The sequence below is a fragment of the Poecilia mexicana genome, unplaced genomic scaffold, assembly GCF_051168715.1.
Source record: "Poecilia mexicana isolate PSO_F unplaced genomic scaffold, ASM5116871v1 scaffold_2, whole genome shotgun sequence".
Classification (NCBI taxonomy): Eukaryota; Metazoa; Chordata; class Actinopteri; order Cyprinodontiformes; family Poeciliidae; genus Poecilia; species Poecilia mexicana.
In genome coordinates, this window is record NW_028263371.1 from 47982164 (window position 1) to 48558879 (window position 576716).

A 576716-nucleotide genomic window follows, 5' to 3' on the forward strand; every position below is an offset into this window, starting at 1 on the left:
CTCTTCAGTGTTACAGTTGAAAAATTATATTTAGACCAAATTAAAACTTGTAGTCCTCTTTTATTAACAAAATGGAAAACTGTTTTTTTTCTAGTTTGTCGCTTTATGTATATATATTTTTTATTTTAGAAAAATAATCTAATAAACTCTTTTTTCATGAGTCCTAATGACAAAAACGAATTATCAAAATATGCCATTCAGTCTTCAACCACAAATCTTTTTTTTTAGGACATCAAAGGGGTAACATATATTAGTTGTACCAAGACGAAAGATAAGGATTTAATTAAAACGAGCAAAGATCCCACTAGAAAACTTAATTGTTTGGGTTTTAAAAAGTCTCTGGTGTAATGTAATTACTGTAACATACTTTCCTGCGGTGGGGAAATGAACACCAATCGACATCGAGTCCTGTAGGAAAACAAACGCTCTGATTGGCTGAAGCGCGGTGTCGGTTTCAAGGCGGCCCGCGCATGGTGCTAGAGAAGGGGGGGTGTCTAGTGAATGGAATGGGCGCCTTGAAACCGGCGGAATCCTCGCGGAGAGAGGGGAGCGAGCCTCTGGACTTCGTACCGCCCAGCATGTGAGCCGACGCTCGGCGTGAAGTTTAGACGAAAAGCCCTGGAAATACTACCCGTTTCTGAGTCTGGATTTTGGACTGAGTAGCAGCTGAACGCGCTGGGGTGGTTTTATTTAGATTTTTTTAAGTAGACGTGAGTTGAAGTGCAGTTTTCCACGGAGTGTGAGTGAAGAGTGGACTGCTTGGAGTCACTTACAAAGAACATTAAGAAGTCATGACACGACGAACGTTTTACTTGGATTTATCTTCGTAAACTGCAAGTGAAAAGTCGACACAAGCCGCTGAAACTCAAACAAAGTGGACTAAAAGTTAGAGCTGTCGACATTTATCGTGGGTTTTTCACCGTTTTCGGACGTTTTTAAGTCTCTCTACTTGGATCAAAGTTTTTCTATCCCACCCCCTCCTCCTCCCAGCTATGGCGGCGGCCAGGTTCACCGCTGGCTCCGCGCTGCTGCGGATCATGTGGCTGCTGTGCGGGATTTCTCTCTCACCCACTTCTTCTGCTCAGCATCACAACAGCGAAAGTGGGATATCCGTCCCGGAGCACGGTTTTTGCCAGCCCATCTCCATCCCGCTCTGCACCGATATCGCCTACAACCAGACCATCATGCCGAACCTCCTGGGCCACACCAACCAGGAGGACGCCGGGCTGGAGGTGCACCAGTTCTACCCGCTGGTGAAGGTCCAGTGCTCCGCGGATCTCAAGTTCTTCCTGTGCTCCATGTACGCCCCGGTGTGCACCGTGCTGGAGCAGGCCATCCCGCCGTGTCGGTCCCTGTGTGAGCGGGCACGGCAGGGATGTGAAGCCCTGATGAATAAATTCGGCTTCCAGTGGCCGGACCGCCTCCGTTGCGAGGCTTTCCCCGTCCACGGAGCCGGGGAGATCTGCGTGGGACAGAACACATCGGAACCCGGCAGCCCGTCTTCCTCCTCGTCTCCCCGTGCATCCGAACCCGTGACCCCTCCACCCATAGGTGGTGGACAGCACCCTCCGATCCCGCAGCCCAATTCGCCCAACCAGTTCTCCTGTCCCTTACAGCTGGAGGTGCCGCCCTACCTGGGCTACAAATTCATGGGGGTCAGAGACTGTGGCGCCCCCTGCGAGCCCACGAAACCCAGCGGGATCATGTATTTTCGAGAAGACGAGGTGAAATTTGGCAGACTTTGGGTCGGGATCTGGTCCATACTGTGCTGCGTGAGCACCCTGTTCACGGTGCTCACCTATTTAGTGGATATGAGGAGGTTCAGGTACCCGGAGCGGCCCATCATCTTCCTGTCCGGCTGCTACTTCATGGTGGCCGTGGCCTACGCCGCTGGGTTCTTTCTGGAGGACAAGGTGGTGTGCGTGGATAAATTCAAGGGGGAGGCCTACAGGACTGTGGCTCAGGGTACCAAAAAGGAGGGCTGCACCATCCTGTTCATGGTGCTCTACTTCTTCGGCATGGCCAGCTCCATCTGGTGGGTCATCTTGTCCCTGACTTGGTTCCTCTCCGCCGGAATGAAATGGGGCCACGAGGCGATAGAGGCCAACTCCCAGTACTTCCACCTGGCCGCGTGGGCCGTCCCGGCCATCAAAACCATAACGATCCTTGCAATGGGCCAGGTGGACGGAGACGTCCTGACCGGAGTGTGCTTCGTGGGGATCTTCAACGTGGACGCCTTACGCGGTTTCGTACTAGCGCCGCTGTTCGTCTACCTCTTCATCGGCACGTCCTTCCTGTTGGCTGGCTTCGTGTCGCTGTTCCGGATCCGCACCATCATGAAACACGACGGCACCAAAACGGAGAAGCTGGAGAAGCTGATGGTTCGGATTGGGGTGTTCAGCGTGCTCTACACGGTTCCGGCCACCATCGTGATCGCCTGTTATTTCTACGAGCAGGCCTTCAGGGAGCAGTGGGAACGCACCTGGCACATGCATACCTGCAAGCGCTTCGCCGTCCCCTGCCCGGTCCACAACTTCGCCCCCATGACCCCGGACTTCACCGTGTTCATGATCAAATATCTGATGACCATGATCGTCGGGATCACTTCCGGTTTCTGGGTCTGGTCCGGGAAGACCCTCCAGTCCTGGCGGAGTTTCTACAAGCGTCTCAGCAACGGGAACCACGGAGAGACGACGGTGTGAAGGCGAAACATGCGCGAAAATGAGGTCAAAAGCTTTCATTTCATTAATCCTGGTTGGATATTTTTTTTCTTCTTTTTTTTAAGAACTGAGTTATAGTGTTTTACTGTTGTGACAGCAGCACACAACACCTTTAAGGAAGTTGGACAACCTTCCAATATACTCACTTACTCCCCCGTTCCCTATTTTGTCAAAGAAATCATGGCTTTTGTATTCTTGGACCATAAACTGCTATAAAATGGCCATGCAAAGACTTAACCCTTTATAATATACACATATATTCCTATGTTACAATTTGAATGTACTCCCTATTCACCCTTGAGTTTGTCAGTGGACTGTATGAGAAAAACAATGTGATAAAATTCATTCATTAGGGAAATTACTGCAAAGCTTTAATTGATGTTAGAGTTTGCAGGGTACAATCTCTTCTGCTTTAAATGGGAGGAATAGTTAATCATCTTGTTTATGTGCCAAGTGGCTGCCTAGATTTCCCTCTTTTTCTAATCTTCCGACTGATGAATATTCACTTCTGTTTTGAATGTTCACTCCGAAGTTGAATGAAGTTATGTACTGGTTTGCACAGTGATCGTAAATGTAAAAAAAAATGACTGTTACACCACAGATTGACCTGGATCTTGCTTTTTTTTTTTTTTTCAAAGAGGCCACACACACATGCATACAGAAACCTGGAGACACAACGGCTCATTGTTAGTCTCTGTGTGTGGTCTCTCTACTTTTGGATTACCCATCAAAAAAGCTTTCTTTTTTCCCTCTTTAAAGCCTTTAAGACACCCAAAGCACCATTTCAGTGATCCAGATTTAATCCATGGGGGTGCAAATGGTTCTTCTGGAGCTCTGTTATTTTATCCAGGATAAAATTGTACTCTGAGTTAGCACCTGCGTTCTGCTTGGTGTAACTTGCCTTATTTTTTTTAATTTCATGAAGTGTTACATTATTGCAAGCCGACTGAACATTTTTTTTAGATGTTTTATTTACTTATTTTTAATTATCTGGGTTGTTTTTTTTTTTCTACAGAAGCCTAAAAATCTGAGAAGTTGCATGTTGTTTCTGTGTTAGAAGGAGGTCAAATAGAAGAGCTCGTTCCTGAGGAGAGGGTTGTTTTTAGGAAATAAAAAAACTGGTTTACCAGATTGTGAGAACAGAAAGTTAAGGTTGTGTTGTACCTGACTTTTAATCATGATAATTTCCTAGTTTTTGATACAGGATTGTATAGGAATAACACCTTATTTTAGGCTTAAACCTGAGTTTAAATGCTTTTAGTTAAAGTGAGACGACTCTTGTTGAATGTCTGTCTTATCTTGATTAGGAGAAGTAAATGCTGCAAGCGTCGACTTGACGCTTGCAGCATTTAAAACAAGTGACTTCGTCATTCAGACTAAACAAATATATTAGTGGCGATTTGTCAGGAGTCAGCTGAAACCGCCTGCTTCTCGTCTCGTAGCACATTTTCTCAGACAATGAGAGCAAGTCAGCAGTTTGACCTTTGTGGTTATTTAAATTCCCAAACATGCCCTGTTGTTTTTTACGTATATTCTCACTAAAATTGTGCATACTTTATACTTCATGCTGTATTTAAAGGCAGTCTGTATATACCATGCCATTTTCTTCTTCTTCTCCTCCTCACATGGATGTACTACATACCTCAAGACCTGGTTAAGTTCTGCTCAACAGAAAAATGTCACTTCATGCATTTTTTACCAAACAAAGCAAAAAGTGATTCTGTTATTGCTACCAGACTGACACGTTTAGTTTGTTCTGTTTGCAGAAGGAAAATTAGTTTTTTTATGTTTTCAGAACATATGCAAACCAGCCAGCAAACAGAGACTCTTGATTTTTAGATGCATATTGTATTTAAGGGGGGGGAAATACCCATTTTTGTCTTTTTTTACTTGTATTTTTTTTTAAATGAGATAAGCCCATTGTACATGTACAGTTTGAATAAAAGTGGTAAAGTTTGTAATGTGGTGATTATCATTTTGTGATGTGGACCTTGAGTTGTGCTAATGTTTAGCCAACATTAGCAATGTCTACAGCAAAACAATAGATAAGCCAGCCTTCAGATTAGAGCTAGACGTCAGTTAGTTTCAGCAAACGTATTGCTCTCTCATGTTTACAGAATCCTACTTCAGTGATATTTGTGACAGAGGTTCTGGAAAAAAAAACACATTTTAAAGTGTTTGTTTCTAGGTGTTGGAGCTGTTTACTGTGCAGCAGCATTTAGTTTACAGCCCTCTGACGAAGTGCTTGAGGGATGAGTCAGATAACTTTATTAGTCCAGTCTGCAGATTCACTTTCAGCAAAGAAAAGCTAAACGAAAGCAAAGGAGCTATTCCTGTTGGCCTTTAATGTCGATGTAATGTAAATAGACTGTCGTTTATGTTTAGCAGTCTATAAACAGGACATAAATGTGACACATTCACCACTCTTAAAGTTTTATAACATCAAATAAAAATACTAGGATACTAGGAGGAGCCATCGTTGACCTGTTTTGCAGTTAGCTAGTGAGTCATCAGTGAAATAAAGTGGTTCAGATTATCCTTTACTTGGCAACCATGAGTCATAAAACTGTATTTTTTAAAATAAATACTACTTGGAGAAAGTGCATTAATCCTTGGGAGGTTCTTTCATTTTGTGCTCCACCCTGATCTCTAAAAGCAGGGGTGACCAAAGTGTGGCCCGAGGGCCATTTGTGACCCTGAACTGATTTTCAGCGGCCCTTGAATTGATGCAGATGAAGACATTTTGATCCAATTAGTTCAAAACTACAACCCACAAATAAAAGCTCACAAAAAATGTAAGGCAACAACACAAAAATAATCTTTTAATAGCCAATCCTTCTTGTTTCCCTTTAATTTCATGGTAAATAGGTGCACAACTATCCATTGACTTTTATACTAAAGCAGACTTTTTTTTTTAACTTAAATCTGTTTTTAATTACATTATTAACAGTTAGATGAATATAGCAAGAGTTTTCAAACAACCAGGGAGCTAAATCGTGGTTTTTATTGCTGAGAAAAGACTCAGTCTTCGTGAGGAAATTAGTGAGATTGTTAGTTTCCTTTCAATGAGAAAAAATTTGCAAAAAACTTTTTGAAGCTTTGGATTTACAAAGATTTACATATTCATAATATGACACATATGACAACATAAGATGTTGTGGACATTCAATTAATGAGTTGCTTTAAGTTCTTTGATGGTTGTAAAATAGCTATGAAGTTTGATTCTGGGAGGAAAAAGTGGAAAATGTTTTATAGGTTGCTTTTAGCCAAAACAACACCCTTGGGACTTGCCCGAGTCACTAAAGCCTACCTGGTTCAGTAACAAGTGCAAGTTGTAATAAAGAGAAAGAGCGACCGTTAACAGGTGTGCTCTGTGAAGCTAGCTGATTGCGGGCTGCTAGATCTGGCTAGTTCACAGGGTGAAAAAGGGTGGGACATCTGGATGGAGGTCGTTAGAAACCAGGCTAGTCTTTCTCGCGCCCAGCTTAAACAGAATGTCCTCTATATTCTCATCTGTAGTAATACTCAGGAGTTAGAGGCTTCTCAGACCCGTTAGACGGAGAGCTGGAGAGCAACATCTCCCTCCTCTCAGAAGGGGAAGTAGATATAGAGAGAAGAGGGGTGGGGGGTGTTGCGCAACAACAATTCCTGTAAAAGAAATCTGACTATTTTGTAAATATTTCATGCTTTATTGTTGAGCAGGAAATACATTCTCAAGATCTTAGTTTTTAAAAAATGTTTTGTATTTTGGTCACCCTTGCCTTAGAAACAAAAATAGCTATTTTTAAATAATACTATAGAAATATTATGTATCATAGTGTTTCCCCATTTTATATATGAATGCCATTATAAGCTTCAGTCCTCACTATGCACAGCTATGCATTAACTTTCTACAGTTTTGATATGACCTTGGAATATGGCTGACTTACTAACAATAGGCAGAAATTTAAAGAGGAGCAGCAAAAGCAAATGAGGTGGATAAGCAGAGCTTACCAACAACTGATGATGTCATCCAGGATATGCTGCTATGAAATATCCTCTACAGATGTTGAGCTGATAGCATGTCATGACACTGTCATAGAGTAACAGTTTTGACTCGGAGGCAACTTTGGGTGTGCTGCAAGACTGACTGCTACTGGAAATCCATTACAACTCTTTGAAGATTATTGGATGATATGAGTTCTGAGAACATTTGATTTCCCTTTCGGATAAATAAAGTAATCTTTTTAACTGAAATGAATGTTTAAGCAACTAAAGTTTTTATTTTATTTTATAAGTTGTTCATAAGTTAAAATGTTCATGTTTTGCACATTTTATACATGCAAACTGTTTTTTTTTCTAGGAATATTTTCCTCTCAAGAATTTTGATTGGATCGGTTTTGCAGCTTTGATCAAAGTTTTTAAATAAACTTCTTTGTGTAATTTAGATACCAATAATACTTTTTAATTAATAAATCTCTTGTAAAGATCATTCATTTCAATCTTTATATAGAACAAAAAATTGATTAATTTTAATAACTTTTTATTTGTAATCTTACCAAGCTCTTAGAATCCTCATCTATTTAGTGAAAATCATTGGAAATCATTTCCTCCTTTGTGAAAATAATTATGAATAAAAATAGTTTTTCCAGTGTGGCAGAATCTCCTGTTCAGCTGAAGACAGTTTGGTGTATTTTGTCAAACCCTTTAGAGTTAAACTTTGGCTTCTGTTTTTAACAGAAGTGTGAGTACATTTATTATGCTAAACTGTTAAATTATGGTAAAAATCAGTTTAAAGTTGATGGAAATGTGTGCAGAATTAAAAAATGGTTTTTGTTTTTACAGAAATCTTTCTTATAGTGTAAAGAGAAAACAGCAGAAAGGCAAATTATGTGAGTTGAATATTTAACTTTTTTCAGAGTTTAAACCCTAACACATTTTTTAAACGAGAAGAAATAACTTATGTTACATATTAATGTTCTAAAGGGAAATTATTTTCTTTTTGAAATTAAATTAAAATATGACAACTGCATGTGCGTGGGATTTTTACCAAGAGTCAAAACGTGACTATTTATTTTTAATCGTTTAACTTGTGCCTTTATTGTTTCCCTGTCTGGGACGAAAGTAGCAGAAATCATTAAATAAAACACAAATACACTAAAATAACCTTTCATTTCCCTAACATTGTGGCTGATGAGACAGAGCTTTAGGCTATTTCTCTAATTTATTGTGATAATAATGTAAACAAAAGCAGGAAAAATGAGAGCAGTAAATTCCTAAATCCACAACTGAAACACTCTCACACGTCCCAGTAATTGATCCTGAGTGACTCTGGTTCTGTAATCCTCTGTATAAATACTGAAACCTCCGAGTCTGTGTCAAAGTGCCGCAGGACCACAGCATGGTGAGTGACTTGTAGAGATTTATCTCCCCTGCTGCTGTTCTCATTTCACCCAGCAGGGGGCGACACGCACCGACATGTAAGGTTAAATCCACTTTGGGGTGATACTTACATCTGGTGGCAGCAGCTGCTACAAGCAGCTTTTCTTAATAATAAACGCACAAAATTAAGTTAGATCGAGGTTTTATGTTTGTATCTGTAAGGTTTCATATTTTTGTTTTTAAAACAATTAATAGAAGCAAATCTGCATCGAAATTATGCAACAAAATCCTAAGAACCTTGTAGGAATGTTACATAAATTATGAAAAGATTAATAAAAATTAAGTAAAGCTAATAATTAAATAAATTAAGAAACATAAGTTGTTTAAATTAAGTGCAAATTTTAGCTTACAAAAATATTTTTATTCAAAACAACAAATGAAAGAGTTCAATAATCACAGCAGTAATAAAAAGTATTGTGTGATAAACTGAATTATTTAAACACCCAAATTTAAAGTACAATAAAACTACAGACATAACTATGGTTAAACTATGAATAAATGCTACAAATCAAATAAAAGCCAAGCTAAAAAAAATCTTCCTAAGTTTATTTATATAAAAATCAATGACTACTTCTTCTCTCAACTCTTCAGGAAGGCTATTTCACAGGACAAGGTATAATAATAATAATAATAATAATAATAATAATAATAATAATAATAACAACAACAACAACAACAACAACTGTTGGGATGAATACTAATTAATATTGTTTTAAAACCATTAAAATCTAATGCAAAATATGGAGTTACCCAAATAACTACCTGAAATTTATTTATTTATGGTATTTAAAGAAAACCAGAAAGCGGAGCATTGCAGTTATCCACTGTGTAGATTGTAACTCCCGTCTCAACATTTACACTCGCCCATGAAAATGTGCAATTATACAACCGTACATCTTTGAAAAGCAGAAGTGGAGCCTCCTGCACAACCAACAAGAATGCAGAAAGTGGCTTCTGGACGGTAAGTCAACAACAAAACACTCGTCTTTTCCAGCAGCCATTGTAGAGCGCATGCAGTGGCAAAACCAAACGTGCTGGAGCTCTGGGCTGCTAGGCAATGAGCTGGGCTTCACTGGGGTTGCTAGGTGATGCTACATTCAGGAGCATTTTGAAACGGCTCATTTTTGAGACACCAAAAAACACTAATTTATTGGCAAAAAAGCTGGGTGTTTTTCTTTAAGCACTTCGGCTGTTTTTAGACTCAAATAGAAGTGTAAAGATGTGCAAAATGTGAATTTTGCATAATAGATTCCCTTAAAAATATACATCAACCATGACAGCCCATTGGTTGATTTTGTTGAAGATCATTGGACTAATCCGATTACATCTTTGACCATGGTTATAAATTTTGCCATTTGAACTGGTAAGAGTTAGGGAAGTGAAACTGAATAAGTTCAAAAAGTAAAATGAATGGAAGTCAATACAAAGTCCTTATATGGATATAAATACAAACGTGTGTGTGTGTGTGTACTTGTATATCTGTAAATATATATATACACAGACTACATGTAGTACATTTGTTAAATACTGACTGGAAAGGGATTTATATTAATGCAGTTATTTCATGTCACATATTTTAATTAAGTTAATATTTTGCTAAAAATCCATTTTCACTTTGACATTAAAGGGATTTTTCTGTAAGTGTTTTGTCAAAAAAGACTTACTGATCATGATTGATTTGTAAAGCAAAAAAATCATTATATTTGGTGTAGATAAGTAGGTAAGCCTAAATGTGGAGCCATGCAGAAGTATTCACACCCCGTGGATTTTTTCCCTAAGTAAAACCCAGTTGCATATTGCATAATTAGTAACTAGAGTCCAGTTGTGTGTATGGAAACATTTAAAGCAAGTAGCATTATAAATCTACATATGTAGTCTAAATATTTTTTGGCAGGTTTGAGGTTATGCAGCATCTAAAATAGTTTTAATAAAAGTTTTAACTTGACAAATCTGTAATCTGAACATATCTGTGAAAAGTCAATCTGATGCAATCAGTCTGGACATCAGGGATTGTGATGTTTATGATGCCAAAAGATAAAAATTTGCTCCCTGTTGTTGTGACATGTAAACACAGTGATTAAACCTCTGGGTCATTAGTCCGCTCTCTCTGTACTCCCTGGACATTAATTTAAATTTAATGCTCTGGGACTGTTTTCCATGAAGATGTAACTGTGACAAAACTCCCTTTACCCCCCTGTGGGGCAGATGACATCGGAGAGAATACAAAAAGTAAAAACAACCCCCGTAAAGGTCAAATATACACTTTGTGTTTTAGTATTAAAGAAAATAAGACGATTAAAGACAATTTTTATCTAAATAAATAATAAATGTGTAATTTATGAGCAAATCCATTGACCATATAGGAAACTCGCCAATTAAAAAAAACTCAAATTGTTGAATTAAAAGTTTTTGCGCTAGGGTGAGATGGTTTCTTTCGGCTGTGCTTCACAAAACTGCAATAGAAACACTTATTTTGCATCACATGACTCACATGACCAATAACCGGATGTTACTACTGGCAGAAACGACGAAGAAGACAACAGGAAGTAGCAGGGACATGATGACGCGACGTGTTTGTTAATGACATCACGTGACCAAACTTATTCATGTGATTTTAATTACCCAAAATGTTTGATTCAAATCAACCCCAGAAGAGTGGATTGATCAAAAATATTGATATTACCAATAACAACTCCGTGTCAGTATCAATATCGGATCGATAATAGCGTAAGATCGATACTTTAATTTCAGATTTCCTTGTAAAATTTTATTTTCGTTTTGTATTATTTTGTTTTTGTCTCTACTTCAAAAACTATTTTGTTTTGATTTATTCTCAAATGGCTATTGCCATTTGAAAAATGTAGGAACATGTAGGAAAAATATTTTTTTTATGTTTTTAAAGTATTTTGTAGAAACTTATAAACTTTGTCCAAATTCTGAGCTTTGAACAAAATAAACCAAAAGAAAAACCACAAAAACACCAGGAGGTGAGAAGTTTGACATTATATCAAACTTAAATTAAAAGTATTATTGGTGTCAGTATTGCATTGTTTATCCATTTTTACAACTAGTCAAAGGTCTGCAGATGTGAATTGGATGATGCTGTAATCTGATACAGTGGAGAAAATGATTTCTGTTTGAGCTCTACATGATCCTTTCTTAAATAAAGTTTATTGTTAGAAGTATTGCAACTCTAAATAAACTAAATACTAAGAAAAGTACATGGATCTCTGAGCAGCTCTCTTTTTATTCTGGCATTCAGCAGATATTCCTGGTAATTATTGCTGACATAAGTTTTGTGTGATTTGATGTCAAAAAGTTTTGTCCTTTTGTACAGAGTATTTTCAAATGTTTTGTAAAAAATGTGTGAAATGTTTATTGCTGGTATTATTATTGTATGAATGTGTTTTATTTTACAGTTGGAGAGCCAAAGGAACATTTCCATATTTCTGGACTATAATATCTGACATTATTTTATCTTTCACCCCAGTTACAGTAGTTTTCTTATTTTTTAAGCAACCGTTTTGTGTAATTAGGCTCTGGAGATGAACTGAGCTCTGATTGGACTCAGCAGGCGCTAAATGAAGACTCACACTGACGTTTTCCTGGGCAGGGGGTGAACTGTGTGGCCGGCACATCCCATCATCTTCACACTCTGCAGTACACGTTCATGGAAAAAGCATCTAGGATTGACAGAGAGACGTGAACATAATGATCAATGCAACCATGTTGGGTTCATTCACCTTGTTGGGATTTAAGGACAGTTCAGCAAAATACCGCCTGACCCTGTTTGCTCTAACCCTGCTGTGTTACATTGTGATTATATTTGTGAATGTGGCTCTTATTCTTACCATCATACTAGAGGAGAAGCTTCACAAGCCCATGTACATCTTCCTGTGTAATCTGTGTTTTAACAGCCTTTATGGGACGGCAGCTTTTCACCCTAAATTTCTCTTCGATCTGTTGTCCAACACTCATGTCATTTCTTACGCTGGTTGCCTCCTGCAGGTTTTTTTCATCTACTCCTATGCGACAACAGACTTCTCCATTCTCGCGGTGATGTCTTACGATCGGTATTTGGCCATCTGCCGCCCTCTGGAGTATCACTCCATCATGACCAAACAACGGGTCGCTTTCTTGGTGTGTTTCTCCAGACTGGTGCCAATGATCTGCCAGTCTGCTGTCGTGATCATGAGCTCCAAGCTGATTCTATGTGGCTTCCAGGTAGAGAAACTATACTGTGAGAACTGGTCCTTTATTAAACTTTCATGTTACTCAACAACGTTAAATAATATAGTTGGATTTTTTGTCATAATCCTGTATTGTGGCCACGCTCTCTTCATTTTGTGCTCATACTTTCAGTTGGTTACGTTTGCTCTAAGGTACCCAGAACGCAGGAGGAAGTTCCTGCAGACATGCATGCCGCATCTCATATGTCTGACTAACGTCTCCGCCACTCTTCTTTTCGACGTCATGTACGCTCGATACGGGTCGGAGTCGGTGCCGCAGAGTCTGAAGAACTTCATGGCGATCCAGTTTCTGATCATCCCGCCAATGCTTAACCCGATCATCTATGGTTTGAATTTAACTCAAGTTCGCAACAGTTTCTTCAGATTGTGCAGGTACAAAAAGCAGGTGGAGGGGTGAGGATGAGGGTTGAGGTCGGCCATGTCGATGGAAATATTTACCGCATTTGCAACACAACTTATCTGGTTTTTCTTTCTGACCTTTCTTTACACCATGACTCAATATGCTAACAGAACTATCTGCAGAAATGTTTGAAAATGTTTATTATTAGCTATTTTAAAGGAAATCTGTGTAGTGTTTTGTTTTAAAATTACAAACAAAAACAAAAAAACAAAGATTATATCAAGATTTTTGAGTGTTGCTTTAATTTTCTTGCTTCCATTACTGTTTCTTCTTGTTTGTTTGTTGTTTTCCAAATACTAACAAATTAAATGCCAGACATTGTTTGGCATATTTCCATTTTGCTATAAAATAATAAAGGGTTGGTAAAACAGTTTAGTGTTTTTGCTTAATGTGGTTAAAAAGTAAAAATCACAAAAGAATCACATGAAAACTAAAAAGTTAAACACAAAAAAGGTAAATAATTTGATAATTCTAAAACAAAACAGAAAACTCTGATTTAAACATTTAATTTAACATCAACACCAAACACATTTTTATATTTTTTTTCTTCAGGTCAATTTCCTTTGACAAATTGTGACACACACAACTAATTTTTAATTGAGTATTTAACACATTTAGGTAGGGAACCAGCCCAGTTTTGTGCCCTTTATCTATAATGTGGAAGTTGTCATGTTCAGGAAAAGGAAAAGTTGTTGCTCATTCAGTTCGGGACTCAAACTAAAATATCTTAAATAAAAACTAATTTGTTTTTAGCTGGAAACAATTTTCTGGGCTAGTTTAATCTTATACAGTCAGAAAATTCAACTCAGTTTTTGGTTCAAACAAATTTTAAGAGGCATCTGTAAATTTCTGTGAATCTAAATAAATTACTACAATTTAATTAATTCAATGATTGTAATTACATCTTCCTGTTTCCATTTGCCGTCACTTTGCTGCTGGAACACCTGAGGAGCAAAGAAGAAGGATTTATATTTTTATTTATATTTCTCTTCAGAAAGTGAACTTATTAGACAGGGATAGATGTTTTCCAAGCAGCTTCTGGAAACCCTAAATTCAGTTTCTCATAAAATTAGAAACTAAAAGTGTGTCTGTTCTCTACAGCATGTTCACTGGACACTTGATTGGGTCTTTTTTGAATTAATTATTGCATCAGTGTGGCGTGGCATGGACATAATCAGCCTGTGGCTCTGCTGAGGTTATAAAAAGCCTTTAGATTGTTCTCATAGAGGCCTTCAGCTCGATTGAATCAATGGGTCTTGCGTCTCTCATCTTTAGTGTCAAACTGGAGGCCCAGGGGCCAAATCCGGCCCGCCAAAGCTTTTTATGTGGCCCTCAAATGTCAAATTACATCAGCTTGTCCCTCCAGTTTTTCACAATCACACTCATGCATTTTGTTTTTAGCAATAATGTATAATTATGAGTTTTTGCAGATTTTTCCCAAAACAATGGTCAAAACATTTTACCCTGCTGCCTCAGCCTTACTTGATGCCAAGTAATAATTGATACAGCAAGTAACAAAAAGTCACATTTACTGTCATAAATAAGCACAAATATTTCTAAATTAGAACCTCAAAATCTGTGATTTTGATTGTGAAAAATCACAAAAACAAAATTATGGAGGAACTGATGAAAAGTAGAAGTAGAGCCTCCTACGCAACCAACAATAATGCAGCAAGTAGTTTCTGGAGGGTAAGTCAACAACTAAACACTTGTCTTTTCCAGTAGCCATTGTACAACGCATACAGAGGTGAAACTAGCTGACCAAATGTGCTGGAGCTCTGCTTGCATTGCGTTGCTTGGTAACGGCGCAATGTGACAGGAAGTTTTTGAAATGGCTCATTTTCCAGACACCAAAAAATATCAACTAGAAACCCAAATATAAATATAAATAATTTGCAAAATGTGAATTTTGTATCATAGGTCCCCTTTAAACTCCCACCCACCTGAGACCAACAGAGTGGAGGAAGAAGGAGGCTCCCTTCAGATTCAGCTTTAAATTCAAACCTTACGCAAACAGGTGTGCAGACAATGAGCTATTCACTCAGAGCCAGATGAATCAAACGTCTGTTGAAGTTATTTTTTCACTCTCAGGTTTCAATGCAACAACCAACTATACAGTCGCATTATTCTCTCTTACTCTACTATGTTATTGTCTTATTTTACTGGTAAACGTTGCTCTCATTTTAACTGTAATCTTCCATCAGAACCTGCACGAACCCATGTACTTTATTGTGTGTAACCTGTGTATCAATGCACTTTATGGGACTGCAGGCTTTTACCCTAAGTTTATGTATGACCTGTTATCTGGAGCTCATGTCATAACATACGCAGGATGCTTCCTACAAATATATATTATTTATTCTTATGCAATGGTTGACTTCTCTGTTTTGGCACTGATGGCTTATGACAGATACGTGGCTATTTGCAGACCGCTGACCTACCACTCTGTGATGACTCGGCCCAGGACTGTTGCTTTGGTTTGTTTGTGTTGGATGGTTCCTCTGGGGTGTATGCTGCTGGTCGTCGGCCTCACATCAGTGCTCAAGCTATGCGGTTCCCACATCGACAAGCTTTACTGCGAGAACTGGTCCGTTGTTAAACTTTCTTGTGGTTCGACAAAAGTAAACGACGTAGTTGGACTCATTGTCATTGCGTTTTATTTTGTTCATGTTCTCTACATCGGCTGGTCATACGTCCAGCTTGTAAAGTCGGCCCTGAGCTCCAAGGAGGGCAGAGGAAAGTTTATCCAGACCTGCGTGCCGCATCTCATGTGTCTGTTCAACGTCAGCACTGCTCTGCTCTTTGACCTCATGTACTCCAGGTACGGATCGACGTCTGTGCCACAGGGTTTAAGAAACTTCATGGCCGTGCAATTTCTCATAATCCCACCAGTTGTGAACCCAGTTATTTATGGGCTGATTCTCACAAAAATTAGAAGGAGGATGATGCATTTGTGTGCGGTGGCATGCCAACGATTCAAACTAAAACAGATTGTCTGAAACATGCTCCTCTTGAACCTACAATGAATGGTTTACAGGGTTCACAAGTGCAAAAGTGTGTGGAAAAAAATCAAATTAGTGTGAATACTACTAAGAACCAGGGTCTGTCATATCTGTTTTTGTGGTAAATTGCACTGATTTGACTGTTTTTTCTTTGATTTCATTGGCTTTTGACAGAACGAAAGATCTTTTTATTTGTTGTGCATTGCCTCTTTGTTTTATTTTGATCTTTTGTTTTATATGTTTGTTCAGCACTTTGGTCAGTTTTACTGCTTCAAAAGTGCTTGTAAAAAAAGTTGGCTTGACTTGAATTTGTGCTACAGCATGACAATAAACTGAAACTAAATGCATTACAATATGCACTTTTGTTAAACTTATGAATCAGTTTGGTCTGATCAAAACTCAAAGATGAGTGCACCTTCATTTAGAAAATAAAAATATTAATTTTACAGCTTTTTGTTTCTATAAAGTTCTGTAGATCAAGGTTTTGGACGTGTTGTACTTTAAGTCTGGTTTAGATGAAAACCATTAGTGATCCTTGTTTTTGAACTTATGAACAAAGACATTAAAGATCAAAGAAGTGTGCTTAAAAATATTTATTAGTCTAGACTCAAGAGTTTTTTAGTTATATTTTAAAATGAAGCTCATTAAAGTTTATCCAGGTTCTCACTCAGCATCATGCGTCATGATTTAACATACACTTAATAAATCCCATTTTGCAAAATACTTTGTTTAAAATGTACAAGATATAAGAAAAGTGCTTGAAAATTTTAACATTTAGAAATTTAAATAAGGAAAATTATCAAATTTTAAAATTAAAATTGTGTCAGAAAACAGTTTTTTTGGCATGGGAAATGCACTCATAAAAAAAACTACAATAGAGCAGATTTGAGCTTATGTTTGTTCATTCAAAGCATAAACTTACTTATGTTTGCTGAAATAATCACAAGGAAAAGTATGACTTTATTCATATTAGATTTTTACACGGATGTACTTCTACTCATTGGGTCATTAAGTGTTTTGTAGGGAGTTTTAATTTCTTGGTTGTAAAAATGTATCCAGTTTAGAGGAAAGTAAAGCAGCTTTAGGGGGATGACACCTTTGGATTACAGCCCAAAATACTACTCATGCTTTTTATGAACTTTGAGATGATTTTATAGAAACTTGGAACGTTTTTGGACTTTTCAAGGTGATTGTTACACCCAATACTTTGACGGAGCTTACCGGGAACTTTCATAGGACTTTCCTGGAACCGACCAGAAACTTAAAGGAACTTTAATTGTTTTGCTTTCCCGTAATTTATGTGAGACTTTCTTGAAACTTTTACGTAAACTGTCAAGTACTTTAATGGTAATTTATTTGGACTTACCTGGTACTTTGATAGAACTTGCCAGGGGTTTTAATTGGACTTTTTCAGAACCTTCTAGGTGCTTTCTTCAAATGTACGAGTTATTTCCATACCAATTTGCTTTCAATGTAAATGTCTCCTACTTTTATGGAACCTTGTAGATTGCACAAAGTTCTTCCATGGAGCCTTCATAAATGAAAACAGTAAAATATAAAGACACTTTGGTTTTACTTATCAGGGACTTTCAGGAGACTTCCCTGGAACGTACCAGGTAGCTTAGATTGAATTTACCACTTACTTTCATAGAAATTACCAGTTACATTTGTATAGCGTATTTATTAAGGAGTAGGTGTTTTGTTTACCAGATAGTTTCCTGGAGTGTCCATGAAATAACTTCCATCACTTTGAAGGAATAAAAGTAAAGTAACTTCCTCTTTGTAGATTACGCAATAGTTCACTGTGGTGTTCGAGAAGTGGCTGCAGTGGGACACAGTTTACTTCAGGGAGCATTGTGGCCAACATCCAGGTAATTATGACCCAATGGTTACTCTATGCTGCCCTGTGGGATCGGATCAGAAACAAACACCTTTAAAATCTGCTTGAACTGTACAGGATTATCAAGAAAAACATAATATTTACTATATAAAAACTAGAACATTTGTTTTAAGGTGTTTGTTTTTTAAATTGTGATTCAGTGTCACATAGGCGGTCCTCAGAGGGCGTTTTGTTGTTCCTGTGTCTGAAGCGATTTGTGGTGTAACTATAGTGAAGGTGGTCAACAGGACATTAATGCCACTGTCCTCTGAGAGTAATTAATCCAGCATGAGTCACTTTGAGCCCCAAAGCACAAAAACAAACTCTTTGACAAGTTACCTTTAGCTACAGAACAGATCATAGTAATTTAATAACTAAATCTTAATTCATTTTCGTTATTAAGTATTACTCAATTCAGTTTTTAGTTTTATTTTTTTCCTCTTTCTAGTTGGTGGAAGGTTTGCAGTTTTCAGATTAAAAGGAGATACAGTGGGGAAAATAAGTATTTAGTCAGTCACCAATTGTGCAAGTTCTCCCACTTAAAAAGATGAGAGAGGCCTGTAATTGACATCATAGGTAGACCTCAACTATGAGAGACAAAATGTGAAAAAAAATTTGAGAAAATCATTTTGTCTGACTTTTAAAGAATTTATTTGCAAATAATGGTGGAAAATAAGTATTTGGTCACCTACAAACAAGCAAGATTTCTGGCTGTCACAGACCTGTAACTTCTTTTTTAAGAGGCTCCTCTTCCCCCCACTCATTACCTGTATTAATGGCACCTGTTTGAAGTCGTTAACAGTATAAAAAACACCTGTCCACAACCTCAAACAGTCACACTCCAAACTCCACTATGGTGAAGACGAAAGAGCTGTCGGAGGACACCAGAAACCGAATTGTAGACCTGCACCAGGCTGGGAAGACTGAATCTGCAATAGGCAAGCAGCTTGGTGTGAAGAAATCTACTGTGGGAGCAATAATCAGAAAATGGAAGACCTACAAGACCTCTACTAATCTCCCTCGATCTGGGGCTCCACGCAAGATCTCAGCCCGTGGGGTCAAAATGATCACAAGAACGGTGAGAAAAAATCCCAGAACCACAAGGGGGGATCTAGTGAATGACCTGCAGAAAGCTGGGACCAATGTTACAAAGGCTACCATCAGCAACACACTACGACGCCAGGGACTCAGATCTTGCAGTGCCAGACGTGTCCCCCTGCTTAAGCCAGTCCATATCCAGGCACATCTGAAGTTTGCTAGAGAGCATTTGGATGTTCCAGAAGAGTATTGGGAGAATGTCATATGGTCAGATGAAACCAAAGTAGAACTATTTGGTAAAAACACAACTCGTCGTGTTTGGAGGAAAGTGAATGCGGAGTTGCATCCAAAGAACACCATACCAACTGTGAAGCATAGGGGTGGCAACATCATGCTTTGGGGCTGTTTCTCTGCAAAGGGACCAGGACGACTGGTCCGTGTACATGAAAGAATGAATGGGGCCATGTATTGTGAGATTTTGGGTGAAAACCTCTTTCCATCAGAAAGGGCAATGAAGATGAAACGTGGCTGGGTCTTTCAGCATGACAATGATCCCAAGCTCACTGCCAGGGCAACAAAGGAGTGGCTTCGTAAGAAACATTTCAAAGTCCTGGAGTGGCCTAGCCAGTCTCCCGATCTCAACCCCATCGAAAACCTTTGGAGGGAGTTGAAAGTCCGTGTTGCCCACCGACAGCCCCAAAACATCACTGCTCTAGAGGAGATCTGCATGGAGGAATGGGCCAACATACCAGCAACAGTGTGTGCCAACCTTGTGAAGACTTACAGAAAACGTTTGACCTCTGTCATTGCCAACAAAGGATATACAACAAAGTATTGAGATGAACTTTTGTTATTGACCAAATACTTATTTTCCACCATTATTTGCAAATAAATTCTTTAAAAGTCAGACAAAATGATTTTCTCAAATTTTTTTTTCACATTTTGTCTCTCATAGTTGAGGTCTACCTATGATGTCAATTACAGGCCTCTCTCATCTTTTTAAGTGGGAGAACTTGCACAATTGGTGACTGACTAAATACTTATTTTCCCCACTGTAAGTCAGATGTTTAAAGTGTGGGATTTTATACCAGACAGAAAACTGGGATGCACTCCATGCCAAGATGTTCAGAATTTAGGTCTCATGGCATCTCAAGGTGTCAACATTGCAGCCAGTGGCCTGAAGGAAATACAGCTTTATTTTGTAGCAATTCAAGAGCTACTTAGCTTTTATCACTTCGCAAAAATTTTTTAAAAAAAATTATATATATATATATATATATATATATATATATATATATATATATATATATATATATATATATATATATATATATATATATATATATGTATATGTTGCCGATCACACAAACCGATCACCTGCATCTCATTTCCCAGCCTGCCTGTGCAGCTGGTCTCCTCTTTCCTTCACTCTGCGCAAACGCGCAGCAACAAATCCTAAGGCACTGAGTGAATGGGGAAGTTTGCGTGTTGCGGCGGAAAATTGAAGCAGTCAAAGTGCATCAACACAACGAAGCTAATACGACATAAAAACAATGCCATACTTGACGGAGTTTGGCTACATCGAGGCTCACTGCAGTAAAAAAGACATACGGAGGATCAGATAGCAGGTAAAGCAGCGCACAGCTACAAACACTCATCCGGATTAGCATGACGGTCAGAAAGCTAAACAAATAACCCGCAAAATTAGTTAAGTCTTCGAGCTGCGATGTAAGACGCTGGTTCTGCTCTCGTGTTGAACCGCTGCTACGCTACAGGTAGTAATATTTCACAGACGGAGCTTCGCTTCTGCTCCACCTGGTAGTGACTCTCACACCGAACCTGTTTAAAGCTGCAGCATCTAACTTAAAAAAAAAAAAAAAAATTATATAAGTATTAAAACTTTCGCTGTCCTAACATGAGACAGATAATCTCTAAAAAAATAATCGATCTCCTCCCTGATCTGCATAATTACTCCGCTCAGTCAGAAACAGCCACTCAGAGCTAGCAGTAATCAGCTAGCCGCCTTGCTAACAGGAAGTTTTCATTCAGTAACTCTGGATTGTTTATTGTATGGAACCTGTTTTTGCCTTTGAATGTTAAGTTTTATACTTGAATTTTTTTGGCAATGTTGAGAGGTTTTATTTTGGCTCTTTGCATTATTTAGCCTCTTCAGAGCCTTCATATGTTATCAGTCTGTTAAAGATAGCACTATCAATAGCAGTACAATTTGCACAATGCCTGTTTTGTTTAGTTTTCTTCTTGGAAAAAGTTATTAAAAACAAGTTTTTGTCTAAATTAAGGTGAATTCATGGTTCCTTTTTCCACATAATGTAACCGGTAGTGTTTATGATTAAAAAAAATAATTATGTGATCGGTATCAGTGATCGGCCCTCATGGGTGATCGGAATCGGCAGGAAAAAACCCGATCGGCACATCTCTAGAATATATATATATATATATATATACAGAGAGAGAGAGAAAGAGAGAGAGAGAGAGAGAGATTAGAATAATTGTATCTGATGCCTTGAAATTGGCCTCTGTCTCTTTAAATCTTGCCACAATATAGTAATAGTAATTGCATTTTTTAGATGAAGTAAAAAAAAATTATGAATACAAAAAAATTTTGAAAACCATTTTAGAAAAAAAAATACTTGAAACTGTCATTGAGAAGAATTATATAATCTGCTGTCAGAAAATCTGTGCCTGACCAACACAGATTTACACAAACGTGTTGAAATATTTAACTCATACGTGTTATAATGTTATGTTCATTTTAACACATCGTGTGTTAAAATGAACACAAAATGTGCATTAAAGGTAATACATTTTTGTGTTTTTCAACATATCTTTTTTAAGAGAGTTGGTCCTCGCACCCTGCTGTGCCAGGCCATTATCCCCAAGGGCGGCTGACTCCCAAGTTCGGATTTCAGCCTTGGTGATATATTACCAGCTGAGCTGTCTGCAATGGCCATCAGCTAAGCCGAGCTGCATTCAGCCTTAAAGTTTGTTTTCATTCAAACTTCAGTAGTTTTCTAGTTGTTCTGTTGAGGTAGTGACATCAGTTTGTGACATCACGCAAATTGATGTCACAAAGAGTGATGCATTGATGTCACAAGGCTGCAGTCTTGAATTCTACGGTCTTACAAACAAATTAAGGAAAACGTTGGAACAGTTTTTGGATTTCTTGATACATAAAAAGGATAAAAATGAGTGAGCATAGTAAGGCGTCATTTTCTTATCCGGAAAATGAGAAAATTAACTCAGTTAGTGAACCATTAACGAGACAGGCAGAGAAGCTCTTTGGAATCTTAAAAAAAGTCAGCATGGTGTCCAATAACAGACAGGCTCCGTCAAAAGATAATGAGAAGATGACTCAAGTTAGGAATGTAGAGCTTCCTGTATCTGACAAAGACAAGCTGCTTCTGGAGAAAGATGTGGAATTAAAAATATTGAGGCAGAAAATCACCGCATTGGAGCAGGAAAAAAGCGCCCTGGAGCAAAAAACCACCACCTTGGAACAGAAAAACACTGCCCTAGGGCAGAAAATCACCACCCTGGAGCAGGACAACACCTCACTGGAGAAAGAGAAGACCACTCTGCAGCAGAAAAGCAACATCTTGGAGCAGAAAAACACTGCCCTGGAGCAGGATAACACCACACTGGAGAAGGAGAAGACTGCTATGGAGCAGAAAATCACCACCCTGGAGCAGGAAAACACCACACTGGAGAAGGAGAAGACTGCTCTGGAGCAGAAAAGCAACATCTTGGAGCAGAAAAACACTGCCCTGGAGCAGGAAAACACAGCTCTGAAGGTAAAAAGCTCTGGAGGTAAAAAGCATCACTCTGGAGCAGAAAAGCAGAAAAGTTCATTGGAGCAAAAAACCACCACCTTGGAGCAGAAAAACACTGCCCTTGGCCAAAAACTCACCACCCTGGAGAAGAACAACACCACACTGGAGAAGGAAAAGACTGCTATGGAGCAGAAAAGCAACATCTTGGAGCAGATCAACACTGCCCTGGAGCAGAAAAACACAGCTCTGAAGGTAAAAAGCTCTGGAGGTAAAAAGCATCACTCTGGAGCAGAAAAGCAGAAAAGTTCATTGGAGCAAATGAACACCACCTTGGAGCAGAAAAACACTGCCCTTGGCCAAAAACTCACCACCCTGGAGCAGAAAAACACCACACTGGAGAAGGAAAAGACTGCTATGGAGCAGAAAAGCAACATCTTGGAGCAGATCAACACTGCCCTGGAGCAGAAAAACACTGTCCTGGAGCAGGAAAACACAGCCCTGAAGGTCAAAAGCATCACTCTGGAGCAGAAAAGCACTGTCTTGCAGCAAATGAACACTTCCTTGGAGCAGGAAAAGACCATCCTAGAGAAGAAAGGCACTGTCTATAAGCATTTAAACACCACCCTCAGTCAGAAAAACAGCATCCTGAATAAGGAAAAAAATACAATGAAGCAGGAGAACACCGCCCTGAGACAGAAAATCACCGGCTTGGAGCAGGAAAAAAGCGCCCTGAAGCAAAAAACAACCACCTTGGAGCAGGACAACACCACCTTAAAGAAGGAAAAGACCACTCTGGAGCAGAAAATCACCACCTTGGAGCAGGACATCACCACCTTGGAGGAGAAAACCGCCGTCTTGGAGCAGATAAACACTGCCCTGGAGCAGGAAAACACTGCCCTGGAGCAGGAAAACACTGCCCTGGAGCAGGAAAACACTGCCCTGGAGCAGGAAAACACTGCCCTGGAGCAGGAAAACACTGCCCTGAAGGTAAGAAGCATCGCTTTGGAGCAGAAAAGTACTTACGTGGAGGAAATTAACACCGCCTTGGAGGAGGAACACACTACCTTGGAGAAGAAAGGCACCATCTTTGAGCGTATATACAAAACCTGCAGCTTGAAGTGGAACAGTTGAAGAAAACGCTGAGGGACACAGAGAAGCAGCAGAAATAGCAGCCAGTAGTAATTCACCACCAGATGTGTGGTCGGAGCCTTCTCCACTCACTTTTGAAAATGCAATAAGCAATATACTTCTCCAACGCTTCATAGCAAGTCCCGTTGGTCTCCTTTCTGACTTCCAGGGCTTGATAGTAACTGCATGGAGTTTGCATGTTCTCCCCATGCATGCGTGGGTTCTCTCCGGGTACTCCGGCTTCCTCCCAAAGTCCAAAAGCATGACTGTTAGGCACCTGACGATCCTACCCATCCTAACATGACTGTTAGGCACCTGACAATCCTACCCATCCTAACATGACTGTTAGGCACCTGACAATCCTACCCATCCTAACATGACTGTTAGGCACCCTGTCTGACTTCCAGGGCTTCATAGCGAGTCCTGTCGGTCTCCTGCCCGACCGCCAACGCTTCATAGTAACTGCATGGAGTTTGCATGTTCTCCCCATACATGCGTGGGTTCTCTCCGGGTACTCCGGCTTCCTCCCAAAGTCCAAAAGCATGACTGTTAGGCACCTGACGATCCTACCCATGGGATCACTAATCACATCACTAATCACGTGTTTTGCGGCTGTTTCAGACCAGCCACAGCCACAGAAGCAGCCACCAGACGTCTACGACCACCAGAGGTGTGGTCGGAGACTTCTCCACTACACTTTTGAAAATGCAGTAAGCAATACACTTCTCCAGGGCTTCATAGTAGAGTTTGCATGTTCTCCCATACATGCGTGGGTTCTCTCCGGGTACTCCGGCTTCCTCCCAAAATCCAAAAGCATGACTGTTAGGCACCTGACGATCCTACCCATGGGATCACTAATCACGTGTTTTGCGGTTGTTTCAGACCAGCCACAGCCACAGAAGCAGCCACCTGTATTCAGACGTGTGGTCGGAGACTTCTCCACTACACTTTTGAAAATGCAATAAGCAATACACTTCTCCAGGGCTTCATAGCGAGTCCTGTCGGTCTCCTGCCTGACCTCCAACGCTTCATAGCTAGTCTCGTTGGTCTCCGGTCTGACCTCCAGGGCTTCATAATTAGTCCTGTTGGTCTCCTGTCTGACTTCCAGGGTTTCATAGTAACTGCATGGAGTTTGCATGTTCTCCCCATACATGCATGGGTTCTCTCCGGGTACTCCGGCTTCCTCCCAAAATCCAAAAGCATGACTGTTAGGCACCTGACGATCCTACCCACACAGTAAAAAAAAATTCCGTAAAAAAACAGGAAAATGTCCTGGTAATTTTTTGCCAGTACATTTTGTTTTTTTACGGAATTTCCGGCAGAAATTTTTCCGTAATTTAACAGATTTTTTCCCATAATTTAACAGTTTATATATGTTAAATTTTAAACATAGAAAACTGTTAAATTACGGAAAAAAATCTGTTAAATTACGGAAAAAAATTTGCTGGAAATTTTGTAAAAAAACCGAAAATGTACTGGCAAAAAATTACCAGGACATTTTCCAGTTTTTTTACGGAAAAAATGTTAACTAAAATACTGTTAAATCACAGGAAATTTTTGAGGGAAATTCTGTAAAAAAAAAAAACTGAAAATATCCTGCAAAAAGTTACCAGGACATTTTCTGTTTTTTTTCATCCAGAATTTCCATCAAAATATTTTCCATAATTTAACAGTTTATGTCAAATTTACCAATATTTTGTCAACCCAAAACTGAAATTTTGTCTTTTTACTCTGTCTTGATATATTCACAAACTTTTTTTAAAAACCTTGGACATTTCCAAATACTTTTGTCTTCCAAGCCATTGAAGTCTGTATTTTATAACATGTTAATTATAGAGTCAAATATATTAAAGTTAATGTATTTAATATATTCTTAACATAACTTTGAAACAAAACTAATTTCTAAGTCCACAGGAAATGTAGTTGTAAAACACAAAACACTGAGTTTGAAAGTAGCTCATGCAAAGTGATATAAAAATGAAACCATTCTACAATTTGCAGACTTTATTTTGCAATTTAAGACCAAATTGATGTCATCTAGTCTTTATAACTAACCTTTGCTATTATACATTAAGAGCTAAACATATTCTTGAGCTTGCTAATGTTTATCTTCTGAACATCACAACTAATTTATTGTATTTAACTATACAAACTTTCAACTTATAAATTAAATGTAAAGCAGTCTTGACTCTAGTCTTTGAAATCAAATAAACAATTTTGTTAATTAACATGGAACATACAAAAATTGCTTTGGATCATGAAAATCATAGTTGTAAACAGGACCAACATACTTCAAAATAATTTTTTTATGAAATACAGGTATAAATATTCAGTTAAAAATCAAATACATAAACACAGCCTAATGCCAATGACAGTGGAACACACTGGATTCATGAGTGTGTGCTCTCATTACCTCTAGTCGCTGTGAACATAACAAAACAGTCCATTTTATGTTTATGTTCTGCAAAAAAAAGGTTAATCCAACTCTTAGGTCCAGTTACCAAGAGCTTGAAATGTTCTGACCAGTTCTTGTGCTTTGCAAAGGTTCCTGGTGCACCAGGTTTGATGAGATCAATCACATTTAAACTTCAAAAGGCTCAAATTTTCCATGGATTCCCAGTCATTCAGTTCATTAAGGGAATTGAGCCATCTGGTTGGAATGCAGAGCTGCTTCTTCACCTTCGTCGGCGACGTGTCAGTCGACCTCGTTCAGGGTTTGAGCCCAGAAAAACTCTAAAAAAAAGAGAATGGATATTCAAGTTTAACACAGAAACTTACTTTTTCTAAATTACATTACAGCAGCACATCACCTTGCTCATCAGCGTCTCACCAATTGCTAATAGCTCTTTCACAAACATTGAGTAATTTTGATGAATTCTGACATAAAAAAAATTTACACTAGGATTGTGTCAATTGCAGATTTCTGGCCAATCTTTAAAACTCTGACTTGTCAATTCTGATTTTGGCCGATACTGATTGTCTTGTCTGAATATTGCTAAACGCAGCAAAACGTCAGTGGGTTGGCAACAGTGGGGTGACTATTGATAACTGCAAACATGGAGACATGACCTGGTGGGCCGGTCTATCAGTCAAATGTCTCTAACAGGAGAGGAAAGTGGTTGATTTTTAGATCTTTGCTGAGGTAGATAAGATCAGTGGATGAAATCACCTTCACATGTACTGGCGGATCACCAATCTTCAAAATTAAGGATTTGGGGAAGATTTATTGGTGCACCCCTAACATACACAAGTACACAAATATTTTCTTGAGAAAATAAAAACATACACTAATTTTTACATATTAGTTAAAATAAAGTCACCATGTCATGATTTTATGTTATGTATAATTTGTGAAAATAAACTCCTCCACTCTCCCTGAGCTACTATTTCCATCTGAAGAAATTCACCACTCCCAACCAAAAACAACCAATCAGAAACAGGAGGAGAGTCTTAGCGCTGTCAATCAATTTACCATTACAGGAAAACCATTTATCCACTGTCATCGGTGTCCATGATAACTAACCTCAACATTCATGACAGGTTCCGTTAGCTGTAGCATAGCCAAACGCAAGAGATCGGGGAGAAGTGGGATGAGCAGCACCACAAGAGTTTGTGATTGACACGCTAACATGCATGATCGGTGATCGGTGATCATTGGCTCTTGTTGCCGATACCGATCATCTCATTTCGCAGCCTACCTGTGCAGCTGGTCTCCTCTTTCCTTCACTCTGCACAAACGCGCAGCAACAAATCCAGAGCGATGTGTAACTATAACGCACTGAGTGAATGGGGAAGTTTGCGTGTTGCGGCGGAAAATTGAAGCAGTCAAAGTGCATCAACACAACGAAGCTAATACGACATAAAAACAATGCCATACTTGACGGAGATTGGCTACATCAAGGCTCACTGCAGTAAAAAAGACATAAGGAGAATCAGACAGCAAGTAAAGCAGCGCACAGCTACAAACACTCACCCGGATTAGCATGACGGTCAGAAAGCTAAACAAATAACCCGCAAAATTATTTAAGTCTTCGAGCTGCGATGTAAGACGCTGGTTCTGCTCTCGCTGTTGAACCGCTGCTACGCTACAGGTAGTAATATTTCACAGACGGAGCTTCGCTTCTGCTCCACCTGGTAGTGACTCTCACACCGAACCTGCTTAAAGCTGCAGCATCTAACATAAAAAATACATTTTATATACGTATTAAAACTTTCGCTGTCCTAACATGAGACAGATAATCTCTAAAAAAAATAATCGATCTCCTCCCTGATCTGCATAATTACTCCGCTCAGTCAGAAACAGCCACTCAGAGCTAGCAGTAATCAGCTAGCCGCCTTGCTATCAGGAAGTTTTCATTCAGTAACTCTGGATTGTTTATTGTAATGGATCCTGTTTTGGCTCTTTGTATTATTTAGCCTCTTCAGAGCCTTCATATGTTATTAGTCTGTTAAAGATAGTATTATCAACAGCAGTACAATTTGCACAATGCCTGTTTTGTTTAGTTTTCTTCTTGAAAAAAGTTATTAAAAACAAGTTTTTGTCTAAATTAAGGTGAATTCATGGTTCCTTTTTCCACATAATGTAACCGGTAGTGTTTATGATAAAAAAAATAAATAAAAATAATAATAATTATGTGATCGGTATCGGTGATCGGTATCGGCCCTCATGGGTGATCGGTATCGGCAGGAAAAAAACCTGATCGGCACATCCCTAGTACTAGTTATATAGTTTTTAAGCTAAGCTACAATAACCAATAATGAGTTTGCAAGCAGGCATTTTTTTGTGTGTGCAAAAGTCACTTATTTACTCTCAGTGATGTTTATTCCTATTTCAGAAACAGGAAAATTAACTATCTGTATGTACCATCCACTGACTTACAATTTATATGAGGCAAGAAGCTTCTGACCCACTGTAACAGTTTATCAACCTAACCTAATCTCAACATGCCTGATTAGAGCACCGAACATGCAACAAATTTAACGCTAACTGAAACACGAGCCGTCCCCACCCCAGTCTTAAGGTCGTCCCCTCGAACGGTTTCCCTCCGCCCCCATTACGTTCGTTCGTCCGTCCCCTGGTCTAACGGCTGCTCCCGCTCCCCCCGGTCCCAGTTTACGTTCGTTCGTCGTTCGACCACACTCCCCCCCTCCCCCCCTACTCCCCACCACCACCTCCAACTACTCCCTACTCCAGGCGACATTTTCCATATTCTAAAACCCCAAACTTGACATCGAAAGTATATTTACCTAAGTTAAATGGCCACCTGCTTTTATGTTAACAACCGGGACATCAAATCATGTTTAGCAAATAAGACAACTGCAGCTTGACATTTTTTAAAAAGCAGGATTGAGACACAAGTAGCATGACGCCATGAACGGTTACCTTTCACGCGCCCAGTTCAGTTTGACTTGAAAAAATGGCCGGTACTTTGAGTTCGGTAAAATAAATAAATAATAGTAGTACAGCAGTCACCGTGTTTTACTTTTATAATACACAAGCAAACGCAGCATTGTTAAAAAAAAAAGGTATAAATTATCGTGAGACTCCTGAAGTCAACTACAAATATTTCAAAATATTATTCATAGAAAAGAAAGTGCTCTTATTTATTTTACTTTACCAGGGAGGTGGCAGAAAGGCAACTCCAACTCTTAATCCAACCAAAGTCCAAAAGATATATATGTTGCAGGGTCCGGCTAGGGAGCTTGAAATGTTGTCTGACCAGTTTTCGCGCTTCGCGAAGGTTCTTGTTCCCATGATGCAATGCGTAAAATTGAAAATACAGTAGAAATACCTGTAAAACTAAAACCGGAAAAAATTCCTTCAAATTTCTACGGTACATTTACCAGTTTTTTTTACAGTTTTTTTTTTTTTTTTTTACAGTGGATCACTAATCACGTGTTTTGCGGCTGTTTCAGACCAGCCACAGAAGCAGCCACCAGACGTCTACGACCACCAGATGTGTGGTCGGAGACTTTTTTTGTTTTTTACTTGTCCGCAAGAGGAGTCTTTAATCCTTCGAAAACATTCCCATATACAAGTTTTGCCCTAAATGTTATGGTTTTATAGCTATTTAAAAACAGTTGACGAAAGTTAAAGGTCTATAGGACATGTTGTAGTTTTATAAAACACACTTCGTAAACAACAAATTTAGTTGCTGACCGGACATGTCCGGTATCACGTTACACGGGAGAGACTGACCTTTCAAGACATCAGGTGATCGTCTTTGTAAATTCACTCCCGGGTCAGAATTTTAACTGCGTAATTTGACACCCTGCCCAGGTGGCAAAATACACGGCTGCTTGTTCAGCGCTCATCTCTTATCTAGAGAACTACGGACCAGTGCCGGCTCCAGACGAGTTTGACGGGGGTGGGGGGCAAAATGAATCTACGTAGCTGATAGACAACAACATCAGTGGCCTACAGGCTACTTGTTAACAAGCTTAAGGTGCTGTATTATTACAGTGATTCTTGAGGATAGGGACAAAACAGGTCCTATGGATAAAGCACAACATTTGAATAAAATATACACAAAATATAATTTTTTCAAATATCTGACTCAACTAACCTGGGTCATGTGAGCACAACAATGTATATTTTCCTGGTGTTTGCTGAATATTTTTTTATTTTAAACATTGTAGTCGGTGGATGATGTCTGTAAAAGCCCTTGTCCAGGAGCAGAACTCAATACATTTAACAGTTTAAAACAATTAAAGAAATACTAAAATTATATATTGTGACAATTAAGTATAAGTAATCATATAAATAATTATAGAGGCATCAATAAATTGAATTAAAAATCATTTTTATATATTTTCCAACTCCATTGAAATTTGTCCCTAGTTTTTGTCAACACCGTCAGAAATAAAAAGAATGTAAAAATAATCAGGCATTATTGGGGGGCACCAGAACTTCTGAGGACCCCATGATCTCTTCCTTTGCTAAGAGGCTAGTTAGCTCTGGTTAGCTTAAGTTATTCTTTAGTTTTTTCTTCTTGTCTGACTAACAAATCAATCAAACAGCTGCAGCTGATCCAGAACGCTGCTGCTTGCGTTCTCACTAAAACCAGGAAGATAGAGCACATAACACCAGTTTTAAAGTCCCTACACTGGCTCCCTGTAGCTCAAAGAATAGACTTTAAAATACTGTTGTTAGTTTATAAATCACTGAACGGTTTAGCACCACAATACCTTAAAGATCTGTTATTGCTGTACCAACAGTCTAGACCCCTCAGATCTTCTGGTTCTGGTCTGCTCTGCATCCCCAGAACCAGAACCAAACGAGGAGAAGCAGCATTCAGTTTCTAAGCACCACAGATTTGGAACAAACTTCCAGAAAACTGTAAAACAGCTGAAACACTGGGTGGCTTTAAATCTCAACTTAAAACCCACCTGTTTAGAGTTGCTTATGGTTAGAGTGTGGGTTTTGATGTCTTTGATGTTTTTATCTTTACTTTTTCATCTAGTTATTAACTTTTTATTTCTCTTTCACACTGTAATGTTTTTATCTTTTTTTAATCTTTTTCAAAATGTCTCTCTCTTTCTCACTGTTTATTCAATGTCACATACTGTTTTTATTTTAATTATGTAAAGCACTTTGAAATGCCTTGCTGCTGAAATGTGCTATACAAATAAAATTTGATTGATTGATTTGATTTATTCAATAACCTGATCATGATTATGTTTTCTCACTAATGTTACTCTGACAGAACAACTCCATTTAAAATTAAATAAAAGTACACAAAGGTCAACTCTCTGTACCACGTGTCCAAATCAAGGCCCCGGGGCCAAATCTGGCCCACCATAGCTTTTTATGTGGCCCTCTAGACACCAGATTACATCAATCAGTTTCCCCAGTTTTTTTATTTTATTTTATTTTTACAAATACAGGAATTAACTCAAAATGAAAAAACGCTGCATTTTTTTTTAGCATCAATGCATAATTATGATTTTTATTTTTGCAAAGATTTCCCAAAAATGGTCAAATAAATTTGGGTTAAGTGACTGTTACCTCCCACCTGCAGGTGGCAGTATTTCTTTAATTTTACCCTGCTGCCTCAGCCTTGTTTGATGCCAAGTTATAATCGATACAGCGAGTAACAAAAAGTCAAATTTACTGTCATAAATAAGTGCAAACATTTCTAAATTAGAACCTCAAAATCAGTTACTTTTATTGGGAAAAATCACCAAAACAATCACAAAATCCTGGAGGAACTGATCAGTGTGAAAAGATGTTCAATATTATTTAATTCCAATAAGTACTTATTGAATGTAGGCAGCTGATAATTAATATTTTCACGTTTTTTTATTAATACATACTGAGACAACTGGCCCTTGAAAACATTAATGATCTTTATACGGCCCAAAATAAAAATGAGTTTGAGGCCCCGTCTCTCAAATTCAGGTTTTGATTTGGAAAAAAATGGAAAACCATTTATTTATTTACTATGCAGTACTTTGTATTTAATCCATAGTTGTATCTAAGGTCAGCTTAAACAGCTGATGTGTAAACTGCCACGTTAATCTAAATTAAAGTGTTGCCTTGGCTGCTAATTCTCCAGAGTAGAAAGAAGAGAATGACGTCAAAGCCAGTCGATGATAAAGACTCATCCATCTCCTTTGTTATGTTCACAACTCTTCAGCTCCGGCTGAAACAGGCTCATCAAATCCTGTTGTAAAGGACGGAACTACTGATGTGTTGCCTGACTTATCTGGTGTTTTCTGTTGATGTAGATTTGTTATTTTTGATGCATAGCTGAAATGGGAAACGTCTCCTTGCCGTTTTACTTCAACCTCACCATGTTTGTGAACATTGGACACTACCGCTTTGCAGCTTTCACCTTCTGCTTGCTGCTCTACAGCTTCATCGTCTGCGCCAATCTGCTGATGATCCTGGTGATTTCCCACTACAGCGCGTTGCATCAACCCATGTATTTATTCATCGCCTTGTTATCAGTCAACTCACTGTACGGTTCTGCTGGATTCTTCCCCAGGTTTCTCAAGGACCTGCTCTCTGATGTCCATTTGATTTCTCCACTGGCTTGTTTTACTCAGATTTATGTTATCTACACGTACGGCTCCAACGAGCTGACCATCCTGAGCATCATGGCGTACGACAGATACGTCGCCGTGTGTCATCCTTTACATTATCACAGAAAGATGACGTCCAGAGCTGTTGTTCTGCTGTCGGTTCTGGCCTGGATCTTTCCAGCTCTGAATCTTACGGCAGTAATACTGATGTCTTCCCGCCTTCCTCTGTGTGGTAATGAGATCCAGAAGGTGTTTTGTGCCAACTGGAATGTGGTGAAATTATCATGTGTCAGCACAGCTCTCAATAATGTTTTAGGAATGCTTCTGACCATCACTACAGTCTTTCTCCCGCTCTTTTATGTGCTTTACACCTACTTATGGATCCTAATTGTATGCTGGAAAAAGTCAATGGAGTTCAAGGGTAAAGTGTTGCAGAGTTGCCTACCACATATTGTTTCTTTTATGATTTATTCCATCGCTGGATTTTGTGATATCGCCTTGAGTCGATACAACCTGGAGGACATAAATCCATTTGTTGCTGTTATTTTATCCTTTGAGTTTGTCGTCATCCCTCCAGTTCTGAATCCTCTTGTGTACGGCCTCAAGCTGCCAGACATCAGGAGGCACATTTTAGCTTTATTTTTCCATAAAAGATGACCATGTACACTAAACATATTGTGGAAACGCATCAGGAAACAAAACCTAACGACTGATGATTGATGATGGTTAAAATTTGCCCAGATCATTACAGGAAACTAATTTAATCCATTAGTGATTCAGTTTATTCGACAAACTTCTATCCTTCAGTTAATACAAACTCATGTTTTCATGCACACATAGTGAATATAAACGGCCGGTTTTATTCACATTTAATGCGATACACAGATCTGGAAATAACTAAGAGCCCACTGCACTGAACCACATTGAAAACCTCCTGGGTTTTCCTCCAGATATTGATTTCTGAACTCTTCCTGAGTTAAAACATTAGTATTGTTGTTGAACTTGTTTTCTTTGCATTATTTGAGGTCTGAAAGCTCGCCATCTTTTTGTTATTTTGCCCATTTCTCATTTTCTGCAAATAAATGTTAAATCTTTGCTTGGCATTTCAGAGAAGTGTTGTCAGAAGTTCATAGAAAAAAAAAGAACAATGTTAATTTTACTCAAACATGTACCTATAAAAAGTCAAATGAGAGAAACCGATCATTTAAAGTGGTTTCTTAATTTTTTCCAGAGCTGTATATCCAAGTAAATCAGGGGCCTGTACCTTCAATCAGAACCATTTTTTCCCTCAGTCCTGCAAAAAGCTTTTGTATATCAGTACATGGAGTGAAACTCGAGTTAATAAGCATGGAAATCAATCGATGTCCAAACATAAAACTGTTTGAGGATGGTCATCACTGCATGTCAACATGAGAAATAACTTATGTTGTTAATGAAGCCGTCAAATATTACTGCATTATGGTAAATTTATTAAATAATTTTTAACATGTTAAAGATGAGCCTGTGCGAATAGCATGCCCTTGCTTACTTGCTTATATAGGCATGCAATTATGAATGGGATGGAAAACACTAATAAAGACATTAAAACATGAATAGTAATTCACTGGATGATGCTACAGATGTAAGACGGGTGTCCAGGTGTAAATATACTTTACTACTGTTGTTCTTTTGCTTTTGTTTTAAATTATTTTATTAATATGTAACTTTGTTTATTCTTTTATTACTATGATCAATAAAGAAGCAACAGCCTCTTCAATCATCTCTCCAGGACTCAACCACATGGAGCGTTGCAGAGTGTTGACAGAGGCCTTAAACCTCTGCCTGAGCCAATCAAGCTGGACGGCATGGCATGCTGACCTATGCTCTGCTGTCATTAATCCAGCCATTAGCTTTGGTTCAAGAAAGACAAGTTTGAGTCACCAATATGCAGAGAACCTCAGTTAGTAAAAGGGCCAAGCAGTTAATTTTTAAAAACAACACAAATGGAAACCAAGCAACTCCCGATACTTGAATCACTTGGATGAGTAAGTATTTGGTCCAGAATCTTCTGTAAGATGAGACATCCAAACACTGTACTTAACGAGGCAACAGTAACTGTTGTGGTAGATGTGTTTTTTTTTTTTGGGCTGTTCCATCCCGAGTCACCTGATGCCTACACCTTCTGTGAAACTCGTCACTGCGCAGTGTGAACTACTGGCAACATCACAGATGAAAAGAGTCAGGCTGTTGATTCGACTTGTAATGTGCAGAGGCATGTTGAACGCATCTGCTGTGATGGATAATGTTTCAGTGATCTCCATGTTTACTCTGTCAGGGTTCAGTGGCACATTCAGCCACAGAGTCACTCTCTTTCTGCTCACCTTGCTGTGTTACTGTGTGATTTGGTTGGTGAATCTGACAATCGTGACAATTATCATGGATAAAAACCTCCATGAACCAATGTACATCTTCCTCTGTAATCTGTGCATCAATGGACTTTATGGGACTGCAGGATTTTATTCCAAATTCCTCCATGACCTCCTGTCCACCAGACATTTAATTTCTGTTCCTGGATGTTTCCTGCAGGGTTTTGTGATTCACTCCTCCGTCTGTGCTGACATATCTTTGCTCGCTTTAATGTCTTATGACAGATATGTGGCTATATGTCGTCCGCTGGTTTACCACTCTATGATGACTAAAAAAAGGGTTGTTGTTTATACATGTTTTGCTTGGATTACTCCATGTTACCTAATGGTTGTCAGCACAGGGACAACATTAACATCAAGGTTATGTGGATCCCACATATCAAAGATCTACTGTGTGAACTGGTTGATTTCTAAGCTGGCTTGTTCTCCCTCAGTTGCTCAGGTTGTTGTTCCTGCTTTTAATTACACGTTTTATGTTGGTCATGGACTTTTCATTCTTTGGTCTTATGCTTTTCTAGTCAAATCCTGCAAAACGTCCAGAGAGAACAGAAATAAATTCATGCAGACGTGTTTGCCACATTTGCTCACTTTGGTGATTTTTAGTGGATCTTTGTTGTTTGATTTGCTGTACATGAGATTTGGCTCAAAGGAGTTGTCAGAAAACGTGCAGAATTTCATGTCAATTGATTTTCTTGTCATTCCACCAATTATCAACCCTCTGATCTACGGGTTGAGACTGACACAGTTAAGAAACAGTCGCACATTTTACATGCTGCACAGGTTTGGTTTTTATATAAAAGGGATGAACGCGTTAAGTAAATCTGTGGTGTATTTCAGAAAGCATTTGATGTATTTTAAATCTCTCTGCATTTAATGTAGCTTTCCAGTGTGTCTGTTGTAAACTCTAAAAGAATGAGCGATTTTCTTGTAGATATTGTGATTCGTTTTGTGTCTAAAGTTTGTGTTTTTTAATCCTCCAGTATAATCGTTAAAATACTTTAAAAATCATTATGTTATTAAATATACAAGAACAACTTCAGAGTGAAGTTGGGCAGTGATGTCAGTAACGTGTTACTGACGTCGGACCACTTTTTTCAGCAACGAGTAATCTAACGCGTTGCTGTTTCAAACCCAGCAGTCAGACTACAGTTACTTATCGAAATCACTTTGCGTTACTATTTTCTTTTGTAATTGTATTTCCTCTGCGCGTCTTGGAGAGTGACCACCGTTTCTATGCGGCAGTGTCAGCAGCGACAGAAATGTAAACAATGGAGGGAGATGCGCATTTTGTTGGTGGAAAAACAGGAACTATTTTGAGTTTCGGTCACAAAGTCTGATTATTATAAGCAGCTTTGGGCTTGTTTTTTTCTAAAGTCGCTTGCAGATTTAATGAGTCATGGGTTGCAGCTTTTGGACTCAGAAATACGCAGACCTGAACCCCAGAATTTGTCTGTCATCCAGTTAGTTTTAGTCGGACTCATGATCCATCCTGCTGTGTCTTTGTTAATATCAAGTTAATAAATTACCTGTGAATTACGTCGAGCTTCGCATTGCGCTCCAGAAAACGGCAAACATCGAGACTAATATGAGCAGCGCAATAAACGTGAAAACAGCCACGAATGGACGAGTCCGGAAAGTTGCGCAACTAAACACCATTATAATTATTAATATTAAGATAGGTGTCACAAATCTGTGCAGCGGGACATCTGAGTTGTGGAGCAGCAGGAGGATCTTTGTGCTGCGCTCTGACAACAAATGCAGGGCCGTAACGCCGAACCTGGAGGCTGGGGCGGGTGGGGTGTGTGTGTGTGTGTGTGTGTGTGTGTGTGTGGGGGGGGGGGTGTTAGGTTCTGCTGGGGCAGGAAGGGAGGGAGGGGTAAGATCCTATTTATAGTTTTCCAGACAGTGGAACACACAAAAACACACAGATTACTAAAGATTTTTTTTGTACTGTGGTAACCATTAAACAATCTTGTTGATGTTACTATTATAAAATAGCTTAACATTATGTATTGGCAAAGATCAATGTAATTTTCACAGGTGGCGGAGCGTTGTTGTTGTCAGCAGCTGCTGAAGTAACTAAAAAAGTTACTTTTAATGGAACTTAGTTACCTTCCAAATCAAGTAATCAGTAATCTACCCAAGTTACTTTTTTAAGGAGTAATCAGTAATCCAATTAGTTACTTTTTCAAAGTAACTATGCCATCACTGAAGCTCGGTTTTGTTGATATGTAAAGCCCAATGGAAGAAAAAGAAAGATTTAGTAATAGGAAAAGTTATAGCACTGTTTCTAGCTTTAGAAATTCACATTTAAAGATATAAAACTGTACCTGGTACATATATGGGGATAGTTTGAAGCCTAAATTGATAAAACTTTATGTTATGTAAATAGCCATTTGTCAACAACATTTGCTGGTGAATTTCTCATGAGCTTTTTGCCAATAAAATACATCTGAATGATTTCTAGAGATAAAAGACTTTGAGATGAGAGTGTAAAACATATAGATTCTCACCTTGCTGACTTTAAATGCATTTAAAGCTGCGTTGCTCAGGCGTGAGGCCTTTACTAAAAGGGTAAACTATGATTTCCCTTTGTCATTTAAATCAGGCAATAAAACTTGGCCATAAATACACAGACTGAGAGATTTAGGGGAAAATGATCCGTGTATCTGGATCAGTTGCCTCAACATTTGCTCCAGTTCTTCTTACCAGTAAATCAAAGGAAGTTTTGTAATAGTCAGTCTTTTATCTGTAGTTCAATGCAGGCTGCTTATGCTTATTGCATTTGTAGTGTAAGGGATATTTCATAATTTAAAGAGCAACAATCTGAAATCAGGATGCTTGCAACAGAAATTGCAACCATGCATGGCTACAGGAGACTGACAGGCTGAAATCTGAGTTCAATTGTTGCTACATTGTTGGTATCACCTCCTGCTGGATTAGAGATCAGCCACCGTTTGGACAATTAGTTCTTGATGTATTCCTATCTACCATAGTTATGAACAACAAAGTTGGGAATTTAAAATATTATTGCTAATTATATTAGCAGAAGTTCAGTTTTTAGATTAAAGGCATGAAAGGGTCTTGCAAATAAGTGGAGGTATATTTCATGAGTGGCCTGTCATTTATTATAGTGGAAACGATCTGTGGCTTTAAGATTCTTTAACATTCTTGATTATTGTTTTGTTAAATGTAAACATTATACAGTTATTTAACACATCTAATGTATTTTCAAATTGTCGCTCTGTATTTAATATAGCTTTCCAGTTTGTCTGTTGTAAAGCCTAGAAGTCTAAGTAAATTCTATACTTTTCGCTTTGTAGATATTGTGGTTCATTCTATATATTTTAAATATACAAGTATATTTATTAAAATGTTGAATGTCTACAATCCTCTTAATTGTGTTTCTTAATGGAAACCAAAGCAATTAAGATATTGTATCTTTTTTAATATTTACAACGTTTTGCACACATTTGCAATGGAAACACAGCTACTAAAGAGGATAATGTGAGCAAAGCAATAGATCCTAAGATCTCAGTCTTGGCGAACTACAGCATTTAGTGGTCATCTTGCAGTCGCCTGATTACATAAATTAGGCAGTGGGCAATAATTCTCTGAGGATAAAGATTGGATATGCTACTAGGTGTTAGTAATTTTTTTGCACTGATGACCAGAGCGACCAGTCATGTTGAAACAGCGCACAATGAAAGTTCAGCTGATGTTTTAGGTTTACTGAAAAAAAAAAAACAACAGCATGAATCTGAAGATGCTAATTGGATGTTTAAATCTCATGTGAAATGTGCCACTGCATCTAAGTCTCATAAAGGAAGATAAGAGCGGAGCAAAGATGGAAAAACTCAGAAATTAGATTGTTTTAGGGCAACATCATGCCTGTTTGACAGAGCAGTTCTGCTGTGATGGATAATGTTTCAGTGATCTCCATGTTTACTCTTTCAGGGTTCAGTGGCACATTCAGCCACAGAGTCACTCTCTTTCTGCTCACCTTGCTGTGTTACTGTGTGATTTGGTTGGTGAATCTGACAATCGTTGTGACAATTATCATGGATAAAAACCTCCATGAACCAATGTACATCTTCCTCTGTAATCTGTGCATCAATGGACTTTATGGGACTGCAGGATTTTATCCTAAATTCCTCCATGACCTCCTGTCCACCACATATTTAATTTCTGTTCCTGGATGTTTTCTGCAGGGTTTTGTGGTTCACTCTTCAGCCTGTGCTGACTTATCGCTGCTCGCTCTGATGGCTTATGACAGATATGTGGCTATATGTCGTCCGCTAGTGTACCACTCTGTGATGAATACAAAAAGAGTCATTGTTTATATATTTTTTGCTTGGATTACTCCATGTTACCTAATCTTTATTAGCTCAGTGACAACAGTAACATCAAGGTTCTGTGGCTCCCACATACCAAAGATCTACTGCATCAACTTGCTGATTTCTAAGCTGGCTTGTTCTCCCTCAATAGCTCAGGTTGTTGTTCCTGCTTTTAATTACACGTTTTATTTTGGCCATGCAGTTTTCATTGTTTGGACTTATTTTTTTCTGGTCAAATCCTGCCAATCATCCAAAGAGAACAAAAATAAATTCATGCAGACGTGTTTACCACATTTATTTACTTTGATAACTGTTGTTGCATCGTTGCTGTTTGATTTGCTATACATGAGATTTGGCTTAGAGGAGTTTTCGGAAAATGTGAAAAATTTCATGTCAATGGAGATTCTTGTCATTCCACCAGTGATAAATCCCCTGATATACGGTTTCAGACTGACTCAGTTAAAGAAAAGAGTCTCGCATGTTATATGCTGCCGAGGTTCACAGTTTAGATAAAAGTCACAAACAACTCTAGTAAGTCTGTGCTGTTAAATTTCATGAATAGCATTTTACATTCAGTAAATGTAATTCGTTTAATTTCTTTTTTATTATATGCTGATATTTTACACACATATTTAAAGCTTGTAATACAGTTGTAAATTGTCACTGCATTTAATCTAGCTTTCATGTCTATCTATCCTACATGCTAAAAGTCACGGATGTCTTACCTGGTAGATGCTGTGGTTAATTTTGTGTCTAAAATAGGTCTGGACTTTTAAAATTTAACTGAATAATTATTAATTATTAAAATGTTTTAGAAACCTCCACCTGTATGGATATATGTGTTTTGAGAGCAATGAGAAAAAATTAATAAATGGAAAGAAAAACATGTTTTGATTCAATGCAAAAGCCGCACAAATTTAAGGACATAAATCTATAGTCCCTACAAGGAAATAGATACAAGCCTACACTGACAGGAAAACAGCATTTTATACGCTGCAAATAGCCATTTATCAACAATAAAAAACTATTTTTCTCTTGAATTTATAGTAAGCTTATTGACGATACAAATTTTATGGATGGGTGCAGAAAAGAAGAGCACATCAAGCAAATAAATACATGCAAGTTTTTTCTGCAATAAAATAAAAACATATACTCACTGGGAAAAACCCCCCAGTAAATTATATAATTACACTTAAATTATGAGCTATTCATCTCACAACCTCCTGGTCTGCGTGAACTGTTTGTGCGTAATGTCTCAGGGTTTTGATGTTGATCTGGAGGATGGATCTATGGTGCACTGGACACTGGAATTGCAAGCCAAACTTTTTAAATAGGGGAACATTTCTCCAGTTGAAGCGATCAGAAGTCGTCAAGACTCTCTAAGTGATGGGATTTCCTGATATCCCTTCACAATAGGTCTCCTCTATCGCGGCTCTTCTATCCGCAATGAATATGCACGGATTCTCATATTCATCTTTTTGCTTGTCTTTAGATACTACCCATCTTTGGCGCAACTACAAAGAAGATCCTGCAGAAGTTGACTGTGGCATGCAATGACTCTCTGAGAATACTATGGTGATTCCCAAAGCACAGTAGCACAATCATAATGTTTGTCAATTGTGGTGTTAGAGGAATAGAAGAAATGGTTTATGTCAGGAATTGTTTGATGCCGTCAGCCAAAGTAACATCGAGAAAGTCTAAAGACTCCTCTGACTGAGAGGTCTGGAAGTTGACCCGTCTCTGTCCCACACCGCAGCCATCAACAGCTGACTTCAAACTAGCCCTGTCCGGTGACCTGATTGGAACCACAGCTGTCAGGGAGTAGGGTAGGAGTGATAATGACAAAACGCCGGACCCGGGTTTGAACCCAAGCTGGTGCAAAAGGGGCTGTTGTTAGTGTCATGCAGCGATTTGGAGATCTGAGGAGAAATTCTGGATGATACTACTATTCCAACTTGTGTTGGACTACCAGTCACTGTTTTTGCACTGTTGAAAAACAGTGACTGGTAATGTAGCAACCAGTAATGTTGAAACACAGATAGTGCACAGTGTAAGTTCAGAAGCAGTCTGTCAGGTTTACTGAAAGAAAAAGTGCGCATGAATCTGAAGATGCTGATTGGATGTTTAAATCTCATGTGCAATACGTCACTGCATCCGAGTCTCACAAAGGAAGATAAGAACAGAGCAAAGATGGAAAGACTCTGAAATGATGCTGCTAAATATCATCATCATGTCTGTTTGACAGAGCAGTTCTGCTGTGATGGATAATGTTTCAGTGATCTCCATGTTTACTCTTTCAGGGTTCAGTGGCACATTCAGCCACAGAGTCACTCTCTTTCTGCTCACCTTGCTGTGTTACTGCGTGATTTGGTTGGTGAATCTGACAATCATTGTGACAATTATCATGGATAAAAACCTCCATGAACCAATGTACATCTTCCTCTGTAATCTGTGCATCAATGGACTTTATGGGACTGCAGGATTTTATCCTAAATTCCTCCATGACCTCCTGTCCACCACATATTTAATTTCTGTTCCTGGATGTTTTCTGCAGGGTTTTGTGATTCACTCTTCAGTCTGTGCTGACTTATCGCTGCTCGCCTTGATGGCTTATGACAGATTTGTGGCTATATGTCGTCCGCTAGTGTACCACTCTATGATGAATACTAAAAGAGTCGTTGTTTATGTATTTCTTGCTTGGATTACTCCATGTTACCTAATTTTTCTTGGGACAGGCACAGCAATAACATCAAGGTTCTGTGGCTCCCACATACCAAAGATCTACTGCATCAACTTGTTGATTTCTAAGCTGGCTTGTTCTCCCTCAATAGCTCAGGTTGTTGTTCCTGCTATTAATTACACATTTTATTTTGGCCATGCAGTTTTCATTGTTTGGACTTATGTTTATCTTGTCAAATCCTGCAAAACCTCTCAAGAGAACAGAAATAAATTTATGCAAACATGTTTACCACATTTGCTCACTCTTATTATTTTCATTGTATCTGTGTTGTTTGATTTGCTGTACATTCGATTTGGATCGAAGGAGTTGTCAGAAAACATGCAGAATTTTATGGCGATAGAGTTTCTTGTTATTCCACCAGTGATAAATCCCCTGATCTATGGATTAAGATTGACACAGTTAAGGAAAAGAGTCTCACATTTTATATGCTGCCAAAGTTCTCTGAGTAGATTAAAGGCATAAACGAGTTGAGCAAATATGTGGCGTATCATTTCCTGAATTGCATTGCTGGTTTTAAGAAAGACTTTGTATGAAAACTAAACAAACATCTAGTTCATAAAAGTAATTTGCTATATGTTGCTATATTATAGTTATCTAAAGCATATGTAGTATTTGTAAAATGACATTCTGCATTTCTTCTTTACAATCAGTCTGTTGTAAACCATAAAAGTCTTACACGTTTTGCCTAGTAGATATTGTGGTTCGTTTTGTGCCTAAATTATGTCTGTTTTCTTCTCCTGAATATTTATTAAAATGTTTTTAAAATCATTGGATGCCTGTATGTTTTGAGAGAAATGAGAACAACATAAAATAATTACTGAAGAGAAGAAAGGTGTTTTTTGGGTCTATGCAAAAAACATATTAGGAAAATAATTAGCACATTTTTAGAAAAGTATACTTAGTTTGGTTTTAGATCATGTTACAGCAATATTTCTACCTTAAAATATTCACATTTAAGCATATAACACAATATCTTGTCCTTATAAGAAGATAGATATAAGCCTAAATTAATAGAAAGAAAATAATTTATGTTGTGTAAATTATTTATCAACACCAAAGTCAAATAACATTTGCTGATAAGTTTCTAATTATAATGTTTTTTACAAATTGTATCAATCTATCTATCAATGTTATTTATAAAGCACCAGTCACTAAAAGCATCTCAGAGTCGTTTACAGAATTATAAACAATAAATCCATGAGATAAAATCGAACAAAATAGAATATAAAGGATAGAATATACAACCCCTGGCAAAAAGTATGGAATCACCAGTCTTGGATGAGCAGTCATTCAGACATTTCATGCTGTAAAACAAACTCGGATCAAAAACATGATACAATATTAAGGTCATTCCAAAGTGCAACTTGTTGGCTTTCAGGAACACTCAAAGAAATGAAGAGAAAACATTGTGGAAGTCAGTGAATGATACTTTTATTGACCAAACACAGGGAAATAAATATGGAATCACTCAATTCTGAGGAAAAAAGTATGGAATCACTCAAATTGGAGGTAGAAAAAAGGACACACCCAGTCTATTTCCTTTCCCTAAATGGACACCTGCCCCAGATTAGATGTGCCCGTTAGTGTGCAGTTCAAAACACCTGCAGTCATGACACCTTGGAGGGCTGCTGGACGAAGTGGAGTGGCGAGAACCATGACTCCAACAAGAGAAATGTCCCTTGAAACAAAAGAGAGGATTGTGAAACTTCTTGAAGAAGGTAACCCTTCACGCATGGTTGCTAAAGATGTGGGCTGTTCACAGTCAGCTGTATCCAAGATATGGTCCAAACACAAACAGCATGGAATGGTTGTTAAAGCCAAGCGTACTGGTAGACCAAGAAAGACATTAAAGCGTCAAGACAAACAACTAAAGGTCATTTGTCTTGAAAACCAAAAAAGTACAACTAAACAGATGAAGCATAAATGGGAGGAAGCTGGAGTCAATGTATGTGACCGAACCGTAAGAAATCGCCTAAAGGAGGTGGGATTTCAATACAGGAAAGCTAAATGAAAACCAGCATTGACACCTAACCATAAAAGAACAAGATTCCGATGGGCTAAGGAGAGGCAATCATGGACTGTGGATGACTGGATGAAAGTTATCTTCAGTGATGAGTCAAGAATCTGCATTGGACAAGGTGATGATGCTGGAACTTTTGTTTGGTGCCGTTCCAGTGAGATTTATGAAGAGGCCTGCCTGAAGAAAACAACCAAATTTCCACAGTCCTTGATGATATGGGGCTGCATGTCAGGCAAAGGCACTGGGGAGATGACTGTGGTTAATTCTTCTATCAATGCACAAGTTTACATTGACATTTTGGACAGTTTTCTCATCCCTTCAATTGAACAGATGTTTGGAGATGATGAAATAATTTTCCAAGATGACAATGCATCGTGCCATAGGGCAAAAACAGTGAAGGCATTCCTTGAAGAAAGACACATTCAGTCGATGTCATGGCCTGCAAATAGTCCAGATCTCAACCCAATAGAAAACCTGTGGTGGAGATTGAAAAAAATGTTCCACAAGAAGGCTCCAACCTGCAAAGCTGATCTGGCAACTGCTATCAAAGAGAGTAGGCACCAAATACTGTTTGTCCCTCATCAAGTCCATGCCTCAGAGACTAAATCTGTTATAAAAGCCAAAGATGGTGCAACTAAATACTAGTGATGTATTTTGAATGGTCTTTTGTTTATGCGTTTTTCATGATTCCATACTTTTTTCCTCAGAATTGAGTGATTCCATATTTATTTCCCTGTGTTTGGTCAATAAAAGTATCATTCACTGACTTCCACAATATTTTCTCTTCATTTCTTTGAGTGTTCCTGAAAGCCAACAAGTTGCACTTTGGAATGACCTTAATATTGTATCATGTTTTTGATCCGAGTTTGTTTTACAGCATGAAATGTCTGAATGACTGCTCATCCAACACTGGTGATTCCATACTTTTTGCCAGGGGTTGTACTAATATCTGAAAATTATTTTTGTGTGAATAATTTCTGAAGCTATACCAAAGATCTGGCTTCAGCATGTTTTCCTTTTCGCTTTGCCAACTGGTCAAACACTGAAAGGTGATTTAATTTAACCGCCTGTATGATCAGAAAACCAGAAGAAAACTTTAGTAAGATGATTCCTCTGGTAGCTTCAGACTGTCTGCTGCAGTCAGACATGATGAAGGCTTTGCCAAAAGGGAAAACTAAGGTTTAACTTAACAATTAAAACAAATAAAATGATTAATTCAATTGAATATTCAGAGACTTCTACATATTCAGTTTAAAAGAATCCATGTTGCATGTGAGACTTCATTGCATAGAAACACATTCAGGTATTACAATGATGTTATTGACAATCATCATTTGGATCACTAGAGTATTTTACCAACTATAGTAAACAAACTCCATACAGAGAGCAAAAGAGACAAATAAAAAATGTGAATGCCACAATACTTCACAATAATCCATTTTCCTGTATAGTTCACATGAGTTGTAACTGTAAAGTCAAAGGGATTACAAAACCATCAACCCAAAAAATTCATTTTATCTGCAGCAGTCTGCTGAATTGGTGCATCACACCCATTTTCCTCTTTGAGAGCCAAAGTCAATTTGTTTATTGGAAAAACACAAGTCATGTACACACCATAAATCCTCCTGTTCATAAGAACAGTTCAAGTCAAAGGTCTTGTCTGCGCAGAGAAAGACAAATCATCTGAGCCAGTTTTAGGGCATGTTATGCATCTGTTACAAGTGTATCTTGTAAAACAAAAATGTTTTTGTCACAGTTTGCTATTGTGAGTAGCTGCCATATTTAATCTTGAAGTTTGAAAAGTTTGCAGAAGTAAAATGGCGTCCATTGCCATTCCTTATCCTACATTACTGACACATTATCAGTCAAGATTGATACAAACAACCATTAAGTGAGTCACGAGTGAGAGAAGATCCTGATTGGATGTTCAGATGGTTTGTGAAATGAGTCTAGTCTCAAAAAAGTATATAAGCAGAAGATGAGAGAGATGGAAAGACTCTGAAATGACGCTGCTAAATATCATCATCATGTCTGTTTGACAGAGCAGTTCTGCTGTGATGGATAATGTTTCAGTGATCTCCATGTTTACTCTTTCAGGGTTCAGTGGCACATTCAGCCACAGAGTCACTCTCTTTCTGCTCACCTTGCTGTGTTACTGTGTGATTTGGTTGGTGAATCTGACAATCATTGTGACAATTATCATGGATAAAAACCTCCATGAACCAATGTACATCTTCCTCTGTAATCTGTGCATCAATGGACTTTATGGGACTGCAGGATTTTATCCTAAATTCCTCCATGACCTCCTGTCCACCAGACATTTAATTTCTGTTCCTGGATGTTTTCTGCAGGGATATATGATTCACTCCTCAGTCTGTGCTGACTTATCGCTGCTCGCTCTGATGGCTTATGACAGATATGTGGCTATATGTCGTCCGTTAGTGTACCACTCTGTGATGAATACAAAAAGAGTCGTTGCTTATGTATTTTTTGCTTGGATTACTCCATTTTTCCTCATGTTTATCAGCACAGGGACAACAGTAACATCAAGGTTCTGTGGCTCCCACATACCAAAGATCTACTGCATCAACTTGCTGATTTCTAAGCTGGCTTGTTCTCCCTCAATAGCTCAGGTTGTTTTTCCAGCTTTTAATTACACGTTTTATTTTGGCCATGCAGTTTTCATTGTTTGGACTTATTTTTTTCTCATCAAATCCTGCAAAGCGTCTAAAGAGAACAGAAATAAATTCATGCAGACGTGTTTGCCACATTTGCTCACTCTGGTGATTTTTAGTGTATCTGTGTTGTTTGATTTGCTGTACGTGCGATTTGGATCGAAGGAGTTGTCAGAAAACGTGCAGAATCTTATGGCGATAGAGTTTCTTGTCATTCCACCGATTATCAACCCTCTGATCTACGGGTTCAGGCTCACACAGTTACGAAAAAGAATTGCACACTTCTTATGCTGCACAGGTTCAGTGTGTAGATTAAAGGCATGAACAAGTCTAGCAAATCAACTCCTGCTATATTTGATATACTGGAAACTTAATTTGGTGTAATTTGGCAAATTACACCAATTTGATGGAAATTATAAATTTATAAAAATTTATTTAAAAAATTTCTGTCATAATATGGTATATAGTCTGAAACCAGTGTAACCTGTAATGGCTTTTCGTTTGTAACCACAGTATCTAAACAAATATTTTTTTTATCTGCTTAAAGTCAAAGTAGGGAACGGAAATAAGCAGTAAATATATATAAAAAAATTTGGAGATGAAAACAATAACTAAATAAACCAGAATAAATAAACAAGCAAAGAAAACTATTAAAAACATCTGTATTTGTAATGACTAACTGTGCAAACAACTTCCACTGTAAGGTTGCATAGATTTTGTAGTGTGTAAATATATTTACGCAAGAAATATGCAAATCCTCTCAAGACTATATGCCCTTGTTTTAACTAAGAGTTGTTTTTCCTCTGCTTGAGTATGAAGATGCGTGTTTTTGCAAACAGGACTCCTTTGCAACATTACATCAATGTTGATTAGTTTTGTAAAGTCATGCTCAATAAATTCGAATGAGGCTCATTTGTCAGATATGAAGCACATTTTGAAAATTGCAACTTTTAAGCAGGATATTAAATATACTTTTCATCAAGTCTATATTTCTGTGTTAAAATCTTTTTATTTTTTTATTGGTTGGATGTAATATTCTAATCTTAAATGTAATTTTTCAATACTGTAAGCAGAAAATTATAACTAGCAGAAATAAAGGCTTCAAGACATCAGACTAATGTTTCACTTAGTTAATCGAGTTACTAAAGTAAATTAATTTTTCAATAATATTCATATTTATTGAGTCTCACTGTTTCATGCTGTTTCACATGAATCCATTCTTTTACAAACCTGAACAGAAAACAACTTATTTTTAATTTACTTCCTCTTGTTTTCTACTGAGCTTTCCACAGCTGAACCCCAGATTAATGACATCATTTTTTATATATATATATATATATATATATTTCCACAAATTCTGTTAATAGACATTTTGGCATTATTCCTCCTAACAGAACTGTAAGAATTAAACCTGTAAATAAGTCACGCTTTTAAATGATATCGCTTAATTAAACCTTTTCAATCTTGTAAATGAATCCTTGTGACGGTGACTCTTAAATCTGGACTTTATTGTCTTTTACACGCTTTGTAAGTTAATTGTATTAAGGTTTACTAACCATTTAGAAAAGACATTTTACTAAAGCAAATTTATTACTTTCATTTTTCTTATATATGTTAACGGTCTTTACACATTTGTATTTTATTTTCTTATTACGATAAATTGTAATGATTTTTCATGAGTCTGATTTTTTGGTGATTTTTAAGAGGTACAAATTAACATTTTTTGGCAGTGCAGGGATGGATTATTTAATATCCTTTGAATTGATCAATCTAAGCAACTCTAAGAAATAAAACCTATCAACAAAACTGAAAAAAAAAGCAGTTTCTTCCAGACTGCTTTCTTCCAGTCTGGAAGAAACTGGAAGAAAGCAGTTTCTCCCCTTTACACAAAATGGATCCCCTTTTCTGTAAAGGGGATCCATTACACAAAATTTATATTTTCACCCAGACATTTTTGGTAAAAAGGTTTTGGTGCCTGGAAAACGAGTTGTTTGAAAAACCTACCAACTGTTAAGTCACAATTGACATAACTGCACTGTTACCTAGCAACCCCAGTGGAGCTCCAGCACATTTGGTCAGCTGGCTTTACCATTTTATAATGGCTGCTTGAAAACACAAGTGCTTTGTTGTTGACTTGCTATTCAGAAACCTCCTGCTGCATTCTTGTTGGTTGGGCAGGAGGCTCCACTTCTGCTTTTCAAAGATGTACGGTTGAATAATTGTACATCTGTTTGCAGCCATTTTCACATGCAAGTGTAAAGGTTGTGTTGGGGGCCAGAAGCAGCTTATTTGGATTTAAAGTGATGAGGCCCTAAAACAGCTCAAAATAGGCAGAACTGACCAGACTACAATCTCATCATCTCAGAATTATTTTGTAGAAAAAAGTGTAATGAACATGCTTAACCTATTTAAGGAAGTATAATAATTGTTCACCTTTAAGATGAAGTCATAAAAATAGAGTTATCAAGTTTATTTTGATTTAGATGATCAAAAGTCTCATAACTGACCAGTACTAACCAGAAATGTGTCATTTAAACAGAGAAATAGTTTGTTGCTAAGCCACTAAGGTTGGGGAATATTCAGTCGTTGTTTTTCTGGCTCTAATTGGTTTGTTAAGTTTGCAGAAACCAGAGGCTGGAGTCTGAGCGCCGCCATGTCAGTCAGAGTGGTTATTAATACGAGATGCAACAGGAGGAGAGCCAGAGAGCAGCGCACGCTGAGCTTCATCATGTTGTAACGTCTTACAGGCTGGACTCTTTGCTCTCTGATTATGGATAATGTTTCTGTTGTAAGAACCTTCACTCTCACAGGGATAAATGAGACTATGGACTACAGAGCTGCAATATTCTCCCTCACTTTGGTGTATTACTGTGTGATTTTATTCCTAAATATCTCCCTCATTGTCATTATTGTTGTAGATGAAAACTTGCATGAGCCCATGTATGTCTTACTGTGCTGCGTTTGCATTAACGCGGTTTACGGCACCACCGGTTTCTACCCTAAGTTCTTGTTAGACCTGCTGTCGTTTGCTCAGGAGATTTCCTACGAGTGGTGCCTCTTCCAGGCCTTCGTCATGTACTCGTTCGCCTGCGGTGAACTGTCCATCCTGGCCGTCATGGCATACGACAGGTACCTGGCCATCTGCCGGCCGCTGCACTACCACTCGTTGATGACGAAGAGGAGGCTCTCCCAGCTGGTGAGTTTCTCCTGGCTGACGCCGTTCTGCATCTTCTCCGTCAGTATTCTGCTCACTTCCAGGCTGGAGCTGTGCAGGCTGAAGATTAAGAGGCTGTTCTGCGTGAACTGGATCATCGTTCAGCTCGCCTGCCCCGACAGCGACACGCTCGCCAATAACGTTGTTTCGTACGCGACGATTTTCATCTACGTGTCTCACGGCTTTTTCATCGTTTGGACTTACATGCACCTCATCAGAGTGTGTGCAACCTCCAAGGATGACAGGGTGAAGTTCATGCAGACGTGCGTGCCTCATCTGGTCTCTTTGATCACTTTCCTGACGGTGATCGTGTTCGATCTGATGTACATGCGCTTCGGCTCGGCGGATATGCCCCAAAGCCTGCAGAACTTCATCGCCATAGAGTTCCTCCTCTTCCCCCCGATGATGAACCCGCTGATATACGGATTTAAGTTGACCAAAATACGAAACAGAATCCTGAGTTTGGTTTATCTTAGAGGCCAATAAGAACATCTTGATTTATTGATGGAATTTTGATCATTTCTTAAGCACCACAACATAGAAAATGATTCCTGGAACTGAGATAAGAACTGATGAATGCAGAAAGTAAACATAAGATAAATGAATCCTGATTTATTTATTGTTTTTCTTGTAAATTAGCTGTTCTAATGCCAAATAAAATCAGCTCACATTACATTGTTTCTTTCTGTATCTATTCAGGGTTTCCAACACTGTAAATCATTTCAGCCACATTTAGTTGTGTCTACTCTCTTCTATTCTTTAAGTCAAATAAATTGAGCCAGTTTTAGATGTTGGACCTAAATATTTGAGTTTGTGAAAGATAAATTTACAGCAGTAAGTTGTGATGACTTTTTATTAATTTGATCAAACCTCCAAGAGTTGAATAAACTAAAGTTTTTAGGTTAGCATTGAAAAACACTGAAAGAAGAAAAAAGGAGTGGGAACCATTTCCCAGAATGCTTAGCGGCATGTTTCTGTGTCCTGAGATGGAAGTGCGTTACATTGATCTGACTCTTGTGTTTTATTAAGGCAAATGTTTATTTTAATGTCCTATTCTAAATGCTTTTGAGCTGAATTCATTGTGATGTTTAATAAAGTTCATTATCAGATCAGAAATTTTATTCATGCAACTTGAAACAAGAATTTAAATTATTTTTGTGGTTGAATATTTTAGTAACATGCTGTATTTGAGGTTTTATTTTATCTAGATTCATATTATCATCATATCACCTTTACATAAGACATTAATTTCAGTTTGTCTTTTAAGTAACAGCTGAAAGCAAAACAGACACTAACAACTGTAATTTGTATTTAAAAAGTTTAAAATTTGCATCTTTGCCCTGAATAAAAACTAAAAATATAGAAATATACTATTGATCACTTTGATATCGGGGATTAATAAAGTACATTCCGTCATCCATTTAACTAGGCTTAAGCTTCCTTTCTGACACCTCTTAGTGAATCTAAAGTTTTATCTTAATTATCAGGTTTGTGTATCATTTCAGAGGCAAATAGTCTGATGAACAATCAATTAATTTGATCTGGGATTTGATTGATTTTTCAGACACATTTATTCAATCTTCACACCGAACTTTATTTGGACCTGCAGCAATTAATTTTTTACTCATTGCTATTTTAATCCATCCTACTTACGAAACCTAAAATTATTTATAAACAAATAATTTCACATTTGTTTGAAAACATAAACAAAACTGATTTAGATCATTTGGATCTAAATCCAACTGATATTGGATTTAGATCCAATATCAGTTAATTTCTCTTGGAATATCAATTATATTAACTTTTTATGAATTTTTGACATAGATAATCTTATATTGTGCATATAATTTATTTAATTGTAAATTATGTGGTAAATTCTGTGTTCCTCAAAGTTTGCTTGTTAATATTTGTCAGTTTAAGCGAAACGTGTCCACAGACGTAAAAAGGTTCCTCAGATTTTATTAAGGTTAATTGTCTGGTTATGTTTAAATTATAAATAACGAAGCTTTAAAAGTTCCCAAATAAACTATCGATTTTAATATTAACTTTTATGAAGATGGATGGATGAATAACATTTAGCCAATAATATGGGAGAATGGCCTCTGCGATACTGCATTTATTTTTTGTGATGTTTCTTTAAAATTTTGTTCTTCTTCAGACATTTCTTCAGCTTAAGTTTAGTAAATAAAAAATCAATCATGTTTGCATTGATTCTATCTGATGATTATTTACTTCATAAATATAAGGGGCTGCTCATTGAAGGCCTGCATAATATTAGTGATTCTTGCGATGGTGATAAATATTGAGCAGCGTACGTTTGACTCTGGTTTGGTTTCTCCATCATCCTGAAACCATTTGGTTCATCTGTCGAGCTGCTCGTTGCCTTTTGCTTGTGTTTGTTTTCAGAAAATGAAAAGTTTCTCTTTGAAGTTGCATCCTTTCCATTGTTGCCTTCAGCACTTTCTTTGTATCTTTATTTCCTTTCTTCCTTTGTTTGGTTGCCTCTTTGAGTTCTTTTGCTTTGTGATCAGTCATCATTTGTTCGAGTTCTTTATCTTTTCTCTTTCAACTTGTCTTCAAAGCTGCTGTCTCCTTTTGTTTTTTCATCCAGAATTTTCTTTTCCACTTCAGCCTTTTGCTTGGTAGCTTTTATTAGCTCATCTTTTGCAACACAGCTTGCTCTCGGGCTTCTTATCATCTCATCTTTCTCCTCAAGAACTGTTGTTTCCTTACCGTCCTCCAATAATCTGCCGATCTCTTCTTCTACTGCCTTTTTTTTGAAGCGTTGATCTGATCATCTTTTTTTCTGGTTTATTTAAAGATGATTCGTTGAACAGGTTAGGATTGGTCAATGGTCTATAAAATATGTTCATTACATTTTTTGCACAAAATTATTCTTGGATAATGAGATTTTAGTCTGGTTTGAGTTCCTTTCAGAATGAGCTGTTTTAGGGCGTCTTGTCACTTTAAATCCAAATAAGCTGCTGCAGGCCACGCCCCCCAACACAATGTTTACACTCACATGTGAAAATGGCCGCTAACAGATGAACAATTATATAACTGTACATCTTTGAAAAGCAGAAGTGGAACCTCCTGCACAATCAACAAAGATGCAGGAAATGGTTTCTGGATGGTCAGTCAAAAACAAAACACATGTTTTTCCAGCAGCTATTATACAGTGGTAAATCCAGCTGACCAAACGTGCTGGAGCTCTGTTTGGATTGCTAAGTAATGGGCTGGGTTTTCTGGGTGTTGCTAGGTAACGGCATAGTGCCTGCTGATTTCTGATGTTATATTCCATAAGTTTTAGAAACAGCTCATTTTCCAAGCACCAAAAAACATTAATTTATTACCAAAATAATGGTTGGGCGGTTTTATTAAGCATTTGGCTGTTTTTAGAATTAGTTAAGGGCCAAATCGAAAAACCAAAAAGTGCAAAATGTGAATTTTGATTAATAAGTCCCTGCCACATGGAGATCATTCTCAGACTTTGCGTTCTCAAGCTTTTTTCAACCAGCTTTTCATTGGAGGTCAATTACATTTCTGTAATTATTTATTTAATTTTCATAAAGTTAATTCCCTTTGGTAGATTGGGTTTTTTTAAAGATTTTTTTTTGGCTCTAGTGTCCTTTATTTGATAGTTAATTGACAGGAAGGTGGGTAATGAGCGAAGGGGGAAACATGCAGCAAAGGTCGCCAATGCAAGGAATCGAACAGCTGCGTTGAGGACTAAGGCCTCCATGTGTGAGGTTGTGCTTAACCCCTGCGCAACCACAGCACACCCCTTTGGTAGATTTTTAACCAGGCAAATCAGAAAACAGAAGGCGAAGTTGTAAATTATAACGCTGAGTTTCTGGACCCTTGGCTATTGAGAAACATCTGCTTCCCCAATCCCTAACATTTGACTTATTTAATGCGCCAAACCTAAATAAAAATAGTTAAGTGCAATTGTGTAACTTAATTGTACAAGTATTGGGTTACCTTTTTTCTTAAATTAAAAAAAATATCAAAGAAATATTTAAAGAAAATTAAGCAGACTTAAGTCAATTTGAGCATTTTGAATGAGTCAGACTCCCCAGAGAGAGGATTGTGATTTTTTTTTCTGCCCCTCTAATAACTGCATCTCACTCGACACAATCAAACTCATAAAATAAGATAAAACAAATGAGGCCTACCTCATTTAAAGAGAAGCTGATTCCGACGACGACTGCGATGCGGTGGCCCTCATCCAACTGATAGGTGATAACTTTACACGGTTCCCAATCAGACTTGTGCCTGACTTATGTTTATTTGTTTATTTATTTTTGTAAGATAAATATTTTAGATAAATAATTCTCTGTTAGGTCGAAGCTGTGACTCCTCTAAACAGCAAACACCAAAAGTAGGAAAGAGATTTGTTAGCTAGTTGCTACACTTGCCATTAGCCAAACACCCATAGACATTAATACGTATTGATGTCTATGCCAAACACCCACGTACACTTGCACGTTAGCCACGTTACTGTACGTCGATCCTCATTGGCTGAATCCCCCAAACCGAGGGGGCGTGGCCAAACGTCTGTCATTCTTCTGAGCAGGCGGCCATAGAGAAACGGACGGCACTGAATAAATGAGAAGTTAGCCCTTTGGGAAGACCCAGGGGTTGGTTCTGTTGTAAATTTCACAAAATGTGAAAAATTATTTCACATTTTGTGAAATAAAACAAAATGTGAAATGTGTTTATTAGGTATTTTAACATGTTTATTTTAAACTAGTGGGGGTTTATCTCTACTGGCTCACTTATACCAGCCATCCCTGTCAGTATGTAACGTTTATAAAATATGTTTTTACATATTTGTTAAAACTTTCACTATGTTGTTACAGTATGATATGACCTCTTCCACCTCCTACCTGAGCAATTATTGCTATCTGAACAAATGCACTGCTCCTGTCAAAATCAACCAATCAGAGCCAGGGGAGGGTCTTTGCGCTGTCAATCACGCAATACTAAATGTGCTAATGCTAGAAAAGAACTTATTACAGGAAAACGTCTTATTTTCCGTCATTTGAGCTGTGCAAACATTTTAGATAGCAATCCTAACAGATATCCAAAGAATCCATAAGAAATCAAATTTTTCTGTTACACAAACCATGATGACTACAGTGGCAACAGCATCAAGAAACACACAGGCATCTTCCCCAGAAAGCCTCTTTATTCAGATTCAGAGAGTTAATGCCACAGCAGTTGCATCACCAGTCTGTAAAAGAATCCCTGAGTCAGAATGAACTCGATTCGCTGCCTGTGCAGTAAAGCACATCATGCAATAAAAAAGATTTAAAGGAGTGCAGTGAGAAATGATTAATGACTGCTCAGACTGAAAACTGCTGTGGGAGCAAAATTTAACCTCGATCTCTTCTGGTCGCTGGAGGTATTCATCACTTTAAGCCTTCTGCTGCTGCCCCCTAGTGGTAGATTTGGTTGTAGCCTGAAATAACGGTGCAGTCCAAGAGAGCGCAATGTGGAAAACCAACCACTTCTAAACAAAGCATCGTAATTATTTACATTATGTACATAAAACCCATTTATTTTAGGGAGGAGTACTAATAAAAGCAACTACGCACAGCTCTAGTTTCTAAAGGACATTCAGATTTAGCTTATTTACATATTAATGTGTCGCATATTAATTTAGTGAAGTTTGTGGATGCGTCATGAAAAACAAAGGTGAATGAATGCGACTCTGAACATGGGTGGAGAAGCTGCGCTCCGGTCACCTGCATGGCTGCGTGTTCATGCAGAGAAACTCAGACAAAGCCAAAGAAATCCAGGGAGTAAGAGTTGCTTTGTGATTAAATCCTTTAATAATCTCAAGTGTTTAAATGGAAGAAAACAAAAATAAACGGGGAGAATTGGAGATTTTTCCAGCGTGAAGTGCTTATAGCTGGGCTTTTATTAGAAAATAAACAGAAAAATAAAAGCATTTTTGGACTTTTTTCCCCCCAGAAACCTAAATTTGATTATCAAGAGTGACAGAAATTGTTGGGAAAATTCTGGTTGATAAAGAGAGATGTAAGAACCTTTTTAGTGGCGTAAAAACCCTGAATTAATCACAGGAAGCTGCAAATTTACCAGATAAAATTGTCTTAAATTTTCCAATTCCACATGAGTTAACTTCTAAATATTAAAAAATATAAATACTAATAACTAATTTATTAAGGGCCTCAATTAAATAAGTGGTCTATAAACTTTATTAGTTGTGATAATTTAGATAAAAACTGATGTTTCCAGTATTTCAAAGATTGGTGGAAAACATTAACTGAAATTTGAATTTATTTGTAAATTTTTTAAAAATGTTTTCAATATTTACCAACTGCATGTTTAACAAATAAGAATATTTTTAATATAAATTCAAATTACATGTTTTTTTTTACATTGAATTACATTTTACAAATGATTGAAATAAATACATTCTAGATACATATTCTAAATTTATCCATGTATTTCTTTGAACAAAACTCCAAATTAATTTAAATTATTACATAAATGCTGATTTAGGATCCATTTATTCTTTAAATTGTGTGGTTCTTTTGATGCTAATTAAGGCTTGCATGAAATCTGTTTATAGACGACTGCAGAAAGAAGAACTGGACGTTTATCTGCTGAAAATAACGATGCTTTGCTTTCAAAATGTGGAAAACCTGCCTGCAATTTTATATTCAAGAAATCAAAATCTTCCTATAATGTATTCAACAGTGATTTTTATTCAAACACAACCAAAAAGTTTCCTAGAAATCATCTGAAATTATTTAAAGTGGATAACAAAAGATTTTTCTATAAAAAAAACAACTCAGAGATTTAAAAAAGTGGGTTTGATGCAACAAAAAACCAACTTCCTATAAGTCATTTAATCAAATAAAGCAATTTATCTTCTCTTACAGATTGATTTTTTTATTCCTAAACAAAACAATTCCTTTTTTGTCCACTTTGAACATTTAAAGTGATTTTTTTCCCCCAAACAAAAAGAAATCCCTTCAATTAACATCTTCCTATTAGTCCACGGTTTAAATGATTCAGTCATTTTGCTAATTAACTCCTCCTACTCCACCATGCATTATTGTAATGACAGGAATGAAGGGTGAAGATTTAAAACATAACAAAAGTGGCGTTATGCGTTTCAAAGGGAGGTAAATAAGCAATCCCTTGCCTGAGCAAGCTTGATTTAAGGCAAAGGTTAAAAATACTCCTACTGCAGTCTATGCTAACAGCTGTGTGGCTACATGAAGACAGTTGGTGACCTTTGACCCTTGAATCTGCTGCCATACATGTTCCACCATGAGCTGCGTTTCAGTGTCGAGGGTGGAAGGAGGTCGAAACGGCACGTTTAGGAGGTTGGAGGTCGTCCGCCTTACATGTCGGTGAGAAAACAAACTCCTAAGTGTGGAGCTGAAATCCGGTAGGAGAAATGGAGGAAAAACAGGAAGTTTGTGTTTTAAATGAGGGCAGGTTTCCTCGGTTTCACATTCAGAGCCCTTGCTGCAGCTCAGCAGACACCAGCCCGTCTGAGAGACTAAAGTCAGGATTATAACTTTATATTTAACTCAATTTTTAAAGAATTTCCAACTAAATTAACTATTCATTTCACTTTAAATAGATGACAATGAAGCAGATGATTAGAGATGCACCGAAACATCCCTCTTCAGTGTGGAAGTGGCTGCTGAAGGAAGAAAACATAAGTCGTTTACAGAAATTTGACCTTTTTTTGGCAACATTTGTTTGGAAAAGTGTTGGAAACCTTTACCAAGTATGTTCGGTCTAGTTTCTGGTGCAAATATCTTACGACACATTAAAAAATACAAAAACTAGCTTATTATAAGTAACTTTTCAGCATGAAATAGCAGCTTGTAAATGTTTAATAGTAAAAATAAATATATTAATTTATAAAAAAAAGTACTAGTTTCACTGGCAGATTTTATTTTACCTGTAACATGGGAGGAATGTAAGTTATAAGGTAAAAAATCTGCCAGTGGAACCAGTACTCTCTTGTTTTTAATCAATTGTTAAGGAATTATTTATTTAAAATAAGCAATTGTATTTTGCTGAAAAGTTACTTTTAAAGTTAGTTAGACTGGAAATATAAAAACAGATATTTGCACTATAAACTGGACCAAAAATACTTGGTAAGATTTTGTGTTTTTGCAGTGCACAATAAGGTGACTGAGAAATTACTAGCATAAAATGCTTAAATATTAGAAAACTGTTTCTTTTGACAGCAATTATCCTCTTATTATGCTTCAAAAACACACTTTTAATACATTAATGTTCTTAAATCAAGAGGCTGGATGTTGGGTTATGACTGGTGCATCTCTAATTGTCTTTTCACTGAATTATTTCCCATTTTTTTGCAATCAGTTCAATAATTTTAGCCATTTTGTGGTTTACTTGTACAAATTGGAGCACTGTGTGAAGCAGGCTCTGAACTGATTAAGGAAAGCCAGGCTGGGCCGAAAGGCACCGATTTCCATCAGAACAAGGGGAACGATGGATCCTGGTGTTGGGAAGAAGCAGTGCAGAACAGAAATGAATCGATGTGGATCAGGACATGCTGCGTGAGCTTCAAAGGAATCAACAGCTGACAGGAAGTGGGCGTGGCTTTTAGAAAATGACCTTATGATTCTTGTTTAACGGACTTAATTGGGAGTTTGGTGGGTTTACAGTACTGGATCTCCCCCCTCCTCGTAATCAGTGATAAACCAGAGAGCTTCTCATCATCTTCTCTTCCTCCGCTGAAGGCAGGATTCTCTTCTCTGTTTTTGACTCTGGTGTTGGTTTTGTTTTCACAGGTGAGCCTCCTCCCCGGCCTGCCGATGGCAGGAGGACGATGGAGTTGGGCGGGGAGTGAGACGCCGCAGTGGGGGGTGGGGGGGGGTCACACAGTTTACTTTTGCTTCTTGGCCTCCTGGTTTCCGTAACTGGAGCCTGTTTTCTTCACCTCTGTGACGCCGATGAGACGGCGAATAGCTACTGAGGCTGGAAGAGGACAAAAACAGAAACAAAGACAAAAGAGGGTAAAAGAGGACATCAACATGAACACAGTTGGATTATATTTTCCAAGCGGCGCCCATTGAACCTACCGATGATGAGGAAGGCGATGAAACCGATGATGAGAAGCGGGGAGCCGCTGACGACCACGCCACATGCAAATTTGATGAGGGGCGACAACAGGATGGTGGCCCAGAACAGGAAGTTGAGCAGCGTCCACGGGCGGCGCGGGGGGATGATTGTGGGTCCGGGGAACTTCCCTTCCTTGTTGTACTGCTCCTGTAAGGCGTCCTGACACACAAAGCAACAGAAGCAATGCATTCAACACACAAAAAGACACACAACCACTGAAACATGCATGAAGGAGGTAAAGATCCAGTCAGGTTCCATCTTACTTTCTCCTGGTACAGCTTGTGCAGCCAGTTGGCACACTCCTGTTCATCGTCCGGAATATCCTCCACAGAAAACCGCCTGGATGGGAGAACGTCAGCGGTTAGAGGGATTAAAGTCAGAAATCCACCAAAAACAAATCGTCACATCAGGTTTATCAGAGCCGATTTCCTTAACTTTGGGAGATTGGTCGATACTTTAATGTTATTGATTGGTCTTATCTACCTCAGCAAAGGTCTAAAAATCAGCCACTGTCCTTTTCTGCTCTCACATGAGAAACATTTTACTGACAAGCCGTTCCACCAGGTCATGTCTGCAGTTAGTCCTTCCAGACCAAACGGAGCAGCGATGATGCAGCCAAATTTGCAGAACCGTAACTCTGCGACACTTTGCGCTATCTGAAAAACTCCAATGGTTTCTGACAGCGGTGGCCCAGAACAGGAAACTCTGCGCTTTCCGGCCAATATCAGGTTATTACGGTAATTTCACTCCCGCCTCTTCGGGGAGTGAAATTAACCTGTGGGGCGCTCTGTTAATAGACGGTTAATGCAGAAGTAACTTGCTAGATATTGAAACTTCCGGTTGTTATGGAGGAATGGGCAAATATATTTACTCACAGGACATTTAAAGAACTGCGTACAATTAAAATAAGCATAAATATCCAGGCAGAGATTTTAAACTTAAGTCATAAAGGTCACGAATTATATTTAGTGACATTTCAGACAAAAAAAAAATTGGTATTGGTCAAAATCAGAATTGGTCAGAAAACTGCAATCGGTTCACCAGTATTGGTTACCAGCAGTTGTAGTTCCAGGTGGAAGTAAATCTCTAACAGAAAGTTTTTGTTTGAAGCGACAACATTTAATAATAATAATAGGCCTCTTTGTTTGTTTCATTTGTGGACCTTTTTCCTTCAGTAAAAGATTTCCAGCCCCAGGCTCAACACATTTTATGTTTTCTACCAGCTCCTGATTAGTTAAACAAAGAAACTGAAATCTGGTTCTGGCTTTTCCTTAATGTCTTTTGGGAATGTTTAAAGTTGACATATTTATTATTTATTTTTTGGAACATGCCAATATTGTGAAAAATGTAATATATATATATATATATATATATATATACACCAGTTTTAGTTATTTTTGCCATCTATTATTTTTGTTCTTACTGAATTTCATTATAGTTGCATATTAAGAGGAAAATCATTTCTTGAATATTACCATCTGTCACTTTAATTTTTAAATCATTTTCTCCTCACCTTTAATCACTGAGATTTATTTAAAATTAATAATGTTTGGAAGAAGCACAATTTTTCCCAGATCTTGAAAATGATCAGAGTAAATTTAATAGTTTAAGACTTTTGAGAAACATGTGGTGTGCAGTGTTTGCTTTCAGCCACCAGAGGGCGCTCTGCTAATTCATTTAAATCCCAGAAGCTACCCAACTCTTTCCGACAAGGAAATCCTCATACATCAGACACATTTATGCATTTCTGTCTAACTTAAGTTAAACAATCAGTAATGATGTTGTCATTATGAATGGATTTCATCCGTCTGGAGCCATTATTATGAACCCACTAAGATGCTGGAGTCCAGCCAGCTGATAAAGGACATAACTGAATCATTTCCTCATATTTTATTAAGATACAGAGCATAAAATGAACTCACTTAACACGCAGGTCAGCTTTGTATTTTTTGCCATTGATGATGTCCAGCAGAGTGGGAATCTGGTTGTCCTTGAAGTTCAGAGTCACATCATACACAGCAGTGACTGAAACAGAGGAAAACGGAGTGAGAAACAAAAACCTGTGGGTTTCATCACAGTTTGTGATGTTTACTGATGCACTGCACCTGTTCCTTTCAGGCACTGCATCGTGGTGGTGAATCCTTTGGTTCGGGGCAGAAGGTGATACTTGAGCTTGGGGAGGCCTTTACTCTCCGCCACCTGCATGCTGATTTGGTGTTTCTTCTCCGTGAAGCGGGTTCCTTCACAGTACAGCAGAAACTGTGGAGGCAGAAGCTGAACTTATACACAAAAAACATCAAAGTGAAAGGTTTCTGTGTCCTCTTTTCTCTTCTCCCATTTAATCTGCTTGGTTGAATTACAGATCAAATGCACCTCAGTGAAACATGAGGCTAAAACAATGTCGCCACCCAACCTCACAGGACCACTTAAAGCTGACAGATGGAGGGCAAACCAACTCAACTCTGTCCGACTTATGAGGGGAATAACGTCTGATCTAGTCCAAATAAAACTGATGCTTTTAAACATGCTGAAAAAGAGACGGATGCTGAAAACAAGGACACAGGAACAGGGTCTCTGCAGATTAAATTTAAGACTTGAATATAAAATATATATTGCTTTTATGTTTCAGAAGATGTGTTTGACAAAAGAGCCAAGAATTTAAATTATACTGATGGCTGGATCGGGAAGCAGTCGCAGAGTTGCACAAAACTTTAACAGAAAACATGGAAAGAGCATCAAAACGACACTGTGGCAAAACTTATTTGCAAGTTTCAGAAAGCTGGAAATGTTGCAGATCAACCATGAAGTGGTCCAAGACGTGCAGCGATTACAGAGTCCCACAAAAATAAAAACAGTTGTCCAAATAAAATGTTTATTTTTTCCATGTATGGAAAGTTATGGCACCCCCTGTACATCTAAAATGAATAATAAACCGTCCCAGTTCCACATGCCATCACAGCACTCACCCACATATATTCAGGATAGTCTTTGAGCCTGTCCAGGCCTGCAAAAACCGTTTCTCTGTCCTCCTCCCACTTTCTTTTGCAGAAAACGATTTCTAGGAAGTACCAGGTCCAGCCGATCAGAGGGACCTTCAGTAGCTCGTGTTTGGCCAGCACTTTTGAACTCTAGAGGCAGGAAAGAAACTTTTACAGTTAGAACGATGTCAAAATAACCACCTGAGCTTCCTGCCAATGTGTGTAGACACAGTCTGGAGCTCAACTGACCCCTAAGACCCCGTATCTTTCACACATGGTCCAGCCACACAGGAAGTCGATTTCAAAGTTGTGGTTGAGGATGATGATGACGTGCTCCTTGCCGAACTTGTCCACCGTAGCCTGGTCGGTGTATAGGGTGCATTCTGTGCCCGACCACCACTCCAGCATCATCACCAGCTCTAAAAATAAACAAAAACAATGACAGAATTAAACAAACATCAGGATAAAATGTAAAAAATGCTGAATCTGTTCCAGTGTTTAAGGTTGCTGTTCCAAAACAGTCACACAGTCTGTTTTGGAAGTAGGTGAAAGTTCAGCATCCAGCCTGGTGTCTGCTCTGTCACATGTGCAGTAAATAAAGAAACTCTGCTGCTCTCTTTATAGACGCAGAGCCTCACACTCTTTTTCACATTTTATCACATTAGTGTATTTTATTCATCCAACATAAGATGGGATGTAATTGTGAAGTAAAATGAGTTGAGCAGAAACATAAAATAGAAGGGGTGTAACCCGTTTCTTCACTTCCGATACCAATATCGCAGCAATGAGAATTAGCCAATACTGATCTGATATCAGCACAAATCATACACACTTCTACCTATTTTGTAGGGTGGAATATTAGAAAATGCTTTATCAAGTGATATTATTCAGATAATCGTCAACAATACATAATACAATACATGAAGAGTACAGTAGGTTATATCGTCGACAACCTACAGTTACTACCAACATCAGTAATAAATGGAACAAAAAGCGAAGAATTTAACAAGCTGTTGTGTATTTACACCCAGCTGTTGAATGAAGGCCTCAGAGGTTTGTTGGAGAACAACAAATGTCATAAAAACGAAGAAACACAGCAGACATGTCTGGGGTAAAGTAAGAGAGAAGCTGGAACTTTGCTTGGGTTGCTAGGAGACGGCTGGGCTGGCAGTGGTTGCTAGGTAACGGCTCAACGTGACTTAACATTCAGGACATTCTATAAAACGGCTCATTTTCCAGACACCACGCGGTAAAAACACAAAATCTTACCAACTAATTTTGATGTAGTTTCTAGTGCAAATATCTTAGTACACTTTAAATAAGACAAACTAACTTAAAAGTAACTTTTTTAGAAAGATATAGGCTTGTTTTAAGCAAATAATTCCTTAATATTGATGACATATTGGCAAATAAATTAACTTGTAAAATGGAAAATATTTCTTGTTATAAGTGAAATAGTCTGCCAGTGGAACTAAATTAACTTTCATGAATACTAAAGAATTATTTACTTAAACCAAACCTCTGTATCCTGCTAAAATGTCACTTGTAATAAGACAAAAGAAAGATATTTGTGCTAGAAACTAGACAATAATATCAAGATTTTGTGTTTTTGCAGTGCCAAAAACCAGCTGGATGTTTTTTTAAGAGCTTGGGCTGCTATTAGAAGCAGTTTAGACTCAAACGGATGCACCAAAATGTGCAAAATGTGGATTTTGCCTAATGCTTCCACAAGGCTCTGTACGGCATCACGGTACAAACGTTACGCGGCACACAGCGGGTGTTTGAGGTACTCACGACTCCACAGAGAGTAGGAAAGCCTGCAGTTGATTCTGCGGTAGAGCTGCCTGTTGATGGGCCAGAGGACGCAGGTGCAGAGCTGAATGAAGTTTATGATGAGACCGCTCACCACAAACACGAAGCCCATCAGCAGCTGTAGGATGAACAGGCTCTTCAGGTAGGCCAGGAGAGCCATGGCTGGGGAGCCTGGAGTGGCTGAGCGGGCTCCTCTCTACACACCACCACCGACCTGGACACAGCACAGAACCAAACTCACACACCACCACCGACCTGGACACAGCACAGAACCAAACTCACACACCTGAACACAGCACAGAACCAAACTCACACACCACCACCGACCTGGACACAGCACAGAGCCAAACTCACACACCTGGACACAACACAGAACCAAACTCGCACACCTGGACACAGCACAGAACCAAACTCACACACCACCACCGACCTGGACACAGCACAGAACCAAACTCACACACCACCACCGACCTGGACACAGCACAGAACCAAACTCACACACCTGAACACAGCACAGAACCAAACTCACACACCACCACCGACCTGGACACAGCACAGAACCAAACTCGCACACCTGGACACAGCACAGAGCCAAACTCGCACACCTGGACACAGCACAGAGCCAAACTCACACACCTGGACACAGCACAGAACCAAACTCACACACCTGGACACAGCACAGAGCCAAACTCACACACCTGGACACAGCACAGAGCCAAACTCACACACCTGGACACAGCACAGAACCAAACTCACACACCTGGACACAGCACAGAACCAAACTCACACACCACCACCGACCTGGACACGGCACAGAACCAAACTCATACACCTGGACAGAGCACAGAACCAAACTCGCACACCTGGACAGAGCACAGAACCAAACTCGCACACCTGGACAGAGCACAGAACCAAACTCGCACACCTGGACACAGCACAGAACCAAACTCACACACCTGGACACAGCACAGAACCAAACTCACACACCTGGACACAGCACAGAACCAAACTGTACGTTTTACAGCCTCACTGGTGTTTACACCTATATTAATAACCAGTTATTCAGGTTCTTTTATCTTTAATGCAAAATGTATAAATTTTTTGTAAGGTTTTAGCTTAACTACTGCTCTGAGTGTGTTGTTCTTTCAGCAAATTGCCTTTTTTGTCTGTACTCCAGTTAACGATTAATTGATTACTAAACTAGTTGATGGTTAATCAAGTAAACTGATTAATCACGATTAAGCCAATTAATCATTTCATCCTCAGTTTAAACTTTGATAAAATAGTGTCAACTTAAAGATGTTGCTTTGATTAACTTCAGGCAAATGTAACAATTTTCAGAAAGACGATGTTCTTACCACGGTGGAGTTCCCTTACAAGCCGCGTTTGCACGGCCCGTCAGCCAAAACCACGGACCTGTGAACAGACAGCAGATCAGAGAATGAAGGGACACATTAAGGCAACAGTGATATTTATGACAACTTATTTAAAACAACAAAAGCATAAAATAGTTTCTCTTTTCCAGCACGGGCTACAAGACAAAAGGACTTGAAGAGTGAGTAGCAAGTAGGTTTGTTTCATCATTATAAACCTTATTAAAAACACAAATAGGTTCATATGAAAAAAAAGTATTAAAAATACAAATATAAAAAGATAGTAGATGTCTGTGTACTTTGATCCCCATTTGAGTTTCCCGTAACAATGTAGCCATTATTACAACAGTTACACACCTGCAAGATTTTTCCTCCTTTTCTACTTTGTTTCAATAAAATATTGTATGCAGGTTAAATGAAAGGACTTCCAATAAAATTACAGCTCCTGATGACGATTTTTGTTCCATAGTTCAAAACGTTTAGAAAGAACTGCACCAAGATGCTGTTGCTTTAAAGCCACAGTTAGCATGCTACAAGCTGTTTCACACAAGAGCTAATACATAACGGGACGCACTTATCAGTTGTTTAAAAGTTTTTATTAATATTGTGAAACCATGATAGTTTTACTGGGGATTATGCTATGAGAACTGCATAATGTAGCATTGGGACTTGCAGCAATAAAATAAAAGCAGAGGTTATTTATTTTTGTATTTAAGCTGTTTGGGTTCTGAGGTGAAGAAATTTGAGCTTCTCCAACTCTTATCTGGAGGAAAATTTGGTTTTATGCAAAATTTGAAAATTTTCTGATCATTATAGCACCTCAAACCCAAAACATCCATATTTTAGAAACCAATTAATTGATGATATGGATTCTGGGTTATGGTGATGAAGAATAAGACATTACGGCAGAAATAAAGACTGATTTTATGAGCAAATAATGTCCAGCTGCAGTGTTAAGTGACTTGCACCATAAATATTCGATCAATTCAATAAAAGAATATGATTTAAAAAGCTGAAACGTGTGTTTAGAAAAGCAGGCAACACACAATAACGGCAAGGGAAGATTTTTATTTATTCTTTTTTAGGAAGCAATGTAGGTCAAATGTACAATTACAGTGTGTGCACTGAGGCAACTACACAACACACAATCCTGAATGGACTGTTCCCACATCTGCAGCAAAGCCCATTAAAGTGTAGGTTAAGCCCGTTTTAATGCGGTTCTGACCAACATTTCTAATCTGTTATCTGTAGAAACCCCACAGTTCCTCAGGGATACTCCACTATTCTGTTATTCCACCGCAGCTTAAAATGGAAAGAAAATTAAATCCCAAACACTATTTACAGGAGATCCTCTTCTCATATCCTACATAGATTACAAAAAAGGTTTCAAAGTGCTTAGAAACCCACTGCAGGCCTTTTTTAACTGCCATGAGTTAAATTTAATACCAGCTACACCTGAGGCGCTCGCAATAAATCAGACATATTTTAAAACAAATGCTGAATTTTTTGAGTGTTTAACAAGTCATACAATAAAGGCCTGTCCACATTGTGAGCAACAAGTCACAACTTCCTCAAATGCGTGAAAATCAACCAGCAACTGTTTGGTTGCAGTCTGAAGTGTTACGCAAATACTACAAGTTTTCAGCTCTCTTTTTTTAACTGGTGTCTATTCTTTAAATAACGTTTTGCTAGAGTTGCATTTATTTAGTTTGAGGACAAAGTAAGGTAAAAGTAAAACATTGTCTATTAATTCAATTATAACCAAAGGAAAGCAGCAGCAGCAACTTTTAAACACTTAAGTAGACTTATTTTACATTTATAGATATATATTCATAAACGATTAATCGTGATTAATCGTCAACTAATTCAGTAATCAACTGGCGGACATAGTCTCAAAATAAAAATAAAAACATATTCCGGGCAGAAACTGTACAATGTATATATATATTATGCATTTAAAATATAAACATATTTTAGCTTCACCCGGTTCAGATTTACTAAAGGAAAGTTGTGTTATTGCATTTTAGAAAATAAAATGTTTATTTTCTTATTTTAAAAAGGAATTAAATGTGTTTATTTGCATATTTTAATTCATTTCTAACAGTGTATAAAAAAGGCCCAAGTGTTTTAATGAAAAACCTGTAGAATGTTCTTTTAATCCCATTAATCAATAAACCATCAAAACAATCGACAGATTAATCGTTTACTAAATTAATTGTTAGTCGCAGCCCTGGAACAAAGGCAGCTTGAATTTAGGCCAAACAGATGTTATGAAGCCAGACTGTTCCAGGTAGGGGAGAGGTATTTTCCAGCGCAATCAATCCAACACACACACACACATACACACACACACACACACACACGCAGCATTGTGTTGGTTCCTGCACTGAGAGCTCATCATCAGTTTAATCGAGCATAAATATCTCAGCATGATCCTACAAACGTGACCTTTGTAACAATGACGGTTATATTACGAAACATTTTATCTCAAAAACCAAGCTGGTGTTTAATAGACGTATACGAACATAAGGAAGGTGAGGAAATAATTTACTACAACCAGAACGAGGAATGAGGAGGACAAATCAATTCCTAGAACACCAAGCAACCTTAAAAGACGACAGTTCAAACACATTATTCACGGGAAAAGTCACTGGTTTCTGTAAGTTTCACCAATTTAATGAAATCCAGAACTTTCTAAAGACCAAAATTACACAATTTTCAGACCCGCATGACTTTTAGACCCGCATAAGTCTAAAATTATGCGGGTCATAACTTTTATTAAACTTGCTTGATAATTTAAGAAAGTTACACATCATTTTATTAAATCTGTGTTTCTTGCTAGCTCCAACAAACTTCATATTGACTATGCAAACAGTTTAAGCCAACTTATCTTAAACAGAGATTTGAAATTCATATTTTCAAGATGAGCCTCATTACAGATCAACACTCTGGTCATCACAACTATCAGAACCAATGTTGGATTTGATTATCTAAATAGGCCAGTTTCAGTGCTTTCTAAAGTACTTTACATAAGACGGCACAGTTGCTATGGTGTGTAGTCATGGCAACAAGGTGTTTTTGCGATTGGGAGCAGATGATTAGCATTTCAAAAGTTCAAATAATATCTGAAGTCCGAACTGAAAACAATGATTCATGGATGCAGAGCTTTCAGTCAGAGGCGTTTTAAGACCTGTTGCGAGACTGACTGCTATTGGAGATCCTTCCTTCCTCATCATTAACATCCATCACCTTATTGTGAAATGATCAATGATAATAAAAGCGACTATAAAAACCATAAAGTCAGAGACTCGTAAAAACAAATATTGTGTGATAAAACTAATCAGTTAGACCAAATTAGTACACCAGATACATTGTAGCAAAATAAAAACAAAACTAACGATTATTTTAGTAATCAAATATTCTGATGATTAATTGGACTGTCAGAATTGTAGATTTTCCATTTAATCACTTACATTATTAGAGATGCATTAAAATATGCAAATTAGCAAGTAATTACTTTATAGAATAAGAAAACAATGTTATTTCCTAAAATGCAATAACATAGAATTCCTTTAGTGAATGTGAATATCAAAAAGTTCCTAATAAGAGATTTATTTTATTTTATTACAAAATTGGAACCAAGACGAAGGAAAAGGTGACATTTACAAAGAACAATTTTTCATCTTAAATGCAATATATATATATATATATATATACACACGTCTTGACTTTACTGCAAATAGCAGCTAACGATGAATCAACAATTATTTCAGTAATCGATTAATCGTGACTAATTCGATTAATCATTTCACTACTAGATGATTTTGCGTTACAATAAAAAGTTTTTAATACTTAAAACTAAGATGAATGAATCCAAAATGTTTTAAAACTTTACACAAACCTTGTAAATGTGTTCCCTTTTTCTCTGATTAGTCCCAGAAAAACTGAAACCACACCAAAGTTAACTTCATGTGAACCAACTCTCACTTCTATCCATTGCTTGGAAGACCATCAGAAAATCCCAGATTCCTTTTCCAGCCTCTCTCACATTTGTCAAAAACATAAATTAAAACTTTAAACTAATAAATAACATCCAGGTTTATCAGATTTTTACAATCAGGAGTAAAATGTCTACGTCGTTGTTGCTCACCGTCCACAGTCAGTCGCTGTCGCTGCGTTTCATCTCTACAGAAACTGTTTGGTGCTGTGACATGCCGCGCTGCAGAATGAGGCATTTCGAAATAAATCATGAACTTTGCTCTCATTCCTCTTTCTACAGACACTCCCTTCTGCTCCTATCAGTGTGATGCCACACACAGCACCTACAAACCTTTTCGCAGACGGCTTAAATAACTACTCTACTAAAACCAGAATGTATTTTAAGCTTAATAATGTCATTTATACACATTAAACAGCTTTGCAGTGCAGCTGTCCTTTGTAATCAGTCAACAGAACGGAGTAAAACTGGTTCATTTGTAAACAAGAGCTTATCATATCAGCCTGCTCCACTCCTTTACCATAACGGAAACTTCTTCACTTCTCGTTCTGCAGAATATCTCCAATGTTGTGGGTTTTTTTCACAAAAACAACCAGATAGTCTCGTCGAGGAAGACCTCACATCATGAAAACAGTCCCCAGCTATCTGCAGCTGTGTGGGTAATTATACTTATCTGCTTATAATCAGAACAACTGCTATAAATACAGCAGTCATACATATTAGATAAATGCCAGCAGTTTGGAGCAGCAATCCAAACAAACAAAAAGTTAGTGATGTTTTTTCCTTTTACTTGGTTAAGAATGTTAAGATTTTCATTTTGGCAATTTTCCCATAATTTTAATTTGTTCTAATCTGCATCAATTGGTTCACAGTAAGGGGTCTAATCCTCCATATTTCATTATAATGTCCATTTTACCAGCTGCTAGTAGTATTTTAACCAAATATCTGTCCCTGTTTTGTACATTTCCTTCAGATAAATTACACAGATGTAATGTTTCTATGAATCTTGCGGCCAAGTATTTTCAGTAGTGAATTATTTAGCACCAAATTGGTGTTATTGCATCACATTTCCAAAAGATGTGGGCAAGACATGCCTGTAATTTTCCACAATCTCACCAAGGAGGTACATTTATACTTTTGAATAAAAAGTTTTATCTGCTGTTTTTATATTAAATTCTGATTCCCGATTTTCTTTTATGCATTTGGTGTAAAATTTATGATCAACTTTTTATACAAACTGGATGTGATTCTGACTTTACTTTCTTTATATGGGTTGATTATTACCTTGATCTCAGAGTTGACAGTTAATTAAAAAGCTAAATGAATGAACGAATAATGAGAATCTGAAAAGATTTAATAACGAACGTCAACATCCTGTGCAGTTTTGAAAATACAGACGTGTTTAAACCTGTCGCAATAAGGAATTAATCAATGAGGCTCAATGGTTTCCATTCTGATGATTAATATTTTGTTTACCAAGACTCCATAGTCCATTTTATTTATTATTTTGCTTGTGTGTGGTTTTCATTTCCATTCTATTTATTGCTTTTGGTTGTTGCGTTTTATTTTGAATATTCCAGATCCAGTGTTTATTGGTCATTTTGAGAGGATGAACTTGCATTATTGTGGCATTATTAGTATTTTACTTGAAAATTGTCTCAGAATAATATCATTTCTGGGACAATTTATTGCCCAGTAAAAGTAGCTATTGACAGGCCTGGTAAAGGTAATTTTATTTATAGAGCACATTTTCAGCACCAAGGCAATACAAAGTGCTTTACAGGAATTAAAAGGAAATACAAACAAAACAACAAACTCAAGGAAAAAGCAAAAGAAGAAAAATAATCTAATGTTGATCTAAAGTATGTAAACTAGATAATGGATGTGCTCATGAATTATGGGTAAAAAAAAACAAAAACAGGCACAGGTGGTTTGGTGTAAAAATATGCTTGGATGGACAGAATGAAAACAGGCCTCAGTTGTGAGGCTGGAGGAAAGATAAGTAATGCTGACTGGGTTAAAGCTGCTTAAGGCTGGGCAGCTGCTCTGCATCACCTGAACACTAAAAATAATAACCTGCATTTCTACCAACAAACCAGAGGAAGAGTGAGACTATGGAACTGTTTGATTTTTAAAATTTTAATTAGGTCTGGCACAATAAACAAGTAAATTAATCACATGATAAATTAAAATCAGAGGTGGGCAGAGTAACCAAAAATTATACTCAAGTAAAAAAAGTATTTTAGTAAAAAGTTTATTAAAGTACTGAGTAACTGAGGTTATTATCATGTAATACTTAAAAATTACATGATCAGATAGAACAAAATATAAAGTTAAATGGAAATTTTTGTATTTTAAGGGCGAAGATGACAAAGTAACAAAATCAGGGATTTTTCCCCCCCTAATCAGTTTCTATCAATAAAAAACTTATGAAACATTAACAAAACCTGCAGGTGTGTCTGTCTGGTATATCTCTGGTTAAAACATGTTTGCTTTTCATTCAGTGGGAAGAAAATCCAGAAATTTTACTCGAGTATGAATACTTACTTTTTTACATTACTCAAGTAAAAAGTACAGCGTAGTAAAAATACTTCTAAAAGTAATTTTTTTCAAAATAGTTACTCAAGTAAATATAACTGAGTAAATGTAACTAGTTACTACCAAACTGATTAAAAAAACAAGTTCAATAATTTCCATTTACAGGATTTATTGTTGTCCTCTTTTTAACAAAAACTAGCAATTTTTTGGAAAGACAAATTTCATAATTCATCTTATGTACTGCTTTTGTTGTTTTATTTATTTTAAGTACGTCTTCCAGTTGCAGTGTTCAATATTCATTAGCATTTAAAGTTTAATGAATGTGTTTTTTTATTATTATGCCATCACTACTGCATGACTTGAAAATGGTCTCTAAACAACATTATTGTTTATCGCGATAACGTTTGAGATCATTTATTGTCCAGGAAAATTTGAAAAAATGACAAGATGTTCCAGACTGCCTTAAAAAATATGCAATAAATGACATTTTCCTGCATGAAGCCAATCGACCCATCTGTGCTGAACTTACCAGTAGACATAGTAGGCCATGGCCATGAACACCATCGCCCCACAGATCCCAGTGAAGATCATCACAGCGCTCTGGTTCAGCATTTTGGCTCTTTGTTTGCCACCAAACTCAAAACCAAAGTAAATAATGTGAAAGTAGAGGCCTGCGGAGAGCAGCGGATGGTCACAGGCTGGCCTGCTTCATAGCCATGATAATCCCAGAGCAGGAAAAACGGGAGATTATGATGATGACAGCAGAATACAGCCAGATCCCAGGACCTGACGGAGGAACTGCCTGATCAGCGGGGGCGCCAAGTAAAGCGTTACCCATCAGCAGCAGGGAGAAAAGTCACCAAAATAAACCCATTTCCATCATGGAGAGGAGTGAAAACCAAATTGATGAATATTTGGAGGATCGTTATGGATGGTTTTCTTGAGGAAGGCAGCAGCAGCTACACATGTACAGTAAGCAGAGTCTTGGATTCCCATCCTCTAATCCAGTGGATCAGATTAGCGCTGATTACCAGGCTATGTGCACCCTGAATATGTCACATTGCATTAACATTAACAGAACCAGACAGAGTTCTGCTCTACAGGAAGCCGATTGGATCTGTTACAGTACAACAACCACTCAATGTGGATTTCCTACACAAACTTCAGCTTCTGATAGGGCTCATCGTATCGTTTACCATTTATCATGATACATAGGGCTGTTGTAAACGAATATTTTAGTAATCGAGTAATCTATCGATTATTCTTACGATTAATCGAGTAATCGGATAAAAAAAATTATAAAATGAAATATTGGTAAATCTGGCATAATACAGGTGTTACTATCAGATATCAATATCAGTCCAATTTTTCATATTTGAGCATCCCTAACAGTTGCTTTTTTGTAGTTTAGAAAACTAACCTGTAACAATAATAGCTCACTTTCTAAGTTAACCAGAAGAAAAGTTATAGAAAAATCTGAAATTATATTGAATTTAATAACAAAGAGGCAGGCTCACAAATATATGCTTATAAAAAATGTCTACAATCCAGCTTTTAGTTTATGTATTCATCTTCAGTGAGTTTAATAGATTAATTAAACTCACCTTGCCACCTAACCTGTCACGCTTTGGGTTTGAAAATACGGGAAATGCCGCCTGGAGTGGGAGGAGAGGGCGAATGAACGAACGTAAGATGGGGTGGAGGGGAGGAAATAGACCAGCGGACTGACGAACCGTTAGACCGGGGGACGAACACGGGGGAAGCAATACGGGATATTTACGACACCTTCACTGGTCACACTCAGAAACTCATCTACCAGCCATGTACGATGCACTCCGCCACCCGTTTCTTCAGACCGGGATATGAAATTTATTGTGCGGTTCGTCGGTAAAGCTACATTTACACGGTAAGCATCAGCTACTCAGCCGCCCGCCCTGTTCAGGCTATCCGCTCACCTCAGCGCTCTTCCCGCCGTTCGCTTTCAACCAGCAGCCCCGGAGGAGAAATGCTGCCGTACTCCAGGCATTCCCCCAGTCATTTTAAGGATGCTTATTGGTTCCCCAAAAACGATAAAAAGTCGGGCATTATCATCAATCAATAAAATCCCCACGGGCCAATCTTGAAGATTGGACTTTATGCCGCTGAGACTTAGCTTTTGTCAACAACTCAGAGGCGGAAGTGAGAGCTCCGCGCAACGCAAATGAAGTCCCGGCCGGAACACGGTGCGCTAACTAATAAAACATAAATTAACGAAGCTTCGAGGCAGGTAAATTTTCCTCGAGGAATTTTAGTAATCGAGGTACTCGAATCATTCGAGGAATCGTTTCAGCCCTAATGATACATGTATTATTATCATGATAAACTCCAATTATTGATGTTTAAACTCCAAAAAACTGTCTGTATTGTTGGGATTGTTCATTTAACCACCGTATTTTCTGCACTGAATTACTAATGAATGGTCCGTTTTCTATCTCTGTTCATATATAAAGCGCACCATAAGGCGCATTAAGTGAAACAAAACAGATAAGTCAGTCAGTCTAATCAGTATTTGTATTTGTGGAGCTATGATAACAGAGTGCACCAATTGACGTTTTCCAATCAATTAGTTCAATGAATTAACAAGCCTAACCTGCCAATTCAGATTATTGTCGTGTGCAAATTAAAAAAAAAGAGACTAAAATACATCTCAATACAGAACATGCTGCCCAATGAAATCCCCAATGCTGATGGCAGCAAACACAATCCATACTCCTAAAGTATTTTTAAGTTGCATTGAGAGCTGAAAATAATATCACTTTGCACCAATCGGATGGTTAAATAACCTAAATAATAAATTAAATATTAATTTATTCAATAATTTAACAGCAAAAATGGGTTTTGAATTGAAAATGTTGCTTTTTTTTTCAATATTTTTAATTAAAATAAGATTAAATACAATAAACTTGACAATTTTTAATTAAGTCCTACCACTAAAAATAAAATCCCTCCAGAATATCAACTTTAAAATGCGAATTAAAGCACTTTGCATCTTATGGTGGAATAACCTCAATAACAAACTGAAAATAAATTTGTTGTCGAGCTCATATGCATATTTATTTAATAATTTAGCAGCAATAATTGTTTTTGAATTGAAAATGTTGCTTATTTTGTTGATAATTTTTAATTAAAATGTGATTAATTAATTGCAGACCGTGCAATTAATTTTTAATTAAGTCTCTCCACTACTGAAAATAAAATCTCTCCACAATACTGAGTTTGAAATGTGAATTAAAGCTAAATATAATAGCACTTTGCACCGTATGGTTGAATAACCTAAGTAAAAAAATTTAAATAAATTTGTTGTTGAGCTCATATGTGAATTTATTCAACAATTTAGCAGCAAAAATGGTTTTTGAATTGAAAGTGTCACTTATTTTGTTGACAACTGTTTTATTAAAATGTAATTAATTACACGTTATCTTGCAATAACTTTTAATCAAGTCCCACATTGCAGAAAATAAAATCCCTGTCATGTGAATTAAAGCTAAATATTTACACGCCGGCATGCTTGCGTGTTTGTGACAGAAACCTCTGGATGTTTTTCCCTGGTTTTTATAAGCCGGCGGACAAAAACCGTCACAGCAGGAAAGTGTTAAAGGTCACAGAACCGACCGGAGGCTCAGCGACCAGAAGCAGATAAAAATACATTGTGATCAGTGGAGAGTGAATTCTGTTCATGTCTCACTGCATTAGCGCACCGCCCTGAACCCAAACCACCTCAAGAAATACCGTCGTGTATTTTAAGGCTGCACTTACACGACAGCCAAACGTTTCCATCGTCGGAGAGTAAAAACAGCAGCCAGAGAGCTTTTAGTTTCAGGGCTGTAGCAGACAGACAGAGAGCAACAAATCAAGACGGACTATAGATGTAATTATACATGCAATGTCACAAATGAATACATTTATTTTGCTACAGTCATCTTAAAACCATGTGAATTTTTTCAGATCTAAGTTACATATTTTTCTAGAATTAATTTTCTTAATTTTCACCACATTCTGAACATTTGCGAATAAGATAAAAACTTTGATATAAAGACAAAAATTATTATATCTTTGTTCCCTTTACTCAAATAATAATAATAAAAAAACTACATTTTACGGTTTTCTTTTGCATTTTAACCAGTTTAAGCTTAAGCAGTTTATCGTATTGTTTATTAATTATCGCAATTTTTTGTTGTGATAAGAATTTTTATTTAAAACTGTCCACAGTGTTGTGATTTATATTTTTTACTACTTTCTTCACTGTTTGTTCAATGACAGCATCAATAAATGTACCGTGCAGAAACAGCCTAAAAAAAGAGGTAATAAATACTCCTTATCGTCGATTTTATCAACAGTACCACCAAATATTGTGATAAAAGTTTGCATCCATATCACAGTACCATGATTTCTGTGTTATCCGTCTACTGAACACCTGAGTCTAATGAACGGTGATTAACAGAAGCTCTTGCTGAGATGGTAATGCAATCATCTGGATCAGGTGGGCTGAAGGACAGGTGGATCAGGATTGATAAGTGTTTCTAGTACAACTTCAATCATTAAGAGCTACAATCTCACAACTTTTAAATCTGAATCAAATGTCTGAACTCTCACATCCACAGATTATTCAACTTTGCAAAGCCAGGTCATGCATTAGACTCAGGTGTAAAAGTTGCAGAATATTATGTTTCTAGGACTGGACTTGAGCATCTCTTGTCTACAAAGTCCAATACAAAATGACCCTCTTTTTGTTTTGTAATGAAAATACTGAAGGGTAAACTATTAAACTTAATATGTGACGTGGCAAATCAGTGCAAGAACAAATTATGGCAAAACAAATCAATCTTAAAACAAAAGTACACAACATGTATAAAGCATATTTTAGGGTGTTTTCCCACCGATAGTTGGGATTAGGAACCAAAATTTCAACATTTGTCACATTTTTCAGCTAATCCGGTTCGTTTCCCGCTTTCTCACCGCACTACGAAACAATCCAAACATTTTAAAAACCTGTTCCCCTCCTCGCCTGTGGGTCGCTGCAGAAGGAACCACTGATAGAAATGACAAAACCAGGACAACTTCCTACTTCACAAAAGGTACACAAAAAATGAAGTAATGTGAGATTTCAGCAGTTGTAGGATTTCTCTTGTCTTTTGTAAAAGAGAGCTAAGCTGTCAAGTTTGTTTTGGTTATATTTACCCAGAATGCATTGTGCTATAGTTTGCATCCTGCTTTTGGAGTGGTTTCTGGTTCGATTGTCATTCACATTTGCTCTCAAACTGCACCGGACCTCTCTTTAATTGAACAGAGACGTAGGTTTGTTGGTAGGCCTGTTGCAATAAGCAATAACTCAACTAATCGAATGATAAATTAAACAAACTCAATAATTTCCATTCACACCTCTCCAAACTAATCTGATTTTCCTATTGAACTAGAGTCCAATTAAAGTGGACCAAACAGGGCTGGTGGGAATGAACCCTAAATGTTTGTCCTTCAAAAAATGCATTTCACAAATGCAAAAAACCCTGTATGTTTGAAAATAACCAACTCTAAAAACACTAAAAGTACGAAGCCATGATAAAGCTGACAGATACCAAAACTATTTTATTGCTTATTAAATAAACAGATAAAAAGAGCCCTATCTATTTGAATCTGGGTTATTCCTGAATAACATCAGACATGCAAATGGTCAAAGCTAAATGGCCCTGCAGTCCTAAACCACGATTATAACCTCTTTAAAGCCGTCTCAGCACTTTGCGTGGATGCGGCCTCACTAATAGGCTGTGCAGTGACTGATAACACTAGAGGATCCCTAAGTGCCTCGTTTCTGTTTTGGGGAAAGTGAGAGAACTAATGACAAAAGGGTGAAGTTACTGCTATAAGTACAAACAGGTAAAGTCGCTGCCATCCTTCAGCAAACCACATTAATGAAAGAGTAAAGATAAGGTCTTATCAATGTTTATACACCTCAAAGTCCTACAGGCCAACACTGAGCTTGATAGGAGGATCAACGGGTTACTACTACGTGTCTGCATGGGAGTGAACTTTGCACAAATACGCTTTGCAGAAGCTTTAATTTGAACGTGCATATTTTTCTCAGCAGCAAAACAAAGAGTTACTTTCCAAACTTTGGTTCATGGCACAAAACAGGCTATTGGATGTTTAAGAGCTCAATTAAACAAGACTGAACATGCAAAGACCAAACATTTCACAACCTCAGGTGGAATAAAATTAATGTTTCTCACAAGGAAGCTATTTTGAACAGCAAGCCATTTCTAATAGTGTCATTTTCCTACTATATGCTGCAGCCTTTATGCACATTACCACATAAATTTTTACCAAAATTACATGTGTATTAGCCAAAAGAGATCAAAGAAAAGTAATTATGCTTTAGGTAGGGGTGTCACAATAATACATTTTGCTGGATGATAAATTGTTCCATAAGTTATTGCGATAAACGATAATATTGTTTTTTTGAGAGCGTTTTCAATGGTGATAGCACAATAATGCAAGAACGCATTCTCAAAGATTAATAAACTTTAAACTCAAAGGAATATTTAACACAGAAACTGGAAAACATTTTAAGTATCCAAAATAAATAAACAAAGCAACAAATAAATGAATTATGAAGTCTCTCTAAATAAAATTATCCTTCAAAAAAAGTCTATCTGAGACCAATTAACCAGGCTGAAGAGTTGTATCATCTAGTTTTTGTCAGAAAGAGAGAAAAGTGAAAAATATCGAGATTGTTTAAATTTATCATGTGTTTAATTGACCTTTGGTTATTGTGACAGGCCTAGTTGGCTTTCCAAATGCAAATTAATTAGGAAAATCTGAGAGGAACAAACACACTTCCCCATCTGAACTGTAGTATTATAGTTTCTGGTGCAAAATCTTTTTTAAAAAAAAGTTACAACAAAACTGTAACGCAACACTGTGCATCATAACATTCTCCTACAAGTCACAATATTGCTTTTAGGCAAAAAAAAACAAACAAACAAAAAACTAAGATGCCTTAGGTTTAAAATATGACATCCCAGCACTTAATGCACTGGTTCATGCAGAATGAAACGAACTCCAGTAACCTTTCTGCTGGTGTGAGTGTTGCAGCATAGGTCACTAGTAAATATAGCCTGTCATGACTAACTGTGTGCAGCTCCAGCTTTACAGCATGCGTCTCTAAACGTAACGCTGCGCCACGACAGCCTTGATAAACTGGGTAGCACTGACAAAGCTCATCTTATCACACACACACACGGCTTACTGCGGTTTGAGTAAATGAGTAGATAACTCACAAACTGACTTAAAAACACATGACACTCGTTTGTCAAGAAGAAGAAAAAGAAGAAGAAGAAATGCCACATTATCGCCATTATGTAAATGACTGAAATTGACAGCGGAACTCTGATATAAAATTGCTGCAACTCAGGAGAAGGAAGCTAGCGGCACATGCTAGCATGCTAAGTTAGCTACATTTATGTCGCAACCCACAAAAATATGTTTGAAATGACTGGAGGAGAAGTAGTTTTATTTATTTAATATCTGATAATAAATAGCAACTTTTCCCACACTGACTGCATTGTGTCTTAATTGTAAACTGGAGCTAAGCTAAGCTAGTTAGCTGCTGCCATTAGCAGCCGGAGTCAGTAACGGACCCCTGCTCTTACCTGCAGAAGAATCAGTCTGGAGTCGGTGGGTTTAGCGACACTTCCCTCCGCTTTTTGCTGCCTCCGAGGGCGAAAAATGCATCTGTAAATTAAAGCTGCGTGCTTGCTTCTCCTCTGCCTGGAATAATATGCAACAAAAATGAGTTGAAGTGACCGGATTTAGACGAGCGCTATTGTTTGTCCGTAAAAGCAGCAGCAGCAGCACATTTCCTCAGAGCCCAGTTGAAGGTAGCTGCTGGTCCCACATCCGGTCCGGCCCCTCATTCATTTCCACCGAGATCGATACAAAACTCCGGCTGCGGACCTCTGCAGGTTCTGCAGGCCCAATTACAAGGAAATCAGCCGAGTTTTGTTAGGTTTTATTTTGTTATTATTGGTGAAAACTCCCCTATACGCCCCATTCTTTCAGCGCAAATAATGCTTCAACTCGATATAGTTTCTGATTTATTCAAATGTGAAATTATAGAAGAAAGCAAATCTTTTTATAATATTCACTATACTAATTATAATGCACACTAGAAACTAAAAAAAGAAAGAAAAAAAAGTCTAAGCTGGACCAAGGTATAATGGAACAAAGCTTCAGGGCCCCAGAGTGCTCAACTTTTCCCAAACAAAATACATCTTGATCCATTAAAATATATTTGAAAAGTTAGTTACTTAAGTTAGTTAAACTAATAAATTATTATACACAGACGGACATATTTAAACATCTTAAAACAAAGAAGGAGGGTATTTTCTTTGAAAAATATTTTTCAAAGCACATAATTTGAAGAATAATGATGAAAAATCAAACAAGATGAGTTAAATTTAAGCTACCCTTTTTTTGGATTATACATATTTTTAACTGACGAAGTTATTAATCAGAAACAGTCAATAACTTTGACTATTTCTCCATGTTATGAATAATTTTTAATGTGGATTTAAAAATAATCCACATTTATCTCTAGAGTCATAAGTAGTAAAGCCTTGTTTGTTCTACACTGTTATGAGAAATATTGCTGACTTGATTTTCTTCTTAAGGAGGGTAATACTCTAAAGCTCTTTGATAGGGAAACTGTTTTTAAAAAGTATCAAAATATGTTCTTGAAAGGTTAAGTGGAAGGATAAAGTGTTGTGCAAACTGAGACTTTAAAAAGGTCTGTAAAGCAAAAACCATTCAATAACTTGGATAAAACTTTGCTTCTTTACACGTCGACGTCACAGTTTGATCGACTGAAAGCAGTACTGATGCAGTAATTCTTGCAAAATGAGCCAATTAAACAAGTAATAAATATTAAATCTACAATACAAGGACATTATTGTGCATTATTGGTCTTATTTAATATTCTAAATGCTGGTTTTGTTCATCTTCATCTATATTTTTTTACATTGCTCTAGTCCAAATTAATCTTAAAAAACATAATTTTCTAAAGTTAATTACTTAAACACATTAACTGTTCCATAATATTTTAACACCTGTAGTTTAAATTAGATGAAATGAGATACTAAGCGGGTTTTTCTTCTTTTTTCTTCGAAGTTGGATTCTTCTTCCCTTCTCACCTTCAGCCCCCTGCTGGTGATCATAGAGAACTACACCTCAGATGTTTAAGAGAACAATGATGTAACTTTTCAAAGTATACTTTTACCAGAGTTTGGTAGTAACTACTTCCGTTTACTCAATTACATTTACTTAAGTAACTTTTTAAAAGAATACTTTTAGGAGTATTTTCTACCTCATTGTACTTTTTACTTTTACTTGAGTAATTTTATTATGAACTTTTCTACTCCTACTTGAGTAAAATTTCTAGATTTTCTACCCACTGAATGAAAAACAAAACATGGTTTAACCAAATATTCGCCAGACAGACACACCTGCAGTTTTTGTTAGTTTCATAAGTTTTTTATTGAAAGGAACTGATTTATAAACATTTTACTTTTCCTGATTTTATTTTTATGACATATATGAATTATTGTTATTTTTGTCCTTAAAATACCAACATTTCCACTTAACTTTGAATTTTGGTTCATTTGATGATGTAAGTTTTAAATATTAAATGATTGATAATTTGATCAGTTACTCAGTACTTGAGTTGACTTTTTACCAAAATACTTTTTTACTCCAACTAGAATAATTTCCTGGATGGCTACTTTTTACTTTTACTTGAGTAAAAATAGTGCTGCTCTAACCTCAGTATCATTTTTTGGGTATTCTCCCTACCTGATTTTAACAAATGTTGCTTTAGTGCAATGCTTTTGCATGTATCCTTTAAACCGATGAGATTTATTTCTTGCAAACGCCTAATAAATAAAAAGTTTCTGCCTTGCTGCTGTGCATAGTGCTGCAGTTGGCCAGACATAAGGCCCTGCCAGGTCATCTGGGCTAATGCTGGCTGGTCTTATTGTGGATTAGTGCTGGCAAAACAGAACTGTGTCACCTGGCTCTCATCACACGACAAAGAAACCGTCTGGCATGACAACTAAGGCTTTCTTACCTCGTATAGACTGGTTTAAGCTTAATTTAAAAAAAGCATACTTTGGTCATACAAATGCAGTCAAAAGTTTATATATTTAGTATGGGATTGTTAATGTACAAACAACCCAGAATTTGATCCACATGTATGAATTTGTGCTTTTACTAAATAACTTATGATCATCCACAGATGTTTGGCTACCTTTTCTTTAGCAAAAACCAAATATAAGTTGTAGTCGATCGCTTCTGGTATCATTCTTGCTGGATATTTGATCATTATTCTCATCAGAAGGACTGAGACTGTTTGTCAAAAACTCATTTATTAGTTTCCTCGGTTCAATTGGAGACAGTTGAAACATTTGTTACATTTTCAGCTGCTGCGGTTCGTTTTCACGCTGTCAAAACCTTTGAAAAACCTGTTTCAGATGGCAGTAGCGTTACATTAATTGATGAAAGCTGTCGTTAAAATCTAAACAAGAAGCAGTAGATCCCCTCCTCGCCCGTGAGAGCTCTGCACCAAGAACCACTGAAGAAGAGTGAGTGAAGCTTCCTTCTTAACGAATGTAAAAAATAGAGGAGCGTGAGATTTTAGTGGTTGCAGGATTTCTCTTTGGCAACAGACAACTAGACATTTCTTCCACTTGTGTTGTCTCTAATATGAAATCAGTCTGTCAAACTGAAATTACTGGCAATTGTAGAGTCATAAACCAAGAGAGCTGTGATAGTTACGACTCTAAGCAGTGTTACGCAAACTTTTTCGAATCGAGGACCATGATGAACCACCTAATTTGAAATTACCCTGCAGTAACACATCTTAATATTTGCAACCAGAAATGAAAATATTAGTCTCTTAACTCACTTACTGTTGTCGTCTTTGTACATCTTAATGATGAGACGAAGGAGAAGTGTGGTTCTGTTTTGTAAATGCGACAACTAAACCATGAACAAGTCAACTCGTTTCAGTCATTTACAGATTCTGAATGTGTTGATTCTATGCTTTCCAATGATAAAAAAAACATGTGGAAATAAAAAAATAAGTTGTGTTGTGTGCATTTTTTATTTTAGGGCTATTTGTAATTTACAACCTTAATAAAAGAAAAATAGACTTCTGTATAATTAAATATAAAAATTACCCACCATTTCTATCAATTGTATTTATCTATTGTATTTATTTGACAATCAAATAATTTTTATTGGTAACACTTTATTTGAAGGGGGGTGAATAAGACTGTCAAGACACTTTCATAAACATGACATATCACATGTCATGAACATGAATAAGCCTTCATGAATATTTATGACTGTTGCCATAAAGCGTCATTCGGTAAATTATGACACTTCTAATACAAAGTTGACATTATTCAAAATGTCTTTGTTATGACAACTTGACATTAACCAAGAAATCATTACTGTTCAAACTTTACCTTTAATAACATAAAGTTACCTAATTTTTAAAGTGAAATCAGTAATTATTTTTATAAAAAATTTATATCAGTAATGATTTCTTGGTTAATGTCTAGATGTCATAACAACGGCATTTTGAATAATGTCAACTTTGTATTAAAAGTGTAATAATTTACCGAATGACGCTTTATGACAACAGTTATAAATATTCATGAAGGCTTATTCATGTTCATGGCAGGTGTTATGTCATGTTTATGATGGTGTCATGACAGTCTTATTCAACCCCCTTCAAATAAAGTGTTACCTTTTTATTAAATAAAAATAAAAGCTGTTGATGTGAGAGGAAAGCATTAGCTAACAAAGTCGTAAAAAAACAAACAGTTCTCACCAACTGAAACTCGTTTACGGCATAAAGCCGTTGAAAAGAATCGACTCGCCAGTCCTCTGATTGTATTTATTCCTGCCGTTGTTTTCTTTCCATCGGTATCTTCAGTTTTTCTTTGGAGTGACTCGGTTTTAAGCCATTTATCCATTATTATTTTTAAACACTGCCCTTTGCTAAGCTAGCTGTAGCGCCGCACTTTGAGCTGACGTCACGGCAAATAAACGGTCGATTTCATGCAGTACCTCGAGGACCACCAGGGGGCGGCCGCGAACCACCACTTGCTTCGTCATTTGAACACCTTATGGAAAAGCGACTTCAAACCTTTCGAACCGAAAAAAAAGCATCTGAATTTGTGACATCATCGCAAAGTCACAAAACAATCGATAAGAACAGAATTGACACCTTTTCAGTAAAAGATTAATCATTTATTGTCTCTGTTCATTAAATTGCTCTACAAATGAGCAACAATTAAAGGTTTGGCACTTGACTCTCTAACACTACGCATAAGGTTCTGCTAAAACATTCATCATGACCATTATTAATTTCTCGTCTCTAACCCTGTTAAGGTTATACAGTGTGGTCTCTTGTACCGACTCTTTATGAGGCGTGACAACAGAGTCAGAAACAAAAACAGCGATCACTTGCGAGTATCTTAAAGATTATCTGTGCAAACACCTCAATTTGAGATAGGACATGAATCTAACACACCTGCTAGTTCAAGAAAGCATTGCATAATTAAAAAAGATTAAAAACAACCGTTGTTTATATTAGTTATTAACATGATCATCGTTAAAGTTACATTTTGTTTAAAATAAAACAAAGTGGAATTAACAGTGTTAGTAAAACTAGACCATGTTTGGGTTAGTTGCATAAGATGTTCAACATTTTTGAATCGCAAATCTGAGCAGTTTTCTAAGTTCATGATGTGATAATAGTTTACTGAATATTGTTACAAACAGGAGGCTGTTGTGCTTCTACGTATTTGTGACTAGTCCTCCTGAGTCCAGACAGACAAAATGCATTTTCATGCAAACACTGGCTTTCTTTTAAGAAGAACTGGAATGAGAAGTGTTACAGAAAGGACTCACTTTTACTATTCTAAGACATTTTTTAACTCAAGTATTCTGTTTTTTTGTTAGAAGTGAGGGGCATATACATGGACCGTAATAGTGAACTCACGGCAGTGCAACCAGAGTGTTTACACACCACACATCTGAACTGCTGAACTCTCAGAGGTTTTGTAAGGCAGAGACACGAATGCTATCAGAGATGAGCGAGTCTGACGCGCATCCGGCTGAATGACTGGAATCGTACCGGCGCTTGGTGAAATGCTTCGTAGGTGGTCTACTGCTTTTGGTCCGGAGACTTGTCTAAGACGTTCGCTTCTACGACGATGGCAGGGTTCTCGATGTCCGCTTTGCTCTGGACCATCCGCAGCTCCAGCTGGGCCGGGCTGGGCTTCTTCCCAGGACCAGCCATCTCTGCAGGACAGGCGGACACACGGTCAGGACTCAAGGACTGTTATTCTCACATCTGCATGTTTGTGGTACAAAATTCAGACTCAAGTCCCAGTTTAAGAAATCTAATAAAACAAAATGGAGACAAACAGAAAGCCTGAAGAAACAAAAACAAACCCTACCAACGGCGTAAGTGATGGTCCTCTTGATGACGTGGTGCATCACTGAAACCGTTTTTTCACAGGCAGTCTGAAGAGTCGAAGCACATCCGTGTTACGCCAAGATGCTACTTATTTTACAGTCGGGATTCAGGAGTATTTCACTGAAAACGACTGGTACCTTCAGGTCGTTGGGGTGATGGTGAGTCCAGGCGAGCAGCATGGCAGCAAACAGGTCGCCCGTCCCCACAAACACGGCGTCGACTTTAGGGATGTCCAGGCAGATCCTTTGGTTGGTGCTGGTCCCATCGGGTTTCTCTGAGGATTACACAGGGTTCTGATGAGCAACAACAACAAACCTTGAACAAGATCTATAATGTATTGTGGTGCTAAACCATTCAGTCATTTATAAACCAACAGTATTTTAAAGTCTGTCCTCTGAGCTGCAGGGAGCCAGTGTAGAGACTTTAAAACTGGGGTGATGAGCTCCATCTTCCTGGTTTTAGTCAGAACACCAGCAGCAGCATTTTGGGTCGGCTGCAGCTGGAGGATTGATTTAGACGCTGCTGCAGTAATCAATGCGACTAAAGATAAACGCATGGAAGAGTTTCTCTAGATCTCGCTGAGACATCAGTCCTCTAATGTTCTTCAGGTGGTAGAAGGCCTTTATGTGGCTCTGAAGGTTCAGGTCAGAGTCCATCACTACTCCCAGATTTCAGGCCTGATTTCTGGTTTTTAGTTGTAATAAATGAAGCTGTGCATTGATTCTGGGTCGTTCCTATTTAGGTCCAAAGAAAATAACTTCAGTTTTCAGGCTGGAAGAAAACTGCAAACCAGCCGAAACACTGAGTTCCTTCAGATCGAGGCTAAAATCCCCCACATGCTTAGACTTGACTTTTATTAGCAGTAAGTGGAACATTGATCAATATATATTATCAAAAATGTTCAGAACTCATTTTTCTTGCTGACAGACAGAACTGATTAAAAACTTTACTTATTTTCTGGCTCCCCAGTGCCACCAGGAACTGGTCTCCCTGTCTAGAGGGCAGATCGGTGCTGGTGAGGACGACCGTGTCCGGACCCATTTCATGAAGCAAGTCCATCACCTGCAGGACAGAAACACAAATACAGCAAAGAGGAAATGCTGAGGACACTCAGAGTCAGCTAGTAACTAGCATTTACTCAGTTACATTTACTTTAGTAATTTTTTTAAATTTACTTTAAGGACTTTTTTTTTACTACGCTGTACTTTTTACTTTTACTTCAGTAATTTTATTATGAAGTATTTCTACTTTTGCTTGAGTAAAATCTCTGGATTTTCTACCCATTGAGTGAAAAACAAATGCATTTTAACCAAAAATTCACCAGACTCAGACACACACACAGCTGCAGTTCTTGTTAAAATTTTATAAGTTTTTTATTGAAAGAAACTGAAACCCTGGGAAGGTTTTCTTTTACCCGATGTTGTTACGTATATGACTTATTGTCATTTTGGTTTTTAAAATGCTAAAATCTCCATTAAACTTTATATGTTGTTCCTTCTGGTTATGTAATTTTTAAATATGATTTGATAAGTTGCTCAGTACTTGAGTAAACCTTTTACCAAATATGTTTTTACTCTTAATTGAGTAATTTCTGGATACTTTTTACCTTTTTACGTGAGTAAAGATCTGTTGAAGTTGTGCTACTCTGAGGATTCTCACCTGAACAGCATCGTCTTCTGTATTTATTTTCCTCCCAGTTAACAATCTGATGGAGCAGAAAACCAGACGTCTCACTTAGGAAACGTGTGTCACTGTTTACTCTGTGGTAACAGATTAAAATTAACTTACTCCGCTTCAAACTGGTTCGGGGTGAGAATATCCGACAAAGGCACTACTTTGTTCTTATAGACGGGCAGCAGGTTCTCTGGGACGTACTGACAAACACAAACAGAAAGTATTTTTAACAATCATCATTACATTTCACGGAGTTTGTCAGATTTCTTATATTTCAATGAAAAAAAAAGGAGCATGGATATTTGGTAAAGGCTTCGTACCATAGCACCCTGGTCTCCCATAACAGGATCACAAACTGAAATAAAGACAATATTTGTCATCAGGTAATAAAAAATAAAACATCAGTTTTACTGTTTTGAACTGGAAAATGTTGCCCACCATACACCAGGCTGGGATTTGCCTTCTTTAGCTCCTGGATGATATCAACCACCACCTCCAGGAAGGACGTGTCTCTGCTGTACCCTGAGGGAAAAACACATAAAAACTTTATTATGTCAATCTGACTGCATTAAGCATTTATATGTTAAAGCTTAATATTTATACAGACTGTAACTCAGCTGTTTGTCATCTACATGGTGAGATGAAACAGTGGCGAAAGGAAAAACGACACAGAGCAAACATTTTACATTTATGGTGAATAAAAATAAAATAAAAAATAAAATAAAAAATACAAATTAATAACTAGTAAAATTAGACAAATTTGAAATTGCCAAACAACAATGTTCACTTCAAAAATGGCTAAAATAAACACATTTTATTGTCAGAAACAGAAATTGATGAGTAAAATCATGTTTTTAAGAGCTACTCCCATGCTAATGCACACAAAGGTTTATGAACTGTATCAGGCATTTAATTGCCAATCACCTTGCTTAAAAACACACAAGTTAATATCAGCAGTGTTTGCTACAGAGATCAAGATAATGTCATGGAGCTCCATAATCAGACTGCCTTTATCTGGTTTAAGATTTATTCAGAAACCACAAAAAGACTGATCCAAGCAAAAATATGTACCACAAACATCAGATTAGTAGCTGTCAAAAGCATTTAAATTTAGATTTTGAGCTCGCTGGAAATAAATACAGATGTGGCATTTGTTAAAACCACATTTATCTACAGCTAAAGCTGCAGGTTGTTTTGGTTATGCTCACCCATCTTCCTGCAGAAACAACTCAAACTCAGATTTTAACTTTAATATGGAAAAAAAAAAGTCTGTTTCCACTGATGTTTTCCTTCTACTGTTCCTTCCACTTTGCAATGATTAGCTGCTATAAATAAAACACACTTTATGCTTCAAATTGTTCTTTTAAACCCACCTGTGAGAATGTAATTGTACTGGTTCACTTTATTAAGCTTGATTCCGTCGTACAGCACATTCAGCTCCTCAGCGGTCAGCACCTGTCCCTTCCAGTGGGCGTAGCCTGAGCAGAAAGGTCAAAGGTCAGATTGTTGTTTTAAGGAAGAAACAACCTACAGCTGAAAAAATGTCCAAAACCAAACTTATTTCTGTTTTTTTAGCCGAATGAGGCCGACAGGATTTGGTAAAAGCAGATGAAAACATTTTAATTGAATGTCCTGCGTGTTTAGTCTTCCAGTGTCAAACGGGGCCTCAGCACCGACTGAATGGGAACATTGTTGTCTGGAAACCAGTTCTGCTTTTCCTTTGTTTCCTGTTCACCCTTAACCTTCAACAAACCAGAAGAAGCTGTTCTGATTGCAAATGCTCTGGGACAAAACAGACACACAAAGACATGAACTTGGCATCCTGCACACGAAGCTCGACACTGAGCCAATAGATCAACTCTATAAGGAAACTCACAGCAAAACATGTGCTGTGCTTCACAATGTTTACACATACCAGGAAGAACTGGACACAAAGATCACAGCTCATTAGTTTACATGAAAGCTTCAAACATAAGAGCTTCATCTTTCCAAGGAACCGATGTTGATTTTACTTCAAGTAATTCCAATGTAAATGTCTCTAAATCCTTTGAAGGAAGCACATTCTCCACATATTTTAGCACATGCAGCTCAGAAAATAATCCCATCATCTCTGCATGTGTCCTTCTCGTTTCACCAGGCTTTTGTTTTTCTTCATGTGGCTCTGAGCAACGTTTTTACAGCCAAACTGGGTCCCGAAGGCACCAGATATCTGTGGGAAATGGAGAGCAACGCATTGTTCCCCACTTGAGGCTGCGCCGGTTAAAAGAAAAGAAAATGGTTGACCTTTGATGTGAAGAACTCCTCCTAAAACTGTCTTTAAATTCCCTAAACTTAACTCCACCTTTTTTTTCAGCTGGTGACACTAGTTTTCAAAACGCAGGTGAAACCTCAAAAAATCTAATTCAGGCACGAAGGCAAAAGAAAAATGTTAATCTGAACAGTCACAAATGTTTGATGGATGAAGAGTAGAGTTGAGTGGGGTTGTGTGAAGTACTTATGAGCAGTTGTTTTAGAGAATCTGTAGCTGCATTTCCATTACAAATGAGTGTAAACTTTGTAAATTTTCCAGTAAGGTCAAAGAAGAATATAAAACACAATTTCTATTAAATAAGAAACGCAATTAGAATCACACGTTAATACGGAACAATGCTGCGCCATGATCCTCCATTTAGTTCCTGTCGTCGTCTTCTTTGTGGTTTGCAAAACTGGCAACATCTCATTGTTGATCAGAAATAAACCCATTTTGATACAGCCAAAAATCATCTCATCGTAAAACCAAAACCTTTCATCGAAAAACGAGTTTGTTCGAAATTTCCATGCTTTCATTGAGCGAATTCATTTTCAAAATGTTAAATTGTGCAATTATGTGGTCATTGTAAAGAATTAGTACTTCAGTCAAGCTAACAGCAACTCAAACCAGGCTGATGTTTCTTTTTTTGTCCTTTCCAACCAACACAAGGAATTATTGAAATTATTTTTGTTTGGCTAGGTGTCTTTAAGTCATCTTTACTTATATGAGTTGTATTATATCAGATAATAAATCTAATCAAATATTTAATATATTGAATATTCATTGAACTCCGTTCCCGAACTGCACAGCATTCTGGGAGATGTAGGCAGAGGAAAGGCATTAGCTGCTTAACCTCTCACAGCTAGCTAACATATGGTGCATTCACACTGCAGCCTGAAGTGACCCAATTCCAATTTTTTTTTACGTAATGGGACCTGTATCCGATCTTTTCATGACAGTCTGAACAGCACAGGTCGGATTCTTTTCGAATGTGACCCATATCCGATACGTATCCGATTCAAATGCGACCTAACGTCCAGGTCGCATTCATCCGAACTGAACGTCACTGATTCTCAACAAATGTCACTATTCTGCGTCCTGATAAGCGCAAGTGGGAAGAAAAATGACAACCATGACGGATTATATGAGAATTAAGATGTTAATATGTTTCTCCGGTTGGACAACAACTTCAAATATGTAAGCTAAGCTCCACCGTTAGCCTTCATGTTTACTTCCGCAAACACTGAGCACTTCTTCTATTTATGGCAGTTGGCACTGAGAACGCTGACGCTATTGCGCCCTCTAGTGCGCATGCGGGACACTTTCAGGTAGTTTGCCCGTTCACACTGCAGAACAAATACAGGTCGCATTTACCAATTTACGGCCCCGGCAAAAAAATCGGAATTGGGTCACTTCAGGCTGCAGTGTGAACGCACCCTAAATTTTGGTGGAATCAGCCAACTCTCTCTCTCTTTGGTTACCTAGCAACAACCTATGGAGTAGCAAAAAGCTTCTAGTTCCTCTCCCCCTCCACCCCACCACAACTTCGGTTACCTAGCAACAACCTGCTGAATAACTGGCGCAGCAGCAGTTTAAGGTTTTGCCACCATGAATCATAACTGCTTAAAAATAAAAGAACAGCAGCAGCGAGGAATGAAAACGAGATACAATAGGAAATGTCATGGCTCCAGTTTTGGCAGTAGTTCAGATATTTAAAACAAAAAACCTACTACATAACGATCAATATCCACTATAACTCTTATATAGTATAAAAAATGTTAAAATGAACTAAGAGTGGATTATAAAGCTGAACCAACTAAATGCTTCTGTTCTTGACCATTAATATGGACAAAATAAATGAACTTCAATGATTTGCTATAGAAAAGTTAATAAGCTGCAGGGATTCTTTCAAGCATGTACTTCAGGTGACAAGGCAATTTGCACCTTTGAACCGACGTCCCAAGTCTAAACTTGGACAATCCAGTCAACAATTTCTAATAATTCCTCGTCAGTGTGTATGCACCTATAATCCATTTACGTTCTGAGAGAAGTTTTTCCCCTAATAAACATCCTTTCGCTAAGATATTTCATACTTTTCTTTGATGAGATCAAATCTTGATGGGGTTTTATCATTTTTCAAAGTAAGGAGGAGGCGGTTCTGAGAATAACGATTAACTTTAACCCCTGACCCTGATCGCTTTCTTTAAAACGAACACGTCTTTGACAGTAAGACAGTAGAGATCAACTCTGCATCAGACATTAATCATATATTTTGGCTAAACTTGTGGTTTTAAATCTAAAATAAAATAATGCATAGACAGATTTCTACAGCTCTTTAGGTATTTTCTAGGAAAAGATATGAATGGAAACCACCTATGTTTTCTTGGAAAGTTGTATTTTTTTTCTTTCATCCTTCTTCTTTTTAAATCTTTGAGAGGATTAAGATTTTGGTTTGGCCAGAAAACTGGTTTGTCTCCCTGAATAAAGAAAAGATGGGCATAGCAGTCCAAACTAGTAAAAGACAAGTTAAGAAACTCCACAAAAACATAACTTTAGCAGAGAATCGAGTTTTACATGCGCTTTTGGGAGAGTAAGTTATGATTAAGATGGCTGGAGTCCCTCTCTTCAGTTGTCTGAACCACATTTTGACCCAGACAACAACAGGCTTCTGGGAAACAAGTGGGCTGCAGCCAAAAACAACTGAGTGGGACCGTCTAGACTTTCACGCAAAACAGATTTTTGCTTGTTTTACTGTATTTAAGCAAACATGTCAGATCCTGTAAAGGAAAAAATAAAGCACAGCTTTGGAAAAGTATGAATACCTCTGGAACCTTTTCACATCGCTGTCATGCAAAAAACAGAAAGTTGTATTTAATTCATTGGTATTTAATGTGGAAACAAAAATATGAGTTGCATTTTCTTTAGCATGAAGGAAGAAGCTTACATTTTGCTAGCAGATTCTCCCACCTGAGCTATTGTTCTTTGCAGCTCCTCCAGAGTTACAATTGACATCTTAGTAGGTCATTTTTTTCAACAAGAGCTGAACGCGTATAGAGAACAAATTAAACACAGCCAGGGTAATTAGCTGACATCTGAAGGCAGATTGTTGTCCTGGATTTAATCTAGGGGAATGGGAATACACAAGCACTCCACACTTTTCAGATTCAGAAACAAAAAAACTGAAACACTGAAAAAAGTGTGGATACTTTCCACTTTACGTTCATGCCCAAATAAAACAGATTGAAGTTAGTAGTTGTAATGTAACATAATGTGGAAAAGTTGAAGGAACATGAATACGTTTTCAAGGTACACAGTCAAATGTACTGTTTTGACATCTTAAATATATTTTTATTTTTTATAAAAGGGACTCAAACAAAACAACAAAGACAAGCAGCTGAATTTTGTTCCCAAATGCTTAATGGTGTAAAGGATGAGCACTGAGGATTTGGTGAGTTTTAATCAGCATAGGATGGAGAATGAACTCAGCTAACATCTTAGATAACTTCTCCTTCTAATTATATGTGAAAAACCAAATCTGGGACAAAAAGGTCATCAGTAGCAACTGCACTGACATGCTGGCACAAAATGAAGACAGAAAGTAAAAAAGAGGGCGTAACTTGTTTGAACAGAAATGATTAATTCCCTGATAAAAGTCGCAAGGCGTCTCTGTGAAGGGAAGACAAAACCAACCTGTGTGATTGGAAAACTGCACAGAGTTGATGGAGTCCACTTCAAAGCCCAGCACCTGGAAAAACAGGAACGATGCAGCGGTGAGAGCGGAGAACAATAAGGCTGACCTGGATCGGTGTCTTAATTTCACTGAACTGTGAGAACAGTACGCCTCAGGATCAAATTATGTTTCCTACGAAGAGGTAATTCCCAGAGAGGCCAAACATGAAACAGACAGTGAATAGAGAAGACTCAACACACAGCATCCAGCTGATTTAGACTTCTTTAAAGTTAGACATCATAGGGAAAATATTAGTTTTTAGCCACCATGGTGATACAGAATCCATCTGTCATCCCTTTCAAACTGTATTTAATAAATACAAATTACTAAATAATTTGTGATGGGCTGCAAGAAAGTAAAGAGCTCAAAGACTTTAATGTTTCTAGAACCATACATGTCATATTTTTTTCTTCTTATGTATGATTTTCCATATGTTGTCAATATTATGTTTTGTTATTTGAAATTGTTATTACCATTTCACTTCTTAATAGTTTTTAGAGCTATCTAGGGAAACATGCTGCAAATTAGCTCATAAGCACCATGATGCAAGCCGTTTTATTCAGTTCGTCTATGTTCCTGTTAAATAAATATAATTAATTCAAATAAATAATTTACTTAAGAAACAAGAATAAAATATTTTCAGTCCAATTTAGCATTTATTAACTCAAAGGTCAGGTTCAGCACCTAAAAGCTGCATCCAAAATTTTAATTTCTGGCTTATATAGTTATAGACTCTGAAGTCTATATAACTTCAGAGTGATTTGCAAGAGAACTCGTATTCCTTGATTTTTTCACATTTTGTCCAGTGAAGACTGAAAATTTTGATGTATTTTATTTGGATTTAAACAACAACAACAAAAAAACATGTTATAGGCTGTAAAAAACTGAAACTAGGGAGAAGGCTCAGCTTGCACCAATACAACAATCGTAAACATCCAGAGCTGAGTAAATTCATGTGCTAAAACGGACTAGTCAAAGTCCACACCTAAATCTAATCAAGAATCTGTAGCAAGACCTGAAGCTGTCTGTTGACAGGCAGTCTAAATCTAATGTGGCTGAGCTTGACCTGTTTTACAAGGAGGAAAAAGTAAAAAATGTAGAGCTCTCTAGATATGGAAAGCTGGTTGAGAGTACCCAGAAATACTTGCTGCTACCATGACAACAAAAGGAATGACTCAGAGGGGATAAAAATACATGCACTCCACACTTTTCAGAGTTGTATTTGCAAAAACAAATGCTTAACACAGAACAAAATGCACTACTTTGTGTTGGTCTATCAGTTGAGATCTAAAACAATTAAGTTTTAGTGGGGTTAATGCTTTTATCAGGTAGTAATATACAAATTAATCTAACGTTTTAGGTGTCACGCTGAGTAAAGGACCTGTCATAATTATAAAACCGGCCTGTGATGTACATTTGTTCAGTGCTTTAGTTCCGTGTTTAAAATCAAATTAGTTGCGATAGTGTCTAACAAATTAAGTCTCCAGGGCTTTCTCTGGCTCCTAACACAACGCTTTCTCATTGTAAAACGGATATTTGAGCGCAGGGTGCATTTCTTCTTACCTGTAACGGAAACGTTGCCGACTTGTTCCCTACGTAACCCCTGACAACATGACTCTGGATAGACAAGACCCGACACTCCATTACCGTGGTTTAAAAACACCCGAGAGAGGCTGCGGACTTATTTCAACCTAAAACCAGCATTTAAAGCCGAGCGACACGCTGAAAGTTAGCAAATGAAGAGTACACCATTGAAGGGCACAAGCCGCCGTAATGCTGCTACTGCTTGTGACAGTTTTTTTCTTCAGGCAGCTGAACGGACACCTAATGTGAGGAGTTCAATGAGTGGAAACAAAAGTGGGAGACGAGAGCTTCGAGGCAAAGAAGAGCTCTTCGAGCGGTAGTTCAGGGGATTTTCGAGTCGCAGTTGTGGTTAAAGGCTATGTAAGCGGTTAATGTCTTACATGAGTTTTTAATTAGCATAAATCTAGACGGCTTATGAGACTTAAGCTTAAGACTAGTCTGAGAGGAATGCTAATTCTTCTGTCGAAGCTCACGAAAGGTTAATAAAATGCTGTTTGGTGAATCTCAAACCACAGTCCCTTTGTCTTGACTGGATATTAAATTATTATTTACATGGTAACGTGTTGTTAAACTCAAAAATAATTAAAACATATTAAGTCATCACATTTTATTGGTTTATACATGCCCTTACTTTTCTAAGTGCTTTACACAAATGCGTTTAAGATGCACATCGTTAGCGGTCCACCGCCTCCAACCATAAATTTCCATGTATGATTGTCAGTTTCTGTTTAAAAAAACCACTCATGCAAATGTGATAATTTTCAAAGATAAAACATTTGCATATATCATTCCACCATGTTTTTATAGATTAAGTTGTTTTTAGACAAGAAGTATGCCTCTCACATAGTTATAAAATGTGCTGAATGTGATTTTATGTCAGTCTCATCCACAAATGATTGCAAAAATAGTAAAAAAAAAAAAGTATGTTTTTTAAGATAATCCATATTTGCAGTGTATACAAATAATTTGGCTTTACGAAAGATGGACATGGCAGACCTTAATACATGTCCCATGAGGACCACTTATCGTTACTTTTGAGCTATTTGCTCTTTATGTACGCTTTTCAAAAGTTTCTTGCTAAGCAGCAATTGCGTTTTTGACTCTGAGGTTTCTCTGCAGGTTGCTGCATTCCTGTTTAGGAAGAAATAGCAGGAAGTTACATAACAGCCATTACTTGTTCACTAAAATATGTTGACTGCAACTTTACTGAGTTTATTATTACTTGTAAATTATCATAAAGTGTAAGTACATACAGTCAGTGTAACTGCAAATAATTCAAAACTCATCTTGCTGGGATAAAAAACAGAAACATGCAGTGAGTTGTAAAAGTATTTTTTACTTATGTTAAATCAGGTACTTCTTTGTAAAATAGCATAAGATCAGTCAAATTGAATGAAACAAGTCTGTGAACATCAGTTTTCAAGTTTTGCCAAAGATTCTCAGTTGGATTTTGGTCTCATTGTAGCTCCACAGTTCAAAAAGTTCACTCTTTAAATCATTACATCCTTCTTTCACATGTTTCTCTGACTCCTACATGGTTTGTGTGACTTATATGCATGTGGATACAACTGACAGTTATCCTGTAAACAGATTTTTCATGATTATTCCGTAGACTAATGCTCTTTTCACCCAATTTGACACTTTAGGTGAATAATGGCTATCCCTTACAGTTATGCTATACTCTTTCCATTTTCAGTTTCACATTTTTGCAAGGCACTGTAAAAATATACATTTTTTTTTTTAATACAGTTGTACACCAAATAAAATGTTCATTTAAATCCTGTAGATGAATCCGTGTAACCATACACGGATTTTGATGTTATGCAAGGACACATCGTAAAAATAAATAAAAAATTGTTTAACCTTGAATAATAAAAGTTCTTATTGTTTTTCTTAAACCCTAACATATCAATCTGATAGTAGATGTGCATTTAAAATGATCGTAATCAACAAAAAATGTCAGTAACCGCGTCTTCAACTTTTGGCCTCAACATCTGTTGTGTTATGTTTCTGTTCACCACTAGAGGGCGCAGGAGAACCGAGATACATTGAGCGTTTCAATGAAAAAATTTTTATTTAGCTAAAACTCACAAAGAGCTCTAAGTGCGCTGGAATATTTTTTATGCATGTTCATTTCAAGTTGATTACTTTGTAAATAGGAACATTAGTCATGATTTGAAGAAAAGAAACTAGTTTTATTTAAACAAGTCACCCTCTTTCAAAGCAAGAAAGTGTTTTGGTCTTTGTCCTTTATTCAAACACTTAGCCATTGTATGGGTATAGCTGTGATTTCACAATCTCCACTTAAAAATAACATTGAATTATATGGGGTTGTTTAACCTGTTGAAAGAGTATATAAAAACAGATGGGGTATTAAAAAGGTAAAAGAAACCTGCAAGTTGTCAAACCTGAGTGTTCTGGACTTCTGTTTGCTTCTCATCAGTGAGAGAAAGAATGGAGGTCTTGGTAGGAAATGGGGGAGACTTTAAAGACATGCAGGTGATCATGAATGACCCAAACACAAAGCTTTCTGCCCCCGACACCTGGGTGAGGAGCACAGAGGCCACACAGAGCAGAGAGGGAGCCAGGTGGAGGAGCTGAAAGCTAATCATCAGCAGCATGCCTGCAGGGCAGCTGCAGCACAAAACCTTCACAGAGGCTTGTTAATAACATTTCCCTCACTGTGAACCAATAACTACTCTGTGTCAGTGTATTATTCTTATTCTAGATGCATCTCTGACGTTTATGTAAAACAGAAACTAAATTAAACTGCAAATTGCAACCATTTTGGAAATAAATTATGTTTTTTTTTCAATATGAAAGACAGAATGATTCTATTATGGGCCTGTGCATCACAATCCAAGAAGATTGGAGGATTAAGGTTTATGACGACAGCGCAGAGTAATAATCCCTGTCAGTGTTAAGCAGTTATAGCATCCTCTACTGAGGGTCAGAAGAGGAAACGGGACCCAAAAACGCATTAATTTAATCAAAACAAGGAGAAAAACATGGAAACTAAATCACAAATACATTAAACTTTAAACACAGACATTAAAAGTATTAATTTGCTTTATAGAAACAACTCTCGATGAGGCAAAATATTGACTTTTAAACTGGAAAAATAAGAATATTTAGTTAAAGTTACAAAGAATTTCTTCAATAATGTCTATTTTATTTATTCAGGTTTTAAAAAGTTTGACTATATAATAAAAAATAATTTGTAACGAATGAGATTTAGTAGAAGAAAAAAAAGTAATCTTTTGATAAATAGAGGAGGGTGTTTTCTGTAAACACAATATTACAACCACAACCTTGTAATCTGTTGTTATGTATGCATGGAGAGTAAAATCGTATTTATCTTTTTTCCTTTTTAATTGTAACTTGCAAAAACATCTTAAATTACTTAATATAAGGTAATCCATGAAGAACTGGATGACAGTTTGATTATTAAGTTAGCTAAAATGTCTTTTTTTACAGTGACTATTCCATGTCAAATTCATTTTAAAAGATGAAGGAATGACACAAAATCCAGTCTAACTTTCATGTTGTAAGACAGAATTCAATATTGGATATCATGTGTGTAAAAGAAAGAAAACACTATGTATTTGGACTTTTGGCAATTTAAATCACTGGAAATCAGTTGTCACAATGTTATCTTAGTATTTAGCTACACGAGATACTGAGTTGTAGTATTATTAGCATACTTGCAACTGTAGTTTAATTCTACTGGATGTTTTGTCAACTAATGATTCTAGTTTTGACTTCTAGGAAAAGCAGAAAAGATTCTGATGATAGAGGAGTTGAAAGCCGCAGGGATGGGAAAATCTGTCAACAGGACGATTATTAGTCATACACTCCACAAATCTGGACTTAATGGAAGTGAAAAACCACATATGAAAGAAAGGCTAAGTCATCTGAAACACACAGTAAGCATATCATAAATTGGGTCAGTAAAGACCAAAAATTTGTTTCTTTTTTGTTTGAAACGCAACGCATGGGGGAAACACAAAACTCAGAATCCCCATGTAGTGAAACATAGTGGTGGCAACGTCATGGTGTGTGAACACATTTCTTAACCAGGATTGAAAAAGCTGTAAAAGGTTGTGTAAAGTTGGATGAACCTGCATACAGAGTTATTTTGGAACCTGTTAGAGTCCGCAAGACTTAAAACCAGATCAGAAACTCACTTTTAGCAAGATGAATAAAATGGAATGGTTTGAATTAAAGACTATTTAGGTACTCTTCAATTCAGTCTATAACTAAATATAACAAATAACCTGCACCAACACTTGGAGATTATTCTTCAGAGATGCACTCACTTTTGTTGACCTGAGTGCATATAAGAAGTGCACTTATTTTGTAATTATGTTATTTACATTCATTATTTTCATTTTGGTCAAACTCCAAATTTCAACACAACTTTACATTTTAAATGTAAAATATATTTAACAAAATGTTAAATATTAAATGATGTTTTGATCAATTACTCAGTGCTTTTTTACCGAATATATTTTTACTCTTACTTGAGTTCTGCACTACTTAATATTCTAGTCACACATAAGACGGACTAAACCTAGAAGTGTCTTGAGAAAATGTGTAAAACTTATACATATTTAAGATGATATTGCGTGTTTTATGAATTTGATAGGGAAAACACTTTGTTTAAGCATTGGTTGGAAAGCTAACACTAAGAAATATTAAGGTAATTACTTCGGTCACTATGAGCCAACCGTAAACGACAGCCATGTCAGTTGGTGGGAGCCAACTGCCAAGCGGATGATGTTTCTTCATTTTCCTGACCGTTACCTGTCTTCAGCCGGCTCATCACTGTGATATCCCTCCGCCCCGCGCAGCCGGGAGCCCCGCCTCGTGATGCTTACACCAAGCCGGGGAGGAGGAGCCAGGTAGCAGACACTGACACGTAACAGTCCTGCGTAGAATTTAAGGAAGAAGCTGCATCTTTTCTAAAAAACTCACTTTGATACAGCTGAGTCTCTTCAGACTTGATGAACTACCGAGCTGTCCCGTCCCAGAAGCCCCGTTAGAACGGCCTCTGGAAGCGACCGAAGCGGGACTAGCAGGCAGGAGCGGAGGGAGAGCCGACGTTTAAAATGAGATTTTCAGTGTTTATTTCTGTCCTGCGGTCGCTCGGCCCGGTGGTAATCGGCATTTCATTGGGCTTCACGTTGAGTTTGTTGAGCGTGAGCTGGACGGAAGAAGCGTGTCCCCTGGAGGGGAAGGAGGGCGAGGATGTGGCTTCGGGTCAGGATGGACTCCTCAAAGGAGCCCGAAAGCCCAGCTCCATTTCCACTGGCAACGATGTGGAGTCCGAAGAGGATTTCGAGCCAAGAATAGTCCCATACAAACAAGTCCAGCCGAGTGCTCCAAAGAAAGTTTTCAGGTCAGTTCAGGGTCACCGTTCATTCTGGATTTTCATACACGCTTCAAGTAATTTTACAGTGGGCTGTAATTTACTTAATACGAGGACTAGTTGATAAATCATGTCAGACCCCACATGGTGCAGATGTACAGGTGTCACAGTCTGGCCTGTAATTATAGGAGAATTAAGGTAACAACAGGCTAGTAATAACCAGGGGCGACCCTAGAAAGTTTTAGAAGAGGTGGCCATATGGGGGCCAGTGCCAAAACAGATGATTTTTAACTTTGTTTCCATAAAAAGTGGGATTAAAATGGCCATTATTAACTTGGTCTCACCACACAGTAAATATTCATAATAAGGTTTTATTGTTAACCACTTTAAACAGCAGTGTTAGTGAAGTCATTTTTTCATATTTTAGAAAGACAAAATAGGAGGAGAGTTTTTCTGAGCCTGCAAGCTAAAACAATTCACAACAAAATGGATTCTGATCATCCCTTATTTTTTCTGCAAAGTTGTTTTGAGGGTGTGTTGAAGAACATTTTTTAACTACTAAAACAAAACAACTTTAGTTCATGTGGTTTTGGGTTTAGGGTAAAAACAGGAGAGCTACAATGTTATAAAAGTTATAAAAGCATTAAAATTTTAGAGGTTGTGATCCAACAAAAGTAAAAAAAGCTACTTCAAAAACAGTGATGCTGCCAGAAGTTGCTCAACAAATGATATCTGAGGACTGTTCTGCTGTTTTCACAGTTGGAATAAATGTCAGGTTATTTATTTTGTTACATAGTGGTGATTGTTACTGTAGAATCTGACATTTTAAAGTAGAAGAAGCACAAAATATTCTGACCCAAGAGAAGAATAATCAACGTGCATTCTTTTTTTTTTTTTTCCTGACAAAACAACAGAGTTAAATTACAAAAGTTAAACAAATTAACAGCAGAATAATAAATCAACATGTGTTTAGTTGCTTTTTAAAAAATCTGCTGGTCTTCATGTATGTCAAACACAGTTTTGTCGGTGCTTCAGCAATATATTTTCAACTTTTAAGCAGACAAATGTGTTGTTTCTGTTCGAATCCTTCTGCAAAGCAAACCCTCTAGTTGAATTCTCAAGATAAAGAGTGCAACCTTTTTTTATTTTGGTATCAATTATCTTATCAGCTAGTGTCAAATGTGTTTGAAAACGGTTCCTAAATTATACCGGCCACTTCCACACCACCAGGTTCCTTCTGCTCGCCTCCACCAGTAGTAGTAACTATTACAAGACAATTTATGTTATCTGTCCTAAATCTAATTAAAATATGAAGCAAACCGTCAGACATTTGTAGATGCTTATTAATACTAGCCAGGCTTGAGGACTGAAGCTGAGGCTGACAAGGTGCCACTGTATGCCCACACACTGAAGGATGTCTAACTTACATTTTCTGCATAAGCAGGCAAACATTTCCAAGAACCTGTGGATAGAGACCTTGTTTGAACGTTAACCCTCACTCCCAAAAGTGGCTGAATTTTATTTCAGTCCCTTGAAATAGTTTTTAGGTTTAGGAGAAGGTTTTGCTAAAATTAAAGATGTAATTGTGTAAATTCCTTTAATTTATAGGCTGATTCTTCACAGAATAATAGGTAGTGGCATCTAATGATGCCCCTTCATGCCTGTACATTGCTATCTTGAAAACTCTTTTATGTTCAGCTACTTAGATTAGTTCAGTTTTTTTTTTAAACTGTGAATTATGGAAATAAACGGCTATAAAAGGCTCATATTGCACATATTATTCCAACTGTAATATGATAAACTGTGGCCCCTGATCAAACCAGAATAACTCTAATGCTCCCTATTGCTGGTCGATATTGTTTATTGGAGTCATAAAACCAAGTTTTTCTTTCAGAAGACCAAGAGTTGAACATTGAAAATGACTAAAAATGGAAATGAAACAAGTCCTGGTGATTACAACTTGATGGACGGCTCTCAAGTTATACCAGAAAAAGTCCAGAAATACTCATGATTTAGTTGCTTTACCTAACTTTAAAAAGATGGAAACCAAACCTAAAGTAATTTTACAGTTGTGTTTGTCATACATCTGATGAAAGCCATTATGGATAATGGCTTGTTCATGCAACCAGTAGAAGTAGACCAGTTTTCCTTTTAAGTTGTGAACTCTTCTAAATGCTACTATTTGCAGATAATGTTGCTCTATTATTAGATGAATCATCAAATGGGCATGACTCTAAACTGGGTCCTCAAAGATGCCATGTGGGTTAAAAACAGGAAATAAAGTTTGGCTGCGCTGCTGGTTTTGATGAATCGCTTTGCGAGTTCTTACAAGTTTAAATTTCTAAAGAAGCAGTAATTTCCTTTGCTAGTGTTTCCATGTGTGTCACAACGATTGACATGTCTAGGGCTTCAGCCGAAGCTTGTGAAATCACTCAACCCGCTGAGCTGGTTTTAATAAACTGAATGTAAGAGTTCATGCAGCCAGCTGTCCTGTTGCCTTCTGTTGTATTTTAGGTACTTTAGGCATCGGCTGGTATGAGGATACCACAGTTTCAAGGTGTAAATGCGAAATTTTAAAATAAAAATGCAGAGCATTATCTGATTTTTAAATCCAAAAAACAACAATTAATCCTATTGTTGCTAAAATAATGCAACATATTTATGATCACACTTTTTGATAATGTTAGGTACAATGTTTATTTGGCATAATTTTAGAAAAGTTTGCAAATAAATCCACGTTTTCTTTACTCCTCTCTCTTTTTTTTTAATTATTTTAATGCCCTTACTTTCTGTTTTAGTTTTGGATGATTTTCTTTCCTTTTATCTTTCTGTTTATTGTTTTTATGTACAAGAAGTGAAATGTTTTGGGTTTTATATTGTAATTATTTATGAAGTTTAGTTTATTTTGATCTATAGGTCAGGTGTAAATATAAGCGTTGTGCTTCTGCTAAGGTTTGACAATAAATCAGTAACAACATATGTCGCGATTGAGACATGATCTATATCGATATGTCTGATAGAATATTCAATATATAAAATATTCTCTGAACTCTGATTCAGAACTGCAGAGAATTCTGGGGGATGTAGGCAAAAGAAAGACTTTAACCGCTAAACCTTTCACAGCCAGAAGATTGGTGGAATGAACTAACTCACCTTTGGTTACCTAGCAACTCACTCATTCTTTGGTTACCTAGCAACTCACTCATTCTTTGGTTACCTAGCAACTCACTCATTCTTTGGTTACCTAGCAACAACTTGAGTAACTTGCGCAGCAGCAGTTAAAGGTTTTTCCCACTGTTTCTCGTAGCTTTTTCAAAGTAAACCACACCGACGTGGAGTGAGAACTGTGGATAAAAGTGGAAAGGTATCACCATTTTGTCAGTATTTCATATATTTAAAACAAAATACTGATCAGTGATTATCTACATGAAACATTTATATTGTGGTGTATTTTTTTAGCCATATCATCCAGCGCTACCTTCTGGCTGAACATTATCAGTCAAGTTGTTTAAAATGTTGGAGCGTTTTGAAGTATTGTGATGACTCCCTGAATAAATAACAAAAATCAGTCAAACTATCAAACCGCTGTATTGATCCAGTCGTTCTCCGCCTTGTTTCTCAGGGCTAAGTACATAAGCACGGAGCTTGGCATGCGGGAGCGCCTGTTCGTTGGAGTCCTGACCTCCAAAAACACCATCAACACCCTCGGTGTGGCGGTGAACCGCACCATCAGCCACCACCTGGACATCGTGGTCTTCTTCACCGGCTCCCGCAACCGCAAAGTCCCCCACGGCATGTTTGTGATCTCCCACGGAGATGAGAGGCTGATCTGGAACATGTTTCAGACCATCAGGTATGTCTTAGACCACTACGTGAACGAGTACGACTGGTTCTACTTCGTCCAAGACGACGCCTACACCGAAGCCGACCGGATCAGAGAGCTGGTGGAGCACCTGAGCGTGGATCGAGAGCTGTATATGGGCAGTCCTGAAGAGTTCATCGGAGGGGAGATGGAAGGGAAGTACTGCTACGGGGGGTTTGGGTACCTCCTGTCACGCAGCTTGCTCCTGCGGCTTCAACCCTTCCTGGAAAACTGCAGGAACGACATCCTGAGCTCCAGGCCAGATGAGTGGCTCGGAAGATGCATCATCGATTACACCAGCACCAACTGTGTCAGTGAATATGAGGTAAGTTGACTTAAACTCACTCTTCTTTTCTTTTCTCAAAGGGGGTGACCACCAGAGGGCGCTGTGGGGGCCTTAGAAAGTCGGAGAGAAAATGAGAAAAACATGCAAAAATAAAAGCAAGTTCAATCCCATGAGTTTCTTCAACATAATATGGGTTTTCTGTTTTTGATAACTTAAAAAAATGTAAAAAGTTAAAATGATTGATTTTTAAATGTAAATTCTGAAATGAAATTTAAATTAATCAAGATGCTTTTCTCCTCAAACCAGCATAACAAGCTGGTTTGAGGAATTGAACTTGATTGTAGAAACAGGGAAATTTTTACAAGCATATAAACTTCTTATTCAAGTATCTTGATTGGCAAGAAGTCATAGAAAATTATCCTGAAAAAAGAAGAAAGAAAGGCAGTGAAAAACATGAATGCCATGTAATGTGTATTATAATAGAAAATATGCATAAAGCATATTTAACTAAACAAAAATTTCTAAAAAGAGAAAGACCAAATGAAGCCTCCAGCAGCCCCTCTGTGGGAATAAATTAAAATTTGATGTGATTAATATAAAATATAAGAAAGAGGGAATTGTGTTGACAAATTTAATTATCTGGTAATGGATGCAAAATTTTCTGCTACATCTAAAGTCAGAAGGTATGAGGTTAGCATTTATGCTAAATGAATATAATAATTATGGAATAGTGAAAAACCGTCAAAATGTTTGTTTCTTTATATATACCCTGGTTTGAAAACAGGGTCCTGGTCAGAGGTTAATGCTCTTTGGGGAAAAATTTGCGAACTCCTGGCTTTCAACACGAACATGAAGGTATAAAAGATGTTTTTTACATGAGAGCAGATGAAAGGAAGCAGTCTGTAGTTTAAACGAATGTTAAGCTGTAAAAACGAAGAAGAGTCATCTGGGACAGCTGGCTGCAGCGGGGGGTTCTGCTCCTCACAAGGAAAACATAACCATCCCTGCAGAAATCATTACTTTGCACTAGCACTGAGAGACAGCTCTATAGATCTGCAATTACGGCGCTAGCAAAGAGATGGTATTCATATTACAGAGGAGAGGGCTCGTGCCCTTTAACTCCCCGCTGCACCCGGGGCATTACAGGGCAGGTAAACAGGGGACACAGCTGAGAGGTTAGCTTAGGTTCAATGGTGTGAAAATCCCCTGTGGGTCAACATGCTCTGCTCCTATAATGTCATTAGCATTTAAGGTCAAACAGGCTTTGTCCCAGGGCCTGCAGGGAGGTTTTTTGTTTGTCTTTCAGCACAGTTTGCTTCAGTTCTTCTAGTTTTAATGTTTTATTTACAAACAAATACAGTGCACTGCAAATAATTAGTTAAATATTTTTTAGTTTTTGCTTTTTTTGTCACACTAGTTTCAAAGATAACCTGAGTAAATACAAAGTTCAGTTTGTAATTGATTCAGTTTATTTGGGAAAAAGACTATTGAAACCAACCAGAAAATAATTGCATCCCTTGGTAAATCTTGAATTATTTTGTTCAGTGTACATTTTTTATCCACATCGTTTCAGTAGAACCTGTGTGAACGCATGAAGTAGGCTAGTTTCTCCATTAAGGTGCCAAAACTCTGGGACTCCTCAAGCATTCATGAAAAACGGCTTCATAACGGTGTAATCACAAATTCTGCTCTGAGTCAGAAAATCCTGAAAGGTAACATCCTTCAGGGCTCCAACGATTAATCGACTTAAATGTGATTAATCGATTACTGAAATAATAATCAACTAATTTAGTAATCGATTAATCGTTAACTGGACGATACAAAGTCAAACAAAGTGTTATTTTTGCTGAAAAACATAACACAGTCAGAGCTAAAACTCTACAAAAACATTTTGCATCTAAGTTAAAACCCTTCTTTGTCTGTAAACTTCTTGTATCTAAAACTACTCAGTTTTAGCTTCACCTGATTCAAATTCTGCAAAAAAAAAAAAAAAAGTTAAAATAAAATAAAACATTTCCTATTAAACTCCTTTTGGTATCCATCTATTAATCCAAAAATAGTCCACAGATTAGTAGATAATGTTTTGTTTTTTACATCTTTTGCCATAAGTGACCAGGTGTACAGTTAAAAAAAGGAATTTTCATTTTATTTACATAAAAAAGTTATTTAAATATTTGCATTTTTTAAATGTATTTTCAAAAAATGCTTAAGTAGTTAAATAACAAATCTGCAGAATGTGCCACTTTTTTTTTATTCGATTAATCAATTAATCATCAGAATAATTGATTACTATAATCATAGTTGGTTGCAGCCCTAATGTCCTTTAGTTCATGACCTTGAAGACCAGAAAGGCAATAATCTAAACGTAAACCAGCAGATCTACCTCTGAATGGCTCAAAAATTAAAAATGTATAGTGTTGGAGTGGTCTAGTCAAAGTCTGTACCTAAATCAGATGAATATGTTGTGAAAAACCTTCAGTATGGACGAATTTTAAAAAATCTGCAGAGAAGACTAATTGGAAGATATTCCAAATGCTTGAAGGTATTTGTGGTTTGTTTGATGATCTTAAACATTTAGGAATAAAAAAGCAGCTTATAAGGAGGTAAAGACTTTACCAGAGCATGTTGTAACTTAAGTGAATTTGTTTTTTTTGACTCACCCAACTGATATGTAAATGCTTTTTATTCCCATTTTTCCTGCTTGGCTGCTGGCCAAGCTGCAAGTCTTCTTGTTGCACAATTGAGAGGGAGTAACTGGGCTATCAGAAGAGCCCCGAGCCAGCAGGGCTCAACTTAGCCCTTTAGATAATGGAGACAAGCAGGCAGGGGGAAGTTAACAGGCCTGGAATAGTTGAGAAAACAGCTTGAACACAGAGCCAGACATCATTTTTTTTCCTGTACAAAGGGAACGCTGATGCCAATTAGGCACGGACAATGCTTCACTAAGTGTTGGGCTACAGGCTGTAAGCTGTTGGCAAACACTGGTAATAGAGCGGCCTCGCTGCTTAGCTAAGCGCTTCCTCCGTTCTTTCTTCTCTTAATGGCTTCATCAGATTCTTTTCAGGGGTTTTTTCAGCTGATTATGTCCTCAGTCACATCTTTTGTTTTATTTCGAAGTTCCTGTGAATTTGTCAAAGAGCAAACATGGTTGCTAGCCCCGCAGTGAAAGTCAGTTTTTCTTTTTAGCATCACTGTGAAGCTTCAGCTCACTGAGCAAACTTTCCCGTGGAGATGAGCCCGATACGCTGTCTAGTTGGCACAAAATGTTTGAAAGGAAGTAACGCTCCGTAACAACCAGGCCTGGAACGGCATTCGGCGTATTTCTGTCATGCCATCACGTCTCATGAAGAGCGCTCTTTGTTTGTCTTCTTTGCAGGGACTCGAGTACCACCATTACGAGCTCGGAAAAAACTCGGACCCAAATAAAGAGCAGAATGAGAAGTTCAAGAGAGCCCTGACTGTTCATCCCGTGTCTGACCCCGAACAAATGTACCGGCTGCACCGATACTTCTCCGAGATTGAGCTGCAGAAGACTTACAATGAGATCGCTAAGCTGCAGGTAAGCAGATTGCCAAGAGTCACAAATCACCTGCGAGTCCGTCGGAAATTCAATCTCGTCTTATCATTATTCCCCCCGCAAAACGCAAAAACAGAAGATCTGAGTAGAATATCAGCAAAAAGATCATTTATTTCAGTTCAGACATGAATCTGATTCACTGCATACAGATTGATGCATTTCAATGACTAGGGCTGAAACGATTAATCGTGATTAGACTGTGCCATTTTTTATTCAACTAGTCATCAGAATAATTGATAAATTAATCGATTACCAGAAGTAGTTGCTAGTTGCAGCCCCAATTATGACTTTTCATTAATGTCAGCCCAAAATGCAGTTTCTCAAAAAAATTACAATTCTACATAAGAGAAGCAAAAAATAGTATTAATACAGACATGTGAACCTGATGAAAAGGTCTGAGGTGTTTTTTATTTTTCGATATGTTATCTTGTTTAAGCGACGCTCCATTTAATAGTTTTGTGCTCATTTCAAACGCTGTGATGACATGTTCATTTTTAGATTTCCAAATGAAACCCAATCTTTACTTTAATCTGAAAGGAGAACTAAAAAGTGTTTTGCTTAAAAAAAACCCAAAACATTATGTTTGGTTTGTTTATTATGTTTGATAAACCTTTATTTGCAACTCAACTTATGAGAAACTTAACATTTTTAAATGTAACTCTGAAACTTACAAAATCCTTAATTGAGCAGATTTTTCTTTGACTTTTTCTTTCCACTCAACTTTCTATGAATTTACTTCCTTACTACAGACTGTAAGAAGGTGAAGCAGTGACATTTTGTACAGTTTTGGCTTCCTTGTTTTTTCAGAAATTGCACATTAATTAGTTAGCAATTAATAAATTTCTAAATTTGATGGCAATTATTTCAGTAATCGATTAATCGTTTCAGCCATAATTAAAATAGACACATTTTTCAATGGTATTAAAAAAACCTCTTGTTGTGTGTCCGCAGGCGGAGATAAAAAATGTCAGCGTTCTCGCTTTTGAAGGCAACCGAAGCGCCCAGTGGCCAGTCGGGGTCAATCCGCCTTTTGAGGCTAAATCTCGGTTTGAAGTTCTGAAATGGGAGTACTTCACAGAGGAGGAGATTTACTCCTGCATCGACGGCGCTCCTAAGTGTGAGTTGCGGGGTATCGATAAACTGGATGTGGCTGAGGTCATAGACACAGCCATAGAGGAGCTGAACAAAAAGTACATGCCCACTTTACATCTGAAGAAGCAGCAGCTGATTAACGGATACAGACGCTTCGACCCCACCAGGGGCATGGAGTACACCTTAGACCTTCAGCTGGAGGTCGTCAATCAGAAGGGTCACAGCCGCTCCATCACCAAGAGAGTCCACCTGGTGCGACCCCTGAGCCTCATAGAGATCATTCCCATGCCCTACGTCACCGAAGCGACCAGGGTCCACATCATTATACCTCTGACTGCAGAAGAGCGCAGCTACGTCAACCATTTCCTGGAAGTCTTTGCCTCCAACGCCTTTGAGACGAGCGAAAACGCCATCCTCACATTTCTGTTCATTTACGACCCAGAGGAGGCTCAACACGTGAACCACAACGACATATTTATCGACGTGAAGAATCAGATAAATGTTTACGAACGAAAATACCCCACGGTGAAAATCCCCTGGATCAGCGTCAAGACGGAGATACCGTCCCAGATTAAGTTCATGGACATCATCTCCAAAAAGCACCCGGTGGACACTTTGTTCTTCCTGGCGCACGTCAACACAAACATCAACGCCGAGTTTCTCAACCGCTGCCGCATGAACTCCATAAACAACTGGCAGGTCTTCTTCCCCATCCACTTCCAGGAGTACAACCCCGATGTTTCCTACCACAACCAGCCGCCCCCAGCCACAGTCGACCTGGTGAAGGACGCCGGACATTTTGACCGCAGGTCATTCGACGAGGCGTGCTTTTACAACTCCGACTACATGGCGACGCGATCCCGCATGGTGGCGGACGTCCAGGAGAACGAGGACATCCTTGAAAGCCTGGACATTTATGACATTTTTGTGAAGTATTCCGGTCTGCACGTATTCAGAGCTGTTGAGCCAGCGCTGCACCAGCAGTACCGCTACCAGTCCTGCAACCCCAAACTCAGCGAAGACATCTACCACCGGTGTATTCAGAGCAACATGGAGGGCCTCGGGTCCCGATCGCAACTCGCCATGCTGCTTTTCGAGCAAGAACAAGGAAACAGTACTTGAAGCATTTCACCTGCTTTATTTTCGTAAAACGGACTGAAGATGTTGGAGTCGGTTGAAAAAAGCAACAAGTCTTCCACCAGCTTTAAGTCCAACCCAACGGTTCTCCCTAAAGGCTGTTTGTCAGCTTTGTCTTTTTTAGCTAGTTTTGATAAACAGATGCAACACAGGTTTATAATGAAACCAAACGTGTTAGCTATGCTGACAAATATAAAAATTGCAATAAGCAGTTTTGACCACTAGGGGAGGCATAGAAACCAGAGACTCGTGGCTTTGCGGTAGCTTTGAGGAGTTTGTGTCGTCTCCTCAGCATTCAGGTGGAAATTGCTACCAAAGACTGAGAATACTCAGGGGTAGGCATGGGCCGGCTGCTGTACGTCCAGTTTAAATTTCTTCCATTGAAATCTAACTAAACTAGTTGCTGCACACTGCCAGTCGGGTGGCTGAAAGAAGACCACTTCTTTTCTCTTGAGCCTACAAGAACAAATTTAGATTTGGAAAGTAAAGTAGCTCCAACAAACACACTTACTCATAAATACAGTTGGCAACCATCTTTAGTCAGCAAACATTGGACATACATTGACTTTTTAGGACTGAATTGAAAAACGTATTAAAAGTAGAAATTTTTTTAGGCTATTCAACTAAATTTGGCCCAAACAGATTCTTAAATTAAGTCTTTGCTGCCCATCTTTAGGTATCAGTAGATATGTTTGTGTTGACATATTTTCACTCTATTATCCATATTTTAACATTGTTTACACCCAATCCAATGTCGTTTTTTCAATGTTTATTCGATGGAAATGTGTTTGGGACAGAGTGAAATATTCAACCTGACTACTCTAGCAGAAAGGCATAAGAGGCAAGGGTTACTTGAAAATTACCCCAACATTTATTCATTAAATTTTTATGTTAAATTCAATATTGCAGTTCACAACAAACTATAATATTTTATCTCAGTAGGAATTAAAGAAATGCAATAATGTTACTTTTTTTTTCCTTTAAATATTTTTCAGATGCTGTGAGAAGACCGGCCCATGCCTAGTTAGGAGTAATTATATTAATTGGTCACAATTAGAAGGAGGTAGTTTCCTTTTGGGAACATTAGCTTAGATTAGCTGAGAAAGCTAACAAACATGTCTTTTAAAAGTATTAGCACCCCTTGAACTTTTTTTTTTGCATTTTTCTCACATTGCAACCACAAACTTTGATATGTTTTATTTAGATTTGTAGAATATTACATGGAGTACTGTATAACTGTGAAGGTTATGCATGATGCTTCTACATTTCACTAGATTCATTAATAGTTAGTTTTAAAGGGGCGGTAAAACGTATTTTCCACACATTTTTATAACACCATCAAATAATTATGTTACCTTCAGTTATTAAAAATGCAGCATATGAAATATTACACCTTGAAATTGGGTCTCTGTCTTTTTAAGAAACGCTTACTCTTCCTGACACTTCCCCTATATCATGTTACGACATTAAAACATAAAAAGATTTTAAAAAAGTTGATTTTAAAGTATTTTGTATCCTCTACCTGGTTTAACTGTAAAGTGTCCCCACAGCATGATGCTTCCACCATAATGCATTTCGCTTTTAGTATTTTAGTATTTTTTAAGGTTTTATTAACACCAGATTTCATTTTTTTTACATTTTATAAACCATGTACTTATTCTCTACTTTATCCCTCAAATAAAACGGTTTGTGGTTGCATTAAAAAGAGCATTAAAACGTTCAAGGGGAAATGATGCTTTTTGGAATGTGCATCTTGGTTGTGTTACATTCTGATGAATGAAATGCTTTTCGTTTGGATAGAGTGAGCTAATGCAGTAGGTATGTTGGGTTTGGAAACCAATTAACCAAAAACAATAAGCGGTTTGTAATTAAAAGATTTCATTGCTGCTTCTCAGAGGGGTTTGACTTATGAGCAGTGACTGGTTTGCTTTTTGAGGATGCCCTTTGATTTAATCCGTATCATTAAATTGGAAGTTAATGTTTTATTTTATTTCCAACGGTACATTGCACCACTGCTTGTGTGCCCCAGTTCTTGCACTTTTGATACTTAACTGGTTTGAGTATTCACAGAAGTGTGTTTGTATAACGTGCCTTGACAAAGACATTTCATATGTTGGCTGTCTTGTTATATATATATATATATATATATATATATATATATATATATATATATATATATATATATATATATATATATATATATATATATATATATATATATATATATATATATATATATATATAAGTGGTATTTTGGTGGTATTTGTTGAACTCGTATGGCTGGGAGAGTGGAGCTTTCTGTGTGTTTATAACGCCTGCCACAGCTGGGAGACTGAAGTGGGGTCTCGGTTGAGTTTTTATTGCAAACTTGGACATACCATGAACTCGACCATCTGCAGGCTGAACGTAACGTGTGCCTCGAAGCCAGGAGGAGCTCTCTGGAAAGCATCTGTTGGGTTTGATTTATGAAGACTTGACTTACTGGAAATGTTTCTTATTGAACATTTTTTTTAATGGTACAAAACAAACAAGCCCTACGAATAATGACGTTGTTACTGTCTGGATGTCGGGATATATTTTAATTACATTAGAAATATTTTTCTACGTCAACAGAAGCAGAAATTGGAGAAGGTTTAGCTGTTCCGAAGTGCTTTGGATGATTTTTTATTTTTTGCTAAATATGGTGTGTTTGAACTCCAGATGTTGTGAAATGCAGTAGGAGGTTTCTTCTGTCTCTGAGCAGTAATGGATGTATTAGTGCTGGACAGCAGTTATTTATTAGTACATTAAAATGTGCAATATTACAGATAACACAGCTGGACAGGCAGCTTTTAGGCGACGGGATTTTAAATTTCAAAGACATTTTTTGTTTCTTCAAGTGCAGCGGTGTGTATATCACAGTACTGTTCATGACTCGTACCTTCTGTTTGAGGCAGAGTAAATACACTGTAATTTCGCTGACAGGCCCTTTTAATGTATTTTGCTCGCTGTAGACACTTTTTCATCACATTTGCTTTGAAATACATAAAACCGAGGCGAGTCCTTTTATTTAACTGTAATTGGATTTAATATATATGTTGGAGACACTACAGCCGCCGTGGTGGTCCGCCGCGTTTCTTTTCTGTTTTATTCACAGTGTGAGCACAGATCATTAAGTTCATTTTTATGCTGATTTTTTTTTATATATATCTTCTAACTTGGTGTGAATGTTTTCCTGAAGAGTCTTCCAGAGAAATCACTGTGAAATAATGAGGTTGAGATTAAAATATGAAGTTACTGAAATGTTCTGTTTTCTTGCCTTTCTGTCAGCATGAAAGGTCTGGATCACAAGTGTCAAACTCGAGGCCCGGGGGCCAAATCCGATCCACCACAGCTTTTTATGTGGCCCTGTAAATCCTAGATTAAATGCTAAATGTGCTTAAATATTATTTTATCAATCAAATCAGTGCAGTTTTTATCTGTTTACTGCCAAATTATGTCAATCAGTCCCTCCGTTTTTTTGCAAATTATTGTGGAAATTCAAGCAAAATCAACAAATCCCCACACTTTTTTTCACTAATATTTAAGTGGTAGCTTATTCTAAAACGTTCTTACTTATACTAAACAGCTGCCTCATTCTTAATTGATGTCAGCTTATAGTCCGTGATCTGTACAGTGAGTAATAAAAAGTCACATTTACCGTCATAAATAAGTGCAAATATTTCCAAATTAGTACCACAAACACTTTGATTTTTATTGCAAAAAATCACAAAACAATCGTAAAATCCAGGAGGGACTGTAAAGATGTTCTATTTTATTTAATTTTAAGAATTAATTGATATTTTAACAGTTTGTGAACGGGTTTCGTCAATACATTCTGGCACAATTCGCCCTTTAAGAGGGTTTATAATCTTGATTTGGCCCAAATCGAAAATGAGTTTGACACCGCTGGTCTAGAATCAAGTGAGGCGTCGGATTAATTGTCCCGTGTGGCTGAACGAAGGCTCCTTATGTATTTTTAATGATTTATTTATCTGTCACATCACCTAAATAACAGTATTTTCTGCATTCATGACATTCTTTGTACACTCCATTTTTAAACATCTTTCTACAGCAAGTTATGTTTTATTTTCTTGTTTTTTGTGGTCCTAAAGTCATTTTGATATGTTGAGTTCATTCCACATTTATTTCCACAAGGAGCTGAAGTTTTCCCTTTGCACCCCATTCACTGGTTTGTACTGTTTTCACACACATTGGTACTTTTTAAACCAAAGCGGTACATTTTGGTTAATGCACATGACGTGTAATTGAGTGCTGTAATTCTCAATAAACTGTGAATCATTGTAATTTTTCTAAATAAATAATTTTAAATATTTATCTGTGTGTTTGTGTGTCAAAATTCAAAATAAGAGCTGTAAAAATGGCATATTTTTCTGAATATGATTTATTTTAACATATTTCTGTAGAAAACATGAAAATAATTTTTTATATATATATTTATATGTAATAGGGTTTTGTTTTAGCAATATTATAAATGTGAAGTTTATCAAAATGTATTTTTTTTATTTATTTTGTTTAGTCAACAAGTTGTTTCTCCAGACATTTATTGGTGTTTGCTCTTGGCAGTTGGTGGTTACCGTAGCAACCGGTAACTGATGGCTCCTCCCCCTTTTTTCAGTTGCTGTTTGTAACTGAGGGGCAGAAGCTGCTGGACTGATGTTAACCACCAACTTGATTTCCTCTTTTGTTAGAATAAATACAGAGAACCTGAATGTGTCTGTCGTGAAGTCGACCTACTGGACCTGAGACGAACACAGACGGGTTACACCTGGTGCCGTGACCCGGATTTGAATCGGGGGGATTGCTGCTCTGGAAATAATTAAGAGCCCACTGCACTGAACCCCATTGAAAACCTCATGGCTATTTCACCAAATACTGATTTCTGAACTCTTCCCGAGTTAAAACATTAGTATTGTTTTCTTTGCATTATTTGAGGTCTGAAAGCACTGCATCTTTTTCGTTATTTTGACCATTTCTCTTTTTCTGCAAATAAATACTAAATATTTGCTTGCAATATCAGAGACATGTCAGTAGTTCATAGAATAAAATAACAATATTCATTTTACTCAAACATATACCTATAAAAAGTAAAATCAGAGAAACCGATCATTTTAAGTTGTCTCTTAATTTTTTCCAGAGCTGTATGTGTGTAGTTTTTCATGTTTTGCGTTCTACCCACAGATTTCATTTTGTCCTTTAGGTGTCAGCACAAGTACGCGCTTCCTCCAGGTTTGCACTCCGCCGGTGACTGCTGGTTGCAAAGATGAAAACTGCAACTGGACAACATTTGAGAATCCCCGGTTTTATTTGACATAAAAATGTCATATTTTTTCTAATCCTCTGTCCTGAGCAGGCCGGTTCTGTCAGATCCGACATTCTCCTGATATGTGGGTTGGGTTAAAAACAGGGAAAAAATGTTGCGACCTTAATTACAGCTTCAGTTATTTCGAGGGTCTATGTGCACTACCCTTAGGCATGCTGTAAAACCACATAACTACAGAGCAGTAAGGTTTTAATTGTAAGTCATTATTTTGTACTTCGTTTTACGCCGAGTCCCAGGACTTTCTCCTCCCTCGTGGGCAAGCAATCTCAAAGTCGACTGGCACTGTAAAACTTTCTATATATGTTTTTTATTTTATTTTATTTTTGTTCACTTGGATGGCACTGAAACAAAACTGGTCAGATTGTAGAACATATTTTACATTTTAGAGGTTTTAATAGCTTGTCCCAGATGTTATTACGATAAACGATAATATTGTTTTATTGGAACCATTTTCCAGTATTGGTACTGGGATAAAAATGCAAGAAAACATTTTTAAAGATAAATAAACTTTAAATTATAATGAACATTTAATACTGGAACTGAAAAACATTTTAAATAAATAAAACATCATAAACAACAAATAAAATTATGAACAAAATTGTCCTTCAAAAGAGGGATAGTTGAAACCAAAGCATCAGACTGAAGACTTTTCCCATCCAATTTTAGTAAAAATAGAGAAAAACGATAAATCATGCAACTGGAAATTATTTATCTTGTTTTAATTTATCTCAGATTAATTAATGTATTGCTTATTTCCACAGGTTTATGGATAAGTAGTAAAAAACTGACACCACAAACTGAAGTGACGTCTGGACTTTGAGACACATTTAGTTTTTTTTAATCTAAACTTTAATAGTTTTTGTATTTACCATATTTGACATTTATAAAATCTGTTCTAACAGAGGAATATTCACATCATCGTAAGACTTATATACAACATGTATGCTCTCTGTGCTCCCTCTCTGAGATGGTCCATTTCCATTTCTGTCGGAAACAAGATGAAATTTCTCCCACTGAAATCCAGACAGAAGCTTGCATCACCGCCATCTTACACGCTTTTCCCCTTCAGGCTTCAGCTTAGAAATATTTGGTTGACGAAAAAGAAAAAAAAGGCAGATATTTCAAACTGTGGCCAGTTGGAATATTTGGGTTTTACTCATAATGTACTAAGCAAATACAAGCGTGATGCCATGGAGAAAAGATCCAAAAAATGAAGGACAAGATCTCTGATAAAGAGTTTGAGGAATCCCAGAAATGAGAGCAGCCTGTTGGGAAGCGACAAACGTGTCTTTTTGTCATACGCACAGAGTTATAGAGTAAAAAAAGTACTTCTTTTCAGGTATCTGTACTGTATTTTGAGTAATTTTTACTTTTACTCCCCATCTGTACTTTCTACTTTAATTATGAGGGAAAAAATCCACCTCACACAAAAAGTGTTGGTAATTCACCATTCAGTTGGATCCAACCAAAGCAAAGCAGAAGAGGAAGAAAAACAAAATGGAGGCTTTAACCTGAGTAACATCGCAAACAACAGGAACACATTCAAACGTAAAACATTCCCCATCTGCAGCCTTGTTTTAAAAAATCCTTCCATGTTGCTGGATCAATTAATGATTAATAATAAATTCACTGTGTTTTGAGCAAAATAAATGATCCTAATGGAGATGTGGTTTGAAGAAAAACTAGAATGTATAAGTTTATTTTTATTTCTATGCAAACAGAGCATATTGTGAGCATTTTATGACATTTGTGACAAAACATTTTTGGTAACACTTTTTTTGAAGGGGGTTGAATAAGACTGTCATGACACTGTCATAAACATGACATAACACCTGTCATGAACATGAATAAGCCTTCATGAATATTTATGACTGTTGTCATAAAGCGTCATTCGGTAAATTATGACACTTTTAATACAAAGTTGACATTATTCAAAATGTCTTTGTTATGACAACTTGACATTAACCAGGAAATTATTACTGTTTAAACTTTACCTTTAATAACTTAAAGATACCTAATTTTTAAAGTGCAATCAGTAATACTTTTATAACAAATTTATATCAGTAATGATTTCCTGGTTAATGTCAAGTTGTCATAACAAAGACATTTTGAATAATGTCAACTTTGTATTAAAAGTGTCATAATTTACCGAATGACGCTTAATGACAACAGTCATAAATATTCATGAAGGCTTATTCATGTTCATGACAGGTGTTATGTCATGTTTATGACAGTGTCATGACAGTCTTATTCAACCCCCTTCAAATAAAGTGTTACTACATTTTTTATGGCTAGTATTTTGTACGACTAGGACGTTTTTACTATTTTAGACTTATTGAAAGTCACTCTTAGTTTTGGTACTAAATACATTTCAAAACTTCAACCCGTACTTTTACTTTTACTAGAGCACATGTGTCAAACTCGAATATAGCAAATATTCCCAAATTAGTCCCACAAACAATAATGAAATTCTGGAGGGACTGAAAAGATGTTAAATATCATTATTTCATTTAAAGAATTCGTTGACATTTTAACAGCTTGTGAACGGGTTTTATCCATTCACATTCTGGCACAACTAAGAGTTAAGAGTAAATAATATATTGTATTGTTAAGAGTATTCATAGTCTTCATTTGGCCCAAAATGAAAATGAGTTTGACACCGCTTTACTACAGTGTTTTGTCATACAAGTCTGTTTATAACTTTAACTTGAAAGAGAATCCAGAAACAAAATCACTAAGGATTTGTTTTAGTACGATTTTTTTTTTTTTTTTTTTTTTAGCATGTGTAACAGGGTTTTATCTTAACAATATTATAAATGTGAAGTTTGTCAGAATTTATTTATTCTTTTAAACTTTTGTTTAGTCAACAAGTTGATATTTATTGATGTATTAAGTTCTACTGCGGTTGGTGGTTACCATAGCAACCAGTAACTGACAGCTCCTCCCCTTTTTTTCTGTTGCCATCGGTAACAGTGGTATGTATCTGTGTTTTCTTTACAAGTAATACATTTTAACATATATTTTAGAAAAAAGCAATCATATGCAGTGTTTTATGAGTAACTTTGCTATGTTTTGTATATGGTTTTAACTGGTATTGTTATTAATATTGTGCATTATAGCTATGTTTAATTTTACAACTACTGCTAACTGATCCTAACTGCTCACTGTGAGCTATTGTTTGTAGTTTGTTTAGGGTTATTTATTATATTTTATGTATATGTATATCATCAGTCCAGCAGAAACTGCTGGACTGATGATAACCACCAACTTGATTTCCTCTTTTGTTAGAATAAATACAGTGAACCTGAAGTCAAGCTACTGGACCTGAGACGAACATAGACAGTTACACATGAACTCAAAAAACTGCATCCTCCAGGTCTGTATTCAGCTCAGCACACCAGCTCCTGTGTGACTTCTCAGAGGATGGCTACAATTATTGATGACAGAGGAGAAGATTGCTATGCATGGCCTGTACAGGATGCCATCAGAGACGGTGATTGGGAACCTTTTGAAAATGTCAAAGTGACACATGATTATGAATATTAAACATCCATGTATGGAGCATGATTACTTCAAAGGGGGAGGGAAATCAACAGTCGGAGGCTGGGATCTCATTGTGAGCCGTTGAAATGTGGCAGAACACCAGCGACTGAATATATCAAATAGATTAACAAAAGCATAATTTGTTATTGCCAAAGGGCATATATCATCATTTTTAATTTCTTTTTCTTTTTATGTATGTTCAAGCTTGTAACTCACAATATTTCTAATAATACACCCAAAAGTTGCCAAAAACTGTTGACATAACATTTGGAGTGCTTCATTCAGACATCAGGGCTTAATGCTAAAGCGGCGACAATAAGACTGATGCTCACAAGGTAAAAATATTTATGTGCCAATTTATCCAGTGAGAAAGAGGATCTAGCAAACCGGCACCTTGTGAAGAGTTTAAAAGCTCTCTCTTATGATCCTAGTCAATGTAACAGATGCTGTACTTTAAAACATAACAATTCTGACACAATTTTGATTAATAAAATTTGTGCTCCGGATCTGACCAGCATTATTACTTTGATCTGAACATATGTACAGATCAAAGTAATAATGTAATAAATACATTTCAACAACTTTGGAATATTGAAAAAATGTTTTACAGGTTTTAAAGTGAAGAAATGAATCCGATTTTGTGGAACTTGAAATTCTGTCAAATCTCCAAAGTTTGTGTCTTTTCCGGTGCGGATAGGTACACTGCTTATTTTTATTTTTTTAATGTATAGAGGACCAATCCTGCCATTATTAAGAATGAATGAAAAAAAATCACTAATTAAAATAATTATAGTACCAAAAAACAACTTGACAAATAAGTGTGCCTCTAAATGTAACAAAATAATAATGAAAAAATCATTAATTTCTGCAGGACTTTTCGGCAATTATTTCTAATGAGTCATTTATTTCTGTATTTAATCTTAAATATGGCAGGACTGAACCTCCACATATTTTTAAAACTCTATTCTTATTTATATATGTTACATGCCTTTCATATTATTAGATTTTCGTTTTTTAAATATGATTTTTGCCCTTTAAATCACACAGTGAGAATATATTCATCAGGATTTATGCAACAATTTCACTATATCTAGTTAAAATATTAATAATAGCATTTAGTCTCGTGTTTTGCAGTAGTGGATTAGCAGCTACTGCATTTGGCCCAATGTGGTGATAAATGGTCACTTTAATAAAAACAAAGCACAGCCATAAATCGAGAACAATTATTTCCTGAACGATGAGCTAACTGTGCAACAGACAGAAGAAGCTGCGCTGCCATTTATTTATTCATTTATTCAGAGACGCAGTGATTAGAGCAGAACACTAAATTATGTGTTAGCTTGTTTTTTCATCAGTAACTGATAGTTAAAGGTAACCTCTCTGCAGTTTTGTCCATTGCAGGAAGCAGCAAAACAAAACATGGAGCCTTCCTGATCTGACATTTTTTAGGAAAACTGGAGCAAAATTTGTGCTCTGTGCAGAACGAGGGTTAGGATTCTTATAATGTAAACAAACAACAAAAAACCCCAACAAAACTGTAAGTGTTTGCTGGGATTGACAAAAAAAGAAAGAAATAATACCCTTTGTATTCCTTAGTTTTCCTTTTTTGTCACATTTAAGCCACAACCATGTACTTACTGGGATTTTATGTGACAGCCTGTCGCTGCAAAATGAAAGTATTTAAATTTAAACAGTTTATAGTGTCTTCATATTTACTACTGTCAACTCTTATCATCCTAAATAAAATCCAATTCAACCAGTTGTTCTCAAAAGTTACCTAGTCAGTAAACAGAGTAAATTTTATTTTTTGTTGTACTCCTATTCTTCAGTAAATATTAGTGAACAGTTTTATGAAGAGCAGCCATAAAGTTGTGGAGAAACCTGAAACAGGGTTAGGATTTAAATTAAAGTCTTAATTGCACCTACTGCCGTTTTACATCACAATCAAGTAACTATGTAACCCACAGTTATCATAGAAATCCTGTAAATATCTATTGAGTTAAAAGAAATTTGATGCCTTGAAATTGGGTCTCTGTCTCTTTAAGAAACTCCGCCTCCAGGAAGTCATCATCGCTTTTCTGTTAACCCTTTAATGATGTTTTTACCAGCGTTTCACTGAAAAGTGGCTCAGATAATGAGCTACTACAGTGTTTGCTAATTGCTGCTAGCTAGTCTGAAAGAGCTGCTCTGTGAGGCAGAAGCTTGAAGATCTGGAAGCCGTAGCTCTGAGGAGGAGCTGCGCCTCGAAGGCGGGGCTAGGTCCAACCAATGGTTCCCATGGAGATTAAAAGATTTCTCAAACATACACGAAAGAGTCAAAGCAAAACACAAGGTATGTTTTTGAACAGGGAATAACATTATAACATGATGTAAAGCTAAAATCTGCCCCTTTAAATAAAATTTGACTTTGTAGTTTGACGCCTTGAAATTAGGCCTCTATCTCTTTAAGAAGCTCCTGCTCTCTCCCACGCTCTGCCTTCACAAGAATGTTTCTCGTTACGCCGTTTACAGCTGTTGTTAGGAGAGTTAGACTGTGGCAGCATCATGCTGTGGGAATTCGTTTGAACAGCAAGTACTGGGAAGCTGGTGAGGGCTGATGGGAAAATAAACTGAGCTTAAATTTAAAGCGAATTTTAAAATATGAAACTTAAAATTCAATCTGATTGAGCCTGAGGAAAAAATTTCATTTTTGAGATGTGACTCAGACTTTATTTTGAGGCTATCTCTGAAAAACAGTGTATTTAGTCAGAGGCCTTTTTAGATTCACTCTAACACAGACTGCTACAGGAAATGTTTCCTGCCTACAGCCATCACCATCAACAGAGACTCTGAATAATCTGAAGTTACAGGAGCGTTTAGTTTCCCTTTGGGATCAAAAAGGTATTTTTGAATTTGAGACATACTTCAACATATTTGCAGCTGTATTCCTGTATTTATTTGTGATAAATTTGAAAAACAATGCATCATTTTGCTCCTACTTTTCAATACACTACACTGTGCTGGTCTGTCATATAAAATCCCAATGAAATACGTTAATATTTGTTGTTTTAATGAGACAGAATGTGACTTAATTCAAGGTGCATGAAAACTTTTGAACCAGGCAGGTTGGAAAATAAAACCAGCAGAACATCAGAAACAGCGACGTAACAGAATAAAAAGATTGAACTGCTAACTGTGTGGTCCCTGAATGTGTTAAAAATAAAAGAAGGAACCTCAGACAAAATTTTTAAAGCTCTCGCTGTGTGAATTTAGGGATTTTCCTGCAGCGGAAAAAGCCGTTAGTGACTAGACTGGCCTTGTACGATAGTGGAAAATATGAACATGAGGGAATCAGAGTAAAAGTTTTCATTATTAATTTCCATTACCGCTCCTCTAACTTGTGCTCTTAAAATTTACCGTGTCCTTGTCACGTATTTTCACGCCTAACCCAAAATGACTGCTCCGTCGTCTGCAGCCGTGTTTGTGTGGCAGAAGTTTTTGCCTGGATTTCGTAGATAAAAACCTACAAACCAAAATAATGCAGGTCTAGTTTTCCCACTAACTTCTCTGATTCTAATCCACTAATTTCACTGGATCAGCTTAGCGGAGCTGTGTCACCTTAATGTGCTCAGTCATGTGTGCAAAATGTTAAAGTATGCATGCATGCAAACACACACACACACACAAAACACACACGCACACACACACACACACAGTAATGCCAGGTTCACACAGTAATAAGCTGCTGTGCTTCTTGCAGTCGCTGCGGCCCACATCTGAAGGAGATGACTTGGCAAAAGAGGTAAGATTCTGTCTCTTATTGCTTATGTCAGCTGAAAGTTGTGTTAATAACCAGAATGAAGGGTTGGATGGAGGGAATAAAAAGAGAAATCAGAGGAATAATTCAAGTACAGCCGTTTTACAGCTAAAAACATAAACAGCTTCTGATCCCATTGCAAAGATTTGTGTGGAAATATAAAAAAAGGGGAAAATATACAGCAAAAGTATTCGCAGCCCTTGAAGTTATTGCCACACTAAAGCCACACAGTAATGATTTCACTGGGATTTTACCTGCAACATCGACAGAAAGTAAAGCCTGTCTTTGGAAAGGAGTTAAAATGACGCTGGATTTCAAAACCTCCTCTGTTTGTATTCAGCCCCTTTAATTTGATGCAAATCATTAAGTTAAAACATGCAAACAGTTGCTGTCAACCAACCAGGTTTTAATAGATCAAACTAGAGGTCCGTGGGCCAAATCAGGCCTCCCAACGCTATTTATGTGGCCCTCAATAACTATGTTATTTTTATTGGTTTTCATTTGTATTGTTAAATTACATAAAGGTAAAAAGAAGGCTACTATTATTCTATTTTAGGGTATTCACAAACTGTTAAAATACCAATTAATTCTTAAAATTAAATAATATTGTACATCTTTTCATCTTTCCAGGATTTTATGATTGTTTTGGGATTTTTTAAAATAAAAATCAAAGTGTTTGTGGTACTAATTTGGAAATATTTGCGCTTATTTATGTCAGTAAATGAGACTTTTTATTACTCGCTGTATAGATCATGGATTATAATCAGACATCAATTAAGGCTGCGGCAGCTGTTTAGTACAAGTAAGAAAGTTTTTGACAACTTTTGCAAAAAATCAGCAATAAACTCCCAGTTATGTGTCGGTGCAAAAAGTTCAGGGATTTGTTGATTTTACGTGAATTTCCAAGATAATTCACAAGAAACTGGAGGGACTGATTGATATAATTTGGCAGTAAACGGATAAAACCTGCATTGATTTGACTGATAAAGTAATATTTAAGGACACTTTGTATTTAGTCTAGAACTTATAGGGCCACATAAAAAGCTATGGCGGGCCAGATTTGGCCCACGGGCCTCGAGTTTGTCACTAGAGGTTTGTTAGGGAATATTAATGAAGACAGCAGACAGGACAGGGATAAATTTATAACAAAGTTTAAAGGGGTATATCAAGTTTTACCACTGCAGAAAACCTCAATCAATCCTCTGAAAATGGAAAGAGAAACACACAATGCAGGACGGCAGCATCGCCACACAGCGGTGGCAGCATCATGCTGTGGAGCTTCTTTCACTGGAAAATGCTCAGATTGACAAGAAAAATGATGCATCATTCTGTGTTGGTATGTCACATAAAGTCCAGATTAAATACATGGATTATGTGGCTCTGATGTGACAAAATATGAGCTCAAGAGCTGCGGATACTTTTGTTATCCAGTTTTCTCACCTTTGCGGTGATGTTCGGCAGTCAGTGGACAGTATTTGCTACAATCGTGATTTTCATATAAAAAAACTCCTCTAAAATGTATAAATAATTAAAAGTGATATTACATAAGTTATATAGTAACTAAATATAAACAACCATGAAAACAAACCTTGTAGGACTTTGTGGTTTATGTACAGGTACACTGCTACTCTAACACCTTCATCACAAACCGGACAGGATGCTTCATGTGGAAAGATGCTGCTAGCTCCTTTCTCAGCCTAAATAAATCCACTCACACTTCGGATGGTTCAACACCAACAAGGTTCGCTTACTGTTATCTTGTATACAATACAGAACAGACAGATAATAGTACTTTGTTAAATAATTACATAATTTATCAAGTGTAATGATCTGATACAGCTTCATGAAGTCAGAGTAGATTCAGGAACACAGACGTAGTAATATTATTAACAATTAAAAATAGATGCCAACAGAATAAATACATCCTTTTTAAAGTGCATTTATCCTCTTATCCCTTGTAGTGATCATGTACCAAAGAGTTGGTCGTTGTAGCCTCCGAGGAGTCAAGGCGGCGCTGAGTTAGGTTTGGTTCCCATTCAGATCAAAACGAGAAAAACAGACAAAGAAGAAGGAGAAGGAGAAGAAGAAGAAGAAGCCGTGTCTGAGTTGTGCCTAAACTGTACATACAAGTGGTTTGTTAGCAGCACAAGTTTAGTGTTTTTGACTTTGGCTGTAGCTTTTCACTGGTGAGAGCAAAGAAACAAACGGAGATGCAGAAGAGGAGGAGGAGGAGGAAGAGGGGGGATCTGTTTTTGTCTCAACACAGATAGTTCCTGTCTTGTTTTGTCACCAGGACTGGAAACAAAAGCTGGCTTTAGCAAGCGAAGTCCTCAAATACGCCGTGGTGTCCCGGGCGATGTTGGTGCGGCGCAGGGAGAGGGTGAGAAAGAGGGTGAGGATGAGGGTGCGGGTGAGGATGAGGGACGTGGTGGTTCGGGAGGATCGTGTTGGCGTACGCCCCCTCTGGGTGACTCCGTGTCGTGTCATTGGGCTCCTGTTGGAGGCAGACAAAACAAAGTCAAGACCAGGATCAAATATTGAATAAAAACAAATCAGTTCATTTTTCACAAGCTTTTTGTTTTCATCTTTCCAGTGTTTGGGATGTAAATGTTATGGCTGGAAACTGAACAAAAAGCTGTGATTAGCCTAGCATAGACGAACAAAACCCCCCTGTTATAAACGACCATGCAGCAGCCAGTGCGATACTCCTCCTTCACCTCTGTGTGACTCCTGGGGGGAGAGGAGGCCCGCCTCCGACTCCGAAGCACCGCTGGAGTCCACAGCTGTTTGGCCAAATCACTCACCATCTGTCACAGTTACTATATGCAGAGCAGGCTTCGACTCACTCCGGCTTAGATTCAACATGAGAAGTCTGTTGCTTAGAAAATAAGCAACCTCAGAATTAAGTTGTGTAATAATGAATTTGAGCTCCAGGGGAGGTTGTGTTTTGCAAAGTGGTTAAAAAGTAATTAGGAGCATTACACTCCTTATTCTCATGTGGTGGAAAAATATTAATTTGCTTCTCTATTACTTATCCAGTTGCTGTTTTCTAATACAGCTGGCTGCAGTGCTGCAGGGTGAGGGTGTAGGATGTACACTCAGCATGAAAACAGGGAAAGAGTAATTTATTACAGAGCAGTTTTTGTTCAGTACCTTTGCTTTCATTTCTTCTAGACCCACTGTGGCAACAGTTGTGGTCGGCTGGGTATTCTTCTTCTCTTCTTTCTGCGGTCTCAGCAGACGTTGTAGCCGATGCTTGATCAGCTGGTTTCACCGAGAGAACGTCAAGCGGGAAAAAAAAACGGGAAAGAAATACAGCATTTGGAAGAGGAATCCTGTGTAAAATCATTGTATTCATATATAGTTTTGTGCTCAAATGCATTTGCCCCCTTTCAGATTTCTTCTTTCCCTTTCATGTTTCACTCTAAGCCTAAGACCACCGTACCAAATGTCAAGCGTGGTGGCGGCAGCATCATGCTAATGGCTAATTAGCTGCCAGTGGTACCGGTGTATCAAACAAATGAAGATGGCTTGTAAAAAGGAGCATTACCTACAAAGTTTAGCTTGAAAATAAATAAATAACAGTATATAATCATGACAGACACTTGATCAATATCAATAGATAATACGTCAGACAGGATATTCAACAAGTTCACTGGAATCCAATCCAGAACTGCACAGCATTCTGGGAAACCTCTCACGTCTAGCTAAGCAAAGTGGGTGACACCAACTAACGCACTCACTCTTTGGTTACCTAGCAACTCACTTATTCTCTGGTTACCTAGCAACGACCTCTAGAGTAACTTGCGTAGCAGCAGTTTACGTTTCCGCCACTGTGACTAAAATAACTGCTAAAAGTAAACAACAACGGCGGGGAACAAAAACTGAGGATGAAGCAGACAGTATTTCAGACATTAAAAACAAAAAAACTAACCAATAATTATTGATTTTGACAGATATGAAACACACATAGTGTCACATGTTTTTTGTTTTTTTACCGATTTAGTCCAAAGTTTTCAGGTTTCCCTTGATAAGAATAGCTAGCCAGCTGGAGACAGTTGAGTGTCCCAACAAACTGATGGCTTAAATAAATGACTAAAAGTTAAAAAACAACATCACATGCATGCTTCAATAAGTTTTCACAGACTTCTGCACTGGAACTAGAATGTAGATTCACTTAATCAGCGTTTTGTCTGGATTAAAGTCAACAATATATTTAGTAACAAGCTCTTGGTTTTGTTTCAAATCCAGCAACTTGAAGACTTTACCTCATAGATGTAGTCCAGTATTTCTAAGACCGTCAGGATGCTGGCGCCGATGAATAAACCCATTTGTCCTCCAATGTCACCTGAAACACAGAACACCGATGCTTAAGGAAAGCAGCGACAGTCACAGGGTGTTTGTGTTTTCTGTAAGTCTTCACAAAATTGAGCTCCAGTTTTGAAAAGACAGCTTATAAATCAATTTTAAAAGAGAGGATTTCTTACCTAATAATCCTGCGACATCGTATGCTTTCTTTTGCTCAATTGTTTCATAGTTCAGTGCTTCAAAGAAAATATCTAACACCAAGAAATTGTCTCTGTAAAAAGAAAAGAAAGAGAGATGGAAAACAGCAATTCAGAAAACATCTGTTCTTTCCCTGTTATTCACTTCAAATAGACCTAATTTAAAATAAATTCACCAAGTCATCTTTCTGGTCACGTTAACACAGGATAGGATAACGAGGCCTACAGTGTTTTGAATGGATCTAACCAGTGATTGTGAGATAATGAGGTCTTTCAGGGTTTTACGGAGATGAGCGGGACGTGCACCAACAGCATGCTTAGTCACTCACATCCTCTGGTCTCTCTGGAGTTTATAGAGTCTCGTAATATTAAATGTTGTGAATCTTCATGGGCTCTGTGGTTTAGCCACGTTGATCCGCTCTTATATCCAGTTGATTAGACACTGAGAGGCGTTACAGGTTCCCCCTGCACTGAATTGGCTTTAAATATTAGCAAGTGCTCCACAGAACAGTTTACTTGATGTTCCTTGAACTTTTCCACCTTTTGTCACTTTATTACAATAAAAATCTATGTATTTCATTGTGAGAGATTAATGCAAAGAAGTATAAGTGTTTATGTGTTTTTTCCTCAAGAAAATCTGTAAATGTTTATTTATATAGATAAGTCATAATGAATAGCATCTCAAGGCACTTTAAAATTACAAACACACAAACAGATTGGATAAAATATCACTTCTAGTCCAAGATAAAACTAAATCTGATATAAAAGCAGTCAGATTCAGATGACGCTGCCAGGAACCGAATGAAGTATATTCCAAAAAGTATAACCTCTTCAGCTTTGATACACCTGTAAGCTTGAGTGACAACCAATTTTTAATACATACGGGTTTTTATGACATCAGTTTTTTAGGTTTTAACAGCTTCTGGTTTCAGGAAATTCTTTCCACAAGTTTTATGAGTGTTGTGGACATTTTTGACAATTCCTCCAGAAGTGTATATGTGAGGTCAAACACTGATGTTGGATGAGAAAGCCCGGCTTATAGTCTCTGCTTAGATTCATCCCGAATGTGTTCGATCGGGTTGAGGTCAGGACTCTGTTCCAGGCAAGTTCTTCCAAATCAAACACCTTCATGCAAACCTTGCTTTGTGCACTGGTGTACAGTCTTGTTGGAAAATGAAAGAGGCAAATAGTTAAGAGTTTCTTAATATTTCGGGGTCCAAGTACAGAAAAACAGCACAAAACTTTAAGCTTTAAACACTGAAGTCAGGTAAGTCCCATTGTCCTGGTAACTTGTGCATTACATATTAGAGGAGGACATTTCGTACCATCTTGTGCAGAGATAAAATAGAAAACAACCCAAGTCTTTAATGTTTCTTTGGTGTCTGGAAAATGAGAAGTTTAAAAACCTCCTAATTGCTACGACACATTCTATGGCCACTGTGTCGTTACCTAGCAACCCCAGCTAAGCCCAGCCCGTTACCTAGCAACCCAAGCAGAACTCCAGGACATTTGGTCAGCTGGTTTCTACATGCACTGTACAATGGCTGCTGGAAATAGCAAGTGTTTTGTTGTTGATTTACAATTCAGAAGCTACTTGCCACATTCTAGTTGGTTGTGCAGGAGGTGGTACTTCTGCTTGTCAAACATTGAACGGTTGTATAATTGCGCATCTGTTGCAGCCATTTTCTCATGCTAGTGTAAATGTAGACTTTGTGTTTTTGTATGACATAAAATTCCCATAAAATATCCTGACTATTTGGTTGTAACATGACAAACTGTGAAAAAGTCCCAGGGATATGAATGCTTTATGTTATGAAATTTAAATCTTGCTTATCACATGTATAGATGTAATATTTTACAACAGTAAATGAAGCACTGTCTTAGCTCTACTGAAACCAGTCAAATTGCTGTTGAGATGCATGTTTTTCAGTGACAGAAAGACTAACAGTGGAAAACAAATACTCCCACTTCATCATAGTAATTACTTCTACTCATATAACACAAAGCAATAAATGTTTATTACCATTAGATTGAATTAAAAAGAGTTCCAATAATCAACATCTGTTTACTGGAACAAACATAAATTGATGCCTGGATGAAAATCTAATTGATTCTACTTTATATTTCACAGGATGGAGGGCATACTTTATGACTCCCTAACTGAGCAACACATCGCCGCTTAAAGCAAGCCTGTTTCTGGCTGCAGGTCCTTCTCCGTACCTGATGTAGTCCTCTGACTTGTCATATTTCCTGGAGAGATAGCGAGCCGATCCCTTGCTGGGGATTTTGACCATGGAGAGCTCTTTACCGTAGCGGGTGAGATTACAGGGCGTCTCACATGGACAGATATCCCCACTGTTCTTCTGTAGCTGGGCTGCAAACACAGTTTCAACAGACATAAGGTGTGATTTTAACTTGAATTAAACTTATTTCACAATGAAAATAATCAGATAAGTGATTTGTTATGTCTTCAGTCCCTTTCTGCCACGGTATAACATCGAAGATACGGACACGTTTCAGTCTTGTTGTGTTGTAACATCCACTGTTGATCAAGTATTTTGGTCTTCGACTGCCTTGTTCCAATCGACCCTTCGTCCCCAGGGTTACGGTTACCGTAGCAACTCTGAACAATCCAAATACATAACATGACTCTGGAGCCAAAGAAGTTCGTTTTCCGGTAAATATTCCTTCCATCCATCGTCTGTACTGGCTTATCCTTGGAGTATTTCTGGAGCTGATTCTCGTTTACAGCCACGTTAAGTCAGTGTACACCTTGATGGTTCATCACATGGACTAAGTGTATTTGAGCAGACTTAAAATAAGACAAAACTAATTTAAAGTAACTTTTCTGCAAGATATAGGAGCCTGTTTTAAGTATTTCACTTATACCAAGACATTTTTCCCATGTTGTAAGAGAAATAATCTGCCAGTGGAGCCAGTAAGGAATTGTTGACTTGAAACAAGCTCCGATGTCTTGCTGAAAAGTTACTTGTAAGTTAGTTTTGTTTTATTTCAAGTGAACCAAGATATTTGCACTAGAAACTGAACCACAAATACTGGGTAAGATTTTGTGTTTTTGCAGGGTGTCTGGTTTATTCTGGCTGAGAAAGGGAGAGAGAGAGCAAGACTTGCTATACATCAAATTTTCTGTTATTTAACTATTCTTACTCAGCCTCTGTTTGTCATGAAACCTGTTGGATTTAGAAATGTTAGCCTTTTGGAAAGCTAACATTTAAGTTTAGGATCTTCTGTAGGAAAACACAGGAGTCCTGTTTTAGGAATGCAACACTGTTTGTTTTAAGTGTAAAACACTGAAAACATTTTGAAAAGTCTCCTTTAAGGGTTTCATCCTTAGCAAAACCAGTTGTATATCGACTATTTAATGCAAATTGCCTCTGCATATGGTATAAATAATTAATGACCCCTCAAGCAGAAAGGTTAGACAAAAAAACATTTTAAAAGCTTTTCTTGTATGGTCTTATCTTAAAGATCTTATAAATAAATTGGAATCGATTTCTATGCTTATCTGCAGCACAACACTTTGCAAAAACTGGACATCAGACATTGGCAGAAAACTGATCAGTGCGTCTTCAGGGTTCACAACGAATCAACAGACTATCGCCTGATGGAGAACGGCAGCAGTTGAATTCACGGAAATAACGGCAGAATACATTTTCTCTAACTAAATGAACAAGTCTGCAGAAGAAAATGCATATAGTACCTTTTATTCAATTAAGACAAACATACAGTAAGCGGCTGGCATGTTAATACATTAAATACATATTTATGATCTCTAAAACAATGGCACTCCCTTTCCCAGCCTGTCTCTTAAAATTCTGAAAGCATTCAGTTCTGGCTAAAAATGCGCAGAGGAAGCACTGAAAGCAGTAATTATAACTTGATGATTTATGGATTTTACAACTCTAACAATAAGGTTATTTGTATGCAGGAGCATGGAGGCCTACGTCTGTCTGATGTAGGAAGAAAGCAGCTCTACATAAATGCAGAAATTATTTTTTAATACCTCACCTTTGACGGAGTGGTGGATCCATCTGTTCGATTCAGGAATATGACCCTCATGAATGCGACCCATTCTTGTAAGATATATCTAAGATCTCATTCAGCCACATTTTAAACAGAGTTTCAATTCAGTGAAGGGAGACATAATTAAATTTCTGGCTTATTTGGCTGAGAAATGATAATTGTCCAGCCAAGTCAATAAAATGGGCCCCTTTCACTGGAGTTTCTTTGAAACCAAGGTTCGGATACGACATCCGCTGAAGGGGGAGGTGAGGTCAGAGTCGAGGCTGATGGGCGCCGGGGAATGAAGCGCAGCTTTAATTTGAAACGTTCAGTGTGAAAGCAGCGCAGCCATAGAGCGCTAAAGTACCCAAATCACCACGAGGAAAAAGTAATTTTAAAATATCCAGTCTAAGAGAATATGAAAAAACACCCTTATCGTATTTACTGATTGTGTTTTTGGGGTAATGGGAAAAGAAATGAAGGAAGATTGTTTCTTACCGAGCGCTTTGTCAACACAGTTGATTTTACTGGGAGGGCAGATATCTGCAGTTCCTGGAAATAAGAGCAGAATGTGAATTTGATCAATCAGAAACAAAATGCTCAGTGACCCGTGTCTGCTGCAACGAGGCAGCGCGTCTGTGAACAACGCTCCTCTGCAGCTGATCATTCGTCTCCAAACGAAGGCAGCAGGCGCGCTGCGCCGTCTTGGACGTCCGTCCTTGATTGCACGGAGAAATGGAGCGTGCTGGCTCCGCCCGCCAGGCATATTTAGGCAGTCTTTAAAAACCAATCAACAAGCCACTTCTTTGCAGACAAACACACACTGCCCAGGTCATTAATGACACGGATCCATCAGCAGGACAATTAATTTGTATTTGTGAGTTTGTCTGGGAGTGAAACACTCATGGGGCTAATGTTTGTGGAGAAACATTAAAAGGTTTCGACCGATATCTTTTTCTCTAAAATCAGAGCCGCCGCCGTCTGATTTCATGTTTTATATATATTTTACATTTCCAGATGTATTTGAGAGAAGAGGCAAAAAGCCATTCTCTGTCTGCTGTCCACACATCAAGGACAAGAACAACTTAATAGCTTCTTTTTGTGGTGGAAACCCAAATATAGAAATAGACGGAGGCACTGAAATATTAATTTTTTATCTTGCAAATCTCTAAATAAAACATACAATTTATGGTCTCACTGTTTAAGAGTCCCAGTGTTCATGAATTGTTACTTTTAAAATAAATCTGTGAAGGTTTTGACCAAAATAAATAAGATAATAATAATAAGATGATAATAAGATAAACAAAGTGTGTCTGAACACCTTTTTATGTAGAATAATTTATGCTTTTTAAAATGTAAAACAAAATTCAGTGCAACCAGACTCCTTCCAGCTGTATGCAATTTAATCTCATTAAAGCATTAATTATGCAAACACAGTAACTATAGAGGAGCCACAGAAATCCACAGTTCAGGCGAGAAAATTTGTCAACGAGAAAACTACTAGATTGAAAAAGTCATTAGAAATCCAGCTTAAAGTTTGACATAAAGACCCAGCAAACAAAGTTTTCTGCTGTAAAATCAAACGTTTTGGTTTATGTGAGGCAGAAAACTAACGTAACCAACCTCTACTGTGAAACATGGTGGTAGCATCACAATGCACTGATGCTTTTCATGTTTTAAAAATAAAATCAGAATAATAACGCTGAAAATCATATATTATTTCCCAAACGTACCACAATTATGCAATACTTTGTGTTGTATCAAATAAAATTCCCCAAAAATGCGAAATTTGTGGTTGAGACATGGAGAAATGTAAAAAAAATGGTTATGAATATAATTACATAAATAAATTATCTTGGTGTTTTAACAAGTATTTTGAAAATAGAAAATCATGAAAATCACAGCTTTGTTTTTCATTCACATGACTTTAACACATAGAGCGCCCAGCAAAATGAGAACGTTTAGAAAACAAATACCTTTAATACTGAGACACAGAGTGAAATTTAAACAACAGGAAACTCCAGCAAATATTCACATTAGAAGTAAATAACTACAAAACCTTTGTGCTTAATGTTAAAAGCTTTAAATCTGAGGCGCTCCTCGTCAGGAAACAGCAGCTCAGAGGAAAAACTTGTGGGAGGAACAGTTTACATTATTGAAGGGACAATGTGTCGTCACATCATGGCAGTAAAAAATGTTTGTCCTCATTGTCCTGCGTCACCAGCAGCTTCATGCAACCTGATGGGGTCATTTCTGTTGTTGTTAAACCACTAATCATAATTAATAATGAGAAGAAATAATAAAACACAATAATCATCCTAACCACTGCCACCAGGAATTTCTATTGCATTACTATAAATCAGTTGAAAAGGCTCTTATTCTGCATCATCTGTCAGTAAACAGAGCAGTCTGGATTTTAAAACGGAGTGTTTTTACTTAGAAATAAACAAAACTAGGTATGCTGTGCTCAAATTACATTTATTTTTACCATATTTGACCTTTATTTAAGGCTAGTCATGTACACATTTAGTTTAATCCACGTCAGCATTAAAACTATAACATTCTTGGTATGGTGATGACATGTATGTCAGCAAAGAAGCGGTAAGCGCAGACCGTTGGCTGATGTTGCAAAGCGATGGTTTGTGGTATCTCTGAGGCGTTACTCTCTTCTGACAGCAACTTCTCCTTTACATGGCGATTCAAGACGTAGCTTTTCTTCTGGGCTGCCCCACATGCATTAGTCCTGCCCCATCAAGTGGGGTTGCTCATTACCTGTCAGCTGCTACGACCCTCTGGGGCGCTTTGGAAGAGAAATAACCCTGGCAAGATAATGTCAGCTTAGAGGTTTGGGAGATCTTCAAACTTATCAGAAGCATTATTAATTTTTTTTCAAACATAGATTGGATCAGAGTCCTTAACTGAGTTTTCAGGCCTGCAGACAAACCGGCAGAAAAATGAGCACTGCGCCTCAGTGTGAACACTGCAAAAACACAAAATCTTACCAAGTATTTTCTAGTGTGAATATCTTAGTCCACTTAAAATAAGACAAAACTAACTTACAAGTAACTATTCAGCAAGACATAGGAGCTTGTTTTAAGTCAAAGGGGACATTTTGCATGTTTTTGTACTTCCATTTGGGTCTCAACTGTTTCTAAAAACATCCAGAGCGCTTAAAAAAAGACCCAGCTGGTTTTTAGTTAATGTTTTTTGGTGTCTGGAAACCGACCCGATGCAAAAACCTCAGTTTCAAAAACAAATTCGCTGGCACCGCCCGTTACCTAGCAACTCCAGGAAAACCTGGCCCATTACCTAGCAACCCCAGAAAAGCCTGGCCTGTTACCTAGCAACCCAAACTGAGTTCCAGGACATTTGGAAACGACAAGAGTTTTGTTGTTGACTTACCATCCAGAAACCAGTTGCTGAATATAGCTGGAGGATTTAAAGTGACAAGACATCTCATTCTCAAAATAGGCAGAACTGACCAGACTTCAATCTTATTATCCAAGAATGATTTTCTGTAAAAACTCTAATGAACATGTTTTGTATAGCCCATAAATATATACTAAGCTGTTCAAGGTTAGGTAACCTCTAATGAAAAAGTACTAGTTCCACTGACAGACTATTTACCTTATAACTTGGGGAAAAATGTCTTGTTATAAATAAAATAATGTTGCCAGTGGAACTAATACTAAAAAAAAATAACTATATGAAGGACTTATTTATGTAATACTAGGTCTCATATCTTGCAAAAAAGTGACTTGTATGTTAATTAGGTCTCATTTCAAGTGGCCTAAGATGCTTCCAATTGAAACTGGACCAAAAACAGTTGGTAAGATTTTGTGTTTTTACAGAGAGCACTCTTCATTGTGTAACATGGTGGTGGCAGAGGTATGCTGAGGCAGCTACAGGTAGATGGGCAAATGAATGAAGTCCATAGAAGAATAGGTAGAAACATTCCTCAAAAGACTTGCAGCTATAAAAGCTGCAAAAGGTGTTTATGTAAACTACTGACTTAAAGAAATTAAACAAAAATGCATGCCACACTTTTCAGATTTTCATTAATGAAAAAGATTGACATGTTGTCCTCCTTCCACGTCACAATTTGGTGCAATTCTGTGTTAATCTACCAAATAAAGTCTAACTTTTAAGCAATAACATGATAAGATAGTTAAAAAGTTAAGCGTGTGAAAACTTTCTCAGGTTTCAGCCACACACTGAGGCTGCAGAGTCTCAGGTGAATAATTTCCTTATTTAAACCTCTCACAGATGAACTGTTCTTCTCTCTTTGAGTCTGTGGTGTTATGATAAGATCTAAAGAGTTCTCTAATGCCTTCAGATGGTCCCTGGACTCTGATAGGGTATTTAAAGAGGTCCACAAAACAATTAAAATAAATCAACTGGATTTCAAATGACTTTCAGTTCATCCAGAAATTCCCCCAGCAGCACATTGCGCCTGACAGCAAAGCGTTTAAAGTCTCCATCAAAGGATCTGCAGGTAGCTTTTGTTATAAAGTCACTGCATTCCTAATGAAAAGGAAAACGGAGGGGATTTTCCTGTGAACATGCACACAGAGACTTGAATGGAAAGGTGCTTTTCTGGTTGTTTTATATGCGAGATGAATGAGAGCAGCAGGAAGTTACGCAGTAGAGCAGATTTTAAAAACATTTCAAACATTTATGACTCCTGGAAAAACCTTGAGGTGTCTCCAAACGTCATCGTTACAATAAGGAGGAGCACAAGTTTAAAGTCACTGTGGATTTTATCTAAACTACACAGTCAAAGTTACACGTATTAAAATGCTGTAAAACATTTTAACATTCCATCCTCCAACTAAAAAAATCTGACTTTTTCCCCACAAAATGAAGCTTTTAGTCTCAAAACTTAAACATAAATCACAGAATTCTGTCTTTAAATCCATTCTGACTTTAATTTCAAAATTCTGACTTTAATCTGAGAATTTATAATTTTTTTTCAGACTTTCTTAAATCAGAATTTTCATATCTGGGGAAATGAAAGTGAGTGAATTCTCACTTTGGTTTCAAAATTCTGACTTTAATCTGGTAATTCTGTTATTAAAATTAGCATTCTGCCTTTTCTCACTCATAATTATGTCCTTACTCTCATAAATCTGACTTTAATTTTAAAATTCTGGCTTTAATTGTGCGAGTTAAGCAGGAATTCTGTGTTTAAGCTCAGAATTCAAACTTTCTTCTCAGAATTTTGACATTTTCAATCAAAAATTTCCTTCAATCTCAGAATTCTGACTTTTCTTCTCAGACTTTGACATTGGAGGATGTCCAAGCAGCAAAGACCTGCACCCAGCCGTGTTTGCTTTAACTAGGCCACTTGAAAGCTTCCACTGAGATGGGATCTGTTCATAAGACTGGGATGAACTGGATGAATCGCCTCTTTATTTCTGCAAATAAATGCTGCATTTAGTTTCCTTGTAAATCACTGTGAGATGACACCTGCTGCTAATTGGTGCTTTTTAAATGAACTGAACTGGATTGCGGCTCCAGTGGTTTATGAGCTTGTGACAGCCACATCGGCTGGATTCCCTCTTTTAGAAGTTGCTCTTCAAACCTTTTCTACCTCAGATTACTCGAGTCATTCATTTTGGTGTCTTTAAGTGTCAGCTGTGGCGTGATATTGGAGACGGTGTGGATTTCCGCCCATAACTGGGAGCTCTGGCCTCCTCGCTGCTCGTTAGCCACATCAGTCAAGCAGTTTGCTTTCAGTGACTCAGCTCTTTGACTTCCTGTTCTCAAGCCATGATGACGCACAAGCGCAAATATCTGGCCTGATGTTTGTCAGCCCGACTCTCCAGCATATTCAGATTCTCCACAGGGAGGTTGCTCAAATGGTTTTCTTTGAAAAAGTGAAAAGTAATGAGCATTCTCATTGAAAGTAATTTTGAAGACGTAAATTTGCTTCGTGTCGTTTATTACCGTAAAATCTCAGTTCTTTCACTTGTGCCACTTGGTGCCGATTCTGATTAACCCTCTGGCTTTTAATCCAGCGGTTTAATGGCTCCGCACGCTGAGCCCAACGGGATGAATTATGGCAACTGTGATGACAGCTTTACATTTCTTCACTTTAATCGCTTCCAAAACGGTTGTGACCACATCAGTGGAAACCGAAGACATTCCAATCAACCTCAGTTACGCTTTCAGCTTAATTCCAAGGAACAAATCACAAAACAGTCACTGCAGGAGGAAAGATTTCATAACTGCCAATAAAAGCTTGGGGAAAAAAGAAAAAAGAGAAACGTTTTCCACATGACGCAACATCTGGTGCAATCATCTTTAGCTGGAAAAAGTTGAATCAGTTGTTTTCTGTATGATGTTATCAGCCTGTGATAACATTTATGGAGGGATTTTGGCTGCTTCGGTTCGTTGAGGTTTGGAGATAAATGTTTCTGCAAACCTTTCTCATAACATTTTCTCCTTCACTTGGGATCCTTGTTCTGTTTCAACACCAAGTGTGGGCCAGCGCCCGTTATTAGGTGGAAATAAAGCTGGATTTTTTTAGACATTTGCATGAATTGGAGACAAAATGATCAGACTGGACCAAAGTATTAGTCAGGACAAGGCTGCTAATTACTGAGTTCTGCATGTGATGCCTTTTGTCTACATTCTCCATATGTTGGAACAGAGTGTTTTTTATTACTGCAAATTTTCTACTTTTCAAACTCATAACTTTCCTTTGTTTTTAAAAACACAGGAGGAATTTTCTAGAAAATGTTCAAGAAAAAACAAGGAATTTTCTGAGTTTGAAAAGTCAAACATTTTCTAGAAACAAAAAAAAGGAGATTAAGCTAAGAAAGTGTGTAGGAAAAACTCTGAAATTTCTGAATTTGTTTTTACAAATTTTTGACTTTTGAAACAGAAATTGCCTTGTTTTTTCTGGAACATTTCTGAGGTTTCTGGCAGAAACGTCCTCGTCTCTTTTTCCTTTGTACGTGGCTTTAATTCGCCGCCGTGACGTTTATACAGATTTTGTTTCACACGTGCAGTTTTCTGCGTTTCTTACCAGGCATGTGAACCATCCTGCAGTTGCACACGCGCATGACCTCGTTGGTCTCGCAGAGCAGGCGACAGGCGCTGATGCTGTATGTGTCGTATCCCGGGAACTTCTCCCTGCTGGTGGAGCGGCAGTTCCCCCAGGGCTGGGGCAGGTAGGTCAGCTGAGTACACAGAGATTTATTAGACCGGGCCGAGCTTCCGGCGGCGGACGGTTTCAGCGAGGGCGGCACCAACAGCAACAGAGCAGGGATGAACAAAGGCCTACCCTTTGCTCCTGACATGAGACGAAGGTCTGGAAGCCGGGCGAGACGCCGAAGCCCAGCTGGTGGATGTAGGGAGGCTCGTCCTGACTGTGGATCTGGACCCGGATGCCGGCCTCCAGGGACGTCTCATCTACGCGGCGAAACAAGCAGAGCGTGAGAGTGCAGTGGCGGAGGCAGAGTGAACGCGGGGATTTCAGGAGTCGGCATTGTTTGACAGCTCAGATTCAGCTTGATGCTAACTGCGAACCGCATTTCGAGCATGTTTGGGGAACAAAAGCCAACAGGGAAGAATATTATGCAGCAACAGAACAAGCACAGATCAAAAGTAGTGTGTTGTTCAGGAATTCCCTCTAACAAATCCCATGTTTTATGTACAAAAGCACTGTAAAAAAGACTTAAAAACAGAATTACAACAACCAAACTTTAGTGTGTTTTGTTGGGAGTTTGTGCTTGTCTGTATGATTGGACTGAGCTCATTTTTCTTAAAGTGAATGAAGCATCATCAGGTGCTGAATAAATAAACTAAGTGAAGTCTTCTGGGGTATATTTCCTACAGATCTGCACAGATGGAGCCATTTTTAACCAGACTATTCTGTTATAGCTTAAACCTGTCCAACTAACAGGTTTTCTGTTGTATTTAACTCAATTCATATCCCCACCAACTGTAACCAGGTAGAGTTAGATTGAGTGTAATCTTCTACAGAAATGTTTCTTCTGGTCAGAAGAAATTTTATTTGATTTTGATAGGAGCTTGATTTTAGTCCTTAATATTGATGAAAAATATTAATTATAAGTGAAATAATCTCCCAGCTTATAGAACAAGACATTTTGACTTAAAATATGGGAAACATGTTTTTCCTCTGGCAGATTGTTTAATTTATGACTGGGACTTTTTGTTTCAGCTAACTTAAAACAAGAAAAGTTGAAAAGTTACTTGTAAGTTAGTGTTGTCATATTTTCACCGTTCTAAGATATTTGCACTATAAACTAAATGAAAAATACTTGGTAAAATTTTATGTTTTTGCAGTGCAGGAAAAGGAAAAAGACTGGATCTGATCAGGCAATCTGACAAAACGCTCATTACCAAAGAAAAATATTTAATGCACCATTGAGAACATGCAAAAAGGCTTTTGCTAAACATTTCATAAGCTACAAATAAAAAACATATACAGATCGTTTTTATTTATTAAAAAATTACAAAGCTTGGACGTTATTTTTAAAATCAAATCTAAATAAATATGAATAAATATTTTTATTCTCATCTCAGAGGTCATTTCAGATTGGTTGAAAATAAATTTTTAAATCTAAATATACTGAAAGTATGAATAATTTTAGGCGTATTTTGTAAAAAACAAACAAAACAAAAAAATCAATCAATTTCCTTCCACTTCTTAATTTTGCACGTTTTTTTTTTTTTCTTTTGATTCATTTAAAAGACTCCCAGTAAAACACACTGAGGTTTGAGGAATCAACATGCACCGCTCTGTGTGTTTACAGTGCGGTGCAGATGAAATGATGAATTAAATGATTATTTTATGCTGTGTTTTGAGGCGGTGGGGTGTTTGTGGGCCTTACTCGTCTCTCTCCAGATGGGCAGATACTCGTCCTGCTGGATATCCAACATGATCTCCAGCCCATTTCCCATTCCGCCCTGCTTCGTCTTCTTGGATGTTGTCTTGTTGCCATTAAAAGTGTAGCATTTCCCGTATCTGGTGTAAACCTGCACACAGAGATTCATATCGTCACTGCAAACATGACAAAGTCCACATGCCGCTTCTGACGAGCGGAGCATTGAAACGACTGCAGAGATACGGGGCCCGGGGAAAAAAATAAAAATAAAAATAAACAAGCTCAATCTGTGCCTGAACAGGCAGCTGAATATTACCCAGAAACCTCTGGATGCAGTCTGCTGGCTCGCTCCCTCATGGGCCCAGATAAGCTGTCTTTGAATCAATTTCTGACACTACACAGTGCTGCTCAGTAGTACCAGCATCCCACTGTAACGTCAAAAGGACGCAGACTTTTCCTTTTTAATCTTTCTTCAAAAGGAAACAAAAGACAATAATAGAGAGGCTGTTTTGAATGAGCTATCACAGCTCCGCCTATCAGGGGAGTTGTCTCGGTGGGGACACATCATCTCTTTGTTTATACCTCTCATCTGAACTGCTGCACTGCAGAAAATATTCAGCTTACAAGCCGTTTAACTGCTCCCTCCTCGGAGTTTTAAAGGCACAAACCGTGAGCCACATGCAAACAAAAGAGGTGGTGCAGCACAGCCAACAAAATGAAAAAAATACAGATAGAAACTCTGCCCAACCCGCATGCAATGCGTGTCTCTGTGTGTGTGTGTGTGTGTGTGTTTTCTTATCCTGGATATTTGATTCCAAGTGTAGGTTGTTTGGTAAGACTATTCAGCTGAGGACTTGTGCAATCCCTTCACTGAACTGTAAAGGTACAATCAGAACTTAGCAGCCATAACCAGGAATGGCAGGTGTCCAGTTCTGGATCTCTCTACAAGCTGATGCAGAATGCACCGTGCTCAAACAACACACTGCTTCCAAAGAAAGAGCGCTGCAGGTGTGTGTGTTTGGCCTTTTTAAGGACAAAAACACCAACGGATGTGTGAGGGAGATTTGTTGTTTCTCGCATCTTTTTATTGTTTGCATCTTTTAACAGATTATGGAATAATGAAGACGTTCTGGTGTATATTTGTGCAAAAAATGGTGCAGTACGCTCCCTGAGAAGTTTACATGCACTCGTCAGTGAGATTGTTTAGAGAGTGCTTAGTTTATCAGTAAATTTCAAAATATGATTACATGCAATTTATGTGCAGTTTAGTGATACAAGTCATTCATATATATGTGCCATTGTTACACATGAAAATGTTGGTCAGTGGTTCACTTATGATGGTTCATAAGCAGTTGGGTTTTCAGTCCAGATTTAAAACTCTAAGTCCAGATCGCCCACCACTACTTTCAACCATCTCTGGAGAAAAATCGGTGATATTAAAACAGAGCTGTACCCCCTGCAGGCGTATAGTTTGTGGGATACTGTCACGGCACCAGTGTTTGCTAAAGCACCACTATCTGTGCTCTGACTTTGATATCAGTTTGATACACCTAATGAGCCCTATGATGTCTAAATTAGGGATACTGGCTGAACAGCACAAGCTCTCATTTACAGACCACAGGGTGTATCCGCCTGTGAGACGGCTGAACAGCAAATCAAAGCCACTGTTATTGGATCCAGTCAAGTAATTCTATGGAGCGGTGGGTAATTTCGCGATGTCCACAACAGTGATTAGAGCAGAGAAACGAGTAGCGTTTACAAAAAGCGGCTGCTCAGAGAGACAGCTGTGTTTTTTTGGTGCTGTAATATATCTCTGGGGCTTTGATCATGGTGTTTGAGCATGCTGGTTTGCACGCGTGTGTCTTTGAATAAATCAGAAATGGTTACACTCAAATCGAGTCCTGTTTGAGGATTCAGAGAAACGGTTGACAATTACAGATGGCGGCTCCAGCTCTGATGTGGATTTTCAGCCGCTTTTCTCTGCATTTTGGTAAATTGCGACATCTTTTCAAGGGGAAGTGATTATAAAATGAAAGTTGGCAAAGGAGAGTGGGTTCAAGTACTCAAGTGTGACTTTTGACTGACATGTGCTATTAGGCTGAAATGGTTTAATCTCTATTTGGCGGGTGCTGCGGAGGTAAGCTGCTGATTCCCCGCCTCCACCCGGGTTCATTGACACACTTAAGCCTCAACTGGAAGTCTTTATCTGATGGCGCAAACCAACCGAGGCAAAGGAGGATTTTACTTCAGAAACGCTCCAAACACCCTTACCAAGAGCTGGGGTTCCGCTCTAAAACTTCTGCCTCTGAAGGACGCCTGTGTGTCTCCAAATGATATCCCCAGAGAGGACGGAGAATTTCTCCCATCATCTCACCCAGGAAATAGATGCTGGCAGAGCTTCCACTGCTTTATTTCTCAGCCACTGAACTTTCCTCCGGCTCCTCTCTCCACACCCACAATGAGACTGATGGAGCATTTTCCTCTTGTTACATACAGCACCAAATTTAGCAAAGGTAACAGGAATGACACGGGCAAATCCCAAGCGGGGACTTGGCACCGCTGCCGACAAGCTGAAACAAAGCGGCAGCGTGGAAGTTGGGCACTGAAAAGAAAGGATTTATTGTGTTGCTTTGAGTGAAACCAGAGCTATCACACCACCTAACAGAGAGAGGTTTGCTTACGTGACATTTAGGGCATTTAAACAGTAGGCTTTGCTGTGCCAGTACTAACAATTGCTGAACCATTACAGTATCTGAAAGTAAGCAAAGGAGCCTAAACCCCAAATAATGGCTGTTTTTAATCTGTTCTGTGTGTCATATTGTTTATTTAAGGGTGTTTCCATATCTGATAGTTTGATAAAGTTGCAACATTTGGTTCGCTTTCACACTGCACTGTGTCAAACGAGCCAAACCATTTGACAAACCTGTTCACCCATTTGCTTGTGTTCATCCTGCACAAAGAACCACTAAAATAAATTATATGAAAACCTCTGAAGAAGACATGAGCGCAACTTCCTTTGTGACGAAATGTAAACAAAAGTGAAGTGGTGTCAGATTTTAGCAGTTGTAGGATTCGTCTTCTGTTTTATCTGTGCCGATTTCCTTAATTTTGGGGAGATTAGTGATTGGCTGGTTTTTACATGTGAAGCCGATCTTATCCACCGATCTTATCCACCGATCTTATCCACCGATCTTATCCACCTCGGCAAAGGTCTGAAAATCAATCACTGTCCTCTTCTGCTCTCTGAGGTGTGACGGATAGACCGGCCCACCACTTCATGTCTGAACATTTACAGTCAACAGTCACTCCACTGTTGCCAATTCAGCAACTTTCTTGCTATATTGAGCAACATTTCAGAGTATCGGCCAAATCCGAATGGGCTGGTAAGGCTTTGTAAAGGATCAGTGACTGGCAATTGGCCAAAAAACTCCACCCTTAGTTTTTTGTAAAATACTACAAGCCATTTCTCCCACTAGCAGTAGACTCTCACATTTGTTTTGGTTATATTTACCCAGAATGCTCTGAACTGCAGTTCACTTCCTGCTTTTGGAGCGATCTCGAGTCCGCCCGGTGTTCATCTGAACAGCATCAAAGTTCACTTCAACCGAACCGAGACCGAGGTTTTTAGAGTTAGCTTTAAGATCCACATCAAAATTCGCATTCTCAGACTTCAGGAGAAATGAGCCAGAGTTTTATTAAAACGGACCAAACAGGGCTGGTATGAGTGTGTTGCCAAAAAACAAACTATTTTGCAATAACAAATAGACATTGTGTTTTTGTGTCTAGATGAGCACAGCTGGTAGATGCAGATAATTGCTTCTACCAGCTGCTGGTAATTGCAGTGAAAGGTTTTTCTATTAACTGACTCGGGAGAGACAAAATACGAATGCACACAACAAAGTACGAAAACCAGGCATCTTCCAAATTTGCTTTGTGTGGGTCAGAAGAACACGGTTTTGATTGTAACGTGAAAAACTGTGGTAACACTTTATTTGAAGAGGTGTTCATAACACCCGTCATGAACATGGAGTCTCCAAAAATATTTACAACTGTTGTCATGAAGTGTCATTCGGTAAATAATTACTCTTTTAACGCAAATTTGCATTAAAAATTGCATTAAAAGTCCATTAAAAGTGTCATGTGAGTCTTATGCACACCCCTTCAAATAATATGTTACCTAAAAAATGTAAAAAAGTTGGTATGAATACTTTTCCAAGGCTTTTAGCAACTGGAAATAAATGGTCACTTTCTGTGCAGAAAATGTGATCAGTTTCCAGTGAATGTTTCTTAAAAATGTATTCATCCATCTCAGCGTTTCCAGAATAGCAGCTTGTTGTTGTGTTTTTGCAGTACATAATGTACCTGGAATGTCATTTCATATTTCTTTCTAAATAAATGTAAGTATACATGTAATGTGAAACCGATGGACGGCGTTCTGTTTCATCCTGCAGAGCCTCTCTTCTGAGACATGTTTCTCTTTCACCTCTCTTTTCTTTATTCAGTGATAGACTGTGGATGTTTGTAAAGTAAAAGCAATGAAACGGCATAAATTACGTTGTCTTAACTTCTTTGGACGAGAGTGTGAAAGTGGAAAGGCACAAACATTAAGAAACACAGTTTTCCGTTGCCTGAATTCATCAAATTAGCATAAATTGTATCTTACCAATTACAATGTGAACACTTTAAATGCAAATTCATGGTGCGCCTTTTTGCCAGAGTTTTTTCACCAAAGTGCCTTGTTTCCCTTCCTGCCTCTCCATGATAAATGCATTTGGAGTCCAGGCCCTTAGCGTGTAATTCAGAAGCCCTGGTGGGCTAAACCTTTAAACACCCTCGTTTTACGGCCGTGATCTGACAGTCCTAACTTCTCCCTTTTAGAGAATCTGCAGGGATCACTTCAGTGCTTCACCGGAGGACATCCATTTCCAGGCAGGCTGCATGTCATCGGGTGGTTCTCCGAGTATGAGCAAGAAGGATTTGAATTCATTTACACAGGGCGGTGGTAAGTGTGAGAGCACTGATTGGCAGATAAAAACCATTAAGGCCGGCTCATGAAGGTTTAAGGTTGACAGAGAGCGTTTTCTGCTTTAATGGCTTCATTACAACGTCCCAGCAGAGACTTGAATAACAATGTCACATAAGCTTGCTATTTACATGTTTTTTTAATGTTGTGCTTGGATTGTTGCAGAGGTGGGCTACACTATGAAAACCTTCTCATTTCTCGTTTTGCTTATTTTAAACTCATTAAGGCAGAAATGGCTTCTTTACTGCAAAATTCATATCGCGTTAATATATTGTGATGGTTTATGGTAATGAAAAAATCACATACTAACTGAGTGAAATGTATGTATTTGTATGTGTTAAAGCTTGATTAACACTAATTTTTGTGTTATTTGTTGTTATGTTGCTGCCTGTCATTCCCTGATTGGCAGCAACATAATCTCAATGGTGACTACCTGGATAAATCAAAGTTAAATGGAAAATCTATCTCTACATAGAAACTCAATCATTTTAATGTAACGGATATCTGTGTGAAATTCTGCTTTTTATTCCCAGTGTAGTGACTGACTCTTGTAGTCAGCTCCATTGCTGGTATTTAGCCAACTACATGCTTTGCTTTAAGGTGGTAAAACAAATTGCTTGTATTTCCTAAATTCCACATACTTTGCAGACCGTGACATCTGCCGCACTCTTCCTGAGCATCGCTGTAAGACCGCGGGATGTTAAATCTGAACCAGGTCCAGATAATTGGTGTTTTTGCACCTGCCTTTTTAAGGAGATCTTCCTTTGAGCTCACGCTGCTTCCCACTTGTGGATGATTATATCATCAACAAGCTTTACCGTGATTAGTTGGTAGATTGAAAAAAAAAAACCCAACTAATTTCTATCATTTCTACTTTATATCACTTATACTCCGGATTCCTACTGAAAATATTTTTAAGCAAATTTTAAAACTAATGTCAGTTTCTACCAATCATGTTGAATAACATCTTGATATCGCATCAAAATGTATTGTTCTGTTTTCTATCGTAGCATATAATGTAGCATTGCTCAGCATCATTTTCTATTATTTTAAATGATTGTGTATCATATTGTATGTGTTGTCTACATCATATTGTACCATATTATATTGTTCACTATGCTAAAATTAATAATGAAAAAAATTCAAGTGACCTATTTGCATGCAGTATGTGGACTGTTGCATATAAAATTCACTAGCAGTGAATATTGTGCTCGTATCAGGATTGGACCAAAGGAAGATGGCAGCTGGGAGCCTTTAAAATTGTGACACTTTTGACGGGTCAAATACACAAGAAATTGAACAGCAGCTGGACTTGGGGGCCCAATTTAATTTTTTTGTCGTGGGGCCCAAGATTCCTAGCAGCGCCCCTGATCATACATAGGTCACATTATAGAAGAAAATTATACTATATCAAATTATCATAATTTCCCCCATTTTTTCAGAAATAATACTGTATTGTCGTTGCTTAAAAAGACTTCCAGTCTTAGAGGGATTGTTTTTTTTTTTTTTTTGCATTAATTTGAGTGATGGAAGAGAACATATTGGGGCAGTATGGTGGTAAAAAAAATAAAAAAGTTCACATTTTATCACCTTTACGCAAATGTTCACATGTACTGTGATGGTCAAAGGGTACAGCCACAAAGCTGACTTTAAAAGACCTGTGGGAGACACTCAGCTCTCTGTAAGCTGCAGGCTTCAGAAGCCAGTCTAAAAATGTAAGGTCTTATTTTCTCTGAAGACAGAGTAGAGCAGAATGTGAGAAAAGAGTCTTCAAAACAAAACAACAAAACAAACAAAAAAAACAAACAAAACAAAACAACATAATTTAGGGTGTGTAAGTGAAAGGAGAAACCCAGTGAAGGCATTTCTGCTGTATCCATTTTTCCCTTCAGACATGCTCTCAAAAACATCCATTTGGGCTCCTTGAAGAAAAACCTTCCTTTGTGAAGTAACTGTGTTACTTCATAAAACTCACAAAGTGAATTTCCCAACATCACACAGAGTGTCTGTAGTACTTTGCAGAAAAACTCATGAAAAGAGCTGAAAGGAGCAGAAGCACATCCTTAACTGGGTTTGATCTGAACATCTTAAAAACACATAAAAACCTGGAAATTTATATTAGAGATGCATTCTGCAGTTCAGTTCTTGTGTTTTTCTGTTAGTTCTTGGAGAAATTAAATTTCCCATTACGGTACCTTTCAAATGTATGCATCCATGTTATGTTTGGATTTGGAGAGGCCAATTAACCTGATGTTTTTGGACTGTGGGAGGAAACTGGAGTACCCGGAGAAAACCCACAAACTCCATGCAGAAAGACTGGGGCCGAGAATCAAACCCAGAACCTTCTTGCTGCAAGGCAACAGCTCTACCAACTGCGCCACTGTGCAATGTGGATTTTTGTTTTGTTTGTAAATAATGTTTAAAACAATGTAAAATTATGCGCCAGTTTGTGTTGGTATATTAAAAATCCCGACAAAATACACTGAGGTTTGTGGTTTTAAAGTGACAACATGTAGAAAGTGTATTTAAATTTTAGCTGCATCCAACTGAATTTTACTGCCAAAGAAGCATCTGCACATTTTTAGGTTTTCAGAAATACATAAAAACTGAATCAAAATTAAAACAAAATGCCCCAGTGATGACAGTAATCCTTTTTTTCTTGCATGTACATGAATGTCTATCTAAAGGCTTTTTGTATTTACCAAATAAACTGATGTCACACTGTGATTATCTCATTATTGTAGAAACATTTTGAAGAATTCAGACAAGGCCACCAGGAAGGTTTCTGGGATTTTACACATATTTCAATCCAGATTAGAAACAAAAAAATATGGGAACAATTTGTAAACATGCTTCCAAAACAAAAATGAATGAAATGTCAACACAGATTCTTCTTTTATTCCACCAAACATGACACAGTTTAGTTACAGAAATGATAAATAATCCTAAATCAAATTAAATTTAGCTTGGTCATAACCCAACCATGCCACAAAAAGAAAAGAAAAACAGAGAGGAGGCGCAGACGCAAAGCGGCGCAGCTGCATGTGAGGTCTTGCATGTTTTGCACCATTAACCTCCATCTCAGTGTCTGTCTCATAACGCAGCAATTCAAAACATTACAGTGTGTCATTTCCAACCTTCATTACACAACCGGGTGGTGAGATCCCAATGGAAATTTAATACAGTCATAAAAGGAAAGTAAATACAAGGCACTGTCTGAGGTTGGATCGATGATGTTTTCTCAAAGAAAGCAACAGTTTTGTGTTTTTCATTGTTTGATTGTAATGCTTCTGTTCGTTTCAGGTCCAGTAGGTCGACGTCACGACAGAAACATTCAGGTTCTCTGTATTTATTTTAACTAAAGAGGAAATCAAGTTGGTGGTTAACGTCAGTCCAGCAGCTTCTGCCCCAACATTACACACAGCAACAGAAAAAGAGGCTTATTGTGATCGTATGGTGGTATTTAACATACATTTATATCATTAATCCACATAACTAATCTCATCTTTAACAACAATGGATATATATTTTTAGTGCAGGAAATAAAATCACATGTAATATTCAAAGAGTATCACACAATTGGTAACTGAAACATTAATTTGTATTAAAAATTAAAACATAACTAACAAAAGACCAAATTCAGTTCAGTCCAGCCGTTTCTGCCTCTATGCATTAAGTTAAATATAATAAATAACCCTAAACAAACTACAAAACAATAGCTCTCAAAGGTTAGTTAATAGCAGTTAGCATCAGTTAGCAGTTGTAAAATTAAGCATAGCTAAAATGTAACATTAATAATGATAACAGTTAAAAACACATACATCATAGCAAAATGACTATGATTAAATAAGTATATGATTAAACTTGTCTAGAATATATAACACTTGTTAAGAAAACACAGATGCATATCACAGTTACCGACAGCAACAGCAAAAAAGGGGGAGGAGCTTTCAGTTACTGGTTGCTATGGTAACCACCAACTACCAAGAGCAGCATACGCCAATAAATATCAGGAGAAACAACTTATTGATTAAACAAAGTAGATTCTAAAAATAAACACATTTTGACAAACTTCTCATAATCTGTAATACTGTTAAAATAAAACCTTGTTACAAGTACACTGATTGTTCAGCACAATTATTTAGTATAAGCTGCATGTACAGCTCTATATTTAATACATTAAGGCTCGGATAAGAACCTGCATCCGTGTTTCAGGTGCTGTGACTAATCTCTCCTCTTTCTTTGCCGTCCTTCCTACTCCGAAGCCAAGAGGAGTGCTTTCAGACTCCCCCTCTCCAGCGCCCCACTCTCCGCTACTCCCTGCATGTCCAAGCATACTCAACTAATGGAGCGGTGAGGGATGCTCTTGAAACAGCGGCTGAAAATGGACATGCTCTCCAGCACAATACACGGCCGCACAAACACAAGAGTCCACTATATTCAGCACTCTCTGTGATGTGAAAGCTTCCAACGAGCCCCGTCTGTCCACCAACATCCCGGCCCGTAATGGCGCCGTTTCATAAATGTGATTAGAAATTACAGTCATAATGGGGATAATTTATTTGGATCACCACTGTGGGACGGGTCCCTAATCAGTCTTTATATGTAATTGAGACAAATCATCTCCTGGAGCCGGATCTGGAGCCAATGTCCAATCGAAAACAGGAAGCCCCTTCCTGACCTTTAAAGTTGAGCGGCGCCTATTAATTGTGCCCTCGCCTCCAGGGAACAATAACCACTAAAAAACACTCACTCAAGTCGCAAACAGCCTTAAAATCCCTAGGATGTTCTCACATTTAGTGAGATTTAAATCACACATTTCAATATAGTTAAAGAAGATTTTATGTAATGGGCCAAAAACAATCATGGTCTTAAACTGGTGGGGATTCGGTTTAATTTATGAGCCTAATTTATGTTGTAGGTTCAGTTTTTGTCTGGACATCTCTTCTTTTTTAAAGCAAGAGGGTATGACGTAATATTAGAGACATGCTAAGAAAATAAAAAGAAATAGGAAAATAAAGTCATAACATTACAAGAGTGAAGTCTAAATAGTACCAATGAATGACTGGAGTTTGTTGACCAAACAAAATAAATTCAAAATAAACAAATTTTTGACAAACTTCACATCTAAAATATGGTTAAAATAAAACATTGTTACATAAGATTTTAAACCACTTTATATTAGTTTTTCTCATAAAATCCCAACAAAATGCAACGGTTCTGATTGTAATGTGAGGAAGTTGTGGTTTTTATTCTCTTATTTAGTCAGGATTCCCCCCATCAAACTTACTCCTCTGTTATTTATTTAAGAATCTCAGAGTATTCTTTCCTCTGCAGCGCTTGGGGTCAGACAGATATGAAAAGTTTTGTGCTCTCAAGGTTGCAAAAGAGCACCTTTTTCCTCTTCACAGACAGTCCTGATAAGCCATGCTGCTGCACCTTATATGCCGATATAGTTGAGGAGAAATTTGCCCAGGGCGTTGCACCGACAAACCGTTTTACCTGAGGCATTTGTCTGACTGTCAGTTCTATTTTCCTGCAGTCATTTAGATGCTCAGGTTTAATTAAGCTACCGCTCTCATTAACAAAGGATCTCATTTCCAGAGCTCTCAATCTCATGCCACTTTCTTCTTCTCCTCAGACAAACGCCTCCACCCTGACAGCCACGCGAAACATGCAAACGGATCTCCCCGGCCAACCGTTTATTGAGTATTCATCATAACTCCAGACACCTGCTGGTTGTTTTTCTTTTACATGGACTCCAGGGAAATGATATCTGTTGGGCCGGATTTACACGCCGGGCGTTGATGAAACTTCTGGAGAGCAGAAGCAGCGTCCCTGTATCTTCTGACAAGAATCGTCAGTGCTACCTTCGGGGATGGGAGAGTGATGCCAAAGCAAATTAAATATCAGGTGCTTGCTCCTGTCATTGTATGACAAGTTATTCATAACCGTGCAAACTTATCAGCTTATGCAAAATGATTGTGGCTGCATCTGTTGCTTCTGGATGTGCTATTTTCTCATGATGAGAAAGATCTATTGTCATGAGATTCCTAATGGCGTGCAACACTTGCTTTATTCACAAGATGGTGCAATAAGTGCACGCACTCGCCCGCTCACACACTTCTGCCATCCCGTCTGTATAAAAAAACATTTGCTTCTCAGCTTTGTAACATTTATGAGGGCTGAGATTCCTGTTTTTCATGCACCATAAATCATTCAAGTTAGCAAAAGTGATTGGTGTTTTTGTCCTGGAGAAAGATACTTTAAATCAAAGAGACAAAGCTGGAACCCATAAGAGTTTCGCACACCCAGAGGCTTAAACTGCACCCCTCTCCTCCATCACGGGACTTAAAGAAGTAGATAATGAAGCGGGGGAACAAACTGCAGGCAGATCAAGCAGAAGTAATAAAATAGAAAAGCCTTGGACCCTTGATTCTGTCCTTGAGTCTAACTGATAAAAGAGGAAGAAGCAAAACGTTACAGGAACAAAACCGACCACAGAGGACCTGCAGGCGACTGATAGAGCTGGTGATTAATTTCTGGAAATTAATGATTACAACTGAGGTGCTGACATTTCTGGCATTATAAACTCACTTACAGGTGCTTATTCTGTTTCTGGAAAATAGAAGGAAAAACATTTACTGCTCACCCACTTCCACACATCGTGCAAAACTCACCGGATGAGCAACCTGCTCACACTGCAGTTATGAATACTAAGCACTCCCCAGAATAAATCACTAAAATTACATTGTTTTTATAATTATCCCACAGTTCATAACTTCTCCACTGGACATTTCTCCTCAACCTCTTGTGGATTTATTTCCTTTTCTCCCCCTCTCCTCGGTGCTTGAACCTGATCTATCACTGTTGTTGCAACACCTACCGTTCGCCAACGGAGGTCGATAAAGATTATGGATGTTTCGATGGCTCTGTAATAGCAGGTTGTTAAGAGCCAGAGCGGAGGACCACGGTAATCCCTGTCTGCACATCAAAGACACGTGGGAAATCTGGCCTTGACTTAGCAGAGTGGCCGGACGCCACCTGCCCAGATGTTTGGCATGTGGACTCTGGTTCTGCCAAAACAGGCTTCTGAGAACAGAGCGGGACTCCCAGAGTGAATCTGAAGCCTCCAAACCTCAAGGGCAAAGACAAAATTATGTATAAATGAAAAATCAATCTTTTTTTTTTTTAGATATAAATAAATCCATCAATATTCTAATCTGAAGTGGTCAACTGGTTCACTACGACAGGGGCAGCACACAGATACCACTGTGCTATTCAAAAATACTGAGAAATTCAATAATATAAAAAAATACTAGAGTAGCAGTGACATTACACTTGTAAAATGGGAATCTTATTGTGGTATGGGCATCTGTAGCTTTTATTTTGAAAAGACAACAGCTCCACTGGAAAAACAGCGGATAACTTCCGGTTTTCAAATTTCAATTTTATTTGCATTTAAGATGTTGTTATGACTAATTGTTAATCATTATCTTTACAATTGAGCATATTGATCTCATAGATTGTTATTTTGGGTTTTAGTTCGGTGTTTAAACAGATACATTTAACGGATCATACCATTATTGTTTCCCCGTGCTACGATACGTCTCGTTTATTTCAGTTTTCCTGCGAGAATAAGAAGCTTTTCCAGTGCTTAATATGTGTATCTTAAGCATAAGTGATGGTTCAATCACGATTATTGTAAAAATAATGTGCTATGGAGCAGTTAAGCCCTTTTAAAGAGAGGTAGGACTGCATTAGCAGATATTTAGCAGCTCTCATGCTACATGAAAGATTGCTAATGAGGCTATTGTTGACGGTTGAATAATGAACTACACTAAATACACAATAAAACCAATAAAAGACCTTTCAAATTTTCTGTAAAATTGAATAAAATCACACAGAGACCTACCACACCAGGTTTACAAGATGAGAACATAAACCAAATTGCTACTTAGCATCTCGAAGGAGGTTCTCCCTTTTTTAATGCTCTGCTATTTACAGCTGAAGGCTGTATTTAAAACCGTATTTGGTAACTACACTGATAAAAAAAAAACTCCATCGAACATTTTCCATCAAACAGAGCAGAGAAAGTAAAGCAGATATGTTTTATCCAATGAGTTTCAACAGCTAAATTAAGCTTTATTTTGTGCTTTCCAACTCCACAAACAAAGAAGGCATTTCGAACATGTTTATGTCTAAATGTGAGAAACTGACAAAAGCAGGACTTTTCCTCCCACTGGCTTGCAGCTCATGTGAAACAAGTTAAGATTTAGATGGATGTTTGCAGTCTTCAGAGTGGTCTGGTTTGTCTGTTCAGCTGCCTACCAGCTTCTCAGATTTCATCTACTAATGTTTGGGTGGCCTGTCTTAACTATAGACAGGAAAGCCAAAAAAATAAAACAAACTAAACCCAAGCGGAAACAGTTTGACAACAAGCATCTGTTTTGTCCAAACTGTCAATACAGTAGCTGAACTGAAACACAACTTATTGCAAATCTGCAAAGTAAGAGTCTATAAAACATAAAAGTCACTCTGATCTTCAAACACAGTATTCTCTGCAGACATGAAAACTCAGCAGTGTGAAATATAGCACTTTTTATACATAGCATCACTGTATTGCTATCAATCTCGTTAACTTTCTATAAACTAAACAATCTGAAGTATTTCCAAAGTATTCACCAAAGATGTGGTGGCGGTACTAAACTGCATCTTTCTTTTTTAAACAATCAGATTATGTACATAAACTGTTCAATCAAACAATAAAACCAATGGAAAACTTTTTATAATTTGCTAAATTTGCAGAAACATTTCAGGATCGCTGTAATTTCAGGTAAGTAAATGTAGGTGGGCTACACCCTGCACAGACTGTCAAACCATCACAGAGACAAGGGACAAAAAAACCATATGGACTCATAACTATGGGCGATTAGTGAGAATAATTAAACTAAATCACGGTTTTGTACTGCGGGAGTAAAATGTTTACCTGGAGAGAATACACACATGCGTTTAGAAAGAGCCCAGGCCGGGATTCGAACCTCTAACCTTTTTCCTCCAAGGTAACATGCTGCCAACTGTGCCAACTGTAAAATAGAAGACTAGGTTCATTAAATTCTGGGATATCTATAACTGAAACATAGGCTAATGCTACTTGGTGCTTGTTTTCCTGTCAGTTTGCACATCATGATAAAAACAGGTTCATTTTGTTACATTCTCCTAATCCCAATGGGGTTTTGGAACAATGAAACAGGAATCACTGGCTCCACATGCATCACTCATCTTGGAAAGTAACAACATCAGGACGGCAGATGCTGGCAGAGCTGACGTTGCTTTAGGCGCGGCGCGGCTGGATCCTGATATTCATCTGAATGTCAAACGCATCCGATGTACAACCCATAATGTAAACCGTTTTCCTTAATGCCAGATGTCCCTTTGAGCAGGATGATACACACTTCATGCTGGATTCTGGAGAAATAGTTCCAGAACGGTTTCAGGAATATTAAATCCAGCTTAAAGTTTTGACCTGGCTTCAAAATGCAAGAGATCAGCAAGGAAATTAAACTTTGAGAATGTGAAGCATCTGCTTCTGAGGTTGGCTACCTGATACCAGAGCAAACCTGGCTACGTTAACACAGAACATCCTGATGCTCGGTTTACATTTTTTTTCTGTGTGGGTGTTCATACTATTATTGTAATGCAACCATGATGGGACTTCTGTGTGACCGGTTTATGTCCTCAACTCGTAAACGTTCTTCAGCAGAAGAAGAACTGTGACCTAACAACAGTGCACTGTTTATGGAAGTAATAATGGATGGAGCCGTTTAGGGAACGATTTAAAGTTTATTCAGCAATTAGAGTCGACAGTACTGTCACACGAAAGAAGGTAATAAAAAGAAAAAAGCAGTCAGTGCTTTTTAGAAGCACTGACTGCAACTTTAGTTGTCTGTTTGGATCCGTAATTAGAGCCAACAGGGTGGGATTGTGATGTGATGCACTTCACTTATTTTATAATTTAAATATGGTGCAGGTTTATGACACAAATCTCACATTGATAACGTAAAAGCCAGATAAAATCAACATCACTGTTCAGACGCTTTGAAAACAATCGGATACGAAGCCAAATTAATAACACATTTGGAAATGGCACAGATTGGATTTTTCCTGGGCAAAAGGATTGGAACATGCCATACAAAAGTCGTACAGCGGTCCCATCTGGGCAAAAAAAAGCAACTTTGGGTCACATTTTCCTGATGTGTGAATTGAAGCTCCAGAATTTAACTTGCATAGAAAAAAATTTTTTTTTTTACATATTTGTTGAAACTGTTACTTTGGCATGATAGCATGGCATGGGACGGATAATCTGTGAAAATCTTTTTAGCTTCTCTGTCTTCTCCAAGTGCTAATTAGAAATAACCAATCAGAGACAAGAGGAGGTCCTTAGCGCTGCCAATCATGTTCCAGACAGTAGAGCCTGTCAGGAATGCTCATGCTAATTAGTATAGCCTCTGTTGATGGCAGACAAACAGCTTTTCCTGTAATGTTAAAAAGTTTATCCGCAATTGGCATATTTAGCAACACCTACATGAGGATGACTGACAGCACTAAGACCCTCCTCCTGGCTCTGATTGATCTTCTCTCTATATTGTACAAAAAACATTAGTTTTAAATAAAAGTTACATACGGCAGCTTCAGGACCTTTTCTGGATGCCAGATTCTGCCAGAATTTAATTCAATATTTTCTTTAATATCAATTTCCCAGCTTGCTAACAAGGTTACTGAATACATGTTTCTCTGAAGACATGAAATGCTGCACCAGAAGACAAAAGGCTCAGTGTGTGTTAGCCACAGTTGTCTTTGTGTGACAATCTGAGGGCTGTTTCCTCGACTTTGACTGTCAGCTAAAGAACTCGCCCGTGATGGGGGCTCAGAATCATTGGAAGGCTTCCAGTGGTTACAACCCCCAACTGTCAATGTGCATTTCATCTCTGCAGAGTCCATTCACACTGAAGTTGTTTGCTGTTATTTGCAGCCAAAAGCCCCTCAGATCTGGTCCGCGCCGCTGTACGACTGAGGTGTTGTGAAGGTCGAGGTGATTGTTGCAATTATGTGGCCATTACTGAAACACATTACAGGCGGTCAGAATTAGACCAGCAGAGAAGCTACGATTTAAAACGCATAGCAGTGAAAAGGTTCGCTGTTGAGTTCATTTTTTTTTTTTATCCCAAAAACATTTTCTTGTGAATTAAGATGTAAATTGTAGGCAGTGGGTAAGTAGGTAACAAACTGAAATATGGAAGCTGTTAACTCAAGGTTTAAAACAGAAAGAGTATGACAAGAATCTGCTGAAGAAATATCTGAAAACCAAGGACTTAATTACTGTGGGAGATGCGGGAGAATTTCATTTCAGGGTTTCTGATTGGAAAGGAAACCTGGTGCGACAGAGGAAACGGGAAGTAAGCAAACCTAAAAGCCTTTTTAGAAACTACACAGGCAGTGGTGTTTATTAACACAGATAGATATGCACCGACCAGCTTTTTTCTGGGCAGCACCAATTTCTTGGTTATTTTTAGGCATTCAGTTTAGTGTAGTTTCGATCCGTGTCAATGTTTTTTATTCTAGAAACAGTTTTAAGTGATTTTCTACATCTGTAGCCATGATCAACTTTAACTCAGTTCTTTTCAAATGTACATTGTTCTCATGCAACGTCACACATCATTGAACTTTGTAACTGACAGCCATCTTGGCAATAAATAAGCCACACGCTAAGAGCTAGCCTTGTTCCTAGCTTGGAAACAATATAAGTACATTACAACTATTGTTCGATCACAATTTGTGAGTTCTCTACTCACCTCTGTGTAATATTAAGATAAATATCTGTGATATTGACTGTAGTTACTTACTGCCGAACCAGCAAAATTAGCTTAGCTAATGTAGCTTTTAGCTGTTAGCTAACATGGACGTGTAGCCTACATCTATGTTACTATCATATACGTACTCTGCCTGTCACCAGAACCTTGTTATTCCCACACAGAGTTCGTAAGTCCTTCACAAATCCGTTTAAACATTGTCTCTTAAAATGACAAAGTTTATTTTTAAACCTCACAGGAGAAACTCATCCAGAAACATGAGTTCCATTTGTCATTTGCGATGCAAATAGTGGCATTTATACATTATTACTCCCTCTGCAGGATACGAGATGGATGCATTTTCCCCATGTCACAGGTGAATATTGCTTCAACACTTCTAATACGACAATATCAAGAGGTATGCATTTTTTAACGCACATTTGCTGCACGCGGATGAATCTGTGTCAAATCAATTTCAGAGGGGCTAGGCGTGACTCTGACCTTGTCTCGAGCTGCTCAAATTGTGACTGAATTCCATTAATACAACTCAAAGCAATTTCGTTGCGTTTAAAAGACACAAAGCCAACCCGGATGCTCCCAGTAACAGCCTGAATTTAGATGACGCAGCCAGAAATATCCGGCCAAATCTGGGATTCGGTCCATTTCCAGAACAATTCCAACTGAATTAAAACAAAGAAATCAACATGTATTGTGCTTTGTGCTAAGTATTCTGGCTTATTGCTCGGTTGGATTATTTGCTTTGTATCCAACACATAAACAAGTACGCAGAAGAACAAAACACACAGATACTGGCGCAGACACACAATCAGCATCATTACCTGAAGGTAGGGAAGCAGCTGCTCTGTGTTCTCCTCTTGTATTCTGCCTCTAGAGCATGTGTTATCTGTCAGATTTGAGTTAGACCCAAAGAAAAAAGCTCATCTGACGTTTTTCTTTTTTTAACAGACTACAAAGCTGCACACCAGGAAGACGGAGGAACTGTGACTTGTGCAACTCCTCTCGAGATCTATAATTCACTTTGACAGATGTCAGAGACAAACAATGTTTATTTCGGCTGTGACGTGACAACGAGCTGAATTGGACCTGTTTACTTTTTCTGTGTGGCACGCTGAGATGGCTTTTGTCGTAAATTGGTGCTACGCAAATAAGCTGATTTGATCCGAATTGCAAATATGCGTCTGAAGTAAGAAAAATGCTTTTACATTGTGCAGTCGGTGACTCCTGTGTTAAGCACCGAAGTGAAAGATATGAATTAATTATGATTAAATAATTATTTAATGAATTAGCGGCCATCAAGGCTAAACTAGAGGAACCCTTGAGCAGCAGAAAAATGTCTCTTAGGCCATTAATTAAGAAGAGATATTATTTCTGAACCTAGACATAAGGTGGATCTCGATAAATTAGGAAAAAGTTTCAGTAATTGAATAAAACATTAGAGCTAATAAAGTACTGTTGTCAGGGTTTTCCCCAGAAAACTCTCTAAACCCGGCGGTAGGCTGCTGGCTAACCACCATTTTTTTTTAGCTAAAAAATATTTAAAGTTGACAGGAAATTTGAAAAATCACTTGATAATTATATGTTATTGGAAGATTAGTACTTGAACACCAACTATAAAGGTTTAAAAAGGCAAACATTAAAACAAAATAAATAAGCAACGCTTAGCCTGGTGGGGGCACAAGTAAAGCCTGGTGGCCCGCCAGGCTTATAATCCACTGGGGGAAATCCTGGTTGTGTTACGTTCATGTTGTTGTTGAAACGATCATGGGGAATATGGCTGAATGTCCACCAGAAATTTTCTAATGTTCACACCAAACACGTTTCACGCATCTGGTTTACATTCAAAGTCTACATGGAGGCGCGTTGAGGGCCCGACGATTTGAAACGTTTGGAGCGTTTGATGCATCGAGCGCGTTCAACAAATAGGCCAACAACAGAAAAAAAATAAAACAATGTGAGCTGCAAAATCCTGTTTAAAATCCTGCTTACAGGATTTTGCAGGTCATATTAATTTCAGTAACTCAATTCATTAAAAGAAACACATGATATACATTATAATTACACACAGATTGATGTCCTCAAGTTTTTTTCTTCTGTTAATTAAGATTATTTCATGCTTACAGCAAATGAAAACATTTAAGATTAGAACATCAGACCAATAAAAATAATGGAAAGCATATTTAACGCCTTGCTTAGAGGTTATTTTCAAAAGGTTTAATCTGAGAAATGAGCTTCATCAGATCAGATACATCTACTGAATAAGACCGAATAAAATGTCTTACTTAATTGATTCTACATTACATTTCATGAAAACTGAATCTAGCTTCAGGCCATAATCATAATTAACAGAACTGTAAATGCTAGACATAAATCACGCTGTGAGCAATGAATCTATCTAATAAGAGGGTTTCCTTTTTAAATTGAATTAATGAACTAAATTAACTTTTCAAAGACATTTTAGTTTATGGCGATGCACCTGTGTACGCTGCACAATGACATCAATAGGTGCGTTTCCACTAACTATAGAACCGCACAAATTGGAATTACAAAAATAAATTTGCTTAATGGAAACATGACAATTATAAAAAAGTTTGTGAACTACGTTGAGGTGGTTTTGCAGCTGCATTGATCTTGGCTTATTTTGCAAAACTGCAATGGAAACACTTTTCATATCAAATGAGTCGTGATCAACAATCAGATGTTACTACTGGCAGAAACCATGAAGAAGACAACAGGAAGTGGTAAAAGGATGATGTTTCTTTCATAACTTGAGTCATGACCAAACTTATTTACGTTTGATTTTAATTGTTTCTTATTTAATGGAAACACAATTGCGAAATAGCTTTTTCAACATTAGCGTAATACCAACAAAGTTTTGCTCACATTTGTAACTTAAACACAGCTTGTGATGTGAATAAATTGAGTAAAATATCTTATGAATCAGCAGTCGACTAAATCATCTTTGAGTTTCAGGGAAACTTTCCAGAGCAGCTGAATTCAAGCAAACTACTCCTAGAGGATCGATTGAGTGCCGTCCTTAAACATAAACATTTAAAAGGAAGAGTGAATTGTTGAATCGCCTCTTGAAATGCGCCGCAGAAGGGAAATGGAGTGAAGTACAATTATTTTGGGGGCAGAATGGCGATAAACAAAACAAGCTGGGCCTGTGACTCTTCCTGCTCAAGGTCTTCCAGCTCCACCAAACAGTGACAAACAGAAAGTCTCTAACTGATCAGCCCAGCAGTCGATACATCAGTGTGTGCACTGGGATGAAGAAATCAATGTCAGTCCATTCCCACAGCGCGTCCATCTCTGCCAGAAACCCCTCATACGAGGAAGGAAGGCCATCAGCGGGACTTACCCAAAGGGGATAGCAGTGCACACAACCCGATATTGATGTCTGAAAGGGGCGCACGATGCTAAAAAAAGGCCTCCTCTAAAATCTATGGTAACGAATTACTGAGGCAGGCGTGTTCGGCTGCTTCCAGTGTGGGAGCGAACACCGGTTTCCCAGCCTTCACGGCGTTTTGAAGGGTCATTTTTAAACACAGCGAGAGATGAAACGAGCAACAAGAGAAGCAAGGAGGGACCATCCATCACGTCCTACTTGCCTGTGCCCTGCTGTTTGCTGAGTAGGAGATAAAGTTGGTCTTATCTTCAATTAAGCCTTGTGAAAGAAACATCTCCCAGGCCCAATCTGAAATGGTAAACAGGAGCGGCTCACCTGGTACTTGGGCCGCTGTTGATGTGGATTTAATTAATAGAAAGAAGACAAACTTGCTGTTGTAGCGACCATCAGTCTCTCTGCTAACCAACCAGTCAGTCTGGTTATCAGCTTCAGGTCTGTTTTATTGCACAACTGAATGGGTAAAAGCCACAGAAAGTTAGAGCTGCAGCTTCCAGGGAGAAGATAAATGTCTTAAAGTAATAATGAGAAAGAAACTGCTGACTAAAGATGGTAAATGTCTAGTATTAATTCGCCAGTTTACCAACTACTAATACATTTAACAACTTTTTCCTTTAGCTGTGGGACAATAGAGGATATTTCTATTCTACTTTATTGAACATAAAATAAAGCAAACCCATGACATACTTTGCTTTCTGACTGAGGGACTGGAATATATATATATATATATATATATATATATATATATATATATATATATAAAACACTGAATTAAATCCTTAAAATCCTCATGTACAGTTATGTATAGGAAAATACATAACCAGTCTTTTCTCCCTGTCTGGCATTTACTTTAATTAAACCTTTCTTGTTTTAGGTCAGTGAGGATTAGTTAAATAATTTCTGAATGCCAGAATCTTGAGAGAGAGAAAGATGAGATCACAACGCCTTTAAAACATTTTGCAAAGTACACATGATGACGTCGTGGCTTTGTAAGCTTCAGATTAGTTAATTTACAACATTTGAATAAGTCTGCAGCTAATGATAATTTTAGTAATCTCGCACTCCAATTATTATTCTGACTAAGTTGAAAAATCTGAAAATTTTTAATAAAAAAACATAAGAAAATGCAAAATTTTTTTACAGTTTTTAGATATCAAAATAAACATTTTATTGCATTAAATCCAATGAAAACATTTTATTATCATACATATTCACACAGAGAGAATATTTATCATCTTACATGAAAAATGTATGTATTTTTGAACGGTTTTGGCTCAAATGTAGCTCCTTCAGCAAGTGACATATCAGTCTTCATACATCACTTAATGATTGATTACTAAACTAGCTGACGATTATTTCAATAACCAATAAATCCGATTAATTGTTTTAGCCCTACATTTTAATTAAACTGAAAAATTTTGAGTGAGAGCAAGTTGGCCTATAAATCATCCTCTGTTGTGTCCAGAGGAATAAACTGAAATCCAACCAAGCTGTCGAAGTGACTTAACTCCACCATATGCTGAGGAATTATTCTTAAACTTCTCATTTTGATTAAATTAATTTAAAAAAATGTCTGATTATTTTAGCATTTAGCAAAAAAAATAAATTAATGTTTTGGTCATCCTAACTGACCTAAAAGAGGAAAATGTTGGTGAAAACGGTTATTGTGCGTCTATAATAGTGTATATTTAAACAATGCAGTATCAGGTGACTTATTTATTTTATAAATAAAACAGTACTATGTAGAAACGTGTTGTTTTCAAGGAATAAAGGAAAACATTTTGCCTCAATAATAAAAAATTAACAGGTTGCTGAATGACTCGACGACCACAAGGACCTTCAGAGATGGAAACGTTAAAGGCTCCGGTCACGCTAGACTGGATTTATGTGGAAAAGCAGCAGCCTCCTGCCAAAAGACATAACAAGTCAGCATTCTGGATCAAATGTGTTGTTTTAATGCGTCTACATTTAGTCCAAGGAAGCATGAGACAGAAGGCGAAATCCTGAAATCGTCGAGTAAAAGGGGTTTTGACTTTGAAGTAACGAGTGACACCCGCTGTGCTTCTGCGGACGCCGCGTCAGCGCAGAGCTTCGTGTCGAGGTCTGGAAACTGTTGCATGCAGCTCAGCAGAAAAGATTGATGTGCCACAGCTCTGCCAAACAGACAATGTAATTAAAGTCATGCAACCATGGCTGGTAGTTCTGGCGAGGCACATGTAGCCACATTCCTCCCTCCGCTGACGGCTGTGACACAGATTCTGAATTGTTCTGGTTTCTGTCGGAAATTACAGTTCAGACCAGGCCAAGTTTTGAATCTGTGAGTAGATTTATGTCTTCTGTCAACAACAGAGACGCAGCAAAATAAAAACGTCTATCGAATAGCATTTATTTAACAACATTAGGGCTGCAACGAAATATTTGATTATTCTGACAATCGATTAATTTGATGAAAAATGTTTGATATTTTTAATTAACTACTTAAAACTACATTACAATACATTACAATTAAAATAAAAAAAATATTAAAATACATTAAAAGATTCAAAGAAACAAATGATTAAATCATTTTTTGAATGAAACGTTTCCCATTGCCTAAAACACACCACTCCATTAGTGTACGCTTTACCTTTTGTAGCAAAAGATGAATCTGCAGCTGAAGAAATACTGTTGATTTTATTATAATTTAGATGAATAAATGGATAGCAAAAGGTGCCTATAGGAGATTTATTTTGCATTATTTTAACCACTTCAGTTCTGGGTAGAACAGATTTACAGACAAATAAGTTTTCATATCTTAAATACAACATTTATATTCTTTTTGTACAGTTTTGACTTAATTCCTGCTCTGAAGATGTTGTTCTTTCAGCAAATGGCCTTTTTTAGATACTGTATACCCCAGTTAATGATTAATCGATTACTAATTGATTAATCACAAATAATTTGATTAATCGTTTCAGCCCTACAAGATAGTAAATGAGTAAATAAAGTAGATAAACAGTGGATTATTTCTTATACTTGTAAGCAAATTATATCTTATTTTATGACGATACATGTAAGACGAGCCTCGTCTTCATGATCAGGATTACTTCCAGCTCCTAATGACGACATCATTTCCTCGGCTTCTTGCTTCCTGTTATAGATGTTGTTATGTTATTATGTGTTGGGCGCCTCAATCAGAGTATCAGAGTAATATTTTGCTGAAACAAGAGCCCCTGCTGTGCCTGGAAACTGTGAGAAGAGCGGTGATAGTAAACAAAATGAGGCCAGACTCTACAGAAGCTGAAATCCTCCACCGAGCGAAGAGGAGAGTCATTTGATAAAACTCTGTGGTTTGTTACACAAATGTCACCTATCAGAATACAGATATTTACTGTTTGTTCGCCGTTAATATGAAAACACTGACAGGAGCAGCTTTAAAAATGTCACTGAATGTAAATCGTGCTTTTCGGAGAATTGGCCAACATCAATACTCTCTTTGGCATTTAGGCCGAATGTAAACACATGAATGGATTCAGAGAGGAACTGCATCGGCTATGAGATGTTAAATAAGACGCTGATCCCACAGCGGAGGTCAGGAAATGCCGCGTTTTGTGGTTTTAATTTCTCAGGACCGTAATAACTATTTTTCAGCTTTAGCCCTTAGTGGCCAAGGGAGAGTTTGACCTGAGAAACGTCAATCAAACGGCTTGGGAAACCACACGTCGAAATATGAGCTGCAGCATTTAGAATCACCAACGAGGAAGCAGATTTACAGCCAAATACGTTTTTATATATCAAATACAACATTACTAATCGATTAATCACAATTAATTTGTTTCAGCTCCACAAGATACTAAACAAGTAAATGAATAAATAGGTGAACAGTGAATTATTTCTGAATTGTAACTTATTTTATATTATAAATATAAGACTCACAGAGGCACATGTGTCAAACTCGAGGCCCGTGGGCCAGATCCGGCCCGCCATAGCTTTTGATTTGGCCCTCTAAGTCCTAGTCTAAACACTAAAAGTGCTTAAATTTTATGTTATCAATCAAATCAATGCAGTTTTTATCTGTTTACAGACAAATTATATCAATCAGTCCCTCCAGTTTCTAGTGAATTATTGTGGAAATTCACACAAAATTCCTGGACTTTTTTGTATTAATACATAATTGGGACAACATAAAAGTTTATTGCAAATTTTTCTCAAAAATTGTCAAAAACTTTCTTAGTTGTACTAAACAGCTGCCTCAGCCTTAATTGATGTCAGATTATATAATCCATGATCTACAGCAAGTAATAAAGTTCCATTTACTGACATAAATAATTGCAAATATTTTCAAATTAGTACCACAAGCACTTTGATTTTTATTGCAAAAAAATAAAAAATAAAATAAATAAATCACAAAACAATCATGAAATCCAGGAGGGACTGAAAAGATGTTCAATATTATTTAATTTTAAGAATCTATTTGTTTGTGAACAGGTTTTATCAATACACTCTGGCACAAGGCCCTTACAGAGCATTGATCATCTTGATTTGACGCAAAACAAAAATGAGTTTGACACCGCTGCACATCGGTATTTACTCTGACAAAAAGTAGCGATTATAGCTAAAATCTATAGATGTGAAAACTGATTTTCAGATAAAAAAAAAAAAAGACAAATCCAAGGTACAAGTAATACAATTAAGCTTATCCAAGTAAAGATTTAAATTGTTTTAATCAAATGTAAATAAAGTGAGTTTGGCAAACTTATTTCGATTACATGAAACAAATTAACTCATTTTTTAAAAAATTGGGGCATCAAGTGCCTCAATCTGGCAGAAACACACCCACCCATATATTTGTTTTACTAAAATATTCCACTTCCTGTTGGTTTTACATGTAAAAACCCATTAAAAAACATTCAAATATGTTGTTACATGACAAATCAGACAGCAAGTCCTTTGTATCTTTTTTTCTACGTTTTATTTCCACCAGCAGAATAAAAACCCAAGTTAACCGCAGTAGGTATTTGTTGGAAGAGTTAATTGTGGTATTACTGATGTCTCATCACTGTTCTGTTTCAGACAGACCCACAGAGAATACAAACTCAGAACAACAACAACCCAACGCTCGTTGTTTATTGCCTGCCAACCCATCTGAACTTTCGTCTGTCGGGTCAAGGCTGCAAACAGCATTAGCCGCAAGTTCAAGCATCGTAACAGAAAAAGGAATCACAGCGGTCGGCTGTGGCAGGACGGTAAATTGCTGGCGCTTTTAGTCCTGAAAATTGCTGGTAGCTGCTGAGTGATCATTAAAGTACAGCAGAAATAATGGCAGTTACAGGCTAATGCATGTTGCAAGAAACTTTCTGCTCGCATCCTCTGCAAAAGGTTAATTTGTAAAACGAGGTGACGACACTAAAAACCGATAATTACAAGGAATTTACGGAGACAAAAATAATAATTTTGCGAGATCTCCCGAGGCGGCATTCAACATATATTTCTGACCAGCTTGTGGTTTTTATATTGTGACACATAGATCACTTCTGTCTCATCCATGAGAACTGCCATATGTTTGTTTTTACCCAGGAGCGGTGGCCTCAAAGCACCAGGCAGTCTTTACAGAAGACCAAAGCAATGGTATAAACAGATAAATATGAGAAGTTGACCCTGCTGAAATCCCCAGTTTAATTAATGCCAGGTCCCCTCTCTGTAATTTGAAGTCTCCTTTATTAGAAATTTTAAAAGTGCCCTCCCCAGGGAGGCCCAGAGTCACAGGGAAATTGTGGCACAATATGCTTTTAATTTCCCCAGAGGTCCTTGCGCAGCAACTATTTAACAACGGAGCAGCTCGGCTGAAAGAAACCAAAAGGTAGGCTTTTTTTCCTCTTTTGTCATAATGACTGACCCCGACATGAAATATTCTGCCTATCTGCATGGAGCTCACTTCATCCCCCTCAAAGACGTGAGACTTTTATTTGCCTTCCGCCGGGACACAAACCAAAGCGCGGCTCTGTCAAACTACAATGTCTCTTATCTCTGATGGACCGTTCTGTTTAATTCTTCATCTTTTCATTAAGTTGCTGTAGTCATGGCTGTCTAACGAATATATTAAATAACCTCTTGTATTTTTGTCCAGTCTTAAATTGACATTTTAATAATGCCAGCATTTATTTATTCAAAAGCAAACTTCCTCTAAAGAGCAGAGGGTCGTAGTTTCTGACGTCTTACATTTTACGCTCAGTCAGAGCTGCGTTCATATTTGTAAAAACAAAACTCAGAATACGGCAGAACCTGTCTGGTGATACGGGAGAAAATAGTAGTAGTAACTAAAATAAGTAGTTCCCACAACTCAAACAAGTCTTTTCCAAGTTGGGGCCACATTTTTTTGTCTGCTCCTGTGTTACCAGATGGACTTATATCATGTGTAATAGTGTTTTTAGTTTTTAATGCAATTTTCATCCAAACTGAAAGGACAAAAAGATAAAATTTTTGTTTCTGTGATATGTAAAATGGTGAACATTTGCTTACCTAAAAGAATAAAATAAAATAAAAAAAAATACAACGGTGTTATAAATGTAAAACATATTCTATCAGAAATATGTATTTCTGTATCAACAATGTCCTGCATTTATGTTTTGTTCCTTTCCTGAGTCTGAGTGATTCTGATGAAGCAGCAGCTGATGAGCAGCTCTGAGCAACGCTGTCGACAAAGACACTAAATCAGTCTGTGATTCACAAGCCTGAAAGGCGATGAATGATGAAGTGCGTTTTTTCCCCAAACGTCTGTCTTTGTACTTAAACTACCTTTTGATTTGTTTCAACCCCACAAAACTGGTGTGCAATTACAGACTTAAAGATTCGACTTTAAATCAAATTTTTTGATTACTTTAACAAAATAAGTCAATAATAAATGTCTAAAGCAACCGACAATCCTCGTACACTTAATGGAAATTTTATGACTTATTTCAATTAGCTAGATCACAAATCCAATAATATTTTATATTTATCAAAATTAAAGCAAAACTATAAAAATGAATAGGCATAATTAAATTTTAAACTCAAACTCCAATCCTACATTGATTTCTAAGATGGTTGTTGTATTTGTTATATGTGGTGTGGCTCACTGCCCAGGGCGCCCATCCATCAGGGGGTGGCACGTGGCTTCCAACTAAAACAAGTGAGTTTACTATTCTCTTTTTCTCATGTGGAGTCAATAGTATGGTTTCCCCCAGAAAACTTTCTAAACCCGGTAGTAGGCCGCTGGATGACCGCCAATTTAATTTTTTTAGCTAAAAAATATTTAAAGATGACAGAAAATTAGAAAATATCACTTGGTAATTATGTGCTATTGGCAGATTAATACCTGAATACCAACTATAAAGTCTTACAAATGGGCAAACATTAAAATAAACTAAAAAATAAATGTTTAGCCTGGTGGGGGCATAAGTAAAGCCTGGTGGCCCGCCAGGCTTATTATCCACTGGGGGAAACCCTGCTATAATAGGAAGTAGACAGCATCCAGAGTTGTGCAAGACAACATGGCGACAACCTTGCAGCTTGTTGACGACTCCGAAATTGGTAACTGAAGAAAAATCCTTTAAGTGCTAAAATAAAAATAAGAAATTCAGATTTTTTTTTTAAAGTAGGGAAAGTCTTTAGTACCAAGGTCTAAAATATTCAACCAGTTAAAGCTGAACTTTAATACTGAAATCTCTTGTATTATTTTATACAAAAATAATAACTGGATGTTTTTTTGGCATAAGAGCCATTTGTGGATTCAGAGGAAAGCGAAAAATCCAAACATATAGGAAGTTCAAGATTTGACTGAGTTATTCCAAACAGATTATTTATGTGAACGTATGGACACAGCTGAGCACAATCAATCAGTCATCAAATACCATCAAAAGGAAAAGAAATAAGTATTATTTCTATTTGTGTCACAGTTTGAACTGAATTTCTGATATTAATTTTTTGATAATATTCTGGTTTATTGATCTGTATCTGAAGTTTCTTCTCCTCTGCTGCAAGAAGCAATCTCAGTATGAGGGATTGCTGGCAACATTAGCAACTTGATGCAATCAGTTGTCATCACATGGAAATCCAGGAGTGATTGCTGCAAAGTCAGTGGCTCAAAGCTAAAACTCCTGGTTCACCTTAAAAGGAGAACATTTCACCTACTGGAATAATAAAATAAACTTCATTCTTTTGAATGTTTTCTAAGAGCATTCAATAATTTAATTCTCAACACTGAATCTCTCATTATTTCTCACTGGACATCAATGGAAATGATACAGACCTTCTGCCATTCTGATATTCTTGTTTTGCTTTAAGAAGAAAACTACATAGACATATATGTAAAACACAAATAAATACAATTAGATAAGTTGGCTAAAGATTAACTTTCTTTTTGATCGATAAAAATTCAAACAGATTCTGAAATATCAGATTTTTTCCACTTTTCACCATTTTTGGTATGTAAATGTTGCAGCTTACCTTTTTTAACTGGGTTAGGGATGCTTGCTTTGATCTTGTTTTTATTTCCTTTTCAAAACTACTCGCTCTATCAAAGAGTCTCCATCTTATTTTTTTCTGTTACCCTCCTGAGTCAGGAAGGAAACTGGAAATCAGAATAAGCCAGGAATAGTTTCGCCTGTGAATATCCTCTGTTGTTTTTGCATTTACATTTTTATTTCTCTGTCACACCAACGGATCAGAAATGTCTTTAAGATTCAGGGAAGAATTGAAGTTGTCGTCTGTTCAAACAAGATTCAGGATTTCAATAATCTGAATGGCAGAGTTTCAGTGATGGATTTACAAGTTAGCCAGAAAGTATTTACCTCATGAACACTGGACAGGCGGAGAGATGTACCAAAATGTAATGTAACTTTCATTAAATCAAGAAAAAAATGACGTAGCTCAGCGGGCTGATGTCAGAGTGCAAGAAATGATTTTTGCTTTGCTGTACGCTGAACATGCAACGGTTGGCTTTATCAGCCCCTGAGCTGGTGCGACACTATCAACAATCTGCAGACTCAACACATGATCAGGCCTTCTGGTTTCCGCAGGTTTAAGCAGCGAGGGCTGTTTGGGTGGAGCGGCGGCCTCCGCAGCGATCCCACCTTCACCTCACGTACGTTTTTCAAGTCGCATCAGATTAGTAATTATCAACTTCATGAGGTTTCTTCCAGAGCACAGAAGTCTCCTGTCCTTGCTCGCAGATATATATAATTACTTATTTATTTATTTTTTTTATTTGGTCTTTGATGTTAGAGTTCTACTGAAACCCCATTATTGCATACCTGTCGGGAAGAAACGCTCCCACTGAATCCGTAAGCAGCTTTTGAAGCAGCGGTTTGCCATTGCTTGAAAGATACTGTCTACTAATGTGATGGTAATATAGTGTGTGTTCCTCATGATGACACAAATCAATAGACGCACTAATCCGGCTGTATCCAGTGGGGCATTCCTTTATCCAGCTGGATTTTCACACACTGACTTAAAAACCCATTGAATGGACTTTAGGGCGAGTTACTTATTCCTGTCAGAAGCAAGTGGGATTAAGTACAATACTTAAACCTTCACCCAGTTAGAGGTTAACTTTCCCCCAAATGAGTCCAGAGGAAAATCTAGAGAGGAATAGTTTTACCCGTCTGTATTATTCTTCCTTTCTCATCTTATGTCATTCTCTATATAATCTAACAAACTCCATCTATTAAAAATAACTTTTTTTAAAACTATTAATTGATCCATTGAATGTCTAAATTTACCTGCTTCTTACTGATAATTTATGGATTTATTATTATCACCGTAATTACTTTATTGTTATTTTAATTTATTTACATGCTATGCAGTAGAATAATATTTGGGGGGGAACATATTGTATATTGGCAGGCTAATAATTAGCTATTCCCAAAAATGCACCCCCCTCCTAGCTTCCACAAATTAAAATGCGCCTCCTCCAATATTAATAGACTGGACAGTTAAGGGTGACTTAATTTTTAAAAGTTTTGTCATATTTCAGTCCGTTTTCTTATCAATCTGCGACAGTTTAGAGTGATGCGAGTTCCTGCAACGGGGCATGCATTTATCGGCATAACACCGGCTGTTAAACGCTCACCGGTTGCCATGGTTACCCGCATTTATCTTGCTGTTTTAGCGTTAGCTAGCACGTTGTCAGCATACTACAAATGTTTATCACAGCGTGACAAGATAAGTTATGCTACCAAACAGACATTAGTGAATGAGATGCGAGACAAGAGGAAATGGCACTAGCCGCCTAGCCTCCACTTCAGCGTAACTCATGTTGCCTAGCAACCGTGTCAGCGTGAAACACAGAGCAGCAAAGGAAAAAAAAGAGCCGAAGTTTGTTTTTTGCCACGTATTACTCCTTATATCAAAAATAGAAATACTAGTGTATTTCACACATTTATGTGAAATACTTACGTTCCTATTTATATATGAAGAAATGTCGCACATAACACACCAGTAATTGCAACAGATGGTAACTGTAGTCTGCCTTGGCTTAAGCTTATCAAATATTTGTAAATCAAATATGTTTTTTATAAAGGCTGAAAACTCAAAGCGATAAAACAGAGAGTGGTTTCTGTAATCCACTCAGCCTCGCTGTTGTCTGCTGCGCTCCCTCAGCTGGACAGCTGTCACCTAAACAGATCCCCTTTATTTCAAAGACATTTAGTGAAAGCACAAAATGCTACGCTCGAGTCTTCCTCACTTGTTAAAAAAATAAAATAAAAAATATCGACAGTGGTTCACCGCTACAGACGAGGCCTTGAGTCACAATTAGGTCACAGAAACAAGGATTTCACACTTGACTTGGGCTCGACTCATGACTTGACTCAGACTCGACGTTTTGTGACTCGAGTCACACAAACAATCTTCCCCTCATGTAATCATGGGTGAAAGCAAGCCAGGAACTGTTAAACCATACGAGTAAATGATTGACGAGATACCATAGGGTATAAAAATGACTGGTTGTCGTGGCAACACTACACAGAGCGGATAGGGTGTCTGTAATATTCCTTAAAGGGGTTAAGAGCATCTTCTAAGTTTGTGTGCTTTTATTTAAGGACGCCATGGAGCAGCTCTTCCAGTGAGTTATCCTCACCACAGATCTGACACATATTCTGCTGTTAAAGGGTGCGTTTGATTTACGATTCAGAGCCGAGTCTGGGCTTTAATTGGTTCATAACGACCTCTTCATGCTAGCTTTCACGTCAAAATGATGACCACATTAATTTATCTCAAACTTAACTCTGCCGTAAATGACTGAGACTTTTAGAAGCAAAACAACATTAACTTGTGTATTCTCTCACTGCTACTCATCGCAAACACCCTTTGAATTATTTCTCAAAATAACACAAATTTCAAATTCAATATTTACTCTTTAATTAGCAGTTTGTAGTTTTAAACATATTTACTTCTCAGAGTGAAAAAAGCAACTTTTGAATGCAGGTTTAGAACATTTACAATTGCCACTCAGATTAATTAGAATTAATTATTTCAGTATGAAGGCCAAACAATTAAAAAAAAAGGACAATAACTTGTTTTAGCCTGTTTGTACAAGTTTGTTTTAACATATATTTATTTTCAGCGGGGTCAGTATTACACCTTATTAACTTTATGAATAATTCACAGCAGCTAACAGTATTTTAAATGTCAAATTAAATGTTTCTGAAAAAACATAGACAATACATTTCCGAATTAAATTACGCTTTAGGTAATCAACTCATAACTACAGTTTTTTATTGTTTAGATAAAATGGCAAACAACCAAGGTGAAAATATTAATTTCAGTCATTTTAGACATGAAGATTGACTTGGAAATTTCTGGCATTTATTGAGTTAAAAAAGCCAACTAAGTTCAGTTACCAGCCAAATGACTGGTACATCACCAATTAACAGTAAAGTAAAATACTTCTCAATTAATATAAAAAATAAAGTTTGAATTGTTGTTTTTGTTCTTGTAGATTTTATTACCATGCTGCCAGCATTTTCTTACACCAACAGGCAAAAACAAATCAAATCTATGTTAATGTGAAAGTAAGTTCATCTGCAACTTAAATGTTAATTGGATAAAGAAAAACAAATAGTGAAGAAGGTGATGTTAAGGGGAGGAACCAGTGTGGTTGAAGCTTTTCTCCAGCATCCAAACATACAGCTGCAGATTTTCACATGGAAAAAAAAAAAGACATGACAAGCAACATTACAACACATTGAGACCAAAGTCACATTTCAGTTGTTTATTAATGAGGAGCTCCGGTTCACTGAGGCAGATTGCAGCCAATCGAGGAGTGCAAATTGGTTTTGAGGACTGCGTCTATAGCCAGCCTAATTACTGTGTGGAAAGTACAATGTGCCAACAAAGGAGTGGGTTGAGTTCTTAAAGTTCAAATTAAAACCTCACTTGGAGTTTGACACACCGCTATTTGCGTCATTGTGAGCAATCGGTGTTCATTTTCTTGTCCAAATGGCGAAAACGCGACCTCCAATTCCTACTGTTGCTGTTCTTGGTCAAACACCGACTTCAGACTGACTGGGTACAGAATAAATGTGCTTTAATCCACTCGTATGTGCTTCACTGCTCCACTTCCTAGAACTTACTCCACATAAAGGGTTTTTTGGAGTTGACATCTTCCTGCCTGCTCCCTACTTCCAATCGGCAACTTCAGTGCTGAGATTTGCAGCTATTTTAAGCTTAAAACGAGGCACCTGATGGTAAATTATCCCCCCTCCTCGGTACTCAAACTGTGCGTCAAAGCTCAGATTTGTGACTCAACTCACATCTAAGAGAGCTTGAAGATCTGACATTGTCACAGAGCAAAGAGGTGGCGTGTAATTGAATTGAAAAGCACAAAAGCAGCGGAAATTCCCAAAGCCTGCAGATCTGAAGCCACAACCCTGGTAGCCACGAGTGGAAGCCAAGTCAAATCCCAGTTGCCCGCGAGAGCGTCTCCCTCTGTCACACTGAATCCAAACTCCCTCATCAATCGTGGCGGTGGGCGACACGATCCCCGACAACTTTCACATCAGTTTGGGGATTAGAGGCATGAGGTTTACGCTGGCCTTGCCAGAATCCAGGATAACATTTTTTGATTCAGCAATTTAAACTAATTTCAAGGCTGGCTCTGCAGCAATTTTCTGGTTCAATGGAATGTCATATCCCACTTGGTCACTGGCCCCCTCTTATCGTCGGTACCAAACACATGGGGATGCTATGCTAATTGGCTGGTTTGGAGAGCAAACGTAGCAACATTTCCTCCATCTGAGCCGGAGCTCACCTCAAGGTTTATGATGGTCGGTTACAGGATTTAGCTGCTGAACAAAAGTCTGCATGTGCAGAGTTAAAATGATAACATCTGGTCTTATTTTTAGTCATAGAGCATTATAACTAACAGCTGCTCTTGTAAATGCTGATTTATATGCGAGGCTCTTGGTGCCATAAAACATACAGACACATACACATTCAAAATATTTGTCATGTGGGCCAAAACTGCCAAAAAAGTCAAAAGTACTAAAATAAATAAAATAAAAATCAAAGAAATATTTGTTGGAAAGGAATGTAGATTATTTAAGGAATCATTTCATTTTCAAATTATTTTGGACCCAATTAAATTAATGTAGTTTTAGTTATGAAAACAGTATTTGGTTCACTTTCTGTCAAAACGCTTCCTTATATTATATTTTTAATTTTTTCTAGTCTCACTAAATTCAGCCAAAAACTGATGGCTCAGCATTTTTTTAATACTGTGGTTATTTTTTGAATATCTTTATCTGCTAACATCTAATCAGCACCAGAAAACTTTCTTGGCGCTTTCATTTAGTATCAATTCAGATTAGTTGGTTAGTCAGAGAGACTGACCATTTCTTCTACTGTCTTAAAAGAAAAACAGTGATTTGTCAGGAGGGAACAATAGGGGAGGCTGATGGTGCCATAAAACACATAGACACTAAAATCAGTGGTGTCCAAACATTTTGTCATTTCTGACAATTCTGAATGCCATAGCAGCTTATGCAGAGGCTATTTTATAAACAGTTACAAATTCAATTATTTTTCATCAGAAAAGTGTGAAATACCTTCTGAGTGCAGATAGTAACAGGGGTGTTGCTACAAAAAACCTTACAGGGGCACAAGATTAAATTTAAGTACATTTTCTTGTTTATAAACAAATCAATGCCACATTATTAGGAAATCCTGAAGTCTAGTTTTTTATATTAAATGTGAAATCATGGTCTCACATTTGTGAAACAGTGCAAAAAGCAATAAACAGAGTGGTGTGTCAGTATCGGGCCTGAAAATAACACATTTATGGATTGCATAAGAGACTGAGTCTACCAATGTAAAAGCTGTAGTAATTTCTTAGGGCCGTTCATATTTTGACTATTTTTATAATCGCTTTCTTACAGCCTGAAAGAAATTAACAATAATTCAGGAGGAATCGCTACAGAGCAACAACAAAAAGCATCACCAGGAACGAGGAAGCTTGAATACGTAATGTGTCGATTTGTTTGTTTTGACTTTCAGTCTCTACAAACCATGGAGCACATATTGGTAATGGACCCAGAAAGGTTTATCTTTGAGCATCAAGTAGAAAAATGTTGGTTTGCACTGAGTGGAAATCCAAACAACTTGGCTACAACAAGCTAAAGCAGAGATTGTACAAATTGTGAAGTAACTATCAGGTAAGAGAATAACTACACGTCTTCAGGCAGAGTATCAGGTTCGTAGTCTTGGGCAAAAAACTACTCCTCTACTTTTCCATTTCACTTGAAAACTATGGCTGCTGGAGTCCTGTACATGTATTTCGAGAACTGCAATACAAAGTCATGACATAAAAACAATATCTATGATTTGTTTTGTAGTGTTGCTTCAGGGCTGCACAGCTAAATACCTCATATTTATCCGCATTTATGGCATTTTTTCCCCCTCCAAGAAGGTATTCCATTTTAAATCAGATGCAAGAGATAAAATGGTGAAAAATGTGGCAGTTTTTCTCTTTTTTTCTGTTGAAACTTTCTTTCAAGTGTGGCTTGAGATGAGAGCAGAACAATCCAGAAGTAAAAAAGCAGTTTTTTTCTCTCTTATGTTTCAATTTGGAAAAGAGGCACAGCAGGAAAACCCCCCCACATAGGGTTAAAAAGCAATTTCCCACATCATGACAACTGCACAAATGTATGGTGGCAAATGTTGGAGGAGAAAAGGGGGGGGAGTTGGGGGCAGATAAGGGGGTGAAAGACACCGTGGTGGCAGTGGTGGAGTAGAGAGGTTAATCCTGCTGTTTAATCTGTGGAGGTATGGGGGGTCTTATCTCTGCCGCCTGCTGCCACCGCGCTCTTCCTCAGCATCCAGCATCCCTGAATGTCTGACATCACTCATCGCTGGGTGGGGGTGGGGGTGGTGCTGCTGGGGCGAGGGGGGGGGGGGGGGAGAGGAAACATGAACTAGCTGCAGCAACTTTGAGTGCCGACGCCACCCGTGGCGTCTCCCACGAAGGGCGGCGTTCGACTTGGTGGCAACCACGGGGAATCCGGTACAGCGGCGTCTCCAGAGAGCGACACATGACAACTCTTCGACTCCGTGTTTGTTTATCCGGGGGAACTGTGTTGAGTTTTCAACCAACCCCAAACAGCGAGACAATGATATCGGAAAAACATGCTAAATAGATGTTTATATTTATAAATGAGCCATGTCACTACAATATTAGACTCGTTTACAAGTTATGCACAAACGCTGCTGTAACCCGAAGCTCAAGTCAACGATGAAAACAACAACAAACAGCGACTGAGTTGCCTCAGGAGAGAGTGAACATGAAATGTAATGTTTTTAAAGATGACCTCGACTTGACCTTAAAGCAGCCATTTAGGTTTAAACCTTGGATACAAAACACTTTGCTTTAGGGCTCAACACATCAATAGCCTTGATGACCAAAGTTGTTCTACAACTGCAAAGTATTTTTCTGCTTTGATTTGCAGTGAATTATAGGAATTAACATGAACAGCTCATTCCCTGTTTTTCTCCTACGATTGCTAATGTGATTCAACTACTAAAACAGACTCTTACTGTTTTAGTTACAGTCATAGGCGTTTAATTATGATATAAAAAAAAACAATATATAACTTTAAAGCTTCAGCTGTGGATTTTTAGCACACAATTTATCACATGGGAGCCTCTGCAGAGGAACAAGGCAAAGGAATATATCGACTTAGCGCTCACAAAACCTGACACTGCTAATAAAAAGCAGCTGCATAAAATGTCAAACTTTATTTTAGCTGCCTATATGCATCTCAGTGGGACATTAAAACATAATTTGTCATCATTAAGCAGTTCATATTTCACAACCATTGCTAAAAATTCATTTTTTTCTCAAACTACTCAGCTAATTGTGGTCTGGAAATACCAACTGACCCCCAAAAAACTTTTATCAGTAAGTGGTTTATAAAGCAGGCGTTTCAATTACTTGTAGAATTGGGTCAGTCACATAAACAAATTAATATGAGCTTAATAGTGACAAATTAGGGTTAATATGCCACTGATATACATGTTACTAGGCAACTACTCATTAACCCTTGTGCGTGCGAGGCCTCAGGCAAACGTAGAGGACTGTGGAAAATGATACAAGTTTTATGTGTGTGGGGTCAGTTGGACCCCATTTCTAAACACAAAGGTTAATTTATGATCCCTAGAAAGGTGTTACAATATATATTTTTTAAAAATGGTAATGCTAACAAAATATTTCACCAGTATCACTGATAGATGAGCACAGAACAATATCAGATTACTCTGAGTCTTGTCTTGTTTCTGTATGAGACAGCACTGTCAGCGCAACAACGCTAGCTGCTAAAAATGTTTAGAAATGGCAAAAAAAACTGGTCCTCAACTGGCTTGCTGTTGATATTTATTATATCGTTTAATTTACAAAGTGTGATGCTTGTTGGACTGGAAGACATGGCAACTTCATTCCATGAAAAATTTACACTACCGTTTGTATAGAAGTTAGTATTAGCATTGCAGCACAGCTAACTGCCACAGGAAGTTAAAAAAGCAGCAGTTTATTTTATCTCATCATTTTCAATTCAGTCAGATCAATACCATAAGTTTACTTTTTATGTTTTAAAAATTACTTGCTATAATATTACCAATTACTCATATATTTTCCTCCAGTAATGTGTTTCCCATACAGCCCTCATTCACTCACTGCCAAAAAATAATGGGGTGGCTTGGAGGACTGTTCCTGTTGACACACAGACACAACTAATTTGTTAAGGTTAATACATTTTACATAGTCTACATGCTTTAAATCAATAAACCGGGGACGTGTACACCCCCGCCTCACTGACAGAGACGGGACAACACCGCCCCTCAACCAGTGACCCTGCAAGGAAAAGGGGGCAAAGAAAATGAATGGATGGAAATCAATAAGAAATTTGCATTAAAATCACTGTTTACATTTAAAATGTAGCAGTATTTAGTTAAAAAAAAAGTGAATATTATGTTTTTTCTTACTGGAGAATAACTTTTAGTTGCTGAAGCCTATTTCACAGCCTAATTTTGACTTCTATTTCCTAACCTATAATTTAACTCACTGTGGCTTTCTCCTAGATTAGTGAAGTTGGGCGTAAATGAGAATTAAAATTTAATAAATATAAAGCAGAAGATATCTGTTGGTGTTTATTTTAATTTGTTTTCGGTGGAAAGTAAGAGCATTAATAATAAAACTGCCAGGAGTCAGTGGGATTGTTGTTCTGCTGATATCATCAGCCTAAGAAAGTCAGTAAAAAAAACAAAAAAAAAAAAAAACAGGAGAGTTGGGAACGCTACTGAATTTTGCATATCACTTTTTGACTTTTGCTTTTTATTCAGTGTGCAGAATTAAAGATGTTAGGCAGAAAAAAAACACTATTTCGACCCAATTAAAATGACCTGACAATCACCCTTTTTAAATTGTATGCTCATGCAGAAAATGGGCAACCTTTAGCTATGATACAGACAGAATCAAACAAACCAACAAAACAAATCTGCATCCCAGGCCTGAGGCTACAAAAACAATTACCAGAAAATCCATTTATACATAGACAGCTTCCTATTCTTTTAATGACACTATTAATGAAAATGTTTCACTGGCTGGCAAAAGGCCAATCTGTGTCAGCCACTTTGGGGCTTTTTATGGCCACAAAGGGGAACAAACTACTTCAGATGTTTACACAGAGAAATTAGAAATAAAAGTAGGTGTTTTACGGTCAGCTGATGTTTCTGTTTGTTCTGTCAACCTGTTCATCAGAGTTTGGAGAGAGTTCAATGAGGCTTAAGCAGTTTTATCAAGAAAAAAAAAAGTCATGATATTTATGCATGCAAACTAACGGAAATCTCATTCATGAATGCTTTTAGAGTTTAAAAAATTCACTTTTCCTCCACCACTTAAAAAAAGGGGCCTGCTGCAGTTCATCCGAAGGACAAGACAGCAACACACAATAACTATAACGGTTTCTGGTGAGGAGAGGAGCAAAGTGGAAGATGAAGATTAAAAAGTACAAGAAGGAAAAGAGTGGAAAAGAGGAAACTTGGCACATGTTTTTTTTAATCCGGTTTTCTATAAATCAAAAATATTTTTGCAAAGACTGGTATTTTCCATACTCCTCAAATAAGACTTTCAGCATAATTGTAGCAAGGTTCAATTTAACAATGTTATAGATGTGAAGTTGGTCAAAATTGGTTTATTTACTCTTCAAATTAATTTTGTTTCGTCAAAAAGTTTTCTCTCCTGACATTCATTGGTGTACATGTTCTTGTGGCAGTTGGTGGTTTCCATAGCAACCGGTAACCGACAGCCTCTCCCGGTTTTTTTGTTGCCGTCTGTAACTGTGACATCTTTACAAGTATTATATTTTAGTGTGTATTTTAGACAGGGATTCATGTGTACATTTTCCATGTTTTTAAAAAAATGTTTTTAATAGTTATCGCTATTAATGTTAGTTATGTTTAATATTACCACTGTTAACTGCTGTTTGTTATTTATTGGGAACCGTTGCTGTGTAGTTTGTTTAGGGTTGTTTACTGATGTTTTATTTAGTGTATAGTAGCAGAAGATGCTGAACCGATGTTAACCATCAACTAGATCTGTTTTCTTTTGTTAGAATAAATGCAGTGAACCTTAGCGTGCCTTTTCTAAATAGACACGCTCAATATTTTTATTTTCAATTTCAGCACCATTCAAAGTAAATCCTATTCCAGTTTGTATTATATATTTCTTTTATATATAAAAATCAGGCTCATTCTCAAAGAGTATGTGTTGTAGCAAATTAATGATGTTTTGAGAATTCATTCAAAATTATTTTGTAAGGGGGAACCAGTTAAATTTCAGAAATATTAATATTTTTTTGTGTCTGCTTTATGTGTGTGTATCAGTAAAGTAAGTAAAGTTATTGACTTTGAACTAAAGTATCATGATTAGTTTCCTTTGTAGGGCAACAACAAAGTTTTACTTTATGGTTAGCACACAAAATGTCTGCTCTCAAAGCAGGCAAAGCACGCGTACTTGTGATATGGTGAGAGTTTCAAATTGCAGAATTTCGATGTAAAGAATGCCAGGCAGGCTGTGTAGTGTAAGATTTATTAGATGCCAGACTGTACAATTCCTTGCTGCAGGACAATCACATCACAACATCCCACAGAGACGTCAATCCTTCAATGACTGGAAGGCAGCTGGGTGTTGTTAATGTTCTTATTACCAGATTCAGACCCCAGGTTGCCACAACAGTCAAATTGCACAAATCCTAATTTGACAGGTGTTGTCTTTGACATCAGGGAATGGGACAGGGTAAGCCCAGCTTCTGACGAATCAGAAAAAAAAAAAAAAAATCTCCATTACTTCATGTTATTACAAACAACGTACGCCATTAATGATGTACTGCTGTTTTTTTTAATAGCCTTTGTAAATTGGGATGAAGCGTGTAAAATGTGGTGTTTCTGCATTAAATAAGTTACTTATGCAGTTATTATACAGTTAATCATTTATATTAATAATCCCTAGTTATAATATATACTGTTAAATTTATTTCTGATGAAGCACTAGGAGTCTTGCAGAAACTTAAAAAAACATTAATAAATAAATCACAATTTTATTGCTCATTTTTACCCCATAAATTATCAAGACTATTTTTCTTCTGAAATTCCTACTTTAATTATCCCTACCATTTGCTATTACTATGTTAAAGCTGTCTCTCATATATATTAAAATGTCACTTGGTGAAGAGGCTCTTCGTGTTCAAATTCCTTCTGCTCTTAACAGAACGCATTAACAGCCAGGTTTTAATTGAGGCAGGACTATTTCTTGGTCTGTAGTAACCACAGCCAGCAGTGTTAATGCACAGCTGATGGCTAATGACAGGTGTATTAAGTGATCATGGGATTTTAATGGCCACTTATCCCCGACTGTCAAAGGCAGAGTCTGCAGAAAGCTGCTGGGAGCAGCTGCAGCACCTGCCTGTCTGCCAGAACCGACAGTCCTCCCTCCACACAGTTTCTTTTTTAGCTTTGTTCTCCTCGTCTCATGGAAACACCACCGGCCTTTTTAACCCGGAACATCTGAACTACATGAAGCTCAGATTGTTTTTCTTTTACAACAAACCTGATGGCTAGCGGATTGAGTCGTCAGAGTATAGCGTGACTGAGCAACGTGAAATAAATCATTCTCACAACTGATTAAAAATACATCTAAAGGATGAATTATTGACCTTTGCACAGAGCGATCTTTTTTAACCATTTAAAGATTAATCAGGAGATTAAGAATAAGCAATAAGGACCAATCACTTCTACTAAGGATTATAAGAAAAAGTAATAGAATCAAGACTCATTAGTTATTTAACCTAACCTACTTAAAATGGATTATTTAGGTAAAAGGATCAAAGATAAAAAAAACAGAAAAACAAAGGTATTAACATGTCTAAAAGAGGAAGCTTTATAACAAGTGATAAAAGAGTTTAAAGTCACCAAATCTGTATCCATCTCTAGGACTTTGAAGGAAGCAGTTTTCACCCTAATTGTGAGTTGGTCTGTAATTTAATCTGAGAAGAAGAGGTAAAAGGAGAAGCAATTCAAAGTCTGGTAACCACGGGGACCAGTCAGTTTTATGCAGGAGAACCGCTGGGAGAGAACAGGAAAAAAGTGTCTGCCTTCTGCGGTGCGAAATTGGGTTTTTGGACTTCTCCAAAAGTGCAGAAAACTCCCGTCTATCAAACTGGCTGAGAGGGAAGCTTTGGTGTAAACAGCTGGTATTTAAAGTGAAAGGTCACTCTGGAGGCGGCGGTGGTCGGTTTATTTAAAGTTACCAAGCGACACTGGACACACATGCTACGTGGATGGAGGAAAATTAGCTTTATGTGAAAATACATAAACACAGTGTAGCACATGATGCAAATAAAAACAAATATTCCAAACTGGTTAGAAAAGACGATCATGTTGCTCTGATCCAGCTGAGCCAGGCCAACATAGTCTGAATCTGTTCAGCTCCTTCAGACAAAGCTTCTGGGAGAGGAGTCGTCACAAGAAGCTCATCAACCAATCACAGACAGACTTACAGAAGCTATGCTAAGCAGCTAATATTAAAGCAGAGTACTTCAGTAAAAAGTATGCCGCATTTCTTAGACTCAGAAGCAAGTGTTGTTTTCACATTCAAAGTTTAAAACATGTCATTATTCTACTGATTAAATAAGTTTCCATTTAACATTAAGCACATCAGTCTGAATAAGTAATTTAATATAATCTATAATATTTGTAGGTTAAAACATGGTTTGTATTTTCATATTTTGATGTTTATAACCGTTGGAAAGTACAAATAAAATAGTACTACAATAAGTAAGACAAGCTCATCAAAACTAGTTCTGTTACAATATATGAGTAGTGAACCCAATATACCTTCATTCTAGGTTTTACATAATAATGAAAAAAATTAAGGAATTTTGTAAATTACTAATTAGTGTCAAAATCACCATAAACAGGCATTCTCTTCTCTTCAAGCTGCTGATAAAAATACAAACTCTGTGCTCTACTTCCTTGCAGCTAAACAATAATAGCCAACAAAGCAAAGAGCTGCAGATGGAAGTTAGAAACAGCTGTAACATTGCAAGTGAACCCTAAGTAACTCCCTTGCGGGTCTCTGTAGGTGTTAAGATTGACAGGAAACTGCAAAGGATATGACCTTACACAAGCTTAGCTACAAAGCAGTCGCTAAACTTCAGGAGGCGTCACAAAGACTCTAATGTTTTCTGAGAGTTTAAGAAGATCAGGAACTCCTTCATTTCTACACAACAACAAAGACATAAAGGTGACCAATTATGCTTCCTTGAACAGGTTGGGATACATACAAAAAAAATGTTTATTACATTTTTTGCTCAAAATTATTCTTAGATAATGAGATTTTAATCTGGTCATTTCTGCCTCTTTTGACCTCCTGTCAGAATAATTTTATGTTTTAAGGGCTCTTATCACTTTAAATTGATAAGCTGCAGCTGGCCACGCCACCAACTCAAAGTTTACACTCCTGTACAACCCAAAAGAATCCAGCAACTGGTTTCTGGATGGCAAGTCAACAATGTGCCATTTTACAGCACATGCAGCAGTAAAAAAACTGACCAAATGTACTAGAATTCAGCTTGGGTTGCTTGGTAACCAGCTGGGTTGCTAGGTAACCAGCTGGGCTTCGCTGGGGTTGCTAGGTAACTGGCAGTGTCTGCTTATTTGTGACGTTACATTCGGAAATTCTTTTGAAATGGCTCATTTTCCAGATACCAAAAAACATTAACTTAGTGCCAAAAACCAGCAGGGTGTTTTTGTTTTTAAGTGCTTGGACTGATTGTAGACACAATAGAGGCCCAAATGGAAGTACAAAAAATGTAAAATGGAAGTTTTTCATAGCACGTCCCTTTTAAATATGGTGGACGGCTTAAGATATTTTTATAGTTATACAAAACTTTCCCATAATTATTCTTCAGTTGTAAAGAAGTTAGCAGCTGTGAATCAAAACACATTTTCAAGTTATCTTGAGAAACGCAGTTAAAGTAGATGAAAATGTTGAATGTTTGTAGAAGCTACAGGAGGGACTGCGGACGTGTTTATGAACTGAAAGAAGCACAACACACCTGATTTAACCTGATGAAATCCATTAGCCCTCCTCTTTTTGTTCTGATCAAGACTTCTCTTATTTACACCCTGCAATCTACAGATAAGAGTGCCTCCTTCTAATGAGAAATGAATGCAAATATAATTACCCTACAGAGACTTTGCAGGTTTACAAGAGTAAAAGTAAATGTTTTCACTGTACACACGTTTGGATATTTTCAGATGAGATCTCAAATGCTGTCTGATGCAAGCGTGGCTTTAGGAAAAGTATAGAACATCTGACAAACACACGGTTAGAAAAACAGAAGAAAGTTCACAGAAAACAAACATCAACGTTCACATATTGGACAAACATACGGGAAGCAAGCGGTCATGTGTTGTGTTTTGGCGTTTTGACACAACAGGAACGATGTTTGTTCTAAAATAATGAGGAGATGAGATGAGGAGGCTGGCGGTTCACCTTTGAACTGTATTTTTTAGAGAAGAGGTAGGAACACGGCTTCGTTTTCTCTCGCTCATCCTTCTGGCAAAGATCATTTCTCACCGTGATTCTCCCGGGGAACCAACTAAAACACATCCAACACCCACATAACTTCAATTTAAGATCTGTTCCTCAGTTAGTGATAGCGCGGTCTAACATTTCACAGTATCATTTCCCGAAGCTTTGTCTCTCCTTCCGATTGGTGTGATTACCCCTGCGGCATCAGTCCTCTGCGAACGGCGGCCGTAATCCCCTATGGTAAAACTCGGCGCTGGGTTTTGACGCCACAGCTGGACGGCGGTGAGCTGTGGGTCACCAGTGCCAGCCTCTTCCTCAGAAGAGCACTAAACAACACCAACCGGCGACATGTTCAGGTTCCTCCTCTCCGTCCGCCGATGTAATCTCTGGATCAGTGCGTTTGTCTCGGCGGCTTCACACATCTCATCAAGCTGCGTTTGAAACACTTGTTGTTTCATTGATTTCCATTAGCACAGTTCACATCTCAAGGGTGAGGACAAGGCCGCGTTGGTGGGCGGATTTCAACACTACAGATTGTTTAACGCACTTCAATCAGGGGAAGTCAAACTCAGTTTCCTTTTGGGTCATATTAGAAATCTGAATGCTCTTAAAGGGTTGGTTATGTCCGAATGTATTGATAAAACCTATTAAACTGTTAAAATATTGATAATTAGCTCTTCCTCCTGGATTTTGTGATTGTTTTTGTGGGGGTTTTTTTCAAATCACAGATTTTGTGGCGCTAATTCAGAAATATTTGTAAGGAAATTTTACAATATTTGCACTAATGTATCATGATAAATGTGATTTTTTGGTACTCACCTATCAATCACGGACTACAACTTGACATCAACTAAGGCTGAGGTAGCACTGACTTAAACTCAATGTTTTTGACCATTTTTGAAGAAAATATGCTGTAAAATCAGAAAAATGTGGGGATCTGTTGATTTTGAAAAATTGGTGGGACTTTTTAATGTAATTTGGAGTCCAGAGGGCCAAACAAAAAGCTTCGGCGGGGCAAATTTGACGTGTTTAGATTTTTTTGGTTGTTCCTTTCTGTGAAGTTTATTCCCAGCTTCCCACCTGCCTCCATACTAGGAAAACATAAGACAATCTCAGCTGGATTGTGGTGGGAACCAGCGAGCCGGACCTCTATAGGAACACACTTAGGCACTAAGAGCCATTCGACGGTCCAGGGGACATACTTGAATGTCATGTTAGATCACATCACACATCCTCAGGGTGAGGTCAGAGCAGAAGAGAGGGAGAGAGGAAGTTTTAAATTGGTGAAAAAACAGAGCCGAGTCTCGCTGCATCCAAAGGAGAGGCATTAATAATAGAAATATTCATGTGCTTCAGCAGTTTACCATCAATATGTACACAGGAAAAGTGTAAAAACAATTATACAATCCATTTAACTGTTATTTCTACTCCTTATAATTATCCCAGTGACACTAGCACAAGAATGAGAATCCGAAACTGTATTGAAAGTGTTACTGACTGAAACGTAATGAAGACTTCTTTATGTTCATGTTATGCCATATTTGTGACAGTGTAAGTCTAATGCACACTCCTTCAAATTAAAAACTAAATATCAGATAAAAAATAATAATAAACATGAATAAAAGGCCTGGACTGATCTGATTTTAAAAAGGTTTCAATAGCGCCAAATTTTCCACTGTATTGCTTCTGCGGTTAATGTCTTTTTAATGAGATGCCAGAGAAAATGCTGAGGAGAGCATTTTTTTTTCTCTACAGTGAATAGTTACACCAATCTTGCTGTTCCCCCACTTGTTGCTGCTCACTGCTAATGAGCTGGCTGAAAGAAGGCTTCTTAAAAGGCAATATTTTCTGTCAATAGGCTGGCTACTCGAACAGATTCTCACTAATTAACCAGATAATGTCACCTTGCTATACTTGAGTGGCAAAAAAGTTTAACCTTTAGTCAAAGCTTAATATATTGTGACCATCTCAGGTGTTAAGATTTTCCATTATAGGGATTAAACCATCATCTTTCTACAGCAACCAGTCGGCTCTGCTTCTGTTGATTCATCATGTGTCCAGATATTTTCATCTAGAATTTCAGATACTGATGGATAATATCCTTCCTTTTGGGTTTTAGCTTTGCTTGTACTGTTGTAAAAAACTGTCATGGGTTTGGGTCCAAACCTATATTCAACTTAACTAGTCTTGGATTATATAAATCTGCTGTTTTGGTTTTAACTCATATGCAGCAATTTTATGCAATTGCAACTACACAATTTGCTTTACAACAGAGCCAGACAGAGGGATAGTAAAGGAAACCATGCATGCATATGAATGTATATCGGGTACTTTGCTGAAAACTGCATACAAAAGTGCCACCATGCAGCCTTTGTAAGAGATGTACTTAAATCAAAGTACAACATGACTGTTGTAATATGACCTTTTCAAATTGAAGTAAGTTGGTGGACGCCTTGTTAGCTGATGTCATTTTGGGCATCCTGGAGCGGAACTAATTTTTTTTTTAATCAAATACAATTATTAAAATTTAGTAGAACAGTTTTGATGGAGTCATCCCCTCCGTCATGATCTTTATTCATGCCATCATGAAATATTGAAACTGCTGAATCAGCCTGACGCATCAGCAGGGTGCACATTTTGTCACCTGATCTAAGCGCCTGTGTGATGATCGTGCCTCTAAGCTGTCAGGATCAAACACAGTCATACGTGCCTCACGTAGCAAGAGCATTACTGGGACTGCCTTTGTCAGCAACGCGAGCTTCTTAACTAAATGTCAGCTAACGAGGCTAGCAGAAAAAAAAGAGGCAAGCTCATTAGGACGTGCTATGATCCAACTGGCCTCCAGCTGTAAGACTGGGTGGTTGTAAAGAAAATTTAGCTGGGGAGAAAGTCAATGAAGTGATGATGAAAATGAGGCCCCCTGATGCAGCTGATTGATTTTTTTTTGCCAGTGAAAAATGGCAGGTGTGCAGGGACTACTTGTCGGCGCTGCACAAATCGCAAACGGTATGGGGAATCGTTTCCAATTGGTATTCTCATGTTATCTGATTTTATCACGGCGTACGAGGGTAAGCCTTGAGATTCAGAGCAGAAAGGTGTTGACCTTGGCGGAAAAATTTCAAATCACGCACAGATTTGAAAACTCAGTCTGGGATCAAACTGCATGGCTGAAATGAAAGGGAGAAATACTTGGGCGTCTTTTTTTTGTTTGACACGCAACATAAAATAGGTTTTAAGTGAGAAGATTAGGAGAGTTTAAAGTTATCCAGCTGACAGTTTCTCAGATGCAGAAAATAATCAGTATTGATGCAGCGCCTCAAGTAAGGGTTTAGTCCGTATAGAACAAAGATGGTGTCTTCCAGAGATGCTGGAGGTGAGATTTCAGGTTATCAACATTTAAGCCCAACTTAATACCTCACCATGAAAAAATGAGTTCAGAATTTGCAGATGAAACAGTTTAGTGTGAGAACGAGCAGAGCTCATTTATCTGTTTAGACTCGAAATACAGATGTGAAACGGATATAGTAAACATCTGTATTACTGCTGCAAGAACAATATGGCACTAGAAATATTGAAAGTGTTCACTGATGCTCTATTTCAGATCTTAGAGCAAATAAATAACATTACACCCAATCAAAAATGATTTTAAATTGATTTGTAAATCAATAACAAGGATTATGGAGAGTTAGAATCAGACGGGGAAAAAATAAAAAATAAAATTACGAGAATAAAGTGGTAATAATACAAGAACAAACTATATTTAATTTGATAAAAAATATTTTTTTTGATGGCCCTAATACAATTCAATTCAAAAACATTTTATTGATCCCAAAGGGAAATTGAATAATGATTATATAATACTCTGTCATAAACAAGAGATTTGGTTGGTCAAAGTTGGCCTCCATGGATACAACACACAAAAGTTCAACATCCAAAAGTAGAGTCGTCCTGATCACCAGTTACTGTCTCTGACATTGATCGTTTTAAGGTTTTACTAATACAGAATCCCAGTCCAGAACGTCAACAAAAACAATAAAACTAACACGGTTTATGTTTGAAAGCTCTTGTTCTGATATAGACTTTGACTAACTGTGTGGAAAGCTCCGTGTCCTGCAGCGTTATGACCGGGTATATTGTTGTTTACTGTTGTTTTAATCTACTTACCCCCTGATAATGAAACTTTTAGATTCTATGAATTACTAATTATTAATCAAACAATTTAACCAGTAGGGATTCTCTTAAATGTCATTTCAATTTCAAACATCCTGCAGAGAATTAAACGTCTGTCTCATTTGGCCATGGATGTTTACGTTACAATTGCACTGTTTTTGCAGCAGATCTGATCCCACTCAAATCAGTGAGTCACTTTTCACTAGAAATGTTCAGTTTGATAATCTGATTATTCAAACTGTGCAAGCATTTACTCCAAAACTGCAGCTGGATATTGTTGGAGTGATTTAACCTTGTGGTGAAATTATGTTCTTAGACTTCAAATCTCAAATGAATCCTTTTTGCCAGAGCTAAAAGCCCTTTTTTTTTGCCTTTTGCACAGATTTGGGTTGTGTCAATTTTAATACCCATTAGTGCTGAATGCGTGTAAAGTTCATTGGAGATAATGAGAACTAAATAAGAGATGCTGAAAGGACCGTTTTTGCTCTCTGGTATGACATGCCAGCAATTTCTAGAGTTGTTTCAGTGTTTATAATTAGACAACCCTCACAGCTTTTTAAATGTTTCTTTTGTGCTCAGTTTTACAGTTTAGAATAAGAAAAAAAAAATCAAGCCAAAGTTGGTATTGATGTGTATGACATCAATTTTACATCATCCTGCTAGTTTTTTTTTTTCAATCTTTCCTTAGAGCCTTTTTATTCAGGTGATTTCAGTCAGTGGCTGGAGCTCCTGTGATGAGAAAGCTAAACAGCATTTCAACCCGTTTTTCATGTTAACGTTCGTTACTTCTCCACAATCACATGTCCAGATACTTCTTTACTTTTTGGACAATTTTTAAATTTATGGACTATGTTTTGATGGATCACAGTAAAATGAGCAAAACACACACAGGCAATTTCAACACTGAGCCAGTGAAGATACGTACAGTGTTAAAGTTACACTGAACTCAGTGTCAAATTTTACTTTAATTAGTGTTAAACTGGGTTGTAGAGTAACAGTAGTGTTATTCTAATTAATATCCAGTAGTGTAATGGTGCGCTCACACCAAAAGCTTTTTGAGCATCTGGTTTACGTTCAATCAGATGCTGAACGTCGGACGCGCTCGACGGTCCAAACAGTTCAAATCTCGCCGCGATAGACGCTCGACGCGCCTGACGCTCGTTTGGTGTGAAAGCACCATGAGATCTATGCAACTCTGTTAATTACATTTATTTCATATTAACACTTTTTAGTGTTAAAATATATCAAATCCAATCAGTGTCAAAAGCATTACTAATTATATGCTGCTTTATTATAAACCTATTTATTGAAATCAACAACAATATTTAATTTTATTATCACTCAAAGACACAACTTGAACTATACAACTTGTCCTACAACTAGAAGGACAAAAAACATCTTCCATGGATGGATCGATGAAGATAAACCATAAAATACTGATAAAGTTTGTGGCTCTGCTAGTTGAAAATGAGCTTTGCGTGTGTTTATGCCGAGAGAAACGAATCTATTTGTATGCAACAGGTGTAAGGTTTGCTTTACATCCTCCGCCTGAGCAATACCTCCAATTATGACACCCGAGCATCCGTTTTAAATGTTTTATTTTTACCGCAAGTTGTTCTTGGGACGTCGGAGTGCTGTTTTGAACTCAGTCGCCTTGTTCTGCGCTTCCTGTGAGCCGCCTGTCAGGCCCGTAGCAACAAATATGAAGAGAAAAGATCAAGTGTATCAACAAAGAGAAAACATTCTTTAATAGCAGCATCTGTGAGCGTCTTACTTGCTTTTTTATTTTTTATTTTACATGAGTGGGTAGACGAGGAGCAAGTGGGCGGTGAGTGGAGGAAGAAATGGGTTGGGGGTGGACGGGAAAACGCAGAGAGGGGGGTTGCTGCTGAACAGACGAACTGATGGCCTTTCGCTGTGTTTTACAGCTCTACAGCCCGGCCAAGATTGTTCTCTGCTTCCCAGAAGACAGCAGTCAAGCTTCTGGAGTCTGATGTTAATTAGAGCCTGTCAGCAGAGCGGCCTTTTAAGAAAGGGGTCAGTGAAGGAGGTCAGTGTGCTATATTATAATTATTTTACATGCTTAAACCACCGTGCCATTTAGTTTTGTCTTTAGAAACTTGACACCAAGACAATGTAATACAAAGGAGGGGGTTCCCTGCGCTCTTTTTCAAACTTTGTTTGGTTTTTAACTAACTACAGTCCTGTGGCTCATCACCTCGAGCTGAACAACTTCATTTATAAACGAGACGAGCAGCCTCCACTCACATCAAGGCAACAGAAAATCTAAGCCAATAAGATAAAATAACCACCACTTTTTCAGATAAAGAGTGTCAGAATTGCCATTTCATCGAGTTAGTTATGTGCGTGTGTAAAGAGCAAAGAGAAACAAACAGGGAAACAGGAGACCTCCAGGAAAACATATAAATAAAGAGATTAAAAATAATAAATGAAAATACTAGAAATATAGTAAGACAAAAAAAGAAATTAAAAGGAAAAAGTAATAATAATAATGGCAGCTAACCTGGTAGAGTGTCAATTTACACCAAATGAGTTTAAATTGTTCAGAAGAGCCACACAGCATCATCCTAATTTTCTCAAGTTGAAGAAAGTAAATATTATCTGTAAGCTAGTGTAAAATAAAAAAAAACGGGGTTGGGGTTTTTTCCATTTGAGTAACATTACTCAAATGTTACTCAACATTTGAGTAATGTTGAGTGAAGCGATGAAGGCCATGAAAGTTATCATATGGATCACAGTTTCAGAAGAAATTGACTCACAGTGATGATGTCATCGATGGCTAAAAGCACCCCAAACATTTCCTGTGTACAAATGCTAATAATCAGTCCCAGAACCACATGTCATGTTACAATCTTTTTGTTTTAACCCGACAACAACCTCTCACGGACTGATAGCATATCCCCGATCACTTTGCAGTGAAAGCATTTTAAAATGCAACAAATTCTCCAAACCCAAGCAGATTTTAACAGATAAGAACATGGTGGAGGAGAAACACAGCTCTTAAAGTGGGGTTGCAGAAAATAAACATTCTTATTTAGAGCATCTTGAAAATATATCAACTGAATTCTGAAGTGGAAGGAAAATCAGAAATGTTTTCAAGTTTACAGCTGAATATTAATTGAGCTTACCGCTTTTTTTTTTTTTTTTTTTACCATTACCCTGCAGAAGCGCTTACACAGAGCCCAGATGCAATACATGTACCACATACCAACATCTGGATTTCAACTGAAATCATGGAAGAAATGTCTGCAATGTTAAATGAGTTGAAAGACATCACAGTGTTGGGTTGGGTTGGGCCGGTTTTTTCCCTTATTAAATAAGATTAGAGTTGAAAAACTTCATTCTGTGAATAGGTTTGCCTGAAATGTATAAAAGGGCAAATCCATTTTCATCGCGTTGCATATAGTTAGTTAATCTTGTCAAGTAGCTGAGCAGAAATACCTCTAATTTTCTGCAGAACTACGAAGCTGTGAAGAAACGAGTATAACCAATATTTAACTGCAAAGAAAAACACAATTTATCGGTTTCTTTTATAGATCTATCATAATTTATTGTCGTTTTGCAGCATATTAAGAAGTGAGTAATGAATATAAATGAGCAGAAATTTGGTGAAATGTTTGCCGTGTTGTTGTTTTGAGTGAGAAACGTGCAGCAGCAGCAGGAGAGGATTCAGCTTCATTTCATAGTCGTCTCTCCTGTGAGCTGCGCCGATGGCAACACGGTTGTGAAGCTGTTAACCCACAATACATCAGGCGACACCTGCCAGTCCCGTGCTGACCTTTCTATTTTGTCCTCGACCCACTCCTGTCTATCCTGCCTGGCAGCGTCGGGCGGAAATCTCCCCGGGCCTGACTGTGCCATGTCCATTCACTGCTTCCACCCTGTCAACCAGGAAACATCTTCAGATTGGATTGCCTGAGCCGCTAGCCCCCCGCTTCCCCCGCCGTCCCACATAGCTTCTGGCTAAATACGTCCCTGCCCTCATCCTCACACGGGTGGAGACAGGTAAAAATGCTTGGCTGTCCAGCCGGACATTCATCACACCTGCTTCCCAACACAGCAGAGATAATACAGCATTACAGTCCTCACCTTCATCATGCTGACATTTGTAACGCCTCGGCAGAGCCGCTGTTTGATCCAGCACATGTTTCAACATCACATCTTTAATCTGTGTAAACAAGTCAAAGGCCAGCGTTGCACGGGGAGCGAGGAACATTATTCAGAGCGAGGCGGCGCGAGGCACGCTGGCCTGAACCCTGACAGAGATCAGAGCGTGCAGCCGGGTCCGGAGCAGACAGACGTGGCTCAGGAAGCTCTTTTCCAAGCAATATTTGAGGGAAGATTCCTTGTTCGGATTCATGTGTGCATTCCCAACCCCAGGCTGTGGCTATATCTGAGGGTGAGAGACTGTGATGTTTGAAACTGACGTTTTTAATCTGTGCCGCTTTTCTCCCCATGATGTGATCTGCTGTACTGTTGACAGGAACTGGGAGGCGGATAAGTTGTTGATCTAAGAACACATTTCTATTGGGGGAAAAATCCCCAGTGTGTGTAGAGAAATGTATTATATATATATATATATATATATATATATATATATATATAATACAATACATTTCTCTCTATATAGTACAGTACAGTTTCAAAACTGCATATAAGAGACATCACGCCACTATCGCAAATGCTTAAAGCTGACAGGTTAGGATATGTCTGTGGGTTATATAAAACATCTTGATTTTATTTTATTTTTCTGCACAGAGTAATTGTTCGATGAGATTTTCGTCTGCTCAGTTCTCCCTATATTGAGCTATTTTAGGGGGTCTTGTCACTTTAAATCCAAATACGCTGCTGCTGGCCACGACCTTCAACTCAATGTTTACACTCACATGGAAATGGCCCAAACAGACGTGCAATTAATCAACTGTACATCTTTGAAAAGCAGAAATGGAACCTCCTTCACGACCAACAAGATTTCAGCAAGCTCTATTGTAGAATTGGTAAGTCAATAACAAACACTTAACGTTTCTAGCAGCCATTGTACAGCACATACAAAGAAAAAAACAGCTGACTAAATGGGTGGAGCTCTGCCTGGGTTGCTAGGAAACAGGCTGGGCTTCTAGGTGAGGAGCAGTGCCTGATTTGTGAAGTTACATTTGGAAGATTTCTAAAACATGAACTTACTGCCAAAAAACAACTGGGTGGGTTTTTTTAGGCAGCAGAAACGTAAATGGAAGGAAAAAACATGCAAATTATGAATTTAGCATAATAGGTCTTCTTAAAAGCATTCAAAGCACATGTCAAATCATGTTTCTACAAGGAAATCTGAATAACAATTACAGTTCCTGTACTCCACAGGCTGGACAGGAGACAAATGGCTCGATTGCAGCTAAAATATGGATAATACATCCTTCACCACTCTGCTGTCTTCAATCTCTGTAATGCTTGTTGCCAGCAAGACTGAGCATTTGTCCATGATGACTAATGCCCAGGATGTTGATAACAGGCATCATAACAATCCATGATGCATGGGGACCATTACGCTCTGTTATTACATTTGTTCTTCAGGCAATTTCATTTGTATTGCTACGCATTAGAAAATTCTTTTACAAGATGATATAATGCTGATTGTTATTTTTGAGGGCCAGAAGTCGATGCTGAGACAAACCATGGAGCCAAAAGGCCACAAAGACATAATTCATTGGCAGATTAATGACAAGCTGCGCTGTATTCATCCCCACTTGTTAATATGGCTGCGTTGTCTCGGTGACATTTTGCTTCTCAAAGCAACATGTTCAGGTCTGCCAACACTTTGTGTGCAACAGGGTTAAAATGAATAAATAAAATGGAGAGAGAAAGCACACGAAATCCCATACAGTGGCTGCGGCAGATCAGTCGGCACCCTGCAGAGGCTTGACGGTACATATACGAGTTGTCACATCTGCTCAAAGCCACATCACAATTTCTCACTGACCAGAGATAAAGTATGAATCTTTCACTGTGCGGCGAGGAAAGATTAGAACATCAGTCAAAGCAGAAATTCTGTTTGATGTTCTCAATTTAGAGAAAGGAAATAACTCGCTTACACAGCCTGTTTCTATATTTAATGCGCAGGCTTTTTAAAAACAAGGTAGATCCTTTTCTGTGTTTGGATTCTTTTAAATCAAAAATATAGATTAATATTTGAAGATACATACAAACCATTATTTTACTAAGCTTCATTTGTGCTGATAGATGTAAGTTATTGATTGTTTATTGGTGGGATTTCTCCAGCAGTTGCGTCAACAGTTTGAAAAATGTCACACATTATTGATGTGCAGCCATTTATCCTCTGAAGCCTCATGTTTTAAGCCTTCAGTAAAGTCTCATTATATGTGCTTTTAGACAATGGCTGGCTATTTGTGTCAAGGTACAGAAAGCTTATATAAATAATTAAAACTTTAATAATATTGTAGTTCTGAAGTGTAAAGTAAGGAGGTGTTGGCTCTCACTCGCTCATTATTGAGCACTGCCAGACAGAAGCTCTAAACAATTCTTCCCATCACGAAAAATGGGTGTTTGGAAATATTTACACTAGTCAAGACAATTCAACGGTCGGGTGAATAAAATAAAACAGCACCACCCATCACATTTAGTCGAACTGTGAGCAACATGTCAGCTTGTCATCCGGCTGCAGGCTGGAGCAGAAATCCTGACAAATTAACTGCTTATCGTATGCTTAGTATTTCTCCATCAAGAACTCAAAATCTTTCGCAACAAGCGCATAACATTTTTCAGTATGCATCAGTGCAAAAACACAAAATATTGCCAAGTGTTTTTGATCAAATGTCTCGAAATAAGACAAAACTAACTTACAAGTAACTTTTCAGCAAGATAGGAGCTTGTTTTAAGTAAATAATTGCTTAATACTTGAATAAAAAAAAGTATGTGTTCCATTGGAAAATTTACTTATAACATGGGAAAAAAATGTCTTGTTAAATTCAGATTTATTCAAGTCCCAAATGAGCAATTAATGTTACAGCAAGTATGTGAATATAAAAATACATGAGACAAAGTATCAAAAGTGAAAAGGCAATGAAGCAAACCAAAACAGACATCAAAAGAGTACAGTATGTATGTACTGTATGATTATCGACCAACAGTTACTACAAACATCAGTGATATATGTGGAACGCCATAAGTTTAATACTTTGCCAATGGAACTAGTACTTTTAAAAAAATCAACATTAAAAATTATTGACTCCTGTTTCTTGCTAAAAAGTTACGTGTAATTAGTTTGGTCTTATTTTAAGTGCACAAAGATATTTGCACTAGAAAATAGAGAAAATACTTGGTAATATTTTGTGTTTTAGCAGTGTAGCAGGTTTATGTGAAATATATGTATCAAAATTTATACAAAATATAACGTGAACTGGTATCTGTAACATTATTTTACCAGTAATATGTATTCTGTTTTTTTGTTGTGATAGTTTTTGCATTTAAATATAGGCAATAAGGTGCAGATTTGCTTTGATCTGGTGAAGCAGATTTGAAAATCCAAAATGGTTTTTAAGAAGTAAAACCAAACAGCATTTATTTTCTTCTGCCTTTCTGCAATGAGCAATCATTAAATATTTAGATTAGGAGCAGTGTGAGAGTGGAAAACGGAGTGTTTGAAAGCTCAAAAGAAATAAAAACAAAGAGCGTTTCAGCAAGCCTGTTATCTGGAGAAGACTGTGCAATTCTGCCGTGTCATAAACGTCCAGCAGCAGACGGTGAGGAATATGATCGACACAAAGACAAGCGTTCAGGAGGTTCAAGGTGAGTTTAAAGACAGCAGAAAATACAGGAACCTATAGATCAGCAGGAAGAAAGGAAAACATGAGAAACCAATAAAAATCAAACAAAACATGTTTAAAACAGGATGGGTTGCATGTAAACTTACTGGATGAGCCTCTGCTTATTCCCGCTCACTTTTCAAGCGCCTTTTGTTTCATTTTACAAAAAAAAGTTGTTTTTTCATGTTATGTTTTGTTGAAGTTTTAATTGTTCAGAAAGAAACATTGAGAGAAAATATGAATGAAATTATTAAAAATGTCAACAGGAAAACTAAACAGCACAACAAACAGCTAAAATAAGAAACAGGAAGTTAGCAAGACAAGGGAAGAAGGCTTTCCAAAATAAAACAGGATTGTAGAACTACACTGAGCAAAATAACTAACAATAAATACAGAAAACAGTCAAAGCTGTAAATACAATACAGCACATAACTGAATTTGATAAAACAAACTAAGACAAGACTGAACATTCATGGAAAAACATTTGAGTGCCAATACACAAAATACAAAAACAAAACATAAAACCAGACATGACACTAATTTACATATTCAAAAAAGTGGTGGTATGAAATGCTACCTGCAGAAATACTTTTTCCATTAAATAGCTTCCTTAGTCTTCATCTACTGAAGCAAAAATACCCAACGTTGAGTCCTTCTTCAGTTTCACGCTTGTATAATGAAAAGTTTTGCTTTAGTGGTGCTGATGTTCAGTTTCTGATTTGTTGTCATCTGGACTGTCCAGTAAGGCTGAAAATAATCCGAATCTGGCCTCCAGATGGCAAAAATTTTAATTAACCTGCTTTTATTATTTCATTTTTTATTTAATAAAAAGACAAAGTTACTATTCGTCTAGGCGAAAACCCCCCTAAGAGTTATGAAATGAGTCACCAGGAAGGACATACTAATTGGTATATTCATATTACTGAGGAGTGCAGATGAAAGTAGTAGGAGCTTCAGTCTGGAAACTTCATAACTTGATGCAAAGGCTTAACGCGATAGCGCCTGGAGAACATGAACATCACTGCAGAGCAAGACAGTTTTATGCTTTGTTAGTAAAGGTCAGGCTGGCACATTGATGATGTGCCTATTATCCATCTCTGCTGCAATCTGTTTAAAATTACCTCATTATGTTAATGACCAAATCAAGTGCACCCCTGGGCCCCCGTGCACTCCTCCTTAGATACTGCTTATGCTAAGTCACGGCCTACCAGCGCCATCAAGACTGACTTGATTGGAGCTATTTAACTCTACATGTATGCCACAGAAACCATGACACGTTATTAATTACATTAAAGCCCTTTCTCTCAGCCGTCTCGATCTCTGTACGAGGGTCGCAAACAGGTGAGGCTTCAACCTGCTCCATCCATCAGAAACATGATGAGAGCAACGAGCCGACGTCTTACGTTTCCTGGAAATGTCAGCGTACTGCTGGGAGATGAAATGAAAAGATTCAGCTGCGTCATTCTCCAGATAACTATTCTGTTATCGAGATAGAGAAAATTAGGGTATTTTAGTCAGTTGTTTTGTTAACATTATAAAGAAATGTGATTAATAGACCGTTTATAAGGTGTCGCTTCAGGCATCAGATCTAATTATAGCACACACTGTCAACGACATGTCATGTGGAAATGATTTGAAACTGTGGATCAAATTACAGGGAAACCTTGCAAAGCATTTTGTCCAAAGCAAAGGTGTGTTTACGTGATTAATTCTTGAAATTCAGGGTTTGCCCCAGTGTCTTATAAGCCTGGCAGGCCACCAGGCTTTACTGGCGGCCCGCCAGGCTAATCATTACTTAATTATTTAAGTCTTTTTAAAATGATTACATTTTTTAAGACTTTATAGTCTGTGTTCAGACATTAATCTTCCATTATAATACGTAAGTATCAAGCAATATTTTCAAATTTCCTGCCAACTTTAAACATTTTTTAAACTCAAACACAACGGGCACCTGGATGAATGACTGCCGAGCGCCCCAGCCACCGGGTTTAGCAAGTTTTCTGGGGGAAACCCTGACATTAATATAGATTCTTTCTTCCTTCCAGAACAAGTCAGTCATTACATCTGCAGAAATACTCTAAATATCTGTAAATCAGAGAAGGAGGAAAAGTTGGTTCACTGCGTTGTGGTGTGATTGGAAACAAGCATCTTATTTTCAATTGGAAGAAAACAAAAGCGATGACTGTAGATTTTACGTGAAACAGGGTGATGTCAAACACTATTTCCATCATAGAAGAAGAAGCTGAGGTGGTTCAAGTAAAAATACCTCAGTGTTCATCTGAACAATTGGAGTGAATCCGTCTACGAGAAAGGAAAGAGCAGATGGTACTTCTTGAGAGAGCTTCTGTTTGCAGAAATTATATTTAAATGTAATATTGTTCAGGCATGCAAGGGAATATTCTGAAGATATTTATGTAAATTAAAATCAGTGTCAAAAGACCAGGGATCTTTTTGATGCCTAAATTGTTTAAATTATTCAAAACAGGTTAAAATTTTGATTCAGGATTAAATAAAATGAAATGGTGGCCTGCTGTCCATCTGGCATTATAAACACAGATATAGGATGTTAGACTTGGTCTTACCGTTTCTCAGTTTGTGATATGTTGCATTTTTGTGAATGGTCTCACTAAACTTCAAACCTTCTAAATTGAATTTACAATGCTGTTAATAAAGTTACTTAATCACTTGAAATGAACTTATTTTCAGATTTGTCAATCGTTTAATGTTCTCTTTTGTGCAGCTGTCTGTGATCTATGTCTTCAAATACGGTATTTAAGTTTTATTCATCAACATAATTAACAACGTACATAAGTGTTACTTTTCTTATAGAGGCTCAAAACAACATATTGGTTAACAAGATATTAGTATTATTTTCCATATGGACATATTTTTAACACTAGTTAATGCTCCAGTTCTCAGTGAAAGATATTTTTCTAAATATGCGTTTTATTTTTTTATTATCTAGAATTGGAAATATTTATCTCTTTCGTCAGTGCAGTTCTCTGGTTGCTTAAACAAAAAGACAAAAAGCTCATAGATGAATACAAGTACAATTAGAAATATGAAAAAGCATACTTTCCATAAATAATTGAAATTTCTTTTAAGGAAAACTTACTTGAGACGGCATGGGTGGGCTTTCATTTTTAATATTTTAAAAAGTTAAAGTTTTAAAACCGTAAAAAAGTTCCTGTTTGAACTGCAGCCTGTGTGGATTTAAACAAGATTTTTTAGCAGCTTTGAATCCATAACTTTTTCCTGGATGTTCAACTTGTAAATTGTGCACTAACTTTTGAAAAGTTGTGCTTTTTTAATTTCTCTTACCGCTTTTGTTGATGTTTCAACTGATATTAAAGATTTAAGTCTTAATAATGACATGTAAACTACAGCGATAAGAAGTTTGTATTAGCTACATATCTTGCTGTAGTTTAATTAAAATGCAGGCACACAACTACATCGAAAACAAAACACAAAGGTAGTCCAGAGAAAATGCACAGAGGTTCGCTAAGATTACAAATAACATCAGCATCATTTATTTTTGAATGAACAGAACCTTGTGCTACTCTCCAGTAAAAGTCACGGTAATTGATTGACTCCAATATAGCCTGAAGGAAAGTCAAAATCCCATCACGGTGCTTTCACGAGATATTGAATTAGCATTCACATTTTTCACCTATAGAACCTCGGCTGGTATTTCCACCAAACTTCACTCGATTTCCTCGGAGCTTTGTTTTGAGACAAAGTGAATGCTTTCATGCAGAACATGTAAGTGGCCTCCCAAGTTCCTATTGATTAGTCTGAAGCCTGCTGAAAGATCAGACACTCAGTCTTTTGACAAAAATCAAAACGCTGACCGCTGACCTGCTGTGATCTGTAAAATTAAACAGCTCTGTTTGTTGGGTTATTTGTATAGTTGATGACATTTGACAAACAAAGCGACCGGCTGGCAGTGGGCCCCGATATACAGCCAATACCTAAACGAAATAAATGCTACTTTTGTTTCTGCAAATGCAAACACTGGCAAGCAAAAAGGCACAGCAACAAAGTGAGTCCACTGGCCTTAATCACCACTCAGCAGCCACTTCAAGTGAAGGTTTTTGAAAAGAAATGCTGGGAAAAAAAAGAAAAGAAAAAAAACTCACTCTGGTAATTCTGACCATCATTAACCTCCAGCTGACCCTAATTCAGATTCAAAATCCCTCGGATTTGGAGGATTAATGCTAACTTTAAATAATTAGGGTCAGCAGCGGACAAACAGCACATATATAAAACCAGCGCTGACATGACCACAATTGAATTTAATAAGACTTGCAGCCACAATAAGCTGTCATCCTATATGGAGGTGTTGGATATAAATGTGGAAGGAAATAACATGTTGATTAAACCGTTTCATGCAGCAGGCGTCGTTCTGATTTATCACAAGCCACAAATACAGGATGCCATTCATACACAAATGAGCTGCTGTTGCCAGTTGTTGGTTTCTATTATAAAAAATAAGTCCCCAGTTATTAGCAGTTAAAGGAGAAGCATTATAGCCATTACTACAATATGTGTGGACTAAAGAACAGGAAAACAAGAAAACATTTTTCTTTCTTACTGAGCCACTGATGCTTCATGAAAATAGAGTGACAGGAAAAATGTTAAAGTTACAAGATTTTCAATGATTTAAAAACAAATTGGATAGAGGAATTTTTTTTTAAATGTAAAAGGATGCATAATTAAGCACACCTGCTGACAAACACATTGTTTTATGCACCTTTTGGTCCAATATATAACTACAACATGATCTTAATATAGTATAAACCAACACATACATAAGCTCCAACCAAGTAGCATAAGAGGTAATAAATTCTTCCACTGAGCTGAAGTAACTTCACTTCCATAAGTAAACGCTGTATGATGTGTTCAGCTAAAACATGTCGAGCACTGCAAAACATTTAACCCCAGCCGGCCTCCAGAGCTCCATAAATGTATTCATTTTTTTCCATGGGGCAAATGGATATGCTGAGCTGGAGTCCAGACCAGTCGACTGTTTTCTGGACTGTAAGTAGGGCTGAAGATGGAAACATCCAGGCCTCGGTGAAATTTACTAAAACTTTGTTGGAGAGTTTGATTGAAGCAAACCTGAACTTTTGGGACACCAATTCAAAAAAGCATGTTTGGTGAAAAACCAAAAAAAAGAACAACATAATCTGGGATTAAATTTAAAATGAAACTAAAACTTTCTCTTTATGTGGATGGCATAATGAAAAACGCTAAAATAGCATTAAGTTATTTTAAAAATATGTATTTTAAATCAATATTCTTGGATTGGTCTAAGCCTATGGCGCAACAGTCCTGCCAAAAATAAAGAATACAGAAATAAATAAACAAATGGCTTCTTATAATAATTATTGTGCTTACAAATTCAGCAAAAAAAGACTAAAAAGAATCGTTTTTGTCAATAATAGTGTATAAACTAACAAATTATTTTTGTATTTTATCCATATCGTACTAACTGTTGTAATTTTATCCTTGCTACATTATTCACATTTATTTATTGTAAAAATGTATTTATCTCATTTTTATTGATAATTTTTTGTTCATTTATGTATTTGTTTTCACAATACAAAAACATAAGATGAATCATGTTAAATTTGGGTTATTTTTAACCATTAAAATTGTAATTATAAACTACATCCCTACAACAATTTCAAACACTTATTTATTTTTGCCTACAGTCAACTTAAAGCAAACTTTAACATTAAAGTACTCAGAGGAATACCTCTGCAATGTTTGGAAAGCCAGGAATAAAGAATTGTAAAGAAATGGTTGTATTATTAACTAACCCAACATTAAATATAACTGACTGAGAAAGTAGAAAAGTTCCCAGTGGGTTGTTGTTTCTCAGCTGCACGAGTCTTGTGAAAGAATGCAATATAACTTTGCGTTATATTTAAATGCTATTTCTTCTTCAGTTCAAATTACTCCATGGGAGTTAAGAGGCATTCTGACTTATGAGCTACACGGTGGAGCAGTGTAGTACATCAAGCACTGCTTAAACATGGCAGGACCTCACTGATGGTTTCTTTCTGCTGGTGGTAATATGCCTAGAAATGCTGCAAAGCACCACATTAATGCAAAGAAGAAAAAGGGCTACCGGCGCGCAAGTGTGAATGTAAACAGTTGGTTCCCTTCGTTCGCCTTATTTCACGTTTTCTTACTCCTAAGGTGGCCTGGAAATCAATTCAGTCCGGTATAATGAAGGATGTCTCAATTCCCAGTTCTGTGCAGGAGAGGGCTTCCCAGTGGAGGCCAACCTCCACAGAGTCCTTTCAGCAGACATACACACGCTTTTATTGCAAATTAGAGGCAATAAGAGTGAACCGAACTGCGTTTTCCTTTTCATAATCTGTTATTTTCCCATTTGAGCCAACAACGTGGACAATCCTATTGTCAGGCAGACAATGAAGCCGTTATCTTTCACCAATAAAAATGTTTTAATTAAGTGCCGTCTTCATAGGGGTAAGATATTCACCTCATAACCTGGATAAGTAAATGTATTTACACATAGAGCATCAATAAATCATGAGGCAACAAGAAATAAACGCAGCCTTGCTGGCTGGAGAGCTTTTGTTGTCAAAGTTAGCAGTGGTTTGATGAATCAGGGCGTATAAAAGTTGTAATAAACATGCAGGTTCTTATTTGTTTACAGTAGAGGGGAACATGTTCTTACTTGTTTTTGTTATGTTGAAGTACAGACTGCAGTGTTGGCAGTAATAACCAGGCGCTCTCATTATTATCTGGGAAACACATTATATTATCAGCGCTAATAGAAACTCCAAGGCATACAGAGCTATTAAAGCTGATCCAGCTGTGCTGTCGTCATCAGAAAACAGCCGAATTTGAGGCAGGAGAGTTTGTTCAGGGGAACGCATTAGCTTTGAAAACATAGAAAGAGTTTCTAAAGGGCAGTGAACTGGAGAAAAACCGCTCTCTTGCACCAAACGTGGGTTTAACATGATGTGACCTGATGCCTCATAATAAGGAAAGCGTTCTGTACTTTTTTATTGCGTTCTTGTCAGCAATAAATCAACTTCACACAATATTGTCCTTGTACGGACGATGATTCTTGGTCACAAATCTTAAAGCGTTTTAAATCACAGCCGTCAAAGTCCAGCCGTCGAGGGCTGCCAGCTTTCTGCAACTTTTGGGTGTTTCTCTGCTTCAGCACACCTGAATCAAATGAGTAGGTCATTAGCAGAAGTCTGGAGAACTTGACTGCATACCGAGAAGATAATTCAACCATTTGATTCAGGTGTGTATAACCAGCAACTCATCTAAATGTTGCTGCTTTAAACAGAGCCACAATCGTAAGAAAACTGCATCTATTTATTTAGCAGCAGAGTTGAGTATATGGGCAGAGTTCCCAAAAATTATACTCAAGAGTAGCACTACTTCAACATATGTTAACTCAAGTAAAAGTAAAAAGTACCTGAGTAAAGTAGTATTTAAAAAATCTACTCAAGTACCGATTAACTGATCAAATTATCAATCATTTAATATTTAAAAACTAAGAGGTAAATTTAAGTGGAAGGTTTGGTATTTTAAGGATGAAAATGACAATAATTCATATAAGTAACAAAAAAATAAAATCAAGCAAAAGATTTATTTTTCCTAATCAGTTTCTTTCTATAAAAAACTTATGAAACTTTAACAAAACTGGAGGTGTGTCTCTGTGTCTGGTGAATTTTTGGTTAAAACATGTTTGTTTTTCATTCAGTGGGTAGAGAATCCAGAAATTTTACTCGAGTAAGAGCAGAAATACTTCATATCAAAATTACTCAACTAAAAGTAAAAAGAACAGCGTAGTAAATATACTCGTAAAAGTAAATTTTTTCAAAAAAGTTACTTTCCTGCCATAATCCAAGAGGACACATTTCAGTCCAAAAACAGGATTTCATGTCTTTTGTTCTCAAAACTTTTAATACTTTTGCTTACATTTTCATTTTGAAAGCAGGACTTCATGTCAAAACTTCTCGTCGAGCTCAGACTTGGGCCCCGTTTACACGACAACGATTTCGGGGGAAAACGGAAGAGTTTTGTTGCGTTTGTAGTGCGCATTTACACGAAACCACCGAATGTTTTCTCTGACAAAGGCACAGATTGAAAACGGCTTCCAGAGTGCGATGTTTCTGAAACGTACCGTTTTCCATTGTCGTGTAAACAGAAAACGGATCTGTTCGTCAGTATGACGCAAAACATAGCTGCTTCTACAATCCACAGAAGAAGAAGAAACTACTCACAATGCTGGTGTTATTGTTTCCCCATCACATACGGTTTCCTCAGCGTCTCTTCACCACACCGCACCGCCCAGGTGGCAAAATACACGGCTGCTTGCTCAGCCTCTTATCTAGAGAACTACGGACCAGCCCCGGCTCCAGACGAGTTTAACAGGGGGGGCATCGACTTATTTTGGGGGGACAAAATGAATCTACGTAGCTGCCATCTTAACGGTTGTAACAGCTTTCAGGTACAACTCCTTTTTTACGCATGCGCACCTAAGTTTCAAAGAATGTAGCACCAACTAGTGGTGTGGCAGGACATTACACGTTTTCGATGTGTACCGTTATTGTGTAAACACAGATCGTAATTAGAACGTTATCGTGTAAACGATCCAACAAAAACGGAACAAAAGTGCCGTTTTTGTTGGATCGTTGTCGTGTAAACGCCCCCCTTGGTCTCTGCTCGGACTTTCTGCTCGCTTATGCAACATGGAACTGCCGTTTGGCACCGTCGTCTAGCAACCTCTCAGCCAATAGAATGAAAGTGTTGATATTTTGACTTTTTTAAAATTTCATTTATTTGGTAGGGTTAACATTTTTGTAAATATCTCAGAATTAGCCAAAATACTATTTTTAATAAGTTGTCTCTGCACAATGAGTACTTTGTCTTGCTAAAAACAAACAGAGGTTATACAGAGAAGGTTGAAATGACTTAACTACATACATTTTCTCAATACAATTAATGCAACAGTAAATACAAAATAAGGAAACTACAACACTATTATTATAAAAAGTAAACCACTTATAGTTATGGAATGGCTATGCAATACTCAATGCAGACACAGTTTCAATTTCATTGAAGTGATAAGTTCCAGAAATCAAAATAAGACTGGTGTATGCTGGAAACATATTTTACAGCTTCTGTTTTTTTAACATGTTGAAGACATTAAGACATGCTAAGGAAATGCTTCATTAGAAAATAGTGAGCTAAGATACAGTCTGAGACCAACTCTAACATGAGCAAAAACTTCTCCTCTGAATTTATACCAGTGGCTATTTGCCAGTATGAATTTAACACATACTGCAAGGCTGTAGGCAGGGAATATGTATTGGATTAAATATAATTAAATAAATAAAAATAACATGCATAACACCGGGTGTTACCCCGCCCCCCCGCCTCGTCAACCCACAAACATTTCTCACACTGAATTTCATTTAACACCTGCTGTACGTATATTGGTGACTTGGTCGCTGAGCATTAAATGTCATGTTAAATATATCTTATTGACGGCGCGAATGCAGTGAGGAGCTTTCGGGCTGCGTGTTCCAGCATGGAGAAGTCAATCTAAGTTTCCTGGAGAACTGCGTTCGATGCGTGAGAATTGCTGCAATTTAAGATGACACTTCAAACAGCTAATTGATCCACTCATTGGAAAGTATCATCTAAATTTTTAACAAGCACTTTATGCCGCTTTCGAAGTGCTAATTAGGGATATTGATCCAATGCGAGACTGTTTAAAACACGGAGCTGGTCTCTCGCCGTGTACTTTGCTGTGAAAGCATGCCAGCTTGCTACTTTTGTGAAGGGCATCTCTCCCCCGAAAGGCTTGATGATATAATGCCCACTTTGTTTGAGAGTGAAGGGATGATTTCGGGGGGAGTGGATGGAATTGGCAAACATTACTCCTTTTTACTCTCCTCATCTTTCTGTCTCAACGTTCCCCGCCCTCTTCCCTCTCTCTCTCTTTGATCACAGCTAACATCTGCCCAACGATTTGGGGTCAAAACTGGCGGCGCCTTCAGCTCTAATGGCCAAATGACTGACAGGTCAGTGGCAAGAAACAAATGTGCGCCTTCATCGCATGAGGCATCCACATAAACACTCAGCAACCCCAGGGCCACGCTTTGAATTGCTAATTTGTTTGTGATGAGGGTGGTGGGGAACAGGTTTATAGAGAGTGAGGGGGAGCTGTGGGTGTCGCAACGTCTACCCCGGCTTCTGTTTACAAAGTCATCAATTCAGTGTGTTTTTCACTTCCCCCACTGCTCCCAGAAACAACAGACAGTTTTCTGTTTTCAGCAACATTGATCAGCCTTTGAGCAGCTGGGAATGTGGATATTAGAGGGAAAATGATTGGCTGGGCTTAGAGAAATGGCTCGACACTGGGAGGCTTTGATTGACTTCCCTCAGGGAGGACACTACTTTGAGATCTCTGTTGATATAGTAGTTCGAAATGTAGCTGAAGGCAGGTAAGATTGGGTTTGCGTGTGTGTGATGTTGAGGAATAGAAGTAACAAAAGGCCAGCGCAGGAGATGGTGTGATGTCTGGCCCACTCTGCGTGGGATGTAAACGAGTGTGTTTTCTATTCTAGGTGGAGAGGAAAGCTGCCCGGTGTTAGAGCAGCATTGAGGCCGCAGCTCCAACGCTGAGAAGCAAGAAATGAACATTGAGTTTAAGATTCTGGTCTCACAAACCAAATTTAAGATTAATCAAGTGGAAAGAGGTGATATTAAATTGTGGTGGATGAATTATTCTCATCCTCAGTACTTTAATGCCACTTTAAGCACAGTGAGACACAACGCTTCGCAAAAGTATTAAAACCGCTTAAGCTTTAAGCATTACAGCCATCTTTAATGCAATTTATTGGGATTTTTAGTGATCTAAGTAAAGTATTCAAATAAAAATCATACCTGTGTTTCAATATTTCTACGAGTAAAAATTGAAAAGTGGCTCATGCCAATTTCTAATTCAATAGCAGTAAGTTTCTACCATCAATGCCCATCCAGACACTGGATTTTTAACCCATTTTTCTTTGCAGAATAGATCAAGATCATCCCTGGACATCAGTTTTCAAGTCTGAGCTTTATCTTGGCCATTTAATAAATGCACGAATGTGCTTTGATGTAAAATCCCGTTGCAGCATTTTGTATGTTTAGGGACGTTGTTGTAGGTGGTTGTGTAAAAACTTTAATTCCTGGAATAATCTTGTATTTATCTTCATAAATCCCCCCAATCATCTTTCAGCACTTCATCACTACAGCATTATGCTGCCATCATCATATTTTCTGGTGACTGTTAATATTCTGATATGTAGCTTTTTGCATGTAAAAAAACATTAATTTAAGTCTCCTTTGACCAGAGAGCCTTCTATCCCGACATAACTTGTGGTAAATTAGATTTTCTATGATTTTTTTTCTTGCATTGCTGGTCTACTAATGGCTCAGTCATCATCTGTAACTCTTGCAGACATGCCACTGATCTATTGGCTGATTTTGTAAACAATGCATTCCTTATTCTATTAGTTTAGGTGAACATGTGGACTTTATTTTCTACCTTTGAAGGTTGCATTGAATTTTATATGGGGATATTGGAGTAAACGAGTCTAGATACAAATGCACACCAGATTTTTGGATTTTTTAAATTTAAAAAAATTATGCAAATGTCTTCCACAACAATTATACACACAAAGTCTGAAAAACAAGGACTGAAGTTAGAGGTTATAATGTGTGAAAAGTTAATTATTTTGGTTGTTTTCCAATATGCTCAGGTAAAGATGTATTTCGTAATTTAAAAACAATAAAAACATCAGAATCTTATTCATAAAACAAGGAGTATCTAGTGTAACATCTATCTCGACAACCATTTGCATGATTCACATCAAATTTGGCAGCTGCCACTGGAGACGGAAACGGGAGCCGCATCAACTGTAATGGCTTCCCAGAAAAGTTTGTTGTTGGTTTTTGTCATGTTCACTGGATTGTGTTTAAGGCAGAGCATGACTTCCCTGATTGTCAAAAGCAGTGAAAACATTGGTAACCTCACGGATGACCTATTTTAACCTGTATGTACCCTTAAGTATACTTTTTGGAGTTAAGTTTAAGGCTAGGGCAACATCCAAGAGAAGAAAAGTAACCTCACCAGGAACAATAAGCATTCAATCTGGTGAGCCATAACATGCTGTAAACAGTAAGACCAATCATGTGCTGCACACTCCAGCTCTATTGAGACCTCAAAATGGATTTTAATGCTCTGCTGCACTGCTGCATGTTGCACCAAAACAGAAATGAAAAAGCCGGGCTTCAACTGGAAAATAGGAGTCTGGAGAATGTACCACTTGGACATGAGAACTAGGAGATAACAGTCATACTTGTCAATCTGTCTACAGAAACTTAAATATTTCTTGATAATCGTCAGAGAAGAAAACAACACACTTTAGTTTATGCAAAACCAAAAAACCCTGCTTGGACTCTATTTGTGTTTAATTTTTGGTCTAAAATAATTATCAGTTTACAGGTGAATAGAGAGTTAAACAAACGACCTTCCTTCACACTGGAATATGACAATGTTAAAAATTAGCCAGGATGTGCACAGTCTGTGGTGGGTCTCTTCTGACACATATTAAGTGCTCAGAGGCTCCCCGTCAGGCTTGAGAGGATATGAGAGATCCCCGACTGTTTGAGTGTGCACTAAACTTCTGTAGGGAGGTCATGGTAGTTTATTATCAAGATTGCATTTATCTGTTTTATGGGTTGTGCACACCTGTACGCCTTGTTCCTCAGAGAATTTGAAGCAAAACTGGTAGATCTGATTTCAGGACAAAGTAACAACCACACACGGCTGCAATTTAAAAGGTCGAAGGTCAGAGTTCTGGCCTCAAACAAAACCTTCTCACAAAAGAAAAAATAAACTCTCAAACCATTAATACTGTACCATGCTACAGACCTATCCATGTACAATGTGGATCCCCTAGGCTCTAAAAGGATTACACACCTCCAGATTATACACACATGCGCTTATGCTGATTTACCTGAAAAATATCTATGCCTTAACATGCCACACACCTCCAAATTGCACCACACTCACTTAAATCACACGTTTTGGAGTTTATATGTATGACTTCTTCAGTCATGCATACAAACTGTTAATGTTTTGTAACAGGTGACAGCTGTTAAAATGTTTAAACAGTATGTCCATAACTGTACATAAAAACACAACATTTAGTGGATTCATCTGGTGCTGATAGGTTGCTGGAAAATATGGTGTTTTCTAATCTTAAAAAAAAAAAAAAAAAAAAAAAAAAACAACAACCTCAAACTGAAGGTGGAGGCACAGAAACCTCATTCATTTACCAAATTCTTCAGACTATAAGTCGCACCAAAATACTATTTGTGTCAGTCAAAAATACATCATGAAGAGGAAATAGAAATAAATATATATATATTATATAAATCGCATCTACTTAGAAACTGTCAAACTTGAGGGGGACCTCGTCCATGGTAATATGATCAGTTGTTCAATTATGTGCCATCATTGGGCCAGAACAATTTTTAACAAATATTCCCACATACAAACGCCAAACAGCAGATTAGAGTGACCAATTGATTGAAAATGTGTACATTTTAAGTGTGAAAGAAAGCTGGAGTAACTGGTGAAAAACTACACATACCAAAGGAAAAAAATAAAGTTTTCCAGACATTTTGGATCTGGTACATATCATTGGCATGTTGGGGAAATGAACACAAGTTAAATAATTTAAGATTGTTGTTAAAATATCAGTTGTAGCGATCGTCAAAGGGTTCTTGGAGTGGACAGCTTTCGTGTCAAGATTTTAGGCATAATTTCTACGACAAAACAATGCTGTGTGTCTAATGGCACTAACCCAAATAAACGTTAAACAAATGGAATGACTATTATATTCCTGGTAAATTATTAATTAAAATTACAACATCCAGGACTGAGAGTGTGATTGGATGGATAATGTTTGACTTCAGAAACCCCAGCTGCAAAGAAAACCATTGCTTTGAAAGTAGAATCTGTTTTTTTAATACAATTGACCAGCAGTCAGCTTAACTAATAAATTAAACAAATTACTTGAGGACAAACAGATCAATTATTTTCCTGATGCATATAAGGAGCTAAAGCCTTGTTGTTTTGTGCATGTTCCTCCACCTGCTCTCTTGCAGAATTATTTTCTATTGTTTATTTTCCAACAAAATACTGACCCATTACAACTACGTCACTTAATCACTTGAGGCGCCATAACGGACGTCGGAAGTGAGGGATGGGAGTATTAAACAGAGCGATTTAAATTGTTTTCCAAAGTTGTTTTTACCAATTTATTGACTTTTACTTGTTCAAGTCGAGCTGATTTGTCTGTGAACGTAACACACCTGGTTGGGGCTCATAGACTGCGGTATTTACAAAAGCTAGCGTAGAAACCGCGCCAAACCTCCTCCCTCCTGACACAGTGATCAAATTACAGACTTTTCCTGAATTCACCACATGATTTATGCCACTATAAACGGCGTTTCCCAAAGTCCCCCGGCGCTCCCGTTTGCATACATATTTTCAAATGCCGGTAGAATTCGAACCACGTAAGGTAGAGCAATATTTTTTTTTGCATATAAAACCAGTAAGAATGAGTTACTTTTCCGACAATCCACATGTGCCAGAGCGCTGCGTGGCTGCGCAGACGAGTTCACGGATTTATAGTAAAAAGGATTGGCCCAAAGATGCTTGGCAAACATGAAGTGGCATCCATCCCTATAATTGTAGATCAGCTCGGGTCTGGCCAATCACTTCCTGTGTTGGATCTCTTATTCTGACGTTGACAGGATAAATATCATAACATCGGACTCCATTTTCGTTTCCTAGGATCTTTCTTCCTGCAGATGTTCGCACCATTCGGCTCGCCTTTTGCTAGCAAACACGTGGTCGATATTTTTCGCAACATTTTTTAGAAACACGGAGCGAACACACGACAAACAATTTATGGAAAGACACAGTCAGAAAATTTTATTCTCCGACCGAAGCGTTGGAGCTCGTCACCGCGGAAGATGGCGAGAATGAAGAGAGGTATTCTTCAGACCCCGATACCGCTGACAGTGACGAGGAAGCGGACTTCATTGAAGGGATCAATCAACTTCATGAGATGTAAGTGGGCTCTCTCTCTGTCTTATATATATATATATATATATATATATATATATATATATATATATATATATATATAAGACAAAGAGTGTGATTGAAATATCTAATCTGTAATGTTACGTATGTGTGCAGTACTGGTAATGGCGTGGAGGAGAAAGACGACGAGCTAAATGAGGATGATGATGAAGAGGACAATGACGATGTGGTGGTAGATGCAAGTAGAGGAGGAAAAAGAAGTCGGGAGGGTCCAGCAAATAGAAGGAAACGCAAAAGGTCAGTACTTCATGCCAGTACTCAAATCAGTTGGAAAACAGAGAAGGAGGCTGTTAATTTGCCACACTCCCCACTCCATTTCCGACCAAAGAGAAAACCAGGTGTTCAGCCGCCCCTTTCAAATAGTGACATTCCTTCTCCATCAGAGCTATTCAAATTGTATTTTGACTAGGCTGCCATAAAAACAATCTGTGCAAACACCAACAAAAATGCAGCAAAAAATTGAGCTGCTGGAAAATTTTTTAGATGGACTGATGTCACACCTGATAAAATCTATGAGTACATTGGGCTTACTCTTTACATGGGACTGATGAAACGACCAAAACTGAAAGATTTCTGGAGAACCACCACTGCATTTTCTCTTTCATATCCAGGGAAAGTAATGGGCAGAGATCGTTTCGTCACAATCAATGCTAATATACACATGAGTGACCCAAAGGATGACACAGCGAACGACAAAATAAAAGGGACACCTGAATATGACCCTCTGCACAGACTGCGCCCCCTTTACGACAGTTTGAAGGTCGCTTGCAAAGCTGTCAACCACCCCCGGCAAAATATGTGTGTGGATGAAAGATTGGGCTGATGCAATACAAAAAAAATAAACCGACAAAGTACGGGATAAAACTTTTTGTGTTGTCCGACACCACAGGCTACGCTACAGATTTTCAGATTTATACAGGGAGGTTCAATCAAAAATCTGGAAAGGGGCTATCCTTTGACGCTGTGATGTCACTCATCAACAAAGAGTATCTTGGATCTGGATATCACATTTACTGTGACAACTTCTATACCAGCCCAGCATTGTTTTGCCATCTTCACAAGCTTGGGTTTGGAGCATGTGGGACGTTCCGAAGTACGAGAGTTGGTGTCCCAAAGAAAAACAAGAATTCCCTGACCAAAAAATCACCACAAGGGTCTATCAGATGGCTCAGAGAGGGACCTCTCATCTTTATCAAGTGGATGGATACAAGGGAGGTCAGTGTGTGTTCCACCCTGCACACGGGTGCAGGAGCCTTTTGTAAGCCTTTTGTAAGGATCCTTACAAAAGGTACAAAAGACGAGATGCTAACCAGTTTTTCCATACGTGCTAGGCTACGCGACGGTGCGGCGGGACTGTTTCCATGGTTACCAACGATTAGACACGTAAATTCTCCATAATGCATTAATTGACATCTTTCTAATCATACTTACTAATAAAGTATATGAACGTTAATCTTACCTTGTAAAAACTGCTCGCTGCAAATCCGGGGTTACACCGAAGGCTGCCAGTCATTATTACTGACAGCTAAAAGTTATAAAATAAAATGCCAAGTTGGTTTGTATCCTTGTCTGTTTATGCAGCCGATCGCGCAGCATCCTATAACCATTTTTAAAGTGAAATCAACTAAATGGAAGCGATATTAGGTTACAGATGTCTGATTTTAGACTAGCTTTAAAGGAGCGCATTCGTTGTTTTGACGTCCGTCATGGCGGAGTGGGCGGAGTTCTGGAGAGCGTGACGTCACGTGCAAAGGGTCAACAGATTACTGAAAAGAAATCACTGTATAATCAAATATTTTAATACATTACACCCTGATAACAGGTCTTGTAAATCTCATACAACACGAATTGTAATATCTAAGTTCTAATATCTAAATGACTCAGGCTAAAAGTGGAGAGCCTCCGTTTAAATCCAGACTCCAGAGAAAAGAAAGAAACAGCTTCAAATAATGTTGAAAGCTTCTTTGCGCTACAGCTGTGTTTTCAGATGTAGCTGTAAATGTCAAAGTCATTTGAGAAAATTAGCTTTTCTCACCTACTCCTTCTCATTGCTCTCTGCAGTGTGTTTAAGCGAAAAACAAAAATGAAATCCAAGAAGCTGGCTGCAAAAGTGACAGAACCACAAGCACCAACACTTGAGATAAGTCATTCTAATTGACCAAATATATGACCCTAAATTTACTGAGCAGGGGAAAAAAAGACAATCTTAAGCCGATGGGCGAGGCAGATAAATTGCTCAAATGGTGTATTTATTGCTTGATCTATCAAGGCCACCGCGCAGGCATCTCTTTTAGTTTATGTTCCTGTCTGGCCCCACGTAGCCTCAGATGACGCCGCTGAATGCTGAGGGACTCGGGGTGCAGTGAGGCAGTGAGTGTCTTTGGACTGCCGGTGCAAAATAAGTGCTGCGGTTTTGCGTGTTGAGACCTAATGGAGCAAGCACACATTCTTCAAGGTTTGTAAAGGTGGAAGAGGGGATTTGGAGGAAATGTTTGCTCAGTACCTGGCCATGGATGCAAGAGTGTAACCTCAAGAACAGCAACTTTATTTACACAACAAATGGGTACAAAAATGTAAATGCCTCTTATGTCGCAATTACCTGTCAGTGACAGCAGTTGGCTGTTTAATGGAAACTTTATTAGGCTTTACAAGCTGAGTAAAGATCTCATGTGTGACATTTAAGGTGGCCTGGCACCAAAGTGACCCAGGCGTAATATTGTTAATGATGTTTTGATTGATAAGGAGTAATTGTAGAGCAGAATGTGTTGAGAAATTTGTGAGTAAAAAACTTTATTATATTGTATCTGGGTTATAAACTCTCACCTGTTGCAAATTATGTTCACAGATTTTTTGAATATTAGCCAACATCAAAATATCATCTCAGTTTTGTGATTGAATAGTCTTAATTATGTCCAGAATTTCAGTATTTTGGTCAAATTTTTCCATCTGTTGCATCTTCCTGTTAGTTACTGATTTATTTTTATGTTTTATGAGTGTTGTAAGTGTTGTAAAAATGATCAAATATCACAGTTAAAAATGCTTTTGTCTAAAAACCTTGCATTCCAATTTACTCTGGCTCTGATTCCCATTTGCACCACTTAATTCTCATTTAAATTATTTAGGTTTTAAAGTCAAAACAAAAGTTAAACCTATCTACTGAAACCTCTCACTTTTGCACACTTACTAAACATTTTTAGACCTTCCTGTTGTGGATCTTCCCCAAATATTGCTCCATATTGATTAATTTGGGTGTTTTCTGGTTCCCTGAGATGCTATAAACTGGAGGTTTTGTCACTGCTGAACGTAAATGGTGGCCTTTTACTGTGAACCCACAGCTTCCTGCCTGAGTCAAGAGATGCCTGAGACATTTTGTTGTGTTTTTTCTTAATTTCTTTTCTCGTTCTTTTTGCACTTGTGGGTGTGACGGACGCTACACTGCTGCTGTACTCTATAGGTGAGAAACCAAAACCTGTTTGTGGTTTTGGACCATTTTTACCAGCTGCTAAGCGTCTCCTGTCTCAAGGAGATCAGATTTAACTAGTAATCAAACTCGATTTATTCATTAGATCATTTTAATTTAGTGTAGGAGCCGTTTGACTTACTGAATAAATCATTCAAACTGGGATAGTTACATGAGGTGCATGTTTTGCTCAGTTTCATTCACAAAAAGTTTTCTCTTTTTTTTTGCATATCTTATCTAACTCTGCAATAATCTGAGTCATTCATCCCACACAAAGCCAGACTCATTATACTGTTTTGTCTGCATTTCCAACGGTTCTGTTTGGTTTCCTGGATTCTACCAAGCCATGATATGTCAGGAGTTTATAAAGTTTTTTTCTCTCAAACTGAGTTTTTTTTTACTTCAGTTGGTATCTTATTTGAACCTTTTATGATATTTAGCTTTTTAAAGACAATAATAGTGAAAGGGCTCTTACACTGTTTACAAAGTATTGTGGAATCGTGGTCAGGTAGTCCAGATCTATGGTCATATTTAATATATTAATACTTTTTATTTAGGCTATGTTAGATTAGGAAATATGTTTGAAAATAACCTTTAACACATTTTCCATTCAGTCCACATTTCTGCGTTAAAATATTTTTTTCTTTATTTGTCCAAAATATATTGATTTCTTTGAATGTGCCTGTAATATTTAATTCTTAAATGTTTTGATTAGTTGTAACTTAATAACAGAAACAAAGGCTTCACAACATCAATCTGTGTTTAATTAATTTATTTAATGTATTTTACTTTGTGAGCTTTTCGGTAATATTCTGAACAAGATTATAGATAAGTTTTGAAAATGTAAAATATCTATCCATCTGGTATACATTCATTGTCATAAACATTGACTCAATAATCTGAGTCTGTAAAGGTCTGGAGTTTGAAACCATGTGCAGTAAATCTGTCAGTGTAAACGACCCGCCGGTCTTATTCTAATCACCAAGCTGGTTTCTGTTCGTTGCAGTTTGGTATAAAAAGAATTGATTTTTCTTATGTTTGTCACTGGTTTTACTTTTAGTCTAGTCTGTGTCCAGTAAGGTGAATGCTGAGTCAGAGTCGAGATTTCTTTAAATCTAAACATTGTATGCATTCATCAGTGTGAGTGATTTCTATTTTTTCTGGTGTGTGTGTGTGTGTGTTTCAAAGAACAATTGTGTCCTTAAATCAGCCCATTTCAATTCTACTCCAGCTCCGCCATTCTGGTCTAATAGCCAAGCATCCCTTGTGGTGCTGCATCTTTTTCCATCTCACTGCCAATTGTACAGGACATCTTTCATTTTCCGTCTCTTCTTTGACATTGTCTCTTTTAAGCTGCCAAAGCAAAGACGGAAAACACAGCGTACTGTTGGCAAAACTGCAGACAGCTCTCTGAAATACCACTTAGAAAAGCAGTGCTTTTGAAGAGTATTTTCTTAAATGTGAGCAAGCTCGTTAAGAGCATTGTAGACCTTAGTGCAGGTCTTTTTTATACGTCTAAGAGGACAGACTTTCCTTTTACTATTTACAATTGAGCAGTATTTCTTAATGCTTTCAAGAGTGCTTTGAACATTTATTCTTTTGTTGATTTTGGGACGTTTTCCAGCATTGCTTACATATAAGAGAGATCTTTTGCCACTTTGTAACCAACATCCTGTCACAAAGGTACAATTTGTTCCAATCAAGCTAAATAAAGATGTTCAAGTGCTATATCAGATTTTTTCCCTTATCCTACATACATATTTTTCCATATTTAGTTAATATACTCCATTAAATAATGCATAGTCATGGCTATACATATAAAAGCAAAATCTTAAAAACCCTCAAAACATTTAGAGACCTACAAAGCATTGATCAAAAATATTCCTAGAAAGTCTGGCTGTTTCTTAGACAGTATAAATAATTAAGGTTTGTCCAGATTAAAATCAGTAAAATCAGCCTGAAAGTATTTTTATGTAACATTATTGTGGTGTGAAGTCTTAATCTGGACATGAAAATCAGATATTCTGCTTCTCAAGCATCGCAACCTTGAACTTTGTTACGTTTTAAAATCTCTAACTTTAATGTATTGTACTGGAGCTTTGTGTGATATGCCACTAGAAATAAAAGGATATGTTGCCTTAAAGCTGTTTTACAAGCCAGTTTAATTCAGAAACATTTCCCCTGCAGTTACAGCTGCAACTCTTGCATCTCCACCAGCTTTGCAGAAACAAAATGTTTTAATCCAGTCGTCTTTTCCAAACAGCGAAGACTCAGACTGGATGAGGAAAATATCTAAAACTATATTTTCAGATCTTGCCACAGATTTGGACTTTGACTTGGCCAAATCCACACATGAATAAGTTTGATCGAATTCACTGTGGTTAGCGCTGAGCTGCTGTAAAAGAGAACCTCCAACCCCATCCGACATCTTTACTTACAGGTTTTCTTATAGGATTAGCTTCTTCTATTTCCCCATTAATTAACTCCAGCTTCTCCACAGCATGATGTTGCCACCACCATGTTCCACCAAAAAGTTCAGTTTTTGTCCCATTTGACCAAAATGTCTCATGTTGCTTGTGGCAAACAGTTAACAGGACGTCTTATGCCTTTCTTTCAACCGTGTCTTCATATGTTTATAGACTAATAGTTGTAATTTTCACACATGCATACATTACTGTGGAGGTAGGGGTATCAGAGTAAAATGAGTTCAAAAAAGCCCCACCAGACTTCATGTTTTTAGGTGTAGAAAGTTTCTCTGAAAGTGATTTGATTCCACAATTTAAACTTATGCTCTACTTTTTGCTGATCTATTGCAAAAAACTTTAATAAAACACATTGAAAGGAGCAGTATTATGTATTTCCCAGGAATATATTGTTATTTTATTGCACAATCAAGTAACTATGCCACCTTTCAGTCGTTATAAGGACGCTGTATATGTCTCAAAAGAAATGCATCGCCTTAAAATTGGGCCTCTGTCTCTTTAAGAAGCTCCTGTTCTTAACGACCCTTCAGCACGTCATCACAACACCGCTCCTCCATTAAGCCTTTCGTATTGTTCCGAGGAGAGTTGGACTGAGAACTAGTTCATATGATGAGCTCAGCAGATGAGCATTTCTATCAGGTGTCTGCTAACTGCTGCTGCCGCTAGTCTGGAGGAGATGGAGACGGCAGCTTGAAGGAAGAGCTGTGTGGAAATAGGCAGCAACCCGAATGACTGCATGAAAGAATCAAAGCAGCACTCCATGTATGTTAGTAATGAAGGGTTATAACATGATGTAAAGATAAAACAAAGCAGATTTTAAATAATATCCCCCTTTAAGTTTGTGTTGAAAATATGAATAAAGCTTCTGCAAAGCACATGTTTACTAACATTGCTGTTGAATATGGTAGTATTACGAATAAAACAGTGTAAAGTAAATAATCTAGCAGTTCTTCCCTCTTCTCTAATCTTCACGAGTTTCTGACAAAGTGCATTTTAGTGTCGTATGGTGGGGGTGTTGGTGGTGAGGAGATGACGCAGGTAGACCCAGGATGTAGTGAAGATGAAGAATTTAATGATGATGCTCACAGTCCAAAACAGGCAGCACGGCAGAAAAACAGGCACACAGCCAAATACCGGTAGCAACTGAAACACCGGACTGAAACTAGAGCTAACGCTTTCCAGGACTTCACAGTTCTACTGGAACGAACACAAGACGTGACTTAGACACTGACTACGACACATACGACGAGGATCCGACAAGGAACACAGACAACAGGAGGGTTTAAATACACACGGGGTAATTAAGGGAATGAGACACATCTGGGGAGCAATCAACGGGGAGGACAGGACAGAGACTCACAGGGAAACAGGACTGAACACAGAAAACTCAAAAATAAACACACAAAAACACGGATCCTGACAGTACCCCTCCCTCAAGGGCGGATACCAGACGCCCACAAAAAACAGAAAAGTCCAAAAACACAAAACAACCCAACAGGGTGGGCGGAGGGGCGACGGAAGGAGGGCAAGAGTCCAACAAAAAACAACCCAACGGGGTGGGCGGAGGGGCGACGGAAGGGGCCAGAGTTCAGAAACAAAAAACTACCCATCAGAGTGGGCGGAGAACCAGGAGGCTAATCCGGCGGACGTTGCCGGCGCAGGAAGCGAGGAGACGGGTCCGGCGGTCTCTTCCGCCGGCGCAGGAAGCGAGGAGACGGGTCCGGCGGTCTCTTCCGCCGGCGCAGGAAGCGAGGAGACGGGTCCGGCGGTCTCTTCCGCCGGCGCAGGAAGCGAGGAGACGGGTCCGGCGGTCTCTTCCGCCGGCGCAGGAAGCGAGGAGACGGGTCCGGCGGTCTCTTCCGCCGGCGCAGGAAGCGAGGAGACGGGTCCAGCGGGCGTCGTCGGCGCAGGGAGCGGACCCTCGGAGGCTCTGGTGGGCCGGGAGCAGACTCTGGAAACTCGGGCGGAGCAGACTCTGGAAACTCGGGCGGAGCAGACTCTGGAAACTCGGGCGGAGCAGACTCTGGAAACTCGGGCGGAGCAGACTCTGGAAACTCGGGCGGAGCAGACTCTGGAAACTCGGGCGGAGCAGACTCTGGAAACTCGGGCGGAGCAGACTCTGGAAACTCGGGCGGAGCAGACTCTGGAAACTCGGGCGGAGCAGACTCTGGAAACTCGGGCGGAGCAGACTCTGGAAACTCGGGCGGAGCAGACTCTGGAAACTCGGGGGAAGGCTGCGCTCCGGCAGCAGGCTCGGGGAGCTCTGGCTCGGGGGAAGGCTGCGCTCCGGCAGCAGGCTCGGGGAGCTCTGGCTCGGGGGAAGGCTGCGCTCCGGCAGCAGGCTCGGGGAGCTCTGGCTCGGGGGAAGGCTGCGCTCCGGCAGCAGGCTCGGGGAGCTCTGGCTCGGGGGAAGGCTGCGCTCCAGCAGCAGGCTCGGGGAGCTCTGGCTCGGGGAAAAACTGCGCTCCGGCAGCGGGCTCGGGGAGCTCGGGCTCGTCCGCAAACTCGGGGGGCGGAGCCACAAGGAACTCGGGAAGCTCGGGGTGCTCCAGGAGCGGGGAAGACCGACGCCGCCTCGGCGCGGGGACCGGAGGCGGGGGCCGCCTCGGCGCGGGGACCGGAGGCGGAGGCGACCGACGCCGCCTCGGCGCGGGGACCGGAGGCGGGGGAGACCGACGCCCAGGGGCCGGGATCTCCGGCGGCGCAGGGCGGTGGTGACGTCGGAGCCCAGGGGCCGGGACCTCAGGCGGCGCAGGGCGGACGGAGGCGGCTGGAGACGGGCGGACGGAGGCGGCTGGAGACGGGCGGACGGAGGCGGCTGGAGACGAGCGGACGGAGGCGGCTGGAGACGGGCGGACGGAGGCGGCTGGAGACGGGCGGACGGAGGTGGCTGGAGACGGGCGGACGGAGGTGGCTGGAGCGGACTCTGGAAACTCGGGGGACTTTGGAAGCTGCTCCAGGTAAATCTCATAAAGTCCCAATACTAAATCAAACAAAGTGGGATGACCTTTGTATTGGTTGAGGAGGTTGAGATAGTCCGCATCCTTATAATCACTCCAGTTCTCTGGGCCCATGATGTTCTGCGATCCTCACCGGTTGTGGTCGGGTCCTTCTGTCGTATGGTGGGGGTGTTGGTGGTGAGGAGATGACGCAGGTAGACCCAGGATGTAGTGAAGATGAAGAATTTAATGATGATGCTCACAGTCCAAAACAGGCAGCACGGCAGAAAAACAGGCACACAGCCAAATACCGGTAGCAACTGAAACACCGGACTGAAACTAGAGCTAACGCTTTCCAGGACTTCACAGTTCTACTGGAACGAACACAAGACGTGACTTAGACACTGACTACGACACATACGACGAGGATCCGACAAGGAACACAGACAACAGGAGGGTTTAAATACACACGGGGTAATTAAGGGAATGAGACACATCTGGGGAGCAATCAACGGGGAGGACAGGACAGAGACTCACAGGGAAACAGGACTGAACACAGAAAACTCAAAAATAAACACACAAAAACACGGATCCTGACATTTAGTTAGTAGTTAATTTATGTAGATTTGACATATTTAGCTTGTGGAGATGAAGGCGCTCACACATCAGAGGCATGCTAAAGTAAAAGAATAATGCTCTGAGCATACGGGGGCAGACCCATACATGACACTAAAAGACAGGCTCAGTCTATGATTGTCGACAGCCGATATGTGTGAGGGTGGGCACGGCGCAGGCTCATTTCTGTGAATTACTGATGTGTGCGTTATTTTCACAGCCAAACTGCAGTTGCAGGACGTGGATTTTTTTTTTTCTCTGTAGCACGGGCAGTGGAAGATTTACATTAATTCACCATGAGGACTCATCTGAAAGGCGCTTAGATCCAGCAGAATTCAAACGAAGTTTGCTCCCAGTGGACGCCACCTTACATCTCGTAAAGTCCTGGTTAACATTCAAATCATGAGCCTCTTGGCTAGTTTAAATATATATAAAAAAAGAAATGTCAGGTCATTATAGATCGCAATTTTTGCCAGGGTAAAGCGAATACATGAAACCTTTATTACCCACAAGGCAGAGCAGCGAGACAAGACACCTTCAGAATAATTCCTTTCTTCTCCAGGTTTACTGGTCAGATCAGACGATCTCGCAGCTTCCCCCTTCGCCGAGCTGCCTTTACAACTTCCTGAGCCAGTCACGTCAGGGTCACTGCCTAATCACATTAGGGCTTGATCAAAGTTGCAGGAGCAAGAGGGAGAGCGGGAGAACCTCATTTCTCACAGTGCAGGGATTAAACCTCAAGCACCATCTCAGAATCATCAGCATAAGGCCGTGTCCCCGAGGCCCCTCAAAAGGCTTCGGATGAGTGGTGGGCGGCGAGCGGGCTGATGAACCCGCTGTAATCTGGTTGACAGAATACGGAGGGCAAATCCAGGATCCACACGTCAAGCCCAGACGGAGCGCCGGCTCGATGGAAATATAAGATAAAATACAGTGAGTAAATCACCTCTATTGATGTCTGAGAGGGGATGATCAAATGGTCTTAACTTTTCCAGCTTGGGCACCCGGCTGGAGGAGCGGCTCCCAGAATCTCCTGTCAATATGTCACGGGAGGAGTTAGCAGCTCTGAAATTATTTCAGCAATATCTCACCGTGATACAGTGCCTTACAAAATATTCATATCACCTCAACAATTTTTTAAGTTAAAACCACAGAGTTCAGTGGATTTTATTAAGATTGTATGCAGGGCCGGATTTAGAAGAATTAGGAGCTCTAGGCTGGAGTTTGTTTTGGTGGAAAGAAAGAAAAAAAATTACTTATGCAAATTACAAGATGTTATTAGGCAGGCCTACACGTATAGAGGTACATACTGATGGAGGGCTAGTTTGAAATTCTTCATATTGGTCCCAAAACGTGATCATTTTAAAAGAGTGAAGTTTAAAGTAATAAAGGCCAACAGTATTTTTTAAAACTCCAAATGATCCCATGACTTTAAATGAAATGTGTTGTTTGTAAAACATACACAGCGTACACAAAATAAATCTTTTTTTGGGAGAAATTGGTCAGAGTGGATGGGAAGATTGTTGAAGTTAAATACAGGATAATTTTGAAAAAATAACCAGTAAAGATTCAAACTGCAAATTGAAACTTGAAAATAGACACTTTTCAGTTATTAGGAAAGAAGAATGAGTGAACGTTTCAGTCAGTAGATTTACAAATTTAGTCTAAAAGACATTTAATTTCAGCGCAGTGTAGTTTTACAAATTACTGATACGAGTGAAAATATAATTTTTAAATAAAAAAACTACATAATGTATAATTTTCCTTGAGCACCACAACCACACAGCACTCTGTGCAACCTGAAAAATGTGAAAAAGTTCAAGAGGAGCCGATAGTTTTTGCACATCAAAAGCAGCACCAAAGGAAAACCCTTTTTGTTTTTCTACGTGCAAAGCAACACTAACATTTTGCTGTCACAGAGCAGCACTTATCAAATGAGAAAAAAAAGAAAACAAACATGTGAGTTGATCATTTTTTTACCAAAATCAGGAAGTGAAAAATCCTTTGTTTGTGTTTTATCTTTTGTAAATTGAAAAACGCAATTATAGCCATTCGCAACCCTGACAACTGTAATCTGCTGAAATTAACACTGTCTGTTAAGCAACAACTCAATCCTCTCTTCTCTGTTTGTCACTGCTTGCCTTCAGACACACTCTGAGGGAACGTCAAAGGAAAAACAAGGGGTCTTAGTAGCTTTCCATTATTCAGCCTACACAAAGCAGTAACATTTAGATGTCTGTTTTTTTCCAGTGGTGTTCACCCACCGGACCCTTTTTTTTTGTCTCGGTTCTGTCTGATAATGTTCCTCTGTGCCTGTGAATTTAAAAAAGGAATTACACGTCTGGGCTCTGGAGTGGGTGATAGAGCATCCCACCCGTTTTTCATCAGAGCCCATGCTTCGTCTTTTCCTTTTTCAATTATGGCAATAAGTATATATCTCTGTAAACTGTGTTCTTACTGGTGCTGATGACATAAACAAAACGAAAGCTTCATCATTCATCGTATTATATACATAATCTATTAATCTGCCCTTAGTGGGATAGTTACGTGTGCGAAGCAAGGACGACAGGTCTGATGTTGGTCAGTCTCTACAAGGCAACGTTTGTTCTCTCGCATTTTCAAGGAAAAGGTTGTACAGAAAGAAAATAAAAACAGAAATGTAGATGACTCCTGCTTGAAACCCTGCCAATAGTTTCACTAAAATGCACCTACACAAGGTGAGAGTGGGTTTTAACTCTCAATAGATATGAGCTGGGAACTGCTTCTATCGCCAAAGCTGCAGCAGTCAGTTCCTGTTGTGCATGTTACTGTTAAGTTTAGAAATTTATAGAACTGTGATTTTAAAACTTAGGCTTTGTTCTGTTGTACTTTGCAAAGTACCAGGCGAAATGAGGTACGTACTTGATGCCACAAATAAGTGTAAACGTATACCAAAATATTGACTTAAGATATTAAAGCGTGATATAGCCTATAGGTATGAAGTGCCAACTCCAATATGATAAAAAATAAATAAAGTGAAGCTTTTATTATGCATGAATTCAAAAATAAACACCTGAATATTCAGCATGTTACAAATGTCAAATATGATCAGAATGATATGAAAGTAAAACACAGTTAGGCCTGATTTCAGTCCCAAGTGGAGCTCCAAAGGAAAAACAACCTGTTAATTACACAGGGGAAGGTCAGCATTTAACAGTTAATTGAGCTTCTAGCTGCAGAAAATGTGTCTGAACTTGTATTTTTTTGGTTACTACTCATGATAGTGTCTGATGCTGATGCATCACTTTGCCCTTTTAGTAAAATTATTTAAACTTTTAATGTCCGAACTTTAAACTTGAACTACTCCCAAAAATAAAAGGGCAAAATTCACATTTTGCATGTTTTTGTGCTTCAACAAATCACCGAGTCTTTATTTGGCAATAACTTATAAATATGTTTTTTGGTGTCTGGAAAATGACCTGTTTCAAAAACCTCTGGAATGTAAAGTAACAAATCAGCAGGCACTGCCCGTCTCCTAGCAACCCTTATAAAGGCCCACCCTGTTACCTAGCAACCAAAGTGGAATTCCAGCAATGTTTTGTTGCTGTTGTTGATTTACTATCCAGAAACTACGGTGTGTATTCTTGTTGGTTGTGCCTGAGGCTTTAGGTTTGCTTTTCAAAAATGTAAAGTTGCATAATTGCACATTTGTTTTCAGCAATTTTCACATGCGAGTGTAAATATTGAGTTGGAGGGTGTAGCCAGCAGCAACTTATTTGGACTTAAAGTGACTCAAGGCTCCAAAACAGCTCATTCTGAAAAGCAAAACTGAGCAGACTAGAATCTCATTACCCAAGAAAGATTTTGTGAACGTGTTTTATATAACCCCATAGAACTATCCTAACCTGTTCAAGGAAGCACAATAGGGCACCTTTAAAAAAGATAACCAATAAAATCTTTCACAATCTAGCAAATTCAGCACTAATGTCCACCATGATTCTTTTCAAAGTGTAGCGTGGATAGAGCAGACCAATGAGTGGCTCCAAATTCAACTCATGTCACACATTTTGAAGGCCACAAGCCAAAACACACTGGTCTGTTAATAAAGTTGGTGTCTTAGTGTTTCAATTGGACTCACATAACAGGATCTCTGTTCCCCTCCATCCATCTTGGAAGTAGAAGTTGTGGCAGAAACTTTTGGATCACAGCACACACACACACGCACGCACGCACGCACGCACACACACACACACACACACACGCACACACACACACACACACAAAAAGGACCTTTGCAGAATGCAGATAGGGGCTGCTCTGCACACGAAATGCTGTGGAGGAAAACTGTTGTTACTTTTGCTAAAAAAGTTTTAAAATAAAAAATGATATTACCTCCATCGCAGCTTTGCGTATGTGCCCTGGGTGTGTAACACTGAGGCTTCACCTTGTTATGCATTTAGCACCATTGCATACAATTACCAGCCCAGTCAGGTTTTCAGCATTGTCAGCATTCACTTGAATTTACTCAAATATCAGAAATGACCCAACTGTAGGATTATTCAATCTCAGATAAGGATTCACTCATCCCGAGTAATAATAATAATAATAATAATAATAATAAAATCTGACCGTTCCAGATGGTCAGTCAATACTTAAATGTGGAAAAAATAAGACTTGAGCCAACAGTAACATGATACACTGATGACTAAACCATTAATCCCAATAAGAAAGCACTATTCAAACCTATAATGCATCTAAAATGACACGCATACTCCAAAGTCCTATTAACTTCCATACATTCTAACTTCCCTGATATATATAATACACATATGGCAAGATAGGAACAGCAACTTGAAATTATCTAAATTAGGAATCGAATAAAACTTTAGATTTTAAGGGATTGTTATAAATGAGGGCATCAGAAAGTTGCAGCAGCCCAGGAAATATGAACAAATATCTCCGTGCATACACATGGATGTGTATGCACATCCATGTGCATACACATGGATGTATTCTACTACAAACAAGGATGTTTGAAGGGGAAAAGAAAGGTACAAACTACTGTTTTTATGTCATGGTTGCAGGCTTTGTGTGTTCCTCATTATTCCTGAGAGTTGCATCTGGCATTTGTGACGCCTACGACAAACTATTTCTTTTAAGGGCTCTAGGCTGACCCAACACCGGAGATGAGTAAAGCCACATGTAGCAAAAACTCACTAAAATGTCACTGTTTTATTATTCTTTGCAGGTCACTATTTAGGGCGACAAGCCACAAAAACTCAAGTGAAAAAGTTTTTGTCTATTCATGTTAAGAGTCGTGTGGTTTCAGAAAATGTTGCACTGACCAGAACACAAAGGGAATCATTGGCAGAACCGAAACGAGTCTTACAAGAAGACAGGAAGTGTCTGTGTTGTTCACATCCACTTAGAAGTGTTTCCCTTTCTGGAAAACTAAATCTAAGTTTGGCAGTGCCGACAGTTCAGGCTTTGTTCTCTTTATCTTTCCAGTATAAGGTTAAATAAATTAAACAAATTTCCTAAGTAGAACATTTTATCAGCTCATTCAGTTGTGCACCCAGAAGAGCAAACACGAGTGCTCCATTTTTTTAGTGCTTGTTTCTTTGTCACATCTGGCCTTTTGTATCAGCTTCAGAAATCTTTAATAGACTGCTCACTGTGTGCTTGAAGAAAGAGCTTTCTAACCTGTCAGCAGGTAGGCAGGCTTTTTATTTCTCACAAGAAATCAAGCAGTGAGCTTTTTTGAGCAAATCCAAACTGACAGCTAACTGCTTAGAGAACCATCAAAAAACAAAATGCCACTGTACTAAATTAACACAATTTAACTACAATTTTTAATATGGAGAAACAGTAGCAATGCAGAGGTCTGAATGGTGTTATGATTACATTAATTTTTGGAACGAAAAACTTGCATTTTGATGTATTTTAATGATGGAAAATACTATTTTGACTGATAAGAGGAGGTTCTCTTGGCAGGTAATTTCTCTTAGTCTAAAGCCCTTTGCAGCAAGCTAAGAAGTCAATTTCAGACTCTGCCTACATGGTGACAAGGCAGGGCAGTTTAACTTCAATAAAATTCACAGTGTGATTTCTCACTAGGCTCATACTGACGTGATGATTTTTTATGATAGAGCTGCAGACTAACAAGGAACGTCCTCTGATTGAGAGATTACAGTCCCGTCAGCAGCCAGAGGTAAACATATCGCTGCCGTTTCACTCAAAACACCCATTTGCAGCTTATGCTATATATCAGTTTGCTGCATCTATGGAAATACATTTTTCATATTCCGTTTGAGAATAAAGACTCAAAACCAGATAAAGTTGCTGTTCAAACATGCGATCTAAAATCACTGTTTCAGAAAGAAGTTTGTGATGTTTGTATTAATTTTGTGCTTTAGGTGATGTATTTGAGCATCTTTTTTATGCAACATAAAACTGGAAAAACTTAAGAGCCCACTGGACTGAATAGCATTGAAAACCTCCTGGTTATTCCACCAAATACTGATTTCTGAACTCTTCCTGAGTTAAAACATTAGTATTGTTGTTTTCTTTGCATTATTTGAGGTCTGATAGCACTGCATGTTTTTCGTTACTTTGACCATTTCTCCTTTTCTGCAAATAAATACTACATTTTTGCTTAGAATTTCAGAGAAATGTTGTCATTAGTTCACAGAACAAAAGAACAATGTTCAGTTTACTCAAACATATACCTATAAACAGTAAAATCTGACAAACTGTTCACTTTAAGTGGGCTCTTAATTTTTTCCAGAGCTGTAAACTCAAAGTTATGCATGGTTTGTTATTAATTTTTGTATTTTGTATATTGCTTAGCAAGTTGTGCTTTAGCCACAAACTTGCTGGCTGGGAATTTGACCGCTCTTTTCTGCAGAGTTAATTTAAATTGGTTAGTGTTACGGTACATTGTCCCCAAGTTTGTAACAACTTGCTTTCGGCCTGTTTTATCCATCCCAAAATGTTTATCCAATTAGAACGTCCAACTCCAACCCAAGCAGCCACTCTGAGAGGGAAGACAAATTGTCAGCAGTGGAGTAAAGTTAATATTACCAGACCTAGAGGGCGGCAACCAAGGAAGAAGCTCTGAAAACAGCTTCCTCAAGACTTTTTAGACTAAGATCAAGCTTTTCTAATGGCCTCAACCTGAACTATTTTGAAACTTTTAAGGTTTATGCCAGAAAAGCAATTAATTGAGATGATCTCTCAGCCAAGTTTGCAGAGAACTGTGTTTAAATATTCATCCAGAAATGTACCAGTAGCTTGTTGATGCTCCTACAATTGTCATTTAGCCAAACATTAGTGAGAGTAAATGTGTTCATTTGAGATATTACAAGAAATCACTGAATCTGTATGTTTTATCTTCATTTCATATCATAATTAAATAATGAAAAGCCCTAATTTAATGCAGCAACAATACAGATGATAAATGCACATAAACACCTCACTATAACTGTAAATATGACCAGTAGGTGAATCTGTTTGAAATAGAGGAGATGGTGTGGTGTCTTTTAGAGATGCTAGAAATTAAATTAATAATAAAAGGTTTCCTCTTTGAGTACGTGAATCTGTTTGAATTAGGGTTTGGATCTCGTCTCTTCAGGCAAATTATACCCACTGTCTTTTTGGGGCTTGTCCTTTGTAGTTTGCCGCTCTGCTGAATGTGTTTACTTAACCGTGGGGGAGCACAATCAAGGGGAAATTGCATGTTCGTGGTGCAGATAACACAGACTGGCCACCAGCAGGAGACACTTTTGCTGAGGCCAATTTATCTCTGAAGCAAACTGTCACCAAGTTTTTTCTTTTTTCTTCCAGTACGACTATTCTCTAGATTACACCGTCTCTCTGGGTGCATTTTTGGTGCAATAACCATAGATTAACAAGAACTAATCCACCATTTGCACTTCATATCTGTCAGGTCTTTAAAAACAATAAAAAGTAGATGTTTATTAATCATGCAGAGCTCTGAAAAATGTATTCATTTTGCTTCTCTCTCCACATACAAATGCAACCGGTGTCTAATGAGATGATAATGCAGGCATCTTAAGTCGGTGTTTGGTAGGGTGAGGTTTTTTATTTATTCAGCTGCATCTACTCTGCACACAGGTAATGTCTGGCAAGATCAGGCCTCAGTCGTCCATAACCTGCATTAGAAAGAGGCTCGGTGAAAGGTGACCCCTTCCGAGAATCATCACCAGCTCCACGAGGAAAGGCTATGATTTATTCTCCATATCATAACGGATTTATAAGTGCGGCGAGCTCGGCTATAAAGAGCGCGAATCCAAACAGGTTCTGTTAGGAAAACCAAAAGAAAAATTCATGTTGACATCTCGGTCTTACTGGTGAAAACTTGTTGGAATGCTAATTATTTGGGATGACTCTCCTCTCTGTGATTCCTCTAAGCAGGGAGGTTTTCATGCGGCACGGGTGAGCAGCTGACTTACTTGCTAGCTGAGTGGGACAGCAAGGAAATGAAGCAAATAATGGTGTGATTTGGAACACTTGAGCAGCATACGGCAGGTGGAAACAAGGAGGGAGGCTCTAATTTTGCTCTGGAGCCAGCTGGTCCTGAAGCGGGGCTGCAGCCGGGCGTGCTGACCACTCTGCTTCCCACTGAGCTATTTCCCAGGCACAGAAACTGTGCCAAGAGGTGTGGTACCTCTCTTCAAAGCGCCTTCCTCTCTTCTCCCAGTGTATTATCGTAACATAATCATGTGCGTGACATCTATTGATCTGTTACACTTCCACTGGAGCAGCCAAACGGTATCCTCCGGCAAAGCTCTTGCCAACAGAGATATGATGACACCTATTAGATTACACTGATATTCAAATGCACCATGGATTTATGAGGCGCATCCTGCACCCTCACACTGATTTTGGTTGGTAATTTATCCACTTGTCACACTGTCCCACAAGTCCCTCAATGTCATGCTAATTGATTATTTATCATTAACTAAACACGCTAATTAATTGTCAGTTTAAGGGCGCGCTTTTATGGCAGACATGCCCAATCTGTCTCAAGGGATCACTTTCATCATAGTATACATACTGATTATTTATTAATATCCTGCTAATTCTGTTTAGGATAGATGGAGTGAAGGTCAGCGGAGGAGAAAAAAAGGCATGGCAATTTCTCAGTAAGGCCTGCTGACATTTATCTCGTCCAATGGACTTTTAAGATCTGTTTAGAGGGATGTCTTTACCCCTTCCTCAAAGTGAATGTCAAGGACATGCATAAACAGGGATGCCATAGTTCATTACTGGCCCTATTTAGTCTGAGATGGTGCCCTTATCAAAATGAAATGGATTAAACCAATTTAAAAAAATGAAAGAAAGACAAACATCTGTTATTTTCTCTTCCTCCACTGGGAATTTGTCTATTATATAAACTACTTGCCTTTTTGGGACCAACAGCGCAGAGTAGAAATGGAAAGTTTTTTTGTTATGCTTAAAAGTTTACATTTTATGTCAGAGATAACCTAATTCTATAAAAGTACTGAAATAAAACCAGGCTCTGTCTTTTTAGCTTTCTTCTTTTCATTTGGCAGATGTAATAAATCATTGGTGTACGTTAATATGCAGATGATAACCTGTTATTATCTATTGCCAGATATTGTTAGATCTGTTAGACTTTCGTTTAAATGCTTAGATATAGACATGTGGATTTGTCCACAGTTTTCACAGACAGAACTGAGATTCTTGTTTTTTAGAAATGAAATCCTATAAAAGGTCTTAAAAATGTTTGATATCTTTGAACGTTTAAAAAAAAAACAACCTGAGGGTCAAAATCCTTTAAATCATGCTCACTTTATTGTCATATCTTAAACCCATGTTCTGGAGATATAAACAAGTTTTCTAATATTTGTGACAAAAATTTGATAAATCTATCAATGAAATCCATTGAAAATTTTGAACAAGCTGAGAACACTGCTGTTAGAATTTGACTCTTAAGATTTAAAGCTTTTTTTTTTCATTTTATAAAACTGTATATTTATTGGAATTTAATTGACCTATTTTTTAATTTCCTATGTTCTTATGTTCTCACATTGTCGCTGTAATTTCTTTTCTTCTCGTTTCTGTTCTCTTTTCTATGTAAATCATATTGACGAAGGTGCAATTGATATGTAACTTTTATATTTATATTACGTGATATCAATCGCCACTCTTCAAACAGAATCATGACATTTTTCAGAAGCTTATTCACAGTACTTAAAAATATGCGAAGGCACCCATTAGCTGTTAACGTGACAGAAACCATATCCAGGAATTCAAACCTATTTGTCTTCAAACAGTGTTAAGGGCAGAGTAAATGTCAAGTCTTGAAGCGCGGCTAGAAGAAATCAAGAACAAAGCAGAGATTAAAGTCTAATAGGAGTTCACTTGCTATCAAGTTAAAAAAAAATTATTATTCATCTCCAAAGCAAGGATTTATGAAGTAGAATGATGACAGCACTTCTTATGGTTTCACTAGTAAACCACATGGTGTGGAAATATATCGACAGAATGACAAAACCTCATCGTCAGTTATCAAAAGTATATTCTGGTTTGTTTAAAATCGAAGTTATTTCTGTTGCTATGTGGTAGTAGTATTATCCTGACTGGGTTTAAGAATACTAAGTATTGAAAGGTTTTTATAAGTCATTAAATGCTGCTGTCATATAACCATAGAATATTTAATCAATCTAATAAAAATGTTTCCAATCTAGATTTTTGATTTATAGGTCTGGGTTTTTATTGGTTGGTGACTGCTGATTAGTGACCAATCAAATAACACAAGCAGTGCAACCTCATCCACTTTCTACTGCTGTTCAGCAAAAATGTATTTGAAATACAATTAAGAGACTATTTTATAAATATTGCCCTCTTCCAGGAGAGGGTATTTTTATTTTTTTGTCTGTAATCTTTATTAAATAATTATTGCCATTTGTTTTGGCTGTGGTTTATATAAATATGCATGAATATCTGCAAATGTTTCCCAAAAAGCATCAGCATAAATCTAATCACATCAGTGCACACAGTATTTTAAGAGCTGCTTTACCAAGAAAACGTAGGCCTGCAGCCATTCAGAACCAGCACAAACCTTAACGAATTTACTTGATGTATTAAATGAATCGAATATGAAAATGTACCAAGGATAAATAGTGTCAAATAAAAACGTACGTGACAAAGCATCTAAGGGTGCGTTCACACTGCAGCCTGAAGTGACTCAATTCTGATTTTTTGGCAATTCCGATTTTTTTGCCGGGGCCGTTCACACTGCCAGTAAATGCAACCTGTATGTGTTCTGCAGTGTAAACGGGCAAACGACCTGAAAGTGTCCCGCATGCGCAGTAGAGGGCGCAATAGCGTCAGCGTTCTAAGTGTTCTGCCAACTGCCATAAAAAGAAGAAGTGCTCAGTGTTTGCAGAAGTAAACATGGAGGCTAACGGTGGAGCTTAGCTTACATATTTAAAGTTGTTGCCTGGCCAGAGCAACATATTAACAACTTCCTCCTCATATAGTCCGTCATGGTTGTTGTTTTTCTCCCCGTTTGCGCGTATCAGGACACAGAATAGTGAGATTTGTTGCGTATCAGTGATGTTCAGTTCGGATGAATGAAACCTGGACGTTATGGCCGCATTTGAATCGGATACGTATCGGATATGGGTCACATGCGAAAAAGAATCCGACCTGTGCTGTTCACACTGCCATGAAAAGATCGGATACAGGTTGCATTACGTAAAAAAAAAATCGGAATTGGTTCCCTTCAGGCTGCAGTGTGAACGCACCGTATGAGTTTATTCAGAGAAAAAGTATTTTGCAAATAGCACTGAGAAGACTTCTAGATCCCTTAGCGAAAGCAGAAGAAATAATGAGTTATCTCTGCAACGAGCCAACTATTGTTCAGTTTGGGCTGAGCGGTTCACATGCATTTGGAAAGTTGTGGGTTTGATTCCATCTTCAATTGCCACCAGGAACTTAACCCCACGTTTTCTACAAATCGGTGTAGGTGCAACCCAGATCTGAAGAATTTAATTTTTGTATAAAAGATTAAAACACAACAAAAAGAGGAAGTTAAGTTGGTGGTTAATATCAGTCCAACCTCTTCTCCCCCTGTATATTAAATAAAATATAATAAATAACCATAAACAAACTACAAAGCAACAGCTCCGAATGAGCAGTTAGCAGCTGTAAAATTAAACATAGCTCAAATGCACAATATTAATAATGATAACATTTAAAAACATATACAAAACATTGCAAAATTACTAATGAAACACTGTACATTATTCAGTTTGGCATAATACTTGTACAGAAAACACAGAGCTGTTCCTAATGCATGCCGCAGTTACCGACGGCAACAGAACAAAGGGGGAGGAGCTGTCAGTTACTGGTTGCTATGGTAACCACCAACCGTCAAGGGCAACCTAACAGAACTTAATACACCAATAAATATCTGGAGAAACAACTTGTTGACTAAATAAAATAAATTTAAAGAATAAATAAACAAAATCTGACAAACTTCACATCTATAATATTGTTTTTTGAAACCCTGTTACATATAAATGTGTGCGCATTGTATGCATAAGCACCAAGAAGGCTTGGTATGACTTACTATGTCCATTCACCTCAATAAAAATACTTTGTTCTGATGGTCATTCTATATATATATATATATATTTAAAATCTTATTTTTAAATAAACAGAGATTCTCTCTCTGAGTGTTCACCTTTATTTCAGCTCCAACTATCAATGAAAATTGTATTATTTCCTAATTTATGACCATAGAATATGAATAAATTATGTTTTTTCGTAGGAATAGTTTTCATTGACTATATGGTCAAATGAAAGTACCTCTTCTGTCACCTCTAGGACTTTAAAGTATACACTTGGTCTTTAGTTACAAACTTTATTTAGACCAAACTTTAAGTGTACAAAAACACATAAATCCAATTTCAAAATGGAAAGCCTTCGATAAATGTGAAGTATATAAACCAAATACATAAACAGCTGTTGATTGCTTAGATCCAAAAAAGACTTGTAAACTTTCAAAGGATGTGAAGATCATCTACAGTCAACTAAATACTGAGTTTAAACAGCATTCATTAGTTTACGTTTTAGACCACAGCATTACGTATTCCTTGAGCAGATTTATCGGAAACAGAAAATCGCTTATGTCGACCGATGAGGAAAACAATTTTAGCCAGAGCACTGCCTGGAAATGAAATGCATTGTGATAAACAACACAGCTTCCAGGGATAGTTAAAAAAACATTTTTGCTATTCAATGTCCATAAAGCTTTTGCCACTGTGTAGCTCATAAATAAAAGCATTTTAGATGGCCTAAGTAAAATCTGGGACAGTAGGCTATTAATGGTCAAGGGACTCCTCTCCTGGGGCAACAGTGTTAATCGGAGCAATAGGTCTCCTTCCTGCTGGATCAATGTCAGCACAAATTTCAGATTGCTTTCCTGATGCACGCCAAGTTATCTGTGATTCAACTTTAATAGGATATTGAACGGAGCCAGCATTTAGGGAGCAGAGCCGTATTTCACGTTATTGACAATCAAACGCACACAACTTTCTCATTAGCATGCATTAGGAAAACACCAAATTAATCTTGACAACAGCGGTGGGGAACATGACTGCTGTTACATGCTTATTTAAGCAAACATACCTAACAGTGACTTAGTGTGCATATGAGAAAGGGAGATAGGGGACTGTGGGGAAATGAAGCCTGCAAAGGCATTACATAGGACAAAAAGCTACTGTGCTAAACTAAAGGGGAATTCAGGAGAGAAGCAGAGACCAGATAGCCAGTTTTCTAAATATAAATGAAACATTGCATGATAAAACAATCTACGATTTCGTCTTAAATCTTTCAAGACCTCGGTGAATCATGACTACCCCAACTGTCATTTTGGATAAAATCATAGCTTTCAGCATGGATGCAACTTCAAGGATTTGCAGGGCATATATTTAGTACCTTTTGTCCTGCAGGGAAGCAACAATCTAGATGGCTCAGAAGCTTGTGGGTGCTAAACACTGAGTGTCTATCAGTTTTCATATTTACTTTTCTGTGTAATTACAACGAGAAATGCTTCAGCTGTGAAAATGCCGTGCTGCAATTATCACAGAAACCCAGACGTGTGTGATTCTCGTCCTCCAAACAAGCTCATCACGCTGTAATGTATTTGCCGTGACACTTCCGCTCCAAAATGCAGTGCTGGGATGACAAAATGAGTGGTGGCAATTCAAACTGGGCGTATTAAATCAGATGGCATTTCACTGCATCTGAAGGTCAAGTGTTTTGTCAACAAGGACAGAGGAGGAGACGACGAGGCAGCAAACACCAGGTGAAAGATTTAACGTCCGCATATTACCCAAACAAGACATAAACATGTATTTTTAGGGATGGGGGATGGAAGAGTGAAAAGCTCAGAGACTGGCAGGTTGCTGCAAGGGAAGGTAAATGTAAATTATGCCCCACTAGACCAGTATGTAGATTAGATGAACTGTACTTTACGGCTGCAAAGCTTGACATTCAAATTTATTTAAAGACAAAAGAGATCTCTGGAAAGGTACAATTTTAGATTTTTATTTTTTTCATACTGACACTATAGTTAATATTTTAATTTTTTATGTAAATATTGAAAAGGTTACTAGATCCAAATCAAACAATTATGGAAGAACATGTACAAACACTCAAGAGCTATTTCATTGAGTCTACCTTGCTATTACTATGTTAGACCCCCTTTTGCCTTCACTGCGTCCCTAAATATTCATAACATAGATTCAACGAGGTGCTGGAAACCTCCCCTGGAGATGTTGGTCCTTATTGATAGGGGGGCATCATGCGGTTTCTACAGATTTTTCAGCTGCACATCTGTGATGCAAATCCCCCCTCTAAGCAAATCCCAAAGGAGCTCCATTGGATTTAGATCTGGTGTCTATGGAGGCCACTTGAGTTCACTTAGCTTATCGCCAAGTTCAATAAAAGCAGTTTGAGATTACTATTGTTTTCTGATATGGTGCATTATTTAACTAGAAGTAGCTATTAAAAGATGGATGCTTCGTGTTGAGTAAGAGATAGAAATTGTCATCAATAATACTCAACTAAGTCTGTGGGGTTTAAAATGTGTCTGAACAATGGAGACTGTTCAGATTAGTCTCCATTTTCTCCCTGTTTTCATAACTTCAGAGGTAGAACAAGCTGCACCAAGTCATGTATTGTGCACAAGAACAGGAAACTAATGGTGCATTCACACCAGTCTTGTTTAGTCCGCTTTAATCGAACTTTAGATGCTTGCTAAGAAAGTCTGGTTTGTTTGGAGAGGTGTGAATTGAACCAATATGTGCGATTCAAATGCATTTATAAATGCCAAGTGGACCAGAGACCATTTTAAGAGCAGGAAGTGGACTATAGCACAAGACATTCTGGGTAAATACAACCAAAACAAACACAAGAATTTATTGGTAGTGGGAGAAATGAGTCGTAATCATTTACTAAAGTCAAAAGAGAAATCCTACAACCACTAAAATCTGATGCTACTCCGTTTCTGTTTACATTGTTTGAAAAACTCAGTTTCGTTCATGTCTTCTTCTGAGTTTGTTTTGTTTGTGGTTCTTGGTGCAGCGGAGCAATAGGTGAGGGGGTCAATTGGTCTTTCAAAGGGTTTGAACCAAGTCTACCGGACTGTCAGGTCTTTTGTTTGTGGTTCTTGGTGCAGCGCAGCCAGAGGTGAGGGGGTAAATTGTTCTTTCAAAGGGTCTGAACCAAGTCTACCAGATTGTCAGGCGTGAAAATACCCTAAGATTGCCATCCAAAATCTGACAACAGATTGGAAAAATGTAGCCTGGTCCAAAAAAGTTGGATTTCAGCTGCAATATCCAGATGGCAGGGTCATAATTTGTGAAAGTGTTGACTCATCGTGCCTTGTATCAATGTTTCTGGATCTGTTGGCACACTTTGAACCCCTTTATTAAATGTGCATCCTTTAAACACCACAGCCCTGCTGAGTATCTCTCTGGTCCATGACTATCCGTAGAAGACCTCAAATGAATCAAGTCCCAAAGTTCACATCTTCTCAAACTGGTTTCTTAAACATGACAGTGTCCACTGTGCTTCACTGGCCTGCACAGTCAGCAGATCTCATCCCAGCAGAGAACCTTTTGGTTTTGGCAGAACAGATTTTTATCATGGATGTTACAACTATGTGACGCTGATATCAAAGAATTATTGTACTACTTAAGGTATTATGGGCTCCAAACTAGTAAGCTAAGATAAAGATGTAAAGCATTGATGGGCTTAGTAGATGTGTACCCTAAAATTTATAGGTAGTTAATTTATAAAACTAAAGTGACACTTCTGGTATTCAGCTTTATACTGATCAGGCAGACATGACAACCAGCAAAAGTTGAATTTCTATAGTTTTGTTTGAAGTTAATCTCGTCTATGTTAACTTATTTCTTCAGGCGTAGTTTCACCCGAGGAGAAACAGAAAAAAGGTAATTTAGGTGAAAAACTATAATTCTGCACTGGTTTATATTGGCTTTATACAGGAATGTAAAGACATAAAGGTTCCTGCAGCAAATGGCCTCAAAGAACTGCTAGCATTTGGAAAGTACTAACTTGAATTATTTAGCGTCTTCTATCATAACACAGCCTTTTGTTTCATAAGCATGGGGTACAATATTAAGCAACATGAGAGGTAATGAATGAACACAGAAAAAGTGCATGTAGTGCATTTCCTGGTATGATAGCCTGGAGGCTATTTGGTAAATGATTACATGCACCTCCCAAGAGGAAGCTAGGAGCCAAACATCATCATCTAGGAAGGCTTTGCTCAGGTGGTTCACACCACCAACTTTTATAGATTCAGACAAAATATCACACCTGTCACAACCTCTTAGTGTTCATACCCTGAACTCTGTTGGCTTGAATGTAGCTTACGGTAAAGCGAGGGACAAAAAACAAGAGAGGAATGGTGGAAAAGCAATGGCAAAAAGACACGGAGCAACATTGTGGATGTGGTACTAAACTTGAAAAAGGAGTAAGGGCACAGCCAAGTGTGTGACATTAGACGTAATTCAGAATAAGGGCCAAGCGTCCAGCCAAGCGGACAGATGAGACCCTCATGTTCAGACTGTGCCAGGGGTAAATATTCACTATGACATTTGTGCTGAATTCAGTCTCCATAGGCTGGATGGCTGCCGACTGACATTTTCCTCCCAGTCACACCGGCTTTGCTTCTGGAATCCTTTCTAAAATATCAGTCTGCAGACAATGGCACCGATCAACTTATTGTGAAACGTGTGTGACGCTACGTCTGATCAGTGATATGTGCTTTAGGCCATATCCACTGTTCCTGCTTCAAATCAGTGAACTTTTGGGTACACATACCTTTAACCTCATTTTTACCTCAATAGGAGGAGAAAAAAAACAAACTTGCACCCTGAAAGGGACAAATTTAGCTCAGAACATCTTTTATAGGCCAGAGTTTCACTGATTGGTGGCACACATGGAAATTTTCTGTAAAAATACATCAGCGATTGGAGAAGTGACTGTCAAAATAAGGTTGTGCCTTTGATATTTATTTCTTATGCTTTTATTGAGCTTGACAATTAAGCAATAACATAGATTCTATTTTATAGAGTAACAACTTGTGTAAAAGCGCTGAAGAAGGGGAATATTTTAATGAAAGAGCCAGACACGTAGCTTCTGCTCCAGCTTATAATTATCTCAGTTAGCTTACAAACATACACAATGACATCAAACATGAACAACAGTATATTAGCTAACAACGGCACTAACAACAAAGTGTGTCAACATATGGAGTGTCAAAAATATACTTACAAGCTTTCCAAAAGTTAATAAACTAATTCAAGTCTTTAATTAAAGTGAAAATATCTAAAGGCTAAATATAAGTTCTGCTGAAGATTTTGAAAATCAGACTTTTAAGTTAATAAAAAAGTCATATAACATTAAAGTTTGCCCTAAGTAATTATTTACCCTTCAAATGAATTACAATACAATTTGACAATACAGCCGAGCTTTCACGAGTAAAACTCTTGTACATGGACAAAATAGTTTTTCACCATGTCTATTTTCTCTCCTTTTTTGGTCTACAAGTGTTTGCAGTTCCTCACATACTAATTAAACCTTATATGAGAGGGATGAAGAAGCACAAACCCATTATGTGTCGACCTAAGAGCAAGCTTGGTTAATTTTTCAGAGGATTTTCCACTAATGCATTCAGAGACTGGGAAATATGACAAAATAGAGAGCTTACATTGGCAGGCAGGATGACATGTGAAATTAAAGTGGGCTTAGCCAGAGAGTTTCATAATGACAACTATCTGTACAGCAAATGCCTGTCATCATCACAGCAGTGTGAAAAAAATTCATTATGAAAAATGCTACTGATAGACAAATTAACAAATTGTGTTGCTAAAATTCTTGACCTTAGACTATTAGGCTGTGTTCACACTGCAGCCCGAAGTGATTCTATTCCGATTTTTTTTTTTGCCCCAATAGGTCACTTGGATATCCGACTCATATGTGACCTAACGTCCAGGTCGCGTTCATCCGACCAGAACATCGCTCGTACTCGACAAACGTCACTATTCTGAGTCCTGATACGCCCAAGCACGCCCTCTACTGCGCATGCGGGACACTTTCATATCGTTGAAACTGGAGAACACATACAAGTCGCCTATATTTGGATGTGGACAAAAAAATCGGAATTAGGTCACTTAGGGCTGCAGTGTGAAAAATATTTTATTTAAAATAAAAATAAAAAACATCTGGTGAGAAAACACGAATTTGTATCGAACTGAGATATCGAATTAAATTTAAATTAAATTGAAAGCCTTTGTCATTGAACTGAGGCAGAAAAATTCAGGATGCAACTCCAAATGGTACATCTGATGAAAATAATACAGTTAGAAAGATTTTTTTTTTTAAATACGGAAGTAAAAAAAAAATCAAATACAGACTATAAAAATAACGTTTAGGGAGGTTTTAACTTACCCTGAACGTAAGTGAGCCTACTTTCAGGGTACCTGAGGACTTTTTTTTTTTTTAACTGCAGACTTAGTTATCCTTTCTCCATCTTTCTTATCTGCAATAGAAAATCTAGTAAACCATACAGAAATACAATAAGCCAGGATGCTCTCAAGTGCTGATTTGTAAAAAAGCAAAAGCAACATTGTGCCTTTTTAATAGTTTCTAAAGAGTTTAATGACCGTGACAAACAATCAGAAATGTGAACACCAAGGAATTAAACTGATTAGAAATCTCACCAGAGAAAGGTAAAATGAAAAAAATGCCTGATATGAGTTTCAAAAGGCCACAAGCGACACTGAAACAGTATATAGAGAAAGAAGGCATCACAATGAAAGTTAAACAGAAACACAGTTTAGTTTTAAACAGCCAAATTAAAAAGTTTCGCCAAATTTGACTTGAAATTCCCAAATTGCCCTACAGTGGGAACATAAAGGATATTTCTCATTTTTGAGGTGTGAAATTATGCAGCATTAAGCTGGAAACACTATAATATTAGTACAGATCTGATGCTGGAGCACACACTGTTCTATCTCCAGCTAAGTCAGGCTGTGAGTTTTTGGACATTTCAAAAAGATACATGAGATGGGTGACAAACTCAAGGGCCGTGGGCCACATCCCACATACAGGGGCCTTTTTATGTGGCCCTGTAAATTCTAGACTAAACACTAAATGTGTTTAAATATTATTCTATCAATCAGATCAATGCAGTTTTTATCCGTTTACTGCCAAATGATATCAATCAGTCCCTCCAGTTTCTTGTGAATTATCATGGAAATTCACACAAAATCAACAAATCACACTTTTTTTTTTAACCAATACAATTGGTAGTTTATTACAGATTTTTCTCAGAAATCGTCAAAAAATTTCTTACTTGTACTAAACAGCTGCCTGAGCCTTAATTGGTTTCAGATTATGGTCCACGATCTATACAGCGAGGAATAAAAAGTCACATTTACTGATATAAATAAGTGCAAATATTTCCAAATTAGTACCACAAACACTGTGATTTTTATAGCAAAAATCACAAAACAATTGTGAAATCCTGGAGGCACAGAAAAGATGTTCAATATTATTTAATTTTAAGAATGAATTAGTATTTTAACAGTCTGTGAATGGGTTTTATCAACACATTCTGGCACATCTGGCCCTTTAAAAGCATTCATTAACTGGATTTGGCCCAAAACGAAAATTAGTTTGAGCCGCTTCCTGGAATTTTATACAAGTGCTGTTCAAATGTTGTACCAATGATCCTTACTTAATCTCAAACAATGGGATACAGCTGCTTTTGTTTGCATTGATCAGGATTCACTCACCTCAGCATGTAAAACACAAAGTGTCTGACCTGGCCTTAGTTTATGAATAATTCAGCAAATAATTATTTTTCCTCTTGAGGGCACTTTCAGAACTTTGATCCCCCAATGGTAAAATGTGCATTAAGTATGCAAAAAGAAAACAAGATAAATACATCACAGCAAAATTTAGCTATGTCCTTATGCTTTGTCTGTATATTTCACAATGTTCATCCTAATACACACCCACTATACAAAACGGGGTCCATTCACACCAGGCCTGCTTTAATCAAATTCTGGTTGGTTTGCCTAGAAAGTCTGCTTCAGTTAGAGAGTTATGAATGTTCAATCGAACTCTGATGTGGACCAAGAAAGCGAACTCTAGTCCGCCTGAAAACCCCGATCTCGGTTCAGTTGAAGGAATAAATAAAAACTTTTAGGGGCAACTGATGGGTGACTTTTTTCACATTGGTAGTTAAAACCACCACTGTCTGACTGTCTGTCATGAAGATCAAGATGAAATAGCAGACACTGATTTAACCTCAGACTCCTTAAACATTTACAATAAATGATACAAAGTAAATGGCTTAAATAATATAACTGTAGCTTTAAATAGCAAAAATATTTAGCAGAAGTTGTGGTGGGAAACAGAAATGCTGTTTGTTTTAAATACATAAAAGATTTAATTGTCTGCTGTAAACATTTTTTAACCACTTGATGCCTCAGACAACAAAAATATTTCTATTTTTACATCTTTAAACCCTGATTTGCTCATCCTCAACACTTCCTCGTCCTCAGCATGATGAGAAGTGACTCATCTCATCTCCCTCCGTAATTTCAGCGTCTTTTGGGGAAACGGCAGACAGTGTATATTGATTGATATGAGCTGCATATGAGCTAAAATAAACAGATATCTTGTTCTAAAGATCAGCTCCTCCGCCTGCCCTCGCGGCATTAACAAATGCAGCTGAGACTGGGCCCAAAACACAGACACAAGATAATTAGTCACACCAGGCTTGGTGGAGGGAGGGCAGGGAAGCAATCTGACTGAAGGATGTATCGATCCTCCAGAGAGGGAGGGGCGCCCAGTCAGGAGTCATGATCAATCTTGCGAGCCGACTCTCTCAATCTGTGATGAGACCTGTGTGTTTGTCCCGGGAAGCTTTCTACCTGCACAACACACACTCGTGTGCTGAGCAGGTAGAAAGCTTGTGTGTGTCTTTGCAGCCACATTAACAGTACCGGCAGCTTGGTGTATGACTTGTCAGAGAGAGACAAATGTCTGTGTGAGTAAAAGACTCCCAGGGGTTAGAGAAGGGGGGTTTAGCTGCACCACAACATCGGAAGCCTTTATCGTGGAGTTAAAAGCCTTACCCCAGCTGCAGATTCTCCTCATCAAGCTCTTGGCACAGACAGCCGGCGAGAGAGAGAAAGCAAACCTTTCCCAAACATAAACTGTTTGCATATTGCTGTTATCTAGTTTCTGGTCACAGGTGGGTTTCATCTGATTAGACAGCGGTGATGCATATCAGAGGGGGCAGCCGACCAGTTGCACTGAACTGCAATTCATCTTCCACCGTTACACCAAAGGAGGAAGAGGAGCTGGAGGAAGAGGAGCTGGAGGTTCTCCTCCGGATTCTTTTGGCTTGGGAAAAGGGGGAAAGGCATGTAAAAAGGGGCATGAATTTGTTTGTTTATGGGTTGTGAGGGGCGTGATGATACTCCGTGCCGGTCTCCAGGGCTGGGCGTGTGGATCAGATATCAGACAGCATGTTAAGCTGCAGGGACTCCCACAGCGGAGCAACTGTGGATGGCTAATTGACAGGCTGCTGGAGACGAAGCAAGTCAAGATAGCCAGTCACTTTCACGCTCCTCCACTCCGTGTTCCCCACCAGGGGGAAAGGCTGGAAGCTGGAGAGGGTGGGTGTGGGCGGGTGCATGCATGGGTGTGCTGCTAAGTGGTGTGTAGACGTTTAACCCACTAGGGAAGTGGATGTCACTCTCACAGTGAGACGAATCTGACTTTGGTCCAAATAGGTTCCAATGTCAGATACTCTGGATGTGAAGCTTAAAAACTTGAAAAATGACGTCGTTCATGGCTTTAATACACCGTCATTAAAAAAAAGGCAATGTTTAGGTGTCGTTTTCTGATAGGAACCACGGTAGTTTTCTGAGACTACCGTGTTTCTGTTTCACTGAGGGAATCGTGGCTAAATCACATTACTTTGGTAGAAAGATACGTCAGCAAACCGGAGTGGTAAGGAAGAAGTATTCTTCTACATAACTTGTTACATCAAGTTATCAACATTAAATTTCAATACTTTCAATTTTATTTTAACCACATAAAAACATTTTACGCTCGTCAAAAACACGTCATCCGGTGCTTCCATTTTGACGCCTGTGCAAAGCGCTCTACACCTAGCGTTTCGCCCTTCTGGTCTACATTCAAAGTCTTTGTGGAAACTAGGGATGCACGATATTGGATTGGATATCCGATATGGCGATAAACTATAACTCATCTGGTCAATAAACAATACTAATACCGATATTGTTTTCCTATACCTACTTACTATATGTCTTTCTCCACTGTGGAATTAAAATGCTGCACTCTCTTTGTCAATGGAGCCTGCTCTCAAATGCAAATGCTAAAAAGGAGGCTGAAAATGATGCAACACTTTCAACTTGCAACTACCAATATCATGCCGATAATATCGTGCATCTATAGTGAAGGCACATCAAGGACGCATCAGATGTGTCAAAATCGCTCTAGTCGTTCTTCGTTGCCGGCCTGTTTGTCAAATGCATCTTGACGCATCAAACGCTCCAAATCGGAGCGCGATGGATGCGTGAAACGCACCGCCACAGCCCTCGACGCGCCGCCACATAGACTGTGAATGTAGACGCTCAGAACACGTTTGGTGTGAACGCACCATAACATATTTTATCAACGTATAACTGAATGATGACAAAAACACAGAAAATTGTAGCTGAAATTTCTGATTTACTGCAACAGAAACCAGAAACATCTTGTGAGCTGCAACTCTTGTAAATATATTATTGAAACATAAAATACAACCTCAGAGAAATTAAACAGCTCATTCATCTATGCCCAGATAAACAACAAACACTGACCCATCATGATGTTTATTATTTCCCACTGTTGACTATACATTTACTTTAAAAGTATATTTATGCATATTTATCATATTCTTGTCTCGCCTTATCCTACTTTTAAGCTTGGATAAATATTTTAGCATTTTGAAACCATCAGATGTTGGTTTTGCATAGCCCGTCAACGTCAAACAAAAAACCAGGAGAGATTTCTAAATCTTTACATCTTCACAGCAGCTCTTAAGGTGGCCTAGATTTCTTTATTTTGAAAGATCAGGCTGGTTTGATTATAGGTTAGCTGTTTCCTACTAGCTGTATGTTACATTTAGAGGCATCTCCTCTTTAAACTCCTTCTGCTAACTTTCAATTATTCACCATTCGCACTCGTCTGCTTTGATAAATATCACCACTTTGCAGTGCTTATTCAAATACATGAATAAAATCAGCTATCTTTAGTGGAAATATTAATTAAACGAATCAAATCGGGTGTGAACTTTTGCTTTCAGCGAAGGCAGAGAATAAATGTTCTCATCAGAACTACTGTTAGGTACTTTTAGGCAGAGCGGGAATATTTTACAGACTTTATTTCTGGAAAAGAAATTAAAACAATCACAGTGTCTGGATTGAGTTTAATCAGTCAGCTGTTGCATGTGGTTCTTGTTCGTTAACTATCAATATAAGTGTGATTTTAAACGTTATTTGGTTGATACATAAAGGCCTGTGTGTGATTCTTTGGAAATTATAAATTGGAATAAAAAGATCATGTAATTACAATATTCTGAAAAATAAAAACAAAACACTTTGCTATATAGGCACCAAAATACTCCAATTGCCTCCACTGTAATAAAACATGTCCATTAATCTAGTTAAAGTAATATTAATTATTGTTGACAGAGTAAATTTTATTAATTTTTTCATGATTTTAATTTAAAGAAATTATAAAGCAGCTGATTCATTTCTTATCTCTTTTTTTAAGTGCATGTTGAGTTTGGTGTGTAGCTCTTTGTAGAGGAACATGGGGGATATAAAAAGCTGATAATAAATGGGAAATTGAGCTTAGGTGTTCAGCCTAATTTGATGCTTTCACCTGTACTTTGCTGCCTGCAGTCTTAAAATTGTATTTTCTTCTTAAAAGTAATGGCAGGTACTTTTTTCAGTTTCCACACCATGGCAGTCCACGCCTTTATATCGTAGGAAACGTTCCTCTTCAGTCAAATTTGGTTTTAGTTTTAATCAAGGGAACATGTAGTGACCTTATTTCTATTAGCTGGCGAGCAGTTTTCAGAAACAGGTTGGGGAGGGGCAGCATTTACTCTCTGCTTTACATGGAAGGACAAAATTCAGGTCAGTGACTTTTTCTCTGGCATCTCTCAGCCAAACGTTGTCGCCGTTGACACATTTCTACAAACCAGATTTGTGTTACCGAAACTCTGCAATACTTTGTGCAACAGTTTCTGAAACGGAAGACATTGTGCTTTCCAGCCAATTTCGGGTTCTTACGGTAATATTTACTGATGGGACATGTAAAGACCTTTGTACAATTAAAATAAGCAAAAATATTCAGGCGGAGATTTGAAACTTAAAAGGTTTTAAAAGGAAAATAAAAGAAACAACATGAGATGTAGCATTTTTGCTCAAAACTTGTCATAAATATGTTACTAAAATACAATAGATGATTGAATCAGTTCTCCATTTTAAATACAGCAGTTGAAATTGATGTACTTCACTCAGTGTTTTCATACAGCAAAGGTCTCATACCAACCCATTATATCTATATGATTATACTTATGACTCTTTGTGATGTAAAAAAAGAAAAACCCTTTCTATAAGTGTAAAGCATTTGGCCTTTATTCACTCTAATCATAGTTTTCTGTTCTGACGACCCACACAAGGGCAGCGCACTTCAGATTCCTTCTTTTGTGCCAATTCTCTATATTATAAAATTACATTTATGTAGTTTAAGGTCTTTTTCTGCTGTGAGGGACAGAAAAAAAGGGTAAACGGGATAAACATTGTCTGCGCGTTTTACCATTAAACGTTCAATTATCTATAAAATACACAACAGAGGCTTCAGTCAGTGAAATGACAAATTGAAGTCGAAGAGCACTTCAGTGCCGTCCCCGTTAACACAGGTTTTTATAGATCACCTCAAATGCCACCCCATAGGTGTTTTAGCCATCTCCATGAATATATGCAGTGGGGATCTGTCCTTGCTGAGAGCAAAATCTGATAATGCAGCAGCAAACACAGCTGAGAGTCAGAGCAAACCAATTCATCGCTTTGCTTAAAAAAAACAACGGGCTTGCTGCTCATTTCTGCAACAGCTCTAAACACTAGATTAACAATTATTCAGGGAGTCAGACTGGGAGAAAAATATTAATCTGTTTATTCATGGCTTGTTGAATCAGCTTTATCTTCTGAGATTAATCCAAGTCAATAATGTTATCTTTAATTATAAGGAATGGTCTTTTCACCTACGTCAAATAATCATGGCAGTCTGTGATGGCGAAAGGAGCAAAACAAATTTCTCTGTAAAATGACAGTTTATTTTCCTGCCGTAAATTGGAACGGTCAGAGGGCTTCGCTTTGCTTTGATTTATGATTTTGTACTGTGAATCAAGAAAGGGCCTTCTGGAGTAAACTAATATTAAAAATGGATGTTTTAAGACACATTTAAAACAACATTTACTAACCAAATACAATAAACAGGGTTGCCACACAGTCTGGAAAACTAATGATTTGGATGGAAGTTTTGGATAAGTACGGAAAAAGATATTAGACTTTATTGCATGTGTCAAACTCGAGGCCCGGGGGCCAAATCTGGACCGCCGTAGCTTTTAATGTGGCCATGTAGACTCCAAATTACATCATTAAGTCCCTCTAGTTTTTCACAAATCTGCAAAACTCTCACAAAATCAGCAGAGCACCACATTTTTTCAGATTTTTATTGCACATTTTTCTCAAAATTGGCCAGAAACATTTGGTTTAACTGGCTGCGGCCTCAGCCTTACTCGATAGTCTGTGATTGATACGGCAATTGATAAAAAGTCACATTTAACATCATACACGAGCGCAAATATTTCTAAATTCGTGCCACAAAATCTGTGATTTTTGATTTTGCCCAAATTGAAAAGATATACCCATCCATAAAACGGAGAACTTTGCAAATTTAAATCTCAAACTCTTGTTATTCGATTAAAATTAACAATGGAGATCTGAAACCAAAGGAAAGTGTGGAAAAGTTTATTTTCCAAGATTGGATAGGTATTTTAAACACACATTATGAAAAAAAAACCCATCTGTATTTTAAGATGTTACCTCCTATTTCATTTTCAAAAAGTTACATCCATTCATCATTTTTATAATGCATAAATGTGCAATTTTCTTTTGCTGAAAATGATTAAAACCATTGAGTTGAAGTGATGCCAACTCCCACCTGCAGGTGGCGGTACTGTGTTCTTCTACTGCTTTCGCCCCCTTATTTTATGTCAAGTTATATTCCATGAGCGAAACGGTGAGTAACGAAAGTCACGTTATATTTAAGTGAAAATATTGCAAAATTCCTCGTAAATGTTTATAAAGTAGCAACAAAAAATCTGTGAAAAAAAAAATCCTAAACACAATCTGGAAATCCTGAAGGGAAAAGTACAGATGCAGAAACATTTATTTATTAACATTTCATCAGTTTCATGCTTCTTACCACACAACTGGATCTTTGACAACATTAATGATTTTTGATGTGGCCTAAAATGAAAATGAGTTTGACACCCCTGATTTAAAGCCTGGCCATTGTAAAAACAACATCTAAATAAATAAAGTTATATTTCCATTTAAAAGTGAGCTAAAGAAGATCTGCATAAACACATCACTGAAGCATTTCCATAATTTTACATACATGCACATATCTATGCATCCAGCTCCTTACTGTCTGTAGTTTTAACAGGTTTCTTTTAAAAAGACTGACCTCTGCAAAAATATTCACTACAAACTGAAAGCAAACTGATGTGTCCTTTAAGCTGGACTGAAAAATCTACTACTGTGGAAATTTGAGATTAAAAAACTGGAAATATGTGCAGGAATATTTCTGACTAACGACCACACAGAGTAATATACATATGAATTCATCCGTTCTTGATTCAAGAAAGGCAAATGCAGCCCACAATGTAAAGCCAGCGGTCAGGATCTGTTTACAAAGCCTAGAATGTCAGAAAACACAGAAGCTGTATTTATTTCATAACTTCTCTCTCTGGAGAGCCACAGATTCACAGAGCTTTTTACTGAAATAAAACATCTGTCGCTCCCTGTATGATCGATCGAACAAAAACACATTAACAGGAGTGGATCCTGGAGGAGGGTTCGCAGGAGAACAGCAATAACGACCGAACTGTACGAGACTCGTCAATGCGTTTGTACATGTGATCAATAGGGGGCTCACTGGTATTAATTGGTTTTTAATATAAAAGATGAATGTGCACCGATCAGAGTTTTACCAACTTCTAGTTTCCCAGTATGAACTGCTGATTTCAAATCTGAACTAGTGCACAAGCAGAAAAAGGTTGGTAAATTTGTAATCTTGGAAGCAACACAAAATGAAGAAATTGCAAAAATGTTTTGCCAAAAATAAGCTAAGAACATGACGGGAAATTAAGAGGCAAACTCAATTACCAATCAGAGCCCATCAATCTCTGGGTGTTGTTTTTTTTATCGTAGTTTGTTGTACGCGTGTCTTGTCGCAGATTTGTCGAGACAGTTGTTTAATTTTGTTTTTAACAAGATGCTCTCAGACATCTTGTTTCCACAAGTTGTGTTTCCCCACCAGGATGCAGAGAGAGCGAGTTGTGAAGCCGCCTGAAAAGGATCGAACTGCCAGCGGCAAAAAATGCATATCACACAGCTGACGGGAGACAAAACATTGTCTGGGGGGAAACTTTCTACAGGACTGCAATCTGTGGTGAAGTCCGAGGGAGGCTGACTTGGGACGGATGATTACTGGATGTCTTTTATGTGTGAATCCACCAGGAGTGGGGAAGCGCGCTACATATATATATAACTTTTACTGCCGTCTTTTCTTACTTCAGATAGAATCTGATCAAACTTTTCAGCTCCCCCGAGGAGCTTGACATTTTCCTTTGCCTGATTGAGCAATTGTGAAAATTTCTTCAAGGGGCATCCATTTTAATGTCACAGGTAATTCTGCACCCGAGTATGAGAGGCCGCCTCAAAAACAAAGAAATAAATATCCCAGAGTCGCAAGGATAAGAACGAAACAGAGATTTATTTTTTGGCTGGTGCAACCTAGCACATTATTATGCATCATCTCAGGGATAAGACCGAATCTTTGTGACCACATCAGTGTTCAACATACCCTATTAAGCCGTGACACCGGCAGTTTATCATCTCTAAATCAATTGAATATTCCTGCAGGGAAGATGGAGGGGAAATCCATCTCCTGTAAGGACAATGTCTTAAATAAACATCCCACAGACAACAGGCTCAAACTGCCCTTCCTTCACCTGAGATCCCCTCTTTCCATCCACACACACACACTGGCATACAAACACTTTGCCTCTCATGGAAATTGTTTCATTCCTTTTAGTCAATCTAGCTAATGCAAAAATCATGTATGTCAGTCTTTAAATATTTAATCCTAACAGCAGCAGGATTGAAATACAACATTGAAGAAGCATTACTCCTTCTCCTCCTGAAAGGTACAAGAGCTGGGCGAGCGGGATAGAGAGGCAGCCGCTCTCACTCTACGATATCAGGCAGAGAGAGAGAGAGAGAGAGAGAGAGAGAGCGTGAAAAGAGAGACAAAGAGAGTCGGCTAATTTCGATAACAATTTGGTTGCCATGCGCTCTCAGCTGCCTGGCGTAGCAGTGGCGTTAAAGTGCAGTTTGCTTTGCAGGAAGATAAAAAAAAAGTGCACAAATGCCTGTGACAGCTCTGTGTTTTCCATGTGCAGGAAGCAGACTTCGTTCTCTGACGTGGAGAGGATCTGGTCTGACGAGAAACACTGTTGCTTCTTGGAACTCAGCGAGAGACGCAGCTCAACGATCAGGCAAAATGCAATGAATTCTGCATGCAGATCTGCATCATGGGAATCGCACTCCCCTCCTTGTAAGCTTGGACATAAAGGAAAAGAGACTCACTCTTCCTCCTCTCTGTCCTTTTCTTATTATTTCTTACTTGAGAAAACTGCAAAACTTTTAAGCAAAGATTTAATTCAGCAAAACTTTCCAAAAGTTTGGCACTCACCACAGAGAAGTCCTCAACTGAGCAGTTCTGTCCACTGAAATTGCAGCTCATCAGCATCTCCTCCAGCTGATGCCCCGTCCTGTTGAAGATGTCCTGCATGTCAGGTGCAGGATACATCAAATCAGTGGGTTTGTGCCCGTCCCTGTTCTTGGGGGGCAGACCCGTCAAGTTTGCCAGGTGGTAGATGTCTGCGTCGGTGAGGGCTGAGAAGCGAAACCGGTTGATGTTGCAGATGGTCACGGCAGGGAAGACCATCTCCGGGGTCGCCTCTTCGTTCAGCGCCGTCACATGAGGGTGCTCCAGGTAGGAGATGGCACACTTGGCCGCTTGGTACAGAAAGAGCGCCAGAGAAGTCAAGAAGGCAAGAGCCCAGAGAGTCTGCCGGATCCCCAGGCGGCCAGAGACGAAGATGTGGTTGATCCCATGGAGGGAGCAGGAGTTAGCAAACCCTGCCAAGTCTTTGGCCGGCGGCGTACAGCTCTCCTCGATCAGGCTCTCCTTATCCCCATCTTGCTTGCTTTTCTGCTTCTCATCCTCCTCTGCAAATTTGATTTTGCAAACAAATTCGATAGGCATGTGGGCAGCCAGGTCTGCGTTTTTTGTTTCTTCTTGATGGCAGCTTTCAGCCCTGGATCACTTCCCTCCTACTTCTCCGGCTTTTGTCCTCGGTGCGGGATACAACTCCAGAAAGAAGAGGGGGGGAGAAAGACGGGAGAGAGTTTGTTGCTGCTGCTGTCGCTGCTGCTGCCTGCGCTGTGACTGATAGTGCTGCTGCTGCTTCGGCTGCCACGGCTCCTTGTGACTACAGCGCTGCTGCTGTGCTGCTGCTGCTGCTGCTGCTCTGAATGCTTGTCTCACTACTTGATCAGCTCACACAGCCCTACTTATCAGCAGTAATACAGCTGTCAAAAACAAGTAATAAAAACAAAAATACCCTTGCATGCTGCCTTAAAGGTAAAGAGGAAAGGCAGCTTTTTATTTTTAAGACCGGGCTAAAATCGGAAGAGGGAGATTAATATTTCATGAGAAGGTAACATTGTGATTATTTCCTCTTGACTGGCGCTAGACACAACTTCTCCCGGTCATCCTCCTGTGTCCCCCCCCACCTCTCCCTGCTGCGTAATCCACTTGTTTTGGTCGAGCTTTCACTTCTTGACCCGAATGCAGTCGGGTTTTCTCCCACACAGCTGGACCACATGTTTTAACGTCACCCTAAGAGAACGTCTAATTGAAGCAATAACGAGCACAAATGAGATTGAGCACAAGAAAAAAACTAAGTAAAAGACTGTTGATTGAGTGAAATGTCTGTAGGAAATTAAAACAAGGCAGTGTAAAGATGTTGCTTTATCTCAAGCATCCGAATCAAGGAATGCATCACCGATTCGGAGCCCGATGCAACTGAAGAAGTTGAAATAAAAGTATCGATCCGAATCCAGCCCCTAACCTTTACAGTGTGTGTCTCGGTGCCGTTAATGGCTCCTTGCCAAGTTGCCAAACAAAATTATGCAAATAGAAGGAAGAAAAGGGAGAGCCCTAATGCATGTTATTCCTCTTTAAAAGGAATTAGTCATGCGGGTCACATCACAAGGGGCTGAGACCTCCAGAGAAAAGGCATATTTAAAAGTGAATTCAGCCGCTCCAAACACACGTGCCAAGCAAGTCAGGGAGGGCGACTGAAATGTGACTTTAGTTGAAACCGGAACAATCGCAGGTGCAAAAACATACAACGGGATGAAAGGAAATGACTGATTATTACATTTCCCAAGTGTTTTCTACTGAAAAGGACAATCTGAGAATATTTTGAAGGAAGAATTCATTAAAGTGATCAATTGTGAAACAGCAGAAGTTTCCTGTGCATTTTGAAAACAATGAGGGGATTTGGTTGAGGTATTGTGTCAGGATTCCAGGTTATTGTGTTTATGCTGTAGTTTTCCTATAGAGCTGCAGGTTCTCCGTTGGAGGGCGAAGGAAATGAGATGGCCGCCAGTCAGTCACTGCATCTCCATTGACCATTTAATTGCACCATTTGAAATTATAAAAATAAATTTGCTTAATGGAAACGCAACAATTAAATAAAAACAAAAGGAAAAAACACGTTTGTGAATGAAAAGTTTTTGTACTGGAATAAGGTGATTTTTCAGCTGAATCAAAATTAGTTTATTTTGCAAAACTACAATGGAAACGCTGTTTTCTCACCATATGTTACAACTGGTGGGGAAAAAATGATAAAGACGACAGGAAGTAACAAGACAATGATTTTTTTAACGACTTATCGTTTGGACAAACTTATTCACATGTGATTTTTTAAATTGCGATTCTTACTTCAAGGAAATGCTGCAATTGAAAAATTTAGTTTTATCAACATTAGCAGAATATCAAAGTTTTGCACACATTTGTAATGGAAACGCAGCTACTGTTTCAATAAGAATGAACTGTCATAGAAACCTGTGTCTCCTAGTTGCTTCTCCTCGTTTTTCCTGGACTTCCTCGTTCAAGATGACGGTTCTGGATCATGTTGAGGACTGGCTCCTCTTCCTCCAACAAGCCAACCTGTCTGCTCTCCAATGCTCTCATCGTTCCACCGGTTCCAGTCTCCAGTATCACCTCCATGTTTTCAGCTCCAACCATCACAAACCAACCGGATTCCACTCCTCCCTGGCGGGATTCAGCTCTCATTAACCAGTAAGCTCTTCACTTCATTTTAACACTTATTTACATTCATTGCTCTGCACCTCTCACCCACTTCCCAGTTCCCTGCCTCCCATTTCTCCATTATCCAGACCGATCCGAAAGCAGGAAGCTAACCACAGCGCAGGTCATTCTGCTTAAAAACATCTAAAACAACGCGAGAATCTAAGCTAGCAGGAGAAAAAGCTAATGGTTTCTTTGTTGGGATCAGTGTTTTGTTTTGTTTTTTTTTGTAATCTTGGGGTTGGGTTTTGTTTTGTTGCCTGCTGTTTCCTCACCATCCACCAGAGGTCCTCGATGGGCTGAGCCCCTGGAACATGCGGTGGCAGACCCTGTTGACGCACCTGTGGCTAATTTGAAGAGGGCTGAAGTGGAGTATTTATGCTGCGGCTGGCAAACACTCTGGTGCCTGAGTGTTAACCTAGAATGGTAAACTTTCCCTGAGCTAGGCCCTCTGAGTTATTCACCTGAGTGATCTCCCGATGTGTTTCCCTCTCGTCAGGTTTTCTGCCGTCTCCCAGCGTGTAGCCTGTGGATACAAGTCTCCGAGTGATCTCCGCTCCGGTCAGCCTCCCGAGGAACCGTTACCCCCTCTGACGCCTCAGGTAGTACCTGTTGGAAGCCAGTACCCTCGACCCTGGATGAATCGAGCTCTCCGTTTGCCAGCCGTCCGCTACAGCCGCTCTTACCTGTCCGTCCTCCAACGTGCACCGCTCGCCGGATTAGCGAGCTCTGGACCTCAGTCTTCCGTCGCAACCTCAGGCAACAATCAGGCAACAATCAGGCAACAATCAAACCCATTTCACCCCTTATCCAAGTAAGATTCACCGACTATCTCTGCATGATCCTTCTGCCACCGACTGCTATTCACATCTGTCCTCTCATTTAACAGTTGATGACCTTGCAGTTCCAACCCCGTATCCAGATCTCCCCACCACTTCTCTTTATTTAATAAACTTTATTATTGTGATTCGCTCTACTGGTTGTGTTCTTGCATGTGGGTGCGTTCACTAGGACCCATTATGACAGAACACTCAGGCCAACAAGTTACCCCAGCAGACGCAATCAGGAGGGCGTTGTCCGAGCAACATGCCCTCATTCAGTCTCACGACGCTGCCCTTCGAGAATTGGGAACCCGACAGGCTGAGACTAACCGCCAACTTTCTGAAATTTCAAACTTTCTGCAGAACCCTGTTTCACAGGAACCGAGTCCTCCACCTCTGCCAGCCGCTCCCATTCCGCCAGCCCGGCCCACATTTTCCGAGATACATCCACCTACACCAGAGAAATTTTCAGGTGAGGTTCACAAGTGTCGTGGTTTCCTGCTCCAATGCTCAATAATTTTCAACCATTCCCCGCAAAGTTTTCCGCATGATAATGCTAAGATAGCCTATGTCCTCTCACTGCTTTCCGGTAGAGCCCTGGAGTGGGCCGAGGCAAGGTTTCCTTCCCCCACTGATTTTGGCTGTTCCTTTCCTGAGTTTCTGACTGAATTAAAACAGGTTTTTTGTCAATCAATTGACAAGACGTCAGTTTCGCGTGAGTTATGGAACCTAAAGCAAGGGTCAAGAAGTGTCTCTGAGTTTGCTATTGACTTTAGGATTAAAGCGGCAGCAACAAACTGGAATGCAGCTGCCTTAAAGAGTGCATATTTTCATGCTTTGAGTGAGCAAGTCAAGGATGAATTATCAACTCTAGATGAGCCAGAGTCATTGGAGGAGTTTATTAACCTCACAATAAAATTGGACAACAGAATTCGAGCCAGAACCCGAGAAAGACTTCGAAGGAACTACTCAGTGAAGACCTTTACCTCTGCGACACCTTCCGCCCCACAAGTTGAGCCTGGACCCTCAGCCCCAGCAGATCCGGAGCCTATGCAGGTGGGACACACACGATTGACACCCGAAGAAAGGCGTAAAAGAATGACCTCACGTCTCTGTTTGTATTGTGGCGATCCCACCCATTTCATTGCAAAATGCCCCCTCCGGTTAAACCCGCAGGTCCGACAGTAAGGGTGAGGAGTCTGCCGGACCAACATCAAGAAAAGAAATCTCGCCTACTCATTCCAGCTACATTGTTTTATAATAACCAATCTCTCCCTTTGTCTGTGTTCATAGACTCAGGATGCGAGCAGAATCTTATCGATTCTGACCTTGTTAAGCAGATGGGGATTGAAGTTGACCCACTGGCCGTTCCCCTCAGGGTTTCAGCTCTCAACGGAGAGGCTCTGCCCAGAATCACTCACAGAACCAAACCAGTCCGTTTAATCATGTCTGGTAATCACACTGAACACATCTCATTTTATGTTTTCCCAGCAGCAAGCTCCTCAGTAGTCCTCGGGTTCAACTGGTTAACCCAACACAACCCACACATTAACTGGTCAGAATCCCACATTGAGGCTTGGGCAAGTCACTGCCATTCAGCCTGCCTCCATGCTGCCGTTCCCCCCAGTCCTGTGGCATCAGAGCCTCAAGTGATGGACTCCCCAGACCTCTCCGCAGTCCCTGATGACTACCGTGATTTAGCTCCCGTCTTTAGCAAAAGTAAAGCACTCACACTACCTCCGCATCGTCCTTATGACTGCGCCATAGATTTGTTGCCTGGGGCCCCACTTCCTAACAGTCGACTTTATAACATCTCCAAGCCTGAACGTGAGGCAATGGAAAGATATGTCAACGACTCTGTAGCAGCAGGAATCATTCGGACATCTTCCTCACCACTAGCTGCAGGTTTCTTTTTTGTAGGCAAGAAAGATGGTTCGCTTAGGCCATGCATTGACTACAGAGGCCTAAACCAGATAACTATTAAAAACAAGTATCCCCTTCCCCTGTTGTCTTCAGCTTTTGAACCCGTTCAGGGCGCCGTCATTTTTTCCAAGTTAGATCTCCGAAATGCTTACCACCTGCTACGTATACGTGAAGGCGACGAATGGAAGACGGCCTTCAAAACACCCATAGGCCACTATGAATATTTAGTGATGCCATTTGGCTTGTCAAACGCGCCAGCCTTTTTCCAGGCTTTAGTCAATGATGTTCTGAGAGATTTCATTAATGATTTTGTCTTCGTCTATCTTGATGACATTCTAATTTATTCCAAGTCCCTAGAAGAACATAAGAAACATGTTCGCCTAGTTCTTCAGCGTCTCCTAGAAAACAGGCTATTTGTAAAAGCAGAGAAGTGCGAGTTCCACCGTCCGTCAGTTACATTCCTGGGTTATGTGCTTGAGGGCGGACAGGTAAGGCCTTCAGAGGACAAGATCAAGGCTGTTATCGAGTGGCCCAGACCAGACACCCGCAAGCAACTTCAGCGCTTTCTTGGATTCGCTAATTTCTACCGTAGATTCATCCGCAACTACAGCCAGACGGCTGCGCCACTAACGGCACTCACCTCCACTAAGTCAGTCTTTACTTGGACTCCCCAAGCCGAGTCTGCCTTCATGCAGTTGAAGACGCTGTTCTCCAAAGCCCCTGTTTTGGTCCAGCCTGACCTCAAGAGACAGTTCATAGTAGAGGTTGATGCCTCAGACTCGGGAGTTGGAGCAGTGCTGTCTCAGGTGTCAGAAACGGATGGAAAGACTCACCCTTGTGCCTTCTTCTCACGCAGGTTGACCCCTCCTGAACGTAACTATGATGTTGGAGACAGAGAGTTGTTAGCCATCAAGTTAGCTCTTGAGGAATGGCGACACTGGTTAGAGGGGGCGGAGCACCCCGTCTTAGTTTGGACGGATCACAAGAATCTGTCATACCTTCAAGCTGCCAAGAGATCCAACCCCCGACAGTCCAGATGGTCATTGTTCTTTTCCCGCTTTAATCTGTCCATTTCTTACCGACCAGGCTCAAAGAACATCAAGCCTGATGCGCTGTCCAGGTTACACACCCCCGACGACGCTGAAGACGGTCCGGCTCCCCTCCTCCCTCCCAGTTGCACGGTTGGAGGGGTTACTTGGGAGATCGAAGACCTGATCCGTCAGTCACAACAGTCTGAACCTCCCCCCGAGTCATGCCCACCAGGTAAATTGTTTGTTCCTGCAGCAATTAAGCCCCGGTTTCTCCAGTGGATCCATGCATCCAAATTCTCAGCCCATCCAGGTGTCAGTCGTACTATTGCACTCGTAAATCGAAGGTTTTGGTGGCCATCTATACACAAAGATGTCAAAGAGTTTGTACTTGCCTGTCCTGTTTGCTCCCGTAATAAGTCTTCTCATCAGCCCCCGGCAGGACTCCTCCAACCACTGCCTACACCCCAGCGCCCATGGTCCCATATTGCCATGGATTTTGTCACAGGCCTACCCAATTCCAAGGGTATGACTACTATTCTTACTTTAATAGACCGTTTTTCGAAAGCCTGCCATCTAGTTCCTCTCCGCAAGTTACCCACTTCTTCTCAGACCGCCCATCTCCTCATCAAACATGTCTTTCGCCTTCATGGCATTCCCCAGGAGATCCTGTCTGATCGAGGTCCTCAGTTTATCTCTCAAGTTTGGAGAGAGTTTTGTGCAGCTTTAGAAGCCAAGGTAACCCTCACATCAGGCCATCACCCCCAAACTAACGGACAAACTGAACGTATGAACCAGGAGCTGGAAGCAACTCTCAGATGTTTCACTTCTTCCAATCCTGTTGACTGGGTCCAATTTTTGCCTTGGGTTGAATACGCCCATAACTCTCACGTGTCTGCTGCGACAGGTTTTTCCCCTTTTGAAGTCTCTCTAGGATATCAACCACCACTCCTCCCCTCTGATGAGAAGGACATTTCGGTGACCTCTGTGCAACACCAGATCCGTCGCTCCCAGAAGATTTGGAGAGAAACCATCGCAGCCCTCCATAACACAGCGGCCCAAAACAAACGCGTAGCTGATCGTAGGCGCTCTGCTGCACCGGCATATACTGTTGGGCAAAAGGTATGGCTCTCCACCCGTGATATCCCTCTCAAGGCCATGGCTAAGAAATTGGCACCTAAGTTCATTGGACCTTTTGAAATCCTGTCCATAATCAATCCAGCAGCAGTGCGTCTCCGTCTTCCCTCATCCCTTCGTATACACTCAACCTTCCATGTTTCACAGCTTAAACCTGTCCTGACCAGTGAGTTGTGCCCTCCGACCGAACCCCCTCCTCCCACCCGGATTATTGATGGTCATCCAGCCTACTCCGTCCGTCGGATCGTGGCCTCCCGTCGGCGAGGTCGGGGCTACCAGTACCTCGTCGACTGGGAGGGCTACGGTCCGGAGGAGCGTTCCTGGGTCCCCCGCTCCTTTATTTTGGATTCCACTCTGATAAGAGATTTTGTTTCGTCCCGGGCTTCCTCTTCGCGGTTGCCGGGTGGCAACCGTTGAGGGGGGAGTACTGTTGGGATCAGTGTTTTGTTTTGTTTTTTTTTGTAATCTTGGGGTTGGGTTTTGTTTTGTTGCCTGCTGTTTCCTCACCATCCACCAGAGGTCCTCGATGGGCTGAGCCCCTGGAACATGCGGTGGCAGACCCTGTTGACGCACCTGTGGCTAATTTGAAGAGGGCTGAAGTGGAGTATTTATGCTGCGGCTGGCAAACACTCTGGTGCCTGAGTGTTAACCTAGAATGGTAAACTTTCCCTGAGCTAGGCCCTCTGAGTTATTCACCTGAGTGATCTCCCGATGTGTTTCCCTCTCGTCAGGTTTTCTGCCGTCTCCCAGCGTGTAGCCTGTGGATACAAGTCTCCGAGTGATCTCCGCTCCGGTCAGCCTCCCGAGGAACCGTTACCCCCTCTGACGCCTCAGGTAGTACCTGTTGGAAGCCAGTACCCTCGACCCTGGATGAATCGAGCTCTCCGTTTGCCAGCCGTCCGCTACAGCCGCTCTTACCTGTCCGTCCTCCAACGTGCACCGCTCGCCGGATTAGCGAGCTCTGGACCTCAGTCTTCCGTCGCAACCTCAGGCAACAATCAGGCAACAATCAGGCAACAATCAAACCCATTTCACCCCTTATCCAAGTAAGATTCACCGACTATCTCTGCATGATCCTTCTGCCACCGACTGCTATTCACATCTGTCCTCTCATTTAACAGTTGATGACCTTGCAGTTCCAACCCCGTATCCAGATCTCCCCACCACTTCTCTTTATTTAATAAACTTTATTATTGTGATTCGCTCTACTGGTTGTGTTCTTGCATGTGGGTGCGTTCACTAGGACCCATTATGACATTCTTTCTTTATTTTGTTTTTTGTTTTTACTAAGTACAAAAGACAAATTCTACAACCGCTAAAATTTGATGCTAATCCGTTTCATTTTGTGACGAAGGACTTGTGCTCGCGTCTTCTTCAGAGGTTTTCATGTCGTTGTAATCAGTGGTTCGTGGTGTAGCGCCCCCACAGGCGAGGGGATGAACTGGTTTGTTTTGCACAATTCGGTGTGAAAGCGAACCAAACCAGAAAAAAACATATATCAAATGCTGCAGTTGTGGTTCTCAATCAAACGGAGTCTATCGGACTATCAGATGTGAAAACACCCATATAGGTTCAGAAAATAAAAACATTTAAAATGTGCAGGAACCTCGGCAAATTAATTTCTCATTAATTTCCCCGAGGTTCCTGTACCTCTCACTCCTTTACTTGCTTTGTATGCTTGTTTCCAGTTAAGCTCGTCTTTTATGGTGTGAGAGAAGCAGATATGCAGGATATTAGTTTTAGTTTTGCAGAAGTGAAGCGCCCGTGTTTGGGCTCAGCCTCTGGCAGACACTGTGGTCCTCTAACAGCACTGTTTTATGTTGTCATCCCCCGAGGATGCTGGGGTTATTTACAGTCTCACAGAGGGAATGAAAGCTCACAGTCCACGCCACGGCTAAATACCAAATGTGAATAAAAAGCATGCAGACACATCTGGTGCATGAAAACCACTAAAGGAGTAGATGGCATCGTATTAGTTTGTCAGAGCCAATTTCACTCCGAACAGGCGGCTCGCTTTGTGTGTGATGCCCTAAAAACAAAACAACACAATTAAATGCCACTGACCTTCAAGTTATTTTTGACATTATGAATAATGCCACATTTTTACAAAAACATTAGCAGGAGCTCTTTGTACTTTAGGACCTCATGTTTGAGAGGGACTGCCTTTGTTTTATTCAACACAGTTTTTGAAATGTTTGTTCAGATGTGATATTGTGATGCAGTAAAAGCTTGTAAAACTGGACAATTTATGTCCTCTCTGAGAAAAGGGAGATTGTTTTAATACACAAGAGCTCCATCTGTTGGATGTCTCCGCAGTCAATGGTTGCTTTTCATCAACTGCTTTTCAGTTTGAGGCACTAACTCAAAGTTATCCAACAGGCTCAGAGTATCAAGAAATCTTATATTGTAAAATTTTTTTATATGTTTTAAACTCAATTCCAGATAAGAAAATGTCAATTGTTTTGCCACCCGTCTCATGAACTCCAGTCTTAGACAGCTTGTTGTGGTGAACGTAAACATGGCCACCAATACACACTTAAACCATGGTTACATGACAACAGTCTGTCAAAACAACCTTTTTGATTTAATCTTGGAAACATTGTGCTAGTTTTAGAAATATCCACATGAAAACACTAAAAATGACCCAGAACACTACAGTGACTATACAGAGTTTGTATGTTGTGTTTTAATTCTGCCACAGACACACAACAGCAAATAAAAGTACACACATGAAGTCAAAGCACTGGTGTTTCAGGGCTTCATTAAGGGTGGGACTATGACGTCATTGCTCTGAAATGGGTGGATTATGAGATATAAACACAAAATAAAATACATTATTTTTGGGGTTTTCCATGGACCCAAACCAACAACAAAAATATTTTCAGGCTTTCAATCTAGACTCATTATTGGGTTTGATGCAACTACTCAGCTACAAAAAAACTTCCACCACTTCTGAATCACCTTTGTGGGAAGGTTTTGCTAGTTGGTAGAAAAAGAAAGAAAATGTCTGACAAGATACAGTCTGTAAACACAATAAGAGTGCAGTGATTGGCTAACAGCAAATTAGCATTAATGCTAGCCTAAACAACTATTTCTAAGTGTTTTTAAGTGAATTTGGACTGGGACTGACCATTCAAATATCCCCAGACTTAAATAATAATTGTTGAACATTGATCCTTTAAATCCCAATTTGAGATTTCTGAAGCTGCCAGTGTTTGGTTGGTGCGCAAACCCAAACTGGATTTGAAACGAAAAGGGTCAGAATGAGTGCAACAGGTAAAAACTATCATAAAAGTTGTTACCGAAAGCTGTCCAAAATGTCCAAATGAGGTAAATCAAAATGAAAAGTGCCAAAAACTAAAAAGCTATAATAAGAGACTGGGACTGTGGCAGAAAGAACAGACAACAGTAAGAAAAACTGAAAAAATGAGAGAAATGTGAACTGATGAGGTGATTAACTAATAACTAATTAACAGAATGAGAGCGTCTGAGTGAGGAACCATGAAGAAAATTCAATCGAAAAATTTAATGGAATTCTGAAACAAAAAAACAGAAGAAGCCAAAGCAGAACACAACTCAACATGAATGAATGAATGAATGAATGAATAACTAACAGCTAGATCTACATCTTAACACAACTCACGACTCTAAGTTTATCTTTCACAAAATCTAAAACTCTCTAAATTTATTTGATGTGGCTCAAATGTTTTACAGTGTTTAAGTGTTATTTAAATTCTACTTGGTGGGATTATTGTTGTAATTTGTTCATATAACGGACCACTGTTTAACGACTCTGGCTCAAGCCACACCTGTTGCTAGGCAACATTGCCACATGTTACCATCGGCGACCTCCCAGAATATGTCAACAGTCTAACAACATGCTTGTTACAGTGGGGCACACACACTGCTCGAGTTGGGGCTGAATCCTAACAAACCAACGACGGCGGACATGAAACCCTGCAGAGCTGCAAACTATATATATATATATATATATATATATATATATATATATATATATATATATATATATATATATATATATTATCCGTGGATTTTCTCGTCTTGTTATGAGTTAGTTTGTAACCATTTTGTCTATGTAACATAGTTTTTGAAATGATTTATTTGTTGTTTCTTTAGCACAGCATATTGAACAGGCATATGAATATAGTATAATATAATTTTAATTACAAATTTTTGATAATTATTGAGCTGGTAAGTAAAATATTTCATGAAACTGACATAAGGGGATTAAATAAGTGTCTGTCTGATTTTAAAGTTTGTTTGCTCATCTGAAAGAGTGACACAAAAGCAAAACCAAAGAATCTACATACTTTTGCATAGCGCTACATGCTTAAATTGGGTCCACTGGATATTTTGAAAACTGGAAACCTTTAATATCTTATCTAAGGTGAAAAATTGATTCTACTCAAATGAAGCATCAATCTTTTTTGTTGTTGTTTTGTTGCAGCAAGATATTTCTTCAGGCTATTTGGTCTTCTGCAAACATCCCACGAATGATAAATATGAAGTTTGAGTCACAGTGAAAGGCACCCGTCAAGTGATCAGTGGCAGCCAACATAAATTACAGCTTAATTGTGGTTTTAACATCTAGAAGACGCTAACTGCCGAGCTCCTGGCATGGAGTGAGCCTACATTTTCCAGAAGAGCGGACTAATTAGCTGAGAAGGCACACACCTGGGTGAGCTGATAGACTTGTGTTGGCAGGAAGCTGTGGGGAAAACACAATATTAAAGTCTTCACACAGACAATGATAGAACGACAATAATTTCCTCATTCTATTTGTTGATTCTGTCAGGGGAAATAAGGGTAACTAACAGTGGTGATATATATGTATATATACTATATATATATAAACATTCACTGTTTAAACTGTAACAAAATCAACAGAAAAAAGTGGAGATATTTTCTAACCTTTTCATGTTTGTGTAAAAAAATAGAACAATTTTCTTCTAGTGTTAAAGAGGCATATTTTATGCCGACTGAATGATCACACTAATAAACAAACTGTAATTTTTCAAGACCTATAAAGTCTCTTTAGCTTTCCCTGGAGGGTGAAGCGTTCATTAAACCCATAAAGAGGTCTTTAAAATCCAATGTATTTATCTCCTTGGGAGCACAAACATTATCAGCAAAATTGTAGCTATCAGATTTCATGCTTGTGTGTGTGTGTGTGTGTATGCAAATAATGTTTTTACATTAAAGTGTTTTCTGAGTACCCTGCTACCAATTGTAGCAGTTAATAGTGCATGAATAAAGGTTTTAACCCAATGAAGATTCATGTCAAGTGCTTGCTGCTGTTGGATATTTTTTAAACTCTGCAATCTGCTGACAGAAGGTTTCCTAATTTTTTATGTTAATCTTTGTCCTAATTGGATTTTCCTGCTTTTACACTTGGAGTACCAGAGTACATGTATTTTACACCTATAAGGAGGAATGATATTTAAAGAACAAATACAGATCTGGAAAAAATTAAAAGAGCACTTAAAGTGATCAGTTTCTCAGATTTTACTCCTTATAGGTAAATGTTTGAGTAAAATGAACATTGCTCTTTTATTCTATGAACTACTGACAACATGTCTCTGAAATTCAAAGCAAACATTTGTATTTATTTGCACAAAATGAGAAATGGTCAAAATATTTGAGGTCCTTTCAGACCTCAAGTAATGCAATAAAACAAGTTAATATTCATTTAGAAACAGTGATACTAATGTTTTAACTCAGGAAGAGTTCAGAAATCAATATTTAGTGCAATAACCAGGAGGTTTCCAATGAGGTTCATTGATTCTACTCAAATGCAGTATCAATCTTCATTTTTTCCAGAACCGTACATGAAAAGGCTTTATGAATATTTATTTTTAAATAGGTAAAAGGCAACATGGAAGTTACAGAAAGGACATATTCTTCGGTGAAGCCCAGTTTTCTACCAATCAGCTGTCTCTCTAACATTGGTTTCTTTCAGATGAGCTGGGATTGAGGAACTAAAGAGCTGCAGTGTCTGACCAAGCTGCATTGATGTTCCACTCATTCAAAGCAACGATAGTGGATGTGTTGCTGTCATAACAGTGGCTGTACAAGTGCAGTCATTGCTCAAAAAGAAAGCAAAGTTGGCATTAGTCACCATTAAAATGTTATTCCTTGCATCAGACCCATTTGAACTCTGTGTTTGTCTAATTAGACTGGAAAGTGTTCAGATGGACTAAATGGGATCCAGGAGTTATTGGAGACAGAATTGCAACAGATGTAATTTAAAATAATCTTGCACTCCTATCAGAACAAAGAATGTGGAGGAAAATGTTCTTAATGATTTTGATGAAGATGAATGATGAGGTATTTGGTTTATGTCAATAAAAGACATTTGAATTCATATTTGAAGAAGCTGAGACATTTCATCCAATGAACATGGATGAAAGACTTACTGTTGCATCAATATGCTACACCAAGAGAACATTAGAATATTCCTCTGCTTGTCAAACATTTGTACCACATTTAAAAGTGTCTACTATCTTCTACTCGTTAAGTCAAATACATGTAGTGAGTTTTAGATGTTAAGTTTGTGAAAGATAAACTTACAGCAGTAAGTTAACTCTTTATTAATTTGATCAAACCTCCAGGAGTTGAACAGGGTTTTTAGGTTAGCATTTAAAAACACTGAAAAAAGAAAAAGACAGGCGTGGGAACTATTACCCAGAATGCTTAGTGGCATGTTTCTGTATCCTGAGTTGGAAGTGCGTTACATTGATCTGACTCTTGTGTTTTATGAAGGCAAATGTTTATTTTAATGTCCTGTTCACACTAAATGTTTCTGAGCTGGATTCATTGTGATGTTTAATAGTTTTAAGGTAATGTTTAATTCATCTTTAAATTCAACAATTTACATACACTAAGATCATCATGGCTGCAATTTTAGAAAGTTCAGATTATGATGATATAAATTTGTACGTTTCTAATCAATTAAAACACACTTTGAGTGAAAGGCACACTTGATGCATTTAACTCTGATATCTTGTGTTTCCAAGATATGAGTTGAGGATCTCCACTAAACCTGCTCCATATTTGTCTCTTTAAGCATTTACGTGCAAATATAAACCCTATAAAAGTGTAAAAGTATCCTAATATTCAAAAGGAAGATGATTCCTTCATGTTAGCTTGTGTGGAGTGGTAAAACATTTTCTCAACTTACTTTTTTTAAAAAAAAATAATAATAATAAAGTTGTTGAAAGACCATTTTGTTTTTCTAAGAGAACACAATGCCATTTCCAGTGTCTGATTAAAATAAAAATAATAAATAAAAAACAGATTTTAGATTTTTTTTTAGAGACTATTGAGCTAAAAGACAAACTGGATCTTAGAGCTGAGCAAATAACGTCCACTCCATCAGAAGTCATGCAACATGCTGTATTTTGACTAATCACCAATCAGCACTTCATAATCAGAATATCCAATTTCACTATGAAATCCACAGTGGAAACATTTTTATTTTATCTTAATAATAATTCAGATTATTCTTCTCGCTGCTTCTTCACTGTTATCCAATGTTGTTGATAAAAACAGAGATCAAATCAGGATATATGCACAGACTTTCACTGCAATAATAATAGACACTTGCTCCTTTAAAGCCTGCAGTCAGACTAATCAACATCACCCTTTTGCTCACAAGGTTTGCTGTGTTTTCTTGCCTTTGATCATCTTTTGAAATAAGCGATTTGCTGGAGGCAGTTTTCATGGATGCGGGTCAACAAATAGCACTCAGGTTTAGGTAAAGCTATTACCACAACAGAGATATCCCTATTCTGACTTTAATTATGTTTCAGATGAGTTCTGCTGATTAAGAAAGCCTGGAGTTACTGAATGTGTTGCACTGTGATGATAAAAGTTAGGAGAAAAAAAATATCGGAAGAGATGAGCAATGAATTAATTGTGTTCAGGTCATGCTCCCATTTATGTCAAATGTTGCAAATATCATTCAATATATCATTTTTGTTACAAATATTGCTGTAATGTTTTAGAGGAAACATGTTATTTAGAAAACCAATTACAACCTGATGAAATTGCTATTTTGTACTAAAGGTCAGGACTGCATCTTTATGCTTCCCCCTCCCCCCAATATAACCCTGTGAAAGAAAATACAACTCAAGTAATACAATTACTTTCCCAAGCTGCAGCCAAAAGATACGCATTTATGCTCAGATTTGGTGCACATGCAACTCAACTTTAAGACTTGCATCAGTGTAATTTTTGTATTTGACTGGTATTAATGTGATGATAACAAATAATGAAGCCTGAATGCAACAGGGGCTGCTGCTACCTCAGCACTAACACAGACCGCAGGTATCTGTGGTCAACAGAAAACCTGGCTTCCTGGAACCAGCGGGGGAAATGTCAAATTTGCATAAAGTCTGCAAAAATATTGTGTTTCTTGTTTTTTTGTTTTTGTTGTTGTTTTACATGTTCTGTATTTGAATGAGTGGGATTGTAAAGTCCCCAGACAGCAGGTGGATATTTGTCCTCTCTTTCTTGCGCAAACAGCAGAGATCTCTGCTTATTGAGTGGACAATTTCACTTGAACTTTTACAATCTAATGAAGAAATGTACTGAAGGATACCCCAGTGGATTAAGTCACTAAAATCTGTTTGCAAAGCTTCTTATTAAAATGTTTTTTCCTCTGTTCTCAACTGATATGTTGCTTTTCCTCCTTTTCCCTGGAATTATCTTTTTATCTCAAACATGCTTTGTACTACACACACCTTGTTTCACTTCAACTCAGCAGGACTTTTTTACTTGGATTTACTTGTTCAATCTATTTCCTTGAACTATATTTACTCTGAAAATGATGAAATGAACATTTTACTGGTTGTTGGAGAATTGACTAAAATGAAATTCAAAGATGTTCTTTTTGCATGAAAATATTATGTTGATTTCTAATTCAGAAAATTACTTAATTAAACATCACTTTATGAAAATAATGTTTCTATCCCATATCAAAGTAGCGGTGAATAGTCTGGAAATTACGGTAATATTTTTGGTGTCTGGAAAACGAGCCGTTTCAAAAACCTTTCAATTATGATGTCACAATCGGTGGAGGCTGCCCCTCATCTAGCAACCGACCAGCACTTTTGGTCAGCCGGTGTTACCGCCGTAAGCACTGTATCATGGAAAAATAAAAATACCTTGTTGTGAACTTATCGTGTAGAAACCGCTGCACTTCTTCTTGGTTCGACTTGGGGTGAAAGACGTACGGTTGTACAATTGTTAATTTGTTTGCAGTCACGTGTATAAAGTCCCAGTGTAATCATTTATTTTGGTGCTGCCATGTCAGTAATTCATAACATATTTGTTGCAAGCTAATCTTGAATTTAGAAATGGAAAAGCAGAGAAGGTTTTTGTTCTTGTTGCAGAGACAGGTCTGTTTGATTTTGCACCTGTTTGGTGGAGGAACTCCTGGGGGAAGAGTTCATTACGACTTCTCAGTAGTGCCACATCCACATAATATGTACCTGATGGCTGTGCCTCGCTTTATTTTTAGTGTAAACTTTGTTTTCCTGTTTCAAAACAGACTGGTGCTGAGAAACGGAGAAAAAAAGCTGTAAACACTGTCAGAAAACAAGTACGAAAGCAGCAAGTGACTCCAGCTGCCTTATGTAGTTACAAAGAGGTGGAGAACTTTGGGAAACAACTGAAAGCTTTTGAATGTCATAGAAACTAAGCGACGTACGCTACGTATGTTACAGTTTTAATTTCTTTGTTTCTTTTGTCATGAGCAATAATGTAAAAACAGAGATGGTTTTTGTTATGGTTGACATGGCTCTTTGCCCAGGGCGCCCTTCTGTTACAGGTCAATTGGAAAACAAGCAAATTTGTTTTTCTTGAAAGAAAGAGAGAGTAGGACATAAAGACGCTAATGTTTGTAGCAAAGCTAAATGTCTGGCTCCTTGTTTTTCTGGAATCAGGAATCTTTGATCATTTGCTGTTTAAGATGTAAAAATCTCATGTTGGTCAAACTTGAAATGGATTATACACTGAACTGTGATTCTATAAAATACAGAAAAAAAATGTCTGAAATCCTTTTCCAGTTTAGGCAAATATAGACTTAGACAAGCATCAAAATTACAAAACCTTGTGAAACCTTGACTGATTTTAATATTTCTTTTTTAAAACAGCTTTGATTTGTCAGAACATTGTTTGTCAAACACCAAAATGGAGGATTCTTACATTTACAAAAACACTTATAATTTCTTCCCATTTAATTTTTATAAATGTAACATTTGGCACTATATCACAAATCGGTTGCTATTCATGCATTAATTGCCATCGTGTCAAAGGTGAAACTCAAGTTGGAGTCTGGACAATAAATAGCCGCCCGATCAATGCAGAGACTTTCTGACAGGTTCTATTGTTACAAAAGCTAAAAGACCCAAACGTTGTTCCTCCTCTAAATTCCTCTTCTTTCTTTATACTTTACCAAAACCTCTTCCTCTCAAATTACCTTCAGATATCATAAATCAAAGTTAGGCTGTTGGAACTGCAGAGAAAGAGTCAAAATACATTAGCAAAAAAAGTTAATTTTGCTCAGGTTGGATACTATTTTGAAGCTTAATTTCTTATTTTGATAAATTCTTTGATTTTGTAGATTGTGGTATTAGTTTGGGATAAGTTAGCATTGTTATTGTGTTTATTTGTATTTCTTTTAACAGAATAAATCAGCTAGATCCTAATTATGAATTTTTTTTCAACAAATTCTCAGAATCTCTTTGTTTCTTCAAATTTTCTTATAATTCCCCCTCATCCTATACATTGATATTGCTACATGTAGTTAATCCAAAGCCTGAGTTTTACTGAGAAATGATGCAGCGCAGTCACAAGACGCAGAGATATAACATAAACCATAAACCTGCACGGTTTGTCTCAACGTCCGTTTGTGATTAAGTTTCAGGCTTCTGACGTTATTCCACAGCCGGGAAATGAAATGGAATGAAAAGGCCTTCAGTTCGGTCGCTGCTTCGTCGAAAATGCAGAACGCTTAAGTTATAATGCGACTTTCATCTTTATTAAAATGCTGAAATGAAATGGTGTGGCTCGCAAGGTAACATATCAGCTTGCATTAATGCTGAGATTGGACATGGTGTGGTTCAGTGGCTTAGTTCAGCCTCTGTGAGCACAAATTCTGCTACCATGTTATAATAGTAGATGAAAGTCAGAGGTTCCGCTGCCTAATGAGAGCTCTTATTATTAGGGTTGAGCTATCTTCTGAGAGACCATATGCGGACCATTTTTTTTTGTGTATGTAAGAACACACAGCCTGGAGGGATGAGGAAATATGGGAAGCCTGTGCAGTGGACTGAGGAATTGCCATGCTTTGCACATGAGTGCAAAGAGCAGGGTTCAGTGATTTTTTTTTTATTTTGCAGCCCTCAGGCTCACTTCTCTTCAACGACACTCTCAGCATGCCGTTCTGTGAAGCACAACAACATACACACACCATCAATATTTAAATCAAAAATATAAAAAAGCTAATTGTTGGTCTAACAAAGATGTTATTATGTATAGCTACTTAAGAGGTTGTTTTTTTAGTGTAAGGTATTTGTGGAGTTACGTTCTGGCAGAAAAAAGGAAATAAGCAAATAAATTATATTAAAAAAAAAAACTCAATTTTAAGAAATTGGATTTTCATATTAAGATCTTGTGTCTTCTACCTGCTCCTTTTCCTTAATAATTTGTTTTAAATGTTTTTTTTTCTTCTTGTTTTTACTTTTTGTCTGTTCAAAATAAATAAATGAATGTATCATTTATGTATTTATTTGAATAATTAAACAGCTGTGTGAAAAATTTAAGAGCCCACCTCACTGAACCCCATTGAAAACCTCCTGGTTATTCCACCAAATACTGATTTCTGAACTCATCCTGAGTTAAAACATTAGTATTGTTGTTTTCTTTGAATTATGTGAGGTCTGAGAGCACTGCATCTTTTTTGTTATTTTCACCATTTCTCTTTTTCTGCTAATAAATACTAAATTTTCCTTGGAATTTCACAGACATGTTGTCAGTAGTTCATAGAATAAAAGAACAATGTTCATTTCACTCAAACACTCTTAAGTTTTTCCAGAGCTGTAGATCAAAGGAGGAGTTATTCATTAACAAATTCACAGCAATATCACAGTTAACTGTATTTTTTTTAAAAATCATCTTGAGTGTTTTGCAAAACTGTTTCCCAATTAGCTGAATCTGAACTGTAAGTGAACTGAAAGATCTTCGAGGTCTTGCAGGATCTTTTGTCTTTTTTCTGTCCACAACTATCAGATTCTGTCCCTCCTCTGCAGCTTTTTGGAGAGCCTTCCACTTTTTCTTTTACCCTCCAGTTGTCTTCTTTTAACAGGGAAGCTCTCTGCACCATGCCATATTATATTATGGCTGTCATGATGGTCTTTCGCTCTTGTTCTGGGAGGATGCTCCTGCCAGCTATCACATCAGACAGTAAGCAAAAGAATGATGTGATGCCTCTTTCTCACATCTGCTTTTTGTAGTACTTTCAGTCTCTGTGCTGTCTGGACCCGTCCTAATACTCTGTCAGTGAATTTACCTTTTCATGTTGGGAGTGTGGCCCAAACAGTTTTTAGGTTCAGAGGACAATCGCTTTACTTTTTTACATATTTAAATTGGTTCTGTGTGACAAACATGCACAAAAAAAGGAAATCAGGAGGGGGAAAATACTTTTTCACACCAAGAAGAGCGCAGTAAGGAAGAGTTCAGAAATCAATATTTGGTGGAATAACCAGGAGGTTTTCAATGGGGTTCAATGCAGTGAGTGGGCTCTTCATTTTTACCCAGAGCTGAATATCTATCCATTTATAACAAAATTTAATTTAAACTGTATTAGATTGGTTCTGTGATGTGATGATGCTCAGATTTTGTATTTTTAGTGATTTTTTGTTTTAATTTCTCCTGATTTCTGTCCATTTCCTCGGTTGTTCAGCTTCTCCACATCTCCAGTCAGTGCAGCTGTCCTCAGTTATCACACACTGGAGCACTTACACTCTATGGGTGTTTTCGTACATGATAGTTTGGTAGACTCACTTCGATTGGGGACCAAAATTGCAACATTTGTTACATTTTCACCTGGTGCGGTTCGCTTTCTCACTGCACTGTCAAATGAACCAAATCCTTTCAGAAACGGTTCCTCCCAAAACAGAACCACTGAAGGAAACAAGACAAAAACCTCTGAAGAAGATATGAGCTCAGTTTCTTCCTTCACAAAATGTAAACATAAAAGAATAGCGTCAGATTTTAGCGGTTGTAGGATTTCTGTTTTATTGTTGGTAAAAGACTGTGACCAATTTCTCCCACTAGCGTTGTATAGAGTGATGTCAGACCACTGTTTTAAGTAACAAGTAATCCAATGCATTACTATTTCAATATCCAGTAATCAGATTAAGTCACTGTACGGTACTATTTTTTGTCATTTTCTCCAGAAATGTAATTTATTTCCGCTGTGTCTTGGGGAGTAACCGCAGTTTCTATGCGACAGTCCCTCCATGTGAACAATGGAAGGAGGAGAGAGATGCACATTTTGGTGCTGGAAAAACAGGAACTATTTTGAGTTTCTGTCGCCAAGTCCGAATGTTATAAGCGACTTTGGGCTTGTTTTTTCTAAAGTTGCTTCCCGGATGATGCTGTGTTTTTGTTATTGTCAGGTTAATGCATTTGCTGTTAATGATGTCGAGCTTAGCAATGCGCTCCAGAAAACTGCAAACATCGAGACTAATCTGGGCAGTAACTAATAAAGTAACTTGTAATCAAACTTAGTTACTTTCCAAATCAAGTAATCCCTAATCTAAGTTACTTTTTCAAGGAGTAGTCAGTAATCCGATTAAAGTTGTTTTCTCAAAGTAACTATGCCATCACTGGTTGCATCAGAATGCCTGCCGCTGCTTCCTGCTTTTGGAGCGATCTGTGGTCCATTTGGCTTTAAATCTTTCACAGTTCACTTCTACTGAACCAAGATCTAGACTTCTAGGTTTTTTTGGTCTGCATCAGAGATTGATTGTCCATGCACACTTCCCCAAATGAACCAGTTTCCAGCTAATTAAAATGAAATTAAAGTTAGGGCTGATGTAAACGCACCCTTTGTTTTCCCTCGCTTTACTGTAAGATCTCCCTGTTTACACCTTAAATTCAACCTGTTTCTGTTGCTCTATGAGAAACTCTGGTTTATAAAATGTTCTTGCCGTTTTGTTTTACATCATAAAAGCACATTATTATATCTTAACAGTCTGGATTTGCCTCCTCCATAAACCAACCGCTGTTGGTAAGCAGCACATTTAAGGCCAAAGAAGGAATCCCATTCAGAGCATTTTGCATGTGATTATAATAACTACATTGTTGAGTGTGCATTGTTATAGTAAGGCAACCACTAACATCTGGTGTTTTAAAGCTGAGTTGGGAACTTCTTGACTGGGCAGATGCCGCGTTTTTATTCTCTGCACATGCAGTCGGAGCAGGACAGATGGGAGCTGGAGAGAGAAGACGGGTAGCCCAAGAGGTACCCGTGACCCCCTTCCCCGCCCCGTCAGCTGCAGCAACAACATGCCACACATATCATGATTCTGCTTCATCCTCGACTTTGACAGAAGCTCACCTACCCTCCAGCTTCTTAACAGTGCGTGATTTACAGCAGCCTATGTTGAACAGCTTGAGCCACTGGCCCATTGAGGCCTGAACAAATCCTTTATTCACCACTGGAGGACTTCTTGTTCACGAGGGCTCGGATTGTTGCAAGCGGAGGAATAAGCACGGCTATTCATCAAGAAAGAAAAGAACATATACAAAGAATCCTAATGATAATTTCTCACCGGCTTTTCTGGAACCAGTTTCTGAAATGAATAAACTGATTACATTATTTGAAAGAATGACACAGACGACTCGCTGGTGTTTGTCCACTGGAAGGAACATATGGAGAAAGCAGTAATTCAGGCGAGAATAATCTCTAGTCATGCATCTGTGCAAACTCTCTCTTCCCCCCTCCCTCCAATTCTGCAGCGTCCGCCTGTATTAGCATTATGAACATGTTCACACTGCTCATCTCCGGCTCTGCCAATGTGGATTAAGAGATTTGAAACAGGTTGTGTACATTTTGCTCATGTTCTTTTGGAGAAAGTATTCACCATCTGAACATTTTCACTTCCTGTGATGCGCCCAATGACCACTGACTACCGACTTCAATGTATTTCACTGAGATTTTAGGCGACAGGCTAACAGAAAGTAGCACAAATTTGTGAAATGGGGGAGAGGGATAACAATAAAAGTGTAGAAAGTGTTGTAATTAGCACATGACTCATTAGTCTGTAGCTGCAGCTGCAACTCCAGGTCTTTTGAGGAATATCTTCACAAGCTTTGCTCATCTAGAGGCTTTCAGGTCGAGTGTCGTCAGATTAGATAGTGAGCCTAGGTGAACAGCAACTGGGATTAAAAACAGACTTTTACTGGGACAATTCAAGTCATGCATGTGCTTTGATCTAAACTTTTTATCTCTAGCTGCAGGTTAAGAGTTGTTGCCTTGAACCTCCAGCTGTTCATCAGCGCTGCCCAATGTTTTACTTCATGTCTTCACTGAAAGAGAAACATCCCACAGCATGGTGCTGTCACTACAAAACCACTGCTTTCAGGGTTAAGTGCCACTTTTTTCTTTCTTATGTAGCATTTTCAAGAACAAAAGTAAAATTTGGTACATCTTGGTCCTCAAGTTAGTTATGTTTTTTAAAGAGTTTGTGGCAAATTGAGAAACAAAACCTCTTTGATTAATTGATTAGTTGTTGGATTCATAGATGCTCTTTAAGATGTTCAAAGCTTAGAGCATAATATTCTAATCTAATGCTGCTTTAAAACTCTTTGGTAACACTTTATTTGAAGGGGGTTGAATAAGACTGTCATGACACTGTCATAAACATGACATAACGCCTGCCATGATCATGAATAAGCCTTCATGAATATTTATGACTGTTGTCATAAAGCGTCATTCGGTAAATTATGACACTTTTAATACAAAGTTGACATTATTCAAAATGTCTTTGTTATTACAACTTGACATTAACCAGGAAATCATTACAGTTTAAACTTTACCTTTAATAACATAAAGTTACCTAATTCTTAAAGTGCAATCAGTAATACTTTTATAAGAAATTTATATCAGTAATGATTTCTTGGTTAATGTCAAGTTGTCATAACAAAGACATTTTGAATAATGTCAACTTTGTATTAAAAGTGTCATAATTTACCGAATGACACTTTATGACAACAGTCATAAATATTCATGAAGGCTTATTCATGTTCATGACAGGTGTTATGTCATGTTTATAACAGTGTCATGACAGTCTTATTCACCCCCCTTCAAATAAAGTGTTACCAACTCTTCATAATTCAGATATTTATTTATTTATTCAGGTATTTATTTACAAATGGTTTTAACGATTGTGCACTTCTACATGTTGTTCTGTCAACTAACTAAACTGCTCCAACATTTATATTTGCTATACGAGAAAATGGGTTAGGACGCTGTAATATTTGAGCTATATTCTTTGTCAATGACCTAAAAAGTGGGTTAATTAAATACATGTTTGCATTTCAGGATCTATTAAATGTGTAGTATCAATACTGTCTGTTGTAATAATAGTGCTATATACTCTTACTGTAAAGTTTATGATCTAATGCTAATCAAAATTTAATTATTAATTTCTCTCGTCAATGTTCATAACATTTAGCGTTTTACTGTCTGAAACTTTTTAATGTCTGCACCGCCGCTCTGCTAAGATCCACAACAAATTCCCCGTGTGCCACTCGGAGGCAGTTTGGGATTTGGTGTGCTCTGAATTTTTTGTGAGGTTTTGTGAACAAATGGCATAAGTAAAGCATCCACATGTGTCGTGAGTATGTCTAATGCACCGCAAATTACTTCTCCCAGCTGATGAATACTAATGTGTTATTTTAGTTGGGCTGGATTGTCTTGTTTTGGTTAAGGCTTGTTTTGGAGAAATGGAAATCTGCTTATTGGCTTGCTTTATTTCTCTCCACAGAATGTTAATGAGTGGAACAAAAGACGAGAGAGAGAAGGCAAAAAGCAGCATCAACATTATTAAAGTCACAGCTATATGTGCCTGTGTGTGGTGGGATTTATGTAGAATAACCGTCATCTATGTTGGAGGCTGTGGTCTGTAAGTCAGACCTGATACCTGGACAGAAGATGAAAGTACGCCGGACCTTGACAACTAATTCCCAGAGAGCCACTCTGACCCACGATATTAGGACCTGAATAAATCATGTGATGCTGCTGTATCATCCATCCCCCGATCAATCATACGCGATCAATGTATCAGTCTTCAGGCAAAATATCAGAGGGACAGTTGAGCTTACATCTTGTCATAAGCGTCAGGTGAGTAATATGCTGACAAAAGCTGCGGTTAGGAGTTTTAATACATCAAGGGCAAACAAGGCATTAATAATGCAAAATAGTCAAAGCAGTAATGAATTTCTTTCTACTGCAAACACAATTCAATTTACACTGTTCTGTGAGTCTGTGTATCAGCCATCTGCTGTGTCAATTCTAAGGACGGGCATTGGTTATTATTTCTTTGAATAATATGCAGCTCTAGGTCAGTTGTTAATAACAGAATCTGGCTATTCAGTGTGATGTTCAGCTATCTGACAACAGCGCAGCATTGTTCAGTCAGGTTATGAATGCACATCGATTCTTATTTTGTTCTGTGCCGCAAAGATAAAGAAAGCAATAATGCTTTTTATTAAAAGTATTGCCACGGCTCCTCCGGTTCATCGGGGCCCTCTGTGAGATAACGCTCACTGTGCGACTAGTTGCTGATTAATTCATATTACACATGCTCACAGCAGGGACAAAGAGTCCCACTCCAAAATGTTATTTCTTTATTCTTTAATCATTAGTGAAGATTTTAGTTCTGCTTTATCGTTTTGCTGTCAGTGCACAGACACTGTGTGTTTTCATGACTTGCTCCCCTGCTTCCTTTTGACTTTGTGCTCGTCCAAATCCAAGTTATTACCAAGAATTTTATTAGTATTTGTTAGTTATAGCTCAACAATTTATAATAATTTGTAAATTCAAACATTTCGTTTTAGAGAAGTTTAGCATTTTACAGAAACTGTCATTACAGATTATTACAACTCTTAGAATATTAGTTTTCCTATGAAAATGTTTCTGAAGTGGATGCAAAGTGGCCTAATTAGAGGACCTGGCTGGATGCCGTGGATGAAAAGCTGATTTCAGATGAAGGCGTTCAATAAAACAGGTGGCCAAAAATGTTCCACCTTGATCTGCCTCGTAACAAGAGCCTTTCACAGCACTTTTGACATGGCTCATTATTGTGTGACCTGACATTTTGGAGTCAACCATACACCTAAAAATAGACATTATACTCTTGGGTTTTAATTAAAATAATGAATGTGGATGATTGAAATGGTTTCCATGCTTGTTCTGGTCCTTTGTTTCTTACCGCTACACACCAGGGGTCAGGTACTGTGGGATTTCACCCAAATTAGTCATAGTTTTAAGGTATTTACCTTCTTATTATGTAGTTCTGATCACACTGGGTTTCCAGAACAATACCATGGTATTAAAGCAGGTACCGGTGCTTTGGCAGTGTGGGCAGTCGCCACATCCTGCTGGAAAACAAAACCTGCATCTGTATGAAGTTTGTGAGCAAAGGGAAACATGAAGTGCTCTAAAATGACCTGGTACGTGGCTCTGCTGAGGTAGGAGCTGAAAAAACTCCCAACACCAGCAAATGTTATGACTCCATAGATTATCAGTGAGAGTGGAAACTTCCCACTGGACCCGACACGACTGGAATCAGCGCCTCTCGACTCCTCTTAAATCGTTATTAGTAAATGAAATGCTGAATTGAGCCACATTTAGTTGTCTACCAATTTTGTTCATGCAGTTTGAATCATGAATTTAAATTATTCTAAAGTAAAATAAGTCATTATTTTAACTTGACATTGTGAGCGAAAATAATAGATAAATGTGGCTCTTTAACGAGGTGAGGGCAGTTTATTTTTTTGCATCTTGTGAAATAATTATTTGGTTTAAATTGCAGCAATAAGTTAAAACTCACAATTCAAGATTAATGAACTTAAAAACAAGACAACTTATCTCTTGTTAAGTCAACTTCATGAACTTTAATTTCTGAGTTAAAACCAAAATAATTTTATTGTCGACTTAAATAGCATTTTTAAGGCAGCAGGACTTTCATTTTCAAGTTAAACCACCTTCAAATGTTTTACAGTATTCTAATTGGAAAGATGACATTCACATTCATTTGATAAGCAGCTAAGAAATGAATGTGAATCTCCTCTTTATTTTAACTGAATTTTTCTTAAAACATCGTTACACAATTAAAACAATTAGATCCTGAAGAATAAAAAAAACTATGTTTGTTGAAAGAAGCTTGCTTGCTCTGCTTTACTGTTATTTATCCAACATGGATTTTTGCCTAACAGCTGTAGTTTGAGCAGTCATTCTTGCATAAAAACCACCTCAAACAGCTGCAGGCCTATACGCTGAGCCAGATGTTGAGGCTCCCACACATCCAGGAAATCTATCTGAACCTTTACAAACACCATACATCTGGTAATGTGTTCACATTACTGAAGATAATATAGTCAATATTAGAGTCCTTCTGATGATGCTTATGCTGTATGGCTGTCAGTTTTCTTCATCTACCTGTTTGAGAGCGGCTGAGTGAAAGAAACTGATTTTTTTTTTCTCCTCTGCCGTCTGACAGTCGACTCACTGACATCACATTTAATGACATGGTGTTATTGCTCTCTTGCCTTCTCAGGTGGAGGTGACACATTTCCTCTACACAATTCAGCTAAAAAAAGGTAAAGAAAGATGCATATGTATATTTCATTTTCATCGATATATACCAGTTATTATTCCTCAAGCATTTCTTTTTAAGAAACAGCGCGGTCAAAATAGTAACTGCGTTTTTCCTTTAACTATAAATCTCACAGACAATCATTTAACGATAAAGCATTCACTTTTATGTCATCATATTTGTTTAAACTTTGGTAAGCACCAGCCTCCATAACACTACTGCTAAATCGTTAATTTTTACTGAATTTTAAAGTTGATCTGATTGTCCAGGACTTCATTTTTCTGCTTTGGTGTAAATATATCCCAACTAGGGCTGTTGTAAACGAATATTTTAGTAATCGAGTAATCTATCGATTATTCTTACGATTAATCGAGTAATCGGATAAAAAAAAATTATAAAATGAAATATTGGTAAATCTGGCATAATACCGGTGTTACTATCAGATATCAATATCAGTCCAATTTTTCATATTTGAGCATCCCTAACAGTTGCTTTTTTGTAGTTTAGAAAACTAACCTGTAACAATAATAGCTCACTTTCGAAGTTAACCAGAAGAAAAGTTATAGAAAAATCTGAAATTATATTGAATTTAATAACAAAGAGGCAGGCTCACAAATATGCTTATAAAAAATGTCTACAATCCAGCTTTTAGTTTATGTATTCATCTTCAGTGAGTTTAATAGATTAATTAAACTCACCTTGCCACCTAACCTGTCACGCTTTGGGTTTGAAAATACGGGAAATGCCGCCTGGAGTGCGAGGAGAGGGCGAATGAACGAACATGGGGTGGAGGGGAGGAAATAGACCAGCGGACTGACGAACCGTTAGACCGGGGGACGAACACGGGGGGAAGCAATACGGGATATTTACGACACCTTCACTGGTCACACTCAGAAACTCATCTACCAGCCATGTACGATGCGCTCCGCCACCCGTTTCTTCAGACCGGGATATGAAATTTATTGTGCGGTTCGTCGGTAAAGCTACATTTACACGGTAAGCATCAGCTACTCAGCCGCCCGCCCTGTTCAGTCTATCCGCTCACCTCAGCGCTCTTCCCGCCGTTCGCTTTCAACCAGCAGCCCCGGAGGAGAAATGCTGCCGTACTCCAGGCATTCCCCCAGTCATGTTAAGGATGCTTATTGGTTCCCCAAAAACGATAAAAAGTCGGGCATTATCATCAATCAATAAAATCCCCACGGGCCAATCTTGAAGATTGGACTTTATGCCGCTGAGACTTAGCTTTTGTCAACAACTCAGAGGCGGAAGTGAGAGCTCCGCGCAACGCAAATGAAGTCCCGGCCGGAACACGGTGCGCTAACTAATAAAACATAAATTAACGAAGCTTCGAGGCAGGTAAATTTTCCTCGAGGAATTTTAGTAATCGAGGTACTCGAACCATTCGAGGAATCGTTTCAGCCCTAATCCCAACACAAAGGACTTTTTCTTGTGTTCAAGTCTCCAACAGCCATTTATTTTAAGGCTTTTGACAACAACTTTACCAGGGGAGCCAATGTTGATCCAGGGTGCCACATTAAGAGCTTTAATAAAGTTCAGAGCTCAGACTCAGTTCTGTCCAAAACCCAAATAAAAACTGAGTTTATTTTGAAGGAGAACGTTACAGCTCAGGTTATTGGTCTTTTTAATATTTTTTACACGGTCATATATTTTGATCTAAGCTGCAGAGCCTTTATTTTTTCCTTGTCTTTCAGTTTTACATTAGCACTACAAAAGAGACAATCCCTTCAAGGTATGTGGGCATGAAACACCAAAACTGAAGGGGACTCTTTCTCTCCGACTAACAGATTAAAAATCAATTGAAGAAAAAATCTCATTTCCTGCACCGAACAATGCAAACTTTAAATCAAAGGAACGGGTATATTTTTTTTAATCTAAAAAGTATTTTAACCAGTGAACCAAAGATGAGACAATCTGCAGCTTTAATAAGATCACAACATTACATAATGCCTCATGACCTTTTGCGAGGCTTTTGGCTTCACCTCCAGATTGGAACATTTAGCCGTCGCTGTAGCCAATTATTTCTCAGGTACCTCCTGTTGTGCAGGATAATAACACTTAATTAGCCAGAGAATGCAGGGCAGGTTCCCTCTTCTCCCTCTCATCTCCCGTTCTCTTTATCTGTCGGCCTTTCTCCACTGGAACGCGGCTCTCCAGCAGGGTTTACAGTGAGAACCAATCATGTCCACTCTACCACTCCAGCACAGCGAGGGGTTGTGGGCCTCTGCAGCACGGCTGGGACATAATCAGGGTCTGCGCAGGTATCATGCTTTCAGGGGAGAAAGGTCACAACAGCAGCAGGCAGGAGGGAGGCTGAGGGTCCATCTGCCTCTAGAGCCCAAAGGGCGATCATCATCATCATCATCATCATCATCATCATCATCATCACTGTCCAGCAGGGCAGAAACAAGAGGAAAGAGACAGCGCTGAGGGGAATTGAAATGGTGGATAAACTCTGTCCTACAAAAATAATGTATCTGGGGTTACATTCAAGAGCATGACCCAGCTTATAAATAGACTATGATAAGGATGAAGAACAAAAAAAAGGATGTTCACAGGATGAAGCTGAAACTTGAAACAGGGCCAAGCAGTTAAAAGAAAAGTCATCTTTATGTTTGGCTTGCATGTTGCAAACACAACCCTGTGACCGTAAGAATCTGAAAGGCATATTTCAGATTTTTTTTTAAGTGAGACTCTGATAAAACATCATAGAAAAGCGGAAGAGAATGTCTCCAACCACTGTTAAAATGTGGTAACTTTATTGATTAGAAAGCAAATTAAAAAGATCCAGTGCCATTTTTAACCATGTCGCTCATTTTCACAGCTGACCTGTAGGGGGCAGCAATGCAGCTGAACTGCTTCATAACTGCAGGACAACTCATCATCAGTAAAAGAAATAAATAGCATGTTCATTATATTCCTGCGTAAAACAGTTGGCAAAAGCTCATAGAAGAACGATCAGGTTCCTGATGGTCCTCTTTGATGAGCTAATCATATAAAAACTCTTTTTGAGTGAATAAGTGTCACAACTTCCATGATAACTTGAAATCAGTCAGTTTTTAACTTATTTGAAGCCATTTTTCTCTGTTGCTAAGCATGGTGGTGGCAGCATCATGCAGAGGGCTTCAAAGACAAACATAACCTCCAATGTTTTCAACTTTACCTCAAACAAACAGCGAGACACAGCATTGACTGACTGCTCCTCCATCACCCCGAACACAAATAAAAACCGGTTTTGGAATAGATAAAGCAGGTTAACGTCATGTTTCTGCACTGGCTTCAATTAAAATCAGGAGACCAGGCTTTAAATCTCGTTAAAACCTGTTCTTAATAAGTGGGCTCCACCAATTCTGATAGCAAGATTGGTCAATAACCAGAATTAAATTGAAGTAACAGGCATTGAACATCAGAGAAGCGTTTTAGCTGCCTTTCTTCACAAATAATACCGTTGCAAAAATAAGGATACTGGAGAAACGACAAAATAAAAAAGTAGATTTACTGCGGAACAATGTGCATGTCACTGGAAACTGGCACCATCTGCTGCAACCCTGTATGGATTACGCTGGTACTAGAAAATAGACGGCTAGAAAATCCCTATGTGTAACCGCAGCATGGTATACTGCGTATGTTTAAATTTTATCCAGAACAGTTTTTCCTGTTTGCTTAAATTCAAAAGGAAGCAGACAGTAAAATAAACAAAAAGGCAAAAGAAGATGAGCGTGTCAGTGAGGTTTACTGGGTTTCTCATCTGATGCTGGACGGATTTATATTTCGCCTGCAGCAGTTCTGAAGTCTGACATCGTTTCTTAGGGGAATTCAGGAGCTGTTGATATGGAGGTCATTAACTATCCAGTGTAGCTGATGATGCCGAGTATAGAGACAACAAGCCTCTTTCGGTTTTTACAGCATTTATGCTTGTAGGAAAGTTTTACTAACGGAAAAAAAACCCGGACACAGCTCTTGTTCATCAGGTGTGACAATGTTAGCGCAAACAAAACCTGAATTTATCAGAAAAAGTGCACCCACACTTTTCATTTTCAACCAGCTGCTTAGGAAATGTTTCAGGAGTTGAAGTGAGGTTTTGGTAAATGCCTAACTGATAGTAAAACATAGAGGGAATCAGGAAGGGTGTTCAGCTGCAGGAACATTAAAGTAACAGCAAAACACTGAAAATGATGAGGAAAAAATGAAATTAAGAAAAATGGAAATTGAAAAAGCAGAAATTTGGGGAAAGAAATTAATTGGAATTTGGAAAATAATGTAACAATTTCAAGGTAGAAATTGTAGATAAAAAAATAATAATCTCAGAAATTTTCTAGAAAAAGCATAAAATTTCTAAGTTCCAAAGTTTGCTTTTTTTTCCTATTAAACTTCAGAAAAATAAATTTTTTTATATAGATTAATCTCTAATCTGAGTTTTTTTTTTCTAGCAAATCTGTGGCTCTTCAAGCTCAGAAATTTCCTATTTTTTTTCAGAAAATTTCTCAGATTAATCCAAAAATTTCTGAGTTTTTTGGCATTTACTCCTTTTTTCCATCTACAATTGTTCTAATTTAATACATCGCTGTAGCTTGAATTGAGCTGCTCAACCATTGAAATCCATTCCATGAAGCTCTGCATGCACTGATTTTCTGCAGATCTAACGGGAAGTTTGGAGGCTCAAAGCCACTGATGACCTCTGCACACATTCAACAGAAGCTGAACCCACTCTGTAATTTTACATATCTGGTTCCATTAGTGGCCAGACAATTTCATGATAGGAATTAATCCTTTCATGGTACGGTGCTGGAATACACTGAGCTCCTAAGAACAACCCATTTTATCAGAAATGTAAGTAGAAGCAGGCTGCATGTCTAAGTGTTTGGATTTTATTTACACCCAACAGCGTGTTGAAACATGCTCTCAGTAATTAATTCATCTCAGCGAACAATATGCTTAACATGAAAGACTATATCGGTCTGGAAGGTGGGCAGTGAGCTGGACTGCAAAAATATTAATTTGAATAGATTCCCGTCACATTACAGATGCGTTTTCTTTTTTTATATACAAGTCTGCTGCTAAACAGGGCATGCTTTAATTCAGGGTTAATTTAACTGACCTTTAGAAGGACAAAATGCTCCCAGTATAATATCTACCTTTTAATGGGCTGGTAAACCTCTTGTCATATTATATGAACGTCATTAAAAGTCTCAGGTGAACAGAACCTTATAGCATTATGATTTCATTTAGATTTGCAATGTGATCTTTTTACAGTTTTATCTTTTTTACTTACTACAGTGTTAGTGTGGTGTGTTTTTATATAAATACTCCACTAAGACATGATATCTTGATGCGTTTCGTTCAAATGCAAGCATTTGTGCGAACGCGGATAATAAAAATGTAAAAATGCTCTCTGCTGCCACAGTAAATGCATCTGGCAAAAAGGCCACCAGAATCAGAATCAGATTCATCAATTATAGCTTAAAGGTCAAACATAGCCAGACACAAAGCTGGAATGCTTGGCTCCACTTTTCTCTGTGCAGATTTGATGATTTTTCACTGAGTAATTCAATGTTCATCTCATCCGAACTACGAAATAAAAACGCAGCTTCCATGAATAGCAGAACAAAGTATTTTCCTTTCGATTTCTCCACGCTGACGGACGGCCGACGCCCGTGGAAACGGGCAAATCTCCAAGGTTGCGGTCAGCGTGTGTGAAAATGGCAGACAGCTGCGTTGCGATCAGAACAATAGAACAGCTAGCCAGTAAAAGACTGCCGCCACTCATCAATTACCCACAAGTCTGTGTGGGAAGTACAAAAGCCACCTAATTACATTTAATCTCGACTCTAGATGTAAAACAGGAGGTTAACATAATATCACTTAACCATCTTTATGGTTCAGTGATGCCAAATGAGCAGGCTAATGAAAGCCAGTGTGCCTCACTAACACCCTCTGACTGGTCATTTTTTGCCAGACAAGGCTGTCTTGAAAATCCAATTTTCTGTGTGCTTGGTTTCCCCTTTATGTCTATTCACTTGTCATATCTTACGTCAAAGAGATTACTATTTTTTTTTTTGCAGTTTTTTTTCTCTGCTTCTTTCTAAATCTATCATTTACAGCAGGTACAATGCTTGGATAGGGCAAATCCTTTCTGCATGAGCTCCCCTTCTTTGGCAAGGACTTGAAAGGGGAAGGAAACTATTCAGCAGAAGGAATGAGTTCTGGGGTTTTGAATATGTCAGAGGCTTTTTAATCTCAGGGGGTAAAAGCCAACCAAAGAGAAAAACACTGACATTAAGAATTTAAGTCATTTAGGGATCAAGTGGGAAAAGTCTACAAGTCAACTTTAACAATAAATAGTCACACTGACTAGAAAAACCTACACAGGAATAAGCCCTGTGCAGGTCACACGTTCCCACATGTTGAATCATTAGAGGTTATTATATTTGTGGATAATAATGGATCTGTGCAGGTAATGAGACCACCAGCTACACTGACATCAGAAAACTCACACAACTTTACTTTTTCCAACATTACAGGATTCATCTTTGTTGTAGCTGTGGTCTGATTTTCTTATACGAACGTTTGCCTCAAATCGTCTGGGTTTTCTGCCATTCTCCCAGGCGTAGATGGGCACCATCGGTAGACATGAGATATTAAGCTACTACACTTAACCTAATATGTATGTTAGAACCATGAAAATCTGTTTTTTCTGGTTAAAAAGTCCATCTGGGAAACCCATCCCTCCCCACTATAGTGACTCTTACAGGTCTTTCCCAAATGATTTCCAGGGTAGATCTGTACTTAAAGGGCACTATTATATGTTTTACGCTTACATAGTGTCATTTTATAGAACAGTCAAGTAACTGTGTCACCTTCAGTTGTTAAAAAATATATAATTATATGTCAAATATGACTGAAAAGAAATGTCACTTTGTAGATTAAATTGGTTTTCTGTCTCTTTAAAAACTCCTGTTCTTTCTGAAACTCCGCCTTCAGGAAATCATCACATCGGTCCTCTATTAACCCTCTTTAACAACATTTTTGTCAAAGTTTCACTGAGGAGTAGCTCATATAATGAGCTTAGCAGATGCACCGTTTGATGTTTGCTAATTGGTGTTTGCTAATTGATACTGGCTAGTCTGAAGGAGTCGAGTGGAGGAGTCGCGGGGGAAAGCTGCTCTGTGAGGCGGAAGCTCGGAAAGTGGATCTGCGACTCGAAGGCGGAGTTACGCCCACTCAGGCGTTTTGCACAGCTGAGTGGTTGCCAAGATTAAAGGATTTCTCAAAGATGCACAAAAGAACCAAAGTAACACTCCAGATTTGTTTTTGACAAAAGGATAGGATTATAACATGATGTAAAGCTAAAAAATTATTCCTTCAACGGCTCACAGTATTTCTAAAATTCTCTCTTCGCTACAACCTGACACAATGGTTGGGTAAGCCAATCACAGACTGGCTTACTCATCTGTAAAAATGCTGCAGATGGATGCAAGCTATCCACGTCCTCATGGACATTTTACACAACCGAGTCATGACCCAGGATGGAAACAGGCCAGCTGATGTGACTGCAGGTCACTCTGGAGATAAATAATGTAGCAGGACTCTTCCTCTTTGGGAAGCAGGACTACACGCGCCTCTGATCAGGACACAACTTTTCTCAGACACTGGTCAAAGCATTGATTTACAATAAGACTGGAACAGCTTCTTGTCCTGCTGACCTCCAGAGAAAAAAACCTGCAGGATACTAAACACATCACCTGACCACCACAGCAAATCTCAGCAACTTTATTCTCATCTCATGGAGAGCAGAAATACACATTAATATTTCCAACATATAGCAGCAGGGTAGAGATAAAATTGCTTTTCTTAGGTTTTGTGTGTCTTACTCTAACTCTGTAACAAAAAATGTCTGAACAAATTGACAACAGAAGTTAAAATCAACAATGATAACAAAGCCTAATCCCTGAGTTTTTCATATTTGTTTGATAACTTAAATGTTCCCCGCTCTCCTTCTTTTTCAAATTTAAGTTTAGAAGAAGATAAAAGTGCAGAGAAAAGTTCTTGCAACCACCTTGTGCTATTTACTAACAAAGAAAACTTCATTATGTGGATTTCCACTTAACTTGGGCACCTCTGAGAAATGCTGCACAGGGCTGTGATTATACTCAAGGGCTTGCATTATGTCTGAACAAAAGGCTGCCAGGATCATACTAATTTTCATCTAAGCTGTTAGGCCATTACAGGCGTTGGGTCTAGTGCTTCTAACCTTTGCATTTATTTTTATTGCATGTTCAAGAAGTCATTTTTATGGACCTAGCTAGATAGCGAGCCAATCAGAACATAAATCTTGATATCCTAGATTTCATTATAACAGCATCATCAGAATCATTAAAAAATATAGGTTTGAATATGAAGGCTGTATATTCAACATTTATTTAGAGTTAAAAATAAATTTATCAAGAAAATTTCTACAGCTTTTTCTAGTGGTTTGTTCAGATTTAGTCAATTTTTATTGTTCTCACCTTTTCAACTCTATTGACAGCAAATAAAAGTTTTATTTGCTCTGCGGGCAAACCTTTAAAATAAACCTTAATTCAGTGTCTTTTGCTTACAGGCTGCAGGGCACGTGAGCAGAATACCAACAGGACAACGTCCTCAGAATATACACAAGAACAAGAGAAAGTAAAACCAACTTTAAAATATTAGGGAAAACAAAACCAGATTTTTACAGTTTTTACACCGTCCTGGTGCTGTTTCCCCTGATACCTACAACATGTTGCAGACTTGACAGTTTTCAATCTCCTTCCTTTTGAAGATGCTCTTGTCCTTTTCACAGTCACTAATTCAAACTGTAGCAGCAAACTGTAGCTACAGGATGAAGGGAAAAAATAAAAATTATCCCTCTTGTGCCCACCAGATCTCGTGGTGGGCACAAGAGATTTAACTTTGTTTAAAAAAGTAAAAAAAAGATTTTTACTTTTTTACTCAAGTAAAAAAACTTGCTTTTTACTTGAGTAAAAAGAGTAAAAAAATGTTTTACTCAATGTTCCTTGAGAGGCTACAATGGAAGAGGATTAGGCCCAATGAAAAAAAAAAAAAAAAAAAAAAATTAATCTTAAAATTCTGACTTTAATCTCAGAATTCCGACTTTTTCTCAGATTTCTGACTTTAATCTCAAAATTCTGAGAAACAAGTCAGAATTCTTTTTTTCAATGGCTCTAATCATTTCTGTAGTTACATATAAAAATGACAGAAAACTTTAAATTAAATCCTTCATTTACAGACCATGTTAATAAATTTTACCACACAACAAAGTGTTCTGAGATCCTTAAGAGACTCGCTTTTACGTTGTGTCTAGTTTGCAGAAACCTCCTTCCTGACATCTGAGACTCATTCAGAGTTCAAACTTCTGCAACAAACAGGTTAACTGTCTGTAACATGATCCTTTTTGTGCGACTCCTAGCGCCTATCTGAGACTCTCTGGAGAAAACTAAACTGCCAGACGACACAACGTTGCTTCTGAGGAATTAACTAAACATATGTACAGACTCCAATTTGCATTTGCTTCAAGCTTGTTCACAATAATTTGCTAAATTTAGTGTGACAAGCAGCAGGGAAGTCTGTGAGATGAGCAGGTTTTGCTTGTAGGATAGGATTTCATGTTGGCTGTAGGTTTGTGATTAGCAAGCAGTTTTCTCTGCCGCAGGAGGACTTGATAAAAGTTTGTTTTTATATATATACATATATATATTTTCTCTAATGTGTTTTATTTGTCTCCATCAAGTGCATCTCTATCAGGGTGCCACGTAGCTACGGGTCACTTTTGTACATACAGAATGACAAAACAGCTGCCTTTTCTTTTATTTTATGCCTTATTTTGGCTGAATTATGAGTTCTTTCATAATGAAAAGGTCAAAACTCCAACATTATTTCTCACTGCAAATTTATCTTGAGCTTCCCTACAACCAGGTTAACAGGCGACATATATTTTTCTGGGTACAATTTAATCTAAACCAAGTATTGATCTTTTTTTTTTTTTTTTTTTTTTAATCCTTAGCCATCTGAAGTAATGTTGGAGAGCTGATGTACCAGTCAACCGCTCACATTAAACAGCTGCTTTAAAAGTAGTTTCTTTGCAATCAAGACTCACTCCACACAAAGATTGAAAACAAAGACTCAATTGTGCCGATGCAACTTTTTTTTATATTGAAGCCTCAAGTAGGTAGAAGAACAAAGGAGTGACATAAAAATCCTCTTGTATTCTCATTAGCACACAAAAGGCATCTCATAAAGGCCGACCTTCACACCATGAACAGGGAACCTGCTGTTTTAAAGTCAAGTCTTTATGCCAGATAAGCAGTAGTGCATTTTAATCCTCTCTCTGCTGAGTGGGGCATCTGGTTAAATAACTGCCTTTTCACCTTTTTTCTTTGTAGTGAGGATTTCTGTTATGGCTGCGCTTCCCTCTGCAGATCCCCAAGACTTCAGATCCACCCTTTGTATAGGCACATTGTGTCACGCTTAAGCTCCTGATCCGAATAGCCTTCGCAGGCTAAGGCAGCATATTCCTGCACGTGGTTTTAATCACTTCTTATTTCCGGTGAGTTCAGATTAGGAAAACTTTTTTTTCAATACTTCTGTTTCCATCTGATGTTTACAAAAGCTGCCTTCTGGTCACTTATGGTAGAATCTCAAAACCAATTACATTTTCTTTTTTTATTTTTGCCTCCTCAGTGAGCGGATGCAGTTTCCAATGTTTTCTTACTCCGTACTTGGCATCTTTGTTCCCAAGGCAACAAGGCATCAAGTAATTTGCTTTCAATTTCCACTTAAAACCATTGTAGTCTTACCACTTCAGCCACAATAATTACTTAGCAAAGTTTTTCAGAGCACACTGACATGGTGGAAACATGTACAGAAGAGCTTGGATAAAACTGTTTAAATATTCCTAACTTGTACACTGCTCCCTGATACAAAGAGTGCGCCCTATAAATATGCATCAGCTGATCTTCCTGGTAGGCAGCAAGTCCAATCAAAGTGTCATGTCTCTGTGTCACATCTGTAAGATCACAGGACATGTCAGTCTGCAGCGGTGTCAGTGTTGCTGACTTTGGTGATGGTGTGGTGATCTCCCTTAGGCGGGGGATTCTCAGTCAGGATGGATAACCGAGTCTCAGAAATGATGCAAACTAGTCTTACCAACAGGCAAGGAATAAAAAACCTTTGAGAACAGAAAACAACTCATTTATTTTAGTATTTATACATACACCATCAGCCATACTTGGCTGCATCCCCTTAAAGTTGCACTACACTCACTGGCCTCTTTATTAGGTACATCTTGCTAGTACCAGGTTGGACCCACTTTTGTCTTCAGAACTACTTTAACCCCTCGTGGCACAGATTCAACAAGCTACTGGAAACATTCCTCAGAGTGTCTGGTCCACATTGATATGATAGCATCATGCAGTTGCTGCAGATTTGTCGGCTGCACATCCATGATGCGAATGTCCTGTTCCACCACATCCCAAACCTGCTCTATTGGATTGAGATCTGGTGACAGTGGAGGCCATGCGAGTCCAGTGAACTCACTGTTCAAGAAACCAGTCTAAGATGATTCACACTTTATGACATGGCGCGTTATCCTGCTGGAAGTAGCCATCAGAAGATGGGAACACTGTGGTCATAAAGGGACAGACATGGTCAGCAATAATACTCAGATAGGCTGTGGCGTTGACACGATGCTCAATTGGTCCTAATGGGCCAGTAGCGCAATGGTGTGGGAAAATATTCCCCACACCACTGCACTTACCACTAGCCTGAACCGTTGATGCAAGGCAAAATGGATCCAAGCTTTCATGTTTCAAATTCTGACCCTACCACCTGAATGTCGCAGCAGAAATCGAGACTCATCAGACCAGGTAACGTTTTTCTAATCTTTTATTGTCCAATTATGGTGACAATAACTGTAGCCTCAGTTTCCTGTTCTTAGCTGACAGGAGCAGCACCCAGTGTGGTCTTCTGCTGCTATAGCCCATCTGCCTCAAGGTTTGACGTGTTGTATGTTCAGAGATGCTCTTCAGCACACCTCGGTTGTAACCAGTGGTTATTTGAGTTACTGTTGCCGTTCTATCAGCTCGAACCAGTCTGGCCATTCTCCTGTGATCTCTGGCATCAAAAAGGTCAACAGAACTGCCGCTAACTGGATATGTTCTCTTTGTCAGACCATTCTCTGAAAACCCTAGAGATGGTTGTGCATGAAAATCCCAGTAGATCAGCAGTTTCTGAAATACTCAGAAAAGCCCATCTGGCACCAACAAGAACCATGCCACATTCAAAGTCACTTAAATCACCTTTCTTCCCCATTCTGATGCTCGATTTTAACTGCAGCAGATCATCTTGGCCATGTCTACATCCCTAAATGCATTGAGTTGCTGCCATGTGATTGGATGATTCGACATTTGCGTTAATGAGCAGTTGGACATGTGTACCTAATAAAGTGGCCGATGAGTGTAAGTTACAACAGCAACTCATTTCCCTTTGAAATTACCAAAGTATTTTTGAATTAAATTGTACTGAATTTACTTAAGTTTATGTACTTTTGAAAACCATACCATTTCCCTTCCACTACGCTATTACGCACTACTTTCTTTCACATAAAATACAAATGAAATACATTGAAGTTGTGGTAGCAATGAAACAAACTGAGAAGGTTTGAGAGGTATAAATAAGTTTGGCATTCAGAGCATATATCAGGCTGTATGACTATTAAGCTACAGGCTGTTTCAAAGTACAGAGTGATATACAGCTGGACGAGCTGAAGGAAAAAACAACACTGGGGATATCTATATCATTAATGAAAGTGCAGACTGGGCCAGGGGAGAGGTCATACTATACTACCAGCTTCCATCGAAAGGACACAAGGTGACTGATGGCATACACAGACCGAATACGTAACAAAAAGGAAAATATCTAAGAAAAAAAATCTCAAAAAATGAAGACGATACTTTCTTTAAAAAAATATGCATGTTGTTTATCTTGTGAATTTTGCATTGTTTAAGTGCCCAGAAGTATGACTTTCTTGGAATATATATGCAATTCTTTATTACAAAACTTGAGAAAGGGTCCCAGCTAAATAAGGTTTTACACTGCAAGCAAAAATTATGCCAAGGTAAAGCCTATGTGTTTGCTTCAATTTACAGTTTCAACCTATACAGATTTCCTAGCTTGTTTATCAGCCACAGTTTGGGAATTGCTGTGGAAATTTGTAGGACTCTACAAAGTTTTTCTTTGCGAAACCCTTGGAGACACGATGTTGAGAAAGCATTTCAATGAATGAGTGAAAAAAACAACACAAAAGTACAGTAAGTAGGGTTTTTACGCTGAGTGAAAAACTACTTGTTAATTGTTTCCTGCAGTTTGTAACCTATTTCTGTCATGAAGTCACTTGAGAAGAATTAGGACACCTTATAAAAGTATGAGCTTTTTTATAGAATTATGCCACTTACGGTGTAACACAGAGTAGCTGTGTTATTTTTATTCAGATTTAGTCTATTTTTAAACTTTCATTCCTGCGTTTCTGGCAGAAAATTTGCTTTTTTGGACCACTGTTCTCTGTGGTTTTGGATGCTTTGCAGCTGGATGAATTTTTGTTCAATCTTTTAATACTTTATTCATTTGTTATGATGCATAACCATAGGAACAAGGTGGTTTACAACAGTGAACAGCTGATTAACATTACAAAAATATTACCACAACAGAAGCCACAAATCCCAAAGGAATTGAAAAGGAGCAAAGAAGGAGGAAGTGCAAGCCATCAATCATAATGGCAAAATAAAACTATCAGCTTATCATAAGAGAGATCATGCTTGGCATAAACCAAATGCAACGTTCCAAAACGTCATGCCAACTGCAGCAAACAATTTATATATTGATCCTTTGCAACTAGTCACTTATTCGAAGCACAATGATGGACGCCGGAAATGAGAATCTAGATTATTGAACTGAGCGACTGAAATTGTTTTGTCAGTTTATTTGTGGTTTCTACTTGTTAGCGTCGAGCTAATTTGTCTTTGAACGTAACACACCCGTTTGGGGCTCGTAGAGGGCGATATTTACAGAAGCTTGAAACAGCTAGCTTAGAAACCGACTCATACCTCCTCCCTCCTAACGTGTTGATCAAATTACCGACTTTGCCTGAATTCACCACACGATTTATGTCACCATGTCGTAAACAGCGTTTCCCTTTAAATCGGAACAGACATAAAAAGGTACAAAAGACGCGATGCTAACCAGTTTTTCCCTATGCTAGGCTACATGACGGTGGGACACTGTTTCCATGGTTACGGATAGACGCGTAACCATGGAAACAGGTTATATATCATATATATGTGATATATTTCATACTTACTTATAAAGTATATGAACGTTAATTTTCTTACCTTGTAAAAAGTGTACGCTGTAAATCCGCGACTACACCGAGGGCTGCCAGTCATTATGATTAACGGCTGCTATCCATCACCGATGCCTCTTTCCTCGCTAAAAGTTATAAAATAAAATGACAAGTTTGGTTTCTATCCTTGTCTGTTTCTGCAGCCGACAGCGCAGCATCCTATCACCATTTTTACTGCGAAATCAACAAAATAAAAGCGACATTAGGCTGGCTTTACACGAACCCGTTGGCTGTTTTCACGACCGTCATGGCGGAGCGGGGGGAATTTTTATAAGTGACGTCACTTCCGGAGATTCAATAGTGATCCTTTGCTCAACCAACAGAAGACGCTCCTTCCTTACAGACATGAAAAGGCAAAGAAAATATTGAGCAAACGCAAACTTTGTGACTCTTTGTGACACGCTTAATAGCGTTTTTAACTTGGCTGATCGCTAGAAGGGGCTCCAGGTTAACGCTGTCCTGTGGAAACTCTGGGTCTGTTTTGATACGTTTTGCCTGGGAAAACAGATTGTATTGACTGACCAGTGTGGGACACCATCACAATCCTAACAAAGAACGAACAGGTTTATTACCGGTAGCATTTTTTTAATTTGAATATAGATGGATTGGTACTCAACATCAAGAAATGCTTAACGCTTTGTGATGTATTTTGGCATTAAAAATAGAAAAATTGTCGAACCACCCCTTGTTATCACAGGTAACATCTAATGACTAATTGGTGACCCTATGTAAGCACAATTGCAGCTGCTAATTCAATGAGCTAGGATGCACAACCACAAAATCAGCTCTGAAGCACAACCTCAGAAGAGTGAATGTACCAAACAGAATAATGGTTTAGGTTGAGTGACAAAGTGGGTCACATCCTTAGAGAACTTAACAGGATCATATTCACATTCATGCATCCTGGACTCCACTAATGCACTCTGTTGAGTGGAAATAAAGACTCCTTACTCAAAAACAGTCCACTCTCCTTTACCATGCACAAAATTACACAACGGTACTCCCCTTTTATATGGGAGGTATATGAACACAGCATAATTGTGTGGATCTCGGAAAGCATTTTGAAAGTGTACGGAAAGATGTGCAGCACATTATTTGGACTGAACATAATGAAAACACGTGAGGAAATCTAATTACTATTTAAAAGCAACATCCACTTCAGTGATAATGATGAAATGCATCTGTCTGAAAAGAAAAAGCATAAATCTTTAACTAAAAGAGCAAAATCTAAAAAGGTACATGCTTTGTACAGATAACACATTTCAAATTCAAAAATACTTGTGTGACTTATTTGTATTTGCATAGAAAATGTTTGCCAATTCTTTTTAACTGTTGATTTACATAAAATATAAAATAATAGAAAAATTGCATGTTTCAAACACTGAGAACCCAAATACATCCTTTCAAAACATACTGAGAAGCTTCAGGCTGGAGCTCACAGACCAGCTACAGTTCACCATTTCTTGAGATAAAATTTTTTTACTAAGACTCGAGTCTCAGACCAGGAGTCCAAGTCAAGTCTCAAATCTTTAAACCACAAGTCTAAGTTGAATCTGGAGTATTTTCTTTTATTCAATTAAGTTAACTTAATTTGAGTGGCCTGCTTTTTGAGAAAACAAATTTTGAGTTTTTATTAGAGGTAACTAAGACACAGTTGAACATTTTATATTTTTACTAAATTAGTTTCTCTATTTAAACTGAACAACTGAAACAAAAAAAAATCTTAATTTTTATCCACAATCCAAGCAATACTTGCACTTTAGAAATTACAACCATTAGAATATTATCAATAGTGGACATTTTAAAATAAAGAATTTGTCGAGAATGTCACTCTTAAGGCCATGCTGTTTTGGATGAGTAAGAAATATGTTTAAAAAATGAGGCACTGCCTTATAAAAGTGAACTACATCAATCCATCTTGCTTGACAGAAAAGATTTAATTCACATGTCCGCTGAAGTTCTTCGACGTCAGTAGAGGGGATTAGTCCAGAAAAAGGTAAAGTTTGTGGGGCTAAGTGGAAGTATCCTGGACACAATGTCCTTTGGTGCCTGTTGTGAAGGACATTAGCCACTTCCTGACTACCCAATCAATCAGCCTCCTGCATGGAGAGGGAGCTTCCTTGCCCCTGTCACAACAAGTGATTGCTTTGGCTGCAACAGCAGTGGAACGTAAAGCTCCCAGCAGCTCATAATCGTCCTTACCTGACAAAAACCATCTCGGCAGATGAAGGCATGGAGCTGAATGAAGAAGATGTGTTAAAGGCCAATAATTTTTCTCTCTCTTTTTTCATTCTGCAGATTAATGAGAAAGCATGCAGTATGAAATTCAAATCATCTGATAGGAACGTGAAATTCATGCAGTGATGGGGTCATTTTATTCATCCTTATTTTTACTTTAGAAGTTGTAACTCTATGGTATGAACTAAATCACAAATAATATATATATGATCTATTTACTTTGACTAAAACCCCCCAATAAGGGCCAATTAGTATAAATTTCTTGCAACGCAGAGTGAATAGCGTATAACATCAGTCAGCAATGGTACCGCATATTTAATCACCGGTTAAGTTAACCCAGAATCCAGAGTATAACCTATGTAACATTTTAGAGCTCATACATTAAAACAGAGTCTTAAGTAATACTTACTGTTTTGAATTAGGTGGGTTTTTAGAAAAGATCATCTCTTTTCTAAGAGAATCAATACGGCATTTTCCAAAAGTATTCTCACCTCTTGACCCTTTCACATTTTGTACTGTTGTAATTACCGACTACAAAAGACCCATTTTAAAACATATATATATATATATATATATATATATATATATATATATATATATATATATATATATATATATATATATATATATATATATATATATATATATATATATATATATATAAAATACTGCATGGGGAGAAAGCAAACATGGCACGGTGTAGTCAGAACCAGCTAGTTTGGGAAGATAAATGGATCTAAATGCATTAAGAAAGCCTGTTACATTAAAAATAACCTGAAACTGGAACAGAGGCAACGATGCTTCATATACAGCCAGAGATACAGCCTGTTCATATTAAAGCCTTTTCAATTGAAAATCTGTGGCAATATTTGATCTCTAATATAACTGAGATTAAGCTGTTTTCAATGAAGAATGGAGAAAACTTTCAGTCTTTAGCGGTGAAAAGCTGGTAGTGGTGTTTCTCTAAAGGTTTACTGCTGTAAACCATGAGGTTTTCAGTGGGGTTCAGTGCAGTGGGCTCTTCATTTTTTCCAGTTCCACAAAAGTTAAATTCTTACCCCGTTTGTAATTTAGTAATAATCCAGCTATAATGTTACAGAGTCTTGTAAAGTCTTTGCCTGAAGAGCATTTCCTCCGCTGAATGCTTGAGGTGTCTGACACGACATTAGACTTGGTTCTGTCTTCAGCCTTCACTGCTTCTGGTAACAGGTTCTGGCAGTGTTTCAGATTGAGATGGTATGTGACACTCTGCTGCTGGTGAGAGGAACTTGCATACTCTATGTCCTTGCATGCTGTTGCTGCAATGCACATATGAATTTGTCTCCCTAAGGGAAGTTGTGCTGAAAAGAAATGGAAAAAGACAAGCTTGCCTTTCATTTGAATAACATGTAAACACAGCTGAGGAGTGGAAAGTGTAAATCTGTCAACTTAAAGTTATTTGTTTATTTAAATTAGTTTATGAAACTCATGTAATTTCAACACTCAAGTCTGATTAATCTTCAGTTGCATCTAGTTTTATCCACATTTAGTGGATGTGTCCAAAAACTTCACAAAGCTGATTGGATGAGCTAACCAAGCCTGATTTTCTACATCTTTGTCCAGACAATGGATGACTGGTGATTTGACAGAATCCCATGTAAATACATACTGTATCCAGAAACAGCAGTTCTGGTCACTGAAGACTGACACACTATTTTAAGAAAAATGTCACATTTATTTACTTTAAAAAATCTGTGGCAAATGATGCCGAAGGTAGTCATCACAACTGCTTAAGACCCCTTTGAAATATTTTATAGCAGGCATTTACCCAAATGTAAATGCATGCTATTTACATTAGTGTAAATGTAAATGCTGTAAATGCAGCATATTGACTCTTTTGTTCCTTGTGAGGGCAATCATGCTTGAGGTAAAAACATTATAAATAATAATAAAAAAAAACACCCAGCAATTTTTGGCAACAAGTTAATGTTTTAGGTGTCTGGAAAACAAGCCGTTTCAAAAACCTCACAATTGTAAAGTCACATTTCAAGGGCACTACACTGTTACCTGGCAACCCTGGTCAAGCACAGCCCCATTACCAAGCCCCATTACCAGCTGACCAAACATGCTCCAGCATATTTGGTCAGCTGGTTTTACCACTGCATGCACTGTATAATGGCTGCTGGAAAAAACAAGAGTTTGGTTGTTGACTTATTGTTCTGAGACCGGTTGCTGCATTCTTATTGATTGTGCAGGAGGCTCTACTTCTGCTATTCAGAGATGTACGGTTGTATAATTGTGCATATTTCTGCAGCCATTTTTACACGTGAGTGTAAATATTGAATTGGGCCAGAAGCATCTTATCTGGATTTTTAAAGGAGCTCAAAATAGGCAGAACTGACCAGAGTAAAATATTATTATATAAGAATGATTTTGTGCAAAAAATGTAATGAACATATTTTGTACAGCGCATAGACCTACCCCAACCTTTAAGATAAGTTTACCCTGCCTCAGGATTTTGTGGGGTTAACTGTTCAGACACAGTCAGACAAACGTGTGCATCAGTGCATGTGCATAATGGAGAGTGTGAAGTTTTTCAGCCCAGGCATGTGATGAAATCCAATTGTTTGAGTCCAGAGCAGCTGTGAGGCACAATGCTCATAGATCATGATGCCAGTCATGCATCAGCCAGATGATCTAGCTCCACCTGTTCAGATATAATCTTCGTTACCTTTGTTTCTGGCTCTTTTTTTTTTAAATGAATGTGCACTGAAAACAACAAAAAGTAAAATGCTTATCCTGAGCAACCTAAACCCTATAGTGTTGAAAAATAAAAAATAGACTTAAAATAAATTCAGCTTTTACTGAAACGCTGAAAGTTTTTACTAGTTATTTTAGAAACTCCACTAACCGTTTTATATTTTTATTGCGACAGTTATTGTCCTCCTATCTCTTTCTCTGTCTTTCTCAGTTTCTATGCCAGTTTTTCTTTAGAACTTTCAAAGAACTTTTAATTGACACTCCATGACATTTTGTTTCCCTGGGGAACAGATTTGACAGGACACAGTGGGCCATTCTTTTAGCCACTGGCCACAACGCTGGACAAGTACCCGTATTTATCCTGTCACCATGCATCAGGAGCACGCAGAAAATCTCCAAAGCTCGCTGCAGCAAAGTGTGGCATCTTGGGGTCACTAAGATGCTATCTACGTGCCGACCGGCTGTTTGGGAGTGATACCTGAAAAAAATCTTTTCTGCCCAGGGTCTCTGCAGGATCTTAAAAAGTTTATCTATGCAGTGGGGGTTGCACTCTGGACAAGTCACCATTTACTCCTAACGGTGTTAAATTGTATCTTAAATTTTGTGCTTGTTCATTCCACCATTTTTTATTTCTTAAAATAAATTCATTTCTTTTCCTGAAACAATTGTTTCACAGCATGTTGAGACAATTAAATGCCCCCAAATTTGGGTTGAAAATTGTAACTGCCATGTATTTCGCCACTAATGGAAAGAAGTCAATTCAATTAGGTGACCTAAGTGTAAAATCACTTAAGTTACAAGTTAAAGTAAACCAAATGTTACATATAGTGTCCTTCTTTTATGTGCATTAAATATGATTTATTCAGTTTCTGTAATTTATGCTAGTGTTAATTTAAATAATAATGGCCCTGAAAGGTCCTAAAGAGTCTTGCATTAAACTTACCAAACACGCTGCCCGTGTAACCAAGACAAACAGAAGTATGTGAGTTTGCTAGATGGTATTTGAACAAAGTTTGTTTTATTGGCAATAGACCCTGCAGGTTCTCCTTGGCATGAAACAGATGCTCAACATATGGAAAAGCGCCTCAAGCCCAGGACAAAGTGGACAACCTTTTTAGTAATATTTATAATGAAAAACATTGTAGTTAAGAGTCAGTGGAGAGTTCTGCTACCAGGTGTTGAATAAAGGCAAACATGATCTCCAGCGACATCAACAGTGGAAACTTTACTGAATGTTTTGTGGCAACTGCATTGTGTGTAGCTGAAGGTATAGAACTGAAGCTGTCAAATTCTCTCAAGATGTTTGGCATAATTTATAATATCTTAGCCTGATGGCTTTTTCTAGAAAACTGAACATGGAAAGTCAGTGGGTCTTTCAGGAGGATAACAATCCAAAGTTAAACACAAATAGTTTCCAAAACGTAAAACCAACCTAAATGTTTCTGACGCTCCTTAGAACTAAGTCCTGTAGCCGTTGGGGAGCAGAAGAACCTAGAATGAACCTGAGAATTTATGCAAAGAGGAATGATCAAAGATGTCTCACTCTGTTAGCTCCAAAATGTTACGTCTGAGTAAGTACCGACATTTTTACCAAGTGTGGTTATGTAAAGTATGTCAACAATAATAAAAAAAAATATCTAAATTTCATGCTCCTATCATAAGAACAATCTTATGAATATTTCCTAAACATATTCACCAGGAGTGCCAACAAACATAAGTGGCACTGTCCCAACAAACCCCTAATTTTTAAATTACAGCCATGTAGCGACTGAACTGTAGAAAGTTGCTTGTCCAGACGCGGTGTAAGTCCCGGCTCCTCAAATGACCTCTGGCTGTAATGTGCTGGTAAATAGACCCTGGGGACATGAGAAGCAGGCAGTTCGGGCTGCTGTGATGGCAGCACAGAGCAGCAGACAGGGAAACAAAAGAACAGTTACAAAGTGAGAGTGGGTGCTTTTAGTGCTATTTCTGTCCTTTTTGAATCCAGGTGAGTGATGTGAAGCTGTTGCTTGTCTGTTCTACTCAGCCTCAGGCACCACTCTCTCCTTTCTCTTTCTTTTTAACACTGAATTGTCAAATGGGGCCTTGCTGTTGGAAGCCGAAGCTTTCTGCTTCAAAATTGCAGGGAATAATTTCCAAAAATATTCTGGGTAAGTGGGAAAATAAGACTAGGCCTTTTTGGGGTGGGAGGGAGAGGGGAAATAATCCTATTTAAATTCACATTTATCCAGTTCCACTCTAACTATTTGTGAAAGTACTACTACACATTTAAGGAAGTACTTTGTGGCAGTAATCTGACAGTTTGAGCAAGTTTCCAATTATTTAATTTTGTTGTTGTGTACAGTGCCTGCTGCATAAGTACAGCTAAAAGTGCACCCTGAAGGTTTCCTGAAATCACCCTGAGATTTTATTTCTTATTTCAGGCCATAATGGGTAATGCCAGGTTCGCTGAAAGGAGAGTTTTCCTGAATGCTTGTATCGGTCTTAATGAAAAGCAGAGCCGAAATGAGTTTTGGAAAGAAACTGTGTCGTGTTTTTGTTGTTCACCAGCGCATGTTGTACAGAAACATGACTGCGATCCAGATAACCTTTCCTACATATCAGATGTGAAACCCTCTTTCATCAGCGGAGCGGCAGTGGAAGCCGCGTGTCTCCGCAGATGACTCTGAATCCCTGCGACGATAGGTGGACAGGAAGATCAAGAATAAAACAACCTGGCCTGGAGGTAATATGTCCTCCGAGGCTGTAATATAATGGTCCAGATCGCAGCTTTGATAGATTGTCCCTTAACCGTCTGTAAAGAAAATTCCCCCAGTGCACAATTTTCATTTCTAAGTGCAAACAAAGCTGAGATGGGTTGCCAGTTTATTTGTTTCCCGTTTGTTCACCGCTCCCTTTGGGTAATAGTTTGCTGAGCTGTGTCATTGAATAAAACAGACAAACATTTAGGCTGAGAGCCGCCCTGACTGTAAAACAGTCTGTGAAACCGGCTCTATTGATTTTTGTGTCCCAGACACACAAATACAGTTGCAGGCTGGAGCAGCGTCTCGGCTTTCCATCGCCATGCTGAATGATAGCCTCTCTGCTAACAGGGCTGAGCTCTACATACGTGGTCAGTTAAATCAGCTGCACATTGTTGTCTGCTCACACTTGGCTCCAATGGTTACAGTATTTGACAAATGGACTGATGGTATCTCAACTATTCTTGAACTTCAATAAAAAGCAATTCGGTGGGACTTTTCGGTATTTATAAATGTCAACTTCAGTAGAAGCTAAGGTCGCCCACAGCAAAGGCTTTCTAATTAAAGGTCAGCATTTCTGATGGTTCTTTTTCAGACTAGTTTTGTGTTTTTTCCCCCTCTCATACCATAGAAAAAGGCAAAAAAAGACATTTGGAAAAAACTCTGTGTGGGGAAAATGTTAAAGTTATCTCCAACTCTATATTGGAGAAAACTTCCCAAATTCTCCAAATGAAAGAGGGAATCTAGAGGAGCTACTCCAGTCTGGATGAAAATATTTCATTTTCCTGAACATTTCTGTTTTCAAACAACCTCAAAAACTTCTGTCAGAAACAACTTTTTCAGGTTTTCAGGTCCTTATTTTTTCCAGGGGACTTTTTCCCAGTAAATAAGCAGCTAAAGGTGTCTTGCTGTCAACCACAACTACTGCAGTGACTGTTAGAAAGACTCCACCACTTTGTATGGAATATTGTTACTGCTGTTTTTTCACATTTTCACACTTTATAGCCACAAACGTCAATTTTATCCGAGGTATTTTTATGTGAGTGACCCAGAAAAGTAGAGCGCAATTTTAAAGTAGAAGGGAAATGATACATGCTTTTGTAAAATCAGGAGTGTGGGGTGCATTTCAGTCCCCTCTGTGTCAGTAATAATATAGAACCGCCTTACACTGCAGTTGCAGCTTTTGAGGTATGACTTTTCCAGCTTCTCACAATACAGACTGGATTAACTCAAATGCAGTAAGATCCAAAGGAAAGAAAATGTAAATTTCAAGTTGTGTTGGACTTTGACTGGGCCATTCTAACACAAATATACGTGGAGTCCTTTATGCATGCTTGTTTAGATTGCAGCATTGTAGTCGTACTGGAAAGTGAATCTCTGCCCCGGTCCCAACCGTTCTGCTGCCTCTAACAGATTTTCCAGTTGGATTAGCCTGTATTTAGCTCCATCCATAAATCCCATCATCATGTTGTGGAAAAGGATATCCACCTGTAAGCCAAAGTACCAGGGGAAGAAAATCCCTAAAAAAATGTAATATGCAATTATCCAATTAGACTTGTTTGTCAAATTAACAATACCTTTTAAAGTAACATAATGTAAGCAGGCATAAAACCATAACCTCACATTTCTGCATTAAAATGCTTTTTATTGGACTGCTGTAATATCATCATTTTACATTTTTTCGTTTTCATTAGAAGTATGCAGAACGTCTTCATAAATAACTGAAAGGCTTGAAAACATCACTCTGTGTGTAATTAATCTATATATATATATATATATATATATATAAAAAAAAAAATTCCCTTCTCACCCTCTGTGGGTGGTCTCTTTCATCCTCTGAGCTCGGGTCCTCTACCAGAGGCCTGGGAGCTTGAGGGTTCTGCGCAGTATCTTGGCTGTGCCTAGAACTGCACATTTCTGGACTGAGATGTCTGATGTTGTTCCTGGGATCTGTTTGAGCCACTGCTCCAGTTTGGGGGTGACTGCCCCGAGGGCCCCTATGACCACAGGCACCACTGTGGTCTTCACCTTCCAGGCCTTCTCCAGTTCCTCTCTGAGGCCCTGGTATTTCTCCAGTTTCTCATGCTCCTTTTTCCTGATGTTGTGGTCACTTGGTATTGCTACATCCACCACAACGGCTTTCCTCTGTTCTTTATCCACCACCACAATGTCCGGTTGGTTCGCCATTACCATCTTGTCTGTCTGGATCTGGAAGTCCCACAGGATCTTAGCTCGGTCATTCTCCACCACCTTTGGGGGTGTTCCCCACTTTGACCTCGGGGCTTCCAGTCCATATTCTGCACAGATGTTCCTGTACACTATGCCCGCCACTTGGTTATGTCGTTCCATGTATGCTTTCCCTGCCAGCATCTTGCACCCTGCTGTTATGTGCTGGACTGTCTCAGAGGCCTCCTTGCACAACCTACACCTTGGGTCTTGTCTGGTGTGGTAGATCTGAGCTTCTATTGCTCTGGTGTTTATATATATATATATATATATATATATATATATATATATATATATATATATATATATATATATATATATATATATATATATATATATATATATATATATATATATATATATATATATATATATATATACACTGCTCAAAAAAAATAAAGGGAACACTCAAATAACACATCCTAGATCTGAATGAATGAAATATTCTCATTGAATACTTTGTTATGTACAAAGTTGAATGTGCTGACAACAAAATCACACAAAAATCATCAATAGAAATCAAATTTATTAACCAATGGAGGCCTGGATTTGGAGCCACACACAAAATTAAAGTGAAATGTTCCCTTTACTTTTTTGAGCAGTATATATATATCTTCACTGTCCAGCGGCATAATGTGGAAACTTTGGTGTGATGACATGAAGAAGGCAAAGTGTCGGAAACAGCAGGAGTTTCTTAAAGAGACAGACACCAATTTCAAACTGCAAGTCAAATTTCTTGAGTTATTTTATAATAACAGAATGCAACATATGTGACTGTGCAATAAATTAGTGCTATGTGCCTGTAAAATACATAATAAAACCCTTTTAACAGAACTTGTCTTACTTAAATACCCCCAGATTTCTTTTAAATTGTGACTTTAAATACATTTTGCTCATTTAAAACTAATTCTTGGTGTTGATTGAATGAACAGTTCTCCTCAGATGTCGGACATTTCGTTTCACAGTATCACAAATTAGAGCCACAATGTTCCCATCTTCACAGGTGTTTCATGATCTTTATAAAAATCTGTGAGGTCACAGTGATATCGCAGGGCCTTTCATTATGATGGAGGTGCGATCGACCCAAAGAAAAGGAAAGAAATAAAATCTGCCAACATAAAAACACCTAAAGTTTAGATTATGTCAATGATTTTCAGAGAAATAAATTATATTTTAAAACAATATCCTGATTGGGTAATGAAACACAAAAGATTATTTGTCCATATGGAAGAAACATGATTATTTATACGAAGGAGTTAAACAATTGTAATCAAACAATTAGGAGTTTGGACGAAGTGTGAGGTTAATGGAAAAAACACATTTCAAGTTTGAAGATGCAATTTATATTTGCCTTTGAATAAAAAGTGATATTAGCAAGCTCTCTGAGAGGCGGCACAGAAAAGAAACACGGGGTTCGTGAGGAGGGCAACATAAACAGTTTTTGAAAAGCAGGCCTGAATCTGTGAGCTGTGTTCTGATTATCTCAATAAAAATTTGAGGCAAAACACTGATTAATCACAATATTCATGAGATCCCAGCGACAGAGTGGGAGTGACCTTGACTCCTCTCTCAATGTGCTTTATGCAAGCCCTGGAGACATGGAATATCAAAGAGGACAAAGTCCTGCAGATGTGGGGCAGAGACATCACCCTCATCCGTCACAGACCTCTGGGCTAAACCAACTCTTGGGAAGGCTGGAAAAAACTCTCTGGTTGGTTCTGACTTCTGCTGGGCGTCTTGATTTCAAGGACTGCTTGTATCTGAGATGTCTGTGCAAAAGAAAAATTAAATTTACAAATAACATTATCTTTTAAATAATCTGAGAATAAAACAAAAAATGGCCCCCTGATTAGGGAAGTTCAGCTTAATCAGTAACAATTAATGCGATTCTTCCTCTGTAGTTTTTACAATTCAGCCAATCAAGCCTCAGCCAATCAGGATGTTTGTTTGGGACAGACAATCAGTGGTTCAGTGTGGGGTTTAGTTAAAAAAATTAACTGGTGTTATAAAGAAAACAAAGAAGGGACGGTTTAAATCCTCTTTGTGACTGAAAACCAAGAAGCTGAAAAATGAAAATGGGAGGGAAAATAATAAAAGTAGAGACAGGATTCACTACAGGGCTTAATGTTAAGAAAAAGGAGAAAAAAAAATCCTGAGCCTGAAACTTCTTCATGGTGGTGGTAGAAATGAAATCATAACATAGTGTTGCACATTTATTAAAAATGGCCTTTGAAAAGTGCAGAAATTTGCTTCTAACACAACAAACAAGCAAACTTCAAGTGACAGGGACTTAAATGAGGCTCCAATGTATTTGAAGTCAAAGAAAAATTTTACATATCTGTGCCCCGAAGTGGAGCCTTCCAGCTGAGAAGAACTCAAACGCACTCAGACATTTCAGTCATTGGCAAGAAATTTATAATAGTCAACATCACAACATAAAGGGAGTAGTTACACTGAGGTGGACTTAATAATAATAATAATAATAAAAACACTATTTTGCTTATTTAAATATTCTGGATTATAAATAAAGTCCAAAATCACTTCTTTCCACAGTTTTGAAAATAAATGGTTGGTAGTTTTGGTCTAGAGCAGGGGAGTCAAACTCAGTGTCATTTTGGGCTGTATCAAAACTCTGAATGCTCTTAAAGGGCCAGTTGTGCCAGAGTGTATTGATAAAACCCATTTAGCTGTTAAGATGATAATAAACAGCAGTCCCTCCAGGATTCTGTGCTTGTTTTTTGTGGCTTTTTGTAATCACAATCACAGATTTTGTGGTGCTAATTCAGAAATATTTATAAGAAATTATGATGATATTCGCGCTAACATATGAGGTTGAATGTGGCATTTTATTACTTGGCAAATAAATCACGGACTATAACTTGACACCACATAAGGCTGAGACAGCAGTAAATCAAACCCAACGTTTTTGACCAACTTAACAAAAAGTGCCGTAAAATGTGGGAATCTGTTGATTTTGTGGGAATTTTGAGGACTTGTGTAAAACTGGAGGGACTTTCTGATGTCATTTGAAGTCTAAAGGGCCACATAAAAAGCTATGGCGGGCCAGATTTGGCCCCCGAGCCTGCAGTTTGATACATGTGGTGAAGAGAATTGAGTGGTCCAAAAGAGGTTGTTGCAGATTTATTGTGATTAAGGCAAAAGGGCTGCAGCAGCAAAGGGAGCCAAGAATCTATTTACTGAACTTATTGGTCTCGCGGTTGTTTTGGTTGACTGTTGATGATTATCCGTCTATTTTGTACCATTTTACATCTTTCCCAGCAAAAGTGCTTTATTTTTTTAATCACTAAAAAATGGTTTGATACATGTTTAATTGTTGATAAAATGCAACATTTTGATGAGCTGAGTGACCAAGATGAGATTGTCCTGCCTTTGTCTGGTTTTGCTATAAAGAGCACTATAAACAGCATGTGCAATACAAATTAGTTTAGACTTCCTTCAGGCAGCACATGGTATGATTTGTGTTGAACTAACCATTCACAGCATGTCCCAGTTTGGAGTCGCATGGCGTCACATTAAGAATGTTATTAATAGGGAGTGTTACTCATTTAATCCATCTCCTCTGTTCTGCGCTGTCTCCCATTTCTGTCAATTTATGGCGCTCCGAGGGAGGCACCTGATGACCAGACAGACCAGCTCAGCCTTTCTCCAACTCCACGTTCTGCAGCGCCAGCACTGCCTGTCAGGGACATTTAACAAAGAATTTTGCATTATTTATGAGGCTGCCTTTGAAATGCTTTTCTTAATTATGTTCTAAATTTCTTCCTGGAGTTTGTGCATTCCACTTAAAGCCACCTCAAAACACACTCCTCGCTCAGCAATGGGAGCAAAAAAAGAGGCAACCTTTCCAGACTGAGTTGTGACACTGTTGCTGATTGATCATGTTTACCTCAACCACCTCGCAGCTCAAATTACAGATAAACTCATTTTAGCCAATTTACAACACTTAACGCTGTATGGTTTCCTAGGTTTCCTTTTTTGTCCAATCACAAAGCAAAATGTCTTTCCTCACCAGCCTTTCATTCAGCCTACAAATGGCAGATTAGGTTAGTGGAGCTGGATAGATCCATTCTAAATAGCCTTGGGTTACACTAAAACAAGCAAAATAAGGCAGGAACTAAATTATCTTTGTTTGTGCCAGTGAAAGATATCATTCAAAGTCACTTTCATACAAGAAATCAGTGGCAAACCCTGTTGATTGTTCTGAAGAAGTGCTTAGCAAGGCAAAAAAAGAAAAAAAAACATTTTCATTTGGGCTTTAGATAAACCATCAACTACTAAAACATACTTTTGCCAGTATCTTTTTTTAGTTGCAATTTTATTGCCTTTTTAACATTTTAAATCATGTTAACATAATATAAACAACAAATAGCATATTGGGCTAGCCTTGTAAACAGACATATCTTGGTTTTTATAACGTATAAACACATTGAACATGTGTAAAGAAAACTATTGTCTTTTTTTAAAATAAAAGGAAAAGTCTGGCTTTTGGAAGGCAACATACCTGCTTACATTAAGTTCAAACCAGAAGCTGTGTACTAGTTCAGTCCTTCATCTGATAACAATAAAGAATTGCACCTTTAGAAACAGATGCAATCTCTTGCTTCTACAGGCTCTAAAACTAGCTTCCTGTAACTTTTCTGACAGTCTTTCACTGGACAATATTTTGATAAAACACAGCAGTTTTGCCAAAATGGCAAATATTTCAAAATAGTTAGAAGAAATTCAGACAAGTGGGTCTAAATACCCATTAAATATAGCAATAAATCTAGAATTTTTACCCTTCTGCCATTATAAAACTTCTACCTTTACAATCTTGGTTATTTCAGGGATAAAAAAAAAGAGGCAGCCTTTCAGAGTTTGTTTTGCACCATCAATGCATCAATTAGCATCTGCCTTGGGGATGCTCTTTAACCAGTTTTTGCATTAACTAAGTTTCTATGATGATGTAAGTAAATATATTTATGCGACTGCATTTAATAATTGTAGCAACTATTATCCTTGTTTGACATGGTTTTGGTTCAATCAGGGGTCATTATTTGACAGATTTTATAAGAACCTAGCTCAGAGATCAGAATCAAAGTTAACAGAAATAGCATGTATAGTAAACAAATAATTTATACCAACACGTACTCCATCCCTGCAGACCGTCTTTCAGCCTTCTTACTGCCAAACAGCTTTCTGCTGGCTGTATAAGACGCAACATGCCTCTGTTTTCACTGGTCAGCTCCCACAGGCTTGAGTAAGCCCATCATCCCAGCTTCAACAGGGGGAAGTAAACACCAAAGTCAAATGTTCGGTCCACTCATTTGAATCAGAAATTCCCTGCCTGGCACCTAAAGCCTGAGACAATTTCCAGCATCTGTGTTTGCTTCCACATTCTGTGGTTCACCGCATGACAAACATCGGCACCTCCCTCGATGGCGCCGCTCGCATGTTTCCACTCAGGCTTTCAACTCAAATCTTTTCCCCCTGGCTTTGGGGGAAACTGAATAAATGTGCATCTTATTGTTTTCAGTTATGTTCAGTTTGAAGCAGTTGGAGCTGAAACCACATATTTACATACAGTGTAATACAATATATGAACTGAAACTTGTAATTATATGATTTCACTTGAGAGTCTGTTAATAATTTGGTCTTCAGTGTGTAATTAATCAGTTTCTCAGAATAAAATGACATTAAATATGTTCTGTCTTTCCTATGATATATAAAATACATTTTTATCTACCATCTTGGTGTGATATTAAAAAATTAAATTGTATTTTCTGTTGGCTTTTTATTTAGTTGCACACAGGCTACAGCTAGAAACAGTTGTTTACAGATGTTTAACTTTCTAGGACCAGTCCTTATTATAGTTTTGCATATTAAAACGGTGTATGCTGTTGTGCACATGCGTTACAGCGCTCCTGGTGGCTGGTTTGGGAACTGCAGTGGGGTTTTTTTGTAATCACGTGGGGAGGTCAGCCATTTTTGTTTATTGGAACCAAAAAGCTGGATAGTTTCCGTTTGTATCGCCTGTGTTGGGACGTGGAGAAGCTGTAAGTTAACATTTTGGCACAGTACTGATGCATATTGTTTTTCTTAATTTTAGTTAGTAAGTTCTATAAATGATTGTGTAGTTTCATGTAGGTTAGGTAATAATCATGTAAGCCAATAATAGTATTATGGGTTAATTTTTATGTTTTTATTTACAGTTTGTTAATGAAGATGAAGACCAACAAGAAAACCGAGTCATTCAATTCTTACATTGCTCAGGACACTTTGTAAGCTACCTGTCTCTACATGTATGGGAACATAATATATGAAGAACTAAAGAGTTTTAGTACATAGTTTAATAATAAAGGTGCATAAAGCAAGGTGCAAACACGAAGACATGTTATACATGTTATAAACAATTCTGATGTATGTTGGTGTTTATTTATGCAACATGTAACTGGAAACACTTGGTACATAAATATTAAGTACCAAAGCAAACATGCAGAGCTTGAAAGGCAAAAACAGCTGGGCGCCCTCATCCACCATGGACATGACATAAAAAGTAAAGCAGTTTAAAAGTAAAAGAAAATTACTGACACAGAGGGATATTTTTTTTTTCCTTTTTTAAAAAAAGATTTCAGATTATATCTCTTAGTGAAAACCTCCTCAAAGTATTCAAAGTTCTCAGAGTTTGACAGGTTGCCTTAAGGGCTTAAGTTTTCAGATGAAATGTTTAACTTTTCTACAGTAACATATAAATTCTCAAAATATACCAAAACTTCTCTGAGATCTGAACATAGCCATTGACCATGGTTGTCAGTCAGATGTAAGCAGAACCTTTCAGAGAACCTTTAATTTATTCTGCTGCCTTTCGTTCCCACAATAAATTTTAATATTAAGGCAAACTCTGCATATTTTCTGATTCTCAGAAAGCAGCATTGCGTACTAGATTGTGTGCTCCATGAAATTAAAGAAAGGTCTGCATGTCTTTCATGCTATTTTATGCTGGTCCTGGTAGACAGGACTGAAATGAGCTGCTTCTGAATATACTTAAAAAAATCTATCCCTTAAGATAATTCGCCAGCTCTACCAGCTTTGCACAAGATGTTGAAATTTTTACCTAAAGCATTTTGGCAAAATAGTTCAAGTTCAATCATATTGGATGAACAGCACTGTAAAAATATTTTTTGTTAAGTCTTGACACAATCTTCAAGTGGGTTTAGGTCTGGATGTCACAAACATTTTTTTCTGAAAGGTTTTGACTGTATATTCAGGTTCAAGCAGCAAAAACCCTGCAAAGGCCTGTTGCAACTGCATCGCTTCTTCCTATGCTGTGCTCCAGTTGCCTCAGAAATCAGAACTCATCCCAGGTAACAGCGTTAGAGTCAGCATAGTCGGAGAAGATGGGATTTCAGCATGGTGACACCCCCTGAGAACAGAAAGTGTAATGTTTTGATCACATGTCAGAATGTTTACACGTGACCCGCGTGACCTAATCAACACGACAGTTTGCTCTGTGACAGAAGACATTTTGGGGCAGCTTGGTCTCCAGTAGAAACAGCTTTCATGTGGCGGCGTGGCGAGGTCAGACGTCACGCCATGCCCATATACACCCATTAATAGAGTTGACTTCTATTCATCCCCATCTGTCTTCTCAACTTTAACCAGCTTCCATGTCACTGCTGAGTATTGGTGTGTTCAGGGTAATTTGCAGTTTTAATTTTCTGTTACAATTTGCATTTCATGTGACTCATCTGACGAACTTCTTCCAACGATACCGATTTCTGCCGCTCCTCCAGAGATACCGTGGGACTCTTAGCTGTGTTGAAGAAGATTTTAGGTTATAATATTTCTTAAGAAAGAAACTCTTTGGCTCGATCTCCTTCGATCCCAGGTTCCCCCGGTGGGCCACATGTAGCCACACAAAATCGAGTGCAGACGTCACAGAATTGCAGTTTAATCCGATAGAAGACAATGCATAAAATTACAACAGAAACTGCAGAACAACAGAGGCATACATTCATTTACCTGACATAAATGGAAAGAAGAAGGAAGAAAAGAAAGAAAGAAAAGCAAAGACGCATTTGGAGAATTGAGAGAGCAAATTTAATTAGTTACTTCTGTGTAGAAAGTTTTATAGTAAAAGGCGTATTCTTATCTTTAATGTATTCAAATAAGGCGTATCTTTGCTCATCCAATCCAGGAGCTATCTCTGACCCTTTCTCAAGCCAGAAACTCCTGCTGTGTTTACAGCTTTTCACACATGAGTGTGAAAAGCTCTAACTTCTACTGTATTGTTTCCCACACAGACAAAAGGCAGTTCAAACGATCTTAGTAAACCATCTGCTGTAACTACAGGTAAAATAAAGGTCAATAGGCCAGAATAAGTTACTGATTTTAAAACTATAATTAGGCTATTTCAATCAAGACATGTTAAGTTTTAAAACTAGCATACTTTAAATTTATTTTCTTAACAGCTGCTAAATAGTGAACTCCTCTCCTCGTCTGTCTGTTCAGATTAATGGCCATGTACTGAAATGTGTAACATTTTCAGACGATGGACTGTGCTTGGCAAAACATGGGATGTGGTTTAATAGCCTAGCTCTGCTTTGAACCTCTCTAACTTTATCTCCAGTCAGTCTGGCCTGTTTATTTCATGTGTTTTTTTCTTATGAACTTCAACAAAACAGCTTTATATATAGAAAAGAGATCCTGTCATCTGTGAACTGTTTAATGCTTCATCACTTCACATCACAATCAGAAGGTAATATTTTACCAATAGGTCAGTGAACATGCACTCACTTAGTGGAAGCATTAATCCTTGGTTTTTCTGAAAACTGAGGAGTCCATTCACATTCTTTGCACGAGAAAGGTGATGCATAATCTATATCATCATTTTGTAATGAGGCATATTGTGACAGTGGCAAAGAAAGCACCGCAGCAGATGGTGTGATGCATCCCGTCTTTGAGGCGTGGATTTTGGATTTTCTATTAAGCACCCGTTATCCTCTGAAGGACTGTCACGTGGACCAACTGCAACCCCTCTTCCAAGATTCCTGTGCACATTTCGCACATGTTCAAAAGTGACAACATCTTAACAGCGCAGCTTACAAAAGGGGAGGGGAGACAAGCGAATCGACTCAGAGTGGGTGGTGTGAATCAGCTCTGAGGGGACAGAGATGCACATGAAGTGAAAATGTGGGAAAAAAAACACACACAGGGTGCAGAAGAAGTCTCCAAGAAAATGGACGTGGACAGAGAGAGAGAAAGGGACTGAGGAGATCTAAAATAACAGTGACATTGTCTCTAGACAGCACTCATTATTTCTCTATTCAGTGAGCGCAGGGCTTACTGGACATGGTTGAAATACAACTTTAGAGTACATCTGACAGCAGGAGCAGAGATGAAGCGGTGGATTTACAATGCCATACAGTATCAGAGTAATATTCAGCTCCTGTCATCACAAATCACAACATACCACGCACAAGATAAACCCCACAATTTATTCGCAGACTGGATACTTTCTATTTGATCAAATGTATTAAAGACAGAGGCGATTTCATTCAAAAGCTCTAATCTCAATCTGAAAACAAGGGAATAAAATCTGGTGTTGAATGATTCGTGGGCATAGAATGTTTGCTATTCAAAGCTAATTGTTTGTCACAACCCAGCACTGTTATAATTACCAATAATTAATCTATCAATTAGTTAATTTTGCATTTTAGTAATTTCACAAACTTGCCTACTACTTTTCTTAATTTTAATACTATTTACTAAATGTTACAACCAACCTTTAATTTTTACATTTATTTTTATTTGTGTTTATTTTTAACCCTTTCATGCATGAATTATGGTCCTTTATGTCAGGATTTTTTTTTTTTTTTTTATTTTCCTAAGGCATAAAAAAATCTTTGTAAAATTTTTATTTTATTTTATTTTATTTTTTTTAGGTGATCAATTGTAATCTTCTCCAAATACAAAGTTGCTATTTGAAAAGCACATCAGTAGTAGTGTTCTTTAGGGGTTATCTGACGTCACAGTATTTTTTTTACCTGCCAGAGTCGTCTACAGCAGAAGGAGGGACCGGGTCGGTCAGGATGCTGTTTTGTCTGTCGGCCATATTGGATTTAACAAAAATAATTTCTTGCATTTGCAGCTGATGGCCAGTAGTTGATTGTGTATTTTATGATGCGTTAGTGTCCACTTCAGTGGTCTGTGTACATTAATAACATAAAAATCCACAAGAAGCAGAAGAAGATGGCTTTTAGACAGCTGTCCACTGCAGTGACCGCTATGCATGAAAGGGTTAAAGTTGCAAAAGGAAACATTTCCTGATGTTCTAGGGTTAGCCAGGCTTGTCACAATATGATCTGTCTGCTTTGTTGGTACAAAACATTGAAATTATTAAATAAATTGTTTTCTGACTATGTTGATTAAAGCTGATTAAATAATTTTTTTTTTACTTTGCATATTTAGTGAATAATGTAAACTTTTGAATGTTGCTCTACAGAACCAGCATAGGTTATTTAGCTTACAACACGACATCTTAGGAGTAGACTTGGTAATTGTTTTCTTCTGATAGAGCTTGTCGTTTAGACAAAGAGACTGAAAACATACACTGCTATATTCAGCTGGAAAGATCAAGTTGAAGAATTATTTTTTTTATCATCTGAGTCCAAACAAATCTCAAAATCAGCAACAACAAAAAAATAGATTTAGCTTAAATTTAAGTTTTAAAATGATCAGAGTTTACAATTAAATAACAGAAAATGTGTTGTCGCCTGAGAAGGGCTGTGGACAAGAGAGGTACTCCCCATCTGATAGATTTGGAGAATTTATCATACAATCGATAAGAATTGATAAGTCAAGATGTGAGCTGATGATCGATTCCACACAAAAAAAATCAAAATATCCTTGAAATTATTCAAGTATTGACTCAAGCAACCAGGTTTTGCTGTTTTAATTTTATGTTTGTTTCTCAATTGACAGACTTCAAATTAAGAGTGCAAAAAGTTGTAAAATGTATCGTCTTGGTCTTTATGCTTTTATTAAAAATGTGAGATTTTAACAAGGGTGTGCAAGCTTTTCTGAGGTTTAAGGCGTGGAAATTATAACCCTCTCTCTTTCCATCTTAGTGACAGAAGAAGACAAGTGCATGACAGAGGAGAGCGTTTCCGTCAGAGGACATGAATAAGTAAGTAGGGAAAAATTTGCATGCTCAAAACGACAGACTCATATTAATCAACTAAATGACTGTGCATAAGTTGCCCTTTTAAAATCACATCTGTCCCCGGGGAAGTGTTAGCTGTTAATATTTAATACATACACGTGTAGTGTCGCAAATCAATCTGTCGCACAAATTAGTTCAAATTAATTCAATCGGTGGTCAAAAAGCCATCTGATTAACAGAGTGCTGACGCTGCTCCTCTGGAGGTTTTAAGTATGTTGTGAGGCTAATCGTGGCGCCGGTTTAAGCTCTTAGTTCACACGCCACACGCGTCAACCCGTCACATTTTGACCCCCTCTAACAGATGGGAGAAGTTGCTCTGTTTTCTGCTAGATTTAGGTCAGAAAAGGCCCCGGTGGGTGCGACAGGTCCAGGATTACTGCTGTACTGTGGGAAGCATCAGAGCGGCCCCAGGTGTTAAATAGATATTTCTAGCCGGCTTCAAGGTGGCAGCGCATCATAAATATGTATGTACCAGAGCCGCTCATGGAAAGCAATAAGACATCATCATCACAGCGATCACCCTGCTGTCACTACCCTCTGCAGGGCCCATTAATAAACACTGACAATCAGAGCCCTTGACCTACCCCTGGCATCCTCACGCTCGGAGTGAGAGGAGCATTTTGATAACTTTGATAGTCCAAAAAACCAGCTTCAGGGTTTCATTTGGAATTAAATTTGGAAAAAATGAGTTAACAGATCTATCCTTCAGTTTTTCCCCATCATTAAAATTATTAGTTGGAGCTTGTTGCAGTTTTTTCCTATGATATTTAAAAGAGCATGTTGGAAAAAAGACTTGAATGAATGGACATGTGACATTGCAAAATTAGAGATAAGCAAAAATAGTGGTGTATTTTGTGGTTGTAGAGTTTCTATAGCACATTATGTAGTTTTCAAAAACAGCTCTGGAAAAGCTAGGAGCTCACTGCACTGAACCCCATTGAAAACCTCCTGGTTGTTCCACCAAACGTTGGTTTCTCTTCCTGAGTTAAAACATTAGTATTGTTGTTTCTGAATGAATACGAACTTGTTTTCTTTGTTATTTGAGGTCTGAAAGGACTGCATGTTTTTCGTTATTTTGATAAGTTCTCATTTTCTGCAAATAAATACTAAATTTTTGCCTGGAATTTCAGAGAAATGTTGTCAGTAGTTCATAGAATAAAAGAACAATGTTCATTTTACTCAAACATAAACCTGTAAAGAGTAAAAACAGAGAAGCTAATAATTTTAAGTGGTCTCTTAAGTTTTTCCAGAGCTGTGTTTTACCATCTTTGTGCTTGTTTTTACTCTATTTTGTGACACTTGGAAACACTGATTAATTTGTACTTTTCCTGCTTTTTGTGGACCAACAGTTATGCTTCTTGACCCTAAGCAGTTTTTCTTTTGGGATGATGTTTTGTCTCAAGTGAAAGTTCAGATCTTTACTGAAGTTCTCATGTTATCTGGAATTAGGAGTAGATTTCAGTTTTAACTTGATTTTCCAAAACGGTAAAGCTTATAACTGCATAAAATATTGGTTTGTGCTGCTGCTCAAAGGCTGAAAATATTGTAGTTTTCCTCCATGCCATGCTGCATTGAAGAGGATCCCCAAACAAGCATTGAGGTAAAAGGACTGGGCATGTTGCCTGATATTTCTATTTAAAATACATCCTTTCAGTGATCTTAGGTCTAATTCTTGGAGATACTTAATTTTGGGTTTTCATTATCTGTTGGCTATAAAAATTAAAATTACATGCAAGAAAAGTCTTAAACTAAAAAAACCTATAATTTCATTATTAAGAATGAGTGACAAAAACATTTAACTTTCCTATGATCTTACATTTTTCAAAGATGTTCCTATAAGTATCCAAAACAAAGTATGATGTTTGAAAAAAAAAAATGTTTTGGGAAAACTTTTAAAATAATTAAATTTTCATTGGTGTGGTGTAAATTTCTTCTTAATAGTTTTTTACTAGAGCTTCTCCTGAATGAAAAATAATCACTGCATTCTTAAACTGTTTGGTTTAAAGTAAAAATAAACATCCAAAGTTTTTAATCTCTGCCTTTGCTCCTCATGGTCTCAGTACGTCTCTATGTTTGTTTTGATCACCTAACACTTCATATCAGTCAGAAATATTTGGTATAGTGTTGGAGTGCCACTTCACTGCTTTTCTGTTTTACTGTAATAGATAAGTTTGAGCTTTCTATAACATGCAATTAGTCGCACAAATTCAATTGAAAAGACTAAAATAATAGAAATGTACTTTCAACGTGACGCGTGAGAGTTGATCTTTAATTAAAATGTGCAGCAGACATTGGTGCTGACTTCAGGACAAAGGTAAAATGCACGTCTCCATTCCATGAAAACCTTCAAACTACATCTCCTTTCACTCCAGGAGAGCAAGTGTCAGCCCACGTTTAAGCAAGCAGCCTTTATCATGAGACAAGGAAGAATTTGCCTTCAGGTAATAAAAGCATCGAAGGCTTGGCCCAGAAGAGCTGCTCTCCTTCGCCTGTCTAAGAGGATTGACCTTTGTTTATTCCTGCCTCCCCTAAGACAGCTTCTGCAGCTAGTTTTGTGTCTGGGAGCTCGGGGAGTAGGAGCACACACTCCTCACGCTTAATTCACAGTCTGAACGGCGTATAAACAGGACATGAGTAGCAAAAAATATGAAATCAATGACTAACTCTTGTTGGAGTGAGTAGTATTTTAATGCAATCAAATTTTATAGGCACACGTCGCATTGCTGCGTATTCCTCTACCGATTTTTAAAAACCAGAACCGGTTATGTGCATTGTTTGTCAAACAGTTTTGCAGGTATACTGTATTAAGGTGTTAATCTTTAATAAAATTTCCAGACAGCTAAATTGCTTTTCACCCTTTACAGTCAAGTTCATAATGAAAGACAGACTTTATTTGTTGTTCCTCTCACAAAACGTCTCTGTCAGGAAAAACTGACACACTCGGCGGCATCCAGAGAGTTATTAGGTCGCACACTGGGGCTGAACAAAGTTATTGTCATGTCGCCATAACAAGTGTGCTTATCGCAGAGAAGAGCTTGGACTGCAGTGCTTGGAGATCCTTGTTGTTCAAAAAGTTTTAGATTAGTGAGGAGGTAAGAAAAGTTTGCCAACCAGAGGGAGCTTTTCATTAACACCTTGTGATCAAAGTAATAAATTTAGTTGTTTTCCCGGTAGATAGTCCGCTTAACACCTTAGAGCAAGACAAGTACTGGAGCCACTGAACCCAGGTAATGACTCCACATATTATCATTCTAAAAAATAAAATCACTGGTTTTGGTTTTATTGCTGGAAATCCCTGCAACGTTTAGGAGCCTAAAGCAACCTGTTCATTTGAATGAACAATGGATTACAATTAAAATTACAATGGACACCCAATGTAATTGAATAACTGAAATCCATAAAACTCTTGACATTGCCTCTAAAAATGCTTAGAACTGCCTATTTTAATAATTCACACACCAGGTAAAGCTTGAAATGCATCATTATGCCCAGTAGGAGCCATCTTTGCATCACCACAGAACCTAACATCAACAGTCTTCTTGGTTTCTGATCTTAGAGGAAAATGATTGCCACTCTTTGATTGGATGTTTTTAAATGCCAGCCAATAGAGTGTGAAGTAGCAGCAACATATCTTTTCTCTGTACTTTTTAAATACCTTAGTATGAAAAAAGTTACATATACACAAATTTTCCACGTATATTTTGAAGCTACATTCCACAGAAAGATGGGTAAAACGTTGTTTCAGTGTCAACAGCCAGAGGTCCTCTGTATCGTTACATAGCTGCCCCACGGTTAGAGTGACAGTTCTGGGCTTTTAAACAATCTGAGATTATAGCTTTATCGATCAGATTTTACAGGCTTCAGCGGCCGTCTGGACTCTGCTGTCGTAGCGGGGGAAGATTTGTTCTGACAGCCATGCAGGAGAAGGACCCGGTCAGCAGGAGCAAACAGAACAAAATGGTCCGGTTCTGGACCCCACAGTGGAAATACATGCATGAAATCCCCAAAAAAGATGAGCATGAACCCACACCTGATGATGTGAACGACCTCTGAACTGGATTGTTATGTTTTTGTCTTGTAGTTTTTCCATTAAAACTAACTGTATTCTAATTACTACTAAGGCACGTCTACTCTGAATAATGTATGTATGATGTTTTTATTCAAAAGAAGAGCTCATTCAAACTTTAAAGTTCACACATCCCACTATGGAGAAATGTCACATTCTGTAATTCATCATATCTAAGAGGTTGCTGGATGAATGCATATGTTCAGAGGGAAGAAAATCCACATGTATGGGGAATTCTTTCAATTCTCCCAAAAAAGAAATGGAAAAAACTTTGAATATAAATGGGAAGACAATTCCTTTGAGGTAGCACTCCTCTCTGGCTCCCATTACTCTCTGATTTATGGCTTCATAACTGTAATTGCTGAAGGGCAGCTGCTTCTCTGCTTGATTCAACGCCGTTTCCATTGTCAACTGCATCACCTGCTGTTCTGCTACCATCTAAACATCTTAGGTAGCCTGCTTCTGACAAATAACCTAATTCCTAACCGGGCTGCACACACAAAACATAAAAACCTTCCCATGCAATTCATCAAACATAAACCCTGGAACTTGTGTGATTCAGAGGAAAGACTAATGACATTACTGATACCTGATCCTGATAGGAGGATCCGGATGGAGGATGCAGCTTCCTGCTGAGCGCTGTCAATGTAACACATATGTACGTTTAGAGACGTCTAATAAGACCTATGTGGGGAAGTTTGCTTTACTTTGTAAAATGCTGGCAAATCAACAGCCCTCCTGCCTTAAAAAGCTTGCCTTGTTTTGCATTTCAAATGCAATCATGGATAATTCTGCTGCAATTTATTTGAGTGACAGCGAGACGGTGGAGTACTGAGCGAGAAAGAGCAGTTCATCACAGCTTCCCAATGTAAAAGATAACCCAGAAAAGCCATAACTAGTCAGTGGGATTTTTTTCCTTCTCAGTTCTGATTTGACTCTTTGAAATTAGATATTTAGACAATTCCAATATTTTTCCAGGGTTTGATTTTTATCATCAAACCAATTTATAATCACAGTGTTTATCTGCAGGTCTTAATCTGATGTTTTCGTATGTTTGTTTTGGTCGACCAGTTAAAAAAATTGACTTGCATGAGCTTTTGATCCTCACAGAAGCAGAAAAGGATTGTGAGATTGGCTTGGGAAAAAAAAAAGTTTTTTCTTTTGTAGTTTACAGCATGATTATGGAAAACAAAAACTGTGGTTCTTCCACCCTTCCACTTGCTTTGGACTTGTTAATAATTGGTTAAGTTTGAGATTTCAGTGGAAACACAAAGAGGAAGCCTGATAAAAACCAGTTGTTTGTTTGGTTCTGGATATAACAGTTCTAATTAAAGTAAAACCAAACAGTAGAGTGAAGTAGATCATAATGTCCCAAAAGTACTTTTTGCCCCAATAATGAAACAAGTAGATGCAGCTGAGTAAATGTAACATTTCTTAGACTTAACACCAATTTAGAACAAGAGCTGCAGAGCCATACTGCAGAGCTGCAGCTTTTTAATCTTCCTTGGGATTTATAGCAGGACAATTGTGTAGTGCACATGTGTCAAACTCAAGGTCCGGGGGCCAAATTCGGCCCCCAGTAACTCTTCGTGTGGCCCTCCAGGCTCTAGAGGGACATGTAAATAGAATATTCACGATTTAAATACGATTTTGTTTGTATTTGGATAGTGCCAAGTTATATCATAGTGAAAAGATGTGTAAGATTTTATTTTAAGAAGTAGTCATTGAATTTATTGGTATTTTAGCAGTTTATTAATGAGTTTTAGTATATTCTGCCACAGCTGGCCCTTTGAGGACATTCGTGATCTTGAAATGGCCCCAAATGAAAATGACATGAACTAAAAACAGTCTCCATTGTCTCTTATACATATGAAACCATGTGCACATTTCCCCTGTTAAACAAATTAGGCTGAATCATGTGTCCATATCCTCACTATGGCAGTGCCAGATATATTTTGTCTATAAATGGCCCAGTTTCCTGAAGCGCAAGATCTACTGCGTAGTGAAATTGTGATTGTTTATTAGCAGCAGTCGCAATAAAATAGGTTTTTAAATGACTATGTGTGTTTGCAATCAAAATGGAAAAGTAATGACATTCCTACCAGGGCATCAGTGATGTGATACAGGTTGCTTATTGATTCTGGAGCCACATGTCTACTCAAAAAGTGATTAGTTTCTGTATGTGTTTCTATGGGAGCAAATCAGCAGCTGTTATTGAAAGGGATGAAAGGGGGAGGGAAGTGTCGCTAAATAATAATCTTCTGTTTTATTTGCAAACATCATTGAATCCAGAAAGTCAAACTGTTATGAATCCAACTGAATATTTACTGTCTTAAATGGAAAATAACTTCATTTTTCTCCTCTTTACATTGAAACAGGACACAATCCTGAGATGTGACAATATCTGCTTAAAAGTTTGGTTGTAACTGTTTTTAGAGGGTTAGTAATGAACAGGGTTAGGGTTAAATCAGCATTTAAATAATGATGAATACATTAAAGACATGCACAAAGACTGCAGGAATTCAACAAAAGCTTTTTAAAACTTGTATAAATGAGAAGTTCGATGTTTGCCGTGGAATCAGAATGGGAAGCAAAAAATGAATCAGAAATGTGATGAATTTCTAATACAATAAATTGAATGAAAAAGTCTAAAATTAATGATCAATAGATGAGCACTACTCTAAGATTTTCCTCCATTTTTGTCATTATTGGTCCACAATAATAGGTTTCAGCAAATCTACCTTTTGCTATGATTTTATCTTGCTCTTTATCTTATTTTTATCTGTCGATCTTACAGCATGTGCTCCCCTGTTTTGACATCTGCTGAAAGGTAGGCCATCTGCTTCAACGTGACAGGTGACTTGAATAACTACATTACTTTATCTTCTTGTTGGCAGCTGTCTAAAGGTGGGATATATAAGGCAGCAAGTGGTCAGTGATTGAAGTTGATGTATTTTGGGTAAGAAATATGGGGTTTTCTGAAGCCAGTGTCTTGACAGGTCAAAGTCTTTTAGTGGATTTTTTGGGACTTGTATATTATAGGAGATGATTTTTAGTTTGAGGCTCAGCCACATGTTATGAATGTTACTTCTGCTGCATGAACAGCCAGCTGTCTTACATGAAGCTTTTAAATTAGCAAAAAAATATGTAAATAATGAAAATGTCTATCAAATTTAAGAGCTTAGAATAGAATAATAGCTGTATTATTCATCAATAATTAACACCTGAAATATTCTATAAGCATTTTTGACCATTTTTTTTTCATTTGCCATTTTTAAAATACCTAAGTTTCATATCTCCCCCTGGATATTTTTGCTCATTTTAATTGTACGCAGTTCTTTAAATGTCCTGTGAGTAAATATATTTGGTCATTTATCCGTAACAACCGGAACTTTTAATATCTAGCAGGTTGTTTTCACAATTTACCGTCTATTAAAAGATTGTCTCTCAGATTAATTTCACTCCCCGCTAAGGCAAGGGTGAAATTACCGTAATAACCTGATATTGGCTGGAAAGCGCAACATCTCCCCTTTCAGAAACTGTCAGAGTTTTTCAAACTGCGCAACGTGTGGCGGACCCCTGGGCATAAATGGTTTTTCAGCCCAAGCTTTTTGGGGACAAATTGAGTTTTGTTTGCCACTTGATTAATTACACTGACAACATTTCAACCACATTAATATAATTCTTTACAAAATCATGAAATTGCCTTTTGGTTTGCAACCACATTTTCACAATGTTTATATGTTGTTTTCCTGTCTTCTGATCAAAATCTGCTACGAAGGTTTTACAGGTTCTTCAAGATTTTAGTTGTTAGGGTATATTGAAAGTATATTTTTGTCACTCCATATGTCTCCTAAAACTACTTTTCTTCAATCCAAGATGAAATCTGATTGTCTCTAAGCTGTGTCGAACATAAATTCAGTGAGAGCAGTATTTATTTTTTCTTTGAGACGTTTCCAATGGCATGTTTCCTCAGCTGTGCCTGTGACTTGTGTTACTCGGCACAGAGGGATTATTACGTGGTTATTTGATGACAACCGTACAGCATGTGAGCAAAGAACAAATCAACAAGCTCCTAACTAAAGGCATCCAGCTTTTGCAGACAGCATCAAAGCAACAGAAAACAAATCTACGAGGAAGCTGGTAAGAAAAAGTAGTATCCCTGAAATAGCTGTAAAAATGATTTATCATTCTTTTCAGTTATCATAAACAAGTTTTATGAACTTTTCTTTTAAATTTGGTTTGACATATTTACAGCTACAGCTTCTAACTAATATTTGTAATGAAACATGCATGTTCTATTTGTTGTGCATAGGGAAGTACAAACATAAGAGAAGTACAGATTAGATTTTTTTTTTTCTGAAGGTAAATGCTGTAATAAATGATTTACTGATCTCCGGTGATGCAGTTTATTTTAAATATGCCGTCATCGACCCTCTTCCAAAGAGACATCCTTCTTTCTTGAACTGCTACCAATTTCAAAATTACAGTTTCTTACCATGATTACTAAGAAGTTTGTAGCTAAGCGGCTAATTACTCCTGTAGATAAATACAACATTCTTAATTGTAATCAGGATTCAGTTAACAGAAACAAATCCTGCACCTTCATCCTTATGCTGAACTTTGTCTCCACCTTTGACCACCAGGTTTTTATGTCGAGGTATTAGGTGTATTATGATCTGATTTTAATTGGTTTTCTAATTAAAATCAGATCCTGTTCATGTTATGGTTAAATGTTGTGTTTGGATTTATTTCATTATGTGTTGTTTGAACACATTAGTTTAAATTTATGAATAAATGAATGAATGGAAAAGTGAATGAATGAAAATATCCTTTTTTCCCCCATTTTAAGCAGCGAAGTCTTACTTTTTATAAATCTAGGCAACATATTGATATAATGCAAACCAAGTCTTTGAAGGGTTTTCCTCCATTTTATTTTTTCATAGAGTGCACTCACCTTTCTGGCTTCAGCTCCTCAGACTCTGGAAAACTCACCATCTGAAAATGGGTAGGAGATTGTTTTTCATTATTTGGCTCCATGTGTAATGACAAAAGCTGATCACAAATACGCTGACTGGGGTCCTGTGTAACGTACTCCCTCTGAGCTTTGGGCCTCTGTGCTCACAGAATGTACCCATGAAATATTTAGTACTGAAGAAATATTAAACACAGTGAAACTGCACCCGTATTTGTGTGTAAGTGCGCTTCATACCTGCAACAACTTACATTATATGTGGAAAGAATTTTTATGGCTTAAATATCAGGTATGACCTGCAGAGCAGGAAGCCTATGCAAAGAGAATAGAGAACGGTCCGTCGCATTGAAAAGCATCGGTGAAACAAATGGCCTCAGGCTAATCCACCAGCACCAACACAGGGATAATTTTACCACTTTGATTATTACACTTTTCACTTATTCTAGATACATCTATAGGAGTCAGTACAGGCCAAAAGAAGGACATAAATTAGTGTTTAAGATTTGTATTAGATTCAGGGGTTTATGCAGCTCAAACACGAGTCCAGCTTCTGATTCCCACCTGAAAAAGGAGCGAGGTCAACCGGAGAAAACCAGCAAATAATTATGAGGTGGATATCCAGAAGGTTTTTTCTAATGCCAGTGAGAACCTTCTCCTACAGATTTGTGTGATAACTATGTAATGTACGCATGCACAAATTTCCTCTCTCTGCCTGGATATTTTTGCTTTTTTTAATTGATCTTTAAATGTCCTGTGAGTAAATATATATTTGCCCATTTATCCATAACAACCAAAACTTTCAATATCTAGCAAGTTACTTTTGCAATTTGTCATCTATTAAAAGATTGCCCCTCAGATTAATTTCACTCCCTGATGAGATGGGAGTGAAATTACAGTAATAACCAGATATTGGCTGGAAAGTGCAGCTTCTCATCTTTCAGAAACTGTTGGAGTTTGTCAGATGGCACAACGTGTGGTGGAGTTACGGTACTGCAGATATGACTGGATCGCCGGCTCTCCGTTAGGTCTGGAAGGGTTAACATGTTGCTGAAGATTTAACCAATTTCCTCCATATTCTGTCCTCATCTAAAAACCAGGATTTATATTTCCTGCACATCAATACAATAAAAAATGAAAAAGTTATTTAAAAAAGAAAATTATGGGCAACCCTGACCATCCTCTTCATGAGACTGTACTGGGAAAACAATGTCTTCAGTCAGAGGCTTCTTCAGATTCACTGTAATACAGACTGCTACAAGAGATCTTTCCTGCAAACAGCCATCAATGTAGCCACCATTGTCTTAACTATATGAGTTGCAACAACATTTCATTTCCCTTTGGGATCAATAAAATACATTTGAATCGAATTGAATAGCCATCTGCCAGTTGTGGTCTGTCTAGACGCTGTTCCACCCCAGATGGGTGGGATTTTATCTGACACCAACATGTTAGCAGAAGACTCTTTAAGCATTAAGTTGTGAGGTGGGCCCTCTACTGCTCAGACTTGTTTGTCCAGAAAATGCCACAGATGCTCACTTGGAAAGAGATTTGGAAAATCTGGGGGCCAAGTAGGCAGCTAAACCTCAGCTCCCCAACTGTTTCCTTAACCAGCTTTAGCCTCTTGGCAGGAGCCATTATTTTGCTCAAAGGGGCCAAAGCCATCTAGGAATAACACCAAAAGCTGTACATTATCTGCAGTGATGCTTAAGAAGGCAGTACAAACGCCACAATGCCTCTGCTGGGGGTAAAAGGTCAAACCATGCTATACATCTGCCTGTTGTTGGAAGTAATCAGCAGGGGCAGTTACTGGTCTGCATAAAAATGCAGTGCACTATTTATTTTGACACTTTTCTCTGAGAGCCAGCAATAACTTCCTCTTCAGTTTGAGCTACCGTGGTCTGTTGGATTTGACCTCACAGGCCAGACGTCACAGGCACTGGCTTTTACCAGGCTAGCATGCATAGCTTTCACTTTAAAACACGAGAATTGACGATAGTCCCAAAGATTACTCTAAAAACACCAAAACAGAAGAACATGGTCAGCAATGTTCAAGGAGAAAAAAACATGAAATCTTAAACCAGTTGGTAATGGGGGTTGATCAGGCTAGTAAACTATTAGACTCAGGGCCGGCCCAAACTTTTCTGGGGCCCTGAGCATACTTTCATTTGAGGCCCCCTCGTCCCAACATGTCAGCACCAGATGCTTCATCATTCCTCAGCTACTCTACTGCTGTCTATGTGACATGCCGGCTATCTTTAGCAGCATTTATATCTAGCGTACATCATACTTATGTTATTATGGCTGTTAATTTTAACCTTACAGGAGAAGCAAACAAAAAATTAGAATTTGGATTTTGAAATTTGGTATTTTGATAGTTATTTTTAACTATTTGAAAGTAACGTCAACAGAAAAACATTGAATTTATAGTAAACAAGTTAAGATGTTTAATATCTTACATTTCCCCAACAGAGGCAATACAAAACAGCAGGAAGAGTTGAGTTTGATCTATTATTTGTGCATTACTCAGTGTTATTAAAACAACAGTAATGCTAGTTTGGTTGTCTTGGGGGCCCCTGGTGTTGTGGGCAGCAGCCGCTTAGCTCGCCTATGCCTTGGGCCGGTTCTGATTAGACTGGTCATTTCTAGGTAATTATTTTACCTGGCAGGTCCAAACTCTGCTGTGTGCCAACATCTGGGAACACCGTTCAAATTGCATTCCCTGGATCTGACAGAGCCTCTTCCTGAATGTTAGTTTCCCTCTTTAGTTCATCCCACAGAGCCAGAGAGAGGCTGCCTAGAGTCACCTGGGCAGCCTGCTGCGTGACGAGGCAGAGCCGCCTGGAGCAACAGGTGGATGAGCTGAATTTAACTGTACCGTACATCGAGGGTAATCACTTTAAAATAAGTTTAGTTTATAATGTCTCAAAGCTCACAGCTGTGGTCAGCTTAGATTTATTGATGTTGTCCCTAGCTGCAGCTGTCCAAGGTGAGGGTGCGACCAATTACAGAGCAGCACAGTGTTTGGGGAAAAGCCAGGGAGGATTTTGTGCACCTTTTTAGGCCGCGTTGCCAGAGTGACATGAGATCAGAATCTGCTCTGACGAAGCCAGGATGGTGTTTTGATTTTCCAGTTGGAAACAGGTACATTGGATTCTTTTACTTATGCAACTTAGGAGTTTGTGGTTATTTTTAGCAGTTTATTTGCAATCAAATAGCAAAATAAGAGCTTACATATGGGCTACATGTACAGTTTTCTTTTTATTTAATCTGACAGACTTCGATTCCTGTCTAAGTTAATAGGTAATAAAGCCTGCCTCTTGCTCCAAACTCTTCTGCGTTGAGCTTCTATATCATTACAGTGACTCTTCAAAGTCAGTTTAACTTTATCATGTTGAACTTGGCTTCAGAAAATCTGAAGTTATGCAAAATGTGGTTGTTTGTTAAAAAAAGAAACTGTTTTTTATTGGGATACACGCTGCTGATACAAATGTCTGTTTAAACATAATCCATTTCACTTTTCCTCAGGATAAATGCAGATGTTGTCATTGCATAGATTTGCATAGAGTTATAAAACTAAATTTCTTGTGGAAATATCCACATAAATGAAAATAAGTCCAACCAGTAATCCTTTGTCTATACAGTAAAATCCACAGGCTGTCACAGCATGTCAGGAGGCTTAAATGACAGGCAGTCTGGTCTGTGATGAGCGAGCATATGGGTGTAGATGCGTCACTGATCATGATGTGATCAGCGATATTAAACTTTGTCAATAGACATGATCAAATTGTCTGTAAGCTGACAGACTCATTTATCATGCAGCGGCAAGTTACTACCTGTCTGCTGTGCTCCACTCATCTCAAAATTAAAATAGCATTTTAAATGCATACAAATAAAACTTTACAAGCAAACCTAATTCAAACCTGCTTTTATCTTGTGTGCAATTATGCAAAGTAGTTCAGTAAAATTCATTAGTAGTATTATCATTACTTGTGCATTATTGCCCACATAACTCTGTTGTTTTGTCTGATTCCTCTAGCAAAGCAACCAGAGATACATTTAGACATTTTTTAGTTGTTATTAGAGACTTTGAAGGCTTGTAAAAACATATTTCATTAATACCTTTCTTAATGAGTAATGGCTGCTCCAATGGGCCTCATGCAGAAATCTCTACTGGTTTTAACTCGACCCATTGCGTCCAGACTGCTAATGAATCCGATCTTTTTCAGTGAACGAACATGTGATTTTACTCTGGATGGAAATTTAAAACAGTTTTAAATTCATGAAAACTTTGCTCTCTTTGTGAAAAAATAAAAAAACAGCATTATATAGCATAGAAAGTGCTGGACTTTCAATTTTCAATCAATCAAATTTTATTTGTACAGCAGCTTTCAGCATTTCAAAGTGTTTCACATCATAAAATACAAAGTAACAGATTCTTTAAAAAAAACTGTGTATGTTTACTCCTCCACAAAAATGATTCTCAGTTTTCCTTAAAATTATGGTAGATGTTTTTTTCTTGTTCTCAAAAACATCGATTATCTGTTTTAAATTGCTAAAATGTGTCACTGCTCACCGATTCACTCGTGATCAATGAGATCATTGGGTTAATGACACTTCTCTGTACGAAATACAGCAGCAGCAAGACCACATTATGCAAAAGCTTAAATGTAAAAATAATTAGTCATAATACTAATTTATTCCACTAAAATGAAATTGTCTGCCACCAAGTATTCAGTTTGTGGTGTGGAGAGACTACCTCTTAACCCAAACCAGGTGATGCACAGCTCCAAATAAACAATACTTATCAAATAATTTACTTACACTCCTCATTTCCTAATTAGGGATGTTTACTTTGGCAATAATCATTTTCAATTTCACGCCATTTTAACTTGAAGTTAATTAAAACAAGTTTGTTCATTAGCATGGTTCCAGACCCCAGCCACTGCACCTGCACTGTAATGCAATGCAAATAGTTGGCAGGAGAAAACATAAGTGCTTTTTACATTTATGCTCAAGGAAGTCTCCAATGAAATGATCAGAATACGAAACACAAAAACAATCCATTAACACAAAACACACAAATGTCCCCACAGATGGACACATATGCAGTCATTAAATGTTCAGAATGAAGCAGGCAGTACATTGAGGCCTTCCCCCACCAAAGACATGTCAATTTCTAAGGCGTCAGAGCAAAAATGCTCATTTCTACGCTCTAATATTTCCAGACTCACCATTGCCCTGGTGTAATAGGAGCCAGACACAGGAACATTCAGGACCTTATCAACATTTTAAATGAAATACTCTCCAGAGGGCTGTGCTTGTCCCATAAAAAAAATAACCCAATTAAAAGAGGCTTGACAAATGACCTTTCTGAAGGTAAAAATAATGAGCAGAATAGTGGCTTATAAATAATTCTGCAAAGAAACACGAAACCTAGAGGCTCTATGACAACGTGGGTGGTGAACTCGACTGTCGATGCTTAGTGACAGAAAAACCACAAAATCTGGGGGGAAAAAAAGGTTCTGCATCAAAACCCCAATTTTAGTTATAATCAGACTTCTACATCCTGTGATTACGAGGATAAATATCAGATTTATGTGAGTTTTTTTCACGGTGGACAGATGGGTTCAAAACGTTACACTGTAAAACATTTGATGCTGGCTTAACCTGAAAATGAAAGTCCACTTGCTGCCTTGAAAATGCAATTTAAGTCAACATGAATACGATTCTGGTTTTAACTCAGAAATTAAAGTTCATGAAGTTGATTTAACAACAAGAGACAAGTTTTCTAAACATTGTTTTTAAGTTCTTTATTGTTGAGATTTAACTTAATGTTACAATTTAAACCAAATAATTATAACACAATATGCAAGAGAAAGCTGCCCTCGCCTAGTTAAGGAGCCACATTTATGTGTTATCAAGTTAAAATAACTACTTATTTTACTTTAGCATAATGCCTCTACATCAACCTGTAAGATCTGTGCTGGAAACCCACCAATTTTAATAACCTGTAACAATTTTTTTCAGAAGATAGAACTGATTAAAATTATAGCATCAAAGTTTCAATCATCTGACTCAACTCTGATCAAAATAAAAGTATTAGAATGAAAAAGAAAAGCAACCAAAGACTCAACCCCTCCATAAATTGGCAGTCAGGTTCATCGTTGTTGCTGTTCACAGTAAACCAAATTAGTTCAACAAGTTTTATTGCAAAATGAGACAATTTACCTGTTTTTCTACGGCGATGAAAGACTCAGGAAACGCGACCCAGAAACAAATAAAGCCGACTAGAAATAAGCTTCTTTTGTGGTGTTGACCTCGAGTGTATTTTATTACACGAGTTCCTCACGCTAGAGAAAATGAAAATAAGCAGGTCTGAAATGAAAATGGCATTGCTATGGAAGATGAGTGTGTGTAAAGTCTTAGCCAAAACTGCATGAATTTGGCAGCGCAGTCATAAATATTCGCTGCACAAAACAGTCATAGCAAATTTTAAAAAAAGGTTGTTTCTTTTTCCAATAAAAAAAAAATCCCATAATCCAAAGATACGCTTTAGAATCATAATCTCTTTCTTTACAAGCAAAGCCAATTCAACGCAAGATTTTTATTTTTTCTCTCTGGAAACGTTGACAGAATCAGAGCTCTTAGCGTCGCTGCAGACTTGGCTTGGTTCTGTCGAGGGGCTTTCAAAGGCAGCTTGTGCGTTAGCTTTGCATGTGTGCCTAAACGGAATAAATGGGTTTAATTTTAGATTTACTGCAAAGTTTAAGTCTCATAGTCGTGTTTACTGTAATCTTGTTGTGTTTTAGGAAAATCTCAGGAGCTTGTCTTCCATATCCTGCATTTAAGATCCAGCATGTACGCAGGAATCGCTTCTGCACACGCAGCATTTATATTAAGTTCATAAATAATAATTGCAGCTGCGAGCTGGCCGGTTTAGTGTTTTCAGCGGCGACAAACGGTGGAGTGAGACGTTTCCTTCAATTGCAGCCTTGCATGTCGTCAGGGTCATCATTAAGTGAGCAACAGAGCCCGTCTTTTCTTTGAGTCTGGTCCGCAGTGTGGAGACTGGGGGTGGGGGACCTGGTGGTGTTTCACAACCTGCGGTTTCACAGACCATGCTCCCTGATTGATGTTTTTATAAGTAAGACCTTGCACTGCTTTCCCCCTGGGCTGTGCCTGTGCTTCCTGGCATCAATCACATATCATTTCCATTCTCTCGCCGTCTCCTGACAGAAATACTGTAAAGGTGATCTATGTGTGTGTGTGTTAAGTAATTATTAAGTGTCCTGCTGCACTAATAAATCATTCCCATCAGAATCAACACCGTATTTCTAGCCTCTCTGCCGTGCCCTTTCCTCTACTCCCCTCTTTACATTTTCTCTCCTTGCTTTTGGAAATAACGTCAAGGCAGCAGAGTGGTAGGTTGTGTTTTTCTTCCTCTGTAGTACAGTTGCTGTCCAGAGGGACATCTAATCACACCACAGCGGTCTAGGTGAGAGAGGATGTGTCTACAGGACATTGGTCGAAGGCCTTGGACTGCTGTGCTGTTAATGAGATGGCTGCTATCAATCAGGGCTGTAGGAGATGACTGTAAATAAGGCTGTAAGGCGAGACGAGACAGTCGGGTTCCTGGCCCACTTTGCTCTCTCACATTTGGCCAATGTAAACATGTGTCAGTGTGACAGAGGTCAGGGTTTGGAGTGGATCTGATCATGTCCTCATAATTACCGCCCCGCAGCTCAGACGGAAAACAAAGCATGTTGTACAAGCTAACCAGCCAGAGTAAAAAAACAGTGAGCATGTTGTTGTTTTGTGACGCCTGTTGATGTTCTACTCAGCCTGCTAGTCTGGGATAACTTATCTAGGAATAATCACCGGTAGGATACAAATTATTTGTTCAGCTTCAGCAGCAGCAGGAGCAGCTTCAGCAGCAGCAGCTTCAGCAGCAGCAGGAGCAGCTTCAGCTGCAGCAGGAGCAGCTTCAGCAGGAGCAGCTTCAGCTGCAGCAGGAGCAGCAGCAGCTTCAGTAGCAGCAGCTTCAGCAGGAGCAGCTTCAGCAGGAGCAGCTTCAGCAGCAACAGCAGCTTCAGCAGCAGCAGGAGCAGCTTCAGCTGCAGCAGGAGCAGCAGCAGCTTCAGTAGCAGCAGCTTCAGCAGGAGCAGCTTCAGCAGGAGCAGCAGCAGCTTCAGTAGCAGCAGCTTCAGCAGGAGCAGCTTCAGCTGCAGCAGGAGCAGCAGCAGCTTCAGTAGCAGCAGCTTCAGCAGGAGCAGCTTCAGCTGCAGCAGGAGCAGCAGCAGCTTCAGTAGCAGCAGCTTCAGCAGCAGCAGCTTCAGCAGGAGCAGCTTCAGCAGCAGCAGTTTCAGCAGCAGCAGCAGCAGCTTCAGCAGCAGCAGTTTCAGCAGCAGCAGCTTCAGCAGCAAAAGCAGCAGCTTCAGCAGCAACAGCAGCTTCAGCAGCAACAGCAGCTTCAGCAGCAGCTGCTTCAGCAGCAGCTTCAGCAGCAGCAGCAGCTTCAGCAGCAGCAGCTTCAGCTTCAGCAGCTTCAGCTTCAGCAGCAGCAGCTTCAGCAGCAGCAGCAGCAGCTTCAGCAGCTTCAGCAGCAAAAGCAGCAGCTTCAGCAGCAACAGCAGCTTCAGCAGCAGCAGCTTCAGCTTCAGCAGCTTCAGCTTCAGCAGCAGCAGCTTCAGCAGCAGCAGCTTCAGCAGCAGCAGCAGCAGCAGCAGCAGCTTCAGCAGCAGCAGCTTCAGCAGCAGCAGCTTCAGCAGCAGCAGCTTCAGCTTCAGCAGCTTCAGCTTCAGCAGCAGCAGCTTCAGCAGCAGCAGCTTCAGCAGCAGCTTCAGCAGCAGCAGCTTCAGCAGCAGCAGCTTCAGCAGCAGCAGCAGCTTCAGCAGCAGCAGCTTCAGCTTCAGCAGCTTCAGCTTCAGCAGCAGCAGCTTCAGCAGCAGCAGCTTCAGCAGCAGCAGCTTCAGCAGCAGCAGCAGCTTCAGCAGCAGCAGCAGCAGCAGCTTCAGCAGCAGCAGCAGCAGCAGCTTCAGCTTCAGCAGCAGCAGCTTCAGCAGCAGCTTCAGCAGCAGCAGCAGCAGCAGCAGCAGCAGCAGCAGCAGCTTCAGCAGCAGCAGCTTCAGCAGCAGCAGCTTCAGCAGCAGCAGCTTCAGCTTCAGCTTCAGCAGCAGCTTCAGCAGCAGCAGCAGCTTCAGCAGCAGCAGCTTCAGCAGCAGCAGCAGCTTCAGCAGCAGCAGCTTCAGCAGCAGCAGCTTCAGCTTCAGCAGCAGCTTCAGCAGCAGCAGCTTCAGCTTCAGCTTCAGCAGCAGCTTCAGCAGCAGCAGCAGCTTCAGCAGCAGCTTCAGCAGCAGCTTCAGCAGCAGCAGCAGCTTCAGCAGCAGCAGCAGTGATCATATTCAGGGCAAATTATGGGTCAGTACTGTTTCACGTTTTAGTCTTGCTTCTCTCAAACACGAGAGGTAATGAGTTTTTGAAGAGAGAAACATTTAGAGAATTTACCCCATTTGGGTAATAATAATGTGAGACTTACTCAGACTTTAATGCACCCAAATCTGTTTTGAGTTAATTTATTTAATTTGACAAAATACAGCAAACTATTTATTTCTTCTAATAAAGCAAATTTGCAAAAAAAAAAAACCTTTTAAAAGTAGCATGAATCTACAGTAATTAAAACCTTTGTGTAGTTAAACTTTTTGTATGCTCAGTTTATTGTTGAGCAGTAAAAAATAATATGATGCAGTAATGTGTTTGTGATTTTAAAATTAGGTTTATTTTGGCCTGAGATAATTTTTTTTTGATGATTTTGGTCCACATTACAAAAAGTTTGGACAACCCTGCTGCAGAGGATAAAACACAAAAATCACAGACCAGAGACATTGCTTTACGATCACATTACCAAAACACGCAACACTATATAATATAATGGAATAACTTTTAATAGGGATTGAATAGTGACTATTATTCTTAGAGTTTGTTGTTGGAAAAGTGTTTCTGCCAATATGAGGTTTTTTTAATAGCCTACCATGTTACAAACTAATTATAGAATAACTGACAGAAATATCTAAAAAGAAACTTCTCTGTGTTCAATTTGAATTTCTCAGCAAATGTAAACGTTTGTATTTTTTACATATAAATGACCAAAAATAAGTTGCAAAGGAAAAAGAGAAAAATCTGCCAACACCTTGCTACAAATCCTCATCAACTTGCTGCTACTTTCTTAATTAGCACTAAGAAATAACTTTAAATTTGTTGATGTGATAAACAAATATGTTAGTATCAGTTGCTACACAACATGCTTTAAGTTTGCATTTCTCCCATTAGCTTTTGTCTTAAATTAGGTGTAATGTCACACAGTTTGTTCTTCCCAAAACTATCTGAGGTTGAAAAGCAGAAAGAAACCAACTGATTGGGACAGCCTCTGGTAGCTTATTTCAGAATAATAACAGTTTACAAACGACATGGGCATCATTTAAAGCTTTTTAAAAACCTAGTTCATAGATGCAGAGCAGTGAAACATGATTCTATCAATAAATACGTGAGCACTAAGCTCCAGTAGTCATTTGAAGTACAGAAAACTGGCAGGTTGAGCAAATTTCCAAGCTCGGATGGCGAACCCTGTAAGAAGCAGCGGTGGTGAGTAGCTGTGTAGTTTGACACTCATCAGAAGGGAGACCAACCATGAACTGATGACAAGGTGTAAGGTCATGTGCTACATTGTGTTGCATCAAGGTGTGTGCAAGTCACTGGATTTAAGGAAACTGCTTCCAGTCCTTGGTGGTAAACTCCACAGAGTTCCTGTCTCAACGAGTCAGAGGTGATTTGGTGCCACGCAAATAACTGACTGGACTTTATGTAAGAATATAGCTGTAGGTTATCAAGACATGAGAAAAGATATAAAATCTGACTCCAAACCATTATTAAAATGGAAAAAGGTTTTCCAAAACTTTTTTTTTTTTTTTTTTTTACAAATAAAGTCATAATCATTTAAATCTTCCTTTTGTATTTGTCAGGAAAACACGGACCGGTGAGGAAGACCAGGGTTGACGACCTGGTGAGTTCAACAAAGTCTCTCTTTAATGTTTAAAGAGCCACAGCAGCACAAAGTGTGTGAGAGATCTCAGCAGGAACGACTGTGGAGAACACTACAGAGGAGAGGAGGTGAGCTTAAATATACACAGGAAACAGACGGAGCAATAAGGGTTAACACAGAACACAAAAGAGGAGGAAATTTACCAAAATGACCAGCAACATGACCAACTCATGACAGTTCTTTGAATATTTTGTGTGATTTTTAGTTTTGTCACACATTGCATGCCGTATTTGGTTTCCTAGAGGTTGAGCTTCACCATCTGATCTGTGCTGTGGACTTTAGCGTCTTCTGTTGTTCCTGCTCTTCGTTGAAATTTGCATTTCCTTGAGATCCACATTTGTTTGTGTTTTTTACATCTTGTTTTGCTGCAGTTCCTCTTGCTGAGTTTATGTCACATTTTGTTTAGTGTCTTGATTCGTCCCTGTATGTTTGGTTTGTCTCAGTTTGTACACTTCCCTGGTTTCTGTGTCTTCTTCTCCCTACATCCCAGTGTATTTGTTTTGTTCATTATTCATTTCCCTCAGCCTTCAGATTTCTGTTCCTCATAGCTGCAATGCATCATTTAATCACCCGCCTAGTGGAGGCTCTGGATCCGTCCTCCTGGTATATAACGTTATTTGCTCCATGCTCTTCTCAGCTCCTTGTCTGATCCTTCTATAAACCTCCTGTTTTGTTCCTAATTTTCTTTTTCAACAGTTTCTTTTATTACTTGTTTTTGTCAAGTTTTATAACATCTGTAGTAAAGACTCTTTATTTTGATCTACCTGCCTCATATTTGCAATTTGGTCCAAAACAAACACTGAACAGCATGATGATTTTTTTTAAATATTTTTTATATTTGTATCATGTTCGAATAAAATTTCATTTCATTTCATTTCATTTCATATGCACACGGCCCTCTGCTGCACTTGCAGATGCTGGTTTTGTATGTATGTTCCTCTTAGCTTTGAGAATTCAGTTTTTGCCAATTCTTTTTAGAAAAATTGTTCAATCTCAGGTTTGCTGCAAGGGTTCTGGAGTTATTTTTATTTGATTGTGGCTCTGACTGCATGTTTATAGTTGTTGGTGAACAATCAACTCTTCTTTGCAGCCTAACAGACTTTCCTCCACAATTCCACTCCATTCATCTTCCCACAAACTCTGACAAGCTTCTCTAGTCACCGTTGAAGAAAAGCATTTAACATCACCATCCTGTTATCGCCATTTTTTTATTAGAGTGGGAAAATTTTTTATCCCGTCATAAAATGTTTTGCATGTAGGTCAGGAAATGTTTGTCTTATCCTTTTTCGTCCGGCACAGTTGTGTTCTTTAAAAGTTTCTAATTTAAATAATTCAGCTGTGTGAAATTCTTTTGTTCTTCTTTCTGATTTAAATGGTTCAAACCAAAAATAAAAAACATGCAACTAAAATCTCGGCTTACTAGTTTTAGCCATAACTTTACCGGAATAGAGCTATTTATAACATGTCGTAAGGCATAAAACAAATACACACTCAATGTAATAATAGTTTTATACTGCTTATTGCATATATTATACCCTGTAGCCGTTCAGTTCTGTTAGTATATGAAGTTGATATTAGCTAGTAAATTATTCAGGTTATCCACAAGGACAGTGAGCCTGCAGTCTGCCGCTTAATGGACGTGCCACTCATAACTTTGAAATGTGGTGTAGAAACGGTGTTGCTTTAATAACAGTGACGCACGGCACTCCGTTCTTTTCCATTTCATAACTCTCCATGTTTTTCATGACAGAAAATAAGTGCAAATCATTAGATGGAAACTAGAAGCTTCTGTGCTGAGTTAGTTCATGATACCTCTGCTTTCGTATTACAAGCCGGGATTATTTTTAGATGCAGGGTCAGACAGGGTTGAGTGACAACAGATTTTTTTCAAGGAAGGCCTAATTCCCTCGTGGTCTCTCAAGCAGTGCAACCTGTGAAGGGAATCGAAGGTCCTGTGCATCCAGCAGTGGCTTCCAACCTTGATGGTGATTTCCTTAAACTTCCAGTATTTTTCAGTGATAAGGTACAACATAAATGTTCTTGTTATTGCTGTTGTTTTGCATTGTTTCTAGGTAATCTTGAATCCCAAAAGCCTGCACCATCATAAGTTATACTGTTGATGCAGAATCTCTGCCACTCTATTGACTGTTTCCCAAAATCTGTGTCTATGTTGTTATTTCTTCACATTTAACTAAAAAGAAGTTGGTCTGTCAATTTACTGAATTGATGGTTTTCATGCGTGCTTTTTCTGAAACAGCTTTACTCAATAACACACATTACTCCAAGGATAATTCTCAACAGTGCCATGAAGTCAGTGTACAACTTCTGTAAGTTCAGAACTTAAAAAAAACAAAAAACAGTTGCTGTACACAGGCCTGTCTCCTCAGAGAGTCAGTGCCATCAGTCACGATCTGATGCAGGAAACCATTTCCAGTCCATTATCTTTCCTGCTTGCTGGCTCAACTGCTAAGGCCGTAGTCTCCACCTTCCCTCACCTGATACAGCCTGAACACCAAATCAAAGATATAAATCTACTTCTGAGCTGCGGCACACGAGGTGAGCGAAGTGATACTAATAACACAAAAGACAGAGAGAGCAGATCACGTTGGAAAGGTTGTTGAGCATCATTTCTCTGATGCGCTGCTTTGGAAAACCAACATGGACCTGCACTGTTCTGAAAATGTCCGCTATTAACAGTGGGATTAATACATGTATCTGTAAGACAATAAAATGTTTGTTCCAATAGATAAATGCTTCTTTTCAGATTTAGGTTATCTCCGTCATTCAACACGGAGTCACTGCAGAATGAAGTTACGATGCATTTTAGGTCCAAAACAGAAACAAGTTGGATAAACTATAGAATATAGAATAACAGTCAGATCAATAAAAGTTGAGACAGTATTAATATAAATGCAAACTTCCGCACTCTGTGCAAGACATGTATAAGTATTAAGTGCAAAACAATCAAAAACAGGTAGCTAAATTGGTATGTTTTATGTTTTCTTTTTAAGATTTCATGATGCAGAACTCCCAGATGCTCTTAATAAGAACATATTACAATTTAAGTTTTCCTCTTTAAATGTGTTCAGGTCTGAGGATAGTTTCACTTTCATGTCTAAAGTTGACAATATATACAAAATTTGTATTTTATGCATAAAGGAATAAAATAAAAATGTAGCCAAAAGCTATATAAGAGTGATGAAAATACATTTGGGACAGCTTGGACAAAATGGCCACCCACGACGAAACTAACTCCAACATGAGCTCATAAAGGGAAGACGTATAGCCGACTAAGGAGAAGAAAGAATCAAACTGCAACGTCCAAAAGCAGTAGATTAAAGGTTTAATAAAATGTAACCTACTAAGAGTTTCAAAAATTGTTTGTGGTGAACCACAAAGATTCAAAAAATCTTTCAAAGCACAAAAATTTTGGCTTTATTTAGATCGCCATGATCTTATCAGCAGTGTTGCTGGTGACGCTTGTGGGCATCACCAGCACTTCTGCTAGCAACGGGGTCTCACTTTTTGACTCATGCTTTCTGTTTTTGCATCAGCACAGGGACACCATGTGTTAGACCACTCCACTCATACGTCAAACTCAAACCAAACCTGAGATGGTGGAGTTTAAATCCTGACCTGCATGTATGGAGCTGCAGCTCTATCAGGTTTTTGTGTCACAAAAGGCTTATGAAAGTTGAATGTAAATTTTTATTGTGAATACAACTTGTTTGTTTCTGGTTGCAAAACGTGACATTGGCCAATTTCATAACATCTAAAACAAGACATTACCCACTAAATAAAAAAGCCAATTGATATGTCCTCTGATCAGAGGTGGTTTGTAACTAGTTACATTTACCCAAATAACGTTTTTTTTTTTGTTTTAAATCTACTTTTAGGAGCAGTTTTACTACGCTGTTCTTTTTACTTTTACTTGAGTAATTTTATTATAAAATATTTCTATTCTTATTTGAGAAACATTTCTGGATTCTCAACCCACTGAATGAAAAATAAACACACTTTAACCAAAAAATTCACCAAATAAAGACACATGCCTGCAGTTTTAGTTAAAGTTTCATAAATTTTTCATTGAAATAAACAGATTTGGAAATTTTTTTATTTTGCCTCATGTAATTTTTGAATTATTCTCATTTTCGTCCTTAAAACACCAAAAATTTCCACTTAACTTTACATTTTGGTCCATCTGATGACGTAATTTTTAAATATTAAATGACTGATAATTTAATCACTCACTCTTACTTGAGTAATTCCTTGGCTGTCTACATTTTACTTTTACTTGAGTATAGTTATATTGAAGTAGTGCCTCTCTTTTGGGTACTCTGCCCACCTCTTCCTCCTATATGATCAAATAAAGCACCAAACAACCTATTTTCAGAACAAATCAAAGGAAACTTGTGAAGGTTTTCCTTTAATGGGCGCAGCCCTCCTGGATCTTATGACACATGAGGCAGCAAGACCTAAAGTCCATTCTATACAATTACAAATCTAAAGCACTCATCCATTTCAGTTGTTTTGGAAGTGCATGACATTTCCCCATGGCTCCTCCATCCTTGGCAGCTGACAAATGTGTAATGGTTTCTTCTTTCCAATAAAGCAAGCTCCTTTCAAGTTCTATACACCCAGCATAGAGAAGACAAGGCTATGGAGACGCGTTTACAAACTCTGTTCACGTCTTTACATTATCATAGATGAATTTTTTCCACACTTTGAATGTGACAAGTTTGTTCTTTTACATGCAATTATCTAAAATCTGATTAACTTAGATGTGTTTCATGTTCCACATTGTGTGAAAAAATATATGCTTCTCTTACATAGTTCTTGTTTTCTGTTAATGATGAGTAAATAAAACTGTAGTTTTTAAATTATGTCACTTGGTAAATTTAAAAAAGCGTTTCAAACCAGCCTTGCACAACGTGAAAAAGTAATCACTGCATTTGTTGAACCATGATAGTAATTTTTAACCAATTTATTTGGAAAGCTGAGTTAAAATTCACCTGCCAAATAATACAGATTGAATTATTTGTGAAAATATCCTGTTTCTTATTCTCATCAGTTCAGTTCAGAAAGAACCAAACAAAAATAAAAAGTTTTACTGAATTATGATGGCGGTAGCGTAATGGCCTGAGTTGAGAGGTGGATTCAGGATGCAAACAGTTTTTACTAAACAGTCCAAAAACCTTCAATAATGAATTAAAAATTCTGCAAAGAATAGTGAGCCACTAGTACTAGTAGGAGACTCATCATTATTTATCACAAAAGTTGTATTTTCTAAGAGGTGGCACATCCAGTTTATAAGTTTTAGTTACTTTTTCACATAACAGCAGAATGAATTGAATTTTTTTTCTTTTTAGGCAATGAAATAATCATGTCCAAACTTCTGCTGCACCTACTCAAATCATCTTGTCTAATATTAAAGTGCATTTGAAGATAAATGAGTTGACAAAAGCAGCAAAACCAGAAAAAAAAATCTGTTAAGGAGTAAAATGTTTAATAAGCCTGAAATCTAAAGTAGGTGTGCCATTACTGGTGCATGTCTGATGTAAAGGCGAGCTAAACCTTTCTCATACTTTCTCAAAACTCTGAAGACCGCTGTCAGCAGGTTTATTGAGAATCAAAAACAAGACAAACAATACAATAAGTATATGAAATGTGCAGCATAAAATGCATTTTTACACCGAGTTTCTGCCCAACACCATCCTAAATACATTTACACGTACAAATCTATACAGTACTACAGACGCCATATTTGATAACCTCACAAAACGTGGTTACGTTTTCAAAGAAGCTTATTCCACAGTCAAATATCACATTACTACGCTACGTGTAGCACAGAAACAATCCCGCAGTACATACCGGCAACGCAACCATAAACGAAAGATGGCGGCAGAAATTCACTCCAACCGGACATCACGAAGTGGATATTGACGCCATGTTGTCAGCTTGACTGCTGGTGCTGTTCTATAAAGTTTTGTTTCAAATAAAAAAAAAGTTCGCTAAGTTGCAATTCCCGAAAAGAACACATGAGGGCAGGCTTACCCCGATTTGACTTACATAAATGAACTTAGTAACTGAAAACAACTCAAAACAGGACAGCAGGCTGAGTTTGAGTTGGTGCCTCCTGTGTTCAGTTTTTCGGGTGTACATGGAAGCCCTACGTGAATTCTCAGTATCAAATGCTTCCATTTTATAGCTTTAGCTGGTTAATGGATGTGGACAGGCCGGCGTTTGAAGCCCTGGAAACAGCCGTTGTTGGTTTCCCCTGTGGGATTTGGGGTTAGAGATCAGACATGGCTCAGTGTGACCCCACTCATGCCACAGTGACTGCCCTCGGTTTGCTTTATGGAGCATGTGGCTCAGTGTGATCCCCACGTATACTGTTTCCACATGTTACTCCCGCCTAATGCAACCTTGGCTGACTGTAATTGGCTCCTGCTCACCCTCAATGCCTCTCCAACCCCTTCATCTTGATTAACATGGAGAGGATATCCACCTTTCACAACCAGACGCTATTTCGTCTTCACTCAGCATCCTCCTCTCCTCAACCCCTGGCAACTTCGACTACAGAAAAAAAAAAAAAATAAATAAATAAAAAATTGGAGAAGCATTGATTTTCTAAAGCCGCCATTTGATGTGGAATGATTTAGTAGCCCCCTGTGCCCCTCCCACTGGTGTGAACTCCATGCTCGAGCCTGTCCAGAGCAGGGCAGGGCTGAATAACTCAGACTGGCTGATGGATTTGGATGAGACCCTGTCCGCCCTCCTGTCTCCATAGCAGCAGTAATGATGGCAGCAGCAGCGCCAGTTAGAGTGCACACATTGTAGACAGCCAGCTATACAGATAAGGGAAACAAATCATACCCGGTGTCTTTTGTAGTAAATTTATGTTCGTCCTACTGAGTTACAGAGCAAAACTTGTGTCTTATCTGCAATTATCAAAACGTCATGAGTGCAAACTAAATTCAAGGATACTACTTGCTGTCAAGGAGTTCAATCTGAACAGTTTATTTATCATTACTATGTCCTCCATGTATTCAGGTAAAAGTACTGATTTTAATAAAATTCCCCTTCCAAGAAAAACTTGTCAATTTCTTGTGATTTCTTAATAAAAATCTAATTAATGCATTTCTGCATCTTGGCAATATGAAAATAAATTGTTGTAATCAAAACCAAGCGTCAAATTGGGAATGCAAAGGAGCTTAACTGACTTTGAATGTGTAAGTATTTTTGGTCTAGTTCGTAGCACAAATATCTTAATACACTTAACATAAGACAAAAGTAACTTACAAGTAACTTTTCAGCAAGATATAGGAACTTGTTTTAAGTAAATAATTTCCTAATATTAAGTAATATACAAGTTATATTTGAATACAAGTTTTTTAAATTATAACAGGACATTTTTCCAATAAGTGGAATAATCTGCCAGTGAAACTTCTACTGTCATCAATACATAAATACTAAGGAATTATTGATTTAAAACAACCCCTAACTGTCTGAAAAGTTACTTGTAAGTTTGTTTTGTCTTATTTTAAGTGTACTAAGATATTTGCACTAGAAACTAGACTAAAAATACTTGATAAGATTTTGTTTTTGCATTGAGAGTTTTGGTGCTAGACCGACTTGTTTGAGTATTTCAGAAACTGTACGTGTACTGAGATTTTTGTGAACAAACATCTTTCAGGGTTACAGAGACTGGTAAAGAAAAGGCTAGCTAGTGAGCAGCAGCTGTGTGGACAAATGCCTTGTTTATTTTGGAGATGGCAGAATGGCAACAGTAGGTTAAATACAACCAAGGAACATGGAAAACCGTCTCTGGATGCACAACCCATCTCCAGATCTGAGGGTCTGCACAGCAACAAAAGCAAAACAACCACAACAAGTGACACTCCTGTCAGATAACAGAAAATTGTCACTGCAATTCTCTCAGGCTCACCTAAATTGAACGACAGATTGGAAAAAAGTTGCCTGGTCCAACAAGTCTCACTTTCAACTGAAAACTCAGTGTTAGACAACATTAAAGAGTAGATCATTTTTGCCTTATCTCAAGGATTCAGGGTGCTGATTTTGGTGTAATTATACAAGATGGTGGCATTATTCAAAAAGTTGAAGCCTGAACATGTTTATATGTTCATAACCCAGTTTACCCATCTTCTGTTCACTACTTTCAGTCTGGTAATTCAATGTCATAAAGCTCAAATCACAACTAACATGACAATAAGCTCAGTGAACTCCCATCACCTCTCCAGACTGAGTACCTTTGGGATGTGCTGAAACAGGAGATGTGCAATATTTATGTGCAGCAAACAAATCTGCTGCAACTGCATGATGCTATTATGTCAACATGAACCAAAATCACCAGAGAATGTTTTCATGACGAATTGGGGACTTACAAAGTAAAAGAGGATCTAACCTACCTGCTTTGTGGCTGGGGAGTGTTTAACACATAAATATAAAAAAGTAAGTCCCCAGCAGAGTTTGTATGACATGATATTACTAAGAAGAAGAAAGGCTGTCAAAAATACTGACAAGAAATTTACATTTTCCCCTGGAACAGTTTTTATTGTTAGGAAGGCGCTGAGAATTTTATAAACTTTTATTTTTTTTACCTATTTAAATTGTGTTAATGTTAGTAAACGAAACTGGAGATATTTAAGCATCTGAATTACTGATGTCCTCTAAGTCTGGGAGCTTATTGTCATTGATAAAAAAACATGTTAAGTATGATTTGAGCAGATGATAATTGTGTCATCTGCATAAAGACGGAATCTGACATTTTATGAATTATGATGCTGCCCTCACCGTGTGTTGCTCTTACAAAGCTAGATAGCTAGCACAGCATCTGAGTTGAAAATAATCCAGTCCTTGATAGTTTTTCTTGGTTTTATTTTGCAACTCTTTCCAATAAGTTATTTTTTGTTTGTAAAACTCTAACAAACACAAAACAAAGTATACATCCACCACAGACAAAATACAGAAAGCAACCAGACCCCTGCAAACAAACTAGCTAACGATGTAGCTTAGCTTAGCTTAGCTTAGAATTTTAGTTGGAAAACATAGAAAGAACATTTTCTGATAAAATATCACACAATACTGAAATAATAATTAATAAATGAACATACAGGACGAATAATGTCCAAGGGGCAAACGTGTCTAAAGGACAGCCACTGACACCGTGTGTACAGCCGGACCGGACCGGTTCTGAACCGGTGAACAATGCCCACTAGGTGTCAGTAAGGCTCTAGTGTATCACTTACGATTTATTATAAAATTAACTAATCACAACATTATAATGCATTCAGCACAACTATCACAAAGATAATCTATTCAGAGAGTAAAGACCAGCCATGAGGAATGCCTAGAAAAGTTAGTGAAATAGTTTTTGAGTTTATTGGGCCGATAAATAAAAGTCAGTCGCCCTAACTAACCCTGTATCTGAAGTTGTCACAGTGCAGCAGGTATTCATTTATTTTACAGATAAAATAATGCTGACAAACCATGTTCTAGCTCTCAGTATCAACTTAATAAATCTCATCTTCAAAGGGGCAACAAGAAAAGAATGAAACCGTTTTGTAATGAATGTTGTGTATTAAAACACTCCTACTCTGCGTCTCGAGCAGCAAAGAAGAGATTCCCTGAAAAATATTACGATTTCTTTGGCTTAAAGCTGGTTGGACTTTATCCCTTTAGCTCCTCACCACCCAGTTAAACATCAACCAAGGATGGATTCATGGTGATTTTCCAGTTTAAACACAAGGAAAAAGGAGGAAGCCTTGGAAATAGGCTCTATTCTTCAGCAGCTTAGCATTCAGAGCATGCAGGCGCTCAGAGAAGAGAGCAAGAGGCTCGAAAGGTTTGCTTTGGGTTACAGAATGAAACAGCTTCATTGTGTGTGTATATATAGTAATATAAATGTTCAGGTTGCCCTGTAATAATTAGATAGAGGATGGTTCAGTAGGTTTAATAATATTTTCCAAATCAATTTAGCATGGCTATAAATGAAGCCGACTGCGAGACAGACAATAAGTCATGCAAAACTCATTAGGCATTCCCTTTGTGAGTGTGCATCTTTAGTAGTTATTCCATTTAACAATAATGCAGATTATGTGATAAAAGCTTATTAAAATTCAAAGTTCACTGTGGCCGTGGAAAATTAATTTGAGGCGGCGAGGCTTCTGTAACATTTAGGTATGCTAGACTTACTTAATTACATGACAAACAGAATGAATCCTGTGGATAAACCAATGTATAACTGCAACACTGGATCTGTTCCTTTTTTTTTCTGTGTCTACTGCAATACTGAAAGTCAAGTCATTTTTAAAAATCTGGTTAACAAATTATTGCCATATCTTGTTTCAGAAAAATTTTGGACTTAAAAGAGTCACAACATAAATATTTTTGCAGATATTATGTAATTTGTATGTTAATGCACTATTTCTTTAACCGTTTGTTGGCTTATTATGCTTTATAAAAACCTGCAGCAAGTTTCTGATTGCTTAAGCAACTCTTGTCAAAGTGTATACTAATCCATCAATATGTTTACCTACCAGTCAATATGTCTATCTACAGTTTCCAGGAGGGAATAAATACCAGTGTTTCTCAAACCTTTTCAGGTTGAGGACCACTTAACTTGTTTAACAAACACTCACGGATTAACAAACAAAAACACAACATCTTAATATATGTAACCTGGGAATGAAAACATTAGTCTCTTAACTCAGTGTCTTTGTTTTGTAAATGCGAGGTTACGATAAAACATAACATTTCAGGGCTAGTTGTAATTTAGAAGCATAGTACAAGAAAATATTGTTTTAATTTGTGTAATAAGTAAAACTATTCAATAAAACACAATTGAAAAAATGGACAAAGCAAGTTTTCGGTCTTTACTGGGCCTAATTATGAAGTGTTGCTTAAAGTGAAGACGGTCCTGGGTTTAAATCAAACCTACTTGTAATTTGTCCTCTTCCTCAAACTGCGACTGTACAAGCAAGTCAAGACAAGAGATGGACGAATGACCACGACCTGGAACATAATTTATCACTTCTGGATCGTGTAATTATCGTAAACTTATTCTATTTATCTAACAGCATAACTTCTTCTAACTGGGTCTTTATTGCTCCCGTTTATTCATCCTTCTCTGTCCTTGTTCTGAGCTACGTTAACCTGTTTAGACTGTGAGGCGTTTAACAAATCATTTTTACTGCTGGGCTGACAACTAGATTAAATACCCTTCAGGCCATAATGGAAAAAACAAACAGTTGAACAAGAACAAAAAACAAGAAAACGATTATCAAGAAAAAATAATGATAAAAAGAGTGTAGCCCATTTATGTTAAGTCATTAATCATTTTCTTAACTGTAATTTAAAAACGATAAAACAAGTGTATTGTGCATTTCAGCAGTACATATTTAAGTACCTACAAACAATAGAAATCACCTTTAATAAGTATAAACTATGTAAATCAGAAAGAAACATTTGTCCAAATCAGAAGTAGTACAAGCAGGTTGTGCACAGTGGAGCAGAGCTTAAAAAGCAGGACTTTGACATAAACTCTCTTTACCTGGCTGAAAATAGGATATTATACATCAGTGTGTCACAAAACCTAGACAGATTCTCTTTGCCTCCTCCCAGCCGCCTTTATCATCACCTGCGATAAGGATAAATAGATCAGCTGTCTTTGCTCATCACACTCAACTCCTAGAAGCTCCTTGGTTCACGTTTCTCAAGATACGTTTTGTGTCTTTTCAGCTAAAACTGAGTCAAGAACGACTGAGACGTCAGGAATCCAAAGCAAAGCACCTCGAACTCCTTGAACTCATTTCACATTTCAAACCTACGGCAAACGACAATGTTCAAACAATTAACTGACTATTTAGTGTCTGCTGAAAGACGGCGGCGACTTTGATGCAGGCGATATGAAGCAGAACAAAGCTGTAGATGACAAAGAGGGCAGACGTTTAAGAAAAGTAACTCATTCTCTTTTAACACAACGTCTCTCTGACATTGTTGCAAACCATTTCCATAAATTAGAAATAAATTTAATGAAATGGAGTAAAATGAGGGTCTTATGGTTTCAGATTATAAGTACAAATCATTTGAAGTTAGTAAACGTAACTTGATAAGTTGTCTTCATTGTGAAAATTGATAAATTGTTATTTTTCCGGTAACGTTGGGCATTCTACACTATTAGTGCAGCTGCAACACACTGGAAATCTTTAGCTTGAATGATGGTATGTGGAAAAAAGCGCGTACACGAGCATGATTGACACTGCTAAGATGTTCCTCCTGGCTCTCATTGGCTGTTTCTGACTAGGAGCGGAGTATTTCTGTGTCTGGGAGTAGGATTATTTTTCACAGACTATATTTTAGTACATGGACATAATAATGGTTTTAACAAAATATGTAAAAAAAAAAAAAAATACATCTTTGTAAAAGTTGCCTACTGCAGACTTTACATCAACTTGTTTTTAGTGATTTAGTGAAAACTCATGCTGCTTTTGTTTCTAATCTGTACATTTCTGGTCACATCAATCAATGATTTAGCAAAATCTTCTCAAACTTAACAAATTTGTTACGTAACAAGTTGATTCTGTAATTTTGAGGAATGCTTCAGTACTTTATTGTTAAGACTTGGATGTGGTCGTATTTTGAAAAGCAAAACAAAAACAAATCCTTACGCTAGCTGCTCTTGATAAATGTTTGTACCACGATATAATAATTGTATTTACTTTGACACTAAGACGAATCAGAGTTAGCACATTAAAGAAGATTTTAAAAAATGTAACATATATGGCACCAACCTCAGCATGTCAGGGCCTTTGGGGGATTAACATGGTTTATATATGAATTTTGTGGAAGATTTAAAACCTGCAGAGAAAAACTTTGCAGTCAGATTGAGCGACGTATGAAGTCTTTAAATTGACGCACTGATGGCACAAAAGCATTTCAAGCACAACTTAATGTGACAAATTGTTCTTCTCAAGTTGTTGAAGTGTGGTGAGAACCACAAGAAGATATTTAAATTAGTCTATCACATCCCACATCGTAACAGATGGAAGAGCAGTGAGCCTTTAAATATTGGGCACTGTGTTGCAGTTTTATCAATGTAGGTGCAATTCTGGATCTCCAAACAACAAGACATTAGAAAAAAGACAGAGAGCAATAATAAACGCCAATAAATGTAAGCTAAGAGAGAATAAGTCAGAATCCCGCAGAGGGTTTTAGATTTTTCCAACCTGTCAGTGGATAGATATCAGTGTATTGTCATTTCAGAGCTTCTCTATGTAAACGGAAACTTTTCTCTTATGCTTCGCGTTTCCATCAAGACAGTGATTTGTCTTCTGAATATCAACTAAACTGAAAATGCAAATTTAACTGCACGGCGGCGATGCTTTCCGATCCGCCCGTATGAGCAGAAAAGTGAATCTTGCTGATGTACTTATGCGCGTCTCCTACTTTGGCCACCTCCATGGTGTTGATGGGTATTTGTGTGTGGGAGGTCTGTTTTCATCTTGGTTAATAACGATCTCACTTAAATCATGTGTTCCCTCTTAAGAACACATTTAAAGCTTTCATATTCGGCCCGTGATTTTAGCATAGCTGAGGTCTTCTTGGACCATTAGTCTTCCTGAGCTCCTGAATAAAGGCTAAGGAGCTGAAAGCCCCTCATGCGCTGCCAGTTCTGCTAACTGTACATCTCTCCATTAGCTGTGTCAGCCTGTCCCCCTTCTGATCACAGCCACTCTTACAAAGACAGAGACACCCGGCCATGTAAGCACATTAGAGTTACACTAACACACAGTTGGAGGTTGCAGATGGGCAGCGTCGTATAGCTTTTGCTTTGCAAACAAGCTAAGGAGGACAACATCAAGCCAAAACAGCTCATTAAGCGCTATTAGCCTGTCATTTCATCTAAGTGAATCCCTGTTTTATTCCTCTGCTCTGCAAACAGCTTTGGGGTCACGGCTAAGGCTGAGCAAAGTAAGACAAGCACATGAAGCAGGGCGAGTTGCCCTAATGGCGCTTCTGGAGCTGACGTGGAGGATAATGTGTTGTCAGCGATCAGAGTGCGGGATTTCAATCTAATTATACACGGGGAAAAGGGTGTAATGGATGTTGGTGGAGTGTTCGTGCCCCTGAGACGACATATTTCACTTTTTATCATATTGTGTAACTCAAAAAATAATAAAAAAAACTGAGTCCTTTAATCACACCAGTACAGGTCGTGTTTGTTTATGTCTGAGGAATGTAATAGTTGTAAAAATGATTAAAGGCAACAAGTCCAGTTACAGCATCAGCTTTTTCATGTGATGTCATGATAGAGCCACTGACTCCAACGTGTTTTTATGCAACAGTAGCTCATAGCAGTGAAGTGGAAGGAAACTGATGCATAATTTTCAAAGTTTTTGCAAATAAAAATCAGAAAAGTGCAGCATGCTTTTGTTTTCAGAGTTTTTGGGGATTTATCTCTACCAGTTTTACAGCTATTGACACTTAAGTGTTTCCATAATCTTAGTGCCATAGCTCACTTTTCAAGGGTCGTCATGTTCTCAGTTAGACTTTGACAGGGCCGCTCTCCTAAATGGACTATAATCTTTCATTTCATAGTGGCTCTGATTGGATCTGCATCCTGCTGAAAGGTGGACCTCCATTTTAGTATCTATCAACTTCTGTCAGATCTTTATTTTTATTTCTTTTTGCAGTATTTAGGTGCATCCATGTTTCCATCATGTCTGCCCAGATTCTTATCTGCCACCAGCAGAACTTACCGTAGGGATGGAAAGAGTTCGATTTTAATTCTGCTTCATTAGAACATACTGGCTTCATTTGGTGTCAAAGGGACTGAATACAGATGCAAAGCACTTTTTTTGGCATAATTAAATACGGTTTTAAAAATCCCAATGAAATATGTTAAAGTTGAGGCTATAAAGCAACACAATAACTTCCAGTTTGCATTCTTTGCAAAGAAAATCTGGAAGAGAAAATGTGAAGTTAACTGTGCACCAGGAAATAATTTAAATAGTATTTTTCACAGTTTGCAAATATAGTATCTTGAGAGATTTATGTTGTTTAAACAGCCTGAACAGAACAGAAATGGAATAAAGTATCATTTATTGTCTCTCTGTAACTTTCCCAGCTGTTTGCAAGTGTTAGCAACCTTGTTTGTATTCTTTCTTGCAATTGATTTATGCCAAATTTAAAAATAAAGATGGAATATTTTCAGCTTGTCTGTGTTGTCTCCTGGACATCTGTCTCTCGGTGTGCTTCAGCTCGACTGCAAGTAAACATGTCAATGTTGATTTTAACCAGCAGTGGAAAAGGCCACCTCACATTAAACTTTCCAAAAATGAAGATATGTGTTTGACCTGGAGCGAAGTCAAAACAATTTGCTCCTTAGATATGGATCCTGTTTTTGTTTTGTTGCCTGCTTAAATGTTTAAGATCATCAAGTTATTACATTAGATGATATGAATAAAGTGCCAGGACTGTTTTAAAATGATTTTGTTTAGTAACAGAGCCATCAAAACCAACATGAAAATTCTTTCAGACCGATTTTAATTATGATCATAGTGATCTAACACATCGACACATTTGCACAAATGAGATTAAGCAAAGACGTGTTGCACTAAATCAAATGAACTAAACAGGGACCTGCAAGGCTCCTGCTGGTTGTGACCATTTCTTTCAACGTAGAGAAATAAGTGCCATTACTTCTTTTAATGTCCTGCAACAGATTTTCTGTGTAGATCTGTCCATTGATCTGCAGATCAATTGTTTTGTTGTACAGAAACTACAAAGAACAAAGCCAGTTCTGAATCGGATCCGCATGAGCCATTGTTCAAAAGGAGCCACTTTTATTAAACTTAACCCCCCTGGTGTTAATGTGGACTTAAAGAATAGACAAAAAATAAAAGCTCCGTAGAGAAGTGATATTTTATCTTTAAGGTTTCGATAAGATTATTACTGAGGAAGTTTCTTTCTGTAATATTTATTTCTCCTCATTATTAGGCCCAGGCTCAACAAAGCAATATTAGCAATATTGTCTTAGCTCTTATCAGAAAAAAAGAGCAGAGTTTTTGCTTCTTGGGCTGTGAAGGGCAACAAACACCGATGTGGAAACACAGTCTGACCAGAAAAAGTCTCTGTATGCTGAGGGGTAAAAGTCTAAAGTGCAGATTGTGTGTCGGTGCATCTTTTATGTTAAAATGTTAAGACGGTACACACATTTTTACAAAATAATCATATGAATCTGATTTAGGTGCCAATGAGCTAAATGAACATTTAGACCAAACCTGGGTTACAAAAGGTTCACTTTAGATTTAAAGTGAAACAACGAGGGCTGTACATGAGGATTTATATGATCAATTAACTCAGTTGAAATGCCTGGCATAGCGCCACCTAATTGTCCAGCATTTTTCTCCTGTGTCTCCTTGTACTCTGGTTTATAAATCAATGTGAACCACAAAGGCAGACCGAAGCCTTCGTGGAACAAAACAAGTGATTAATATGCCTTAAGGTTTTCGTAAAAGGTCAATTTGGTAAAAATATGCATCAGTTCGAAACAATTACCACCAGTGATCTTGCCCCACCTGAAAAATTATAGTTGCCATGGATACTTGGAGAGCAGGAAGCAGTGATGGTCACCCTACATGGCAACATTTTAAATAGTTTCATCTCCGTCCGCCACGATTCTTCCTTCCTGCTTCGGATGAATTTACTCTCTGATTGTCTGCGTTGTTTTCACAAGTTAAACCAACTCAGAGTTTAAAATCCAACACGGCTGCACAGAAATAAAATGTAGTGAAGGTTTATAATTAGTGGGAGGATGATGTTAAAGAAGCTTTCTATTTAATTTATCCTAATTATTCACATTTCTCTCAATTTCGGTGAGTGACTGAATAAATAGAAACACAGAATGTGTATTATAAAGCACAGAAATGTCTACCTTAATTTACTAGAAACTAGATTATTGTGGCTTCCATCCAGATGAAGTTAAATTCAAAATGTAATGTTAACCAGCAGCTTTACACTTTATATTCTTCTTAATAATCAACTATAATGGAAAAATGTGACAGTGTTTGTCCTGTAGTTCTATGTTCAACGTCATTCTGGTTCACTCTGCACAGAGGATTCCTTTTAATCCTCTTCATGAAATGCAGTGTTGTAAATACCTCACCCTCCATTCTTAGTGCTGCATAATTAACCATCCATCCATCCTTTGTCTGCAGCCGCTTACCCTTGCAGGGTCACAGAGGGGCTGTGACCTATCTCCAGCAATCATTTGGCAAGAGGTGGGGTAACAGAAACGCACAAAGACGATAGACACCCGCATTAATACCTAAGGGTAATTTACAGAAACCAATTAGTCTATCAGTCATGTTTTTCCTTCAGAAGAGAACCGAGATGTTCGCCCAGGGATCATGCACAGAATCCACGCAGAAAAGGATTCGAACCCAGCTGCAACTTCCTGGATTGAAAGCACGTTGGCATAGCAACGCTGACATATTCAGCCGGGGTTTCTTCTGCTCAGGATGCCACAATGTATATCGTTTTAGATTTCAACAATCATTTGTGAAGTTTAATCCCAAATGCAGGTTTCAGTGTGTGACTTCTCCAATTAATCAGAACTTCTTTTACATAAAAGCTGTGCTGCCCTCTGGCATTTTAACATTAAACATGTTTTAATGTTTTTTTTCTGAAATTAATTAATGAAGATGAACATGTTAATCTCCCAAACTATTTCCATTTCTGACAGTTTGTTAGATATCATTTCTGCACCAGGCTCAACTACACATTGCTCTGCAAGTTTGTCTTGACATTAATGAGAAATTGTTGGATGTTTTAATATCATGAGATCTGTTTTTACTCCCATTAGTTAAGCTCTGTTGTTTCAGTTGTCTTCTTTCTGTGTTAGCTCCGTCCCTCGTGTATAAATACTTAATTACAGGAACATTTTGGTACAACGATGTTTTACAGTAGTGTCAAAGCCTGAAGTTGTGATTATACAACTAAAACTGAAATAACCTCACTCATAGCACACAAAAATGTTTTTCGAGAGGCATTTAGGTTTTTCATTGAAACCGTCTCTCATTCATTGGTACTTCATAATCTAATTCTGTCTTTTCCTTTCATTTATTTTCTTTCAAATGCAAACAAAGGCAATAAATTGTCCCGATGTTAAAGACTCTGGTATATTCGTCATATTATCAAACAGCCACTCTCTCTTTAGTGCACTTTGATGAAATCCTGCCAGTCATGGCACTCATAAAAACTACACTTCTGAGCGCAACAATTAAAATCTTTTGGGGAGAAACTACTGAGGGAAGGTGTCAGGATCCGTGTTTTTGTGTGTTTATTTTTGAGTTTTCTGTGTTCAGTCCTGTTTCCCTGTGAGTCTCTGTGTCGTCTTGATTGATCCCAGCTGTGTGTCGTTCATGTGATTACCCTCCCAGTGTATTTAGTCCCACCTGTTGTCAGTGTTCCTTGTCGGATCCTTGTCGTGTGAAGCCTGTTTTTCCTGTGCAGTTCTCTGTTGTTCCGTGTCTTGGTTTCACCATTAAATTAATCATTTTCACTTCATCCTGGGTCTACCTGCGTCCTCATCCTCACCTCACCAAACCGCAACGTGACAGAAGGATCCGACCACACTACGGTGAGGAGCTGTGCCAGCAGCATGGACGCCAGGGCTAACCCTTGGTGGGGGACACGATTGGCGTTGTGCCCACCAGGGGTCGGACCCCGCCGCTATTGTTGCCCTGAGCCGCCGGAGGTCCCGGCCCCTGGGCACCGACGTCATCGCCGCCCTGAGCCGCCGGAGGTCCCGGCCCCTGGGCACCGACGTCATCGCCGCCCTGAGCCGCCGGAGGTCCCGGCCCCTGGGCACCGACGTCATCGCCGCCCTGAGCCGCCGGAGGTCCCGGCCCCTGGGCACCGACGTCATCGCCGCCCTGAGCCGCCGGAGGTCCCGGCCCCTGGGCACCGACGTTATCGCCGCCCTGAGCCGCCGGAGATCCCGGCCCCTGGGCGGCGCCAGTCTCCTCCGCCTCCGGTCCCCGCGCCGAGGCGGCCCCAGTCTTCTCCGCCTCCGGTCCCCGCGCCGAGGCGGCCCCAGTCTTCTCCGCCTCCGGTCCCCGCGCCGAGGCGGCGCCAGTCTCCTCCGCCTCCGGTCCCCGCGCCGAGGCGGCGCCAGTCTCCTCCGCCTCCGGTCCCCGCGCCGAGGCGGCGCCAGTCTCCTCCGCCTCCGGTCCCCGCGCCGAGGCGGCGCCAGTCTCCTCCGCCTCCGGTCCCCGCGCCGAGGCGGCGCCAGTCTCCTCTGCCTCCGGAGTTCCCCGAGCTTCCGGAGTTCCCTGTGGCTCCGCCCCCCGAGTTTGCGGACGAGCCTCCGCCCCCCAGTGATCCGTCCGAGCCCGCTCCCGAGTTTCCAGAGTCTGCTTCCCCCCGAGTTTCCAGAGTCTGCTTCCCCCCGAGTTTCCAGAGTCTGCTTCCCCCCGAGTTTCCAGAGTCTGCTTCCCCCCGAGTTTCCAGAGTCTGCTTCCCCCCGAGTTTCCAGAGTCTGCTTCCCCCCGAGTTTCCAGAGTCTGCTTCCCCCCGAGTTTCCAGAGTCTGCTTCCCCCCGAGTTTCCAGAGTCTGCTTCCCCCCGAGTTTCCAGAGTCTGCTTCCCCCCGAGTTTCCAGAGTCTGCTTCCCCCCGAGTTTCCAGAGTCTGCTCCCCCCGAGTTTCCAGAGTCTGCTCCCCCCGAGTTTCCAGAGTCTGCTCCCCCCGAGTTTCCAGAGTCTGCTCCCCCCGAGTTTCCAGAGTCTGCTCCCCCCGAGTTTCCAGAGTCTGCTCCCCCCGAGTTTCCAGAGTCTGCTCCCCCCGAGTTTCCAGAGTCTGCTCCCCCCGAGTTTCCAGAGTCTGCTCCCCCCGAGTTTCCAGAGTCTGCTCCCCCCGAGTTTCCAGAGTCTGCTCCCCCCGAGTTTCCAGAGTCTGCTCCCCCCGAGTTTCCAGAGTCTGCTCCCCCCGAGTTTCCAGAGTCTGCTCCCCCCGAGTTTCCAGAGTCTGCTCCCCCCGAGTTTCCAGAGTCTGCTCCCCCCGAGTTTCCAGAGTCTGCTCCCCCCGAGTTTCCAGAGTCTGCTCCCCCCGGTCCGCCGGACCCGCCTCTACGTCTCGGCTTTCTGCGCCGGAGACGCCGCCCGCCGGACCCGCCTCTACGTCTCGGCTTTCTGCGCCGGCGGAAGAGACCGCCGGACCCGCCTCCTCGCTTCCTGCGCCGGCGGAAGAGACCGCCGGACCCGCCTCCTGGTTCTCCGCCCACTCGCTTCCTGCGCCGGCAACGTCCGCCGGATTAGCCTCCTGGTTCTCCGCCCACTCTGATGGGTAGTTTTTTGTTTCTGGACTCTGGCCCTCCTTCCGTCGCCCCTCCGCCCACCCTGTTGGGTTGTTGTGTTTTTGGACTTTTCTGTTTTTTGTTGGGCGTCTGGTATCCGCCCTTGAGGGAGGGGTACTGTCAGGATCCGTGTTTTTGTGTGTTTATTTTTGAGTTTTCTGTGTTCAGTCCTGTTTCCCTGTGAGTCTCTGTGTCGTCTTGATTGATCCCAGCTGTGTGTCGTTCATGTGATTACCCTCCCAGTGTATTTAGTCCCACCTGTTGTCAGTGTTCCTTGTCGGATCCTTGTCGTGTGAAGCCTGTTTTTCCTGTGCAGTTCTCTGTTGTTCCGTGTCTTGGTTTCACCATTAAATTAATCATTTTCACTTCATCCTGGGTCTACCTGCGTCCTCATCCTCACCTCACCAAACCGCAACGTGACAGAAGGTCTTGTAAGTGCACTCAAGCCTCAGTGTGAGAAACTAAGGTTATAGAAAAAAAATTAGTCCAACATAAGGGAGCAAACGGTGTATTAGAGGGGATTGTGCAGAAACTCTCACCTCACTTTCACGCTGGATATTCTGGTATATACAGTTGTTTACCTGAAAACATCTGTTTTCTATGGGTATTTAAATGCTTTGGACTTTTCAGAGCTATATAAAGAGTTGAGTGAACAACATGTAGCCAGCTGCGATGCAGACCGAGATAAGAAGCTTTTGTTTTTCCTGTTACTAGCCTGGATTTGTACAGATCTGTTCTGTCACAATAAACAATAAATCAATTAATCGCATGATAAATTAAAAGGAACTCAATAATTTTAATTTGCTTGATTTATTGTTTTGCTTTTTTCTCTTTTTACTAAAACCTGAATGATAAAAGTCTTCAGTCTGGGGCTTTGGTCTCAAGTCCCTTTTTTAAATTTTGTTTAAACAGACTTCATAATTCATTTTAATTGTTGTTTCTGCTGTTTTGTTTATTTTGTATTTTTAAAACATCTTCCAGGTCCATTTGAATTTAAAGCTTATTGGTCCTTGAAAATGTGTTCTTGCATTATGATGGAATTATTACTGTTATGATACCTGAAAATGGTCTAAAAAACCCCCAATATTATCGTTTATCGTAATACGCTCTGGGACAATTTATCGTCCATCAAAATTTGTTCTTGTGACAAACCTCACTCAGGCCAAACTTGGGAATAAACTTTTCTTTCAGAATTGCTTTTTACAAAAGGAAGTGTTTAACCTTTTTGGATTTTGTGAATGTAATTGTGGCGACGTTAACTGGATTATAATCGAACTGGAACGGACTGTACCGATCTGAATGAACTGGATCTGGTTTCATGTAATTCCCCTGACTCCACGTACAGAGGACTCGTTGTGAATGAACCAAATCACATCTGGTTCCTTATCAGGCGGTAAGTAGGATGGCAGCAGAAATTATTCAGATGACTGCAGGGTCTACTTCCCATGCATTCAACATTTTATCTTAAGATGGAAGTTTTTTCGTCTTCTCTCCAGCCATCGAAGAAGCTGCTATGCCAAACATTCAGGATTAAGAAACAGTTCCGGTCAGACAGAGACTTTTAAATATGCGTTTAGACACCACTTCTACCAGACTGCAATGATATGACAAGCAACTTTACTGGTTTAAATATATACTTACTCACTGCAGAATTTAGCCAAATGTTCCTTAGTAAAACACACAGAACCCTAGAGCTTTTTGTAATCCTGACTCGATATTTGACTGCAGAGAAATGGACGGTTTAACCTGACACAAACTGGTTTGGATAAATTTTAATGTGTTTGGGACTTTTCTTTCATCTAATTGTTGATTTCAGATGAAACTGGAGAATGTGGATGTTTGTGAAATGTGGCATTAAAACAGACCCACGACGTGATGCTGCCGCCATCATTCATGACTCTTGGTTTAATGTTACGTTTGTACGTCTCACTTTCGTCTTGCTATTACGGATATGTTGTTTTGTTCAAAATAATCTCTGGGAAGTGTTTGATTTATGCATGTTGGCAGCTGAAAATGTCAGTCGAGATGAAAAGTGTCGGTTATGGAAAATGTTGTTTTGTTGTTGGCGCTCTCTCGGTACATGTCAGTGTGAAAGTTGATTTGCTGTAGTGACTCTAGTGCTTTTATTTTTTAAGCAGTTTCCAATTCATGGTAGTCCTAAGCCTTTGTGGTCCCAGATTTGAACAGCATAAGCAATTTCCTTTCATCTGAGGGAGATGGTTTCGATGGTTAAAATGAGGACAAGGGTCCAAAACATAAATCAAAACAGGTTTTGGTTTGGATAAAGCAGCTTATGGGATATGCAATAACTTTAAACTTGTTATTTAAACTTCTAATCTTTAAAATAGAGGCTTCCTGCATGAAATAAAATTCCTGAGTAGCTGACAAACTTAAATTATGACCACATTTTGGACAGGTATCTGTAACGAGTACAACAGCTACCTGTCACATAACAATGGTCAGGTCACTGGAGACTTTAGACTGGTTTAATTAGTAAGATTAATTAATGTTTGCTTAATGTTAACATTTGCTTCTGCTTCAACAAATATGCAGCTGGTTTTACTTTCAAGGCATGTCCTCCGTGTTTGTGTACTAAACTTTCTAGCAGAATTAACTGCGATGCAAACGGTTAAACTACTGTTACACATGTGAGGAATATGGAGAGATACAGATTAAACATGGTTCTTTGGAAACTGCAGGCTGATTTAATGGACTGGAGCCTGAGACTGAGCGGAAGATGGAATGGAGACGGATGCTGGCAGAGCAGACTGGACACCGAGGGAGCTGGTGAGGAGGAACTGGGTGGGCTGGGTTTGAAGTGGGAAGCCAAGAGACACATGGTACAAGCAGGGCTGGGAGCAATTATCCAGGCGGAGTTATGAGAACAGAAACAGGGGAAAGCAAAGCTAAATGTAAAGATAAAAACTTCATGCAAAGAAGCTGAAATAAACTGAAAGTGGGTGGATAGGAAGTCAAGGTTTTGCCAACAATACTTTCCAAACTTACAGTATCAGCGTCTATGAAAAGAGGAAACACAGCAACGTGCAAAGGTGTGCAACCTTGAATGATGTTACACCTTTGGGATTTTATGTGATTGAGCAGTAGACTTTTTTTTACTAAACTATGAACGGCAAAGAACATGGTAGGGAAAACTCTGTGTGCATTTGTATTCAGGCCCATGAAGTCATACTTTTTAGATGTGAATCGTAAAAATAATTAGCATTGTCTTCTGCATCGAATGCAGGGAAACCAACTGGTAACTGACATGACAAATGAAACATTTAGGAAACTTTTGTTTGTGATGGTGTGGCTGGTACGGTGCAACCAGAAAGCATTGGCAGTGCTTCACTTTTTCCATATTCACAGCCTTTGCTTAATTCTTTGTTACGCTGAAAATAAAATAATACAAACAATTCCTTTGATTTTATGCCTGGAATTTGACCTCTGACCTGTGGGTCCTTAGGTAGCCAGGTGTGAGACTTTCCTAATCAAATCCAGTCAAATGAATTTACCTCTGAGTCCATTTAAGATGAAGAAACATCTCATGGATGACGGGCGAAAAAAGCTCAATATTTAGTTTATAAATATTTACACAAATGTGGTCTCTTGTTAAGAAATGTGCAAAAATCACAAACTTTTTCCACATTGTCGTAACTGGGAATTTGGGTATAACTATATAACTATAACAATTCAGAACAGGGCTGCAACATAAAATGTGGAACAAGTTAACCACTTTCCAAATGCACTGTGTATCAAACTTAATGATTCATATTATTGAAAAATGTTTTATTTGTTCTGCAGGTAATTTGGGTATGTCAGGAGGTCACAAAGGGCACTTAACATACCCCAAAAATGTTAAATATATGGGGTTTTCCCAGCAATTCACATCATCTAGTTTCATCCAGACAGAGTCCTACTGCAGATAAAAGTGTTTTCATTTGACTTCTGTTCCTGAATCTTTTATATTTGCTTCATGTAAAAGTAAACCATTCTGAATTCTGCTTATGTGTTTTGGCAACTTTTCTGAGGCGTCTAATTCCCACATCATTATTTCTGAGCAGTTAGGCAGTCAATTAAAGAAGTTCACAGCTTGGCTTCTCTCACTGGCAGAGTATTGGATGTCTCTTTTCCTGGCACCACATCTTCAAAATACGGCTGTTATCAAATATGATTTGCCATCACTGTCATTGTCAGTCACACGGACATTTATACAACAAACACGATAAAACATTCTGGAGGAAATCCTGGTGGAGTGATGCTGCCTTCTGAGCGAGTTGGGTTTTAATTAAACCTCCAAACAGCAGCTGAGCTATCGATAAAGTTTTCACAACTTAATGCCCTGTGAGTGGCTGCCATGAATGTGGAGAGATTTGTGGGGGTTATTTACACCTTGGGGGCAGAGTTAATCTACCTTGATGCTTGCAGATCTCTAATCAAATATACAGAGATTGTAAATACCACAGAATAATCCACCCAACTTTTGTGGTGAGGAGGGGAAAAAACTTCCAGTTTACACCAAGAAAGATTATTTGCACGTTTAATGTGAATGAAAATATTGAGATATTGAGAAAAAACGGGACCTGATGCTGTTTTCATATTTTTATCTTATTATTATTTTTTTTGTTAGACTTAAATGTATAATTTCATCAAACAAATGTCCATATAAGACCAAGATAAGCCGAGGAACCAACAAAATAAGCTTTCAAATGATCATTTAATTAACAATTCTCCTGCTTGAATTAATTGTAATTAACAGATTTTGGAAAGCTGAGTTCAGTTTTACCAGATCCAGACCTGATTTCTGACACACACCTGAACCTTTCTGACAGCATGAAGAAGGCAAAAAGATCTCAAACAGAAACCTATCATTCCCCAGACGTGAACGAATCAGAGAACAGATGAGAAACAAAGGCGATTTGAACCATTTGTAGCGTTTTGAGCGTTTGACGGACGCGCACAATGTTCCACATAGACTCTGAATGTCAACCAGGTGCGCCTGATGCTTGGTGTAAACGCACCATTATGAATTAAAACTGTAATCCTTAATGCTCATATTAATGCCGGGGAACCAAACAGGAAAATAGTTTTGCTTACTGTCCAAAGAGGGATGAAGAAAAGCTACACTATCATTATTATGTTAAACTCAAATGGCGTATAATTGTCCCACTATTAAACCAACCACACTCTGAAACCAGGTAAAATATATTCTATATAAATTCAAAAACGCTTTGATTCTGCATTACACTAGGAATTGTATTCATATTTCTTGGTTTATTCATATCTCCCGAACAACTGTGAGAGCCTAAAGGCCAAAACCTCTGCTGAAAGGATTAAGTTCAAAGGAAAGCTAGAAAATTACTCACAGACTGAAAGTCTTCAGCTTTGTGGCTGGCCCTCTGAAAGCGACAAGTCTCCACCAAGTCCCACGGGCTGAACAGCGCTCCCTGCACTTTAACTGGCCAGAGCCAGAGACTCGACGCCGTTCAGGTATTATAAACCTTCTATATTCGTCGCAAACATCAGACTTGTGATTTTCTCTGCACGCTCTACAGGTGCGAGCCACATCACCTTCAGATACTCAGACAGGAAGTGAGCGCAGACTTTCTAAGTGGATTTGCTGCAGAAGCTAACAGCGGGGAAGATTTCTCGAATACATTTTTTTTTCTCTAAGCTTGGTGATGTGATGGAGCTGAAAATAGTACACAGTCCTTCTAAGGCTGGTGGTGGGTAAAGCAAACATCCAGCAGCGATGCTGGACTTCAGATGAGTCCTCACTGACAAACCGTTGTTTTCTGCTTTCTTCCTTACTAAACACTGGATCAGTTTCACCCAAGGCCCAAAAATGACAAATGTGTTGTTTTGTCCCTCTTCATTCTCTAGCATGAATAAAACAGAGCATGGCGTTTTTACAAGAAATAGTTTGCTCAACAATAATTTAAAAATAAAAACTCAAAAAGTGGAAGACATTTCCTTTGAAATGCATTACATATATCCATGACAAAACCCTTTTTTCCCCAGCTATTCAACTTACAAAAACAAAAAGTCAAGTTCAAGCCTGTGTGGCCCATTATGAAGCAAATAAAAGCAAAGTTCATGCAAAATGGAAGTTAATGTAAGCTCCCATTAAAAGCTCTTGTTTTGTTCGAGTGAGAGTGAGCACTTACTAATGCAGCTCTCACTTGCTGTTGCTGATAAAGAGGCGAGATGGGAGTTCACATGATTGACAATTAAATTTGATCTCTCCGCCACAGCGTCAATAAATTTGAAAGGATTCAAAATGCATGTTCTTGAAAGCACTGATGCAAAACAAATTTGTTTTGTAATTGTTTTATTTATTTTTTTTTAACAATGACAGAATAACTGCAGCTCCAGAGCTCAGAGTCTGAAAAGGCAGTAGCTCAAGTCTGCTCTGTCTACACACTGGTAGGTTATGTTGTGCTGTTGCAAATTTCAGGATGAAAATCGGCACACAGTTAAAGCAGGGTGATCTCTTCCCAGTGTCAAAATATGATGCGTATGGAGTAAAACGCTGCTGAAAAACACCAGAAAAAATAAATAAATTATGAATTAGAAAACATAATTGAAGCACAGACAATCACCAACAACACCCAAAGAAGTGAGTGGGAATAAAAAAGGAATTTAGAAGACTAATATGAGAAACAACATTTTGCACACAGTGTTATTTTATTATAATTAAATTGCAAAATAGGTAAAATCGGCCAAAAATGGGATAAAATGGAAATAAAACCTACTGAAACAGAAAGTCCAGCTGGAATCCTGTTCATGAAAAAGTGAGTCCTGAGAAGTCATCGTTGATGTTTGTAATGTATATCTATTATATTTTTCTGATATGGATGTCACCACCTGCACATCGCATGCTGGGCCGATGACGAAGGCAGATTATAGTGGACTCAAAAATATAAACATCAGAGATTTACCCAGGATGCATTGGAGTGTAAACAACATGGCGACATCTTTGTGACAATCTTTTATTTAAATTCATAAAAACGAAGACAGCACTTCTACTGTGCAGTGAACCCTCGCTACAACACGCTTCACCTTTCTTAGCCTCGCTGTTTTGCAGATTTTTTTAGTCCGGTGTTCTGCGTCCTGATTGGCTGTCAATCAATCCCTCGTCTCTGTCCAGTAAAAAAAAATGTGCTCAGCTTGGCAAATTTACATGTTTGCAAATTTTCTCCACGACAAAACCCACAATCTCGACGAAACGTTCTGCACCGACAGAGGCGCCTGCAGACGTGCCAAAGTGGCAGAGGAAGTTGCTAAATATCGCAGAGAAAGTTAAACTTCTGGACAAAGGAAGGCAGAAGCTACGCCGCTGTAGGCCGCCGTTAGAGACTGAATAAATCTTCAGTTCGTTTCATAAGAGAAGGAGGAAAATAAAGACCCCTTCAAAACGGCTTCAGTAGGAAAAGACGCTACAGAGGAGCGGAGTCAGCACAAAGAGGCAGAGGAACTGTGAAACACACAATGTGTCCAACCTCGTTGGCTGATTATTAAAATGATTATTTTACAGTATTCCTAAAAACTATTATAATTATTTGTAAGAAATGTTTCTCTTTTTATTTCTTAAACAAATGCTTGGGCCTGAAAACAGATTTCGTTCTATGGTACTGTATATTAATTGTACAAAATAAAGCCGACTACTTTGCTGTCTTCGCCTATTTTTGGAACGTGACCCCCACAATAAACGAGGATGTTCACTGTGCTGTTTTTACATCAGCCAAGAATGTTTCTCAAATAAAGTATATTGCTATAGTTAATTGCGGATCCCTTTAAGTTGTCTACTAGATTAGGCCCCAATTGGAAACTAAACTTCCTGGATTGATAGCGTGCTCTAGCAGGATGCTGGCGATTATTTTGTTCAAACTAAAAACAAACTTTAAAGACATATGCAGCATTTGCAAAGCATGCAACCCTCTGGATAGTGCTAAAAAAATCAAGTCTAGTTTGAATTTTCTGTTCATTGATGGGAGGTTTTCTTTGGACTGTGCGCTTCATCCCATGAACCCAAACACGTTGGCTCTAAACTGACCGTAGTTTTTGAGAATTTGGTCTTAATCCTGTGCAAGATGAACTGCATCTCTTTTGGTAAGTTTTGACTGCAGATGCTCAAATAACACAAATTATTCAAATTGTATGGTCAGCCTAAAAAATTATATATTTGAATCACATTTGATTCCCTACACAGCAGAAGAAAAACCACATGATGGCAAGAATCGTGTGAAAATTCTTTTTGGCGACTTAAGGTCTTCACTTTTGAGCAGACGGTTTTTAAACCAGACTTTTCTCGTCCCTAAGAGGATGTAGAGGAAACTGTATATCTGAGTTGAGCACAGTTGATCAGCAGAGCTAAGGCCTGAGAGGAATGCCAAGCCCTTTGGAACAGGAGATTGGCTTTTCAGAGCCCAGGAATCACTGAAAACCAAGAACCTAACCATCCACTGCACAGAAATACGCCGAGGGAAGAGCCAAGATCACACAATCACTTTATAGCTGCAGTCAGTTCACTGATGTTTTTATAAAAGCTTGACACAAATGACTGCTATATTAAGGATCAAATGAGATCTCAGCAGGGTTTCACCTGGTTAAATAATGGAAAATAAATGATTTGACAAAACTAAATTATCAATAAATTAGAAACAAATTCTAATATTTAGTTAGACGTGAAAAGAACAATGCTAAGCTCATAATAATGCTGAACCTAGCATTAGTTTTGTCTCATTTTTGTTTTTATCTCCTCAGGATTGCTTTGCTTTTGACCAAACTGGATGTCCATTCAAAAGGAAAAAAATAAAGAAAAAACTCAGTTTAAACCGGTTCTGCAGTTCTGATAATCCATAAGGTTATATTTCAGACATCAGTGATTAGGGATTAAAATCTCTGGCCAGATCCTTAAAGACTTTAACCACCATCTGATGGCATTTAGCCATGTTTTCTACGACTAAACCATTAAGATTTTATATTTAAAGGTCGCAATAAGCTGCCTTCAGCATCACTTAGTTATTTGTATCAACTAATTTATTAGCTACATCTTCAGTTTATCTTTGCAAAAATATAATGAAGTTTCATTTGTTCCATTCAGATATAAAACTTGTTAATGACCAAGTTACAGGGAGTGCTGTTCTGTTGGGCAAGGAAACAACAGAAAGATGGGGAAAAACAGTTTATAGAGATGTTTATTTTTTATTAAGAAATATTAAATCTATGACACCTAAACTTTAATTATAATGACTTATTTCTTTATGCATCTCTCTTGATTTGAGTCAAGTCAAAATTACCCTGAATTAGCAGCTTCATCGCTCGGGGTTTCAGCGGTTATACATTTATATTGTTTCACAAACCCGCTAATTAATATTTTTAAGTCTGGGTGCAGTTATAGAATGATGGATTAGATTAATTGCACTTCTCTCCTACCAAACTAATCTTAAATTGCTACAAATAAGAGGCTTATTTTCGAAGAAACTGCAAAATTTAAGCTAAATAAGTGAGCTGGGTAATTAAATGCTTTTGCTACAATCTGCACAGTGGCAGATTGTTCTTCAAAGATTGCTGGTCTTAATGTGCAACTTTAAAATAATGTAAATGACTCAAGTTTTTGGTCTCAGCAGCAATAAAAATAGGTTATGTGTTGGAATATTCAACATGCCACATGTAGTTTATGTTTTTTCTTAAAGCTGAGGCCCACTGAATGTTAGTTCATTTATTTCCACATAATTTTCTTGCAGACTGGTGCTGAAGGATTTAGAGATAACTGGAGAACTAACAGGCAGGTAGCATGCAGGTAATGAAGCAATTTTCTTTAGATAAAAAAATAAAACAAAACGGTTTGGAGAAGCAGAAAGGTCAAGCGGAACAGACAGAAGGTCTTGTGTGAGTAGAACATGAAAAATGGTGAGGATCTGGAAAGAAATGGAGGAAAATTGTTGATGTGAAATGAAAAAAAATATTTATTCGTGTCATTCATGCAGCTTCTACAACATCCATGTTTGACTGCTGTAATATTTTCATGATAAGATACTTTTACACTTCATCAAAATACAACCACAAACTTCAATATATGTGATTTTATGTGACAGGCCACATATTTCTAAGAAAACACATATTCCTTAACCAATTAAAATAAAAAAGTCTGGACGAGAACATGAGTATTTCACCACACAAAGTAACTGCACGTTTATTTAGGGGTTCCCAGCTAAATAACTGAATAGAAATGCACATGACCATTTTTAAGGCTGAGGGGAAAAACAGCACAGAAAACAGAAAAGCACCGTAGCAATTTATCTACTATAAAGTAACACATCGTGATGGAAAATGGAAAAACAATTTAGAAACTGTAAAAGCAATAACAAAGGCAACTAAAAACCAGACAACATATTTCCACATCATTTCCTACTTGATTTTTTTGGGGTGTATTTCTACACTGGCAATTCCATTACATTACAACCATTCCATGCAGCAGACATCTAAATAGATTTACCAAATCCTTATTATGTTAAAAGACCGAGCCTCTCTGTGAAACTTCAATTACAGACTTTAAAAGCTATATAATTAAATTTAACTACATACCCTTAGTGTATTGATTATCTTTTAGATTCACATGCATTTAACACCATTCTTGAAATTCGACCTGCTCCCGTTTATGCAGTCAGTGTGTTTGCTGTTGATTTAAAACTCATCTAATTAATTATTCAAGGGTATTATTTTCCACACTGAATCCATTTCCTGCATCAGCGGTGCCAGTAATGGCTCCCAGAGGACTCTGAAGTGCCACACTTTCACCTTCCCTGCTAGGAAGAGGGTACCTTCTTAACAACGCTGGCAAAGAAACTCAAAACACACATAAACACACGTAAACTGAGATTTCAAGAACTTTAATTGTTTAACAAAGGTAGGAAATTTTTGTTTGATTAAATATAGTAATAAACCTGTAAGTTAAATATTCTTTGTTTATGTTGTATTTGGAAAAGTATTCACAGAGATTAATTTTCTCTTATTTGTCACATTAAAGAAGCAAATTTTATTTCACTGGAAAGAGACCAACATAACTATAATTGTGTTTCTTATTATTGTTTATTTCACTGTTTGGCTAATTATTGTTGTCGGTTTAGTTTAGTTTCTTCTTGTGTTTTTATTTTAATGCATTTTAGTTTCTTATTTTAGCTTCAGGGTATGTCTCTTTGTTTTTGCAGATTATTTTGTGTCTCAGTTCATCTCCATTCATGTTGAGTACAAAGTTCTGAATCTAACTGAGAATTGTGATGAAACGTGAAAAGAGAAATTTGGAAATGATCTCCATCTGAGCTGTTCTGCAAAGGAAATTGTTGATTTCTATCTGTAGATGTATAATAGAGGGGGACACTTTCCATTATTTTATTTGTAAAAAAAAATGGCTAAAATCTGTGTAACTTCCTTTCGCAGCTACGTGATACTTTGTATTAGCCTGTCACACAATAATTTTCTGGGAACTGTTAATATGTCTTTAAAGGTGCAGTACAGTCAGTTTTATATAACTGAATTAACACAATGGACTCTTATTATGTGCTTATACTATAATTATCAAAAGCACTTAAAGGCTTGAAATGTTTTAGTGTGAATCTACATTTGTCACTTCCTGAAATGGGTCTCAAAAAATAAAGAACTTTTTCACAATCGAATGCAAATTGTCTCTTTCTCTTGTAAAGCTCTTTGACATGACATTTATTGGTGCTAAATAAAAAACAGAACTCAGTTAAACTGCAGCAAACAGCTTTTTTCTTCTCTTCCTCTTTTGTCAATATAGCGAGTGTCTTAATAAAGATGCAGCCAAACGGACAACACAAATGTTAGGAGGGTCAGGATCACTATAAATTAGATTAGTGCATGTACAAGCAGGCTATCTGTTAACTGATTACATAAGTTGTTAGGTCACAAATCAAGCATGAAAGTCTGACTTAGATGACTGGTTGATGGGACAACTTGCACGACAGGAAAGAGGAAGAACCACAAAATTTGCATCTGGCTCCTCTCCCACAGAGTTTGAAGAGGACTGTTAAAGATTGTTAAAGACAGTAGAGACAAGCGGGAACATCGAGAAGTTCCCGTTTAATCGTTTAAGAAAGATCTGACTCGTCTTTTTTAATCAAACACTTCAGACATTTTAAAAGCGAGAGGTTACAGGATGAACTCCTAACGCTGTGCCCCAAACATCGACTTTGTACATTAAAGCCGATAGGAAGAAACAATATGGCTAAATAAGTTTCACTTATTCATATCCCTTTCCAAACATAATCACAGAGTTACATACTTATGTGTAATTACTTGCAGCATGTATACAGGGACGTTGATGTCACGTTGCGTCAGCAGCCGCTCTACTGCGCATACCCATCCATCCATCCATCCATCCATCCCCACCCACCCATCCATCCATCCATCCATCCATCAATCCATTTTCTGCCGCAAGGCGTTCCCAGGCCAGCCAAGAGACATAGTCCCTCCAGCGTGTCCTGGGTCTTCCCCGGGGCCTCCTCCCGGTGGGACGTGCCCAGAACACCTCACCAGGGAGGCATCCAGGAGGCATCCTGACCAGATGACCAAGGAGCAGCTGCTCTACACCGCTCTACCCTCCCAGATGACCGAGCTTCTCACCCTATCTCTAAGGGAGACCCCAGCCACCCTGCGGAGGAAACCCATCTCGGCCGCTTGTATCCGGGACCTCGTTCTTTCGGTCATGACCCAAAGCTCATGACCATAGATGAGGGTGGGAACGTAGATCGACCGGTAAATCGACAGCTTCACTTTTTGGCTCAGCTCTCTCTTCACCACAACGGACCGGTACAGCGCCCGCTTCACGGTAGACGCTGCGCCAATCCGCCTGTCGATCTCCCGCTTCCTTCTTCCCTCATTCGTGATCAAGATCCCCAGATACTTAAACTCCTCCACTTGAGGCAGGACGACCCCCCTGACCCGGAGAAGGCACTCTACCCTTTCCCAGGTAGAGTGCCTTCTCTAATAATAGCATACATATTAGGAAAACCCTATTCTGGTGTCCTTATTGTTCACCGTAGGCTATATATATTTGTTTTGTTTAGAATGCCTTGACATATCTTATTGAAAGATGATAATCTTTCCATGAACAAATTGCTTTAATGTTGTCTGACTTTTGGGTAATTTTCTCTCATCATTTATCAACTCCTCTGCATTTAATGCTTATCGGTCATTAAGACGCATCTCATTCATTAATGTCTATTTAGTAGCATAACTTATTTGCTCACGCTTTGATGAAGATCTGTAGTATGCTGAAAACATGCTAGCTAAAGTTAAAACAGCAAGTTTAATACAGGTAACCATGGCAACCAGTGAGCGTTCTAACCATAGACATAATATGAGGATAAAGGCCTCATGGGCCGCTCTCGCCTATTGGAGCTGACGAGATTTAGGGCGGCCATCTTGGAGTGGTACACCGCTCCACTCAGCGCTCTGATCCTGACTGATCTTTCCTCACTAAATCCCTGATCTTTAATGAACTTCTCCTCTAACAGCGGTTTCTCATCACCTCTCTCTCATTAGAAAACAGTGTGAAAACGTTAGCTGCTACGCTAACAATCAGCGGTTACTTTGGCCCAATTAAGCTACATACTAAATATTTCTCGGCTGTTTAGAAGTGAATTTCTGGCTGCAAAGTCAAGTAATTCTGATCTTTCATCCTTACCTGTGAGAGGTAATGCCAATGAATCCAGATTTGTTTCATAAAACGGTTGAAACAAAGATTTGTTTCATAAAACGGTTGAAACAAAGATTTGTTTCGTAAAACGGTTGAAACAAGTCCACAATGTACAGGACTTAAGGAGCTCCGATCGCTCTGCTGCCACATAGAAGATGGCGGACGCTGTTACGTACGACTCAGCGCTCCATGAGGCGTCTACGTATTAATGTAGACGAAGAGGCGTCTACGTATTAATGTCTATGGTTCTAACGGCCGGCCCAGCTACAGTCAGGTTGCGCACGCACCTTGATTATTTATTTACAAATAAACAATCCCTCTGTATGTTATTTGTCTGAAATAAATTATTCACCCATTTATTAAAAGCATGACAGTGATAATTTCAACCACTCTGCTATTAGCGTCGTACTTGTAGCTGATTTTTTTCTTTCACAAGCTTCTTAAATTGTCTCTCCCTGTTTTGTGATGTTTCTCGCTGAAAAAGATTCAAGTCAAAGCTCAGAGTTAATTGTTATTAGGACCAAAACAGCTTTACCTGTCTGCTTGCTGGTGGAATTGATTTAGCAAAGCTGCTCTGGTGGAGACACTAATTGCAGCTGCCATTTTGAAGTGCATTCTGTTAATTAACAGTTTCAGCTTTAAATATAAATAATAAAGACAAGCATTGCTCTTTGTACAGCTAAAAAATAGCAAGCTGAGAAACTGACCCTTCATGTCTCCAAAATCTATTTTTTCTCTGTGATACTTTATTTCACTAGAATCTATAAGAAATGCTACAGCAGGAATGGTTTCTATTGATTTATTCACCATCACCTGATCTGCAAACCAACAACGTGAAGATGTTGCTTTATGCTAAATTCATTCATTACAAATACCTTGAAATCAAACATTCGCTCTAAATCAGATTGATTATTAACAGATAATTCAGCACAAAACAAGCAGCTGCAATTTACAGTCAAGGAGAAAGAAAATAAATATTCTAAAATAGTCACACTGTCTAGCTGGATTATGTCAAACACAAGTGTAGGCTGTCACCTGCAGCAATGTGTTGGAAGGGAATTTATTGGAAATGTTTTCAGATAAAGGAATGAGTCACCCAACGGCTGATGGGCTTGCGGTGATGAAAAGCATTTTATCACAATCTACTATGCTGTGGCTGTAATCTGTTCTTCACGGCCACTAAAGGCCTTGTCACACCGGACAAAAAGCCCACAAACACCCACTATCCGGCTTTTGTGCTCGGCGGGAAAAAGGTGCAATTGTCATTGCTGTCCAGCTTAAATGGCTCCAGTGGGTATTTATTGGCATCTGCATTTATAGTAACACGAGACCACTGCCGGTATGACAGCTTTCCCCCCATTACCAGAGCAACGCTGCTGTCAACAGCTGAGTTAATAAAGGCTTGTCAATATCACTGGAAAACTCTGAAAGAGAGACTGTTCTTTTATTTTTATTATTATTGTTATTGTTAAAATTGGGTCGTGTGAAGAGCGTCTGCAGTCATTTGCCTTTCCAGCTGTAGGCGACGCTCTGGAGGCTCCCAGTTTAGAGAATCTTATTTAACTTGGAAAAATGGTCAAATGTTACATGCAAAACAATATTATATTATATCTATATTACAGATAGATAGCAGTAAGACATTATCTTGCGAAAAAAAATAAAAAAAATCTTAATGGATGATTTATTTATAAAGTGGTTTCTCCCTCAGGTCACAAAACACAAAAGTATGATACCTAATTAGGCCTAAGAAACAAAAACATTAACCCATGCACAAAGCATTAAATTTAAGACCCCATGCCAGCAAAAACCCTGAGCAAATCCCTGACTACATAAATGAGTGTTTAACTTATTATAAAATAATTCAGCTTGAGGCAACCCTGGAGGCACACTGATCTCCTTTATTTTCCAATCCTGTTTGGGGAATAACTAACAAATTTAGATTTGACTGAGAACGTTGAGGGTGAGAAACTGTTAAGTCAGAAGATTAGACAGATATTCTGGTGCCTGATCATTTATTGCCGTGTAAGTGAGCACTAATACTTTAAAATTAATTCTAAACCCAAAAGGGAGGTAATGAATACAAAATAGGAATTATATGTGTGCATTAAAATGTCCTATTAAATTCACTTATAAAATCTCAATCTTTTTGGTTTGTTTACTGACTTTTATGTTCTTTACTGCCTGGGTTTCTCTCAAAACTGTTGCTTGTGCCTTCATCTACCTGGGTATGTAGCATTAAGTCAAGCCCCCCACTATAAATACTCCGTGGTTCAGTTACTCCATTGTCATATCCCGTGTCATCCTCATCCTGCTGCAGCCAGTTCGTTCCCGTCTCCTGATTTTTGTTATTAAACTTCCTTTTCCCCCCGTTTTGCCCGTCTCATCCTCATGTTTGCATTTAGGTCCTCACTAACACCAAAACAGGACAAAGTGGTTCAATAAGCAACTCCTTACAGCTTTAAAGTCAGGCAGTAAATCAAGGTGGTCCAGAAAAGACATGCAACTAAATGTTGTAAAAAACATTTGGTAAAAAAACCCAAACATGCAACAATTCCTTTGCAAAGATTCTGTTTGGTTCTGTTTGGTTCTGTTTGGTTCCTCAGCTCTTTACTCTGGGAGTTTGGTCAGACAAAAGACTGATCCCATGGGCTCAGAGAAGATAAATACATGAATGCTAATTGGACTGTACCACTGAGTCCTGCTAGAGAGGGGCAAATGGATGCATTTTAGTGTATAAAGGTAAACCTTTACCTTTATGCGCTTTGATTTCCTTCATTGGTGTTTCAGATTAATTGCAGACATAACAGAACGTTGTTGTTAGTGGTGATATGCTGGTTAGTTATCCCTTCTCTCCTCGTTAGTGGTGATATGCTGGTTAGTTATCCCTTCTCTCCTTGCTAGTGGTGATATGCTGGTTAGTTATCCCTTCTCTCCTTGTTAGTGGTGATATGCTGGTTAGTTATCCCTTCTCTCCTTGTTAGTGGTGATATGTTGGTTAGTTATCCCTTCTCTCCTTGTTAGTGGTGATATGCTGGTTAGTTATCCCTTCTCTCCTTGTTAGTGGTGATATGTTGGTTAGTTATCCCTTCTCTCCTTGTTAGTGGTGATATGCTGGTTAGTTATCCCTTCTCTCCTTGTTAGTGGTGATATGCTGGTTAGTTATCCCTTCTCTCCTTGTTAGTGGTGATATGTTGGTTAGTTATCCCTTCTCTCCTTGTTAGTGGTGATATGCTGGTTAGTTATCCCTTCTCTCCTTGTTGGTTAATTATCCCTTCTCTCCTTGTTAGTGGTGATATGCTGGTTAGTTATCCCTTCTCTCCTTGTTAGTGGTGATATGTTGGTTAGTTATCCCTTCTCTCCTTGTTAGTGGTGATATGCTGGTTAGTTATCCCTTCTCTCCTTGTTAGTGGTGATATGCTGGTTAGTTATCCCTTCTCTCCTTGTTAGTGGTGATATGTTGGTTAGTTATCCCTTCTCTCCTTGTTAGTGGTGATATGCTGGTTAGTTATCCCTTCTCTCCTTGTTGGTTAATTATCCCTTCTCTCCTTGTTAGTGGTGATATGTTGGTTAGTTATCCCTTCTCTCCTTGTTAGTGGTGATATGCTGGTTAGTTATCCTTTCTCTCCTCGTTAGTGGTGATATGTTGGTTAGTTATCCCTTCTCTCCTCGTTAGTGGTGATATGCTGGTTAGTTATCCTTTCTCTCCTCTATCCCTTCTCTCCTTGTTAGTGGTGATATGCTGGTTAGTTATCCCTTCTCTCCTTGTTAGTGGTGATATGTTGGTTAGTTATCCCTTCTCTCCTTGTTAGTGGTGATATGCTGGTTAGTTATCCTTTCTCTCCTCGTTAGTGGTGATATGTTGGTTAGTTATCCCTTCTCTCCTTGTTAGTGGTGATATGCTGGTTAGTTATCCTTTCTCTCCTCGTTAGTGGTGATATGTTGGTTAGTTATCCCTTCTCTCCTCGTTAGTGGTGATATGCTGGTTAGTTATCCCTTCTCTCCTCGTTAGTGGTGATATGTTGGTTAGTTATCCCTTCTCTCCTCGCTAGTGGTGATATGCTGGTTAGTTATCCTTTCTCTCCTTGTTAGTGGTGATATGCTGGTTAGTTATCCCTTCTCTCCTCGTTAGTGGTGATATGCTGGTTAGTTATCCCTTCTCTCCTCGTTAGTGGTGATATGCTGGTTAGTTATCCCTTCTCTCCTCGTTAGTGGTGATATGCTGGTTAGTTATCCCTTCTCTCCTCGTTAGTGGTGATATGTTGGTTAGTTATCCCTTCTCTCCTTGCTAGTGGTGATATGCTGGTTAGTTATCCTTTCTCTCCTTGTTAGTGGTGATATGCTGGTTAGTTATCCCTTCTCTCCTCGTTAGTGGTGATATGCTGGTTAGTTATCCCTTCTCTCCTCGTTAGTGGTGATATGCTGGTTAGTTATCCCTTCTCTCCTCGTTAGTGGTGATATGCTGGTTAGTTATCCCTTCTCTCCTCGTTAGTGGTGATATGCTGGTTAGTTATCCCTTCTCTCCTCGTTAGTGGTGATATGCTGGTTAGTTATCCCTTCTCTCCTCGTTAGTGGTGATATGCTGGTTAGTTATCCTTTCTCTCCTCGTTAGTGGTGATATGCTGGTTAGTTATCCCTTCTCTCCTCGTTAGTGGTGATATGCTGGTTAGTTATCCTTTCTCTCCTCGTTAGTGGTGATATGCTGGTTAGTTATCCTTTCTCTCCTCGTTAGTGGTGATATGCTGGTTAGTTATCCCTTCTCTCCTTGCTAGTGGTGATATGCTGGTTAGTTATCCCTTCTCTCCTTGCTAGTGGTGATATGCTGGTTAGTTATCCCTTCTCTCCTTGCTAGTGGTGATATGCTGGTTAGTTATCCCTTCTCTCCTCGTTAGTGGTGATATGCTGGTTAGTTATCCCTTCTCTCCTCGTTAGTGGTGATATGGTGGTTAGTTATCCCTTCTCTCCTCGTTAGTGGTGATATGCTGGTTAGTTATCCCTTCTCTCCTCGTTAGTGGTGATATGCTGGTTAGTTATCCCTTCTCTCCTTGTTAGTGGTGATATGCTGGTTAGTTATCCCTTCTGGGTTGAGATGATCTGACCTGCCATCATTTATATCCATGTGTGTCCTTTGTTAGGACAGCCATGTTTGATTGTGAAGTTCATGGTTTTTTCCCCCCTGCTGAGTTTTGTGTCTCTGATCTCTTTTATGAGCTCAGATTATTTTTTTGAGTAAATATAACTATCGGGTTAATATTAAAATAAAACTTCTCATCATTCCGGTGATTTGATCTGCCTTTCAACTCGCTCCATCTACTCTGAACAACAGAACAACAGATTTTTCAGATTTTTATTTGGGATTAAAGTTGAAAAATGTGTGGCCTTTTCTTCCCACTTCACACATATGTGCTACTTTGTGTTTGCATATCAGATAAATCACAATAAAATACTCTGAAGTTTGTGTTTCTTTGTGATAAAGGAAACTATTATGAAGCTTTATAATGCCTTGCAAGTGTTTCCATACTTCATGTCTCTGCAGGTAGATGAGATTACTGTGCAGAACTGCTGCCTAATCCCAGGATTCTTTAGTAACTATGAGTAGCTGTGAGCCATACTTACTTTTTTACTTTCTTTGAGGTAAATAAATACATCCTTCCTCCAGAGTTTGAGGTTTTCTGAATGTTGTTTAATGATTTCCGCCCCTTTATAACTGAGACAAGCACACATTCCAGATTGTAAATTAGAGAGAAAATTAGACAACTTAATGAGATGTTTTGAAACCAGTAAATACATAATTCCCCCCTATGCACCAAATAAATGTTTTGCTATATCTTTGTAAGGTTTAAAATAGGGCTGTAAGAAAAATAATGTAACATTTGCCTGGGTAAAACGGCGGAAAATAACAGAGCAAACATTTTCCCAGTCATCTGATATTTGGTTGATGGTCTTTTTCTAACAACAGGCAAAGTAATCCAACTTGTGAAAGCAAATATTTCCTCTCTCAAAACTGTAATTACAGTGGAAGAGGACAATTAACAGCATTTTTCATAAAAAGATAGACTTGTTTTCATTAAAATAAATGTGCTGAGTAAACCCATTGTTTTATAACTGACTGCTGATAACGTCGAGTGTTTTCTAAATAATGTTCTATAAAGCCGAGAGGACGACAGAAGGGCTGTACCCATCAGAACGGCACTTGGCTGTATTTTTAATCAGTGAGCCTAGGCATGAGATTTTCATAGAAAAATAAATTTTCATTTCTACAATCACAACTTGTCCCTGGGGTGGACAGGCATAAAAACCAGCGAGTTGGTATATATATTTTTTAGCAGTAACAGGGGTGGAGGAAGAACTGGTCAGCAGGAAAAGGAGTCGTGCAGCAAGAAAGATATATTACATTTTACACAAGAATGAGGATCCACATGGTTCGCTGATAAAACTGAACCCATTTCTCATTCCGAAAGATCACAGAGACTGCGTGAGGAAATTGGAGACTCACCTACAATATTCAGAATCACTCTTTTCCTCTGATGTATCAATTGTCATTTGCATCACAGTTGGAGGAGTTATGATATTCATTCAAATTCTTATGAAGAAACTGATTTTCACACAATTGGACTGTATCAGTGCCAGTGTCTGTTCTTGCATTGCAATGGGCTGCAAATCAAAAACTTGTTGCATTTTCTTTGTCAGTGTTTCACACACGTGTTATGCTTACGCATAAATCTACATGTGTTTTAAGGGGACTCGGAGTTTTTCCCGTCCTCTAAAGGCTCACAGGTCGATGGAAAATGTGATTTTAATAGTCGTGTGTGTGCTTTCCTGGTTTTACAGAGAGGCGACATTAGAAGAACAAAATGGCCCCAAATGCCACCCCTGCTGACTATTTACTGAGTGCCACAAAGTCAAACAAATATGGCACGGCTTTGCTCAAACACTGTAATCACTGGGGTGGTCACAGGCTCAGACAGGCGACGGGCCTCAGTGAATACCCACAGTGCCCTCTACTGGACGCAGAGACACGCACTTACAAAAGGAGACATGTCTTAAACAGGAGTCCCAGCTTTTAAAGTGGACATTTTCACCAATCATCAATCACACTGGAACTTCTGTTTCTATATGTAATTATAAATCCTTTTACTTCTGCTGTATTGTGATAAAGCTGCTTTATCAACCTGCACAGATAGCGCAGACACTCTGTCAACACACAGGGTGGTCCGTCCAAACGCCCTGCTCACTCCGAGGGAGAGCGATGTGGATGTGTTGGTGATCATAACTATCTTCTGACAAGACATCAATATACATAAGACCATTTTAATGCAGGAGCTGTCTGACAGCTGCTGCCAGCACAGCACAGCAGAGGCAAATACCCCAGAAGCCCCCCTAGGACAGGGCGTTTCTCGGATGCTTTAATCTTAGCGGCGCAGAGTGTGCAAAATTACGATCTTATGGAAATGATGCAAATAATCACACTGCCATCCTCCATTAGTGTGTCATGGCCTTGAATTATGCAATGTTATGCATAGTGTTCTGTCCACCCACCACTTTTGCATTCAGAGAGCAGAGTGATGGCTTGCATGTCTGATAAATATTGCAAGGGGGATACATTTGGTCCATCTACCTCGCCTCATAAATCAAGAAACTTTCCAGCCCAAATGTTACCAAGGCCAAGCCTATCAGCATGGAGGCTTTTGACCTTTGTCCTTTTCACAAAGATTATCTGTAAGGGTAAATATGCCATGGCTTGATCGCGATATAGAGAGTTATTGATAACGTAAAGAAGAAGCTCAATGTTTGCATTATTTATAAAAAGAAAAATAATATGAAGAGAAATTTAAGGAGGGTAAATTGTAAATGATTTTCTTTAGTATGTGAAATTTACAGGTTTTGAATAGATCAACTCAAAGAAGTGTCTAATTTATGAAATGGATGGAAATGGCATGTTTTTTTATTTTTATTATACGAATGCAGAACTCTTTGCTCTGATGCTCTTAAATAATTGTCTTTAGATAATTCGTAAATTAAATCCACATTGTGTAAATGCAGCTTCTTCATGATGGTTATTAGAGAACATGAGCGAACAAAAGGCATCAAGTCACATTGTGCTCTGATCAGATGAGGCCCAATTCAAATGTATTTATTTTTTGGATCCAAAATGATGTGAAGATTCACCATCTCTATGGTGAACCATAAGAGCCAGAATCATTGAGTAGGAATGCTTTTCTGCAGTACAAACAGGGAAGCTGTTCAAGGTTAATGCGAAGATGGATGGACCTAAAAATAAATAAATAAAACTTGTTGGCGACTGCGCAGTATTTGGACTTTAGCTGGATGTTTTACCTTCCAGCAGGACAAGAACCCTTACAGCCAGAGCTACAGGGAAACAGCTTCTACTAAAACATATTCAAGTGTTAGAATCCCCAAGTCAAAGTCTAGACTAAAGCCCAACTGGGAATTTTGTGGCAAGACTTGAATATTTCTGTTCAAAGATGTTCTCCATCCAGTCTGGCTGAGCTTCAGATATTTTTAAAGTAAAAATGGGCAAAAGTTTCATCATCTATTGGTGAAAAGTGAGGAGACGAAACTCCAAAATGTTTCCAGAGGATGTTTGGACCTGGGGTTGTTGAAATTTGTTATTTTTGTCATTTTTGGTGTTCCTTATGTTTTTTTTTTTTTAGCTGCCCTGTTTTCCACCTTTGTTTTTCCTCAGTGATTCTAGTCATGATTTTTCTATTTATTTTCTGTTCCAGGTTATCATGTTTCTTTTGTCAAAGTTACTCTTTGCCACTTTCTGTCCCTCCTTAGCCTGGCTCCTGCTCTAACTACTCACACCTGAAATCAATTAACTCATCAAGTCTTTTGTCTTCTGTCCGTCTTTTGTGCTGTCTTGTGTTCTCCTCGTCTCTCCTGACTGGATTTGCTTTGGTCTTATTTTCATTAGCTCAGCTACTGCCTCCACCTCTCTGCACTACACCAACCAACATCATGACTGAGGAAAACTGCCCTACAAATTGCAGGTGATAGTGAAACGTTGAAAACCATGCATCATTTTAGGATCAAACTATCCCAATAAAATGTGAAAAAGTCAAAAAGGGGAGTGAAAACATTTGCAAGACACTGTTGCTATTATTTGCTGGTTTCTGTTGATTTGCCGCTTCTGTTTTTGTCTCTGTTTTCCTCTGTGTAGCTGAGGAGGAAAACTTTTCTGTTAACCTCAAGGCTGTTCGTAGCTTTGGCCCCCTGCTGGTTTCTTTTCAGCTGAAATCTGTTTTCTGGTCTGTTTCTCCAGTTACATTACATTCCAGTCCTATTCAATGCATAAATGATTTACAGCCTAAAACGACATGTTGATATGGTGGGTGGCTCTCAGCCTGTTCATTTTTGCCTTCTGTATCATATTTCCTGTCTGTATTCCCCGTCCGATGTGTTGCCATAGAGACAGAAAGATGCACTACGAGGGCTACGTCATAACAATGATATTACACTTATGTGATCAGATAGAAATGTGGTATTTTAAATCAATTGGAAAAAGAAATGGCATAAAATTTCTTTTTTTTGCCATTATGTTTATGTTTTTCTGAAGAACAACCTTTTCTGCAGAAAGGAGAGAAAAGAAACCCCACAGTGCAACAACATCAACAACATCACTGAAAACTACAATGTACTAATTAATGCAAGATGAGTTTAGTGCCAACCACAGGCAGAGATCAAGTGTGTCTTTTAACAGTTGAATCCAAACATGTGTGTGTGAGCATTTCAGCAGTGCTGCTCTGCTCTTCGTTGCTCCCCAGAGAAGAGCAGACGACGGCCTCAGGGACCCACCCAGCAGCCCCAGTGCAGAACCCCAGGGGGCCGCAGCGCTGCACACCCAGCTTCCTTCGGCTGAGCAGCTTTATATAGATGCTAATTTAATTTTTCAGCAGGTGAAGGCACCTGACCAAACTCACAAAGGTACCAAGAGCTGGTTCAGTCACTGTGTTGCTGCTGCGTTTAATCGGTCAGCGAACCGGCCCACGGAGAATCTATGAGAGGAAAATGAGAGACACCAGACCGTACACTGCAGATGATCAAAAAGTCAACACAGACCCTGATGGACTCCATGCTACGCCGCATTGGTGCAGTAAATTATGCAAAATCAAGTACCGAGTGCAAATGAGTCATTTAAAAAAAAAAATCACATTTCTGCTTAACATATCTCTTTTAATTGATTGACACTAAATTTTAGGTTCTTACTAAGCAATAATTGAAACTGAAAAAAATGCTTAAACATTTTGCTCTATATGTAACAAATCTATGTAATATATGAGTATTGAACCTTTTCTTTGTATTTTTATTTATTTTTTCCCTTTTCATGAATAAAATAGAGGTTTCATAAATCTGTCTTTTATAAAATCTCTGTTCGGGGGGGTAGACCATCAACACACTTCTAGTTGCAACAAACTTCTGGCTGGATAATTGACTCATCTCTGCAAAATTGAAAGAGTTTGATGAAAGTGGTTGGTTTCTTTGCAACGACCTCACTGGTAGTCATTTCTTTAAATCTTACAGCCAGCTCTGATGTGTGTTTGAGATCATTGTTCTGTTTAAAAACCCTATTGGACCCAAATTTAAACAGTTTTACCCAAGCAGTCAGCATCAAATCAAAGGAAATTGGTGGATGTTCAGACACAGTCCAGACACTTTCCAGCGCAGAAGTCACCGGTTGAATCCTGGATTCAGTGAGGTGTAGAGACAATGATCCCACACAAGCATCAAATCCTGTTAAGGCGGAATAATATTAAGCTTCTGGAAAGGCCAGAGGAACCAACCACATTGAAAATGATTGTCCTATGCTTATCATGTCATCCTGTGTCAGGAAATCAGCTGATTCAGAAAAGCGCCATTAAATATGGTGATAAACATCTGGGCAGAATTATGTCAGGAGCTTGTTAATGGCTCCAAAAAGCAGGTTTTCTCTGCAGCTTGTGATTCACCACAAGTACAGGGGCTCCGTGTTGTTCTGTATTTGAACCAGAATGGATTAAACAAAACACGTTTTTTCACATTTATTAAAGAAAAGCAATTACATGTTCAAAATTAATGGGAAGCTTTTTAAGGGTACGTGTGACAATATTTCTTGCTTCTTTTATGCAGAGTTAAAATCGCCTTTTTCTTAATTCTGCTGTGATTAATTACATTAATAGTGTTTTCTTTTGCTTTAGTCAAAAATATCCTCCTTTTTCTTTAAATCTCAAATCCATTTTGTTATTATCCTTCAGGACGGAGCGGCGATCCTTTTGAAAATTTCAATATTAACTCTACAATAAAACAAATTATAAGCATATCTGTTAAGAAGATTATTAGAACATTCGGTGTAAGCAGGAATAATAAAAATAGCCACGTTTTTGTTGGAGGAGTTGTGGGCGGACACATTTCTCTGCCTGGGCTTTTCATTTCAGACTTGGTGTGTGATCCTCTGCTAAAGAGCTGTTTGACCAAAAACAGAAGAGTTTATGCAGGTTTAGTCTGCTGAGAAGTGGAACCAAGATGTGTTCAGAGCTCAGGTTCTGGCTTGGCTCTGGTTCTCTACGTTACAGTTGCCAAAGAATACAGAGAGGAAAACAGACAGTGGAACTAAAATACATTTTTCTCTTCTGTAACTAACACCAGAGTCCAGTAAAAACAATCGGTTTTATCAGCTCACCTTCAGGAAGACGTCAAATTGTTGCTATCTAAAGCTGTGAGAACCACAAACCAGTAGACAGAAATTTGAATGTATGTCGGAGTGTCTTGATTCAGTCTCTCAGACTGAATAAAGAGTTTATTTGAACATGTTAAAGCAAATCTTTTCATTTTCCACCTTCAGCAGCAGCAACTGCCTTCAGGTGTTTGAGATAACAGGGAATGACTCCTTTGTATCAAAATTTTTGCTCTGCTGAATTGTTTTAATTGCGTTTCGAGCATGAATGGACTGCTTAAGCTCATGGTTGAGAATCTCAATCAGATGCAAGGCTGGACTTTGACTAGGTCACTCAAAAACCTAAATTTTGGGTTTTGTTGAGCCGTCCAGAGGCGGACTTGATATTCTTTACATGTAAAGACGCTCCAGGCTATCATGCTACCAACATCCCTGTTGGGATTATTTTCTTCTTTGGAAATCAATAGTTGGTGAGTTTTATGCCAGATGTACAAGGAGGCAAACCTTCTGCTCTTGGCTCAATATTTTCCAAAAAGTTTTGGGGAGTATCAAGATGTTTTGAGATGAATCTGTTATTTTTCACCAGTTGTTGTCGCATTGAAACCCTGCCATGGATTCCCTTTGACCTTCACTAACAATGAGCTAAACAGACACAAGTGAGGCCTGCAGTGCTTTAGATGTCTTTCTGAGCCATTTTCTGAGCTCCAATGTGCCCTGGAGGTGATGCTAGTAGGCTGGCCTCTCCTGATAAGGATCGCCATTATTTCATGGTTTCACCGTTTTGTTGTTCACTGGAGTTCCAGGAAACACATTTCCGATGCGTTCTTGAATTTCGAGTTTGCAGAGGCCAGTTTCATTTATGTACTCATTACCATTACCATTTTATAACCAAGGTTTATTGATGAACATGCTTAGCGAAGGCTGGCCCGTGTTCTTATCCAGCTGAACTTCCATAGCTAAAACTATTGAAAATGTAATGCTTATTCTGATTGCTGTTGTATGGACAGTGAAGGCGCCTACAGCTCCTTAAAAAACTAAGAGCCCACTGCACTGAACCTCATTGGAAACCTCCTGGGTATTCCACCAAATATTGATTTCTGAACTCTTTCTGAGTTAAAACATTAGTATTATTGTTTTCTTTGCATTATTTGAGGTCTGAAAGCACTGCATCTTTTTCGTCATTTTGACCATTTCTCATTTTCTGCAAATAAATACTAAATTTTTGCTTGCAATATCAGAGACATGTTGTCAGTAGGTCATAAGAACAATGTTCAGTTTACTCAAACAAAGTAAAATCAGAGAAACTGATCATTTTAAGTGGTCTCTTAATTTTTTTTCCTCCTGATCACAAAAGCTTCAGCCTTGGACTAGACCGATGGAGGACGGCGGCCCTGTCAGCTCAGTCTGGCTTTGTTTTTGGATGATGTGGAGGATGTGGTTTGTGTGCATCACTATGGAGAACACAAGATGACACCAGGGTGCATCAAGAGAAGAAAGCCAGGAAGTAAAGTCAGTATTTTTTGGGATGTACTGGATAAACAAGTCTGATCCATTGAGGCTTGTTTAAGTCCCAATGGGTCAGAAGTTTTTTGAAATCATATCTTTTCAGTTTGAAGGTGCATTGCATTCATCAAAGACAGTAATTTTTTTGCCTTCCTCCACATCTGCTGGGTAGAAACAAATGTCTATTTCTACCTGGCACGTTCAGACATTTCAGAGGACAGTTTAACAAAAGATTATCTTTAGCTGGTGATGCATGACAGTCCGGTGTTATTTCTCTGTACCATATGATTCTGAGCGGTGCGAAATGTCGGCTTCAATTTGACAGCTCATTTATCACTCCTGTAGGCTTTTGTGAGTCATCACCCTTATCAGCCGCTCGGTATCCAGACAGGAACCCTCCACCTGTCCTCTCGAGTGGAAACATCCCTGGACCTTTGCCTGCAGCCAGTTGTACGTTCACCTCCTGAGCTGTAGTCTAGCACACACTCACACGGCCCTGGAAGCAAGTAAAAAGAGGTGCTGAATTTATCTTTCCACCATCGTCTCAAGCAGACATGTCTGTCTGCTGAACTCACAAACATCTCAGTTTTTGTTTGGGGATTTTTTTTTAAAAGTCAGCCATGAAAGCACGTCTGTTCACCATGTTCATGTTTCTTGATGATACGACCTAAAATTTATTTTATGTAATAGACTAACATAAATCGGAGCATAATTGAGAAACGAGAGGATCAGGAAACACCTGCCAGTTGTCTGAACTCAGTAAATTCAGGGTTTCCGTCTGCAGCAGCCATAGGCAGGGAGGTTGGGGACGTCATGAGGTAAAATATTACAAACATCCCAGCAAAAACACAGGAAGGCCAGGATTTAAACCTTCACGGTGTCAACAGCTACATCAAGATGCAGTCTAGAATAAATGTTTTTTGGCAAATTTATTATAAACAGAACTCTGACAAGTCGGCCTTACATTTGTATTTAAGACTCACTAAGTCCATCCATCCATCCATTTTCCGTCACCCTTGTCCCTCAGTGGGGTCGGGAGGGGTGCTGGTGCCTATCTCCAGCTCACGTTCCGGGCGAGAGGCGGGGTACACCCTGGACAGGTCGCCAGTCTGTCGCAGGGCAACACACTAAGTGTGTTGACTCACTAAGTCAACATTCTTAATTGTTTTCTGGGTTTATGTCTCTACCAGTTTTGCACATTGAGAATTATGTAGATTTTTTGCTCATTATTCTTTGCAAAATTTATTAAGCTCAGATTATATTGAGTCTGTGAAAAGTCTTTCAGTTCACATAAACTTTGTCTTTTCCTACGAGTCATTCATTCTGTTCTGTAAGTGACTTTTTCAGTTTCTAGATGTAAAATAGCATCAAGATAAGTAGATAATAATGTCTGATGGAGCTCAAAAATATATATATTTTTTATCCATCAAAGAAATTACAGATTCTTCAAAGGTTTATACATTTATTAATCACTTAAATTATACTTAGTGACAAAATCTGAAGAACATGCAGTAACCTACATGAAGGAATACATATGACAAGATGTATAAACTCTGTTGTGTTTTATGTTTCATGTATCAAGGTTGAGTATCCAGATAATTCATAGTTTGTATTAAAATAAAGTGAACAGATATTTTTATGAGCTAATTTTGCCCAGTTAGACATTTATCAGGCTATGATGTCAAGTTATGATTCAACTAAAGTTGGTCATAATGTGTCCATTTTAATAAATTAGAAAGTCTTTGAAAATTACATTTACTTCACTAATTCAACAAGTGAAACGTCGATACACTTATGAAACAGAGTGACACATTTAAAGTGCTGCAATGATTACGATTTATTGATTACATCGAATAGAAACCAGAAATAAAGTTTATCAGAAAATGAGAACATCACATAGGACCAAAACTAAATAGATTTTTAACAAAAATGTGGGGCTATAGAACTACACCCTTGGTTTTTAACCTTGACAATCCAAAAACCCATTTTTACCTCCATTAGAGCTGCGAATGTTAACTTTAAAATCACAGTATAATTTTTAATAAATATCTACCAAAGAAAAATAAAGAACCTTTTTTTTATCTTTAATAAAATAACTTTTTCAAAAAAAGAGGATGGATACATATTTCTATGTGATGTTGAGATTTGAGAAAATTTGTTTTTAAAAGAAAAAAAACCCACATAACTAAAAATTCAATGATGCAATTATTCAATAAAAATATGAATAAATCACTAAAAGTTGAGTTTGTTATTACATATTTTAAAAAGTCATTAGTAGCCAGTGTTGAAGGTTTAAAGAACATTTGCAGCTTTATGGGCACATGACCTCTGACCTTCATTATCATGTAACAGTTGGTAACTCACATTTGAAACAAATTACAGAAATAAACACCCATTTTGATAATTTTCTACTTCGAGATCCACCTGCATTATTCCTGTTTGGATGCAGACATTCCCATCAGTGTTATGAATAAGAAAAGAAGGTTGTAAAACAATCAGTCGTAAAAATATATAAAAATCTATTTATTTTGGCAATTTCGAAAGTGAATAAAATTTGAATAATGAATTATTGATTGAAGAAAAAGTTTGCAAAAACAACCAAAGAAATGCTGTAAAATATGTTTTAAGAATCTCATTCTGCAACAAGGAAAAACTGACCATTGTCCTGCTTTTTCCCCATCACAGATAATTGCTCTATATTTTCATCAGACTTCATGTGTAAATAGTAATTCAACAATTGTGGGAAAGTCTAATGGTTTTTAGTTTTGCCTCTAACGTTTAAGTTTCATCTGCGCTGATGAGTTTCCTACAAACCGCAGTAAAGACCAACAGAGAGCCAACTCCATTAAGACAGCCAGAAAAACAAACCTCAAGTCAACACAGGAAAATACTGTACATTAACAGACATGATTAAATCATTACGCAGCTGCTGCAGCACCAAAATCTTCATTTCTAATAGAGACTCTCGTTGCACTAATTTGAACAAAACTGCTGAAGTGATCACGAGAGCTCAAGGGCTTAATAAGTAAATGTTAAAGAAGCTGAAGGAATAATTTGGAGCAGCTTCTCCAGTGATTGCTGCTGTTTAAGTATGCAGAGGTGGAGCAAGTCCACATTTAGAAAGGCGATGCTACTTGATTGCAGTGCAAGTCTTAAATCCTGCTGATTTATTTTGATGGTCGTCAATTTCACGAGTCTAACAAGGAAGCTACTAAAAGCTTTCAATTAATGTTTTGGAAAAAAGTGATCGCATTAAATTACCAGAGGTTCTGTTTAATTATTTTAAAGAATTACTCCTCACATTTAGGTTGACAAGTGAAAATTGCCAAGAGAAGAAAGAGCATAAAAGAATAAATATTTTAATGGCCGGCATGACATTATTCAAGGTAAATCGAGATGCATGTGGCTGTCTGGTGTTGCATAAATTCTTAAGAACAAATATATAAACGTATTTTTCAAAAACAGTTTAATGAAGGCTTTTCATATCCATCTTAAACATCTTATGTACAGTAACTCTCCATCAGAGCCAGGCTTGGCCAGCAGCAGCCTTCGGTGTCGACGGGAACAGAAGTGAAGCAGATACTAAAGGATGATTTGGTTTTTGAAGCCGCGGTTCAGATCTTTGTGTGGAAGCACAATCGAGTTCAGTATGATCACCTCAGAAGGAATGGTCACGTTGCAACCTGAGGAGAAGGAAAAGAGCTTTAAATCCTGTGCAGAAAACAAAAACATTACACATCAGACTGACTCATCATTACCCCAGTGATGAGTCAGTGTGATAAAAGAAAATTCAATTGGATGCAGATCCTTAAAAACTTCTTTGCTCTATTAAAAAATGACTCGCACATCTTGTCACATGACCACAAATTCAATTTAACTTATTGGGAGTTTGTGATTTTTGTGTCTCTGGACTTGACTGGTCATCAGTCCTAAAAGCCAGTTAAAAACATATTTTTAATCTGCTTTTTATTAATTTCTTTTGGGATTTCATGCACTATTGCCTATAATGAAGCCTTTTGTAATTTCTAGATCTTGAAAAATGCTTTGTAAATAAAGTTTTACTCACTTTCTCAGGTTGCGTTCGCACTGCAGCCTAAGTGACTCAATTCCGATTTTTTTGACCTAATGCGACCAGTATCCGATCTTTTCAAGACTCGGATTCTTTTTTAATGCGAGCCAGGCCACTTGGTTATCCGATACTATCCGATTCAAATGTGACCTAACGTCCAGGTCGCGTTCATCCGACCTCAACGTCACTGATACTCGACCAACGTCACTATTCTGCGTCCTGATACGCCCAAACGGGAAGAAAAACAACAACCATGATGGACTATAATGAGGGTTAAGTTGTTAAAGTGCGGCTCCAGTCGGACAACAACTTGAAGATCGTAAGCTAAGCTCCACCGTTAGCCTCCATGTTTACTTCCGCAAACACTGAAAACTTCTTCTTTGTACGGTGGTTGGCAGAACACTGAGAACGCTGACGCTATTGCGCCCTCTACTGCGCATGCGGGACACTTTCAGGTCGTTTGCAGTTCACAGTGGAGATCACATGCATGTTGCCTATATTTGGAAAAAAAATCCGACTTGACAAAAAAATGGGAATTGGGTCACTTCGAGCTGCAGGGTGAACGCAGCCTTACAGACCAACAGAACGTTGTGAAGGAGAAGCTAAATGATGAGCGGTTTTCAAAAATAAACATTTGACGACAGCGCAATTTACTCTGATGAACTGAAATAAAATCCGAGGCAACCAGCCTTTAGAGGTTACCTAGTTAGGAAGCAGAGTCCTCCACTTCATTCGCGTCTGGCACAGGTAGTAAATGTCACATAACGTCACAAACAAAGAGATTCAGTTAGGCTTACCAAGAATAGTTATAGAAGGTGTGAGTTTTCCATCTCTGAAGAGCGTCTCGCTGTCAATCTTTGCAAATGGATCATTTGGGTTTGGGTCACTGGGAGTTCCTTCTACTCTTGCCCACTTGCCTATGGTACTATCCCATCCCACAATGCTGTTCAAAACACAGCACTGATCCTGAAAAAGAGCAAATGAGATCATAAAAAAAGACGCAATAAAGTAATCATTTGTAATCAAGAATTAATTAACAGCTGATTGTACTCTGACTAAAACATTGATGGACTTCAGATATCCAGTAAAATAACATTGAGACATCCAGCAGGGAGCGTTCATTTAGAGGAATACATCAACTAAGAATCTGGCCTTGTATGCTTTATGCAATGAAAACCAATAAATCTCCAGTGGAATAAATCCAGTTTAAATGTCCCCTGGTCTTCACAGGAGACATGGGATTAAATTACAGCAGCCTGAAAATCGTTAACCATGACATCTTTGTGCCAGGCGGTGGCAACAATATTTTTGGAGACAGATGAGGGTGATGATATACTTTAGGGATGTCAGATGCGAAGGATGGATAATGTTGGCATTAAAATGTAAAGACAGTCTCATCTTTAGCTCTAAGGTCACCCTAATATTAAGCAACATTTAACATTTATACTCAGTAAGAAAACATTACATTGAGAAAAGAACAACTTTTCACTTGAGTTCAGTGCACAGAATGGCTTACCTGTAGGCTTGCACCATGAAGAATGATTGATTCTCGAACTCTGACCCCAGCGCCAATGGTAACACCAGTTCCAATTGAGACGTTGGGACCTAACTGCAAAAATAAATACAAAAGCAAATAAAAAAGAAGAACCCAAACTCATCACAACAAAATACATGGCAGGGTAACATTTCAACAGTTCATTGCATAACTATGGAAAAAGCTTACACATTATCTGAGAGGCAGACAGAATCATGAGGAAAACGTAGGCAACTGACAAAAAGGAAAATAATCTAGACTTTTATAGATATACTCGCAATTAAATTCAAATGCAACAACTGTTGCTAATATATTTCATGTGTGATGAACTTGCATTTTACATACTGATGTAATATTTAGTCAGCTGGACAGCAGCAGATGCTCCCCACAGATACAAGATAATGTAGGATAACAAATAAATAAATGATTTTACATAATTACAGTTTTTAGACTAAACATACAAAAAGACAAGAGTTTGTTTACAGACACATAATATAAAGTTTCAGCTGCCAGTGAGGCACGTTGGAGTTTCTTTTTGTTTAGTTGCACTGACTGTTACCAGTAAAGGACAATGAGGAAGCCCTCAACAACAATCAAAGTTACTCATGTGACCTTTTGGGAAAACAAACTGGTCACCTCTGACCTCTGACCTCGATCAAGAGAACCACGATCGCATTGCGTTAAAAACAAGAGGCTAACAAGTGAGATTTTGAAAGAAACTTAGCCGATGAAACCAACTTGTAGCAATAAGCAACAATCACCTACCAGTAGGTTTTAGACCAATAAGTGTTAGAAATGCATGCAATAGTAAAGTAGAGGGATCCCAGTATGACTAAGTCTGCCTCTGCTGTGTTTCATGTCTTACTGGCCACTGCTACATTTAAACAGAGGTATAGTGTTTCTATTTGGAGTCCTTACCACAGCAGTGGGATCAATATTGGCTGTGGGATGAATATAGACGTTGCCTGGGCAGAAGGAAAGTGAGTGTGAGTTGACGTGTACAGGTCAATATTTTTTGGGGTGGCTGTACAGCAAGTTTATAAGTGGTACCAGTTATTTTGGGTCCTCCCTCTTTATTAGGAGCCAGCCTTTCAGGGTGAGTTGTGCGATATTGATTGAGGTACAATCGACTGGCATAAATCGCAGACCTGTGAAACGGAACAAAAATAGTTTGACAGCAAACAAAAACAGAAACAAATCAGATTCTCGTCTGAATGAGTCACGACTGAGTGGGTTGCCAGATTTGTCGTGACAACGTTAAAGATCACGACGTCTGTGATGCGGCAGGTAAAAATGTGTCACTCACCCTGCAGATTTAATCTGGCTCCAGAAGCTGAGGGTTTTGTAGACGTAGAGTTTGCCCTGTCCGGCCAGGGCAGTAAATATGTCCTGCTCCAGCCTGATGGCTTCTGCTCTCTGCCAGCCGTTGGTTGGCTCCTCTCTGCACCAAACAGATAATCAGAATGAGGCTGAGAACTTCAAAAGTTTAGGCATCAACCAATAAAAGACTTTATGAAGATTTAGGACAACGTGGGCATTTGGGCTAAAGGGAGTATTTTTGCCCTTCCCACTATAGTTTTTTTATTTATTATTATTTCTTCTGCACAAGCTACTTAAAATAAATTGATTGTACGTAAATGTCAACTAAAGTTTTCAAGGCTTGTCCACACAAAAACAGAATGTTGCCAAAACAATCTCTGCATTTGAATTTTCTAAAAACCTTGTAAAACATGGCATTATGTCATTAAAGGTCTTCATGAAAATTAAAGGAATTGATCTAAAACTGTGATAGTAACTGCGACAAGCATGTATGTTGTGATATAAAGCAATCACTAGAAAGCAAAGGAGACGTGAAGCATGCAATGGAAAGCTTTGGGTTGTGTGCTGGAACACATTACAGTGGCATCAGTTTCCAAGAACCATTGTGTTTGCATCAATTTAAGAAGAAGATGTCACTCTAAACTCAACTCAGAAAAAATAACCAAATAATTAGTCCAACTTAACTGTTCAACATACATAAATATTATCAGTATGCACAAAGGTTTAGGTTGAAATTACCCGATTTTGCTTTTTATTTTTAGAAATATTGTGTTTTAACCAACCACACTTTACACATTTTTAATACAAGGCCTGCTTTAAAATGTTTTACTCTTTCACCATGCAAAACGACTGCTGGACAAAAGGCGGCCATTTTTAGAGAAATGAAAACATGAAACTCTTCACCTGTTTTAAGTGAAGCAAATGCTAGAGTTGTTGAGAGTCCTGTTTATTTTATTATGTAAAGTGGTAAAATTGCACATTTTGATTTGCACAAATTGCTTTGAAACTATTGTTATATAAATTGTGTTATAGATGTTATTTTTATGATGTGGACCCCACATTGTCATGGCAACAGTGAATAGAGATCCAAATAAACAAACAAATCCAGCTGCAGGTTGCACAGGAACCTCAATTATATTGTTATATTCAAATGCTTAAAACAAAAAAAACATATCTTATCCACTTTTAAGACATAACCTGTATACAAAATAAAAACATTAACAAAATTATCTAGTTTTTCTCCCATTATTTTAAGATTTTGTTGCACAAAATCTTTATCGACGAGAATCAAACAGACAATCAGAGAAAAGGATCATGCTGCAAAGGTTTCAAGGTTAGGAATCAAACCCGCTACTAGCCTCGGTACGTGGAGCACCCGCTCTACATCTACGTCACATGCTGTCCCCAGAAACCCAGATACCTCAGAAAGACGCTTTTCTTTAACAAATAAAACACAGCTATGATTAAACTGTTATCTAGCCTGCAGTTTAAGATGAGACACATAAAAGGCAAGTAGACTCTGATGGCTTCAGTGGTGAAACCAAAGCTAATTACTCAGTGGTAACCCCTCCCAAAAGGAATCTTAAAGAAGAGTTTACGTTCTCCATATTAATCAGGGTATCTGACTTGGTGCATTGTAAGACTGTAAAGATCAAACAGAGTCTTAAATATTGATGAAAAAGAATATTTTAAAAGATCAGACCCATAATCGAAGACTTTCTAAGAGAAGGGTGGATGTGAGAAGAAGCAGAGCAATCCCTGAGAGACTGCAGTAAAGGCCTTCTCATTTCTATCAAGAATCTCTGATGTGCTCCAAAGTTTGCTGATTCAGCACCCGCTCCAGTTAAGGTCCACTGATGTTAGCAGGTGAATTATTCATGGTGCAGGTTGTCTTTTCCTCAGATTTCCTAACTGTCCTTTGTGTACCATTGTGAGAGCAGTGTGGTGTTTAAGCGTATGTAAGCAGCTGCAGGCATTTCATGAAGGAGGGTAAAATGTTCAAAAGTTAAGAGTAAGAAAAAAAAAGGCAAACAGGATCAGTAACAAAGTTTCACCTACTCTGATTCCAACACTGTAAATATTATTCTAGACTAAACAAATGCACTCCAGGTCAATTCGCCCCTTTGCCAGTTCCTGTTTCCATTTTATACCTTTAAACCATTTTGTAAAACATGTTAAGCCATGGGGTATACGTTTGTCTCTCTTCGTTGTTATACATGAATTATAGAGATAAATAATGATAAAAAATACTAAAGTCTAGAATGTATGTAAAAGTATTCACACCTTTTGACCTTTATCATATTGTCTCATTCAAGCCTTTGAAGTAGGGCTGAAACGATTAATCGATTAATCGTCAACTAATTTAGTAATCGACTGTTAACAGGAGAATACAGACTCAAAAAAGGCCATTTGCTGAAAGAACATCTTATTCAGAGCAGTAATTAAGCCAACATTGTACGAATTATATCTATGTTTTGCATTTAGGATAAAACAACTTTGTAAGTTTCACCCAAAACTCCTCAAGTGGAGCAGCTTTATCTTCACCCGGTTCAGTTTCACTAAGGAATGCATTTTATTGCGTTTTCTGCATTGAATGTTTTTCTTTTCTTATTTTAAAAAAGCAACTGAAATATTTATTTGCATACAAAAACAGTGTGGTTGCATGAAAAATCTGTACAATGCACCAACATTTTTTTTATCTGATTAATAGATTAATTGATAGAATACTTGATTACTAAAATCATCTGTCCCACTTTGAAGTTCACATGACATTTTTGGTCATTCCTCTTGACTAAACACCTAAACAAGAAGGAAAATATCACATTTTCCAAGGTACTGCCAGTGATTCTGAAGCTAGGGAGACAGTTTAGGAGGTTTAGATAAAAATAGGTGTTCACACTTAGGCTGTTGGGGATCACACACCTTACAACTGCGCCAGCTGAAGGATCACAGACTACCAGATTTTTCTGACCAACTAAAGCCAGCTGAATATATCAAAATGTTGCGACGGCAACCGTTTGAAGAAAGAAACAAACATACCAGCAGGTGGTGGAGACAGAATATCCACACAAATCCAGGATAATTTGTTATTTAGAAAAAAAAATCTATTTGACTCATGGATTCTTTTCAACAAAAAATATATTAGATATCCACTTCTCTGATTTGAAGTAAATTACTCAAAAAAAAAAAAAAGGGTCACCTTATAAACAAAAGTCTCAACAGCAAACACAAAGCATTCTTTAGAAAACGGTGCTTTAGGAAAGCTTTCACACAGAAACCATTGTTATCGCAGCTTTTTGTGGATTAAAGCTCGCCACATACTCTAGTTGTTCTAAAGTCACAGCACACAGCCTAAACATACCAACTTACCCATCGTACGGATAGCTGACGATTGTATAAGGAAACAGAAAACATGACGTGGAAGGGAAGAAATGGAAAAAAGTAAACAAATGAAGAGGATCAAAGAAATGAGAAGGTGGTGCAGCCTCAGACCCTCATGAAAGAGAAAAGTGCTGCAACTTACAGCAACATGTCCTGCTGGTTCTTCTGAAAGACGGCGCCGATGTGCTGGAAGATCTCTGGGTTAAACAGGTAAATGCCACAGTTGATAATATCGCTCACAAACGTGCTGGGCTTTTCCACATAATGCAGAACCTGAACAAAAAACAAAAAAATTAAAGTCTCATTTTCAGAGTCTCTCAAAGCTTAAACACTGATCAATGGCTAGGTGGACCAGAAATGGGGCAGCGAATACCTCATTTGTTTCCTCGTTCTCCACGATGCAACCATAATTCATGGACTGCTTCCTGTTTGCCTGAGAGTCGAGAAGTTTTCACATTAAGAGTCTAACAGAAAAGTTTTAATAATAGTGAGCAAAACAACAGCGGCCGCTAATCGTAAAATCTCACCGTTGTCCCTAGAATAACAAAACTGTTTGGCTCGCCGTGCTCGTTCTGGAAGTTGAGCATCTCTGTGAGAGGAAACGCTGAGCAAACATCAGCATTCAGAACAAAGAAAGCCTCTGGACTGCCAGAGAGGATCTGATCTCTGAAGTGATAAATGCCCCCTCCAGTGCCCAGGGCTGCAAACTCCTGTAAATACCTGCAGTGCAGAGCGGAGAACAAAGAGATAGCTGTAATTGTTTGGCAATGTTGTTGCATTATAGCTGTAAAGTTCCTCCTTTCCCATAGATTTAAATAACAAAAGATAAGTATGTTTTAAAGAAAAAATGTTACCACTGTTTGTTTTTTTCTGCATTTCTCAAATGACAAAAACAAAAAAGATCTTGTTCACCTGATGGACATTTTGAACTCCTGCTGTGCATTAAACAGAAATCGGTTCAGTTCTTCATTTGGCTGATAAAAGCCGATGAGCAAAATCTCCTTCAGGTTTGGTACCTAAAAAAAATTATTTGAAAGGAAACAAAGACTGTCAGAAGAAACATCCAGATAATTATGGATAAAGCTGGTTTCCCTACCAACATGCTCAATTGGTAAAGAAAGGTTTAAATTCAAAGGTATAATAATTTGTCTGTGACTTGATTTAAATAACTCTAGAATAAAATAAAAGATGGATCATTTTAAGGCTCAACAAACCTCGCTGACAAAGTGGAGTTGGGTCAGAAAAGGAAAGATGTAGTCAGTTTTTGCATCACTTTGTAAAGTTACGTAACAATGTACAAGTTTTAACCAATAGTAAGCTTTCTGAGGATACAGGACCCACAAGAACAACTTAAAACCTAAATAATTAAATGACTAAAACCAATTAAAGTCAGAGAGTACAACTGCACAGATAATTTAACAGATGAATAATTGCACCATTAACCCATCACCATTATCTACAATGTTTAGGAATAATTATTTCACTATTATTAGTAGTTGGTGCATTACTGGTCAGTGCCAAAAGAATATAATTTCATGTTGAATTGCAGTGCACATATATGCAATTTATCAGGCTCTCAAAACTGAGAGAATTCACATATTCTAGTTTATTGAGATGAAACTGTACATCTATACACAACCAGGGACGGATGAGAAAGGCACTCACTTTGACACACGCCTCAATGTGGTGCTGAAGCATGGGCACACCAGCCACTGGGAACAATGGTTTGGGAACCTCGAAAGACAATGGTCTGAATCTTGTCCCTGAAAAGCAAAAAAAAAAATAAAAAATAGAAAAAGCATCAGATTATGTTTAACAACACATTTTAACATATCGTTATCTGGTACAACACTGGACCCATTTGAGTCTTACCTAAAGAACAGAGACTTATTTGTGACAACAGGTAACTTTTCATCAGAGCCAACATAAATCCCATCAGGGGTACACCACGGTTCCATCTTGGCGTCTCTCTTATTTAATATTTACATCTTCCCACTTTCTCAAATTACAGTAAGTAATAAGAACAGGTACCATAAATACAGAGATGATACCAAGCTCTACTTTACGATGTCACCATTTGAACCCTTACCACAGAAAGAAAGGAAAAAAAGTCAGTGTGTAAAAAAGTGACAGTTTCAGCTGAAACTGAAGTCGTTACTTTTGGACCTAAAGAGGAACAATATAGAGTCAGCATAAATATAGATATGGAATCTGTGAGTACACAGATTCGGTTGTTATACCCAGAAATGAGCGATCAGGTGTGAAATCTGGTTGTACTGATGGAGTCAGAGCTGAACCTTTAGAGACACAAAGACAGTTACAAAGTTGGTCTTCCATCACCTGAAGACCATCTCCAGGATTAAAGGTCCCAACATGATTCATGTGTTTATCTTTATTCACATTGATGACTGCAATAGTGTCTTCACCAGTCTGCCTAAAATGTCAACCAGGCATCTGCAGCTGATCGATGCGTCTCTTCCTCACTACGATTAGAAAGTTCACATTATGAGCTGTGCATTTCTTTTTATAACTACCTACACAGTATTTATGCTGAAATGTTTCCCTTTTATTCTTTATTCAGCTTTTATATATTTCTGTTTCTGAGTGAATCTACATACATTGCCTGACATATTTCTGCTGTTGCACAGAAATTTCCCCATTGTGGGAGATTATAGGATATATTTATTATATTATAGAGGCAAAATAAATCTTGTACAAGTGTAACTTCAAAAGAGTTTCTCCTTCAGCTTTAAATAGGTTGAGAGCATAAACGTGTGGACATAAAACAATTACTAGAAGACGCCTTGATTTGTGTCTTCGGATTAAGCCACGTCAGTCACATAAACAAGCTCAGCCAGTTTGTTAGCATTAGCAGCTTAGCTTCCCTTCAATTACACCAAGACCACCGACTATGGAGACCGGACAGGAAGCAGGTGGATTCTCACCTTTTTGGGGACCTCCGATTAAAATGACCGCCTTCAGCATGTTGACTGAGGAGCTGTATTGTGCCAGAACACCTCCTGATGTCAACCTGTAACAGCTGGCTGCTCACTTCCGCATCCACGTACTACTTGTGACGTTACGAGATTACCGTGGAAACCCGGAGCGGAGTATGTGACAGGACGGGATTTAAGAGGAGTTGTTCAGTTTGTAAACTAGAAATCTTAAAAATATCTTAAGGTTTAGTAAAACAAAAAATAATTTGAACGGTTGTTACTTTAAATGTTTGTATATAAAGCCGACCATTGGCAAATCTCAAAGGTCAAGAAAGATGGAATCATTTATTTCTTAGTATTTTGTTGCAAAACATGCAGAAATGAATACAAATAATAATTTCGCAACATTATTTTTGCAAAGCAACCACACATACAGCCTAAATATTAATGAACCTTGACTGTAGAAATTGTTTGTGCCTTTCTTTATTTGTGGCTTGCCCAACTATCCTATTAACAGCTTCTCTCATCTGAATTGCGGATGTCGACAATTTCTCTATTAATGCTCTTCTTACCTGTTGGTTAGGTGAATGACATAGTCTTCATAGGTTGGGAAATGTTATTATATTCTCTTTCCATTTAGAGAAATGCTTTAAGGTTGGGATGTTGTTTTACAACCTAAACTTGCTGAAAATGTCCCCACATTTTTAATCCTGACGTGTCTGTTGTGTTTCTTGGCATTCAGCATTCACTCTGCAGAACTAATAGATTCTTTAAGTTACCACCTGGAACTCACTTTTTCCTTTGGGTTTTAGTTTGAGTTCAACTTAAGTCCAATCAGCTTCTTTATGCTCTAGTGTTTTATAGTTTTAGTTATTTTCATCATTTAATTTTATTGTATTTATTAAAAATAATTGCAGACATTTTTCTTTGAACAATGTCTGCAATTACTCTGTGTCATCTGCAAACTTCATGTTTTGAAGTTTGCAGATGACACAGTTATAATTATATAATATGTGGTGTATCAGTTCTTACTTCAAACTAAATTTCACCAAAACCAACAATTTCAGAAAGTAAAGTTCATATTTTAGAAAAAGTCCAGTCCACCACCTTTAAATCTCATTAAAGAGAACCAGTGGAGTGACTTATTAGTAAGAGAGAAATAAAGGATCAAGCAAACAGTAAAAGCGTTTAGCAAAATAATTGGAACTAAATTACTTGATTTAACGGAAAGATTTTTAAAGAGTCACACAGAAGGCGACATTTACCAGTCCCCTGATTACACACTTAATGATGAATTTGAGGCCTTGCATCTGGAAAGATATTCAGAAAGCCTAAAGACCAACAAATGGATCAATTTTAATTCATCATTCCATTATTTAGTTATCTGAAATGTGCTTGAGTGTGATTACTTTGATACTTTAGCCTGATCTTTGATAGTTGTAGATATTTCTGTCTGAATTTCATTTTATTTCAATTCAATTCACTGGAAAATACTTTACTAATCCCAAAGCGAAATTAAATGTTGTATTAACTCATATTATTCAGCATAACACATAGTGACTGTATTTTTTATGTTTTCACAAGAGAAATTTTCCTACAACTAAGTAATACTGATTCTGATAGTCCAACATTTTGGTCAGCCTTGTTGCTTTTCACTACCTTGAAACACAAAAAGGCAGAAAACATTAAGATATGCACCTCAGCCACTACATTAAAAACCAAGCTTTCAAATTGATTCAAGCCAAAGATAATTTAAGGAATTCACACTTTTGTAAGCACTTTTAATAGAAAAAAAACAAACAAATTATGTTGAGTGTAACCAGACTCCCATAAATGAGACATACAACCTGGCAACGATACAAAATGTGAGTACATGATCCCAGATTTTGGCGTAACATTTCATGACAACGCTCTGTCACCTGAAACTTCAGCTCAGTGTCTTGTTTCTCAGAGTGTCTTTGGCACCAACACAAAGTAGGTTAAGTTGTTATTTAAGAGTTATTGCAGAAAGCAAAATAACTCAGCTGTCAGTTTGAAAGACTCATAAAGACAGCAAATAGTGTGCAGTCATCTCTAATGGAGGAGTCTGCTTTCATTCCTCCTCATTAAAACATAACCTGAAGTAAAACAGTCTCCGGAGTGGTGGTGTTCAGAACTCAAACATATGCAAATAAGGTGTGAGTTTTCATCAAACAAAATGCAATAACGTTTCAGTCACCAAGAGGTGAGGGTGCTCTGGTGTAGGCATCCGTTGCAGGAGAGGCAGAGGAATGTGACGCACTTTCAAACTATCTAAAGTTTAAAGATTTATTTATTTTATTCGCCTGCTTCTCCGCCTAACAGATTGTTTTCTTTTATAGCGCTTCTAAACAATGTTTTTTTATAGGTTGCTCCAGTTTTGATCAAGATTCAAACTGTGAATAATTACTAAGTTCTTAACATTCAGTTCCAGCGGTTCTGCCTGTTATTGAAGACTAATGACAGGCAGACTAATAACTGATCCAGTTATTTTGGTTCTGAAAGATGGCACATCAAAGTTTTGTCTAAACTTTTTCCATCATATTTCTTTTTAGCTGTCAGATTAATGAAGGGATTTGAGTAAAAATGAATCCACCAGCCCATTTCCTTTCAATTCTGAGAGACTGATAAACCCCCACAAAGTATTTTCCAACATTTATTCCCTCATTAAAGAACATCTTTATATTCTGTAGCGGTCGACTAAAACTAGAACTGCATCTTTATAATCTAAATTTCATTTTGATTAAAAAGGAATTGCATATATTAGGTTAATTAATGGTTCCTCTCTTTAACTGAAGTATTTATTTTAGTGTTTTAATTCAAATGTGATGATTACTGTTCAGTGAATAGGACGATGCACTGCCCTTTTGTTTTTCATACGTTTTGAGGCTGTTATTGGTTTATGAACCATAAAAATATTATGTGGCAACTCAGGCGGTCCATGACTACAACAATGCACAGCTTAAAACATTAAATTCTCTGAGCATCGAAGCATAAATGACAACATTGAGAAAAGCTTATATTTGATTTTTGTTCATGAATTATTGACGTAGCCACTGTTAAGAGGTACTTTTATACACACACTGCTGTTTCTACAGGCTCAGATGTATTAATTTCAGCATTTCTTGTATTGTACATGAGGGATAAAATGACAAAGTCAATTTCTTTTCAAACCAATAAATCATAATGAACATCTCATAATTGACAAACATATCTAATTGGAGAACCAGAAAACTCACAGAGATAAAAAAAGAAGACACAGGCAAACAGAAAGAAGCAATAAAAATAATATTTATTGAACATTTCTCACAGATTTGATGGTTTCACACTGTTGTGCCAACAGGGAGGTTGCTCCTAAGTAAACCTAGGATGTCAGCTCTTGTCTCAACATAATTTATCCCCTTAATGTGTTTCATATTTAGGGTGCAGTGGTCATGAAAGCCAAAGACATGTACACAGCTGTGTTTCTGGTTGAGTTTGGATCAGATAACAGACAACAGTTACATTTCTTTTTAAAGAAAATGCAGCGGTTTTGCTTCGACTCACTTTAAACATAAAATAACCCTCACAAAGACAGGCAGACATATAAAATCAGCCCAAGCAGTGATAGGTCCCCAAAGTAGCAGACAAAGCCACTATGAAAAAAATAAAATAAAAATAACATTCAAAAATGTTTGTTTTGACTTATTTGGCCTCAAAATCATACATATTAACATTTAGTACAGAACTGAATATTGTCTAATGCAAAAGTACAGCATAACTCAATAATTCAATGGCAACAGTTATTCAAGTGGTGTTACAGTAGGTGGCGCTGTTCAAGAGCCATCAACAGAGGCGTTTATGTCGGCTGGTTCCTTAGTGGAAAAGGAGCCAAACACCAACATAAATTACTTATGAACTGACTCTCAGGACATTCCTTTCCTGTCGTCGTATCACTGCAAACTAATTCTGTAAACTGTTCATTAAAATCAAGAAGCCTAGTCTTTAACTTGTGCATCATTACTATCAGTCATTCCTGCATTGGTTTGGTGTGGAGTGCTTTAGGTCGTAGCTTAATCAACCTGAAAGCGATAAAAGCTTATATCCATCCTCTTCTGGATAAGTGCTCAATTTTTTTTAATTTTTTACATGGCTTCATATAACCACAAATTAAATCTGTACCGCAAAGGTTCAGTACCAAAATATTTCCCATTTCACGCTTATTTTTTAATATAAATAAGTTTGGTGTCTACAGTTTTAAACTGGTGAAACATTCCTTCAGTCGATACAGTGAAGATTCATCTTTCAAAGAGAAACACTGATCACTGTAAAGTTTTTGTTTTTAACTCACCTGGAACATGTAGCTGCAAAACATGTTTGTTTTAACCCCAGTCTTCATATTAAATGCAGTCTCAGCTCTACATGCTGCCATACAAAACGTTCCCTTCAATAACAGTTCAGTGGGGTGACAGGATTTAGATCACAACACCTTCACATATTTTTGTTCACATTCATAGAGTGAAGCATTTTAGGATCTAAAATATTACTTGTTTTCTGTGAGAAAAGGAAAAGTAATTCAGTGTTTTACCTGCAGTTAACGGCGATAAGAGTAACGGGAGATCAAACGATGAAGGTGGGAATTTGTGTAGTATGCAAGTCAAGATCCAACACGAGGACTCAAGTGTTTAAAAGTGAAATCACCAGAAAGTTTCAGAAGAACTGAGCACATGCTACCACACGCTCCGCATTTATTGCCACCCCTGGCAAAAATATGCACAAAACCTGGAAACTGCAGCTCTTTTACCCCGTCGCCTCGCGTGTCCTTGTCCAGCTTATAGTTTATCCCATTTGTCACAGTTTCTTTGTGCTTCTCTGGGAGATTTCTGATTCCCATCTACTGCAGATAAGACACTGACAACTTGTAAATATTTCACACATCCCCTTCTGAGAAAAAAAAACAAACAAGCTACAATGTGGACGCAGCTGGAAAGCAAAAAGAAAATATTCACTGATGAGCAAACATAAAATAGTGGTTTTCCATTTGGCTCAAATCAAACTGTAGAAAAATCCAGACTGCCGCTATAAAAAGGAAAAAAAATACCAACCAAAAACTCCCCCATCATTGGATTTGGTAAATTAAATTCATCATTACCTTTGAAGTTTACATAAAAAAACACACACATACTTATTCCCAAAATGTTAACAGTCAGAGAAACATGCTGCTCTTTAGCTGGACTGCTAAACAAGGTCTGTAACGGAAACGTGTGTATCATATTATTATTATTAACAAAAAGTCCTAAGAGTTTTGACTATTTAATTCAGAAAGCTAAACTACTCAAAGCACCCATAACAGAAACCTGACTGTACCTACTTGTAAAATGACAAATAATTATTCCTGAAGGTCTACACTACGTGTGTTATTATGATACTATAAGATGAACGTGCAATTCTCTAAACACTAACAAATTTATCATTAACCTACAATCCTGGAGAGAGAAAGTAGGACTACCATGTTACGATTAAATAATAAAGATGAACTTCTATTCCTGTTGGTCACAGATTCAGCTCAAAATGTCTTAATGCCCATTCATGAAGTTTCAAACCACAAATGCTGGTTTGTCCGTTACGTCCTCTGCTTTACTACCTCCTGTTGAAGAGGTCTTTCCGTTTCCGCAGCTCCTCTAAGACCCGCGCCCTGAACTGGGTCCAGTCTTCGTCCAGGAACTGCTGGACGCCCAGAGCCTGATGGAGCTCTGCAGAGTGGCTGCGCAGGAAAGGGTTGTACTGCTTCTCCTCCCCGATGGTGGAGGGGCTCTGACAATGAAGGGCATGACAAAAACAATCCCATCTCAGAAAGCTCCAATCACTTTGTTCTCTTTTTGGCAGAAAGGAAATGTGTGCAGCAAAGGATTCCTGCAGCCGAAAATCAGCTCAGATTTACATTTGTGGATGTCTGACCCAGTTCGAATACTGCTTTGTGTATTCATACGTTTCTGCAGCTGAAATCTTTGGACCCCGAAGTGACTTAAATATGTAGCTGAAGAACATGTACCCAGGGTATTAAAAATATTTCTGAATGATCATTATTTACCAGAATTCATTCAGCTTTGCTGTACCTCCTAGCCAAAGTATTCATAAGGATTTTGTAAAGGCAGAGCCAAAATGTGTGCATCTGTCGTCAGCATCCTTTGGTGCCCCTTAATTAAATCCAATGCAATTCAGAAAATATGTGGAGGAATGTGTCAAGGAAGCTGCTCAAAGTCTATGAGGAATGAAACTTAGTAATGGGTGAATATTATGATCTCTAGAAGTAGACACAAATCAAAATATTTATGCAATGGAGGTGAAAATTGTGTTCAAAAACTCATGTACAGGGTGGGCCATAAGTTTCCATACATAGGAGAATGTAAAATGTATTTTATATTTCAGATACCCAAGAAGATGCGTTTGACAAAAGAGCAAAGAATTGTAACTGTACTGATGGCTGGATCGGGAAGCAGTCGCATGGTTGCAGAAAACATGGAGCGAGCGTCGCAATGAGTGTCACACACGAGACACTGTGGTAAAACTTATTTGCAAGTTTCAGAAAACTGGAAATGTTGCAGATCAACCATGAAGTGGTCCAACACGTGCAGCGATTACAGAGTCCCACAAAAATAAAAACGGTTGTCCAAAATAAAATCTTTATTTTCTCTATGTATGGAAACTTATGGCCCGTCTATGCTCAACTTTGTGTTTGTCTGTCACATAAAATCCCTCAAAAATACATTTAAGTTTGCAGTTTTAAAGTGGGAAAAGCAATTATTACGTTTTACATGGCAGACATGCGACTACATGGAAATCAGCCACAAACAGAAAACATGAGCAGAGCCTGAATCTCATTAGGCTCCTTCAGAGTCCTGGCGCTGTTCGTACTGGTTCACCATCACTCTGCCATGGCTTAGAGGACACATGGAGACACTGGAGTCTACGCTAATCTTATTAGTAACACCTGGCCTTTCCCTACCAGGAAAAGCCAAAACGCCTGTCTGAAGTCAGATGCGACTTTCTTTTCCAAAAGAAATTCCCGAATCAGGAGCCAGTAACACCTGGAACGGAATACGTTGCCATAAAGCTGCTCTGCTTTGGGATTAGAAATGAGTGAACACTGTCCTCTGATGCCAGGAAGCAGCGGTAAAATAGTAGGGATTTTATTTCATGAACAGGAAAATAATGGGCCAATTAGCTCTCACACAATGTCACACCTAATTAAATGTGTTCACGCTTTTCCCCAGTAACAACTGCCCACTGTGTTGGAAATATGATATAGAAAATCTTTCTATGCGCTGCCTCGTGAAAGTATTCATACAGCTTTATTTTTTTTTTGATACATTTCTGTAATATTACAACCAAAAACTAAAAAAATATTAATATTAAAATCTTATTTTATAACACAAAGTAGTGCAGAACAAAAAGGATTGTTTTCTACGTAGAAACATGACAACTGTGGCAAGCATTTGTCCTTTTACTCTGATCTAAAGGCTGGAACGATTCCTCCAATGATTCGAGCACCTCGATTATTAAACGATCTGGCTCAAAGCTTCGTTAAATTATGTTTCATTATGTCGCACACCGCGTTCCGGCCGGATCATCGTTTGTGTCGGGCAGCGCTCTCACTTCCGCCTATGAGTCGTTGCTAAGTGCTAACTGCATAATGTCAAATTTTCCAGGTTTTTATCGTGTTTTTTAGGGGACCAATAAGCATTCTTAAATCGACTGGTGCGGTGCTTGGAGTACGACAGCGTTTCTCCTCCCAGAAAGAGAGAGAGGACGAGAGATTTTTTTCTGATTACTCAATTAATCGTAACAATAATCGATAGAGTACTCAAATAATAGAGTATTCTTTTCCTGCAATAAAATCCAGTTGCTGATGCGTCTGATTGGTTGAGTTGTTTTCATCCACCTTGCCCACATTAAAGAAACATGAATCAGTATGAAATGCAGGTGATCAAATACACAAAGGTTCAGGAGGTATAAACACTTTGGCAACATGCTGTATTCTGGAAATGGAGGTTGACAAAACTCCGGGAGGTAAAAACTAATGGAACAGCCTGTGCAGTCATGTTGTATTGATAAGAGGTAAAAAGCAATCTAAATTCCAGGTAAGCCCTGAACTGAGAGCCTTTGCCCGGCTGCAGAGTGCATCACAGATGAAGCTCGACAGTAAGCCTGGACGGTTGGGGGAGGAGGGTTGCAGGAGTGCGCAGACCAGGCTCTGACAGCATGTAAACTGTATGCAGCGATAAGCCTTGTTTCCCCGGTGCAGGACAACACGAGTCCTTTCTGGGAAGGCGGGCTTGAGGAGCATAACAATGGCACAAATATCATTCTCACCGAACAAAGCTTCTGGCCTCGCTGCTGCAGCACCCACTGATATTTGCTCTCTCGGGCGGCGTTGCGTGGCTCGACCTCAGCAGCAAACAGCAGGTTGTCCTCTGCATACTCATGACCTGCGGGGTCGTCAGAGGACACGCGAAAAAAAACAAAACAGAGCAACTTACATCGCATGTAAACGAGACTTAAAAGCTTTTAGCCGCCAGGGGCTTGATGCTGGGCAGTAAGAGGAGGAAACGTAAAGTAAACAATCAGGAAGCAGACGTTTACAGAGCTGTGAAGAACCATTTCCAACTTTTGGATTTGTTGTGTTTTACTTTTTTACTGTCGCAGTTCAAGGTTTCATTTAACATGTTAATGATATGTGATAAACCTAAGAACTGACTGTTACCATGGTAACAGCAGCATAGCATACCTTAAATGGTTTGCTGTTAAAAACAGGACAAACTGTGGCTCTTTGCTGCTTCACAAACACTTCTGAATGAAAACATGAGGGAAATGAATGGATTAACTAAACAGTGTAACTTTAATCTGATCGTTTTTCAGCCAAGAATTCAACACTTTTCTAGACTTCTCAACTCTTTATGTAATTTTAAGGATGGACAGAAGGAAACAAAGAAAAATAAAGACAAGAAAAGAAGGAAGGAAGAACACAAGGAAGGGCATGAGAAGAAAAGAAGGAAAGAAGAATGGAAGGCCACAAAAAAGGCAAGGAAAGAAAAGAACATGAGGAAAGAAGGAAAGAAAAATGGACACAAGGAAGAAAGTAAAAAAGGAAGGAAATGAAAGAAGGCCATAAAAGGAAATAAAGTGTGGAAACAAATGTATTTCTAAATATTTATCCAGACCTGGGAAAAGCTGAAATCAAATTCAAGAAATTTCCAAACAGTTTATGACTTTGCAGCAACTCTTGTTTCTACAGTTTACAATCTGAAGTTTGAAAAAAAAAAAAAAAGCTTTTCTGTCTGACAGTTGAAGCAGTTTACATACCGGGCCACAGTAAAGTATCATCACTTAAGGAACCGACTGTGTCCAGAGAGGAGAGCATTGTTGTGGCACTGCCCTCGAACATCCTCCCTGGAAACATCAAGTTCAAATCATCATGTTACAGGAAATGCATGCAGAGTATTTACCAAAAAAATAATAATAGGAATATCCTTTATTGTCCCGTAGAGGGAAAATTACCAAAAGCAAATGATTTTACAACACCATAAGAAAAAAAAATACAGTACAGTTCAAAGAAATGTGCAAATGATTAGGACGACCTGAAAAAGATAATAATAACCTAACAGGTACAGCAAGTGGTACCGTTCAGAAACGACAGTAAAGTATTTAGAAATACAAAATCAAAGCCTGCCATTTGCATTTTTTCACTTTTATTTCAACAGCTGGCCTGTTACCAGTTGACCTGAGTTGTTGTGAAATTGATGTTTTCCAGCATTGCACAAACTCCCGTTTTCCTTTGACCCATGTCCTAACTTGTTTAATACAAGCTGAGGAAGTAATAACGAGTATCACCCAAAGGTGAAAAAAAAAAGATTTTTCCCCAAATAAATGATAGTTTAAACGTTTTCTTATAACTTCATGCTAATGAAGACTTTATATCTAAATATAGCATTGACTAACAATCTGGAATGTTTGATGCTGAAAAGATCCATCTTGGCGTCATTTGCTCAAGGTTCATGGTCTAGTTAAAGTCTCCGGTTGGAATGCAGAAAGCATCTAATGGATGTTTTAAGGATTTGGAGATCCCAAGAAGTCTCTGTTTGCTGCAGTTTTCCAACAGTGAGCTTTAGAGGTTCACTTTACCTCCATTCCCATCAAGCTCACTGTGTGTGAGAGCAAGATAAACGTGGGACCAGTGGAGCCTTGTTGGTCACAGTTCCACCTGTTTTGAAGTTTTTAGTTATTGCTCCGACTCTAGATATAAACAAGTTTAGACAAGCAGCTACTTTTTGTAGCCAACTTCTGACTTATAAGTTTAGTAAAGACACGTTCTAGTCTTTACTAAAATGTGTCTTTTCCATTTCTGAAAGTGTCTAACAGAAATGTGATATTTGTGCCCCAGGGGAATGGCATGTCATGGATTACAAATTAAAAGTTTCAAGACACTCTGATGTAATTTAAGTATACATTTAAAAAGGAGTATTGGCTTTGCCAGAGGTTTTCAAAACTTTACATTAATTTATGCAAAGAAAAGAAAAACAGAAAAAAAGAAACACAGTAAGGAAGAAGCGAGTAGAGAAGAAAGGATTGAGGAACCCAAGGACTTGAGGAAGGTAGAAAGGATCTGAGGAATGAGACAAGTAAATTAAGAAAAATGGAAAAATAAGGAAATTAAAAGACCACAAGGAAGGAAAGGAGGAAAGGAAGCAAGGACATAAGGGAGGGAGGAAAGAATTGAAGGAAAACAGAATTTATGCAATGGGATAGGAAATAAAGTCTGGAAAAACTGTTTTTTCATACTCATCTTTACTTAAGCAGGTCTAGAAAATAATATTTTTTTTTACTTTTCAGGAACGCATTCAGGAATTATTCAGCGCCAAAACAAAAAGTTTGTTAGAACAACTGCAAAGAAACTTCAACTCAAACCAATGTGCCACTGAAATAAAAGATAATAAAAGATTATGAAAAAATAAATATGAAGGCTTTGAACTTCTTTAAACAGAAACCAACAAGCATTTATTAAAAAAAGATGTGCAACTGACCACATCCTGAGAGGAACACCAGATCCCCAGAGAAGAGGCTGGAGGGGGAACCGACTGCCGGGCCGGCCAGGAGGTAGATCATGTGGCCCACGGTGTGTCCAGGAGTGAACAGGGCCTTAAAGTGCAGCCGGCCCACATTGACTGTGTCTCTGTGTGAGAGTGGGCTGGGAAGAATACAATTAAATCATACTGATGTCCACAAAACCAATGCTGATCACCATTAAAGTAATTAGAAAAAAAGTAAAAGCCAGAAAAAGAAAACAGGAAGTCATTCCTGTTGATGACTACGATTTAAAATCAACCCCCGCAAGACAAACAAGAGCAGTTTTCCGCTGCGTGATAATTTACTGTGAAGTCAGCTGCTGCTGCGAGCGCTGACGGAGGGAACAAGACACGACTCATTACAGTAAAAGGCAAACTTTGAAAGTGTGTGTGCGCTGCCCGTGCAGGCTGGGACTTACTGCGTGAGGCCAGGAATGTTATCAGCTGCGCTTCCGTACACATGGCAGGCGCTGTGAAGCCTTTTCAGACCTTTGTTGCCCCCGCTGTGGTCCCTGAAAACATAAGAGAAGATAAAGGCCGGAACCGACACATCCAAAAACAGTTATTTCATTTAGATTTATTTTGTTGCTGAAAATAAGCTTGAAATATATATATATATACTTAAACATATGCTTGCCAAAATTACCAGATACTCACCAGTGCTTGTGGGTACATAATATAGCTTCTAACATTGCTCCCTCTTCTTCAAGCACCGTCTGAAAGGTTATAAAGAAACAACATCAACAAAGCGTGCCATTTACATGTAAGCTGGGAGAACAAACTAATATCAAACGCTTTCACTTTAGCATTTCATCCCTGGAGATTTTTTACCAGGAACCTGACAAAGTGCACTTCCCACATTTGTCGAGAATACAGCTTCACGTGTCCAAACACTTCTGCATCAACAAGAAATGGCAGTTGGTGTGCTCACCTGAACTGTTTGAGGGTCTGCAGGGTCTACAGCAACTGCAACACTGGAGGCTGTGTCAATAATAAGGTAGCTGTAGTTGTCAGACAGAACTGAGATGGGAATTATTTTTATACCTGTGGACGAACAGGACGAAGACAGATCAGAATACACACAAAACCCATAAATGCATTGGAAAATAAGATGACTTCCCTGCTGAAGCTTACAGAAGAATTTATACCAGCTGAACCTTTTTAAACATAATTCTGAAGAGAAAAATAATAATACAACATTTTGTTCCTCAGGCTGTGTTTAGGCTTGTTATTCTGCTGGAAGGTTAACCTTTTTTTTTATTTAAAAGCATCACAGCATGATGCTGCCACCATGTATGTTCATGGTTATGTGCAGTTATGTGTAACTTTGGAGTTTAGCACAGGGATCTCTGCAACCTTTACAATTTAGCTATTTAAGCCCACAGTCAAGCTAAACAAAACTCGAATAGAGCTGAAAAGTTTTTTTTCAGAACCTTTAGAAAAACCTTTAAAAATGTATTAAGAGTTGATAGCTACTAGAAATCCTCTTTGTGAGACTGTCATAGAAAAACAGAGTGACTTCAGTCAGAGGCTTCTTCAAATTTGTTGTCAGATTTATGCTAGGAACATAATTCCTTTTATTTTATGTCACTCAAACCCTAAAAAAAAATGCTGCAGTTGTGGTTGCAATGCTAGGAAGATGTGAATAATCCCTGAATGCCCATCGGCGCCATGTACCGTTGAGCTCCACAGGACGAGTTGTGGAATGCCCAGCAGGATATTTCTCCCTGGCTTTCCTCATTTGCCTCCTGTAGTATATATAACCCAGTCTGGTCCTTGTGTAGAGTGTATACCTGGAAAACAAACAAACAAACAAACAAACAAACAATCACCTTTTTTGGGTCACCACGCTCAAAGATAAACAAGATATTAAATTAACTTTAATAAGCACTCGATTCATCAGCATGCAAACAAAGTTTTCGGCATCCCAAATTTAGATAAATGTAGGCTTGCTACCAACAGAAATCAAAACAATACACGTCGCTAAGCTACACAGACAGCAAAACTGCTAATAACTTTAGTTGTACTAACGCGATTCGGAACAGCGGCTTCTCTGTTCGAGCCATGATCCTGTTCAGGAGCTTCCTGCAGAACTCCAACGTGGTCCGTCGGTACCGAAAAAATAAGCACAAGAAACAGAAGAAGGATGCAGCGACCAACGATGTCACTATCCAGTCAGGAAGCGCCATAGCCTGCTGTGCGTCGAACTCAACGTGATGACGTCACCGTGATGGAACGGCGTGCCTTTGCGGGATTCATGAGTTTAGTTGTCTGATCAAAATAAGGCGGAGGAAATAGAAACAAGAAATGCTACTGTTCATAATTAGAAGCAATGATTCTTGTTTTTACAGTTAAAATGATGAGGGGGAAAAAACGCATGTACATTTACATTCAATTATACTTGAATTTACAATTTAAGAATAATTGTGTATTTCCTCTGTTTTTGAAGAAGAACTAGGGTTTTCTTTGCTTTTGTTACATTAAGTTACACATCACTTTGACAAAAATAAAAATAATAATAACAAAACAAATCCACACCCATCATGTGAGTATGTTTAAACTTTTGCCCAGAACAGAACTATAATTATGGGTAAAGAATAGGAAGGAAAACATTTTGGGAAAAAGTTAAACTTGAGGTTCAAATTTTGTTCCCTTTTTTTTTCATGTTTGTTTTTACATTTCATTGCATTTTGTTTAAGTAAACAATGAGGGTACCAGCGTGTGTACCAGTTGGCATGCTTTCTCTGAAACAGCAGTGTGAGTTTCAGTGAGCATATCCAGTTACACAGAGGACATTTTCCAACGATGACAGTCATTAAGCAGAGAGGACGGAGGGGCATTCTGCTCCCATCACAGGCTGAGGCCAACAAAGGTACGTTTCTATTTTTCCACATTTATTCAGTTATATTCAGACTAAACTACGACACGGTGGGGAGTTTAATCAGAGGCATGTTCTCATATGATCTGTTATTTTTGTGATAATAATACTGGATTGCTAGACTTTTAAAGTTAAGTCATCAATGCAAACCTTAGTTCAAACAATGTGGTTATATTACTGGCTATATAAAGCTATCCTGTACTCCTAAAAACTAAAACAGCTTGGCTGGAGTTACTTTAAAACTCAGCAGCAAAAATCCTGAAAAGGTTTAAGGTGATCAGAAAGTGAACTTTTGTGTTTTGGAATCAATATTAAAGTTTTTATATTTGTTTTTTTGTTTACTCCCAATGTCCGCAAGTTAGTTATCTGGGAAGAAGGTTGTCTTAATACTGCTGGTAAGAACTGAAGTTAATCGATTTCTTATTATTGCCCTCATCTTGGTTACAGCCTTCCTGGAGGTCTGAGGGCATCTTAGTGTTAAAAGCAAACTAAAAACTTTTCTCTGTAATATTTGTTATATTAATTAATTTATTCAACTTTTTGTTTAATGAAGTTTTATGGTCTTATCTATTTGATTTTACTTGGCTTGCTGTTATTTTGGATTAATCACAAATATTTTGACTAAAATTTATTTTCAAATCACTAATTTTTTTGAGTTATTTCTTCATAACACAGTTACGTTTCCATTGTTTTGACCTGTCAAACAATAGTAAAAAGGAATTTATTTACTAAAGTAGACATTTTTAACTTTTTTTCTCATGTCAGTCTATCTGTTTTAACATGTGCAATGCAGTTTCTATTCCACTTATTTGTATGAGAATTGCTCTACAAGCACACAGTATATCACCAGAATATTAGTGCATAAATGCATCTCATATAATTCTGTTAACTTCCTTTTTAAGGTGGTCCAGAGAAATGTCTTCCAAAACCGATTCTCCTCCATCCTATGAAGACGCCCTGAAGGATCCTAAGTGTAATAATTACCCCTTCCTGACACAACATGGCGCCCCTCTGCCCCCTCCTCCGTCCTACAGCCCCAGTCCCGGCATGTGCCCAGGCCCCGGCTTCCCTCCGCCTGCCATGCCCATCCCCACTCTGTCAGCAGGACTGTCTGCGTCCAGCCCAGGTTCCCAGGAGCTTACAGCGACTTTCATCACTCACTTCTACTGAATTCAGATTAACTTCTGAAGCTTAAATTGCTTTTTTTTGTGTGCAATTCTCAATTCTGCAGGAGAAATGGACGACTTTTTCAGCAACCAGTGGGAAAGCACGTCGATTCGACACGCCTTCATCAGAAAAGTAAGGACTTTCTTTTCTTCTCTTTGCCAGAGTCAGGGACTCAGACTGCTCCTCTGTTGTCCAGTGTGCCAGTAATCACTCTGTTAATCTGACCTCCATGTCTGTGGACAGGTTTACTTGATTTTGACTGTGCAGCTTGCGTTCACCTTTGCGGTCGTTGGTGTCTTTACATTTGTGTGAGTCTCCCTGTTCAGTCCAATAGAACGCCACTTCTATCTGTTTAGTGCGGCTGAATAAAAGAAAGCATTGTTGGTGACCCTGTTGTCTGTGGTTTCACAGTGACCCAGTGAAGATGTTTGTCACCCAATACCCAGCAATCTACTGGGTTTCTTTGTGAGTTTACTTTCCATCAACAGTAACTAAACTTTTAACAAAAATGTCTAATTTTATTGTAAAAAAAAAAAAAAAGAAACTTTTAAACATTTGACGGTCAGCCAAGCAGAACCACATTCCTGATTTATTTCTCCATAGTGCTGTTTTCTTTTTGGTGTATTGCATTCTCATCTGCTGCAAAGAGCCAAGGTAAAGCAAGGATCATTTCCAGATAATCAGAAATTATTCTGGCTTTTTGAAGACATCACATTGTTTTCCTTCGTTTTCTGCGTAGGAGGCGTTTTCCATTGAATCTGGTGCTGCTGGGAATATTTGTAAGTATTTATCCTGAATCTGAAGCCAAACCCTGGGTGAGGAGTTAGGGCTTGAGCCAAACACTGGCAGCAAATAAAGATGAAAGAGTAAAACAAGCTGTTAATTAAAAAAAACACATCTCGTCGTGTTTTATCTTGCAGACTGTTGCCCTGTCTTATATGGCTGGAACAGTTTCAAGGTTTGTTTTTGAACACTTCAATTCACGGCACAAGTCTTTTCTTTACGTTCTGTCAGGTTATAGACACAAACTTCAATGTGTTTTATTAAAAAAGACTAACACAAAGTAGAAGAAGTAAATATCTTGGAAGTTTGCTGCGTCATGCATCTGCATTCAGTTTTTCTCAACCAGTACTTTGGTGGAACCAGATTTTTTTGCGGTTACTGTCCTTTGGGTGTATGTTATGCTAGCTTTGCACCAGAAGGTTTGCCAAATGTTGTTTTAAAAATGACTCAAGCTCAGCCAGACTGAATGGAGAGTGTCTGTCAATGGCAGTTTCCAATGATTCCCTTTAGCATTAGCCCATTTTAACACATGGATTTATGCGCTGATCTAAATCATTCTGTTGTTGGTCAGGTTGGAAGCTAAACATCTCCAGGGTTGTTTTTCTTTTAACCTGGTTTGTTCCAGGATTGCCTTGAATTTAACTCCCTCCATCAACTGTGATTAGCTCTTTCAGCCTGAAAAGCATGCCCACATCACCATTCTGCCACTACCATGTGTCACAGTGATGTTGGTTTATGGTGACGCAGCGTTAAAAACTTCAGTTTCATTAGTTTCTTTGAATTTTAGCTAGAGTTATCCAATCAAATTAGATTCTTATTCGTAATAAAATTGGAAAACAAATAATAATCTTCCGTTTTCTGCCACATAAAATCCAAATAAAATGCCCTGAAGTTAGTGGTTGAAACATGGTAAAATGTTTTTCTAATTAAATCTGTATATTTCTGTTTTTCCAGCTATTATGAGACCAAAGCGGTGATAATCGCCATGGGAATAACAGGCGTAGTGTGCATAGCAGTAACAGTCTTCTGCTTCCAGACGAAGGTATCTGAAAACGGTTCTTCTGCTGCAGCTCAGCAGCCTGTGGCTTGTCAGAGGATGTCTTTGTTGTCAGTGTAAAAGAACTCCTTTGTCTCACATTACAATGGGGCGCTGAGCTCCTTTAAATATTTATAACATTTTGGGATAAGATGTGAATCCCGTCTGATGCAACTCCAGATACATAAGTTACATGTTTTGGCCAGTACATGGCACATCCAGCCAACTTTCTTTTTTTTTTCTTTTATTGGAACTTCACTGAGAAACCTAAAAAGAAAAGAAAAAATACATTTTCACTGCTCCTTTATGTGTGGCTTGAAGCGTGTTCTGCCTCCCTTTCATCCTTTTAATGACTTGTTTCTAATCACAGGTGGACTTCACCTCCTGCGGGGGATTTCTCTGCATAGCTGCTGTTTTGCTCATGGTCATTGGGATTGTTACGTCCATCGTGCTCTCCTTCCAATACGTGAGCACTCTTTGGTCAAGTCCTTTAATATGCTCTTGCTTCTCTGTGTGAGCTTCAGCGGCAGCTCAACAGGGGTGTGCATGTGTGACCAATTTTCACATTTAGAGAGCCTTTTCTATGTCACTCAACAGGTCCCCTGGCTGCACATGCTCTATGCTGCAATCGGAGCCGTCGTTTACACTCTGGTGAGTGAACGCCGGCATAATTTCAAATCATTTCAGCTTTGTGTTTCTATATTGTTCAGTAGGAAAAGGCCAATTGATTTCAAGCTATATTGAGAAGAGGTAAATAGCATGTTTGTTGTTTTTGTAGGAATTGCAGCAGAGTGCAGCTCTATTTTTATGCAATGTTTGATTTCCAAATCACCAGAATTTCTCAGAGTATCGGTGCTTATTGATGAATCTGGTGATCAGTGTTTATAACTGTGCTTGAAAAGGATTTATGGCTTGTGAAATGTAAAGTTTATTACACTGGGATTCTGTGGGATAAAACAGCACAAAGTAGCAAAAACTAGAATGTAAGTAAAGGCGATACTTTGTTTTAAAATGTTCTTACTTTGTAGAACCACCATTTCCAGACTTCATTGGGTTTTGGAAATGGAATAAACTTTATTCCGCGCTCTAAATGCTCTGGGATAAAGTGCATCTTAAGTGCATGTTCCCCTCGGACAACGTTTAACCATTTTCTACTTTTATTTTTCACCAAATCTCCATGGCCGTAGGTCATTCCTAATGATAAACCCTGACTCTTTGTCGGAGGTCCAGTTCCTCCAGCTAAGAGGCGTTTACTTCGGGACAAATTGTGACAAACCCACTGGATTGATTGACAGGTGGCGTCAGGTCAATTGCTGTTACACATCTTTCGGATCACGTCCCTTCCAGTTTCGCCCGTTGTTATTTGTGAAATACCTCAGACTCAGAGAGACTTGATGGACAGTGTCTGAAGAGTAAATTTTACATTCCATCAGAAATTTTCTGTTAAGTTTTGCTCTGGACTTTATCTGAGACATTCTGACACCAGGATATCTGAACTTTTTTTCCTTGTAGTTCTGTCTGTTTAGGGTCGTCGTCATGCCAACGTGTCAAATATTTCACAGCGTCTAAAAGTTTTCTCCAGGATTTCCCTGTATTTAGCATCATCCATCTTCTCTGTCCATTCCTGAAGAAAAGCAAAGTTATTGTCCTTAGAGTGAGCAGGTTTTGCAGTTTAGTGCTTGTTCTCAGAAATGTTCAAATATGCTTTATAAGCTAATCCTGCTTTAAACTTCTCCACAACTTAATGCCTGATCCATCTGCTGCTTCTTGTTCATTAAGGTTGCCTAAAACACGAGACCCACACTGAAAAAACATGTAAACACTAAAACGTTTCAGATGTGAAACTTGTTTTCTCCTCTTTTCTTAGTTTTTAGTCTACAACACTCAGCTTCTCATCGGAAATCGGGAGCTGGCCATCAGCCCGGAGGAGTACATCTACGGCGCGCTCTCTCTCTACGTTGATATCGTTCACATCTTCCTCTTCATCCTGCAAGTCAGCGGAGTGGCAACCGAGTAAAGCAATCGCCCAGCAACATTTTATCAGTAAATCCTGAATGTACAGAGTATTTTGGGGAGCAACGTCACATGTATGCATGCGCACCAATCAAAAAAAAATACTATATTTGTGTAAATCTTATGTAAACTTTATTATAGTTTTATTTATGTTTGTAACACTGAAGCACTTTGATGCTCTCTTTGGAGCAGGGATGGAAACTGGAGGCTTTAGCCAAGTATGAGTGAAGAAATGCACTTAAGCTTTAATATTTATAATGTGATATTTATGTACACGAAACAAACATGTATCTGAATTATTAATCCTTTCAAGCTTAATTATTATTTTGGTAATTTATGTCCTTCCAGGTCCCAGCAAGAAACAAAAACAGTTTTTTTCTTTAATTAGCCATTTTTATTTCTCATTAATTACTTATAAAACACATTTAGTTACAGGCAAACTGTTGAAAACCACAATCATTGTATTTAATGTTGGTGCTGGTAATACAAAGGACTCTGATTTGTGTTACAGTTGTTTAATCCACATAATTAACCCTTAGAAAACCCTTGTTAATTAGAAGATTAATTACACATGAGCAGCCTCCTGTGGGAGTGTTCTGGCCCATTCCTTCCCTCTTCAACGCGTCTGTTTTTAGTTGTTGTTAGAAAACTATGCACACAAATCAATAAAGTACCTTCTATTACAACTGCTTCATTCTTCTTCGCAATTAACTTGTATCAGCCTGTTAGAAACGGGGGGTGACCCTCTATCCCACTCATCGCCCCCTTTCTGGATTGTGGATTTGTTGTAATCTCCGTCACCTACAGCTTTGAGTCCGGTTGGTATGGGATCCTTCCACAAGGCGCTGTGCTCAGGGTGTGAGACGTTTGGGGTCACGGGGGAACATGGAGGTCTGACGCACGTTGTGGAGACCCAGGTACAGCATGCAGACTCTCTCCAGACCTGTGAAGGAGTTTGGGTTGGTAACTCACCAGATTCAAGTTTCCAGTAGAAAAGATTAAAAAGCTTCTTACCAATCCCTCCTCCACCATGAGGGGGCGCTCCATATCGGAATGAGTCGATGTATGACTTTATCTTCTCCAGATCTATAATAATCAGGAAAAAAAACTGAATTGTTACAAAGTAGCACGTTAAACATTTTGATTTTTTCTCCACAAACACTCAATCCTTTTGATGTTCTATTGTAATACCTGCCACTCGTCTGCAGAGGGAGACAAATCCTTTCAAATACATTCTGTGAATGCGTGTAAGCTTGCTTCTTACCGATCTGGTGATGCAGAGCCCGTTCGGTCAGCAGCTGAGGGTCGTGGACTCTCTGAGCCCCAGACAGGATCTCCTCTCCTCTCATGAACATGTCATAAGAGTTGGAGTATTTCTGGTTGGAAGAAAAACCAGGAAAGAATCATATTATCTGTTAATTAGCATCAAATATTTACACTAAGTATATAAGGTCTTATATGGAGATAAGTAAACAACTTTCTGAATGTTAATTAGGGTTAAATGAGTCTTTATACCCCAACCTGCTTCACAGTTTCACTACAAACTATAGTGTTGTTTATGCAGACTTTATATGATGCATCGACTTATCATATTACATAATTATGAAGTGAAATCAAAGTGGATTTTTTTTCCAACCAAAAACCCCCTGAAAATTTCTGCGTTTGAGTTCATCCACTCTGAGTCAATAACATGTAAAACAACCTTTGACTATAGTTGAAGCATTTCATCAGTTTTTTTCCAAAGATTCTCACCTAGAATTAGGTCTGGAGTTTGACTAGGCCATTCTAATGCAGTTTTGGCAGTACGTTGAGGACTGCTGTAACCTACGCCAAAGTCTAAAATGTTTTCCAGCCTCTAACAGGTCTCCTTCCAGTTCTGCTCTGTATTTATCTCCATCAACTTTGATCAGTTTCATTATTCCTGCTAAAGAAAAGCATCCCAGCGGTGAGTCCAGGGAAATTTGTCTTTTTTCTACCACATGCAGCATTTTGCATGAAAGGAAGAACAAAGTTACATTTTGATCCCACATGTCCAGAGCACCTTTGCTCTGTTTCTGTCAACAACTACAATTCATTTACCATTCCAGTACAAAAGGACAGGTTGGTGCCAAGTGTGACTAATGGATGTCACATTTCTCAAATTTTCTTTGTATATAGAAGAATTAGCATTTTTTTTTTTTTAGATTTCCTGATATTTTATTGGTTTGTCAGTAACTCCTCAAGAAAATCAGTTAGTGGTTATAAAATAACATATGAAAAGTTTAAGGGTTATTAATACTTTTGCAAGAAACATTTAAAAAAAATATTTTTCTAAAAGTAAGAAAATATCAGTCTTTTTTTTTTTCTTTTAATTTATGGAGCTGAAGGGGTTTGCCAGAAAACCTCCCTCTAAAAATGTATTGAAGCAGATTTATTATTACATATTTCTGCTTTCTAGATGGTAAGTGTTTGAGTGTTTTGTGTAGAGGAGAAACTCACAGGGTTGTTTGGATCCGGCATCGTGTAAAAAGGTCTAACAGCCAGTGGGTACTTGTCCAGCACGTAAAAGTCAGTATCATACTGAGGAAAAATGAAAACAACGGATATTAATAAGAGCACAAAAGTGAAGCAACTAGCTCACTTTTTGAGCACTTTTGTTTTTGGATTTAAATGTGGCAGTGGCCAGCGGCTCCAGTCCTGCAACCTTTGGATGCCTAGCTGCTCCAGCAGGCCAGAATTAAATGACTTCATTAACTCCTCGGCAAGTTTAGCAAATGTCCCATCATTAACTGTTCATTTGATTCAGGTGTGTTGGAGCAGGGATGCACCCAAAAAGGCTGCAGGACGGAGGCGTTCGAGGACTGGATTAAACTGTACGAACCTTTTCCTTGACCAGACGGCCCAGCAGCTTCTCATTAGGAGTGCTGCGGAATAACAAAAAACGTTTTATTTACCGTCAGCAAAAACTTTCACACAGCTTTCAAATTCTTTCATTTCCTGCTCAACAAGAAAAAGTTCAGGAGAACTGGTCTTATCACGAGAATTACATAAACAGAGTTCCTTAAAGCATATCCTGACTTCTGTATTTCCAAATGAAACCATATGACAAAACGTGGCATCCCGTGCAGAGGGTGTGTGACGTAACCTGACCTCAGGTCATCTTCGTCTCCCATCTCCACCCCGGCCTCGTGCAGCATGGCCAAGGCCTCCGTGTATTCGAGCCGCAGGGTGGGCTCCAGGAATTTAAACGGCTCGCTGGGGAACTGCTTGCTCACCGTCTGAATCTCGGTCTGGAAGCTGATGCAGAAAAACCAGCAGACATTTTTCATTTCACTAGCCACTGATTTTCAAAGGTTTAACGTGCAAAATACAACGCAGGAATAAATGAGGTTGTTTTCATCACATTAAGAGAAAACAACATTTTCAGTAGACTTTATAGTTTTAGCACACCTCATGCTTTTCTTTATCATCAAATTGAAACACTGCACATCACTCTGAACACACAATCTCCATGGTTTAAAGGTATCGGTAGCATGGTGCATTTGTTTGAGTAAAATTAAACATTGTTCTTTTATTCTATGAACTACTGACAACATGTCTCCAAAAGTCCAAGAAAAAATTTTGTATTTGCAGAAAATGAGAAATGGTCAAAATATTTGAGGTGCTTTCAGACCTAAAAAAATGTACAGAAAACAAGTTCATATTCATTTAGCAACAACAATACTAATGTTTTAACTCAGGAGTTCAGTAATTAATATTTGGTGGAACAACCAGGAGGTTTTCAATGGGGTTCAGTGAGGTGAGCTCTTAAGTTTTTCCAGAGCTCTATGTCAGATTCATAGCCGAAAAGGCTTCAGCAATGAGTAGTTCCAACATTGTACTGACTAAAAAGAGCTGAATGCAAATGAATAAGTATACAACAACAAGAAAAACATATATATTTTTTCCTTTTATACCCTGGTTTGTATTAGTTTTTCCTCATAAAGTCTGTGGTTGTAATGTCACAACATGTGAAAAACTCCAAAGGTTCTTGAAGTTTTTACAAGGGATTGTAAAGAAATGAAAATCCCTCACTATTTCCATAGAAGCAGAAAACATGAATCAGATGCTAACTGTTACATCTTCTAATAAAGAATCTTTTTTAAATTATTTCTAAACAGCATGTGACGGCTGATGTTTCCAGAGAACAACAGTCATGAGTTGTTCTACAGTCGGAGCGAGCGCTCGAAATAAACACACACGTCAAAGGAAAGAGTCTGGGAAGTCATGAGAACAGAAGTAGCAAACTGCACCGAGGAGAGAAAAGAGGAACAGCAGTCATAAGGTAAAACAAACCAACAAAGGCAACTTGAGCTGCGCTAGTCAGTAAAGCCAACTTTTCCTGGACAGATGCTTCAATCTGTAATTCATGAAGTGGGACTTTATTGTTTATTGTGTTCTCTTTTTACTGCAACACACCAGATTTATATGTGTGATATTTACTCTATCATTTGGCCACCTGCTTCTTGCTGCACTGATTTCCACCACTAGGAGGCAGTAAAGCCACATCATATGGATCAAATTACACTGAGCAACTGGCTTAACAAGATATTTTTGATCTGTCTTCCAAATCATCTTGTTTTAGCTTAACAAATAAAACACACAAAAAATAGAAACAATCATTTGCATACATGAATGAAAAATGATTAAACTAATTTTGAAAAGAGGCCAAGAGAAACTGGGTTTTATTTATTATTTATAATTATAATCCAAAGAAACATGAAGTCATGGATTATGAAAAGGTTTTCAAAAACCTGTCCAATCAAGATCACAGTAAGAAATCTGACAGGAATGGCCAGGGGTGCCGGTGCATTTGCCCCCGGTCACGATGCCTTTTATTTTGCAAAGTGCACCAGTCCCTCCTGCAGCTACACCTCCAGACTGCATGATGTACCGTCATCCTTCACAGTTCAGAAGACGGTTAAACCAAACCCGTCCAGAATGGTATGATGGCTGGACATTTCCATGGTGTTTATACTTGGAAATAACTGTTGAAGCTAATGACTGTGGCCCCTTCAGGTATCTGGGACTGCTGATTTTAATTTCCCATTTAGTCACAGATGGCAGAATGTTGAATAAATCTCCATGTCTTCATTTAACCCAAATGTTGTGAATTATTCAGTTTACAAAGCTTTAGTATCGTCTCCTGGCCTTTTATCAAATTGCTTAAAGAGTCCTTAGAGTATATAAACGTTTGAATTTGAACAAAGAAAAAAAAAGTCTCAGTTGTTTTAATGGTATTTAGTAAATAGGATTAATTTTGGTAATCCTCACTGGCCTAAAACAAGAAATGTTTCGCCTGATGTAATATAGAGAGAGATGAAAAATATGTTTTTTTTATATACATCATACGTGAATGTACCTTTTCATCTGAATGTTTTCTTAATATGTAAAAAAATTATTTTTCTTAGCTTCTTCTGATTTATAAAGTAAAGATACAAGAGAGTCGATTCTCCCTTTGTGAAAACAAATAATGAAATATTTAAGCAAACAGATGTAATATTTATTAACCCAGTTTTCTGTTGTGTTCAGGTTTCTGCTTGGGATATTTATGCTCATACAAAAACATTATGAATAAAAACTAGCATTATGTATAATCTTTGGACATAAATAAAGTTTTCATCACTTCTCAGCACATCTGTTACCTTCTAATGCACGTCTAACTGTGATATCTATCCTGTCTGGCTTCTTACTTGTCTCTCAGGCCCTTGAATATCTGCACCATGGTGTCAGTGATGGAGTCGATCACTTCGTGGTAGTGGTAGTTGAAGGCCATCTCAATATCCAGACCCACAAACTCAGTCAGGTGACGGTGAGTGTTGGAGTCCTCTGCCCTGAAAACTGAACGTCGGACGTTTAATGTCAGGGTCATAAGAAGAAAGGAGAAACAGAAACATGTCATTATGTTAAAAATGACCCAACTAACATGCAACCTGACTGGATCTTAAGGAAGAAGAGGGTAAAATGAATGTGGATTAAGAGTTATACAATTTTTTTATTTACTTAGGTACAAACTAGTGGATAATAATTAAAGGAAACAAAAGAAAAATTTTTCTTTTTTTTTTGCAAATATAAATTTTAAAAGTGTGATATGCAGTTCCCGAGTAAATAGTTTGCAAAACCATCTCTTGCTACAGATACAGCTGTGAGTTGTGTGTGCTACGTCTCTACTGGACTTTAGAGACTGAAATTAAATCGGCTCAAACTAACAAATCAGAAACAGGCATCTCTGGATTATTCCAAAAAAAAAAAAGAAGAAACCACACAGTATAATGCTGACAACACCATGTTTTATGGTGATGGTGTGCTCAATGTAATCTGCCGTAATAGTTTCCAGTCAAACAAAGATTTTAGCATGTAGGCCAAAATGTCCAGCTGTTGTCTCATCTGACCAGAGCATCTTTTTACATGTTTGATGGTTTAAGGAAAAACTTTACGACTTTCTTTCAACAATGTCCTGTTTTTTCCCCCTTTCTTCCATGAAGGCCGGAATAGTGAAGTGCTCAGCTAATTGTTCTGTTGAGAGATTGTTTTTCAAATCAACTTGAGCTCCTCTGAAGTTCCTCCTTGCTTCTTCTCTGATTAACAGTCTGCATAATATCTTGCAAACAGGCCTTTCTTTAACTTTTTTACAACTTGATATCAGATGTCCTGAGGATCGTGTTGTTCACTAATGTTCACAAATAAAACAACTTGCATAACTGAGTGAAACAGTTTAAAGAGAATAAAGACTTTTACAAGGTGCTGCATCGTGACAGTGGAGATAAAACTTCAACAAGCTCATTTCCTCCCCATACTGGAGTTGGACCTTTTTTCGACTTGCTTCTTTTCCAAAGCGCACCATAGATGTAGGGACTAAAGCTTCTGACCATTTAGATATGTGAGCACATTTGAGCTCACTTCTTCATACCGAATCAATCCTGAACCTGCACGACTGTAACTACGGCAACAGCAGCGAGCACAACGGTGCCTGAGAAGCAGTAATGATCTGGAGCCCTTTGATTCCTCAGGTGCAGCCGCAGAGGAACTGCGAAAAACACAATCCACCGAGTGGTGCTCTCTTCCTTCAGAAATGTATTTTATCTCTGCTCAGCAACACTAAATACACATCAAACAAAGCGTTTTAGATAAGACCGTCTTTGTATAAAACCAGCTACGCATTCAACGAAGCGATGAAAGTGTTTGCTCACCTAATCAGATGGTGGCAGTATTTGCTCAGCTACAAAGCTCCAGGTTCTCCCAAGTCTGTGTAAAAAGTCCCTTTATGCCACTAACGGACCAACTACAAGCTCTGTCCACAGTTTAAAGTCTGCTAAACTTTAACAATCTTAAACACAATTGGAGCCGTTTTAAATGTGTCATCTCAGTTAATAGGGTCCACCGCTTTCATTACACTCCTGCTGCTCATTTTCCTATTATGCCTGTGAGGACTCTGCCAGCTCATGAGGTGTCAGACGGGAGGCGTCCCTTTTACCTGGGCCGACGCAGAAGACCTTGTCAAAGTCAGCACAGATGCACATCTGCTTGTAGAGCTGAGGGGACTGGGCCAGGTAGGCGCTGGATTTGAAGTAAGACACCGTGAAGACGTTCGCTCCACCTTCGCTGGCAGCTAGGAAAGGGCAAAGACAATTTTCAGGAGTGATGGAGGGATTTTTTTTTTTCCCAGCTCAACCTGCAAAAAAAGATTACCGTGACCTGCAAAGGCTGAGAGTGCTTTTCAAAACTTTACCCAATCTTCCCTGAGGTATGGCACTCTACAAAACTCTTGAACATTTTCTTTATATTTTACCTAAAAGGAGCAAAGAAATGCCCTGTAATGTTTTAAAGTTTTCCTTGGAAACTATTTTTCCAAGTAGTCTGAAGGCAATTCAAAGTTCCTTGACTTTTTTTTTTTATCCTGTCTGACAAACTTTAGACCTTTTTGTGCTTTTTGAGCCCCTTACTCACTGAAAAATGAACCAGGCATAAAAGGGTTTCTAAACTCAAGGGACAAACCACTGTTGTGCCAACAAATGTCTAAAAAAAGTCAAATTGGACCTGACAAATTAGCCCAAAATTAGCCGAGATTCCAGCAGAAACCAAAAGGACGGTGAGCATGGCAACGATTTCTATTTATCCATTTGCTGCTGGAATAATTGCAAGACTTCAATCAAATCAAATTAGGGAGTGATGAGTTCCAACTAGGAAGGTCTCAAAGCAATTAACTACTACTTTATAATCTGGACTGGAAAATATCCGGTCTTCCAAATCAGAAGATGAATGATGATTGCTTGAAATGTCTCTACTACCAGATCCATAGTGTGTGGAGTACTTTATTACTTACTTTTTACTTACTCATGGTAGGAATTCAGAAGTACAGAAAAAAAATAATTAAAGAGCCGATTTGAGTTTTAAGCTGGACCTGCTGATGTTTATGCTGGTGGGATTTTCTAAAGAAACAAAATAAAGAAAGCAAACATGAAATGTAGCTACTTAAACTACCTGAAGGAGAATAACCTTCCTGCAGCTGTCAAACAGTGACTCTCTGAACGGTGAACTCAAGGTTTTCGATTCTCAATATCAGACTGGGGGAAGGTTTGGAAGAAGAACAATACTTAGATAAACTCCAAGAACTTCCCTTTTGGTCGATCAGATCAGATCACCTTCAACTGCAGAGTCTCCTCCCTGTGGAAATCAAGTTTGGACCTCAGCAGGTCCGACCTCTGACCTTTCTAAGGCTGTGAGTGGAGGAATACTCTCCGTTCGGCTTGTGACCTCTCTCCTGGCTCTGACCTCAAAGTCTCAGTGGTTTCCTTCGCTTCTGAACCGAAATGTAAACTCACAGTCAAATCTGAAATGTTTTTAGATAAACCAACTTCTGGTCTACAGCAGGTGAATGAAGACACCTGCAGGAACCTTTAGAGAATAAGATGGCAAACAAAAACAAAAATTTTTACCACGTGGATCAGAACTGAGAAATTCAACTGGTTCTGACTGCTGTCCCCACAACTCCCATTGTGGTATGTGGAGGTGTGTGTGTGTGTGTGTGTGTGTGTGTGTGTGTGTGTGTGTGTGTGTGTGTGTGTGTGTGTGTGTGTGTGTGTGTGTGTGTGAGAGAGAGAGAGAGGCTAAAAATAATATAGAATTCGTTGAAACCTTGTTGTTTACATTTTAGAGATGGTTTCATACCCAAACACTGAAGGTCTCAGACACACACTGAACTATATCTATCAGGGGAAAAGACAAGGTTGCATTCAGAAAAGAAGCTTTAAAGTTATTACTGATCATGAATTATTTATGGTTTTAAAGTAGCAGGAAAATAGTTGAAAGATTATTCAAGCATCTAAAAGCTTAGTCATTTTCTGTCTCAGATTATCTTATCTGACTGTCATGACAAAGGTTTTGATATTTCTAAAAAAAAACTGACTTCTGACCCTTTCCAACACTTCAAGCGGCTCTGCAGGAAATGATTCTTAGAGTTTGCTGCTGTCCACCACAACACAGATGTTCGATAAGCAAGAAACTGATCTCAGCAGAAAAACAAAAACCGACTGACTGGGGGTGGGAACAAATGAACAAGATAAAATAAAAATAATCGGCCACCTGCTGCTCCAAATCATCATAAATCACAAATGGATCATGCAAAACGAGACTTAAAATTTTCATACGATTTTCCTGTTTTTATTTCTGGAAAAACTGTCACCCTTCTACTATTTTCAAATTAATATTCCAGCAAACACAAAATGACGCTTTTGCAGATCTGCTCATGTTTCATGGAGAGCCATTTTGCCAATTTAAAGTAAGTTTCTACATTTGAGCTGTAACTTAAATTTAAGGACCAACGGTGGGTGGGACCTGGACTGCCTTTAGTTCACCTTAGGAGGAACTTTGAATGAGATCTTCTGAAAGTAAAGAGCAGATTAAAGATTATTTCTTTAAGCACTTTGATCTTTGCTCAAATAGAAACGAGTATAAGACAAATGAGGGTGGAGTCATTTGATCTGAAGGTGAACCACAAACCTGCTACGGCGGTTAATTGTGCTCAGACTCAACTTTGCTCTTATTCCAAGAATAAAAACTGTTAAATTGATTATTGATTATACTTTGATGAACAACAGACATGCAGCTAATTTTTACCTCAGAGGTTTATAAAAATCAACAACAGTGTTTGGCTCCTGGTAGGAATGAAGCCGCCGCTGCCAGTCTTGACCAGGATTCTCTTGCAAAATAGATTTTAACCTCAAAGGGATTGTCCTAATAACAAAGCCTTATAATAATACTGATAATAAAAAGAAAGTTTGTAACATCTTTTGTATTACACACAGCCTATGTAATATCAGCACTGCAAAATCTATCGAATGTGAATGGATATATTTGAAAGGTTGAGTGTTAGAAATAACTGGACAGAAATATTGATCATTAGCTGCTCTCATGTTTAAATATTGGAAAAAAACCTTAAATTTTCCGACATGGGTTTGGTTGAGTTCAACCAAAACACGTAATATTTCAGTTCAAATAACAGGATTCCCAAAGTCTTGTTAGATGAAGCCTTTGTATTTAACAGGCATTATTTTTTGTAAGGCAAAGATTAAAAAAAATGAAAAAACTCAGCTAAAATAGAGTTTATATAAGTATATATAAGTTGTCACAATGAAGTACAAACTTATTTTTAACCTTCAAAAAAAAACTGCGGCGTGTTTTTGTTCAAAAACAAGTTTGAGGATTACATAACGACCAGCCATGCAAAACACATCTGCAGCTTTCTGTTCGACACAAACGTCATCAAGGAGGGCTCTATCTGATGTTCCAGTGAAAATATATAATAGGGCGTGGGCAGGGGGGTTCTCACACAGCACAAGCTGTACGCTGCGCGTGTGATGGGTGTAGCCTGGCAGGAAGATGCGGTTTTGCAGAAAGCACATCATGTTGTTTGGCAGGTGCCGCCAAAAGGAAAAAACGCGGCAGTTTTAAAATGAGGCGAAGACGCAACGATTGGCTGCCACACAGTAGGAAGTGAGAGCAAAGCTGTTCATGTCAAATGTGAGAATCACGTGGGAGTCCAGGGATAGCACAAAGACACGGCCCTTTTATGCAACATGTTTTGGAGGTTTTTTTACGGAACCTGCTTTTGCCGCCTCCGTCTCAGGTTTTAGCAGTTTTAGCACGAGATGAATGTTTGTACTAAAATGGAGGAGAAAACACCAACAGGAGAAGAAACACGATTCAAAGAGCTCAAGTACATTTGAACTTTGATATGCAGAGTGAGGAATCTTTTTTCTGTTTTTTTGTTTTATATTCTCTCCAGCTGGTAACTGCTTCTTCTTCTAATTAAAACCTTGGAGTGTGAAAAAATATGAAAGTGAAGAGGCAAAAGTTTGGTGCTACAAAAACAATCTTCTGAATAGATTTTGACATGTTTCCCGGTTCTGGTCCTCGAGGCACCCTGCCCTGCATGTTTCAGATGTTTCCCTGCTTTTACACATCTGACTCAGATAATTGCAGTTCAATAAAAGTCTGTTAATCGTCCATCAATTGAAATCAGGTGTGTGTGAAGCAAGAGAATTATAACTTGGGGAAACACGGGGAAAATGTCACGTTCCAATGGCAGAGTGTTTCGTTATACTTTTGTACTTTTTTTTTTATCAATACAAAGGAATTATTGACTTATATCAAGTTCCTATATGCTGAAAAGCTACGTGTAAGTTGGTTTTGTTTTTATTTCACATGTACTAAGATATTTGCACTGGAAACTAGACCAGAAATACTAAGATTTTGTGTTTCTGCAGTGTGAATGAATAATGTGTTCAACATGACAAGCACTGGTTGGTTTGGCCTGCAGTTTCTTTTATGCTTTTGGCTTTTTTCTTTTCTTTTTTTTCCAAAGTAGCTTAACTCTTGCTACAGTTGAAAGCAAAGCAGGGCAGATCATTGTTAAAAATTAACCCTCAAAACAAAATTGTGTAACAGTTGAGTGAAAGAGCACACTGAAACGTAAGAGTATACTCCCTGAAGTAAAGGCCCGGTTTGTGGAATGAACAAACAGCTTGTCCGTGGGCCACTTTGGCTGCGTATCTAACCATCTTCAGATGATGGATTGAACAGTGTTCAGTGGATTAAACTTCCTTACATCCTGATTCCTGAACTCTGCTGTGTTTTCCTCGGTTTTCACAGTTGTGAGACTTTCTTGTTGCTACAGTTTTAATATGTTTGCTTTAAGCAGTTGAACATGTTTTTGCTCTCTACGGTAGGAAAAGCTGGTGGTGGGGGGGGGGGATCAACAATTCAAGGAAAAGCTCAAATACCTCTGAACTCTGAATGACTGACAGAAGAATTGTGTTTTTGTTTCATTTTTTATTATGTACTACTACAGTAAGATTTCCCTTTTCCAAATATAAATTGGTGTTTAACTAAAATAAAGGAGAGAGGCTAATGTTTAAAGTTTAAGATCCCGAGCGGCCTGAAAGTTTTTCATATTCCAAACTGTTTCACGTTTGCATGTTTTGGTTTTATGACTAACGCTGGGAGATTCAGCTGAACATAATGTTTGGTTTATGATTTTAAAATGCATACTAGTAGAGGAAGTGTGATTTACAACTGTCACTTCATGACTCACAGGGCACCTGCGGGCAGTGGGATGGAAACGAGGGTGCCTCCACTGAGATATCTTTAAAAACAAAAAAAAAGGATCAGTTTCCACAACTGGGGGAAGATAAGAAAACAGTTTTACCAGATATTATTTTGGGGGTCTGGATCTCCACAAAGCCCTTTTTGGTGAGGGTGTCTCTGAAGAGCTGGCAGACTCCTGACTGCAGGCGGAAGATGGCCTGGCTGGTGGTCGTCTTTGGGAGGAAACACACACACACACGCGCACGCATAAAGCATTGAACCACAAGCAGAGCAGCGTTACCACACACAGAGTGATTCATTGGACTCATTACCCAATCGTAACAGATGTGCAAAAAACAAGATTGCCAGTTTTTTTTTTTTTTTTTGTATCTTGCACCTCCCGTCTGCACGAAGGTTGAAACATTTATTTGCTGGCAAGGGCGAGACTGAGACCTGCATCAGAGCCCGGCGGGAGCTCCGGGAATGCAAAACCTATCATTATCAATGTAAATGCTGACAGCGAGGCAGGGAAGATTACTGTTAAAATTTAACCCCCAAAACCAAAATGTGTAACAGTTGAGTAAAATAAGCAGACAGAAACGTAAAAGCATACTCCCTAAAATCCTTTGACTCATCTCGGATTACCACAAACCTCTACAGTTTACTGGCCTACGACTACAGTTATTACATATCAAAAGGAGAGAAACTGTTGCCACCGAGCCTCATCTGTACTGACGGCCTAAATTTGAATAGACATCATGACTGCTTTTTGACAAGAAAGGGGAAAGTGATAGCGTGTGAGCACTGGCCAACTTGTAACTCTACATACGACGCTTCAGGGATGTCTGACTGAAATCTGAAGCATCAGTGAGAACAATTGGTAAAAAGAAGAAGTGAAAAAGATATAAAACGTTCCTGAGAATTTTTATCAACACCTTTGCAAAGTTGCGAAGCAGAAAGCCTCTGACTCATTTTCGCTGTGCGTCATACGTTTGGGCCGAACCTCTTTTAACTTGGGAAAAAAATCAGCGACAAGCCAGTCTGAGTGAGGCCACGCTTAAACCTTCGAAAGCGCTTCCTGTTTACAGCAAGTCTGCAGCGAGAAGGTGCGATGGGGGATATGTAGGTAGCAGTCGGTCTCCTAAACTGGCAGCTCTTCTGATGCTGCGGTTACTTATAAAGAGCACCTGAATATCACTTACAACTCAGAGGCAAACTCTACGGTTTAGAAACCCAGCTGTGGTGATGAGATACCACAGATGGGTTTCAAGGTCCAAAATTTAAATTTCTGGTTAAGTGCGGTTTCAGTCCTACGTTGCAAGACAAGCATAGAATTCATCTGGGAATTGTTTTGCCCTTACTATAGTAAACAGTGACAAACAGACTCCAAAATGGTTAAAACACTGTTAATACTGAAATTTGATAGTAATAAAAATGTCTGAAGTTAACCCAAGAACGTAATTCTGCTTTTAATGTCTTTGGCGGATGTGAAACACCTTAGAGAAATTGTAAAACCGGCTCCAGAGAATTCTGCAATTCTCTGGAGCCTAGTTAAACTATGTTATTGCAAAGTTTAGCTATGCAATAACATGCATTGCAAAGTTAAACTTCTGCATTTCATATTGTGACATATTAACAGATAAAAAAGTTTTGCAAAATATATAAGAAGTTTATTTTCTTTGGATAAAATCTCAATATCTTAAAGAAATGCAAAGTTATTAGTGAATCATACAACTATCACATCCATGCTCACTTTGCCAATGATGCATTGGCAAACTGTTGTTGTTTAAAACAGCAGAAAAACGTTTCACTGAGATGTTTCAACTTTTCAATTAAATCATTGATTTGGGGAAAAACTATATATTTATCATCATTTATTTTTTCCAACACTATATAGGGTCCATTTTTGCAATGTACCATTAACGCATTCACCAATGTCCTCACAAATTTTATGTTTTCTTGAAGACTCTTGTTGAAAGTCACCATGTCCTTGCAACAGTTATATTTAAGCAGAAATTTACCATATTAGTTTATTTTCAAAACTTGCATGTTGTGATGAAGTGAGAGGCAGTTTTGCTCTGAAATGTTCATAAGTGGAAGTATTACTACAAAAACAAATCTTTCCGCCCATCATCTGATCAACTCAGTTTCATCTACAGAATCATTTTGGAACTTTAAATTGCTTACATTGTTTTCAGTTTTCAACAGAGTTTCTGTTTAAATGATCTCCATTTGTTGCAGTTGAAGCATAAAATCAAATTAATTCAAACAACTTATTATTTGTCACCCAATAGAGGAACTAGAAACAAAAATATACTTTAAAAATGTTAAACCTGCAATGCTGTTTAAAATTAATGGCACATGTAAAAAATGATGATGCAACACTGAAACAGCGTACATATGTTACTCAACAGCTGAAAGAGATGAACAAACGCGTCGATAACGTCTGCATTGATAAATGTCTAAACATTTGCTTTTAATTTACGCATCAACCAGAGATTACGTTTTAACCCTAAGCAGCCCAGTTTGCAACAAACTGATGCTGTGTGTATTCTGACACTGACCTGTCAGATTATCCCCTTATATGCATCAAAGAGCCTTCACCACTCCAGTAAGATTGCTTCTTTATATGGTTTTGAAGATATTCTGACCCAGTTGGCTAATCATTAAAAACATTTTTTTTAATTAAACATGTTCATTTCTTTATAATTGCTCATTTTCTTGATTCTATCATTGACTTTAAGGAAAATGTTGACTTTTCCACCGTTTTCCACTAAAGGGTGTCAATATGTTTTACCTGACTGACTTAAAAACATTCAAGATGCAAGACTTAGTAGATTATATTCTAAAGTAAACTAGATTATATTGTGTATTATCTGTTTTCAAACATCAGTTATATCAGTAAAAAAAAAAAGATTTGGTTTTAGAAATGTTAACAGATTCTGCTGCTTCCTTAAAAAGCAATGCAGATATGTTGACACCACAGGAAGTAGGATAGGTTCCAACTTAATACGTGCTATTTTGCTGTTTATTGTAGTTTGGTTAATAAAAGGTGTTTCTTTTACACCATCTTGAAATTTTATTTCCCAGTTGTTTGTTGTATGCACTCAGCTGACTCAGAGTTGTATTCCTAAAATTAATGCAGATGACAAAAAGAAAGGTCAAACTGGTCAGTAGTAATCTATAATTAACAATTATTTATCTCCATCTTATCTAAAGCTGGTGCCAATTCAGAGCAAAGTGCAACTTTAACAAGTTTTAAAACTCTAACCAGGATTAAAAGGTGATGTTCTTGGCCTAGAACTGCAGGTTGTACACAGCAGCTAAAACTCTGCTTGGACTTTGGAAAAAATTTTAATTGGTAAAACAATAAAACATTTTTATCACATGATGCCAACATGACATCCCATATGAGCTCTGCAAACCTGTGCTTCTTTTTTATGATCATTTAAAATCTGTTGATACACATCAGGACGTAAAACTTTCAAACTCTTAAATGTTTCCTTGACTAAAGGAACCTTAGATTAGTTTTTAGCCGCTTGGCATCTTCCGCTATAAATCTCCACCCTGAGCTTTCATGGTAATATTGAAAGTTGTACCTCCTTACCCGGGGCCTTGTTCTGAGTTTAATTTCTAACCCAGTGATCCGTTTTCACACTGGTGCAGTAAAAACATAAGTGGGTGAAAAAGCCTGAGAAATGAACTCTGGTTCCTCAAGAAAGTTTCTATAAAGGAAATGAGCCTAAATTAAATTTTGAACTGCACTGTTTCAGTCAAAAAAAAAAAAAAAAAGTTAATTTCTGCAGCTATTTGACTCCAAATAACTGAACAGACTGCAAGTCCAAGCTTTATTGCACAAATTAAATTAACACAACTGAACTTTCTCTGCTTTTCATCGTACAAAGCACCTGATGTTAAAGCATCACATGAGAGAAGTTTCGTAGAAACTCAACTATTCTTAGAGGAGCTTTATTGGTCCCTCATCGAGTGTTTGTCTCGCAGAGTGGGAACCGCTTTATAGCTTCACCGGGCCTTTAAGTGTACAAGTGATGACAGACCCTCGTCTGTGAGCTTCAAGTGTTACAGAAACAGGTGTTGTTGTGATCCTTTAGAGCGCCGTGTCTCTGTGCTGTGGTGTTGCTGCCTTCCTGCCAGCCGTATCATCCATACATATCAAAACAATGTAAGACTCGGCGGCTGTGTGCCTCCTGCTGCTCGTATAGATTTAGCGCCTCTCCCACACAACGCATGCTAAATCACAGATGAACGTTTTCTCTTCTAAGGTGCAGCGGTTTGCTCAGTGGTTTTGAAGTTATTAGGTAGTTTGCTTTCTGTTTGATCTCAAGTGCCGCGCTTCAACACTATGGCAGTTTTATCTTAACCTGTAAAGTCTGAATGAAGACGTTTCTAAATTTAGACGACGGAGCGTAAAAGATAAGTTTTGAATGGTGTTGCTTGAATTTTTCACTGAAAATGACACGGCATCCCGCATGCTTGTAGGAATGTAAACAGATTTTCTTTTCCTTCACCGAGAGTCACTTCTAGGATAAGATCCACCGACTGATAGTTTTGACATATTTCTGTTGTCTCTTACCCTCAGATCAATCACCCGGTTGTCCAGTCTGGTATCCTGGTTAACAGTGGCTCTTCCTTCCTGAGGGGAAAAAACATTTTAACATCAAAACCAAACATTCGACTTATGAAATATTCAACAGAGCTGATCTGCTCTGCTGCTGTTCTTTACACAGGGGTGTTTGCATTCAGTGATGTGTAAATATTTTACAGGGTTTTTAAAGCTCACAAGGGATGAAACATAAGGAGTGTTGCATATCTGGATATGTTAGGACGTAAAATCATAATTCTCAGCAAATTAGAAAAGTTACTTCATTCCACCAATTCAGTTAAACTCAAATATTCATTATACAGAGCATGATGTGCTTCATATAAAGCTCAAAATTAACTTTTTTTCTGAAAACATAAACATTACATATTATGCAATAAAAATAAAGCAGTTGTCACCAAAATGGAAAACACTGCCAACTTGAAAGTTACCCAGTAAAACGGTCATTAACGTCCTAAACAAGGAGGATACGGTGGCAAAAGTGTTTGCTAAGAAGCTTGCTGGTAACCGGCTATCAAAGGAATGTTTAGTGGAAGAAAAAAGTGTGATAGAAAAAATTGAAGCAGGTTTTCATGAGCATTATGCCATAAGCATCCAAATAAGAAGAATTATTTAACTTTGATGATATTCTAATTTGTCGAGAGACAAACTGGCAACTGCAACAACAGAGACGTGTTGAGTTGTTTCTACGAATACATTCGAGTGAAAAAAGTAAATGAAAATCTGTCTAATTTTGTTTATATATTTGCATGCAAACATTCTTTATCTATTTCAACATTAAAAGAAAATACATCTTGTAAGTTTCTTTAAAAATTAAATGCAAAATCAAGTGAGAAATAAATTAGGGAAATCCAAAAATGTATTCCTACATAACATAGAAATATTCTTTTATTGTCCCAGTGTGTGATTTTAGCCATTTTAATTTTCCCACTAAGGTGACACAACTTAGTATGCTGAAGATGATTTGCGTCGTTTAAATGTCAGACTGAGAGCTGTCAGAAAACTTAAAAAAAAAAATAAGATTGCAGCAGCTAATAAGGTCTCATGAGAATTTAATAAGGCCTAAAAAATTTAAATCATCCTCTGTGATGTACAAAAAACATAAAAAAGATGTGAATATAAAGTAATGATTGCAGCTAAGGGAGCTAACACTAGCTATTAGGTGACCCGGTGACCAACGTTTTTCCATTAGACAGAAAACAGATTTTTAATATCTTCTGTTTAAATAGGAAAACACTAATGTGCAAATAAATTGCTTTCCCTGAGATAAATAAAATGTGACATCAATATATGAACAACTCTAAATAAACTGAGCACTGACATGTCCTAACATTTTCACATGACTGTGAGACTGTAGGCTCCAAGCGCTAAATGGGAAACAAGGTCAGATGCAGATTGAACAACGAAAATGTTCAGCTGCAGCAAAACATCTGCTGTTCAAGACAATAGGGAACCAATTCAGAAAAGGGAGAAATATAAAGAAAAACAAATGAAAAAGTAAACGTTTCATCACAGGAGGAACTAATGCTTCCAGGGTCACGCCGAGCTTCCTCAGAATGTCCTCTGGGGCGCGAGTTAACAGCCATGTTGCCACATCCTGCCCCAGACAGCCTCATACAGTGGGGGAAAAGCGTTAGGTAGTCAGAGCCGATCTGGCCTCCGTCTCTGGGGACGACAGGTGCTGCTACAAATGTGTGACTGACATGTTGAATCCCAACAGAAAACACCTGAGATCCTGCTGCAGATGTGAAATGTAGCTGGTGGATACAAAGAGGTGTGTTCACTGCAACAAGGCACGACCCGCGTACATACAAGGACAAATTCGTCGACACCCCTGTTTGAAATGTGCCAAAAAGTCTTTAAAAATTTCACCCTTCACTCCAGTTTCATGCTGCGAAATACTATAATTGGTTTCACTAAAGACATCAAAAATACCATTTATGAAACCTGAAACCATCCCTTCACAATAAATAACTTCACCCTTGTTTCTTATTTTATTGTTTTTTAAGTTGGCCAGAGTTTAAAAACAAGGAACTTCTAATTATACAGTGATGTTTTTCTGTTGCCCTCGGGAAGAAATATGCCGCGACAGATGCCCGTTTCTCTTTAAAATGTCATACAACTTCCTCTGATATGTGCTGGACTGAATAAGTCTAGAAAACAGCTACAAGAAAACAGCTGCTTTCCGAGTCCTGAAGACAGAGTTACAGTCAGAGAGACAAATAAAGTTCAAAACACCTGCAACTGGGACCAAAAATGGCTGTCAAAGCTTCTACAACAATCAGTTTGTTAAACTCCACTTTAAGTAGAGTTTAAGTAGAATGTAGTGTTTTTGTTGGATAAAAAAGTAAATGAGCTTGTAGGCCAAAAAAAAAACAAAAAACTGAAGGTAGGTTTTAAGTAACACTGTTAATGTTAGTGTGCAACAACGAACACTGTTGGATACAGTGAAATATATGCAACCATGATGTGCATGGTGTCATAAACTTCAACACCGAAATATAAAGAGAAGAATAAACATTCAGAATTACAGCCTATGGAAAATCTGTGGGATGGGCTGAAAACAGAGATCATAAGACTATGCTTGTATGCTTTAACCATGTGAAATCCTATCACCAGAGAAAAGCTGAAGCCTTTCATAAATCATGTCAGAACAGCCAATATTGAACCAAAAGTTAAATTGGTGCTTTAGTTCTGCACAACAGCAATATTTAACTTTCTAACACAACTTGAATTTCCACCCCCACCCGACATTTGTCACAATGCAATGACATCATTCCTCAAAGTTTTCTCAAATAAAAATCTGAAAGGTTTGTATTCCAACCCCTCCTATATAAAACCCCTTTTTGAAGCAATTGCAGTTCTTTTGACGTACACCTCCACCAGGTTACAGATCTTTTTGTCCATTCTTGTTTGAGGAACCTCACCTCCTCCCCATCTCCGTCCGGCCTGACTGCGTCCTCCAGCTGCAGGGGGAGACGAGGCTCTGCCTGGCTGATGACAAAAATCTGAGAGAGAAAAAAAAAACAAGCAAAAGAAAACAAAGCTTAGCACAATAAAATGTCTAAAACAAAGCTGCAATGTTTACATAAGGGCTTAAGAAAATGGAAAGTACCTGACTTCCACACTTCTACGTCAAAGTGAAAGCGGATAAGAAGTGACACCCCCCTCTGTTTATGTGAAAATCTGACTCCAGCTGACAAACGTGAGCGCTTATTGTGATCGGTTTGGTTACTGCTTCAAGTGTAGAGCCTGAACACCTTGTCTCGTAGCTTTGAAATGTTATTTCTCCACATCTGCTAGGACGAGGGTTACCTGGTCAATGATCCCAATGAGTTTTAACACAGAGGTAAACACTGCTTTGCCTACTCTAAGAGCAGCTGTGTGCTTCCTGTGAGGGAAGCTGTGTACCTGCCTGAGCAAAATGAACTATAAAGGCCTAAAAGTCTGGATGCTTTTATGCTGCCAGGCAGGAAAGAAATACAACTTTGTGTGTTTATTTGGATGTGAAACGGAACAAAGGTGCACGAGAAGGCCGTGCAGGTGAGCTAACCCTCTCGATGTGGAGCTCCACGTCCTGCTGTGAACAGCTCTCGATCTTCTGCTCCACTTTCCTCACCATGGCCTCCACATCCACGATGCTCTCCTTTGTGATGCTGCAGAGTGAAAGCAACAAACTGCACTTAGAAAACAAACTTCTACGCCTGCGTCGAAGCCACATTTCTGTTAAACTCTGACCTCAACCCGCAGACATGAAGGAAGGCAAGCGTGTGGGACATGGGTGAGTGATTTCTGACTTGATTGTGTCATTTTCTTCTTTCAATCATGCTGGAACTACAACTGTTGAACTGACATTTACGGAATAGTGAAGAAGTATTTCAGATGCCACGCGCACTTGTGGCTTTCATATCAAAACCACCTTCCTCTATTTCCCCCCCTGCTTTAATCAGCAGGCTGCAGCGGCATGCACAATTTCCCTACAAGCTCATGTAGAATAAAATACAGATGCCTCAGGTAGTTTGATAAAAAATATTTTATCAAATTTAGACAATTTGTAATGAATCACAATAAATTAAAACATTTTTTAGTTTATTTTGGGTCATTTCTGTTAATTTCAGGGGTTAAGTTAACAGAATATTTTCTGTATTTGAACATAAAATTACAGAAAACTCTCAAGGCCTGCAGCAGAGAGAGATAGACAAACAACAGGGATAACTGCAGAATGACATTATTGTAAACCAAAGTCCATTTGATAGATTTACAAGGTGTGGACTGCAGCAGTAGTGAGTGCTTCAAGAATCACTACATGCAGACACAATTGTGTAAAGTCAATCCTGAATTGGTGACATCTGAACTAAGCATCTTACCTGGGCTAAGGAGTGAAAGCAATGGATTATTGCTGAAATTTGGTATTGCATTTGAAAATCAAGATCCAAAACTCTAAAAGAAGAGAGGATGGGCAAGGATTTTAAGATCCGGTGTGATGTTTCTACAGATTTGGGGAGTCTTGTAACCAGCCATCAAACTAGTCTGACCTAAACTTCACAGGGTTTCTGTCAGGAAGGCGAGAGAGAGCTGAACCAAAAAATGCAGACAAGCTTAAAGCAACTTGAGCATTTTGCCGTACTGATGCGGCATTCAATACAAAAGGAGTACTAAGAAATATTCAGTGCATCTACTCTACAGTACAGGACATGCTTATAAATAAGGGTATATTTCTGGCTGTAATCCTCTCTAATTGGTATTCAGTACTATAATTTTCTGAGAAATAAATTTGGTATTTTGTTTATCTGAGCAAAAATAAGCAAAAATAAACATTTGAAATATCTGTTATCAGTGATTCATCTGTGTAATGAACCTGTAATATAAGAAGCTACTTTTCCAGATAGACTAATGGAAATACATTAACCTTATTATGACTTTCCGATTTATTGACAAGCACCTCCATCTACTCAATACCGATCATCTCCAAACAACAACTTTACCCTATGAAAGATTAACAGCACACATTATGCAAAAGCACAGATTTAAAGAGCAAAAGTAGAAATCAAACAACAGGTATGGAGAGTTTGTCAGATTCTCAGAAGCTGAAAGGAAGACACTCAACAGTAACACCTAACGTAAGCAAGAGGATGTTTTCCATCTTCAGAATCATGCAGAAGTCGTCTAACTTCCTGCAACAACAGCTACCTGAGAAAGAACTGAACATCACTGAGAAGATTATATGTTGTTTTTATTAATCTAATTCATCTTTAACCTTCTGATAATCAAATAATTCGGTACTTAAACCACTAACGGCTTAAAAATTCAAAGTTTTAATTTTCAAATAAAAAAATTCAGAGTTTAATAGTTTTAAGTGTGTATAATAAAAAAACCCAAAAGCATCAGGGTGAGGCACTGCATCATATTTCAGTATGTAGGAAGTACACAGCTATTCAACAAAATCATTTGGGTTTTGTTCCCATTGTGATCATTTTCCTGTCCTACTGTAAATTCAAAGTAAATTTGTAGGAGGGCCATTTTTTTATTTTTACTTGATCTTTGTTGGTTTCAAAACCAACCTCTGGCCCCTACATTCAAGCTGGTGGAAACTCAGTGTACCGTGTTAGAAAAGCGAAACACCCCCCTGCTTGCCAAACAGCGCCGGGCCAGATGGGAGACCTGCTGTAATCCGTCACTCCTCCTCATTAAAAAGCAGTAATGAGGGACTGAACGCCGGGGCACTGCTGTCCCTTCAGCCCCGCGACAGCTGCCGCCATAGTCCTTCCCATCCAGGAGGAGATCAGCAAAATAAATAAATCCCCTACATTAATGACCGTCTAAGCTCGCCCCCAAAGACTCTGAGGATACGCGACACGCAACTGACATCACCGCATGGAAATGAGACAGAAGAGAAGGGAGACGGACTTGAGTAAATGACCCAAGGAAAAGCAAGATGGTGCCGTTCTTCAACCTGACGAAAACTGACCACGACGTGGGTTCGGTAAATGCTCGTTGTCTCCAGCCACTTTTATTGGTCTGAGGAAAATACATTTGATTCGGCTAATCCAAGTCTGAAGCCGTGGTTTAAAACTGAGGGGGGAAAGTGGTCTGCTCCATCGAAGGTCACGCTCCGGCCTCGACTACAGATCAATTATCTTGGAGTCTTGTTCTGATTAACTGGAGCTTGTCTGTAGAAATGTGAGCGCTGATCTGTTATATTACGGTTTTTAAAAAAGGATTAAAAGTGAAGCTCATGATTACCCCCTCTGTTGGCTCCACAAGACGTTTACATGTGGTCATGAGATACTGAGTACTGCTATAATAACCACATAGCTTGTATATAAATGTGACCCATCTGCAGGGAGGCTGGGCTCACCCTAAGAGCTGAGATGTTTTCACACCCGATAGTCTGGTACACCGTGTTTGATTGAGGACTAAAGCTGTCATATTTGCTGTATTTTGGGCTGGTGTGGTTTGTTTTCACGCTGCACTGTATCCAACAAACCAAACCCTTTGAACAATCTGTTTCACCCCCTCACCTGTGGTGGCGCTGCACCAAGAATCTGAAGAAAACAACATGAAAACCTCCGAAGACGACATGAACGCAACTTCTTTCTTCACAAAAACGTAAACAAAAATGGGCTGGTGGCTGTAGGATTTCTACTTTGTCCTTGGTTAAAGACCATGACCCATTTCTCTTGCTAGCATTAGACGCTTGTGTTTGTTTTGGTTGCATTTGCCCCAAATGCCCTCCTCTAGAGTCTACTTTCTGCTTTTGGAGAGGTCTCTGGCGCTGAACGCATTAGCGATCTCCAAGCAGACCAGAGTTCACTTCAACCAAACAGACTTAGGATTTTAGGCAGACCAGTTTGCTTTTTGGGACCAAATCAGAGTTGGATTGCCATTCACACCTCCCCAAACCATCCTGACCTTTTGTGCAAACAAACTACTAATAAATGTTTCCACTCGGTAGAAAACATTTGTTTAGAAATCCAAGGTGCCAACAAAAGCGACATATCAGTGGAGTAATTTGCACAGGACTGCTGCTTTAACTATCTAATAAAGAATTAGGAGGTCTATTCTATAGAAAGAAAACTAAAATGGGTTGAATTGGGGACTTCACACCCAGCTCCGCATCGCTGGCAGTAGAGTAAACGTTGAAGAGCTTCTGGAGCTCTTAATTAAACTGTGTGAGAAGAGGATGTCCTGGACATGGGATAAATGAAAGGCGACTTCCCACTACGATGCCACCTTTGGCCTCGGTATGATTATGAGAGGATTTCCTTTTAATCTGGGTTCCCACTCAGCTTGTCAATCATCAAACCGCAGCATGTGAAACAAGATGAGGAGGGCAGAAACCCACCGGTTGCGTTCTGAGAAGCGGTAAAGTTTAGTATAAACATGTTGCTTTGACAACCGTGTCGTCACTTTCACTTGCTCCGTTGCTAGGTAACAAGTTTTGCAACACAACCAACTGTCATACCACAAACATTGCAGAACTAGATTGAGGAACCGTGAGACGTAAGAGCTGCAGATACACCAACACCTAAATAAATGCTTGGGGAAATGCGCTTTGAATAAGCTTCGATGAGAAGAGTAATGTTTTAACTTTATAATACTGACCTCTAGTAGGATAAAGCAAATGTAATTTATCTTGGATATCTTTAAACCAACCCTTACTATCAAGATCTTTCTGAACAGTAATATGTTGTTTGCTATCTACTTGATCTTTTCTCACACGTAATGTGTTTTTTTCCAGTAAAAAATGAACTGAAGGGCAAATGTTAGGCAAAGTTTTCTAAGCCCAAGATCTTTTTCCCATGAAGATCTTTTTATGATTGAAGATGAAATGCTTTTACAGACAGAAGAGAGACAATTATTCAGGACTCTGAAGATGTTTTTTATTTCTCTCTAGTCTTTTCAGAGATGGGTTTCTGTGATTTAACACGACAACAAAGAGCAAACCAAGTTCATGGCCGTGAGAACCATCAGTTATTTTGCAGAGTCACTAATCCCACATCATGGTAAAGTGTAGCCCAAAGGTCATCTAAAGAGGAACTGGAACAAACATCAGGAGTTTCAGCCACATGCTGAAGAAGCTGACGTCAGCACTCCAGTCTCAGCATCAGTAGGTTCACAACCATCGTTACAGTGAGAGTCTCTAAACAGCAGAACAAACTGTGGAGGATCCATATCTCAGATGTAAAGTATGCGTAGAAGGACTGCTAAATTAAAAATAAATAAATAAAAAATCAAGAAATTTGTCATTTATTAATTAAAAATGCTGAATTTCTTTTTGAGTTGCTGCCTAACAACAAATTTCTGTCAAATACTGGTTTTGTTTTACATATAATCCACATATCTGGACTACTTAATACAAAGGAACACAATATTCAGTTGTGGCCGCCTTGTGTCATGTAGATTTTTCTTTTTTTTTTTATATGGATGATGTTTCTTGGTAAAGCAGATAAAAATAAACACTATTCAAAAAACGGTTCAGATCCTAAACATAAAATCAGATGTCTGCTGGAAGACTTATGTGTTAGCAACACAGTGAGTCCAGGCATATATGCAAATTAATTTAAAAAAATGTAAAAGAAAATTTTATTTTGGCATGAATTCAATTTGAAAAAATAAAAAATAATCCCAAAGGGAAATTAAATGTTGATGCAGCTCATAATTTTCCTCATAGTTGTTGTAGATGCTGATGGCCGTGTGCAGGAAGAATCTTCTATAGAGGTCTGTATTACAACTGGGTCTAAAAAAGCTTCTGATTGAAGCCAGTCGGCTGTTGAACAACAGTCTCAAGAGGAGAATGCTCAGAATAAATCATTTCATTTAAAACTAAATAATTCTATGAATCTAATTGTGGGTTTTAGCAAAGCTTTAAGTTAGCCTGTGCATACTGATGCAGTCAGGTATTTGTGCTTTTTAATGTTTTATTTTCATTCGACTAATTGTCAGAATAACTGATTACTAAAATAATTGCTAGCTGCGGTCTTACTTGTTTTTCCACTGAAGTTATAAGTTTCTCAACTGTTAAGCCAAGCCTTTATTTCCTTTTGGTAAATGTATAGAGCAATAGTGTGGTAATATCATTGCACACATTGAGCAAATAGTGAATATTAATGGAAGTGATGATTATGCAGGTTTCCAAAAATCTATAGGACTTTTACTTGATTTTAAGAAAGGCCCCTTAAACAGAAGTTTAAAGTTTCTTTGAAATGTTTGGTATTTATTGATCTTTCACTGCTCATTTTAGAAATACCCAGAGAGAAAAAGAGGCCAGGAAGGCCAGCTCAGATCACAGTGAAGATGTCAGAACCTGCAGAGCTTATGAGGCAACTGTCTGAAACGGTTACAAAGCTCAACATGTTCAGTAAGCAGGCCTGACTCTGCTCCATCTGAACTGTCTGGCCAACTGCCTTTAGTCAGAGTATTTAATTTCTACCTTTTGAACGGCTTCCTGCAAGAATGGCACAGCATACAAACCCAGGGAGGCGCTTTTGAACTGAACTATGGTCGCATCTTAAACGGTGTTTGTTACTGCAATACCTGAATTGCCAAAGCTGAACATCAACCGCCTTTTTCATGTGGTCGATTACAGCCGTGGGTGTCACCGGTGGACTAATTTGGCAACATCCACAGGAAAGCCATTAACATTGCATATAATAATTAAGGTCTCACACACAAAATTCACTAAGTACAGGGCGTAAAAAAAAATGCTTGTTTTGAAATCAGCGCATATTTCAGCACATGTGCATGATTTTCATCATGCAGCATAATTCAAGCTCCCATTAAGAGTTATTCTATAATCAAGCTCTTAAGTGAACCTCTAATGTGAGCCTCAGTCAGAGCTATTGTGTCCCTTCCTCTGTCCTCTGAAAATTGCTTTCATTCATAGACTAGCAGTAATGGGCTACAATTTAGCTGTTAAAATGACTAATGATGTTTTGCACTTAAGTGTGGCTTCCACACCGCTGTATCTGCCATCTTAACAGGAAGTGCTCCATTAAAAACTGCGTCGTATTCCACCCTGTTAAAAGCCAGCTTCAGCTGTCATGTGAAAAATGATTGATTGCCAACCCCCTCCTCCTCTCCTGGTGCAGAATGTGTGAAAATGGACCAGCGGACGATTAGAGCCCAGGATTTTCCCACCATTGTCTGCACCGACTGACAGGAAAAACAGTCTCGGTACTCACTTTGCGGCAAACTTGACCATCTGCTTGCTGGCACGATCTCCCACTGCGACCAGCGCCTGCACGTTGAACTGCTGCTGACGCAGGACCAAGAAGCATTGCTTACCTGCAAAAGCAAAGCAAAGCAACAACAATAAGTGGCACAGGCCTAACAGACTTATCACAAAAGAAAAAGAAAAAACTCAGTTGGAAGCAGGGTTGGTTTGCTGAGTGAAACAAAAAAGAAGACTGGATTCTGCAGCTGCAGAGGGTCAAACATTTGCAAACAAAGCCTTGTGTTTGAACAGCACTTTGTGGAGAAAGTGTGATAGCTACCTTAAAGTCAAACACACACCTTGGGAGAGTGTAAACAAACGAGCTCACAAAAACTCAGGTCCGCACATAGGAGGACCACCCAGATACTTTGATGTTTGCTGGGTGAGAGAAAGAGGGGAGTGGTGGGGATAGCACCGATGCCAGAGTCCCACCAAAAAACAAACCTCATCCCACACCACATCAGGATGTTGTTCTGCTCACACGGACATCCCACAGCGAGCACGCAGAATTAAAACACAAGTGGATAGGAAGCGACTCTTGACCCTGGAAGGTATCTTGAAAGGAAATAGTCAAAAAATACAATCACAGGTTTGTTTATGGTGTCAGTAGGTTTGTTTGTGATGGCAGGTTTAGCCAAGCAGAAGAAAGGTGGGGTGTTTAATGCAGAGGAGTAACAAAGCAGGCAGAGCTCAGGCAGTTCATTGTATTCAAACTCAAAAGCTCCAAGGCTGTCGGTTGCTGGAACCCAGTTATCTGATCTTCCCGTTGGCAGTGATAAGCTAGTGTGAGAATGATATTAGAAAACACCCTCAGACTGTCAAACTGCTTGACAAGGAGAGGGTGGGAAAAGGGAAACATTGTAGGCAAATAATGGGACAAGTCCAATTCAACATAAATTCTGTTTGGTTTGAGATCTTAGAAGTTTTTGCTTGTTTTTAACGGTTTCTTTTAAAAAGTATTGAAACCCCTTCAATCTTTACATATTCTAATATTAATCCACAAACAGTGAAGTTTAATAATGCATAATTTTCAAAAGTTATGTGCTTCTGTATTCAGACTCTTCACTCTGATACCTGTAAATATAATCAAGCACAATGAATTGCCTTCAGAATTCACCTTACTAGTAAACAGTCCATCTTTTTGTAATTTAATCGTCCTAAAATGGAAAGGGCAAGGCAAAGCTGAAAACCTTCCCTAAACAAGTTAGGGAAGGAAAGCATTAATCACAGAAGCAGCTAAAAGGTTCATGCCAACTCTACAGAGAATCTGCAGAGATCCAGAGATCAGGTGGGAAAAATCCGTCAACTATTGTTCTTGAACTGCACCTTAATTTGACCTTTATGGAAGAAAGCCCAGACAAAGTCATTGTTTAAGGAATACAGGGTTTCCCCCAGTGTATTATAAGCCTGATGGCCCTCCATGGTTTTATATTATTATATAATTTATTTTAGTGTTATTTTTCCAGTTACACGATGCATCAAACCCTATCAAATGCTTTGTCCACTTAGTCTGCCAGAGTCGATGCACACGGCCGGGCGGAGATCTGAGAAACTCGTCCCATAAACTTGAGCAACCAGAATAGCTTCAGTGATGCTTATTAAAAACTCAACCGACACGAAATAGAAGAGCTGCTAAAGCCACATTAGCAGCATTGAATTAAATCTCCAATTTGATGCGCATTTCTGCGTGCAGTGCAGCAGGTTTAACTCATCCTGCAGAGCCGGCCCAAGGCTGCATGAGGCCTGGAGCAGAATCTGACTTAGAATCACCTTTTGACACTAAAAACATCAGCACCTCTAACAGCTTCTGTGTTAGATTTAGTGAAATCTGGGAGACGGGGAGTAGTTTAATTGGCCAACCTAAAAAGCAATAAGTTATAATTGCAGTTTAATAATTTGTATTTGTGAACAAAAAGAGCTCAAACTCAAAGATTAAACTCATAGCATCAGATTGTTGCTATGGTAACAAACCAATCTAACTATGAATATTGTTCTTTTAACTTTTACAACGTAAGCTTCTTAAAATCTTACATTTAAATGTTAAGCAATTTAAAAACTTTTAATCTATGTATGCTGAAACCATTAAAATTAATTTAGCAGCATTGATAATCTGAATAAACAGATGCTACATTTATATATCTGTGGTGTTAAAATATTAGCATTTATGGGGCCCCTGAAGCCCTGGGGGGCCTGATGGAGCTGCTGACTTAATTTGGATTAAACAGAAGCAAATAATTGCTATTCATTTTAACTATATTTTTTTTTATTTGATGTTTTTAAGACTAGTTGTGGGTTTAAGTAGCGTTTCTCTGGCGATGTTATCCCGTGACATATAATTACCCAGTAATATTTATACATTCCCTGACAATCTTTTAATACCAAGCCTGGTGGTCGGGCCTCGGCGCCCCGACCACCAGGCTTAGCAAGTTGTGTGGGGGAAACCCTGGGAATGCAATAAGCAGTAACATTAGCAGGTTGCCACCACCCATGTAGGGAATACAGCAAACATGTGGGAGGTGTTTGGGTCAAATGAGACCACAATGTAACTTTTTGGTGTCGCAAAAACCATCAGTAGAGACAGAAAAGCTCTGTTAGAGGAAACATGTTAGAAAATGTGTTGTAGGCTGCAGAAGAGTTGAAATGCAGCTTATGTGGAATGATTTAGATCAAACTGTGTTCATATGTTTGATTGCCCAAGACTTTGGTACTGATGTTCATAGACACATCCATCCAATCTGACAAGTATTGAGGTAATTTGCCAAGAATTAGGAGACATTTCCATTTTTAGACAAGCAAACTGTCAGAGACGTATCCCAAAGGACTTGCAGCTGTAATTGCAGCACAAACTGGTCCTACAAAGTAGTGAGTCCAGAAAAAAAACACACTTTAGATTTTTATTTGCAAAACACTTATTTTTCCTGTATTTCACAACCTTGCATTACTTTCTCTTCATTTATGCATCTTTTAAAAATTCAAACAGCTTTAATACTTTTTTGCATAATGTAGACAGCAGTGGGTGGTAAAAGTATTAAAACTAAGGGGAGTGATGTCAGTTGTTGAGGTCATAAGAAACCCAAGAAGTCCACATCACTGTCGGCTGCCTCTGCTGTTTGATCTTGAACTAAAAGGAGAGCTGTGGAGGAAAATGGCTCAGGGCCAGATGATTTAGTCTGCAGAGTATAGGACACCGAGGATAAGCACAAGGGGGGCATCTCAGCCTGTCTCTTTGTATGCTCTGATATAAAAGGTGAACAAAGCGCCCAGAGGCAAAGGAGTGATCTCACCTTTGGCTCGGCTGGTGTGGACCCGGGCACGCAACCAGATCAGCTGGTCAACTTTCTGCGGAGTAAGGTCTTCGACTCGGACCAATGCCCTGTCTGGATCAAATAGACATACAAATTTTTCATTAGTTCAAAGAACTCCCCAACTTCTGAGCATAAAAAAAATCTCCCTTGACTATCCTTTATACTCCCAAAGGTAGAACAAAATGTGAAGAAGCAAGCGTGTGCTTGTGGTGAAACAGGCAGTAAAACTGCTCAAATTACAGGCATGCCTAATAAATAAGACACAGTAGAAGAGCTGCTGAAAGCTGTCTAAAATTTGGCTATTCTCCCTGGGCTTTATGACAAATTGAGTCTAGTTTCACTTGTATCACTCTGAGGCATGCTTGCTGCTGATAATCATGCAGAGACACTAAAGAAAGAGCTGCCCCTTTGGCTGAGAACTCTCCGTCAACTCTCCGCTCCCCAACCCCTCCCGCCTCGTCCCTGTGGCTGAACTTAGCATGCAGGTGAGGGAGGGAGGCCCCACTTTGTCTATTGCCACTGATGCTGAAATAATATGCAGACAGATGGACGGCAGCAACAGGTCTGTCTGCTGCTTTCCCCATCTAGGGAGTTCTCAAACACAGGCAGTTTGATTAATTATCTCTGGTATCGATGAAATTGCTACTAGAGGTGACTCCAACGTGGTTTTTCGTGATGTTTATCACAAGCCTGTTTAATCAGTTTGCTTGACTGGAATACTTCTGGCTCTACTACCGGGCTGTAAGAGTTCATGCAGAAAAACAGGTTGAAACACTCTTAACTGCATGTACAAACAGCTGCACAACCTGTATTTCTCAACAAGTACAGATGAAATGTGTGGAACAATGACAGGCAATTTCCTCGTGTCTTTGTAATGACAAGACAACAGTGCGTAAACTTTGTAATGTCACCTTGGTAACAAACAACAATGGAAATTGGCACTTAGAGCTTTAAACTGGCACCTCTCCTCTTGTGGTTAATGCATCTTGCATATTGGACCAGAGACGGTTCTAGACTAAGTAGGGCAGAGGTAGAGTCGGTGAACTTTGATCCAGAACCACACAGCCATCTGGGGGATCCAGGCAGAGGGGAAAGGCTTTAGCTTCTCAACCTCTCACGTCGAGCTAAGCAAGGTTTGTGGCATCAACTCACTCACTCTTTGGTTACCTAGCAACAACCTGATTGGTAGCATGCAGTTTCAGGTTGCCCCAAACTTTGGTTACCTAGCAACAACCTGTTGAGCTGTAGGTTCTGCCACTTTGCCTCATAACATCTTGGGGTGAAAACAAAGGATATTTCCATTTCAGCTTGACAAACTGCTCATATTTGTATTTGCAATAAAATGTTAAAAACACTGCATATTTCTCTTCCATTGAACAAACATGCACTTTGTGTTTATCAAATACATAAAATTCCAATAAAATAAACTAAAGTTTCTGGTGAATTTGAAAAGGTTACAGGAACATGGATGTTTTGTGGAGACGCTGGATTTCTGTCGAATAAATTAAAAATGTAGCTTTTCTACCTTACCAGAGACTATGAAACTGTCTGCCAGACGATTTTCAGAAACAAAATAACATACAGGCTTGAATGACAGTGAGAAACACAGTATTTAGACATAAGCATAAAAGTGCCATTTACTTTTGGTTTCCGCCTCTCAGCTTATTAAATTGATGATTTATCAGTGTTTTTATTCATTGTGAGCATTTAGATGTGCTGGTGAGTCGAGGTAGCTCCGATACCAACCAAGTTTTTGCTGCGATTGCACCATAGCCGACACCCCGTATCGGTCCTTGGCAAAGTCCTTTAAAAAGAAGACAACAAAACACATTTTAGTACATAACACTATCACAGTTGAGGAAGTCTTTCCACTTCGCTGTAATGACGTCTGTCTGTCTACTACATCTGCGATAAGAAACACGCAGAAGAGATACTGGGGCTTATCATGATCCTAGGGAGAAGTTGTGCAGCAAAAAAACAGAATTCAAGAGTCATGCGTGCAGGTATTTACATACCAGCTGTTGCAACAGAACACCAAAAGAAGACAGAAAAGCAAAAAGCTGCCTAAAAAATGAGCCAGACGTAATTTGAGGATACTTACATCTTCATCTGCACTTTGTTGTTCAGCTGCCTGAAAGAAAAAGGAAAGCAACAGGAAATGTCAGGGGGCATTGCTAGTAGATTGTCATCTTGTTATTTCCTAGCTGTTAAATTAAAAAAAAAATGCACCAAAACATTTGCCTTCAAATGGAGAAACATTTTGCTACAACACTCAAGTAAATTGCGTTTCTATCTTTTGCTGTTGAGGATTTGAATAAAATTAATAGCTCATCGTTCAAGCCCAGAGCCGAGCGTCAGATCCCTGGAATTCACCGCTCTTCCACACATTGCTCCCAAACATCACGGGCAATGAGTAATGGCAGCACGAGATATTGCTATGTAATAGAAACAGTGTAAGTGGACGGATATTCTTTATCTCTGCATGGACTTCCAGGCAAATGACTCCCAGAGTGCGATGAGATCCAGCCTTGGCAATGCCGTGGCTCCATTTTCTATGCAAATTGATATTGGGGCACGGAAATGGCTGCTGGCAGCGGAGTGAATTGGAATCACCCATCCTTGATATAATAATTCAGTCACATGATGGATGATATTGCAGCTTATGATCAACCGAATATAGACCCGCATTAGCCGGAAAGCGGCCGAGCCTCACAAAAGTGACAAGTGTTTGCAGAATGAGCGTAGAGCTGGCAGGGGCGAAGAAAGAAAAAGAGAGAAGAAGAAAAAAAAACAAACCAATGTTCACTCAATAAACATTCAACTCAGCTTTCAGGTCTTCCCCGAGGCGATGCCTACTATGCTTCAGTGATGTGAGCAGCAGCTGGTGAATCTAACAGTGACAGCAGCCTCTCCCTCCATGAAATGATGCTGACTGGTTTAATTCAACTGGAAGACGACACTTCACTGCTTTCACCTTTCAAAGGCACCTCAGCTGTGACAGCGCTGCACTGTATCAAAACTACATCTCTAATTTAGACCCACTTTAATATACCTTGGTCAAACTATAAGATTACAGAATACATTGCCTGCCTTTCAGTCTGATTTTAAGGATAATAACTGGATACTTTAATAAATGTTTTTCTTCTGCTATGCAAAGAATTGACAGACTGTAAATTCAGTTAAATAACCATGAAGGAATGATAAAATAACCCACCAGGCATTTCACGACAGCACACAGCAAATAAAGCAGATAAAGCAATCAAGGTTGTAGGACTTCAAGTGTTCTCAAATATTTAAATGTTTCCTGTCTGCAGTTTGCCCAGGGGTAGTTGGTAATGACTCATTTGTTGGTGTTATCTCATTGTTAGTTGTACATTAAAATAAAACAAGTTACTAAGACAACACTCATCACATGCAAACACTGGAGTAAAGATGGCAGCCAGCCAGGCAGGTTATAAACCGTTTGGACCATAATGTTGTAACTTCTCTATCACTTATCTGTTGGATTAATTTTACGAGGCTCTTGTACCGTTTGCAATCCCAGACTTTTTGAAACACAAATCGGTTCTCAGTCCACTTTTGTATTTCTGTTTTAAAAAATATATCCACTTCATAATGGTTGTACAGCACTTATTTGTAACTTCAGGTTATTTTTTGGAAGCAGAAAAGGAACAGAAAACAGAAAAACAACCTGGGAAAAAAAAAATTAAAAATCAAAATCCAACTTCCAAGAAACTGCTGGAGTAGAATATTTCGATGGTGAAATATTGGGAGAATTTAAAGAAGATGAAGTTGTATTTCAGCAGAACCTGAGAAGTGGAGTGCTTTTCTTCAGTTAATATAAACTCCTCACTGAATGAGTTATTTTCACACCCATAGAGATCCAAAAGAAAGAAACATGCCTGCGCTTTTGAGGTAGTCAAAGAGAAAGTGACATTTTTCAGCACATTCCTCCTTTCATGTTCGTTTCCCTTTATCTTTTAATATAAGATAATAATTCAAAGCAACACACATACAAGTCTGAAACATTTGGAAGAAGGGAATCAAAAGAAAAAAAGATGAGGAATAATATGGAAAACTGATGAACATAATTCCCTTTTTACTTAATCAACCCTTTAAAAAATAAAATCACATCTGTAGTCAAGAGAACCAAATTTGATGTGAAAGAAACGACAGAACTTCTGAGAAAACTAATGAAAAAGGACTTAATGGGATGCTTTGATCAGCGAACGCAGCAGTGTGTAGCTGCAGAAGGTGTGTGTATAAAAAAGTGAAGTTTATGGTCTCTTTGTTGAAACTTCAGTAGCAGTAAAAATCCCATCTCCTGCATGGCAAAAGGTGGACAGGATAAATCCTCTATCTCGATTCTTACAAGTAAATAAAGGAGAAAAGCCGCCAAAGGTGTGTATTATAATTTAAGAAGTTATAAGAGGCCTTTGGTAGAAGATAAGGAGCCTGGATATTTGTATTCTGCAGACAAGTCCACATGTGAGTGGACATGAGGTCTATTTACATGACCATGAACATTTACATATGGCTTTTTACACACATTTTACAGTTTTCTTTCAGAACCTTACTTACTTCATGACTCTCTTGCAGCTGGCCAGACACTTTCTTATTCTGCACTGATATCATTCTGATTCTTGACCATGAAACTAGTTTGTCTGAATGTTTGTGAATACATGTTAAGTAAATGGTCTGTACTTGTATAGTGTTTTATCTAGTCCAAAGGACTCCAAAGCACCACAATATTGATATTCTTTTATAAATTCACATGCTGATGGAGGTAAGCTACACTGTAAGCCACTCCAGAAACTGATAAAAGTGAAGGACACAATGACAGAGTAGGAGTTTCACCCGCCAACCCACAGTTTACAGGACAAACTCCTGTAGACTTTGAGAAACTGTATTTTTCATGAAAGATTTTTTTTCATTTAGCATTTTAGTAATAAAGCTTTTTAAATAATTTTACTTTAGATAGTGATTAATGTGTTTCACTCTGAAATGCCACACGTCTCCTAAAATCCTCCTATGAAAAGTTGCTCAGGCCTACGGCTGTATAATATTAAAAAAAATAACTATTGCATTGACGATAATATTGATAAGTATTGCAATAGTATTATCAGTTGTAATGTATGACAATTTAGTTTTTTCCTCTCATTCTCATCCCTGATTCCAACACTTCCTAAACACCGTTAGCCTCTGCTGATGTCCAACTTGCTAAATATGACACTTGTGAGGTCGTAGCACTTGGACTATATAAGCCAGGAGTTACTGCACTCCAAACAATCCTTTGTGATATGAGGATTGCATACACTGGTATCCTGATGATGACATATTTGCGATAAATTGTGCAGCTCAGTGTCGTTCCCTGAGCTGCAGGTGAAGCCCAATCAAGTTTGGATGAAGCCCAACAACTTTATCAGAGTTCAGTGGAGAGAAATGTTTGCTACATTGCACAGTTTGTTATTTTTGACTTATTTCTGCATGAAGTTTCTGAAAAAAATAAAAAATAAAAAATAAAAACTTTGTTTTCCCAAAACACCTCCAGAGCCACACAGTAACTTTTGTTTCTAATTCTGTTTTGGAGTGACCAGAGAGGGCAGATAAGCCACCACCTCCTGAAGCACGATGTCCTTCAGGCGGTCAGCATGCCCCCGTTAGCTGAGCTGAGAAACGAAACAACGAGATTCACAAGTCAAGAGACCCAGACCTGTTCACAAAGACATGGCACAACAACATCCAGACCACGATTAGGCCACAAGTAACTCTGCTCGTTTTGCTAAGGCGGTTCTGAGCTGATAAATGTGTGAATATGTATTTGAAACATTTAATCTATTCTATAAACTACAGAGAAACCACCAAGTAAAATTCTGAGAAGTTAGTTTTAATCAGTTGTATAATATTTTGAACATGAATTTCTATTTCATAAAATCATCTCTTAGCTGTAGGAGTAGATCCTAAACTGTTGGTGTTTTTATGTTATTTTGTTTCTGCTTCATTTTTACCTGCAGGAAACAGACCTTAGTTTGAATAATACGTAATACAACCATCAGTGTAATTAATTTCACACAATCTAAACCTTCAGTTAGAAAAATATTTAGTTTATCTTTGCTTTTGAAATTGGCAAAGAAATTGCTCCTCAGCATGTTACAGAAATGTGTAAACAAAAATCTATGTACTTTGCAGAAACTGTTCTTAGTCTTAGTTATGTGATTAAAATTATCCAAAAATATCTCCATAATCCATCTGTCATAAACGCAGACGTGCTTTAATAACTATGAGCATTACTGTGTAGGATGTTATTCAGTAAGAAAACAAGACTTTGCGTGGACATAAACACGACCGAAATGACAGGAATACTTGAACAATAGAGTCCAACCCCCTGTTGGCTCACCAACCCTGCTGGGCCAACAATGCCCACCAGAACAGCACGTCACATCATCAACAGCTGTACAGGTTTTCGGCGGATGTGAACCATCAAAACAGAAAAAAACTGCAATAACAACACTGACCAGCTTGGCCTGTTTCTCAGCCTTCTTTGCAGCTTTCTCTGCTTCCTTCTGCTGCTTCTTTAGGGCTTTCTTTGACTGAGCCTGCTGCTCCTCCTCCGTTGCGCTGAAACAGGAAGAAAGACACAACATAAACATGAAAGTCAACTTCCACCTCCTATTTCTCCCGCATCCCACGAGGAAGTAGTTGAGCGCCTGGGAAAATTAATTCTGCGCCATCACCACCTCCAGCTTTAAAGTCTGAACTCCCTTTAATCCTATTGTTCTTCCAAACAAAACAGCTGGAGTTGAGATGAATGGATCGGAGAGAGCATGGAGAGCAGCTAAGATTGAGATGTCAGAAAGTAAGATTAGGTAGATAAACACTGCAGCTCTGAGGAGACTGTGGACAGACTGACAACCTCTAATTCTGTAGCTGTTTGTAGAGAACACAGATTATCCCATTAAAATAACATAAAGGTGTCTTTATTTACCAGATTAAAAACTCTTTACTTGAGCTCTTAGAGATGTGAAATTTACCTACAATTAACAGCATAAACAGGATAACAAATTGTGACATGACAAAATCAAGAGTAGCCAAAATTACCACAAATGTACACAAATACAGAGCATCTGCCTTTTAACACGTGTAGAGATGTTTTTGTTCAGGTGCTTTGAAGATTTTGAAGGTGCATTTCAAGGCCAGGAACCTTTTCCAGAAACTACTGTAGAAATAAATAGAATATTTCACAGTGTTTATGTCCTGACATACCAATTAAAGCTTTCACAACTTCACAGAAGAGTTGATTTGGATTGAGTTGATTGTCTGAATGGAGCAAACATGCTGCAGCTGATGTTTTAACACTCAACTCGGAGGCTTTATTTATTAAAGTTCTCTGCATTTTCTTCAGAGATAAAACTGATTTTAATCAATTTTCAGAGCCCAATGGCCGTGAAAGCATCATAAATTATTCTCTCAACACACTTTGGTAGAATATATTCTTATACGTCTGCACACAGTAAGTGGCTTTTAAACTGTAACAACTATGAAACAATCAGACATTAATGGAGTTTTGGTCCGATCTCACTGTTTGAATCAAACTATGGATTCTGCTGATGCAGTGGGTGGAGATCCATTTCACCAGATCCAGCAGCACTTCTTCAAGAGGAGAATCAACTCAAAGATCACAAACACAAAAGAAATCACATAAAATCCTAATCAAATATGCTGTAAAATATGATACAATTCTGGGATTATGGATAAACATGCTTTGGAATAATCTCTCTCTGTCTCCTAGTTTTATATTTTTCTATTTAGTGTTTCAAAGTGTGTAAATTATTCCTTTCTGAATAATATCAACCTAATTATCTTTCTATTTTGTTTTTTAGATTTAAGAACAAAATTCAGTAAAAAAAAAAAATTAAGCCACTATAAAGCAGCAGATCCCGAAGAGTTTGAGCTCTGGACTCGTCCATTAACTCATAATTATTTTCTAAATCTGCAGGTGCATCAATAGCAGCTGCTTGGTTTCCCAAAACACCAGGAGTCTTGACCTGAAGGAAGCCTGTGAGATCAGGAAATAACAGGGAGCAGAGGATAGCTATGAATAGCAATAAAGCCCAAACAAAAGTCAAAAACAGCAACATATTATGACTTCCAAGGGAGGAATCAGATCCCGGTTGCACTTCCTCTATTGTCTAACATGTCATTGATTCCACTGCTTTAACAACAAAGTCAACAGCCCAAGTATCTTCAGTATCTGGATGTCTGTGATACGTAATGGTTCAGATACAGCAGCAGTAATATGCAACAACCTAAAATGTTGTTTTATTGTTGTTTTGATTCTCAAGAAGTGATCTGATTCTGAAGATTCATATTGTGCTCACAGAAAGACTCAACTATTTAACAAATAAAAACTCAACCAATTTAAATACAACTATGATAACATGTCCAGGATCCAACAAAACACCTCTTCTGCTGTAAAATAGTTAACATTTCTAACATAACCACATAAAACAACAATAAAAGGTGGGGAATAGTTAAATATAAAACAAAATGGCATCAATCTTTGAGCAAAGTTCACAAAGCTAAAGTCAAACAGAATGAGAGCCATTTCCTTTAAAATTAAGTTAAATCTAAGTTTACTTTAGAGTAAAGTCTGCATCTGAGTGATTGCTGTTGAGCTAGCAAGTAGCTTTTACCTGTTTGGGTGTCCACAAAAGGAGCTGCTCAATAGAAGTTCAATATTTTGTATTTTTCTAATCTAATGCAACAAAGTTAAATTATATTTCAGATTGAACTATCTCAGTAACTGATCAAAAATACGCAAATACTTTAATATATACACAAGAAAAAATGTCACCTATTCATTATTAGAGCTGAGGATGTAGTAATGTCTTCTAAACAATGCTGCATGTTTATATCTTAAACAGGAAAAAAAATATACATTTTTTTAATCAGGCCTGTTTTCAGTTATTCACCAGAGATTCAGCAAAGGCCAAATTTTTAAGATTTGGTCCATGCTTGCTTTTCCTAAATCCCTAATGGTCTGTAAGGTCAAGTTTAAAAAACAAACAAACAAACAAACAAACAAAAAAACACTAATGTAATATGTGCTTTTAAAATTTCTGAAAAATAAATAGCAATTCAATCATATCAAAATTATGATAGATATGGGATTTATAACCTAGATCCACTAACTTGAATTAAATTGAGTTTTTAAGCTTTTTCACAGAGCCCCAAAGATGAAATATCTGTCAAATATCTGGTGACAAGCCATAAAACGTTCATTACCAACCTTCATGTCCATCTCTAACGACAATCTAAATGCCCAAGATTATAAACTTCAAGCAAGGTGGCGGAAATGTTACGTAAAAATAATAATAATAATAAAACAGTGACACAATTGGGAGCGACTACGATCACTATTGTTGCCATAATTAGATAATGGCACGTTTTGTGTACGCTACAATTAAAAAGCACACGATAAACAAATTTTACGAGATTCCTTTCTAATTTTTAAAACGAAGAAAAGTTTTATTGGAAAACGAAGCAATTAGAATCAACAGTCGTTTCTTGTAATAATGTACATTTTACTGTTGAATGACCAATAATTGTCACAAATTGTAAATACTTTTTTGATAATGGTGTTTTAATATTTTTTAAATCATCAGGTTTTAGCACAATGATGAACTTTGTGTTGAAAACAGCCGGGTAAAAGTCATATCAACATATCAACTGTCTGTTTCATTAGTTTCTGTAGGGAAAATATCCTGCTTACGTGCATGTATAAACCGTGGCATGTTGTTATCTTGTTGTTTTTCGTGCTTTGTCGTTTGTGGTCTTCCGTTAATTTCAATAAACTGCTAAATTAAACTTTATCAAACTGAAATGAAAGTGATTGCTGATGCAATTCGCTGCAAGTTAGCTTCTAGCCTTGTTAGCACCAAGGTGAAATCAAAATGCAGCTCTGAGAGCTGTGCTACAGCAAACGCTACATTCACAGCGCTCTTACCCGTTTGCTTCTTCTTTCGTCATGTCCAATTTTATTCTTAGAAAGTTGGGATAAAATTTTTTTTACAACTGTTTGCTAGAGGAAGAAAGACCGCATCAGCTGTTCACAGCATGGACTGGATCAGGAAGGAAGGAGCTGTTTTGACCGAGCACAGTTCCGGCTGGAAACGAGTCGCAGACTGTAGTTCCGCCTTATTAGCGTTTGTCCTGAGCAGACAAAATACATCAAACATCTGTAGGGAAATGCGTCTGAGGTAATTTCCTCAGACTGTGCAGAACTTCAAAGCAACGAATAATTTTACCATCAAACTAAATTACAGAAATGGAGTCATCTAATGCCCAGATTTGCAGAATCTATTTTGGTTTAAATTCAGTTCATATAAAACCTGTTCATTCCAAAGCGCTCTAATAAATTGTAAGAATCAGATCAAATTCAGTTCCGAATGCAACACAATTTAATTAAGTTCAGTTTAATATAAAGTTCTCATAGGCCAAAAAATAAAAAGGCATTTGTCTAAGAAAGTCTAACTGATTGCATGAAGCCATCCAGTTTATAGGATTTCCACCAGTCAAGGAGCAATAAGTATTTCAACAAACCTGGCTATTTGTATTAAGGACCAACACAATTAGTGAATTCTATTGCACTATAGGGAAAATGAAACATTCTTTTTGTTTGTTTTTGTTTTGCATATAAAATGTTATTTTGTCATTATTTTTTGTAGAATAAGTCAGACTCAAACAGATTAGATTGAGAGCATGAACATCCATTATCAAGTGTTGCATCATGTTCTTAGTTGTATTGTAATTTTGGACTTTGACTAGGTCATGAATATATTTTGACCCAAGTCATTCCATTTTGACTCCATGTTTTTTGTCTTTTTGTCCTACGAAAAGGTGAACCGAATTCCTTATTGTCATGTATTTATCTCCATCTTGCTTCCGAGTAGGTTTGAGCAGCTTCCATGTTCATGATGAGGCAAAGAACTCCCTTGGTTGGGATATGTGCTACTTTGTCTCAATCTATCCGCTAAAATCCAGATAAAATACTGCTGCAACATGTAAATGTAAAGTTCAATGGATACGTTTAAATAAAAGACACCTGCTGTCATCTGAACCTCAGTTATAAATCTTTGCCCAATCTATATGAGGCATTAGGAACTGCAGCGTTGCATTTGTGGTTGGCTGGTGCTCTTATCTTGGGGTTCTTCTTCTGTTTTGTGGGCTGGGGGTTAGACTTTGTAGACTGTTTTTTACCTTCTGCCACAGTTAATTATTGGCTTCAGAGACTTCAGAAAACACACTTCTGCCATGTGCAGCAGTGATAATTTTGAAAGACTTTAGTACCATGTAAAACACTTTTTTAACTACACTTCATTATATGACATAGATAAATCAGTCCACATGAAATACAAGTCATATAAACAACTAACAGCAGGTAATTAGCATGTGTGGGCTGCTTTACTCTCACAGAAAGTGTAAAATTCAACTGAACATTCACACCTTTGCTTGAGTGCTTTAAGTGCACACAGGTATCCAGTAACCTTTGCAGGAATGGACTGGCACAGCGAGTGACGGTGGTTTGAATTCAGCGGGGGTGTCTTCAAAGCTTTTCTCAGGCTGCTGACCACAGGAGCTCCTGATGCAGGAAACAGGCTTCCTGTCGTTCACTTTCCTCCCTAAAACAGTGTAACCTTTGCGGAGCGTGTCACTGCACAAAAGGAGCTCGGGCTATTTGTTGTTCTTTTAAGCTGGCGTCTGCGAAGCTGTACTTTTCTGTTTTTACAGTGCCCCACATTAACAGTTAAGTAAGGCTGAGTAATTTTACGGAATCCACGTTTAAAGCTGCAGATATGGAGGTGTAGAGATAATGAATCACCAGTAGGAGCAATTTCCTGTTCTCCCCAACAACTTTAGCCTTTAACCCAGGATACCGACCTTCCTGCAGGGAAATATTTGAATGAGTGTGTTTTGACTCATCAAATGTAAGTTTAAAACATTTAAACTGAACACCAGTTTTGTGCATTTACTCTTGAAATTTAGAAGGTAGACACTTCCTAAACTGCTCCTTTGAAGGAGGCGCTAGAGATGTGTGATGTTGAATATTGTAGTTTGCCATTACACAGAGAGAATGAAAGCTTTAATAATGAATGGAAGGGAACATTCTTATACCCAAGATGTGAATTCCTAACAGGACTGCCTATCTAAAATTTAAGCACTTCACTGGAGACCAAAGTCAGTTTGTAGAGAAGCAGAACCCACCCATCTCCTTACTTTTATCATTTTAATTGATTACAGTTTGATAGACAGACTTCAGTGTGTTTTATTTGGATTTTATGTGACAGACCAACACTAGGTTGGACATATTTGATAATGCTTTTATTAATCAAACTTTTAAAAGCAAAGAGTACATCGTAAGTCCTTTTTATTCTGATGTCCCTAAATTAAATACAGTGCAAAATGTGTCAGAAAAACTCTGCAATAAAAGTCTAAAATGTGTTGTGTGCATTTGTATTCAGCTCCCCTGAGTTAATCATTCATTTTTTCCATTCTTCTTTGGAAAAGCTCAAGCTCAGCCAGATTAGGTGGGACAGGATCCATCAATATCTTGTCTTGCACATCTTCTCAATTGATCTTTAGGGTTTGTGCTTTGACTGGGCCATTCTAAGACATGAACATCTTTTCATCTACACCATTTTATTAGAGATCTGGATATATTTTGGGGGGTTGTTTTGCTGTTGGAAAGTGAACCTCTGACTCTGTTTAAAGTCTTTTGCAGCATATATCACGTTCTCCTTCTGTCTTCTTATTAACCCCTTGCAACTCCCTCTCCATGCTGAGGACAAACACATGATGCATGATGCTGCCATGAGGTTGTACTTTGGTCTCATGTGAAAAGAGAACCTTCATTTGTGTTCTTTTTGGGTCCACTACATGTATTGTGTCAAGCTGAGAACAGAACTCTTGTCTCTTTTTTTCTTGTCACTAGTATAAACCCAGGATGTTACCACCACCACCACTACTGTGTTTTATGGTCTGTAGTGCTTTGAAAGTGGCCAAGAAAGTTCAACATAGGACTCATGCTGAGGACAAACTGCAAAACTTACAGCAGTACTTAAAGCAGAAGGTGGTTGACTAAGACGAGATGACTAAAAATACATCCCAAACCTTTCAGATTTTTAATTGTAGACAAAGTTTGTCGTAACAGAACAAAATATTAAATAATTTAAGGGACATGAATACTTTTGTGAGATTTATTCCACCCACAGCAGTTGCTGTATTAATTTAAACTGTAAAAGCTGTGCTTTTTTTTCCAGGCTGGGAATTAAACTTTCTCTTGTCTATAAAGCATAAATGCAACTGAAGAGATACAAGTGAGGCAGATCTCCCTGCACAGGATGAGGTTTTATGCTAAATGAGGCTCATGTGGCTACATTCCCAACTTTGAAAATTTCCTCTTGTTTTAAACTGCTTCACTGCATCAAAACAGGCATTAACCCATTGACTTAATGAAAGCACTTCACACTTTTTTCCTCTCCACGTAAAGATATGGAAATGTATCTCCGTGGGAGTTTAGAGAGAATGCCAGGGCTGTGATATTATACAGAGGGCATTCGATGGCTTCATTCTCCTTGACATCAATTGTTGTCCGCTTCCTTTGGTCTCCCAACTTGAACATCAGTCTTTGTCACCAGTTCAGCGCTGATTACATTTATAACATATATCTTAGTTAAAAGAGATTAATGTGGATAAATGTTCAAAAAGAAGCCATTTTAAGGTCAAATGTTGGGGTTTTCTTGTTGCAGCAAATTCATGCAAATGATATATCACAAAACCCCTCATGAGAGACAATGCCTGGCTATTTGCATCTACTGAATACATTTATTTCAGTTTTTGTGATCCATTTAATGGTTAAGCTGACCCAATGACCCTTTCAATGAGGTGAATGGGGATATTGCTTGTTTACAAGCCAAATGTAAAGGAGGCAGTATATCTTGCAAACTGGGAAAGAAAGAAAATAAAACTTAACATGCTAATTGCTTTGTTTAAGAGCCATATGGATGCTAATTCCAAGAGATTTCTTTTGCTTTGTGTCACTGTCTGGTTAAGATGTAAAGTGCACAGATGTTCCTGCAATTACAGGGTTTGTCTGTGCAGTCCTTCTGCATTTCAGGCCAGTTCAGGTGGTGGCATTTGTTAGGAGACTTTCTACCCCCCACACCACTACTCGCCCACAAACTCCCCAAAGGGGAGGGTTGGTAAAACCCCCTCATCACACAACAGTCACGGAAAGTACAAGACACTTTTATTTTTACAGTAAAAAACAAGTACAAAAAGAAACTTTCTTAAATCAAGCATAAGCCCAGTGTAAACGACAGCAATAAATTATAGCTTTCACTTATTCACGCAACTTAAGTGCGACACACACAAATGCTACAAACAGAACTATGTACAAGGTTTACAAAAGCAGCTTCCAGTGGAGGACAACAAATAAGATCCATGGTGGAGCATCACAGTCCGTGAGAATAATACAGATTATGGATCTTGAATGGGAAATCGGTACTGACCAGGACACAATGCTACTTCAGAAGATGAACAATTGGGAAACAAATGTAACAAAACACACACAACTGCAGTTTTCAACTCAAACAAACAACCAAGTATAAAAAAAACAAACAAAAAACTCCTCTTTTTTTTTTACATGTGTACAAAATGTAGTAAGTTCTTTAAAATAAAGCTTCGTTTTTTTTTAAAGTCTCTCCTGAGAGTGTAAAGTCAAGAACTCCCAACATTAACTGCCGGTTAACTTGTCAAAACACTGGAAGACTCGGACTCTGTGGACACAGAAGAAATCTGCCCGCGCTTTTTGGCCATGAGAGTCACTTTCTGGCTTGATTTGCTGCTATTTGTGAGCGTGCTCCTGGCGGTTTTATTGAACTTCACCCCCAGGAAGGCATACAGGATGGGGTTAAGGCAGCAGTGGAAGTAGGCCAATGCTTCGGTGATGGAGATCCATGTCTCCACCGCCTGCTGCAGCTGACAGGAAGAGCGCACGACGTCCAGCATGATAAGGGTGTCCAAAAAGATGCCGGTGCAGTAGGGCAGCCAGCATCCGAAGAAGCAAATGATGAGGATCACTGTGGTCTTCAGAGCTTTCTTCTTCAGGACCTGGCCCTTGGCACCTTGGGAGAGCTTGGAGATGATGATGCAGTAGCAGACGAGGATGACCAGTCCGGGCAGGACGAAGCCCACCAGGATGTGCTGGAAGCGGAAAACCACCGTCCAAATCAGGCTGCTTGACCCCGGGTAGATGCGTTGACAGATAGTTCTGGAATCGGTGCTCTCCATGCTGTCCTCCACGAACAAGTAGTTGGAGGACTTTACATCCTGGACCCGGGCAAACACCAGGTCAGGCACGGTCAGGATGGTAGCCGGCAGCCACACTGCAATGTAGATCACTTTGTTGGCCAGCAGCTTCCTTTTGGCCTGGCTGTTGGTGGCATGGACAATTGCCAAGTACCTGTCCAAGCTGATGAAGGCCAGGATCAGGACGCTGCTGTACAGGTTCAGCGTGTAGATCACGTGCACCGAAACGCAGAGGAAGCCTCCAAAGTACCACGTCTTGGCTGCGTCCACGGCCCAGAAGGGCAGCGTGAGGACGAACAGCAGGTCAGCCACAGAGAGGTGGACCCGGTACTTGTCTGTCATCGTTTTGACCTTCTTCTGGTAGCCCATGACGGCAATGACCAGTCCATTGCCGATAATCCCGAGGATGAATATTATTCCATAAACCGTTGGGAGGAAGACCTTGTTGAAGTTGCTGCTGAGTAACTGGCCACATGGCTCCGGGATGAACAGATCAAGCTCTTGAAACTCCTCGGAGATGTTGTAGGTGTTGTTATCAGGATACTCAAATGCATAGTCGTCCTAAAATGAAAATAAAATGTTTTAATTTTTTTAAAATGAAAATGTTTACAAACCAGGTTTCTAACCACAACATCCATCTTAACTTTAACTGCTCTTAAGAATAAAAGAAAGAAGAAAAAAAAAGCTGTAAATCACGTTTAGAATTAACCCTAATTAATACAAGAATCACCTTGCAGCAAAAAGGGAAACAACCTTTCCAATCAATTAAGGAAAACAACAAGACTCACCTCTGCCATGTTTAGCTTTCTCCGATAATGAAAAGGTTTGGCAACAGGGACCGTGTGTTTTCGCGTTTAGCGAGGTGATTAGATGTGGTGATCTGTAAGCGGACCTACCCCATTAAGTAGGCACAGTCAGCCGGCCCCCCCTCTCCGCCTCCCAGGGGAGGAGGAGGATGTGGAGGCGGGGCTGCACCGCGCACCGGGTCTCCAAAAACAGCTTCACTATAAAACCCCACTCCGCATGTGGTAAAGGCGGAACATGTGAAACTTCTCTGTCTGCGAAAAAAGACGTTAAAGCGTTAAAATAACGGCCCCAGACAGGGGCGTTGCTAGACGAAAAGCAAAAGGGGTTTAAGACCTGAATAAAAGTAAAACTAAAACTAAAAAAAAAAAAAAAAAAAAAAAAAAAAAAAAAAAAAACCTAAAAAATAGAAAAAAAAAGGAAATCAACGAAAAAATTAACAAAAAATAATATTTGAATGTTTACTTATCCTATATTTTATGTTGGGGTTTTTTTTTGCTATTATGTTATGTTATTTGCAATTGTGGGGAAGACTGAGGGGAGACTTATCAGCAGACAGTAACTTACACCCTCCACAAGGAGGACACGCCACAAAATCAAAGAGTTTTCCTCCCAGCAGCTGGGACCAATATGCCTCCCAACAAACCTGATACATGCTTTGTATTCCCACTGTTCCTTGCAGGAATCTCCATAGTTTTGTACAGAACATATTTCTACATGAACATATACATTTAGGATTTCCTGTATGTATATCTGCAAAGTTTTTCACTGTATGTTTATCACAACTATGTATTATTCAATTTTATAGCTGTAAAGGATGATTGATAAAGAGACTAGTTTTTCACAATGTTGTATTCAAGAATACTGAAAATTAAATGGAAGGAAAAAGTAGGTTAAAAAGGTGCGTGAGGTAACTCTTAGAAAGATTTCATTAGTAGCTTTAGTCATTGCTTCACTGAATCCGGGATGCAACTGCATTTCTTTTGTTATGCCACTTTTTAGAAAAAGATACCATTAAAAGCCTCTTACTTGGGAGAAAAATAAACCACACTGTTGTCCAGTGAATTTATTATTTTCTTTATAAATCAAAGTTTGAAAATCTGAAGAGTGAAGAGATTCACAAGTTGCTTGAGGTCCTGTGTGAAGTTTCCAGAGTAGATGTTTACTTGTGGAGCTGTGCCATCTTCTGTTTTTGTGCTCCGTGTTTAATCAAATCCAGGTCAATATCAAGCCACTAAATGTTGGGAAACTTTATACTTCTCTCTGCTGACAAGCATCCTTGCAGATTTTATTTTTCCAGCAGAACTTAGCACCTGCCCACACACTCAAAAGTACCAAAACCTGCTCCTTTTTCCATGGTGTCACTGTAACTGATTGACCAAACTTGTCTCACCTAAGCCACATATAGATTGTTGAAAACAGGAAGAAACAGGAACAAACCCAACACTGCATATTAATTAAAATCCGCAGCTGAAATAAATTTAAGCTTAACACCTTTTAGCAGAGCACTAACAGATCGCTTGGAAAACACTTGAAACATACGTAGTAGTCTGGCTTTGTCACCAGAATCCTCTAACTGCTCTTCAGAATAAAAGAGCAGTTTTATTCTGCTAGTTTTATTCACATATAAAACGTCTCCACTGAAGTTATTATTTAAAATCTTCTTAAGAATCCTCTGTGATCCTTTGCAAAACAACCTTTGATTAGTTGGCCAAAGTTGATATTTTGGCCAACTAATCTAATCAAATTTGGACATAAGTATTTGATAAATTTACTGAGGTACAGAACATACAGCTCTGGAAAAAATGAAGAGCCCAATGCACTGAACCTCATTGAAAACCTCATGATTATTAAACCAAACATTGATTTCTGAACTCTTCCTGAGTTAAAACATTACTATTGTTGTTTCTAAATGAATATAATCTTGTTTTATTTGAGGTCTGAAAGCGCTGCATCTTTTTTGTTATTTTGACCATTTCTCATTTTCTGCAAATAAGTGCTAAATTTGTGCTTGGAATTTCAGAGACATGCTGTCAGTAGTTCATAGAATAAACATAAAAACATGTTTTACTCAAACATGTACCTATAAAAAGTAAAATCAGAGAAACCTGGTCTCTTAATTTTTTCCAGAGCTGTATACTTTATGGGAATCAAACAGATATTCATGATTTAGCCAGATACAGCAAACTGCTGAGTTTTATTTTCAGGACATTTCATTTTTTGTTAATACAGTCAAGCACAAAACACGCATGCGATCACATTACGATGACTAAACGTCAAAACTTGTAAAACTTTTGCATAGTTTTTAGAGAATCCTAAAGTCTTTTTTTTTTTTAAAGTGCTGAAGAGAAACGGTGGAGCCCGTCAGTCAACAAAGCCCCTTTTGGAAAGTTTTATGCAAATCACAGCAATTTAAAGATTACAAATGCTTCTCAGGCCTCATCTCTGCAGGCTCAAGCATGCATTATCTCTGCCTGAAGTGAAGGCTTATGTTACGGTTTTTGGGGTCCTTTCCAAACATACATTCCCTCTCTACAAGCCACTTCATAGCCATGTCTGATGACAGTTTTCATCACAGGAGGATTCCACTTTCTGTCACTTCTCAACTGCTGTTATGTCTGGATGTGAAAAGTGCCACACACCCAGTGACGTGTGAGTTTCTTTCAAAAACGGCTTTGGGGACTCGGTGTGCTGAGCATTCATGCTCTACGGGGTTCAGTTAGAGCAGTGGTGGCACAGCGAGGCCACACGAAACTCCCCGCCCTCCTCTGTCTGACACACAGGGGCTGATGGTTGCTTGAAACCGAATATCCTACTTGAGTCTTTGATATATGAGAGCAATGACAGATCCAGCGACTTGATCTGCACCATTGATTCCTCTGACACATCCCACTTGTCCCAAAGAGAGATTGCAAATATGTACTCGCATCTGCTTTAGGTAGGGGATTAGATATAAGAGACAGATAATGATTGTTTTCATATCAGACAGAGCAGCACTGAAAACATATGTCACAGATAAATGGTTTGTGGGAGGTTTATCTGAGAAAACCGACTCTATTAGAGGTGCAGTGGGTCTTGAAAAATACGCCGTGGATCAGCTGTGAAGCTGGGTTCTTCACTGTTTCAGAGTGTGAAATTCACAGATACAAATGGGGAAGTTCCAGGGAGAAAAGGCTGTTGTTCTTGCTGATTAGTAAAAAATCCAGCTATCAAATGAAATTCTTTCCTTAGAAGAGCTGGACAATACTGACCGTATTTCCTTAAAAAAATAAAGACTCCAGCTCACTGTGATCTATGTCATATTTCTTCATCATATGACTTGAAATCATTTGGCTGATGAAAGTTCCAACACTTTCTGTTTCCCCTCATGCTGTGTCTAAAATCCCCTAAAACTTCAGAGAAGATTTTTCACTTTCGGTTCGAAAGTGATTTGCAGGGTTTGAATCGCACCTCGGTAAATACCAAAGTTTTTCGGTAACACTTTATTTGAAGGGGGGTGAATAAGATTGACGTAACACCTGTCATGAACATGAATAAGCCTTCATGAATATTTATGACTGTTGTCATAAAGCGTCATTCGGTAAATTATGACACTTTTAATACAAAGTTGACATTATTCAAAATGTCTTTGTTATGACAACTTGACATTAACCAAGAAATCATTACTGTTATAAATTTGTTATAAAAGTATTACTGATTGCACTTTAAAAATAAGGTATCTTTATGTTATTAAAGGAAAAGTTTAAACAGTAATGGTTTCTTGGTTAATGTCAAGTTGTCATAACAAAGACATTTTGAATAATGTCAACTTTGTATTAAAAATGTCATAATTTACCGAATGACGCTTTATGACAACAGTCATAAATATTCATGAAGGCTTATTCATGTTCATGACAGGTGTTATGTCATGTTTATGAAAGTGTCATGTCAGTCTTATTCACCCCCCTTCAAATAAAGTGTTACCAGTTTTTCAAGCACCGACATCTAGAAAGGTCATGATTACGTGGAGTGTACTCTCTGCTATTTGACTGAAAAGAGAACAGAGATGGATTACGACAGTCCTGTTGTGTTTACCATTAACTTTGAGTGGAGGCTTTTTGCACGTCCCTCACTCCAACGTTTAGCGCCACCTGCCGGTCTGGGGGAGTAAAACAACAACAAAATCATTTTTGGTCATTCTCTGTGTTTTCTTTTGAGGGGACAACTGGTTTAAGAGAAAGATGCTCCAGTTTAGAGCTTGATCACCAGCCACGTTAATTAGCAAATGCCAGGAGTTTTTCAGTCTGGAATCCAAAACACTCATAAGTTGTACTTCATGTCATTCCCAGTCAGAAAACTCTGTTGTTAGTGCTTATTTTCTCTATGCTAGTTAATTTGTTTAGTTTAATTTTGAGACAATTGATGCCAACACTTCCTGAGTAGTACTAAATTCACCCCAAGTGCTAACAGTGGTTCTTGTGTTGACAGTTTGAGAGCCAATTGAGTTGCTGTAAACAATAACAGACAATTCATAAATGACAGAAAATGAGAAGATCTGTATGTATTTGAAGTGGAAGTAAACAATTTTAACTTTATAGTATAAGAATGTGCAGCAATTTAGACAGATGTATATAATAACATAGTACAGAGATAAAGGACTGAATTCAGTGTGCCGAAGCTTATAAACAGAGCTGGATTAATCCTGAGCATGTCGTCCTTCAGATCTGCCTGCAGCTGCACTCCTGTGGAGAAGAAACTGTCAAAGAAAGGCCTCTGTATGGGTATGATGCTCTTATCAGCTCTATTCAGAGGCAGGCAGTTTCTACATTATCCGTCTGCAAGCAGAACACTGGCATTTCATCAAAAATACATACAGCCGTTCACTATTTACATTGTTCAAATTGCCTTCATCACTGAAAGGTTCATTTTCTGATGCTATTTGAAATGAGAGAAACTCCAACAAAACCTGGATGATCTTTTAAACAGTCAAAACTTTCCAAAAAACTGGGTTTTTGTTTTCTTTATTTCAGCTGTAGGGTGAAAAATGGCTCAGTGACAGATGTTTGTTTCTTTTCTCATATCAGGTGATTTTTAATATTAATTTTTTTTTCTTCACATTTACGTGTAATTTAACACATAAAGAGTGACAATTGTATTTCCACACTGGCATAGTTCTAAAAACTCTTTTGCATTTTTTTTCATCACCTCTTAGCTTCATATGCACACATTATTTGGTTGCATTACAACAAATTTCACACTTCAAGATGTAAAAGGGATTTATTTTGGCTCCAGGGGGTTACCTACAGCCCCCCGCGTCAGCATCAGAAGTCAGATTTCAATCGGCTTGGAATACAAAAGATCTGCAAGCTACTTAGAATACAGATCGGGAAAAGTGTGAATGACCGCAAAGGGCTCTCTCTGGTGAAGAATGGCTATTGAAACGAGGCAGCAGCAGAGTGCCGGTGAGATAAAGAGAAGAATGAGCGGAGCTGCTCAGCCAACAACACTACCTCTCCGGTTCCAACTCATCCCTGCAAGTCTGCACGGGATCATTTTTCATAATGATAGCTCAGCTCAAATATCACTTTATGGCGTTTTTAAAAATCAGAAAACAGGGAATAACATCCAGAGTTTGTCAGTCAGGCTGATTTGGGGCGTTGGCCACAAAAGCACTAAAAGATTTGACTCAAAAAACCTTTAATCTCATGTCTGGACTCTGAAAAGCATGTTTGCATTTTGGCTCAGTGCGTGCAAAGAAGACTTGCATATTCATCATTAACAGTGAGAGACGGTTTTTCAATGTTTGTACTCAGGAACGTCTCTGTTTGTTGTTCTATCAGTATGGTTAACCTCATATTATTATGTTAATATTCACACAGTCTGAGTCATGTACAGAATCTGTTTTGGGCATAACTTATATGCTGTAGCCTCCACAATCCTCTAAAGCTGACGCGTCAACGCTGCTGTTTCCCAATGACTTTAAATGATCTGAATGCATCCCTGCACCTTCATGCATACTTTGTTCATTATTCAATTGGAATGCTTATCTCCTTTATCTATTCATCAGACAATGTTCTGCCGCCTTGCTGTTGTTTTTTCTGTCTGTGTGGTCGTTCTTTCAAGGCAGAAGCACACAAACACAAGCGTGTTTGTGTGCACGTTTGGTGGCTCGAGGCCAATTTGAGAGCCATGCTCACATGCTTGGCGCCTTTGTTTGGGTTTTGTCTTGTTCAAAGACACGACACATCAAGCCTCAGTGAGTTAGATTAAAAAAAGAAAGGACGCAACTTTTATTTTCTTTTCAGGAGACTGTAAACTCACTCGGAGGGTTGCTCTACCTCGGAGTGACGTGTAAGAGCTGTTACTCGCAAAGGCTGTGGTTCGGTTTGCAGAAAAGAGATATTAATTATTATCAAAGTAGGCAGAAAAAAATGCGAAAAATGTAAAAGCATCCGGAATGCCAGTCATCTATTTTTGTGTTCAAAGAAAGTGTTTGGATTTGAACAATGGAGCCACTTTTAAGGACAAAGCTAGCCTCTTATCTTTGGACTTCACCCATTTAAACTTCCTACTTTTCTGTGTTATTGGCCTATTTAAACACTTTGTTTGTGACCCTTCCAGTCAAGTTCAGAGTACTTTGGTGAATTGAGTGTGAAATGCAGGTTTGTGCTTTCTTTCTCTTTAGATCATCCTGTGAGCTCGATGCCGTCTTCTCTCGCCTCACCCTAAATGTTTACCAAAGGATTTAGATCTATTGTCTGACACGGCCATGGAAGAAAGTTTGTTTTAGGTCTGGTGAAGCATTTCTGTGTTGTTCAGGCCAAATTCTTTGCCTAACTCAATATTTTTTTAAGAGAAAAAGCCCCATGGCATGACAGATCCTCTGTACTTAACAGTGTCCATGAGGTGTTTTGCCTTACAGTAATTGCACCCAGAATGTTTTCACTAAACAGCACAATCTTAAACTCATCTGACTAAAACACCAGTTTAAGTCCCAGTGGAGTTCCATTAAAAGCTCGACTCTTTTAAGTCTGTGATGGGACAGAATAGGCTTTTTCCTGATGTCCCTCCCAAACAACCCATTGGCATGTAAACATCCTTTAATGGTGGTAATGGAGACTTGGTGCTCCCCCAAGATGCCACTCTTTACCGCACTTCCTTAACACTGAGGTTTGGAGGTGTTTTTCTTTTACCATCAGTGGTTGTTTGTCACAGTTTCAGTTTTGAATTATTGCTCTAACTATATGGACAAGTTTATGCCAAACTGGGGTGATGGCAAGGAGGTTTTCCCCAACCTCCAAGAGTTCATCAGCATAACTTTTTTAAATTAAATGTTATTGAGAAAACATTAATATGTTTTAAAACTCATTTACTTTTTTTTGTCTTATGAGACTTGCTCGATTTGTTTCTGAAAAAAGGAATAAGTTTATGTGAAGCCCCTTAATGTGCTCATGTCTTTCTCATTTTGATGAATAGCTAAGAGAAAGTAGCTTCTGTCACATAATATGTACAGGAAGTCAAGGATTCATTATGAAAAGTACCTAATAATGTTGATTTTATTCTAAAGAAATTGTTATAGCTGCACATAGATATGATACCAGTGAGTTTGCAAAGTGATTATTTGAACTAAAAATAAATAATTCCTTCTGCATAAAAGCTCTCAAATTAAAGGTTTGTTTTGTTCTATTTTTATTTAATTTTATATCGCCCTGCTGCACTAAGCTGCTCTTTGCCTTTAACAGAATGCTGTGATCACCGCCGTCTGGACAAAACTGTGAAACTGTGGAGTTACCTCGTCAGTGGATTTTACTGATCAAACCTCAAATATCTAATTCAGTTTCAAATATTGGTTTCACAAAACTGTCACGCTCAGGTTGATTTATCATTCCTGCTGGGTGCTAACAAGCTTACACACACTGTTGGTCTGGCATCTTCACTGGGGGACAAATGAAAGGCGGCTTTTTTTTTTTTTTTTTTTTACCACTCTGAACTTTTTCACGCTGATTAACCCGAATCCTTCCGCTGCCTGTCCCGACATGGAGTCCATGCAGACTGAGACACAAGGGCATGAACCAATAAAAAAAACAAAACTGAAAAGGGTGACAATGCCCTCGAGCAGCTAGTGGAGAAATAGATCCCACGTGTGGCATAAATCCAAGACAAGTCACACGGCTGCTTGAGAAAGGCAGCCAGTTGTTGCAGAGGAAGGGTGTTTTCTATGAGCCCATGATAAATGCAATCGGGGTTGCTTTTCCTTTTCACCAACGTCTCCATTGTGGTTTTTATCTTGCGACAATATTTTAACTCTGGCCGAATGGCCTCCTGTGGATCAGGAGTTCATTTGTGGCAGCTGAACAGTAATTACACAAAAACAATGCAAATCGGCCTCTTTGAATGCCTTCATTTACATGACAGTTCAGATGTCAACCTCCTCTTCTACTTTTTTTTTTAATGTAACTGCCACTACCTCAGTGCATCAATGTGCAAATTAAAACGTTGAAGTTATTTTTTGTAAAAGCTTGTTGATTGAATTGTTGCTACTTGGAGAGCAACCTGTTGGGAGACCTTAGTGAGTCTTTCAGTGGCTCTGCAGGTGGAGGTCCTCCATCTGGCCTGTGTACGGTTCAAAGACCAGAGCAGGGGCCCAGCTCAGACCCGATTATCTGAGATAACAGGACAATAGGCCAGATGAGGGCAGATAGGCTTTCCATCCAGAGTCAAATGACCAAAGAGAAGAGGGTAACAATGTGCTGCCATCCGGACTTTCTCTTGACACAAACTGTGAGTTTTTACTTTTAGCTCATATTAATTCAAAATCATAAATAGGATTTCATGTTTTAGAACTGCAGCTGCTTTCCATACCATCAATAGTGATCTATGCAAATTTATTTAGCAACCTTCCAGGTTTATTTTTGTCTTGGTTGTGATATACTTTATTGTTTGGACATTTACAAATTCATGAAGCTGCTAACATTTTTTACACACGTGAAAAATATCTGGCATTTTTTTTGTAATCGACTTAAACATGGAACAGGTTCATGAGGCAACCAGAAGCCTGACAATAATGAAGGAGCTGCAGGAATTTATGTTGAGAACTCGATGTGCTCAACCTGTAACAACAAGAATGTGCTTCGGTTGGATGAAACCAAATTTTTCTCTAAATGGAATTAAATATCTTGACAAGATGGAATAAATTATGAACCGTTTTGAAGGCCAGTCAAACCTTCGAGTGTCTGCTGGAAAGCTGAAGATGTTTATTTGCATTACAGTGAATCCAAGAGAGCATCCTAAATTAAACAAAATAATGACTAAAGTTTCACAGATAAAATGTGGGGTCGCCTGAAAAGTGTAGTAAACAGTACATCTCAATCTGCTGGATTTGGAAAACATCTGTACGGAATAATATAGATTCAACCACGTCAAGGTGAGGGACGCCAACAGAAGATCGGCGTCTGTTTTGCCTTCATTATAAGTAAAAAAAAAAAAAGATCAAAAGAACCTGGATTTTTAACAAAGGAGTGAAAACTTAGGGGAGAAACTCGGTTTGACTCACCCATAAATGTGTGGCAAGTAATAAAAATAAGTACGTACAACCCAATCATCCACATTTACTCCGCAAATACTAGCTGTAATTGTCAGGGAACATTATCTGTTTACATAACATGTTGCAGTTTGTAGATAATAATGTAATAGTGTTACATACTTTGATAAATAAAGCTTGAGGGTAGGTTGTGATGTTCCACACAATTAGCTCCACTTTTCCAGACTCACCCAAGCTTTTGATGGTGGCGTCCTGAGGAGTTTTGGACGTGTGTTCACAGGCACGTCTGCTGCACAAATGGCCTGCATTTGGTACTCATGGTGTAAATGGATTGATAATAAAAGTCACTTCAGTTGGTTTCTTGTAAATTTACTGTTTAGATTTTTTTTTTTGGCAAATTGGAGAAAACCTAACACAAATAAAGAAGTGTCAGTTGATCCTTTTAGACAGTCTGCATTAACCCCTGCGCTCGTAAAAGCCTGTGGCAGTTTGCTGAACGATTGCGCCGCTCAACACAGCAGGACCCGTTTCATGTATTATTTAAACACAGTGATGGAAAACTGGACGCACACATGTGACCATCTTTTTGTTGTGACATTAAGCCGCGGTCTGGAGCGAGTGTCCGGCACCGGACCGGAACAAAGCGCAGGCAGAGGAACATGCATCAGCCGGAGCCAGAGGGATGCTCCGCCGCCTCTGCTGTGCCTCCCTGACTGAAAGATGACACCGTCTCTGCTGACTGCCTGCAGCCAAACCAAGAACAAATAGTCGTTTTATGTTCTTCTTCCTGTGGTCTCTGGGACGTAGCAGTTGGTGGTACAACATGAAAATTTGTTTTTCTGCTTTCACTCACAGTTTATGAGTCAGACGGTTAGTCATAGTCTGCCGATCAGGCTGGAGCCTCTCGTGAATGTCAAACACTTGAGATTATGAGCCAACTTTTTGTTTTACCTGGAGCCTGCACAGGTACACTCATTGTTTGGTTGAGTGTTTTCTCCTTTGTGCTTTCCAGATGAAAACAAAAGAAGCTCTTAGACAGTAGTCAAACGTTTCAGTTACGTACTCATGCTTGCATGGAGCTAAACTGGTACCGTTTGCAGGTAAAAAAAAAACAAAAACACAAGCATGTACAACAAACCAAGGCTCCCTCAGCCCTCTGATAGCAACTCTTCAACTGAATCCTTGAGGCGCTCACTTGAGACCAACTTCCCTTTTGTGCTGCTGCCTTCAGGTTTATTTTCCCTGCACAATTGGAATTCTTAACTTCTCTAAAGGTTGCAAAGATTGCAGATCCCTCTGGCTGATATAGCGCGCTGCCCCCCGCTCCCCTTCCCCCGACGGCTCTAAATCTGTGAGGATTATTGTGTTTTTGTGTAAACAAAGACATGGAGAAAATAATATGTGTGGATTTTCTGTACCCAGAAGAGTCTCCAGTCCTGTGGCTCTGATTGTTTTACCTTGGAGTTGTTTATGGCAGGATACGCGTTGGGCACTGGTCAGTGTTTTAGCAAAGCAAAAGCACTTAATTCCCACAAAAAGGCCAATCAGTCAGGACTGAAACAATGCAAGCTGCTTCCATTTTTACTTCGCTTTCAAAAGGATTCACAAAATATTTACCTCCTAACACAAACTTCAGTGCATTTAATGGGATTGTATGTGAGAGAATAGCAATCAGGGCATGACTGGAAGGTGCAAAGAAATGAAACAATCATTTTTCTCTTTACAAATAACATTTGTTAAATGTGTAAATGTAAACTTATTTAAATGGTTTCATATGAGAATAAAGCTAATAGAAAAGTACAGGAGCTTTTTAGTTTCTTCTTACCTATCTTATTTATCTAAGCATCATTGTCCTGCCCGAAGTTGAACCTTCAGGTCTCAAGTGATTTGCAGCCCCCAAGAAGTTTTCATTCACAACTGACCTGTAATTAGCTCCTTTTTTCTTCCCATCATCTCTGACCATCTGTCCTGTCCTGCTGAAAAACAGCATTGCTTCACAATGCTGTCCCACCTCCTCGTTTTACTCCACACATGGTGTGTTTAGGGTGATGTGTCAGTTTGTCATGGAGAACTCATCTAACCCACTAACACACCGGTTAGATTTGTTCCTTACTTGACTTGCAGGGAACTTCAAGCAGGACTTCTTTGGGTTATCTGTCAGAAATTCAACAGTCTTGATGTTTTTCTACAAAGCGACGATTTGCAGAGAGCTCAACGAATAACTGTCCTGTCTTACCTGATCTCTGCAGTTCTGCAGCTCCTCTTGCTTCATAACTGATGACTGTGATGTTTGTATGACGTAAAGCACTTTGGCCTGCATTGTCCCTGAAATGTGCTATACAAATAAACCTGACTTGTCTTGACTCCAGAGTTACTATGGGTGTCTTGGCTGCTTCTTTGAATCATACCCGCCTTGTCTAGCCTGTTCGTTTAGGTGATGGCAGTGTTTTCTGTTTTGACAAATTAATTACATTTTCAGAGGAGAAACTGAGATTTTCCACCTGTCAGTCAGTCTATCCTGACTGCAAACAAAACTGGTTTATTAAGACTGGTGCAAAACAGCAGATTAAAGAAATGGCAATCAATCCATTCATCAATCATCAATCCTCCTGCTACATTCACCTATATCCTCCTTAAGCCCCGCCTTTTCAAATTACATTGGCCAATCACCTCAGAGAGGGGGAGAAAAGGAAACAAAGTTAACTTTCACATGCACAATGTAAACACTAACAATTACTTCTCAATAATGCAATATCAGGCAAACATTTATGTATTTTACCAATCATTTATTCGTTTAATTACTTTAAACACCAACCAATCAAACTCCAGCTCTTATCACAGCACTTTCTATAAAAGAGCTGGGTTTGAGGTGGGCTTCCTCTTCAGCAGGGCCCCAAGATGGCTGACACACCCACAAGGTGACAAACATTTCAACCACCGGTTCTTTTACACACTCTCAGATTAAAAGAGCTGGAGAGAAACTTATTGTTTTTTCATGTTTTCAAAGTCATCCATCCCATTCTTTACTGTTCTTAATTATACAATAATTTGTGTTGGCCTGTCGCATAAAACCTTGACAAAATATTGTCATGCAACAAAATGGGGAATATTTAAGTGGTATACATGCTTTGCAAGGCATCTTCTCAACCTCTAGAAGTGTGTTCGGAGGAAAACACGAAACGTCAGCATGAGTTACCCACATTCGGTCAACGCAGAAAGTGATAAAGTGCGACCACTCTCAGGACAGACAAAGGTTTTTCAGGCCTCAGGTGGGAAGTGGCTCCTGTGAGCCCGTAATGTTTAGACTGATTATTATCTGTCGAGCTGTGAGACACTCGGATGTGCTGTGAGCTGCAGTGACCAGAGAGGACAGACCCCAGGCAGGTGGCAGAATGTGTCATTATCAGGAGTGTCAACAAAGCTTCTGGGTTATCATCAATAACATCTGGATGACAAAGAGAGCAGCATGTGTGCTGCTTCGCTGCTTGTCACATTTTACCAGTTGCATCCAGGTTTGTGTGTTTTGAAGTGTTTATTGCATACAATTACCTGGGAATCTCCCTACTTCACGTCTCCTATTGAAGTTTCTGTTTTTATGTTTCCATTCTGCAGTGGTGCTGCTGTTTTTGTGTTACGGCATCAGTGAAACTTAATTCTTGTTTTGTTTTTTCTTCCTTTTTGGTTCTTCTCTTTTCTGCATTGTATTTCACAGAAATAGCAGGTGCAATCACGTTGCTTCCTGGGCACCACAGGGGTTTCCCTGCAATATGTCACACTCTAATGTCAGAAATTTTTGTTACATTTGGTTTGTCAGAAGCTAGAAACTCAATCTTAAAATGGGGCACCCCAAAAACGTCTGGGTTAAAAAAGCACTATTTGGTTTTTGCCCACTTCTCGGTAAATGAAGAATCCCCTTTTGTAAGGAAGTATTTTAGAGTCAAATCAGATGCAACTTCTCTAACTGGATACCTCACATGAAACTGTGCCATGAAACAGAAGAATAATCTTTGGAACAGCAGCAAAAGTAAAAATAGAATGAAATGTGTTTCAGTGGCCTAGTCCATGTCTCAGTTAAAGTGATTAGGCACAGGAGCAGTGATTTATTTGACCTTAATACTTTGTGTGATAACTATGACAGAGTGTTGTAGACAAAAGAAAACAGAATTGGCTATCTCGGTGTAAATTTGTGCCAAAAATCCCAAGAGGTAAATTTCACATATTTACAAGAAAAAACTCGGGTATTCTCTGATGTTAAAAACTAACAGATTTGTGTGAAAAACCATCCATGCTAAAATGATTAAATGTATGCTCTTAAATTTACCACTTCAATCCAAGAGTAATTTTAGGAATTGTACATTTTTCTTGCAAATTTATGAGAACGTTGAAAGTTTTCAGAGTTTTTCCTTGTGAATATGTGAAATTAAAGTCAAAATCCCTGAAGTTTTTGGCAGAAATTTACTCCCGTGTGGCCAGTTATTTTTTCTTTTATCTAGAACAGCCTGGCACTCCGTCATAGAAAGCATAAACATTGGATAAATAGAGATCTGTCTGCATAGACACAGTGTTTTTCTTTCATCTGAATTTAATTTGAAACTCCCTCTGAAAGTGTGATTCATTCACAGAAGGAGGAAATGAATGGCGCCACATAACGCATTATTTCCTCTTGTGTAAACAGAAGAATCACAGGTAGGTTGGTCTCCATCGCCCATGAAGCAACTCTAAAATCGTTTCTATTTATTTACTGCCATGGAAACTGCAGGAGAAACAGATTTTAGCAGCAGGTCAGAGACAGCGTCGCGGCGGCGAAACAGCTGGCAGAAGGAATCCCCTTTTTTCTGCTCCACTCTGTGAATCAACAATTCATTTCCAGCCGATTTGTACAAAAGGTGATTGTTAGCAGCGGGTCCGGCCTGTCCACTTACAGTTTCCTGAGTGAACCCTCCAGACAGCCGTTGCTCAATCATGGTTCACCTCTCTGGCAGAGGGCAACGGCGGCAGCTTTCACATTCACTTCAAATCAAATCAATGTGTGATCCATCATGGGCCTCCTGCCCCTGGGGCACCTCTGGAAATCTAAGAACTAGTTTCAGTGGTATCTACAAGCTGCTTATGTCTCGGGTTGATGTGTAATTATGTGTGTGTGTGAGAGGGAGAGAGTGTGTGTGCAATAATGGAGTTAAAAAGGGCTCCCCTCTCTCCTCTTGGGAGCTTTCCATCTGGTTTGATATGTTTTCTGTCATAATTAGGTGACATAGACCTCTCTATATATTAGCAGATGTCAGACAGGATGCTTTTACAGGATGTATTCAATATTGTGACACTCAAAACTTGGACCATCAAACCACAAGTTAACTGTATCTTAGCAGATGTTGTGTTTTTTCTCCACAAAAGACAGAGAACAACAACAAACCTATGTAGTTTATAATGATGCATTGCTATTAGGAGCATTTTGTGTCTGTTCAGGTAAGCAATTATTTAATTATGACAAAATGGGTTGGGTTTATTTTATGGTTATTTTGTTGATGGTCGCAGTTGTTTACTGTGATGGAAATTCAGGTGGTTAAAACTAATGAAAACCCAAATATTAAGGATCATGACGGGCGTTTCTCTTGGCATGTAAAAATAGTAAATGGTCTTTCAAAACTGGATTTATCAGAACTGTTAACCGCCCGAATTTACATCACAGCAAACAACTGCAAACGTCAACAAAATAACCACAAAATACTCTTCTGTGCTGATCATTTCTTCGTTATTGATTTACGGTTTGTCTTAGAGTATGAAGCAAGTTTCTCTGTGCTTGTTGGTTTTAGTAAGGTATTCTCTTGTGTCCAGTTCTCTCTACATTTTACTCATTTAGTTAAGTAATTTCTCTCTTGGTTTGTAACTCCTTAGTGTCTAATTCAGCTTCCTTTGTGTTGTTTCTTCTCTGTCCTTCACAGCTGCTCCAGTTTCCCCTGATTAAGCTAATCTGAATCCAATACCGTTCTTTGGCCTCACACCTTGTTACAGACCAATTGTGAAGGACTACAAGAACAGAGCACTGCAACTCTAAAGGATTAGTTAATCTGACATGCAAAGGTGCCAAACAGCAGTGAATCGATTTTTCCCCCTTTGCCAATTTTAACTTTTGCAGTTTTATTTATTTCTTGCCTGCCTTTTTCATGTCTGAAAAGGAGTCATCTGCCACAAGATGTTTCCTAACAAAGTTGTGTTAATTTTAATCCATGTTGCAGAGATTTTATGCCTGCTTTCAGAATCAATTAATTCAATCTAGAGTTCATTAGTCCAGAGGTTACTCATCGTTATTTTGTGTGACTGGGGGTTGTACTTTCTATAAGTATGTTTTCCTGAATGCAGGTTAGAACTATGAATTAATGGAAAAAGACTTTTATAAAGAGAAACCTTTCAAAAACAAAATAGGACTCAGTAATATAACCATAAAATATAGTCAAAAAAAATTAAAGCAAAGCATAAGTACACAGCTACAAAATAATTAATTTATGAATGGAAAATTGAGGTAGATTATAAAAAATATGTCCTTCTTTTGGTTGAAAAGAAAACACGATGCTAACATTTGACCAAGATGCAAGATGTGGTTTTAAGAAAATGTGAATAAGGTCATTTCGAATACCAAACAAGAAGCTTAAATGGAAAAGAATAACCTTGTTTTTCTCTGTTTTGTACTTGTGATTTATTTTGGTGGTGAAACTGAAGACATGGCACGTCTGCCATCCAACTCTGAGGCAGCTGACCTGGATAATCACCAAAATTACTTCCCATTTCTACTTTTGTTCCTGTTTACGGCGTCATGACCTCTCTGGAAAGTGTCACAGTTTATAGTGACATGTTACATCAACATTTGAGGTCAAACAGAAGTTGTGCTCAGCAACTGTAATAAAATGAACTCATTTATGCAACACAAAATTAACAGACGGAAACGTTTAGAAAGCAGAAGGCAAGACAAGCTAACAATGCAATAAGAAGATAAGGTTGTTGTGACCCAGAATGAGTTGCACATATAAAAAAAACATTTCAAAGAGTCAATCTCAAGCAATTATGGAACATCAGTTTCTTCATTTCTTCTGATAATTTTCAGATTTGAACAGATGTCAGATGAAGCAGTAAGAAATGATAGATTTGGCATTTGTATTTATAAACTGTGTGCAGACTTTACAAATAAATTTAATTGCAAGTATATCTTATAGTGCATGACATGCAATGAGTATAGTTACTTAAATCTTTGGCTTTTCTTGGCTGGCTCCCTAACGAGTCTGGACCACAACTGTGCGCTCAGTGTTCTCCCACAATGTTGCACAAGTTAATTACTCCGTGTTAGAGCTGCTGCGAATAGCTCACATGTTTGGAAAGAGAGTCACACTCGGAGCTTTCCCACTGCTCCCAGTATTCAGACTAAGCCTGGCTAATTGACCTTTGGCTTCAGCTCAGGAGTTGCAGAGCTTACAGGATCCGAGTATTGATCCTCTCTTTTGTTTTTCCCAGGAAAGCAAATGAGCAATTTTCCCAAAATGTAAATCCTTGGCATTTATGCAGTCCTGGGTGATTTGGTGCTTACCAAAAACGGGGTGAATTGGGAATAGAAGACAGTAACATTGTGATCAAACACATTTGGGAATTCAATCAAACTTATTTATGTAACTAACAAGATCTTAACACCAGGGTTCCCAAAGTGTGGCACAAATGTCACTAGTGGTACTTGCCTGCTTTTAGAGCTACTCAGAAGAAAGTTTGATGCTGGCAGAACCAATTAATCAACTGTGATGTTGAGCTACAGAGCAGAAATGTAATTACTACCCAGAATAGACTGAAGTGGGCAACAGTGAACAGTGGATTGTGCCAGTCCCATTTAAACAGTTTGGATCTGGAAATGACATCAAACCCAAACCAACTGTGTTCAAGTTCCAGGTTTGTTCCAAATATTTGCATTGTTGAAAATATTCTCATTCAGTATTTTTCCCCCCTTTGTGGAAACTACATCTGTCTTGGCATTGTATTTAGTGTTTAACCCTGTCTTTCTCCTAGACTAATCTACTGGCTGACCAACTGCATGTGGCCACCTTCGTCCTACAAATCAACTCAGAGTTTATCTGATGTTTTCCCACCTGACAGTCCGGTTGACTCGGTTCAGTAGGGAAACGAAACTGTAACATTTGTAACATTTTCTGCGGTTTGCTTTCACATGTGTTAACCGATATAATTAATTGATGTGTCTGTTTTCACCACTCACCTGCAGGTGGTGCTGCAAAAAAAGAACCCCTGCAGGAAACCCCGTAGACGTTGCGCTCAGTGTGTTCTGTAGGTACTTGACTTTTGAATTGTTGGTTTGCATCGAGATCTTTTCGTAAAGTGCCTGAGACAACGTGTTGTGAATTGCTTCTACATAAACAAACTGAAGTGAATTAAAAGTATTTCCCAGCACCGTGTAATTTCAAACATTAATCGCTTGTGCCATATTAATATGAAATTTCATAAAATACACTTTTACACTTTTTTTCTTTTGAAAAAACCCCAAAACTTGGACTCCAAATGCAACATTTTTTAGCTTAGAGCTACCTTTATTAGTACTCTGAGGAAATATTATTCTCAATAAGCGGCACTTATCTGTAAATTATCTGTAACATAGATCCACATCAACATGAAAAGATGATTTGGTCAAGCACAGCAAATAAAACAGAAGTGAAGTAGAGAAAATTTCAAGAACTTCTATCAGCATTTCCTCTGAAGCAGGAACATGAATCGGGGAATGACCTCTATCCCAGATTAATTATGCAACAATGATTAGTTGTTATCTAATCTGTTATCTGTAACATAGATCCACATCAACATGAAAAGATGATTTGGTCAAGCACAGCAAATAAAACAGAAGTGAAGTAGAGAAAATTTCAAGAACTTCTATCAGCATTTCCTCTGAAGCAGGAACATGAATCGGGGAATGACCTCTATCCCAGATTAATTATGCAACAATGATTAGTTGTTATCTAATCTGTTATCTGTAACATAGATCCACATCAACATGAAAAGATGATTTGGTCAAGCACAGCAAATAAAACAGAAGTGAAGTAGAGAAAATTTCAAGAACTTCTATCAGCATTTCCTCTGAAGCAGGAACATGAATCGGGGAATGACCTCTATCCCAGATTAATTATGCAACAATGATTAAACCCAAAGCGGCCTCAGTGGACGCTGAGGTCAGTGAAATCATGATGATGATGTTTTGGTTTTACTGAACTAAAAACCACCTGATCGGTTTCTGCTGAGACAAGTGGTTGGAAAATTTTGTTTATTACCTCCTCAAGTCTATTTACGCAAGTGAAGTGAAAGGAATCCCCCAAATTACTGTATAACCTGACCTAAAATTGCCAAATATATAGAAAACAGTGGTGGGTCTAATACGCCTCTCTATTAAATAACATGAATTCAGAAAACATTTTAACAAAAGAAATCAGTAGCATCTGAAGCCTGTTCATGAATCTGCAAAGGTCTGTTGTGTACAAAGCAGCAGTTTCCAGTAAAACAGAACAGATGATATCTGCATGTACTTCTACAGAGATAATATAACACTTATGCTTCAGCCAAGTTACAGTTGAGGTATGAAACCTCTTATTTTAATACTTTGAATTCTGACCTACATGGACCTTGCAATTATTTGGGGGAAGTTTCAGAAAAAAAAGTGATGCATTATAAAAATCAAGAGGGTGGCACTTGGAAAACATGGTAAGAATTAAGTCAGAAATTGTTACTATAACTTTGTGAACAGCTGCCTTAAAAACTGCATATAGCTCCAAGTTCTGGTGGCGATCTTTGCTACTGTGAACACAAGATAAACTTTCCCCTGCTTCATGTCTCTGGTGTTCAAACTTTTTATTAGTCTTCCTCCCCCGACCTTGTCTGTAATCACTGACACGACCTTGGGGATTGTGACTCATGCACCACATTTTACCTTTTTTCCTTTTCCGACATCATGGAGCAAACACCTTTTCTTTTCAGTTCTCCTTTCCTCTCCCAACGTGATTCATGAGATTTAACGTGCTTGAATGCCGGTGGCTGCCTGCTGTAATAATATGTTGAGCGAAATTGTGACTTTCCATCGTCAAATTTCTGAACTATCTTCAGGGCTTTTCTATTCCTCCTTCACAGATAATGATTGCTCACCGGCTTTGCAACTACGAGGCGCTGAGATGTCATAAATCAAGTTTTTAAAAGCATCCATTTTGTATTGACTTGTATGATGCATAACTGTTAGAAATGCCTGTCTACCTTTGGTCATGTGATGTTTTTCAGGTAAGATTCCTTCGTATGGCGTTCTTAAAATGTTTGTTCACACGGCTCTGGCCTAGTTGAGCCACGGAGAACTGATTTGCAGAAAAACTCGCAGCTCTTTTAACTTTCTACTTATCGTATAATAAAATAAACTTATACAAGTATAGACAGCATTTTCTCTTTCAAAAACATGTACCCTGTGGGTTAGCTCCACCTTCAGAAAATGTGTAACATCAACCCTGTGCTCCGTTTTTTGGCATCATTTCTTATTTCTGGCCCATGCAGGCACATTTTTCTGCTCTGCTTTGATAATTAAATGATAATGTAGCAGCCGATGTGCCTCTTATCTTCTTTAGGGCTGCCTTTTCTTGCCCAACTCTTGCACGTCTTAACTCCTTGTGAGCAAGTAAACACTTTCATTCTCACATTGCAGAATGTGGGGAGCAGAAGCAAACCAAAATGTGGCACAGCAAAACAAACAAAAAAAAAAAAGACAAGTTACTGATGTCAGATGGATAGTGAAACAAAGTGAACTTTTAGTGAACCTTTTTGTCTTGCACTGGTTGTTCTGCCTGCGTCATCACAGGCAGAACGAGGGGAAGAGATGCAAACCAAAATGCGGTTTGCTTCCCTGCTCTCGTGACCGACAAGCAACCCCTGATGGACGCCACAGATGTCCACTGTGAGACCAGATCAATAACCTTCCTCTAACCCACTCAGGTACTGGCCATCAGGCGCCGTGCAGGAGTCCCGCTCGACTTCCCTTTGCCACGATTGCGTGAGAGTGGGAGGGGAAAAAAAGAGCTAATAAAGCAATGCAGAGCTTCTTGTTTTCGTCTGTGCGGGCCGCCGCGTTGGCGTTAGACCATGTCAAAACACAATTCTGTTGACGCAGCTACAAAGTGTTGTGTCACAAATTCCTTTGCAGTTAATGCGTGTTCATGTTTTAGCCGGCTCACAGTTGACCTTTGTGAGGTGTTGCCTTAAAAACATAAAGCAGCAGTTAAGTTAGTCATATTTACTACAACAGAATGTGTCAGTGCCTTGGAGACAAGCAAACCAGAGTCCTAACATGATCCTACTCACAACTACGATGCTCAGGTGTTTGGGGCGTGGAGGGTTTGCTGATTGTTTGGCAGCAAGATGTAGAGAATTAAAAGAGAAAAGTCCTGCTCATTAGAGCTCTCTTCTGATCTGGTCATTGTGCTGCTGCTGCTGCTGCAGGTGACAGATGGCAGTCCGGTGGGGGAGGGTATGCTTGTGTGTTTGCATGTTTGAATGTCATTAAGGCATAGACTGGTTAATGGCATAAAGGTTTACCAAGGGTCTGAAAAAGTTACCCATTTAAAATCAGTGAGAGAGTTTGTCTTTATGTTTAAAGTCCTTTTTATGAAAATCAGTGGAGTGATGGGAGTTTATCTGGTTCTATGTAGACTGTGCCTTTTCCCTCCAGAACTTCTTTTTCCAGAATTTGAATATGTCCAGTGCTTTTCTGTAAACATTAAGTGAGGGTCACTACTTTATAGTCGACCATATGGTTCAAATTGACAACCCCCCCCCAAAAATGATCAAAACTGTAAAGGCAAAAAAATGAAGAGGAGGCAAAACGATCAGCATTTCTAACTTGACTCTCTGTTTAGTGAAGTGCCCTGACATACATGCCATAGTTTTTGCTCTCTGTAGAAGCTTCCTGTTTTGCTGGTGTCCAAATGGGTGAAAATGCCTCATTTAAATGAGGTTCTGGGCCAGTTCTTCAGCATAACCTGTCAAACTCCACCAAATCCCTCTAAACTGCAGAGTATAAGAAGAAGAAACTGAAAAATAAAAAACGACACATTTTTCAAAAGTGTCAGCTTTAAATAATGACCATCGGACTAATAGCAGTTTCGGATTATTCAGAGTGGGGGGGCAGGCAGGCACTAGCAGCGGAGGACTAAATGGCAGGGTATCTCACCATGAATGCGAATAGACTATAAGCACTGAGCCCAGTGTGTGCTTTGTTGCTGCTGACAATACAGACCTGACAGCACATCTGGCATCATAGCGGGGCCTTGGTGTTTGTCTCCCCCGGTGGGAAATGCTCTCTGCACCATTAGCTGCTCAGTGGGCAGGAAAAGACCAGCTACAGTGGCGTCCTGCTGTCAGTCATTCAAGATGCATCTTCCTAATACGCCCAGCCTGCATTATCTTCTTCTATGCGGATGATAGAGCGATATCCATTTGCCAGAGCGCACCTCGTTCTCTGACATGGCCTAGTTGTGAAAATGGCAATGCTGCTGTGATTCCTTCACAGCCACCTGAAGCAGTAGGCATTTTTCCGCCAGGCGGCCAAGTCCTCTGCAAGTCTGGTTCATATTTAGGTCAGCGTTATTTATTCAGGAAGCTATATTCAGGTCAAAAACCCGTTTGCAAACGAGGGCAGACGTCAAATCTCCTACCACAACGACGAGTGGGGCTGTCACTTAAAGCAGCGTAATGTAAATGGATCAAGAAACTTAAAACGATCAAAGAAAAACAATGTCAAAACAGCAAAAGGCTATTTGCATGTTCCCTGATCTTTAAATTCAAATATTCTTTATGCAAAATTCCTTAAAGAATTGAATTAATAATACTTTCAATCATGATAAGGTCTATTCACCATTTGATCATTAGCTGCTTTTCATCTCCCTTTACAGGACAAATACAAAAAGCATCCGAGTCTTTTTCAGAAATTACGTTTTGAAACCCTTGGGTTAATCAAGAGCCCTAATCCTGAAGCAGACTGATGTGTTTCTGTGTCAAATTCTGTGTTAAGGGCCCTTCACGCAAACAAACAAGCCTGACCCTTGAGTGAAAGAGGCCAAGAAGAGCTGTGTGACCTCTCAGCTGGTTGTGTGTTTGTTCAGTGAATTCTCGCTCATTAAAACACCAAGAGCCCCTGAGCCGCCCCGGCCCAGCAGAGGGCCTGGCAGGGGGCCATAAAGTGACCCGCAAGTAATGGCTGAAACGGGTAAACATCTTTACAATGACTCACTTTCATCCTCGGCCGTTTAAACAATAATTGCCTGTATAAAGCAAATCGAAATCTTTACTTGGCCCAGAGCTAAAGAGAGTCTGGATGATTAGGACTCAGTGCAAAGGCCAAGAGAGTTACAGCTGCAAATGTTCAGGTGAACACCTAGCAGCAACTGCACAGAGAAAATACAGAAAGGTTCGGAAAGGTTGTGTGAAACAAATTCAGCAGAAATAGCCCCCGTATTTGAATTATTAAAGCTTCCTGGGGTTGATATTGTACGTTGTTACTGAAACAGCCGGGCGAACGCAATCGTATTAGGACACATCATGAAATACGTTTGATTGGTAGCAACCTCCTCACCCCTGCTGCGGTTTTACTCTCCCAGAAAACAGGTTTTATTGCAAGAAACCCAACATTGTGCTGTCACTATGCTCACCAAAGTGGCTAAATTTACTGCCCAGTAAATTTTGTTATATGCGTCGCCTCAGAACCTTGCTGTTTTCAGTGTTTGACATTAGCAACATGAATGAGTGCCAGCGTGACCCCTGCAAGTCCATAATGGCTCTTACTGGTTAACTGAGACAGATCAGGGTCAGCTTGGACCACCTGTGTTAAAGTTATGGGCTTATCTTGTTAGGACGGAAAGGGTCACGCAGCAGAGCCTTGCAAAAATTATTCACAACCCTTTCAAAGCACATCTTCTGAGATTAAAGCCACAAACTTCCATGTATTTCCTGAGGTTTTATGTAACAGAATATCTCAAATTAGAGCATAATAAATGGTTTTCAAATAAAAATCTGAAAGGGTGGTGTTTATATATATTCAGTCCCTTTTAAACTGATACCCCTTAATAAAATCCAGTCCTCATAAGACACCTGCTTAGCAAACAGAGTGCATGAGTGTGTATTTTATATTGATTTGTTTTGATTAAATAACTTTGTGGTAATTAGACTTCACATTCTGAAAGTAGTTTATAAGTTATCTATTTCCCTCACTGCACTTCTCTCTTCTACTTCACAGCAGCAAGCGGGATAAATTAGTGAAAATGTTTAACAGCAGAGAAAAATGTAATCAGACCCAAAGACTGCTTGTATTTACTTTGTAAAACCACATCAACATCAGCGAGTGATTTAATTGTTGCATTTTTTTTTTTTAATTTATGGAAGACTCAGCAAGTAAATACAATGTGAATCGTCAACTTTGGGCCAGCATCTAAAACCGGATGTGGAATGGGTTCGATCGAAGCTTGTAGCGATGTATTAAAACAACCCAGTCAAGGTCAAGAAATGAGAATTTGTGGCAAGATTTGAAACTGATGTTCACAGATGCCATCCATCCAATGGCTGAGCTCGAACTATTTTCAAAAAAATAAAAATATCAGTCTCAAGATGTGTGATGCTGATAGAGACGTGGTGAAAACTGAACTCCATGTACACTTCTGCTTTGCTTGGTGTTGGTCTTTTACACTACAAAGACTAGCTGAGTTTGCAACGTCACAAAATGTGGGAAAGTTCAAAAGGGCCTGGGTACTTTTGGGGAGCAGTGTACTCCAACCAGCTTGGAGGAACTCCAATGCAAATTGACTGTTTTTGTTTGTTTATTCATCCATGGTAGCTCTTTTATTTATTCATAGAACACAAATAGGACTGAGGGCATAAAACTGACAGAATACCCAGGCTGGTAGTTTATTGCAGAACCTTGTGTTGCAAAAGGAAATCCTATTTAAGCAGTTACCGACCTCCTTGCACTTAATTTCCACTGTTGCAATGATTACAAACCAAGCGGAGATTTTGTTCTCATCACATGGAAAATGTTATAAGACCATAAAAACAAAATCCACCAGATGGTGCTCATCACTTCCTCATTTGACTTGTGTTTTAGTTTGCCCATAGTGTTTTATTAATTCCTAGGCAAGGATCACTCTCACCTTGTAATCTCCCTTCGTGTGTGCTTTCGCTTGAATTGGGGACGACTGTAATCATCAACATTCCCTTTTCCTGGGCCTACGTGTCTTCTTTAATGACTTATTGATGGACGACTGCCTTTCATCTGAAAGGGGCTTTCTTGCCCACTCGAGTGTCCGGTGTTCCCATGTCTAAGGTTTCACGCTGGACTTTCTCCTTTTTGATCATCCCGCAGTCTCTTTCAATCTATTTCAAGTCTTATAAGCCCGCATACCGCCTCCTTGCCGCAGTGCCTCTTTGAATTCTCTATGAGGATAAATGTGTTGAGAAGAAAGGGGGCTGACAAGGTTGTGTTACCGGAGAGAGATTTACATGGGGCCATAAAAGCCAGGGTGAAAGGAGAGGAGAAACAGCCCATATTAAAGGGTCAGTGTGTGGGGACGGAGAGGTAAACTGACCCGGTCCAAATGAAGGCCGGACAGCCCATACACGCCACCTGGACATGCTCCCATTCACACCCTGCCCTCTGGTCGAAGACATTTTAGATTAAGACAAAACACCTCCACCCCGCTAGACCCTGCATCCCACTCCCCTTGCTGTTTTCAATTTCCTTTGGCGAACATTTAGCCAATTTGCGTCATTGTCTACGACCCATAACTCACAGAGAGAAATGGTACCAACTCTGCCCGAGCTAAAGCCTTGGAGCCATGTCAAGCCTGAGCAGCGCTGCGAAGCCTCATGTCCCAATGTGTCAGCATGGGTCACAGAGCTGCAGACATGTTCCCCAATGAAACTCCAGGTAGAGTTTCAAGAAAACTTTGCACTTCATTGTTGCGTCCAGCAACGAAATGTTGAAAGAGCCACTTTGAATGATTACATGAAAGTACTTGGAAGAAAACAAGTACAAAGTAAACTAAGTATTTGTGCACAGTAATCTATAAGCACATTTAAAAAAGGCAGACAGAATATTTAAGAAATGATGCACACACATCTCAAAGCATAAATCATAAGCCAGCCAAAATGGCTGCAAAATGATGAAGATTTGAAACAGAAGATTTAGAAAGAAGGTGAAAATTGATTTTTAAACTATTTTCCCTAAGTGTTGTTCCTCTTAATCTATTTCCAATTATACACTCCAACCTTTTCTGGGGTTTTTTATGCTTGTTTCCAAAGGTTGAGGCAAATATAGTCAATTGGTGGACCCAAGAAAACTTCCCCTGTTCTAAACCAGGGAATCCAGTGAGGATTGATGTGATTGATGCTGACTGCAGCCCATAAGGAAATGGGATAAAAGGACTTAAATCAAAAATGTCTTCAAAAGTCTCCTTCTGCACCTCAAACTTAAATTACACAGTTTGGACTACGTAAAATAGCACTGAAGATGGACAAATCAATGATGGAAGACGGTCTGGGTTGTCCTGGTAGCACCCATCTTTGAAGGCGTAACAGGGAGATCCATAGAAAAATATCGTCTACATTAGACAGTGAAGAAGGCACCATCATGATCTGGGAGATTTTCACTCCAATGGAGCAATAGTACTTCTGGTTGTGAGTGGGAATCAAAGAGCATCTGGAGATGTTGTGGTTGGCATCCCTACAGTTTATAGCTACTGTTTGACAGAAGTCTTGAAGGAAAATAATGTCTCTGCATGATTGTTTATTAAATAGCTATTGGTCTTTCTCTTTTTCCCGTCATACACTGTGTGCACAATTGTTAAACAAGTAAGTTTTTCAAAGGTTTTATGGACTACAGAAATGACAGTGACTCTTGACAGATGAGACTGAATGGATTAGTAGCAGGCCCTAGATCTCCACTAGGAGTCAGACGGCAGCAAGATGGACGTGGGGTTCTGGTGGTATTACTAAAGATTAACTAGTTGGACTTTAATGGGTTGATGGACTCCCAAACCTACTGCCAGTTAAAATGCACTGTCTTCAAGCAATGATGCAGGAAGAAGGTTGCATCTTTCAAGAAGACAAACGCTCCTTTACATGCATCCAGGTACTTCTCTGCATGTATAACTAGTAAAGGTATTAAAGATGAGAAACTTTTGAAACGGCCTCTTCCTCAGCTGACCTGAACTGAACTGAGAACCCGTGGTCAGTTCTTACATTGATGGAAAACAATCCGTCTCTCTGAATGGTATCTGTGAGGCAGTAGTTATTGTTGATTAAAAAGTTGATTGTCAACAGACTCCATGAAATGATGGATTATCAATGTTATTGAAAGCAATGGTGGCTATATTGGTGACTGATTTCCTTTTTAAATATTAGGAATATTGATTGGACATACATAAAGTTTATAATTCTCAACTAAAGAGATGAAAATAGAAAAAGTGAGATGGGAAAACATGTCTTTCATTTAGTTGTGTAATAACTCTCCACAATGACAGTTGCCCAATAATTGTGCACATTATTCTTCAGAGAAAGTCAAAAACTCACTTTTACTTTCTTAAACATTCACGTTTGAGGTTTATTAACATTTTGGATTGACCAAGAATATTGTTATTGGTTAGTAAAAATAAGGCTTCCCCAATAACTGTGCCCACAGTGTGACTAATTATAACATGACATATGATTTACATGCCTTGCATGCGTAAATTACATCACAGTTTACCCAAAGACCAAACAGCAGAAACTTTGTAATGTGTGTGGATATGCATCTGGTTCGGTGGTGTTCATGAAGCAGCTCAGGAGGGAAATCCATCATTGCATGGAGAGCAATTTATGTCCAACATGAGACATGACTGACATCTCCTATCCTGCAGTGTGGTGCTTCTGGTTTCACCGTGCTCGACCTGCTCGCCTCTGCGCAGTACGATTTCTTCCAAAGAGCAGATAATTACAGCCACTAAGTGAAATGATTTCAATATCAGGCGTTCTTAGAGGATTGCGTGTGAAACAGTCTAGTGAGCAAACCACTTCCTCAAATGGGGAGAACATATTGTACACTGCTGAACACTGGCAGGTTGTTTTTCAATGACAGTGGCTATTTTTGTCTAACTGCGTAGCTTGGGATGTTTTCATGCGAGAAGCACTTAAGCCGTTTCCTTCGCACAGCATTTGTTTATGATTTTATGCAATTTTATGCTTTGATGTCTGATAGCAAGGAAAAGCAATGGGCATCAGAGTTGGAGGCAGCTGGAATTAACTTGCAAAGGTTAAAGTTGTTTTACTTCTAAAATGATCTTCAAAACATTAAGAAGCCCCCTTTTGACTTCAGCTCCCCTTTCATTTAAATTTCCAGTCTTTGTGAAATTAGAGTCAGTTGGGGGTTTTCTGGCAAAAAGAAAGAAAGAAAAGAAAACAAACATAATAATAAGTAGCAATCAGATCAAGTGGTAATGAAACATGACTCCCAAAGAGGCAACCCAGCTGGGTGCAAGGGCCATCTAGTGGAAACATGTGCGTCATTACAGAGATGAATTTGCCCACAGATTACTCTCATGGTCAATTATTTTCACTCAATAAGCACAGTTTCGCGTGAATGGCCACTCAAACTTAAGCATTCATTAGATCTGATCACCCCCATTTGTGAAGCAGTAATTTATTACTAAACAGCCATGATGAAATGCGCCGCATGGAGAAAATACTGCTTTGTTGTGGCTGTCCATTGTTGCCCACTGGGTCCATTAATTTCAATTCACACACAAAGAGCATAATAGTTTGCAAGTGTTTGTTGGAAATGAACAATGCATTGAGGTAAACGTGAATTGGGTTTTTTGTATCGGCGCTATTGACAATCCAATACAAGAGTCTCTTGGGCACATTATCAATCGACAGAAAGCAAACAAATAAAACATTTGTGGGCTTATACAATTACAACAGACACATGTGATACTCGGAGTTCTTTAAAAAAAGCAAGAATAACAAACGGATAATAGCAGAAGGACATACAACTGCACTTCTACTATAAACAATGCTGAGTGTTTCTTTGCTTTTAGCTCCATCTGTCTTCCTCTCAACTCCCTGTTCAAAAAAGTGTCATCACAGTATGATACTGCCACCACCAGTTTCATTTTGGGAGTGTTGTTTTAAGGATGATTTGCAGCGTTAACTTTCTGGCACGTCACAAACAATGTGCAGCTTTTATAATGCTAAAGTTTATGGTTTTAATGTGAAAAATGCACATGATCGTTGTACCAGTGAACTATCCAGGCTTAGTTATGACCAACATTTGAATTTTCTTTTCTTCCTGGCTGTGGCTAAAACGTTTGATTGACATTGTTTAAACATGGAATTGCAAAGCGGCAAATTTCACTACTGTTTGAATTATAGCAACGTAGATAAAATGCAACGCAGAGGTAATTATGCAAATTGTGTCAAATTAAATTATTGGAAACTTGTCCAAAAATGACATGAAAATGAGATGTCAATAGGCTGTTTAAAGTATTTCCTTTGCCACACACACCCATGCAATTTTGATGATTAAGTCAAGATTGACAGGGTTTTATTCATTCAAATTATTTAAATTTAGATAATTACATTTCACACATAGAACAAACTGAAATCGCTGATTTGCTTCTAGTTCCATGACTGAGTTACGTATTTGCATCATGTATATAAAAACTCTTCACACCCCTGTTGAGATACTATGTCTACCGTGACATCTCTATTAAAATGGCAAGTTTTGTGACTTAAAAAAAAAACATGCAGACTTAAGCTAATACTTTACTAAACCACATTTTGATCCAGTTCCAATATTCGCTTGTGTTCAGATTATGAGAACATTTCTTCTCCACAGATTTCTTGAGCTGATCGCACAGATTTTCGGTCAGTAAAGCTGGTGAAAACAATCCTTTGTTGTTGTTGTTTTAAATGTATGCTATGACTTACTGTGATACTGAAAAGTTAATTCCCTTTTTGTTTTCAGATTTCTATCAGATGCCAAAAGTTCTGGAGTAAAATCTGAATGGTGTATAGGATTGTTCTTCATTTCATCCTCTTTGGAAAAAAAACAAAACAATTCCATTTGAAGAAAAGTAATCTCAAATATCACTCTTGGTATGAATTATTTATCTTTGTTGATAAAATAATCCAAGAATTATGTCACACTAGAAGAAAAATATATATATATAATACAATATCTGATGGTTTAATTTGTTTTCATCACAACAACTTTCATTTTCCTCCAAGTTACTGTGTGTCCACTGGTTGTGTTGCTGAAGATCTCTGGATTTATTTGGAGAAAACTGCACAGCGAGAGGAAGTCAAGCTGGTAACAGCGAAAGAGACCAAGTTTCCATCACATAATTATGAAGTATTAGCCGGCTTTGGTGGAACCATGAACAAACACTAAGTGGCTACTGTAAGTGCCACTGATACACTGAGTAATCCAAACGGGTCCTCTGGACTGATTCATTGAGGCATTTATTTCTGTTTCCACAAACAGCTCTCCGTGTTTATCAGTCACAATTGAGATAGAGCTTTCTCATTTTCTCCCAGCATTCAGGAGGGCTAAATATCTTAAGTGCATAATGACCCCTTCGTGCGTGATTATTTACAGCCGTTGTTCACTGAAAGGACAAGAGAATTGGTAGGATTAACTCATTTATCTCCGGGAACAGGCAGTTTGTCCAAGGAAACGGCTCTGCACAAATCAAGGCAAACACAGACTGTTTCTCCTAATGTCAGCAAAGCTATTTGCAGAAAGGTTGTCTTACCGCTCGCTTTTGTCAAATACTGCGTGGGTCTTTTAAATCACGCTAGCAACATTTAAATCAGATGTTGGAGAAAATGGCACTCATTTTTCACGGTCCAGACAACTGTGTCTGGGCACCGTGGCCGCTCTCTAAACTGCCATAAAGTCTCCGAAAGCAGAATAAAGTAATGGCTGAAGGGGCCCCAGGAGCATTTACTTGAACAAAATGGAAAAGTGACACGTATATGCCAAAGCGACTGCGTATAAATCAAGCATCAGAATTTACTGCGGAGGAAACAGGCTCTCTTCCATCAGTGGAGTCACTCCAACCTGAAATCTGCGGTCTTGCTTATCAGGAGTTTAATTTTTATATGTGATTAATTAAAGACGAACGTCTTGACACGACTTTGCTGTAATAGCTTTGCTGCTTTCCGCTCGGATTGAGACACTCCTAATAGTGTTGAGGATTGAAGTGGGCAGGTCGGGGATCACTGTGAGGCAGGATATTGGTAACAAATTGACAAGCCGTCTTTGCTGTCTCTCTCCCTATTTAGACCAGAACGATCCAGGCCAGATGGCTGGCAGCCAATTTATCTTGGAGATGAGAATGCGAGGAAGGATCCCTCTGAAACAGTTCCTGAGGAAATCGTGAAGTCTGATGAGACCAGCGGAGGGAAAACTTTAACTGCTCTTTGTTATAAGACATTGTCCAAAAAAATGACACATTTCTTATTGGATTTTTTTTGTAAGGAATTTACACACGCAGCTCAATATATGGAAATATCCTGGAAATTCTGATTTGTTTCAGTCACTGAATGAAAAAAAACAACATATTATATGGATTTATTACACACAATGCTTAATCTCAGCATTAATTTCAGTTAATTAGGATGGTTACGGTTTACAGCTGATGAGAATTCAAATTTCAGTTTCTCATAACATTAGAATATCTTATAAGAACCATAAAAAATGAAATCTTAATACATAAATGTTGATTTACTGAAGACTATTTCCATTTACTGGCCTGGGCTCTTGATGCATGAGTGCAATGGCAAAGAAGTGATCAGACTGTGGATCTGCTGAGCTGTGAAATAAGTCCAGCTTGCTTTAATATTGGGCTTCGACTAACTTGGATTGTTGGCTTTGGTGTTTATTTTCTTCCTCTTGACATTGCAGATTTTTGGGAGGTTTAAGTCAGGACAGTTTGTTGCCCAGCACAGTTAAACTCTGGTCATTAATGCAGGTGTTTGTGTTTTTGGCACAGGTGCCAAATCCTTCTGCAAGACGAAATCAACGTCTCCATAAGGCGTCAGCAGAGGGAAATGAAGACACGTTCGTCCAGTATCAGAAGAATTAAATGATGCCGAATCATAACAGACTGAAGAAACTTCATGTTTGACTTTAAGTATTTTTGGTTCTGTGTCTCTCCTCTCTTCTGCCAGGCTCAAAGACCTTGATTTATAACACAGAAACTTCTCATGGACCTTTGCTCCTGTGTTTTTTGTATGCCTGCTTTTTCTTCTGTAGATGGTTTCTGTACAACTGTAATTGTTAAAAGTGAGTTGTTTCTCACTGCCTCTAAGCCAATACTGAGGGATTGCTGCAAATTTAACTATTTGATGGCTGAACGAACCTTAGATAGGAAACTAGAAAATGTTATTGAATTTCATAATAACTGGGATTGAATTGGATTGTATGCAATCAAAAGTAACTCTATCAGTATGATTTGGTTGAATACTTTTGCATGTAAATTAGATCTTTTTGTCTTGTCAAGTGTTTTTAGATGAGAATTGTTGTTAACTGACCCTTTCTTTTTATCTTAATGTTTAATGGATTTAAATATTTTAAAGTATTGAACTCCAGTCCAATTATTTTTCTCTTTAGTCCAGGTAAAACACGCTCAGTTGTCTTTAGTTTAGAAGTCGCCTAACAGATCGAAGGTGAATGTTTTAGCCTATGTCCTGGATATTTGTGTGCGTGTGTGTGTGTGTGTGTGTGTGTGTCGTGCCTCTTGAAGCATCCCAAGTTGTGATTCCTCATAGACTCTTGAACATGTCTTCAAAACCGCAGTTATTCTTGCTTTGTGGGCAGCATTATTTTTTAATTAAACCAAACTTTTTCCTTCCACTCAATTTTACATGAATGAGTAACGATCTGTTGCAGACATTCATGTCTGAACATCTGTAAAGTCAGCAGACATTTCTGTATTAAAAATCACTCAAAATAACTTTGACTGAATCAACAACAATAACACAAATAAATATAGCATCAATGATTCAGGAAAACTGAATCAGAGTTTTCCTTTTTGAACTGAATTACTTAAATAAAATTGAATAATATTGTAATTTTATTGGGATGCATCTGCATTTTGACAACTTGAGCGTTAGTCTTTTTTTAAATTACCGTAATATGACATAATCAGCATACAAAACATACTGAATATCCATCTCAGTGAAGATAACCAGGAGATGATGAGTATTCTCTACTCATAACTATTGTTCCTCCGTGTCAAACCAAGTGATTAATGACATTCACTCCAGAGAGCAAAAATACAGCTCAAAAGTGCGCTCCTCGGAGCCAAAAAGTTTTCCTGTGTGACACACTATTGTTCACGATGATTTGGCTGAGTGTGAATCATTCTTGGAGCTTATCCTGCCAATATTAACAGTGGGTGTTTAGGCAATTTAGAGGAGCCATTTGTCTCTGCACACAGGCTGAGCACAGGGAGAACTAAGCTTGTTTGTCTGAGTAAGAGGAGAGCGACTCGCTTTAAAGAGATGCTGTTGGATTTGTAAGTGGAGAATAAGCTGACCGAAGGCAGAGTGGAGCAACACAGGCTCTCTGATGAATGAGTTATAAGAACTAGACTCTTTTGTTACTTGAGTTTTTTGATTTCTTCTCCCCTGTAAGGAGCTGTTAACCATCTGCCAACAAGACGCTCTTCATGGTCCAGATAGCTTTCAAGCCTCGTCAAAGATGCAGTTAGTGGGCTGGATTTTAAATTGGCAGGGTTGAGCAGTTTTGCTTGACTGTCATATTTTGCCATTTTTGCATGACCGCACTGACTGTTTTGCATTAAAAGAAGCTGACGCCGACATCCTGAGGGCTGCTTGAATCAAAACTGTCACTGGATGTACAGTAATGGAAGTGGGTGAGCTGGAACAGTACTGAATGTATCACTCAGTTCAAATTCACACTCAAAAATACAACACTTAAATTCCCTTTGGTGAAATTACTCATTACTCATCTGTATCACAGTGAATTTGAAGAAGTCTTCATCTGAAGACTCTGTAAAGAAGCAAATCCCCATCAAACACATATATGTTTTGTTTTTAGATTATTGAGCACATTTTTACACCAAAGACAAACTGAGTAAGTACGACATGCACTTTGGTTCACTGGTGCCACAAATCACCAAAAATAAATTTTAACCACATTCAGATTAGTAGTTAACTCTATTCTCACGTGTTATTGACTTTCTTTAGATACAGTCTTGACGTCTTGCTGTGTGATTTGTTTTTTTAAGCCGACTTCATGTCGTCAGACATGTTCTGTTTAAGTGATTCTTGAGTCTGAAGGTCTGTCAGAAAGCAAGCCTGGGAATGGCCATTAAAATTTGAACACTGAATTCCAAACAGATGTGGATCATTTCGTTCATACTGTGGTTCGTTAATGTTTATCTTCGAGGAATGCTTAGGGTTGTATTAAGGATTAAGCCAAATACTTGTAAAACTGTCTATTAGTAGAGCCTAAAGTTTCAATTTAACCTAATGGGGGGGAAACATGATAAAAAACCCTCTAGAAAATGTTAAAACGATTTAAAAATGTGTTCACATGCGAAAATGTTTAAGATAATTACAGAATTTTGATGAGAAATTTTAGTTAATAATCCCTGCATTATTTTTTTTTTTCTAAAAGTAAAAAAAAAAGTTTTCTAAAATGTTAGCAACATTTTAGAAAACATGAGGCAGAACTTTGCACTTTTATTTTTTACCAGAGGGTATACTGGTAAAAATACCAGTATACTTTGGTTCTTCAACCAAAGAAACTGTACTCAGTTAGATGCCGGGTGACTCAAACCGACACGAAACTGGAAATGAGGCAAAAATCACCAGATATGTCAGCTTTGTGCAAAATGTGCATAGAGACCGTTTAAATATTCCAGATGTAAAAAACTGTCAAGAAGTGAGTTTAAATCAAGGACAGACAAACAAAAAGTGTGAGTAGATTGTGCTTTGTAAGTACAAGATGACCAGTTATTGTGCAGACTCCAAACCAGTGTAAAGAGATCAGGGCATTCAACTGCAACGTTAAGATTATACCAGTGTAAAAATACTGCATTTAAAGTGATGAAAATACCAACATTAGGCTGACAGACAAAATCTAAATGATCATATTAATCATATGTCAGTGTTTTACAGAACAGCGAAAATAACATCTAAGTAAACAGCGTTCAGCATTTGTCTAGCCTTATTTAAAGAAATATAAGCACATTTGCATAATTCTCAAAGACTTTTTGTCTATGTTAACTAAAAATTATAGAATAGAGCAAATGGAAATGTGTGTAATTATCAAACCTATGTAGTTAAACAAAACACTGGCAGCATTTGTGAAGTTGCTTCTTTTCTGTTCTCTGTTGCTATATTTCCTCTTGAACGCTGGTGCCGCTTAAAGCTGGACTCATTGCTCACACCGGCGCTACCATTCATGGCTGGCACAGCCTGCAGATATAACGCTGCTGCTCAGCTCGAAAGGAGGTTATTTTAGGAATTATCCAATGAAGAAAAAATAAACAGCAAAGAATCTATATTGTAAATCTAAAACAACACCTTCTTCTTCTTCTTCTTCTTCACAACATTTTCCAGCAGGAAAAGAAGCTGCTGCTTTGTGTTTTTATGAAAACCAAGATTAGGAATCAAATTATATAAACAGGTAAACTTTTCATGGACATAGACTTTGGACATTTAGGAACTCTTTTAGGGTTTGTCCAACCTGCAGCTTTTATTCACAAAGAAGTAACAAAGAAGTGTTATCCAAAAGAATCACAATAAAGCTTCTGCACTCTGTTATACTTTCAGTAAGAATTTATTGCTTCAGTAGTCAGTGATAAGTAGCATAAAATGATTGATAATCACCACTGACTAACTATCTGCTGAAGCAATAAATTCATACTGAAAGTTCAATTAAGTGCTGGAGCTTTGTTCTGCTATTTCACTTTTATTACTTCTCCTTCTGTGTGCATGTATTCCAGAGCAGTGAAAGTGTAAGAACATGTTTTGGTTAGACCCAGGAAAAGCCTAACGACTTACTGCTGAGTTAAAATGGTGAAATAAAAAGCAACAGGAGGAGAGCGGAAAAAGTTCCAGCAGGGTTTTCCAGACTTTGCAAAGCATAGATCACATATAGATATGATATTCTCACTTTTTTTTTTCCACATTAAAAACACAAACTTCATTGTGTTCTGTTGGGAATTTATAAGCTAGACCAGAATTCGAAGGAGCCGAGCATTCACAAACACAAACTGTAAACGTGTGGAAGGCATTTGGGTAACACTTTATTTGAAGGGGGGTGAATAAGACTGACATGACACCGTCATAAACATGACATAACACCTGTCATGAACATCAATAAGCCTTCATGAATATTTATGACTGTTGTCATAAAGCGTCATTCGGTAAATTATTACACTTTTAATACAAAGTTGACATTATTCAAAATGTCTTTGTTATGACAACTAGACATTAACCAGGAAATCATCACTGGTATAAATTTGTTATAAAAGTATTACTGATTGCACTTTAAAAATTAGGTAACTTTATGTTATTAAAGGTAAAGTTTAAACAGTAATGATTTCTTGGTTAATGTCAAGTTGTAATAACAAAGACATTTTGAATAATGTCAACTTTGTATTAAAAGTGTCATAATTTACCGAATGACGCTTTATGACAACAGTCATAAATATTCATGAAGGCTTATTCATGTTCATGACAGGTGTTATGTGATGTTTATGACAGTGTCATGACAGTCTTATTCAACCCCCTTCAAATAAAGTGTTACCGGCATTTGTATTTACTCCGACCTAAGTTGTAAGTAGAGCCCACCTATGTGTAATTTATTCTCAGTTATAATCCATCTGTTCCACACTTCAACAAACAGCATCATGAAGACCAAAGAACAAGCCCCACAGATCAGGGATAAAGCTGTGGAGAAGTGCAAGGCTGGGTTTCGTTTTGAATCAATATCCCATGATTTTAAACTCACTGAGTACTGTTTAATATATCATCAGAACATGGAGCGAGAAGCAGCCAACAGCTCCAGGTGAGCTGAAGAGAAGCCGAAGATACATTTTAATGTTTGGCCTTCGCATGGTGAGGGGGAGTAACGCTGCACCCTGGAGGAAAACATAAACAAAAATAAAAGCAGCAACATAACCCAGCTGAAACATGGTAGTGGCAGCATGATGCTGTGGGAATGTCGTTGTCCAGAAGAGGGAGAGAGGCTGGTCTGAGCTGACGATGGATGGATGGATGGAGTAAAAAAAAGTCTTAAATGAGGTTCAAACTGTTTGGTTATACCAGACTCAATATGTTGTCATAAAATAATTGAATTTATTTGATTAAAATAATCTGAATTAAGTTTATTGTTAAGCAGTAAGTAAATTATTTTTTAGCTTTAATTTCAAACACATCCTCATCTCTGTGGTCCTGCTATTGCTTCATATTTTATAGTTTTTGCCCCCTTGGCAAAAACTATGTTTTATTAAAAATATATTCCAGAGATGAAATACTAGAGAAGTGGTAGAGATATTTCCCATTGCAGTGAAATGTGGTTCCACGAGCGATGAATACAAATTCACAGCCTCATTTTCCTTTCATTTCACATGCTTCACACTACTTTGTTTTAGTATATTAGGTAAAATCCTACCAAAGTTTATCATTCGTGGTTGTAATGGGACAAAATTCAGAAAAGTTCTGTAAGGCAGGCCACAGCTGATGAGATCCAGAACCATGACTACCTCAGCAAATAATCAGTAACAGCTTTTTTTGTTTGTCAAGTTGATGGAAACAAAACAATCAAAAAGTGCTTTTCAGACATTTTCCCAATGAGTCTTCAGTATATTTAGCTCCTGATTGTACTACATTTAGTTAAATAATGTGATTTTTTTTTTTAATTTATTTATTTCATGGTTGTAGATTCAAAGTAAATTAACTTAGAATTATCTCAATCCCCTTGCCTGCTGCTTAGCTTCTGCGACATGCCTACATTGTTGGTCCCTGGTGCTTTCCATCTCATTGTCTGGCTCTGCTGAGCAGTGAGCCTCCTTCTGCAGGAGTTGTTTGTTTTCTGAATGTTAACAATGACCTGCCACTCATCACTGCTGATCAGAGTACTGAATGAGCTTTTCCTTCCCGCTTGCAGCCCCCGAGTTTGATTTCCAGCTCCCCAGGCAATTACAGCTCATTTGGCTGCATGCGAGGGAAACAGCACTGCCCTACTTCTCAGGCTCCGCCGCTGTATTTGAGGGTACATGCACTGTACTTAAAATATGAGTCTGTTTTAATCCGTGTTACTCTACTCAGCTCGGTGTCTCTGCATCCAAGAATTGTTATACGTTTCTGTGCAGGAATATATATATAAAAAATCTGAACAAAGCAAAACTCCGACAGCAAGCGATCACGGCGTGGCGCAGAAGAGAAGCACAGAGGCGAGAGCGTTTGAGTCTTTGCAGGCAGCGTTATGAGTTTGTGCCTCAACACCACAGAGTATTAAAATGCCACGTTCAAAGATGAAGAAGCTGATATGCAGAGAAGGGAGCTCGGCAAAGGCGCAGCGGGCTAGACGCTTGTCAAGAAACTGATGCTGTAAACCACAAAACGTGAAGCTGTTTGTGTTTAATCACAAAAGGTTTGTGTGCATCCAGCAGCTGCGGTTTGTTCCTAGATGTCTTTTTCAACCATTTTTTTCTTCTTCCTCTTCTTCTTTGGCGTGACTTTCTGCATTGTTCACCTGAGCCCCGCTGCTCTTCTTGATGCATGGGAAATCAATGATGCTGTACGGAATCCATACGAGTTTATCTCTGGGCCATGATACGTATTAGCAGCCCCCTCCGGTCCCCTGCACCTTTATTATAATGATGTGTCATTTTCAGAAACTGCAGTCATTTGTAAGAGATGCACCAGATTAATCAATGTTGTTTACAAATTCAGCAGGTAGGTTTCCAAATCCTCCCTGATAAATCATGCAGTCCACCTGCTCTCCGAGATTTTCCAGATCCGTATCTGCTCACGGCGGCATCCCAGTCAGATGAGTGGGGGAGCAGAGGGGCCGCCGGCTGTATTCTCAGGAAGTGGCATTTAATTAATCTGGACAGCTTCCAACAACCTGAGAGGCCCCACAAAGGTTCGTCTCAAGGCCCTTGAGGTGCGGAGGGAAAGCTGGCCACACTTTCATTTTTTAGCACATTTCTCGGTGTGCACAGTCTCCCTCTTTAACCTCACTCCTGTGAGCCTGGCTCACTGCCAGATCATCACAGCTTACGTTTAGCAGCAAAGCTTACGCCATCAGAGCGCCTAACAGTTTAGCTGAAAGAACATTGAGAGTATTTCGATTTAATTTCAACCTACATTAATCAAAACGTACTTTTCTAGTGAGCACATCTTGACATTTGTTTTATCATCTCCTGGTTTTGCTGAATGTCTGCTGCTTTTGCACATCTAGAAACAGAAATGTCACTTTTCATGTCCTGTCGCAGGCTCACAATTGTATTCATGTTTGGACTTTGGCTAGGCCATGAAAGTACTTTTAATCTAAACCCTTCTATTGCAGCCCTGGCTGTATGTTCAGAGTCACTGCTGGAAGGTGAACCTCTGCTTCTGGCTCAGGTTTTTGCATTTCCTTAACTGTTTTCTATTCTAAGTTTGCCATAAATTTAGCTTCAGCTTCCGACACTGCTCACAAACTTTCCTAAGGAAAAGCATCCCACAGCATGATGCAACCAACATCTTAAACATTTCGCTGGGAGTGCAGCATCTAAGACGATGCAGGAAGTAGCTGTGTTATTCCCACCCCATGAAAAAGTTTTTAACTTTTAGACCAACTAATCTGATTTCACCTCAAAGGACCATATAAATATATCTGTGTAAGAAGGAAGGATTCTATGTTTCTATTTCTATTTGAGCCTGCCAGAAAATCCTTCAGTCTCACTGGTGGCACATCTTATTGCGGGACTCTAATTTTGAAGATCGACTTTGTTGAGGTCAGAAGATAGGGATGTCAGCGTACATCTCAGATATGAATTGTCGAAGCCTGAAGGGAAAACTCTTTAACTAGAATGCCATTAAGTACCTCGGGTTCATGTTGCTTGGCAACAAAGAGTCTCAGAGAAGATTTGAATGCAGCTCAGACACGACTAAATGAAAAGCTGCTTGAGGTAAATATCTGCCTTAGCTGCGTCTTCTCTGTGATGTTTTCTAATTATGAGGCAGCCGGGCTGCTGAGTTTGGAATATGCAAACCGCATCACACCAGAAAACTTGGCGAATCATTCCACCTTCGCTGAGCCATTCATGATGGAGCAACTTTGTTTTTTATCTCACAGACAGTGGAGTTTGGGTAATTAGCTGTTTATTCAGGAAGCTTAATTAGCGTTGTTTAATTACCCTAATCAGATGCAATGGTCCATTTTCACCAGCAGATTTGGCATCTTTACTTTGTAGGCTGCTCTGAAACAGAAAAGTTCCTGAGTGTGCAGGGAAATGTATGGGCACTGAGGTGTCTGTGGCAGCAAATTCATCAACAAGGAGCCAAGACTTTATTTAGATCCGGTCCTATAGAGGATGCCGTACTGAGTCTTTTTTTTTTTTCAAAAGTAGCTTTTTATCAATTCAAAATGGCAAGAAGAAAACATATTTTCTTACAGAAAGAAGATAATGTTCAGTGATGAAATTCAGAGAAAACCCATCTCTGAATTTCATACTGCTAGTGTTTCATTTGATCTTACCTCTGAATTGCATACGGACATGCACACAGGAAAGCTTCTCCACCCCCTCACTTATTCTCACATTGTCAACCATAGTGACAAATCACCTGCAGCTGCATGCAGACAGAACCTCCTTCCCCCAGCTCAGCTGCCCAGAGCTTTATTACACACACAGAGCCGATCGCAGCGACCAACTCAGCGGAGCGCCGGGCTGCATGTTAGTCAGTCCTGCCTCTACCAGCCAAATCCAATTCAACATCTGCCCACACGTGCGATTAGTATGAAATCTGCGCACTGCACTACAATGCGCATTAAGCAGAAAGTTAGATCCAAAGTCAAGCGCAAAAGTTGATTTTGGGCATTGTAATGGAAAAGAGTTTGCAGCCCTTATTCATCCACTCTCGTGATTATTCTCCACTCATCTGCTAAGGAAAAGAGGCGGACATGTGAATAGCTCCTGCACTGCCAGGGCTCAGCCAAATTAAAACCATTACAATGGAAGCCTGGTGCCAACGGACTCTATCTGAAACTCCCTGAAATGGTGTCGTTGTGATTCATTATTATTTGACATAATTAGCTGTCTTTCTTCTTGCTCCCGGAGGAAAGGCGGCCGATAATGCGTGGTCAGCAGTAGCACCAGCCACTGTGTGTGTTAGATAGCATCTCAGTGCTCCCAGTCTCCATCTGCTAGTATTTCATTTGATCTTACCTCCAATTTGTTCATTGGATCTTATCTACATTTCCATTAGCCTCTGGCTAAGTCTTTGCCATGATTGCTAATTGGACGCTCAGGCCAGACTGGGTCTTCTGTCTGCTTCTGTGACCCAGGTCTGTCTGCTGTTTCCCATTAGTGCCTCACAAAATGAAATCCACTGTGGTCATGCATATGGAGAAAAAGATCAGCCTGAAGGTGGGCTCTATTATAGCTCTTGGTTTTCCATATCTCCCTCAGGCTTAACTCGAGTCTCCATTAAGTAATAGAAAATACCTCCCTCTGCAGCTTCAGCATAACATGTCATTTCGCTTGCTGAAATGGTATGTTATAAGCTAAATGAATTACGACATCCTGTGACTGCAGGGTCTTTTGACGACAATGGCCCTCTGCTTTTTTACAGTTTAGAGAAATTACGAATTTATGACTGCAATACAGCAAGAGCTGTAGAGCTTTGCAAAGATCTTTTCTACATTTCCACATTTTGTCATGTTATTACTCCAAATTCCAGAGTATTTGAACAGACTTTTATGTGTTACGCCAACCCAAAGTAAGTAAGGAAGATGGTTTTATGTGTGCAGCCGCCTTTACCTTCAACACTCATCTAATTTGAAATATAAATGAAGCTTTGTTGTGAAGGAGTCAGATATTTGTTAGGGAAAAGAGTCAAGCAGGCAGAATGGAGGAAAGGAACATTACAGACACATTAAAGGTGACCTATGACATAATTATGCTTCCTTGAACGGTTAGGATGCCACACAAAACATGTTCATTACATTTTTTGCCCAAAATCATTCTTGGATGGTGAAATTTTAGTCTGGCCATGTTTACACTCGTTTGACAACGGCTGCAAACAGATACGCAATTATACAACTGTACATCTTTGAAAAGCAGAAGTGGAGCCTCTTGCACAACCAAGACGAATGTGGCAAATGGTTTCTGGATGGTAAGTGAAAAACTTTCTTCAGCAACACAGAAAAGCTGGTCAGATACGGTGAGAGGGAATGAATGCATATGCAACCCACACTTTTCAGATTTGTATTTTTTGTTACCGTTTAATTGTGTAGCTACTTGCAGTTGCTGCATCATTTTTGCTGCCTCTTGTTCAGGACTCCCTTGAAAAAGAGGATCTAATCCCAAAGGAACTTTAAATAAAGGTTAAAAAGGTTTTAAAAACAATCTGGACAATCTGATTAAAAGGGATTTATAAGAAGCCAAATTAAATGAATAAGTTAGAATATCCATTGAGGCATGTTTGTCATTTTAAAAATACCATTATATTCACTAAACCTGCCTTTCTACAAACATTTTTTTAATTGGTCAACTTTAATATTCTAGTGTTAAATGTCTTCTTATTTAGCAATAAGTGAAAAATCATCATGATAGAAATACAGGCTTGTGTAATTAACCTATATACTGTTTACTGAGCTGAGTTACTAAAATAGATTCTAATTTATTGGCTATCACTGTATTTCTGTCTCCATCATGTTTCCAAGTTACCCCACAGGTTTGCACAAACTACATATCTTGCATAAATTAAAATTTTTGAGGAAGACATATTTTTAGTTCTTTATCTCTGCTTAAGTCAAAAACACAATTTAATACTGCTTCAAAAGAAAAACAAACTGCCTTCTAATGAGAGATCGTCTCTTTACCGGACTTTTGAGTGTCGTCATTACAATGCTGTTCATTAGCTGACCACTAGATGGCAGAGTATCATGCACATACATAATGCAGCAGCACCCGAGGAGGGGCTGCTCTCAATTCAGTGACCTGAGCCTGCAGTCGCAGGAGACCATGCAATCCAATTTTAAACCTTTTGTGTACAGCTAACGTAGTTCTTCCAATCTCATTTGTGGATGAAGAATCGTTCCTGTCACCGTGAGGACTTTATCATAGCCAAACATCTTCAAAGAAAAAAAAAAAAAAAGATAAATCTCCATGATATTTATTGAATTTGACAGCTGGGGACTGAGTTTGCTCTCATGTCGGTTACATTGTGAAATGCTTTGCTTTTATGCTCCTTTTGTAAAATATTCAGTAAGTGCAGCAAATAAGTTAAGGGACTGGCAGAGCTGTTGGATATTAGGCCAGCAAGAACACCACAGGGGTAATGCATGCAGGTAAAGTTAGGAGTTCTACCCAGAAAGCAGTTTTCTGTGAACTTTTCTGACTAAAGGAAACTGGAGGAACTTATGCAATATCTTGAATAACCTTAGCTAAGATTTCTTTTTACCTCCAAGTTTTAGCTCTGTGAAAGTAACCCTTTGAGAATATACAGAGCTCTGTGATTGGACGGGAAGAAACAACAATTCTTTCTTAAAGTTGATGCCTCAATGATATGCTGGTTGTCAACTGGATAATTTGAGTTGTGACTTTGGAATCAGCATACATTGATTTGGACGTACATGCATGACTGACTTTTATTCAGAGTTGGGAGATAAGTCAAGTTCATCAGGAGAAATCACACAATACACCAACCCAGAACAGTGGCGCATACATTGGGTTTGGGTCATAAGTGTCAGGCTTTGGCTACCATAAACAATGTTTATTTATAAAAAGAAATAATTGAGGAAACAAAAAAAACGTGGCTGCCTCCATGAAAATTAGCATCCTTTTTAAAAATGTAAAGTTTAGTCGGCAGAGGACATTTACTTGGTGACGAAATGAGTGCCAAATTTCCAATCGACAATGTCAAACTTTTAGGCAAGAGTAACCATAGTATGAAATAAAGGAAACTTGTACCATGTACTTCTTGAAATGTCAGGACATTTAATATAACATTCTGCTTGTCTCTGCAGCACTGAGCTTTTAAGCTGGATAGTAATCTGAAATATGAGACCAAATTAACACAGAACTGGTTCTCCAGGGTTGAAATTAACTTTCTTCCATGGCCATTCGATGACTTTACTTATTACTCTGACTTTCAGTCAGATTAGACCATGATTGAACCTGTTGGAGAAACAATTGGGTTGGCCTCTCGTGCCCTCTGTAAAGCAGATGCTATGGGACAAGCACCCTTCCAAATAACCTCCAAACTGGTGGATTCCTCTTACACAAATACCAAATAGTCTTTGTTAGAAAACTTAAAAATGTGTGATCACTGGGTCTTTCAACAGGATAATACCTAAATCAACATAGTTAGTTTGCAATAAACAAAATTGTCACAAGGCCTCCACACCAAAGTCCTAAAGGAAACATTTGGGTTGACTGAAGAAAACAAAGAATAAGGGATGGCTTTGCTAGATCCTATTACAGTGTGAAACATACAGTAATAAAAAAGATCAATAACGTTAAGGCTTTTTACTCTTCCAATAAATGCACAGGGCAGTGTATTAAAGACTAAAAGAGAAGGTGTTTATTGAGAGAGCAATCAGACTGACTGAGTGCACACTTCCAGCTGATGACATCCATCACTACCTTTCCACTACCATCCTGATTTGTTTCCTCATTCCCTTGTCTTCAAATGCAATATTTCTTTGTAATAAGCAGCATTTTTCCAGGCTCTGTGCTGAAATCTGGGGAGGAACAATTGAGTCTGCAGGTGTTTTCCTGCATCAGCTCCGTGAGACGATGCTCTATCTCCCGTAATTAGGAGATAATGAACCCCCACACCCCTCCTCCTGCTCTGCCAAATCATCTGCCTCTGTTAAACTGTCAGACCTACACAGATGACTCTGATCGATCTTCCACGCTGCGCTAACGTCTAGCTTGCCAAAAGTCCCTACTGAATGGATTTTTAAGGAAAATATTACAAGATTTATTTTCTCTGGTTGAGTAAAATGAAATTTATGAGTGAAACAGAGGAAAACCATGTTGGAAAGATGCCAAATTTATGTTTTTTTGTGTTTTTTTTGTTTGCCATGTTATGTGATTAAGTGCTCATTAAGAACGCATCATAATGCATCATTAAAGTACCCATTTCGCTAACATTTTTTTCCCACATTTCGTCATATTGCAACCACAGATTTTATGGCATGTTGAAGCTGCATGTAATTATGAAGTGGAAGAATAACTTGCTGTAGACGATAAAGATAGAATCGAGGCATCGGTCTGCTAATAAAAATGTTTCCCACTTGAACTTTAAGTGTTGCTGGAGTTTTCGCCTCACCAGATATTTGACCCTCTAGATGTACTTTGGATTTGGTAAAGTTGGATTTCTGCTGTAGACAGGCCCACAGCATAATGCCACCTCTACCAATACACTTCCAAGGGCTTTGTAGAGAATGTGTAAACTAAGAAACTTCTCTGTTTGTTAGCTGGGGGTACGTCTGATGTCAGATGGTTGATCTGGATTTCATTTACTAGTATTACAGAATAGAATACATTACATAAATATGAACACATTTAAAGTGTAGGGATACTTTATGCAGGGCACTTTACAAATTTTGCCTTGTTGCTCTCTTTTTTTTTTTTGAACTTTTTATTTTCAATAACTGTTTTACATCAACATATACACACAATAGACATACAAAGAATACCAACTCAAGTGATGAGATTACATAATAGTGATGAATAATACAAACTAAATTTGAAAAGTACATGACCAAAAAAAAAAAAAAAAAAAAAAATATAGAGGTGTCAAGGTTACATTATGTATTTAGTTATAGGTCTCCATCTTGTTTCAAAGGCCCCCATCTTAAGTTGTAGTCTTGATGTTATTTTTTCCATTATATAGACTTTTTTAATCCTATCTCGCCACTGTGCAATATTGGGAGGTTGTGGCCTTAACCAACTGCATGTTATGCACTTTTTTGCAATCAGAAGCAGAACTCTGATCAGGTATTTATTATCTTTGTTGATCATGTCAGAGGGTATTATTCCTAGAATATAGACGGATATATCCATATCTAATTGAATGCCCAGAATACTCTTTATATCTGTTTGGACATTTTTCCAAAACTCGACCATCTTCGGGCAATCCCAAAATATATGAGTAAAATCCCCCACATTTCCACAATTTCTCCAACAAAGCTGGGATGTTTTACAGTATTTAGATGTGATGATTGGAGAGTTAAAGAAACGCATCTTAACCTTCCAATCAAACTCTCTCCATGTCGGACTGTTAGTTAGTTTGTGTCCAGAGCTAAATGTTTCTTCCCAATCCTCATCTGCTATTATTATGTTAGCCTCCAGTTCCCATTTCTCCTTAATTTCTTTATTGTTAACATTGGATTCATATTGCAAGCTTTTGTATATTTTTGAGATGAGTCCTTTTTTTGATTCACCTTTTGCTGTTGATAATAGGATTTCTTCCGTTTTAGTCATGTCTGCTGAGAATTTCTGCCAGTCACTATGATTCTGGATATAATGTCTAAGTTGTAGAAATCTATAAAAATCAGTTTTTTGTAGATTAAATTCCTTTTGAATTTGTTCAAAAGATTTCATTGTTGGCCCTTTAAAGAGCTGTGCTATAAATACCAGTCCTCCTTTTGTCCATCTCTCAAACCCTGTATCCATAGAAGCTGGGATAAAATCTGGAATCTTGGCTATTTTTAAAATTTTTGATATAGAGTCAGGAAAATTGAATCTCTTTTTTATTCTTGACCAAATATTAATTGTTTCCTTAACCCAATGGTTTTTAATTTTGAGATTTCTTTGAATCATCTTTGTTGTAAAGGGCAGTGTATCTAGGGACAGGTTTGGGCAGGCTCTCTGCTCCATATCTACCCATATTGCCTCATGATCCTTTGCCAACCATAGAGCTATGGCTCTCAAATGAGCAGCCCAATAATAGTTTTTTAAATCAGGCAAACCCAATCCTCCCTTACTCTTTGAGGACTGAAGTGTTTTAAGTTTAATTCTTACTTTTTTATTTTGCCATACAAACCTTGATATTCTTTTATCCATCTCTTTGAAAAAGGAGTTGGGAATGGAAACTGGGAGTGATTGGAATACAAACAATAGTCTTGGTAAAATATTCATTCTGATTGTTTCCACTCTCCCCCCGAGGGTTAGTGGTAGGATCTCCCATCTTTCCAGGTCTTTTATAATTTCCTTCTTCAGCTTCTCATAATTTGCTTTGAATAATTGTGAGGTTTGAGGTGTAATAATTATACCCAAGTATCTAAATCCTTTATTGGTCCATTTGAACTTTACTTTTTCTTTTAGCTGCTTTGGGCATTCCCCTGATAGCATCATTGCTACCGACTTACTTTCATTAATCTTATATCCAGAAATATTCCCATACTCTTTAAGGTATTCTAGTAGAGCTGGCACTGATTGGAGTGGTTCTGTTAAGAATACTAATAGATCATCGGCAAACAATGATATTTTATGTTCCACCCCTCCTTCATCTTTTATTCCCTGAATTTGTTTATTCTGTCTTATTGCTTCTGCCATTGGTTCAATATTAACCGCAAATAATAGAGGACTCAGGCAGTCCCCCTGTCTGACTCCTTTCTTAAGATCAAAAAATTCTGAACAATATCCGTTAATTCGAGTTCGAGATTTTGGATTTTTATAAATTATTTTCACCCATTCAACAAATTGTTGTGAAAATCCAAATCTTAGTAATGTCTGGTATAGAAAACTCAATTTTACCCTGTCAAAAGCCTTTTGGGCATCCAAGCCAATCAGGAGGGAGGGTTGTACTTTAGATTTTGTATACGACATCACGTTTAGTGTCCTTCTAATGTTGTTTGCTCCCTGCCTGCCTGGAATAAATCCCGTTTGGTCTGGGTTGATCAATTTCGTTATATGTTTTTGCATTCTTTCTGCCATTATACTTGTTAGTATTTTCAAGTCATTGCATAATAAACTCACGGGTCTATATCCTTCGCACATAGTTGGGTCTTTACCCTCTTTATAGATTACAGATATAATGGCTTCAGACCATGTTTTAGGGGGGTCACCTGTCCTTAGTGCATAGTTAAACACCCTACATAGTACTGGCGTTAGTTCTTCTTTAAATGTTTTGTAAAACTCCCCTGGCAGTCCGTCTGTCCCCGGGGATTTATTGTTTTTGAGTTTTTTAATAACATTCAGAATTTCCTGTGGAGTTATAGGTCGGGTCATTTCTATCGACTCTTCTTCTGATAAAGTTGGGAGATTAATTTTTTTGAGAAAAGAGGATGTTTCATCATCCTGAGTATCTCTGTCTGAGTCATCATATAATTTCTTATAATAGTCTGCAAATGCTTCAGCTATTTCTTTGGGTTGTGTTTTAGTCTGCATAGTTGATGGGTGTTTTATTTTGGGGACGTGCCTATTTACTTGAGCTTTCCTAAGTTGAAATGCCAAGAGGCGACTCGCCCTGTTGCCCATCTCGTAATATCTTTGATTTGTAAAGCGTAGAGAACCTTCTGCTTTAACAGTTAGTATCTCCCCTAGCTTATCTTTTGCATTTTTAAGCTCTCCCATTATGTTTTTATTCCCTAGTTTGTGCTCCCTTTCCAATTCTTTGATCTTATTTTCCAACTCCTTTTGTTCTTTCATTCTGGCTTTTTTCAGTCTGGATGATATTTCTATTATCTTCCCTCTTATCACTGCTTTCCCTCCTTCCCATAGTATTGTTGGTGAAACTTCCCCATTATCATTTATTTCAAAGTATTCCCTAAGTGACTCCTTGATCTCTCTGACCATATTTTCATTACACATGATTGAAACATTCATTCTCCAATATCTGAAACAGGATTCCTTATTTATATTTAAAGTTAGCCTTATAGGTGCATGGTCACTTATAGTTATATTTTCTATGTTACATTTTGATACCTTATGTATATGTGGCTGAGATATGTATAGATAATCTATTCGAGAGTAGCTTTTGTGTGGGTTTGAGTAAAAAGTGTAGTCTCTTTTTTGGGGGTTGGCATTTCTCCAAACATCAACAAGACCAAGCTCTTTAGTTATATTATTCAGCATTCTAGATTTTGTTGTCGATGGCCCGTAATCAGAAGGGTATCTATCTAGAATATTATTTTGAACCGTATTAAAGTCTCCCCCCATCAATATCAATCCATTCGCATCATTAGTCATTATATCGACTATTTCTTTCAAGAAACTGTCTTTCTCCTCATTTGGGAAGTATACATTTATTACTGAAATTGTCATATCACCGATTCGTCCTACTATCATTACATATCTTCCTTCTTTATCCTTGATCTCTTTCTTAACTTCAAATAATATCCCTTTTTTGATTAAAATTGCTACCCCCCTCCTTTTACCAAATGTAGCATAAAATGCCTGACCAACCCACTCCCTTTTCAACTTTTTGTGTTCATTCTCAGTTAGGTGTGTCTCCTGTAATAAAGCTATTGAGCACTGTAGATTTTTTAATTGAGTCAGAATCTTCTTCCGTTTAATAGGGTGGTTCAGACCATGAACATTGTAAGATACTATATTTAGCCCATTCATATTACAACCATATCTGGAGCTGCATTGTACCTGACACCTCTTTGACAAAGAAATAAATAAGTAACTACTACACAAGACACAACCTTAACCGAACATGAAGAACGGAAACATAATGTAAACACACTTATTGGGACAAGAACTCCCAAACAATAACTGGAACATGGACAAACGTCTTCCAAGAGTCTCAACATCAGAGAGCTGTGGCCTTCTCTCCGATGAACAAGCACTTTGTGCATCAACAACTTTCTAGTAGTTGTCTAAAGCCCTAAAGACTAACACTCCTCAATCTTACTCTCTAGTGGACACGATTATCTTGTAATCTAGTACGTCGTTTTATAACTAGCGTTTTTTTTTGTTTTTTTTTTTGTTTTGTTTGTTTGTTTGTTTACTAAGATGAGTAACACACTCCTTTCTTTGCAAATTATGACAGTTACTCTCTTTATATAAACTTATATATCTACTTACATATGTTAACCATTGTCACAATGCCGCTACAGATGATTTCTCACTCCAGGAGTGCCCTCAGATCCGCCTCTGTGATTTCGGACTGTCCCTTCTTTCCCCCGTGTCTGGTCCCTTTTGCCGTCTGCGCCATCACGTGGTGGATTCTCTCCATTCTGTCCTCCTTCACCTTGATGCCCATCTCCTTCAGCACAGGCGCCGCTTCTTCCACTGTGCTGAATATATTTGTTCCCGTGTCCAGAAACACTTTGAGTTGGGCCGGATAGGGGGACTGCGCCTTCACATTCCTCTCCTTCAGCTGTTTGATGACTTCTCTCGCCAGCTTCCTTTTCTTCTGGACCTCCGTTGTGTAGTCTTGGTTGAAGTAAATAATCCGACCTTCATAGCAAATCTTTTGGCTCCAGGCCTGCTTTATCACTTGTTCCTTTATTTTATAGTCCAAGAAGCGTACAATGATCGCTCTCGGGGGGGCCGTGCTGTCCTTTGGCTTATTCACCAGTGAACGGTGAGCTCTTTCAATACACAAGTCCCTCCCGGCTGCGATTTGGATCTGAGATTTAATAAATTGTGTTATGAAGCTGACGGTGTCGTTTTTCTCTGCTCCCTCGGGAATGCCATGGATTCTTATGTTATTGCGCCTCATCCTCGACTCCAAGTCATTACACTTCTCTGATAATTTAGTCGTTTCCCGAAGCAGAAATGTCGCCACCCGCTCCATCCGCGTCGTCTTGTCTTCGTTATTTCCCACTCTCTCCTCCATATCAATTACCTTCTGTTCCAGGGATGTTGTCCTAACCATGAGCTCCCCAATGCTCGTTTCGAGCCTCCCTAGTGCTCTCTTATTGTCTGATACCGCTTCCGCGTGTTCTTTCCGCAGCCCTCGTATCTCGAGAAGTATGGCCGAGTCACGGTCCTCGTTCGGCGGATCTGAGTATTCCACTTCATGGCTCTGTGCTTTCGCCATTCCGGTACTCTTTTCTTTTGCGCTTTTCTCTTCCGTATTCTTTCCTTTCTTAACCATACTTTCCATGGGTGTTCTATATAACTTTAAGAGCGAGTTTTCTTTATGTTCTATCGTTTTTACCTTGTTTAAACGCTAGTTTTAATCGTGTCCAACAGAGCAGTCTTTTCTCCTGCCTTCTACAACATGGCGCCACCCGGAAGTCGCCTTGTTGCTCTCTTGATTTGATATTTTGTTGCAGCCACAGCCGACGGCTTTGGCTGATGATTAAAACGAGAGCAGCATGCTTGTTACAACTAAAGCAGCTACGCGGATCCGTCTGGCTGGAAAAGACAGTCAGGGACCAATTTGGACACAGTTTGCACTTTATCCTAACACTGTTCACTTTCAAGAACAGCCACTAAGAAATGTCCGCCGAGATGAGAAACCGACATTGTGAGTACTCACACAATGGAAGCTTGCTCTCCTGTAATAAAGCGAACAGCAAGGAGAAATTTGGTAACCGCTTCATACACAAAGACTTTAACCTTATCCACGAAGAAAAGCATAGACCTCTCAAAGAAAGGTATGCTTTTGAGTTGCAGGGCAATTTATTTTTTAATTTTTTGCTCTGCATGAATCTCCACTTAGTTTGTACAGCCTGGGGATGAATAAAACCCTCTGTGAAGGCTTGATTTGTGAATACTTTGATTTTTCTTGTGAGGCTGTCTGAAAAATACCTCTGAGATGCAGAAGGTATTTATTTAACCAAAACCATCTCACGGCATTATACAGCTTGTTTTTTTTTTTTTGCTGTTCTCAATTTGTCAAGACAGTTGGTAAAACTGTGTTTGACAGGTGAGTCAGGATGTTCTTAATTCGTCTTTACAGCCACATGCTAATCACTGCAGAGGACGGATCAACCGGTGCAGCTGTGATTAGGGCAGCTTTAAGTTCTCCACGAAGGCCAGCAGTCCCAGCAACTAATGTGATATAAAAGTAAAATCATAAATGTGAAGTTATTCTTGAGAACTTTTCCAAAGCAAATGTTATGTGACATCTTATGCAGACCTGAACCAAAGCATGATGACATTAAAAACCTGCTACTTATCCTTATAGAGTCACAGAAAGTGCCCAAGAATACTTGAATTATGTCACCAGAGATCTGCAAAAATATTCACACCTTTTGCAGTTTTTAACTTTTATTATTATTATTATTATTATTCTTACCACCAACTTCAAAACATTTATCAGAATAGAGAAACACAAATTTGACATGATTTTCAGATTTGCTACAAAAAATGTTTTACTTTGTTGATCCGTCCACGTAAAACAATTTGTTACTGGTGGTAATGTAATAAAATCTGTAGAAATGTTGATTTCCATAATAAAAAAAAACCATGCAAAGAAACGTTGCTCTCAAAGTTTGCAAGTATTACATTTAGGTTTTTTTATATATATATATTTTTTAATTTTAGAATAAGTCAGTGTAATAAATCAGTTTAAGGTTTAAAAAAACTGTGAGATGTATTAGTGCCGCAATGAGACAGAGGTTTAGCTATTTAACAGTGACAACTATTTCTGCTCCCTGTCTGCTGCAATATTTAATCTTCACAACGACAGCAAATAAATCTAAATATCTCACAATTTCATGTTGTTCTTTGTTACCATCACCAATCACCCCCTTCTCCCAGACAGAGCCTGTGTTGAAAAGCTGCACAAAACATGACAGCCACAAGAAAAGAGTAAACCAGAGAAATAAACGTGTCTCCAAGATTCATTTGCAACTGTTTATTTATTAAATTATGTAAAATAGCTACTGTAAGGCGCAAGCTAAATTCATTCTGTAATATTGTCAATTTCGCTGTTGGCTTATTAGTAAACCATGAAACTCGTGGTGTTAAATGCCTAACACGACACCATTAATAATGATGTTGTGGTTGGTGACTGATAAGCTTAACTGCAGGTGGACTTCCTAAATCAAATTCTGCTTCGGGCCCCATGAAATCTTGTGCCGGCTCTGAATATATTATGAGTAAACGACATGCTGCTCAAAAGGGGCAGAGTGGGAGCTGGGGATACTTTACAGCTTTTACTTGAATGTCGTTTGAAAAGCTTTACAAATGGCCCTGAAGACGCTGCATAACTGCACTTAAACACAGAGACAAGATAGGATGGATGGCTTTCTGATAGACCTGAAGTGGTTTTGGATTTTCATCACTTTTTGCACACTGACAGACATCAGGGCTTTAAAGTGGGGGCTTATGACTGAGAGGCATGACTTACCAGCTGCACTTTGATTTCATTGCCCCCAAAATGTGGCGTGAGAAAAGAGGATGCCACACAGTAAAAAGCTCCATTTCAAACTGTCTGCATCTCTGATAACATTTAGATTCCTTGTCAGTGGCTTACATGGATTTGGTGAATTTGCTCTATTAGACGTTTGTCTCCGCTGTTTCTCTAGAGTTTATATGCCAGACAGCAGCTTTTTCCAGCTTTCACCCAAATACCTGCCAATTAAAACAAATCGGTCAAACAAATACTCCTGCAAAGAAGTCCCATGCAGCATTGAAAGAATAAATACAAATCTGTTTCAAACAGAGAAAGAAAACATGAAAAATGATTAATCCTTGCCGTGATTCATCTAAACCTCCCTTTGATTGTAAATGTACTGAAATTAAGCCCGCCTCAAGGTTCCCTAAAGTCATGCATTAATTAAGTGCAATCAGAAAACTAAGAGCAAAGGAGTTCATCAAACTAATAACCCTGAAAAGATCAAATCTTCATGAGCAATCACTGCTGTTGACCTTAAAGTACCAGGCTGCAGCTTGCAACAAGATAATACTCATCAATGTAAAACTCCGAGCAAAGTTGCAGGAAGTGAATTAAATCTTAGAAAAATCGAAAGAAAAAAATGTTTCTCTCCCATAAACCAAACGTTACACACTTGAGAAACAATGTAGTAATATGACTTAGCAATAACATAAATGATAATGTTACATAATGTTTTATCTCAATCGGCTCTTTGATTTGAGTTGTGAAGAAGATTAAAATCTGCAGACAAAAAAGATGTAAAATCATAAATGGTATTTTGCTTACATGACATAGGAATGTTAGCACATGGTTTAGTGTTCATGGATAAAACAATGAAAAAAAATCAAGAGCAATTTTATTTCTGCAGAACTTATGTAGAAAATAACCCTCAAATTGTTTCATCCATTCATTAACATCATTTTAAGCCTTCGTTAGTGTATTTTAATGGCTCTTTTTCCTGGTCGGAATGATGGTAAAACATACATCTTCAATGATTTTTCAAAACGAGAACTGGGTACCTAACTGAGTGGTTTCTGTAATACTCAGAAGATCAAAGCTGCATATTCCAGCCCAATCATATACTCACACCTTTATCAATATTTAAGGCTTTAAGTTGCAGAGAAACCGCTTGCTTTCTGTAGCCATCAGGAAGCTCATGGGATAATTCTGGATGAATATTTGATCACTCATCTTGGCAGAATTAGTAAAGTTCAATTCAATTTTATGAAATATAGTTTACTATATAAACCATATAAATGATAGTCATATAAATGACTGGTTTTCTGATACCAACCTGTTGCAGTTAGAATGTATTTTTTGGAGGCATTGTTTTCTGAAACCTTGACTTGTGTCAAGGTTTCAACCTTTAGACACAAAGGCTCCACCTTTAATTAAAAGATCTTGGTAAGGATATTTAAGAACAACGAAAGTAACTGGAACGTATTTAAACATTAGTGTCCACAGTGGTGCAAGATATACATTAAAATGGATTGAGATAAAGAATAAAAAGGACTGTCAACTCAAAAACTGTCACTTCCATGCTTCACTTCAATTTGCAGCTTTTGCAATATGGGTACGCTAGGAGGAATCCATGTGAAGCTTTCAAAATTAATTTTAATACAAAACAATGTGATTCGATTTACCACAAAAAACTTTCACAACTGAAGAAAACATACTACAAAGACTGTTGTAAAATAATAAGTAGAAAACAACTCACACTGTATTAAAATGCACTGTAAATAAGTGTGTTTTGAAGAGAAGAAGCCTGACTAATATTTAATGGAAACTTATTCTATAATTCTGGAGCCATGACTAAAAAAGGTTGATCTCCTCTGAGCTTAAGTCTACTTTGGTACTTTTTGGAACAACCAGCAGAAGCTGGTCAGCAGAGCTGAGGCTCCTTAGTGAAATGTAAGGCTGAAGCAGGTCAGAGGAGCAAGACTATTAATGCACTGGAAACCCAAGAGGAGGAATTGAAAATTAATTTTCTGGCACACTGCTGCCAGAAGAGAGATGATGGAACAGGTGAGATATGTTCGTGTTTGAGTGTACCAGTTAGAAGATGAACCGTCTCAACGAGCTGAAGGCATATCCATGTTATTTCTATGCAAACGTGTTTTTGTAATTAAATATTTTACTGGAACAACCAGATTCTGTGTTACAACGAGAATCTTTCGCAGGTTACTAAGAGCATAAAAGTCAGAGTTCATCCTGGGAATTCAGTATTAAAGGTGACCTAGTATGCGTCTTTGAACAAGTTAGGATAGATCTACGGCACATATGTCAGAGTCAAGGCCCGCGGGCCACATCCGGCCCGCGAGAAGGTTTTTTGCGGCCCCTGGGATGATCTTGATTTATTATTAGAACCGGCCCGCAGACCGCAGCAAGCCGGCACCCCGTCTGAAAAAAAATATCTTCCTTATTTGAACTGTAAGTAGTTCTTTAAATGTTCTGTGAGATGATGTACTTACCCATGTATCCATAACAACCGGAACTTTCAATATCCACCAAGTTATTGCCGAAATATACCGTCTATTAAACGAGTGCCCCCCGGATTAATTACATTCTCTGCAGCTGCAGCTGCGAAGTTACCGTATTAACCCGATACTTGCTGGAAAGTGCAACGTCTCCCCTTTCAGAAACCGTTGGAATTTTTCCACTTAGCGCTACGTGTGGCGGAATTACGGTACTGCAAATTTAGATGTGTCGCCGGCGACACATCTAAATTTGCAGTACCGTAATTCGCCGGCGACACATCTAAATGCCTTGACTCTGACATATGTGGATTAATAGATTTTTGCACTTTATTTTATTGTATTTCAATCCAATTATATTTTAAAAATATTTCAGTTGTGTCTGTTGAAAATTAAAGATTACTGACAGAGCCATAAGAAAATATTGCTTTATTTATCTGATCATATTGGAATATATTTGTTAGGTTTTCAGTAGGTTCAATTAGGTTCACTAGACTATATGAGTCATTTAAAAAAATTTCAATGAACATTCGATCAGTCCGGCCCTCGGCTTGTAGCTAAATTTTTTATTTGGCCCTCCGTCCATTTGACTTTGACACCCCTGATCTACGGACTATACAATACATGTTAATTACATAATTTTTATACCAAATAATTCTTAGATAATGAGGTCTTAGTCTGCTCTGTTCAGTACATCTTGAGCTCCTATCACAATGAGCTGTTTTAGGCTATCTTGTCACTTTAAATTTAAATAATCCACCATGTAACAGTACACGATGTGTACTGTTACTGTGTACACCAAGATTGTAATTAGAAAGTTTTCATGTAAATGAAATAAAACGGAACAAAAATTCAATTTATTTGGATCATTGTCGTGTAAACGCCCCCTTTGTTTACACAGTAACGGTACACATCGAAAACGTGTAACGCTCTCGCTGCGCCTAGTTGGTGCTAGGTTCTTTGAAACTAAGTGCACGTGTTTAAAAAAAAGTTGTACTTGAAGGCACGTGGATTCGCGTTTCCCCATCAGGTACCGTTCTCCCATAGATTGGGAGAAAACACGCATTGTGTGCGTCTGATTAGGGCGCATGCAGTTGGAAAAAGTGGGATAACTTTGCTGAAACACCTTATTTGAGCTTTCATGGTGTCCGTAGCGGGCCCATGGCATGGGCGGGCATTGGGAGGCATTGCCCACCCACAGAGTCAGCCATGCCCCAGCCCCCGACTGGAAGCTGTTTATTGTTTTTACCTTGGAATGGCCAACAGTCTGTTATTCCTATATCAAATTGATACAGTAGGAGTTTCCGCATTTCCCATATCGTGTTCTCTGTCACCTTTTTCAGCAGTTAAAACAATTTAATCCGTTGTTAACAAGTCGTAACCTGTTTGTCCGAGTCGCCTTCAAAAGCAACATGAACGCTGAGACGCTCGCGCTGGGTTTACACCTGTGCAAGAGCGAAGGAGACCTGCTGCTGCTGCTCAGGTGTGCGTTAGGATCATGGCAGCAAACCAGCAAAACGCAAATAACTTCACACAGTTTTCTCCCCAAACTAACCGACTGAGTTGAGTAAAGCTGTTGGATACAGGAATGATAGCTAACAGATGACTAGCTAATAATACAGCACCTTAAGCTTGTTAACACGTAGCCTGTAGGCCACTGATGTTGTTGTCTATGTTCAGCTACGTAGATTCATTTTGCCCCCCCAAAATAAGTCGATGCCCCCCTGTTAAACTCGTCTGGAGCCGGAGCTGGTCCGTAGTTCTCTAGATAAGAGATGAGCGCTGAACAAGCAGCCATGTATTTTGCCACCTGGGCAGGGTGTCAAATTACGCAGTTAAAATTCTGACCCGGGAGTGAATTTACAAAGACGATCACATGATGTCTTGAAAGGTCAGTCTCTCCCGTGTAACGTGATACCGGACATGTCCGGTCAACAACTAAATTTGTTGTTTACGAAGTGTGTTTTATAAAACTACAACATGTCCTATAGACCTTTAAATCTCGTCAACTGTTTTTAAATAGCTATAAAACCATAACATTTAGGGCAAAACTTGTATATGGGAATGTTTTCCAAGGATTAAAGACTCCTCTTGCGGACAAGTAAAAAACAAAAAGTCTCCGACCACACATCTGGTGGTCGTAGACGTCTGGTGGCTGCTTCTGAAACAGCCGCAAAACACGTGATTAGTGATCCCATGGGTAGGATCGTCAGGTGCCTAACAGTCATGCTTTTGGATTTTGGGAGGAAGCCGGAGTACCCGGAGAGAACCCACGCATGTATGGGGAGAACATGCAAACTCCATGCAGTTACTATGAAGCCCTGGAGGTCAGACAGGGTGCCTAACAGTCATGCTTTTGGACTTTGGGAGGAAGCCGGAGTACCCGGAGAGAACCCACGCATGTATGGGAGAACATGCAAACTCCATGCAGTTACTATGAAACCCTGGAAGTCAGATAGGAGACCAACAGGACTAATTATGAAGCCCTGGAGGTCAGACCGGAGACCAACGAGACTAGCTATGAAGCGTTGGAGGTCGGGCAGGAGACCGACAGGACTCGCTATGAAGCCCTGGAGAAGTATATTGCTTATTGCATTTTCAAAAGTGTAGTCACACTTTCAAAAGTGACTACACTTTTGAAAATGCTGTATTCACCTGTATTCAGATGTGTGGTGTCCGACCACACGTCTGAATACAGGTGACTGCTTTTGTGGCTGGTCTGAAACAGCCGCAAAACACGTGATTAATGATGTGATTGGTGATCCCATGGGTAGGATCGTCAGGTGCCTAACAGTCATGCTTTTGGACTTTGGGAGGAAGCCGGAGTACCCGGAGAGAACCCACGCATGTATGGGGAGAACATGCAAACTCTACTATGAAGCCCTGGAGGTCAGCCGGGAGACCGACAGGACTCGCTATGAAGCTCTAGAAGTTAGCCCGTAGGCCAACGGGACTCGCTATGAAGCGTTGGAGGTCGGGCAGGAGACCGACAGGACTCGCTATGAAGCCCTGGAAGTCAGACAGGGTGCCTAACAGTCATGTTAGGATGGGTAGGATCGTCAGGTGTCTAACAGTCATGTTAGGATGGGTAGGATCGTCAAGTGTCTAACAGTCATGCTTTTGGACTTTGGGAGGAAGCCGGAGTACCCGGAGAGAACCCACGCATGCATGGGGAGAACATGCAAACTCTACTATGAAACCCTGGAAGTCGGGCAGGAGACCGACAGGACTCGCTACCAAGCCCTGGAAGTCAGAAAGGAGACCAACGGGACTTGCTATGAAGCGTTGGAGAAGTATATTGCTTATTGTATTTTCAAAAGTGAGTGGAGAAGGCTCCAACCACACATCTGGTGGTGACTTACTACTGGCTGCTATTTCTGCTGCTTCTCTGTGTCCCTCAGCGTTTTCTTCAACTGTTCCACTTCAAGCTGCAGGTTTTGTATATACGCTCAAAGATGGTGCCTTTCTTCTCCAAGGTAGTGTGTTCCTCCTCCAAGGCGGTGTTCATTTCCTCCACGTAAGTACTTTTCTGCTCCAAAGCGATGCTTCTTACCTTCAGGGCAGTGTTTTCCTGCTCCAGGGCAGTGTTTTCCTGCTCCAGGGCAGTGTTTTCCTGCTCCAGGGCAGTGTTTTCCTGCTCCAGGGCAGTGTTTATCTGCTCCAAGACGGCGGTTTTCTCCTCCAAGGTGGTGATGTCCTGCTCCAAGGTGGTGATTTTCTGCTCCAGAGTGGTCTTTTCCTTCTTTAAGGTGGTGTTGTCCTGCTCCAAGGTGGTGGTTTTTTGCTTCAGGGCGCTTTTTTCCTGCTCCAAGCCGGTGATTTTCTGCCTCAGGGCGGTGTTCTCCTGCTTCATTGTATTTTTTTCCTTATTCAGGATGATGTTTTTCTGACTGAGGGTGGTGTTTAACTGCTTATAGACAGTGCCTTTCTTCTCTAGGATGGTCTTTTCCTGCTCCAAGGAAGTGTTCATTTGCTGCAAGACAGTGCTTTTCTGCTCCAGAGTGATGCTTTTGACCTTCAGGGCTGTGTTTTCCTGCTCCAGGACAGTGTTTTTCTGCTCCAGGGCAGTGTTGATCTGCTCCAAGATGTTGCTTTTCTGCTCCATAGCAGTCTTTTCCTTCTCCAGTGTGGTGTTTTTCTGCTCCAGGGTGGTGAGTTTTTGGCCAAGGGCAGTGTTTTTCTGCTCCAAGGTGGTGTTCATTTGCTCCAATGAACTTTTCTGCTTTTCTGCTCCAGAGTGATGCTTTTTACCTCCAGAGCTTTTTACCTTCAGAGCTGTGTTTTTCTGCTCCAGGGCAGTGTTTATCTGCTCCAAGATGTTGCTTTTCTGCTCCAGAGCAGTCTTCTCCTTCTCCATTATGGTGTTTTCCTGCTCCAGGGCAGTGTTTTTCTGCTCCAAGATGTTGCTTTTCTGCTCCAGAGCAGTCTTCTCCTTCTCCAGTGAGGTGTTGTCCTGCTCCAGGGTGGTGATTTTCTGCTCCATAGCAATCTTCTCCTTTTCCAGTGTGGTGTTTTCCTGCTCCAGGGCGGTGTTTTTCTGCTCTAGGGCAGTGTTGATCTGCTCCAAGATGTTGCTTTTCTGCTCCATAGCAGTCTTTTCCTTCTCCAGTGTGGTGTTTTTCTGCTCCAGGGTGGTGAGTTTTTGGCCAAGGGCAGTGTTTTTCTGCTCCAAGGTGGTGTTCATTTGCTCCAATGAACTTTTCTGCTCTTCTGCTCCAGAGTGATGCTTTTTACCTTCAGAGCTTTTTACCTTCAGAGCTGTGTTTTTCTTCTCCAGGGCAGTGATTATCTGCTCCAGGGCAGTGTTTATCTGCTCCAAGATGTTGCTTTTCTGCTCCAGAGCAGTCTTCTCCTTCTCCATTGTGGTGTTTTCCTGCTCCAGGGCAGTGTTTTTCTGCTCCAAGATGTTGCTTTTCTGCTCCAGAGCAGTCTTCTCCTTCTCCAGTGAGATGTTGTCCTGCTCCAGGGTGGTGATTTTCTGCTCCATAGCAGTCTTCTCCTTCTCCATTGTGGTGTTTTCCTGCTCCAGGGTGGTGATTTTCTGCTCCATAGCAGTCTTCTCCTTTTCCAGTGTGGTGTTTTCCTGCTCCAGGGCAGTGTTTTTCTGCTCCAAGATGTTGCTTTTCTGCTCCAGAGCAGTCTTCTCCTTCTCCAGTGTGGTGTTTTCCTGCTCCAGGGTGGTGATTTTCTGATCCAAGACAGTTATATTCTGCTCCAGAGCGGTCTTCTCTTTTTCCAGTGTGGTATTATCCTCCATTAAAATTCTGATTTTGTTGGTTAATTTTTTTAATTCCACATCTTTCTCCAGAAGCAGCTTGTCTTTGTCAGATACAGGAAGCTCTACATTCCTAACTTGAATCATCTTCTCATTTTCTTTCGATGGAGCCTGTCTGTTATTGGACACCATGCTGACTTTTTTTAAGATTCCAAAGAGCTTCTCTGCCTGTCTCGTTAATGGTTCACTAACTGAGTTAATTTTCTCATTTTCCGGATAAGAAAATGACGCCTTACTATGCTCACTCATTTTTATCCTTTTTATGTATCGAGAAATCCAAAAACTGTTCAACGTTTTCCTTAATTTGTTTGTAAGACCGTAGAATTCAAGACTGCAGCCTTGTGACATCAATGCATCACTCTTTGTGACATCAATTTGCGTGATGTCACAAACTGATGTCACTACCTCAACAGAACAACTAGAAAACTACTGAAGTTTGAATGAAAACAAACTTTAAGGCTGAATGCAGCTCGGCTTAGCTGATGGCCATTGCAGACAGTTCAGCTGGTAATATATCACCAAGGCTGAAAGCCGCACTTGGGAGTCAGCGGCCCTTGGGGATAATGGCCTGGCACAGCAGGGTGCGAGGACCAACTCTCTTAAAAAAGATATGTTGAAAAACACAAAAATGTATTACCTTTAATGCACATTTTGTGTTCATTTTAACACACGATGTGTTAAAATGAACATAACATTATAACACGTATGAGTTAAATATTTCAACACGTTTGTGTAAATCTGTGTTGGTCAGTGTTACGACTGACGGCGTAAAGTCAATTATTAAATGATGAGTGTGCAGGTGCCCGTCCCTGATTGGTTCAAAGAAGACGACGGAGATGTCCTATTGGCTGCTTTCCGGAGGTGACGGATATAAAGGCTGCTGAAGCGGACTTCCTGTGTTCCATCCTCGACTTATCTCCACCGGCCACACCCCTTTTCTTTGTTTGTCTGTCTGTGTTGGAGTTCTGGAGTGTAGGAGTGAGCTGCCGTTTATGTTTCCTTAGTTTTCTCATGTTTTTCTTAGTTAGGAAGGTAAGTTTTTGTCTTTTGGTTTATTTGCTTTCGATTAGGTAAGTTTCTGTTACTATTTAGGTAGTTTCCTTTTGTTTGTTGTTTTCGGCGATAGCTCACTCTGAAGTCAAGTACTCCAGTGGGAACATCTTTATCAAATACATCTTTTTAAAATAAATAATTATCAACTGATCAAATTTGTTTGTGTCGGTTGTTGAGATCAGAGGAGGATGGATCCTTCATGTTGCGACCTGGCTCCCCCTAGACTGGTCGTAACATGAATTGGGGGCTCGTCCGTTTAAACTACTCCCAATCTGAATTGGTGTTTTGTTCTGTGTCTTCTCTCGTTCTGTTTGGTAAGTGTTTGTTTTTCTGATTAGCAGTTGTATTTTGGGCACTGGGGAATTATGGAGAAGGGATTTTCCCTTGATGACTTTGTACGTTCACCTTCTTGGGTAAAATTGGACAAATGTAAGAAAGCGGATCTGCTTATTGTGGCTGACCATTATAATGTTGAGGTGTCAGGCACAGATTTTCTGACAGCAGATTATATAATTCTTCTCAATGACAGTTTCAAGTATTTTTTTTTCTTCTAAAATGGTTTTCAAAAATTTTTTTTGTATTTATAAAATGTTTTACTTAATCTAAAAAATGCAATTACTATTACTGTATTGTGGCAAGATTTAAAGAGACAGAGGCCAATTTCAAGGCTTCAGATACAATTATTCTAAAAAAAAAAATATATATATATATATATATATATATATATATATACCGGGGTGAAAGTAGTTTTAAATTCTTAGGGGGTACTATGACAAAAAAAAAATATATATATATATATATATATATATATATATATATATATATATATATATATATATATATATATATATATGCCGATCATGTTTTATCCTGCCAATTCCGATCACCCATGAGGGCCGATCACTGATACCGATCACATAATTATTATTTTTTTAATCATAAGCACTACTGGTTACATTATATGGAAAAAGGAACCATGAATTCACCTTAATTTAGACATAAATTAGTGACGCTAAAAGTTGGACTAAGTCCCCAACGTCTGTGAAAGCGAAGCGCTGCTTATTTTAAATGTCACCATATCTTATGATTTTTGCAGCGCTATTATATTACTGACGATCAGACAGACATCTTCTCCCGCTCAGAGGAAACCACCGCGCATGTCTGGAGCTCCGCATGCGAGTAAAAGTGGAGGCGATGGGTGACAACAGGCACATAAGTCACATTATTGCTTGGATTTTACGGCGCCACCTTAAGACCCTGAACTTCACATTTTAACCGTCAAAAAGCGCAACGCGACTTGGATGTAACGAGTAACGCGACAGTTTTGTAGAAATGTAGTGAAGTAGAAAGTACAGATACTTACTGTCAAATGTAGTGGAGTAAAAGTATCCATTATTAAATCTACTTAAGTACAGATACACAAAAAATTTACTTAAGTACAGTAACAAAGTACTTGTACTTTGTTGTAACGGTTCAGCATCTGAGAGGCTTTTAATTTATCAAACAATTTTTTTTGCCTCTTATTTAGTGGAGATATTGATGTTGATGAGGCTTTCTCCAAAATGATAACCTTTTTCAACCTTTGTAGCTTCACTGTTGAAAATGAGAAGCTAACATTCACAAATGACAGTGAAATAAAATCCAGTCCAACATCTGGTTTGAGGTGATTCCTCTGGAACCTGCTGGAGGAAAATATCCCAACTTCCGAAGATGAGCTTTTAACTTAACCAGTGGTAACGAAGTACTTTGTTATAACGAAGTACAAGTTACTCGTTGTAACAAGTTACTCGTAACGAGTAACGCGTTACACCGACAGCACCAAACTATTTTTTATATTAGACAATTAATTTAATTTCAAATAATTATTGCGGTAGAAGCCATTTGTTTGTTAAATACTTAATGAAACATATCTACCGTGTTTGATGTTTGTTGTTTACTATACTCACAAAGAACGAGGTAATTAGTCCAAGCTGGTCGTTTATTGAACGTTCAGAAACTACAGCGGCTGTAATGACCCACAGCAAAGGTAAAAAAGGTAAAACAACCCGAACAGGCGATCAACTCTAAACCACTCACGCCCTTTGCCCCATTTACACGACAACAATTTCGGGTGAAATCGTTGCTTTCTCTTTCAATCACATTGCTTTTCACTTCCTGTATGATTGTGACTGAAAATCTGTTTTCTGTCACAATCACTGACATCAGGTCATTACCATTTGATTTTATTTAATCACCAACATAGAATCATGCCGTAGATCATCATACACTTTGTTATGAACAGCTGTATGGCATCCTGACTTAGCGGTTAAGTAGGTTAATGAGTTTTACACGGGCGTGTGTTGTAGTTGACTGCAGCTGCAGCCAGACCTGCTTTAAATACACTTTGAAACCACGACAACGCATGTATATTTATCTAGTTATCATATTATATGATATTATAAACAATTTAATGACTTATTTTCGTCATAACTTGTATGCTGAACTGACAACTCCACTGACGGTTGGACTTCTTAATGCGTACTAACTGCATGTATGCTATCCTTGTGCACGACCGCATTTGCAGCTCAACCGTCGTAGGATCAATAAGAACAAAGGAGTGTGTGCTGGTGTAAGTATTATTGCTTTGCTTTCTTTGTGTTTAGTGAATGACAAAAAGAAAGTCAATAATTAATACATCCATTATGAAAACCTTTTAGCTAAGTACAGCATAATGGCAGTACCGATACAACTTCTACACCTTGAAGCCTGTCTGTTACACAGTCTTACGTTAGCTGAACAGATCAATATGCAATGTGTACCGTATCTGACACACATTAAAGATTTTATTTTACCTGAAAAGGCTTTTTTACTAAATTGTAATCGTGTTAGCCACGCTAGCACCCAGTACAGTGCGTCAGGCCTAGGCACACTCATCCTGTTCTGTTGTTGTTTGCCAACAACAGATATCACTGATTTCGAAAGTAACCCTCAAAACCATGAACTTACCCAGCCTTGCAAGGACAATAGGCATCAGTGATCTTGTCCACAGCTATATTTATGCTGAGGGTGTGAGGATCTGCTGTTTTCCTCATGATCGGTAGCATTTCGCTTTGACGCGCACAATGTTGGAGGCATCGCGTGGCTCAAACATCTTTATGTCGTCCAAAAAAGATGATATGAACTTGTTGGTTCCCCTGTCCATTGTCGTGGCTGATATTTTGTGAAAATCCGGCAGAAATGCTACACTAATTCACTCAGAAATACTCTGTAGAGGGTCAATCGAAGTGAAAGACGCCATGTTTACACATAGAAACTAAGCTCCGCGAGGCTTTGTTCGTGAGCCATGCAGCCACGTGGGATTTTAGGGGGCGTTTCTGGGCGGAGCTTGGTAAGGTCCATTACAATAAAATCAGAGGCTGTGTAATTCCTTGCATGTTCCTAATCGCATCACTGTAGCCAATAAAAGCTAAACAAAAGTAGAAAAAAACGTATGCTCCTTTACGCCAGCATCTCCAGAGTGGCAAGCCGGAAGTCCTGGGAAGCGTGTGACGTCACAGAATCAAAATTTACTCTTAAGTCCCAGAATTAAACTAAATTTAATATTACTAAAATAATCATTTGTGCTCTGTAATAGAAATAAAATGTTACATTTGCCCAGTGCAGATGAAGAGAATGGATTTCTGGTTCTGCTTGTGATATTCATAATTGTGAACATTTAAAAGGTTAATGGGTTTATTTTTTGTTTGTTTATTTGCAACTATTACTTTGGGGTAAAATTTTGTATGAGAGCCAATGACTGCCCTGTGAAGGCAAAAAAAAAAGAATTACAGACATTTAAAAAAAATTTGGAGAAGGGATTTATGTGAACGTTTAAAAATGCAAAACGGGAAAACAATTATGTGGGAGATTTTTTTCTTTCTTTCTTTGTTTTTGTGTGTAAAGAAAATAAAAACTTTTTGTCATTCATTGCACTAACAGGTCAACAAGGTGAGCCGTTACAAGGTGTTGACCCATTGGCACGCCTTTCAAAACAATATAAGTATCCTTGTAAACCGTCACAATAAATCAAGACTATGTTTGCCTCTCTCAGACTTCTTGCATTTTTGTAGCTTAATTTTAATCATCATTTGGGTATTTTAGAAAACAAATGCGTCTTGCATTCGGGGAATCCACCTTCTAAAGGTTGTGCTAAAGGGCAGCAGCCGACCGGGTGGGCAAGGCCCTGGCTGATATTGGCAGCATCTCTAAGTGATGTCTCCAGATCCTCATACATTATTCAAATGTCGACGGGGGTAGGGGGGTGGTGGGAGTAGACGACTCTCCCCAACCTAGACTTCCCTCGGAGATTTCACACCGACTGGTGTCCGTGTCGTCTCCGTTTAGGTTACAGAGCACACCTGCAGGCAAAAATACTCTCTATTTATCTTTTACATATTTATTGTAAGTATTTGAAACAAACCAGTAATCTGAATGTGGCCTTGAGAGCAAAGCTGTGCTGTCAACAAAAACAAAGAGAATTTACAGAGTATCAAACTCAATTCCTCTTGGTATTCCACTGTTGTAATACTAATATAAAAACAGCTCTTCGTAGGTCATCCTTGTGCTAATTAATATAGCTAAACAATGGATAATCATGCGTTATCGCAGGCACCTGGTAATTATGTAAACAGTTTAGAAGTGAATCATTTAATATGCTAATTAAAAGCTTAAAATATATAGATGTCCCTCAGAGACAGATTTTATTTTTTAAAAAGACAGTATAACAAATTTTGAGGCACTTATATTCATGAACTTTTCTTTTCAGATTAATATGAGTGTTTCATCTGTGACTGATCTTTTAGCTGCCACACAATTGATTATTTAACTCAACAAGAGTGATAGATACAGCTGACCTTCACAACCTAATGGAATGGCATTTGCACTGCCAACAAGAGGACGAAACTCTGTTGCTCAAGCAATTAAGCAAACATGTTTGTCTGAGTTTCGAAGGCCTTGCCAAAGTATTCATGAACATTGAACATTTTCATATTTTCTTATGTTACAACTACAAACGTAGATGTGTTTTAAAGCTATTCTACATGACAGACCAACATGAAGTACTGTATAATTTTTAAATAAATGCAAAACACAAGGCTTTGTGAAACCAACTTTGGTTGCAATCATACTTGAAGTTAAATATTTCTCACAGCTTTGACTCTCATACATTTTTGCCTATTCTTTTAAAATGGCTTAAGCTCAGTCACACTGAATTGAGCGTCTGTGAACATTAATTGTTTATTTCTGAATGAATTGACGTCTGCACTTTGACTGGATCATCGTAACATTGAGTATGCTTTATCTGATTACTTGATTGCATCTTTGGTGTAGTTATTTTGCTCAAAGGTAAAGAGCAACCTCAAATCTCAAATATTTTATAGTATGTCCTTCACATTTTCTTCCATCTGTGTCCTGTATTTGCCCTGTGTTACCAGTACCATGTTGGAGATGCAAAGATTATAAAGTATATGTTCCACGTCTTTTTGTTGGGGTTTGAGAGACTCCAATAAAGTCAAAAACAAAATCCAGGCGAACGCAACAGTGCCAATTGATATAAAAATAAACATAAAATATATAGATTTATTTCTACAGAACATGCTATTCATGGAATAAAAATCAGGCATTAAATTTTGATATTCTTTCTCTTATATTTCACACAAATGAGAGGGTTGCATTCGACTTAGGAAATCGAGTACACATTGGTGGCTGCATTAAAACAGGCATATAAAAATATGCAGAGCAGCTAGGTAATTATCATAGCTCTATTACACAAGACTCTCAATCCATTCTGCTTTAACTGACCATACTCAAGAGAATGTCAAGGGTAACAAGTGCGCTGATGGATATAATGCTTTTTTATGATGCAGTCTTTTATTCAGGGTAAAAAAGGCCAACCTTAACAATGGAGAAAAAGTGGTTGGAGCTGCAAAGCAAAAGGTTATAATCCACTTTTTTTTACCAAAGGGGTCACAGTTGACGTCTGTAATGTGAGTGCTTTGACATCTGTGAATGTATGCAAGAGCAGCATGTACAAATATTGATTTTGTATGTGCATTTCAGGAGGATAATTGAGTTTCTTTGGTGAGAAGGATACGTTTTTCTCAGGCCTTTTCTGTGTTGCAGAGCCATTTCTTTTGGTTAGATGACAACATCTGTGAGTGCTATTAAAATAATAACTATGAGGATGTTAAACAGCGATTATGTTTTAATCTTGTTTACTGTTATAACATTGCAAGCTTTTGTACTAAAATTAGCTGTGTTGGTGTCCCTTTGTTCCTATCTGGTCAGGCTTGCCACATTATTGCGATGGGAGTTTGCAGCCCTACCCACTCATATTTAATGGATTACAGGAAGATTTTTTTTTTGTCTCAGCCTTGAAAGGAACCATTTAAAACCACAGTTCTTTACATTTTCTAATCAGAGATTCTACATCTGCTGCACTCTACTTGTATACATTACAAAAGTCATCACGGTTTATTGCACTTTCTTCTTTTTCTCCTTTCCCCCCCCAAAATATTTCTTCACATTAAAATGATATTTGGGTTTAGCTATCTGTTTTCAAGCTCAGCATTCAGTCAAATATATTTGTAAACTCTTTTAAATATAAATGTACATTTAAAAGCAACAGGTCACATAACAATCAATCCTTTGGATATTATATATATATATATATATATATATATATATATATATATATATATATATATATATATATATATATATATATATATATATATATATATATAGTCGATGGGGGAAAAAAAACGATGCTTAAACATTTACTGTATAATAGAAGCTGTCCATTTTTGTGGTTTTGCTCAGGGAAGATTGTCCCCAGTGAAGCTTGGAGCTGGCTGCAGGCATTACAGAGCCTCTGCCAGGCCTGAACCTCTGTGACATGTCAGATAAATGCAAGATGACCAGGCTGCAAAATCTTATATTCTGTCGCAGGTGAATATAAATGTAAATGGACAGTCCGTCACCTGTGAAGGTAGTGATGCTGCTTTCTGCTCAAGCCTTATAATAAGTGTCAGTGAAGAAGGCCTGAGACTAAATTATATGGTGTTACTCAGAGATTCTTTTTTTTCTCTTTGACTTGGGTAGAACATTTCTTGCACAACGCCTTACATTTACATACATTAATGAAAAACATTGTTTGCAAAGCAATACTTTCCCGTAAGGATTAAGTGAAATTACATTGTGGAAATAAATTCAAAGAAAGGAAGCTGATTAAGTTGCAGTTCAGGAAGTGGATTGGGAGTGGTGATCTTAATCTATACGATGCATATATATAATTTTATGATTTGGAAAATGATTCGTAGGAAACTGATAGACAGTGTTTGGGTTTGGATCTCTCAAACCCAAACACCAGCCAGTTTGTCGGAAATGATTTGTAGCATACTAAATCCAAAACAAAGACCTAAGAGAAACATGTCTCTCATGGTTCTCTTAAGAAACGTGTTTCTCTTATGTCAGTGATTGTGACTGAAAACAGATTTTCAGTCACAATCATACAGGAAGTGAAAAGCAATGTGATTGAAAGAGAAAGCAACTTAACATAAAACACAAAAATGCACTAAAACAGGAAAAGAGCAACAAATTATTCAAAACTTCGGTTAAATCATAGCAAAGAGTGATGGATCATGTGGCAGCCACAGCCAAACATTTTGGCAATGACATAAACATTATTTTTTGGGGGGTCTAAATGTTTATTTTTATTATCAAATATAATATATAAACTTTGTGCGATGAGTTAATATTTACTCTTCCCCATTTCTCGTACAATTGGCTCTGGCGTCATTGTTCTCGATTTCTGTTAAAAATTCCTCAGATCGTTCCTATCCAGTGGTTTGTGTAAGTTGAGTAAATTGTCTACACACTTGGAAAACGTTCAGCATTATTGTTATGATGCACATACATATTATCTTTGCCTTATGTCATTGCGTTGCTCTCCGTTTATCACCATCTCTGTAACAACCAGGTTTATAGCAACATCACACATTTTCTTTAAACATTAGCAGAAGAAAATATAGGAAAATGAAGAAACTGCATTCTGATCCACCTCTAAATGCTTTATTGGTTGTGAAACTAACAGAAGGGTCATGGTTGCACATACCTTTCCTGACCTGTATGTATTTCTCTGATTATTTGCTTAAAGTATGTGCACAAACCTTTTTGCAATACTTTACTTCATCTATTTAAAACTGAATTGGCAAATAATTTTCCTTTTCCAGTGTGATGAGGTGCAGGCCTGACAGTAAACCAATCCCTCTGTGTCCCAGGAGAACGACTGACACTGCTGCGCATCAGATTTTCTCTCTAATCTGTTTCTTCTTTCAATTCTCTGTAGGACTTGTACTTATCTGCTCTGTTGATGGAGGTAAAGGACCTCAGACTGAGAAGAGAGAATGGAGCCCTTGCTGCACGGACAGCTGGGAACAAAAAGTCTGCCATCATCATAGCTCCCCTCTTATCTCACCTATCTATCTGGTGGCTATTTGCTGTTATTGTCCCATTCCCCCTTTTGCTCCCTTCACCCGCTGTAGGGACTCTTATCAGATCCAGATTCAGCTGTTTTAATGTCTCTTTGCTGTGCAAAAGAATAGCAAAGTTACTGCTGCAAACCTTACCTGGCATAATTGCAAACGGCCTCTATTGCAGCTAAAAGTATCTGGAGACTACCAGTTTGTTAAGAATACAGAGTTTCCCCCAGAAAACTTTGTAAACCCGGTGATAAATTGCAGGATGACCGCCATTTTTTATTTATTTATTTATTTTTTTTCAGTTTAAAATGTTTAAAGTTGGCAGGAAATTTCAAAATATCACTTCATAACAATTTGTTGTTGGAAGGTTAATACCTGAAAACCAACTATAAATTCTTAAAAAAGGGGCAAACATTAAAAACAAACTAAAATAAATAAACAGTGCTCAGCCTGGTGGGGGCACAAGCACAGCCTGGTGGCCCGCCAGGCTTATAATCCACTGGGGGAATCCCTGGAGTAGCTTGTTAATTGATAAATAAACACTGACATAAAATGCAAATGTTTTTATATATATTTGTTTTGTTACAACCACAATAGATTAACACAAATTATTGTTGCATTACTATGATGAGAAACAATTACATTGTTTTCAAAATCTCTTGCAATTCAATTCTGAAATGTGTGGCATTCATGAGTCCATATTTTATCAAACTACCTTCTACAATAACTGCAGCAGTGAGTCATTAGAGGTAGTGCCGCTAATGCACATCAAGAGATTGAGGCTTTTGATAACTCTTCCTCACAAAATGTCTTAGGCCAAGTCAAATTGGATGGAAAACATCAGTCTGACAGCAGAATATGGCTGAATATTTAGCATCGTTGTTCTGTTAGAAGGTCAACCTATGGCCTGCTCTCAAGTCTTTTCCACCCTCGAACAGGTTTCCTGTAGTTCTGTCAATCTTCCCACAAATGTTTTTTCTCTGACCAGCTTCCCTGCACCTGTTGAAGAAAAGCATTGCCACCAAGTTTCACGTGGTGCATTCAGGTTTATGTGCAGTTGGGCTTCCACTTCTTCAAACTTCTGACAGACTAAAAACAGTTTCTACCCAAGAGCTGCTGTTGCCCTGAACACAGCTGATCCATCTAAAACGTTCATCTACTTATTTATTTATTGTTGACATCCCAGTTCTGTGTTTTTCCGGGAGATGCTATTTTCTTTTACATTTCCTTTTGCTTCATTTGTGCACAATGACAAAAAAAAATTCTGATTCTGAATCTGAACAGCATTTTGAGTTTGACTAACCAAACTCCCTTCTTTTGCTAGTTTTCTGTCTCCCCTAAATGCTTTTTGTAGAAAACTGCAGAATATACTTTTTATGGTTTCCTTTCAACAATACTTTCTCCCTGCCTCTTTTCCACTTTAATATTTAATATTCTACCACCTTTGGTAAATATCTCTGCAGCTCCTCTAGAATTTTGTAAATATGAGCACTTTTAAAAAGCTCTATGCGATCCCACCTGAGGTGTGTTGATCATGTAGCATTGACCTAGATAACTTATTAAATAAACTCAGTGAAACCTTTGAGATTCCTTGACTGATGCTGTAAAAACAAGGACAATTTTCAATATTTTTCTAACTCGTTCCTGGCTTGGACCTTGAACGTTTTCCTCATCAGAATCATCTTTAGTTCTGGTCATTGCCACATTGAAAATGCTGCTGTGTTTTAATAAACTGAAGCTTAAATTCTTGTTTTTGCTTAATATTTTACACGGAATATTCGCATAATAGCTTTACTTTGCCTGAGAGTCTTTCATTTATATGAAAAAAAGAATAGATCATTTCAGGTCAGGTGGCGCACTTTATGATGAAATGGAAGGAAATGACAATAGTTCAATGTGCATCAGCAATATGCTGCGCCACACTTTCTTATTTGTTGAGCCATTAACACAAATCCCGAAACCTAAATTTGATCACCTCTAAGCCCCAGTAGGTGGTATTTTTTTATTTGCCTGTAACACTTCTTCTAGTTTATGAATAATGAACCAGTGGACACGGTGAGAATTGTCCGTCTGGAGAGAAGTCATGAATGTGCGGCTTGTGTGATCTGTGTTGAACACCATCTGTCTTCTGTCACCGAGCTCCGTGTTTTCAGCTGCAGAGCCAACATGAGGGAGACGGCTGTCATGGCGCGCACAGCTAGGGTTAACGTCGCTGTCACCCCAAACAGTGCTGCGTTCAGAAGATGAGGGACTTATCCTTTTTCTTCTTTTTGATCATCTCACAGTTGCATTTAACTGTGCTGAACACGAAGCACTTTACATAAATATGCAAACACGTTTGAAAGATATTGCCAGAGATTTGGTCAGGAAATAGTTTGAGAAAGTGATTTTTGGTGTTTTTTGTGGTCTGTCATTGTTGGAATTAACTATGCACCGTGAGTCAAGAAATTTTCTTTCTCTTCCTCAGGAATAGCTGCTGATATTCACCCATATAAGTTACGTAATGTAAGCATGACTCATGGAGCCACGGCAACATCACTGGGAAATGAACCAGGTTGTGTTGCGCAGAAGTTATCAAGCATCTCGGGGTTCATTCAGTGGCCAGGCAATTACAACAACACGAATGTCAGCGCAACAATCAGCTGCGAAACGGTTTTTTAGTATGTTTACAATGTTGGAGATTTTTTTCACAAGCAAAAATTAAAATGTAATTCATGAAGCAGTTTCTCATCTTTAGCTTCCAACTTAAGCATTTTCGGTATTAGAGGCACATTTAAAGAAAACACAGCTAACAATCAAATATGTCTTAATGTCATAAAAAAGGTCATAATACGTTTCTATTTCCTAAAATGCTCTTTAAAAATCTATATTCCATAAACTGATACTAGGAACATCCTGATCAACTCTCTTAGCTTCCCAGTTATTTAGGGTCAGGCATTTGCTGACACTGGGTCCACCACTAATATTACATTAACTTGAATAAAATCAATGTCCTTTACAGTTTGCTCTTAAGCATTTCCTGCTAAATTTACTGACACAGCTTTCGTCAGATTTTTTTTTTTTTGGAGTAAAACCTTTCCTCCAGTATTTTCTCCTAACTTGCTGGACTCCTCATGCATTCGTACCAAAACTTCTCTGGCCTTTTACAGCACACATATTCCCAAGGCTGTAGCAATCCACCTCCAGTAAAGTTTCACTCCTCTCTTAATGCAAATATAATGATCGAGAACATACAGTTAAAATTTGGAGGTATCACGTTTTGAGGCTTTACATAGCGAACAAACTTCCCTATGGTATTTGTACGGCGCCGGCTTTTGTCTGGCGAACTGACCTTACAGTCCATTTTTTCTTTGAGTGCCTCTCATTGTCCATTTTGAAACAGCCACAATTCTTTTTTCAGGTTCTCCAATTCTGCTGAAGGTATTTGAAGGTCTTTCTTTCTTTTCATTGCAAAAAGTTTTAACTAGCAGGTGTAACTCCACTGCTTTGGCCTGCCTGACCTGCCTGTGGCTCGACGTTTAACAGATTCTCTCATTTTAACTTCTAAGTAAAGAGTGAAAATTGTTATCTGGCATTTTCAATTCCTTGAACAACATTTTTTTTTGTTTTGTTTTTCATTTATATTCTCAGAAAAATTCTGATAAATTGTAGATTCTGCTAGGCCATGTCAATTAGTCCGATTCAATAAATGATGTGTTTCAGTGAGGATTTTTGAAAATGACGTTTAGTCTAAGAAATTAAATGTCATGTTTTTATTAGATCAGCATTATGGTAATTCTAACTAACAGAACTAGAGGCTCTAAAACGACAACATGTGTGTAACTGAGCCCGATAACGTGTCTTAATGAATTGAATTACGAAAATAAGTGTACTCGTTAATAACATTCCAACTTGACAATCCATCCATCATTTTGAGATGGAGGTAAATGACAGACTACCATTCAGCAGCATTGCATGATCTACATTCATACTGTGATGGTGTCCCACTGAACACCCTCAGGTTCTGGATGTGGACGGATCCATTTTGTTGACAGTGACGGATATTCTGTCACAACCAGGAGCTTCTGCAAGTCGGTCTCAAAATTCTGCTCCAACATAATACTCAGGAAGCAACAAACATGCTGAAACATTACTTAGCTTAGATGGGATTTTTATTTGTTTAAAAACATGAAGCTGCCATCTTCATAAAATATACAGCTCTGGAAAAAATGAAGAGCCCATAAACCTCCTGGTTATTCCACCAGATACTGATTCCTGAACTCTGAAAGCCAAACATCTTTTCTGTTATTTTGACCACTTCTCATTTTCTGCCAATAAATACAACATTTTTGCTTAGAATTTCAGAGACATGTTGTCAGTCATTAATAGAATAAAAGAACAATGTTCAATTTACTCAGTTACCCATAAAAAGTAAAATCAGAGAAACTGATCATTTAAAGTCGTCTCTTAATTTTTTTCCAGAGCTGTATGTTGTTTCTGCTTTTTTATTGCAAATTGATCATTTGGCTCATAAAATATTATAATGCAGTTCCATTTAATTATGGATAGACAAAACTTTAAAAAAAAAAGGTCTTGCATGTTTTAGATGTGTCCCTGCTCTCACACAAATGAATAATTAATTCCGTCCTCAGCTTGTCATCGCATTCTGCAGAGGCCTGGCAGCGAACGATTCATCTGCTGCTGAACGAGGAAAAGATCTAAAACATGCAGACCAGAAGCCTCGAGATCTGACTTCGGACACGGCTGATTTAAGGCCGTGGTTTAAGGGAAGGAGAAATTGTTTGTCAATGGGAAGGCTAAGAGTTTAGTTCAGGGCTTCCTGCTTCATAAATCAAAGTGTTGGTGGATCACCACAAATTTCTCCCAAATCTTTATTTGGGAGCAGATTCATTTAACAGATGCTTTTCAGGGTTTATGAGGTTGAGAAAAGAAAACTAATATGCACAGATATGTTGGTGTGAATAACAGGAAGGAGGTGTATCAGTAAGAAAGATGTAAGAAACTAACGGCTTTATATTCAGTGACCAGTCAGAGTTGGATGCAGAATACCACAGATTTGTGGTTCTTAAACATGTAATATTCACTACATATAAAGTTTTCCACCAAAATACTATTAGGTGCATTTCAAAATTTCCCTGGATCCAGCAGCAGGCTTGTTTTTTGAAGTTGTTTGTTTTACGGCATTCTTATCTTACAAGAAAGAAACCCCAGGCTGAAAATCAAATATGGCTGCCGTCTGTCAAAAACACAACAATAACGGCAGCAGTACAGTTTATTTTCACTTCTGGTAGTTTAAATCAAAATAAACCTTTCCTAAATATAAATACATGTGAAACATGTCTGTCAACATGTTCCTTAAATGTAGGAATTTATAAAATCCAGAGACAGGCTTTGCCTTGAGCTTTAAAAACAATACTTGAGCGAAGGGTTTTCTGACTTCCAGAAAATCAGACTTCAATTAATGGTTACCCAGTTACCCCTAAAGTGGGGGTAACTGGAATTCCTGAAAGGTAAACAGGGTTACACCCAGACCGGTGCCGTCTTTTAAAGACTCGTGTGACTCCTGCTCAGCGCATTAATCCAGGTGGTTCGACGCATTTTCAAAGCAAGATGTCTGAAAAATGAAGTGCAACTGCATGAGTGATATTGATAGATAGCCACGTTGGTGAGTTACTCACAGCCACTGCAGCGTCTGTGTAAATCAAATTAGACATGAACCATTTTTTCCTCCTTATCTGACAAGCTCCATCCTGTCTGTCTGTAAATATAAGGATTAGTTGCTTCATTACAGGTGAATTTGATACGCTAGACTTCAGATTATAACAGACTAAAGAAAAAAAAAGACCTGAAAATGCCACAATGTACATTGATTGACATTTCTTAATAAAATTGGCCCATTTTCAAAACACATTTCACATGCCTGACAATGGTGTAGAGCACAGTGAGACTTTTTAGGCTTCGATTATTCATCCCGGTGCCAATTTAAATCCCAAACCGCAGCGCATCATCTACAGGGAGCATGGAGCGGAACATCTGATCTCTTACCTCTGTGGTTTCCTTTGTCTTTGCTGGGAGAAACCGCCCTGCTGAGCTTTTCAACATCAACTTGCTGAAACACAGTGCAGCTAATATACATGATTTTCATCTGCTGTTGTATACTTTGCAGAAACTTCCTGAACTGTAGCAAGGCTTGAAGCATGTTGTAAGTTATTTAAACTGATACATTGACAGATGCATCGCTTCCTTCTGGTTTTCTTCTGATGCAAGACTTCGGCGCTCGCTCACTTGGTGATGCTCTTGTGGTTAATCCATTCCCAGTCTGGTTTATGATACAGACTTTTACATCCCAATTGTGGCAAGAATCACATCTCCTGTCTTGTTTAATAGCATGTTGGTGTAACATTGCCTCTGCAGCACATTAAGTATATTTACTGCCACCCTTTTCTTCAGGAAATAGCCTTGGCAGGGTGAAGTAGCACCAGGAAGGGCACGTCCTGAAATTTAAGCCTGCGATTTATAAATTGGCATCTTCAGATGCCACATTTGTAATCTTACAACACCTTGGCGCCTTGGCTCGGGTGCAGATGCCATGTCCAGCTTAACGTCTTTTCATTGTGATCCATTATCGCTAATGGTGAATGCTGTCAGGTGCAAAACAGGAGACCTGAAGCAGATGCTGTAATAAACCCTCTGTCTTACAGCTTCAATGAATTAGCTAATTTCATGGTACATCATGTAAGACTGTATTATATTAGGTTTGCATGTAAATAACACATTTAGCCATTTTTTCTGTGATAATATCAATGTTTCTATTAAATTTTCATGGTAAAATGCCATGCCTATAAAGTCTCCAGTGTTTGGTTCATTTTCATTCATTTTAAAGGCATAAAGGACTTTATGTAAGGTACTTCTGCAACAGTCAGGCAATAACAATGAAGTCTTAAATAACAGTAATCTAAAAGAAAATAGCCCACTATATGGCGATGCCTCAGTTATCGTAGAAAGTCAGACGGCAGCTAGAAGGAAGATCGTTGCCCTATGTGCAAAGCGTACTTAAAGACAGCAGAGATCAGGGGAGGCAACACATCGAACATGATAACACATCCAGAGGAGCAGCACCCATCACTACTTGCTAAATTCAAGGTAAAGTTTATGCTGTCTGCAAGTAAATGAGGAACATTCAGCATCTGGCTTTACTGAAACAAATATTAGCATGTTGCTGTGGCGTTTTGTGCAGGTCACAGCCTGTCTGCGTGACTGTTTTGGAGTTGCTGAAATGAGTATTTGATTCATTTCAAGTGAAAGGCAAAAGGACAGAGGAGCTGTACCTGATGATGTCATGACTTGTGTGTGTGAAGTCCTTCATCAGCAGTCAGTCAGCTCTGCAGAGGCCTGGTAGCGAGCGGCTCATCTGATTCAGGTGTGGTGATGAAGGAATTCATAAACTTTGCAGGACGGTAGCTGTTCGGGACTGGACTTCAACCAAGAGTTCAAATATATTTAAGATAAACCTCTTAAAAAATGATTACAATAATTTCCCCCATGGTTCAGTGTTCAATGCTATAAAGGTAGAAACATTGCTGATGTTACTAATGCTACACTTATAACTGCGTCAAAAGGTAACCTCACTGAATGTTACAATTACAAAGTAATATTCTCGAATAACATATAAATGACTGTGATAGCTAATATTTAAAATTCCCTTTTAAAGTACAATTTATATGTGGACATCTGGCTTCACCCAGCAGCCTGTTGAAAAAGTCGGTAATATTTATCCTGTAATTCAACCATCTGTTCAGCAGGAATTTATGTGATCTCACACAGTCAACTAGATTGTTTTTTTTCCATGTGAGCTCTTAGTTTCATGTTTGACGCTTGTCCCCAGTGTGTGTTATACTCCACACCGTGGCATCACACCTTGTTCCCTTATATTTTTGTCCTATTTTCACCTGTCACTCTTTCTTCCAGACACACATTCACTAGCTGGTCCCAGATTACCCATTCGTTGCTCAGATAGTGAATATTGCAGTGGTGCACAACCATACAAGGAACGTATCAGAAATGAAATAATGGGACAATAAGTTGTCCAGAAACTATCATGGGAAAAGGGGAAGTTGGATCTGCCGATACGGCCGATGTTCTTCAGGGACATTGATTAAAGCAATATATTTTTTCAAGATAGAGCGCAGAGCGTGGAGTAACATAAAACATCCACTGAGTGGGGAAAGCTTGTTGTTGTGTGGAGGGCTTGGGATAAAACAATCTCATTTTCATTGCAGCATGTGGTTACATTTAGTCACAACTTATTCCATTTTTGTTCTTAGCTCTTCACATGCTGCACGCTCCGATTTGCAAGAAAGTTACATAAAAACAGAATGCAACGATGTTCTTTTCATTCAAGTTCTGTATTTACAGAAAGTATGAAAACTGTGCTTGATGGTCCACACAGGCAAGCAGTATAAATTGCTTTACGGGATGTCTTATCATGATATTTCCTGGTGTTTTGGATAAAATAATGAACTTGAATACTTGAATTAAATACCAAAGAGATTAAACATAACTTTCTGGCTTTCTCAGATCAGGATTAGTTCAATTACTAGAATTGTGTCTCTTTCAAGCTTAGTGGTTTTAGTGGTTGTGATTTGAGTTAATAGGGAAAATTAGTGTATAAAAGTGTTTTTCCAAAATTACATAACATATCCAAAAAAAATTTATTTAGCAAAGTTTTTTTCTGTTTTTTTTTTTTTTTTTTTACCAGCTCAGTCATGATTCAAAAAAGTAACATTAGGATTCTGAGACTGCATTTTGAAAACCTTGAACTATCGCCAGTCCACATTAATCTTCTGACCAGATCTTTGATCAGAGTGTATTTTTTTAATACAGCGAGTGTCTAGTTCTAACTATAAAGGTGCGTCTTATTGCTACACTTTAAAAGCTAACTTCAGTGAACTTACTTGTGATGTGTGTGAATGAGTCGTCTTCAATAGCTAACGTTTTGAAACAAATGAGAAGAGTCAAATACTAGGTTGGTCCCACATGAACTCGTCTAAAACATGATTTGGTTCCTTTTGCTGTCTTCTTTGTGCACCAGATGAGCTTAACGCTTAATTTTTCCTTTCCACTGTTTGATTAGTTGCTACTTATTACTTTTCCAACACAAATCTTGTAGCAAGACATACACTGAAGAAGCCCAAGTTGGCAAAAGCTAAACGTATGAAATGCTTAGTAATGGGGAGCCGGAGAGCAGGAGGCAGAAGAGGAAAAGTCACACTGTAATTCCTGATGAAGGTACTGTAAATATTTAATAACAAAGGGGAGCTCTAAATGTACAACATTTTAAATGGAAAGAATCAAAGAAAATTCCTGCAAGAAATTGCATGTTCAGCTCAGGAAAGACGACTTTCTGGTCTGGTCTCACTTTGAGCTCCGGCTGACAGGACAAATTAGGCTGCAGATATGAATGCCTCGCTGATTCATGGTGAAAAGACTATCACAGTCTGTCACTTCTGAGGCTTCAGCACACAAATAATCTCATCTTAAGTGTTCTGAAATTTGACTTGAAGCACAGAAAGCCACAACACTCATTTTGTGATTATTTACAAGGTAAATTACTACATCACTTCATTGCATACATTAAGACATATTTATCTATTTATTTCACAGCTGTCCTTTTTGTTTTGCACTTTTTCTTGTTATTCTTAATCATTGTATTTTAATATGTGCATTTCTTTGTGGTTTAATTTAACTTTGGTGTAGATTTCCACATGTTTTTTCTAGCCTGATAAATTTTAAATACCCTTCAGGTGAATAGCATATAGCTGTCTATTAAATATTTCTGCTCAGTCGTACGGTGTTTTAAGACAAAACCACTGAAACCTTCTAGTGCTTTGATGTTAAGGGGACCATATATGGACCCAATAAGACCATATTCTGTAATTTTTTAAGAAACACTAATTCTCTCAATAATAGGAAGGACATTTAGATTCTGAGGCGCTTATGCTCGCAAGACATAGTGGGTATTTAATACAAACAATTTTCTGGTACATTGGATTAATTGGAGTGCCTGGAGATTTTTTGCTGTAAACACATTTGTAATTATTCACATTCAGGAAACAGATATCTGGGTCTTCGACTGTAAACTACAGCCCACTGAGGCTGAAAGCAAATACAAACCCCTGCTGCTTTCAGGACCTTTGAAAACTATCCATTGATGTGTCCAGGGTCTCCTGAAGGGCTCAGACGTAAGCTATACCGCATGAGGATATGGAAGTTTGCCATATAGAGGGAGAGAGAAAAGACATTAGAAAGCATTGAGGAAAGATGTGAAAATAAAAAAAGGCTGCAGCTGTTTGTCTTTTGCAATTATTTTTATTTACCAACACACAGAAATTTAAAGACAGTGGAGATCCAAACTTTATTATTTTGTCTAACATTTGGGCAATAATTGGTCGTACCATTTTGAATGTTCATGCAGAATTTCTAAATTATGAAAGTCTTTGTATTTAGTGAACTATTATTGAAAATTCATAAGAGACGTTCATATCATGTGGGCAGCATGGATGGAGCATTCAAGGCTCAGACAGAGGAGTAAATCGCTTTTTACTCCACACTCTTTTTCCCACTGCTGCAAAGAGGGAGAGAGAGAGAGACTGCATAATGCTTAAAAAAGTCCTCCGGATTGACAAGGAGTAGAAGAAGTAGACTTAGGACAAGAGCACGAAACACCATAAAAGATGCAAAGAAGGAAAGCTGCAACACATTTTGCTGTACCTTAGAGTCGGATAAAATCTTTTTAAGCTTTTATAAACTCCTTTAATTTTTATGACGGGCTTTTCTTGACTTTTCCTGGATAAGAAACGACTATGAATCCTGGACGTCCCTCCAGGTGACCGCTGACTTCTAAGATATGTTGGAATATGAAATGGAATATATAAAAAAAAGTAAAATAAATTTGGCATCAGAAAAGTTAATTTCTAGCATTGACATACAACAAATCAATTTCCATTTTGTAAAATGAAACAGACGAGGACGACAACATACATCTTTCATCTAAGCGTAAAGGTTTATGATAAAGATTCAAAGCAATCTGGTTCATAATGTGATGTCACTGCACCTGAAATGATTATTGATGATTCTGTCCATTGTGCTCGTAAAACTGTAAAAGCAGGTGTTTATAATGATGGATTGCATGCATCAGCACCACAGTCTATGCAAGATGCTTTTAATGCGTCTCTGAAAAACAATGAGAGAAGTTGTTAAGGTAACTAAATTAAACATGTAACTGTTTTTTCATACCAGGCTCACTGCTGTCCAGTACACCATCCTGGACCTCAGCTTTTCACTCATGCGACTCTGTCTGTCAACAGAACATTAAAAGACAGTTAAGTCTTTCAAGAGGAAGTGAGTGTACGGCGTCTGAGAATGGCTAGTCTAAATGTAAATAGGAGCAGCATTTCTGGGTGAGCTTATCCTTTTCCCAATACTCTCAGCTGTAGTGGATAAGACGGCGAAGCCTGCAATTACTCACTGTCTCTTGCCAGCACTGCTTTCATTACACCCTTAGAGTAAGCCCCCAAAATGAAATGAAATAAAATAAAAGCAGTGCTGTTTACGCTGCTGATTTGATACCCTTTTTGACATTCCAGCAGCAAACTGAAGGCCTGGAGGGCTATGACAGATGTCAGGGTGCCCAGATGCATTTACTATCTTATATAAGACTAATTTAGTCGGTTTAGTTATGATGACATTTATAAATGTGTTTTCTCTATTGACTTTAAACGTCTCAAAGCTGCACAGGAATTTGGCAGGCTTTACCTTCTTATCAGTTCTGGGGCATCATATATATCTCATTTAGACAAAGTTTATTTAGAGATTCCACTGTTGTTGTTCAAACATATAAAGGTAGATCCTCCAGGCAGTAAGAAGAGCGTAAGAAGCTGCTGCCTCTCACACTGTACAACATTACTGGGTTAAAAATAACCTAATTTAGGTAATGTTGCTAACCCAGTAAAATATGGACCAACCCAGCCCGGGTTGACTGATCACAGCAGGATGGGGCTGTTGCTTTCACCCAGTTTAAAGTGACTAATGTCTAACGCAGGTAGCCATTGTGTTGATATGGAGTCAAATGTTAATGTAATGACAAGGGTGACCAGCAGGTGGCACTGTATTTTGGAGAAGCTGATGGTTGCCAGCATAGGCAACAGGGAAAGAAGGGTCTATGGTGTTGAACAATATATTTTGGAATGTTCTTATGGTTTATACATATATGTTGTGTTACTTTTAACAAGTTGTACAAAATCATATATATTGCAATCGCTAGTTATGTTTAAGATGGAGAGCATAAAGCCTTCAGATGGACTAAAACCAGTGTTGAATGTGGACAACAACTGGTGTTTTAGGCAGCAGTTTGAGTAACAAGTGTTGTTTGGGCAACCATTATGCAAAATAAGACATTTCATGGCAACACTTAGAATTTGGGTAATAAGATTCATGCCTATAATAAGATACTGTATGAAATATTACCCATTTATGTTGATTTGAATATGGAACATAGCTTGTGGCAGGAAAGGCCAGCTATCTTTTACATGCGGTGCCCATATGCTTCAGAAACATCCTGTAAAAAAGAGGTCATAATGGTATTTTCAACAAATTACATCATTATCTTTATGCATCTGAAATGCCAACTAAACCCAGCTAAAATGCTAAATTTCGTGATTTATACAGATGCAGAAATTATGAATTATTTCAAGATGTTTCTTTTTAAACTGAATAATATATCAGTGATTCTTGAGAATAGGGACAAAACAGGTCCTATGGATAAAGCATGAAATTTGAATAAAATATACACAAAATATATTTTTTTCAAATATCTAACTAAACTAACCTGGGTCATGTGAGCACAACAATGTATATTTTTCTTTTTTTTGCTGAATATTTTTTTATTTTAAACATTGTAGTCGGTGGATGATGCCTGTAAAAGCCCTTGTCCAGGAGCAGAACTCAACACATTCTTATAGTTTAAAACAATTAAAGAAATACTAAAATTATATATTATGACAATTAAGTATAAGTAGTCATATAAATAATTATAAAAGTATCGATAAATTGAATTAAAAATAATTTTTAGATATTTTCCAACTCCGTTGAAATTTGTCCTTAGTTTTTGTCAACACCGTCAGAAATGAAAAGAATGTAAAAAAATCAGGCATTATTGGGGGGCACCAGAACTTCTGAGGACCCCATGACGTTGTCTTTTCTCTTCCTTTGCTAGGAGGGCTAGTTAGCTCCGGTTAGCTTAAGTTATTCTTTATTTTTTTCTTCTGTTTTATTCCTAAGTTGTTTGTCACAACCATGATGTGTCAACTCCATAACTGACAATTGATGAAATTTTGCGAAATAAAAGCTTAATTTTGGTATAATGTAAAGATTTCATGGACCTGACGAGCTACAATATGGCCCCCTTCAGAATAACATCATATAAATTGAGGTAGTTTGGCATTTCGTCAACTCCGTCAGATGTCGACTCCGTAAAGAGTTTTTCTGACTCTTTCAGTGAAATTGTTATCAAATCTCACTTAATTGTGCAACTAATTCATTTTAATGTATTTTACATGAATTGCATTACTTCACATGTACCAAGTTTTTCATTTTACTCACTAGTTTGTCACCACCTTCAGTTCTGTGTCAACTCCGTCATGCACTGTCAACTCCATCAGATGGACTTTTTCTTGTTTTTTGTTTTAAATAATATTTATTTTATTTCTTGAGAAGCATTTGTCTGTAAATTGAGTAAAAATATCACTAATGGGGTATTTTAAAAATCATTTTAGATTTATTTTTGTCAGATGGTGATGACAAAGTTCTGGGTCAGGTCGATTAAAAATGTAATTTTTTTTTAAAAATTCGCAACTGGGAGCCTGTACCTTAGCATCTTCATATTTTCTAAACATTATTTGTCATATTTGCATACATAAGGTTGAGAAATAATTTTTAAAAAATATGGGAAAATTAAAACCCATTTTGTCCCTATTCTCAAGAATCATATCATCTCTTGAAAGACATAAAAGTCTGTTTAAAAGGAAAACTACAGAAAAATTTAAAAAAGCTGCAGAACCCATAGTCGCATACATGTGCACACTCTTAAACCAATATGTTGTTGAAACTCTTTTAGGATTCTGTCTTTTTTAATTAACATCCACCACCAATGTTAAAGAATCTGACAAACCAAAAATGAAGTTTAGCTTCATTTTTGGTTTGATTTTCTGTACATTTTCTTCCTGTAGTCAAAGCCATAGTTTGCAGAGAGGTGATCTTTTGATCTTGGGACAAAACTTTTACCAAGATATCATTTAAGAAGAAATTAGACTAGGCAGCGATACATAAAACTAGTAAAAACAGTAATTAATCAATTGTAAAAATATGGGACAATAGTAACATTACAGAAACTGAAGAGCTGCAAGGATTTTATTTCACCAAATTCTGTTGGGATTCATGTCACAAAATGACCTATATTCTCCATTTATTTTGACTAAAGGGTAGGGATGCAAAACAGAAACATTGTGTTGCACGTTAAGCATCCACGCCTGGTTAAAATGTGCCAAACAAAAGATTTGTTATGGTCTGATGAAACCAAACTAGAAATGTTGAGCCACAAATCCAAACGACAAACAAACACTAAAAGCAACCCATGCCCAAAGTGAAATGCAGTACCAGCAGCGTCATTCTCTGGTGTTTCTCAGATCTGTGAAATCATGAGCAACCCCAAACACCAGTTATCATTACTCAAAACCTTCAGGTTTATCAAGGTGAGTCTCAGCTTAAATCTATACCAACAAAATAATTGATTCAAGTCAGTACCATATTTTTTGGACTATAAACCGTCACTTTTTCCCCTCACTTTGAACCATGTGGCTTATAGCCCGGTGCGGCTGTTCTGTGGATTTTTCTTCAACCACCAGGGGGCTCTTTAGCAGGAAGTGAGTCATTGGAAGTCAAAATTGGAAATCAAAGAAGAACGTGCTAATTTAGAACAAGCACGTGCATGTATGCTAGCAGCAGGCTCGATGGAGAAATATTTTCAAACTCTTATGATGCAGCTTTTAAGTTGAGGGCTATCGATCTGGCAGTACAGGAGGGAGCTGCTGCATAAGCTTGGCGTGAACGAATCCATGGTTCGGAGTTGGAGACGGATTGAGGACCCAGCCCTCTGCTGCGTCCTTATGGAAAACCAAGAGCAGCGGAGATACCAGAGGCTTATTACCCGGTGTGGCTTATATATATACGTTTCCGTTTTTTTTTTTATTTGTAGGTGCAGCTTATAGTATAGTGCGCTCTATAGTCCGGAAAATATGGTAGTAAAATCAAGATGTGCAATGTTGATTGCACATCTTGAAGTGAATCGGAATTAAAAGGTGGTTCAACAAAGTATTAGTTTAAATTAGTGCAATCATGTAGTTTTTCCTTCTAAAAAAATTGTTTTTATAAATGTCACATTACCAGTTTAAAAAACTAGTTCAGGGAAGACTTACCAGGTTGTTGTTCAAAATGACACCTATTAAAAAATTATGATCTTCTAGTCTCTTCTTTTGCCCAACAAATTAGTTTATCATTTTTAACACTGTGTTAGCTCAAACTCTAACTTCTCTCTATAAAGAAAGCAAATTAAATTAAAGAAAAAGCGATAACTGTCTTTTAGCAGAAACTGACCTACACAGGATGTACTCCATCCTGAAGGCTCAGAGGGAAACCTTTTGAGGACTTCTGAGCTCTCGCTTTTCAGGAAGTAGGACAAAAATAGTGATAATCTGGGTCACAAGAGTTTTACTTCAGAGACAGGATCTAAGCAGTGCCACCTCTTGTCACCTTCCATTTGGTTCACTGATACATTTTTGAGTGCCTGTTACTTTAAGGACATCCTGAATGGCAAGAAGTATTTAATACATGCATTTAATAGGAAGCAGTTCCAGTGCGAGGCATTTACTCTTGTCTGGCTGTCCTGTAAAACAACCAATAAACCCTGTTATTTCCACTGCTGTCACTGTTCTTTGGTGTTTTTTTGTGGCATTTAACTGACATTCTGTAAGTTACTGTTCTCTTTATGTTTTAACTTTGAAAGTGCTCTTCAAAAAGATGGATTTTCTCAGGGGAACATTACACGCACTTTGGAAACAGCCTGAAATTTCACAATAAACAACTAAAAAGGCTATCAAGAAGAGTGGAAAGACAGTATATGTCATTTAGCTTTCAGACCAGCCTGCAAACTTATAATGGCTGAAGCTGTATGAATCATGTTTTAACAAATATTTCAGTGATTCTTGAGAATAGGGACAAAACAGGTCCTATGGATAAAGCATGAAATTTGAATAAAATATACACAAAATATATTTTTTTCAAATATCTAACTAAACTAACCTGGGTCATGTGAGCACAACAATGTATATTTTTCTTTTTTTTGCTGAATATTTTTTTATTTTAAACATTGTAGTCGGTGGATGATGCCTGTAAAAGCCCTTGTCCAGGAGCAGAACTCAACACATTCTTATAGTTTAAAACAATTAAAGAAATACTAAAATTATATATTATGACAATTAAGTATAAGTAGTCATATAAATAATTATAAAAGTATCGATAAATTGAATTAAAAATAATTTTTAGATATTTTCCAACTCCGTTGAAATTTGTCCTTAGTTTTTGTCAACACCGTCAGAAATGAAAAGAATGTAAAAAAATCAGGCATTATTGGGGGGCACCAGAACTTCTGAGGACCCCATGACGTTGTCTTTTCTCTTCCTTTGCTAGGAGGGCTAGTTAGCTCCGGTTAGCTTAAGTTATTCTTTAGTTTTTTTCTTCTGTTTTATTCCTAAGTTGTTTGTCACAACCATGATGTGTCAACTCCATAACTGACAATTTACAAAACTTTGATGAAATTTTGCGAAATAAAAGCTTAATTTTGGTATAATGTAAAGATTTCATGGACCCGACGAGCTACAATATGGCCTCCTTCAGAATAACATCATATAAATTGAGGTAGTTTGGCATTTCGTCAACTCCGTCAGATGTCAACTCCGTCAGAGTTTTTCTGACTCTTTCAGTGAAATTGTTATCAAATCTCACTTAATTGTGCAACTAATTCATTTTAATGTATTTTACATGAATTGCATTACTTCACATGTACCAAGTTTTTCATTTTACTCACTAGTTTGTCACCACCTTCAGTTCTGTGTCAACTCCGTCATGCACTGTCAACTCCATCAGATGGACTTTTTCTTGTTTTTTATCTTAAATAATATTTATTTTATTTCTTGAGAAGCATTTGTCTGTAAATTGAGTAAAAATATCACTAATGGGGTATTTTAAAAAAATTTTTGTCAGATGGTGATGACAAAGTTTTGGGTCAGGTCGATTAAAAATGTAATTTTTTTTTAAAAATTCGCAACTGGGAGCCTGTACCTTAGCATCTTCATATTTTCTAAACATTATTTGTCATATTTGCATACATAAGGTTGAGAAATAATTTAAAAAAAATATGGGAAAATTAAAACCCATTTTGTCCCTATTCTCAAGAATCACTGATTTGAGATAAATCTATCCATTGTCTACACCTGCTTATCCTTATAGGCTGCTGGGAGGTTTGGGTCCAGTTACTGGATGAGAGGCAGGGTGCAACCCAGACAGGTCAGCAATCCATCCCAGGGCAGCACAAAGACACACAGCAGGTAAAAAATTAGTGAATTTTTAAACTATGGGAGGAAACCACAGTACCTGTACTGCTCGCTCAATATGTTGGCTAGCAAACATTCAAGTCGTTAGCGCTACTGTTTGCATGCCTTTGCTGAAACATGAAACTCAGCAATTCATATTTCTCGGTGCTGCACCAAAATAACTTTTCCCCTGATGTGTATCTTTACCTTTCTGCTCATAATCATCATAAAACACTTTTAATCAGACTTCAGCAAACTGTTGTGTAAAAGCGTTCACAATGTTTAAATCTCCTCAGCAAAATGGAGATCAAATTAGCTTCCTTGACAGGCCTCACTAATTACAGCACCCTACTTTTACAATATCCTGCAGAGTGCAATCACTTTCCAATCATATAAAAACTCTCCAAACTTGCCTGCAATCCTGGTAAAGATGTGTAAAAAGCCAGAAAATAAATTCTGCACTAACTGCCTTATCATATTCTATCACTGATTTTTTTCCATTCTTTTATTTTAATACATTTATTAATTGCAGAAGAAACATTCGATGTTTAGATATTAGAAATTACTTTCTAGAGAAGTAAAAACAAATGCTGTGCCATTGGTTGCCTCCTAATAATTCCTGAAAAGACAAGAAAAGCCAGATTGCTCTGAATAAGAGAGTAAGGCAGCACACAAATATTTGCCTAAACTTGTGCATGATTTACAATTAGAGCAACAATCATATTTTTTGCTGACATTGAACAATAAAGAGAGGGCAGGCAGAAGAAAGTGGGACACATTTTCCAAGGTTGCAGCATTATTTTTGGTTTGATTTCATGCTAGTGCAGTAAAAGTTCATTTCTGCTTCCAGCAAAGGAACTGAAATATCATCATGTTTTGTTTACGACTAACAATAGGAATTACTTTAAGATGAACGGATGGTTTAGGAAATATTGCCTTTGAAAATGCCTTGGGATTCCCTTGAATGAGCTGGAGGGATGTTTGAGTTTCTCTAATGGGTAGATAGATGGACAGATGGGTAAAATACCGTCTTAAACCATAATTCATTGGTTTGCATCGTAAAACGCTATCAGTGCTGTATTAGTCAACACCGTATGAAAAATCTTTCCAGGCCATTCCTGAGGAGGAAGTTTTGAAACCTCACTAAACAGAAACAATGTGAGTTGGGGAGAAGAGACAGAGGCAGCGATGTTCATAGTGGGAATGAAACCACACAAGTTCAAGAAAGGTGCTCTGCTTACTTAGTTAAGCTACGGCGTTATTTGATGCGTTTATCTTATGATTCACATATAACATTTTTTTGTATTTTTTATTGCTAAAGTGGAAGGCAACCTAATTTTTACTTGCACTCTAGCTTGGACTTAATTTTTCCTGTAAATGTCAAGGGCTGGGTGATGTGTTCTACTTTATAAGTAGACAAGCTATCTCTGTAAGCTGGTGAGTAACTGATGAACTATTTAATTTCACAAAGAGACAGATAGCGAGGAGTTCCCATAGTGCCTAATATGATAAGTGAATTTAACCACTGCCATTTAAAGATATGGAGAATTGTTCCTTTGGCTGACATTGACATTTGAGGGTAAACGCTTTTGAGCCAAAACAGACAGGCTACCTGATGAAAAAACCTGATTGGGAGTTGGAAAGAACAGCTTTAAATAAGATGCATAGTGAGATAGTAAGCTGCAGCCAGCCAGCCGTCGTACTTTGTGCGTTTCCATGGAAAGAAAAGAGCATCCCCAGGCGGAGATGCAATGAGTCAACTATCAGCTCCGACAGCACTGGGTGTTTTTGAATTTACTGTCAGGATTAATGCCATCACCAGCTTTCCATTCGGTATGTGTCTGTTCAGTTTGTGACTGAGGATGTTGTACTGTTTGTGTAGCGATGGGAGTTCTCTCAGTGCACCCTTTTCAAAAGGAAAACCTCAAGAACAGGAATGACTTGAACTCACAAAGCCTAGTCACTCGTGAAGCTCAAAGTGAAATTCTTAATGATAACAAATGAGATGGGACGACACTGGAGGACGGCTCCGATTTTTCCAATCACTGCTTGAGGAAGATGGTTTTGCACTGTTGTTCTTTCCAGTTCATAAATAAGCAATCTTCCTATCTGAGGGAGTGAAGTATTTTGTACCCCATGAACTCACACAGTAGAAAGGCTCTTTAGCTGTCAAATTAATTAAAATTATTCTGTTCTTAAAAACCCGGTTCTAAAGCGTTATGGGTCAGCTGTTCTGTGGCTCTTGTCAAATGGAGGTTTCCTGTTTCCAAAGAGTGGGTGAGTTGACAGAGCACAAAAAAAGAATCTCAATTATTCTAGTTAGATTTCCATTTTAGTCATGATGGTACAAATCATGTCAGGGCAGAATGACAAGAATGCAGAAGGGTCATTATCAACACAGACAATTACCTTCCACAGGGTCAGAGACAAAATGAAGGGTCAAACCAATGGGAGTCTTTAAAAACTCAGTTACAGAGTTTACAAAATGCCACAGAAATATAAGCTTGTTCTCAAAACAGTGATATAAAATAAACATTTACAACTGATGTAAGAAGCATCGTGACAGAATACACTGAAGAAGAAATCTGACTATGGAGTTCTGCTCCTTAAAAAACTGTTATTCTACTGAGTCCTTCATTTCAAAAGTAATTAGATTAGATTATAAGTTATTTCTTTAGATACATCCAGCAGCTACTGCCTGAACCTAAAAAATAACAACATATCTTGCCAATACTCACTTTATTGGAAGTTCGTTTTTAACAATGTTTCTTCTGACATTTCGAGTTCAAGTTAAAAACTGTTTCCTCAAGAAAATATGCTGTCGTAAAAAATAAAATAAAGATTGTCTTTCTTGTTTTAAGATGACATATATACTTCTTTTCATAGATAAGTAAAAATACACTAACTGGTATAGGACCAAAGTCCAGATTTTGTTGTTTTAGGGTGGAGGGCCTCCAGCATTAGTCTCAGCTTTTTGTTTCGTAGCACCTTGTGGTTCTCGTTATGATTGCCTGTGCCGCAGTGAAGAATCAAGCACAAAATCAACAGCCGATTCTTTGTAGTAAGTCAAAAGAGTCCTGCTTTTTTCCCTTTTGCTGCTCAGCTCTCACTCTCAGTGGCTCCGCCCTGCTCAGGACTGATTGTCAGCAAATGGGGCAAATAACTAGAAGCTGCACTGGTTACAGAGTTTGGTTCTGTGTCTGTTATGGTTCTGTTCAGTACATTTCTCATCAGTGTTTTGTTGATTTGTTTTTGTGCGAAGTAAAAATTAATGAGATCAAAATTTTACACAAAAGTAAAAATGCCTGCTTTTGTAACAAAACAAATACATAAAATTAATATAAAGCTTCTCATAAAAACACTAAATCCAAGAGAATTTAACATAACATTCACATTTGCCAAGTTAAGGCTTTTTCTCATATTTTAGCTTTTCTATGCCTTTTTCTCGTCCTTGTTTTGGATACATTCACTGACCATTCCACTTTGTTAGGCTACATTTAACGTACAGAGTACGTTTATTGGATTTCTTTATATGTATGCATTGGTTTGGTTGTTCATGTTTTGTGAATTTCTGCAAATAATCTGTGTCACCGTACTCAGCATGAAGTCGAGTTTGTTCACAATGTGGGCTGACTCTGCCCTGTGAATAAACTAAAGTTTAAAAATTAACAGAAATGAGATCTTGCAATTCAGTGTACTGTTTCTGTTAAATCCATTTTAATTTGACTTTTTTCATAGAATTACTAAAACTGGTTAACTTTTTAATAATTTTTGCAATATACCAAAATGTCATGCTGCTCACCTGCATCATAACTCATCGACTACATGTATGATTTTTATTTTGTCTTACATAAAAAAACACATTGTTCTCCAGAATATCTTTCAATAATAGTCAATGTGTGAGTAGGCGACATATTACTCATAATTACTGATTTTATTCAGTGATGCCACTTGAAACAATAAATTGATTCACACCAGGTTATTTATCAAATTCTGCCTCCCACACATTTGAGACAGCAGCTAAACACTGATGATGGGTGAGGCAAAGCAATTTACCTTACGCCTAATAGGTGGTCAAAAGTTCATGGAACTTCGAAGTAAACAAATAAATAGAATAATTCGACATACTATTATCAAAGATAATTACATGGCCTTTTGAAAAATCAATTAATCTTCTCAAAACTGAATTTCATTATCGTCTATAGTGGCTAAAAAATGTTCTGCAAAGGTTAAAAATTCTCCATAGACATTTTCTTGGTTTGCAGTCTTTTGAAAAAGGCTGGAAATATCTTATAAAGTGAGACAAAATTGGAGGGGAAAGCAATTTTTAGCTGAAACACAACTACACTTTCTCCGACAATAGTGGAAAATGACAATGCACCTATGGAGGACCCCCTCAGAGAATAAAAAGATGCCACCATGTCAAAAAGCTGAAAGAAGAAAGTGAGGACAAAGGATTGACGGAGACTTTTTTTTTTTGGACTGCGCAGAAGAAGAGACAAAAAAAACCATGATTGTGAGGTTGTGCATGCATTTGCATATGCATATGCTGTAAGAAATGAGGAGTGGGTGTGCTCTCTTGGAGACAGTGGGGATGGCTTAATAGGAAATCATACCTCTTAGCCAATGGTTTTAAAGAGGGAGGCAGATGTCATTTGACTGAGCTGTAACACCTCCCAGAGCCAGCACATCCCCTTCAGAGTGTCGGTGCGCTGTGTGAGAGCGCTATCACTGCTCCCTCCACTCAGTCTGCGCTCCTCTCTTGTTGTCCACGGGCTCTCTCTTGCCGTCTCTCAGATTTTTCTTGCCTCATCTTTTTTTTTCTTGCTGTCCACCTCCACTCCTCTTTTCTCCTTCTGTGATTCTGCCCCACAGGGAGAGAGATAGGATCTGTTACACGCCGCAGCTGTTACACATCAAGAGCTCAGGTAAGTCTCTCTTCTGTTATTTGTTCACTTCAAATTGGGCATCTGTAACACTGGAAAACAAACACAAGTAACCTTGATTGCTTGCTTTCAGTTGTGCACAAATTGATTTCTCCACATTTGTAGTTTCTCCTCGCTCAGTTTTTTTTTATTTTTTTGCAGTGATGAATTTGAAGTGCAGCTCTGACTGCTTTAAAGCGGAGCAGTGGGTGCTAACTTGCTTCATACCTTTGTTGCACTTATATCTGATTTTTTTAAGCACTCTCATTTCTGCAAAGTTGATGCACTTGCAGCTGGGAAGAATCAGGCTTAAACTGGAAGGTTGTTACTGAGGCATGCTTTGGAGGTTCTAATGTTAACTAAAACAAAAGGAGACACTGTAGAATACTGTAATTTAGGAACGATAAATAGAGGTAAGCAGATGTGCTTGTTTCTGTGGCTGGTGGTAGAAAGTAAGTGAAGAGTTGCACCATGAGCTTGAGCTCAAGTGTTCACACATCAGAAGGGGACAAGCGGACTCTCTATTGATTCGAAGATGGCATGCTCCCAGAAGTAAGCTGAGGGGAAATCCAGAGAGACTGATGGAAGATATTTATCTTGGCTCTCTCTCTTTCCCTCCTTTTCTCTCTCTCTACATACAGCATATATAACTCTGGAAAATTTTAAAAAGTACATATTTTTATTACATAAACTATTTGTAAGATTTTTCCTAAATTTTACTTAAATGATCAGTATTATCAGCATATTATTTACAGAAAATGATTAAAAAAAACAAGCTGTTGCCATGATGTCCATGGGACTCTGAACACATTTTTTCCGTTTACTGGTTCTCCTGTTTGGAGTTACTCCTCTGCTTCTTTACTTAGTGCTCAGAATTTGTTTATATTTCCATTTTTGTTTCTTTTAATCCCCTGTGTTCACTTGGCTTGCTTTTATCCTCAGCCACGTTCATATAGCTTTATTCAGTTCACGCTCCACCCTCAGCTGTAGCAGATTCGCTTAATTGGACTCACCGTTCATTGTTCCACGGTTCAGTCCTCCCAGAGTATGAGATGTCTCCATCAGTCACTCCTTGCTGGATTGCTGGAGTTGTTATCTCCATGTTTCTCTGCTCTTGGACCCTTGCATGTCCTTTGAATGGCTTGGGTTTGTATTTCCTTGTGATAAATTAAACTTTTCCTGCTCCAAAAGGGTCCTACACAACTCCAATATACAGCCATGTTTTTAAACTTTAAAAAACACAAAAATGTTTATTTTCAGACGATACCAGGGAGTTTAAACTTCAAAATTCAGAAATCTGTACTTGTATAAGTAACCCTTTTTTAAGTCACAGCTCTCAGGATCTTGGCATATTCTCCTCCAGACTTTGACATTGTTGTTGGGTTCATGGTTCATTATCACCATTAATGTTTACATCTCCAAACATTTTACAGTGCCTAGGCTAAATCTAAGGTACCAATGCAGATTATCTGTTAAACTGCTACTACATATTCTTTACTCGCTTCAAACTACAAGCTTTCTATTTCTTCCCTCATTTCTAGAAATTAGAGATGAGTCTCATGACCAAATTATGCATCTCCTTTAACTGTTTAATAAACAAATAGGTCAATGTAAATTCACATTTGCAATTCAACAGCAAGCACATTCACTTGGATCATGTCTCTTGGTGGCTTTGACTGCTTTACAGAGAAGCTTTGCAAGATGGCTTTTAATACAGTGATTGATGTTTAATTATTGCACAGTTGAAAGGTGGTCCAGGCTGATAAGTAAACTCTGAAGCTCATCTTTAGCTAATATTTTTCTGAAGGACCAATGCCCCACCGGCTGTGGTCTGTGGTGTAAGAATAATCACGCTGATGAATTTAAATGAAATCTGAAAATAGCTCTGAGCAAAAGTTGCGTTAGGTCTCATAAGTAATACAGCGGTGTGCTTATATTTCATTCATGACATAGTTTGCTGCACTCTCTTGGGCTACGGAGAGAAATGAGAGAAATAGCTTTGTGATGTGAAAAGACACTGGTTGTTGAGGTGAGAGAACATCCACACTCACTGCAGTGGAAACACTAACAGCAGGAGCTGAAACAGCACTTTAATGGTGAGGAGCCACTCAGAAAACTTTCTCACTTTACCCGACAGGCAACAGTCCACAGAGTTGCGGGATTTATGTCACTTGGTGGGTGTTGCATCCCACTCTGCACGCAGCTCTGAGAGTAACGAACAGTCACTGGACTCTGCGATGCCCATTATTGATATGTTCTTTACTTTGAGCTGCAAAATAACGGAGATAAGTGTTGCTTCCTTCATGCTTTGTGGCGTATGCACCGTCAGAGACGCCGTGCACAATGTCTCCATATAAGACGAAGCCTGATTTTATCCGTAGCAATAAAAGAAGCTGCTTTAGCGACTTGCCTGACAGGCTTTGTCATTAACCCACCACTCAGTCGGAGACCTGCAAAAATATCTGCAATTTGAGGAAATTAGAGCCCGAGAAATGGGAGAGCTGGTGCCTTTTCAGTCCACCGAGGCTTCTGTGCTGACAGCTGCACTCCGTCTTTTTTCTCTCCCTTTCCCTCCGCCCGGCTGTGAGCTGCCCCAGGTGTGACAGGCAGCCGGAGTAATGGGGGACGTTTGACAGATGCATATTTCCAGCCTTGAAAGGTTCGTATAAAGAAGATAGACGGCACGGATTCAGACCGAGGGTGGGACAAACTGTTGGGCTGTAAATCACCTCAATGAGTGTGCCACCTTCTCCTTCGATTGATCCGTCACGTGACTCGCGTGATCCCTCCAACCTGCTAATTGCAACCCAACCTGATTATTGATTGAAATATGAGGGGCAGTATATTGGATGCCATGTTGTGCTCCATTCAGCAGCTGGTCAAGTTCTACCCAGCACGACCCGGGAGTGTGAGTAATCACTACTAGGATTCCAGAAAATTAATATTTTTTTAATCAGAACAATGCCTTTGCACAGTAACATGTATGCATCTTACTGTGTGTTAATATTGGAGACTTACTGGTGTGATTAATCTTTTAAAATGTTATCTGGGCACATAACCTCAAGCCAAAGCAAATGGATTACATTACAGTTTGTACAGTAGGGTGCAGTATTTCTTGGCAAATAGACTCTCTGCCAGACTGTTCAGGAAAAGACGGTAGACAGATGAACTTTTCAGTTTATTATAATCTCTTGAATCCATTTATCATCCAAAATGTCTGCATGAATTTACAGCTTGTTAAGTATTATGGTGCTCAGATGTTTGTTCATGAATAAAAGGGGCTTTCCTGTTAATCAGGTGAAATGTTCTCAGCTTAGTTAAATGGAACTAAACCACAAGTACCTCATCCTTCACTTTTGAGCATGTTGCTCTGTTTTTCTTAGAATAAAAGGAAAATGTAACAGGATAACATCCTTTCACAACTTTTCAAAATTGGAAAACACAAGGACATGGCCGGTCCAGGAAGTTCTGAAAACGGCCATTTAATTCAACTTATTTGACCACAGCTACATGTACAAAAATTAAAAACATGTACTTGTAGCTAATAAGACCGGATGGAGCTATGGCTTTCTTCTGATCATGCATAGAGAAGAGGATGGTAACCGGTATTTTGGAACTGTCAAAGAAGTATCTTAAGAATTTCATTTTTAAAGTCACAGATTGCGATCATTTTGCCAATTAGTGCCCACATTTTGTAGCAAACCATTGCTTCTCTTGAGTATTTTGATAGAAAACCGAGATAAATAAAATGCTCATGTTCCATTAATGATTTGTTTAACCTTACATTATCTTCTGGAGATATTTTGATTTCACTTTTCGATAAATATGGTTTTAATTTGGACAGTCATATCCTCTGTAATACAAGAGATTTGTTTTTATGACAAAACTGTGTGACTTTCTGTAGGTAGATTTTAAGTACTAGTCTCGTAACCTAATTGGTTTTTGAAACATGTACAAAATGTCCCAGAGGTGGAGATGAGCTGACACATGGTCGATGCTAACCGTCCTGTAGAGGACGGCTTATTTTCTTACTGAACAAAGACGGGTACAACAAGACCACAACCACAATATCGAGATACACTGATGTGCTGCACCCTTCAACTACTCGTTTAAAGTCATGTCTGTTATGAAGTGCTGTTAGGATTTTACTAAATAATTCTAACTTTGTTTTCAATTCTATTATTGCAGGTAAGGTAGCTTTTCAGATTTGACAAGCTTAACGAGTGATTTATGAAACTCCATGAACTTACAACTAAAGTGCTAAATGGGTAGAATAAAATATGACATAAAAAGTAGTAATAATGTAAAAAAATAGAAAATGAGACTTTTAGCCCTATGATAAACTAATTTTTAGCTCACATAGATCTTACTTTGCCTTTGGCATTCAGCAGCAGTATCACAATATTTGCAGTCTAATTTATGCAGTATCACTGGATCAATCATCAGCAGATTATCCGATTACAACGTTCCTGGAGTCAACCTTTGCATTATTGAAATGAGAAAAGTCTTTGTGGGTATTTCAAAGCACACTCGATCTTCAGATTTTAGTGACAGTTTGTGTGATTTGAAAGCTGTTGCTGCCTGATCCGTCATGAACTGCTGGCAGGTGTTCTTGGCTGCGAGTGAAGTTTCTAACCACCTCCTTTGTTTACACAACATCTTAGATGTTAAATGAAAGAACAGAAATGACTAAGGGATAAATGCTGATTCTTTGCACGTATAATAGTAGGAGCTTTTATATTTTTATTCTGACCGAATCCTCTGAAAATACAAAACAAATAGGAAGCTATTTGTCAATGACATTTCTCTTCCAAAATGATGAGATGCAAATGATAAGCTGCTCAAAGCATTCCTTATGGTAAATATGTTTGTCAAAGCATAATAAATGGCTCAAAACACATCTTGGCAAATGAAATGTCAAACAATTTCTCTCATAAATGTCTATGATGTGTTTGTCAGGTTGTCCGATTTCGTATGGCTGACTAATGTATGTGCAAACAACAGATTAAGTTGAAGCTAAATAGTTTTGAAGCTCAGTTTTTTGAGATTCTTAATTCTTACTTATAAGCTTCCTTGATCAAAATTATGTGCCAGACGATGTAAATATTGGGCTCTTTGTCCAATGAGTACAAAAATAAAATGTGCTTAGATATAAAAATGGGATGTTATGTTTCTCCTTTACGTTTTTATTAAGAGTTTGGATTAATATTCCACATCTGTTTGACACATCAAATTTCAAACTCATTTTTAGCCTTTGAACTTGAATTTCTAGCTCAAAAGCTAAAATTTTGTTTTCACATTAATGGTAAAACAGTTGGTGGGAAGGGAACTGGAATCCTGCTGGATGGGCTCATGGTGCTGGTAGATAACCTTTCTTGCAGATGAAATTTTTGCAAATGATGAAAAATTTAGAAAAAAAAGTCCCTCAGCAGTTAACCTTTTCCTAGCAAACAATCTGGATGGTATGCTTAATGGTCTGCGGACACTGGGGGATGGGGACAATGGAGGTTCTTCTCAATAATATGATGTGTATAATATATATTAGAATGATTATTTCACTGTACATGTACTTTGGTGTGTGTGTAAGGCACTATGTACTTCCATAACTGATAATACCCAGTCTCACAAAAAACTGCATCTTTTAAAACATGTCATTCAAGCTGGAGGACAGGCAGAGATTAAACATCTACCTTCTTTATGTACACATTCTTTGTCTAACTCTTTTAAGATTGCATCTTAAACTACTTCCAAGCTGGCATCATCCCAGAATAAGCACTTCACACATTTTCATTAAAAAAAAAAATGTTCGAATAACAACTGAAGACTGTTACCTTCAGGAATACAATTTTCCTCCAGTTAGACTTTTCTTTCTTTAAAAATAGCTTTGGAAACAATGAAAGGTTACACCTGGAACTGAACCAAGGAATGTTTTCATGTTTCATTCCCACTGAGGAAAGATCCTCTCATCACATGGGAATCACACTGCGTAAATGCACTGCCTAGAAAGACTCTGAATTACATCACAGCTTTAATATTCAGCTCATCCATCCTGCCTAACATGGTTTAGGATTAGTGAAATGTTCAGTACAATAATGCTGGAATAAATCTGTTAATTTTATTAGCAACAGCTCTTTTGATTTTCACATCTATTTGCCCTTGCGGTATTAAAATTTGAGTGAACATCAAGTCCCGCCACACAAATTTTAATGACTGTGGAGCTTAGCACACTAATAATAGTCATCAATGAAAATGTGGTTTTGTTCCAGGCTGAAATCTACTTTAAGAGTCAGCTCACCAAGTGATTAACCATGATAGCAGCGACCTGGGATTGCTTGATCTCATTACCTCTACTTGACACAGGGCAGTAAAACATCCAGCTGACAGCTGAAGAAGGTCAATATTCTCTATAGGGAGCTTCAGTCATGCCCTTTTTAAAGGATTTTGCCATAGTGTTAACTTATCAACAGTACAGTTTTTCAAATTGTTAATTTATTTGCGTTCCAAACAGTTTTGAATGTTTCTGCGTAACATGCGGCGACCGGCTGCTAATGAGGCAATGAAGCTCCAAACTGCTTCGCCACGTAGAGACCAAGCAGGTTGTGGATATAAGCAACACTTCGGGTGTCACTGTCTCCCATCACTCCCAGATGGGACCGTCTCGATGCAGAGAAACACGCTAAGGACTCCCGTTAGTCATTATCGTGAGTTAAAATTTTCACAAAAGTAAAATGCTCGCAGCAGAATTTCAAAGTCTTGACCGGGCCGCGATAATAAAAAGGTTGGGGACCACTGATCTATTCAATTTATTCCCCCCTCCCAAAAAAAACGTCTTCTTGGACCAAGTCTAGCTCAAATTGAGACAATTATAATATATTATGTAAAATATTGTTGAAATTGCCTTTTGTCTTGCTCCTGTGGACTCTAAAAGTTTTGTGTTTTTATATCATATTTTCTCACATTTGTTTGTCAAAATATTAATAATTGAATCCTACATTATTAAAATTTGTGATAATCACAAATTAATGTTATTTTAGCAGCAGCAGTACTCGTTTTTTGTTCTGTTTCAGATGAAAGCATAAATGCGATTAATTTAATTAAGAGACAACAAAGGACAGTCCACAGACCAGCTGAAGTAGTTTCCACCTTCGTCCCGTGCAGCTTCCGCTGAGCTGAATCCACTTAGAGAAATGTTCCTCTCTCAGCGCGGCATTATCATCGACATGGTCTGTGGCCATGATTTCACGCTCCCACATCCTGCTTTACGTGGGTCTAATGGAGAACAGGATGGAAGCAGTTATTTGGGAAAGATAATCATAATGCTGAGCTGGGCTATTGCCGCTCCACATTGCAACTCAGAACACAAAACACTTTTTTTTTTCTAAAGTCTATTAAATTTGCTGACCCCAACACCCCACCACTTTTCAATTACATTAGCCCCTACCCCACTTGTAATACAAATGCAGGAGCTTGAGCAGAGCTTATCTTGAGGGTCTCTGTCAAGTAGCCAGCTTATTTGTCCATTGCTCTTTCCGACTCGCCACACAGGTTGTTCTTTGAGAGCTATCCAGCTGTCAGGCAGCTGAAGGAGGCTGTCACGGAACCTGGTCAACCTCTTGATCGCCCACTGGCCTTTTAGCTCGGATCCCCTGCCTCCATCACTCCTATTAACTTCGGATCACTGGCTGTATTCTCCAAATCATCCTTGCACATAATGGAATTAGTGCAGCAATACAATTCCCTCCTAATGGCCAAACGTGTGTGTTTTTGTCCACCTGCCGTACAGACCTTCTGTCTCCGTTGGCATTTCTTTGGTATTCTCCTCGAATGTTTGAAGTGTCAGCAGTAATTACGTCTAATGAGAGAAAGGAAAGGAGTTGTTCACCTGAAGCGAACAACATTATCTATAGCGAGAACGTGTTACTGCCATCATGCTGATGGAAACGTACAGATGCAGTCAGTAAAATCTGATGCTCTCCCACTTTGATTTTTCAGGGTTGGCAGCAGCTTTGAAATTCAAAGCTAATGTTTGTGTTTATTGGATTTAGAAACAGAATACATCACACATAAAGGGATGTCACAAGTATTGACTGGCAGGTGAAAAGGTTTGTGACTCAGGACTTAGTGATGTGAAGGTGAGAGGTCAGAGCGATGGCAGCCATCTTCAAGGAAAGACATCCGAACTAGATTAGCAAATGTCAAAAATAAATCTTAATGGATTCATAGGACATGCTGTTAATATTTTAGCATTATGTGTAATGGCTTTCACATTATGTGGTGAGCCAGAGGGGTTTAGATATGTGTTTGCCACACAGTTAGGCTTCCTGTTGCCTTTTGTTGCAGGCCACCAACTATGAAGTCAATGGAATGCCCAATTCAATCATGCGAGAGGCGTAAATATGTGTAACAATAGGCAGCATAATATTTTAATGATTAGCACAGTTGGCTTACAGCAGGAATGTCCTGAGTTCAAACTGGGCACAGTTTGACCAGCATTTGACCAGCAGCTATTTCTGTACATATGAAAAATACATAAATGAGTTAACAATCTGCTATCAGAAACCAGGAACAGTTTAGAAACTGTACTGTATTGGTCAAGGGAAAGAAAAAACGATAGAAGCATTGGTCCAAACTACATATATATGTGCAGCTGCCCTGATGGCCAGTTTGGTAATGAAACGTCAGACTGAGTTAGTCTAAAATTTTGTGCAAATTTTGTACACTGAGGAGAATTTGGAAAAAAAAAGAAAAGAAAGAGGATCAGGTTAAATTAGCCAATGAGCCAAAAAGAAAAACATAAAGAGACGAGTGGGGCTGAAAAACTTGGGGAGAAAAACCAAAGCAGCATGACTACAGCATTTTACCTACAAGGCTCTAACATCCCATTCCAGACTTGGCACACACATAGTGTGACTGTATTTTTTGGATGTGTTCAGGGTACACACAACATGTAAGGAAACCTATCAGCAATGCTACACCATGGGTGCATAAATAATTAACCTGCTTGATAAATTAAAATAAATCCTCAGGTTGATGCTGAAGGACAGGAGAAGGAACCACAAAAAAAGTACAGATGCAGAAATCAGGATTAGGTTGGCATTACATCTTTCAATAATATTAGATTAACCTCTTAAGATCAAAGGATTGTGGTTCAAACCTCGGCTTTATGGCACCTGAAAACAATCTAAAAAATTAATTTCTCTTCATGAAGAAGTAGGTCAGTATCATTGGGGGTTGTTTTTTTGTTCCTTAAAATTTGCTTTGATTCTTACAAGCTGCTTATTGAACCTTGTTGAGCTAACCTTTGTTGACCAATTTGTATTTTATAATTGTAAATGGGGGGGTTAAGTCTATGTAGAATTTTTTTTTTTAAGCTTGAAATCATGATATAATGTTATTTCCTCATCAAAAACGTACGCAGACCGGTGCTTTGATTCTTTCATGCATGCTTTAGAAATATGTAATCCCTAGTAGCAGTATTTCAGGGTTGCCTATCTGCTTGCTCATACAATGGGTTTCTTATTTACCCAAATCTCCATCTTGGAGTCAAAGTACCCCACGGATCAGCCCTCCACCGCTCAGCTCCTCCAGACTAGCGGCAGCAACAATTTGCAAACACCTGGTGGAGCGCCGTGTCTGCTGTGCTTATTATGTGAACTACTTCTCAGTAAAAGGCTCCCATGAATGATGCCGTTGTAAACTGTGATGACGTGCTGAAGGCAGAGGGCTCTGAAAGAGACCGAGGCAAAATTTCAAGGCTGGAATGTGAAGTCATAGTTCTTCCAAGCTATGTTTGATTTGTACAACATCTAATAACACTACCTGGAAAATACGTAATAACCCCCCTCTCACATACTGTGGTTTTGAAAGTACGTAGTGTTTTTATACTGCAAATAAAGCTATTTTACTTAAATGTATGGTTCCACTTTTGTCTGTTTTGGAATCAGGTAAATGGACTTTCAAAACCAAACCAGATTTCAACTGCTGCCCTCCAGAGGTCTCCAGTTGTAAAATACTTTAACTCGCCAATATTGCATTGAAAGTGATTCTGATTTCTGTTCAAAAGCTTTGATTAGCAGCACTTAACAGGTTTTTCTAGCACTCCCAATGTGTGTGGTCATCATTTTTTGAAATAGATATTTTAAAAAGAGGAATCTTTTTTTAAATACTTTCCACCAGTATATTTTAGCAGTGCACATTTTTAACACATAAAATTTTTAGCTCACCAGTTCCTGTGTGTATTACCTAAAAACAATATTTCCCAATCTAACTTTACCCAAAACCAACAGAAATTGAGCAGTTTTAACAAGGATGGCCTGGCATGGAGGGTGGGGAGTGAAAACAATATTAGATTAGAACAGTTTTCTGTTGCTTATTTAAATATAGAGGCAGTACTTTCTTTTAATTTTGATTTTTTAAAATATTGGAATCAAGGCCGTGGGCAGAGTACAGCAATTTCTGCTGTAATACACAAATCGCACTGAACGGATAAAGATTGAATTGTTAGTTTCTGTGTGGTGTGTCACCAATCACAGCCAGTCAGACAAGGAAAATTACCATCCCATTACCAAACCTTGTGTTGGTGCATCTTTTAATAAACAGACTGAAGATTTTAAACTGACTTTTAAGTCTTTTTTATGGATGTTTCTATGCGAATTCCCCTGGAAATGTAGATTCTTACCTTAACCTCAACATTTCCAAAAAGGCTGACAACATTTCCAAATCCTGTTTGCTTTATGACAAAGTGGGGGAAAATAAATAAAGAATATAACAGAGTAATACTGCCTTTCATCTTTCATGCAATCTGATGATCTCTTGTTCTCTCTTTTAAAGTACAAAGTAGTTTCGTTTGAATACCGTCTTTCACATTTCCTATTTCTCTGCTTTATTTTCTAATACCTTTGTGAACATAGCTAATGGTTTTTATTCTTCCCATAGCAACAACTTTTTCATCAAAATGTTTGAGTAGTTAATGTTCTTTAGTCAGGGCTAGTAAAGAGGAAAGTTATCTGACTGTGGTCACCATCTCCTGTGAAGATCACATTAAGGTGTGCTGTCTTTCAGTGTGTGCTACAATCTATTTATCATTTTCTAGAGTTCCCTCCCTCCAGCCAAGTCTGAGAAATCCAGATGTTTCAGTCTAGCAAAGCATGACATTTTGACATGGAAGATGTGCAGGAATGTTGAATTTTGCACCGAAAGGAGAAAGGAGCATGCTGATGGCATTAAGCAAGAGGGTTAATGTTTTATTTTGTTTAAAAGCTACTGTGGATGTAAGGTTTCTGTTCTAATTAATCATGCACAGTTAAACACAATCCACATTTCTGATATGCAACTAAGTGTATGCACAACCACACACTTACATATACTGAATTTAATTAAAAACCTTACATTTTCGGACTATGGAAACACCTTTTTATTTAGCACAAGGTGATGATCAGAAAATGGTTTTGGAAAAATGTAAAGTGACTGTTATAACTGTATAACAATAAAGTTATAAAGGCTCTTATACAAGTAAAATATGGCAATCTGTCCTGTCCCCCTCTCTCCATTATCCCTGTATGTGTCTTCATACATGAATTGTACATTAGTTTACATCTAACTGGGCTTAAAAGCAGCAACTCCCAACTCCAAGTTGGTCAACTTTGATCCTCCAGGATGGAAAAAGACTCCTGCATAGGTGTTGAAACGTCTTCAGGAAAAACTGAGCGAAAGTCTGGTTGCCTTCGATTTGAATCTGTTTTAACCTTATATGAATATGAAAGCATGTCATAATTTTTTCTAACAATCCTTCATTTTAAAAAGTGCAGGATAGAAGTTTACAAATTAATTAAAACACTAAAAATATTAATTTACTTAATGATTAATTTTAGCTGTTCTTTTTTCTATGGTGAAAAGGTCACACAACATGTAACTTAAATGATTTGTTTTAAAAACAACAGTTGGAATGCACCACTACCATTGGCAGTGAAAGAGACTCTCAGGAGGAGTAGCAAATGTTTGGCGTTTGGTTCAGTGTTCTCTAATTTAAGCCTTCCAAAACCACTTTAAATTATTCCGCCTGAAAACCCCGTCTTTGGCACGTTTCAGTCGTCCAGTGTCACATCTGAAATTGGTCAGGATCTTTAAGAAAAACCCAGCAATCACCCAGATTCAAGCAGATCATAAACTGAATATGCTAAACCTTCAGGAACACAGCGCTGATCATAAACGTAGACTGAGAGGGAGTAAACTGCCAAAGAAAAACTGCTAAAAATGTCTTTGGGAGGTATGTTTTATGGTCGGGTGGCACAGTTATTGTGCTACCACCGTCCAGTTGTAGATAGGAAGGTGACATAGCAGAATGATGTAGAGAGCTACAGAGAAACACAAGAAAAACATAAATCATGTCGTGAGGAAATGCATAGAACAGGCTTCAGGGAGAAAACCTGGAACAAACAGGAAGATGTGACAAAGGAAAGACTGAGAGGGAGTAATATGAAGTGGGGTAGTGATTACTGCATGTGACTAACACACATGTATATGGGTGAGCGAGAGAGAGTATTCAGGGTGGCAATGTCTATTTTAAATGCTTTGAAGTCTTGTAAAATCCTCATTTTCTGGCTTAGTAATTTTGATATTTAAACAATATAAAATCCTCTTTAATCTGCTGGCGAAACTGATGAGAAACCACAGATTTCTTTAAAAGGCAAAAACAGTGAAGACTGAGTCTTCGCCACCTGACTGACGAACAAAATTAAAACACGCAGAACGTGGTGGTCGAGCTCATTGTTTAGTGTGCTGTGAAATACTCAGGCTCTCATAAAATGCAAATAAATCAGTTGTTGTGACATTCTGTCAAAGTAGAAATCAGGTCTTGCTTTGAAGACACTGAAATCATGCCTCCTGAGAACCCTATATAGAGAGTTCACTCAGATCCATATAAACATCCTCCCATCCTTTGAAGATCATGAAGCTTTTATTTAGTACCACTTTCTGTTTATTGCTGGTTTGGCCCTGTAAGGACGTGCGGATGAGCTGCCGTAAGGATCAATGTTTATCGATCACTTTTCACCCTCATGCCTCGACACCCAGAGTGCAAGAATCAGTCTTTTTTGTGATGGCCTTTTGCGCTCCACAGTGGGTGAGGGTTTTAAAAGGCTGCCCGCTGATGTGACTCACGTTTTACAGGAGTGGAGCCTGTGATACTTCATTATTGCGCTGCCCTCGAACCAGAAACAGCAGCTCATGAGATGGATGTTCTCCATCCTCGTCTTCAGAGCCACTGAAGATACAGTTTTTCCTTCTCTTCTGCTTTTAATTAGGACAGGCTGTGTTTCTCTAAGCAAACAACGGGATAACGAGTGGCGCTGGCGGGTTCTGTTATGACGGCTGCCTCCTGGCCAAGCACCAGAGCCTTGAAGTAGGAATCACTTGTAGTACAGCTGAGAGTGCCAGGTCCTGTTTATGGATATTAACTTGTAGATGTGTAGGCACTTTGTGTTGCATGCTCCTTCAACTGTTAAACACTTCCCCAAGACTCTCTGCATTATTCAAATGTTGCCTAAAAATAAAAAAAATAAGGTCTGGCAATGCACCACTCCCATGTTAATGAATTTTACCAATTATTTTATACTATTGATTCAAGAAATGGCTGAAAGATTTATTGTTACCTGTTGGACATTTGTCCTTTTAATTTCATCACAGATAAAACACACACACACAAAAAAAACGCAAAAATTTTGACTTATTTTTTTATTTGTTTTTGTTTGAGACACCATTTTGCAGCTGTTTTTAGAGAAGAATTATGTTCTATTGTATGCCAGTCAGTGAATGTAACTTTAAAAAAAACCCAGCCCATTTTAAAGAATTATTTAACTTCACATGAAGCCAAATCCTAATTTATTGTGTCAGCAATCTGCAGACTGTCATAGCCAACCTCTGTAACTCATATGGAGATGTGAGGATTAGACTGTCTCTCAGATATGGAGCCCTGTGGATTCTTCCTCAAATAGCTGTGTACTCCCTGGAGCAAGTCTTTTCAAAGCTTCATAAATCCTTTATTTCTTTGATGCAATATTTAGATAACTCTGACAGACATTTGAAAACTAAACTGTTCTGGGCTCCGGAAAATTCAGTGCATATAATTCTGTCTGTAGCACACAGAAGAAAATCTTTTCAAACAGGGTTCAGCACTGCCCCTTTGGATAGAGCGCCTTGCGAAAAGGAACTTTCTGCCGTTTTATGTCACTGTGCGTTTTATTTGGATTTTTGTGGCAGAAAAAAACAACAACAAAGTAAGTCACGTTTATGGACTGAAAGGAAGGGGATACACAGTTTTCAAAGACTGATAAATTAAATCTACAGTGTGCTGGGTATTTGTTTACAGCCTCCCTGGGTCAATACCCAATTATCGTACCATCGCAGCTGAGGGTTTTTTGGGGTAGGTTTCTGCCAGCTCTGCACGTATAAAGACGGACATTTTTCCCATTTTTCTTTGCAAAACTACTCTAACTCAGTCAGGTTGGAGTCAAGTGAAGCGATTTTGTCGTCTCCGATGTGAAGTTCCCTATTACACAAAGAAATCTCTGTTCTTTAAGTAAGATTGGAGATCATCTGTGATAATAGATTTATAAGTCTCTCCACCAATCCTGAACTGGTTACATCTGGGCTTTTTTTAACAGATCAATCTGACCCAAGGAGCCACAACTCCAGAGTAAATGGAGTTGCTCTCCATGGGTTCAGCGTGTGCCCATTAAATTAATGGTTGAAAGACCAACTCAGAATGATTTTATGTTCTTCATAGGGCCGGGCAGTAAACCATTAATTTGACTCAGTTGTGTTGAACCGTTTGAACATCGTAACCATGAAGACATCTTATCCTGAAGACTGGGGACGGACAACCCTGACTGAAACATTTATTTTATACCTTAAACCAAACCAACTTTAATCATAAAGCACTTTAGAACAACCACAGCTGATGCATTAAAACACAACATAATTAAAAATCAATTCTTACAGTTTAAAAGCAAACATACAATTTAAAACCAGATCCCGCTGGAGTTGAAAGCCAAGTAAAATAGATGCCATCACTTGGAATGTTATCTTCAGACCCACCTGGTTTGTCATTTGGTTCACACAGTATTTTTGTCTTATCGGTTGATTATGCTTTGATCGATTATGCTTATTTTTAATGCAACAAGTGTAGAGATAATACGAGTGGCATCAATCAGGAAGCTGATTATGCTGTAGGAACAGAGAAAGGAGGGCTTCTCAGCTGTCGATTTCCTGATGAAAAACAGTTTGTGTTCATGAGTACAAACCATGTGCTCAAATTTCACAACTGACTGAGTACAGTACCTGAGAAGTTGTCAGAAGTGGTCGATATTTTGATTTTACTCCAGTCATTGTGTCACTAATTAATCATGTTTGGGTGATAAATAAGGCCTTTACTGTTATGTAACAGTAATTGATCTTCATGTTTCAGCAGGGCTCGTCCTGTCCAGCTCTACCACAGAGCCACTCGACCTATGAAGTTGTGAGATGTCAAAGACCTAACGGTGAATCATTTGTTTTATTCTCCACGCTGCAACCAACATTAATCTGAATCTAACCATCTTTACAAATGGTTGCTGCTGATTTCATCACCCGCTGAAGCAGCAGTAGGTTGGAATTTAGCCGAATGATTACCACGTGCATGACGGCAACCGTCTCCCGTACAGAAGCAGCAGGGACTCCAGCTGCTGGAAGGGTGACCCTTTACGTTGATGTGAGCGTGCTTATTCTGTCTCAGAAGAAGTTTTTATTTCAAGTGCGTATGGAGTTGCTCTTTCAGCACTGAAGTGCTCTTAGTGGACTAAAGTTATGTGTCAGCCTACAGCTCCCTCAAGCCACAGTCACCTCCACTGCTGCAATCACTGTGATTTCACTCACCTCTGATCTGCTCCGTCATCAGAGGAGAGGAGCAGAAGTGGCGAGTCGACTCCAACACTGGAGTTAAAGTCAACTTGGTACTTTTAAAATGTTGCAGTGCCTTGTTTTGTCAGTAGGTGAGATCAGAATTTCAAAGACGATCCAGAGCCAAAGCAGATATTCAGACAAATATTCCCAACTGTAGTTTTGCTTTGGAGACTGTTCATAATTTCTCTCTCAATCCAAAACCTCTTCAATAGGTTTAGCTTACCTTTGAATTTTAATAGTAAGAGGCAAGACACAGTAAGTAAAACCATAATACACATAATTGTTTTTAACAATATTTGGTGTTGTGCAACAGTGATAGCGTCAATGTTTGTCTTATGTAACTGTTAGTAATTATTACTATTTTATTATTCATAAAATTATTAATACATATTGACAGTAAACACTGCACTACACACACACCAGAATAAGCACAAACAACTTCTGTTTGCAGGGATGATAATTCATTAACGAAAATAGATCAACCTTACAGCCATAATATTAAGAAAATGGCCCCTTTACCAGAAACAGCAGGACCAGTTTGAAGTCTTAGTGCAATTATTCAAACTCTGCTCTTGGATGCATTCATTTCAACATATGGCAAAAGTAACAGCAAAAAGGAGAAAAGAATAATCACACAATATTAAATCATCAACTCTTCAGAAAGCAGTGGAAAACAAACACACAAAACCAACATGTGAGGCGATCAGCCTCAGGGCTAACATAGGACAAATGGCTCAAGCAACAAGCTGAGCTCTCTGTTGGTTCAGTTATGGGATTACCACCCAAGAAGAACCTTGAGTTGAATGGAAAGAAGCAGTTCCCAGGAAAACGTCTGCAATGCGCTGGGCTCAGTGGATGTTTTCCCACAGGTCATAGTTCGAGCATAAAAAGGAACACGGCGTGCAGGTTTTAAGGTTGTTTCTCCATCCCGCAGGCTAGGAAAGAACAGTTGATGTGGGCGTGTCTTCACAGGAGTTTGTCTGTTCAGACCTTTTACCTCTGCAGTGTGGTCATATTTGTAAAGTGTGTGATGTGAGAAAAATGGCCTCCAGCAGTATGGATGCTGGTAGACGCAGTTTGATCGGTCTGCTTTGGGATATGGGGTCCAACGTGGCGATCCATCCCACATGGACACAATGAATCTTCTCTGGAAAATCTTGGTGTGTTTGCATGTGAATGGGAGGTACAAATGCTGCTGACATTTTTTTATTTTTATTTAGCAAAACATTGGTTTTAGTGTGAAGTGTTTTGGAGAAGAACCTGTTGAATTTAACTTAACCATACATAATCTCTGGGTTTTAATAAGGGCTGAATTCCAAGAGGTAATGTGAGGATAATTATGCATGTAGTGTTCTGCGTCTTCACTGTTTTTATTTGCTTGCTGGTTTGTATGCCTGTCTGGATGCTCATTACACATCTGCTGTCATTTAAAAAAAAAATCCATAAGCATTCATGCAAACTGTTGACACCAAAATAAAGCTTTGCTAGAAGTACTTTATATTAGCTGTAATCTCAATTACATCTTTCTCATAAACAAAAACAATGGAGAAATATACTATCATAGCCTTTAAACAAAACAAGGAGTAGGTCAAATGAAGGCCTTCTCGGTTCTTTGCCACCCAGTGTAGACTCGAGGCTAAATGTTTTACACGTTAACAAAAAAATAGACACATTTATTTGTGAAGTGGTATGGTTATTTCATTGTTTTTGATAGCAAAATTCTAAATCCTGCTCCAGAGCAATCTTTTGAGGAGAAAATACCTTTATTTTAGAAATGATCATGAATCCCATAATGATGCATTCTGTCTCCTTTTCTAGCTGAAAAAAAAAGTTTGTTTTAGTCACCCAAATCTCTGATTGCATTGACAGAAATCAGGCTCTTTCTGGTGTTTTGACAGAGATCTTTAATAATGTTTTACACATTATATGAGTCTAGTTGATAATAAAACTCTTACGTGAAGCCCCAGCAAAACTGTTGTGTGATATTCTGCAAGGAAAAAACGGGTTTTATTTTACCATAAAGGAATAAAAATGAGAGTTGTGTTGCAAGCAATTTGCCTTGCAGGAATGATGAAAATATTTTTGATGTATGATGTTTCAAGCAGTAAGAAAAGAGACAGAGAATTGAGAGACATTACTTGGTTTGATGCTACTTTGATTACTGGTGCTCTTTATTTTTCGCCCAGCTCCGAATTTCCTCAGGAACCTCTTTAACTGCAAGCTGGCTTCCTAAATTGAAGGTGAGCGGTAACTAGACGATGACAGATTGAAGCTGCCACCTTCCAAAATATTTGATTGGATTTCGCCACTGTGAGGTCTCTGCTTCTGAAGCCTTCCTGGCATCCTCCACAGAGACAAAATGTTCAATAAAGTCCCACTTTCGGCCTTTCCTTTCTCCTCCCTCTCTTATCTGGGAAGCGCGACCAGATAAGTGCCTCATCCAGCAGAGAAGATAGAGCACTCACACTGCGAGTCCATTTGTCATACTGTGTCTTTTTACCCAGGAGTTGATAGACCAACAATTAGACTGAAGTGTGGGAGGTTAAATATTCTTTTAATTGTTATCAATGGCTAATACAGTCCTGAGGGCTTTCTATCAAAGTGCCTCAATGTCCACTTGTGGCTCAATCTTTTCAATAATCTGGTAGCTTTTCTTTTCTTTTTTCTTTTCCTGGATGCATTAATTCAATTGAACAATTTCTGTATTATCAGCTTATTTCTGAATGGATTTTTCTTTGAAGCTGAAAGAAAGATTTAATATTTCACACATCTTAACTGAAATATTAAAACAGAATGCTAAAGAGGATCCTTCAATGGGACAGCAAGGCACTTCTCTTCACTGAAATGAATTGGGAATATTGAGGCTCAATTGGCAGTGGCTGGATCTATATATTTAGACTGGGTCACTGAGTGTGATGTTATCCTTTCAGATCAGCTCACAAATAACATTAAAGAGTACAGACATTATTAAGCACTCTTTGATCCTCATGTCTCATTTCTTCTTCCAAAAGCTGCTCAAAGACATCACTCATAAAGAGGTAAACAGCTAATCTAGGCACACAGAGCAGGACTATTCTCTGAGAGGCTCATATTTAATGAATGTCAGCACATCTCACTATAATTGCATGTGTATATGGAAATGTCATTTCTGTCACACCAAACCACATCTGCTTGATCTTTTAAAACTTTTCTAGTGAAACTGTAACAGAATCCATAGCCTTTGGTAGCTGTTTTTACTAGTCCTAACAGTAGTTCAGAGTTTAAAAAAAATGGATACTTCTAAGGAAGGCCTTTCTTACATTAGAATAAAACAGCACTACAAGGAGAAACATTAGCCAGAACATGTATGATGTCTCCAAGGGTGTGGCCTCTTCAGGATGCATCAAGTAGTCAGTGAACTAAAAATATATATAATGCTCTGGAAAAATGAAGAGAGCACTGCCCTGAACCCCATTGAAAACCTCTTGATTATTGCACCAAATATTGATTTCTGAACTCTCTCCGAGTTAAAATATCAGTATTGTTGTTTCTAAATCAACATAAACTTGTTTTCTTTGAGGTCTGAAAGCACTGCATTTTTGTTGTTGCTGCTATTTTGACCATTTCTCATTTTCTGGAAATAAATATTAAATTTTTGCTTGGAATTTCCAAGACATGTTGTCAGTAGTTCTTAGAATGAAAGAACAATTTTCATTTTACTCAAACATACCTAGAAAAAGTACAATCAGAGAACCTGATAATTTAAAGTTGCCTCTTAATTTCTCCAGAGCTGTATTTACACGCACACAGTATTTCCAGTGTAAAATTATTGTGGAAAATGATATACCCTGCAAAACTTCTGGACATCCTCTTCTGCATCCCCTGAAGCTGGTAATAAGCATGTGAAGGTCCTGGTGTTTCCTTCTTCAGAGGACGGCTGAAGCTGATGGTGGATGTGTAGAAACAACCATGAAGTGAAATTAGGTTGGTTTTCAAGAAAAATATGTGTGCAGATGTAAGATAGTTTGCAAAAACTACACTTGTAGTTCCGAGTCCTACAAGTGTAGTTTAATGCTCCTCACACTGAATCAGGACCAAAGAAACAGGTGTTGTGAGTCTCACTGAAGAGCTGATTTATTCAGGGCAGAGCTTAAAATCTTTATTGTAATAAGACTCCAATAGAGCATTTCACAAGAAAGATTTTTTTCCCCATCTTTGAATTCTGTTTCATGTCTTTTACAATATATTGTAATCCACAATTCTTACACAGTTTTGTTTGTAGCTTAATTTGATTTTACTCAAAAGTTCTAAGAAATTCTGGAAAGGAAATTATCTACCAAAACTTGACAGTATTTCATTTTAATGAGCAACTTTTATTACATTCTAATGAAGAATGCAACATTGCAAATGGCAGCATAAATCATTTTTACTGCTGCTGATTTGCAGTGCCTGTATTTTAGACCTGTGTGTGCTGTATCGATAGTCGTGTTACTTGTCAAGATTTCAATTACTGCCTAATTCACAACAGGCACTGCCCTCCTCTACTCCGTCTCACATGTCTGAGCCACATTGTTTTCATGAGGTATGCATTATTCAGTGCAGCAGTGACTGTCTGCTGTGTGTTGATCCAAGACTCCATTTCCTGTTTCAGATGTGATTATTTAAATTTGACAGTTGTTAAGAAGTCGTCTTGACGATCTGCCACTGAAGGTCCTGAATACGTTACAGTTCCTGAAGAGACAGAGATGTATCTTTCCCTGTGTGGCACAATGACGAGACGGAGACGAGCTGCATGCTGTTGGCGTCCTACAAACCCTGTTTTCTCTGAGTTTCCTTTACAGGCTAAATCATCCACCTTTTCTGGAATTAATTTGTTGCTTGAAATTCATTTTAAAATTTGTTGCTTATTCAAGATTTGTAATTGGATACAGTTTTTTTTTTTTTGCTTGGAAGCTGTGCAGACCGGGATGTTCTGCATCAATGTGTGAGAAAGTGTGAATATGATAGACCAGTTTTAAGTTGGCAGCACATCGCCTGCAGTAGACAGCAGTAAGAGCAATCAAATGTTGGACAATCAGGGAGGCATTTTTTGATTGGGGAAGTACATAAGTTATGCACATTTTAGAAATATGTAGGATCATTTTAAAGAGTGACACTCATTGACAGTACATGTCAAAAATAGTTATGTTAAAGTTTAGCACAAGGCATTTAAATATGAATCTAAAAACGATGTGGCAAAGGGACAAATATAAAACAATCTTCCATATTATGTTTTCTAAATAACAATTTAAGGAATATCAAGATGAGCTCCAAAAGCTTCTGCTTGGAAACACAAATTGTGAAAAAGAACGCAATATAATCGGGAAAAGAGCAGATAAGAAAAACAAAGAAGAACGTTTCTTTTTTTTTTTATCTGTCATCTGAACAAATTCTGCAAAGTTTGCATTCAAAGGAAATTGTTCATTTACAACCTGCACTATAGAATGCAACACTACATCTTTACCAACAGTAAAAGTAACCGCCAAGACTGGGGAGTTATTTCCAGCACTAATGGGATCTGGACACTTTTATCTGGAGCTTTTATCAGTTGATTAACTAATGCATTGTTCTTGGTTGCCATGTGGGCAGTTGTTGCAGTCACCCCAGGTTGAAGAGGTCAAGTCAAGGTGAGATTAAATCAGGCCAGTAGCGCAGTGCCAGGCTGGAGGAGGCTGGTGTAATTACACTCTCCAAGCATCCTGGTGAAGCTTCAGATAAGGTGTGGGCATTTTTAGGAGCTGGGGGAAACCTTGTCTGTACAAACGTACTGTTTCACATTTTTCATGTTAATTACGTTGTCAAGATTTGGTGTAGCTTTGCATCAATGAGCATGAGGTTCCAAGGTGACTTTTTGGATTACAAAATATAGGCTTTAAAGTCAGGTGTGATAAATCTTCATAACTTGTGTTTAATACTTTGCTGAGTCTATGTATTTTAATAATTACACGCATTGATAAAGCATCATGCAATAATACCTCATAACATCTTTCTTAATGACAGGCAATGACATTGTTAAGGGTTATGAAATAATTAACCTTTGTAGCTTTACTATGCAGGTGAAAACTCCCAAACTGAACATTGCTAATGATTTAGTCGTGCAATTTCTTTTTATCTATAAATGATAAATAATTAAGCATAATGAAATATTGCCAATAATGCAAGGGTAATAATACTTTTCCTGGTCACAATGACGCACAAAGACAAAAAAGCTTTTTAACCTTTGAATTAGAAAGTTTATTTTCCTTTGGCGCACCTCAAACATGGAAATGCTATGGCAGCTACTGCTTGGTATAAATACCTGTTTATCTTGGCAGTGGGTTGGTGTCCAATCCATCGCAGGGCAACACAGAAACACACAGGACAAACGGCCACGTGCACACAAACACACTCACACCTAAGGACAATTTAGAGAAATCAATTAGCCTGACAGCCATTTTTTGACTGTGGGAGGAAGCTGGAGATCCCAGACAGAACCCATACATGCAAAGGGAGAACATGCATATTTCATGCAGAAACACCCAAGGCCCGGATTTGAACCCGGTACTTTCTTCCTGCAAGGCAACAGTTCTACCAACTGTGTTCCTGGGCTCACCTAAACCTTGGTTTAATGATCAATTCAATTAATGAAATAATCTAAAATCATCTAGCCATTCTCCCCTAAAGCCTGTAATATTATCTATTTACTATCCAGTATTTATATCTGCATGCAAGCAGATGGAAATACTGCTTACATGCAGTAATTGCGTCTGTTCTTCAAACTGCATGCTCCATCTGTCCCAATTCATTGGACCATTTCCAGACTAAATAAATCACATTGCAGTGGTAAAAGTAGCTGGATCAGAGTGTGTTAAAGAATTAGATTATAGTCAGCAATTCTTCCATCAATGACAGAGAATCCCTGTGAAGCTAACATGAACTGTTAGGATCCATTAGGTAAGCACATAGCCACTAATCAGGTTTTTTGTGGCATGTGGAATTAAATTACTTTTACCACGTAGCTCAGCATTATTTCTGATGTGATTCTATGCACTGTTGGAGTATCTTAGTGTCTGTGCCATACTTTTCACACTTCCTTCTAAAAGCTTATAGTGCAGCAGAGTAAATTTGTTTCCCCTTGTGTGTAGGTGTGTCTGATTGGTAGATCAGGTTTTATGTCCCCCTGTCTGTAGCTCTCATTGAATTACCACCATGTGGGCTGCACAGCTGTTCCTTCTGGTCGCAGCAGGATGCTGTCGTTAATTGAAGTGTAATGGGCTCAACAGCAGGGAAGGTCAGATGGAGCACTCTGTTGATGCACAGCCCGTGTGTTTCTATATACAATATACTTGGACATTTTTCAGCTCCCCTCTGAGGTTACGCTCCGAGGCTGAAACTGATTTCACGGAGAGCTTCTGCAAAATGTTCACATCTCAAAGGTTTTTCTGAAGTGGGTTGGTCTACAACAGGATGTTCTATCTCTAATTTGTAAGAATTAGCGTTAGAAATGTAATGAAAAAACAAGTTTCATGATGGTTCCTTGGATGTACCTGTATGTTA

General features: G+C 38.3%; 18 protein-coding genes, 2 long non-coding RNA genes and 2 pseudogenes across 25 annotated transcripts; 14 read left to right on the plus strand and 8 right to left on the minus strand.

Moving 5' to 3' along the window:
- The first annotated feature begins 490 nt into the window (after window positions 1–490).
- On the plus strand, window positions 491–4681 carry LOC106930914 (frizzled-7-A-like). The gene has a single exon (XM_015008771.2). It carries the CDS (start codon window positions 993–995, stop codon window positions 2700–2702), a length of 1710 nt encoding a protein of 569 aa, XP_014864257.2. The 5' UTR covers window positions 491–992; the 3' UTR covers window positions 2703–4681.
- Window positions 4682–11808: 7127 nt separating this feature from the next.
- On the plus strand, window positions 11809–13130 carry LOC106930915 (olfactory receptor 10J5-like). The gene has a single exon (XM_015008772.2). The coding sequence runs from the start codon at window positions 11853–11855 to the stop codon at window positions 12786–12788; it is 936 nt and encodes a 311-aa protein (XP_014864258.1). The 5' UTR covers window positions 11809–11852; the 3' UTR covers window positions 12789–13130.
- A 1712-nt stretch (window positions 13131–14842) lies between these two features.
- Window positions 14843–16185, plus strand: LOC106930907 (olfactory receptor 52J3-like). Its single transcript, XM_015008766.2, has one exon. The coding sequence runs from the start codon at window positions 14843–14845 to the stop codon at window positions 15788–15790; it is 948 nt and encodes a 315-aa protein (XP_014864252.2). The 3' UTR covers window positions 15791–16185.
- Window positions 16186–32386: 16201 nt separating this feature from the next.
- LOC106909407 (olfactory receptor 6N2-like) lies at window positions 32387–33313 on the plus strand. Its single transcript, XM_014975761.2, has one exon. It carries the CDS (start codon window positions 32387–32389, stop codon window positions 33311–33313), a length of 927 nt encoding a protein of 308 aa, XP_014831247.2.
- Window positions 33314–34659: 1346 nt separating this feature from the next.
- On the plus strand, window positions 34660–35858 carry LOC148160889 (olfactory receptor 8A1-like; annotated as a pseudogene).
- A 3120-nt stretch (window positions 35859–38978) lies between these two features.
- Window positions 38979–39911, plus strand: LOC148160890 (olfactory receptor 5F1-like). The gene has a single exon (XM_088003977.1). The coding sequence runs from the start codon at window positions 38979–38981 to the stop codon at window positions 39909–39911; it is 933 nt and encodes a 310-aa protein (XP_087860103.1).
- Window positions 39912–41504: 1593 nt separating this feature from the next.
- LOC106909405 (olfactory receptor 5F1-like) lies at window positions 41505–42600 on the plus strand. The gene has a single exon (XM_014975758.2). It carries the CDS (start codon window positions 41659–41661, stop codon window positions 42598–42600), a length of 942 nt encoding a protein of 313 aa, XP_014831244.2. The 5' UTR covers window positions 41505–41658.
- A 3615-nt stretch (window positions 42601–46215) lies between these two features.
- LOC106909406 (olfactory receptor 5F1-like) lies at window positions 46216–47157 on the plus strand. The gene has a single exon (XM_014975759.2). The coding sequence runs from the start codon at window positions 46216–46218 to the stop codon at window positions 47155–47157; it is 942 nt and encodes a 313-aa protein (XP_014831245.2).
- A 2443-nt stretch (window positions 47158–49600) lies between these two features.
- On the plus strand, window positions 49601–50533 carry LOC106909409 (olfactory receptor 4B13-like). The gene has a single exon (XM_014975763.2). It carries the CDS (start codon window positions 49604–49606, stop codon window positions 50531–50533), a length of 930 nt encoding a protein of 309 aa, XP_014831249.1. The 5' UTR covers window positions 49601–49603.
- A 6228-nt stretch (window positions 50534–56761) lies between these two features.
- On the minus strand, window positions 56762–79863 carry agpat3 (1-acylglycerol-3-phosphate O-acyltransferase 3). 3 transcript variants are annotated; one of them, XM_088002004.1, is made up of 10 exons: window positions 79578–79863; window positions 65343–65400; window positions 63967–64198; window positions 62422–62591; window positions 62161–62322; window positions 61300–61453; window positions 61117–61219; window positions 59458–59533; window positions 59155–59353; window positions 56762–59050 (listed from the first exon to the last, which is right to left on the minus strand). In XM_088002004.1, the coding sequence occupies exons 3-10, from the start codon at window positions 64142–64144 to the stop codon at window positions 58959–58961; spliced, it is 1134 nt and encodes a 377-aa protein (XP_087858130.1). In that variant the 5' UTR covers window positions 64145–64198; window positions 65343–65400; window positions 79578–79863; the 3' UTR covers window positions 56762–58958. The 3 variants fall into 3 exon arrangements, with proteins under 3 accessions (XP_087858130.1, XP_087858133.1, XP_087858136.1); XM_088002007.1 differs by lacking the exon at window positions 79578–79863 and adding an exon at window positions 72422–72487; XM_088002010.1 differs by lacking the exon at window positions 79578–79863 and adding an exon at window positions 69508–69571.
- A 4355-nt stretch (window positions 79864–84218) lies between these two features.
- LOC106926743 (pyridoxal kinase-like) lies at window positions 84219–94988 on the minus strand. Its single transcript, XM_015001835.2, has 11 exons — window positions 94732–94988; window positions 93129–93183; window positions 88522–88626; window positions 87587–87670; window positions 87469–87503; window positions 87263–87348; window positions 87134–87179; window positions 86425–86536; window positions 85612–85748; window positions 85455–85521; window positions 84219–85296 (listed from the first exon to the last, which is right to left on the minus strand). Exons 1-11 carry the CDS (start codon window positions 94810–94812, stop codon window positions 85160–85162), a joined length of 945 nt encoding a protein of 314 aa, XP_014857321.1. The 5' UTR covers window positions 94813–94988; the 3' UTR covers window positions 84219–85159.
- A 4672-nt stretch (window positions 94989–99660) lies between these two features.
- On the plus strand, window positions 99661–114431 carry chpfa (chondroitin polymerizing factor a). The gene is made up of 4 exons (XM_015001833.2): window positions 99661–100153; window positions 103746–104310; window positions 107648–107830; window positions 108800–114431. Exons 1-4 carry the CDS (start codon window positions 99864–99866, stop codon window positions 110060–110062), a joined length of 2301 nt encoding a protein of 766 aa, XP_014857319.2. The 5' UTR covers window positions 99661–99863; the 3' UTR covers window positions 110063–114431.
- Window positions 114432–124369: 9938 nt separating this feature from the next.
- asic4a (acid sensing ion channel subunit family member 4a) lies at window positions 124370–253390 on the minus strand. Of its 3 annotated transcripts, XM_088002034.1 has the most exons (11): window positions 253245–253390; window positions 252951–253160; window positions 140171–140315; window positions 138598–138725; window positions 138340–138493; window positions 131805–131858; window positions 129504–129657; window positions 127266–127357; window positions 127047–127126; window positions 125932–126042; window positions 124370–125272 (listed from the first exon to the last, which is right to left on the minus strand). In XM_088002034.1, the coding sequence occupies exons 3-11, from the start codon at window positions 140238–140240 to the stop codon at window positions 125093–125095; spliced, it is 1023 nt and encodes a 340-aa protein (XP_087858160.1). In that variant the 5' UTR covers window positions 140241–140315; window positions 252951–253160; window positions 253245–253390; the 3' UTR covers window positions 124370–125092. The 3 variants fall into 3 exon arrangements, with proteins under 3 accessions (XP_087858160.1, XP_087858162.1, XP_014857320.2); XM_088002036.1 differs by lacking the exons at window positions 252951–253160; window positions 253245–253390 and adding an exon at window positions 140481–141094; XM_015001834.2 differs by lacking the exons at window positions 252951–253160; window positions 253245–253390 and having other exon boundaries at window positions 140171–141095.
- On the plus strand, window positions 211916–377752 carry LOC148160891 (uncharacterized; annotated as a pseudogene). Its single transcript, XR_015764106.1, has 4 exons — window positions 211916–212565; window positions 219236–220125; window positions 352796–353286; window positions 377658–377752. The product of XR_015764106.1 is annotated as an uncharacterized LOC148160891 (transcript).
- Window positions 253392–254163, plus strand: LOC148160892 (uncharacterized). The gene is made up of 2 exons (XR_015761815.1): window positions 253392–254010; window positions 254086–254163. It is a non-coding gene; the product is annotated as an uncharacterized LOC148160892 (long non-coding RNA).
- On the plus strand, window positions 257625–259304 carry LOC148160893 (uncharacterized). The gene is made up of 2 exons (XR_015762402.1): window positions 257625–259151; window positions 259227–259304. It is a non-coding gene; the product is annotated as an uncharacterized LOC148160893 (long non-coding RNA).
- Window positions 377753–384495: 6743 nt separating the features above from the next.
- On the minus strand, window positions 384496–394437 carry gmppaa (GDP-mannose pyrophosphorylase Aa). The gene is made up of 12 exons (XM_014978148.2): window positions 394296–394437; window positions 393016–393113; window positions 392263–392366; window positions 391878–392070; window positions 391724–391783; window positions 391493–391623; window positions 387956–388090; window positions 387700–387797; window positions 387568–387614; window positions 386632–386724; window positions 385913–386081; window positions 384496–384729 (listed from the first exon to the last, which is right to left on the minus strand). The coding sequence occupies exons 1-12, from the start codon at window positions 394333–394335 to the stop codon at window positions 384629–384631; spliced, it is 1269 nt and encodes a 422-aa protein (XP_014833634.1). The 5' UTR covers window positions 394336–394437; the 3' UTR covers window positions 384496–384628.
- Window positions 394438–397577: 3140 nt separating this feature from the next.
- On the minus strand, window positions 397578–407628 carry pnkd (PNKD metallo-beta-lactamase domain containing). Its single transcript, XM_015008769.2, has 9 exons — window positions 407438–407628; window positions 407084–407199; window positions 406338–406450; window positions 406064–406122; window positions 405826–405918; window positions 405365–405528; window positions 403647–403733; window positions 402657–402772; window positions 397578–400097 (listed from the first exon to the last, which is right to left on the minus strand). Exons 1-9 carry the CDS (start codon window positions 407593–407595, stop codon window positions 399924–399926), a joined length of 1080 nt encoding a protein of 359 aa, XP_014864255.1. The 5' UTR covers window positions 407596–407628; the 3' UTR covers window positions 397578–399923.
- A 1358-nt stretch (window positions 407629–408986) lies between these two features.
- On the plus strand, window positions 408987–413953 carry LOC106930913 (protein lifeguard 3-like). Its single transcript, XM_015008770.2, has 11 exons — window positions 408987–409410; window positions 409516–409583; window positions 409695–409759; window positions 409863–409916; window positions 410055–410105; window positions 410191–410230; window positions 410372–410409; window positions 411189–411276; window positions 411641–411736; window positions 411868–411921; window positions 413138–413953. Exons 1-11 carry the CDS (start codon window positions 409200–409202, stop codon window positions 413285–413287), a joined length of 915 nt encoding a protein of 304 aa, XP_014864256.2. The 5' UTR covers window positions 408987–409199; the 3' UTR covers window positions 413288–413953.
- Window positions 413655–454190, minus strand: dars1 (aspartyl-tRNA synthetase 1). The gene is made up of 18 exons (XM_015008768.2): window positions 454035–454190; window positions 450544–450646; window positions 446130–446159; window positions 445775–445832; window positions 444008–444100; window positions 440692–440794; window positions 434061–434163; window positions 433435–433515; window positions 430481–430540; window positions 426008–426119; window positions 420776–420910; window positions 418995–419142; window positions 416413–416559; window positions 416144–416186; window positions 415762–415842; window positions 414548–414659; window positions 414298–414369; window positions 413655–414226 (listed from the first exon to the last, which is right to left on the minus strand). Exons 1-18 carry the CDS (start codon window positions 454055–454057, stop codon window positions 414135–414137), a joined length of 1596 nt encoding a protein of 531 aa, XP_014864254.2. The 5' UTR covers window positions 454058–454190; the 3' UTR covers window positions 413655–414134.
- Window positions 454191–458319: 4129 nt separating this feature from the next.
- Window positions 458320–460339, minus strand: cxcr4b (chemokine (C-X-C motif), receptor 4b). Its single transcript, XM_015008774.2, has 2 exons — window positions 460186–460339; window positions 458320–459958 (listed from the first exon to the last, which is right to left on the minus strand). The coding sequence occupies exons 1-2, from the start codon at window positions 460192–460194 to the stop codon at window positions 458834–458836; spliced, it is 1134 nt and encodes a 377-aa protein (XP_014864260.2). The 5' UTR covers window positions 460195–460339; the 3' UTR covers window positions 458320–458833.
- A 58843-nt stretch (window positions 460340–519182) lies between these two features.
- Window positions 519183–521297, minus strand: LOC106913045 (uncharacterized). Its single transcript, XM_088008341.1, has 2 exons — window positions 520181–521297; window positions 519183–520000 (listed from the first exon to the last, which is right to left on the minus strand). Exons 1-2 carry the CDS (start codon window positions 521295–521297, stop codon window positions 519183–519185), a joined length of 1935 nt encoding a protein of 644 aa, XP_087864467.1.
- Between the last annotated feature and the right edge of the window lie 55419 nt (window positions 521298–576716).

Excerpts from the sequence above, each read along its gene's own strand:
- agpat3 (XM_088002004.1), bottom strand. The coding sequence starts at position 64,144 with ATGGCTCTCCTGGCCTACCTGAAGAGCCTGTTCATCCTACAGCTGCTG. Across the intron at positions 62,592-63,966 it reads TTCCTACTCTCTGTGGAGTC|AGCTGGTGATGATGCTGGAG; the intron begins GTGAGTACCTCA and ends GTTTATTTTTAG. Across the intron at positions 62,323-62,421 it reads AAAGATACGGGGTCTTAGGG|AGTTCAAAAGTGCTGGCCAA; the intron begins GTCAGTTGAGCT and ends TCCTGCCTCTAG.
- pnkd (XM_015008769.2), bottom strand. The coding sequence starts at position 407,595 with ATGGCGCTTCCTGACTGGATAGTGACATCGTTGGTCGCTGCATCCTTC. Across the intron at positions 405,919-406,063 it reads TTATGTACCCACAAGCACTG|GGACCACAGCGGGGGCAACA; the intron begins GTGAGTATCTGG and ends TTATGTTTTCAG. Across the intron at positions 400,098-402,656 it reads GAGGCCAGAAGCTTTGTTCG|AGCCCCTCCACCATCGGGGA; the intron begins GTGAGAATGATA and ends CTTCATTGTCAG.
- LOC106930915 (XM_015008772.2), top strand. The coding sequence starts at position 11,853 with ATGATCAATGCAACCATGTTGGGTTCATTCACCTTGTTGGGATTTAAG.
- chpfa (XM_015001833.2), top strand. The coding sequence starts at position 99,864 with ATGAGATTTTCAGTGTTTATTTCTGTCCTGCGGTCGCTCGGCCCGGTG. Across the intron at positions 104,311-107,647 it reads ACTGTGTCAGTGAATATGAG|GGACTCGAGTACCACCATTA; the intron begins GTAAGTTGACTT and ends TCTTCTTTGCAG. Across the intron at positions 107,831-108,799 it reads ATGAGATCGCTAAGCTGCAG|GCGGAGATAAAAAATGTCAG; the intron begins GTAAGCAGATTG and ends GTGTGTCCGCAG.
- gmppaa (XM_014978148.2), bottom strand. The coding sequence starts at position 394,335 with ATGCTGAAGGCGGTCATTTTAATCGGAGGTCCCCAAAAAG. Across the intron at positions 391,624-391,723 it reads AGAACGAGGAAACAAATGAG|GTTCTGCATTATGTGGAAAA; the intron begins GTATTCGCTGCC and ends TTTTTTGTTCAG. Across the intron at positions 387,615-387,699 it reads GGGAGGACCCAAAATAACTG|GCAACGTCTATATTCATCCC; the intron begins GTACCACTTATA and ends CCTTCTGCCCAG.
- LOC106909409 (XM_014975763.2), top strand. The coding sequence starts at position 49,604 with ATGGATAATGTTTCTGTTGTAAGAACCTTCACTCTCACAGGGATAAAT.
- LOC106926743 (XM_015001835.2), bottom strand. The coding sequence starts at position 94,812 with ATGGAGTGTCGGGTCTTGTCTATCCAGAGTCATGTTGTCAGGGGTTAC. Across the intron at positions 88,627-93,128 it reads GCAGTTTTCCAATCACACAG|GCTACGCCCACTGGAAGGGA; the intron begins GTTGGTTTTGTC and ends CTTTCTGCTCAG. Across the intron at positions 86,537-87,133 it reads CAGAAGACGATGCTGTTCAG|GTGATGGACTTGCTTCATGA; the intron begins GTGAGAATCCTC and ends TCTGTCCTGCAG.
- LOC106913045 (XM_088008341.1), bottom strand. The coding sequence starts at position 521,297 with ATGAGTGAGCATAGTAAGGCGTCATTTTCTTATCCGGAAAATGAGAAA. Across the intron at positions 520,001-520,180 it reads GACTGCTCTGGAGCAGAAAA|AAAAGCAGAAAAGTTCATTG; the intron begins GCAACATCTTGG and ends ACTCTGGAGCAG.
- LOC106930913 (XM_015008770.2), top strand. The coding sequence starts at position 409,200 with ATGTCTTCCAAAACCGATTCTCCTCCATCCTATGAAGACGCCCTGAAG. Across the intron at positions 409,760-409,862 it reads GTTGGTGTCTTTACATTTGT|TGACCCAGTGAAGATGTTTG; the intron begins GTGAGTCTCCCT and ends GTGGTTTCACAG. Across the intron at positions 410,410-411,188 it reads ATGGCTGGAACAGTTTCAAG|CTATTATGAGACCAAAGCGG; the intron begins GTTTGTTTTTGA and ends CTGTTTTTCCAG.
- dars1 (XM_015008768.2), bottom strand. The coding sequence starts at position 454,057 with ATGACGAAAGAAGAAGCAAACGG. Across the intron at positions 426,120-430,480 it reads ACCGGGTGATTGATCTGAGG|ACGACCACCAGCCAGGCCAT; the intron begins GTAAGAGACAAC and ends TTCCTCCCAAAG. Across the intron at positions 414,660-415,761 it reads TGCCGGATCCAAACAACCCT|AAATACTCCAACTCTTATGA; the intron begins GTGAGTTTCTCC and ends TCTTCCAACCAG.
- LOC106909407 (XM_014975761.2), top strand. The coding sequence starts at position 32,387 with ATGGGAAACGTCTCCTTGCCGTTTTACTTCAACCTCACCATGTTTGTG.
- LOC106909406 (XM_014975759.2), top strand. The coding sequence starts at position 46,216 with ATGGATAATGTTTCAGTGATCTCCATGTTTACTCTTTCAGGGTTCAGT.
- LOC106909405 (XM_014975758.2), top strand. The coding sequence starts at position 41,659 with ATGGATAATGTTTCAGTGATCTCCATGTTTACTCTTTCAGGGTTCAGT.
- LOC106930907 (XM_015008766.2), top strand. The coding sequence starts at position 14,843 with ATGAATCAAACGTCTGTTGAAGTTATTTTTTCACTCTCAGGTTTCAAT.
- asic4a (XM_015001834.2), bottom strand. The coding sequence starts at position 140,387 with ATGCTCCGCTCGTCAGAAGCGGCATGTGGACTTTGTCATGTTTGCAGT. Across the intron at positions 138,726-140,170 it reads GCCCATCTGGAGAGAGACGA|ATGAGACGTCCCTGGAGGCC; the intron begins GTAAGGCCCACA and ends TTCGCCGCGTAG. Across the intron at positions 131,859-138,339 it reads CAGGATGGTTCACATGCCTG|GAACTGCAGATATCTGCCCT; the intron begins GTAAGAAACGCA and ends TCTTATTTCCAG.
- LOC148160890 (XM_088003977.1), top strand. The coding sequence starts at position 38,979 with ATGGATAATGTTTCAGTGATCTCCATGTTTACTCTTTCAGGGTTCAGT.
- LOC106930914 (XM_015008771.2), top strand. The coding sequence starts at position 993 with ATGGCGGCGGCCAGGTTCACCGCTGGCTCCGCGCTGCTGCGGATCATG.